This window comes from Amblyomma maculatum, unplaced genomic scaffold, assembly GCF_055883805.1.
Source record: "Amblyomma maculatum isolate TAMU_Amacu unplaced genomic scaffold, ASM5588380v1 scaffold_13, whole genome shotgun sequence".
In the NCBI taxonomy this organism is placed as follows: domain Eukaryota; kingdom Metazoa; phylum Arthropoda; class Arachnida; order Ixodida; family Ixodidae; genus Amblyomma; species Amblyomma maculatum.
The window spans coordinates 23,934,662-24,511,377 of record NW_028146738.1 but is presented as its reverse complement, the minus strand read 5'-3'; the positions used below and the strand labels follow the sequence as shown (position 1 = coordinate 24,511,377).

At 46.6% G+C, this 576,716-nt stretch overlaps 7 protein-coding genes, 3 long non-coding RNA genes and 3 pseudogenes across 11 annotated transcripts in view; 6 read left to right on the top strand and 7 right to left on the bottom strand.

Annotated features, from left to right (window-relative positions):
* Positions 1-20,331, bottom strand: part of LOC146172388 (solute carrier family 13 member 4-like) — a 54,500-nt gene extending 34,169 nt beyond the window's left edge. Inside the window, exons 1-3 of the mRNA XM_084585764.1 lie at positions 20,212-20,331; positions 16,811-17,162; positions 5,183-5,191 (exon numbers count right to left, since the gene is read on the bottom strand). Coding sequence (XP_084441890.1) covers positions 5,183-5,191; positions 16,811-17,162; positions 20,212-20,331 — 481 coding nt within the window. The remainder of the gene's footprint in view (positions 1-5,182; positions 5,192-16,810; positions 17,163-20,211) is intronic.
* On the top strand, positions 6,103-8,254 carry LOC146172389 (uncharacterized). Its single transcript, XR_014702535.1, has 3 exons — positions 6,103-6,365; positions 6,448-6,608; positions 8,146-8,254. It is a non-coding gene; the product is annotated as an uncharacterized LOC146172389 (long non-coding RNA).
* A 13,639-nt stretch (positions 20,332-33,970) lies between the features above and the next one.
* On the top strand, positions 33,971-39,216 carry LOC146172387 (uncharacterized). Its single transcript, XM_084585950.1, has 4 exons — positions 33,971-34,169; positions 35,621-36,620; positions 37,328-37,569; positions 39,095-39,216. Exons 1-4 carry the CDS (start codon positions 33,989-33,991, stop codon positions 39,214-39,216), a joined length of 1,545 nt encoding a protein of 514 aa, XP_084442076.1. The 5' UTR covers positions 33,971-33,988.
* Positions 39,217-123,288: 84,072 nt separating this feature from the next.
* Positions 123,289-125,099, top strand: LOC146172386 (uncharacterized). Its single transcript, XM_084585763.1, has 2 exons — positions 123,289-123,357; positions 123,961-125,099. Exons 1-2 carry the CDS (start codon positions 123,289-123,291, stop codon positions 125,095-125,097), a joined length of 1,206 nt encoding a protein of 401 aa, XP_084441889.1. The 3' UTR covers positions 125,098-125,099.
* Positions 125,100-221,287: 96,188 nt separating this feature from the next.
* Positions 221,288-419,060, bottom strand: LOC146172381 (piwi-like protein 1). Its single transcript, XM_084585935.1, has 19 exons — positions 418,909-419,060; positions 401,972-402,238; positions 393,983-394,169; positions 366,172-366,301; positions 359,988-360,065; positions 353,856-354,060; positions 328,526-328,725; positions 326,189-326,302; positions 322,656-322,844; positions 316,326-316,404; positions 280,368-280,463; positions 277,209-277,349; positions 265,184-265,297; positions 260,027-260,215; positions 241,204-241,416; positions 239,727-240,113; positions 232,845-232,912; positions 226,684-226,861; positions 221,288-222,953 (listed from the first exon to the last, which is right to left on the bottom strand). Exons 1-19 carry the CDS (start codon positions 418,909-418,911, stop codon positions 222,867-222,869), a joined length of 2,925 nt encoding a protein of 974 aa, XP_084442061.1. The 5' UTR covers positions 418,912-419,060; the 3' UTR covers positions 221,288-222,866.
* LOC146172385 (uncharacterized) lies at positions 250,889-251,792 on the top strand (annotated as a pseudogene).
* LOC146172384 (uncharacterized) lies at positions 281,661-283,908 on the bottom strand (annotated as a pseudogene).
* LOC146172383 (uncharacterized) lies at positions 311,097-313,179 on the top strand. Its single transcript, XM_084585936.1, has one exon. The coding sequence runs from the start codon at positions 311,187-311,189 to the stop codon at positions 313,146-313,148; it is 1,962 nt and encodes a 653-aa protein (XP_084442062.1). The 5' UTR covers positions 311,097-311,186; the 3' UTR covers positions 313,149-313,179.
* On the bottom strand, positions 342,596-349,298 carry LOC146172382 (uncharacterized; annotated as a pseudogene).
* A 538-nt stretch (positions 419,061-419,598) lies between the features above and the next one.
* On the top strand, positions 419,599-457,272 carry LOC146172380 (uncharacterized). The gene is made up of 6 exons (XM_084585913.1): positions 419,599-420,008; positions 429,248-429,415; positions 430,338-430,597; positions 431,683-431,826; positions 451,588-451,652; positions 452,558-457,272. The coding sequence occupies exons 2-4, from the start codon at positions 429,394-429,396 to the stop codon at positions 431,746-431,748; spliced, it is 348 nt and encodes a 115-aa protein (XP_084442039.1). The 5' UTR covers positions 419,599-420,008; positions 429,248-429,393; the 3' UTR covers positions 431,749-431,826; positions 451,588-451,652; positions 452,558-457,272.
* Positions 457,273-475,621: 18,349 nt separating this feature from the next.
* LOC146172379 (uncharacterized) lies at positions 475,622-478,011 on the bottom strand. The gene is made up of 2 exons (XR_014702538.1): positions 477,748-478,011; positions 475,622-476,305 (listed from the first exon to the last, which is right to left on the bottom strand). It is a non-coding gene; the product is annotated as an uncharacterized LOC146172379 (long non-coding RNA).
* A 17,589-nt stretch (positions 478,012-495,600) lies between these two features.
* On the bottom strand, positions 495,601-508,091 carry LOC146172378 (uncharacterized). The gene is made up of 3 exons (XR_014702545.1): positions 507,893-508,091; positions 505,112-505,176; positions 495,601-504,238 (listed from the first exon to the last, which is right to left on the bottom strand). It is a non-coding gene; the product is annotated as an uncharacterized LOC146172378 (long non-coding RNA).
* Positions 508,092-539,551: 31,460 nt separating this feature from the next.
* On the bottom strand, positions 539,552-575,491 carry LOC146172377 (inactive peptidyl-prolyl cis-trans isomerase FKBP6-like). 2 transcript variants are annotated; one of them, XM_084585915.1, is made up of 6 exons: positions 575,309-575,491; positions 561,018-561,151; positions 558,718-558,970; positions 557,731-557,940; positions 540,993-541,213; positions 539,552-539,802 (listed from the first exon to the last, which is right to left on the bottom strand). In XM_084585915.1, the coding sequence occupies exons 1-6, from the start codon at positions 575,357-575,359 to the stop codon at positions 539,655-539,657; spliced, it is 1,017 nt and encodes a 338-aa protein (XP_084442041.1). In that variant the 5' UTR covers positions 575,360-575,491; the 3' UTR covers positions 539,552-539,654. The 2 variants fall into 2 exon arrangements, with proteins under 2 accessions (XP_084442041.1, XP_084442040.1); XM_084585914.1 differs by lacking the exon at positions 575,309-575,491 and adding an exon at positions 573,036-573,301.
* Between the last annotated feature and the right edge of the window lie 1,225 nt (positions 575,492-576,716).

Below are 576,716 nucleotides of genomic sequence, written 5' to 3'. Positions count from 1 at the left end.
GGCAAGCGCAATTGTTTTCGTACTTATCCCTTGGTTGGTTTATCTAGACGTTTCTGCGTCGAATTTAAATTGAAGAACGGGCATTCGTAGTCGGACGACCGCCCAGCACGATTGCTGCTATCGACCTCGTCGTGTTGCTTAGTTTTTTTGTTTGTTTTTTCGGACGGCCTCTACGATGACATCCCGATCGTTGCCCAGATATGTATCATCGGAGGGGATAGGTATCGTGATTTGGGCGATTGCAATGAAGGGCTCGGGAACCAAGGGGCCTCTCCATGGTGGACGCTTCCTGAATGAACTCTGCAGTGGTTTTCGGGGGTTCCTGGCAAGGCCGGCAAAATAAGGGTTTCTTTGACGCCCTGCATTATAAACTGCACCTTCCTTTCTTCGGGCATGTCAGGGTCCGCGGGATGAAAAAGTCGCTTCATTTCCTTTACGTAAGCAAGGACTTGCTCATTAGAGAGCTGGAACTTAGACTGAAGTAGTAGTTCAGCACTCTCCTCGCAACGCTGCCAAATACCTTAAGTAGTTCCTTCCTGAATTCCTCCCACGTCGTTAGGGGGGACTCGTGGTTGTCATACCCCGTTCGAGCAAACCCCTTCAGTGCGAAGTACATGTTACGAAGCTTCAGCGCGTTGTTCCAGCTGGTGAATGCAGCAACTCGTTCGTATTGACCTAGCCAGTCCTCCGGATCTTCTCCCTGGGAGCCAGTGAAAATTGGCAGCTGTCGGGGCTGCTGGAAGATCAGCGGTACAAATGCTTGGTTATGGAACATTGCCGTTCTTGAGGCGTCTTTCCTGGGTCGAATGGGGTCCAGCAGTAACCCGTGTTCAAGCTGTAGCTATTAGAGACGGCGGCTGTGCCTGTGGCCTGTAGGCTGGTCCCCTAGAGCAATAACGACAAGAACAGAGTAGCGTCTCGGCTTGTAGGGGACGTTCGGAGCACAAAAGGCAGCCCTTCCACCAGATGTCACGTGGTAGTGATAAGGCCGTAGGCGACATTCCAAGAGGCTTGTATTTCGCGTCCGCAAAACAGCTAAGAAGTACGGCGGCGTCGATAGCAGCTATCGTGCTCGGCGGTCGACGGACTACGAATTCCTGTTGCATTCGGCAGTTCTTAAATGTGTTTCCCGACGCATCTTGATTAAAGTAAACGCTACTAATTTATGCTGTTGTCATGCGTAATCAGCGCGACTTGAAAAAGTATACTCGATCGCGATGCGCCTAATATACAGAGAGCGGTGTGCTAGTAGTAGCCGACAAAACCACGGTCATACGCTGGCGTTTCGCGCCTCTGAAAATGCAGAATATGGCCTGCAAGGTAAGTGTATCTTGCCACTAGCTTAGGTGGCAGTAATAAAAACGCGTGTTTTGCTAATTTAAATCACCGAACCTCTGCCAATTGTTTAAAATAAAATATCTTCAGTGTAGAGACCTCAACTGCCACACTTTTGCCTGTTTTGGCGTTTGTGTGGCTCCAGGCAAGCAGTGCGGGCGCCACTTTGCGAGCAATCTGTATTATGAATTGTTTTCAATAGCGCAGGAGGAGGGAAATAAATGCACTCAATTTTGCGCATATTGTTCTACATCTACTCCGCTACAATAGGGTTTGAAGCAGTTGAGGTAAACTGCAATGTACCTCACCGACTATAGATAGTTGACCATCGCTATATAAAAGGCATTAATAGTTTAAAAGCGACTACTATCCCTTCTTTTTAATATATATCTATGCGTTCCATTGAAGAACTGTGAAAAAGAAGACTCATACTGTATACTCTCAGCACCGTGTCAACTGAATTGGCTCGATGTGCGCCTTTGAGGAGCCCTAAACGCGTCCAAAAGAAGAAAATACAACAAAACAGCGTACTTTTTCTTTCTTTGCCATGTTTCTTTGGCGGTGAAGAATCACCGGGCAAAAAAATCTTCCCATCTTCCAATAGTGTTGCGGTCTTGCCCGCACCCTTGCGACTCTCACGCAGCATCGCCGATTTTGGAGTCAGTCCTCGAAGAAACGGTGATGGTGACGTCGCGCTCACTTCTGTGACGGCGCTCTCGCCCAGTGAAGTTGCCGGGGTGAGCTCGGACGAGCCCGCCTTCTTTGCCATGAGCGACTCCAAGGGAGCGAATGCTGCTCGTGCACCGTGGCTTACCTTATTGAAGACGCTCGTCCAAAGGTTGTGCCTTCTTTGGTCTGCCGCCATGGCTGTCCACTGGGGGGCTCTTTCAGGGACGCCAGTGACACTTTCTGGACAGGTCTTGCCCAGGGAGCTGTCACTGCTGCATGCGGACATCTTTTTGCACAAAGTTTCGGCCGCAGCTTCGGAAGGTTCCACGTTTAAGCTTGATCTGTCCAAGTTGGACATCTTAGGGTGCATGCATTGGGCAGCTGCCCATCTTCTCGGAGGCGCAATGCTTTTTGCGGCGCACTGAAGCTTAGCGGAGAGCGACGTAGCGCCAGTATGACAACATTCGTTGTCGTCCTCCTCGAGACGAAGGTCAGCTGGAAGACCTTTCGAAGAATCTTTCATTTCAGACGACGGTGAACCGTCATCGTCCAAGGACGCAACGCTGTCTCTCGACAGCGTCGCCATCAAAGATACCAGTTCCGAAATGCTCAGGCTGAGTGCCGGCACGACTAGTGGCGCGCCGGCGCTAGAACCAGAGCGCTGAAAGCGTAACGGCGCTGCCGGTCTATTAGCAGACTGCTCTGCCACGGGTATCCAAAACACCCCTCTTCCTTCCCTGGGGCTGGAGGTAGACTCTGGGCCTTGAAAAAAAAAATAATAAAGACTTCGTAAGCTGCTAATATTATTTACGATGTCATCAGAACAGGGTGGCCTGTACAAGTAGCTGGTTATATAGGGTATGACTCGCAACAAGAGGCGCTTATCTTGAAAATCTGATTGCAGAAAAACTGTGTTGCGTTGAGGTGAGAAATTTCACATCTCGCATCAATACACCATGAAGAACATAGATTTATGTTTTCACAATCTGTGAACATAAAAAAACTTCTTGAATGCCGATAATGGCGCATTGTCATGTTGATGAGTTTACTTTTTGATGATTAGCTATCAGCAGGGCCATTTAAATAAAGGCCGACGAATATGAGACAGAAGGATTCTTATTTTCAAGGAAGAATAAGGGCCAAGAGCCCTCTGACTTTTCAAGTATTTAAAAAATGTTTTCCTCTCTACTGCGCTTTCTACCTCTTTTTCCGCACGTTCAACCAAACTTCAACAAGAAAGAGTCGAAGGAACGCTGCATTATATGCTGTTACAACAATTCCATGGCAAAGAGTAGTAGCGGCATCGAAATGGAGAATAGAACGAGCAAGCTGATGAGCCGGTTCTGTCCAGCTGTCGTGGTATCACTACAGCTTCACTGGTAAACAGATCTGGTCCACGTTTCGGGAAAAGAGAGATCATAAATTTTTTCATCTCAGACATGCTTGAACTGAGTATACGCAAAAAAAAAAATTACCGACGATTGCGTTACTTCCTAATGCGAACTTTGGGCGCAGCTCATCAGCTGTTCGGCGGCGGCGATGCGTTTCAGCTCGAGCGGTGCACATATCGAGATCCGCCGCCACCGATCCGGCGCTCTGATTGCCGCCGTACAGAGGTGGCATTGGAAGAGGAGTCAAGAGAGCAATTAAGTTATCGGGAGGTCGCGGGAGGCAATGCGTGGGCCCATATGAACGTTGCACGGCAAAGGGATAGTAGCGACTGACTGACGCCGCTAGCGAGTCAAGTAAACGTGGCTCTGCGTTTCGGCTTGGGATGCACCGTGATCCGCTGATGCCGAGCCGGCACTTCGGCAACCGGAGAACACCGTCGCCGCCACGCAGAAAGAAGGATAAGGGGGTACAAGCAGCGGCGAACGTGTGCGCTCCTGCCGCCACGGAGGAAGAGGAAGGGGGGGGGGGGGGGGGGAGGGTACACGCAGCGGCGAACGGTGGCGGCAGGAGCGCGCGCTGCCCCGGCTGCGGAGCTGGTTACGAGGGACAACGGCGACGACGACGCGAAACGCAGTAACGGGCGCCAAAGAGCCGCGCTCTGAAATCATTGCGGCAACATGATCCGTCAGCTAAAGTTGAAAATATTACAGTGAGGCTGCAGGGGTTTTAAACGTAAGCGGTTATCCTTGCAAGGTGACAGGTCGGATATAATCATGTAACAGGACGTTAATGTGGAAGCTAGAATTGGGGCATAGAGTCAGCGTCGAACTAATGATTCGACTAGCTTACCCGTACACTATGACACTGCAGCTTCAGCAATAGTCCTCGAACTGAATGCTGAATTCGAACATGTCTTTATTCATATTCTCTCTAACGCATGTTCCAGTAAAACAGCATACGGATTTACTATGTTATCTGGCCGAAAAGCAGGACCGCAGTCTTTGACGAAACCTTTCAGAAAGTGCCGCAAGCTGCAAAAATTCGCACCGGTTATTATAGTGGGGGATTTTAGAGTGCGCAGCTTTCTCTGGATTTACAAGAAAGAGGATATAAAAAGGCTTCTTAGCAAGTTGGCATCAGAAATAGCGGATATGGATCTTTCTTTTCTGGCGGACCATTACATCCTAAGAGAATATGTTATAGCGTGGGAAGAAACAGATGACCTGGTTTGACGCCTGTCAAAAATGTTAAAACTTGCGAGTGGAAAAATACAAAAGAAACATTTCGCAGTAGCCACTATATGCTCTAAACCTTCCAAATCTACCTAGACCACAACAAAGGGGACACGCTAGGCTCATGGCTTATCTATTCGTCGCTATTTAGAAAGTCTCAGGATCCTCAACTCATCGTTTGCTGCTAGCTGCCAGGGACAGTGCCACGAAAACGCTGCGGGCCTCACAGGGTGCCTTGGTAGTCGACAACCACCTGCTCCACTTATGGGATGTCTGGAGGGGCCTCATTAGAAGAGGGAAGACGCGAAAACACAATCGCAAGCTGAAAATTACATATTGCTGAAATCAGAAGCGAAGCAGGGGAACATGCATGGACCTATGGCTAAGAGCAACCAGCTAACCAAGTGCGGCTCTTTTGAGATGCGGGCTTGCCGTCAAGTTTTCTTGCAGCCTCCTCGGATTCTTGATCTGGCGCTGCATGACGCGGGGAGAGCAGCACCGGAACGCCACGGATATGTTGGTGTCGGCGAGCAAATTGTCGTAGCCTTCACGACCAAACACCTCTGTACGACCTACGATGGAGAGTCTGTGTTGCAGTATGAAGGAAAAGATAATCCAGAACTCGACAGGTATTTCGAGGTAGAAAAATATAGGCGGCGCTGCTGTCCATGTGAAAGGGTACGGTGCCATTGCATGGCGAAGTTATGGCGGATTAACTCGCAAACATGAATAAGGAGGCACTAGGCCGCGTGACATCAATAAGTGCTGGAGAGCTCGTAAACTGCGCCTGGCGTGGAAATCGGCAGACGTCAGCTTTTTACCTGAATCATGTAAGGAGGTGAATATTAACAAGCTCCGTTCGATTTCGCTTACTTCGTGTGTACCGGAGAGCTGATGGAGAGAGCAGTGCGTCGAAGGTTTTCGGAGTACCTGAAGGAAAACGATTACATGCTCCACACCGTGTTTGGCTTCAGGCAGCACTTAACTTTGCAGGACGTGCCGCTGCATCTCAAGACAGAAGTCATTGAGCCGCACAGCAAACACAGTAGTAAAACCCTCTTTGCCTTGGATGTCAAAAGAGTTTTTGAAGCACTCTAGAGTCCGAAACAACCTGCAGAAGATGCAGTGTGGGGAAAGCAACTTTTTAATACATCAAAGACTTCTTAAAGGGGTCGTGAAACGTTTTCCGGAAATTTTGCACGGCTTAGTTAAATGGAATCCTTGTCCTGCATCATATAATATACCTCGATTCGTTTCATCGCCCGCGTTGATTTAATAGCGACAAAAACAGAATTTCGGTTTCCTAGCGCGCGTCCTCCTCAACTCAACAGATACGTCATAGCGCTAAGCCAACGAGAAGCTCCCGTTGCCGGAGCCTGCTGAGCCAAAGTTGACCAAGCTCGGTGTATTTTAGATGTTCTAATTGTGCCCTACTCTACGCTCACACAGGGTTTTTTAATATGGCCGACGCCTAGGTTCCTCCGTGGGTTCCAGCGTCGCTGTGCTGCTATAGTGAACTAGAATATAGTCGCTACTGTTAAAACATGGTTACATCGTGGGCTTTGAGCCTTACGCCGATGCAACTTTTCGGGTGCCAGGTCGGCGAAGATGGACCCTGCGAGCGACCGGTACAGTAACACTTGTGTCGAGAGGCCGCGGTAACCGCGGCACAACTCCGGCTTGCAGAAGCCCCGACCGTCAGCCTCCCGATCCCAGCCGTTTCGGAACTACGCATTGGTATGCATGTCCGAGTCTTGTAGCCTAGCCTACGTTTGACCGTTGCGAGAGTGCGCAATCGCTAACCGAAGCTTTCGAACAGGTGCAGCTGCGGGCGGTGCGTGCCGATGCCGACTGCTCTTGAGAGCATCTGGCGAGATCCCGGCGGCGACTACGTAGTTGAAGCAGCCGTCTGGGTGTTACAGATCATCCGCATTTACTCCAAATGCTTCTTGATCATGGACTGCTAGTCGAGAACACAAGGTAAGAACCTTGAGCGAAAGGCGACATAACTTGAACAAGCGGCACCTGTTTTTCATTTTCTCGAGCAAGAAATGCTGTAATGAAATCTATTGCGGAAGGCAGTGTTAATAAAATAAAGCTTCCCCTTTAACGTTACTTACCTGCGATCATCTACACTGTCTACAGTGTTGATATTGCGCCACGTTAGCGCGAACACATCGCTGGTTTTCATATTTTTCTTGTTTTCGTAGAAGCGCATGAGCAAGACGTTTCACCATGCAAATTACTGGTTTGCTTAATTCCATGCACGAGTAAATGAGAAAACACGCATCATCTGATAATGTGAACTTGCTAAATGGAAAGGGCATGCACACTGATGTGAAGTAACGGGGGGGGGGGGGGGGATGCTGTCCGGACACATTTGCTTGTTTTATTAGCCAGGTATGACCTTCAGCAAGTGCAGCACTTCAAAACATAAATAAATAAGGAATGCCACAAGAAATGCAGTAAATAAGTACAAAAGCAATCTCATTTCGGAGGACTCTGTGCTAAGTGAAATTGCATGCAGTGAAGTAGCCTGTCTCCTGCGGAAGCCGTGGGAAAATGCACTAAAAAACGACACAGAAGAGAAAAACACACAGAGCAGGACTGGCTTCTGCAGACGATCACTAACTAGCCCGACAACTCTTGTTATAGCCTGTCCCCACTTGCTGCCAGAACAATCGCCATACCAGCACTCAAAGTTTTATTTGCTAGTTTTTTTTTTTTTACCCACTTGCATTAGGTGAGTGTTGTATAGTTTGCAAATATAATTTAAAAAATTGACTTCACTGATACCATCATCAACACCTGCACACAGTAAACCTCTCCAAAATGCTTTGACACTGACATTTTACATGTGCTGAAATGTAACAACCAAAAAAAAAAAGAAAGACGTTCTCCCAAAGGCCAGTACACCGAAACTTCCACAGTTTGAGTAAGTGTTGGAAATTTTACAGTTAGCAAATGAAGTTATAGAGTAGTTTTGCGGCACTTGCAGAAAGTTTGGCATGTGCCGTGTTGTGGGAAAACAACTGAGAGCTGTTGACAGAAGTGCACTTGTAGTTTATGGCTCCTTCGAATAGAATGACTCCATGCACAGAGCTGCTTAATACATAAGTCGCATACTTAACATCTTCGTGCTATGCGGATGATATCAGCGTGGACATTGACGTCGGCCACAACACTAGTATAGAGGGTGTAAGACGACTACCAGGTTTTGTCAGTCAAAAGCTGCATTGCCTTCAGGCATTATTTTGCTGCAGTAACAAATTGTGATTGCACTAGAGTTCTAATATTGGGTGGGTCTCATTCTCTCTCAATCATCTGCAGCAGAATTCAAAGTTTGCCATACTTCCAGGGAGAATAAATTGACAGTGAAAGTTACACTGTACAGCTTCTGTTAGACGGGAATTAATTGTACAGATGCATGAATAACTTTCAAATTTGTAAAAGACCTAAATCATATTTTCATTTTGCTATGCTGAAAAGTGAATATTGCTTTTTCTCTTGTCAACAGGAGGCACCACTACATCTGCTACAGCCAGCTTGCGCACTGGCTTTGGGGATGCCTCGACAGACATCACAGTAAAGTCCTCCCTATTTGTAATGCAAGCCAAATAAGGAAAAAGTTTCCATCTGACAGTTACACTGGTTTCCAGTTTGTGCAAGGTTTGTAGAGTCATCACCTTATTCATTCTGAAACAAGCCGGAAAATATGAGAAGAGAGAATTGCAAGACAGCTGGACTAATAACTGGAATTTTACTAAAGGATAGAGGCAAAAGAAGACTTGCACAGAGATGCACATGTAAAAAAGGCCCCAAAAGGCTGCTGACCGATTTCTTAGCCACACACACGTCCTTAGCCTTTGCAGTATAGTGTGCCTTTGGACTTGGATCTGTGGCTTCCCTTTTGTAACGAGTGGTTCTTGACCATAAGGAATTTGCTTTCTTTAGATTTTGATTTTTTACACCCTTTCTGCTTTCCACGCTTTCACTGCTTTGGGGGTTTTTCGTGCACGTGAATTTCTGTGCGAATCTTCTTTTGCCTCTTTCCTTCAGTAACATTTCAGTTTTTAGTCAAACTTTGTCTTGTGCTCCTCTCACGTGTTTCGTCTTCTGGCTGGTTTTAAGATGAATCAGTACCAACTCATCCAGTTGTTAGTCTTGTTGATATCACTAGCCTGACTGCACCCACTGCTGGACAAATGCTTCTCCCATATCCATCCGAATAACCCGATCCTGTGCCAGGTGCATGATTCTCGCAAACTTCCTAATTTCATCTGCTTGCCCGAGTTTCTGCCGCCCCCTGCTAAACTTGCCTTCCCTTGGAATCTAAAAGACATATATAGGCTCACTTAGAATGAATTTTGTGTACTCACTCCCTTCCTTTACCTTTGACGGGTAGAATTTTTCTTCTTTTGGAACTGACCGCAGATACATCAGCTGCATCCATATGATCCCCGCAGACTTCCTAATCTCATCTGTCTGCCCGAATTTCTGCCGCCCCCTGCTACGCTTGCCTTCACCTGGAATCTACAAGACATATATAGGCTCACTTCGAATGAATTTTGTGTACTCACTCCCCACCTATACCTTTGATGGGTGAAATTGTTTTTAGCACTGACCGCAAATGCATCATAATTGTGCAGTTGTGTATATACCTGCTTGTATAGATGTCTCTCCCATATCTATCCAAATAACCCGATCCTCTGTCAGCTGCATCCATCTGATCCTCGCAAACTTTTTATCTGCCTGCCTAAGTTTCTGCTGCCCCCTGCTATACTTGCCTTCCCTTGGAATCTAGGCTCACTTAGAATGAATTTTGTGTACTCAATCTCTAACTATACCTTTGTCGGATGCATTTTTTTTTATTTAGCACTGACCTCAACACATCATGATTGTGAAGCTGTATATACACATTTGTATAATTAGGAGAGAGGAAGACAGCAAAGAAGCGTGAATAAAAGATGTCTTGCTCTAGGTCAACTTCCTTCTAGCCTAAAAATTTTGTATGCACTGATGAACCTGCGGCCAACCAATAAATTATTTTGAAAGCAACATGTCTCTAACACTCATTTGGTAACATTAGATAATGCCCAAATGTACTACAAAGTGGTGGTCCTTGTGGCACTGACAAACCTAGATTTTCTAGTTGCCGCGTTCACCTTTACACGGCCTCGAAAAATAGTGGCTCATGGGGAATAGAAAAATCAAACTGTTTTCTGCAAAAGCTGCTTTAAAAGGTGGCCACTGTTTCCAGCATTTTGCAGTCTCATTCAGAAGCAAGCCAGCATAATCTGCAATCTGTAGACATGCATACAATAATATGTGCCTTATACTTTGAAATGTACCAGACTTTAACCAGTCATAAAACAGCGTGCTGAAAAGGTATGTATAGTAAAGCCTCCTTCGTTGATGATACGTAGTTTGCATGAAAACATCTGCACTAGAACCTGCATGACGTTGAGTTAGTTGGCCTGCTGGTTGAATATGCCACCAAAATGCTGGTAATACAATGAACTTTGTCGGTGCTGGGGTCAAGTCTAGAAATATAAAGTTGGGATGATTTAATTGTGAAACCTTGCTGCTGAATTGACTGCAGGCTAGAATGTAACAGGATTAAAGGGCAGCTGTAGACGTAAGGGCAGTCCACATTGTCACGGCATCTTATACGTCCTAGTACACATATCTACATACCGTGCATGTTTTGCTAGTAAACAATGTAACCACAGATTTGTGAAGCTCCAAGAACGCTACACTGATGCTGTCTGAGTAGCTGCTTGTGTCGCTGAATATTGTGAAAGCCTTTTGATGGAACGAAAACTGCTTGGTGAATACTTATGCAGAGTGAGGTTGGTCAAGAGCGCAGGTGATATGTACACCCTCGCAATTTAACCATACAAGCACAGACTGTATGATACTCATACAAATTGAAAAATATAAGGGAAGGAATTGAACTGAAGACTTCGCGGTTCGACAGTCCAAACTTCTACATGTGCTTTGGGCTGTGTGTGCTAGCCCGCCTGCAATCTGATTGCCCGAGCCAGGAAAATGGTACCCACCCATATGAGCACCACTCCCAGTACTCTTTAACATGTAAATAGAAGCGCAGGTGCTTGGGATAAACCTTGGCTGCCGCAATGCACCTCAAACAATGGCATGTTAGCCAGAATAGCAGGTTGCTTGTTGGTTTTCCATCCTGAGGTAACAGCGCAAAATGTGGACGGGAGCACAAGACGAGAAGACGATGAGACATTGTGTCGTCTTCTCGTCTTGTGCTCCCATCCACGTTTTGCGCTGTTACTTCAGAATGCCACGTGCCTGCCCAATATCTACATAATTGTCACACGAACCACTTTGTGTGTATTTACGACTACTTGCACAACACCATTGCCACCCACTGATGATGAGCAGCTGAACAGCAGTTTTTCACGTACACTCCGCTGCCGTTAATTACAAATGCTATCACGCTACGACTTCCCATACCACCCCACCCAACCTCTGTGTATAATGACTCAACCTTTGGTGCGTTTGCATGTTCTTCGGATACTGGAGAAATCCAAGATATCAATTAGTAGATTCAAGCAACTTAATCTGACATACATCTGGTGAGAATATTACAACTCTACCCATGTATACACAGATCTGTATCACCGCAAGCGTCGCCTACAATTGTGGTGATGCCGCTCAGAACATGACTCATCTTTTTTTTAAGGGCATAATTCTCCACAAACCGCTGCTGAGCTTGTGGCCCCTTGGTAAGAGGCTTTCCACATCTGTGGGAAACCACTTTAGAAGTGGTGTGAATTCACAGTTTCAAAGCCTGCATTACAAATTTTTGGAAGTTTTCAACACCACACCCTTACCAGCCTTTGGCACTACACATCACTGAGTTCCTTATATCTACTTGTGCTCAAGGCCACAAGGTAGTGCTTTAGTGGATCCATACCCACTTGCCAATTATATGCCATTATGCATGCTTTCTCCATAGACTGCATCTAAATGTGGTTTCACACACAAATATTTATACTTAATTGGACAGGCGGACTGCCCGGAATGTTCCACATGTGACATTACGGAGACTCTGGAACGTGTACTAGTGGTGTGTCCCAGTATATGCGTGCAAAACAATAACTCGAGTTACTTCTTTGAAGTGTTTTGGCAACAGGCCTCTCTCAGAGGACTTATTGGCCGGTTGGCCAGAAATGGAAAGCTCTACAGGCAGTGCAGGCTTTCTGCTGCTTCTTGCATGACACAGGACTTGACTCGTGACTGTGGTGCAAGTTACTATTCCTGTATATATTTTAATCAAGTCACGACCCTCGTTGTTCTTCTCTTTCTGTAGCAGGTCAGATATTAAACTTTTAAGCCAATCTATCCGCCTTTCCAATCAATAACACTTGCGTGAATGCATTTCTCCTGGATGGTTGATCTGGTAATCACACCATCGTAATGCAAGGACATGGGGCGTATGAGCTTTTGAGGTGAACAATTTTTACCCTAGAAATGTCTTTTAAATGATGTGAAGGATTCTGAGCTCTGCTCAACATGATCCTCCTCTTTGGAGTCTTCATCAGGTTCTATGGGACTAGATGAGTGCTGTGGAAAGAACGTGATCGAAGTGGAACCAAGGGGCCTGTTCTGGGTGGTACGATATGCTGGTAGGGGCACCTGTTGTGCTGGCTTCACGGTATCGTCCAAAATAAAAAAAAAATCCAAAATGCGCATATTACTGCTATGAGGGCAATCTGGCAGGAAACAATCAAATAGAACTGGTGGCTTCCGCGAGTCGAGTAGTTCTCAAATAAGCATATCTGTAAGGCTACAAATCGCAACTACGTTTACTGCCTTTATCACGCGACCTACACTTTTTTTTGCCAATGCACTGGGCCAGCGGTTTTGCGTCGGTACGACGCATCGTTTGAGGTGAGCTTTCTTCGTTTCCGGTCCATGCCGAGGCTTCGAATGACGCCGAGGTTCATTTAGGACTTCCAGTAGAAAGTAGTACGAACACATGAACCCAATCGGTGTGCCAAAACTTCTGAAAGCGAACGTTACTTCCACTCGGAGAAGCCGTGCTGCAATCGATCGCGACGTACACGGTTGGCATAGCGAGCACTCAAACCCGCACAACACGCCTAAACCCAGAACCTAACGGTGACAGGAAAAATAGGCGAAGTCTGAGCACTGTAGACGTTGTAGGAAGTATGCTTCCTCTTTTTTTGAGAAAGGTTACGAGAGAGGCGTCGGGAAGGTGGGGGAGCAAAGCTGCGACAACGCGTAGGGTGAAAGGGCCACCCAAGTACATTGTAGCAACCTTTTTTTTTTTTTTCGGTTTCCGGCTTTCCGTGTAGTGCCATAGTTCAGGTCATCCGGCCGAAATAAAGGAAGCGAAGCTCGACACGCTATTCTCAGTGATGCAGCGCGGAGGCGAGCAACTAATATACGAGTACGCGCCGCGGCGCCCGCTCCTGAAACACTCCACCCACCACTCGGATTGAACACACTTGTCGATTTCTTTGCCCTGAAATCGTATTTAGATCGTATCTTTAATGACGCCAAGAATAATAAAAAAAAATTACAGCAGCGGCCGCACAACCAAGTTGTACCGGTGAGACTGCTCAAGACGTTGTGCTCCATCACGAATGTTCACAAAAAAAGAAAAAGAAAATAACAACAACAAATTAGATTGGAACCATTGTCATTTGGAGTACCCGGCGGAGCGAGGTATATTCGTCGTTACCGAAAATCTGAACTTGAGCGTCACCTCTCGCTCTGTTCCAGAGCGCAGCTAGAATCAGACACCACCCGTAAAGTGAGCTTTACCACCCGTCCTGCTCCGCCGTCGCCGCCGACCGCGCGTCACGTGACAGTATTGTTGAAGAAATGCGCTTGCGTGAGCGAATAATTGATATACTATATTTTTATTTGCGAACTTTAACAGCAACCTATTATTGTATGGGAAATAATGATTATGTCTGCGTTTCCAAACGGCTAAACATGACGTAGGCGAGTACTTCTAATTCCGGCCTACAGGGTCGCATGGTCGCTTCAGGAACGCAAAAATGCTTTGATTTCAGAATGGTATTATTAAATGCAGAAGCAATATTTCGACGAGATATTTTGGAATAGGCATACCTAATGTTTACTGAAGCAAGGAAAATTGCAACTGGGCTGCTACATTTTCGTTTCACGACCCCTTTAAAGTGTAGACAATTCCACACAAGGATGGAAGATGTGAGGTCCCAGCCATTACGGTTTGTAGGGCTTTAATGTCCCATTGCGACTCAAGCTATGAGAAACGCCGTAGGGGACATCTTCGAAAATCTCTACCACCTGGGGTTCTTTGACGTACACTTATATCGCACAGCACATGGTCGCCGCTCCGTTCGCTCCGTTTCGCCTCCATCGGAACGCAGTCGCCGGCGGTCGGGTCTGATCTCGGGTACTCCGGTACAGTAGTCGGGCGTCTTAACCACTGCGCCACCGCAGCGGGGCGATCCCGACCATTCTCTATGGCTACTACGTGTATGCTGCAAGAAGCAGTCCTCTCTCTTCTCTTCCTACCTTATTAGTTTGCCAGAACAACTTCATAGTACAGAATTAATTCGGCACGCCGTCTGTGGAGACGACACCACTATACGGGTAACCAGAGGAGGGCGGGGGATTGGCAGAGGTGATTCAAGAGGCTGCTTTGACGGTCGAGAAGTATGTGGAAGAGTGACGGCTGCGCTGCTCTCCGAAAAAAACGGAGCCCCGCCGTGGTGATGCAATGGTTAGGACGCCCGACTTCTGTGCCCAAGGATTCGGGACTGAATCTCGCCCGCGCCGGCCAGCCGCTTTTCGGTGGAGACGAAAAGCGAGGCGCCAGTGTACTTGGCGATGTCATGCACGTTAAAAAGCCCCAGGAGGTCTACATTTTCGGAGCCCGCCACTAGGCGTCTCTCATACCCTGAGTCGCTTTGGGACGTTAAACCCAATAAACCAAACCAAAATCGGAGCCTCTTGTCATGCGCAGGAGAGATGAAGCTCCTGTCGAAATGACGGTACAAGGTACTGTGATCCCTGAGGTGAAGAAAGCATTGATAGGGGCTACTAGATAACAGCAAAGATGCCAATGCAGGAATGATTACTAAGCTGCGCACAGAAAACAAGCAAGTAATGCTCATGATAGGCTGCATCACCCCTAAAAAGAGTGGAATGATCTAGAACGATATTCGTCCGTTGGTCCAATCATACATACTCAGCCCCAAACTACGTACGTGGCTCGGTACCTTCGGATGAGGAAGTGCAACCTAAAACACTTAGATGTCATAATTAGAACAATGTAAAAAAAAGGGGGCTGCGTCTGTCGATCAAGACATTTACAAAGCGCTTGCTACAATTTGGGGTGTACAACACGACGGACGAGCTGATAGTTCCCACCTATAGCCAATATGATAGATTGGTAGGCACGAAAGCTGGTGTAAGGTGCTGGAATACTGAAAATCAGCTGCCTACGAGGAAGCGAGACAAGATATCTCAAAGGAGTAGATCATTTGGGACTCTACTCCTCACTCTCCTGACTAAAAACATGGAGTTGGCACAACATCAAGCAAGGTAAAAGGTCAAAGTGATGGACCGGAGCTATACTCTCAACTGCAGGGGGCCTTGTCTGTGGATACTGCACGTACTGGAAGTCTCGACAATATCTGCGGTGCATCAGTGGCAGATAGTCAATGGAGTTTCTGTTAGGCGCGAGGAAAATGCATAATTTCAAAAGTTGCAATCACAATGAGCTTCGCATCCCAATTCCGAATATATAATTACGGATCACCTGACTGCATACAGAAATTATATGCGAGGTATAAGCGTGCCGCGAGAAAGCCAGATCCTGAAAGAAACAAGGTTAAGCTCTTAGTGCAAACAGCTTATGTGGGTACGACATCATTAAGGAGGGAAATGAGCCTTCGTATACGCCGCCGCTCTAGCTTTTCTCTCCCAGCGACCCTCCTCGTCCCTCTCTGAAGACTTTGATATACCGAGCCATTATTAATATATGCAGAGGTGTTATATATTTTGTGCTTATCACGACAAAAGTTCCCGGGCCCAGCCAAGGAATTAGACAAAGCAGAGCATCGTCATTTACGTAGAATACAAACCACGTCATTTAATAATCCAGCAAAGCTTCACGCTATCAAACCAGAAATCTTTTCAACTGGATTTAAATTTTGCGGACAGAAAGTAGATTTGTAACATGTGGTATGGGCCTGAGAGGCTAATAGTGTCTTAAACACTATAAAACAGCCAACGTGAGAAGAGTACAGGCCGGTGCTCGAGGAACAGCAAGCACTCGTGGAAATAGCCAGGGCGGCGGCCTCAGCCCGAGGACGCTTAGTCCTGGAGTGACGAAATACGATCAACCTTCCCGTATACTTTTTCTATAAATAAAACGCTCTCATCACCATTATCTTAGTGTTGGATATATTAAAATGGAGACATTACTTGGGGCAGCAAGAAGAAAAGTGAGCTTCTGCTCTCAAATATACGACAAACCATGGTATGCCCCACATTGTTGCAAACACGCAAACTTTCTTAGAAACTGGAGCGGCATTGTTGAGATTGCTTCCCTGTTGACATTTGTCAAGGTCATCTCCCTGATGGAGTGGCAGTATCAGGCAGATTTTGTCCGTTCTAACAATAGACAGAAGTGTCGGTATCCCGAGCCTACGTTGAAGGTTCTGCGCATTTTAAGCTCCGCTGACGTGATAGCTGGAAGTGACATAAGCCTGTCCAAGTTTTAGCTGTGGTGTAAAATTTTTGGAGCGTAAACAAACTATTACCAGTGGCCATGAATGCATTACCTTTGCGAAAGTATATAAACAGAATACTGCTCGTCCAGTTACCTCAGGCCATAGACAGGGCGGTAAGTGGATGCCATCAGAAGAAACGCCCCTCCAAAGATCGATCTCCATTATTTGGCGTTTTGCCTGCCCCAATTACTAAATAGCTAACTACGGTGGTTTTCATCATTAGTAGTTGAAAAATGTCGGTTCCTTCCTCGTAGGAAGCGAAGAAAACTTTCCCAGGTCCGTTCTAACGCATGCCGAGAAGCAGCCAGAGGAGATCAGCAGAGCGAAAAGGAATCAGTGGGTGAATTCGATGGTAAGCAAAGCGCCTGCAGCGGCTCACGTCCCACTCACTCCTGTCCTGTTCGACGCCTTCCAGCAGGGCTTCACGAACAGCCGGTTGTGCTGCCAGGGCAGGCATGCGCTCGGCCATCTTGCGGAGCAGCTCGCGCTGGTGCAGCGTCTGGATGCCCTCCTGCTGCAGCAGGTAAACCGCCTCGCGGACGAGCCGGAGCATGAGCAGCACCGCGACCGTCTCTTCCATGAGGAGCGACAGCAGGCAGCTTAGCGCCATGCAGGCGAGCTGCATATTTCGCAGTCGCGTGCCGCACGTCGTGAACACGAAGGCGGCGGCTCGATAGGCCAGCGTTGTGGAGTCGGTAGACTCCAGGGCCAGGACCATTGCTACCAGGTGCACGATCGAGACCTGCCGGCGAACCGGAAGCATCCGGATTCAGAAGCTATAGTGTCACGACAGCGCCTCGCTGTGAAACCCAGAGCCTGAAATTGTCGCTCGAACAGTGCCATGTATAACGGCCACGGCGAAACAGCAAGGTTCGCATATTTTATATAAACGAGGAAGTATAGGAGCGATAGAACAATTATAAAAAAGGAAACAGGGTTCTCGGCAGAACGGGATACAAAAGAACGAGGTTTGATATGAGGAACACAAATTCCGCTTTTGAATCGATTTAGTTACTTGTTCAGCGGTGAAAACAGCTACGAACAACTGTGTTGTAATGGCTTCTTTTCTTCCAAATTTCTGTTAAGTAGCTTAGCAGTATGTTGTAACTTGCAAAGCGATGATAAAATGTATTCAGACTGCTGTCGACCTGACATGCTTGCAATATGCGAATTAATTTTACTTATTGCGTATCCGAACAACTCAATGACCGCGTAAATAACTACGAAAGTTCGAAAATCGCTTGCCTTAACCACAATCTCGATGCGCGAACGTTCATGCATTTTGCCTTAGAAATGAGGCCGCCATGATTCCAACAGAGCCACTGACTTCGTGCTAGTGCTACTGCAAAAATACTATTCAGCATCAACAGCCACTTACTACAGCCGCCTACTACTCCTGGTACAGTAGATCTTGTAGGCCCACTACTGAATCACCAAAAGAAGGAAAGTCGCATGCTCACCGGCAAGTGATAATCCCAGGAGGTCAAGAACTCGAACTCCGCAAAGAAGAAAAGCGTCATCATGGCGGTAACTTGAGTTGGTAGCGCCTCCGTCAGGAGCAGCAGAGACACGAAAACTAGGCAATATGCACTGCGGGCGTCCTGTAAAATACCAAGGCAAAAGAGAGATCTTGCGCTGAGTATACAGTCTGAATGCAGTTGAGCACATCATCGCTCACATTTTATCCAGCATCGTTGGTGTCTCTTACAACCGTGTTGTGCCTTTAATGAATAGGTCCACTCGTTAATTCTGCCACTGGATTACTTCATCTTTTAACACCGAATTCGTTAAATGCTTAGATTCAAGAGAAACATATCCCACCGTCAGAGAAACTCAAGTACGTAACTTGACGATATCGATAAACAAAAAAAAAAAAGTCTTACCGATAAGCGGAATGCCATGGGGAGGGCCTACGCACACCGAGCACTCTTGAAGCTATTCGTCTTCCTGTTTCTATTTGGGGACGCCCAAGTCAGCCTCAAGTGAGAGCCAGGCGTCGGGCCATGCCAATAGAACCCACCCATGTGGCCAACGTTCTAGCATCATTTTATTTTCTATGGAGGCCTACGAAATTACCATGTGACGCTCCTTCCTGAGTGCTCTTTCCATCAGGGTTGCTGCGACTCCCACGGAGGCCTTGTGCTTGGAAGCAAATCAAAGCAAGGCACCAGTCAAGATCAGACCTTATACACCGAAGTGTGCAGTTCTCGGTAAATATATTTAGGGGTCGAAAAGTTTTACACGAAGAATACCATTTCCCTGAACTCACGTCGCTTTCTGTTCTCAACCCCGCGTGCGCCGAAGCTGTCCGTAAACTGTCTATTTCTGCGCTTTCAAGTAAGGGCCGCAGTCGAAGTCACAACAGGAGCTTACAGCGTCGGCGTCTGTTGCAAATGCCCACTTTGAATTCTTGTACGAAATAAATCAAAAGCCACAGAAATCAAGGGAAGTCTAGGGCATTGTTATTTTCTATGATTGTGATGGTATGAGAGTACAATCTTTGCAAGAAAAAGCTCTTCAAGGCTGCCGCGTTGGCCCTTCGGCAATGTTCTCAACATGGTTTGATTTGGTTTGTGGGGTTTACCGTTCCAAAGCGACTCAGGCTGTGAGAGACGCCGTAGTGGAAAACTCCGGAAAGTTCGACCACTTGGTGTCCTTTACGCGCACTGACATCGCACGCCATCCGGGCACCTGGTTTTTCGACTCCACCGAAAAGCGGCCGCCAAGGCCGGAATTCGATCTCGTATCCTTGGGAACAGTATAGTCGAGCACACTACCCACTGCGCCACCTGGGCGGGGTGTGTCCTCAACATGTAACTAGGTTTATGATATGACTTACACGTCCCCCACTACGGCCGAACGAGGCTCTGCGCAACAAGCTCGGGCTTAGCATTACACGTTACTCAAAACAACAACATGGAAAGCAGTTGGTAGAGTACGCGACATCGGGGGTTGTTAGTTCAGATTGTATTGGCGGCAAGAGACACTTTTTATTTTCCACCTTCTGTAAAACCTTGTATAAAACGATCGCGCATTTAAATAAATAAAACAAGACTTTCCTGTGTTACTAAGCGCCATGAAACCTAAGCAAAACACACAAAAAACTGCATGTGGTGTATGCGTGCCAGCGAGTCCAATTCTCATCCGTGTATGCTTACCAAACATGCGGCAAGCGAAATCGCAGGATAAATGGTGGCGCTATGCTAACAAGTACCCATTATTACGCCTCCAAATTCTGATCGAATCAAGACTGCAGCTCGATACCCGTCGCAATTTCAGTCATTGTCAGCGTTCCGGACAGTCACAGTATCAGGCGTGGCGTGTGAAGTGGAACTCGTTTCATATAAGATAAACGCCTCTACTCCTTCGATAGTAATTGCCATGGCTCCAGTTTCTAGCTATGACTGCCACTTGCTCTCCCGCCCAAAATCATTTATTCCATAAAGTGCATCGACATTGATTTTCGGGCCGGCGCTAGCTGACATGAAAGGACTCGGCAGGACGCGGCGAAATAATCGTCCAAATTATGTATTTCGAAGCCTAGGGAAATTTCACGGGTTGGTGGTTCATTCAGTGCTGCGAGATACCCAAAGCGCAGTTCTGAAGGAGGGATACCGGTCACCCTTAATATAAGAGATGCTTCCTCTCGCCTATTTTTTCACTGATTAGGTCAGGTACTGCACAATTCATGTGCACTAACGTTTTGGAGCCGCATTTGCACCATACATACTGAAGACCCGTGCATGCTTGAACATATCTGAAGCCCTAAATGGCCTCAGATGCGAGCTCACCTCGCTTTGATCGCATATGATGGCAAACAGTGCGCAGCAGGTGATAGCACCGATGATGAAGAGGAACTTGGGCATCTTCTGCTGCCCGCAGTGCTCGAAGTGACTGAAAAAGCCCATCATGCTGTCAGATGCGCTGGTACGAAGGGGAACTTTATGAATTCTTGGATGCATGACGCCCTCACGCTGCCAGCCGAAGTCAGCCAGGTTCAAAAACTTTGTTTTCTTCTTTTGAGTGACAGGCACGCGGCCGACATAGGGATAAGAAAAAATTAGAGCTTGGAATTCTTCACTAATCTTATTGTGTAAATGTTGTTATCATGCCACATGAATGTTGCTGACTCCAAGTCCTCCATCTCCTTCCTTCTTCCGAGGGATCAACGGAGCGTATTTTTAGAGAAGGGAACTATATAACAGCCATGCTCCTGTTTGTGAAGCCCAATTATAGATAGATAGATGAATTTATTGAAAGGAAAGGCAGAGAGGTGCCGGAATGATTAAAATCTAGCCTGCTACTCTGCACTGGGGAAGGTGAAAAGGAGAAGGAAGAGGATCATGATGGGTGACGATGTGGCAGAAGGCATATGAAATATATATACAGGCACGACAACTTGCTTTACAAGTGCGAATAAAGTCTGGTGGCGCACAAAAGACGGCAAAGAACCCGCACTGCCTTGAAACCCTTCCCCTTGTCCTGCCAAGCGCCGACAGCAGCTCCTCCGACAGATACCTCTTGTCCAAACGCTTCAAGGAAACGGCTAGCACATTTCTTTCACGCACATACAGTGGGCACACCAATAATATATGGTCCACAGTCTCGGGGATGCCATAAGTTGAGCATTCCGGAGAGGCCACCTGTGCAAAATAAATGCGATACCTACGCGTGAAAGCCACGTTTAAACGAAGTCTATGTAGCAAGCATGCATGATTGCGTGGAATTTCACGCGGAACATAAAATCACAATGTTCGATCGAGCCTTCTTATACGGATGTGTCGGGCGTCTAGCTGGGCCCAGTAAGCGTAAGCTGTCGCGGCTTTCTTCCTACAGTTTGTACGAAGACACGTCGTATCCGCTCTTGAAAAAGGCGCAGCTGTTTGGAGGCCATAGATGAGGACACTTTTTGCTTCAACATCGACCTGTTCATTTCAATGGAGCCCTTAGTGGGAAGGGATCCATCGAAACATCATCCTGTGACCTTGCAGTCGGGAAAATGTAAAGAGATTAATGATGTTTAGTGCCAGAGATAGGTAGGCGATGTGGCGTAAGAATTTCCCAAAATTTGCAGTGCAGTCTTTGAGTCCGTGAATATACACTATTTTTTGTCGTGGTTCCCTGCATATGCAGCGAATAGATTCCCAAAGGGCTACAAGTTCAGCAGCGGTTGGCATAGAATTATGTTCCAAAAGGAAATGGAGAGTCGTTTTCTGAGCAGGTATGACTACAGCTGCAGCGGATGCCCGAGCTGACTCAGATTCGTCAGCGTGAATATAACTATGATGTTCTGACCAGATGTGCGCCAGAGTAAGTTGAGCCCACTAAGTGGCACCATTGATTTCTTTAGGATTAATGATGAGGGAAGAAAATCGTGCTGGTTTGTCACACCTAAAGAGTGCTTATAGTGCATTATTGGTGGTCTTTAAAGCTAAATGCTCACTTTCATTCTTGTTGCCCGCAAGTAATGCCTTCATTTTAATATACCCCACTCTGATATGATGGTTCCCGCCTTCAAGCTAAGCTGGCTGCTACGAGAGACCCTACTTCTGCACAGGCATGCACACGACTGAATTATTTTACTGATGAGGCTCACAGATACACGACCTCTCGCCTCGCGATGCTGATGGCGTGCATGGTGCGAATAATTTTCAGCTCAATCGTCGAATGCCTCACTCTGGCGAACGTTTACAATGGAACAACTCATTTTTTTTACGATGAAGCTACTGAATTTGTTTCTCTACTTCTTTTATTTCTTTTTTTCTTTTTCTTTTTGTCATGCCCAATGTGAATTTCATGTTTTGGACTGTTTGTGTTTACGGTTTTAGAATGTAATTAGTAAATTGTTTGATTTTTTCTTTCTTTTTAATGTCCAATGTGAATTTCATGTTTTCGACTGTTTATCAACCTACTATATAATGATTGTTGGTGATGTACTCCTGCTGCTATGTTTCTTTTTGTGTGCTACTGCCATGTAGTGGTTTCTTGGGCCTTAGACAAGCTTCTTGAAGAGCTTTTAGCCCAGGAGACCATCCAGCTTGTTTTCTGGAAAAATAAAATACATCGATTGATTGATGTAATATGGTCGCCGTTCTGTTGACGCAGCAGCAAGCGCATGCTTTGCATCTAAGTTGTCGTCGGATCATTTCGCCAAAGCAGCAGCAGGAAAAATTTTCCGAAAGTACGATTTTTGCCTACTTCAGCTGCTAGTTTTAATTTGGCAGGCATCTCAGCACATTCATATAAACTTCTATCTGCTGCCGGCGCCTACGGAATCGCGAGTCCGTTCTCTATGCCTAAGTTGTTGGCTGCAATAGATGATGCGAAACGTTAAACAACGCCTTGCCCGGACAATATTCAGTATGAGGTTTACCTGCACTACCTCAATTACTAGACACCAAAAACGAAGTACGGTTGGAAGGTGTCATGCCCGAGAGCAGGAAATCCGCTGTCGTAACATCCCAAAGCCAGGAAAGCTTCCAACGGACCTTGAGAACTTACGACCTATCACTTTAACATCAACAATGTGCAAGCTGGCAGAGAAAATGCTATCTCGGGTTGGCTGTCTTGACATCCGCAGTTCTGACATCTGCCCGCAGCCGCAATGTGCGCACCGTTTTAGCAATAAACAATGAAATGGCATACGACATCAGTCATACTGTCATCCTTAACTCGACTGACAAGCTTAAAGTCCCTCTGAGAGTGCGCAGCATGTCGAATCATTTTTGAAAGGGAGAAAGTTTGCAAAACCCCACAGTGGTGAAGCGGTTGATTCATTTCTTTCGCTACACGGCTTGTCCCAGGTATTGGTATTGTCACCGAAGTTATTATTTAATAGTAGTTTCCTCTCGCTGGGGGGGGGGGGAGGGGGGAATGGCGCTTGCATGCAATCCCTGAAATTAGGTTTGTGGAATACGCAGATGATATCACAGTGTGGAGTACTCACCAAGACATGCTCACTCAGGAGGCCGTCCTGCAATCAGCCGTGGATATTACTTCTGATTACGTTTCATCAGTCGGCCTTAAGAGTTTTATAGTTTCATGATTAAAACTACGGCACGTCGATAGCCAACCGCTCGGGTCGCCGTAAAATTGTAATAAATCCAATTCGTCTCTGTCGGTCAGGCACCCCACTACAAGTAAGTCCGAGTGTAAAAATTGACGGTTTGACGGTTCACCAATCAGGGTCAGCGACTGCTTGGTTTTCTCCGGCGAAAAAGAAAGCTCTTCAGAATTTAGTTTGGATTAGAAAAATTGTGCTCCCAAGACGGGTGGCGCTGGCTTGCCTGTTGCACGCCAATTGCTTTTTTTTTATGAACAATATTTACTGTCTCAGAGCGTCAGAGGGTTATGTAACGAAGGTTGATGAAATGATTACATAATTGTAAAGAGGTTTGCTGCTTTTATGAAGGGCAGTTCTTCAGCCACGCATTGTTTATCAAGCTCAGTTTCAACATATTCAAAAGCACAATAGGATCGCCTTGAAGCAGTGAACCGAGAGGCTATGAGGACCATCACATACTTCCAACGCATCGCACCGCTCGTGAATTTACAAGAAAATGTGCCGGTCAACAACATCGATGAGCTGGTGCAGCAGCACCGTGATGCTCGCAGACTTTAGTCCAGTCTATCGCACTACCCACAAGCACTGATGGCTTATGCAACTACACATGATATTCTTCAGCCACCAGCACCAGCTCTTCCTCCCTAGAAGTTTGTAGAGCTAAGCGAAAATAAGCCAACAGAAAATCGCAGGTCAAAGTATGCCAACTCAGAATCGTCGTTTCGGCAGAGAGTGGAAGTGCAAGAGGCGGCTCACGTATACCTCAAGGATTCATTGTAGTGTACGTGGATGCAAGCATCCCAGATTGCGAAACTAGAACAGCAGTCTATACTGTCCGTGCAGACATGGCCTTAAACAGATCTCCAAGTTTCAATTGACGGAACCACCTACATCATTTTGGGCTGAGCTCGTTGCAGTCCAAGAGGCACTCTGCTCCGTGGTCACCACAACCTTGCCTCCTGCGGCTCACGTTCTCATCCGCACCGACGGCCTTCAAGCAGTAAGGCTGCTTCGATATGTGATCCGCTGGCCAAGAATATCAAGACATCCACCAGCTCGCCGAACGCATCCTGCGGCGTTGAGCGGGTTCCAAGGGACCTAATGCCTTCTAAAAGCTTTCAGATCTAGCAACCCACCTCGTGACCCCAGGATTATCTTTGCTTCGGCTTCTTAATTTGAACAACACTACTTTCCTTCCATCAAGAAAGGAACACCTCCGTAGCTGCACACGTGCTCTTATCCCTTAAACCTCCCCCGCGGTCTCACCCGTGCAAAGGAGGTGGCGCTTCGTACTCGGAGGATCCAGGTCGAGTTGACCTCACTCCTACCGTCACTCGGGCTTGGTGTCATTTCCGACATTTATATCGCCGCCCAGGATGTCCAATACGCAAATGCGAAAATATTGAAGCGGACGTTCACCACGTGCTGCGGGTCTGCCCTGTACTGAAACAGACAAGAATCCGGCACCCGGGTCTGTCACAGTGAAATCCTGCTTCATATATTGCCTGAACGCAGGACCACCTGGACTTCATAAAATCAGCAAACCTTTCTTCGTTAATTTAATCATTTCTTCATCCTTCATGACGCCCCCCTCTGATGGTCGGAGGCAGTAAATATCGCTCATAAAAAATACCTTTGATGACTTAGAAAACTTGTTACTTCTGAAACTGCAAAGGGCGTGTTTTGAGGCTAGAATTCGACCCGCTCCGACCGAAAAGGAAACGGGTATGTTCAGATATCAAATTGATTTGTCGTCGACTATTTTGACCTAAATAACGCCCAGTCGGAAAAAAAAACTAAAAACCGTGTCAAAAATGCGACAAGATATTATGTGGTTCTGATGTTTCGACAAAATGTCTGTAGTAAACGTAAGAATCTTCTGCAGCCTGTAGTACTCACCAGTAGTACCGGAGATTTTTGCTGTACTAGAACCTTTCTGCAGCCTGCAGCTCTCTAGTACATTTATGTTGTAACCACAGAAAATTCTGATGTTACGGAAATTCCTGTTGTCAAAACGAAGTTAATTTTCCAAAACCGCACAGCAATTTTGTAACGGCAACAGGATATTTTGTGTGGTTTTATTCCGACGGGGAGATCCCATTCAAGGGTCTTGCTAAAGGATGATTTGATCTGTTACCATTCTATCTAAAAAACAAATCTGATGCGGACCGTTTGTTGGTTCCTCGCAGCTCAAGAACAAGTATCACCATAACCTAATTACCCTCTTGACTCATATACTCTGTTCTTGCACACACCACCTCTCCGAACGGCACACAACTTTAATTTCAAGTGCTTGAATACTGACAAAAAAAATGAAAGCAACTCCACGTGATGCTCAATCCTGAGGAAGTCGAGTTCCGCAGTGGCAGGCAACACAGCATTGGACAGCAAGATCACGAAATTAAACTGACGTGCCGTCGCAAAGTGTAGTGAAAGTAGCAGATGTTTTTTTTTTTTTTTGTTATGGCCCTATACCTCATATTTTTACGGCCTTACATCATACCTTCACCCATCATCATACCATAAGAGCTGCACTTGCTAAATTTCAGTGCGCCGTGCTCATGAGGGAAGAAGCAACTGTCTCACACAATAAACACCCCATGAGGCAGGGTGAGTAGGAGAGAGTAAAACAAGGAAGGACAAGCGCACCACACTGGAGGGTTCCGGATAAATTTCGATGATCTATAGTATATATATATATATACATATATATATATATATATATATATATATATATATATATATATATATATATATATATATATATATATATATATATATATATATATAAATATATATATATATATATATATATATATATATATATATATATATATATATATATATATATATATATATATATATATATATATATATATATATATATATATATATATACATACATATATATTGTTACGTGGAAGATTTACAGTCCCAAAGCTGTCCGCACAACTAACGTTGATGAGGGCACCGATTTCACAACACTCAGCGTCGTCGTCTTCTCGGAGTCTGTTGCACTTCTTCATCCTCATCACGAACAGCGAATACAGCTAAGTAACACTACCCCCCCCCCCCCCCCCCCCGCGGGAAAAGCACAGTCACGGTGCGGTCTAAGTTAGCGAAATAGAATGTTGATAATAGGGCTTTAGATGGGACACATGCACTATTTCGGAAGTTGGAGCTTCGGACGGGGACTTCGGAACCACAGATTCAACTTCGTAGGTGACGTCGGTCACGGGACGCAAAACACGGTAAGGGCCAGTGTAACGGGGCAAAAGTTTTTCACACAAGCCCACTCGACGGCACGGGAGCCACAGCAAAACGAGAGATCCAGGAGTGTAGTGGACATCACGGTGGCGGCTGTCGTACCGGACTTTTGGGAGTCTTGGGATGCAGAGAGCCTGGCATGAGCTATCCGGTGGGCACCATGAGCGCGGGTGACGGCATCACTGGTGTAAGTACTGGTGGCGGCTGCCGCGGGTAGAGAGGTGTCGAAGGGTAGTAACGGGTGTCGGCCAAATAATAAATAAAATGGGGAGTATCCAGCGGTAGAATGGACAGATGAATTGTAGGCGAATGTGACAAAGGGTAGATGAACTTCCCAATCCCGGTGGTCGTCAGACACATACATGGACAGCATGTCTGTGAGGGTACGGTTTGGGCGTTCCGTGAGGCCGTTGGTCTGGGGGTGATAGGCTGTGGTGAATTTGTGACGGGCGGAGCACGAACGGAGAATTTCGTCAACCACACGCGACAGAAAGCAGCGGCATGATGTAGAATCACGTTTTCTAGGAGAACGTCAGCGACGTCTGTGGCGCAGCTGGTCGGGATGGCTCTGGTAATAGCATACCGCGTAGCATAATCGGTGGCGATGGCGATCCATTTGTTCCCTGAGGCGGAAACTGGAAAGGGCCCAAGAAGGTCAACACCTACACGGGAAAACGGGTCAGTGGGTATGGGGATCGGCTGCATATGACCTGAAGGCAAAACTGTGGGCTTCTTCCGACGCTGACACAGTTCACATGCGGCAATGTACTGCTGGACAGAGTGGTAGAGCCCCGGCCAGTAGAAACGTCGGCGCAGGCTGTCGTATGTACGAGAGACACGCAAGTGGCCAGCCGTGGGAGCATCATGGAACTGTTCAAGGATAGTGGAACGCAGGTGTTGGGTAACGACGAGCAAAAGGTCTGTGCCTTCTGGTCGCATATTACGTCGGTATAGGGTGTTCTCGTGGAGCACAAATAAGGCGAGAGATGGGTCAGGGCGGTCGGAGGTAAGACGGAGGATAATGGAATGCAGAGAAGGATCTAGGTGCTGTTCCTTAGCAATGTTAGCAAAGGCGGAGACAGACAAGACACATGCATCATCGTCAGAGTCAGGTAGGACTAGGGGAATCGACGGGATGACGTGACAAACAGTCTGCATCTTGGTGAAGCCGGCCGGACTTGTAGACGACGGAAAAGGTGTATTCTTGTAATCGTAGCGCCCAGCGCCCCAAACGGCCAGTAGGATCCTTGAGAGGGGAAAGCCAGCATAAGGCATTATGGTCTGTTATCACAATAAAATGGCGGCCAAACAAATAAGGGCGGAATTTCGTAATAGCCCAGACAAGCGCCAGGCACTCTCGCTCTGTAATAGAATAATTTTGTTCGGGTGTTGAGAGGAGGCGGCTGGCATACGCAATCACCCTTGTACGGCCGTGTTGTCGCTGAGCGAGTATAGCTCCTATTCCATGACCACTTGCGTCGGTACGGAGTTCAGTATTGGCGGAAGGGTTGAAGTTGGCCAAGACTGGTGGAGTAGTTAGAGCAGCAATAAGCTCTGAGAAAGCTGCAACTTGTTCAGGGCCCCAATAGAATGAAACGCCTTTCTTGAGGCGTTGGGTGAGCGGACGAGCAAGGACTGCGAAGTTCGGGACGAATCGTCGGAAATAGGAACATAGGCCAATAAAGCTTCGGACATCGCTGGATGAACGCGGAGTGGGAAAATCTCTGACGGCACGTATCTTGTCAGGGTCAGGCTGAACACCGGAAGCATTAACCAAGTGACCAAGCACTTTGATTTCCCGATGGCCGAAACTGCATTTCTTTGAGTTGAGTTGAAGGCCGGCGCGGCGGAATAGGTCGAGAATGGTTGAAAGGCGAGAGAGGTGGCTGTCAAAAGTGGACGAGAAAACAATGACGTCGTCTAAGTAACAAAGACAAGTCGTCCACTTGAAGCCGCGCAGCAACGAGTCCATCATCCGTTCGAAAGTTGCAGGAGCGTTACATAGGCCAAAAGGCATGACTTTGAACTGATAAAGGCCGTCAGGGGTGATGAACGCTGTTTTTTCACGGTCTCTCTCGTCGACAGAAATCTGCCAGTAGCCGGAACGAAAGTCGATGGATGAAAAGTAGCTGGCTCCGTGCAAACAATCAAGCGCGTCGTCGATGCGCGGAAGAGGATATACATCTTTTTTGGTGATCTTATTCAAATGACGGTAGTCAAGCAGAATCTCCAACTTTTATCCTTCTTCTTGACCAACACGACAGGGGATGCCCAGGGGCTACTGGAAGGCTCGATTATGTCGTTCGCTAACATCTTTTCGACCTCCGTTTGAATGACGCGTCGCTCGGCAAGCGAAACACGATAGGGCCGCCTGTAAATAGGACTGGCATCACCGGTGTCAATGCGGTGGGTGACAACTGTCGTTTGAACCAATGGGCGGGTACCGAAGTCGAAAAGGTCACTGTAGGTAAACAAAAGCTTGTGTAACTCAGCGGCGAATTCAGGTTGCAGATCAGCTGCAATCATGCTGTTAAGCGGATCAGGGCGCGATGTGGACGACGAGGGGTTGTTGGCAGGGACGACAGTTGTATGATCTGTAGACAGAGCTGAAATGGCACATCACTAATCGGGGACAGCGCAGCTAATGAAATTCCCTCGGGCAGAACTTGAGTTGAAAAGCTGAAGTTAAGGACAGGGAGAGTGGTGCGGTTCTGGGAGATGTGCACAATTAGATGAGGAAGGGTGACGTGCCGCTGCAGCATGACATCAGTAATGGGACAAGCGAGATAATCGCCATCTGGGACGGGTGGAAATGGCGACATGGGGATGTAAACGGCAGTTTCAGGAGGAAGGCGGCTAAACTGTGCTGATCGAAGGCGGGGGGAGCAGGAGGGGTCTTCAGAGCAGAGCGGAAGGTCCAAGCGAAGTAGGCCGCTAGAGCAGTCAATAAGGGCAGAGTGGGCTGTTAAGAAGTCAATGCCAAGGATAACGTCGTGGGGGCATTCATGTAGGACGGTGAACAACACTGGGGCATGACGGTCAGCAATTGTAATTCGCGCCATACACATGCCAACCACGGCAGCAGGGCTACCATTGGCGACGCGAACTGTAGACGAGACGGCTGGCGTAAGGACTTTCTTGAGGCGACGGCGAAATGAGGAGCTGAGAACGGACAGTTGGGCGCCTGTATCAATTAGAGCAGAAACGGGAACTCCATCCACAAGGACGTCGATATGGTTATTTTGTAGGGCAGGGGTCAACAGAGGTTTTTCGGTCCGGGTCATAAATGCAGCGTCACCTCCGGGAGCTGCATTGGCTAGTTTTCCGGTGAGTGGCCAGAATAGGACGGTGGCGAACTGCGGCGAGGAAGAGGAGAACGCGAACGTCGTGCTTGCGGGGATGGTGAACGGTTGGCAGCACGGACAGTGGAACCGGGGTCAGCACGGGTCTGGTCGGGGCGAGGTGGGGAATAGCGAGGGGCATAGTCTCCGCGGCGGTCGACGTAGGTGTACTGACGAGATGGCGTATACCAGCGACTACAGCAGTGGCGGTAAATGTGGCCAACGCGAGAACAAGTAAAATAGATGGGGCGATTGTCGTGGGTACGCCATTCATTTGGGTTGCGGTAACGATATCGGGGGGAGAAACTGGCGTTGGTTGAGGCGGCAGCAATTACTGGAGGGGCAGGTCCTGAATCTGTGGTGTCGGTGGTGCTGGTAGAAGGAGGCCCATATTCGCAACCTCTTGGCGAACAACAGCCTTAATAAGTGATATAGTAGCCAGGGTGTTGTCGGGTGTATGCGACAGCGAGGCCTCGGGAGTCATTGCCTCAAGCTCTTGGCGGACAATGCGTGTCAAAGTGCTGTCATTAGCAGGCGGTCGAGGAGTCGGGATATCGATACAGGAGGAGCTAGCAGCCGTGTTCGGCAGCCGGTCGAAACGGTTAGATATGCGCCTCTGTTTCTCCTGCTCGAAACGTCGGCACACCTGCAGCACAGAGTCCACGGTGGAGCAATCCCTGCACAACAGGAGGTTGAAGGCACCGTCGGCAATGCCTTTTACTATATGGCCGACTTTATCTTCCTCAGGCATGCCTTGGTCGACTTTGCGGCATAGAGACAGGACGTCTTGGATGTAAGTGAGATAAGACTCTGTAGACGTTTGGGCGCGAGAGGCGAGCGCTTTTTTGGCGGCAATGTGGCGGCCAATAGGCTTTCTGAATAGGTCGTGGAGCTTCTGTTTGCAAATATCCCAAGATGTTAGCTCGCCTTCGTGAATTTCAAACCACACCCACGCGGTCCCTGCCAAGTAAAATATTACATTAGCGAGCATGAGTGTGGCATCCCACCTGTTGTGCTTGCTCACGCGCTCGTATAGGGATAGCCAGTCGTCTACGTCGACGTCGTCGGTCCCGCAGAAGGTTCCGGGGTCACGGGGGTGGGCCATTACAACAGCAGGTTCGGCGGCTGTAGAGGTAGGGGCGTCTGTAGTCATTGTGGTGGTTCCGATGTGGCGGCCGCTGCGGAGATCCAGCTTGTGACAGGGGATCGAATAGATTCACCTCCACCAAGTGATGTTACGTGGAAGATTTACAGTCCCAAAGCTGTCCGCACAACTAACGTTGATGAGGGCACCGATTTCACAACACTCAGCGTCGTCGTCTTCTCGGAGTTTGTTGCACTTCTTCATCCTCATCACGAACAGCGAATACAGCTAAGTAACAATATATATAGAATTATTTAACGGGCACTGACATCGTGCTTCACCTCCAATGAGATGCGATCGCGGCGGTCGGGATTCAACTCAAAAGAAGGGATGGGTTAAGTGAATATTCGCTTTTTTTTTGTTTTTTTTTTGTATGCTTGGGAGAGATTTTGTAGCATCCGCAGTGTACAATTACTTGCTTTCACAAAGATTGTGAACGGTATGAAGCTGCTTGCGAAAGCTATTTTCCCATCACATCGCAAACGTGTGTCCGTGTGTTTTTGCCGCTAGAAATGATTCCAACATGCTATTACCAACTAGCCCAACTTGAAGTTTTAACGAAGTGGCGCGGAACACGATCGTCCACTTGACTCAAGAAAAGAGTTTTCTTTTTTTTTCCTTCTTTTTAATATTCGAGTTACCATGCTTATATTCGCAACTCATTGCACTCCACGGCAGCAGAAGACGAAGGCAGCGCAGCGAACCGTTGGTAGACGAGGAAGACTGCCGCCCGACCCCGACCCCGCTCCTGGCTCGCGGCTGTCTCCCCTGCGCCATGCTGAGAGCGTCGTGACCGCTGCTCGCAGCTCCGGCCCTGCCTCGGACGCTGATGAGATTACGACGCTCGCATGGAGGTAAGGACTCGAAGCCACTGCCAGACAGCATTGTCTTATATTAACGCTTTAGTCTTGACACCCCGGCGGCGCACCAAAGCACTTGACAACTTAGTAGCGCCTGTTTTGAGCAAGGAAGTGTGTGCAATGAAAGCGATACTTTGTCGAGGCGTTCAGCAGGAACTTAGGTCTCGCAAAGGACAGGCCTAAAGCCACCGCCTGCTCTTGCTCTGAAGCAGGCATGAGGAGGGGACTGTTTGGCGGCGCCCTCACTCAAATGTCCGGTAGCTCGATGGAGGCTTTGGCCGCCAGCACGAGCAGCAGCGAAGAGCTCTCCTCCCCCGCGCCCCGGAGGGACACGGCCCGCTCATGGTTAGCCGCGGCCGCCTGTTCCGGCTTTTCCTTCTTCACCTGGCTGCCGGTGGTGTGCTCGGCCGTCCTCTACGCGGGATACATGGACCAGTACCCCAACGTGGCCCGTAGAGACGCCTCCTGGCCCTTCACAATCATGCTCGTCGTCATCAATGTGGGAGGCAAGTCACATTGGGAGCACTTTACACATTCCCGCTCCCTTGTCGTTTTCTGCCGTTTATTCAGTATTTAAAACCCCAGACGAACGCTTGTGTGGTGGAGACTAGCACAGAAGGACGTTTTCCCGTCAATCTCAAGCGTGCAGATTTCTTGATAAATTAACTGAACACTGTGAGGCCGCAGTCGTCGCAGCATTTCTCTCCCGAGCTTACGGCTCATGGTTATCGATCTTGGGAGGTACACAGACGATCTGAGAAAACTTGCTCTCACGCTGCAACTTGCTTTTTTTTTTTTCGCGAGCTCCGTGCAATGGTTAAAGGTCCTGGGAAAACTAACGGGAATAGTAGGTTGGGCAGCCATTGATGCTTTAACGTCCCAAATCTGCCCCTGACTAGGCTACGAGAAACGACATGCAGTGGAAGGCCCTGAATTAATTTCCTTAACGTCCACTGACATATCGCGCAACACAAACGTGCTTTTACCATTTCGCTTTCGCCTTGGACCGGCCGCAGCAGCCGAGACCCGAGCCTGCGATCTCGTTGTCAGCAGCAAAACGCCTTGACCACTGAACCCCTGCCGCGAGTACAAAGTAGGATGTAGCTACGCCTTGGCGTAAAATTTAGCCTCGACTCTGCACGTGAATGGACCACTGATGTGAAGAAAGTAATTGTTTTTTTTTTTTCGATAATTCAATAGCCAGCAGAGCAGTCATCCTCAAGCTGGGAACGGCACCTTACCAGACGACTGAGGCAGCAAGAGAATGCATGTGGAGCGATATTTCTTCTATAAAGCTGCCGCCCAGAACAGGGGCGAAAACGAAGTGGTCTAGTTTTCGATTTTTGTGCAAGCGTATTTTCTTGTTTACGCCAGCGACCCGAGCAAATTATTAGACGGCGACAGCGTTTGTACACAGAAATTTCAGGTCTGCTCCTCTGACTTGTCACGAAATCACAGTTTTTAGCTTGATCGTCTCGAAAGAGCGCATGAATTGCAGTTGCGTTGTTTGTCTGGGTCAAGGCTTGTTTCATTGAGGCTGCAGCGAATTTATAGGCGGCCCGTTGTAGCTCGGCTTTGGGACTTTCGCGCTCAGAGTGTCATAGTTCGGGCAGATTCCTTCCAGGCGAAAATTGTCATTGAAGGTTTTGGAAATATTGTCAGAAAACTTCCCTCTGTGATCGGTAAGATAGAGGCAGTATGATGCGGCATCGCCTTCACATAACTCAGAGATAACGGACTTTCCTCGGCAAAAAAATGTTCTCGCAGGAAAAGAGGAAAGCATGAAGATTATCACATACTCAGAATTGCCTGATATTGTCCTTCTAAATGGGAGATATTGCGTGTCCTGTGGCCTATATGCCCCTTACGCATTGGCTCGTAAAACGTTGCTCCATGAAAAACTTGCTAGCCGCTCTTCTCAATACCGCAGGTGTTCTCTATGCCATTTCCTTGGAGGTGTTCTCAGAGCGGTGCCTGCTGATTTTAGCTGCCATTTTGTGTTCGGGTTCGCTCGTCATCAGTTCCTTCACCCACGACATCCTCGAGCTGGTTGTACTCTTAGGCGTTGTGTACGGTAAGTGCACTTGATAAGCAAACTAAGCGTTTTCGTATTCCTATTTGGTCATCTTGCCTTTAGTGTTTAATACACGACCCCCTAGCACTTTAGGATCCGTGTATGCTGAATGCCTCCTACTGAAAACGTTGAAGTAATCATGCTCTACATTTGATTTATATTGTTCCCCTACGCCATAACGGCGAAGGCCCGTGACTTCATAATAAAATGCCCACTTGGACGCGTGGACTCCAAGGTACATAAATAAAAAAATATTTCTGACAGCTGCAGTCGTGTGATGTATCCATGCAGCTGCACGACCGATGATCAGATGTGCTGATGCCTAATGCACAAATTCAAACGTTCGGTCGTATTGCAAGAATACAAGCGGTCATGTGGTAATGGAATTGCGGTGGTCGGGTCAGGTTTATGCCACATGCTTTAGAGAATCTGTTCCACCAAGCAATTTAGTACTTTATTACTTCTTCATAATCCTGAGTGATCCCCCCCGCTCCCCCCCTCGCACCCTCCTTCACTTTTTCTCTGCGGTCAGTTGAAGCTTTATTCCTGAAGATGAAATAAACTTCAGCACACTGGACAGTGTCCCTAAAAACGGCACGAGAAAGGTACTTCCTCGTGAACCACCGTTGAAAAGAAGAAAATACTAATTCCTGACACTATTAACTGAAAAGTATCATGTTTTACACATAAGTCAGCAAGCTATTCTCAGTTTTAAAAATGACGAATCGCTTTCACGAGTGCTGTTCAAAAGCGCAACACTTTCGAGTAGCTTGCAGGGTGGCGTGCATGGTGCGAAAATGGCTCGCTTCACTGTAGGGGTGTCTGCATGATGCAAGCGTGTGATGTGTCGTTATACCAGTTATACTACGTACACCAGTACGTATACGCCTTGAACCACGTGTTGTCTCTTTCCCTCTATTTTGTGTTTTCCCTCCCTTTACATCGCCTTCGCATCGTTCCTTGGAGCGCAGATGAGATATTCGACTGAGCAGAACACTCCTTTAATTTATACATAGCCCCGCCGTCCTCGCAATCGCAGTCTTGGTTTTGGTTATGTAGAAACCTAAGGAATTTTGGTGTCATTTCTGCAAACTTCTCAGTTTATCCCTATTTACGTTCCGAAAGACAGCTGTTTAACATATACGAAGCGAATCACCTGGAACAATTTGGGGTATTTTTGGTCCTCTATGCTAAAGCTAGTCCTAACAAAATTTGTCGCTGTTCATTTATCAGTGCGCTAAAAGCAATACCTAGTGTGTTCCTTGAGCGTTTAGCACAGATTCTTTGGTACTGCATGCTCAAATTGCTGAAGTTCGAGTCGAGAATAGTGCGAACCATATAGTGCATAAAGTTCTGAACTTCTCAAGGCTCAGAAGACAAATTACACCAATTTATTAACAGAGAAGCATGCAGCTACGAGCTTCAAGCGTTATTTCAACACTAACACGCAGGCATGGGCGTGGCATCAACATCCATCGTACCAACTGTCCTCATGGTTCATCACTTCGAGAAGTACCGAGCAACCGCACTGGCACTTGTGAGTGGGTCGGTGGATGTGTCGGGCATGGTGACTCCGTCCCTGGTTCAGCTGTTCATCGACAAGTACGGCTTTTCGGGCTGCCTCCTACTTCTGGGGGGGCTCTCCCTGAACCTATTCATCGCGTGCATCTTCCTAAAGCGGCCACGAAAGTACGAACCAACCGACGAAGCAGCTGTTGAAGAGCAACACAAAAACAGCGACGCCGTGGTCAAGGCCCCGGAAACGGTTGAGTCTAATGTGCCGATGGAACCCGGCAGCGGTCGCGGTGACCACAGCGTCCCCGGCGACGTCACAGACAGTACAGTCGTGCCTGCATGGCAGCACAGCAGAGGAGATGTTCGTTCATGGATCAGGAATACCGTCTCCTTGGCCATGGTCCATGCGAGGCCTTCGCAGAACGGCCATGACGGCGACAGTCCGCGAAACGCTGACGAGCCCGCGCAACCGGCCCTCCCTGACAAGGACAGCATGACTAAGCAGGTTTCTTCGCTCAAGCTGTGCGAAAAGTCTGACGAAACGTCAGAAGGAAGCGTTGAAAGCAATCGCTTGATGATGGACAAAAGAAGATGGCGGCATCTCGAGGAAGCTCGTAAAATCCAGGAACTCGCTGACGTAATCGAAGTCCTACCGGACCCAGACGTCGAGGAACAAGAAACCAAAGGCCCCCCACGGAGCCTCGGGTTCATGCACAAGCTCCGAGAAGTTTCCACCGCATACATCTGGATGGTGTGTCTGTCCAAAGGAGCAGCAAACTTCTGCTCCTACACGTTCGGCCTTGTGATTGTGGACTATGCGCACGGAAATGGAGTGTTGGGCCAGAAAGCGGCTCTGTTACCCGCTCTGTTTTCCTTGGGCTGCTTAACCGCAACCCTGCTGACGGGACCAGCCGTGGATCGCAGCTGGGTTTCCAAGTGAGTGGTGCCGACGGACGGCCCCCGCCTTGACATGACAAGCCTTTGTTTTTGGCACAGACAACAGAAAAAAATTACCCAAGTTACTTAAGTAAAGTGCCATTAGTTTAAATTGGTTTACAGGAAAGAAAAGACCCAGTGTATGTCACACCTTTTTCCGCGGACATCTATAAAGTCTCATTAGTTCAACTGCGCGACAAAGCGTTGCGGAATAGCTCTCTGCTGCAAAAATAATAAAAGAATGTAGAAGGAGAAAAATGGGGGTCTTAATTGCGGCATACAGACTCGACGTACTGAATACCCATCAAGAATGTATACGGTTCCTCTCCGGTGTCTTGTCGGTACTTACCGGTGTGCCGGTGTGTGTGTGTGTGTGTGTGTGTGTGTGTGTGTGTGTGTGTGTGTGTGTGTGTGTGTGTGTGTGTGTGTGTGTGTGTGTGTGTGTGTGTGTGTGTGTGTGTGTGTGTGTGTGTGTGTGTGTGTGTGTGTGTGTGTGTGTGTGTGTGTGTGTGTGTGTGTGTGTGTGTGTGTGTGTGTGTGTGTGTGTGTGTGTGTGTGTGTGTGTGTGTGTGTGTGTGTGTGTGTGCAAAGTTAATGTTTCTGTCAGTATATTCCAATGGAATGGCTGACTAGCAACGAAACAACTACGACCCGGATTCCCGTGATGGAAACTCCCATCAACCCATCTAATCACTCGACCGTCGCAGGTACTCGGCAATGTTGCTCAGCTGCATCGTCCAGGCAACAGCCCTGGTGTCTGTGAGCGTGTGGAGCACCTTTCCAGTGCTAGCGCTGTGCTCCTTCTTGGGCGGCGTCGGGCGCGGAGTTCGCTGCTTTCTCTTCCCTGTGCTCATTTCTGACCGCTGTTCTCTGAACGACCTTCCCGCTGCACTCTCCATCATGAACGCGGCCTGCAGCGTGGCCCTTTTCCTAAGGACGCCGGTCATTGGTGCGTCTGTGACTGGTATAAGGCGAGATGTTTGACACAGCAGAAACGTAGCTGTTGCGCTGGTCGTACTCGACATCTGTGCAGCACGCACACAGATTCAGTCAGCCGTTCTATTAACAGTATGCTTAAAATCCTTAAACCCTGAATCGTGCGCTGCGAACGCTTCAGTGATCTGGCCTGAACGGTTGGCAGGACACAATGTACAGTCGGAACGGCGTGTGGTTTCTTGCGAGATATATGTGCGGCGACTCACGAGCGACCATCGCTTATTCACATATTTTGCTTATAGCATTTCACACACGAAATATTACACGATATCGTATACAGCTCGTTTCGCCAAGGAGTCACCGTCTGAGGGAAAAATCCTGACTGGTCGACGAGGTCATATGACTTCATAACACATGACCATGAGCTGGAACATCGAACACCCTGCATTGAAATAAACCGAGTTGAGGGAGGATCCAAAAGAAGACGAATTGGCGAGGATATCTTCTAATCAGGGTACTTTAAAAAATACAAGTTATTCAATAAAATAAATTCGCCGCCAATAGGGTTCGAACCCGGGCCCAAGCTTCTGCATGCCAGACGAGTGTAAGATACCTAGTGGACGTGTTGGGATGCGTATGACTCACTAACGTGCGCTTTGTATGGGCACTTATGTTGCAGTAATCATAATTTGTTGTAATAATTTAAACAATCCTAAAAAATCACGCAATCAAAGCGCGGTGTTAAAGACATCGCGTCTACCCTTAAGGGGAAGATAAAGCGTCCTCTTCATTTTCTGCAGTCATTCCGACTCAGCACTTTGCTCTGGCGTACGCTTTCTTAGCAGTCTTTTATAAGCAAAAAAAAAAAAAAAAAAAAAAAACTCATCAGGCATTACTTACAAAGGCTTGAAACATTTGCTTGTGAGTGCAGTTTTGGTAAGAAAACATTCCCCATAGCGAATTAGGATGTTTAAGACTCGCGCTGGAGCCATATAATAAACTAGGTACGTATCAGTCATATATGTTGCATTGTGCTAACAGCTAGGCACGAGTTAGGCCCTGGACAATACAGCGCGCGCTTTTCCCCATGAGATCCCTATGGAGATTGCGCAAATCCAGCCCTTTTGCAAGTCGGCGCTTTTAGTGCCTCGATTTCACCACACTGAAGCCAAGAGACGTACGTTGAATTGGGCCTCATGTTCACTAAAAATGGTGGAAGGTTAAACAATACACAAAGAGTAGTCTGTGAACTTGAAACCTTAACTTACCGGCAAGTAGCGTACCTGACGGGTAGCAGTATACAAGATGTGCGAAATACAACGTAGGTGCGAGCTGTCGAATCTCCTTTTCCTTCCCCCTCCCCACCCGCCTTACCTTTTTATTTTTATTTTTTGGTAGGTATAGAGTGGTATTATGTTTTAGAATTTTAGTATATTAGCGTTCAATCGCCGAGAGCCTAAAATTCTGACACGGCCGATAATTAAACGCCCACGTAAAGTGTCCGCATTAACTTACCTTTTTTTGTCGTTCTCTTTCAGGGTTTATGCGTGACAACAGTGGATCGTACGCAACGCTGTTGATGAGTCTTGCTGCCGTCAACATCTGCCAGCTAGTCGTCTGGCTTGCGTACACCACTGCCACCAAGTGTCGTTCGAGGTGAAAGTGAAAAGGAGTCGAAAAAATGAAACGACAAAAGAAAACCCTGCCGGTTGGCCGTCGTCGGCATTGACAAACCGCACCGAGGAGGACGCTTTTCAGAAAATAGAAAAGTAACGCTAAACAGAAGCCTAGAATTAACATATTCCCCTCGTAATTGCTTTTCTTCACTCTTTTCCGGCAGCTCGCGGGAGGTTCACAGCAGTCTCGTTATCGTTATACGGATTCTTTCACCAGTAAATCACGTGCTGGCGGATTGTTCCGTAAATAGAGATTAGCGCGATCCGCTACAGTGATCTGCGACGTGCCACTGGGAATTTGCAAATCACCTTAACGGTGCCAGTTGACGCCATATGCTGCTGGGTGGCGGCGTGCATGCCTGTCGCGTAGCATATAGAACCAATCTACGCGCTAACATTTGCACAACGTGGTAGCGGGTCACTGAAGCAGATCACCGACTGCGCTATTTTCACACTGTTTTGGAGTTGCCACCGAGTAATATCACCATACAGTACCAGGAGGCTTCATGTACGTACCGTAATATTAGCCTATGTTTTTTAGTACCTTGGCACACGTTGACTAACCAACTATAGGTTGAAATCGACCTGGAACCTTCAGCTTGCACCTGCCCTAGCTGTTCCCAGGGCACATGCCTTGCTGCTAATGTAATGTCCGCTAAGTCAAACACACACACACAAGGCGCTCAAATATTTTGCCATGAGAACCGAAATCATAGCTCCCCTCAAAGCTTGTTAGCATTACATTAGAGTCTACGAGGCGTACTGAAAGGCTCAAAACAAAGCACAAGAAAAGTGGCGCTGTTACAAATTGATTCTCAATCGCTGACGTATAAACCAAGTCTATATTAGCCAAGCAGGATGCATGTTTTGACTACTTACAAATAATTCAGTGAAGTGGTCTTGGTTTATGCGGTTTAACGTCCCAAAACGGCTCAGGCTATGAGACGCCGTAGTGGAGGGCTCCAGAAATTTCGACCACCTAGGGTTTTTTAACATGCACTGACATCGCACAGCACACGGGAGCCTTGCTTTTCACCGCCATCAAAAAGCCGCCGCGGCCGGGATGCGATACCCCATCTTAAATTTCGGCACAGCATTCGAGCGCCGTAAACACTGCACCACCGCGGCGGGGCCATTCAGTGAAGACTCCTGCCTCGCGGGTACCGAATAAGAGGTGGGTTGATGGATACGATAAGACGACATGACAGAAAAACAAGGAAAGGCAAATCGCTCTATGAATTAAAAAAATTCTACACTGAAAGCATGAATATTAGGTATTACAGCCTACTAACGCCAAGACGATCCGTGTTAATATTACAATAACAATAAAACCCTCATACATGTAATGCACACCAGAGTTTTCTGAACAATATATCGACAACTAACCTTTTGTCGCAGCATGCCGAAGGCGAATTCAGTAATACTGTCGTTCTATTAAGCGAAGAAAGAGCCTATTGAAAAAACTTAACTATTTGGGATTTTTATAGGTCCTTTGGGAAATGATATCGGAGTATGCAGGAGCTGATGTGAGACATAAAGGACCAATAAATAAGTATGTAGGACTAGTAGGAGGACGCAAAAAAAAATATGCATATAGGTCCTGTGTTCTCTTTAACAGGCTCCTGTAACTCCTGTATATCGCATGTGGGATGTATATTAGGAGATACTGGAGCTGTGAATAGGTCCTCTAGGAGTTGGATGTGCTCCGATACCTTCAGGAAGTTTTATGCAAGGTTGCAAAGGCAGATATTGATATACACGTGCGGTGTACCAGCCATATTGGATCAAGACTTAAAAATAACAAAGCGTTTTTCAAATTTCAATGAAGTTAACATTCTTGAAAGCATATTTTTCCTTATCGATATGTGCATGGGCTCCCGTGAGCGTATGTGTTAATTACAAGGAAAAATCTGTGACTCGTCCAACCTTATGTTGCACGTTCATATCTACAACCGATGGGGAGCGTGCAACGCGAAAGTGCAAGTAATAAATTACTCTTCATATAGGAACATAGCAAGTATGGTTGAGCATAACTGAAACACGTCGCCACCTGCCGGACCATTCATCAATAGCTGCACATCAGCAGCGATGCTCATTTGAGAGTTTGCATATGCAAATGGCGTAGTTGGAAGAAAATATTGCCGCCGATGCTTCGCTCGCAGCATTTGACGATAAAAGATGCACTATGACATGCAGCACTGCACGAGATATCTCTGTAGTAGAAAAAAAAATGCGCTCTAAGGGGACGAAATAACAGCCAGCGCATGACATATAGGGATATATTGGGATGCGCGTGCGAAAAACCGATACGTCACAATGATGGATGACATTGGCTATCCCTGGTGATGTGGAAAAAAAGGATTCAGCGTGCTTACAGGACAATCTGCAAAGGACTACCGCATTTGAGGAAAAGATACAAAGTGCACAATAGCAAAGTGACGCTAGAAAAGGACAAATATAACCGCAGTAATATTTAGTCGCCGTAGGCAATGAAAAAAAAATGTAGGGGTTAGCTCACTCAGCTGACGTGCAGTAGGATCCTAATTTGAATCCCGGCGCCGACCACCTCCGCTATTTTATGCATATGAACGGTGTTTTTAGCCTGGACCCGCATTCTCCCCAAAACGAGGGCCGCCGACCACATCCTACCATTCCTGTATTCTACAGCCCCTATATCCTACAACACCTACAATTTTATGTCCAATAATCCGGTAAGAATAAATAGGTACCATCGGTTCCAATAGGTACCAATAGGTCGGACTCTTGCCCGAGGGGAAGACCACCAGGGCTAACGTCACCATGGCCTACCAGCCGCAACAAACCGACAGTGCGACTGCTGCGCGGATAATCTACGTGCCGGTGACCCCAAGGACTGTCACCCCATTTCGTGGTAATGGCCTGGACATTGTTGAAGACTGGGTCCAACAATACGAGCGGGTTGCGCGCCACAGCGGGTGGACCCCCGATCAGTGCCTTCAGAATATCTCCGCTCTCTGAGGCAACGGCACGGTACTGGTTCGAGAACTACGAGGCCTTGTTGACCTTTTGGGAGCTCTGCAAGAACGAATTGGCGCGCACGTTTGCAAACCAGCACCGGCGACAGCACGCCGAAGATCTCCTCCAAGCTCGAATTCAGGGCCTTGCAGAAAGTGTGAGAAGCTTTGTAGAGGATGTGCTGCGCCTAAGTGCTCGCGCAGACCCACAGGCTACGGAGGGAAAAAAATGTGCGCGCCTTGATGCGGGGTGTCCGAAACGAGACCTTTGGCGGACTTATACGCGATCCGCCGAATACAGTAGCCAGTTTTGTGACCGAAGCGACTAACATTGAGTGCGCATTGGCCACGCGAACAAACCACTATCAGCGACTGGAAACCTACCTCAACGTCTCGAGCCTTGCCTCGTCTGGACCTAGTGGTGCTGGCCTCACTGACATCCGCGAAATCATTCGCGAAGTCGTGCGCGAAGAGCTCAGGAGGTTTTCCCCAGCTCCTGAGTAGCCTTCCCCAGTATCCATCACTGCGGCCGTTCGTGAGGAGGTGCGACAGGCGCTCACACCGGAAGCCATCTCTACTGGGCCAATGGTTGCTGCTGAAGAACAACAGCCAGCTAAAAGTTATGCTGCCGTTCTCCGTCGGCCTCTGCCTGTACCTCACCAGTGCCAACGGGTTACGGATTCTGGGCCTCGACGCCGTGAATTCCTGGCGCAGCATGACACAAACTTGGAGTCGTGGAGACGACGAAAAGCCGACATCTGGAGAACAGCAAACAGCCGACCGTTGTGTTTCTACTGCGGTGCACCTGACCACATGTACCGCCGCTGTCCATATTGAGATCTCGACCTGCGAGTTTCAGCCGGAGCGACCGGCTATCTCGTTACGGTGAACAACCCCGAGATATCCAGGAGTATCTTCGACGCACTTCATCCGCGATGCGAACCGACGACCGTGAAAATCTTCCGCGCTCTTCATCATCGACGCAACCCGATGACCGTGTATCCCGCTCGCACTCGCCTTGCCGCCCTCCCACGCTACCTCACGGGTCTCGCCGTGAGAGCTTGTCTCCTCTTCCTCGACGGGAAAACTAAGTCCGGCTGTCACGAAATCGGCACACATTTTTATTAAGCCGGCACGGCGCGAGGCCCGCGCGGCGTCGCATGGAAAGCTCGAGAAAAGCCTCCTTTCCCGCGCGAGAGAGCGCGTAGCTTTGTACGCGTCGCCGCCGCCCTCTTTCCCATCACCCGGCGATCACGCGGACTCACCAAGCTGGAATATGCCAGAAAAATCCAGAACCTTCTATGGGACCTAGCCAATGACGACGCGCGGCTCGACGGGAGGAGAAGGGAGCGCTCCAACCAGCGAAACTAAGTGTGTGTGCGCGCTAGCTTTGGTGCGGGTTAACAGACAGACGCGGGGCGCCCTATTTAAAGAGACCGCGCCGCTTCTGCAGTCAGTCAGTCAGTCAGTCAGTCAGTCAGTCAGTCAGTGGTTACGGCGTGTTCGCCAGTGCTTCGACTGGACTCCCGCGGAACACCCGCTGCTGACAAGCCCACGGACCTGCGAGGGAGCGGCGCTCGTCTTGCATGGCGGCCACATCGTGACTCTCGAGGCGTCGGACTGCAACAGTGCCCGGTGAACAATTTGGTGTTTGTTTATGGTGTCTCTCTCATGTTTCATCTGTGTTGTAAAGCCTCTGTGTTATATTGAATACCTCTGTAGTTGCATGCTTAGCGTTTGTATCCTGTGAACCTTGTGATGTTGAAATAAAGATGACTTGACTTGACTTGAACCTCTCGTCTGTGCATTTCAAGTGTTCTTGTGTATTCCTTTGTATCGTCTCTTGCTGTGCATAAACTGTGTTTTATTTGTTACTTCTGACTCCGAACCTTACTCTGGCTTGAACCAGCGACCGCTGGGCACCAAACGGCCACCCCCTTCTGTCACTACAAGGTGGTTGAATTCCGGCTGAGCTTGCCACGCAGGTCGAGGGCATCTCCTTTGCGACCGGAACAGCTAACCCCCCCCCCCCTTACTCTAAGGGTGTCTGGGAGTGTGCGCACCGTTAAGGGTGCATCGTTATAATACCTCCTAATTATTAACGGGTGACAACGGCGACGCCGGAAGGTGGCCGCGGCCGAAAGAAAGAGCCTCCATGTACGTTAAGATCTGACACCACGGACAACGGCACACACGGAAACGAAAACGGTTTTGCGGCCTCTAGTAATGTGAGCGTTATAATCCACTGTCACGCGGTCACTGCACTCGTTGACACTGGCGCTGATTACTCTGTATTCAACGGAAAGCTACGTCGCCGACTTCGCAAGGTGACCACCCAGTGGGATGAGCCTCCGATACGAACCGCAGGTCACCTCATAATGCCTGTTGGAAAATGCATCACCCGCGTCGAAATTCACGGTGAGACGTGCCCAGTCAAATGTTTGATCTTGGAGAATTGATCCAAGGATGTTATTCTCGGACTGGACTTTCTCCGTGAATATGGTGCAGTCTTCAATGTAGGGCAGAATACGTTGACCCTCCGAGCACGTTCTCCATCGCCGAGATTTCGTAGAGCCACCCCAGTTGCGCTTAAAGTTGATGCCGAAAATGTGAACTTACTACCACTCGTGACAGTATTTCTACCTGTTAGACCCGAGATCACCACATGTGGCGAAGGCCTCCTGGAAGGAAATGTAAAAATGTTGCTTTCGAAGGGAATTGGTGTTGCGAGAGGAATAGCCGATGTTCAGGAACGACGTGCCAACATCTTTGTGACGAACTTTAGGAACGAGCCGCAGCACGAGACAAAAGAGGCAGTTATAGTTAGAAGAGATAAGCGACGCTCGTGAGACTGCTGTGTTGCCTGAGAGGGATATTCTCCCTGAACAGCATGAGGAAAAACCCTTTCAACTGGACATCGAGAAAAACCTTGATTCGTCCCAGACAAGCGAATTACTAGAACTTTTCTATCGTTACCGAGGGTGTTTTTCAACGACATCCAGGGTTCTCCAGACGCCTGTCACGAAACATTGAATTAATGTCGATGGCGCGGCCCACCCGATTCTCCAGCCACCATACCGAGTTTCCCAGAAGGAAAGAGAAGCAATACAGGAAAAAAATGCGGGAAATGCTACATGACGATGTCATCCAGCCTTCAGACAGTCCGTGGGCCGCACCTGCTGTGCTGGTAAAGAACAAAGACGGGACGATTCGGTTCTGTGTGGACTACAGGCGACTCAACAAGGTGACAAAGAAGGATGTATATCCACTGCCCCGAATCGATGACACACTCGATCGGCTCCCTCACGCCCGCTATTTTTCGTCTATTGATTTGAAAAGTGGATACTGGCAGATCGAAGCGGATGAGCGAGACCGAGAGAAGACTGCGTTTGTAACACCGGATAGCCTTTATGAGTTCAAGGTGATGCCGTTTGGCTTATGTACAGCGCCTGCGACATTTCAACACGTCATGGACACTGTGCTCGCCGGACTGAAGTGACAGACATGTCTAGTTTATCTGGATGGCGTTGTTATCTTTTCAAGCACCTTCGCTGACCATCTTGTGTGCCTCGAAGCGGTTCGTCGTGCTATACAGAACGCCGGACTCACACTCAAGCCATTGAAATGCCGGTTCGCATATGGTGAGGTGAAGTTTCTTGGGCATATAGTCAGCCACAAAGGCGTAAAACCAGATCCCGAGAAAGCAGCGGCCGTGGCGTCTTCCCACCACCGTCGGACAAGAAAACTGTCAGAAGCTTTCTTGGTCTCTGCGCTTACTTCAGACGTTTCGTTCGCAAACTTCGCCCAGATCGCAGCGCCGCTAATTCACCTTACGAAAGACAGCGTCGACTTTGTGTGGAATGAAAATAAGTTAGCATTCAGGCAACTAAAGCAAGTCCTTTTGCCACCACCTATATTAGGCCACTTCGATCAAAATGCCGACACTGAACTCCACACGAACGCCAGCAACAAAGGACTAGGGGCAGTGCTTGTACAATTGCAAGATGGCGTAAGCGGGTTATTGCGTACGCAAGCAGAACTCTTTTCAAGGCGGAAGGCAACTCGACAACAGAAAGAGTGCCTCGCCGTCATCTGGGCCGGCCTTATCTGTACATCCGCCCGTTTCGTATGGTCACCGACCACCATTCGCTCTGCTGGCTAGCCAATCTTAAGGACCCCGCGGACCGGCTTGCAAGGTGGAGCCTTCGGCTACAGGAGTACGAAGTCACGATCGTGCATAAATCCTGAAAACACCATGATGCTGACTGCTTGTCTCGGGCACCCGTGGAAACATCGCCAGGAGGCGCAGATGATGAGCAAGACAGCTTCCTTGGGGCCCTGACGCCTGACGATATGGCAGATGGCCACGACATGATCCACAGCTTCGTCAACTGATAGCGCATCTCGCAGGAGACGAAGAATTTCTTGCGAATTCTCTCTGCATTTACGATCCGGGATGGTGTCTTGTACAAGAAAAATGTCGACAGCAGCCAGAGAACGTGGCTTCTTGTCGCGCTGGAAGACCTGCGCAGTGAGGTCACTGAAGCGTGCCACGATGATCCTACCGCTGGTCATCTAGCATACACCAGAACGCTTTCGCGTATTCGAGAAAAATATTACTGGCCGAAACTCGCAAAGTACGTTCGTCAATAGACAAAAACCTGTCGCGAGTGCCAAAGGCGAAAAACACCTCCTACGCGACCGGCAGGTCTTCTCCAGCCAATCGATCAACTGAGTGCTCCGTTTCGTACGATTGGAAGGGATTTTTGGGCCAATTTTCGACGTCGCAATCAGGCAACAAGTACATTATCATAGCGACGGACTATCTAATGTGCTACGCGGAGTCCCGCGCACTTCCGCCGGGAACGGCTGCCGAGGCAGCCAAATTTTCCATCGAGAGCATTGTCCTCCGGCCCCAGCAGTGCTGATTACTGACCGTGGCGCCGCGTTTGTGGCGCAACTCACTCAGGAGAGCTTGCGCCTAAGCTGCACCAGCCACCGCGGAACCACAGCTTATCATCCGCAAACTAACAGGCTGACAGAGAGGCTCAACAGAACTATAGCCGATATGATCACCATGTACGTGGGCATCGACAATCGGAACTGAGACGAGGTACTGCCCTATGTCACGTTCGCTTATAATACAGCAGTCCAGGAGACCACCCGTATGTTCCACTTCCACCTGGTGCATGGAAGGCAAATCACCACCATGCTTGACGCTATGCAGCCTCACGCACCGCCAGACGACGTAGCTGATGATGCCCGGCTAGTATGCGAACGCGCGGAGGAAGCTCCGCAACTGGCCAGACTACCCATACGACAGCAACAGCGTACCGATGCTCGTCACTACAACCTCCGGAGACGTGACGTCAATTTCCGTCCCGGAGACAAGGTGTGGCTGTGGACACCGGTTCGCCGTCACGAGCTTTCAGAAAAACTCATGAAGCGATATTTCGGGCCTTACACAGTTGTTCGTCGTGTCGGTGAACCTAATTACGAGGTGCTGCCCTGTTTAACGCAACCGTCGTCACGCCGTTCCTTCATTGTGCACGTAGTGCAGCTTAAGCCGTATTATCAGTGATCACCGAGAACCCTTCCTTCTACTAGCAAACGTTCCAAGACCGTGTGTGCTTCTGCGCGGTGGTTAGTTCATTTTGTGAGCATCGGGACGATGCTTCTCTTCCGAGGGAGGCAGTATAGCCGAAGAAGATGAAGTGCGAGCGTTCCGTGAAGAAAGAAGACGCTGATGCGGACGATCCTTTCGGTGTTCTGGGTATCCTCGCCGTCGCGCTGGTTCCCGCTGCCGCCCTGCTGACCTGCGGTCGTCATCGTCCCGTCGTTTAGCTAGGACGTGCCAATATATATATATATATATATATATATATATATATATATATATATATATATATATATATATATATATATATATATATATATATACATACGGGTCGCAAATGGATGCACCAATTATGCGGACACAGTCAACAGCATGCACATTGTTAAAATCGCTGGGCACGAGACGATAGTGACGGAGCAGTAACTCTCACTGTATGAACAAATATACGTTCCTAATCGGACGCATGAAAGGGTAACTCGCTAATGTCGCATAGTCGTTACGACATGCATGTTGCATTCATTCTGGATGGATGGATGGATGGATGGATGGATGGATGGATGGATGGATGGATGGATGGATGGATGGATGGATGGATGGATGGATGGATGGATGGATGGATGGATGGATGGTTTGGTTTGGTTTGGTTTGGTTTGTGAGGCTTAACGTCCCAAAGCTACTCAGGCCTTGAGAGACGCCGTAGTGGAGGACTTCGGAAATTTCGACCACCTGGGGTTCTTTAACGTGCACTGACATCGCACAGCACACAGGCGCCTTGCTTTTCGCCTCCATCGAAAAGCGGCCGCCGAGGCCGGGCTTCGATCCCGCGTCCTTGGGAACAGTAGTCGAGCGCCTTAACCACTGCGCCACCCCGGCGGGGCGCATGGATGGATGAATGGATGGATGGATGGATGGATGGATGGATGGACGGACGGACGGACGGACGGACGGACGGACGGACGGACGGACGGACGGACGGACGGACGGACGGACGGACGGACGGACGGACGGACGGACGGACGGACGGACGGACGGACGGACGGACGGACGGACGGACGGACGGACGGACGGATGGATGGATGGATGGATGGATGGATGGATGGATGGATGGATGGATGGATGGATGGATGGATGGATGGATGGATGGATGGATGGATGGATGGATGGATGGATGGATGGATGGGCGGGCGGGCGGGCGGGCGGGCGGGCGGGCGGGCGGGCGAACGGACGGACGGACGGACGGACGATGGATGGTTTATGACATCGTCCCCTTTGAAACAGGGTGGTGGCAGTTCCCACCATACTGGCTTTTTTCCCTATAGGCTCCCAAAGCAACCCGCGGCGGCACCGCTGCTCCTGAAGGGGAGCGCCATCTCCGGAAGAAAAAGAACGAAAGAAGGCTTTTCGTTTCTGGCAGCGGCAGGAGCACGTTGGCAGCTGCGCTAAGTCGACAATTTTTCACCTTCGCAGTGTTTATCGAGTGTTTGAGCATCGCAGACCAGCGGACGGCGTTGCGCATCCTACCACAGAGCCATATCAGCCGACTACCGGGAACAAAGCCAGGAGCAAAGCGGATGGCCTTATCAACGTGGTGAAGCCAACCTGAGGCCTTCCTGAAGTCACACCCACCTGCATCACGTACTATAAAGCGGACCCGACACGCAACCGCGAGCTTTTCGTTTGTGGCAGCGGCAGGAGCACGTTGGCAGCTGCGCTAAGTCTACAATTTTTCACCTTCGCAGTGTTCATCGAGTGTTTGAGCAGCGCAGACCAGCGGACGGCGTTCCGCATCCTACCACGGAGCCATATCAGCCGACTACCGGGGACAAAGCCAGGAGCAAAGCGGATGGCCTTATCAACGTGGTGAAGCCAACCTGAGGCCTTCCTGAAGTCACGCCCACCTGCATCACGGACTATAAAGCAGACCCGACATGCAACCGCGAGCTTTTCGTTTCTGGCAGCGGCAGGAGCACGTTGGCAGCTGCGCTAAGTCGACAATTTTTCACCTTCGCAGGTCAGTCTTGTTTTACTTGCGCTGTTTAGGCTTGTTTTTATTTTTTTATTTATTGTGTGTGTCCTGCTGCTGCCAGAAAATAGGGTTGTGAACATGACTGATGAACTGAGGTGCTTGTTATGTACGACAGAACTGGACAAAGAAGATCCCTACTTGACATGCAGTGACTGCAATTATATATATCACTTAGGGAAATGCTCTGGAGTCAACGAATCCCAGTTCAGTTCCATGAGGGAAACGACGAGAAAGGCATGGCGCTGCCAGACATGCCGAGTAGGGCGAACACGAGGCGGACCAAAAAAAAAACAGCGTTTCAGAGGCAGCTACGCTAGAGAAATCAGCAGATGAAGTCCTTCAGATTAGTCTCGTCCTTGCAGATACACAGGAGAAACTTGGAGTGCTTATGAGCCTGAAGGATACCGTTCTAAACATTGAGCAAGCTGTAGAGCTCATGTCTGATAAATACGACAAAATTCTTGCTGACACTGCACGTCATGACACAGAGGTCAAGGAAATTAAAGCTAAGGTACAAAAGCTTGAACAGAATCACGCAGTAGAAGTGCAAACTCTGAGGGATCAAATAAATGATCTTGAATGGAGGAACCGTAAATACAATCTAGAGTTTCATGGAATCCCGCATACTGAAAACGAAAATCTGCATGATGAGCTCAATGCTCTCGCTGAAACGATGGATATTCCAGAGTTAATCAAACATGACGTTGTCACTATTCACCGCCTTCCGTCCAAGCCCGGCAAGATTCCCGGCATTATACTTCGTTTTGCCAGACAGGAGACAGGAGAAGAATGGTTGGAAAAGAGGCAGGCTCTAAGTAATTATTCATCCCAAGTGTTCATTCAGGAGAATTTGACAAATCACTCACGAGAACTCCTTTTTGCAGCAAAGAAATGGGCCAAAGCTCATGACTTTCAGTATGTCTGGCACAGGAATGCTAAGATTTTCCTTCGGCGAAGGAGCGGCGAACGTGCATGGAGCATTCAAGCCTTAAATGAACTGGAAAATGTTGCAAGCAGCAACCCTCATTAGTTCTTTTTGGTGTTCTTTCATATATTTTTCTTTCTCAAATTTGGTCATGGACACACAATATGTACCTTTAAATGATTTTGATAATTTTGTTGGCAGCGCCTTTCAGTCGTCATTTAAAGTATTTCACGCGAACATGCAAGCTGCTCGAAATAAAACCACTCTACTGGAAGTTCTGTTAAATCAAATCAAGACCCAGTTCAGCGTACTTATGTTGACCGAAACATGGTATCGTGACGATGGTGATGCAATCTTTTTTCCGGAATACCAGACATGCAATATTAATCGTAGCTATGGCAGAGGAGGCGGCGTTGCCATGCTGATAAAGAAGGGTGTAAAATATGATATACTCCCACCTTTCACTAAATCAACAAGAGATTTTTAGTCATTATCTTTGCGTAGCGGCAAGTTGGTTCTTGTTACGGTATACAGACCCCCCGAAGGGAATTTCACAGTTTTCTTTAATTTTCTTGAATCTCTTTTCTCGTACGTTAATGACTCTAATTTAAACCTTGTTTGTGGCGGCGACTTCAGCTTAAACATGCTTCAAACAATATCTAGTCGTGTCAAAGAATTTAAGCTGTTGCTTGAATCACAAAACATAGCTAACACCATATTCCTTCGAACTCGTATTACATCTTGTTCGTCAACATTAATTGACATATTCTTAACCAATTTCGCAGATCATCAAGTCAAATCGGGTGTTCTTGCTTGTGACCTCAGTGACCACCTGCCTATTTTTGTTTGTGTGAAACGTTTAGAAAAGGAGAAGAGAATAAATCGCAAAGTTACCTATCAGCAGATTTTACCATCGCTGTTAGACCGATTCCGTAATGAAATGAGTGGACTGGTCAAATGTTCAAGAATCAACAGATCCTAATGTCTCATACTGCTTATTCACTGAGAAGTTCGTCGAGCTTTACAGACATTTTCCTTTCCGCACCATCAGTGTGTCTAGAAAAATAAGGAAACCTTGGATAAATGATTACCTAATGGCTAAAATTAGAGTTAAGAATGACATGTTCCATAGGTTCATTCAGTCCCGAGACATTACTCATTTGAAAGAATTTAAGAAGTATAGAAATAGCCTTAATAAGGAAATCATAAAGGCTAAAAGTGATTACCTTGCAAATTCCTTTAGTTCTGTAAAGCATGATTCCAAGTCTACCTGGCGAAAGGTCAATCAGGTACTTGGCCGTTCACAAGTTCCATGTCCGATTAGTGAACTTAAGAACAATAACAAGTTGCTTTCTGGTCCTGCTTTGGCGGATGCGTTTAACGAGCACTTTGTAAACTTACCTCTACCTGTATTGCCTAATCATGTAGAGCACCTCGTTAAGGAAAACCCCAGAAGTATATTCTTCAGTCCTGTGACGAACAATGAAGTGTATTTAACGTTCACACAACAAAAAAAACTCAGCCAGCTGTGATGTCCACAATGTGCAAATTAAGCCTGTAAAATATGTTCTTGATATTATATCACCTGTCCTAACACACATATTTAACTTGTGTATAAGCTCTGGAGTATTTCCCAATGACATGCAAATAGCAAAGGTCAGAGCTATATATAAAAAAAGGTGATCATAACATTCTTAATAATTACCGCCCAATTTCTATCCTTCCTGTATTTTCTAAAGGGTTAGAGAAAGTTGTGTTGATGCGCCTTGAATCCTTTTTTGAAAAAACAAACAGCCTAATTGAAGCGCAGTATGGGTTTCGGAAATTTCTATCCACACAACTTGCGTTGCTAGATCAAAAAGAATACATTCTAACAAACATAGACAACAAACAGTATGTACTAGGGAGGAATATACCTAGATTTCACCAAGGCATTTGACTATCTGAATCGCAACTTGCTTCTTGAAAAACTAAGGAAGTACGGTGTTCGTGGGTTACCGTTAGAGCTAATCAAATCATACCTTTCACATCGCGTGCAATATGTTGAGCTCGATGGCCATTCCTCAAGACTACTTTCTATACAGTCGGGGGTCCCACAGGGAAGTATTTTAGGACCATTTCTATTTAATGTATACTTAAACGACATCGTCAGTGTGGAAGCGCAGGCTAAGTTCGTCATCTATGCTGACGACACTAGCATTTTTTGTGTCTCAGAAAACTGCACATAACTGTTTAACATTGCAAACTCGGCGTTACTTAAAGTAGGTGATTGGGCAAAACAGAACGGTTTAATAATCAACAACAATAAGACAAAAGCGATCGTTTTTCGTGCGAAAACAAGACTGGTACCGTCGGAGTTAAAATTTGAGTTAAATAGCTCGGAAATAGAAATCGTGCGTGAATTTAGAACATTAGGAGTCATTTTTACAGATACTATGTCTTGGGACCGACACATAGATTACATATGTAATAGGCTTGCGTCAGTAATTGGTATTCTGTATAGAAAGAAGTTTTTCTTACCTACGAATGTTATGATGCTTTTATATAACTCTCTCTTTTTGTCTTACATTAATTATTGCAATCTCGTGTGGGGTACTACTACAGGGACTAATATGCAGAAACTCAGTCTTCAGAGAAAGGTAGTTAGAATCATTACACACTCTATGTACGACGCTAATGCGCAACCATTGTTTCAAAAGCTGGGACTTTTGCAAGTGAAAGACATGTACAAATACAATCTATGTCTCGCATTAATCAAATGAAGAAAGCAGAATAGTAATATCCTAACAAATTTAGGAAACTTAACTCCCAAAGTTTCGTCTGGACATTTTACGCGGAAACCCGAAATCTGGAAAGTTGATTTCAGTAGAACGAATTACGGTGCGCAAACACTAAAATATTGTATCCCATCGCTTTTAAATTCCTATTTGTCTAATAATACCGACATTTTACAGTTGAATGTTAAGCAGCTTAAGAACATTTTCTTTCGGTGTTAGTATTGTATAACTTTTGGAAATGATATGACTTTCTTGTGGTGTTATCTTGTGGTGATATCCTTTCTGATGCATTAGTATACTCCTTTTTTCCCCCTTTGTTTTGGAATGCTGTGTGTGCATGTGGCTAAACTGATTTCAAATGCAAGAGAGTTGCATATATTATCTCCTTTTTCAAGGTTACCTAATTTTTCGATTTCTTAGACTCCAGTATGGGCCTAAAATTTTTGTTTGCCACTGCACATTGCTGTCGTCCTTGTCAGTGTCCACGCGTATATCTTTTGTGCAACCAGTATTTTCCATTGGTATTGTATGCCTTGCTGTCAAGTGCCACCTGTCGTTCTGTCGCTCTTATTGTAGGGGGGGCGAGGACCAGTCAAGCTGCGGCCGCAGCTTTTAGCCTCGTCTCCCTCCATCTTATGGAAAATAAAGCTTATCGTATCGTATCGTAAACTAGGAATATGGGAGCCGGCCACGCGTTCTCGTTGCACTGTCGCATTTCGCTCCCTTCCGCGCACGTGCAGAGCTCTCGCGTTGCATCTCTGGCGCGTCGCAGTGTACCCGACAGAGGCGCGGCTTAAGAAAAATCTACTAGCTAACTTTTATTTACCGTAAATCGAACTTGAATAAGGTTGAAAAGTTCGTTGACAACGTGTGCTGTCTGAAGCAGACGGTCGACAGACAGGATACAAGACCGAATCACGCCGCGTGCTTTGTATTAGTCATTTTCGTGCGAAAAGCCGTCGGCGGAGTATTGGTAATAGTCTACACCGATTGTCGGAAATAATCGAGGGCTGAGAAAAGAAAATCTATCATTGCTATTTGTTGTTTTAGTGACTGATGAATGACTGTGTGTAACAGAGGTTGACGAATTTATGAAATCAATGTATTTAATTGATGAATTAAATAACACAAAAATTAAGAAATGAAAAAGGAGGCTCAAAGGTATCAAGAAGCTTGGAATGAATATCAAATGCTTCATGATATTACAAAATGTAATGCAGACGTAATAATTTGTAACTAATCAGGTAATTCATTCAAGTAATAGAAAAATGAAAAAAAAATGTTTTCAAAGGTGTCATACTGCTCACAACAGAAATAAAATGTTTGCTGATGCTAAGTATCGGTGTATAAAATAAAACAATTATAAAAATAAGCGAATTAAAATTAAAAATAAACAGATGAAAGTTGAAAAAAAATAAAAATTGTAAACATCACCCGTTTCTGAAACGCTATCGCGTCTTGCCCTTAACGGTGGAGCTTGTATTACCCTTTAATAGTTGGTTTGGTTTATGGGGTTTAACGCTAAAAGCTGTTCAGGGTATGAGAGACGCCATAGTGGAGGGTTCTGGAACTTTCAACCGCCTGGGTTTTTTTTAACCGGCACTGACGTCACACAGCACGGGGGCGCCTTGTTTTTCGCCTTCGTCGAAAATCTAATTTTTGATATATTCCCAATATTCTGAACGCTCTATAACCACTATGAATCGAAGCACTCGCTATCGAATATGCAGAGCACGCTTATTTATTTTTACATGGCATCCTTGTATAAGTAATCCTGTTCTTTTCGGGATGAAGGGTAATTGCGTGCGAAAAACATTTTTCTATGGCAGTAATATCTATCCACTGAAAAGCCTTGGAAAGTAAGAGACACGCGTTTTCCATCCGTTGAAATATCAGCCACGGAATTGTTCGTGAGACAGCGGAACGTTTAAGCTCTAAACAGCTAGGCTAGATTAGAAGCTAGTCTCATATGATTCGGTTCTCACGCCATGTTTGGACTTGAATTTTGTGCGAAGTAATGTGGGCTTTACTGGCGCATAACTGCTATGCAAACGCAGTGTTCAGTGCCGGTGGTGCCAAACCAGTGCTCGCGACGCGCACGCGTAAATAGCCAAGGCGCACACACGTGCGAAGCAATGTTAAGAAAATTAAAAAAAAATGTTAGTGCTTGTTTCTTGTATCCGCTCCCGAAGGATAGAATAGGATGTTATAACTGAGGAAAGTTTGGGAAGCTAATAGCACTTTTAAGACAGCGGTAAAAATCAACCCTGGCTGATATTTCTTTATACAGTGCAGGCATGGTCATCCCATGAAAAGTGAATGCTTTTCTTTTGAGACGGAAGATGCTCTTGTAAAGCTGGAACTTACGCTCACTTCGAAATGGAGCTGCGGTCCGCTTCATATGTACTACGAAGTGAACTTATGCACCAGTGGGGCAATAGCCAATATTTCGGCCTCTTCGTCGCGAGTTCAAAAATCATTCATGCTATATAATGCAGTGTTTCGGCAAAATCATTGGGTCGATTCTGAAGTAACGAGGAATGGTTTAGTTTGGTTTGTGGGGTTTAACGTCCCAAAGCAACGAGACTCCGTAGTGGAGGACTCCGGAAATTTTGACCACCTGGAGTTCTTTAACGTGCACTGACAACGCAGAGCACACGGGCGCCTTTCTTTTCGCCTGCGTCGAAAAGCGGCCGCCAAGGCCGGGATTTGATCCCGCAGCCTTGGGAACAGTAACCTAGCGCCGTAACCACTGCACCACCCCGGCGGGGGAACGAGGAACCCTTTCTGGCGAGCAAGAGTTCATTTTTAATTTAATGGCCAGCATACACTTTTTGAACGAACCGTTAGCCTGTTCACCTCTCATCTGATTCTCCATAACAGGCAAGGAGACCAGCATTCTTGAACGAAAACATAAAGAATGAAATCTCTATTTCGCACACAGTCATCCATTGAGAGAGCGAGTGCCGGGCGCGCTCGCCCTCTCGATGTCTAAACAAGTAGAGAGCCGCCTAACGGTGAGAGAGTGGATTAGAGCGCTACTGTCTTGAACGTGAAAGCTAACTGTTTGAACCTTTTTATGCGGAATTTTCTTTTTCTACTTTTAATGTGAACTGCTACCAGCGCGAAAATCATTTTGCTGTCTTCTATGGTCGCGTTTTCTTTCAGGTTGCATTTTATTTTTTTATTTTTTGCTCTGGAGTCAAAATCGCCGTTGATAAGCTGCACGACTAGCCAGGAAGTGGTCGCCAGTCGGTGTACCTCTGTGCATGTCACCCCTTACTTTAAATTTTAACGTGGTTTTGAACGAAACTCCTCCTTTAAACACTTGTCACACTCGTCAGCTGGGAAGCGAACCTGGTAGTTGAGGTACTATATCGTTGCGAGATTGGAACGATGTCCTGGTGTTCCTGCAGGGTTCTAAAGAACATTATTACTGAGCGCTGACTATGGACAACAGGAGAAAAATATCCCGGCTAACTAATAACGTGATGGTTTAAATTCAAGAGTGGAAGTTTTAGTAGACAATGTCGATGAAGTATAGCTTATGGATTGCTCTAGAAAAAGCAAAAAAATGTCATTTGCGCACCACAGTTAGTATTTAGATGCATTGGCGATATTCGGTGAGTGTTTCAAGAGACTTCTTTTGCCCATTCGTTGCTGGTGGGTTTCTGTATATGTTTTACAACAACAGGCATTATCCAAGATAACCGCCAGCGTAATTAGTCGCTTCGTAAGGCGAAAAAAGAAATCGACATGGCGTCATGAAACCTTCATTTTGCAGCGTATTAAACGGTGAAAAAGGAAGGGCGCTGTGATCCTCGAAGAACGGACGCGACAACGGAGACGAGCGTACTCTTTGACTGTTTATTCTCCGTGTGTCTCAGCGTGAGTCGAGAGGCGGTGGAGAGCCAGCGAGGGCGTGCCGCCGCTGCGGGGGTGAGTGAGAAAGAGAGAGAAGGAAGGGCGCGCGAGCACGCGCGTTGCTGTCGGCGGGGCTGCTCATGCATGGCCACGTAAGTCACTGGAATTCTAAAAGTAACGCAGCTCTTTTCTTTGCCGCGGCGCCGCCCAATGGCCAGCTGCGATCACGTGCTCAACACCCGCCATAGATGGTCCGCTTTAGCAGACGACGCGCAGTCGTCGCATGACGGAAGTAGAATGGTGGCGAAGACTGGGCCCACCCTGACGTCATTTCTTTGAAGCCGGCGCGGCCGCGCCGCGACCGGACGCTGCAACTAAGCTGCAACGTCTCTCCTCCTCCTTTACCCTTTCTCCGCGATGCTCACGTACCTAGGGCCCTTAGCAACGGTGTTGCTAGTGGCCCGAGTTTTCATAGCAACGCGTCGCCGTTGCTAATGGCCCGACTTGGCTAAGCCTAAATTTTGACACTTCCGCCACACTTTCTCCAAGGCATTGGGAATGGCAAGGGCCTCTCCTAAGTTGTTTCCTTTCTCCATGACTGGGCCCAAAAGCGGTTCAGCGGTACCGCAGCATAGCCACAGGTCGGGGGGCCAACCACTCAAATTAAGAAATTGTACTACTACAAATTAAAAAGTATCAATCAACGTAAAAAGAATAGACATTTTAATAACTTCGCTTGTGAATGAGGTAAGGTATTTTATAAATACATTCTCAAATTTTTTTTAATTTTGCAACACCCTTATCGCCCCACCCTCTTGATGTTGCATCGGTCAGGAGGCGTTGCCAGAGATAACCAAGGCAACGGAGATAACGAAGCTGACGAAGCACGAAACGGTTTCTTATTGCTGTCTGCTGCTCGTCGGCTGTGGTGTGGCCCTTGGTGCGCCCGGGAAAGCGTAATTTAGTTCGCAAGTCTGAAAATGTCCCTTTTGCGAAGATTTCGCCGTCTTTGCTGGTCGCTGCTCTGTCGCCGTTTGGTGCGATTTAATATCCCCTTGCAACTTTTTTTTTTTTTTTGGTTTCGTCCCCTTCGTCGTGCGGGCAGTGCGAAGTCGTTTTGCAGCAGTGTATTGCGCTTAGAGTTGTATCGCAAGATGAGCCCGCACAAAGTGAGGAAGCGATGCTCTGTGGTACGTTGCGACAGCGTGGACTCAACCGTCGGTGTCTTACCGCTTCCCGGCTGACTTTCACCTGTGAGCAGGTCTGGAGGTTGCCCACAGACTCAATGTATGCTATAAGGCTCCTGTGTTAAGCACGTTTGTTGATTCTAAAGCTATCTAGACTGGTGCAACCTTGAAATTGCCTTGAAAACTGCTGTATACTTTCTGCCGAAGAATTTAAATGGGAAGTGCTCTATGCTCCACGTGCTCCAGTGCTCTATGCTCCACATATGTTTTGATGGACCTACTAATTCATGACATTTTTATTTCAATTGCAGCTGTCATAGCTTTGCATTCTGTACATGCATGTTTCTTATCTGGTGATGTTTTGTGGCAGGCTCATCAAGCCTTTTCCATGCCTCGGCTGTGATCATTGAGATGATTAGCCTGCTTAAACAGCGCTACTCTTTGTGCTGTCTGCGACACGCATTTTTATTGTTGTGATTTGTGGCTGTATTGTATTGGTCGATGCAATAAACCATGAGTATGAAAACCATAATTGTTCACTTGGTACACTCTGTTGCGAACTGGGCACGCCTGCCCCGTTGCACCAGAGTTTCTGGATCGCACCTTACTGTGCTGAGGGACAAAGTAAATGGCCAAAGTACTTGCATGACTAGCAGCAGTATTTGTATTATGAATTTGCATGCGTGGCCTCTATTTGGAAGTGTTGCTGCCACCTTTGCCAACCACTTTCATTTTGCTGAAGCAACTGCTTATAAACAAGGGCATAAACAACAGTAACTCGAGTTCTTTTAGATGGCAAAGGTTGGCGCGCGCTGAAAGGCAACAACCTTCAAAAGATGCAGGCTCGTCAATGCAACGCGGCGGTTTTTTTAAAAAGAACTTGTTTATAATTCGCGCCAAATAAACGTGTGAGTGACGTCATTTGACGTCATGGTCCCCCAATTTTCATTGGTCGCTGGAGCCCATGAGCCGCCATGTTTTGTACGTATGGGCGTCTATGGAGCCTTCGCTACCATAGTACATATACCTTGGTCATCGCAGGGCTTCGGCGGTACGCGGGAAGCGTGTTTTACGACGAAGTTCGTCTTCGGTGAGTGTTTCAAGACACTTCTTTTGCCAATTCGTTGCTGGTGGGTGTCTGTATATGTTTTACAACAACAGATATTATCCAAGATAACCGCCAGTGTAATTAGTCACTTCGTAAGGCGAAAAAAAAAAAGAATTCGACATGGCGTCATGAAACCTTCATTTTGCAGTGTATTAAACGTTGAAAAGTTTTAGCTGAGCGTTTTTACGGCCAGCGGAGCGGAGCGGGCGAGCGGATAGAAAAGAGTTTTAGCGTTTTAGCCGGGCGGATCGCCCATCTTCTCGAGCGGAGTAGAGTCGATAGAGTCGCTTAAAACCCCTTGATACTTTGAAAGTTACGCCAACGATTGAACTTTGCCGCCGCCGCGCTACCTCCTCGCCTCCTCCTCGCCCCTTGCGCGCCCCTTCGCTGAAGGCCGGCTCTACGCCCGATTTCCTCAGCGACGATTGGTCTCCCTGCCGTTGCCATTGGAAACCGACGCGCGTCCGGCGTTTTCCTTGTGTATAGTGTTCTAGAATTTCTAGAACACTATACCTTGTGTTTTCTTTTTCCTTCGCGCCATTTTTCTCCTAGTCTCGGCGAGCGAATATTGCGCTCTGTGCTTTTATTGCAGCGTGCAAGCTCTATGCCGTGCTGTTGCGCGTACAACTTCAGCAAGCGGCCTGAAGATGGTTATGCGGTATTCATGATATCTCAAGGCAAGCGTGACGGCTTGAGCACGAGTCAATGTATTCACAAGATTAGTCGAAAGACGTTTATTCCTAGAAACAACAGAGTTGTTTGCGACGTCGGGTGCCTTTCTCACTCCCCGTAATAACGCGTCACCTAACGCTGCGTTTTTTATTCCTGCTTGCTCCTCAATATTTTTGCGGTGGCAGCATGTTCATTGTATAAAAATAAGGTTGTCCTCTGCAGCATGCTGAATATTCTGCGAGGCTCCAAGGCTCCATCATTTAACACGCTTCGACTTCTGTACAGTCAGAAACAGGGCGCTATAATCTGCGTTTTGCTGTCAGAAATAACTGGAAAATTACAGTCTCTCGATTGCATTTGTCGCGATTATGCTAGGATCCCTGGCCTCCTTCACTAAAAATCAAAATTCGGGCTTGTAGAGAAGCTAGCCTTTCCAGCTTGTACTTGTAGTGTGCGTCGGTTACTCGGGAGCAATGAATGCTGGCCCTGAAAAACTCTTTGGCAAGTAAACCCGAGGTATTGCGGGTAATTTGCACTAGTTAGGTCGTACGGCATTTTTTTTTTTTTCAATTCTTGAATGTGTCTTGCCATGCTTCGACGCATGCGTGGGTTAAAAAATATGCGTTCGTTTTATCAGGGATACGGCCAATGTGCAGGAGGTGTTCATATGATCACACACGCTTCACTTTGACCATGACTACTAGGCGTTGGCAGGTTACCTTCGCTTTGAAAGCTGGAGCTCTAAAAGCGCGATTCCGCGTATTCATTTATTGCGAGAAAAGTTATCCCATCGATGTCAAATCAGCCGGAATCATTGCATCAATTTTCTGTATTTACGAAACTTAAACAATCAATAATGATTATAGTTATTATGTAAAAATAGGGGAACATTTTGCGAGCAACAATTCTTAACACTGTAGCATGTAACTCATTTCAATTGTATGCAAGAAGATTTTTTTTTTCACCTAGCCTGAGTAATTATCTCATCGCTCTATGTTCTAGCTACATTTCACTGAAGACCAGTTTGAGCCGCCAATATTACACGAACTCGAAAAAAAAAACAGGCCAAACGCAGTTCCATCAATTTTCTCTCACCGACCTGTCCTGAAGTAAAGGAAGCCTCCTCGACAGAGACATGAACCTCGCGCTGATAGTAGTCAGTTATTTCTGTGGCTTGCTCTTTTCCCACCTCCATTTATGAGAAAACAAGAAAGTATAAGAATTAAAAGTCAATGTATAGTTGTCTCGTCAGATATTATGAGATAATAGAGATATGACTGACAACGTAAGTCAATGAAAATTTAAGTATATCAATGGGTCATGGGACGGCATCAGATTAAATAGTGATGGCTATGAATAGTGATAGGTAATGATGGTGACTGTTACGGATAATAATAGTAAATTATAGTAATAGGCCCGGATAGTGAGGTGATAGTGTTCGTTGCGGATAGTGACAGTTACGATAGGCCTCTGGCATTAGTAGATATAGTGATAGATAGGATAGCGATAGTTAATGAATTGGCAGTTATATGCTTTCTCATTTCCGCACGTTAAAGACCTATGTGCACCTTGTAATTTTTTTATTTGATTGTTGCGTTCAATGAAATCAAGCTCTTTTACACAGCGCATGAGACCACAGCATGCTTGCCCCAGAACTTCAGTGTATCGGCAATAGGGCCCACCACTTCTCCCAGTGTACCCTGCTGTCTTTTAACCACACGCGAAGTCAGTGAGGGGCCGCGTACTCATAAAATTATTTAATTCCTCCATCAGCATCATATCAAGACTGCCGTGGCAAACCTGTTGCTTGCCTCGAAGCAGCAAGGAACAGCTCAAAATATGGTTTTATACAAAATTAACTAATGAACGCAGATTATCGCGGATCGCTAACTAGCACAGTGCCATTACATTTGGCCTAAGCTTTCCAACGGTATACGGTTCGATGTTACAGCTAAAATTTAGATTTTAATTGCAATTTACTAAATATCAATTAATTTGGCCCATTAATTGATCGAAATACATGTACAATTAACCAATAATCCAATCTCATGGTTGATCACGTGACATATACTATGCTTAGAGAGATAGCTTGACAGTAGCGAAATAGACTAAGTCCTGCTTTAACCTTCTCTAATCTTGAAGTTCAAAGCACCAGCCTGGATCGTTGTCTGAAGTTTTACCGCGGTGACAGATTTCACGCTCTAAAAAAAACAAACACAAAGTCAGAGGCAGTACTAGATTAAGTGCACAAAGTAAAACCTTATCATGAGACTTAAAAAGTGTCTGTAGCACAGAACTCGCCTGAATGCTTTGTTTATCAGTATTCCCCATTCAAACAGTTCTAAGAAGAAACCAATCAATTCATGAACTTTACTTTCGGAATTTTCAATGCTTTTCTTGCAATTTTTCAAAAATTTTGTGCACTCCTGGAGCGCAGACCTGGCCCAAAAGCTCGCGCTTCACTCACTGCTGCGGCCGGCCGGCGGGCGTCAAGGGGAAAAAGCGTGTCGTGCGCAGCGCTCGCCGCCGCCGCGCGAGGAGAATCGAGGAGGAAAGTGCGGCGCGGAGGAGAGTGTCGCTACTTTCAAATTATCAAGGGACTTTAGAGTCGCTTGCTCTGCTGCTTCACCTCTCGGTCACAATTCGAGTTAAAATGAAAAGAATACCAATTAAGCCTGCTAATAATGCGCCGAAACTGTTTAGTAAAGGTAGGTTCTGTGTTTTTAGTTAACTATTTGGTATATTTTGTGGTTTAGATTGTGGGGATTCACAATCCCCTTCCTCCATTATAACGCCCGCGCGTAATTAACACGCGTGATTACGCGCGCTGGCAGAGAGGTTGGCGAAGGAGAGGGCATGCTGGCCACCCCCCGCCGCCTCCCGGGCCTGCGGCGACGCTGCCGCGGGCTTCCCTCTTTCCTGCCGGCGTAACCGGGAGACCTCCTCTCCCGTTCCGTGTCGAGGAGCGCGACTGTAGCAACTGGTTCGGGGTTCTTCGGCGAATGGGCGCGCACGCACGCGGTTCATGATTTCCGCGGAGGAGACCACCGCCGTCACCGAGAATCGCCCATTGACCGTAGGCACTTACCGCAACGGGATGTGAGCGAGAAGCCGTGTCAGGTGAGAAGACTTCCTCTCACCTCCCTGGCGCGCTTCCCCATTAGGTGGTTTTTATTTATCCCCCGTACGCGGCGTTCGCTCGCTACACGGTGGTTGTTCTTGATTGCTATTCCTTTGCCGTGTACTCGAGCACAATATAAACTATGTTCGAGTACGTAACTCGGTGTTTGTCCCCTCTGGCCCGAACCCGCCGCAGTGGCGACTTCTCGCACCGCGGGTTGGGGGTCAAAGCTCTGTCTGCTAGGGCTGGCACGTCGGGGCTAGAAGGCGACTGTAGCGTCTAGCCCCCCCCCCCCCCCCCCCCCGTGGCGCATTCTTGCGAGAATAAACCCCATATTATGGCGCCCGAACGTGGGGCCAGAGGTGTGACAAATCGAGTGTCTGTGTGTGTACGACGCCGACACATAGACTAGCCATGGCAGCAGGGCTGACCTTTCAGTCTCTTCTAATACTGCAGTGGTGATTGCACAACGGCAAGCAAGCAAAACCACCTTAACTGTTATTATTGCGAGAGATCAGGAGCTGGACGCTAGCCACTGTGATCTTGTAATCTTCTGCGAGAGCAGGATGTCACACGACTCCACCGCTCTGCAGCAGGGTGACGCGCACGATGGCATGATGGGCATTCTCTCGTAGTGTTTTGACTTACCATGCTCTACGGGAGGACGGTCAACGTTGTAGCGTATGTACTTTTGCACGCGCACGTTGATGGCATGAGAAGTGTTATTACTATACTTTCTGCCGCGCCCGTTAGCCAGTTCGTCGCGATAGCTCGCAGCCTCAGAGAAGGGGAGGCCTACCCGGCTTCTCTGAGAAGTGATGACCGTTTTAATTCATCAGAGCAGTGGGGAGCCTAGTGAGCCTTAAGGGAGCTTTAGGAAAGCGGTAGGATCCTGTTTTTTATTTTATTTTGTCGACCAGTGTTCGACGGTCTCTGGGAGCCGAGCGGCGCGGCCGCGGCGCACATAAGGGCACGCTGGTATTGCTGCCTGTGCGGGCGCTACATAGCTTGTATTGCTTTGAGCGCGTTGGATCCTTGCCGTCTGTACTCCTATAGCACATTGCGCATTCGTTTTCCCCACGCGAAAGATACACGTGAGTCCTTCGAGGTTGGTCACGCCACGCTGAGACGAGCTATATCGCACATATGCATCGCTGAGCATGCGAACGGCCCTAAGACTTTTCTTCAAGTTGTGTCATTTCGCTGCCTAGTGATGTGCATGGTGACGTTGTCGAACTGGTAAACTTGCTCTATAAGTTCGCAACAACGCCACGGTTGCTGCGTTGGGCACACGCCGACGTGCGACAGAGCTGCAAGCGAAGATGGCGGAGCTAGACTTTACACAAAGCGCACCGCAATTCGAGCCCCGCTGCGTGGCCCGAGGAGGACGCTCTCCCCCACCAGCAGGCAGCTGCAGCGAGAGGCAAGGCTTGGGATTTCGAGCATCGCGCCTCGTTACGACTTGCGCCCACAGCAGACGTATTCTGACCAATGCGCAGGGAGTAATTTCTTGTGCTGAATATAGATGGGACGCTCTGTCGATATTCAGCGCATTTTACTTCCAGAGCAAGCACGCGCTTTCTCTTGGAAAAGATCGAGCGGGGGTAGATTTGAAAAAAAAAAGTAACTAGCGAAAAGACAGCATTGCAGCCAGCAAGGAGGGGAGCCGGCGAAGGCCACGACGACCGTTGCGGCACGGAGGGGCACACATTCCAAGGAGTGGCCGCGTTCCTGCACCCAGGGCCTGCTGTCACCGTCAACCAGGCCAAGACAAACGGTTTCCGGTCGGCTACAGCGCGAGCTGCCCGGAGTTCGTGGAACGGGCCCCTGCGTCTGCCACAGAAACCTGCAACAAAGAGGCCGCCTTGCATACGCCTTGGCACCAGTCAAGACCCGCCATCGCAGCTTCACCAGCTTGACCCCCCATTGCGCTCATCCTTGGCTGCGTCGGCAACATCAGGGATAAGAGGCGAGCCAAGAGCGAGTGGTCGGCCCGCTGACGGGAGGCCTGGATGACGCAGTGCTGCCCGCACCCCTCGCCCCTCCGGCAGACTGCCCCGTCCGACTCAAGCCCGACTGACGGTGAAGAAGCGGGACCTGCGGTTGCTGCAGCCTCCGCACGTGTGCCCCTTTGCTCCAAGGTCGTCTCCTGTGGTCGTCGGCCTTCCCTCCCCCCTCAGACACCCGTGGCTGTGAGCTGTCTGCAACTTTTTATAGACCGTTTTCGCCGCGAGGAGGAAAATAGACTCGAAGCGGCGCGCGCGGAGCCGCTCCTCCTGTCTGAGGCCCTCGTCTACCATCCCAGAGGAGCACGGAGTTCCCGCCGTCTTGCAACTTTGCATATCGAAGGAACCCCTCTTCCATGGAAACGCCAGGTGAGATACCTAGGTCTCACAATTGACGACCGTTTCACCTGGATCCCAGCTGACAAAGCCCTCATTCCCCATCTTGATCGTGTGGGAAGAGAGTCCAGCGTCTCCTTGCAAATGGCAATGGTTGTTCTTCCACCTGGGCAATCAAGCTCTTCGAGGCAGCGGCGACATCGGTCATCCTATATGCCCTTCCCTTCGTCTCCCTTCGGTCGACTCGAGTCATTCGTCTCGACACGATTCGAAGGCGCTGGATTAGAAGATTCCTCGGAGTCCCTCAATCCTCACAGATTCCCGCTACCCTTGCGGAAGCTGGTATCTATCCTCTGGATCTTCTACTCGCCCAGAGGGGACTGACCCACATTGATCGTCTCAGCCATGCTCCAGATGATGCCTCACTCCTAGCACGGCTGCACAGCAAATCCCATTCTCGTATGGGTAAGCTGTATACAGTGTACAGAGAAATCATCGGTCCTGTCCCAGGTTTCTCAGTCCTACCCCCTCCACCCAATCGACCCCCAATTCCTGTCTTTTTGGATACGGATGGTCACACCAAACGTCACACCCCCGCAGCTGCCTTCCAGCAGACAACTGCAGCCCTCCTTGAGGAGTGTAGAGGATCTACACTCCTCTTTACGGATGGCTCGGTTCGACCAGCTACCTTGCAAGCAGCTGCTGCTATGACAGCACCGCAGCTAGACCAGTCTAGGTCCTGCCGCCTGTCATTCCCTGCCAGTTCAACAGCTGCTGAGCTGGCCGGTCTACATCTAGCTGCACAATTCATCGCTTCCAGTGTCCCTCCTGGACCTGTGAATGTCCTGTGCGACTCCAGATCTGCTCTGCAGCTCCTGACTATCTACCACGGCACCAACCTCTCGGTGAACATTCTCCGAGCCCGTCTCCTAGCCCTTCAGGACTCGGGGTATCAACTGGCCCTACATTGGGTTCCAGGACATACTGGAGTCCAGGGCAATGAAGAGGCGGATGCCCTGGCCAAAGCGGCGCACGACAACGGCGCCTCAGTCACTGAAGCTGTCACACCTTTTGACTTTTCAAGACCCCTCTTGAGAAGGTCGATAAGGTCTTTCCATCCTGACCGTCGTATTGCCGCTGGTGAACATCTCCAACGGCTCTCTGACAAACTTCCACGGAAGGACAAATCCCTCCTCCTACGACTTCGAATAGGCTGCACGTGGACTCCGTCCCGCATGTATGCCTGTGGCCGAGCTCCCAGCCCAGCCTGTCCCTCTTGCGGCAATACTGGCACACTGGGACACTTGCTCCTCGTGTGTCCAGCCTCCGCTGGCCATCGCCAGAAACTTCTGAAAGGCTATCGGAATCTTGGTCTCCCTGCTGATACGGAAGGGCAATTGCTCTTCTCAGCTCGGAACCAACTTTCTGCTCACCGGCTCCTCCTGATTTATCTGGAGGAGTCTGGCCTCAGCTCTGTTCTGTAGGCCTGCATGGGCCTATAGTGCTTCATGCAAAAATGGCGGCGACATATACGGCGTCAGCAACCTTCCCCTCCCCAACCTTCCCCTAATTCCAACTTCCCCTTCCCCCTGGTCACCAAGAGTGATGCACAAAGATGGCCAACATAAGACGTGACCAGTATCCCCTCCCCCAAAAAATAAACCATAGTCACCACCACCACCACCCTTTCTCAATGGTATACGCGGGCGGCAAGGTGGCCATAGCATTTGCATTGAGAACTTGCCTTTCGTGCTGTTTTTTGCACGATAAAACAGCTTTTGCTTGGTTTTCACGCAAACTGTGACCATGAATCGTGAGCCGAGGTCATCAGGATACCATTGCGCTGTTGTTGGCTGCTCCAACAACTATCGTAAGCGAAAAAAAAATAGGACCAGAGCCATGTGCACAGCATCAACAGCTGCGGCATAAGTGCGGGTGCGATCTGTTTCAACTGCATCGTTTTCCGTCCGATGAAGACGAGCGACGGCGTTGGCTGGCTAGCGTCAACAGAAAGGATTTTGTGCCATCGACCGCCTCTCGTGTGTGCTCGGAACACTTTGTTGGTGGACAACGTACTGCCATGAACTCCATACCTATGCTTAAGCTGGGCTATGAACGGAAGGTTTATAACGTCACCACTTCTTATGCAACACACCCATGCTTCGTGAAGAACTTTGACTGACTGTGAGCCTGCACTTGGCATTTCAGCAATGTCAATTGCTCATCTACTGTATGCATGAGCACCGTCCCAGCCCAACCACTCTGCAAATACGAGTACGACTGCATGCTCCTGAATGATTTCACCTCCTTGAGGTCACACGCTTTCTTCTCAAGGAGGTAAAAAATAATTTGTGGCATCTGCACGCGTGGCCACTTTTTTCTGTCGTCACTCCAGTCAGTGACAACAGTTGGATGGCTGTACAGCTTGTCACCTGCAGACAAATATCAAGGGCACATAATCAGAGCAATGGAAGGAAGTAGCGAAGAGAAATAGAAAAAAAAAACACTTCAAAATTTTCGTTGCATGCTATATCACCTAACTACATGCCGAGGAAGCAATGTAACAGTAAGGTTATTACCGCAAACAATGAGCCTTGGCGAAACAAGAGTGCGCTAACTGCCCCAGTCAAGATACCAAAGCCTAGAAAACTCGTGTCAAAAAGCGTAACTTGGAGAGGACTGCAAGCGCTCTAAGTGCCCGCCTAAACACAATAGAATTAAGGGAGGCGCAGCAAATTTCTACTGCCGCGTAGCTAGTAGCCGCGCAACCTGTGATCTAACTTCACTTGTTCAGCGTGAGTTATTTACGGCCGAAACACTCCTTTTTCATCAAGTGAAAAGAGGACGCTACGTACGAGAAAAAAAAACACGAGGAAGAGAGAACGGTCATTGATCGCTCAGTGGCCAAATCCCCAAACTAGCGACGGTGACATACGCGACGCCAACAAGTGTAGACGTTGCTTTCGCTCGGTGTCTACACGCTCTAGCTGAGTAAATAATCTCGTACCGATCACTGGATCTGCTCTTCAGTGAGTATTTATCTCATTGATAACCCGCTGAAACACAGAGCGCACAGAGGATCGAGCGCTTTATTTAGGCACGACACGTATATATCTCGCCGAGAAGTGCACTGTAGCACGTGTTCGGAATCGTGAATTGTATACCGGTCAGCTTTCACGAAACGAGTTCAGTATCGGTACTGATCAAACAATAAAAATCGCATATACACACCAAGTGTACTCAAGCAAAGTGAAGTCCCGCTAACGTAAACATTCATGAAATAGCTGTGTTATCCTGACTGGCAATCGTAGTCTATCGAACGCAATTAAATAGCATAAAAGAAGCTTGGCGCTGTCTGTGTCGCTTCCTCGACAGCCGTCGTAGATAGCAGTGTGACAATTGTAGTCCATTAGTCCACAAACTCAACAAAATCCGCTTACCTATGTCAATCATCGGAACGCCGGTAAGAGTGCCACTGCCTCCGGCCCCGTCATCTGCCGAAGTTCCGGCCATCGCTCCAAGAAACGGCGGCAGTACTGCTAGAAAATGCTTTGCCGTAATCCAGGAGTTTTTCTAACGCAAACACACACAAAACCAGAACAGAAACGTCTATATGCGGCACCGCCGTCCTGCACAGTGGGTATACAACAAATGTGTGCGCGCATACCAGCATGGCGCTAGGGACAAAAACAGAACATAGACGGCGGCACATTTTCAAAATGGTGACCTCCTAAATAAAATGGTCTATATATTGGCACTTTTCTTTGGGTTCAAACGGTTTTCTCTGGGTTTAAAAGTTACACGGCGTTTAGCCGGCCCCCTCGGTATATCCCTCGGTGAACGTGACTACTTTTAGCCGTACGGCGGTTTTAAGGAGGGGGGATGTGGGGATTCACAATCCCCTTCCTCCATTATAACGCCCGCGCGTAATTAACACGCGTGATTACGCGCGCTGGCAGAGAGGTTGGCGGAGGAGAGGGCATGCTGGCCACCCCCGCCGCCTCCCGGGCCTGCGGCGACGCTGCCGCGGGCTTCCCTCTTTCCTGCCGGCGTAACCGGGAGACCTCCTCTCCCGTTCCGTGTCGAGGAGCGCGACTGTAGCAACTGGTTCGGGGTTCTTCGGCGAATGGGCGCGCACGCACGCGGTTCATGATTTCCGCGGAGGAGACCACCGCCGTCACCGAGAATCGCCCATTGACCGTAGGCACTTACCGCAACGGGATGTGAGCGAGAAGCCGTGTCAGGTGAGAAGACTTCCTCTCACCTCCCTGGCGCGCTTCCCCATTAGATGGTTTTTATTTCACCCCCGTACGCAGCGTTCGCTCGCTACACGGTGGTTGTTCTTGATTGCTATTCCTTTGCCGTGTACTCGAGCACAATAAACTATATTCGAGTACGTAACTCGGTGTTTGTCCCCTCTGGCCCGAACCCGCCGCAGTGGCGACTTCTCGCACCGCGGGTTGGGGGTCACAGCTCTGTCTGCTAGGGCTGGCACGTCGGGGCTAGAAGGCGACTGTAGCGTCTAGCCCCCCCGTGGCGCATTCTTGCGAGAATGAACCCCCATAAGGTGTACAAAAGAGCAGTCTGTTAAACAGAATATGTTCGCCAGTTCTAGTCAAGTCAAGCCGAAACAAAACTCAGCTGTTTTCTTGCGCATTCGCGAATTTGCGGCTGTTACTGCTGTTTGAATCATGCCGAAGAGCACACTACAGGACCCGCTGCTGCTGTCGCAACTGACCTGGACCGAAGTTGGAGATGGGCAGTGCCTGGAGGTATTTGGCGGACACGACGTGAGCCACTTTCAGTGCGAGGACTTTTGAACATTGATGCGATAGACGATGGTGTCTTTAGGACGTATTTTCGTTTCGAGAAGGAGCATAACGCAGACTTCAGCGGGCCATGTGCATACCCGATAAGGTCGTAACTGCGCAAAGGGTTGCGGTTCTCGGAGATGAAGCCCTCTGCTTTACCCTTCGATGGCTGGCACATCCGAACCGGCTGTGTAGTCTTGAAGATCTTTTCGGGCCGCAGAGTTCAACGATATACACTGACGAACCAAGTTATGCACCATATCGACGAGCGGTTTTTTCACTTGCTCGATGATGTAAATAGCCATTCTTGGCTCAGTCTCGAAACGCTGGAGAAATTCTCGCAGGTAAGTTGCAATTACAGCAGAATCAATGCCAAGGTTGTGAAAAAAAAATTTCTTAACCTAAAATTTTACTTACATTTTGAGTCTGTTCAGCCAAAGGTGCCCCACTGACAAACTACTGGGGTTTCATCGATGGTACAGCAAGGGCAATATGCCGACCATCAAGGAATCAGAAACTTTACTTTAGTGGCCACAAGCGGTTTCATGCCTCGAAGCTGTACCGACAGAACATGCCGCGTATCTATAAAGCTAGTGCGCTTTTGGCGAACTGTCATACATGTTTGTATGATGCCCAGGTATCGCATTACTTCGGTCTTGATCCACCAGATCTTGAAACTTACCTTACTCCTCGGTACTTTTACCACTCACAAATCTTTCTGAAATGTGTTTTATTTACGCACAAGATGTACAACATTTTACCAGGACAGTTTTCTGGGTATTCATGTCATGCGCGGTTTGCGCTGAAGAAATAAAAAAATGTTTGAGTCTGTTCTTTGAACATCCTCTGCACGTTCTCTGGCAGCTTCTCATGTTCTCTGTTATAACGTCTCACTTCAAACTCATGCTTTCTGTTCTCCAAGTCCAACCTGCTCTCGTCTAGAGCGAGACGCCGCGCTTCATTTTCAACTTTTTATTTTTTAATTTCTTGCGCTTTTCTGCGTAGCTCATAGTCGTTTCTTTCTCGCATGGTGATCAGCTGAAGCCCGATGCTCTGTAACCCTCGGGTGCCTGCAAAAAAGACAAACAGCTTTATATCAACCTTAAATTCAGTTTAGCTTCTCCACTGGAGCAAAATAGTCACAAATACATGTTTCTTCCAGACGCAGTCAGTTGACATGTGACATTCGCGGATAACCGGAACTTTGTATACAGAACGAGTACCACAATATGTATACGTTGTACAAAAATAAAATGGACTGTTATGAGGACAGTGAACAGTTTATGACCCTTGTGTTTCTGCTTGTGTGCCATTTTTGTTATGTCTAACAAAGTTCCTCTTGATATGTAGCCTGTGTACTAATTGGCATAATATTAATGAAGGCATCATTTCTTTCGGTGGGCTTTTAGGATCCTATACAAGCCAGATTGCAAAGCACAGGTGGAAAGAGAAGTTTCTTAGCCGTGTGAGAGACAATAACGATTGGTTTTGTTTTATCCACCAAGCATGTCAAGCCCACAATGAGGCAGGAAAAAGACAAACAAACGCATGTTGGGTGATCGGTGTTATGTTAGAGTAATGTGACAGATAAACTAGAATCGGTAATATTTCCGTGAAGCCAGTGGAATGGCTTTTTTTAATTAACACAATTTAACTGATCGAGTGCGCAGCTGAACGCCTTTCAATAGAGACTTAAAAAAAAAGAAAAAAAAAGGAAAATCGACTTCGGCTGCATCAGCAAGGCGCCTTCAAACATATGTGGGTATACGAGCCGCGTACACGGTCCTTGCGGTGAAGGCGCTAAAGTGTGTTGAAAAACGATCTTGGAACAGACACGGCGGCCCGACGAGCGCGCAAACAAAGCTCTCGCCCCATTCAGTGATTGCTGTGAGGTTTCGAATGTCTCTTCCGAGCGTAGACCGAAACCCAACAGATGCGCAGCGCCTAATGTTAGGCGGTTGGCTTGCCGATAAAACAGCTCAGACGACAGTTGCTTTGTTCTTAAGTAAGCGAAGGCACTTTCCACACCACAGTAAACGGCAGCCCGCATTCGCGTTTCACGCTTTATAACGTGTAAGTGCTGCTTTTCTTTCCCGCTGCTGTATCATCGAGAAATGTATATTATTTTTTATCATTCATCGAGGCCGGCCACGCAGCAGCACTGACGGTGATCGACTAGGTTTAAAGACTGCATAATCGTTATCTCATTTCGCGTCAATTGTATTTCTAAGCACTGGCATTACACGTTTTAGTTGTGCAAAAGTAAAACTCACCTTTTAAGGTTCTTGACGTCCTGCTTTCGCCAGCATATTAGTAAATCCACGCGGTCTTTTGCTCCGCGCAGCGTAAGTTCGCGGCCCATCACATGGTTTACGATGAGCACAACTTCGATCCAATAATGGCCATCTCCAACTCCAAACGGCCTCGTCGTTAACACCTCACGCAATAGACACAAGTATTCCTCAGCTGTAAAACACCTCCGGGCTTTCCTAACTAGTAAAGGGGCCTGAGCAGCGCCTGTGGCTGTGTTGACGGCTGCCATCTTGATTACCCATACACGCCCGCGCGCTCTTACGCACGCTCGCGCGCTGCCGATCGCTCCGCTGGAGAGGGGATCCCCAGCTGGGCGTAAGCTGCGCGTCGTAAAAACGCTGGTCAGCCCAGCGACGTGCGCATGCGCAGTGGCATCTCCGCTCCTCTCCGCTGGCCGTAAAAACGCTCAGCTAAAACTCTCTATGTGCATAAAACACGCTGGGTCGCCGAGGATGTCGGGGTGTTGCGCCTTCGGATGTAGCAATGAAAATGAGTCAAAGCGCTGTTTACTGTCCCGAGCGGAAAGTTTGATAATCAAGGAACAGTATGCTGACGGTGGTGGTGAAAAACGTTTAATCATTCAAAAGGAGTATGCATGAGCCGGATCTTTGAAGATTCGGCCCTCACAAATACAACATAACCGTATGACTGCATCGCATTTGCACGACAAATTTGTCCCAACGAAGGGTGCCCAGCTTTGCAAGTTAAGTATTTTGTGAACACATCAACTGTTACCAGTCACTAAACGTTCATCCTGAGATTTACTAGTTAATTTCACGTCTATAGCGAGTCTCCATTGCATGATTCGCTGTAGATTTTTTGTCGGTGACTGCTAGGTTTTCGGAGACGTTTCGCGTGCTATTTCTTTTTCTGGGGGTCATTCATATTGGTTAACGAGTAATTAGTCCCGCAACTATATCTGTGATTGTCTAATATATGTTGCCCATTTGAATATTTTTTCCTTAGGTACGAAACAATTACCAAAACTATACGGACCATGAAGGGTGCCGAACCGTGAGGATTCCGTGTTAAATTAAGTAACCTTGACTTCATTGACGTGCACTAACATTAGGAGCCGACAGCAAGGAAAGATCATGAGAGGGGAGGAGGGGGGCATCACACTACTTTTAGAGTACGATGGCTTGAGCGGTACGAATGAGCGTTGGGTTTCGCGGATAGCTCGCTGTGCGACTAATGCCTTGCACACATGCTGGCGAGCATGGGTTGCGCACTCGTCTCTTCAGTCACTTTGAGAGCACATCATATCCTCGCGGTTACTGGAGTCTTCCGTTAGCTTTCCATTTTCATTCGCACAGCTTGTCTGCACGGCAAGGCTCACCCAAATAATCTCCTTGGTTCTGGCGCTTCAATCCTTTGCTACTTAGCGACGCCTTTCCCCATTTCCTCCACCCCTTGTAAGTGGTCGCGAAAAGGTTTCATTGGGCGGCCATCTAGCCGCGAATTCAGAGCGTTGGCCTCGCGCGCCGACGTGGTTGGAGTCGTATAACATGTCACTCCGACTAGCGCGCGACAAGACGAAGGGAAGTACGACAGGAATGAGACCGCAAGCGCTAAGAGAATAACTTTCTATACACATCACATTTCAGGCGAACTCTCACGTGAACGCGGCATATATGGCTGCTATAAACAGTTTCCCTGGTCTCAAAAACATGCGTTTGCGAGCCTTTTAGAATTACTCGTTTCGGCTATATAAAGCAGAATAACCTGCGCTGGAACAAACGAAGCGCTATAGAACAAGCTCAAGCTTGCATCTTGCTGTGCGTGCACGCCCGAGGAGTGAAGTACACGATCGTGGCTGCGCAACAGTCGTGCGACGCTTTAAATGCTTTCGTAAACCCTCGTCCCATGTAAGATTTCATTGTTTAATACTACCACTCGTTATTTTCCGCGCAAAATCAATCAACGACGCCTTTGCAGGGGAGACACGAGCTATAGCGGAGCTTTGCTCGTCTATCAGACGACACGTTGGTCGCGCTGGGCCATTCCTGACAACAACCCAATGTTGCCCCCGCGCCGCCCGCTGATTGCGGTACTTTCAGAGTTCCAGTGACTTTATGGCCACGGTTACGGGATAGCCGGTCACACAGTGGTCACACACAGCTCATATTGCGGCGCCGAACTCCGAGCAGGAATAAGCAGGAATCGAGCCGCTACACAGCCCCCCCCCCCTCCCCCGAGAGAGGAAGCCAAGGCGACGAACGATTTACGTCTCCATGCAGCTGGGATGAAAGTGAACGCGACGAACTTGACGAACTGAGGGTGACTGGTGTCTGTCGGGAAAGTTCGTTGGCGTCTGGAAAGCAGGCGCCGAAACACAGGAAACCGGGGCCTGCACGTACGCCGGCTTGAGCCGGTCAAGTGCCACTGCATCTCGTGTTCCGTCCATGTCGACGACGAAAGTAGACGAACAGCGCTCGATCACACGGAATGGGCCGAGGTAGTGTGGTTGCAGGGAACCGCGCACTGGGCCGTAACGGACGAAAACATGCGTTGTAGCTTTTAGGTCTGGAGTCACGTACATCGTGCGTGCGTGGGCTCTCGTCAGCTGCGGGCGAAGGTGGTGGAGGATCTGGTGGTGTGCTTTCGAAAACGTCCGCTCGCAAGCGTAGACAGGTCCCATAAACAAGCTCGGCACAGGCGCATGAAAGGTCTTCTTTGAAAGCAGAGCGGATTCCGAGAAAGATGAGTGGAAGGTCGTCAACCCATTTCTCCGGAGAACCGTGTGCCATTAGCGCTGACTTAAGGTGGCGGTGGAAGCGCTCCACGAGTCCGTTGGCTTGCGGATGGTAGGATGTAGTTCGCAGCCGTGCAGTTCCGAGCAGTTTGAGCAGTTCTGAGAAAAGCGAGGACTCGAACTAGCGGCTGTGGTCCGTGGCTATGTTTGTGGGACAGCCGAAACGCGCCACCCAAGTAGAAACAAAGGCAGAGGCGACGGTTGCTGCCGTAATGTGGACGATCGGCGTTGCCTCAGGCCATCTGGTGAAGCGATCGAGGCATGTTAAGTAAATATCGGTAGCCTTGACAAGAGGGCAGGGGGCGAACGATATCGATGCGGACAACTGCGAAACGCTGGTCAGGTTGCAGGAAACGCTGGACTGGCGGCACTGGGTACCGGTGAACTTTCGCACGCTGGCATGGTGCACACGCGCGGACCCAGTCGCGAATGTCGGCGTTCATGCGGGACCAAACAAAGCGGGATCCGATCAGCAACGAATTCCAGCATGGGCGAGGTTGTGCAGAGAATCGAAAATTTTCTTGCGGAAACGAATGGGCAAAAATGGTCTTGGTGTTTCCGTTGAGGTATCGCAAACGATTGGCACATTTTCAATCAAGACTGTTTCAAGCTTGAAGGGACACTAAAGAGAAAAATGAAGTGGGCTTGCATCGATAGAATACCAGTTCCTGGTAACAAAAAAGCCACTCTTACTGCAAACAGAGCTGTTATAAGGTAGTAAAAAGGAAGAACAGGAATACAGGTATCGCCGCCACAGCCGAAACGGCTGAGGCTAGCAACTACAAATCACGTGACGCACAGGGGATCCCGGAGGCTAACAAATGCAAATTACGTTGACCGTTTCAATGTAGCAGTCGGTTTTGTCTCAAATATGATAACCTGCTTTCATCACACGTAAACGACGACGAAAAGGCGAAAAGACAATTTAAATGTTGCAATGGCAAATATAAAAATATACTCATTTCGTCCGCTTGTCGGTAGATGCCGCTAGTCTCTCAGCTAACATGGCGCTACAGGTGTCCACTTCAGTTTCGGATTCTAGTTCGCTGTAGTTTCGGTTATGTTCAGGCTCAGGCACTTCGTGCGTGCTCGGATAGTTTGGTTTGGACCTGTGGAGCCTCAAATACGAGCTCGGAGCAGCAGATGCGCCTGCCCTAAGTGCGCATCGAATGAAGATCATGACTCGGTACGCACCTGCGAAGTATTCTCTGCTCCGCGCGCGCCAGCAATCACGGAGTCTAATCTTGCGTCATAGAGTACGTCATCCTACCCTACTACGTAGTAGGAGAAAACCGTTTGAATTTGACCGGAGGCAACAAAAAGAAACCTCAACTTCTTATCGTAATATTTCCGCAATAATTTGTTTTTGTGCTGCCGGATATGCGACGACAGTGTCACCAAATGCCGTTTATTAGATTTTGATAGCATATTTGGGTGTATTTAGTGCCCCTTTAAGGGATGTTTGCACTGTACGTAGGTGCGAGAGCTCAGAGCCATCCGTTTGCGCTGCCGACTTCATGTATTGCAAAGAGAAAGGAGGCCGAAATCGATGTTTTAGAACGACTGCGTGTCATAGCATCGACGCGACTGAGGGTGTCAGCCGGGGTGTTGTGAACACCACTAATGTGTCGGATGTCTGTCGTGAACTCAGAGATGAAGGCAAGTTGGCGCACTTCTCGAGACGTATAAAGGGATGCAGAATGACCAATTGAGTAAGTGAGTTGCCTGTGATCCGTGAAAACGGTGAACGATCGGCCTTCAAGTTTAAGTGGCGGAAATGACGTACTGCCAGATATATGGCGAAGAGTTCGCGACCGAAAACACTGTACCGTGTCTGAGCAGGGGTCATGCTTTTTGGGAAGAATGCGAGGGGTTGCCACACGCCACCGACTTGCTGGAAAAGCACCGAATGCTGTATTGGAAGCGTCCATCATGAGCACGAGGGGACAATCCGGGTTTGGGTGGGCGAGTAAAGTGGCGTCGGCCAGGGCGCGCTTGATGGCATCAAAGGCGTCATCCGCAGCAGTGTCCCAGTGCAGTGTTTTCGTCGAGTTTTTGCCGCAAAGCATGCGGTCTAGAGGTTCCAGGAAGGTGGCGCCGTTTCTGATAAATCGGCGGTAAAAATTTACGAGGCCGAGAAACTGGCGGAACTTCGTGGTTGAAGTGGGCTTGGGAAACTCGATGATGGTTTGCACTTTGTCGGAAAGCGGGCGGATGCCGTTGGTGTCCAAGTGATAGCCGAGGAACTTTAGTGCTGGTTGTCCGAATTCGCTCTTTTCTGTGTTGATAACAATGCCGTTTGCCGAAAGGCGTTGGGAAAGTAGGCGCAGGTGTTCCAGGCGTTCTTCGAGGGATGAACTTGCCATGAGAATGTCATCCATGTATTATCATCCCAAGCTCTACCCGCCAACAAGTGACCACGCCCGACGAAACAATACCGGACCAGTCAGTGCATCAGATCATCAGTGCAGTGATGTGTTCGATTGGATGCCGATATCTGAGGGGCGTGCCCTGGAACTGGTTGGTCAGCATCTTCAGAGAGGGGCTGGACATAGGGGGATGTAAGGACGTTGCAGAGCACGAAATGACACTCTGAGCCCCGGGTAAACGGCTCATCCAGACACTTCTCGCTATGAACTCTTAACGCTTGCCATTTTGCTGATATACCCTTTTTTATGTAAATAAGTTTTCTCAAAGTGCCATTAAACCTGCTTGTATATATTTTACAAACTTCGAAGATTCAATCCTTCGTCAACCCGGAGTCTCTGCACGCTACCAAGTGAAGGCCGGGTCGACTTAGTCCCAGCGTCACGACAGTCCCCTCACAGTTATGGAGACTAAGCAGTAGCTACGGAATGACATTAAATCATATGCTGGGCGTTCCGGCGTGTCATTTGCAGGCGCCGGAGTGGCACAGTCGAGACGAGGTGAGCGGACGCCATGTGGCTTTACCGGCTGCTTCTGGACAACACTGCGGGCTCCTGACCGAAGAGCCATCCGCCTGGCAAGTGCCTTAAAATCGTCAAATACAGGAAAAGTTATTCTGCAGTAACGCCCGACCCCTGGGGTGTAAAGACTCAGTATCGCGACCAGCGGTCAAAATGCGGCTTTCGAATGCGGCGCCAAAAACACGTTTTGTGACATTCATTTTGATATCGCTTTCTCCTCACCGGAATTCTTTCAAGGACGAGCGGCTTGCTGCAGTTTCCACAACGACTTCAGAGCTTTCGGTGGGCTAGCATAATGAGAACACTACATTCGGCCAAGCATCATCATGATCAGCCGGACTATATCCACTGCAGGGCGAAGGCCTCTCCCATTTTCCTCCAATTAACCCGGTCCTGTGCTAGCTGCATCCACTTGGCCCCTACTAATTTCTTAATCTCATATACCCACCTAATTCTCTGCCGACCCCTGCTACGCTTACCTTCTCTTGGAATTCAATTGGTTACGAGACCATCGGTTATACTCTCTTCGATCTACATGTCCTGCCCATGCCCATTTCTTCTTCTTAATTTCCACTAGAATGTCGGTAACTTGAGTTATTTCTCTGACGCACTATGCACGCTTCCTATCTCTTAACGTTACACCTACCATTTTCCGTTCCATGGCACTCTGCGTTGTCCTCAACTTAAGTAGAGCCCTTTTCGTTAACCTCAATGTTTCAGCCCCATAGGTCAGTTGGTTGGTTGGTTTGTGGGGTTTCACGTCCCAAAGCGACTCAGGCTATGAGAGACGCTGTAGTGAAGGACTCCGGAAATTTCGACCAGCTGGGGTTCTTTAACGTGCACTGACAACGCACAGCACACGGGCGTCGCATCCTCAAAAAAGATGCGACTTCGAAACACGCAGCCTTAATCGCATTCAAAAGATATTTCATTGACAGTGCACTGAAACGCTTCATGGATTTAATTGAATCCAAATATTTGTACGAATACCCCACAGCACACGCATTTTCTGAACCCTATACAACCAGTTACCTACCTTCGGAAGTAAAGCAAGAATTCCAGGTTACAATTGTTGGTAGACAGGTTCATGATGAACGTAATGGCACATGTTGCGATTACGCTCAGGAAGAGTTCTTTATGTAGAAGCTGCTACCGCCTGAAAAAAAAAACAAAAAAACACCGGACTCATCATTACGCGATGTTAATCTGAGAGCGACCTAAAGAGTGTCGAGGGATAGCGTTAAGGGATCTCTTGGGGGTCAAACATATCGGCCCGCTTGTTGCGTTAACATTCAATATTTTTAACCCAGTCGGACGAATGTGCACCAGAAGAGTGGGGGTCTGAACAGCGAACGAAGGTAAGAGGTTTGATTCCACTACTCTACCATCCAATTTTAACGCGATAGCATTAAGGGCCCCGTGTCGCAGAAAAGTCGGTGTCGGCGGCCGCCGTCCCGCGTCGTCGGGCGTTGGCCGTGAGCGAAAAATTCCAGAAGCATTAATAAATAAAAACGAGTAGGAAAAATCGCCGACCTGAGGAATCGAACGTTGGCCTCCGGAGTGCGAGACGAGCACGCTAACCACTCGGCCACGCCACATTTTTTTCTTCTATATTGCCTGACTTTTGCAAGACAACACAAACACACACAAGACATTGATATAATAAGACTGCCAGGGGCTGCCTTCGTCGTTCTAAAATTCCTTTAGATCCATCAAAGGTTCTACTTTTGGCAACTATTCAGGATTATCATCGTCAAACTTCACAATCTCGATAAACCAATGGAGAGCCTTGCGGAAACAAATTCGTGCAGGACGCGCATCAGGATCACACTGATATCCTGCCATGAGTGAACGCCGTATACTGTGGAGGCCCATTAGCATGACTGAATCATATGGAACCCCCTCCTCATTTTGCGTGGGTAAGTACCGTATTCCGTACGGATTAATAGGTAAATCTTTCTTTATGGTCCTTTGAAGTACGTCCCAAAAATAAACCCCTTCCCAACAGTGATACACATCGTTTCTGGTTGTTTACAAATTCAGCATTGTGCACCCCACGGAAGAAATAACCCTTTTTCTTGCAAAAACACTTTTACTGGCAAAGTTCCAGTGTGCAACTTAAAAAAGAAAGTTTTAGCCGCTGCCGGCACTTTCATTCTCTTTACCCTCTTCAGTACATTCCTGCCAGGGCCTCCCCTGTATATGGCCCTATAGATGGGCTCCGGAAGAACAACGTCGCACAAATCTTTGTACAACTTTTTCTTTTTCACAGTTGATAAATATTCTTTTGAAAATCTTGCAGAAAGAAATCGCACACTTTGAACAACTTCTCTAAAGTGAGCAAAAATCCCTCCCGTGTAACATTCGGTTGGCACAACAAAATCTGGCAGTGCACGTCCAAGCCTAATTTGGCAGACACTGAACAAAAATGGATCATGAACGTCACGCAGGAGCAGAAATCTGCTGACAATCTGCCGCAAAAAAAAAGATGCCCCAAGCCCACGCCGCCATCCTTGAAACTTCTGAATAAATTCGTGCGGCTGCATCTTTCCCATTTTGAAGCCCACACAAAAACCGCGACTATCCTATGCAGCTTCTGCACACTCAGTCTTGCACAGTGTAATACTTGCATCCGTTACCACAGCCTAGAAATGAAGAAGAGGTTGCACGCTGTCATCATCATCATTAGCATCATCATCCGCCTGATTATACCCACTGCAGGGCGAAGGCCTCTCCCAAATTTCTCCAGTTTACCCGGTTCTGTGCTAACTGCATCCACTTGACCCCCGCGAACTTCTTAACCTCATCCGCCCACCTAACTTTCTGCCGCCCCCTGCTACCCTTTCTCTTGGGATCCAGTTTGTTACCCTAAGCGACCATCGGTTATCCTCGCTTCGCACTACATATCCTGCCAGGCCCATTTCTTCTTCTTAATTTCCACTAGAATGTCATTAACTTGAGTTATTTCTCTGACCTACTCTGCACGCTTCCTATCTCTTAATGTTACCCCTACCATTTTTCCATCCACGTAAGTGAACACGAAAGGTAGGCCACGTACGACGGAGTCGATGAAACGCTTGGCGGTTTGTGTGTGCGGCATTGCGAAGTCCGAATGGCATTCTTAAGAATTCAAGCAGTCCGAATGGAGTTGTGATTGCTGCTTTAGGGATGTCTTCTTCTGCTACCGGGATTTGGTGATAGGCCCGAACAAGATATTTTTTAGAGAAGATGGTTGCACCATGTAGCGCTGAGGTGAAATCATGTTTGACAGTGGGTAGCGATCTGGGGCGGTCTTGCTGTGAACCTGTAGTCTCCGCATGGTCTCCAGTCTCCTGACTTCTTAGCGACAAGATGTAGTGGAGATGCCCAGCTGCTGGAGGAGGGTCTGATGATGCCAAGTTCCAACATGTGCTCGAATTCTGCGCGGGCCACTTTGAGTTTGTCAGAAGCTAGGCGTCGTGGGCGTGAGAAAACTGGTGGTCCTGATGTTATAATATGGTGCTGAACGTCGTGACACACAGCTTTGGTCCAATCCGGGGTTGGCGTTAGCTTGGGGAACTCATTAATCAGGGCTGCGAACGGCTCTTTGGCCACTGTAGCACATGAAGGTGCTGCATCAGTAGTTGCGCGTGCTGCGATGCCGTGAATGAAGAGTTCAGTTGCGGAGTCAAGTAGGCGCTTTCGCTTGACGTCGACGAGGGAACCGTGTTTGGTCAGAAAGTCGGCGCCGATGATGGCATAGCCAACGTCAGCGACCAAAAACATCCACCGGAAGACTCTTCGAAGTCCCAGGTTGAGCATTAAAGAGCGCTGCCTGTACACAGGGATGCGAGTTCCGTTCACTGCTTGGGGGTAGGAAATTGCAGCAGTAGCGCGCTCAGCTTTTATGGCTGGGAATGCTCACTTGGGCCCCGGTGTCAATAAGAAATTTTTGTCCGCTGGTTCGGTCAGAGACGTGGAACAGGCAACACTTTTCTTGGCACTGACCGCTCGTCGCCACTAGTGGTTGGCCTGCATGGTTTTCCGCCCAGGTGCAAGGCAAGAGGTAATGACGGGCGTTGGCGCCGAAACGGCGGTAATAACATGTTGTGGGGCCTCCAGATTTACTTTGTTCCCATTCTCCAAACCGGCGAAGCGTTGAGGACCGACGACGTTGGCGTCCATGGCGTCGGGGCTGCTCTGAGACTGCACTTTCCGCGATGAGTTGCTCGAGCAGTGAACAAAGGCGGTCAACTTCGGAAGTGGTGGCGAGATGAGGCGGCTGGGGAGTGGTGACCGGAGCGGCCAACAGCGAAGCTTGTGTGGACGTGTTGACGACAGCGACGCTGATATGTGGTGTGGCCACCTCCATCACTGTCAGCTAGCGTAGCCAACGATGCCAAGTCCATGGTTGTTGCGTAAATTTGCGTCCAATCTTGGTTACTGTGGGGAAAGGCATGCAACCTACGTTACTTAGGTGCGTATAAGTCGGGTAACCAATTGTAGGGCGCTGTGATCCCCGGAGAAAGGACGCGACAACGGAGGCGAGCGTACTCTGACGGTTTCAGTGAGAGTCGAGCGGCGGCGGAGAGCCAGCGAGGGCGTGCCGCTGCTACGAGGGTGAGAAAGAAAAAGAAGGAAGGGCGTGCGAGCGGGCGCGTTGCTGTCGGCTGGCCTAGCTGCTCATGGCCACGGTCACGGGATAGCCAGTCACACACAGCTCATATTGCGGCGCCGAACTCCGAGCAGGAATAAGCAGCACTCGAGCTGCTACCGAATAAAACAGAGGCGGTACAACACCAAATTCCGCGTGTCACATGCACTTATTATCTAGTGCACAAACACAACAGCAAAAGCAGGTATCAACCTAAGATCCCTGAGAGCTGATCGCTGCATTAACCGGACTAGGCTATATAACCTAAGGAGTTAAGCTGGTTACAGTAAAAACGTTTTTAGTATAATTTGGAAGAAAATTGCTTCGCGTGTTCATACCGCTCCCAAAGTGCATGTGCAAAATTTTCAGTATTTTACCTCAAGCTTGTTTCTTTATTGTGCATTCTTTTTTTTCTACACTTCATCGTTCTCTTCCTCATCTTCCTGATATGCTCTCATAGTTCTGTACAAGAAGTACTTCTGAAACAGTACTTTGGCCCATACAAACTGCTTCCTCAGCTGAGTGACGTCACGTACGAAGTGCTTCCGGACGGCTTTTCTTCTACTCGTCGCCACCAGAAACCCGAGGTTGCTCACGTCGTGCGCTAGACGGCGTACTTTTCGCGAGAAAATCGGCGCACCGCCTACCGCATGTTTCTTGCTTATTTTTTTCTCTCTGCTTTCGAATTTATCATATTGATGTTTATTTTTTTTTAGAGAGAGAGGGGGTGATGGTAGCGTGTGCAACAGCAGCCGCTAGGTGGCTGCTCAAAGAGAGTCTCGTGCGCGGACTTGAAGAAGTGGCCCCGTCGCATTCGATTAGAAGAGGCTGAAGTTAGTTTCTGTCACTCGGTGCTCTGGATCTGCTCTCCTGTACCTGCTAGATCAACCCCCCATTAAAACCCAACCTTCTGGTTACGGGCCTATTGTTACGCCCTTACGTCGCGACCGAGACGTTCTAGCCGGTTCAGTACGCCAGGTACACATTGCCAGCGGGAAGTAACACAGTTGCCACAAGACAAAGGTCAAACGGGCTCGCACACTTCTTCCTCTTCCTTCTTCCCTCCTCCATGCTCTGCTTGAGACTAAGTCCGTAACACTTCTCTCGCAGCAGGCGAAGCCCTCCGGGCGAGTCAATCGTCAGCACGAGGATGACAGGGTTTCGACGCACGATGTGAGCAAGCTCAGTTCGTGAAAAACGTCGGCCACTTTTAGTGAGGCGCGCAATCCGATAGGTGAGGTCACTCATTTTTTCGTGGATAACATAGGGACGAATATAGTGCGCGAGCAGTTTCTAACTTAAGCCATGCTTCCTTAGTGGACGCCAAAGCCAGACCATCTCGCCAGGGAGGTAGGTGACGTGGCGATGGTGGTCGTCGTAGCGGGATTTTGAGCGCTTTTGTGAGGCGAGAGTTCTCAGGCGGGCTATCCGGCGGGCTTCTTCAGCCCGGCAGAGGATCTCAGAAATCCCAGGATCGTCGTCTGTGGAGAACGGGAGGATGGTGTCGAGGGTGTGTCGAGGAGACCGGGCAGAGAGGAGAAAGAATGGACTGTAACTTGTTACCGGTTGGGCGGTGTTGTATGCGTGTGTTATAAATGGTAGCACAGAGTCCCACTCCTTGTGGTCAGCGGCGACGTGCACTGAAAGCATGTTGGTGAGTGTCCGGTTTGTTCGCTCGATCAACCCATTTGTTTGCGGATGATAAGGGGTAGGATGTCGGAAATGCGTTTGGCACAAACAAAGGAGTTCTTCGACAACATCAGCGGTGAACTGACGACCTCAGTCGCTGATCAACATCCGGGGAGGTCCATGGCGCAGTATAACAGAATGCAGCAGGAAGAGGGAGACTTGGTGTGCAGTAGCCGATGGAAGAGCTGCCGTCTCACAGTAACGAGTGTGATAATCAGTGCAGATGACGATCCAGCGGTTGCAAGAATGAGACTTGGGAAAGGGCCCAAGAGGTCTACCCCGACCTTCTCAAAAGGGGATCTTGGAGGCGTTACAGGATGAAGGAGACCAGGAAGGTGCCGGTGGGGCGTTTGTGACTCGCACACTGAGCACAGATAGCCACATACTTCTCAGTGTTTTCCCGCATCCGCGGCCATTAGCAACTTTCTTGGATGCGGTAGAGCGTCCGCACAGATCCCAGGTGTTCCGAAGTGGGGTCGTCGTGCCTAACGTGCAAAACAGAGGAGCGTAGGGTGACGGGCACCACCAGAGGGTAGCGGAGACCAGTGGCAGAATAGTCCTTTTTGTACAAAAGACCACCCCGTACACATTAGGGACTGGAAGCTGTAGGGTCCCCTGCAGCGGTAAAGAATGGTTGGAGATTCTCGTCTTTCCTCTGCTCAGTGCAGAACGTACGGGCATCGAGGAATAGAGGTAAAACCGCAACGATGCAATGATTCAAATTGGCATCACATTCCGTCATGGGAAGCGGCAAACGTAAGAGACAGCCCGCGTCAGCGTGCCGGCGTCCACTCTTGTACGAAACTATTTAATCGAACTCTTGTAAACGGATTGCCCACCGTGCAAGACGGCCAGATGGGTCACGAAGGTTTATCAGCCAGTACATGGAATGATGATTAGTAACCACTGTGAAGGGTCGCCCGTATAGATAACAGAGAAACCCCTGAACGGCGAAAACTACAGCGAGGCATTCCTGCTCAGTAATTGTGTAATTGCGTTATGCCTAAAATGAGGTAAAGCAAATCGGTAGAGATAGGTACTCCCTCACAAGTCAATTCACCGCAAGAATTTTTCAGCTAGCTTCATTAACACCGGCGATATCGGAGATTAAAAATGACACTACTCTTCGCTCCCCTCAACTCAACACTCGGAGACACCAGAAAAAAAAAACGAAGAAAACAGCTCGGGAACTCAGCCCCGCTAGCCCCACCCTCGAAGCGTCGACGCTCGGTTCTAAAACTTCCGGTTGCCGCGCCTGTTTTCCCGAGCGTCGCCCATGCATTCACGTTGTCTGCCTTTCCCGTCCCGTCTGCGTTTGCATAGCTTTCAACCTTGTCTGGTGTCTTCCTCGGCCGTCGGTTTCTTCAGTTTCTTGACCTCTCGGAATTGTGCGACAGCAGCCCGAACGACTCGGGTCGTTCGCGAGCGCATACCTGCAGGTGGGCAGGCTGCTGTTCACACACACCGGCGGCCGCCGCGGAGGAGCACTTTCCTTCATATCCCTGTCCCATTAAGCGCAAATTAGCGTGCACTCCTGCCGAGCACGGCTTTCTACAAGTTCTTCTCTCGTGCTGCCGGGGTCAGTCTCCGGTGGCAATAGCTTTGGTACCGTCTTCTGCGGTTTGACCAACGGCGGCCGGTGACCCCTCGCGGAGTTGACGCGATAGCATCGACTCTGCATGGATGCTGGCAGACGATCGAGCGTGCGAGTTGCCCGCATGCGAACATGTCGTCGTCGTCGTATGTATAAAAAAAAATGTATACATGCTACTACGCAGGACAGTAATTTTTCTCATGCCGCTTCGCTCTGGCCACTTTCGGCAAGCTGCTGTTCGCGACGTTTCTGCCAACGATGACTAGGAGGGATGGAAGCCGAGTCGATGGCGAAGGTCATGCATAGCCATTGCAAAGCATATCATGGGAACGCACCGCCGGCGGGTTTCACTGAGGTGAAGACGAGACGCCTCGTCCGAAACGAGAGCAGCCGGCGCCGATCACTTGCTTGAAAAAACCACTGCCGTGTCCGGCAAGAACCAAGAGCCCTTCCCTCGCGGTGTTGCCTTACGCGCGCCGCGGCGTCGCCTCTCTGTTTCCGAGGTCTATGTAATGGGCCATGTGGCCGCGTGAAAGTAACCACATGCAAGTTTTATAGGTCCTCCTTTTCGACGTTATCATTTTGCTCACTTGACATAATTGTTCTGCCTTATTTGCTGAGCTTGTTTGCATTTGTATTGTATATTATTAATAAATGCAAAACCTAGCCCTACTTTTCATTTATTTTCCCTGTTCCGTTTTCACAGAAAGGTGAATAGGGGATCCGAGTTCGTGAATGTGACGCAAAAACTCTTTAATGCTTCAGCAACACAGCATTGCCCTATCAAGTTCCTCTGAGGTGCGATATACAGACTGACTATTATTTTTTTAATGTTTACATATCCTGTAAGATGTTTATTGGAGCACCAAGACCGTAAGCAACGTCCGCAAACCAAAGCGACAGGGGTAGCGTTCGAATCAACAGTGCAGTGCCAACAAATAAGGCTCCGGCTCCACTTCGTCTACCTCTTCGGGATGGCGCGCGAGCTGATGGCGATCGGGATTACTACAATACACCCCGGCGGAAAAGGAGCCACCCTGGCGACTCATGGTTAGGAAATGGTAGGGGGATCATAATACGGCTTGAGGCGGTCGACATGTACAGTTTCTCGGCCGCGGCGGCGATGATCTGGAAATGGGTTCAAGGGCTCTACTACGTAATTGACGGGAGAAGATTGTTCGAGAATGCGGTAAGGTCCATGATAGCGCGATAGGAGTTTCGATGAGAGGCCGGGTGCTGAGGAAGGCACCCAGAGCCAAACGAGGACACCTGAGGGATATGAAGGCGCTGGATTTGTAGGGTCCCGGTTATGCTTTTGTTGAGCCTGGTTCTCCGTTGTGAAGGAGCGCGCCAATTGTCGGCATTCTTCGGCAAATATGTGCGCTTCAGACAGTAGAGTGGTCTCTGAAGCGTCGGGGTGGTAGGGCATGATAGTATCCATGGTGGACGTGGGTTCACGACCATATAAAAGAAAGAAGGGGGAGGACCCAGTCGTAGTCTTCGTAGCCGTATTGTAGGCGTACGTTAGGAAAGGCAGCACTTGGTCCCAATTAGAGTGAGCGCTATCAACGTACATGGCTAGCATGTCACTAAGAGTGCACGATTAAATCGCTCAGTCATGCCGTTCGTTTGGGGATGATACGCTGTGGTGCTCCGGTGAATGACCTGGCACTGTTTGAGGAAGGCTTCGACAGTGTCGGAAAGAAACGCACGTCCGCGGTCACTGATCAATTCTTTCGGTGCGGCGTGACGAAGAACGAGGCGATGCAGAATGAACGAAGCAACATCCCGTGCGGTGGCAGACTGCAAGGCTGATGTTTCCACGTAACGGGTTAAGTGGTCAACGGCTACGATGACCCAGCGGTTGTTAGCCACGTGGTCGGAAGCGGGCCATACAGATCGATACCGACACGGTCAAAAAGGCGGCTGGGACAAGGCAATGGCTGCAACGGAGCGGCTGGCTGAGGGGGTGGATTCTTGCGACGTTGGCAGGCTGTACAGGATCGGATGTACTGACGAATGAAGCGGTACATGCCGCGCCAGTAATATCTCATACGCAGTCGAGAATAGGTTTTCATGACACCTGCATGGCCGCATCGGGGATCGGCGTGGAAAGAGCGCAGATTTCAGCACGGAGATGTCGCGGAATCAGGAGAAGCCACTTTCGCCCTGTAGGATGGTAATTGCGGCGGTATAAAAGTCCATCACGAGTGGCGAAGTGGTGGGCCTGACGACGAAGTGCACGTGACGGAGACAGCTCTGCGGGCGTAGACAGGAATGTTAAGAGAGAGGATATCCATGGATCCTTCTGCTGCTCAGATTTCATGTTGGTAATGTTGAGCGGCGACATATTGTAGGCACAAACGAAGCCAGCCGTCGAGTCGTTAGGAAGCGGTGAACGGGAAAGGGCATCAGCGTCGGTGTGCTTGCATCCAGATCGATAGATGACGTGGATATCGTACTCCTGAAGACGTAACGCCCAGCGGGCGAGGCGGCCGGAGGGGTCTTTGAGGGAGGATAGCCAACAGAGCGCGTGGTGGTCGGTAACAACGTAGAATGGGCGACCGTAAATATAAGGACGAAACTTGGTAATGGCCCATATATGATGGCCAGACACTCCTTTTCGGTCACAGAATAGTTCGATTCCGCTTTCGTGAGGGTACGACTAGCGTACGCGACGACATACTCGGAATATCCAGGTTTCCGTTAAGCAAGAACAGCGCCCAGACCTACGCCGCTTGCATCAGTGTGTATTTCGGTCGAGCAGGCAGGGTCAATATGGCGGAGTATAGGGGGAGAGACCAGTAGACGGCGTAGTGTACTGAACGCAGCATCACAGGCTGGTGACCAAGAGGAGAGGTTCGGGCCTCCGGCGAGAAGTTGCGTTAAAGGGGCGATGATACTGGCGAAGTTGCGGATAAAACGGCGGAAATACGAACATAGACCGACAAAACTGCGAAGTTCTTTCAAGGTTGTGGGCTTGGGGAAGTCTGCGACGGCACGAAGTTTGGTAGGATCCGGTAGAACGCCATCCTTGGATATGACATGACCAAGTATTGTGAGCTTGGTAGCGGCAAAGTGACATTTCTTCAAGTTGAGCTGTAGGCCGGCTTCAGTTAGGCACGTAAGGACACGCTGGAGGTGCAGAAGGTGGGAAGGGAAATCTTTTGAGAAAACGACAATGTCATCTAGATGACAAAGACACGTTTCCCATTTGAGCCCACTGAGAATGTTATCCATCATTCTCTCGAAGGTGGCGGGGGCGTTGCACAGTCCGATGGGCATCACATTGAATTCATACAAGCCATCGGGAGTGATGAAGGCTGTTTTCTGGCGGTCAGCGGAAGCCATCGGTACTTGCCAATAGCCAGAGCGCAAATCTAGCGACGAAAAGAACTCCGCTCCTTGCAAACAATCTAGCGCGTCGTCAATTCGTGGTAGTGGGTAAACATCTTTGCGGGTTATCTTATTCAGACGCCGGTAGTCCACACGGAAGCGGATCGTGCCATCTTTTTTCGTCACCAACACTACGGGGGAGGCCCAAGGGCTATGAGATGGTCGTATGATGCCCCGTTGAAGCATATCGGCGACATTGTCACGAATGACGCGGCGCTCAGTGGGCGACACGCGATATGGTCGCTGCCGCAGGTGAGCATGAGGACCAGTGTCGATTGCATGAGAAACGGTCAAGGCGCGGCCCAAGGAAGGCTGGGACACGTCAAAAGATGCACTGAAGCGCTGAAGGAGGGCGACTATTTGGTCCCGTCGGGCGGACGGAAGGTCGGTCGCGATAGCTCGATGAAGGGCGTCGACAGGAAGCTCATCACTCGTAGCAGCACAAGACGTCAGGGCAGCGACGTGAGGAAAAACTTCAGGTTCGGTGAACATGTATGTGCGATCAGGGTCCAGCTCTTCAATGTAGCCGAGGCACTCCCCGCGAAGAACAGCCGTTGGGCAGGGAAAAGGGTTGGAAGCATAGATGACACAGCTGCCATCAGAAATCGTTAGAACGGAGAAAGGAAGAAGGAGGCGGTTATGGTGGGCGGAGGCAAGTTTGGGCGTAAAGAAAACAGGACTAGGGAGGGCAGGTGTCGAAATAAGGGGAACGAGAACAGAAGAAAGGGGAGGAATTTCGGTGTCTGCAGCTACAAGGAATTTAGCAGGGCGCACAGGCTGGTCGCACAGGGAAACATTACACACAGGGGAAAGCTCAACTTCAGCACGGGCACAATCAATCACAGCACTGTGAGTCGACAGAAAGTCGTACCCGAGGATGATGTCGTGAGAGCAGTCGTAAAGCACCACCATCTCGACGAGATACGTAATATCTTTGATGCAAACTCGTACCGTGCACGCTGCCACAGAGTGATGCGCTCTGAACTGGTCGTACGAAGCGAAAAGGCAGGAAGCGGCGTCGTGACCTTGCGAATTTTGCGGCGAAGGGCATCACTAATTACGGAAACGGCAGCACCTGTATCCACCATCGCAAGAACGGGAAAACCTTCTACGAACACTTCAATGACGTTGGCGGGAGAAGGCGGAAGACTTAACGAGTTCGTCAAACGCGCAGTCCTTGCCTCCGGAACTGCGGCATTTAGTTTTCCCCTTGCGTAGGGCCCTGTTGCCGGAGCATCGGCGAAATGGAACGTCGGCGAGGCGAAGGCGAACGGCGTGTCGAGTACCCAGCCCCAGGTGGAGACGATCCAGAAGAGACGTTGCTCAAGGGCGGCTCGGGATCGTAGTGGTACTGACGGACTGTGTTCTCAGGATGAAGCGGGCGCTGACGGCAAAGGCGAGCGACGTGACCCGGGAGCCCGCAAGCATAGCAAATTGGGCGATTGTCGGCGGTTCGCCATGGGTTCGTAATGCGGCGTCGCTGTCGAGGGATTGGAGACTGAGGGGCCATGAAACGAGGTGGAGCATAAATGTAGGGCCGTTCTGGTAAGACGATGTAGGAAGCGGAGCGCGCGTTCCAGCGGTTACTTGAGCGTAAGTGAGTGGGGCTTGCACAGGAGCGATGGGAACACTAGAAGGCAGCGCTTCGGCGACTTTCTCCTCGATAACTTAGCGGGTAGCCGGCGAGATGGATGGCGCGTTGGCTGGCACTAATTGCGAAGTGCAGACGGTCGGCTGAACTGGATGGAGGAGGGACAGCTGGCGTGCAACTTCTTCGCGGATGAAGGCTTGGATATTCTGCATAAATTGAGACTGTTCCGCAGACGGCGTAGCCAGTGCCAAGCCAGCAATGCCGGCAGGTGCGGCAGCCCGCCGCGTAGAAGCGCGTTGCTTTCGTAGCTCGTCAAACCTCTGGCACAGGGTTATAATGTCAGATACGGAAGTAGGGTCCCTGGCCGACATCATATAGTACGCATCATCAGTGAGACCTTTTAGAACATGTGTGACTCTTTCGGGCTCGGCCATGGACGGACTGACCCCCTTGCAGAGGTCAACCACGTCCTCAATGTAGCTGGTAAACGTTTCATCGGGAAGTTGAAGCCGTGCATGGAGGCGTTGTTCGGCGCGGAGTTTGCGTACCGCAGGACGGCCGAAGACATCCGCGAAGTTCTTCTTGAAGACAGACCACGTCGAAAGATCGGTTTTGTGGTTTCGAAACCACAGATTTGCCACGTCCGTGAGGTAGAAGAGGACGTTGCTCAGTTTTATGGAATCGCCCCAGCGGTTGTAAGTGCTGACGCGCTCGAAAGAGGCCAGCCAGACGTCAACGTCATGGTCATCGGTACCACTGAAGAAAGGTGGGTCACGGGGGCGTTGTGCCCCGGGACAGAAGATGGTGGCAGGAGTGGCAGGGATGGGCGCCGATGGTCGGCTGGGAGCGTCCTGCATGGTTGTGACCGAAGGTGGCAGCGTGCGGTTCCGAACTTGCAGGGTGAAATTTGCGAAGAGGACTGGGGCGACGAACGAGACACCTCCACCAAGTGTAAGGTGTTTATTGGAGCACCAAGACCGTAAGCAACGTCCGCAAACCAAAGCGACGGGGGTAGCGTTCGAATCAACAGTGCAGTGCCAACAAGGCTCCGGCTCCACTTCGTCTACCCCTTCGGGTTGGCGCGCGAGCTGATGGCTATCGGGATTACTACAATCATTACTTTGAAATCTGACAGAGTAGGATCGGTGTGGCTTAATCATGTGGATTGTACATCTCGACGGACATGTGCGTAATAGAAATTAGTGATTGGACAATTACACAGCAAACTGCATATAAATGACTACATGATAATAATGCCCAATTGAAGGCTTTCAACATAGACGCTGAGTCGAGTTCTAAGTTTTCCTTGATTGGCAATGCAGTTAGAAAATTTTGGATAAAATGTACAGGTGCAGTCAAAAGTAAATGGAAGGTCCGACAGCGCGGCAAACCGTGTCGCAGCGCTTTCTAACGCCGGCTATGGTAACTGATTAGCCCGGTCGCTAGGAAGTGGCGCGCACTATCAGCAGACCTTTATCTGCAGCGTAACGGTGGTCACTTTCGGCGGCTGGAAGGGATGCTTGTTGATTTTCACATGCGACGCCGCGGACTTTTCCGGCGCTACCGGCGACGTGTTTGAAGAGCGATTCGCGCCGTTTAAAAAAGTCGGCAGCTGGCGCATGCGGCCATGGGCATATTACCTGGAAGCGAGCACTGCCACGACTGTTTGCGCTCGAGGCCGCACGCGCAAGCTGCCGGCTATTTTCAGACGGCGCAAATATGTATTCAAACAGGTCTCCGGTAGCGCCAGAAAACTCCGTGGCGTCGCATATGAAATCAATAAGCATCCGTTGCAGCCGTCAAAAGTGACCACCGTTACGCTGAAGATAAAGGTCTGCTGATAGCGCGCGCCGCTTCCTGGTGACCGAGCTAATCAGTTACGAGAACCGGCGTTAGAAAGCGCTGCGACATGGTTTGCCACGCTGTTGGACCTTCCACTTACTTTTGACAGCTCCTGTACGCATTTCACAGCTCGTTGAGCTCATATCTCGCATTCCACATGTTTAAAATGGTGTCAAAAGCACTTGGATGCAGAAAATACGGAATACGCTTGCCTATTTCATGACACAGAAGCAATTAACATGACTTCAGCGACAATACTTCAGCGCCCGTGCAGCGACATCCTCTTATAAATCTGGAAGGCGTTATGACTGAAGTTAAATTTTTTGAAATGCATAATCATTGCGAAAGTTTTAAAACTGGATTAAACTTATATGTTTACTGCCTTCAGCTTCACAATATTTCCCTCTCAAAATGATACTAAAAAGGTTGTCTAGCTATTTTTGCTTAGTCTTCGAGCTCTCAAGAACATAATGTCCGCTTTGGTGTACTATCCATCTGCACAGGCCACACGAAAGTTTCGCTCTCAGATTTTAAAAAGGGCACCTATAAACGCTCAAAAAATTGCATGCATAAAGGCATATTTCCAGTTACTAACTTGGGCACATGAGGTAGTAACAGAGACGTAGTAGTAAAAAGTTAGTAACGGTCCAAGAACTTACTAAGAAGTTAGCAACGGGAAACAAGAGGCTAGCAATCACTGCAGTTACTAACTTTTTGCCTTTTTGCTCGACTAGAATGTTAGTAACGGTGCTAAAAGTTAGCAATTACAAGAATAACGTTAGTAACTCCAGCCGTTACTAACGTTTTGCTTGCAGTTACTAACATTTTACTAGCTTTTTTTTAAGAGTGTACGGTGTTGAATCGGACCAGCCGGTGCTCCTTTCGCACACCTGCACCGACGCGCACTTTCAGTCGGACGCCACCGCATTTTCGGTAAACGTCGCGAACCGAAGAGCCAAACTCGGGTTCACGCATGCAGTGCATGCATGCAGCACTCGAGCTGACAACTTTCGCAGCTACCGGAAGTGTGTCCGTGACGTAGTGGCCGTCGCGGCTGCAGCCAATGGCAGCCTGTAGCGGCCTGTCACTCTCGGCACTTGTGACGTAGGTAATCGCGGCACAATAGTTCCAAATCTCGCTGCCACGCGGAAATGGCGCAGCCCGCAAATTTCAAAAAACGCTGTTTTAAAAAATTAATAATAAATCGCTGGATTTTTTTTTTCGAGAAGTTTTACTTTGGACGAATGCTCGGAAGCATTTTTTCTACATATTGAAAACGTTTATCGGTGACCTTTTTAGCCGTTTCCTACTGGCGTAAGCAATAACATGTTCCTTGTCGCCGTAATTATGAATCAGCACAGAACCAATGCCAACACTGCTGGCATCCGTGTGCAGTTCCATTGGAGCAGAAGGATTGAAATGCCGGAGAATCGGGTGTGATGTTAGTAAAAACTTGAGCTGACAAAAAGAAGAGCGACACTCTGATGTCCACTCGAAGGGAGCGTCTTTGTGGAGAAGGCACGTGAGCGGGTTAGCGATGTCAGCAAAACGGGGAATGAAGCGGCGAAAATACGAGCACAGTCCTAGGAAACTTCGCAGTTCCTTCACGTTCTGAGGTGTTGGAAACGATGCAACGGCCACGGTCTTTCGAAGATCAGGTCTGACGCCTTCACGATCGACGAGGTGTCCTAGTACAAAAGTCTGACGCTCACCGAAGCGACACATCTGCGAATTAAAGTACTGAACCGGCGTTTTTGAAGCAGCCCAGCACGAGAGCGAGGCGTTCACTGTGCCCATTGAATGTCCGGCCAAAAATGACATCATCGAGGTAGCACATACATATTTGCCATTTTAGCCCACGTAGGATCGCGTCCATAAATCTCTCGAAAGTTGCAGGAGCATTGCAGAGCCTGAAAGGCATTATAATAAATTCAAACAGGCCATCGGATGTGATAAAAGCCGTTTTCTCCTTGTCGTCAGGATGCATAGGGATCTGCCAATATCCCAATCGCAGATCGACGGATGAAAAGTATGATGCAGAGAACAGACAATCTATGACGTCATCGATCCGGGGAAGCTAGGGGATACACGTATTTCTTTGTGGCAGCATTCAGGCGGCGATAGTCGACGCAAAAGCGCCATGTACGATCTTCTTGACCAGAATTACAGGGGCGGCCCAGGGGCTGCATGACTTTTGAATAACACCCTCTTCCAGCATACCCTGAACCTGCTCACTGATGACCTGGCGTTCTGTTGACGACACTCTGTACGGCTTATGTCGAATTGGATGTGAGTAGCCTGAGTCAATGCGATGCTGGGTACGTGTCGCAGGAATGCACCGTGAACCGCTGGGCTCCGAAAAATCAAAGATGGAAGAATATTTGTCCAGTAAGGCCTCCAATGTGTCACGCTGTTCACTGTTCAGAGAGCGGCTGATCATCCGATGCAGTTGTGAGTCACGGGCTGGAGCGGCAGCAACTTCTCCAGGTGCATCAGTAACCGAAGCCACCGACGGAGCGTCGTCTTGGCTGCACGTCGCAATCTTCATATTCACTGGCAAATCTACAGGTTGCGAAGAACAATTGATGGCCCACAGCCGTGAGCAGACCTTGACCCCCGACAGCAGGCAATGATCAAGGAACCAGAATGTGTTTCTTTGCACAGTTAGAATGAAGCGGTGCCACCGTAGCGTCGAAGGTGTTGGAGGTACGGCTGGTGCACAAAACTGAGACGCACACCATAAACGGGGCTGGCACATTGGTATCCTCTGTTACGCAGAACACATCCTCACGCACGTGTGGTTCCTCTAAAAATCCAGAAGGAAGGGAACTATCAACGCAGAGTTCCCCAGGGCGGCAGTCGACCGTAGCGCCACACATTCTCAAAAGTCAAAACCTAGAATTATGTCATGCGTGCATCGCGGAAGCACTGCAAACTCCGCTGTGAATACCGTTCCACCCAGGGACACCGAAGCACTACACATTCCCAGGGGACACAACACCTCATCACCCGCGCCATGAAAATTCCCATTTCTGTCCTAAACAAACATAACTTTGCGTCCTAACCGCTTGTTAAACGATACACTCATTATTGAAATGGTTGCCCCGGTATCCACTAAAGCCATTGTCGCCACACCATCCACAAGCACATAGACCGTGACATAACAACAGATGGAGGAGATGGAGGAGGAGATGGAGATGGAGGAGGAGGAGGAGGATGGAGGAGCCCGGCCTGACCTCCAGCGGCCGGGCTGACTAGTTTTCCAGCAAAGGCGATGGAGACCGCCGCCATGGCCGTGGTGACGGAGAGCGGCGCGCAGAAGAGGCAGGTGGTGGTGAGAAACTTTGGTCGGAAGCAAGAGAGCGGCTTCGCGGTCCATCGGTCTGGAAATATTCATACGAAGGTGGGGGCCATTGCCAAGGAGAGTCCTATAAACGGTTACGTGGCGGAGCATGTTGGACGGGCCGATCGTAAAGGGTGAGTGGGCGGCTGCGGCAGTATCGAGCTATGTGCCCCTCAATGCCGCATTAGTAGCACACAGGGGTTGTGTGACGAAAACCTTGTTCCCTGGAGGGTTCTGAGGAGGCAGGACGCATTGGGTAGAGAAACTCATCTTCAGGCCTTCGGGCTGGACGCCGGAAAGAGCGAGCAGGTGGTGGCTGAGGATGGTACTTATAGTGCGGATCGTAGTGCGACGAAAAGTTAGCCGGACGTTAGTCGTAGCGAGGCGGATGACCAGGACTATCGAACCTTGGCGTCGGGCTGTTGGAACAAGCGTCGGCGTGTGCCGTATTGATAGAATTCAGAACGGGGATCGAGGGCAGCAAGGAGGGAGCCCCTCGAGAGCCGACAACATCAGAGGGCAAGGATGGTGGACACCGTGCAGGGGGCTCGAACTGGTGCAGTTCCTCGCGAACTATTTGCCGGATCGTCGACGACAAGTTTATGAAGCTGTCTCCAATGCTCGCCACAGAAGGAACGTTGGCGAGCTGCCCAAATTTTGGCGTTATGCGACGCGTCTTCAATGTCTCGAATGTGCGAACGTGTCGAATTACATCACAGATGGCTTTCAGGTCCCCTTTGGCAATTAGAAAATTATAAACATCATCTGCGATGCCCTTCAGAAGATATCTTACTTTATCTTCCTCAGTCATATTAGCGCTTGCTGTTTTGCATAGCTTCAGGACATCGTCTATGTAAGTTGTGCATGTTTCCCCCGGTAGCTGAGGACTGTGCGCGAGCGCGTGTTCAGCCCGCTTCCTTCGTGCAAGGCAGTCGCCAAAGAACTGGCGCAATTCGCTAACGAAACGGTTCCAGGTGGGAAGAGAGTCCTCGTGGTTTTCGAACCAAACAAGAGCGGTGTGTGTTAGGAAGAAACCCACTTTCGCAAGCTGAGTCGCGACGTCCCATAGGTTGTAGCGGCTCAACCGTTGGTAGTTGGTCAACCACTCGTCGACGTCCTCACCTGCCCCCCCCCCCCCCCCGCGAAAGTCTGAGGCTCCCGATAGTGATACGAGGAACCGTTCGCTGCACCCGTAGACCGGTCTTCAGCCTGGATCACCGCGTCACCACGGGCTGCTTGCGGGTCATTGGCCGATTGAATGGCGCTGGTTTGCGAATCGAGGCCCGCAAGGCGACGACTCCGGCGAGGCTTCAGTTGTATCGGTGCTGAGTGTAGCGCCAGGGATCGTTACCCCGCACCTCCACCACAACGTTACGCCCTTAGCGTCGCGGGCGGCCGAGATGTTCTAGCCGATTCAGTACGCCAGGTACACACGGCCAGCGAGAAGCAGCACAGGTGCCACAAGACAAAGGTCGAACGGGCGCGCACACTTCTTCCTCTTCTTTCTTTCCTCCACCGTGCCCTGCTTGAGACCAAGTCCGTAACAAGATATATATGTATATACAAGTGAAAAATTGCTTCATACTGTTTCCAAGTTTATTTGGAGTCGACGTTTCGGCAGGAGTCCTGCCTTTCTCAAGACTGGGGGTACATGATTCTTGTACGTCTTCTTATAGTGTTGGCAAGAGGTGATACAAACAGAATATGGGCACATACAGGTGAACCAGCTGGGCACGCACAACACACACATACACACACAGGTGCGGAGAGCAGGCTAGGCCCAAAGGGTCATCCACCCACGGAACCGGCCGCCGGGAGTCATCTGTATACAATACAGGCAGCCGGGGAACAACCTCGGAAATAAAAAGACACAGGTGGGGGAACATGTTTGCTGCAGATGGTGAGAATTTTTTTTTCGTTCTCACTAAAAGATGGGAGCGCCAAGCGTGAAGGAGGTTTTTGGGAGAAGTGGTCAACTATCAATGGTCAAGGCCTTGGCTTTGAAGAGTTTTTTCTTTTTCTCTGCTGCACCTGTTATCCACCCCACCCTTGCTCCGACCCACGGCCCGACAGGATGAAAAAAAAAAACATGACAACCAGGTGGACATTGCTGGTTAGAAGAACCGCATTTCTTCGTCTTCCATACCGCAAGAATATATATATATATATACATATAGCCTCCCGGATTCTACATCAATCATGGCGGGGTTAAAAGTACTACAATGGATTTGTCGTTCAATTGCATCTTCGTTTCACGGTTTACAGAATCTTATCTCAAATTTCAACCCAAACATAATTTTATTACAAGAAACTTGGTTTTTGCCAAATCGGCCATTTTCTCTCAAATATTTTAGAACTTTTAGATCAAATCGCACTAGCAGCTGGGGTGGCGGCTTGCTAACATTAATTTCGTCAAAAACATTTCATCGGGCGAAGGTGTCACACAAAATTCTACGACAAGACTGCGAACTGCTTGCCGTTGATATCGCAATTCCACAGTGTGCTCCTCTCACTATTGCAAATGTCTACTTCCCAACAGGTGTCCGTACAACAGATTGTTTAAGTGATCTATTGAGTTCAACCGACAGACTGATTATTGCTGGCGATTTCAATTCACACCATGTTATCTGGGGTTACCGTTCAGATATATGTGGGCGGCGGCTTTGGAACTGGATGTCTGTAAATGACGTTGCTGTAATAGTCCAGGCATAACCTACATGCGAGCAGCTTCTAGGTCAGTAATTGATTTAACGTTAGCAGCAAATGGATTAAGGGTCTCATCATAGGCTACGGTGGATTGTGGTACATCTAGCGACCACTTCCAAGTTACGTTTAATATAGTATATGCTCCCCTTAGAGTAATTACTTCTGAACAAAAATTTGTCAACCATGAACTCTTTAAAAAGTTTGTGAATTCCTCTTTTTCTTCCATGGCATTATCTGAGCATTCTGAACGTGCTCAACAAGCACTCTCTTCTCTGTTAGATGCCACTGAGCGTTCCGTGTTCACTGTGAAATCGTCTTTCCCTAACAAAATGTCGTGCCGATGGTAGAACGAAGAATGTGAAAAAGCATTCCGTCGTAGAAAAGCTGCATGGAAGAGCCTTTCCCATAACCAGTGTCCCCAAAATTGGATAAATTATAAATTTTATGCGGCTTCATGTAATAAAACTATTCGTATAGCAAATGATGAGTATAATGCTAATATGAATATTTATCTTTCTAATCCAATTAATCGGAAGGACTGTTAGGTTCATGGAACGCAACCGAAGTTCATCTCCACCACATGTAACCGAGTTATAGGTGTTATCACCCAATGACGCAAAGGATTAACTTGAACAAATTGCGAACGGTCTTGCTATTCGCTTTCAAGCTCAAATGGTGGTTCCGTTACTTCGACCTACGCCACGTGCTGATTTCATTGCAGTTGAGCAATCGGAATTGCATTGTATAGCGGCTGCTCTGAAACCTGCAGCTCCTGGGTGTGATGGCATTACAGTCGCTATGCTGAAAGCTTTAGTGCAAGACCACAACTCGGAATTGTTTAATATTGTAAATTTTTCCCTGCTTGGTTACCTGAAGAAAGTTGCTAAAATTATGCTAATCCTCAAAGATCCGAAAAAATGGTTTTGGTTTGGGTAATATTCGGCCGATTTCTCTAACTTTAAATCTAGTGAAACTTATTGAACGCATAGTTCACCTGCGCCTCACAGACTATGTTATGACCCTGAATGCATTTAGTGATGCATAAATTGGGTTTCGTCAAGGGTGCTCGGTTTGGACGGCTCATACAGATTTGGAGAGTAGAATTAGGTTAGCAATGAAGAAGAAAGTGTCGGCATTGGTCACTTTGGAGTGTAGAACACTCTATACTGTTGAATAGGATAATCGAAATTAGGCCACCTTCAAATGCAGTCCTCTATTTAGAGGCCCGTGTACGTGACTTGAACTCTCGATTTGAGCTCCTCACTGTGCGAATCTTTTTACGAGCACTGGAATCTCTGTCTGGAGCGGCTTCTCCCATTTTTATTACACACCAAGCTCAGTTTCTAGATTATCATTGGCCGCAATATAAGCAACCACAATTTGTATTTACTCAGTCCTTGCTGTCCAAAATTGCAGTTTCGCTTATGTCAGTAAGACGTGTTGGCAATGTTCAAGCTACTCCCGCACTGTGTTTTCACCAGTCGTTGCCATCTAATGCAAAACACTGTAATAAATGGGCACCTTGAAGATTATCTAATACAGTATCCACGACACGTAGCTATTTTCACAGATGCCTCACAACGGAATGAAAAAGCAGCAATAGAGATTTATTCCTATAAGCACTGGATTGGGTTTTTTTTTTGTTTAGTTTTTTTTACCAATATTTACTGCTGAATTGCTTGCAATTGGTTTAGCCCTTCAAAAAGTTCCCGGTACCGTTACTCACGTAATCATACTGTCTGACTGCCTGTCAGTCTTAGCAGCATTAGAAAGCCCGAAAATGCGTCTTTTCAAACAAACCCTGATGTTTTTCTTTCCGTTACATTTACAGGAAGTACGCTTTCAGTGGGTTCCGGGACACTGCGGCATCGCTTCTAATACAATGGCGCATTATTTAGCGAATTCAGCTCTCAATGGGGGCCTGTTGCCGATGTTGTACTTAATATTATTTTGCTAAATATATCCCGTTTTGAACGGTTTCAAACGTTAAACTCTTTGAGCCGTGAGCCACTCCTTGCGACTACGGATTTTAACCATTTAAATTTCCATTGGAATGTCCGATGTTGTACCTCGAGGCAATGTGAGATCTCCATGACGCTCATGCGTTGTAGAATTCCTTCCCTCAATCTTTATTTATGTCGCTCTGGATTCACGCCGTCGAATCTTTGTGCGTCATGTGATGACGTGAAAACAATTGAACATATTACATCCTCTCCTGCCGCAGGTATGCTACTCAGAGAAGAAATTATTTAGAAATACCTCTTGCTCGCCTAGGATTGTCATTTACAATTGCTGTCCTCCTCTCCTTTGGTGCAATCGTCAAAGGGTATGCCCTAAAACCGGTGTGTGAGTTACTTCATAATTATAATATTGCTACTGGAAGATTTGTGTGTTAGCGCTGATTTGTCTGAATTGTACGTACTCTTTTTTTTCTTTTTATTATTATTTTCTTTTTACTTTTACAATTTTAATCCTTTTTCATTATTTACTATTACTATTGCCTCAAAATTTCAAATTATTTCAGCAACACTAACTCCTAATTATTAGGTTATCTATCATACAGTCAAATCGACATTATCAATTATAATATGTCACCTACAACGAATTCTGGCCAATCTCCCACTGTGGGTATGTGCCCTTATAACGAGGGAAAAGGAGACTGCGTCTGTTTCTGTGACTGCATGTCTCCTGCGTCTGTGATCCTTCCCCGTATGCTTCTATGTCCTAAGTGTACTCGTTGTTACGACCATGCATCCGCATTTGCGCGCTCTATTGTTCGCTTGTGGGCATGAATAAGTGCTGTGGATATGTGGTGATGGTCCAATGGCTCTAAGTGAGCCTGTTTCCAGGAATCCTGTTTTGTAAGCCTGTTTTGCTTTGTGGACACCCTGCAAATGCCAAATTGACCCTGTCAAGAGAACGTCTGGAAAAACACAAAGAAACGTCCCCCTGCGGGAAATAGCAGGAAGTGCTTTCTTTCTTTTGTTCACCCTTCCAGTCGAGAAGTGCTATCCTCCAGTGATGAATGCCTCCTATCCAAAGGAGACGACAGAGTGACATGTCCGCTGACGTGCAGGACAAGAAAGGAGCATGACGCATACGGCCATTAAGTGATTTCCCAGGAATGCAGGAAAGATTTGCAATTGTCGGAAAGGGACAATGCTGGGATCATTATGTGGCGCGCACGTGCGCTTGGGTTTCTGAGAAGGAAACCCACTTGTCAGAACCAGCCTGTGGTTTCTTTGCTGAAGAATAGAAATGTACCTCCTCTCCTCGCCGTTCCCAAGCTTTTCCCGCCAACAAGTGATCACGCCCAACGAATTAATGCCGGACCAGTCAGTGCCTCAGACCATCAGTGCAGTGATGTGTTCGATTGGATGCCAATATCTGAGGGGCGTGCCCTGGAACTGATTGGTCAGCATCTTCAGAGGGGGGGCTGGACATAGGGGGTTTTAAGGACAGTGCAGAGCCCGAAAAAAGGACTCTGAGCCCTGGGTAAACGGCTCATCCAGTCGCTTCTCGCTATGAACTCTTAACGCTTGCCATTTTGCTGATGTACCCTTCTTTTTCTTGTAAATAATCTTGTAAATAAGTTTTCTCAAAGTGCCATTAAACCTGCTTGTATATATTTCACCAACTTCGAAGATTCAATCCTACTTCAACCCCGAGTCTCTGCACGCTACCAAGTGAAGGCCGGGTCGACATAGCCCCAGCGTCACGACAACTGGTGGCAGCGGTGGGATTCGAACCCACGCCCCCGAAGAGACTGGTGATTGGAGGTGGATCTGAAGCTACAAGCCACAACATCTGGTGATCGGAGGTGGCATCTCAAGCAACAAGCAGGCGCAACAATCGGCCAACAAGAGAGCAGCTCGGAACATCGATCGCATGTGTGGGTGAGTGCTTGGCTTTTCTTCTGATGTGGACCAGGTTCTAGAACAGGGTTAGATTTTAGAACTGGTAAAAAGTGTTGAAACGCCTTTAGGTTTGGTAGTTTGCACTGTTGTTTTGGAAGTAGCCGACACTCGGAGCGATCATGGACCTACAAAAGCTGCAGAAACCGGACCTGTTGCTATTGTGTGAGGAATTGGGAATTGATACAAGTGGTTTGGCACGAAAACCCTTGATTATAAAGGCAATCACAGATTTGGGAGCCGATGATGAGGAGCTCAGTGAAGCATGGAACCTCATCGCCCAAAAAAGGAGGAGCAGCTCAGACAGCAGAAAGAGCGGGAAAAAGAGGAAAAGAGGCGTGAGCGTAAACTTGAGAGGGAAAAAGAGGAAAGGGAGCACGAACGTGAGAAGCTTGAAAGAGAAGCAAAAAAGCTGGACCAAGAAATTGAGCTCCGGAAATTAGAACTAGAGTTGAGCAAGAGGTCGGGCAATTGTCCCCAGCTAGCGGTACCTCTTCTCAACAAGGAGGCAGATTTCAAGATGTCAAAGTACATGCAGCCATATGTGATATCAGGGGATATCGGTCTGTATCTGGTTAACTTTGAGCGAACCTGCGAAAAACTGTCCTTCCAGCGAGACACTTGGTCTCAGAGATTATTGACGGTTCTGCCCTGCGAGGCAGCGGAGGTTGTCGCGCGGCTAAGCAAGGAGGACGCGGACAACTACGAGAAGGTCAAAGCTTGCCTTCTGAGAAAGTATAGGCTTAGCGCCGAGGCGTTCAGACGACGTTTTCGGAACGCTACTAAGTCCAGGGACGAGAGTTACCCTGAATTCCTGTACAATTTAAGAGTTAATTTGGGCGAGTGGCTAAAGAGCACTGATTCCTACAGTGATAGGGACGCTGTAGTCGAGCGAATTCTTTTGGAGCAGTTTTATAGCTGCCTCCCAGAAAAAGAAAGAAATTGGTTACAGGACCGAGGCGACATTAAGTCGGCAACTGAAGCTGCCGAACTCATTGAGGAGTACGCTTCGCGCCGACAATTCAGCAACCCAGCAGTGGATAGGCTCCGCAATCCCAAGTTGAGTGTGAATAACCGTCAGAAAAGGCACTTTGCTAGATTTGCAAACGAAGAAAGGAAGGCTTCTTCAGGCAAACGCCCTAGAAAGGACGGCAGTGAGAAAAGTGAGGAAGTGACCAACGCGCAGAACACAAAGAATAAGTTTGAGGCTAGGAAGCCGCTCACATGCTTTAGGTGTAATGAGCAGGGTCACATTGCCGTCAACTGCCGGAAAGAAAAGTTTGCTTTCTCGTATGTCAGTGACTGCGATGAAAATATGCAGCTTTTGGAACCCTACCTGCATGACCTAGTAGTCAACGGGAAGCCTTGCAAGGTACTGCGCGATTCGGCCGCAACGATGGATGTTGTCCATCCGGCGTATGTGTCGCCTTCCGACTATACAGGACAGCGTGCATGGATCCGCCAGGTAGTGGAGGAACAGAGTGTGTGCTTGCCAATCGCGAACGTGGTCATCGAGGGCCCTTTCGGCAAGTTAACAACCGAGGCTGCCGTTTCAGGAAAGCTTCCTAAGTGCTATCCGTATTTGTTCTCTAACAAATCGGACATGCTACTGCGAAAGAGGGGCATCCTTTTCGGAGACAGAGTTGTGCAAGCCCTAACACGTTCAAAGGCGCGAGAACTAGCTACACTGCTCATTCCAGAAAAATCCACAGCGGAGGAAACGGCAGTTAAAACAGTGGTAGATGCGGAAGATAGCAGGTCAGAAAGCTTTGAGAGCGAGGCATCTCAGATAAGTCTACTTGAAAGTGAGCTTGATGAGACGCGGAATGAGGACGTTCTTGAGAGTAACCTCTTGCCGCCAGTGTCTAGTAATCTCACGAGACTTTTAAGTGGAACCCGAGAGGACTTAGCTATGGAGCCAGCCGTGGTAAATCTAACGTTAAACCTTCCCGAGGAGATGGGGGACAACTTGATTTGCCTCAGCGGAAAGGGAAGCAACGCTCAGGAGCTTCTCAAAAAGACGGAGCAGAGAGGAGAACTAAAGAAATCCCAGCTGTCCGATCTGGGCGAAATAATAACAGAGTTTGAGGCCTGCTTCGTGGACAGGCCAGGCAGGACTGATTTGACTGAGCACGATATTGAGCTGACTTCAGACGTGCCAGTGCGATCAAGGTGCTACCGATTTTCTCCAAGGCAAAGAGAAATTCTGGATAGGGAAGTAACTCGCATGCTGGAATTAGGAGTAATAAAACCCTCGGAAAGCGATTATGCTTCGCCTATGATCTTAGTAGAAGCTCCAGGTAAAGACCCTAGGCCTGTGGTAGACTACCGAAAGCTAAATTCTCTCACCAGGGATCAAGTGTATCCTATTCCGAATATTGAGGAGAGAGTAGAACAGGTCAGTAGAGCGGCATATGTGACTACGCTGGACCTTACTCGAGGATACTGGCAAGTACCGCTCACTGAACGCGCCAGCAGATACGCGGCTTTCGTCACTCCGACGGGCAGCTACCAGCCAACAATGATGAGTTTCGGGCTCAAAAATGCTCCATTTTGTTTTTCCCGACTCATGGATAGGGTTTTAAAGGGGTGTGAAACATTCGCGGTGCCTTATTTAGATGACATTGCGGTTTTTTCCGACTCATGGGCGGACCATATGGTACATCTAAGAGCTGTACTGAGCCTTTTGCGTCAAGCTGGACTAACCGTAAAGGCCGAGAAATGTTGCCTGGCAAGGGCGACCGTGGACTACTTGGGTCACAATGTAGGTCAAGGTTTCAGGAAACCCAGCGAGATTAAGATTTCTGCGGTAGCAGACTACCCGCGGCCGAGCACGAAGACGGAAATTCGAGCATTCCTGGGTCTGACTGGGTACTACAATCACTACATCCCTAACTATTCAGCTTTGGCTAGCCCTCTGACCGACGCTCTCCGCAAGACAGAACCGACAAATGTAGTCTGGGACGAACAAAAGGAAGCCTCCTTCGTAAACCTGAAGGCTGTGCTGATTAGCCGTCCGGTATTGCGAGCTCCAGACTATGGCCGAGAATTCACGGTCCAGTGTGATGCCAGTGATCGAGGGCTAGGTGCTGTTCTCTGCCAGAGAGATGACGACGGTAATGAGCACCCCGTGCTCTACCTGAGCAGAAAACTGAGTTCTAGAGAGAGAGCTTATTGCGCGTCAGAGAAAGAGTGCGCTTGCATTGTATGGGCCATTCAAAAATTGCAGTGCTATCTTGGAGGGGCCAAATTCACCGTAGAGACGGACCATTGTCCCCTGGCTTGGCTGCAAACTGCGACATCGAAGAACAGTCGCCTTCTTAGGTGGAGCTTGATTTTACAGCAGTACAATTTTGAAATAAGATACAAAAAGGGGAAGTTAAATGGGAATGCGGACGCGCTTAGCCGCTCTTTCTAAGCGGTCCGAGATGTTCTTCACCATGTATCCAAATTGATAATCAGGTTTTTTTTTTCGTGCGCTTGTATATGTGTGACTATGTAAAGCAGCACGTTTGGTTTTCTAGCAATACGTGGGTCCTGAACGTCTTGAGAGTGGGCTTTTCTCGAACAACAATGGCAGTTTTCTTTTAACCTGGTCTCTTCAGACGGGAGCCGAGTACTTGCTTCGACATGTGGTTGAGTTTCAGACAGCTCGAGCAATTTGGCCTACGACAATCAAGACAACGCGACAAGCAACAGCGAGCTTCAAGCGTTCATGTGCAGGCCATTAAGTCGTCTCTTCATGCAGCAGCTGCGACTGCTGCCCTCCGAGACTCTTCTGGTGGGGGAGGAGGCTGTTACGACCATGCATCCGCATTTGCGCGCTCTATTGTTCGCTTGTGGGCATGAATAAGTGCTGTGGATATGTGGTGATGGTCCAATGGCTCTAAGTGAGCCTGTTTCCAGGAATCCTGTTTTGTAAGCCTGTTTTGCTTTGTGGACACCCTGCAAATGCCAAATTGACCCTGTCAAGAGAACGTCTGGAAAAACACAAAGAAACGTCCCCCTGCGGGAAATAGCAGGAAGTGCTTTCTTTCTTTTGTTCACCCTTCCAGTCGAGAAGTGCTATCCTCCAGTGATGAATGCCTCCTATCCAAAGGAGACGACAGAGTGACATGTCCGCTGACGTGCAGGACAAGAAAGGAGCATGACGCATACGGCCATTAAGTGATTTCCCAGGAATGCAGGAAAGATTTGCAATTGTCGGAAAGGGACAATGCTGGGATCATTATGTGGCGCGCACGTGCGCTTGGGTTTCTGAGAAGGAAACCCACTTGTCAGAACCAGCCTGTGGTTTCTTTGCTGAAGAATAGAAATGTACCTCCTCTCCTCGCCGTTCCCAAGCTTTTCCCGCCAACAAGTGATCCCGCCCAACGAATTAATGCCGGACCAGTCAGTGCCTCAGACCATCAGTGCAGTGATGTGTTCGATTGGATGCCAATATCTGAGGGGCGTGCCCTGGAACTGATTGGTCAGCATCTTCAGAGGGGGGGCTGGACATAGGGGGTTTTAAGGACAGTGCAGAGCCCGAAAAAAGGGCTCTGAGCCCTGGGTAAACGGCTCATCCAGTCGCTTCTCGCTATGAACTCTTAACGCTTGCCATTTTGCTGATGTACCCTTCTTTTTCTTGTAAATAATCTTGTAAATAAGTTTTCTCAAAGTGCCATTAAACCTGCTTGTATATATTTCACCAACTTCGAAGATTCAATCCTACTTCAACCCCGAGTCTCTGCACGCTACCAAGTGAAGGCCGGGTCGACATAGCCCCAGCGTCACGACATCGTATACCCCGTAACGTTTTGGCGGCAGCGGCGGGATGGCGCTCACCCCTGCCCAGCGCCGAGCGCCATACGAGACTGGCGGCCGGACTCGATCCGCAACCCAGGCTCCAATTACAGCTCCTGTGTACTCGACGGCAGGGTCCCGGGGAACGCCTGCAGGACCTCGCCGGAGATATCGAGCTGTTGGTGTTGCAGTCGCTGCCGGGGGCGCCTCAGAACGCCGTGGCTTTTATCGGCACCGAGGCCTTTCTTGACGCCATCGGGGATCCGGAGGTCCAGCGCCAGGTACGTCTTGGGAGCCCTGATTCAATCCCCGCCGCTTTGAATCTCGCCATCGAGGCCACCGACAAGTGGCGCAAGCGGGGCACCGATCAAGACACCCACTTACGGAGGAAGCTGGCCGACCTGGAGGGGGCGCGCAGCGATGCTGCAGTGCGCTACCAGAGGCTGCAGAGTGATCTCGACCAAGAACACGCGGCTCTCAGGCTCTCAAGAATGCATATGCCTTTAAAACACGGAACGCTGAGGTCCAGGAACTGCTGCACGAAGAGACCAAGCAGAAGCTGGCACTGAGCTCGCGTCTTCGCCAGCTGGAAAGCGAGCACGCGGCCCTCCAGGAGCAGGTAGAGGAGGAGTAGGAGGCCAAGTGCCACTTGAAGAAGCAGGTCGCCACCCTCATGCAGCAGGTGGCCGAGCTCAAGAAGAAGGCGGACAAGGAGGGCGAGGTGGCCGCGCAAGTGGAGGATGCTCGCAAGCGGCTCCAGAGAGACATGGACGCCCAGAAGCGGCAGATCCAGGAACTGCAGGCCCTCAATGACAAGCTAGACAAGTCCAAGTGCAAGCTTCAGGCCGAGGATATCACCATCGAGCTTGAGAGCCAGGGGGCCAAGGTTTCGGAGCTGAAGAAGAAGCAGCGCAAGTTTGACCAGCTGCTGGCGGAGAAGACCGTGTCGGAGCGGCTAGCCGCCGAGCGGGACACGGTAAAGCGGCAAGGGCTCGAGAAGGATACCTAAATTCTGGAGCTCGCGCAGGTGCTCGAGGAGCGAAACGACACCCTCGAGGAGCTTGAGCGGTCCCGCATGCAGTTGCGGCTGGAGCTGGAAGACCTAGTCAACTCACAATGCACCGAAAATCGAAACGTGCATGAGTTGGAGAAGGCCAAGCGCTCTCTGGAGAACCAGCTGGATGCGCAGAAGCCGCATATGGAGGAGCTGGAGGATGAGCTGCAGCTGACCGAGGACGTCAAACTGCGGTTGAACGTCACCTCGCAGGCGCGCTACGAGCTGGTCGAAGAAAAGCGGCAGGCCCTCGCCAAGCAGGTGCAGGATCTGGAGGCAGATTTGGATGAGGAACGGAAGCAGCAATCCGCAGCCCTGACGCTTCGCAAGAAGCTAGAGGAAGATCTCCAAGAGGCCGAATGGCAGATAGAGTCAGCGAACAAGGCTAAGGAAGAGACCATAAGGGCACACGAATGAAAAGCCGAAGCCCAAGCCAAGGTGTTGATCACGGAACTGGAGACGCTGAAGACTAGGCACGCGAAGGAAATTAAAAGCCTGGAAGAGAGGTTGTTGGTCGAGTGTAAACGGAAGGAGTGGGAGCTGCTGGAGCGTTTGTTGCCTGCAGTCAAAATGGATGGTGATCTGGCCCACTCGGAGTGGCGGGTGTGCTTTGAGAAGAAGCTGCGGTAATGACTCAAGAAGCAGCAGCTACAGCATGGTACGGGCGACCACCTCGCACAGGAGGACGGCCCTCTACTGCAGAGGTGCAGCGCCTGCAGCAGCTCGCCAAGATCAACACTCGGCTGGACAGATGTGAGCCTGGAGAGCGAAGCTTGGAATGAATCGATGTGCTCATGTTTAATGCTTGGTTTTCAGTTTTGGTTTTCGCTTTCGTGGTTGCAGGGAATATTTCATGTGGCGACATAGACCAGGCATTCGATGGAGAAACCTTGCAGAAAAGACCAACATTGAACGTACGCAAGTCCAATCTGGCGCCTGAGGTACAGGAGCCCACGAAATCTGAAGGTGTCGAGGGAGAGACCAAGGGCGAGACCAAGGCCGCAGAGGGCAGTAGTGGTGAGGGTGACCAGGGATACCAGTCCGTGAAAGCGGAGGCCGAGGATGATGACTACTCATCGAGCAAGGAGGGTGAAGAGGAGGACGAGGACAAGCCCAAGAAGCCGAAGGTCGAGCCGGACACGGCGTCAAAGCTAACAGTGGTGGACATTGAGGCCATGGGTGTCGTCGCTCAGCTGAACGTCTTCAAGCTCAATCAGTCCAACTTCAACCAGGTGGTCAACAACACGCGCGGCCCGCTCACCAACTTCTATGCGCCGTGGTGTCAGCAGTGCGCGAACCTGGAACCTGCCTGAGTACCCTCGCGCGGAAACCGCGCACTGGAGTGAGCGGCCTTTGTCGTGGGATGGTATCACTAGAAGAAATTTTGAGCATTGAGCGCGCCTCCACAGACTTGAACTTGGACTGCGATTTTGTTTGGAGATTTCCGATTGGTGTGTTGGTGTGGCCTTGTGTGTTATTATCATCCATTCCCTGTGTAGTCTGTGTTTTCGTATGTGCGTGGTCGGACACAGTGAGTTCCCTGTCCTTCTCCACCCCTACTTCCCCGGTGGAAATATATTACGGTATGGAAGACGAGAAAGCGCGGGAACGATGGAGTTGTGTTCGGCGAGTGACTGAGCCTGTTTCGGTGGCTGTGTCTGTCTTCTGCGTCTGTGATCCTTCCCCGTATGCGTCTATATCCTAAGTGTGCTCCGACCCCGTAACAATGCGATATCCTAAGTGTGCTCCTACTCCTACCCCGGCGCGTAGAACTGACCATATACATATATATATATATATATATATATATATATATATATATATATTGTGCAGAATTTTGCTTCGATAATTGCACCCCTGACGAAACTACTCGGAGGAAACAGTGACTTAACTGCGTGGTCGGTCGAGTGCGACGAAGCGTTCAACGCATTGCGCCGTCTCTTGACTTCGCCACCAATCCTTCGCCACTACGACCCGACAGCACCCACCGAGGTCCATACTGATGCGAGTGGCGTTGGCCTCGGAGCTGTCTTGGCACAACGGAAAAACGGTTTTCACGAATACGTCGTCGCGTACGCGAGTCGTATCCTCTCTAAAGCTGAACGCAACTACTCAGTTACAGAAAAGGAGTGTTTGGCAATTGTGTGGGCATTAACAAAATTCCGACCCTACCTTTACTGTCGCCAATTTGACGTCGTCACGGACCACCACGCGTTATGTTGGCTGTCCTCTCTTAAAGACCCGTCCGGCCGCCTCGCACGATGGGCTCTCCGCCTACAGGAATTTGACATCCGCGTTATATATCGATCTGGCCGTAAACACATGGACGCCGACGCACTATCTCGTTCTCCCGTCTCTAACGAACCTGCTTGCTCTACGGCGGCTGATCCCGTCCTCTCCTCTCTAACCATCGCTGACATGCCTGCGGAGCAGCGAAAAGACCCGTGGCTCACATCTCTTATAGAGATCGTGTCCACTTCTCCTAACGCTGCTGCGCCTTCTCGAGCTTTACGCCGTCAAGCACCACACTTTGCCCTACGAGACGGTCTTCTCTACCGCCGCAATTATATGACTGATGGTCGACGGTGGCTTCTCGTCATTCCCCGCCATTTACGACATGAAATTTGCACCTCTTTCCATGCCGATCCTCAGTGTGCCCATCCTGGTGTAGTGGAGACGTTTCAAAGGATCTCTCAACGCTACTATTGGCGCGGCATGTACGGGTATATTCGCAAATACGTCCGCTCCTGCATCGCCTGTCAGCGCCGAAAGTCACCCACACCTCGTGCTTCTGGCCCCTTACAACCACTTCCATGCCCGGCCCGCCCTTTTGACCGCATTGGCGTTGACCTTTACGGGCCACTTCCCTGCACGGTTTCTGGGAACCGGTGGATTATCGTCGGTATCGACCACCTCACCCGGTATGCCGAGACCGCCGCTTTACCCGCCGCTACTGCCCGTGAAGTTGCCCTGTTCTTGCTACATCATTTTGTTCTTCGCCACGGCGCGCCGCGAGAGCTGCTGAGTGACCGAGGACGCGTCTTCCTTTCCAACGTCGTTGAATCTCTACTAGCCGAATGTGGCATCATACACCGGACCACAACAGCCTACCACCCTCAAACAAACGGGTTGACTGAGCGCTTCAATCGCACTCTTGGAAATATGCTGACGATGTACGTTGCCGCCGATCAGACTAACTGGGACGCTGTCCTTCCTTTCGTGACATACGCTTATAACACCGCCACGCAGTCAACTACTGGATTTAGCCCTTTCTTCCTCCTTTATGGGCGTGAGGCGTCGTCTACGATGGACACTATTTTACCATATCGTCCCGACTCCTCCGAGTGTACTCTCCTTTCAGACGTTGCCAAACATGCGGAGGAATGTCGCCAGTTGGCCCGGTGTTTTACATCGGAATCTCAAGGCCGCCAAAAGCATCACCGCGACAAAGATCAGACGCCACACGTTTTTCCTGCAGGATCCCTTGTTTGGCTTTGGGTTCCCGGCACCCCACCGGGATTGTCATCAAAATTTCGAACCGAGTATCACGGCCCCTACCGCATTGTCCGTCAAACCTCCCCTGTGAATTACATCGTGGAGCCACTCACTACCTCTTCGGACATGCGTCATCGCGGCCGCGAAACTGTGCACGTGAGCCGCCTCAAAACCTACTACGATCCGCTCCTCTTGCCCTCACCATAGGTCGCCAGGATGGCTCCTCCTCGCTCCGGGGAAAATTGTAGTGAACTACACGAGTATATACGAAGACGAGGATTAAGTAGGCGAGAATATCACGAAGACGAGGATAAGGACGACGAAGTGCCGCTGCGCTGCTCGTGCTCGCTTGTGGAGACTGAGACTGGCTGTGTTCTTGTGTGGTTCACCGTGAAACTTCGACAGGGCTATTATCCCTGTTAAAGCACAGTAAAAACCCCCTTTCACTATATATATATATATATATATATATATATATATATATATATATATATATATATATATATATATATATATATATATATATATATATATATATATATATATATTGTTACGGATCCCTATTGCAAAAACCAGTGCCACTGGGTGCCAGCGCACCAGCGCCATACCTGATTATGGTCCCAGTATGACGCTGGAAACTGGGCGCACAGGGACGCGGCATACTGGGACGCTCCGCACTGGCGGCACTGTTCGCCCGGAGAAAAAAAGGCGTGGGATAAAAATTAAAAGTAAAAAGTAACGAAACAAGTTAGGTACATAAGAAAAACCTAAAACAGGTAAAAAAAAATTGGCTGCACCAAGCGCGCTTCGAACTCCGTCCCTAGGCACATATCAATCACTAGCTCACCACGCTAACCACTCGGACATGACGAGAACTGGAATTCTTCGAAACATTTTGCATTTTATGTTATGACCTGCATTTATAAAGTTTGGACTTCATGTTTCGCAGTCTACAGGCCATTGCTACCGCTCTAACAATTACAACTTCTTGATCATTGGAGCTTGCTGTCTACTCTCACGACTTGAAACTAATGTTCTGGGTGCCTATGCACGCTATTTTGTGCCCTGGAATCATTTTAACATGTGGAGTTTGACATCGCTGGCAAATTTACCAACGCCGGCTCTTCGGTAGTGCTCTGCTACCGTGGGCGTAATTTTCGCTAAACACGGAGCTTTAGTACAAACCTTCAAGGAAAAAAGTGCGACCAAGCTTCAATACCGGCAAGCGCAGAAGCGATGACCCTATATTGCGTGTAACTAAACCTTATTTGTATGTAAACATTTCGGGAAGCGTTGCGATGACCGAGGGCTCGGCTGCTTCATACGCAGAGTAAGAAGGAGCGCAAAAGCTTGAGAAACACGCCAAATATTATACATTACAAGCGCTGTATGTTGTTGTTTTTTCTCTCATGGGCCCATCGCTCGGTAAACTACTCTCTTCCTCGTTTTATTTTTTCTTTGTGCTGTTTATACTGGGCCGTGGTGTAGGCTACGCTCGCCTGCGATTGAGCCCGCATTGAACATTTTGACAGTAATCATTGTGTTAGAGTGCCCTTAAGATCAGGTCTGAAGTTGGTTATGCATGGTAGCCCACATTATTCAATTCTAGCTTTAGTTGTGCGTTAATCGTCAGTGTGTCATGAGATAGAGACGCGGTGGTCATGGTCTTTCTTGAAACGCTCGAAACGACCTATCGAAACATGGAAACTCTAGAAAAAAGATACTGCCTTTGTTTTCTTACAAATGCGCAACGACTTCGCAGCAAAAAGCGCTTGCTTGAACCATATTTTTCATATGCGCCCCGATGGTCGATTGCGAGTACGCTGTTGCCCTGTTGGCCCCTGAGGGATGCTACTCCGGCTGACGCCGCAGGCCGCACCGGCTATACTGGGGCACTGGCACCAGTGCGGCCCCAGCGCACATACAGCGCTTCTCCCAGTGCATCGCGGATGCCAGCGACACACCCAGCGTCCAAAGGCTAATCCCAGCGTTTTTCTTCCATCGCACCAGTGCAGCCAGTGTCTTCCCGTTAGTGCTCCAGTGAATATCGCAGACCTCCAGCGTGCCCAGCAGATCCAGTGCAAAACCAGCGCGAAAATCTTACTGGTTTCACACTGGAGACGCTGGTTTTTGCAATAGGGATGGGATGCGTTTATTCACAGATGAACGTATACGATGGGGGATGGATTCGAGGCAGAACAGGTAGCCAGGCCAACGTCCCTCACACTTTGTCCGCCTCCTCTTCCAACCATACAGTCACTTTCACTTGTTTCACAACAGTCGCTGCATAGCGCGTGACAATTTCCACCGTTGCAGACGAAGCTCGTCCTCGAGCGTGTCAGGTTGTATACGACGCACGCAACGCTTAAGATGAGCCACATAGGCTACTTGGGTGGTGCGAGAGCGGCAATTGTAGGCAGTAACTTTGGCTATCACATAGTTCCCTTCGCTTAACTGTGTAACCACGACAAAGGGCCAGTGTACTTGAACAAAAACTTCTAGTACAAGCCTTACTACTAGCTATAAAAAATCCTTTGCATGGCCGGCTATTGGCCTCGAGATCGAGCAGAGGCGCCACCTTGCGGCTCAGCGGCGAAACCTACTCAGTGTGGATGCGTTTTCGCGTCGCGTGCCAGCCCGAAGTGATTTACGCGCGCGCATGCGGCGTGTACAGGAGTGTTTTTGTTTGTTTCGCGGTTCCTGTGAGCTTTTGCTTACCTATATGCCTTTTGCAAAATAAATATGAACAGTCTATAACCCTACGCTTCATTAAAAAAATATATACTTGTCCGTATCGAGCATGTCATGCTTGGATAAGGACATCATCCATCGCGGTCTTCGGCGCTTGAGATCTTTTGATATGCAATGTCTCAAACGAAGTGGTACTGTCGTTACCACCGTGTCAAAGCAAAAAAAGGTCGTCGTTGCCGTCAATAAAAGTTAATGCAAACGCTCAGAAATCGCATATTCCCGTTTCTGTTTGGAATACCGCAGCTACTAAAACATGCCACCGCAGACTGCTTTATATAGCAGAATGCAGTTTGAACAGACCACTGTAAGCCTACTATGCCGTCTGTATGCACGATAGAGTTGTGTGAGTACTTTTTTTTTTTTTTTGCTTTTAAACCTCTACATGTCGCGGTGTCTCAATGGTAAGGGCGCTCGACTGCTGATTTCGAGAACGGGGGATTTAATCACAACCGTTTCGAAAGGCGTTCCCCTGCTGTGGGATTTGACTGCACAATAAACAATCTCACGTGGTAAATGTGGCATTAATAATGAAAAAAAAAACGACACCAAAACCAGCCTCTGCAATCATCCGTCATAGCCGATGCCGCTTTCATACGTTAAACCCGGGCCAATATGCATTTCTTTGCTTTTTTTTTTTTTTTGCTGTTGAAGGCTTCTTTGCATCCGTAAAAGTGGTAGTGAGCAAATTTTGCTTTAGAGAAATGCTCGAATGTTTGGGAAACATCTTCCCTGCTCCTAATTGTTACACTAAATATTACATAATACACCTAAATTAATATACTTTACTGGTAGCCAATTATAATCATTAGGTATAATCTCTTTTCGTCCAAGTGCTGTCTTCCGAGCAAACTCGTCGTTTCTGACAAGGGGAGTAACACAACTTCATGCGGGCTTAAATATCAGTGTTTAGTTCGGGAATAAATACATTTTTATAGTCGCATGATAAGATGCCCTCTATTTCTTTCGGAATAGTTTTATATCCAGCACCTGTTTTGGAAGCAACCTTAATATTTTACTTCGCATAAGATTTAGTCACTGCTAAATAAATAGTGATAAAGAAATTTTCAGCCTGTAAAATTGCTTCCCAGAACATGACAGTGCCCATGCACAGTTTATAACGATTTCTTCGCAGCGAGTAATTCGTAGCTTGCACTTTAACGTTACCGAAAATTAATCGCTGATTATTGTAAATTTTGTCAAGTGTGTAAACGTTCTCTCACACGGTGAAATTTATTCGCATTGCAAAACAAAATAATTACACTACTAATTTACCGTTATATATTAACATCACACACATCAGAAATCCCTTATACTTTCCTCGTTTTCAGGAAATCATTTACAGTTAGTGGCGCATGCATTAATACACTATCACATTCTATGACAGTGGCCGCAAAAATCATCTCGGCAAAATCAATCCACTCAGCGCTGTACACGTGAACAATCAGCTTTCCAGTGCGGCGAGGTTTCCTGTATATTGTCGGCGTGATCTCATTTTTGAGGAATACTTGTGCGTGGTTGTCTGGGCCAGAGTTGATGTGCACTGTCTAAAGCAACTCGCCATGCAGTGCGCTGCCAATGCTACATTTAACCTGCTTAATCCTCGAGTCAAGTACGATATAATGAACCAGGCTTTCTCGATTCAATCTAAATTACTGCAGGTCACAGCACGAACCTTGTATCTGCGTGGGCTTGACACTAAAGTCGCCGGTCTCACTCGCATGAGACACGCGAAAACTGTTTAAAAGTCGATAAGAAAAACAAAGCTGTCATTAGGCAGGCCCAAGCACTAGGCGCGTGAGCGCGGTAAAGCGCAAGAAACGTGCAGAGTAAATCTAGAAGACTGGTGGTTGCGTACTTTGTTTTTCTAAAATCCGCTCTTCTTCTGCTGCATTGGCGAAATCCTTGGATTTCCTTCTGCAATATTGCAGAAATACTGCACAAGACACGTTTTCATCGCCAACAAACCCGCCGTAAACTCGGAAGCAGACCTACGCAGCGTGCGTTTCTGCGAGCGCCGCCGGCTGCCGATCCACACTACCGGAATGGCGGTGGCGCCACCTCTAGGTCGATCTCACGGCGAATAGATATTTGGCCCAAATATCTATAGCCGCTTCTATGGCTGCCTTTAGGTTTTTTTTTATAATCTGTTCTATAAAAGTCTTTAACCTATTCTATAGACTTATGGTTCCCTATGTATTGCAGTCTAGCATTTTCTATGGTCAGGTATAAACTTTTATGGTCTAAAATAAAGCTATAGGAAATCGGTTGTGTGTCGGCTATAGATATTTGATCTGAAAAGTTATAGCAATTCCTATGGCAGTCTTTGGGTTTGGCTATAGGCTGTGTGCTATAGAAGTCTTGAACCATTTCTATAGACTTATAATTGCCTATATATGTACTGTAGTCTTTATCATTTTCTATGGTCGCGTACAAACTTTTATGATCAGCAATAGATACTCAGCCCAAACATCTATAGGCTCCTATAGAAATCTATAACCTATGGCTGAATTCTGGTGTCCTAATGTATTGCAGTCTAACATTTTCTATGGTCAGCTATAACAAATCGCACGTGCGAGCACGCGTGTGTGTGTATGCGCGTGCGTGCGTGTGTGTGCATGCGCATGTGTTTATGTGCATGTGAGTATGTGTTTTGTGTGTTGTGTTGGGTTTAATGACGCATAAGCAACTAAGGCTATCATGCGCCAAACACGAGATGTTTTATGTTAGGAATACGAACTACAGATATCAAGGACATTACAACTTGTTTAGGAGCATTGCCTCTTCTAAGAATTTAAAGACACTGAATGTATCGACAATTGCATCCTCTCCGAGGAGCAAGGCGGGGTGAAATGGAATTTGCTCTCTGTAGAAGTGTGTAAAATATTTTTCTCTCAGTTTCTCGAACTTTATGCAGGAGAGTAAAATGTGGTTTATAGTTACTTCTTCTCCACATCCTTCACATATCGGCCTTTCTTTTTCCCTAAGAATGAAGTGCGTCAGATGGGCATGTCCGATACGGAGGCGACACAAAATTACTTCAAATAAGCGCTTCTGATGGATATATGACTTCTATTCCTCAAGTTTTGGTTTCACGGCATGCAGTTTGTTGTTTGCTTCATTGTCCCATGAAGCTTGCCCTTTTCTTCTCAGTTCTGTTTGTATAAATTTTTTTGCATCCCGATATGGTATACTTTCTTTCTGAATTTTTACATTGCAGGCAGCTGCAGCAATTGCATCGGCCTCTCTCATTCCCTCTGATCCCTATGAGGCTCGGTACCCAGCAGAACTTTATTTCCTGCCCCCGTGTTTCTGCTGCTATTGTGGTATGTATTATGCCTCCCACTAAGGGCTCTACTGCTTTACTGGGATGTAGAGCTGTGATAGCACTGAGGGAATCACTGAAGATTATGCTCTTTTCTATGTTTTTCTTTAGTATATGTTTTACGGCTACGGAAAGGGCATAACTTTCAGCAGTGAAAACTGATGCGCAATTAGGCAGTTTTACTGCTTTTTCCCATTTGTCTTGCCCTATAGCGCTTCCCACATGATGTGCTGTCTTAGCATCATCAGTATAAAAAGCCCTGTAATTTTTATATTTTTCCTCCAGAGCCAAGAACTCTTGTAGCATGTGTTCATGAGGAGAAAGGTTTTTTTGAAACTGTGTAAGTGTGAAGTCACATAAACATGGGAGACTGTACCAGGGTGGTACTGGATCTTGCCTCGGGGCGATGTTTGGAAGGCTCTGCAGTATTCCTAGTTCTAGGCATTTTTCTTCAAAACGGAGAGATAAAGGTTTGATTGAGTGTGGCTTGTTTTGGAACAATATTCTGGAGGTGCACTTTGTAACTATAGGGAAGCATATGTGGTTTGGCAGGGATTGTATTTTCAAAACATACGAGCAAGTAAGTAATGATCTTCTGTATTCGAGGGAAGACTCATTTGTATCTACGTAGAGGCTGTTTATAGGAGATGTGCGGTAAGCACCAGTTGACAGACGCAAGCCAAGGTTTGTATGTGAGTATGTGTATGTGAGTATGTGCATGTGAGCATGTTCATGTGAGCATGTGTGCATGCATGTGCATGTGAGTATGTGTATGTGAGTATGTGCATGTGAGCATGTTCATGTGAGCATGTGTGCATGCATGTGCATGTGAGTATGTGCACGTTAGTATGTGCATGTGAGTATGTGCACGTGAGTATGTGCACGTGTGTCATGCTCTACATCTTCGGACTTTTGTTTTCAATTAGATGCCTAAATAACTGAAAATTGGCCAGCCGTCCGCACAACTAAAACCATCGTGGGTCGGAAGTTCTCACCGCAGGCGTACTTCCATGCGGTGGCCATGCTCCCACCAGTTATATCAAGATTGTGACGTAATCCATTTGTCTAGCAGCATTGCGGTTGACGACATACAGTTTCTCGTTGCATACAGCACACAACTCTTAATCAAGTTAGATGACAAGTCTCATGAGAGATTCGAACCGGCCATATATGTACTTTTTTTATTTATTTATTTGAAAATACCTTACAGGCCCATTAGGCTTTGTGTAAGGGGGACATAAAATCTATACAGTGCAATATATACATAAAATGTAAGGAAACAGGCAAAAAATACAAAGGTAATTAATATATGAACAAACAAAATAGTACGACGCGGAAATTATTATATCGTTAAGAAAAAGAAATACGCGACACAGATTAAAGCACAATGGTACACACACAGATTAAGCACAATAAAAAGCAAGCGGCACACAGTGCCCCGAATGGCGCTTAAAAAAATGGTAAGGAAAAAAAAGAACGGAAGGAGTACATAGGCAAACACAAGTAAATAAAACCCATCAAGACATTTAACAGCTGCAACAAATTTAATAAAAATGTATACACAAGACAAATAAGGCAAAATGAAGGCTCAGTGATATAATGTGATGAGTTGGCGATGGAACGCTTCTAGATTAGGAAGAGAAGCGATAATGTCTGGCAGGTTATTTCATAATCTGATGGCTCGTGGAAGTGCTGATGAGTTGAATGCTAATGTGTCACCATATATTCTTGTAAAACTAAGGTGATTGTGCAATCTTTTGGACCTGCGGGATGGAACATCGAGGTGAAGCGGACAGGATCGATTGGGGTATACATACTTGTTAAATAATGTTAGGAGGGCGATATCGCGGCGTGTACCTAAGGATTCTAACGAAAGGTTACTTTTAATCACAGTGACACTTGAATGGTAGTTATAGTTTCGAGATATGAATCGTGCTGCCCTATTTTGGATGGATTCTATTGCGGTGATCATGTTGTTATGATAGGGAGACCAAATGGATGAAGCAAATTCAAGTTGTGGACGAACAAAAGTAAGGTAAGCTAGTTTACGAATATTAGCAGGAGAAGTCCTGAGATTACGTCGTAGGTACCCTAATGACTTTGAGGCGGCAGCGCATATGGATGTAATATGGAAGGACCATGAAAGATCAGAGGAAAGATTAACACCGAGGTATTTGTAATGGGATACGACAGTCAGTAAATCGTCTTGAATGCGGTATGGAAAGCTGGAATTGTTTTGTTTGCGGCTAAATGATATTATTTTGCACTTCGATACGTTAAGGGCCATTAACCATGAGTTGCACCATTCGCTAATAAGAAGCAGATCTGATTGGAGCGCCAGGTGGTCATCAGAAGATTTAATGGGGCGATAGATGATGCAATAATCCGCGAAAATTCGCATACAAGAGGATATATTAGTAGATAAATCATTTATATAAATAAGAAATAATAAGGGTCCGAGCACGCTACCTTGCGGCACACCGGGGATAACAGGGGAAAGATTAGAGCACAGATTGTTCACAAATACGAACTGTTGCCGATGCGAAAGGAAGTTACGAAGCCGTGTTAAAGTTAACGAGTCTAGACGGAGTGATGATAATTTTGAAATCAGGTGGCAGTGAGCTACCCGGTCGAAAGCTTTGGCTAAAGCTTTACCTTCATATAAGATTGTATACAATATTCTATAGCTAGCTAAAACAGGTTATACGGCTTGCAGACTATAGCTTTAGAGGCATTGATATTACTATAGACAGCTTAAGATAACTGTATGACTATTAGTGTATAGCTTCAGGAGCTCACACTTTCCTATAGCCAACTAAGCAGTTTATATAGCTTGCCCTCTGTAGCTTCAGAGGCATTGGCATTTCTACAGACAGCTAAAGATAACTGCATGAGTACCAGTCTATAGCTTCAGAAGCATACACTTTTCTATGGCTAGCTAAAGCAGCTTATATGGCTTTTAGTCTACCTTTAGAGGTATTCAAATTTTTACAGACAGCTAAAGATAACTGTATGACTAATATTCTATAGTTCAGGAACATACAATTTTCTATAGCTTGCTACAACTGATTCTATGGCTTCCAGTCTGTAGCTTTAGAGGCATTCGATTTCTATAGACAGCTAAAGATAGCTGCATGACTAATAGTCTATAGCTTCACGAACATACAATTTTCTACAGCTGGCTACAACTGATTATATGGTTTCCAGTCTGTAGCTTCAAAGCCATTTCCATCTCTATAGACAGCTAAAGATAATTGTATGATTAATAATTAATAGCTTCACGTACATATGGTTTTATATAGCTAACTAAAAAGATTTTGTTTTGTTCAGAAGCTATAGACAAAGTGGTATAGAATTTTCTATAGATGCCTATAGATGTGTATATGGCACTTTATAGCTAACTATACAAGTCCATAGATAGACATAGCTGACCACGAACGTTTCCATTGAATCACATAGACCATTTTTATATGGGTACTATTCACAGCTTGCTTAAAGGAAGTATTCAGAGGCTTCGAATAGGAGCAGTTAGGATTAAGGGTAGATGGAGAATACGTCAGTAATGGGCGATTTGCTGATGACATTGCCTTGCCACGTAGCTCTGGGGACGAACTGCAAAAAAATTATTGATGACCTAGAAAGGAAACGTAGAAATGTAGGCTTGAAAATCAATACGCAGAAGACTAAGGTAATGTTCAACAGCCTCGGGAAGGAACAGCAGCTTACGTTAAGTAACGAAGCACTGGAAGTGGTAGACGAATATGTCTACTTAGGACAAGTAGTAACCGCAGATACGGACCATGAAAGGGAAATAAGGAGAATAAGATTAGGATGGAGCGCATTTGGCAAGCACTCGCAGATTTGACTAGCAGCTTACCGGTATCGCTCAAGAGGAAAGTATACAACTGTTAAATCTTACCTGTACTCACCTACGGGGCTGAAGCGTGGAGGCTAACGAAGAGGGTTTTACTTAAGTTGAGGACAACGCAGAGGGCTATGGAACGTAAAATAATAAAGGTAACGTTAAAGGCCCACTGTCCACCCTTCGGTCGAAAATATTTTCTTCCCCGGTGACTGTGAGACTTCGCCCCCAGAAGGCAAGGCCGCAAAACGTTTTTGAAAAGAGTAATAATGCAGTTACAGCCACCGCAATGACCCGATTCTGTCGTGCTTCGCTCCTTCCGTTCCCTTGCAAAGGTTTTTCACTGTCCTGCCCGAGGTTGTCTAGCCTCTGCTAGACAAACTCCCCTTCCTCCTCCGCGTTTGGCGGGAGGTTGGGCGTGGCACTCCGCGTGTTCGAAAAAAAAAAAAAAAAAAAGACGGGCGAGGGACGGCGCCACTGGATTCAGTCTGGCCGTGGCGAGGGAAAAGCGCGCAGCGAGCGGTAGACACCCATCCTTCACCCTCAGACAGCGAGACGGGCAATGGACGTCATTCTTTGGAGTGGAGCTGCTAGGACAAAATGCGCAAGCGGGCCAGACGATGAGGTTCCTCCGCACGACTTACCACCTGATAGACAAATTGTCGTCGTGTGGTGAGAACGGGAACAGGGTATCCGAAAACGTGCGGGGCACCGTAGCATAGAGCTGATAGAACGGGGAATAACAGGTGATCTCATGCTTCTCGGTGTTATACGCGTATGTCAAGAATGGCTGAACAGTGTCCAAGTTTCGGTGGTCCTACGCCACATGCATGGACAGCTTGTTCGTGATGGTGCGGTTTGTGCGCTCAATCAGACCGTTGGTCTGTTGGGGGTGAGGTGTGGAGTGGCGATAGTTGGAGCCGCTTTGGCCCACGCTTCCCATAGACGGCACCTCCGGGCTGACCCACCCGTGGGAAATCGGCAGTCGCCTTTTCCTATCCTCCCCTCCATCTTTTGCTTTCCTATCTTCTTTCTTATAACTGTCCTGTCTTCTCCTATCTTCAATTCTTCCTGCTTCCGGGCGGCAAGGGTTAACCTTGTGTGGCTAACCACCCTGCGTTACGCCATAATTGGTTATAGTCAGGGTGTACGACTGGCGTGGGCAGGACTATCTTCCAAGTTCGTGTCCCGTCCCCTTGTTGGACTGCGTGGTGGGTGGTTGCCACCCTGGCCGAAAAACATACTATTTTATAGCTTCTTCTAAACTTTCAACCGATCGCCTCCCTGCGAAGCGGGGGCGCCCCGAGTTCACTGCTCAGTTTTTTGTGAAGACTGCAAACAGCTTTCCCCGATACCATGTAATTCATAGTGAGCACACTAAAAAAACTGCAAGACACGTCTCTCCATTCATTGTGTCAAAGACTCTAACCGATGCCATAGGGCAAGGATACAAAATAAAGAAACTAGGAAACGGAGACCTTCTTTTGGAAGTGCTGTACCGCCACCAGTTCGAGAAACTCTCAGCAGTCACTGCATTTGGAGACACACCAATTGTTATAAGCCCGCACCGTTCATTGAACACCGTTCGTGGTGTCCTCTCAGACAATGACCTCAAATACATGACCGAAGAAGAGCTTCTGGAGGGACTGAAAGATCAAAACGTCACAAACGTCCACAGGATAAGAATCAGACGAGACAACAAGGAAATCGACACCAAACACTTTGTCCTCACCTTCGCTTTGAGCACACTTCCAGACTCGGTGCAGGTGGGGTACACAAAAATCAGCCTTAGACCCTACATCCCTAATCCGCGACGTTACTTCAAATGTCAAAAGTATGGTCACGGTGCACAGAGCTGCCGAGGCCGACCCACCTGTGCTAAATGTGCCGCTCATGAGCATGAAACTGAAGATTGCGATGTTCAACCACACCTTTGTGCAAATTGTGAGGGCGCCCATACTGCCTACTCACGAAGCTGCCCAGTATGGAAAAGAGAAAAAGATATACTAACCCTCAAGGTCAAAGAAAACCTAACATTCAAAGAAGCGCGGACAAAGCTTGAGAATCAAAACCCAACATACTCCGTTGTGACGCAGCAGGGTGTAGCATCACAGCGGATTTCGGCGCCTGCCCAGGCCACGCACAGTGAGCCAGGAGCAGCGCCATCTGCGCCCTTGGCGGAAGCAGCTGCCGCTGCTCTGCCACCCGCAAAGCAGGCCGCGCGAACCTCTCGGTCAGCCGGCCCCAAGGCACCGTCACACATGGGGAAGTCTAAAACAGACCTATCCATCCCCTGTACACAATCTTCCAGCACATCTGACGATGTGATGGATACAACCCCGCCTCCGCTGCAGCGGCGGCAGAGCTCTCTGGAGCATAAAAGAAGGGACAAAATCCCTATTACAGGTCCAAAGGACCAACCAACATAAGTTTTTTTTTTTTTACTTTTTCACCGTTTTCTAAACATGTCATTTCTAATCCACTGGAATTGTCATGGCCTTTTAAAAAACTACAATGACGTAACAGACCTTTGAAATTCACTGTCCCCTGTAGTCCTATGCCTACAAGAGACCAATCTGGGACCTCAACAAAAAAAAATCTTAAAAAAGCACAAAGTGTTTCGATGTGACAGAGAGCAATCAGGTCGCCTCTCCGGAGGCGTTGCTATTGTTGTGCAGAGCAGTATTGCAACGCGAGAAGTCCATCTCAAAACTAATTTCGAAGCTGTTGCAGTTACTGTTCATTATAAAACAATCACAATATGTTCTGTCTACCTTCAACCTCATGTCATTGTTACCCTTCACGATTTAGAGGAACTTTTACAACAGTTACCTGAACCATATATTTTAGTTGGAGATTTTAATGCACACTCCTCCTTTTTGGGGAGTGAGCAAACAGACGGTAGAGGACGTATTTTAGAAGATTTTTTGCTGTGCAACAACGTCTGCCTCCTGAATACAGGTAAAAAAAAACATATTGCTCCCCAAGCTCAGGAAAAATGAGCTGCTTAGATCTATCATTTTGTTCACCATCAATTTTCACCGATTTTAAATGGGATGTTCTCGACAACCCATATGGAAGTGATCATTTACCTGTCATAATAAGTCTAACATCCTCACCATCCATCACTCTAACCAAACCACGGCGATGGAAACTTCACTTGGCAGATTGGACACTTTTCCAGTCCAAAGCTGACCTCATAAAAGTATTTTCAGAAAATCTCAGCATAGACGAGCTGAATGAAGAGATTACAGCTTGTATTATTGCTGCAGCACACCTAGCTATTCCACAGTCCTCGGGAACTGTACAGCAAAACCATAAAGTGTGGTATACACAAGAGTGCAAAGAGGCAAAAAGAAAACAAAATAAAGTTTGGGGAATATTCCGGAAATATCCCACACATGAACACCTTATAATTTTAAAAAGGTCAGGGCTAAAGCACGGTGCATTCGCCGCGAAGCTGAAAAAGCCTCATGGCAAAATTATGTGTCATCAATAAATAGCTCAACCACATCTAAAAAAATGTGGGAGCAGGTTAATAAACTAGACGGCAAATACTATCCTTTCACGATTCCACTTTTAACAACTCCTGGTACACAAACGAGTGTAGAAGAACAAGCAAACATATTGGGGGAACATTTCGCTACAATCTCTAGTTCGGCACACTATACACATTCCTTTACAAAGTATAAAAGAGCAGCTGAAAAACAAAGACTCCCAATAGCTGGAGGCACAAATGAACCTTTTAACTGTTTAATTACACTTGAAGAAATAACTAGAGTATTAAATGCCGGCAAACAAACTGCACCAGGACAAGATGAAATACATTATGAAATGCTTGCTCATTGGACTCCATTGTCAGTAGATGCATTATTGAAATTTTTAATAAAATATGGATATCTGGAACAATACCAGAAGCCTGGAAGACAGCCGTTATAGTACCTCTCTTAAAGCCTGGGAAGCCCCCGGACTCCCCAGGCAGTTATAGGCCAATAGCCCTGACGAGCTGCCTTGCAAAAGCTTTTGAAAGCATTGTAAATACAAGGCTCATGTTTGTTCTTGAATCCCGGAAACTTCTTGATACCCATCAGTGCGGCTACAAAAAAACATGTTCAACTATTGATCACCTTGTCCGACTGCAAAATACTATCCGAGAAGCCTTTATCCATAAACAGCATTGCCTTGCCGTATTTTTTTGACCTCGAAAAAGCCTATGACACCACGTGGAGGTTTGGGATCCTGCGTGATTTGGGAGAGCTTGGCATTCGCGGCAGGATGCTAAAATGTATAAGCGACTTTCTCTCTTAACGCTCATTTAAAGTACGTCTCGGTTCTACCCTTTCTAAAACCTTCATACAAGAAAATGGTGTGCCTCAAGGATGTATTTTAAGTACTACTCTGTTTATAGTAAAAATTAACAGTATAGCAAAAATAATCCCAAAATCCGTTATGTACTCTGTCTACGCAGACGACCTTCAGATTGCATGTGTACATCCTCCAATGTGTCAACATGTGAGAGGCAAATACAGCTCACAGTAAATAGACTTGCAACGTGGGCAGATAGGAATGGCTTCAGGTTTTCTACTCAAAAGTCGGTAGTTGTTTTGTTCTCTCTCAGAAGAGGACTGCACATTGATCCCACCATCCACCTTAATGATGTTAAGCTACCTGTAAAGCACGAACATAAATTTCTAGGGCTAACTTTTGACAGAAAGCTTTCATTCCTTCCCCACATAAACAACCTAAAAAAGAAAGCTTCAAAATCTCTCAATATATTGAAAGTCCTTTCACATAAACACTGGGGATCTGACAGAACATGTCTTTTAAAAATTTACCGCTCTGTGGTTCGCTCATGTTTAGATTATGGCTGCATAATATATGGATCTGCAAGGCCGTCATATTTAAAACGACTGGACTCCGTACACAATTCAGGCTTGCGTATTTCAACTGGTGCATACAGGACATCCCCCATAAACAGCTTATATGTAGAAACCAATGAACCATCACTTACAAGCCGAAGAAACATGCTCACATGCTCATACATTCTAAAGATCCGTTCACTAAACCATATCTGTTACCCAATAGTTACAAAGTGCCAGTCTCGAACACTGTTCATAAACAAACCTCAAAAAATAAAACCACTTCTGCTCCGCTTTGAAGATAAATGTCAATTTTTAGACTTAATAGACTCATTACCTAATATTACCTGAAAACCTGATCCACTTCCACCATGGTACTGCCTGCCGTCTGTATGTGACTTCACATAAACCAATTCCAGAAAAACCAAACACCACATGAACACATATTGCAGGAATTTTTAGCCCTAAGTGAAAAGTACAGAGAATATGTGGCATTCTATACAGATGGTTCAAAATCTGCACAATACGTCGGAAGCGCAGTGGTCCAAAACAATTAAAATAGAACAGTACGGCTACCACAGTGTGCATCCATTTTCACTGCCGAGTGTTATGCAGTTCTCATGGCCCTAGAAAAAATTAAAATTGAAAACATAGAGAATAGTGTCATTTACACTGATTCTTTGAGCATACTAACAGCATATAATCATAAAAATGCAGGCAAGTCGCTTATTGGTGACATCATACACAGCATAAAAACAGCCACAACCCAGGGACATACTGTAAAGCTTTGCTGGGTTCTGAGTCACATAGGAATTGATGGAAATGAAAGCGCTGATATATGCGCTGCACAAGCTCGACATATAGAAATGAAGAAAGTGCACGTTCCCTACAAAGAAGAAGTCAAGTTAATGCAGTCTAAGCTAAGAGATAGATGGCAGTCTAAATGGAATAATGAAGAAAATAATAAGCTACACCTAGTAAAACCTGTCATATCTGAATGGAAGTCATGCACACACCAAGAACGATTCACTGAAGTCATTTTATGTCGCCTCCGTATTGGACATACACACCTTACACATGGTTATATTCTTAGAAAAGAGGAAATACCAACATGCGACCTTTGCGGAGAAACTATCACAATTAATCACATTTTATATTCCTGTACAAAGCTAGAAGAACTAAGAAAGAAGCATTTTCCAATATTTTATTCAGAATATATTCCTCTTCACCCTAGCTTACTCATAGGAGAAAATGCTCTTGTTAATATATCATGCGTTTTTATGTTCTTAAAAGATGCCAACCTTCTTAACAAATTATGAGTTTTAATTACCATATTACCATCTGCTGCATGGACAGCAGATCTCATCATGTGTTTGGCGCATGATAGCCTTAGATGCTTATGCGCCATAAAACACAACACACAACACACAACAACAAGTAATTCTTCTACGACGTCAGCAGTGAACTGTCGTCCGCGGTCGCTGATGATAACGCGGGGAGCACCATGACTGAGAACAATCGAGTGCAGCATAAACGACGATACGCCACTCGCTTTGGAGGATGCAAGCGCAGCAGTCTCCACATACAAAAAATCCCCACAGACTATAATCCAGCGGCGTCGTCCTGAAGATTTGGGAAATGGGCCAAACAAGTCGATACAACTTTTTTCAAAAGGCGTCGATGGTGGCTTTACCGGTTGAAGACCTGCAGGAAGAGTGGTGCGAGACTTGAGGTGTTGACATTGGTTGTAGCTGGAGACGTATTGTTTTGTTGTCTTATACATTTTCGACCAATAAAAGTGCTGGTGAAGTCTGTGCAATGTACGGGAGGACTCAAGATGACTCGATGTGACGTCTTCGTGCAAGGCGTGCAGCCCAAAATTGCTAAGATTTTCCGGGACAACTAGAAGCGCGGCTGCACCATCTGCCAAGTAATTCTTCTTATAGAGTCTATCTTGCATGATGAATGATGTGGAACGTGCTCCTGTATTGGCCTGCAGCAACAAAAGGTTGCAACATGAGGTCCATTTGTTACTCTCGACGGAAGGTCATAGTGTTTGGGAACGACGTAGAAAGCGTACAAAGTGAGGCCAAACATCTCTCGAAGTCTGCATCTCCGGTAGTGGTTCGAAACGGATGGCGCGACAAGCACCCAGACAACACGCCAACTCCCAGGGACATCTCGTTTAAATCCCTACCTCCCACATCCTAACAGGGCAATCCGCATGACATCCCAGCGAGCTCCATTCTAGGCTATGTTCGCGCCTCCAAAGAAGGATCTCCGTGGGACATTCCATTTACTTCTCCTTTACAAGACCATGCTAAATACACTCCAGGCCAGTTGTAAGGGATCATGCACCCTGTCACATGAAAGCGAGTGAACTAGAACCACACAAATCGCTTGAAATATCAAAAACAAAAGGCACGCTGGTCGTCACTATAACTAGAAATTGACGCCGTCTCTGCTACAATACTCAACAGTTGCTACATTTCAGTTACGCTTTTCCAAGAGTCTATGTTGGCGGGTTGTAACTGATTGTTCATTGTGATTTTTCAGAGCTATGAACAGCGAAAGTAAGCTCATAATTGTATTAGCTGATGCATATGAATTGGTTCCTTTGGAAAATATATAAAAGGCGGCCATTAAATATGCTGCATTACATGCAGCCTGCCATGGTATGAGGGTAAGATTCAATGTGATTCACATGTTCGCAAAAATAGCACATGTCAATTTCAACAGTTAAACATGGCGCTAAACTATCGCGGCGTCGAACTTCGTGGCACCCAACTAGCACGTGGCGCCCAACTTCCCCAAGACCACAGAACAGGTCTAACCAATCCCTTTATTCTTATTGTCGTCAAAGTAATGAAGAGGCTCAATTAACAGAATACTGCATGAGACCCTGATTAACTGTACTGCAAACAAAATGAATAACTATTCGAGATTATTTTATATAGATTTGCTCATATGCAATCTAGTGCCTATACATACCAGGATAACCTTGTGGAGGGGTATATATAGAAGTACTTGAGAACACTGCTGATTACAAAATGGTGGTTCATGTATGGTTTGCAAAATGTAAATGTGTGCGTAAGTGTCAAGTGGGTGTAATTTGTTCAAGAACCGGGAATAAATAAAAAACGTTTCTGCTGTGTCTAAAACGGTACCCAGTCCTACGATATGCAGAATAACGCTGATACAGGCTCTAGCATTCAGTGTTTAATATGCCCCCGAATATTGCATCTACACATGGGCGTGTTAAGTATACGTAAGAATATTTTACGTATACGAAAGTACGAACCATGGAAGAATGCAAACCTTATCCTCATTCATAAAAAAGGGGACTCTAAAGACCTTAAAAATTACAGACCAGTCAGCCTACTGTCTGTTACGCATAAGGTATTTACTAAGGTAATCGCTAATAGAATCAATCAGGACAACCTTAGGCTGCAATCAAGCAAAGGATCCAGCAGGTTTTCGGAAACGGTACTTTACTATCGATCATATCCATACCATCAATCAGGTGATAGAAAGATGCTCGGAATATAACCAGCCCTTATACACAGCATTCATTGATTACGAAAAAGCATTTGGCTCAGTTGAAACATCGGCGGTGATGCAGGCATTGCGAAATCAGAGGGTAGACGAGCCGTATGTGAAAGTGCTGGAAGATATATATAGTGGCTGCACAGCAACCATAGTTCTGCATAAAGAAAGTAACAAAATTCCCATAAAGAAAGGTGTTAGGCAAGGAGACACAATCTCCCCAGTACTATTCACAGCTTGCTTAGAGGAAGTATTCAGAGACTTGGAATGGGAGCAGTTAGGGATAAGGGTAGATGGAGAATGCCTCAGTAATCTGCGATTTGCTGATGACATTGCCTTACTAAGCAACTCGGGAGATGAACTGCAAATAATGATTGATGACCTAGACAAGAAAAGTGGAAAGGTAGGCTTGAAAATTAATATGCAGAAGACTAAGGTAATGTTCAACAGCCTTGGGAAGGAACAGCAGTTTACATTAAGTAGTGAAGTACTGGAAGTAGTAGGCGAATATGTCTACTTAGGACAGGTAGTAACCGCAGATCTGGACCATGAAAAGGAAATAACAAGAAGAATAAGATTGGGATGGAGCGCATTTGGCAAGCACTCGCAGATTATGACTAGCAGCTTATCGGTATCGTTCAAGAGGAAGTATACAACAGTTGAATCTTACCTGTACTCACCTATGGGGCTGAAACATGGAGGCTAACCAAGAGGGTTCTACTTAAGTTGAGGGCAACCCAGAGGGCTATGGAACGAAAAATGGTAGGGGTACCATTGAGATAGGAAGCGTGCAGAGTGGGCCAGAGAAATAACTCAAATTACCGACATTCTAGTGGAAATTAAGAAGAAGAAATGGACATGGGCAGGACATGTAGGGCGAAGAGAGGATAACTGATGGTCGCTAAGGGTAACAAACTGGATTCCAAGGGAAGGAAAGCGTAGCAGGGGCGGCAGAAAGTTAGATGGGCAGATGAGGTTAAGAAGTTCGCAGGGGTCAAGTGGATGCAGCTAGCACAGAACCGGGTTAAGTGGAGAAATATGGGAGAGGCCTTCGTCATGCAGTGGGTATAGTCAGGCTGATGATGTTGATGATGATGATGAATATTTTAGCCAAATATCACACATGTGTTGATTCAGCCCATATTCAACTCAGAGTTGAACACAAAATAATAACTAGAAATTTTGAGAATGGTGTAACTCCGGCATGGTGGCCACTTTTTCATTGAAATTGAACTCTGCCTCAATATTCTTCCCACATCAGCCCTGTCCTAATTGTCCCAATACAAATTAAAGATGGCATCTTGAGTCTGCTCATAACACCAACATGAGCTCAGAATTATTTTGAGAACTGGAAACAAAGCCTTTTTGGAAGACAACATATAATTGCATGCATCTTACAAGGCATCTGCAAGACAGGGCTTAGAATAACAAGCGAAGGAAAACCACATAAACAATGTCCCAATATGTTCCCAAAATACCCCAAACATGTCCCACGGCGGTATTGTTTCGAACGTCCTGAGGAAGTCACTTCTTGTATCATTTCGGATGTTTTGAGGGGTTTTGTGGGACTTCTCCGGACTTCCCTAGGACATCCCAATCTCCCACGTGTGTGTGTGTTGTCTGGGCAGTCAGCATCGCTGTGGCGACAACCACTTTTGTAGTTGACAGAAAAGTCATATTCCTGCAGACGTAAGACCCAACGCGCCAGATGACCAGATGGATCACGTAGGCCTATGAGCCAGCATAAGGAATGATGATCGGTCATGATCGTAAACGAACATCCATATAGATATGTGCGGAACTTCTGGTCGGCAAAGACAAGCTAGGCATTCCAGTTCCGTTACAGCGTAATTGCTATCTGACTTCGTTAAGCTGAGGTTGGCATATCATCATCATCATCATTTATTTTCAACATGTCGTTGGGGGTCCCCAGACGAAAAACCTGTTGAGAAACAGCTTGAGGGTGCCTGGGGCCCTTACAAAGCAGCAGCATACAAAGCATGTCTGTGCATTGCCTAGTAATCGCGAGGCCAAACTCTTCTATCAGAATCACACTGTGTTGGTAGCACCCGCGCGTGAAATGTTCCGAGCACACATGCATTCTAAGGTGTAGAGAGGGCGCCGGATCGCACAATTCAATTTTTCGCAGTTTTTTGTTTTTGTTTTGTCGGGAAATCGGTGGTAAATCCTCGTTGTTTTTCATAGAATAACTCCTGCAGTCGACAACACAACTACCACCCATCGCTGCAAAGGAATGCCTTAAAGTGCGAGCTGAAACTACAAGGCAGTAATTCCAAGATCTATGCTGTTTGCAAGCAAGTTGTCGTCCGTGCCTGCGTCGTGTCAGGCTTTTTCTGAGCAGCGCTATCATCGCCCTGCCCAGTGCCAGTAGTACCTCACAGGATCGTACAGGCGACACCATAACGTACAAGCCGCGCCCAGTATAGAGCCGTTGCATTGTAGCCGTTGTCTGCTCGAAAATCCGTACACGACTGTGACGTCATCAAGCACAGTGTTGGTAGCACAGTGTTGTATCAATGTTGCATTTCAAGGTCACCTAGACGCTGCAAAAAAACTACATGTATGATTAACCGAGCTATAACTTACAAATAAATTGCGAGTGAATTCGACTCAGACAATACTTGTGTTGTTTACCACAATTATCAATCATCGTAAGCGTTCGGCCGCTCTTCCACCGCTTGCTACCATCGTTTCTTAGTCAAAGACGCGTCATTGAATACGTCTAGAGAACACTGTCCAGGGGCATCGCCTGCTGGCCTGGGACGACCAGCGTAACGACAAAACATCAACCCTATATTGCAGCGAAGCCTTCAAAACTGTATTTGTTGTTTTTGAACAGCCGCCGGCATACGGCCTTATCACTCTGATTCTGGATCGCGTATCAGTTCCGTATTCTTTGTTTGTTAATGCTCGATGTCGCGAGTCACACCTTTATCAGTTTCGTTGTACCGCAAGATGCACCGAGATCTGTCCCGAAGATTCCGGCCACTGTGTGTCTTTCTACAATGTTCAAGCCTGTGCTGGTAGCTGTTTGCGATGTTATCTAGAGTGTTCTGAGCAGCCTTTAAATTAAGCGTTGACGAGTGTGAGGGGCATTCTTTGTTCGACGATCGACGAGCACGTGTGTTGCTATCGCCGCCGCCGAGTTGCTTAGTCCTTTTGCGGGCGCAAGTCAGCCCAATAAAGAGTTTCTTCAGTGCAATCACCGACTCTTCATTTGTGCCATCGACCCTGGTCACCACCACGTGACATCTGGTGGAGGTGCTGCCCTTGATCCTTCAAGCGAAGACCTCAGCCTTATTCATGTCGCCCTGGAAGACCAGCCTACAGGTCACCGAGCCAGCAACCGACTCCAAGGTCTACAACCCGAACACGGTCTGCTGCCTGGCCCCATTCGATCTCGGAAGGCATCGACGCCGACAATGGCTCAGCCTACAGCACCGCTTGTTTTCGTCCAACCCCGTGAGCCCCCCTGCTTCCATGGACGACCGGATGAAGATGCGGGAGACTGGATGGACCTTTTCGACCATGTGGCAGGATTCAACGGCTGGAACGATGCTGCGAAACTCAGGCAGGTCTACTTTGTTCTTCAAGGACATGCCCGAGTTGGTTCGAAAATCACCAGACTTCCTTCAAGGATTGAGAGATATTCAAAGCACAGTTTTTGATGGCCTTTACAAGTTCTGTCCAAAAAAAAGGAGCTCAGGCCCTCCTCCAATCAAGAATTCAACTACCAAACGAGCCCGTCCTGGTCTACGTAGAGGAGATAAAGCGCCTCTTTCGTCGCGCCGACCCTAACATGACCGAAGGTGAGAGAGTGAAATTCCTTATGCGAGGCGTTAAAGAGTCGCTTTTCTCAGGGCTTGTCCGGAACCCACCGAAAACTGTGGAAGAATTTGAAAGTGAAGCATCGACCATCGAAAAGATGTTGGACACCCGGATGCGCCACAAAGAGCGACCACTTCAACCAGACTACTCATGCCACTACCCCAGCGCATCTGCAAGCGGAGAGAACCTTCGGGACCTCATCCGGGAAATCGGGCGAGAGAAGCTCCGCCGATTGATGCCATCATCGCAACAACCTCAGGTGGCGGCGCTCGCGGACGTCGTCCGTGAAGACGTCCAGCAGGCGCTGGGCGTTCCTAAAGCGATGGCTGCGACAGTTCCAGCACAAGAGGCAACAGCGATTAACTACGCTGCTGCATTACGTCGCCCTGCGCCCCGACGTGATGACTTTCTAAGCCCTGGCCGCTACCATCCTGTTCCTGAAAGCCGCCCCTTGGCCCTCGCCCGCCAAGCCTACCAACGACCCCCGAGCCCCAGGAAATGCGACGCCTGGAGGACTGCGACCAACAGGCCATTATGCTTTCACTGCGGTGAGGCCGGCCACATTCTGCGCCACTGCCCGTACCGATGAATCGGTCTCCGCGGATTTTCAGTCGACGCTCCACGACCACGCCCAGGTGAACGACCGCAAGAAATCGACAACTATCTGCGTAGCGGTGAGAGTGCGCCACCAAGTCGTCGTTTCAGGTCTCAATCGCCGTACAGGGCCCGCTTTGCGTCGCCAAGCCGTAACTACGATGAAAGTATGCGCGTAAGGTCTCCAAGCCCGCGCAGGGAAACTAAATAGGTGAGGTTGCTCAATGCCTTTTGAGGTGAGGTTGCTCAATGGCGACAAGACGAAAATCCTCAGCCGCCGACGACCACTAAAGACGACACAGCCATTTCACCGCCGCTCCACACGACGCCATCGACGACAACACGACCAGAGTGCAAGCCGACACCGCCGCCCAGCGAAGTAACAACGGTATGCCCCGGCCATGACCTGAAAAAACGACGGAGCCGAGATCGAACACCAAGGCCCACGTGCAATGCGAGGACGCGAACAAGTGACCTTGAAGTTGATGTCGAGGGTCGCAGAGTCACTGCCCTAGTAGATACCGGAGCTGACTATTCAGTCATCAGTGGACCGTTAGCCTCCCATCTCAGGAAAGTTACAACCGCTTGGGATGGCCCGCTGATTCAGAGCAGGCCATTCAGAGCGGGCAGAGAAGTGCCACTTCGCCTACGAAGAAATGCGTTTCCTAGGTCACATCATTAGTAAGGACGGTATTCGCCCAGACCCGGAGAAAACAGCTGCAATCGCACAATTCCCACCGCCTGTCGACAAGAGAGCTGTGCGCCCATTCCTTGGGTTGTGCGCTTATTATCGACGATTTGTCAGAAACTTTTCGCGCATCGCCGAACCGTTGACGCAGCTTACAAAGGCTGACGTACCTTTTAAATGGGAAGCGCCGCAAGGAGAAGCCTTCGACGAACTTAAGCGCCGCCTGCAGTGCCCTCCTGTACTTGGCCACTTTGATGAAAACGCCGAAACCGAAATTCACACCGACGCGAGCAGTGCGGGCCTAGGAGCCGTTCTCGTCCAGAAGAGTGCCGGACAGGAGAAAGTAATCGCCTACGCTAGCAGGTCCCTCACAAAAGCCGAACTCAATTACTCGACGGCCGAGAAGGAGTGCCTTGCAATCATCTGGGCTACTTCAAGTTTCGTCCATATCTATACGGCCGACCATTCAAGGTGGTAAGCGACCACCACGCACTCTGCTGGCTGGCTAATTTGAAAGATCCCCTCCGGCCGCCTCGCCAGATGGATCCTACGACTTCAAGAATTTGACTTAACTGTAGTCTATAAGTCGGGCCGAAAGCATTCCGACGCAGACTGCTTATCCCGCGCTCCCGTAGACGCTCCCCCGAAGGACGATGACGACGAGGCCTTTTTGGGACCGGTAAGCGCCAGCAGTATCGCAGAACAAGAGCGATCAGACCCTGAGCTGAAAGCGCTAGCTTCCCCTCCTGGTGTGTTCAGGCGACATTTATTATCGTTCGCGTTAAGCAATGGCCTCCTCGTGAAGAAACACTTCGCACCCAACCAGAACGCGCAGCTTCTCGTAGTGCCTAAAACCCTCCGGCAGGAAATTCTGCAGGCGTTGCACGATGAGCCCACAGCAGGCCATCTCGGATTTGCGCGCACGTTGCATCGAATCCAGAAGAGGTACTACTGGCCGCGACTGCCTGCCGAAGTTGCCCACTACGTGAAGACGTGTCGTGAGTGCCAACGACGCAAGACGCCGCCGATCAGACTAGCAGTACTACTAAACCCGATTCCGCCCCCAATCATGCCCTTTCAACAAATTGGGATGGATCTCCTCGGCCCCTTTCCATCTTCGTCTATGGGTATCAAGTGGATCATCATGGCCACTGACTACCTTACCCGTTACGCCAAAGCAAAAGAACTACCCAATGGTACCGCAGCAGAAGTCGCCAAATTTTTTGTCGAACAAATTCTCTTGCGACACGCGCCCCAGAAGTGCTCATCACGGACAGGGGAACGGCGTTTACGGCAAAGTTGACGCAAGCCATCCTGGAATATAGTCACAGAAGCCATTGACGAACAACTGTGTACCATCCCCAGACCAATGGCCTTACGGAGCGCCTGAACAAAAGGATTGCGGACATGATCGCCATGTACGTCGACGCTGAACACAAGACCTGGGACGCCATCTTGCAGTACGTGATCTTCGCGTATAACACGGCAGTCCAGGAGACGACCAGAGCGACCCCGTTCAAGCTTGTGTACGGCAGGGAGCCCACGACGATGCTCGACGCAATGCTACCGAACGTAACCAACGAGGACAGCCTTGACGTCGCCGCCTACCTGCAGCGTGCAAAGGAAGCCCGACGACTCGCACGACTGCGTATTAAAGACCAACAGCGCACCGACAGCCGACGATACAACTTACGACGACGCCACGCAGAGTACAATCCAGGAGACCAAGTGTGGGTTTCGACACCAATTCACCGTCACGGACTAAGTGAAAAGTTGTTGCGTCGATACTTTGGGCCATACAAAATCATTCGCCGCGTCGGACCACTGGACTATGAAATCATTCTCGACGAAACGTCAGCATCACAACGGCGACGCGCACGCCCAGAAATTATACATGTTGTACGACTGAAGCCATATTACGCGCGTTAAAGAATCTGTGGTGTTTAAACTTTGCAGTGATTGGGTTTAAGTTGCTTTGTTTTGGAACATCGAGGCGATGTTTTTTAAGGGGGAGTAATGCTACGAAACTTTCAAAACTGTATTTGTTGTTTTTTAACAGCCGCCGGCATACGGCCTTATCACTCTGATTCGGGATCGCGTATCAGTTCCGTATTCTTTGTTTGTTAATGCTCGATGTCGCGAGTCACACCTTTATCAGTTTCGTTGTAGCGCAAGATGCACCGAGATCTGTCCCGAAGATTCCGGCCGCTCGTGTGTCTTTGTAGTACAATGTTCCAGCCTGTGCTGGCAGCTGTTTGCGACGTTATCTAGATTGTTCAGAGCAGCCTTTAAATTGAGCGTAGACGAGTGTGAGGGAAACTCTTTGTTTGACGATCGACGAGCACGTTTGTTGCTATCGCCGCCGCCGAGTTGCTTAGTTCCTTTGCGGGCGCAAGTCAGCCCAATAAAGAGTTTCTTCAGTGCAATCACCGACTCATTTGTGCCATCGACCCTGGTCACCACTACGTGACAATATGCATCTCTTCCCCCTTGGGAGATGCCATTGGTCACACGCCTCCATCGCCGACCTCTAAACCGCGATTTTGTCATTCCCCGGGAGCTCCTCGCTGCCCATCACCGACAAGAGCGTATCCCTGATACGACTGCCGTATACACCGACGCTTCGATTACAAGCGAATTTGCATCTATGGGCTGGGTATGCGATGACAACCCTTCCCTTTCAGGCGCTTATGCCTGCCACCTACCTCCAGGTACCCCTCTTCATGCTGAACGATTTGGGGAGCCTTGTCATTAGTGTCTTGCACCGGAACTGATTCAATACGTATTATTACTGATTCCTATGAAGCTTACAAGGAAATGGCTACTCCGGGTTCGCAAGATGCAACTGCTGCGGCCATACAGCGACTCCTTAAACGCCACCAACTCTCGACCAGAACTGTCGTTATTCAGTGGACCCCAGGTCACCCGGACGAATCAGGGGGCAATGCGACGGCACACGCCACGGCTGCCTTGACAGGTGGGATGTCCACATTTACTTCCCCACCCCCCTTGCTTCATCCTTAAACACGGACCAGTCTTCATAGCCTCAGTCAGCATCGCATGCAGGTGGCCACACCAGACCTACCTTTTACGCGAAAAACCCACCTCACCCGATGTCAAGCAGTCTTCTTGAATAAGCTCATCGCCCATGCGGCGTACATGTCACGTATTATGGCCCGCTGGAGTCAGTATACAGAGGAAATGATTACGTGCCCCCATTGTACGACTCTAACGCGCGGGCGGCATATCTCATCTACTGTGGGAGTGCCCTGCTTTTTCTACTGGACGCTCTGAGATCGAACCCTACCGCCTGAACTACCATTCCCTTCTAGAAACTGATGGGAGGCGCTCTGTCCCGTTCTTCTTTTCTTGTGTGTGTGCGTGTTGTTTTGGCGCCTTTACCTTTTAATGTAGAAACTGATGCTAACACAAAGATGATATTTGCCAAGTATGGCTCCCTTAGTGGCCTGGTCAGAGCAATATGATTTGAGTGACGACCTGTGCAAACAATGAAGATTCTGCCTACTCCCCTTCACCCCCATCCATGGCCATGAGCCTTTCTATTCGATACAGGACGTTCAATCAATCAAAGCCAGATGCCATTATAAAAATGTCAAGTGCCGCTGATTTTTTTTTTCGCATGCTCGCGATGATATAAACGCGACTTACTAAAAGCCGGCACGATTAAACTGAAGAACGTCCACATCGCATATATTAAAGTATGGGACCCGCGTACTGATAAGTAAAATATGAAATTGATGTAATAAAATTAGAAATGGGGGGACATGGCTGTTATGTTCTTTTAACGTGTCGCACAGCCACAATTTCCACTGTCATCGACCCGTTCCACTAAATGTTCTGTATCACGATTAAGTTCGGATGACCGTTGCGATCTCTACACGGCCTTCATCTTGATGTAAGAATTGAGCACAACGTACAAATGATAAAAAATTAGGATTTTGCATCTATAGCACGCGTCAACCTTTCCGTTGGTTTGTGGCGCGCTATATATTAATTGTTACGGACTCACGGGCCCGCCCAGCAGAAATCACCCATGCAGGGATATAGGATAGGCGAAAAAAATTAAGCACCGCCGTTAAGGGTATGACGCGACAGCGCTTCGCAAACGAGATGTTTCTTTAATATTTCTTTTTTTTTATTTTTTTATCTTTTTTCTTATACACCGATACCGCATCGCCGCATCAGCTAACATTGCAGCTTGACACCAACGCATTTTTGATTTTTGTCAAGTATTTCAATTAATCGTTTTATCAGTTAAACTAAATATTTAACAACATCATCAAGCTTTTTAATTTCATTCTGAGCATTTTGATATCTTTGAACACCTCTTTTCTTGGGTTTTTTCATTTCATTTTTTACCAATTAATGAAATAATTACAACGATTTCATTAACTCGTCATCGCCTATTACACACCAATCAATCATTGATAACGAGCTATTGCTTAAAGTCCAACCGGCGGTGGCGATTCTTTATTCTCTGCCTCACACGCTAATCCCGCGCTCGCATCGCTATATCTTCGCTTTCTTGGATGCATAACGCCGTAACCTGCAAAAATATGTTGAGAACTTTCTACGAACAGTGCCCGGTTGGTAAGTTTGTCTTCCAGCAATACTTCAGAAAAAAGTGCTCTGAAAGTGGGAAGACAGGCTACAGAAAGAGCAGCGCGCGTATCGTTACCAAGGCCTGACTAGCCGGATGTTGGCCGCGAGCACGGCACATTGTAGAGATGGGTCGCTCAGGAGCGATCCGGCTCTTCTGAGCCGTTCTTTCGAAAGAGCGAGTGAACCGTCGCTCCCTAAAGGTGAGCCGATGTTTCTTTTGGAGAGCCGGCTCTTTCTCATTCCGTTCCATCGGAGCACCGGATCATCTGTTCGGTGCTACTTCAGCGGCATCTATTAAGAATGCCAGAAAGTAATTGCCTTCCTCAACTGTCTTACAACTCCCCACCAGATACCTATGCCCCTGTTCCATCCACAGGCTCTACTGGCATTAACGCCCCCTTTAACGCATTTGGATTCGAATATGCCCTTTCACAAGTGAAAAAGAACAGCGCTCCTGACAAAGATGGCATCACTTGGGGCATACTCCGGAACTCCAGCACACCTACTAAGAAAAACTTGCTTGACCTCATCAACCAGCACTGGGATACGGGCTCCCTACCACCACGTTGGAGATACACAGTAGTCCCTATTCCCAAGCCTGGAAAACACCCCACGCAACTTGCCAACTTGCAACCTATCTCTCTAACCTCAACCGTCTGCAATCTAATGGAACGCATGGTCACCAATCGACTGACACATTACCTTGAGACCTCAAATTATTTTTACCCTTTCCAGACTGGCTGCCACAGGAACACAGGGCAGCCTTTACCTTCTCCACACCAACCTGAACAGAACACGCCGATTGTGCAAAGGCCGTCCCGACATACTCGTGGCTGTCGATTTATACACAAGGCGTTCGATACCATCAGCCATCAAGCCATTGCGACGAGCTCATCCACACTGGAGTGGGAGCCCGAGTCATCAACTTTGTGAAATCCTTCGTGAATAAACGAACCTATGAAATTCAAATCGATACTAATCACACGGCGCAACATTTCACGAACCGCACGGGTGTACCTCAAGGCTCAGTCATTTCCCCCACGTTATTTAACATCGTCATGGCGAAAATCGCATGGCAACTGGTCAGAATCGATGGCCTAGCTATGGTTCACAATATACGCAGACGACATCACGCTCTGGACCACGTACCGTAATATGGCTCGAGAACAAACGGAGATGCTGCAACTAACACTAGATACAATCGGCATTGAACTTCATTCTAGAGGCACTTGTCTATCCTTGGAAAAAAACAAAATTTCTGGTCATATACACCCACCGCCTGGCGGTGTGGACGCCAACCTTCACTTCGGCGGTCAAAGCATCGAAGAGCCCCCGGAAGGTCATCTCCGGACACTTGGCGTTCCCATCAATCAACATGGTACTGCTAAGGATTGGATCCAACAGCTAAAATCTAAATGGAAGCAAACGCTCCACTCGATCAAACGGCTCAGTAGCAAGAGTGGCGGCGCAGGGACGGAGGAAGCGCGTCGCCTCACTGTCGCTATTCTGCTCGTTAAGCTCCGCTACGATGCCCCTTACTTTGACTTGACCACAGCAGACTAAAAGCCGCTTACATGGCTTACTTTATAACTCTGTCCTGAGGGTTATAGCCAGTCTACCTGTACACACGCGCATCACGAAGTTTCACAGATTCGCTCAGCCCCCACCAGTGGATGCACTTGTTGCTATCGCATCGAGCCAATCATGAAACTCGCCTGCGACACACACCCAATGGGCACCGCCTCTTTACTCGAATCTTTGACGAAGCAAACCTTCACTTGCCCATATTGGACCACCTTACAGCACCATATGGACAGAAACATCGGTAACGTATCCAAAACCCTTTCCAACCAACACCAAAGGCCAGGAAGAGATCACTGACAACGCCAGGTAATTTATATACGCGACCAGCACATCGGTCTCCGCATTTATAGGTTGTTATTCACTGCTGGCTACCGCGCGGGGGCGACGGGAAAAATGAAGCCGTTTTCCGTTTCCGGTCCGCCATAGCCTTGGTCAACATCGTCGTTTGTTGAGGTTGTTTCGTTTGAGTAGTTCGGAAGATCCAAGGTGCTGTGAACTCTTTAATCTGCTACAACAATGGTCATTTGCACTGTCTGCAGATGTAACAATAGGTCCTGATGTAAAAACTCCGAGAACAGCTCAGCTAGTCAACTTTTTGGGTAGACGCCTGCTGTGGCGGGTCTTGCACTGTTGCTTCTGCTGTGTCGTTTTGCATTGCCGTGCTGACTGCCCCGCTCAATGTGATAAACGCGGTTTTGTATGTGCAAGGGATCGCGCTTACTCAAAGACAACTTCATAAACATGCTACTTTCAACCCTTGGAGGAGAATCCGGGCTCGCGGTACGTGTTAAAAGTCGAAGCTTATGCAGCGTAACTGCAAGCGCGCTAAAGCGCTAGAGGAAAGTGACGAATACCGTCAAGCTGTTGCACATTACTAATCAGCTCTTGCTATCTTTCATCTGTGACTGTGGGTACCATAATACCGCTGCGCGCAGTACAAGCGTCGGGCTAAGATGATCGGGACGCCCGTTCGTGCCTGATTTGCGGCCATACAAGTCAGTCCCTCAAAGCCCGCATTCCTCCGGCGTTTTAGTACAATATATGTTACGCTCTACATGCTTGGGCTCCGGGGTTTGGCTAGAAAGCTTTCCGATACCAAAAATAAAAACAAAAGTGTCGTTCGTGGAGAATCGGAACTGCGAAAACGCTGCTCGCGGACAGAAGCAAAGCAGTGCAAATCGCTGACGTAAGCGTCACGATAGCGCTTCGCGATTTTTTCCGTCGTGTGAATCCACCACACGTCAACTTTGGTATGCGACAACCGGGCAGCGTCGCCCCATGACTGAAAAATGGCATCCGGCGCTCCCCTATTTCGTGCGATGACGTCATGTGAAATGAACCTATAGGGAGCTTGCATGAAACAATGCATGCTGGGTAATCCACTATGATGTCGTTGGCAGCAGACGACGCAGCACGGCGCTGCCACACAGCCTCGTCTACATAGTCACGTGGTGCGCGCAGATGATGCTGGCGCGGACAGGCCGACTACGGGTTCTTCATGATTCCAACAATACGTCTGCATGAGGGCGAGAAGGCAAGTGATTCCTCTAGCGACGCCGACGCGAATGGCTCGCACGGGCTAACGCACAGTAGAACGACACCAATCCGGGCAAGTTTAAAACTACATACTTGCTAGAACTAGAATCATGAATGCCGGCGATATCGACGGGCGGTCAGGTCCAGACGTATAGTGCAGTCAATCGTTGTCGCGTAATTAGAACAGGTCCTCGTCGCACTTCAATTGCATTTCTTCATAGCGCGCCCGATTTTTCGTGCACAGCGTAGACGCGTACGTTCCTCAGGAATCTGTTAACAGTTGCACGCACGTAAGAGCAGCGCACGAAAAGTCGTGTATTTGCTCGGTGGACCGTCGAAAATACAAGGCACTTGCTCAATTCACCTGGCTGTGCTGCCCGCCGTCTGCTGCCAGCGACATCATGGCGGATTACACGGCATGCATCGCTTCATGGAGGAAGGAAAGCTTAGGAGAGGCCCTGACGTCATTGTTTTTTAAGCCGGCGCGGCCGCGCCGCGACCGAACGCTGCAACGTCTCTCCTCCTCCTTTACCCTTCCTCCGCGACGCTCACGTACCTAGGGCTCTTAGCAACGCTGTTGCTAGTGGCCCGAGGTTTCATAGCAACAGCGTCGCCGTTGCTAATGTCCCGACTTGGCTAACCCTAAATTTTGACGTCACTTCCACCACACTTTTTCCAATGCATTGGGAATGGAAAGGGCCTCTCCTAAGTTGTTTCCTTCCTCCATGCATCGCTTCATGCAAGCTCCCTATTCGCGATTCCAGCAATTCATGCGGCACCTGGCGGCGAAACCATGCAACGCGCCAAAGAGGTCCAGTAGCAGATGCCCCTCGCTCGCGCTATGGAAACCCGCTAGCACAGCGCTCGTAGCACCGCGAAAAAGGTAGATAAACAACGGAAAACCGATAAAGCAGAGTTCCGCAGTGCGTGTCAGCACAGCGGCACATAGTTTCATGTATTTCCTTCGTGCTCTAGCGATCGGCGCCGGAGAATCGATGCATTTCCAATCTCCGCGGAACGCAAAGTGCCGTCGACAATTTATATATAGTCTCGTCAGTTTTTGTTGTACGATTTCTTTCCTGGTATCAACTGCTTTCTACAGGCACGGAACACCTACGGATAAGTACCAGTAAACAATACGTACTACGCAGCTCGACTTCTCGCGTCGCATACATAAGTCGATATCAGCGCACGTATGAACAACTCTTAGTCGTGACAGCTTGATCATGGCGCTTTTTAACCTCGTTCTGCTAAGGAAGTCATCACCAAATGCACGTAAGGGAGCTGTCTACGAAGATCGGCTGAATTCTTCGCCGCGTCAAGCAGGCGTCTCGAGATCTGCAGGCCACGAAGCGCGCGACACTGAGCTCGATCTTGGATGGCGCACGGTACGAGAACTGGGCCCGTTGCGTGATCGTATGTGCGGCCGCTCACTTTCCGCGTCGCAGCTTATCACACTTGAATAAGATCCCTAAATCGGTATAGTTTTGTCGACAGGTCTGTGACGATTACGCGCAGTCAACCAATCGCGCCGCGGCACCTTTTTTTGATGTATTCTTAAACAAACGGTAATTCGCCAGGGACAAAGCTCGCTTCAGGGCACTCATTTGGTCAAGTGCCCGCATGCGTATCACACCTCGCCAATTACCAAAGCAGCAGTGAATGTAGTTATACATGCATATACATACACATCAGATCTAGAATTAGCTTAATTACTATATATTAAACAATCAAGGGGTCCTTGAATTAACTCAAAACGATACTGAAATCAACAGCTTATCTGTGCTCAAAATGCAACTTAGATGAGCTCATCTTTTTAACTCAAGCTCCTGATGGCCCTTCATACCTCTTGCCACAATCAAGTTTAGTTCTAGGATATTCCATACATGTGATATATGCTGAAGTAAAAGTGAAGTAAACATTGCACATTAAGAAAAGGATATCAATAAAACAAATGAATGATTTTGCAGATATATCCACACATCACCTCGTCAACTGCAGCATAAATAACCCCCATGAATAAGTGAAATTGAATGCAGATTGGTCATACAAAACTGATGCACACAAACTTCCTTGCATATAGGTAGAGTGTGCTTTCTTGGACACCCGACAATTCATTGCAAGAAACGATTTGCGGCTGCTCTAAAGGCTGTTTCATAAAACAGCTGTCAAGAGGAGCTTTATCAGCTGTACGAGCAAGCCAACGCACTCATTAGTTTTTCATGTTTGATGACATACTATTCAAGGAGATGGCTTTCTCGGCAGCAGCTAGTATTTACGTAATTCCACAACTTCTTGAACGTTTTTCTACATATGCAGTGCACAAGAGTATCGCAAGTGTGCATAAGCACTAACCAGACTGAAGGCAAGATGTATACACAGCATCAAAGAAAACCAAACAAGGGTTGAGCATGAGCGATCAGTTTATAAGCAAGCAGGATCGGTCTTCACCTGGATGAAGAGAAGTCCTCTTGTTGGAATGTTTGCTTGCGAACTGAGGCTTCCCCTCAAATCTTGTTTTTCTTTGATACTAGATGTACAACACTTCCATATGTCACTTTTCTAATGCTCTATTTTCGCACTGCTAAATACAAGGTTGAAGGCATATCATCTGGCACAAGCAGTAATTGCCGTGTGCCTCCTGCACCTGATATCAGATTGCTTGCTCTTTTTACAGCAAAGCATTTTCAACATTTACACCTAGCCGCATATTTTGTTGCATCCTGCTAAGTGGTAAATAAGCCACACAGTCTCGGCAACAAGTTAGCTCTGAAAGATGTCACAAACTACTTTCAGTAAACTTGCACACTTGTGTTAACAAAGTACTATTGCATCAATGTCTATATAGTAACAACATACTGTACATGACAGTGTCTGCGCCCGACATATAGTTCTCTTGAAACGTATTGCTTTCTGCACCACTCTCACTTTTCCAGTTTACATCTTTTGAAGGTATGTAGGCAACAGCAGGAAGTGTGGCATTATTCGAGTTGTGTGAAACTATAAATGAGCATCAAGCAAAGAAAGAACAAAAGATATGGCAGCTATGTACCATAAAGCATAAGTACAAATTTTATTAGTTGCTCTACCGTGCAGCTTATATGAAAAGCGAAACTACTTACCACGTATAGACCACATAATCAGTACAGCCTTTGACTGGAACATACTGTTTCCACTGTGACTGAAGCCACACTTCATGCTTTCACTTTGGGTTGACACATGAGTATTATCTATCAATGTTTAATTTTTAGAGCAGTGTTTTCTTGCTACGACTCCATCATTGCTGCGATCAGCTTGCAGTGAGCAGGAACTGTGTTGTTTTCTCATAAGAGCTCACACTCAGACATTATACATGAAATGTTTTTATTAAAAACCAGGGAATGACAAATTAGTTTTCTCTATGACAGTTGCACTGTTCTTCTGTGTCCTGATCTTTGAACAGCTAATGCAAACACATAAAGTGGCCATGCCCTCACTTTCAGCAAGCAGCACAGTGCCATTCAGTGTCAAAGATGTTATCTTCAACAAACACCAGAATACATATCAGTCGTGTAGTTCGACATGGAAGACCAGGAGGCATGCTTGAAGATTATGGTAGCAGAGCATATATTTAGAGCATAATATATATTCAGAGTAAAACTGGAAGGACCAAAACTGAATTAGCAAAAACAACTACTTTCTGCTACTTAACTGGTTAGGTCCTAAGTACCTAAATGGCTACAACCTAACCATGTTACATGACTAAGCATGGAGTCCAAGCTCTGAATGGTGTGAACTACCCTTTCTTCAATCACTTCGTCAACAAAGAAATAAGGGCAGTAATTTCCAGTGGCCTGGCCTACAAGTCAACTCGTATTGCTAGCCTGGCCCTACCCAGAGCCCCACTATATGAACTACATCAAAAACAAATACAGCAGCACTTTCTCCGGTAAGGTATAGAAGCCTTTCCCATCGGGAGGCTGTCTTCCCACTTGCCTCCTGCACCCTGTAGCCCCATCGACACACGTGCTGCTAGTCAAATTCAATTCCTATTTTATTTCCCAGAATGTTCTGGTCGGCTGCCTGGGCTAAAAGCTGTGAGTAAACAGCTTGACGAGACCCACGCAGCTGTTATAAGGCGGGCCAGCATACAATAAAATAATATGCATACATATCAAGAAGCAAATACTTTTTTTTCATGTCTTAAATGCAGCTAACCGGATCGCTAATGTAAGTAATGCAATGGAAACATAGGTATATCACAACAGCATCTAAATATCAGTTCTGCAAGCAAAACAAACTAGCAGATATATTCACAGAATCACCAAAGAAAATGACCGCAGATAGTGCCGACTTTAACAACGCTTTAAGTGCGAAATTATAACAGAGGCCATGAATGAAAATAAGATAGAACTTTATAACTCTGCAAGATACCAACGGGTTACATTATTACAAAACACTGATGCAGTGCAGCTTTAGTGGACTGATTTATGTCTTTCAGTTTATTTAAAATTGAGGGAAGAGTATATCCTAATGTCTGCAGCAAAACAATGATACCAGCCACTTGTCTGTGTTACGTGTGTTCACTAGATGCTGATTTTCTTTCAGCAAGGTGGCATCTTTAATCAGAGTTCTGAAGCTGGAAGGAAAATAATATAACAACAGAACTCGAAACTCATACATATTTTGAATCCTTACTACATTATATGTCTAGAGACCTTGTCGAGTATGGGCTAAGTAATCAAGATTTGCTATATGATGAATGGTTATCTTTTGAAGGAGATAAATTTTCTCTATGTTTGTTTTAGTGGTTGTGAGCCAAAGTAAAGAACAATAATTCATACGCGAGACGAATAATGCATTATATATCTTAAGTTTTATTTTAGAAGGAAGAAAAGTACAGCAACGAGAGATTGCACTTGTCACTGATGAGAGCTTATTAACTCCTGAACACGCGAATCCCAGGTCAACCGATTCTTTCCACTGATGCGCTTCCACGTGTCATTCATGATTGTAATCTGCCAAGAATAACATAGAAAGGGCTGCAAAGCCTCTATGCCCAAGGCGATTGAGGGCTCGGAGCAGGAGAGGATGGAAGATTCTAGTTCCCGTGCTTTGTACTATGCCAGAGTGATGTTTCAGCTGCTTCCTCTAGCACTCTGTTGCCTCATCAGAGAAGGTAAGGAGAATGCGCATTTTCCATGGCACTCGGTTGTATTGTTACAAAGTGCTGTTACATATCCCTGAATGGCACCCATGTTAGTCCATGCAGCGGCATGGGGGGCTGAACGCCTTCCCAAAATGGGGGGGGGGGGGGGGCATAGTAGAGAAAGTTGCATAGGCGGATACTGGAGGCATGCATCTATATGCGAGTGCAGACCTGCAGAATCACTACTGCACAACAATAACATATTAGCTGGAAAAATATTATTACACTCACCAAAGTATTGTTTTACAAATGAACACCAATCTCCATCAGTAGTAGCCATGCAACACTCATTAAAATCTAAGCACAAAGAAATGTCAAAAGGGCGAACTACTGTGTAAGAACTTCAATCAAGCGAACCTTTGCTGGGCTTATCAAAGCCAACAGCAGAAGGTTTGAAGGAATTGAGCTAATTATCTGAGCAATATATGAAATGCAGAAGAGGTTGGCAATAAACTGATGGACTTGTATAAAGACGCATGAAGCCTGCTCGTCTTCATAAATCATTTTTAAGTTAAGAAACCAAGCTTAAGACCATAAGCTACATGTGTGGGGTATGTGAGGTACCAGAAAATGTTTAATTGAAAAACTGTCACTGTATGTCCTACACATTTAAACTTTATGTGGAGTGGGGCTTTAATGTACAAAGTTGTGAAGTATTTACAATCATAGATAAGCACAATACTGAGCTTCAGTGAGACTAGTCTGGCAGACTAACAGTTTGTGAACTTCCTTACTGAAGATCCGGTGCCCAAATATTTTCGCCTCCTCCCAGCGTCGACTAGGAATTTCCGACAGCCTTTGTTAAGGAATTGTGATGATTTCTGCTTAGTACACTTTTACAAACAAGTCTTAATTAAGGTGCCTAGAATGCAGCACCATCACAGCATAGATTCACAATATACAATAATCATCACTGGAAAAGGCAAAGTCGACTATTTTAGATGGCGTTCAGGCGAGTTATGTCACCCACCTACCATTCAAGTGCTCCATAATTGAATTTAATTTACCAGCTTCAAGGGCACAAAGCACCCGGTGATAGGAAACTGGAATGACGTGATTCCTATCTTGTGTATCATGACTCAGACAACTCAGTGCGTATTAGAAAATTTTCTTTTGGCATTCAAGCAATCGTGGCTAGACTACAGATAGGTTTGCTTTTAAGATTTGAGTAAGCAATGGATAAATGTCTGATAAGAATTTTGCATGAAATTGTTTGCACAGACTGCAGATGCATAGTTTGCAAAATTGACAAAGCATCAAATTTTATTTCTTAGTCATGCAATACAGCACCATGCTACCTCCAAGCTCTAAACTTCTGCAAGGTAAAGAGCACCATTTTCCTCGAATTATAAGGTTCTGTAGTCTTTGGGGGTGTTATTTGGCATACACTCAGTGGCTGAGAAGCAAGCCTTGTTGCCTGGTAAGGATGGTATATGTGATAATTGCAGTGATGCAATCCTTTTGATATCTGAGTCACTCAAGAGAATATTCAGTGTCATTGACTCGACTGTTTTTCTGTCGCCCTCTGCGGCGCGTGTTCCACACACAGGCATCCGCCGGTCCTCTTCAGCGCAATAGGTTGATGTGGACGGCAGGCCTTTTCAGCTGCATTGTTAAAAAACACAATTAGAACAATGAAAAATACTAGCAGTAAATGAAACGAGCACAATGGTTCATAGAAATTGTATAAACATAGAAATATGGTGAAGAAAGCCTCTGCAAACTGAGTACAAAAAAAATAACTTCACAAAGGAGTCTGCAACTAAAATTGGAGAAAAAATTGCTCAATTCCTTTGCCAAAGATATGTAACATCTTAAGAAACATGTTTATGACAACAGATTAAAATACCAATCATATGCTGTTCCACAGTCTAGTAAAAAGGTCTACCACATTAAAGGAAGGACAAGTCGCTCTTCTTATACCATGCTCAAGTTATTAGTGCCGAAAATGCGTAGAAGCATATTCTTCCTGAAACAGAACTTTTTTCTCTCCTGAAATATCTTCCTAATGGTACTTGCAGCCTTAGAGAACGGGTTATATATCATGTAACTAGAAAAGTTCCAAACTCCAAAAATTCCAAGCTGGTGCCATAAATAAAAAAAAAACTCTTGCCACCCATCCTACACCAGCGGTGCCATGCTCCCTTAACCTGAAACCAGGCCAGTGGCAAAGTAATGGGTGAGATACCATGTAACACATGTTAGGGTCCGAATGATTTAGGCACACCAATTTAGGCATCCGAATGAGAAAGGCACACACATCCAGGCCGTGTGCCTTGCAACAACTGGTAACTGCTGTGTAGAGTGCACAGTAGGGGAACCAAAGGTGCCATAATAATTTCACTTCCGCTTCAGTTGTTGAATCACTTTACTGGTTCAAGCATCAAAGGAGCAAGACGAAATTGAGGGTGACGAACCATGCAGGCCAACAGAAAGCACAGTTTTATGGTTTACTTTCCTGTCTGCCCTTTTAACAACTTTCTTAGCAACTTTTTTTTAAACCCTATAACTGGGTTGGAAATACATTGTCGACAGGTAGACACAAGCCAGGCGGGCCGAGCAGCGTGTGAATACAACACAATACGGAATTTATACTAACAAGCTTCTCGATCACAGACTGCCTGAGGGAGCGAAAATTCCCTAGGGCCTCACTAGAGAATGAGTTTATAATATCCGGTAGCCTAGATGTAAATAAACACCCGAAAGAGGCGACGCAGCACGCAAGCTTTTCGAAGGCATCACTTATCACGCTCGCACTCTCAATGAAAGCAAATTCACACGTGCACGTCACACACACAGTAGGCGTAGCGACATAACACGCAAACGTATGACACCTGCGTGCTTAAATTGACACCTAGCAATGCAAGCGGCACCATCAATCACGAAAGAATTGTTGCACTAGTTCAGTGAAATAAACTGCACTATCGTGCACAAGCCAAATGTCATCAAAAACCACATTCGTTTAAAATATTTATGATGACCCTTCTCGTCACTAATAGCTTCATATTATTCGTGCAAATGAAAACATACCGCTGACTGGGGGAAAACAAAAAGGTTATGCTGCTGATCGCTATCAAACAGCGGCAACAAGCTCGACGACCGGAGGCTCGTAAGATGAGCTTGGCGCCTTTCCATTCACGTTGAATAATTGCGAAATCGTTGAGGTCCTTACCTGTAGTAATATGTAAACACAGTGCAGTGCCAACGTGCTTCCGTAGAAGCATCGGCGATGCAATAACACGTCGCTTTTCTCCATGGTAGATTTCATAAACACGTTCGTCAGCTGATCACTATTTTTTGAGGATCTCCAGCGACGCCGGCGCCTGAACTTCGGTCTGATAGTCCCTGGGGAACTTGGGGCATGTCAGAATGAAGCGTGAACCATCGCAATCGCGGCCACTCTTCACAAAACACCGCAAATTTCGTCACAAGCAAGGAACAGCAATACATTTTAAAGGGACGAGTTGCGCGCAGACCTCTATATTGCCGCCATCTTGCCCAGTGTGGCCAGACTTCGCAGCGCCCCCTGTCGTTCATTAGAGTTGCGAATACTGACGCCGCCTTATACCATGACGATGGCACCGGCATCACGTTTGCAACCACCGCCTACTACCAGGAGGGTACACAGCTGCCCGTCACTAGCCACAGTGGTCGCAGGTATTGATCCGCAACTGAACTTGAGCGGCTATCAACGAGGCACTTCAACACTGCACCAAGGAAACAGATCGTATAATCCACATCTGCACCGACAATCAAGAAGCTATAAAAACTATACAAGCCCGTTCTTACAAGGCCCCAGTGTAACACCGCATTAAACAGCACTGCCGCTACCTGCAAGAAACCTCACAAGTCTCAGGACGGATTCATTGGACACCTGGACATCACGCACAAGGAACCGGGAACAGGACTGCCCACGAAGCCGCTGGCGCGTAACTAGAGGAAGACCGCCGGCCTAGCCTTGATATGGGCCCGTCCAAATCGGACCACCCTTACTGTTCTCCAATCTCCCTCATCATACCGGACTCTGTCATCACGGCTTGAACATGAGCGGAGGGGTTTGTTGCGGGACCTTGCCCCCGACATCACTCCTCTGATTCCCTCCGGCCTCTCGCCCTACAGAAGTTCTCTCACAAGGCGCGAGCCGATGCAGCGTACACACCGGACACCCTGAGTCGATGGCACCGAACCAGGATCGGCTGTCCCAACTGCCCTGCTGACTCCGTTGACCTGCAGCACTTGACCTGGACCTGTCCTGGCACGGCGAGCCTCCGCGCCCGCTACACATCTGCTCACCACATTCAGACTTATGAAGGCCGGACAGCCCCCAATACTGACGCCAAGAGCAAGTTTAGTGCCCTGCTATAGACTTCATGTCTGAGTCTGGCGCCCTCAACCTCACCTAACCCTCCCCCTTGCCCTCCAGGCCTCAGGTCATCCTTATGAATAAATATTTATGAATGTATCAATGTCTCACAACTGTCCTCACAAGAGTCGCAGTAGTCGCAGCTATAGTCACAGCTATAGTCACAGCTATAGTCGCAGCCATTCCTCGCCTTCGGCTGTCCTTTGAGCCGCCCTTTAAAAAGAGAGAGAGTGAGCCACGGCTCACTTAGCGGCGGTTCCTTGATGAGCTGTCGTTCAGTGAGCCGCGAGGAGCCGTGAGCGGCGGCTCTTTTTGAGAGCCGTCGTTCAGTAAACCGTGAGGAACCGTTCTGACAGAGCTGGGTCTTCTGCTAGGTTTGCTAGGTGCGATTTGCGCGCCATCCATTTGCGAGAAACTGCAGTGGGGAGGAGGGCTCAAGCCGGCATACAAAGAAAAGAAAACGATCGAGACAGGGCGGCGGCGTGACTCGTTCGCTGGAAAAACGTGATAGTATGCCGTCTGCACGCTCCGCTCTCGTATTCTGCAAGCAGTCGGAGAGCGGTCGACTGCTTCGCCGCCGTCGCGTGGCTCCGCGACGGCCACCCGTCAATGCTGCCGGTATGCTTCGTGTGGTCGTCGCCTGTTTCGTGCGCCTTGAACTGGAAAGCTTTCATGCTTGCTATGGCGTAGTTTTTTCAAGCTACGCTAGAACAAGGTAAATGTCGAATGCATAGCTCCTTCCGCAGTCAGTCCAGCAGAAAAAAATCTTGTTCGTTCACGTACAAACCGCACTGACTGCAGCGCGTCATCTGCTCTAAACCAGATGCCTTTGAAAATTAAACCGCACTTTACAGCATGAACAGCGAGGTATGCGGCTTGACGTAGACACAAAATGAATGAATGGAAAAGGGTCGGCGCGTGTACGGGGCAGCGAAAACAGGAAGATTGAACAATTGGGATCTAGGTGACCGCGGAAGAAACCTGTCGCCAGGTAGGAAGGAAACAAGGGAAGTCGGGAGGCTCAGAGCCGTGGGCCTTGAGAAAAACTTCCGCGAAGTTGAACAAAAGGCCGCTTATCAGAATATTTAAAAAACGGAAGAGATAAAGCAAGAAAGAGGGGCAGGAGGGCCAAATTAAGATATATAGTTTAGAAAAGAAAAAAAAGACTAGCGCGGACTCTCGCTACAAAGCGCATACTGCATTAAAAAATGCTGCATTTAAATTATACCCCTGAGCGAGCCAGTCATCCAGTCACAGTTACAGATTAAGTGAGCCGCTGAGCTGTTAAATGAGCCGGATCATTTCAGTGGGCTGAGCCGTTCCGAGCCGCTCACTGAAGTGAGCCGCTTCCCACGAAACACATAACGTCTAATAAACTTCTTTAAACAGCTCTGGAAGGCTACAAACAACTTGTTCTGGAACAAAACCTCTCACAGACTTCGACGGAAAGAAGTTTCCTGGAAAACTTCCTTAGCACGTCTATACTAAGACGCCTTTTCAAAGACGCCTCAGATATGTTTTTTAGAGACATCAATTAGATATTTTTCCAAAGACCTCTCAGCGATGTTTATTCAGAAACGTTTCACAAATTACTATTGTAGAAAGGGTTTACTAACTTCTAAAAGTCCACAAAAAATACTCCATGTTTCCCCTGTTAAGAATGTTGAATCCCTATTCAAAGAATGTTCACGAATCACAGCGAACATTTTCTACGCATGGTTTATTGCAGCCACGGAATTAAGCAATAATTACGGCACAAATTGTTAGGCAGCTTTGCATTACTCCAATGTCTCAACTTAATTATTTGATAATCAGGAACAGAAGGTAAGAGACCGCTTTAAAATAACCTCGAACTTTGAAACTGCGGTTCGTTCTAGCGGGAACCAAAGCCCCGTCATTTACGGTCCAGCTAACCTACCGCTCGTAAGGCTGCACTGGGTTTCACACCGGTCCTGAAAGACGAGGGGAGGCACACGAATGACAACACTTTTTTATGCTACGAATGCCTCTTCATTCCAGCTTGCCTGGCCAACACAAGAAAACCACCGTATTGCCGCTCGTAAGGCCGCACTGGGGTAGCATACGGGTCCTGAAAGAAGACGGGAGGCACGCGAATGACATGCTTCTACTGCTTCTACTCCGGTAGGGTGGCTAACTCCGGCTTGCTTGGGAGCACGAGATTCGAGGAAACCATCGCACTGCTGGAAATTTGTTGCTTGGGCAAGAGAACAGTCAGCAGGAGAGCCGATCGTATGCTCAAATATCGTTCTGCGCGCTGAAGCCTGCTGCGTGGTGGCGCTCTGCTCGATGCCGATGCAATTTACAATTTGTCGACATTGCTTTATTAATTTAGGTTTTTTTTCTTGCTTTTTTTGCAAAGAAGGTTAAATTGAAAAACAAAATAAAATTAAACTCATAATTTTTTTTGTAATAGTTGGGTTTTGTAGGCAGTTGTTGCTTTATTAGCATTGTGGCATTGCAGTCGCTAGCGACTGCTTGCTACCCGCGCGCACCGATCGTTCAACTCATCTTTTCTCGTCTTTCGACATGCTCAACGGTTGCTCAACGTGCTCTCGATGGTGTGTGTTGGGTGTGCTGTCTTTGTTTCCCGCGCTTGGACATTTACGCTGATTTTGCAGCTTTCCCGCGCTGTATTTTACAACCACTGCTGCGCTGTGATATGGAGCTCATATTTCTCAACAGTAAGTAACTTTCCACTTCTCTTGTATGGTGAATGCAGCGCGCCGAAGTTGAACCGCAGATGCGTCTGACTAGCGCGCTAGAAACAAGGGTAGATAGCAATGCACGTTTGTCTTTCTATCTGTCCATGTTTCTAGCGCTGTTTTAACGTACTGTCCAACCAACTCGCCCAACAAGCAACTTAGCTGTAATGTATTGACTTTGTTAACTTTACTGATGCGTGCTAAGTATGTGCGGTAGCAAATGTAGAACTCAAGTAATATAACTTGAGTTATTTTGTTGCTAATGGTTGTGTTGAAGATGTAGAACTATATGAGTCTGCTTGAAAAAAATTCCGGCACTTCACTGGCATCAGATGTAGAATATTCGTGTTTTCCTCCAATAAATAGTTGGTAATTGTGCGCATATGGTGTCCTATTCGTTTTTGTTGTCATCTTTGCACCATAGCGTTTTCAAATCAGTAACCTCAGCTCACAAGGTTTTCTGTGTATGTACAGGGTGAATAAAAATTTCTTCTCTTAAAACACACTAGAAAAGACTGTTCTTTCAGTTCACAGTAGGTCAATGCCCGAAGCATAAGGCCACTGCCTCGACCTCGTTTTGTGGTGCGAGCTATGAGGGATTTTTTTTTTCATCCATGGGAAGGGGGGGGGGGGGCTACTAGTTGAATGATTTCAATGGCGTTCATGGTAGGTCCGGGCATTTTGAATAGATGCTAGTGGTATCACCGTATTTTGGTGTTTCCTTTCTCCGTGCATATTTTTCTTTAAAAACCCCACAAAACTCAGGCACGTAGCTCAACTGCCACTGCCTTTGGCTCGTTTGATTATTTTGAGCTTTTTATGTGTCTTTGCAGGTTGCTGGAATCTTGTCTGTCTTAAAGACCCCTGGAAAAGGCAGAACCTGGAGCTTACGATAAGCCATTGAATTTAGCTCATCAGCCAATGCCTTGAGTGTGCATTAATTTTATATATATATGCAAGTTATAAAAAAATATTTATGCAGAACTTTCTGGGCGGATGGCTCCAGTGAAATTACACCAGTGCATTTGCATGCATGCCTGTAACTTAACTGTTTTTTTTTGCCAGTGCAGGTTGTTTGGAATTTACTTTTGCAGAAGAACCTTCAAAAAAGGCTTCTCAAATCCATATTGTCAACAAGTTTATTTGCTGATTGCTTTTACTTTTGTAGATGGAGTGCAATAAACATTCGGACTGGAGAAGCATGTGTTCTTTATACATTCAGCATGTGCATTCCCTATTGAGTGTAGCGATTTGCAGTTTGTGCTCATTGTCCTCAATTCTGTATGTGAGATCACACAATAGTCTGGTTTGAGAGCACTTTTTTCTAAATTTTAAATTACAGTTAACTGGGGAGAGGGTGAATAGTTGAAGGCTTGCATTTTGTACAGCACAATAAGAAACAGCTAGAGATGGCACATAATCGGTGGGGTTTAAAGGAGTAAAATTGAAAATTCTATAAAAAAAATTAAAATTTCAATTTTCTTTAGCCCAACTGATTTTTCGCCATCTCTAGCTGTGTCTTATTGTGTTGTACAAAGTGCAAGCCTTCATCAATTCGCCTTCTCCCCAGTTAACTGTCATTTCATTAAATTTAGAAAAAAATGCTCTCAAAGCAGAGCACTGTGACCTCACATGCAGAATTGAGGACAATGAGCACAAACTGCAAATCGTTACACATCTAAAACAAGACTAGAAACATTCTAGCCAAGAGGGTTTAAAGATGTCTACTAGCACAGCTATAGCAGAGCTACAGCTAGAAGCAATGTCTAGAACAAGTATAAAACTTTTCTAGGCGAGAAGTTTTCAAGACATCTACTGGCGTAGCGTTAGCAGAGCTAAATCGGAGCTACAGGAAGGCTTGTAGCTCTTGGGTCTACAGAACGTCTCAAATGAGTCTTCTTTTAGAAGTGCCCATTTCTTGGCCTAGACATATTCTAGATGTCAATTAGCTCTTTTTGTGTTTCGTGGGTTTGCCCATCTCTAAACACCAGGTGGCAATATTATAGGCACTATAACTCTAGTTCACTATCATAGTATTCACTATACTATAACTACAGTGACTAGAATATACTGGCTAGTGTGCCGAGCGCCAGCGTTCCGCTGTGTGAGTGTGGCGCCGTTTCCAATGAAAGCCCGCCGCGGGCGAGAGCGCTGCTTGTCAGGTGTGCGCACGGCCGGACTGAATGCAGCGGTGCGCGCTGCCGCGTTCAGTCCGGCCAAGGTGCGCCTTTTGTTGCAACATCAAACGATGCGACGCGCTTCTTGCATCGTAAAGCCGCATGAAGCCGTTATTGCTATGCGCCCGTTACTGTCTTGCTAGTGCGCATCTTTTGTAATAGAGGTGCAGTGATGGCTTTTATTGTCGCCACTGCCTAAAGACCGGACATGTTTTGTTCCGATGTGCACGAGCGGTTGCCGTTCAAATAAGCAGCGTTTGTCTTTGTTCACTGAGCCCACGGACGCTACGCGATTGACGGAGTGAGAAAGAGCGATAAAAATTTTCCAACGTACGTTACTTCCTGATGCGAAATTTGAGCGCTTATCGATAGATTGAGGCAAAGATTTCGAGCAAGACATGCATGTACAATTACACTTCATTTTATTTTATTTTATTTTGAGCCCGAGCCCGGCCCTGCACCAACGCTGCAGACTTGGAACCAACGCTACAGACCCGGAACCAATGCTGCAGACCTGGAACCAACGCTACAGACCCGGAACCAACGCTGCAGACCTGGAACCAACGCTAGACCCGAGCCCGGCCCGGTCCGACTCTGAAAGGGTCTGAGTACGGCCTGACCTGATGCTCATATTTAAGGCCCGGACCCGGCCCGTCATGCTATATTTGCAGTTGAAGCGATGATGCAGAAGGAAACATTTGTAACGCGTTCACCGGTGCGCACGCGGCACGAGGCCGTGGCGTTCGTGCACCGGACGGCGCTTGCTGCGTTGCCGAGACGGCCAAGCCGCAAGACGACGGGACAATACCCGCGTCTTCGGCGCAGTTGCTCGGAATCGAGTTCCGGATTGCACGGAACACACCTCAAAACACAGTGGAAACAGCGTCGTCCGACAACCAGCCCCCATCGCAGACGCGGATGAGGCTGCAGACGAAGGCCGAGGGGTCGAGACAGCGTGTTGGTCCGCCGCCTCTACACCACCATTTCAGGACAATTTTTATCCAAGATCTTGAAATCTGGAGTTCTCATGCTTGGAATGACGAATTCGCTAAATATATAGAGACAACACATACATAGAATTAACTATTGTGCAAAAACAACAAGTTATGCATTTAATTCTGGCATTGGCGGCGATCCTGGACTTCTCTGCTCGGTCACTGACGGCTACCAAAGATACATTCTCGGCGAAGAGGAAAGGCGAGTCGACGCTAGGAAATAACTCGGAAGCTCTCGCGTGGGGAGGACGCGGGAAAATGCTGTGCATTCTGCTTATCACTCTGGCCGTATTCGCACGCTTTCGCAAAAGTTGCATATGTTCGTGATCGGAGTGTCCGGCCCGGCCCGCTCGATACAACTATACCTTGGCCCGAGCCCGAAGAAGGGGGCTTACGAGCGGCCCGAACCCGGCCCACGAACCGGGCCAGGTACGGGCTTTCGGGCTAGCCCGAGCCCATGCACAGCTCTGGCATGCACCGTGATCCGTTGATAGCGAGCGGGCGCTTCGGCAACCGGAGAACACCGTCGCCGCCACGCAAGAAAAAGGGGGAGTACACGCAGCGGCGAAGGTGGTGGCAGGAGCGCGCGCAGCAATCGGAGAATACGCGCAGTCGCCGCCACGAAGGAAGAGGGTGGGGGGATGGAGCATGCGCTACCCTGGCTGCAGAGCTGGTTACGATGGACAACGCCAACGCCAACGGCTACGCCGACGTGAAACGCAGGAACGGGCGCCAAAGAGCTACGTTCTAAAAGGCAAAAGGTTGACACCTACGTGTGTTTTGTGAAAAATATTTTGAGAGAATATATTTATCGTTTGAGAGAAACCCCGCCTAAAGGCCGGTGGCGTGCCCCAAAAGGCACTCAAGAGAAAGGAAAGGAACGTTTGCTTGCAGAAGCCGCCTCCAAAAAGACGCAGAGACTAATCTGGGCCGCTGAATGTGACCGACAACACTGCAACAGATGAGACCGAAGGTTCCGCCTGTTTTGACGGTGCGGCCGGGCACAAGCCCAACGAAAGCGTCGACACAGTGGAAAGGTTAGTTTCATATGGAGGATAATGGAGAGGCATTTAGTAATTTTTTAGCAAAAATTTCTTGTTTATTATGCAAGCACAAAAAAATGGAATAACCATGCTGACGGTTGCCATCGGTAAGTGTATCGCCTGCTTTTCCAATTATAAATGTGAAAGAAGAAAAACCAGGACCTGACGCCCGTCGTCAGCTGCATGGTATCCTCTCAGCAAAATATAAAAACACCTACAATGCCGCCAGTGATGCAGCGGTGCCGCCACGAACTGTTATTTACACCTGAGAAAAACATTGTTCGCAACCAGGCACCCACAGCGAACAGCATGACGCGCATACGTACCAGACGGGCGGGAGCGGTGGGCGCACCGGCGCCGCCGATGGAGAGCGCGCGCTCTTTCGCTCCGGCTCTAGCACACCCCTGCATAGTGACGCCCCCGAATGGTTTCCGGTGGCATTCACTGCTGCGAGCCACTCCGTGCGCCATCCGTGCGCTCTCGGCACACTAGCCAGTAGCACGACCGCTCAATGGAGGCGCACTTGGATGCGGCCCATGGAGTTGTTTCCTTCCTCCATGGTGCGGCCCTTCGCATCGCCCGGAAGAGCCAGTATTGCGCCTAGTTCTCATCGCCACCGCCGCGGCGCCACCGCTCCGTGTCGATATGATTCCCAAAAATTGGAATCATATCGACAAAGGAAACTTGAGGTACAGGCCCTCGTCCAAAGTAAAATAAAGCAGTCCACCAATCGCTGGATGGCTGACATACACGATTCCTCTAGAGGCGGAGCAAGAAAATTCTGGAACCACATAAGCTGGCTAGGGAAAAACAATCAAAGAAAGCAGGATCGGATTCATGATAACGAGGGAAATTGTTTAAAGGGAGACAACGCAGTGAACTGCATTACATCAGTTATAGCCGAGTCATTTAAAAGCGACGATAGGGTAATCTCCGGAAATCAGGAAGCAACACAAGGTAGCAGAATACAAAGCAGCTTAGAACTGACCAATCTAAACTAGAAAAAGGCAGAACAAAAATATTCCTAAAAACACATCTACCGGAATTGATGGAATTCCGATCAAGCTGATAATGAACTTGGTCCAAGAAGTAAGGAAACGTTGGTAAAAGCTTTGGAAGCACTCATAACGAATAAGCAAATTCCGGACAGCTGGCGGCAGAGTAAAATGAATTTGATTTATAAAGGGAAAAGAGAAAGGATGCACATAAAATCCTACAGGCCGATTACCATAACATCTGTTATGTACAGGTTGGCCATGCAGGCGGTGAAATTAAAAGTGCAAGCATGGGTAGAAAGTAACAAGATATTCGGAGAACGTCAGAACGGCTTTAGAAATAATAGGCGCTTAGATGATAGCCTGTTCGTGCTTACCCAATGCATCGAAATATCTAGAGTGGAAAATAGACATTTGTATTTGGCCTTCCTGGACATAAACGGGGCGTACGACAAAGTAAAGAGGGAACTCCTGTGGAACATATTGTCACGCGCCTTCGTAGAACGTCGACGGAAGATGAAGAAGAACGGTCGGGTAGATCGGTGAAGAAAAAAGAAGAGCAAGGGCAGAGGAACGTTTGTACGCTTCGCCGCAGTCCTGTTTGGACCGATCCCTGTAAATAAACCCCCCGTGCGTACAAAGCACGTAACATCTTAGTGAGAGGTGCTTGGGTAGCGACCACGGAGCGTTTCATCTACCGAAGAAGCCGTAGACTTGCTGGCCTACCACCAATGCCACTGCCTACCAGTCGTATTCATCACACGATCAACACTGGGTCCGCACCTCCATATACGTCAGAAGCCCTATCGGGTCTCAGCAACTGAACGTAAGGTAATAGATGAGCAAGTTCAAGACATGCTAAAGCGCGGCATTATTCGAGAGTCCTGTAGTCCTTGGGCAGCTCCAGTTATCCTTGTTAAAAAGAAAGATGGCACATGGAGGTTTTGTGTTGACTACCGCCGTTTAAATTCAGTCACGAAGAAAGATGTCTACCCGCTTCCACGTATAGAAGACGCAATTGACTGTCTGCACTCAGTTTCATACTTTTCTTCTATTGACTTGAGATCCGGTTACTGGCAAATCCCCATGCACATTGCAGATAAAGAAAAAACGGCATTCGTAACACCAGACGGACTTTATGAATTTAACGTTATGCCTTTTGGATTATGTAATGCACCTGCCACATTCGAGCGGTTCATGGATACAATTCTACGTGGACTAAAGTGGCAAATTTGTGTATGTTATTTGGACGACGTTGTAATTTTTGGCAAAACATTTAGTGAGCACAACAGCCGTCTGGATATCGTACTTAATTGCATGGAACGAGCTGGTCTTGTACTGAATGCAAAGAAATGTCATTTTGGCGATCGTGAAACAATTGTCCTCGGTCACTTAGTTGACAAAGAAGGTGTTCGACCAGATCCCAAGAAAATTGAAGCCGTCAAAAGTTTTACCGTGCCAAAATCAGTAAAAGAGCTGCAGAACTTTTTAGGGCTATGCTCGTACTTTTGACGCTTTATGCCAAGGTTTGCAGACATCGCTTACCCACTTACGAGTCTACTGCATAAAAATGCACCATTCAATTGGACCAGCGAATGTGACTCAGCTTTCCGTCATCTGAAGTTTCTTTTGACCTCGGGCCCAATCCTCCGCCACTTCTGCCCATCAGCTCCAACTGAAGTACACACTGACGGAAGTGGTATCGGTATCGGCGCTGTACTTATACAACGCCATGGACGCGATCAGCACGTGATATGCCAGCCGCTCGTTGAGTAAATGTGAAAGAAATTACACGGTTACGGAGCAAGAATGTCTAGCCGTTGTTTTCGCTGTACAGCGCTTTCGTTCCTATCTGTACGGGAATGCTTTCACGATTGTGACCGACCACCATTCCCTTTGTGGCTCGTGAGTCTTCGTGACCCCTGTGGGCGGCTCGCTCAATGGGCTTTACGCCTACAAGAGTTTAATTTTACTGTGGTGCATAAAAGCGGCCATAAACACTCAGATGCTGACTGTCTTTCGCGTTTGCCGCTTCAAACGACTGATAACGACTGAGACAATTTCGATGAATATTTGGCTCCAATTTCACAAACCTTCCCCAATCTCCGAGTTTTCCGAACCGAGCAACGCAAAGACAAAACATTAACTTCACTGTTTGATTCCGCCAACGATCCTATGAAGAACACATTTAGCATTCGCGAAGGAGTGCTTTACAAGAAAAATTTCGCCTCTGGGGGAGCACGTATGCTTCTTGTCGTTCCGGAAAGCCTACGTATCACAGTTCTAGAAATGACGCATGATGACGCCACGTCTGGTCACCTGGGAGTGGCCCGAACACTCCACCGCACACAGCAGCGATTTTACTGGCCGAAGATGCGTTCAACGATCAAGCGATATGTAGCCAGCTGTGTGCAATGCCAGCGCTTTAAGCTGTCGACTTCAAGCCCACATGGAAAACTGCAGCCAGTCACACCTCCAACAGCCCCGTTTGAGCAAGTTGGCATTTACCTTCTTGGACCTTTTCCACGGTTCTCTAAAGGAAACCGATAGATTCTTGGTTGCGTTGATTATTTAACCCGCTACTGTGAGACAGCCGCGATACCATCCGCTACTGCGTCTGAAGTATCAAATTTCTTACTTCGACTCGTCATTCTTCGGCACGGCCCTCCTGCAGTCATCATTAGTAACCGTGAACGCCAATTCACAGCGGACATTGTCGAAGAACTTCTTCGCCTCAGCGCCTGCACTTTTCGCCACTCCACGCCATATCATCCCCAAACGAACGGTGTGGTAGAACGAAATAATAGGACGCTTACCACCATGTTGGCTATGTACGTCGCTGCAGACCATAAGGACTGGGATGGCATTCTACCGTTCATTACACATGCATATAACACAGCGCAACATGAGACAACAGGCTACAGTTCCTTCTACCTTCTCTATGCTCGCACGCCTCGCTGTGCCCTCGACACCATACTGCCATTTGTCATTCATGACGAACCTTCTCTTGCTACCACACTCTGCAGAGCTGAAGAAGCCCGCCAGCTGGCCAGAGTTCGAATTTTATCTTCACAAGAACGTTCTAAGAACCGCTACGACGCCCGACACCAACAAGTTTCTTATGCTCCTGGTGACTATGTATGGTTGTGGACACCTCTCCGTAAGCGTGGTCTTTGTCAAAAACTGCTGTCACACTACACCGGACCGTTTGTTGTGTTAGAACGCATCAGTGACCTGAATTACGTCATAGCACGCATAACGGCGAATGGTCGACGGTCACGGCAGTCTCAGGTGGTGCATGTAGCCCGCCTCAAGCGATTTAATTCCAGAGGATCTCTATAACCCGCCCGACGGGCTTCGTCTGCGAGGAGGGAAATGTCACGCGCCTTCGTAGAACGTCGACGGAAGATGAAGAAGTACGGTCGGGTAGATCGGTGAAGAAAAAAGAAGAGCAAGGGCAGAGGAACGTTTGTACGCTTCGCCGCAGTCCTGTTTGGACCGATCCCTGTAAATAAACCCCCGTGCGTACAAAGCACGTAACAATATGAAAAGAAGAAGGTATCGGTTATGAGATGATAGAGTTCCTACAGGAAATATACCGGGATAACAAAGTAGAAATTACATGGAAAGGGATAAGAACTATGGAGGATGTCAAAGTATGCAAAGGATTAAGACAAGGCAGTCTTCTATCACCGCTGCTGTTCATTCTTTATATGATAAACCTGGAATGGAGGATACAAAAAAGTAACCCTAGGTTTTAACCTGTCATATAGATTATGTGGAAAGGCGGTAGAGCAGCGCCTCCCCGGTTTGATGTATGCAGACGATATTGTGCTGCTAGCTGAGAGTCTGGAAGAATTGCACACACTAGTTAAGTATTGCGGAGACTAAGGGGATGCTCTAGGCTTCAGTTTTAGCGCAGTTTAGTCGGGTCTGATGATTTTCAAAGGCTCAACTGATCAGGGTCTTAAAGTACAAGGCCATGAAATACCCAGAGTAGCAGAATATAAATATCTGGGGGTATGGGTAAATGAAGGATTGGCATACATTGGAAAGCATAAGCAATCACTTAAGGCTAAAGGGCGAAGAAATGCCGGGATAATGAAGCATAGGGCATTGTGGGGATACAACAAGTATGAGGTTTTGAGGGGTATTTGGAAAGGAATTATGGTGCCCGGACTTACTTTTGGAAATGCAGTTTGTGCCTAATATCAGAGGTACAGTCGACATTAGAAATAAACCACAGAGCCGTTGGACAATTAGCAATAGGTGCCCACGGCAAAACCACAAATGAGGCGGTACAGGGAGATATGGGCTGGGCATCTTTCGAAGTATGGGAAGCTCGGAGTAAAATATTATATGAGGAACGTACGCCTGCGGAAACTGGACAGTAAGATGGGCAGGTAAAGTATTTAAATACCTATACTTAAAAAGCGTTGACTCACAATGAAGGAAAAGAACTAGGAAACTAACAAGTAAGTATGCTAGTCACAAGGACGAAGAAATAAAGAGTGTTAAGCAACAGGTGAAGAACACAGAAGGTAAAAATTGGATAAATGCGATGGAAAAGAAACGGAGTGTGGAATTATACCGAAAGTGGAAAAGGCAGATCGGGAAGAAAGCTTTCTTTGATAACTCAAAAGGCAGTGCCCTACTTTTTGAAGCTAGATCAGGGTGCCTTAGAACACGCAGCTACAAAAAGAAATTTAACAATGAAGATGACGCATGTGCTGTATGTGGTAACTCCAGTGAAACAATTCACCATATTATACTCGAATGTAATGGTATCCATCCGGAAGTTGATGCAGGCGCAGTCACTGTTCCTGAAGCTCTGGGGTTTAGAGATACCAGTGGCCGGGTGAATAAACCGGCAGTGGAAACTAGCAAAAACGACTGGAAGATTGTTGGCTTAAAAACAGAGAAGTGACATAATGTTAGTAATGTAGAAACAAAAATTTAGTAAATAGAATGATGGTATAGTTAACCAATCTAAAACAATAATTAAGATATAGGGATAAAAATGAACATGATAGCTACCGCTACCACCCCGTTTCAAAGGGGACGCTCCTATATTCCATCCATCCATCCATCCATCCATCCATCCATCCATCCATCCATCCATCCATCCATCGAGTCCGGGCGGAGAGCTGCACGCAGCGGCCGTGGCTGTGCCAGGCTGTGCTTTCGTTTCGGCGTCCGCGCGGTCGGCGCTTGCTCAATTTAGGATTTATGAGCGGCGTTTCACACATATTATGGTGATGCCACGTACAAGTTTGCTATTGATAAGCGGCTTGCCATCATCACTGGGCTTTTTCAAGTTAGTCGTGGACTTCCGTTTACAACGAGAATCGAGGCAGTCGTGCGCTTCGCTGAGTGGGCACATATTTAGTTGCGTTTCAACCACTGTAATAAGGTATTACATATTACAATCTTGAAATGAAGATAAGGTTTGGGGCCATTTATTCAGCGTGACCGTTTTTAAAACTTACAATCCAGGACGTAACGTTCAACATTACTGTTCCTCCGTTTTCACTGGAAATAATATTCAAGGGGGTATCACCACCTAAACATACTAGCTAACACAAAAGGTTGCAAAAGAAACAACACAAGATAGCCAGTTCAACGACACACCCGCGGGCTCAGGCATTTTTTTTTTCTCGTTTGATTATGAAGCCGCGTGATGCACAGAAGATACGCAAGCCTATTTTACAAGCGAAGAACTTTCCTCGAAAGAGGTTTATCTGCAAGCGTGATTTTTTCCACTGTCAGATTGATGTTGCCTGTCCAGCTGGTCAGCAGTTGTCTCATTAGTTTGGTTAGGTACTTAGTGTGACTGTGGTCTTCTCTCTCGCAAATCAACACGGGACTTTGCACAAAATAGTGACGAAGGGATGAAACCAACATGTTGCATAGCTTGCTGCTTTTTCTCACCTCCGGGCACTTCATCACGTTGTTAACAAAGGTGCATGGTGATTTTCAGATACCTTAGGCGTCCATCATCAAGAATTTTGATAAGTCCAGGGTTTTGCAGGAATCACAAGGCACCTAACTGAAAACGAGTACAAACAGTTAATAAAATGATGGGGACTAATAAAATAAAATAAATTGAACTCTAAAGTAAGCACTCGAAGATATTTAAACTTTGGTAATATATAAATAATGAAAAAAGGGCAGGCACTGAAAACAGCCAAAATAAATAAAAATGTGTCATGAGATTCTGTAAAAATATTCACACTTTCTCTTCACATGGACGTGCAAGGTAACCAGCCAAGAATGCAATCGGTGCTGACTCTATGTCAGCTGCTGGTTCACACCACACATGAATGAATACAAGCTTACTCGAAACTCTCTCGCAGCAGACGTGATCGCAGTGGGCAAGGTACGACTTTCATAATCACGAATGCCAAGTTTTACAGCTGCCTAATTGTTGATAGGTGCATTTGCAGACTTTGATGCTTGCAAAATGCCAACCTACACAAAGCATGGCAAACTGTGTATAATCTCAGTCGATTTTTTTTTTTCGCTTGTGGTACCTTCAGTATTTTCTACGAAGTGAAAACTGTAGCCCTTGCATCAACTCTGTCGTTCCCGCCATTGAACTGCCTTAGGCTGCTAAAGAGCGATACTACAGGATCGCTGTTGAGGGCCTGCTTTAGGACGTATCGAAAGCTGAAAATAAGATTCGGTTAAATGCAATGCATTAGTAAGGCACACAGAAGGCATTGTTGTAAGATACTTGATGTGATCAAGACGGTGCTTAATTAGCGCCACTGTTGATCTGGTTGTCATGATTGTTGCTTCGTACGTTTGCTTGGTTAGCCTTTGCTTCGACGTGCCTTCTTGGACCTGAATGTCTTCGATATGGCAAAGTCCAACTCTAACCAAGAGAGTCGCTCGTCGTCTGACAAATAGAGCGGCTCCTCTTGGTGTCTCCATGGCTTCACTGATGCGATGTTGTGCAAGGCATACCATTCTGATATCATTGTCATAAAAGTGATCGTGGCGGAGCTATCTTGAAATTTACAAGCTTCAGGATGACATTGGGGGTTGTCCAGGAGGAAATAAAGTGTAGCTATAACAAGTGGGGAAAATATATCTATTGGCCTGCGCACCTTTATTTTTTCAAGGTTGTATGGCTCAACATGAGACCGCGTGAGGAACTTAACTTGTAATGTGGGCAGTTCAGGAACACGGAGGGAATGGCTGAAGGAAGCAGGATCTTAGTTTTATATTCTTCCTGTAATCGTCATCTGTGAAGTGCAGCGAGTATACCAGTGACTTGTCACTTGGCTCCCACCGGCTTCGAAGACAAGCACGCAGAACTATCAGAACCACGCGGTTATGCTGAGCAGTCAAAACGAAAACACGCGCCAACACAGCCAGCGCGCGCTTCTTCCGCGTGGTCTGCTCGTCCGTGCCGGCGGCGCCTCGGGTGGGTGGATGGATGGATGGACGGATGGACGGACGGACGGACGGACGGACGGACGGACGGACGGACGGACGGACGGACGGACGGACGGGTGGGTGGGTGGGTGGGTGGATGGATGGATGGATGGATGGATGGATGGATGGATGGATGGATGGATGGATGGATGGATGGATGGATGGATGGATGGATGGATGGATGGATGGATGGATGGAATATAGGAGCGTCCCCTTTGAAACGGGGTGGTAGCGGTAGCTATCATGCTCATTTTTATCCCTATATATTAATTATTGTTTTAGATTGGTTAACTATACCATTATTCTATTTATTAAATTTTTGTTTCTACATTACTAACATTATGTCACTTCTCTGTTTTTAAGCCATCAATCTTCCAGTCGTTTTTTGCTAGTTTCCACAGCCGGTTTATTCACCCGGGTACAGTGAACTAGAATATTTTCCAGTGAAGCGAGCGGAGGGGGCAGCGCCTTGCTACGCGCGTCATCGAGTGTGTCTCCTGAAGCGGCGGCGCTGTTGTCGACCACTCTTGAAGGCCGCCGGCGGCGACGGGTCAGAGCACGCCCGACGGCGCTTCAGTAGTGCGCTGGCTTTTCGTTCAGTGTGGTTACATTGCACGAGTGTATTAACAATGAGTGCTAAGCAACGGCTCAACCACTGCTATGCCCCAGGGTGCAGCACAGGATACGCAAGAACAAAAAACGCGCGAAAGTTGTCGCTATTCAAGGTGCCTGCTGCTCCTGAGCGCAGATCCACGTGGAAGAGGAACCTACATCGAGGCCACAAGCCGCTAACCGCAGACTGCGCGGTATGTGAGCTACATTTTGAGCCACGTTTCATCGTTAGGGATTATGTACACCGCATAAATGGCGAGGAAGTGCGAATTCCACGCGGGACACCTATGCTTACCGCAGATGCAGTCCCCACAATTTTACCCAATCTGCCAGCTTACTTGAGCAAGCTCCCCACTCCCAAGAGGAATGAGAGAAAAAGGAGTGGTGAGGACGATGTCACACCGCGAAAAAAGGCACGAAGGCAGGTTACAGAGGTGATCGAAGATGAACCTGTCGAACCTGCGGCCAGCAACGAAGTATGCGCGGCCGCAACTGTCCCCGCGGTGAGGAGAATGGAAGTCAGTTTTTATGTTACTACGCGGCTTCATTTTTTTATCAAAGGACTCAACAAGTCAAACATGCTGTCGAAGCGAAAGGCAGCGCAGCCCCTCAAGCTAAGCAGATTGAATTAGCTGTATTTGTACCTCGCTGTATCATCCTCGGATACGATTTTCTATCGACTCATCAAGCCGTTATTGACTGTGCTCGTGCGCAAATTGCCTTCGCCCCACTCTGTGATGCCCCCTTCTGTGATACCCCTCCCCGCACTGCAAAACTTCTCGTCGCCCATGACACCGACATTCCTCCGTTCTCTGCTGCCCTCGTACCACTGTCTTGTGAGTGGGTAACTCCTTTGACTGCGATTTTTACACCTTCCGAAGCCGCCTCCCGTCATCCCTGCCTCCTTTTTCCGTTCGCAGTTCTCGAAATTCAAGACGGCAAGAGTGCACTTTACGCCTCGAACCCATTTTCTTGCCCAGCAGTCCTGCTCCGTGGCGAATGCATTGGACGTCTTGAAGAGCTTGATCCCGGTCATATCACCACTCTTGCTGACTCAACCCCCTCCTTCGACGTTAGTCTGTGCTCTTACGATGTTGCGACAGCTTCGACGCCCTCCGACGTTTTCCAACATGCTATTGATGCTGATCTTCCACTTGCGCAACGTGATCAACTTGTCGCCCTCTTGCAGAACTTCGCTTCTTCATTCGACCTTCCTCAAACTGACTTGGGCCGCACGTCTGTCGTAGAGCACACCATCGACACCGGCAAAACCGCACCTTTGCGCCAGCGCCCCTATCGTGTGTCGGCTTCGGAGCGCCAAGTAATTGCTGATCATGTGGACGACATGCTCCGTCGTGGTGTCATTCGGCCATCCCACAGTCCCTGGGCGTCTCCAGTTGTGTTGGTACCTAAGAAAGATGGCTCCTTCCGGTTTTGTGTCGACTACCGCCGGCTCAACAAGATCACGCGCAAGGACGTCTATCCTCTGCCACGCATCGATGACGCACTGGACTGCTTGCAGGGCGCCGAGTTTTTCTCCTCGTTGGATTTACGATCTGGCTACTGGCAGGTGCCAATGGATGATGCTGACCGCTCTAAAACTGCCTTCATCACACCAGATGGATTATATGAATTCAACGTCATGCCCTTTGGGCTTTGCAACGCCCCGGCCACATTTGAACGCCTCATGGACACTGTGCTTCGTGGATTCAAGTGGCGAACCTGTCTTTGCTATCTCGATGATATCGTAGTCTTTTCTACCGATTTTCAATCCCACCTGCTCCGACTGAAGGACGTTCTAACTTGTCTCGCTACCGCCGGCCTCCAACTGAATCTGAAGAAGTGCCGCTTTGCTGCTCGCCGACTAACCATTCTAGGTCATGTCGTTTCTAAGGATGGCATTCTTCCCGATCCCACCAAACTTCGTGCAGTTGCCGAATTCCCACGCCCAAAATCACTGAAGCAGCTACGAAGTTTCATCGGCCTGTGCTCCTACTTTCGCCGCTTCATCTTAAATTTCGCCTCTATTATTGCTCCTCTCATCCAGCTCCTCTCCGGCAGCTCCGACCTCTCCGCATGGACACCTGCTTGTGATGACGCCTTCAACACTTTACGCCGTCTTTTGGTTTCGCCTCCCATCCTCCGCCACTTCGACCCGAATGCGCCAACTGAGATTCACACTGACGCTAGCGGTATTGGGATAGGCGCCGTTCTCACCCAACGCAAACCTGGTATCCGAGACTATGTGGTGGCGTACGCAAGCCGCACCTTGACCAAGGCAGAGTCAAATTATTCTGTTACGGAAAGAGAATGCTTGGCCATTATTTGGGCCATCGGCAAATTCCGTCCGTATGTCTATGGCCGACCATTTTATGTGGTCACTGATCATCACGCTCTGTGCTGGCTGGCGTCCATCAAGGACCCGTCCGGCCGCCTTGCTCGCTGGGCTCTTCGCCTCCAAGAGTATGACATTCGTGTCATATATCGCTCAGGCCTCAAGCATACTGACGCGGACGCTCTTTCGCGCTCACCGCTGCCTCTCTCTTCGTTGTCTGATGAGATCTGCGCCTACGATTTGTCTTCGCTTGCCACTATCGACATGGCCACAGAACAGCGACGCGACCCGTGGATATCTACACTTCTGGACTTTCTTTCAAGTCACTCTCCAGGTCGTTTGTCTCGGGCGCTTGCCCGCCAAGCTCACCATTTTTCAATTCGTGACGGGCTGCTCTATCGCCGCAATTATCTTCACGACGGAAGGAAGTGGCTTTTAGTCATCCCCCGTCATCTCCGCGCCGAAATTTGTGCTGCTTTCCATACTGATCCCCAGTGCGCCCACGGCGGAGTGTTGAAAACCTACACGCGCTTGCGTCTACGCTTCTTCTGGCGTGGAATGTACCGCTTCGTCCGCCATTTTGTCCGCTCTTGCCAGTCTTGCCAACGCCGAAAAACTCCTCTCAAGTCTCCTGCTTCATTGCAGCCGTTGCCCTGTCCTGCCCGTCCGTTTGATCGTGTCGGCATAGATCTATACGGTCCCCTTCCTACAACTTCAGCTGGCAACCGCTGGATTATCGTGGCAGTGGATCATCTGACCCGCTACACTGAGACATCATCACTGCCCTCTGCTTCCGCACGCGACGTGGCTGCCTTTATTCTGAAAAACCTGGTTCTTCGCCATGGTGCCCCTCGCGAACTGCTCAGTGACCGCGGACGCGTTTTCTTATCAGACGCTCTTGAGGCTCTCCTGAAAGAATGCCGCATCATACACCGCACCGCTACCTCGTACCACCCTCAGACGAATGGACTCACAGAACGTTTCAACCGCACTCTCGGTGACATGCTGGCTATGTACGTGAACACCGACCATTCCAATTGGGACCAAGTTCTACCGTTTGTTACTTACGCATATAACACCGCGGCACAGACCACTACTGGATTCTCTCCATTCTTTCTCCTTTACGGGCGCGAGCCACCCTGTACCATGGACACACTTTTTCCCTACCGCCCTGACGTTTCCGAATCTTCCCCCCTATCCGATGCCGTCACATACGCAGAAGAATGCCGTCAGCTCGCCCGCTCTCTCACAACAGAAAATCAGTGGCAACAAAAATACCTCCGTGATACCGGCGAAGCTTCGTCATATCTCCCGAACTCTCTGGTGTGGCTCTGGGTGCCCTCCACAATCCCTGGCCTTTCAAAGAAACTTCTTGCTCGCTACCACGGGCCATATAGGGTCCTCCAGCAAACATCTGCAGTCAACTACGTAGTTGAGCCCGTCACGCCCTCTGCGGACTTGCGTCGCCGTGGTCGTGAAACAGTTCACGTGAACCGATTGAAGCCATTCTATGACCCCGCTGTGCTTTCCGCGCCATAAGTCGCCAGGATGGCTCCTTTTTTTTACCCGGGGGAAAATGTACTGTGATAGTCAGCCCTTCAGCCATCAACATGCACCAGTGCGTTGTGCGACGAAGACAAAGAAGAAGTACGCTGGGCTCGCCGTTGCAAGGTCCTCTCCTAACAGCTCTCCATCTGAGCGTCAATAAACGCCCTATTACAACTGTTATTTTTTTTATTACGCAAGCTTGCCATAAGGCATATTATAAAAACCCATGTAAATTATTTTCCGTAAGGAACCTGAGGAGGCTCCTGCTCTTATTGTTGTCGGTGAACCATTTGGAGAAGTCCTCTTCCCTTTTTGCGGTTTCGTCCCACTTCCTGCAGAATCTTTATCCTTGATGCCCTTGTCACTGTACAAGTCCACAGCAGGTGGCGAACATCCACTTGTACGCTGTTTGCTTCGTGCATTGGAGCTTTCAAGTTGACTTGAGTGAAAATTACAAATACCTGCATTAAAATCGCATGAAGCAGTTTTTCGACACTTTTTTGCGTCAATCGCTTTTATGGTGTATACCATATCTGTTGACTGAAGTGCATTCTCGTATCAGCATGGAATCATTAGTTTTACACACTTAATATTCTGTGAATTTGTGTCTTGGTTGATAATGAAAACGGTATATATATATATATATATATATATATATATATATATATATATATATATATATATATATATATATATATATATATATATATATATATATATATATATATATATATATATTAAGAGGAAATGAGGGTGCTCGTTATAATACATGAAGGAAAGAAGCCAACTGTCGGCGAGGCCAAGGAAAGCGTTGGGGATGGTACTTTGTCTTTTTTTTAATGTTTACTTGGATAAGCACAAAAATTAGTAATGTAATATGTTTAGGGTAAAGATAATTAAACACAAAGTAGAAGAAAAAACAACGTGCCGATAGTGGGAACCGAACCCACGACCTCCGAATATCGCGTCCGGTGCTCTTCCAACTGAGCTACATCGGCCGCTGTCCCCGCTGCTACTTGCTTGGGTATTTATGTTTTCTGTATACGAACCTTGAGAGTGTTCACCAGCGCCACCCTCAGTCCCTCGGTTCTGGCAGTCTTGAAGCCATAGGTAGCGTAAGAGGGTTCTAGCACAGCTTTCGCCCTCGCTCTTGATCACGTTCTACGTGACGCTGGCGGTAACAAAGGACGTTCCACGTCCGACGCTATGGCTGAGAAAAAGTTAACCGTCACACTACAATTTCCGCCACCAAACCGTCTTTACCTGTTACGGAAATGGTTCACTTAGGTATAGGTTTTGCACTGACCATTTCTTGCATTCATAGATTACACTTTACCGCAGCTTAGCTTGCAGCTTTGATGATTTTGAATGTTCCTGTGCCATGCGTGTTTGAAATTTTATTTGCATATAATTTAGGCACTAAACATTTGCAGGTGATCGTGTGGACCTTGTGCAGCCATTGCAGCACTTCCGATCCGAGTCATCATGTGGTGAGAAATCCTGGGGCCATATTCAACATCATTAACCTCTCTGCTAGGCTTGTATAATCTGGGAGGCCACGCCTTGTCCCTGGACGGCGTGGCCTCCCAGGCCTCACATTTATATTAACTCGGACAGGAACAACTTGATCACCTGCACTTGAGATTTTCACTCGCTGTCATGATTTTGATATATGCCACAAGTGATCAATGTGCCCATTCTTACTGCTTCATGTTCGATAGCGTACTGCTGAAAAGCCGTCGAAGTCTTAATTTTTTCTGTGGTTTTGGGATATAACCATCTTTTTGGTGTACATTTTGTTGATAGCATGTGCAAGAACCAAGTTCAGCTTTGGGGAGGCGCAGTGGTTACGGCGCTCGACTACTGTCCGGAGTGCCCGGATTCGAACCCGACCTCGGCGGCTGCGTTTCGATGGAGGCGAAAAGCAAGGCGCCCGTGTGCTGTGCGATGTTAGTGCACGTTAAAGAACCCCAGGTGGTCGAAATTTCCGGAGCCCTCCACTACGGCGTCTCTCATAGCCTGAGTCGCTTTGGGACGTTAAACCCCACAAACCAAAACTTTCTTTGGTGCTATAATTTTTTGTCTACCATCTGTAGACATACTGAGTGTATTCTTCTACAAGTGCTGTGGCCCTCGCTGAGAGCTGTCATTCTTTGTGTTATACTTTGCTTTTTTGTGTTCTGCTTAAACTCAGTGTGCATTTTATTAAGTGCTTCATGTCAATGAAACACAGGAAGGTACAAAAACGTTCTCCTTCTACCTCCAGAAGGGCCATTCTGAGTAGGACGTGCGTGCACGAATAGTTCATAATTCACTTTGGTGTTTGTGGCAAGCAGGCAGTCTGCGATGTACTACTTCATTGAGAATATTTGACATACGTGCACCCTGGTGGATGTGTCTGCAGTCGTTTACCATAGCAGAGTCCAATTCGTTACACCTATCTTGTGTGCTACTAGGGTGAAACGTGAGGTGCCCACTGTGTTTGTCCACAAACTGCAGAGTGAAGCGAGCTGTGCTTCTTTGTATTTGGTTGCCTTTATGCTTGTTTTCTATTGCTTCCTTCATATGCTGAATGTAGATGAACAGCAGTCAACTAGTTTTCCCAAGGATATTTGTGCATCTATTTGGTGGTCATTGTCTTTCATTGTTGTATGCACGAAAAATGAGGCCCCCGCCAACTTGTCAACCCATTTTGGCAATTTTAGATTCCGTTTTTGCAAAATTTGCCATTTTCACTTTGCACTGCAATTATTGATGCTTTTTAGTGATGTTAATCAAGATCCCAGATAACCTGTTTAACCTCTGCGTCATTTGTGTGGCTCGGCTATCAATGAACATTTTTGTATTCTTCAGTTTTTTTACAAAGGCAACTATTGACTTCTCTGTTTTGTAACTAGGGGATATTGATGTGCATGTGCACCCACCGGCAAAAGTTCTTGAAGGTGGCTTCGCAGGGGAAAGAATGCATTCATTTGTGTACGAGATAAATTGCTTGACATTTCATGTTACACTATATAACCCATAGTCACAATAATGATGCACAAGCGCAGGAATGAAATAAAAACTTTTTGATAAGATTGTCCTTCATAAATTTTTGACTGCAGCTCTACAACATGCTTCGCTCCTTTTGTGCATTGCTACATATTGCCGCGAAACCTTCAAAACTGTGTTTGTTGTTTTTTAACAGCCGCCGGCATACAGGCTTATCACTCTGATTCTGGACCGCGTATCAGTTCCGTAATCTTTGTTTGTTAATGCTCGATATCGCGAGTCACACCTTTATCAGTTTCGTTGAAGCGCAAGATGCACCGAGATCTGTCTCGAAGGTTCCGGCCACTCGGGTGTCTTTCCACAATGTTCCAGCCCGTGCTGGTAGCTGTTTGCGACGTTATCTAGATTGTTCTCTGCAGCCTTTAAATTGACGAGTGTGACGGGCATTCTTTGTTCGACGATCGACCAACACGTTTGTTGCTATCGCCGCCGCCGAGTTGCTTAGTTCTTTTGCGGGCGCAAGTCAGCCCAATAAAGAATTTATTTCCGTACCATCAAGCCTGTGCCTTCATTTGTGTCGTCGACCCTGGTCACCACCACGTGACATCTGGTGGAGGTGCTGCCCTTGATCCTTCAAGCGAAGACCTCAGCCTTATTTCTGTCGCCCTGGAAGACCAACCTACAGGTCACCGAGCCAGCCGCCGACTCCAAGGCCTACAACCCGAACACGGTCTGCTGCCTGACCCCATTCGATCTCGGAAGGCATCGACGCTGACAATGGGCCAGCCTACAGCCCCGGTTGTTTTCGTCCAGCCCCGTGAGCCCCCTTGCTTCCATGGACGACCGGATGAAGATGCGGGAGACTGGATGGACCTTTTCGATCGTGTGGCAGAATTCAACGGCTGGAACGACGCCGCGAAACTTAGGCAAGTCTACTTTGTTCTTCAAGGACATGCCCGAGTTTGGTTCGAAAATCATGAGGCAACTATAAAGGATTGGGAGACTTTCAAGGAAGCGTTTCTGACTGCCTTTTCAAGCGTCGTCCGAAAGGAAAGAGCCCAGGCCCTCCTTCAGTAAAGACTTCAACTCCCTAACGAGCCTGTCCTGGCGTACGTTGAGGAGATGAAGCGTCACTTTCGCCGCGCCGACCCTAATCTGACCGAAGGTGACAGAGTCAAATTTTTATTGCGAGGCGTTAAAGAGTCGCTCTTTGCAGGTCTTGTGCGAAATCCGCCAAGAACTGTGACGGAATTTGAAACAGAAGCGTCTACCATCGAGAAGACGTTGGACAGCCGGATGCGACATTACGAGCGACCACTTCAACCGGACTACTTAAGCCCCCAGCGCATCTGCAAGTGGGGAGAACCTTCGGGACCTCATTCGGGAGATCGTGTGAAAGGAGCTCCGCCGATTGATGCCATCCTCGCAACAACCCCAGGTGGCGACGCTTGCGGACGTCGTCCGTGAAGAAGTCCAGCAGGCGCTGGGCGTGCCTCAATCGACGGCTGCGACTGTTTCAGCGGAAGAGGCAACAGCGATGAACTACGCTGGTGCATTACGTCGCCCTGCGCCCCGACGTGATGACTTTCCGAACCCTCACCGTTACCGCCCTGTTCCTGAAAACCGCCCCTTGGCCCCCGCCCGCCAAGCCTACCAACGACCCCCAAGCCCCAGAAAGTGCGACGCCTGGAGGACAGCAAACAACCAACCGCTCTGCTTCCATTGTGGTGAGGCAGGACACATCCTCCGCCACTGCCCGTACAGGCGGATCGGCCTCCGTGGTTTCGCTGTCGACGCCCCACGTCCCCGTCAAGGCGAGCGACCACAGGAAATCAACGACTTCCTGCGCAGCGGAGAGCACTCGTCGCCAAGGCGTCTGTCACGCTCCCCATCGCCGTACAATGCCCGATTTGCGTCGCCGGGCCGCAGTTACGTGCAAGGACGGTCTCCTAGCCCTCGTAGGGGAAACTAAAGGCAGCAACCTTTGGAGATGAGGTTGCTCAACTGCGAAAAGACGAATATCCTCCGCCGACGACGACCACTAACGACGACGCAGCTATTTCATTGCCGCTCCACACGACGACATTGCGACCACCCGACCAGAGTGCAAGCCGACACCGCCGCCCAGCGAAGTAACAACGATATGCCCCAGCCATGACCTGAAGAAACGACGGAGCCGAGATCGGACACCAAGGCCCACGTGCAATGCGAGGACGCGAATAAGCGACCTTGAAGTTGATGTCGACGGTCGCAGAGTCACTGCCCTAGTAGACACCGGAGCTGACTATTCAGTCATCAGTGGACCGTTAGCCTCTCAGCTTAGGAAAGATACCACCGCTTGGGATGGCCCGTTGATTCGCACCGCAGGTGGCAACCTGAGTACTCCATCGGGTCGATGCACTGCAAGAATAACCGTAAATGGGCGTACTTACCCCACCAACTTTGTGGTCTTGCAGCAGTGCTCCCGAGACGTGATTTTAGGCATGGACTTCCTAATTGAACGTAGGGCTATCATCGACCTCCGATCCAAGCTCATCAAGCTCTCGGCAGACAATGCCATACCTGCTACAACGACTTCGACGCAACACGTCGCTCTAAACGTCCTCGACGAAGAATTGACCGTGCCGCCCCGATCAAGCGTCGCAGTCAGCGTAGGTAGCGCAGACATCGAAACCGCTGAAGGCATCGTCGAAGGAAATATCCATTTGCTCTTGGAACGAGGTGTCGGCATCGCAAGAGGCATCGCGAAATTCCAGAGAGGACAAGCTCAGGTGCTGGTAACAAACTTCACTGAAGAATACCGGCATTTCAACAAGGGCACGACGATCTCTTTTCTCGACGAATTAGAGGACCTCAAAGATGTATTCACCCTCCACGACCAAACGCTGGAAGACGCACCGAACCTATTCCGTCAGCCCACATTTGTCATCAACCCGGCATTGACCCACAGCAGGAAAGACCAGATTCTCAGTCTGCTTCGAAGTTACGGTGAGTGCTTCTCGTCATCATCGAAGGTACGACAAACACCACTGGCCAAGCACCGCATAATAACGGACGAACACGCCCGACCTTTGCGCCAAAGCCCTTATCGTGTATCGCCGCGAGAACGCCAGACCATTCGCGATCAAGTTTCGTGATGACGTAATCCAGCCATCGAACAGCCCCTGGGCGGCACCAGTCGTTTTGGTGAAGAAGAAAGACAGCACACTTCGCTTCTGCGTTGATTACCGCCACTTGAATAGCATAACGAAGGAGGATGTCTACCCGCTTCCCCGCATCGACGATACTCTCGACCGGCTCTGCAATGCAAGGTACTTCTCATCGATGGACCTGAAAAGCAGATATTGCCAAATTGAGGTCGACGAAAGAGATCGCGAGAAGACCGCATTCATCACACCGGACGGTCTTTTTGAGTTCAAGGTGATGCCATTTGGCCTCTGCTCCGCACCAGCCACATTTCAACGAGTAATGGACACAGTCCTGGCAGGCTTGAAGTGGCAAATTTGTTTGGTATATTTGGACGACGTTGTTGTCTTCTCGTCAAACTTTGAATACCACCTAAAACGACTACAGACAGTGCTGGAAGCCATCAAGTCATCGGGACTAAGGCTAAAAGCAGAGAAGTGTCACTTCGCCTACGAAGAACTCCGGTTCCTAGGTCACATCGTTAGCAAGGACGGTATTCGCCCAGACCCGGAGAAAACAGCTGCAATCGCACAATTCCCACCGTTTGCCGACAAGAAAGCTGTGCGCCGATTCCTTGGGCTGTGCGCTTATTATCGACGATTTGTCAGAAACTTTTCGCGGATCGCCGAACCGTTGACGCAGCTTACAAAGGTTGACGTACCTTTTAAATGGGAAGCGCCGCAAGGAGAAGCCTTCGACGAACTTAAGCGCCGCCTGCAATGCCCTCCTGTACTTGGCCACTTTGATGAAAACGCCGAGACCGAAATTCACACCGACGCGAGCAGTGTGGGCCTAGGAGCCATTCTCGTCCAGAAGAGTGCCGGACAGGAGAAAGTAATCGCCTACGCTAGCAGGTCCCTCACAAAAGCCGAAGTCAATTACTCGACGACCGAGAAGGAGTGCCTTGCGATCATCTGGGCTACTTCTAAGTTTCGTCCATACCTATACGGCCGACCATTCAAGGTTGTAAGTGACCATCACGCGCTCTGCTGGCTGGCTAATTTGAAAGATCCCTCCGGCCGCCTTGCCAGATGGAGCCTACGACTTCAAGAATTTGACTTGACTGTAGTCTATAACCCGGGCCGCAAGCATTCCGACGCAGACTGCTTATCACGCGCTCCCGTCGACGCTCCCCGAAGGACGATGACGACGACGCCTTTTTGGGACCGGTAAGCGCCAGCAGTTTCGCAGAACAACAGCGATCAGACCCTGAGCTGAAAGCGTTAGCCGATTACTTAGAAGGAAAGACCACTTCCCCTCCTGGTATGTTCAGGCGACATTTATCTTCGTTCGCGTTAAGCAATAGCCTCCTAGTGAAGAAGAACTTCGCAACCAACAAGACCGCGCAGCTTCTTGTAGTGCCTAAAAACCTCCGGCAGGAAATTCTGCAGGCGTTGCACGATGAGCCAACAGCAGGTCATCTCGGATTTGCGCGCACGTTGCGTCGAATCCAGGAGAAGTATTACTGGCCGCGACTGCCTGCCGAAGTTGCCCACTACGTGAAGACGTGTCGTGAGTGCCAACGACGCAAGACACCGCCGATCAGACCAGCAGGACTACTAAACCCGATTCCGCCCCCAATCCTGCCCTTTCAACAAATTGGGATGGATCTCCTCGGCCCCTTTCCAACTTTTTCTATGGGTAACAAGTGGATCATCGTGGCCACTGACTACCTTACCCGTTACGCCGAAGCAAGAGCACTACCAAATGGTACCGCGGCAGAAGTCGCCAAATTTTTTGTCGAACAAATTCTCTTGCGACATGGCGCCCTAAAAGTGCTCATCACGGACAGGGGAACGGCGTTTACGGCAGAGTTGACGCAAGCCATCCTGGAATACAGTCGTACGAGATCGACGAACAACTGCGTACCATCCCCAGACCAATGGCCTTACGGAGCGCCTGAATTAAACTATCGCGGACATGATCGCCATGTACAGCCTCGTCCACTTCTAGCTATAACACGGTCACTGCTTTCAAAGCGTCATTGCGTCCGACTCGGCCATGCAATATAGCTTAGTGGCAGGCCATGTGAAGCAACACGCCCGGGTCCTTCTGTGCTCGCATCGCTTTGCATCGATATATGCCTACGTCGGGCGCAATATTGCTTTGAAAGCAGTGACCGTGTTATAGCTAGAAGTGGACGACCCTGTACGTCGACGCTCAACACAAGACATGGGACGCCATCTTGCCGTACGTGATCTTCGCGTATAACACGGCAGTCCAGAAGACGCCCAGAGCGACCCCGTTTAAGCTTGTGTACGGCAGGGAGCCCATGACGACGCTCGACGCAATGCTGCCGCACGTAACCAGCGAGGACAACCTTGACGTCGCCGCCTACCTGCAGCGCGCAGAGGAAGCCCGACGACTCGCACGGCTGCGTATTAAAGACCAACAGCGCACCGACAGCCGACGATACAATTTACGACGACGCCACGCAGAGTACAATCCAGGAGACCAAGTGTGGGTTTGGACACCAATTCGCCGTCGCGGATTAAGTGAAAAGTTGTTGCGTCGATACTTTGGGCCGTACAAAATCATTCGCCGTGTCGGACCACTGGACTATGAAGTCATTCCCGACGGAACGTCAGCATCACAACGGCGACGCGCACGGCCAGAAATTGTGCATGTTGTACGACTGAAGCCATATTACGCGCGTTAAAGAATCTGTGGTGTTTAAACTTTGCAGTGTTTGTGTTTAAGTTTCTTTGTTTTGGAACATCGAGGCGATGTTTTTTTTTAAGGGGGGAGTAATGCCGCGAAAACTTCAAAACCGTGTTTGTTGTTTTTTAACAGCCGCCGGCATACAGACTTATCACTCTGATTCTGGACCGCGTATCAGTTCCGTAATCTTTGTTTGTTAATGCTCGATGTCGCGAGTCACACCTTTATCAGTTTCGTTGTAGCTCAAGATGCACCGAGATCTGTCTCGAAGGTTCCGGCCACTCGGGTGTCTTTCCACAATGTTCCAGCCCGTGCTGGTAGCTGTTTGCGACGTTATCTAGATTGTTCTCTGCAGCCTTTAAATTGAGCGTTGACGAGTGTGACGAGCATTCTTTGTTCGACGATCGACCAACACGTTTGCTGCTATCGCCGCCGCCGAGTTGCTTAGTTCTTTTGCGGGCGCAAGTCAGCCCAATAAAGAGTTAATTTCCGTACCATCAAGCCTGTGCCTTCATTTGTGTCGTCGACCCTGGTCACCACCACGTGGCAATCACCACGTGACAATATCTTGTTCCATAAAATATCTCCCTCCATGATAGCGTTGTGTGTAACCTTCCATACCCCTATTACGAGGGCCCCGCCGGGGTGGCGCAGTGGTTAGGGCGCTCGACTACTGTTCCCAAGGACGCGGGATCGAATCCCGGCCTCGGCGGCCGCTTTTCGATGGAGGCGAAAAGCCAGGCGCCCGTGTGCTGTGCGATGTCAGTGCACGTTAAAGAACCCCAGGTGGTCGAAATTTCCGGAGTCCTCCACTACGGCGTCTCTCATAGCCTGAGTCGCTTTGGGACGTTAAACCCCACAAACCAAACCAAACCAAACCCTATTATGAGGCTGCTATCTGGGCCAGTTGCTTCTTGACACATTCTTGCTGCTGCCACATGCCCCCCGGCCACGGTGTAAGAATATTTAGGTGGGGACACAGCACGGGCGAGGCACTGGACGCAATTTTCCAGATAAGGTACCAGCCACGCTCCTCCGAACCGGGCCGCTGATCGCAGCGTCAGCGTCGATGAAGCGGTGAATCTTCGCTGGAAGAAAAAAACACATACATCGACGACGTCGTTGCGATAGCAACCGGCTGATATCGCGCGGCGCGTTTCTCCTGCCTGAACCGTTTGCTTGGCCCGAACTGTTTCCCCGTCGTCGCGAGAAGCATCACCGTAGCACTTTATTCTTAAGAATAAAGTCGTGCCCACAGCATCAATGCAGAAGCGAAGTCCAGAATAATTTATTGGCTTGTCAATACTATCGACGTAATTTATTCCTAACAACGAAGGGAAGAAAAGGTTGAAGTTGCACTTTATGTTTAAATATGGGGGAGTGAGTACTACATTACTCAAACATTAAGTCATCGTTATTCAATTGAAGGCGCCGGGGAAGCAGTTTTCTTACTTTGGATAGCGTAAATAGAGCAGGGAAAGCCAATCCTGTGTTCAGTTAAGCGAGTGGGAGAAAAATATAAAAATTCATAGGATATTCTTGACCACTTAATGACGGAAATGCAACAGCGCCCCGTACCGCTTCGTGCAAACTGAGCGGAAGAATGAAATAAGAAGGGAACAAAAGTACGGACGAGTTATGTGTACGAAGACCGCAACAAATGCTGCCGTGATTTAAGGCTTTTTTGCCTCAAGCAAGCTCAACTGTCTTCAATATTTTCACGAATCCCGACTGCACGAACGGCTGCACGATCTATTTATCTATTTATGTTCATCAACTGATTTATATGCGGCTTTGGCGCACCACATCACATTACTGTTCGCCAATCTCTAACGTAAATTCAAGAAACCTGTTAACCATAATTTTACCTCTATTGTTTTGTATTGAATAAATTATACTCGGTGTTCTTTTTCCATTGTTGTAAAATTCCCTTTCCCTCTGTACTGTGCCCAATACCCTGAGGATAAAAGAATGAGGGAAAGGAAAAAAAGAAGCTAAGAGATGTAATGGTATAGAGGAAGTAAGAAGGGGGGGGGGAATTCAGTGGGAGCTGGTAGAATCCAGTTAGAGGACCTCTAATTTAGGGAAGAATAAAGTAAGGAGCTAACTAAGGATGAGCGGGCACACTGATGGGCGAACAAAAGATGCAAAGTCAAAGAACAAATGAAACAACAAAAAGTTAATGCTTTGTTGTCAAAATGCGGCCGCTTATGCGTGAAGCAGGTTCAAATTCCGCGCGAAACATTATTCGCCTTCTGTGCTTTCATTTAAGCATTCACGAAGCCTCATATTGATAAAACTGTGCTAACTAATCGACATAGACAAAAACCACGCGGCAAAAATACTTTTTTCTCATCATCGGCCACAGTTTACAAGAAAATGGCTCTCAAAAAGCGTGTGTTCACCATAGAAAAGCATTGCCTCCCACTACGTCACAGGCCGCTGAGTGAACTGCCATCTCGTACGGCTTAGACGAACTAGGGGACTTTATCTGGAACCGGCGCGGTACGCTGTGTCCCCACCTATATATCTTGCACCATGCCCCCGGCACTCGCATATGTTAAAAGAGGGTTGGTAAAGCTCACATATTCATGCTCTAAGCCACTGGAGCATGGCTTCATCACTTGAGATGTCTATCAAATGATTGCAGCTGTGTATAACTGCTTCATTATTTTGTTTTCTGTTAGTTGTTTTTGTAGCCTTATCTTCATTGTTCTTTGTGAGCTTTAAATTGAGAATTTTAAGGAAGGGGCATAAATTTTATGCCAATCACTTTCATTTCATTTATGTAGAAGCACTTTCAAGGACACTTTTGTTTCATCATCACTTTTCAACATTTTGTACCATTGTGCTAGTACTGAGTTGTATAACTTTTTGCTCTCATAAGTAACAGCTGCACTAGTTTCACTTACACCTATCCTATTGTCGCATTTGTTTTCTGCGTTATCTAGTATCCCTATGCTTTCCTATTATATCAGCTTCAGCAATCCTCTCTGCATTTAACCCTCAGAATGTGTTCCATATTTTGCACGTCTGCTATATGTGTACAGCCTAAATTGAACACCACAATATATTCTTAAGATTGCATTCAAAAGATAACTTCCTGAAGGTACAATCATATTGAACACAGTAGACGTCATACTATCCATAAGTGAGCCATTCCTTTTCATGATGTATTGAACAATTTGTGAACAAAGCGATTTCATTTTATCTTGACCACATTCATCTGTTGTTTCTGTGGTACAGCCTCTGCCACAGCTGCATCTATAACTTGGCTGTTGGCACCGTGGTCAAATGTCTTGCGAGCCAGCAGAGCCTAATGTAGCGTAGATGTTCAGCTATTGACTTCTAGCTTTTTTTTTTTTGTTGATGCAGCAACGTTAAAGCCTCTCCTGCACAAAACGCGATGTTGTGAGTGGAAAATCTTGGGCACATTTCAGACAGGTGACATGGCCGAGTACTCAATGTGACGTCTCTGGCTTCACCTTTGAGATGAATGTGTGAGGTGATAAACCTTGCAGGATCTTTGGGTAATAAGACAGGCAACCCTTAGGCCATGGAAACGCATCCATACAGCTTGGTTAGAGTGGGCTTTATAGGTATCTAGACAAGTGGTCTTCCACATAATTGGATAACTTACAGGTATACGCTACTGATGTGTATCATAGAATAAATACTATAGTTGTTAGCAGTAGCAAAGTCGATTCACATGAACGAGAGTCTGCAGACAGGAGCCATAAAAGCTGTTGTGTCATAGCGGTAAATGCTGAGCTTGCGTGTCCCCACAATTGTTTTTAGAGCATGAAGTTTTCAATTGCTGTGCTGGTTTGCCTGATAGCCGTCACATGAGTGACTTGCTGAAATAATGCTTAAGGCTTGTCTTCCTGAGACAAACATTTCTGCTTTTTGGTAGACTGCATAAAGGGAGCATTCTAGGTGTGGCAGGCATTTATGCACAGGTAAAATCATTCTTACACACTATAACTACCTTTGCCCTGTCCATAACAGAATCAGGGAATACTTGCTCTGTCGCAGGTGCCGACTACCATTTAAATGACGTTGAGTTCCATAATCTTTGATACTGGTAATACTGCGTAACGCATAGCATCCCTTGACAGTAGTTGCAGCCTAGTGGTTTGAGCATTTGGGGACCAATCCTCAGTGGTGTTGGGTACTCATTGGTAAAACAGTGGGTGCTTGCTTTGCTGGTGCTGGGGTTATCTTGGGCCAAACACTTGGAGATTGGGGTTTTGACCCTATCTTGTGTTCCCTTGCTTTGTATAACTAATTTCTCTTCTTTGGTCTCCAAGGCCATGCCACCTTTCAGATATGGCGACGAGCTGTACAAGTACAACAATGCTGTAATTACTTGAATGTGTGACAGCCTTTCATTTTAGGCTGTGTATTGTAGAGTGTGGAGTGCTGTAAATAAATTTTGTATTGTTTTGTATATTGTAATTTTCAGTTTTCTTATAAGCAAGGCTTCATGTCAGGTGCATGTAAAAAAATGCCAAAAAGTACCGAAAGCAAATGATACACCAATTGTTAGTCAACGACGAGCTGTTTAAAGCTACAGGGAATGTGTTACGTGAGTAGCAGGTCTCTTAAAGTGTGCATGTTTTGCCAAAATAAAGGACAGAAGTTATACTGCAACCTGTTGGAAAAACCATGCATACAAGACACACTAGCTGCAAATCATACGCTCATTTAAACAAGCCATCACGTTTAGTTTTCCAATAATATGCAATCAGAATATCGAAAAAGTAAATTCCATGCTTTTTTCCCATATTTATGCCCGTATTCAGGTGAGGTTCATTTGAGCATGTTTTTGAGTCAGAGTGTAGAGAGTGGATGTTAGACAGTTGCACGTTGGACATTATGCATTGCTGGAAGAGCACACAGGGAATGGCAAAGCCACTACAAATCATACAGTATTATCACCTGGCATTAATGAACCTTTGCCAAAAAATCCAGAACACCACCCAATTGCGTTGCTGTCTCTCCTAAAAATAATGTACTGCAGGCCACATCAGCCTTGCAATTCATGCCTCTTTTTGCCTAATATTGTTCCTGTGCATGCTTCTGTTTTTTCTTTTTTGTTGCTGTTGCTTTTTACTTACGGTGTCCTTAAAGTCATGCTTGTTTTGCCCTTTGGCTCCCTTGCTTCACTCGAAGACAGGTTCGGGCTTTGTGTAGCATGTGCACTGGTTAATGTGTGCATGAATGCTACATTCAATGACTATTGCTTCAAGAGAATGGTTTCCATACTGCATCTAGCTCATTGTAATTAGGCATCATATATCATATTCACTCTTCATGTCTGTTCCTTCACTTCCTGAGCGTCAAATAGTATACGTGAAGGCATTTCTCTAGCCGACCTCTTCACCCTTCTCTCCTCTGAAGAATCTTGCTGCACTGAAAAAAAGTGCCAGATGCTATTGCAAGTGAAACACTGGTAAACAGTAGCAAAGGAACTAGGCTGTACCTGACAAATTTTGTTTCACTTGTGACATTGTGGTGTGATGTGTACCTGCATCAGACGAGCAGTGTTGCTACTTTTATAAAATGTTTTTATGCAACATGCTCAGAAACCAAGGAGAATAATACCGACAGTTTTTTTTTTTTTTTAACGAGGTAATTTATACATCTGCCACAACAGAGTGACACACTCTGCATGCGGTGAAATGTGCATACAGCGTGCTATGTCTAATTCAGGGCACATTAAATGCCATCAGCGTGAAAGCTAACCTGTTGCTGCCAGTGGGCATCTGGCTACACTTTTTATTGCATTTTTATTGCTGCCAGAAAATCTTATCTGCTTATTTTTGTGACGAAATTCGCGGTAACGTTTCCTGTGCGGCAGCGTGAAAACGTCCCCGCAGCGATGGCTCAATAATGATTACAGACGCTCGGCGCTCTGATCCGCAGTATGTGTGTTGCCCAGCCATGACGATCGCATTTCGATGGAATGCGCTAAAGGTGGTCCGATGTCATCACAGGCTAAGATCGCCAGATATATGGCCTAATCCAGCTCTCCATTATGCGTGTTTTCACTACGCCGCTCCACCGGGCCGACATCCGCACGCTACGTCACTGAAGCCGACACGTAGCCGTAGCAGACTTGCTAACATATGATGGAAACTGTGGGCTGCCGCAGGCAGTTTCCAACGGCAGTGATACTATAGTGCCTAGAATATATTGGCACTATAGTATCACTGCCAGTATATTCTAGGCACTGTAGTGATACCTTGAGAAGGCCAGCGTTGTCGTCGAACAGGTGTGTCTCTTCTCTAGTGGCAACTGCAGCCCGAAAATCTGCTGGGCACTTCCAATTCTCAGTATTCGTAAACAAATTCTTTATACCCACTAGCTGAGAAGTGAATGTGCGAAGCTCGATCCTGATACTCGCCGATATCTCTGCGCGACTAAGTCCATAACTGAAACTTACGCACAGCTAGCCACATGCACTCATCTCAAGTAAGGCATCGCTCACACTTGACGACCGGCTGTTTGTGGGGTTTGCGTCGAGTACCGCCGTTCGCTCAGCCTAGCTGCTGCTGAACGTCCGACAGCGTGTGTACTATGATGCACTGTGGTCGCAACGACCGTAACTAATAGTACAGTACAGCCGCAACCAGTGGCGTAGCCAGAAATTTTTTTCGAGGGGGGTTGACGTTGCTGCTCAGCCTCCTCAGTATCGAGATACCTGTCGCCAACCTGTCACCTCTCAACCGCGCCATAAATTCTGCACGCCGGGATGCAAAGATTGCACGGACGAATAGTACCATCCGGGACTTTCGTGATCCATCGAGTATCCTGCACATGAATTGTTTCAGACGAAAATCATTCGTTTAATTTAACAATTGCAGAACTGATAATTCTTTACAGGCAGTTTTTCAGCCATATACAATTAACATTAGCTCGAATACGTAGTGTTCTTGACGGACCCGCGGATGAAATTGTTCTCTGCACTCTCTCTAGTGTGCTTATAATTTTGATTATAATGCAGCATCTGCACTCTGACAAACTAAAGTGTTACGAACAGACGAGGACTCTCAGCAGACCACTTCAACATAAAAACACCGAGATTCAGTGCGAACAAGAGGCCCGAGAGGGAGAAGACAGCGCGGCGTCAGAAGATCGAGTTTGGCCTGTGGAGGCTGCGCACGTGGCGTCACGCTCTCTCCTAGTTCTTTTTTTTTTATTATTATTTCCCCACGCATTCTACCTCTGCGTGCTTTATCAGCTTACCTAGTAGTATGGCTTGTCTCCTTTGTATAGTCCGATGGATGATTTCAGAAAACTAAATGCACCTTTCGCTTTTTTTATTCCCGCAGAAATCTCTTTTTGAGCGTGAAAAAGACATACTGGAGACAAAGTCCAGATTGATTTCTGGCTCTGGTAGCTGTTTTGGTCTGCGGTGTATGACAGTACAAAAAAATTTCGTGGGGGGCTACAGCCCCATAAGCCCTCCCCCTGGCTACGCGCCTGGCCGCAACGTATACATAAGTATCTCACTATCTCCGCAGCCTTGCCCTGTCGCGCGACACGAATATGCAGCGTAAACGCGGTTCGCACCGACCCTTCAGCTTCTCGGCATCGCAGCGTTGGCTTTTTTGTAATCGGCGCCAAGTAGTAGACGACGGCGTTATTTTTTGTAACTTTTTTCCTTGTTTTTTAAATTTCGTCATTAATTTCTGTGTACACGCCTTTTAGCACCGCCTCAATTTTCACGTTACGGGTACGTCACAACATGGCCGAAAAGGCGAATATCGAGGATCGGGCCCCCGGCCACTGGTATCTCTAAACCCCAGAGCTTCAGGAACAGTGACTGCGCCTGCATCAACTTCCGGATGGATACCATTACATTCGAGTATAATATGGTGAATTGTTTCACTGGAGTTACCACATACAGCGCATGCGTCATCTTCATTGTTAAATTTCTTTTTGTAGCTGCGTGTTCTAAGGCACCCTGATCTAGCTTCAAAAAGTAGGGCACTGCCTCTTGAGTTATCAAAGAAAGCTTTCTTCCTGATCTGCCTTTTCCACTTTCAGTATAATTCCACACTTTGTTTCTTTTCCATCAAATTTATCCAATTTTTACCTTCTATGTTTTTCACCTGTTGCTTAACGCTCTTTATTTCTTCGTCCTTGTGACTAGCATACTTACTTGTTAGTTTCCTAGTTCTTTTCCTCCATTGTGAGTCAACGCTTTTTAAGTATAGGTATTTAAATACTTTACCTGCCCATCTGTTACTGTCCAGTTTCCGCAGGCGTACGTTCCCCATATAATATTTTACTCTGAGCTTCCCATACTTCGAAAGATGCCCAGCCCATATCTCACTGTACCGCCTCATTTGTGGTTTTGCCATGGGCACCTAGTGCTAATTCTCCAACGACTCTCTGGTTTATTTCTAATGTCGACTGTACCTCTGATTTTAGGCACAAACCGCATTTCCAAAAGTAAGTCCGGGCACCATAATTCCTTTCCAAATACCCCTCAAAACCTCATACTTGTTGTATCCCCACAATGCCCATATGCTTCCTTATCCCGGCATTTCTTCGCCATTTGGCCTTAAGTGATTGCTTATGCTTTCCAATGTATGCCAATCCTTCGTTTACCCATACCCCCAGATATTTATATTCTGCTACTCTGGGTATTTCATGGCCTTTTACTTTAAGACCCTGATCAGTTGAGCCGTTGAAAATCATCAGACCCGACTTAACTGCGCTAAAACTGAAGCCTAGAGCGTCCCCTTCGTCTCCGCAATACTTAACTTGTGTTTGCAATTCTTCCAGACTCTCAGCTAGCAGCACAATATCGTCTGCATACATAAAACCGGGGAGGCGCTGCTCTAACGCCTTTCCACCTAATCTATATGACAGGTTAAAACCTAGGTAACTTTTTTATATCCTCCGTTCCAGGTTTATCATATAAAGCATGAACAGCAGCGGTGATAGAGGACTGCCTTGTCTTAATCATTTGCATACTTTGACGTGCATCTTCCGTACTTCTTATCCCTTTCCATGTAATTTCTACTTTGTTATCCCGGTATATTTCCTGTAGGAACTCTATCATTTCATAACCGATACCTTCTTCTTTTCATATGTTCCACAGGAGTTCCCTGCTTACGTTGTCGTACGCCCCGTTTATGTCCGGGAAGGCCAAATACAATGTTGGTTGTTGGTTCATAGGAAGGGAAAGGCGCAGTATCTGTCACACTTGTTTCTGTGGACACCTGAACCGCGCCGTAGGGGAAGGGAGGAAGGTGGGAGTGAAAGTGGAAAGAGAGAAAGCGGAGCCGTAGTGGAGGGCTACGGAGTAATTTCGACCACCTGGGGATCTTTAACGTGCGCTGACATCGTACAGCGCACCATCGAACAGCCTCCATCGAAACGCAGCCGCCGAGGTCGGGTTCGAACCCGGGCACTCCGGACAGTAGTCGGGCGTCTTACCACAAAGGTCGAATTTCCACTCTAGATATTTCGATGTATTGGGTAAGCACGAACAGGCTACCATCTAAGCGCCTACCATTTCTAAAGCCGTTCTGAAGTTCTCCGAGTATCTTGTTACTTTCTACCCATGCTTGCACCTTTAATTTCACCGACTGCATGGCCAACCTGTACATAACAGATGTTATGGTAATCGGCCTGTAGGATTTTATGTGCATCCTTTCTCCTTTACCCTCTATAAATCAACTTCATTTTACTCTGCCGCCAGCTGTCCGGAATTAGCTTATTCGTTATGACTGTTTCCAAAGCTTTTAACAACGTTTTCTTACTTTTTTGGACAAAGTTCATTAATCAGCTTGATCGGAATTCCATCTATTCCTGTAGTTGTGTTTTGGGAATATTTTACTCTGCCTTTTTCCAGTTTAGATTGGTCAGTTCGAAGCTGTTTTGTACTCTGCTACCTTGTGTTGCTTCCTGATTTGCGGAGATTACCCTATCGTCGCTCTTAAATGACTCGGCTATAACTGATGTAATGTACTTCACTGCGTTGTCTCCCTTTAAACAATTTCCCTCGTTATCTTGGATCCGATCCTGCTTTCTTTGATTTTTTTCCCTAGCCAACTTATATGGTTCCAGAATTTTCTTGCTCCGCCTCTAGAGGCATCGTGTACGTCAGCCATCCAGCGATCGGTAGACTGTTTTATTTTACTTTGGACAAGGGCCAGTACCTCAAGTTTCTTCTGTCGATATGATTCCCATTTTTGGTCGATTTCCTCCTGAGATACCTGTGCTTTCTTTGCCACTCGGTGTTCCCTTGAAGCAGCCCATCGTCGTTCAATAGCTTCCCTGATTTCCTTGTTTCACCAGCTCCGTGGCTTCCTCTTTTCATTCCAGCAGTTTGCTACTTTAGCCACCTTAATTTTCCTCCTTATGAGTAGTTCTCAATTCAGTTCAGTCGTTCAGTCGTGTCCGACTCTTCGTGATCCTATGGACCATATCACGCCACGCTTTCCGGTCTCTCACTATCTTTCTAACATCACATAACTTCATCTGCAGCGCCTCAAGGATGCCATCTAACCATCCCGTTCGCTGCCTACCCCTTCTCCGGTGTACCTCAACCTTTCCTAACATCAAAAGCTTTCTCCAGCGACTCCTCTCTTCTCATCAGATGACAAAGTAGCTGAGCTTTAACTTTAGAATTTGACCCTCCAATAGGTAGTCAGGGTTTATGGTCGACAATATCGACTGATTTGATCTTCTGGCAGTCCAAGGAACTCTCAAGAGTCTCCGCCAGCACCACAATTCAAACGCGTCAATTCTTCGGCGGTCAGCCTTCTTCACAGTACAACTCTCGCATCCATACATTACAACTGGGAAGACCATAGCACGAGTTATACGGATCTTGGTTGGCAGTCTAATATGTCTCTGCTCTTTACTAGGCGGTCAAGGCTAGCCATGGCTCTCTTTCCCAGAAGCAGGCGTCTCCTAATTTCATGGCTGCAGTCTCCTTCCGGGGTAATCTTGGAGCCCAAAAAGCGAAAATCTGTCACAGCTTCCACTTCTTGTCCATTGATGCTCCAGGACTTTATAGGGCAAGACGCCATGATCTTTGTCTTTTTAATGTTCAGTTTAAGCCCAAACTTCTCACTCTTCTTGTACGCGCATCAGAAGTCTCTTGAGTTCTACTTCACTTTCTACCATTAAAGTGGTATCATCCGCATATCTGAGGTTGTTGATACATTTCCCAGCAATCTTCACTCCAGCTGAAGACTCGTCCAGACCGGCCTTCCTCATGATGCACTCAGCATATAGGTTAAATAGGCAGGGCGACAGTATGCAGCCTTGTCTCTCTCCTTTCTCAATCGGAAACCAATCAATAAGACGATGCCCCGTTCTAATTCTGTGGCCTCTTGCCCTTCATACAGGTTCCTGAGGAGACAGATGAAATGAATTGAAACTGCCATCTCTTGGAGAGCTTGCCACAATCTTCTGGGATCTACACAGTTAAACGCTTTCGCAGAATCAATAAAGCAGAATTAGATGGGTTTCTGGAACTCTCTTGCTTTTTCCATGATCCAGCGAAGGTTGGCCATCTGGTCTCTAGCTCCTCTACCCTTGCGAAACTCAGCTTGCACGTCCGGAAGCTCCCGATCCACATACTACTGCAGCCTACCTTGGAGGATTTTCAACATCACCTTGCTAGCATGCAAAATAAGCGCGATCGTGTGGTAGTTGGAACAATCTTTGGCACTGCCTTTCTTGGGAATGGGGATGTAAACTGACCTCCTCCAATCTTGTGGCCACTGCAGGGTTGTCCAAATTTTCTGAAATAATGTATACAGAACGTTAACAGCGTCTTCATGGTTGAGGCTTTGAAGCAACTCAGCTGGAATGTCATCAATTCCGCTAGCTTTGCTCTTAGCAAGGCTGGCTGAGGCCCATCCAACTTCACTCTTCAGGATGCCCGGCTCGAGATCAGTACTCACAACCGTCTTATGTTGGGTTTGCACATCCGGGTCCTTCTTGTACAGTTCTTCTATATATTCCTGCCACCTCTTCTTGATCTCTGAGGTTTCAGTGAGGTCCCTGCCTCGTTTGTCCTTTATCACGCCCAGCTTAGCACAGAAGCGTCCTTTGATATCTTTGATTGTCTTATACAGAGCTCTTGTGTTCCTCAATTGGCTGTTGTCCTCAACTGCTTGGCACTATATGTTCAGGAAGGCATTCTTATCTCTTCTTGCTATTTTCTGAAAATCCGCATTGAGAACCTTTCATCTTTCTCTTTCCCCCATAACTTTTGCCATCCTCCTTTCCTCAGCTATTTGCAAAGCCTCTTCAGATAACCAGTTTGTTTTTTTGCTTTTCTTTGGTTTGGAACTACCTTAGTAGCAACTTCTTGTATTATATCACGAACATCAGTCCCCATCTCTTCAGGCTCTCTGTCTTCTAGATCTAACTCTTGAAATCGATTCCTCACTTCCACAGCATATTCTGATGGAATTTGATCCAGATCATACCTGAAAGGCCTAGTTTTCTGCGTTTTCCTCAATCGAAGCTTAAATTTGGCAACAAGAAGCTGATGATCGGTGCCACAATCGGCCCCAGGCCTTGTTTTTACTGCTTGTATAGCGCTTATCCATCTCTGCCAGCAAAGAATATAATCGATCCGATCCCTGTACAGACCGTCCGGTGAAGTCCATGTGTACAGGCGCCTCTTGTGCTGTTGAAAATGAGTATTCGCTATAGTCAGGTTGTTTTCTTGACAAAACTCTACTAGCCTGTGCCCAGCTTCATTTGGGTCACCAAGACCGAACTTGCCTGTAATTCCGGATATTTCTTCACTCCCCACCTTAGCATTCCAGTCTCCTATGAGAAAAAGGACGTCTGATGATGGAGCGTGGTCTAAAAGGCATCGCAGGTCAGCATAAAATCTCTCAACGTCTGCTTCTTCAGCAGTAGTGGTTGGTGCATAGACTTGGATAACTGTTATGTTGAAAGGGTGACCTTGGATCCGAAGTGAAATCATTCGGCCGTTTTTGGGGTTGTACCCTAGCACTGCCTTGCCCATTCTTCTGTTTACTATGAGAGCGACCCCATTCCTTCTCCTGGATTCGTGCCCACAATAAAAGACATAATGGTCGCCGGAGTTAAATTCTCCCATTCCGGTCCACTTGAGCTCGCTGATACCCAAGATATCAATGTTCAATCTGTCCATTTCTCGCTTGACGACATCCAGTTTACCTTGCGTCATAGATCTTACATTCCATGTTGCCCTGTGATATATCTCCTAGCAACATCGGACTTTCCGGTCGCTTCCCGACACATCCACAACTGAGCGTCCTTTTGTCTTTAGCCCAGCCGCTTCATTCGTCCTGGAGCTACTAGGAATCGCCCTTTGTTCATCCCCCGTAACATGTGGGACGCCTTGCAACCTGGGGGGCTCATCTTCCGGCGCTATATCATTAATGCTATTGTGACTGGTCATAGGGTTTTCTTGGCAGGAAATACTGGAGTGGGTTGCCGTTACCTTCTCCAGTGAATCACATTTTGTCAGAACTTTCTGCCGTGACCTGTCTATCTTGGGTGGCCCTACACAGCAGAGCTCACGACTTCATCGAGTTTCGCAAGCCCCTCCGCCATGACAAGGCAGTGATCCATGAAGGGGATGAGTAGTTCTACCTGTTCATAATCCCAGTCTTCCATTGGGCTTTTCTCTATTGCTTCCTCTATGTATGCTTATATCTGCGCTATTTGATCGTCGTTTAATTTTGCGTTTACTTTTTGTCTAAGTTCCATTTCTCTTTTCATCAAGGGTCCCATCTGCAGACTAATACGTTTATGATCACTTCCCAGACTACACTCCCCTTCATTGTCTATTTCCATTTTTGTGACCTTGCTATAACTTCCCTGCGACATTAGACAGTAGTCAATGGTCGTCTGTCTGTTGCGGAATTCCCACGTGATTTGGCATTCGCATTTTGTTTCTCTATTTACTATATTTTGTTTCACTATTTACTCGTCATGGAGTGGTGGCGCCCCCGCGGAGTGACGGCGGAAACTGTAACTTCTCCCAATACGCGCTTCCCCATCCATTGAGGCGTGACGCGACAGGCCGCACCAAGTGTACCTCCATTGAGCGGCCGTGCCCTCCTAGTTTTTTTCTTCCTCCATGGTCGTTCCAGTCATGGAGAAAGAAAAAAACTAGGAGGGATCGCCGCGGCGGAAAAGTGAAGCCTAGTCATAAAAGATATAATGGAAAGAATCATGGGGAATCCGCCTTTTACCGCCATGAGGCCCCGTCGCACATAAAGCAAACACGCACCGAACAAATCCTCATTGCAGCTATTACTGGTGCGTTACAGGCTGGGTGCGAACTCCAGTAGGTACTTTTCATCATGCATATTTCCTTTAGATGCATACATACCTGTAGTATCTGTGTTTTTGCCGCTCGGAGCATATATGACGGAGCATAACACTCTTGCACGACGCACAGTGTTATTTTTTTTACCATACAAGCTTGTCTTCATTCTCGCCAAAGCATTCGGATTTTGTTCCTTCGACGACGCAATCAGCTGCACTTTGTTAGGGAGCTTGAAAGTCGTCGTCCTCGTCCAAACGTCTGCAACGGCACGAAAACCGGCTGGCACAAATAAGACTCCTGGAGGGTTCCTGCTCGTTCCCTTGCGGAGTGGAGTGGAGCGCTCTGGACGTAGAACAGCGTTGGTTCCAGACCGACATGCGCATCCAATGTGTAGGAGATGCGCATGTGTTACCATGAAGTCGTTGATTCCGCAGAAATCGTTGCGGAGGCAGAAAGGTTGTGGATCCTTTCACAACAGAATAACCATTCTCTGTGCATCGAGAACCTTTTCACCACTGCGACCGCATCCGTTCTGGAGGCAGAAACCGTCTACAGCGCTGAATCATCCATTGCCAGAAAAATGCCGCGCGTTTCCTGCAGGTGTGCATTCCGGCCGAGACAATGCCCTGTTCAGGGGGTGTGGGTAAGAGCCTCTCTGCCGAGCTTCATAGATGAAATCCTATAGCTGCACGCTTGCAGATGACGCGAGGAGGAAGCGACGCCCATTGCACCATGCCGGCGCCGCGGTGACCGCGTTGTGCTCGGTAACTCAAGACGCCCCACATACGCGCCGCTCACGTCACAGATGATTCCACCTAGCTCTGCAGCATCAACCCCTGGCAGCTTTGCCCTCTCAAAATCCCTTCTCTCTCTCTTTGCCTCCGCGCTCTCCTTTCGATTTTGTTTTTTCTGCAATAAATTTAAGTCTGTAGTGAATCTGCACGCTGAGAGAGTCTCATTCTGTCATGTCGAACACAGCCCGCGCTATTTGCTCTTTCAAAACGAAGACAGTATATGCATGCGTTATGAGCGGATTGTGAAAACGCTGAAACATTCCCCCATACTGCGTGAAAGTGAAACTGTAATCACTGCTACTACTTTCCGCCCCGAAGGCAAAAAAAAGGGGGGGGGGAGCTATCGCTTTCTACCTGCGCTGACGTGGCCATTTCGCATGGTGCACATTCGTGTCGTCTGCTACACTGCCGTCCAATGTGTTTCCCACCGCTTCCCGCATGATGGCGCCACATCCTCCCGCAAAAGGCGGATTAGCCGTCACGTGATACGGCAAGCGGTAGCCGGTAGCTGGTTTCGGTTGCGGTTTCGCACGCTTCGCTCTGAAGGTATGCCTTCGCGTGGCCTTGCATCGCCTGAACTAGAAACCTGAGGCGCGCGCTTCGAGCAGGCGATGGACGGAACTTTGGACTTTTAGACGGGCTGATCCCGTGAGGGCTGCCGCCGCCGTGCAGTGCACCCGTGTATTTAGCGAAGTATGGCTGGGTCCCCTCAGCTGCGCCATATGAAATTCTTGCGGGGCTCGGCGCACAATTGACGAGGGGAAGAATCGCTGATCATCGCTTCGTACTGTCGTCCGTTGTGTGCTTGCGCTCTGTCTTTGTGCGCTGAGTCCCGTAAGCATGGAATCAAACCAATAGCCCAACAAAAAGTACTGCCATATGAAATGCTGCGTGCCGGGATGCTAGAACTACACGGATATGCCTCTCGGGGCTGTCGCTCCAATGGTGAGTATCCTGTTATGCGCACTCCTCGAGAAACGAGACGCTTGTTAGTCAGGGTATGTGCATGTATTGTCCGAGACGAAAATCGTTTGATTCATTTAGGAAATTCAGACCTCAAATACACACTGTTACGCTGACGCCAGTTCCCCAGGCATGCAATGTTATGTCGAATTCGTAGTCTCCCTGACGAAACCAAAGATGAAAAGGCCACCTGCAGTTGTCACTAGTGTGCCTATAAATACGGAGTACAATGCAACAATTGTAAACAAAGTTACTTATGTGTTACGACGAGACGCACAACTTTCGGCAAGCCACTCCGGCAGGCTGTCCGCGGGACGTCCAAAGTCACTAAAAAATACCATGTACCCTGCTGCTTTTGAGTCTGGCAACTATGTTGGCTAAATTTCCAAGAATTATTACTCGCAAGAGAGAGAAGGGAGCGGCGTCAGAGGAGGTTGGCTTGCGGAAGCTGCGCGCGCTCCCTCCTAATTTGTTTCTTCCTCCATGGCCGTGCCCACGGAGGAAGGAAAGAACTTAGGAGAGGCCCTGACGTCATTTTTTTTGAAGCCGGCGCGGCCTTGCCGCGACCGGACGCTGCAACGTCTCTCCTCCTCTTTTACCCTCCGCATTCTCTTTCTCCGCGACGCTCACGTACCTAGGGCCCTTAGCAACGCTGTTGCTAGTGGCCCGAGTTTTCATAGCAACAGCGTCGCCGTTGCTAATGACCCGACTTGGCTAACCCTAAATTTTGACGTCACTTCCGCCACACTTTCTCCAATGCATTGGGAATGGCAAGGACCTCTTCTAAGTTGTTTCCTTCCTCCATGGCCGTGCCAGTAGATTCTAGGCTATGGATGTGGATACAAGCCTTTTGTTGACTCTTTATCGGCTTGACAAGCGCCGATGGCAATGGGGATGGCGGACTACACGGGGAGCCCACGCACTGCCGTGTAGCCCATAGAGTTCCTTACACTAACTAGAGGGAAAGCTGAGGGCGCTGCACTTCAGCTATCATACTTCAGCCACCATGGGCGCGCTAAGAATCATGGGCCGGTGTGCTACTTGTTGCGGGACAGTCGGTTTTTCTCGGGTATGTGGAGTGGCGTTACTGCGATGTTTCTTTTTCGTCATCATCATCATTTGAAGGTGCGTACATAGACCGTGAAAGCCATAGTAGCGAAGGCGCAAAAGCAGACGTCACCAATAAATAGTTTTTGTTTCCCGAAATGCCTCTAAAAACTTCCTTCAGTGATTGTACAACCATAAATATTTTTGTAACGTTTTTTTATTTCAAATTTTGCCTATTAAGTGCGAAATATTGGTATTTGTGCTGCTCAAAACTAAGCCAATAGGAGAAAGAGCCATCGCTTATATTGGATATATTTCTCACTAACATGCTGTTTCTCTCTCTTTTTGCAATTTATAGTCACAATATTCAATCTTAGGACATTATTTACCGTAGCGTTTATCTTTGCATTAGTTTTGGCCAAAAGTCGTAGTTCTGCACTCGGTAGCTCTCCGGCCCATGATGCTTTGAGCGCCCATGGGGGCTGAACTGGCCGTCTGGAAACTCCATGTAAACTCCCATAGACGGCAGCACAGCTTTCCCTCTAGGTAAGAGTAAGAAACTCTATGATGTAGCCACCGCCCTCCCGCCTCACCCCTTCCCCCAGAAAAAAATTCGCAGATAACCCGAAGCATTTTTTTTACGTTTTGGTACGGGTTATACGCCAGTAAATACGGTAATCACAGACGCCCAGGCAGCTTGTTGCTATTTCACACAAGGGTTCCACCAAGGGTATTAGCTGATAACTCTGCCAAATACAAACAAGACCATCATGCTATGTAGATCCCTGGACATATAGCTCAGGAATTAGTAAGCCAGGCAGATCACCAGCTCCACCATGCCCACTCCTCTACCCAGTGTACATGAGGATTGTTTGCAACGTCCGAGGCTAGAGAGATGTAAACTTGCATCAGCCACCACATAAAAAACTGACAACAGCCAAGGCCACTGAATGGAAACTAAATCCAAATTAACACAACTTCCGTGCCACGAGTAAGATATACCATATCTGCTACAGCTATTTGCCCCTGGCATTCCACTGTATCCCACATATCCCAGGTGTGTAAAGTAGAACCAAAGAACAATTGCCTCGTAAACAGCGATCAGTGGGAGGCAGGGCACGAGTGAGCGTTTGTGGTGTGCAGTCTTCTCTTCAGTGTTATTTCGTGCTCGTTTAGCATGAATGCCCACCAACTCGCCCAACTTCTCACGTTAACTGTCCAGTGAGGCCTTGGGCATCCAGAAAAAGGATAGCCCACCTGTCTCTGAAACAGCAAAAGGCAGCGAATCCCTCAATTAAAGGAGCCGATCAACCTGCTCATCACTTCCCCCACTTCCCATCCCACTTTTCTCTTCACAAAGTTTTACCTCACCTCTTCGTTCACGCTGACACGTTCTGACACGCTGACAGAACAAGCGATAGGTAAAGCGAGAGTAATCTTCCAATAATTGTTTCTCTTTATTACATAATTCTCGCCTTTTGCAAACCTTCTACTACAAAGAGCCACGTCTTCGACATTTCCCACTTTTTTCATGCGCATTAACATTTTAAGTAGTCTTTTTTCGTCATACCCTTGAAGCTTGGAGTTCTTTACCAGGCAACATTCATTCATTATCATGAGAGGAATTCAATGTTGTGTATTTGTTGTGTACTGTACCCTACACCTGCAATTGCCTCGCCAAGGCTGAAAAAAAAAATTGGCTGTCTTGGCTTGGTTGCCTGGTGATTGCGAAGCAATACGTGGTACTACTATTGTACCGCTTGTGGTGATGCTCCGGTTATGTTTGCTGTAATGGCTATGGTACAGTGCTCTAGAATATTGGGCAGTGTCTCGTGCGAGGGCGGAGCATGGGCTCTTTTTGCGATGACTGCTGCGCCATCGGCCAGGGGGCGCTTCGTGTAACAAGTGTGCGCAGCGAGCCGTCCGCTGGCTGCGCTGCCGTGAGCATCGGCTCATCGTATCTGCACTGCGTGGTGAGCTTAATTCGATATTTAATGCTTGGTGATCGCCTACTTGCTTAAAATTTTTAACATTTCAACCCTAATGCATTGTTCCATGGTCTGCGCGGCTGTATGGCGCTGTAATGCCAGCGACGATATTGGTGCAGTGAACTAGAATATTTCACTGTAATATTGGTGCGGTGCGCGCTATTAGCCACGAGCTAAATACAGCTTAGGTCACACTTCGCGTGTGTTATGAGTGCATCGCGTGTTTCCGAACCTACGTGAGTCTATTGCACACACTTCGATAAATATGTTGCACAGAAAGAAATTCATTTGAAGCCTGCGGTGTTTCGAAACTCGCGAATCTTAGAATCCTGTCTGAATAGCAAAGTGTTTTAGGGAGCTCTTGCATTGTGCAAAAAAAAAAGAAAAAAGCAAACAAACAAACAAAGAACGTCATTCTGCAGACAGTCCAAACAAGGTTCCAAACATGGCACAACATGCAAATCAGAGCCTTGGTAGGCCGTACCGTCCTTGACCACAAGCGTACACTTCTGGGAAAAGAAATTTCCGCTGAACGACGAGCACTCACCAGCAACTGGCTGTATGCCTGCACCAGCTAGGGTACTACTGTAGCCCACTAACATGTTCAATTAGTTCTACTGGATTTGAAATGTCTTGCGAACAACTTTTTTCCTCTTATAGAAACTTCCGCCACAAGAGCCTCCTCACCCGATTTTGTAGCCGACATATCAATTTTGACAGCTTTTTCAGGGCCAATTTGCTACTGTCTCCGGCAGCATCCAGTTCGCATGCACTCGGCGTAGTGGAAAGCTTTTTCCAGCGTGGCAAGGGGATCCTTGACCACATTAATTTCGGGTGTTTTAGTAATCAGGCTGCAGGATCTGCTTTTCAGCCATGTAGTAGTGGATTCATACTAAACTTCTGAAGCTCTAAATCTCAAATGTAAAGGCAAGCACCTGTCCTCACTTCTTAACTAGTTGTGATAAAGTGGAAATCCTCATTGGCTTATAATACAAGTGAGAAGCAAAACATGCAGCCTGGTTACTTTTGGCAAAGACGGCACATTCGCTTTTCTTGGCAAAATCCCCACTGTTGGGCTCCTCGGGACTGTCGCCGTCAGATGTCGGCTGCTCTTTATAAGCTAGCTTGTAAACACCGTCTCCGCTTCGCTGCATGAATTGTCTGTTCATAGATGTTTCTGACTTTCATTTTCTTTGGCAGCGACTCTGAAACATATTTTGGTGCGTCCGGAAAGATGGTCGGAACGACGTCATCAGTAAGTATGTGACCGGCCTCTACTCTAGTTTACCGTTGATTGTTTTATAAGTGCGCTGAATGAAAACTTGTTCGAAATAGCGCTCGCACACAACGCTTGCTTCGTTCAGCACTCTGCCTGCTTTCTTGATGTTCTGTGACCAAATCTCACAGCGATCGGCGTCGATGGATACACGGAAGAGAGAGGAACTCCCTTGCACAAGCTGTAACCGCTGCTGCAGCCACTGTCCCTTGTGTCGCGTCGTCTTTCCGTCGTCGTGCACGCATTGCTTAGATGTTCCAAGTGGAGAGCACAGACGAGGTTTCAACAACACATCAAGAAAGCGCAACAAACGGCGAAGAACATGCAGAACAACGAAACACGAATTCCTCAAATAAAAGCGCGAAGTAGGTCTGCGCTCGTCTTTGCATGCAAGCGAATGGAGCTCGGCTCGGCGCACCGCACCCCTTGGCACACCTGTTACTGGCAGCGCCCCCTGGGTGTCACGCGCGCTTTCATCGCGGCGGCGACCTCGCTCCTCTATTGTTTCCCGGCGCGGACGACACACTGTCCAAGATTCTAGAGTACTGTAGCTATGGTGACGCTTGACTGTACTATGTTTAGCTATGGTTTTACATAGCTACAGTGCCTAGAATATACTGGCTAGTGTGACGAGCGCCCGCGCTTCCCTATGGGTGAGGATGGCGCTGTTTGCAATGAAAGCCAATCGTTAGCGGCAGAGGGCGCTGCTTGTCAGGAGGGTAATGTGTCAGTAATGTCAGTAATGTAGGAGCAAAATTTAATAAATAGAATGATGGTTTAGTTAACCATTCCAAATCAATAATTAAGATATATGGAGAAAAATGAGCATGATAGCTACTGCTACCATCCCGTTTCAAAGGGGACGCTCCTATATTCCATCCATCCATCCATACCACCTGAGCAGACGACGCAGTTTTCTCGCTTCAGAATACGGCAATCTGTTGGTGTTGTGCGTGCGTGTTAAACCTGCTTCTACGCGTCTTTTGCTTTCACAAAGGTGCAGCAGTTTATTTACGGTGTAGGTGTTTGCTCATACGAGTCATTCCGCACTTCTACCTGCTCGGCGACGATTGCATCGGTTTTTTTTTTTTTTTCGCGTTTTGTGCACGCGTTCTGTGCTCACCTGTATCCCTTCTTTTTTTACCGTGTCGCCAGTGGTGAAGCGCTGTTCCCGATTGTTGTTTCCCCAGTGCCTCTCACTAAACTGCAGAGAAAAATGCCAAAGAGAAAGCGGTGGTGCACAGAGAAGACTTTCTTTTTTGGCAAACGGGGCTACCGCTAGAACAAGGAGTGTACGTATTACTGCGCTATCTGATGCTACTTAAGTACGCATTCTGTACAATGGGAACGAAGCATCGATAGAAATGACTGAAGGTAAACGGCAACTGCTTTTGTTGGCGAGCAACATTTTTAGAGCATGCAGTTATATTCACCAGGATGGAAACTTGGGCGAGTCGGTAACCTTGCTCCATGTGTGTATGAAGCAGAATTCGCCCGTGTTGCGACCGCCAGACGCGGTTGTTGAACCCAGCGCCGGGGACGCCGTCTCGAAAGTTCCGTCCCCCAACCCCCACTGTCTGGCTCCTGACTCCGGGAGAGCGGTGTTTCCCGGAATGCGAGCGTCTGCGAGGGCAGCCGGCGGCTCGGGCCGAGACATTTCGGCCGGAGAGTACGTTTTACCGCAGCCGCTGGGACGCTACGGGCGTACGGTGCAATGCGTCTGGCCAGACTTCAGTCGGGATTGAGACTCTGAAAGTGGTGGTGGTGTGCTCGCTAACCGCGCGCGTGTGTGGTGCGTCAGCCAGGGAGCGTCTGCTCGTCGCAAGGTGTCCGGCCCAGCGAGGAATGTCTCAGGCGAGCCGACGTCGACAGCACGACGCTCACCTCGGATCGGACCCTACCACCCCGAACAGCTAAGCACTCGCTACACTGTCATCTTGGGAACTCTTTCTTTAATTCTTCCCTTCCAAATTGTTCGGTGTTGTATATTCTTTCATTTGTATATCTGTATATTTAGATGCTGTTATTCTGTTCTGTTTATTCTGTGCCACCTGCTTTTTTGGATTAGGATTTACCAGTTTTAAATGTGCTGATTTTTGTTTAGAAATTAAATCCTTTTCTTTTCATTTCCGACTCCTGTGTCGTGCCTCCGGTCGGTCGCTGATCAGGCGTGGACCTATCGCCTGTTAGACACCTGGTCCTGCATTAGATTTAACACACGGGTAGAGGTGTTTGTCCCTCTTCCCACCAGAACTGGTAATACTGAGAGTGCGGGGAGACATTGGCAGTGGCCTTTCGTCCCTCTCTCCCATATCGTGACAAACTGGCGTCCGCGACAGGACCTTGCGCTAACCTCGATTAGCCCTGACCGCGAGGCAACGGCACAGCAGCGTGCACGTATTTGTTTTTCGTCTGATTTGTTTTGTGTAAGCGCGATGTCTGAAGCAGAACGCTTAGTCGCGCTTGGCGAGAAGCTGGGTCTGCAGGGAGCAGAACTCCACGAGTTTCTGAGGGAAGAGCGGGCGGCGGAACGCGAGCGGCGTAAGCTGGAAGATCAGTGCGAAAAAGAGCGCTTTGAAATGGATAAGGAGCGTTCCGAACTGAAGCTCAAGGAAATTGATAAGGAAATAGCTCTCCTTCAACTAAGGGCGATTGCTGACGTTAGCGTCACTTCAGCCAGTGAGCCCAGCCCGTCGGGGATGGCATCCCAACCCCTCGTCGTTCGCCAGCAAAAATTGATGGTCCCATTTAATGAAAAAGGGGATGACCTTGATGCGCACTTGACGCGGCTCGAGCGTGTCGCTGAAGCGCAGCAGTGGCCACGTGATCAGTGGGCCACTGCTCTGAGTACTTGCCTCACAGGCGAAGCCTTGAGTGTATTCAGCAGAATGCCAGCGTCCGACTCAACTGACTACAACAAGGTGAAGCATGCTCTGCTCCTCAGGTTTCGATTAACTGAGGAAGGATTCCGCCAGAAGTTTCGAAATGAAACACCGAATGATCACGAAACTCCCTCGCAGTTCGTTGCTCGTTTGGAGAATTACTGGGGAAGGTGGATAGAGCTTTCGAAGACGGAAAAGTCGTATGAAGGGGTTAAAGGTCTCCTTCTGACAGAGCAGCTGTTAGAGAACTGTGCACCAGCTATGGTCACATTCATAAGAGAGAACAAGTCTACGGACCTGAACGATTTGGTGCAGCGAGCCGACGAGTACGTGATGGCACGAGGGGCCGTCAACTTCGGCCGAAGGGGGTCAAAGAGAGAGGGTATGACTGCGGGCAAGGTAGTCGAACATCTGCATGCGCCGGCATCGTCCTCCCGGTGCTTTATATGCTCAAGACCAGGACACATTGCGGCGCAGTGCAGGGCGCACCGCGGCTCACCTCTACAAAGGAACCGTGACTCGTCCATCTCGAGAAACGTGTCGGCCTGCATACAGGATGGTTATCTGGAACTTAAAAACAAGCAGCGCGTTCTGATAGTAAATGCTACAGCGTCGGGAGAAACAGCAAGCTTGCCCGTCGTAGAGGGCGTCATCGGCGGAAGGAAAGGGAAGGTGGTGCGAGATACAGGCTGCAACATCGTAATAGTCAAGCGCAGCTTTGTAAGAGACGAGGAGATGACTGGAGACTACCGGGCTGTTTGCTTAGTAGACCGTTCGGCTAAGTTGCTCCCGGAGGCCCGCATTAGAATTGACACCCCATACTACCAGGGCGAAGTTATAGCGGGCTGCATGGAGGACCCAATATTTGACCTTGTCCTCGGAAACATTGAAGGGGTACGACCTCCAAATGCACCAGATGCTGCGTGGAAGCCTGAGGACTTAGACACGAGGGAAACTCCCAATCAGCACGACGTTCCCCGCGACAAGGGTCCCGACCAGGGCGTCATGCCCACTGCGGCTGTCACAACCCGCCAGCAAGCAGCCCGAAAATCCAAAGGTGGATTCTGCAAGCTGCGGACTGCTACGGAATTACCTAATGTGAGCCCCGACCAAATGAGGCAGGACCAGCAGGAAGACAGCAGCCTCCTCGCTTGTTTCGAGGCGCAAAAGCAAGGAAGAGGACGAAGTGCAAGGGAGGCTGTTCATTCACATTCCTTCTTCGCGACGGCCTGCTATACCGGCAGTATGTTCCTGAACTTGGAACGAAGACGAACCAGCTGGTAGTGCCCCAGAAATACCGGGGTAAAGTTCTCCAATTGGCACATTATGGGCTGATGGCAGGGCACCTAGGTAAAAAGAAAACAACTGATCGCATTTTAGTGGACTTCTGGCAAGGATTGCATGAAGACGTGACCTCGTGTGACATATGTGGCCTCGTGTGACATATGCCAGAAGACTGCGCCGCGCGGCACAGTGCGGAAGGGTCCCTTGGAACGAGTGCCTCTCGTCGACACCCCATTCAGCAAGGTCGCTGTCGATATATTGGGACCCCTCAAACTAACGACTTCCAAACTACGCCACTGTGGCAGCTTTCTTGACCAACCTAAATAAGAAGCTAGCGCCCAACAGGGTAAAGTGGAGGGACCGAGAGGAACGCGCCTTCAAAGAATTGAAAAGACTCCTCTCGGAGCCACCCATACTTCAGGTGGCCGATTGTGATCAACCTTTCGTGCTTCGCACGGATGCCTCTGACGAGGGGCTGGGAGCCGCACTTCTCCAGAGTAACCGTGTTTTTCTCCAGAGTAACCGGTCACGGTGTTTTTTTTCTTTGTTCTCAATATTCAATGCGTTGTGCAGTGTTATATTGTTCTATGCGTATGTATTGCGCCTTGTTTTATAAGTGATATGATTTCAGTGCAACATTCTTGTGTGGCTTTCTGCGAGCGTGAGCGAATTCTACTGTATATTTTTTTGTGAAATGTTATTGTGAATAACATTCTTAACGCCGGGGTGGTGAAGCAGAATTCGCCCGTGTTGCGACCGCCAGACGCGGTTGTTGAACCCAGCGCCGGGGACGCCGTCTCGAAAGTTCCGTCCCCCAACCCCCAGTGTCTGGCTCCCGACTCCGGGAGAGCGGTGTTTCCCGGAATGCGAGCGTCTGCGAGGGCAGCCGGCGGCTCGGGCCGAGACGTTTCGGCCGAGGAGTTTACGTTTTACCGCAGCCGCTGATTCGTCTGTCCGGGGCCCCGGGCTGTCTGCAGACGGCGGCGGGGGAGGGGGACGCTACGGGCGTACGGTGCAATGCGTCTGGCCAGACTTCAGTCGGGATTGAGACTCTGAAAGTGGTGGTGGTGTGCTCGCTAACCGCGCGTGTGTGTGGTGCGTCAGCCAGGGAGCGTCTGCTTGTCGCAAGGTGTCCGGCCCAGCGAGGAATGTCTCAGGCGAGCCGACGTCGACAGCACGACGCTCACCTCGGATCGGACCCTACCACCCCGAACAGCTAAGCACTCGCTACACTGTCATCTTGGGAACTCTTTCTTTAATTCTTCCCTTCCAAATTGTTCGGTGTTGTATATTCTTTCATCTGTATATCTGTATATCTAGATGCTGTTATTCTGTTCTGTTTATTCTGTGCCACCTGCTTTTTTGGATTAGGATTTACCAGTTTTAAATGTGCTGATTTCTGTTTAGAAATTAAATCCTTTTCTTTTCATTTCCGACTCCTGTGTCGTGCCTCCGGTCGGTCGCTGATCAGGCGTGGACCTATCGCCTGTTAGCCACCTGGTCCTGCATTAGATTTCACACACGGGTATGTCCCTCTTCCCACCAGAACTGGTAATACTGAGAGTGCGGGGAGACATTTGCAGTGGCCTTTCGTCCCTCTCTCCCATATCGTGACAGTGTACACAATCAGGCGCTACAGACAGCCCCTGTGTTGTGTACCTTTTCTGTGGCCCTCGATTGTCCTTTTGCGCTACACATATGTCATATGGATGCAGTTATATATTAGGCGCATGTTTCACCGTAAGCGCGGCATTACCAACGAGCTTCCTCGCGATGAACCGGCCGCGTCTCGTGCGCCATATTGACACATGCCATCCATAGACGACGAAGATTTCAACGGGCGATTCGGAGAAGACGACGAAGCGAAACGGTGCTCCGCTTTTGTGCTGCCCTGACTGTTGGTGTTCTTCGGTGCCAGAGTGCCAGAGCGCCTTCTGTGTAACGTTACGTTACAAATCTGGTGGAGGTGCTGGGTAACGATCCAGTCCTGCATAATCAACCTGCCAATACGGAGCTTACCCCCGTACATCAACGCCTCGGCCGCCGCCTACGTGGAGAGCCTCCTGAATTCGGACCACTTCCGGCCGCTACCAGGACGACGCACCCTCAGACGGCCATAGAACCTGCTGCAATGACATCTGAGAGCAGGCTTCCCACCAACATCCTGTGTCATCAGCCGCGAACACCCCCCTCTTTTCATGGCGACGTGTTCGAGGACGCCGAGGACTGGCTTGAGAACTACGAGCGAGTTGCGCGTTACAACGGGTGGGCTGATGAGCGCAAGCTCCACAACGTGTACTTCGCTCTTGAAGAGTCTGCACGGACATGGTTTGAAAACCATGAGGCTTCCTTTCCATCCTGGGCAGCCTTCTGTCGTGATTTGAAAGCCACCTTTCCTAGCGCCGACCGCCGGGAGCGAGCAGAGGTTGCGCTACACTCGCGCAATCAGCGCCAGAACGAGAGTGTGCGTATGTTCTTTGAGGACATGACTCGCCTTTTCAAGCGTGCGGACCCGCAAATGCCTGAAGATAAGAAACTGCGTCACCTGATGCGCGGCGTTAAACAAGAACTTTTCGCGGGACTGGTGCGCAGTCCACCGCGCACTGTGGCGGAGTTTCTCAGCGAGGCAGCTACCATGGAGACAACGCTGCAACACCGAGCCCGTCAGTACAACCGTAACGTGAACGTCATTGGGTCCGACGCACCCCCTGTGCATGTCGGCAGCGACATGGACGCACTAAGAAATCTCATCCGTTCTGTCGTGCGGGAGGAACTGCAAGCGCTCCGGATGCCTTGCAACACAACAGCTTTTCCTTCACTGGCTGAAGTCGTCCGGGACGAGGTGCGTATGGCAGCTCAGCAAGTTGCTGACGTTCCCCAGCAACGCGTTCCCCACCAGACGTTTGACGCGAGGCCCACCTACGCGTCCGTCTTGCGTAGGGCTCCCCCGCCGGACCATAGTATCAACGCCGCAGCTCCAGCAATGGAGCCGCAGGGTCATCGCATGGAGGGACTCGCATGGAGCCGCATGGAGCCTAACTACTCCCCTCCGCCAATCTACCAGCGACCCCGTAAAAGTCAAGTATGGCGGCCCCGGGACCGTCGGCCCCTGTGCTATCATTGCGGGGAAGCCAGTCACCTTTACCGGGCGTGCCCGTACCGCCGCGTCAACATGAGGGGTTTCGCCTCGGAGGAACTCTACCATCGGAATGACGAACGGCCTACTGAGGTTGCAAGTGACCTTGCAGCGCGACAGTATCCCGTCACGTCCGGGTACCAAGAGCGTCGATCGACGTCCCCGACGAGCTACCGTTCGACAAGTCCGCACTCTTCCCGACGCCGCTCCTCTCCCAGCCCTAGCCGGGAAAACTAATACCAGCGGCCTTCGGAGGCAGGGTCGCTGATGTCGGGAAATGTCAAGATCCTCCGTCATCGTCAGGCCGACCCGACGAGATTTCGCTTGTGTCAGGTAGCGACAGCATCCGGCATACTACCTCCGATTTATGTGTAACGATTGATGGAGTGGATGTCACCGCGTTACTCGACACTGGTGCCGATTATTCAGTAATGAGCCGTGGTCTCGCCAGAGAACTGAAGAAAGTTTTGACACATTGGTCCGGCCCGAAAATTCGCACGGCGGGAAGTCACTTGATCGAACCTGCAGGCAAGTGCACAGCGCGGGTCGGCATCCGTGGTTTTGTGTATGTCGGAGAATTTATCGTGCTTCCTGAATGTTCGAAAGACTTGATCCTTGGTCTGGACTTCCTGCAGACCAACGGCGCTGTCATTGACCTGAAAGAAGCGCGTGTTTCCTTTTCGACGAAACGAGCCGTGGCGCGCATTGAAAACGAAGATTCGGGTCTGAACGTTTTGCGTATAGTCGGCGATGACGTGAGGGTTCCGGCACGTTCTAGTGTGTTGGTTCTTGTAAAGCATGACTTATTCCACGATTACGAGGGCATCGCGGATGGGCACCTTCCGCTACTACTCGAGAAGGAATTAGCCGTTGCTCGAGGACTCGTACAACTCCAGAACAGCTGTGCTACTGTCCTCCTGACAAATTTTGCTAAGGAGATGCGGCATCTCGGCAAGGACACGGCTGTTGCCGTCCTTCACGATGTTGCTGCCTTGCCTCATTTATGCACCGCCGGAGCGAACCCTAAAGAAGAGGCCGCACCTTGTCATGCTCTGCAAACCGTTAAAATTAACCCCGACTTGAGGCCCGATCAGAGGAATCTTCTCTCGGCTCTTCTGAGCGATTTCGCAGACTGCTTCGCCACAGGCTCTAAGGTCGGTCGTACTCCAGTCGCCAAGCACCGCATCATCACCGATGAGACCACGTTACCGGTATGCCAGCGCCCGTACCGGGTTTCTCCTAAGGAACGTGACGCCATTAAGGCACAAGTGGATGAAATGCTTGCGGACGACGTGATCCAGCCTTCGACGAGCCCATGGGCGTCGCCAGTGGTCCTTGTCAAAAAGAAAGATGGCAGCTTGAGATTCTGTGTCGATTACCGAAAGTTAAATAACGTGACTAAAAAGGACGTCTATCCGCTGCCCAGGATTGATGATGCCCTCGACCGACTACGCGACGCCAGGTACTTTTCCTCATTAGACCTCAAAAGCGGATACTGGCAAATCGAGGTGGATCAGAGAGACCGAGAGAAGACTGCATTTGTGACGCCCGACGGCCTATACGAGTTTAAGGTGCTTCCGTTTGGTCTTTGCTCTGCACCGGCCACGTTCCAACGTATGATGGACACGGTTTTATCAGGTCTGAAGTGGCAGTCGTGCTTGGTGTACTTAGATGATGTCGTTATTTTCTCGCCTACTTTCGAGCAACACTTGGACCGGTTGCGCGTCGTGCTTCAAGCACTCAAAGGCGCGCAACTAACGATCAAGCCTGAGAAATGCCACTTTGCTTTCAAGGAACTACGCTTTCTCGGCCATGTTGTCAGGGCGTTCAAACGTTACAATATTGTTTGTGTATCTGAGAAAAAAAAATAACTTCGTCAGCTTTTTCATTCAAAAGATGGTGACTTCGGCAAAACCTTGTGTGCAATCACAGGCCGCGATGTACTTTAGCCGCTGTAAGTAAAGGTTCCTCTATCGTTTGTGCTCTGCTGTTCATGCAATTCTGCCACATGTGCCTGTACGTGTTTGTTATTACATATACATAAGATGAGTGTTGCGTGACTTTGTTTCCTGTGTTGTTCGCATATACAATATATAAATAAAACTGCGCGTACGTGTTTACTTGTCAGCAAGTGTACAGTGCGCAGAAAGAACCATATGTCAATAAAAATGAAGCATTTCACTTTGTTCCAGAGATTACAAATATATTTTATATCAATAAATGCCTATGCTTTAATTGTTGTTAGAATAGAAATTCTGGGTTTCCCTTTGTGAGCACGGGATGTCCGGGACTAAGATGCTCAAACTTCGCAGAATCCTTCGCAAGCAAGAAGCGTTAAATACGTGCGCCGCTTCCAGTCCAAGACAAAAAACACACCCTGAAACTTGTAGTCAGCGGCTTCAGTTATAGCTGAGGTCTGTTGCGACTTAATGAGAGCTGAAATGCGGTGCAAGCAGCCCTCTTGCCGAAGATGTGAGAGCGCGGTAGGCAGCAGACAGCGCGGCTGGTACCCACCTAGGGTGCCTCGATACCAGCGCGCTACATCGAGGCACCCTATCATACCATCTGTGTAAGAGCGGGGGCTCACCGGCTCACCGGCTCACCGTCGCCTTGCGCGGTGGCAGTTACGGCATGACTCCGCTCCTCTCGTCAAGCCATGAGATGCCGCCTACAGTCAAAGCGCTTAGGCAGGCTGCAAAGAGGAAGCAAAAGCGAGCCACAGAGACAGAAGAAGAGCGAGAAGAACGGCTTTCCAAGCGACGAGCGCAAGAAGCAGCTAGGCTACACTATAGCTAGGCGGAAAAGGCGGTCAATGTCTTCGGTAGCAGAATCGACGACAGAAGCAGAAGAGGAAGGTACGAATTTGTCCGATAGTTTGTAACGTGCATCTACTAGCAGCACTACCAGTTCGGAGCGATGGAACGCTAGCAGACTTCAAAGACGATAAAAGAATAAATGAAGGTTTGAATAAAAGATGAAACGAGAAACGTGTGCATTGTCATTCTGTCTGTGTGTGTTTAGCTATCTTATAGTGCCTAGAATATATCGGCTAGTGTGCCGACCGAGGCCTCCCGGGTGGCACCATGAGCAATGAATGCCGGTGGCCGCCGCCAGGAGCGCTGCAAACTGGGTGGGTATAAGGATCCTCTATTTTTTAAAGGTAGCGACAGGTCTTGATCCAGCCGCCCCTCCTTCCGATAGGCCGGTTGGCTGCACGTGACCTCTTCGCCGCCAAGCTCCGCCCAGAGGGTCCAGCGGTGCTCGCTGCGCCGCTGAAATACATGGCGGTTTGCGCTTGCAAGCTTGATATTGGCCGATTAATTAAGCAAAAAGTACTTAACATGCCTCTATTGCATCTTTAGGAGTGTATATGCAGTACTTAATGTTTAAGCTGATTCAAGAATTACATCTCTGAACTCAAATCTTGAAGCGTGTGCGTGACATGCGGCTGCGTCGGGCTGCTGTGCTTTCGGCTGCCGGAACAGTGCGGAAGACGCATAAAAGTCATTTTTCATTGTTCGCGGTGACGATAATAGCAACAAAAGGAAGCTATGACCTCATGAGATCGGGCGTAAAATTTTTATGGCCACGGAAAACACCCGACTATGCGAAGGGATTTCTGTCTGCTTAAAAAGCCGTTCGCTTACCCGGGATGGCCTTTGTCTGGGCATATGCTATTTCATGAGCAAAATATCAAGAACGCTACGACTATGTAGTCATTACTTGTATTGCGGATGTCTAGTGAAAAGTCACTGCCGTTTCGAGCCCCCTTACTTTCCCGAACAGATCAGGTCTGCAATATTACGCGTGGAATCAATGCTGCCAAAATGCTCAGAATGAAAAGCCAATGTTTGATTATGCTTATTAGGAATATTTAGTCCGTACAGTTGATCAGTTAAATGACATAAATAAAAAATGAAACATTGGAAAAAGAGGAGGGTGCGAATGTGTCAAAGGGATCGAAATGGAAAGTCAAAATTTGCCTATGCTAAATATCGGTGTATAAAATTAAAAAATAAAACTAAACCTTGTACAACAAAAAATGAAAAAACAACCGTGTGCGTGAAACGCTATTCAGCCATTGTTTTAACGAAGGAGTCTCGCAGCGTTGCATCGAATGCAAACAAGTTCCGCTGAACGCGCACAGGGACTCGTCAAGTTTCAAGAGGCGGCATCCAAGTTTACAGGTGATATTATTGCCCGGCAGGCTATAAGGAAACCAATATAAAGCAAATAAAGAACAGAAAAGTCAGAAAATATTAACCGTGAGCTTTGCATCACATCCTAGTTTTTTTTTTTTGTATTTGTTGGAAGATATACATGCGTTGGTAATGCACAGCTGCAAAGAAACTGACTTTTTCTCCAAAATAAAGCTATTGGAATACTGTGTAAACGAAATAAACTCAAGCCAAAAAAAGTGTGTACAACGGAGTATACCCGAACAGTTACAAACGCAATGACACCCCTATTTCATCAGAGCTCTGTGCGCAACGACGCTCCCAAAAGTTTCAGAAAACTCGCAGTTTACTTATTTTTTAGTAAAGAAACGAGCCCAATAAGTTTACTGAAATATCGTTTCTACTTCAAGTTCGCTACTAATTTTAAAGCATAATTAATGAACAGTTTCCTAGCCGCTGTACTGAGTCGAGGATGATTCAGAAGAATGAGCTGGCTCGTTTAATGCACGTGTTTTTTTTTGTTTTTTTTTTTACGGTTATGTTGCACACGCATGTTTAAGTTATTATTCCTGTCTTTTGAAGTTTACTGAGCAGCAGAGGACACAAATCTGTTGAATTCACCGGTTTATGTGAGCACCGAGCGCCGCTTCATGAGTACGCGGTATACGCTCGAGTGCCACGCGTCGTCTGCTAGCGCTGCCCCTGGACCCCTCGAGAGGGCGCTCGTGTAGTTGTCACTACCTTTAAAAAAATAGAAGAGCCTTGTGGAGACACCGCTATACACCGCCATCCTTCGACGGCGCCATGTTGGGGCAAGAGCAGATACGGTGGGCTATGGAGCGTCGGCCCGATTTCTTGTTCAGCACGTGCTTGCGCTTGCAGGCTCAGCTGTGTACCGTTTTGACACACATACTCGCAATCCTGAGGGCCTTTTTGCTCGAAGAAAAAAAATGTGAAAGCAACTACTGCTTGCTAGCATGCGTAAGAAATTATCAAATTGCAGAAGGTAAGCATTTACTCTTTCGCCGTCTCGGATGTTCAAATGCGGTTATTTTGACGACTGGCTGTTTTATAAAGCAATGCATTTTGTACTGCCGGACATGAAAGAGTTTATGAGGTGCATAGCATTCAGTTGCGTCTATTGCTGTAGATGAACAACCATGTGTACGTTTCAGTGAGCTGTATATCGAAAATTATTTGTATCGCAATGGCCCATCGTAAACCGTAGAAAAAACAGCAAAAAACGATGCGTAAATCAACCTTTGACACGTGTCGCATGCTGATGCACGCGGCATTTTATTCCAAAACAATCCTCATTAAGACTCTGAAGCTGATTTTGGATGCACGCCTAGGAGACATCTTTTAATCAAAGTTGGCGCCAGCTACAGTTTCGCTGCCGTACCCATCATTTGATTTTTCTGGCTGACTTAGCCAACTCAAGTAAATGCGCAAGCGCGTCGTCCCAAGCCGCTCTAACAGTCTCTTCATGCATAAGCTTTGCGTGTTCTGCGCAATCAACCACTGGAATTTAACGGTTTGTTCAATAAGGCATTTACCGGATTTTATACCCCGGTCAGACGAGCAAGTTTAGTGTCACTTTCAACGAGTGCATTCGCGTTTAGTGTCATTCGCACCGTGTCACGCGATGAACTTTAATGACACTCGCTGCCGAACACACTCGGCGTGAAGTGAGTTTGGCTATAGTGCCTGGCACTGTAGTTTGGCGAACTCGCTACACTTTGTCCGTCAGGCGAGTGTGTAGTCTCTACAGCAGGGCGCTGACATATCACTCATACATTTTTGAAAATTACAGCGTTTTGAGATGTTTATCTTAATTTCATGAGTGTTTCAATTAATGGGCAAGAGATTTAAGCTGTCACCAACTAAGAACGATGCGCACACTTGAATAGCTACCCTCGCTCTCAGTGCTTGCGCTAAGGCGAAGGCGTTCGTCTGCTGCTGCATTGAGCGGCCGTGGATATGGTATGCGGTATCTCAAGCTGCATCAACGAAGTTGGAGTTATTTGTAACCCAATCTCTAGAAAGTCGTCGCTTGACAGGCAGCATTTCGCTCAAGCGCCGGCTGGAGACACCACCGCTTTTCCTCCCGCAAGCCGCCAGCGCGAAGCCAGCACCTTTACGGCGCATCCAGCCCCGCTGTCACCGGCGTCGGAAAAGTGTGCGAGAATTTGTTTTTCCCGTAAATAATGATCCCTGAAGTAAAGCAATGTCAGTAATTAATCCTTCTTGGGGATCGTTGACCTATACCGAGTCGCTAATAGGTGTAATTGCTGCGACACAAGCAAATTTGTGCTCACAGCTTCATCGTCGCCGGCTGCGCGGCGCAGCTCACCTTTGCACGTATACGCTAAGTCGTCGATTTGAATTGCACCTGTCACTTATTATGAACAGACAGCAAGGTTGACAATAAGGCAGTGCCACGAGTGAGCCATATATTCTATAAGGCTGGCCATACGAAAACTCCGCCCACTGATATACTTCGATGCGAAACAAACTATAGGCCTAGCGACGACCACGGAGGAGCGCATGGCCAAGCGCTACTTGCACCGCGCGCTCTGCCTTTCACGGGCGCTCGATGGGCGGTACTGCAGCGGAAAGCTAGTAGCATCCGGTGCTGCGAACTTGTCGCCTACTTTCGTGATACTGTGGAAACCGGATCTTTTTCGACGTTGTGTACAACGGCAAGCAAACACTGTGAAGACGTGACGATGCTGCCGTACGTGGGTGCTGCGCTGCTGAACATTTTAGGCTGCATAGAAGCGCCGTCGTACATGATTTCGTGTGAAAAATGCATGCTGCTCTGAATCATACTAGCTCGATAACTTCGCTCGAACACCGGTGACTCCGCTCCATATGTATACTCGCTACCGGCATTTTCTCGGATAACGATGCAAATCGGTCGCAAAGCTACGTTCGCGATAACCGCGGTTAGCAAGCGCGTAACTATAAACGAGGTCGGTTTTGCATGTGAACAGCAGTAACCATGCACGTTAGCGAAAAGCACGGTCAAGGTAACATGCCCGTGCGACATCGCGATGTTTTTTTAGTCAAATACATGTACTCAAATGCACAAATGAACTGAATATTAGCTTGGAGTCATTGTGCTTGCAATAAAATTGAATTTTAAGGTAGTTTCGCTAAAACTAATTTACACATAGGGCTGCAGCTTCCGCATCGGCACTGCCGTCATTTCAAAATGACACTTTATTTTGCCGTGTGACAGCGAGCACCGAAAGTGTCACTCTTCCTATGTAAGTGCACTTCGTGGAAGTGTCACTAAACTTGCCCGTGTGACTGCGGTATTACTGGACTCTTCAAATGGAAGATGTCATTTTGTTCCGATAAATTGTTACAGGCAATCAAACAATGTCTGGACAGCCGTTGACTTGAGGAGCCGCTGTTCATACACTGTGTTTGCCCTCGAACTGGCGCTGAAATGAGATAGGCGACGAAACAGTCGTTTGTGTCTTTTGTAGTGTGCGCGCAAATGAATGAAATAATAAAAACATTACGGAAGCAATGCGACATTTACATGTAGGATCGCAAAATTTTTCTATGGATGCCAAACAAGCGACAGCACTAATTCGGGTGTCAGGCGGTCAAATTTAGCTTCACCTAAATTTTGCTTAACCTCAGACGAGTACTTGCGGGGACAACAGGGTGCGAACATCGCCTCGCGATGCGCAATTAATTATACAGGGAAGGAAAACCTGCATTCGGGATTAACTTTTGTACTGCGCAAGCGCCTTTTTGCTTCCTCACGACCGCTTTCACAAGATGATGCCGCTACACCTTCCATCTCACGAGAGCAGTTTCTTTGAGACTTGTCCAGCTGCCAGTCATATGCTTAAAACGACTTAATTTTCATGCGAACCCAACTTTTTATATTATTGCGAATCCCAAAACCCTCGCGAAAAACTGCTCCTGTGTATAATTAAAAAAAAAAATTACGGCTTCTGAGGACCTGCTATCTCTGTTTCGCGAGATGTTGTACTAGCGATAAGCCCACGTGCCAAATTCCAGCGCGACCGACTCATGGTTTTTTTTTTTTTTTTTTTGCGACCAAAATAATTGTTACAAACTGCGTCTTACTTCCTACTCTGTCGCGAGGTGACATGTCATCAGTCGCTCTCCACTGTATTAATTCCTGAGAGGGAGAGAGGGAATGTAATCTGTGAATCTGAAGCCTCGGCGGTTGCCACCAGCTTTCAAGATCGAGTGTAAGGGGAGCGATCGAAAGGGCGCAATGGTGCATTCCTTTGACAAATACCAGGCTCGGCCTTCTGCACACGTTCTTGGTGCGGCTATGAACACAGAAAGGCAGATCCTCAGCAACAGATATTGTTGTGTAACACTACGCGAATGATACTAAAGTCGAGTGTCACTCGCACTAAATTTTCCCGAGTGACTACAACATAGCAGACGCAATTGTCCATATATTTAGCTTATAATCCCTCACGTACGCTGAAAATTGAAAATTTATACTTAAAAAACACAGCGTGCTACTCCCGATGCTAGGGAATGCGATGCTTCGACCTGCTTCAAAGTTGAGAAGGGAGAACAAAATCTGTTGCGCACAATGCTAGATTGGGAAGCCAAAAACCGCACAAAGCTCGTGCTTACAAGCAGATGGGTGAAAAGGCATCAGATAATGTCATTCCAAACAGAAGTAGGTAACTGCGTTAGACGAGTACAAAAATATATTGTAAAACGCTTTTGCATAAACAGATACAGACCGCAAGAAAGACGACACGCTTGTGTGTGTGTTTGTCATCTTTCTAGTGGTCTGTGTCTTCGCTAGACCTTTTTAGACAATCGAAATGCACCTATTCGCTCAAAGGAAATTTTATAGATGCATAAAAGCAGCACAGGTATTGTGGCTTACTTCGCAGATCTTCACGTTGCCATTCGCCGTCCAGTCTTCACGCTTCACTTTCGCCTCCCATACATTTCTTCGTCTCTTATTCCATGGAAAACGAAAACATCTGGCTCCTTTTTTTTTTTTTTTTGCTGAGCCAGCACACAATGGAACACAACAGCCTAGCATGCTAGTTTTTGCGACTGAACACAGTACAATCGCCCAGCACCCAGTGCACAGCACAACCGCTTCGGACACTCCGCAACAACGGCACGAAGCGACTTGCCCGAAGATGGCGAGCGCGGAGAAAGCGGCGGCGCGGGGCATGCCAAAGGGTGTCACCACCCTGTACGGCGGCGCTGGTATCGAGGCACCCTAATGGTATGACGTCACGCAGCGCCACTGGTGAGAGAAGTTAGGCGGTAACTGCCATCGCGCAAGGCGACGGCGCGAGTTGAGCCCCGCTCTTACACAGGTGGTATGACGTCACGCAGCGCCACTAGTGAGAGGAACGGAGTCGGGCCGTAACTGCCACCGCGCAAGGCGACGGCACGAGCTGAGCCCCCACTCTTACACATGTGGTATGAGGTCACACAGCCAGGTCACGCTAAAGGTCAAGCGTGGCTGCCACCGCCGCGCCTTTTGACGGGCTGAGGTGGTAGCTAAAGTAGTATTGCGCCGCAATAAAAAAAATTCCTGCGAGCAAGACCCTGAAACTACAGGCCAGTTTGTAGTTCGGTTTGCCGCTAGCACCAAGTCTGCCAGGCCATCCATGATACTGAAAAGCATGGAGCACTGTTTCTTTTGCTTTTATCTCCATTTCCTATTCATACTGCTGTCCTTGCGATCGGATTGCTGCAACAGCAACTGACATTTCATACTGCAACAGCAAGGAACATTTCGCGATTTTGCCCAGTTCTTCCACACGCAGCAAATCCGCATGTGAATTTAGTCAGAATCGTAGGGATGTTTCATAGCATGCATTAAAATGTATCAACAAAGCAACATGAAATGTGCTTACATTTCTGTATTTATGCAGTTTTAGATGTCAAGCAATACTTCATATGCATTTATGAAAACGAATAGCTTTTTATTCAGAAAGTATATTGCTGCGCTGAATGCAACCACCAGAACGTGAAAAAGGTGCAAATGCAATGGATATGCTGAAGGGCACAACACTGCTTGGGCCGAAAAGCCTCAATGCTGCGCGCATGCAGCTATAACTGTTATTGGAAAAGCACTATCTGCTTGGAAGTTTCTGCTGCCACATGCATTTATTTACACAAGTGACTCCACTGAACAAGGGGGGAGGAAGGGCACAGCCACAGCAACTAGTCTTATGTAACCAGATGTTGGACTCTCTTCTCACTTGTCAGTAGCAGAACGTTCACGAAGATCCAGTGTTTCAATTCCAACCAGCTGGAACCTCCTCTGCAAAGGTAGACAGACGAAAACTGCACTGCCACAGGGCAGAATCAGCAGCATGTGAAACAGGCCTTATGTGCTTTCCAGCTGCGATACAAGCCCGGAGGGAACGACATGAGCTACCAGTTGAAGTGTGTACTTTTACGTGGATAGTCACTCCAATAAAACTAGCATGTTTGGTTGGTTTGGTTTGTGGTGCTCAACGTCCCAAAGCGACTCAGGCTATGAGACGCCGTAGTAGAGGACTTCAGAAATTTCGATCACCTAGGGTTCTTTAACGTGCAGACATTGCACAGCACACGGACGCCACTCCGTTTTGTCTCCATCGAAACGGAGCCGCCGAGGCCGGGATTCGATCCCGCTTCCTTGGGCACAGTAGTCGAGCGCTGTAGCCACTGTGCCACCCCGGCGGGGCAAAACTAGCATGTTCCAGTACCCAGGCAACATTTTCTTGCGGGAAAACTAGCATGTTCCCGCAAGAAAATGTTGCCTGGGTACTGGGCATTTTGCTACGCTCAGGTAATTTCAATATTTTTCACAGTTCGCATGCCTCCGAACTGACTAGTTTTATTGTATTTTCCTAACCAGAGCTAAAATTTTTCTATAAAATTACAGCTCACGAGACAAAACTTGGTTAAATGCATACCTTCACACTATAAGAACCAAATACCACATTTTCATGCCGATACTGACCAAATCATTTTGAAGTTTCGAGTACATGGTAATGTAGAGTCGCACTTGCAATGCATATTTTTTTTATGGACAATGTTCACATTTTTCTCAGTTCAGGTTTAGGTGGATTTGGCTTTAAAAAATTAATACATGCACGGCAGCTAAAGAGCTCATTTTAAGCGTTTCTGTGCTCCCTCAATATGTGAACAGAGTTCGAAAAGTACCCCAACAACACACAAAAGAACAGCACCAACTGGATCTTTAATTCACTGAGTTGAAGCCATATATACAAGCTTGAGAAAGCTCCAATGTAACAATTACTGAGCACTGATTGCAACTAAATTTTACAGAGCGCTGCATTACGGGAACTGTGTACCATATGTACAAGCTTGAGAAAGCTCCAATGTAACAATTACTGAGCCCTGATTGCAACTAAATTTTACAGAGCGCTGCATTACGGGAACTGCGTAATACAGCGAAGAATCAATATTGCTAATATAGTCTCTGGTCTTCTGTTTACCTGCAAGGTGCGAGCTCCAAAACTGGCTTAACAAATTTATTGAAATCCCTGAGCAGCCTTTAGAACTTTGACAATGTTACAAAAACATCAACTGCAAGTCACTTCCAATAGACGCCAGTCAGCACATGTTAACGAGAATGCAGAAAGAAATGACAATTGAAAGTTGTATGAAAATTCAAGCTGAAAATTTGAGATCAATGAAAATGAACATGATTGAATTGAAATGAGACTGCCTGCAGCTTCAAATTCAATACTCAACACAAGCTACAGAAATACATATCTTATACATATACGGAATTACTTCTCCGCAGACACGTCGATTTTGTGGCCTCGTTTTCAAAAAACTGAATTAAAGAACAAATCAAACAACACAATTTTCAAAGAAAAACACATCACATGTGGGGAGCAAAACAGGAAAGGTAAAAAAAAAATTCTCTTTTGCTTTTAAGAATGGAGCACAATAAAGTTTTTTGAAAACTGAATTAAAGAACAAAACAAACAATTTTCAAAAAAACAAAACATCACATGTGGAGAGCAAAACAGGAAAAGTAAAACAAAACGTTCTCTTTTGCTTTTAAGAATGGAGCATAATAAGGTTTTCAAAAACTGAATTAAAGAACAAAACAACACAATTTTCAAAGAAAAACATCACATGTGGGGAGCAAAACAGGAAAGGTAAAAAAAAAAACATTCTCTTTTGCTTTTAAGAATGAAGCACAATAAGGTTTTCAAAAAACTGAATTAAAGAACAAAACAAACACAATTTTCAAAGAAAAACACATCACATGTGGGGAGCAAAAAAAAAACATTCTCTTGCTTTTAGAATGGAGCACAATAAGGTTTTCAAAAAAACTGAATTAAAGAACAAAACAAACACAATTTTCAAAGAAAAACACATCACATGTGGGGAGCAAAACAGCAAAGGTAAAAAAAAACGTTCTCTTTTGCTTTTAAGAATGGGGCACAATAAGGTTTTCAAACTGAATTAAGGAAAAATCAAACAAAAACAATTTTCAAAGAAAAACACATCACATGTGGGCAGCAAAACAGGAAGGTAAAAAAAAAAACATTCTCTTTTGCTTAAGCACAACAAGGGATAAGTTCACTTGTTTTCAAAAAGTGAACACACACGCACACAAAAAAAGCATTGCACACACACACACAAACATTGTGCGTAGCAAACAAAACCAGAAGTGTGGAACCAAAGAACAATGGCAGTGAGAGAATGGACGAGTCCTCAGAGCTCCAGACTGCCTCTGCTGCGCCCAAAGCAAGCAACCCTGGACTCCACATGGCAGCCTTCACAGGTAGAACAGTCGGTCGCACAACAGTGGACTGGGTTCCCGGTGGATGTTGTCCCCAACAAGGTTTGCCAGCTTGTGGGCGTACTGGCCACCATTGCAGAGAAAGAGAGAGTTTAATACAGGATAAACCACACTAGCCGAAAGGGGCACATTACACAATAACTGTAATGAGAATTAACCGAGAAGGAATTCCTTTTGCAACCAAACTTTTTCACATTTCTACTCATGGTACACGCTCACTACAAGCCTTAGCAGATTGCACACATACACAACTCTGACTCCAAGATGGGCAAGGAGCCAAAATGCAACAAATAATGACAATGACAGCATGTTAACACCATTCCCTGCACAGCAAAAATGCAACAAATAATGACAATGACAGCATGTTAACACCATTCCCTGCACAGCATACCATTGCATCATACACATCAGTACTTTTGATGCTACATTCATCAGCTGATTTTTCACTCGGTAGGGCCCGAAAAATGGCCTTCATATAGAGCAGTCCGAAAAGTCTGAATTTAAAAAAATCCAGAAAAATAAAATTATTTAACTGTGAAACAGCGACATCAAAAATTGCGAACTTTGTTTCTTGCATCCTTTTTGCAAGTAATAATATTAGATATGAACCAGAGCCATTCTTTCACGACTGCCCCCACCCCGCTGTGAGAAGCAAGAACAAAGTACCGTAAAAACCGGATTATAGGTCGGACCGGAATATAGGTCGACCCTCTAACTGACCAATTCTAAAAATGAAAAAAATCTTTTTCAATGGCAAAAGTCCCGAAAGACACCCTTGCCTTGAAACAAATGCGACTCAACCAGTTGCACAGTGGTGACAGTATTTATTTTCACTTAAATGCTGTTCGTATGTACACCCAGCCAATTTTTCAACAGTATCGTGCGACCATCATGGCACAGTATCATGGCACTACTGAGCAGTGAGAGAAGCGAGAGTACGCGCAAGTGTACACATGCGCGTACCTCGTTTGTTTCGCCACTCAGCACCGTTATTAAGGCGCTGACAAGCACGCGGGTCGATGGTCGCGCGATACTGTTGAAAAATTGGTCAGGTGTATGGTACACAGAAAAAACACGAAGTGCGCAAGCGTTGGTCTACTCAGAGTCGTCCAAACTCGAGTCGGATGACGAGTGCTTGTCACTGCCCACGTCCCACAGAGCATCATCCTCTGTGTCGTCCAGCGCATTGCTGATGCTGCATTTTCTAAATGCCTTTAGCACCCTCTCTTCGGGCAGATTTCCACGCCGACGACACCCAACCACAGACAGTCGCAAGCGGTGGACGTCGCAGGCGGCCGGTGGGGGTGGTCGGGTTGTCGCCCAGCATCCATTCATTATAGAGCTCGCACACTATATTTAAAAGTCTTGTTTAGCACAATGTCTAGTGGCTGCAGCACAGACGTCAGCCCACCAGGTATGACCACGAGATCAGTCTTGCCATCGCACAGGGCCCATTTTACGTCGGCTGTGAGGTGGCCTCGAAACGTGTCGAGAACGAGCATGTTCGCTTGCTGAAAGAGAGCACCAGGTCGCCGCTTCCAGACGAGTCGGACCACTCTAGCATTAACGCTTCGTTCATAAAGCCCTTTTCATTGGCCCAAACGATGACATTGCGTGGGAACTCCTCCTTCAGCAATTTTTTCTCTTAAAAATGATGAAAGTGGGCAGCTTCTTCCCATCGACTGTGCACGCGAGCATCACAGTGAATCGCGAGTGCTCGTTTCCCGTAGTTAGAAGCTTGATCTGCTTCGCCCCTTTCTCGGAAACAATTCGGCTTGAGGGCATATCGAACCACATGGGTGTTTCGTTGGTGTTTCCGATCTGTCCCATCATGTACTCGCATTGGTGCCGGAGCGCAATCACATAGCGCTGAAACTCGATGAGTTTGTGTTCAAACTCTTCGGGCAGTTTCTGGAGAAGTACGGCGCCGTAGTGCAAAGCCCTTTCTCTTCATGAAGCGCCGCACCCAGGATGGCGAGCCCTTGAACTGCGTCCTTGCGAGTCCCGAGGCACGCGCAACCTCTACCGCTTTCACGCGGATGCATTCGGCAGTCATAGGCGGCGACCTTGCACGCAGCTCCCGGACGACATCCGCAACCTTGGCTTCTAGTTCTGGATACGGCGCAGTCCGCCCACGAAATGATGTTTTCTTCTGGTTGCTGCAAGTAGCAATACGCAGCTTCTGACTCCACCAGTACCGAACGCTCTTTTCGGATACTCCAAATCCACGCTGTGCCGCCAGGTTACTGTGAAGCTCCGCATACTCAATCGCCTTTTTCTTGAAGGCGACGGTGAATTGTCGTCGGCTTCCACTCATTTTGATGGTGGCTAGCTCCAGACAACGGAAACGCAAAATGGCAATGCCACGCCGCGCTGCTGCTGATGGTGATGTTACTGTTACCCGAACCAGACAGTGGTGCAGATTTGCCGCAAGCCAGTTGGACCGCACTCAAGTGTAGAAGGCAGAGCGCAGTGCCATTTTGCTTTGATTCGTGTTGGCATCATAACGTATTTATAATTTCTGGGTAAGATGAATTTTTTGAGAACCCGCACTTTTACAGCCTCGAATTTAAGCTTTTGAAAGAGCTTTGCCAATCGAACCAGCTGAAGTTGTGAAAAAAGAAGTAATAGTGCATGGAATTTAGTCATGTGTTGAAGAAAATAGTAAGGCATGGCCATACAGCTGATCATGCTATGCAGAATGGTGAATAATAGAAGGCCCAAAATCAGCGAGGTGCACAAAAGCGGAATGACGATAAATCCCACCATCTTGTGGGTCAAAAAGGGCGCTGCATCAATGACCGCTATATGGCACCATATTGCACATCTGCCTCCAAGTGCATTTCTGCACTTAGCTCAACGCCAGAATTTGAGGCGCAAGCAAGAGAGTTATGATGCCTACGTTATAGAAAACAAAGGTGCAACATGCGTAAGCACTCTGTCGATGGCGCCGATAAGAAATTGGATATCTGAAAGTCATGACAGCAAGATGTAACGGGAACTTTTCCTCGTTTTCTCTTCATTCCAGATTTGCTTTCTGGGTTTTTCTTTTTCTTCTTTCCTCTGGTTTTTCTTTCTTCAGGGTTTTTCCAGGTGACATCATTCTGACTGAGATGCAATAGAGCTTTCAGTTGTCAGCCTTTGTGTGTGTTTCTGTTCTCTGTCATGAGTCTCCATAGCCCGAGTCGCTTTAGGACGTTAAACCTCACAAACCATGTTCTTTGTCCATTTGTAGTGTGCTGTTTTCATTAAACACCCAAAATACTGCGAAATCAAAATTAACTGAAGTCCGAAAAATCTGTGATGTGGTTGGCCTGATGTCATTCAAATGGATGAATAACACTTCACTCTCTCCACTGCTGATATGCAGGAAATGACTGCGCTCTGAAAAACACCAGCACTGCCCATCTTGATGTCTCGCCCCTCCACTCTTCTCTCTTGCAGCATATACATTTAGCTATTCGTAACCAAAACTAATAACAGTGAAGATAAGCACAGAAGTCCACTGGTCCGTAGTCAGCAAGTTTTAGTGCTTCGAAATATTGTAACCTGGTCAAAAATATGTCCATATTCCATCTTCCTGGTCACTCAGCAATGATAGGAGGTCCTATTTGCAGTTTCGACTACAGGGCTCCCAGCTGCTTAATAATAATAAAAAAACAAAAAAAACAATAAACCTATATCCAAAGAAGTATATGCCAAGAAAACTAAAATGTTGGTCAGCCATCTATCCTATCCCAAATCACCACCCTGCAAGTTCCATGACTGCACTGTATCCAAATCCAAGCCTCACCTGACACGGAGCAGGCACACGCACAGTGCCGGGCCAGTTGTAGTACAAGTGGGTCAGCTTGTAGGTGAGACGCTGTAGCTGATCGGGAGAAAGCCCAGTGGAGTTGCGTATCACCACGTAGTGTGTTGGGGACACGGTGCCTTGCCGCACCTTCTGGGACACCAGAAAGAAATCACACCTGCACGCAAGCAGCCACAATAAACACAATATTTCTGCGACAAAATGAGTGAGCAAAGCAATGCCGTACAGCGATCCATTCATGAAACAGCAGAGAGGGTGCACAACACACAGCCTTGCTTCACATTACATGAATGAACATAATGTTTTACATTAACCCTTTCGCTGTCACGAACGCACCGGTACGTTTTTGCGCTTCGCCCCCACAGTGTCATCGGTACGTTCTTATCATGCATTCAAAACTTCGCGTCTGAGCGCGAAGCTGGCGCGCTTGGACAGGCTGCTCAGTTCAGTCGTTCAGTCGTGTCCGACTCTTCGTGACCCTATGGACCATGTCACGCCACGCTTTCCGGTCTCGCACTATCTTCCTAACATCACATAACTTCATCTGCAGCGCCTCGAGGATGCCATCTAACAGGCTGAGCCATCTGTCAAATCTTTCTACAAGTTCGTATTTTCGCCCTGCGTTGTGTTGATCCGTATATATTGAAGAGTATGGAGCCCCCCACCTTCTTTGCTGGGGGGGCGCAGTCGCTCCGCGCATGCTACTCTATCGCGCTAAGCGATCTTGCGGCGCGCGCGTTTCGCAGCGAGTATGTGCTGTTACGGGCTTACGGGTTCAAGGGTGGTTCTGCCATATTCCGCAGGTTTGCAGGTTTTTATTTTTATTCTGTTGGCATGTCTGCTACGACGCATCACGTTCAGGTGCTCGCACCGTTGCCTCTCTCGACATGACTAGATCGCTGCTTTCGCTCTCCCTTGCCGCGCTCTTGCTTGCGGCAAGCAACAGAAAAGGAGGTTGTTTTAGCTTCTGTCCATCTCTCTCCGTCATCTTGATTTCACAGCGTGCCGCTGTGCGGGCCACCGAAAGTACGCCCTCCATGCGAGCAGTTACTTTCGAATAGCTGACAGCACGGGACCTTTTACTGCAGACTGGAGTGATGGCTCTTTTGATTATAAATACGAGAAATAAGAGTAGAACTCGGATTCGGCCTCTAGAGAAGTAACGAGCAGTTTTTTTTTCTTATACAGTCGAGCCCACTTATAACGGCCCCACTTAAGACGAACTTTCGCTTATAACGAACGAGACCGGAGCGACCGCCAAAATATACATTACTTATATGGCACAAGATCACACGTACCGTATAAACTCGTGTAAGGGCCGCACTTTTTTTTTTAAATTCGGGCGAGTGTTTTGAAGGTGCGGCTCTTACAAGAATAAAAAATAAAACTTTTTGCGTTGCCAAAAGAAAATGAATGACGATTGTATGCATAGGATTGAAAATGCCTTTATTTTGGCTTTAGGCTCTTCCTCACTCACTGTCCGTGTTCTCGGAGCTCGAGGCTGGCTGGTCCGTTTCCTTGGATGCTCGGTCTTCAAACACGAGGTCATCTTCGGTGCCGTCAAGTTCGTTCGAAATTCCGGTTACTTTGAAACTCTTAAAAATGACTTCAGGAGAAACAGAGCCCCATGCGCTGACAATCCACTCCGCAACAGTCACCAAGGGAGCTCTCTTGAGCCGTCCGGTAGGAGTCTTTTCATGGGTGGCGTTCGCCATCCATTCCGTATAGCACCGACGGAACGCAACCTTGAAAGGCCTATTGACGCTCACATCCAGGGGCTGTAGCATACCAGTAAGCCCCCCTGGAATGACTGCCATGTCCGTTCTGGCTTTTCGAAGCTCGTCCTTCACCTCCTCAGTCAAGTGCCCGCGGAAGCTATCCAGCACAAGCAGGGATTTTTTTACCAGCATGGCACCGGGGCGCTTATTCCACACCGATCGAATCCAATCGGACACGAGGGTGTCGTTCATCCAGCCCTTTTCTTGAGCGCGTACGACGATGCCTCGAGGGAACTGCTCATTGGGAATATTCTTCCGCTTGAAAATAACATACGGCGGCAACTTGCGGCCGTCTGCCGTAATGCATAACATCACTGTGCAACGCTGCCGCTCTGCACCAGTTGTACGCACAGTGACACTCTTGCTCCCCTTGCAGTCAATTGTGCAGTTTTCTGGGCTGTCAAACCATACCGGAGTTTGGTCTGCATTTCCAATTTGCGATAAGCAATATTGATTCTGCTGTCGCACTGCGATAACATACTTCTGAAAATTCAGCAGCTTGTCCTCGTATTCGTGAGGAAGCCGCTGACACATTGTTGCCCTTCGCCGAATGGACAAATTGTTGCGCATCATAAATCTTCGCGCCCAACCAGCACTTGCTTTAAAATCTTCGCGAGGAATACTCTTTGCACGCGTCAGCTCTAGTGCCTTGAAACGCAGCATGTCGGTGGACAGAGCATACCCGTTGCTTCGCACCTCGGAGACATAGCTGGCGAGCTCTACTTCAAGCTCCGGGAATTCACAGGGCTTACCCCGGAAGGCGCGTCTAGTGCCCGACGTGCTTGCCAACGAATCTTTCTGGTTGCACCAGTGTCGCACATTCTTCTCGTCGACGTCAAAGTGCCTTGCTGCTGCGCGCTTACCGTGCTTCAGGGCATAGTCGATGACTTTTAGCTTGAACGCTGCAGTATAACTGTTCAAGTACTTGCCCATCCTGGCCAGGTAGAATGGCTATGCAGACATGCAAGTCGAGCAGGCTTGAGCCACCAAGCAATCCCCGAAGGTGCACGATAAACACGAGGATGACGAGACGAGGCCTGACGAAGTGCCGATGGGGCTGACAAAGCAAGGAAGAGAACAACCGGTTGTGCCGCTGTTCCGATGCGCACGCCGCGTTTCGGACTGCCACGTAAACACGGCGAGCGCGGGTGCATCTGGCGCGCGCTTTGAAAAAGTGGGGGTGCGGCTCTTACACGAATAAATTCTAGAATATTTTTTAGCAATTTTATCTAGTCAAAAGTGGGGGTGCGGCCCATACACAGGTGCGGCCCTTACACGAGTTTATACGGTATAACGGACGTCCATGAGCGCTGCCGATCGGTTACAGCGAACGGACAGCGTAAACCCGGCGCCCCGATACGAGATAACGATGGGCTCCCATCCCTTTTGGTCTGTTTTCGCAATCCTCCTCGCAAGCGAGCTACCCTTTGCTCGCCGACGCGCGCTGCCTACGAGTGTCGGCGCATGATGTGGCCTCCAAGGCCACGCTGCCGCCCCTCCTCGCAACTCCGCTCCCCTCTCCTCTCGCCATTCCCTCGTCTTCGCCTGTCTCCACGGCGCCGGCCGCCGGCATAATCTTCGAAGTTTCGTCATTTCGTTTCCTGGCTGTTCCATTGAGCGGCCGTGCCAGGGGCGCGGGGCGCCAGGAGGCAGGCCTCTCCTTACGCTAGCGGTTGTACTGTTTGCACGGGCGGACTGCATTCAGTACGGCGGTGACGGTTCGTGGCCTCCGAGATTTGCGGAGGTAATCTCGGAGGCCATGGGCGGTTGAAAGCAACTACGGTAGGAGCCAACAGGTGGCAGCACTGACGCTCAGGGATGCCCCTCATTGGTCTCCCCGCTGCATACCATGCCCCGCTGTGTGTCCGTTCCGTTCCATTCCTTAGGCACTTCCTCGCTTGCCTCGCGTGATTGTCGCACGTGCTCCGTCAGTTGCGGCGCTTTGTTGTCATTTTCGTGTGTGTGGTGTGAGCGCTTCGTCTGTCGGGCCTGAGTCGTATAATTCGGGATGGCGGACGGGAATTGCCTGCCTCCAGCGGTCACGAAACGAAAAGCGCTGGACATGGCAACGAAGCGAGCAATTGTGACGGAACTGTCTCAAGGTGCTAAAAATTGCGAGCTGGTGAAGAAGTACAACGTGTCGAAATCAACCATCTCGACAATTCTGAAGAATAAGGAAAAGATCGCCAGCTCCGACGCCAACACAGCGGACAGAAAGCGCCTGCGGAAGGCCACCTATGCGGACGTAGAGGATGCGCTGCTGAAGTGGTTCATCGACGCACGGGCTCGCAACATTCCGATAAGTGGACCAATGATGCTGGGCAAAGCCAAAGACTTCGCATTCCTACTAGATTTTCCAGACTTCTGCCCAGGCAATGGCTGGCTACATCAGTTCAAAGTGCGGCATGGGATTGTTTTTAAATAGATTGTCGGTGAGGCGCGTTCGGTAAGTGACCAGGACGTTGCCAATTGGCTTGCTACAAACCGAGCCATTATTGCAAGCTACGCGGAGCAGATGTGTATAACGCAGATGAAACTGCATTATTTTATCAGATGCTTCCAGACAAGACGCACTCCATGAAAGGGGAGTCATGCGCTGGCGGTAAACACAGTAAAGTGCGCGTTACAGTTCTTCTGTGCACTAATATGAATGGCAGCGACCGGCGCATGCCGTTTGTAATCGGAAAATCCAAGAAGCCACGTTGCTTTTGGAACCATGTACCCGTGCGCTACAGGCACAATACTAAGTCCTGGATGACACGGGATTTATTCGCAGAGTGGCTGGGCGAGACCGCGACATGCAGAGGCAAAGCAGGCGCGTGCTGCTGTTGCTCGACAATTGCTCAGCGCACCACGTGCAAACGCCTCTGACGGCAGTGACTGTACTTTTCCTGCCGCCCAATATCACTTCTAAAGTGCAGCCTCTTGATTTGGGCATAATACGCTCCTTTAAGGCATCGTATAGGCGCCGCATTGTGCAGCGCTTGCTCATCGCCGTTGACCGTCCGGCCGCTAACTTGCCGCTCCGAGTTTCATTGTATTCAGCCCTTGAGATGGTGAAGGCGGCCTGGGTGGAGGTGACGACCGCTTGCGTGCGAAACTGTTTCTGCAAGGCCGGCTTCGTCGACGCAGTACCGGACGTCGGGCCTGATGCCTCCGATGATGATGATTCCGGCGGCGATTAGTGGCAGCGCGTCGTCGACTCCGACATGGGAGGCCCTGGCATTGGTTGGCAGGATTTTATTTCTGCAGATGAAGACTGAAGACTGTTTCTGCACTGCAGAAACAGACGAGCATCACAGACTTTTTTGCTAAGAAATAAATTTCGTGTTTTGACCGCCAACTTTTTTTTTTCTCTTTTTTAGTTTGTGGTCCAGTTACAACGAACTTCGGGATATAACGAACGGACGCCGCGTGACGCTCAGGTTCGTTATAAGCGGGCTCGACTGTATTATCCTCATTTATCTCATTTATAATCAGGCTGATAATGATGATGATTAACAACACCTACAGAACACTTAAATGTCCCTATTCCGTTGACTATGTTATTTGTATAGCAATCATAATAAAAAATAAATCGTTATGCTCGTTCCCAGATATGCTAGTTCCCTGAAACCAAGCCGACACTGGGGGTGCGTCACGGCCAGAAACGCCCGACAGTGAAAGGGTTAAGGGGCCCATGAAAAGCTGCTTACTAAAACAAGAAAATATGTGCAAGCAAGAGGCAGTCCTCCCCGCACAAGAATTTCTAACCTAGCCTCACTAATGCCGAATATACAGTACCCCAGCACGCCCCGTTGGGCTGTATCCAGCAGCGGTTCCTTTCAGGAACCGTTCGCTTTCAGGATGACGTTAATTTGATGTCGGAAATCTTAGGAGGAGGACGAGAAAGGTAGTGGCCAATCAGCAATGGCACCAAATCACAGGTGTGTACACCACAAGCATATGGCTTTTTGCATATGGAAAGCATATAGAAAAAACTGCTCTATGAACAGTATGAACAGTGTAATCCCCTGTAACGATACCAGATATAACAACATTTCCCCTATAACAATCAGTACTTAGATTTATCAATTCTTATATTGGCCAATATGCACATTCAAAGGGTGGGAACCGAGGTAATGCCAGGGCGAGTACCTTTGTGCACCAACACCCGTCAGTGACAATCGCTTCAAGCTTTTTGCAACAGAACCGATCAGCCCCACTGCTACACCAATCAGTACATTCCAGTCTGCTGTTGCAATGAAACGAAAGCATGCATGGTTCACGATCTATTTGAGGAATGGCTCCTTGAGTTTGAAGACAAAACGGAAAAGCCGAAAAAGAAAGCGATCCCGCCCTTCAATAATAAAATTCACTCACCAGTCAGGGCGTGTGATTGTGTGGTCCACAACGGTTCCAGGCATAGGGTTGTCCAACTCAACTCCATTCTGTTGCAAAAAAATCAGGCAATCAGGAAAATCAGGAAAGGGGCACATAAGATAAATAGTGGGACTGGGTGTCCGTAAGTTACACATGAGTGATGTCAAATAGAAGTTAGCCTGGACTGCATTCTAATCACAAGAGGCCACTCGAGTTGAGCTAGAAAGGATCATAACACAAAAAGAACATACAGGATGTCACCATGACCAGACAATTTAAAAAGAAAGCTATGTACGTCAACACCAAATTACTGCCATTTGCCTTTTTGACAGGGATGCCACTAGTTCGACCCTATTGGCATCCCGAAAGACTTTAGGTCTCTTCAATATGGGTTGCACCGGCTGCATTAGTTCTGGAAAATGCTGCAGCGGTGCCAAGCGGTCAAGTGAGCATGAAGTGCCAGTTCTGACTGGTGTGCAACAACAGCTGCTAAAAAGAGTACGCTATTGTAGGACTCTGCAACCTAGCAGACGCCAACATTCATGTGCAATGTATCGCTTATCACAATATGATCCCTATGGCCAATTTCGAAGCTGCCATAGACCTACTGTACTTGGAAAGTGACGGCGACGTTGATTGCGACAAGTTCATCAGCAATATGCACGGCTGCACGATTTTATATTGGTCTGCAACGATGTCATATATTCATATGCCTGGGTACAAGAGAATGTTGTGAGCAGTTGGCATGAGTATCAGTATAAATCAGACTGCCTGACGGGATGTTTCACTGGCTCAGCAGTGATAAACCCTAGTTCCTGTCTTCACTCCAAAATAGCTGCTGCTGAAAGATGCACGTGCCTCATTGTGATTGACTCACAAAGCTCTATGTGCTCCGCGGGCGACCAGTTTGATGTCACAGAGTGGCTGTGCCTGTAGTGACTAGTTTCTAACATCACTCCGTGGCCAAGTCATGCTGGCAGAGCAGTGTAGAAATGACTCAACTGCAACTGCTTCCTATTCTACCCGTCTTTAGGCCAAGACCAGTGCCACACAACACGATACCCAAAAAAAAAGAAAAAAAAACGACACCTACACAGGACAATGCACGCAAAGGTACCGTATCGTGGCCACCGCTACATATGTGGCCACAACTACCGTATTTACTCGCATAATGCTCGCACTCGCATAATGCTCGCACCCCCCACATTGCCTATCGAAAATTGGAATTTTTTTTTCCTCGCATAATCATCGCACCCCCAACATCACTGCCGCGAGAGTCGACATGTTGCACCGCGGCAGTCGACTACGCGTAGCGAGCGCCATCTTTCTAGTGCTACTGAAACTAGCTGGCCCCGTTAGGTGCGTGCGCTACCAGGAGGCGCTACCCGACCCAACCGACGATCATCATCACCAGCTCCGACCACTCCGAGCGCCTCGAGAAGGAAACATCAAGGTGTTTCGTCAGTTTTGTTCCGCTGGTACAGCCGCACGTTCTCCCGAGTTCCGCGCATAGTTCTGCCATTTTGCGAAGACTTTCGTAGGCCTCGCTCAGTGCGTGCTACTTTTGTCACCGTGCTCTCGGTGCCGCTTCGCCATGGGGCGATACGCAAGCTACACCGCTGCCTTTAAGCTAAAAGCTGTCGAGTACGCTTTGGAGCACGGCAACCGCGCTGCCAGCAGACACTTCGGAGTCAACGAGTTTTGTGTCCGCTACTGGAGACGGCAGCACGACAAGCTCAAGGCAACCAGCAAGACTCGGCGTGCCTTCCGTGGTCCGAAGACGGGAAAGCTTCCTGGGGTTGAAACTGCACTCCTGGACTACATTAAGGCTCTACGGGCGGATGGTTGCGCCGTGTCAATAGAGCTGATGCGGAACCAGGCGCGCGTAATTGCAAGAAAAGAAGGCATCTCGGCGCAAGATTTCCAGGCAAGTAACGGGTGGGCCACGCGGTTCATGCGGCGCAATGGACTTTCGCTCAGGAGGCGGACGACGCTTTGCCAGCGGCTACCTGCAGCCTATGAAGACAAGATTGTGGACTTCCATCGCTTCGTGATACGAATTCGGCAGGAAAGAAACTTCTTGCTCTCCCAGATCGGAAACGCGGACCAAACGCCCCTCAATTTTGATATGCCGAGCAGCACTACAGTGGAGCAGACAGGTGCGCGGTCTGTGCACATAAGGACGACTGGTGCCGAAAAACAACGATGCACGGTCATGCTAGGCGTGACTGCGGACGGGCGGAAGCTGCCACCATATGTGATTTTTAAGCGGAAAACCCTGCCAAAAGGAAAGCTGCCCTCCGGAATACACGTGCGGGTGCAAGAGAAAGGTTGGATGACGGCAGAATTGATGATCGACTGGTTGAAGACGGTGTGGGCACGGCGACCGGGAGCACTTCTTTGTCCGTCGCTTCTCGTTCTTGATAGCTTCCGCGGTCACCGCATGGACTCTGTTCGCGCGAAGTTGACGGAATTGCGTACGGACATCGCAGTAATACCAGGTGGCCTCACATCGATGCTGCAGCCTCTGGACGTGTCTTTGAACAAGCCGTTCAAAGATAACGTTCGGAGGCTGTATGCAGAATGGATGGCCGAAGGCCAACACGCTCTTACGCCGGGTGGCAAGATAAAGAGGCCATCTGTGGAGCTGCTGTGCAACTGGGTAGCAGATGCATGGAGCATGATTGGCGCTGACGTGGTCGTGAAGAGTTTCAAGAAAACTGGCATTTCCAACGCCCTGGACGCGACAGAAGACCACTTGGTGTGGGACGAAGATGAAGAGGGTGAAGCTGAGGAAGCCGACGAAGCAGCGACCAGCGATAGCGATGGCAATGTCGACGTGGACTCCGCGGACTCTGAGTGATGGTGATGTTGCGGGCGGCCAGCCTTCGCAAATAAAGTGTTTCTGCAGCTAGTGTTTGTCGTCTCTGTGGTTTTATTACAAACGTAAGTCCTGCTTGCAATTGAAGTTTTGGTTAAATTTACAATAGCTGGCTTGAGAACCCCGGTTCACAGCCTATTTACATTTGCTTTCAACACTCCAAAGCATTGTTCAAAAATTTTCCCCGCGTAATTATCGCACCCCCTAACTTCGCACCGATTTTCTGCGAAAAAAAGAGCGAGGATTATGCGAGTAAATACGGTACACATAATACTGCTCCTGACCACCAACAAAATGTCAATCACCAGCATGCAGCATAACTAGGTACTCTGCATTTGCGTTCGTTAGGGCCGAACCGTCTGGATTCTGAAGGAGACGGGCTTTACAAAGCTCTTCAAAATCAGTGCGCAGCATCGTTTGCTCTTGGCCAAGCGGTGCATACGCCATGCTTTACTTTTTTCTGCCCCTCCTCGTGAGCATGTGCATGATGGGCAAGAACTCGTGCAGAACTAGTCCTGCACCTTAACACAATGAGGAGGGAAGTGCAGATGGCACTGGCAATATGAGGACCACGGTGCTGCGGTCCTTGAACTGGTGCAGCTGATGCGATCAAATTGAAGAGACCTTCTTAAATCATAGTTTTCTCGCCAATAAACCAGCCTATCGCAGCCGGACAAGCATGAACATAGCCAAAAAGAGCTGGGCAATAAACTTTCACCAGGAACGTTTAAACGAAGTAGTCCAAAGTATCCTTTCTACATACGCTGAAAGCACATGGACTAACCATCCACACCTGCACAGATGAATAGTTATCCTTTCTACATACGCTGAAAGCACATGGACTAACCATCCACACCTGCACAGATGAATAGCTAAGTAGAGGGAAGCAAACCCAACAGCCCTCAAAGCAATTAAGGCAGTAGATAAATCTGGTTACAACAAAACTGTTAAAGGTGGTTTTTGGTTGCATCCAGGTTTTTGTTAATACATGCAGTTTTCACGATAAGTCTTTGGCAGGGGAATGCAGAATGGAAACCAAAATAAGAAACAAATGTCTGGGAAATTACATTACGAATGTTAAAAGTAAAACCTCCCTTATTTGAAGCTGCGGCCACCACCTGCGGAGGTCAGGGCTACGAGAGAGAGAAGAGCCTGTTGTCCCGGACTCTGTGTTGCTAGTGGTATCCATCGTCCCCACTATATAAATCAGAGCTATCAGCATCTAAATCTCTCAACAACCACAGAAGGTCGAGAATGGCAAACACTACTCGTTCCATGCCTTTCTTTTTTTGTCCCGTAATTTTCCACGCCTTATGAGAATGAACTATTGTAGTGCCATGTTCAAAAGGCAAAAGCAGCAGATAGTGCCGAGTTTGCCACATAGCATCGTCAGGAGTGGAGCCCGACGTGTTACAATCATTTATCAATAGTAGTGATTGTAGACATTCCTCACATGACCGTTTGTGTTTTACTAACCCTTTGAGGGCTTTTGCCGTAAATGAACGGCGGCGGTTTTCTGTCCCGCAAGGTTTTTGCTGTACCAGTACAGTTTCAATTCTCCGTTTGAAATTTTGCGGCCTAATGACGATGCATGCTCACTGGGAGGTGCTGCCACCCCCCAGGACTTACAAGAAGCGCTTGAAATGTGCTGCCTTCTTGCGAAGATACACAAAAGTGATTCCTAGCTGCAGCATGTCGCCCAGTCTACGGCATAGCGGCCGCCCTATCGCGGTTTCAGTTTTGCCTCGCGATCACAAGGGAGGCGCGAAACTTGACTTCTATCTTTATGGGCGCTTCCGTGCAGGGGATAAACAGAACTGATACCTAGCTGCCCGGTCTGTGGCAACTCCCTTGCATGGTTTCAGCCCCCCCCCCCCCCCCCCCCTTCCGTGATTGCAATAGAGGCGCGCAAATCTTTATTTTTATCATTATATTAGCAGGAAATTTCCGCATGACAAAAAGAAACCTGCCACCGGAGGTAATCGAACCACTATCCCTACTCTATGCCGGGCTCATGAGAGACTGATCGTAATTCTCCTTGTCTAACGCGAGGATAACAGCAGTAATGACAATGATGATGCAGTTAGTGATAATGATGATGGTAGTGATAACCATGATGATGCAGTTAGTGAAAACGGTCCTATGAAGTCGCTTTTGCCATTTCTGCTCTTCAGCAGACTTAAGCACAGTCCAGTAATTTTTGCAGAGAAACTTTTGTGAATCCTGCCAAATTTTCAGTAATTCAGCTTTAGCTAACCGGTAGTTGGCCCAGCGAGTTTATTACGCAAGGTCAACTGCTGCAACACGTTCATTACTAAAATTTTCAAATACACATGCTTTAATGCAAGCAGCATTGGAGAATTGAGAACCCCAGCACTTGTAGCCAAAAGCACACAATGAGGACATACACATGCACGCAGCAATACAGAACGTTCTATGTGAGTCGCTACAGTTCCCTAATGTGTGCTTTATAGAAATGGAAGCTTGGTGCAAAAGCTTATTAATGAAGTTTGGAGAAAGCAAAAAAAATACTGCAGACTAGATCCCGCAAATCAACAGCCCTCAATTGGTTTCACTGGGCTGGGACACAAATCTTTCTAAACCCTTGGTTCCATTTAGCTGGGGCACCCATTAAGAACTAAAACCTCGTGAAAACTTTCTCTCAATGCTGAAAAGTTTTATCCAAAAGAATGATTGATCCAAACTTCCTGATTATGAACTCTAATTGTTGAATAAGGCACAGATGCATTCAATGACATCAAAATCATTAAAATGACAATTGGCTCTTCTTGGCATAAAGTATAAACTGTTTTTTGCTAGAACTCTGTCCATATTTGCAGTGTCTTTCAAGCGGAAAAATTTCACAGCACACCCTGCCCATAAACAACAGTGGTGAGCCGGAATCGCTTCCTTATTGTTTTCAGATGCTTCACCCTATTACATCACTGCATTGTGCAGAAGCCACTGCAATGTCTGACCGTCACCATGTTGCTTCTGTGATACGCTCTTCAGACAAGGCCAGCTGCTATGCAAGTGCATGCCATAATTTACCTGCATAATTAACCGACTTTTTGTTTTTCAGAAACAATCAATTTGGGCTGCAACATTCATTATGCGGGAAAAAAGTTAACATTTCCTTGAGAGATTCCGAATTTCATACATGCTCATTCGTACACCCATCAATCATCGTTTATCATAAAATGTCTAACCTTGTTACCAGTTTAACTTCAGGCAATAAAGTCGCATTAAAATGAGCATAATTTCTGCAAGGCCTTAGCCAGCACTATGCATAAAAAGAAAAAAAAAGGGGGGGGCCAGGCAACCAGCCCACATTGAGGGCCGCGGTAGCACATGGGGTGCATTGAAACCACTCAAACCTGTCCAAGCGGTAACAGGCACTGGATCTTCGGAGGATTTTGACTTCTATCATGACAAGTTTGCCAGTGAGGTAGCGCTGTGATATACCAAGCTGCTTCATTCAGCACAGGTAACTTTCGCATGTCTTATGCCCGCATCATACCATCCATACTTTCGAGCACTGCACTGGTTTGGTTGGATCATTGGGTTCAGTGGCCTAAGGTGACAAGCTCTGGGCCCACCGTAGTGGATAGCTCTTATTTTGACAGTCTGGAGAGTACCGACAAAGCACAGTACAGGGAGCCTTGTGTTTCACCTCCATCAAAACACGGTTGGAATTGACAGCCAAGTGCCCTTAATATATATGATGGGTCTGTCAGTGCTACACTAACCGATAAAAATTTTTGCTGCCCCAAAGAGAAATGTGCAACTAGAGCTGTGTTGTATGTGGCAGAAAGTTGCAAAAAAAAAAAAAAAATGTCAGTACCGTGTCAAGGTCACAACACCACACCAGAACCTCAATTACCCACAAAAAAAAAAAAAATAAATAAATAAAACTGCAGCCCTCACACCAGTATCTAGGGCAGTTTCAAGCTCAGATTTCAGCTATCTATTTCAGTGATTACTTCACAAGTAGCCCTTACCAACTTGGCAAAGATACGAGTGTTGATGCGCTTCTGCACAACCACCACAGCAATGGTGGGATTGTAGTTGTCGCTGATGCAGCCGAAAGCAGCTATGAGCTGCTCAATCTCAAACTCATTCACATAGTTGAGCTGTCCATCGCTCACGCCATCACGGAAGATGAAGATGCGATCAGGTCGAGTGTGGTTCACTTCGTAGTACTTTACGAGTGCCTCCAAGAAGGCTATCCTCAAGCTGTTCACAAGCTCCTTGCCAGGATCTTGAAAAGCAACCTTGGAGAACCAGCGAGTCATGTGGTGGTTCATACTAGCCACAAATCCCACCACAGACTGCTTGCCTCGGTTGCGATCATGGTAGACGTCAATTCCCACCACCATCACATTTCTCTGAAAAAAGAAAACAGTAAACGGGTAAGCTCAAAACCCCGTGTGAAGCCACTACACCCGTAAACAGCACATGCAGAAGCTTTATTGTTATGCCCCACTTGCCCACAGCACAGTTTCAGCAGGTAAGTCACCAACTGGAGATTTTGACCTCACTGTCTTTAGATGTGCGTGACACTTTGAGCTTGGCCACGTCATACCCATAAGCCCCACACTTCCAACGTATAACTCGTGCTTACCGCTGTTTACATAGTGAAATTTTGCTGGTTGGGACACAGCTAGCATGCAGCTGAGAACATGACAAACAAGGAGGTACAATAACCTTATCAATTTAGCTTCTAAGCCATTTTGATGATGCCTCAACAACATCTGATGTGGCACACTGCCAAGTTGGCTCGGTGAGCCATCATCGCCTGTACTCGGGACATAAGCAAGCTGCTTTCTTGGCATGATGCAAATGTATGTGGCTGAAAATGGCCCCAAAACTGACAGCACTGAAAACAGGCTGGGATAAGAGCTACCATAAAATACCAAGCAGGCACCCCCATGCATGCAAGATCCCCCCCCTCCCAATTTCCCTGCTAATTTCACATTTCTCCACGTCATACTAAAAAAGCTAATGCTGCTAGGAGTGGGCAGGTTTATTGTGCCGAGAGTACAGCGGCTAATGCTCTGCGACATCACTTAAAATTAAATCCAGCATACAACACCCCAAATATTAATATATTAAACAGGAATGATACAAGCAGTCATTTCGAAACATTCGGCCGATTTACATAAGAACTTAATAGACGACAAAAATTGCAATTATCCAGGATTTTGAATCGACAGCATTTGAATCATCGTGGCTTCCCTGGTCTTTATTTTCGGTAGCATATGCACAAAAAACTCACAAAATGCCCCTGTTAGGCCCAAAATTTGGCTCATACTGCTAGTTGAGTAACAGACAACACGGAATGAATTCAAAAGTTTACCAATGGACATGCATACTGTTTGCTGCTCCGAAAAGAAAGAAAAAGTGAGCAAAGATGTAAACACTTTTCCAGAACCCCTAAGGTGCCGTAAACGTAAATTGAAAGACAAAAAATCGTACCACGGGGATGTCAACGGCCCACAGTTCGCCACCCAGCTTGCAGTTGATTTGCAGGGCCACCTTCTGAACGACGCTGCGCAGCTTCTGCGGCTGGCCAATGGTGTTGGAGATGATGACCTGTGATGCCACTGGCATCTCCACACAGCAGAGGCGCTTTACTGCACTGTAACGATCATCCCGCGATGTTGGGAAGATGATCACAATGACCTGCAACTGTGCGACAAACAAGGAACGCTCATGGGCAGGCAAAAAAGAAAGACTGGGAAAATGGCACAACACAGTGTTGTCATAGTTTCTTCAAACCATGCCATTCATTTTGTTCACGCCAGACACAGCGGCAACTCAACCATCCAAGTAGAATTCTGCTATAACAAACATCCACAAATACAATCAAGCACATAGGGTGGTGGTCCTTTCAACATCACTGACACCACAAATTGCAGCAACTTGCGCCATAAGGTAACCTTGCTGCCTACAGCTTTGCCAGCTAATAACATAGTTCACACTGAAGGCCTCTAAGTAACTGCACTGATGCCAAGTTGAAAATTTCAAAACGAGAGTTCAGTTGAAAGCTTATTATGCTGCATAATAAAGTGAAATTTCGATGATCTGAATTCATAAAAATCTCCTTAGCCAGAGTTTCCTCAGTACAATGTGTTCAGGTGTTTCCAAACTCACACTCCTACAGATGTATGAATATGCAAGCCACAGACTCTTGCACATAGCTCTGCTCATACATCACTACCACGCAATCAATATTTGTGCACTGTGCATTGCGGGCAGCGAGCGGTAGCATGCAGACCATGCACTGCTGACTTCAGCGGACAATGTATGCACTGCGAGTAGAGAGCTGTGGCCATGGTGTCATAAATAAACCCCCATCAGGTGTAAGCACATCTGCGTGAATGCATTTCCTATGCTTCTTTTCTGCATACGAATTTTGTTCATTGTTGATTATAGTTAAACTTCTATGTAATGAACCTCCATGTAGCCAACTTCCTCGACATTACCAAGTTTATCAATTCACCAACTCCGCCCATATTGAAGAGTGTGTATTTGATAACTCCATATAACGAACATGTCGCGACTGTTGCCTTTGACATAACGAGCATGCGGAGCTGCCTATCCCTTAGCTTGTGCTGAAATTTTACGGAACCTCACGTTTCATGACTTAAGAGGGGACACAGGTCCTTTGGACTAAAAATGGCCAAAAAAAAAATGATTTTCTGATAATGGCATTTTTGGAATCTGTGGCTATTAACCTTCAAGTTCAGCAATTCTCTTTTTCCAGAAGTCAGTACTTTCAGCATAATACCGGATTTAGATCGTCGCGCGAGCAGAATTTGCGCGGCAGCAAGGAAAAAAAGAGGCACATTTTTCATTGCACGGAACCACCGTTCTACCATACCATCTGGGCTACCGTTGGGCTAATTTGAATGAGAGCGCTCTGGGCTTTAATTTCTTGCTGCTGCTGCTCGCCTGCCCTCAATGGCCACCGACAAAAAAAAAACAAAAAATAAAAAAAGGACGATATCCAATTCGCCACCGAGATCAGGTGACTGCAATCGAGCCACCCGACTGACGGATTCTGCCATGTGTCGTCTGCTTGGCTTGTAGGCAGCAGTCCGGCCCGCCGCTTAGGGACACAATTTTGTTGAAAGGCGTGATCGATGCGAGACAGTGCCTCTCACAAAATTTCCCGTGCTACAAATTTAGTAAAAAAAAAAAAGTGCGCGGTGACAACTTCCGACAGCATCCAGCGTCACTAAAAAACTCCGAAGATGTGCTGGAGCGGTGAGCGAAGACAACGCAGTTGAAGTAGGTCTACCAAGCACGGTAGCATCAGCACCAAGTGAACGCATCCGCTGTGATAAGACAATGCTGCAGCCTTCGGATTTGGTTGAAAACCAGAAAAAAGCCGAAGAAATGGTATAGCAGCTAGAGATAACCCGCAGCGACCAAGAGAAAAGTGGGCCTCATTGACAGCTGGGGCGCCCGTCCCACTGACGGTACAGACGGTCGCTGTGCGGACGACAGTGCCTTCAATATTGTTAACCCTTTCACTGTCACGAACGTACCGGTACGTATTCGCGTTTCCTCCCCGCAGTGTCAATAACGTACCCGTACGTATTCTATCTTACGTTCAAATCTTCGCGCCTCACCCTAAAGCTGCCGCGCTTGGACTTGCTCCGCCATCTGTTGAATCTTTCTACAAGCTGATATGCTCGCTCCGCGCCGATAAGACACATATATGGAAGAGTATGGTGCAACCGCGCCCGCCCGTTCTTTGCTCGTGGGAGGGGGCGTGGTCGCTCCGTGACACTACTCTCTCGAGCGAGCGATCCTTTGGCGCGCGCGTGCGTTTATGGGTTCAAAGTTTGTTCTGACATCTGCGGCAGGTTTGGAGGTTTTTATTTTTATTCTTTGTCGCGCTTCCGCTACGGCGTGGCAAGTTCAGGGTCGCACGCGGTTGCCTCTCTCCGACTGACATATGACTCGATTGCTGCATTCGCTCTCTCCACGCGCCCTCGCTTGAGGACAGCTTGCCGTTAGCAGCAGCAGCACACGAGTGTTTTAGCCCCTTTCCATCTTTTTCTCTTTCGACTTCACTACGTGCCGTTTCTCTCCCTTGTGCTGGCCACTGAATGTGCGCCCTCCGCGCGCGCTTACTTTCGGATGGCGGACCGCGCGGGACCTTCGACGGCTGACTGGAGCGATGGCTCTTCGGGTTCTGATTACCAGCCAAGCTCGGATTCGGACTCAGGATCCACCACACTCTGAAGAAGTATTGAGTGTGTTTTTTTTTATTTTATCATATATCATTTATAGTCAGACTGATGATGATGATGTTTATTTAAACACCTGCAGAACACTGAAATGTGCAAATTGCATTGACTAATTTATTTGTATACCCATCATGATGCAAAATAAATCTTTATGCTCGTTCCCTGATATGCTCGTTCTCTGAAACCAAGCCGACACTGGGGGTGCGTCCCAGTCAGAAACAGCCGACAGTGAAAGGGTTAATTTTAAGTCTCTCAACGAGGAGTGTTGTGAGCCGCGAAGTACAAAGTGTGTGGCGGGGACATATATGTTTCGAGAGGCGATCGTGAGTACGGTCTAGCGGTGAAATTGTCTTTGGTGAGCACAAACTGCGGAGACATTTCGTCAGTATGGAGTTCACCACGCGTGCAAGGCAGCCAAAAGATAAATCCGTTTGCAGTGAACATTCTTACTGCACGACTTATTCAAACTACGGGGAATAGGCAAACCGTGCTGAATGATGTGCTTGCGGCTATAAACATTTCACATCATGGCCTGCGCACAAAAACATGGCAGAGCTATCTAAACTGCAAGCCGACGCCTGCCGCAACATGCACAGCCAAAGCAGTCATGAAGGACGGCCCAAGGTGTTCGACAGCTGTACAACAGGCTGAACATAGACAATCCCGGAAATATTTTAGTGTCGATGGTTCATGGAAGACCTGGTGTCATTCATCCTGCATCGGTGTCAGTGCAGGCACTATGTTGTTTTGAGCAACTTCTGTGCTGGGTGTGAGCGAGGGCCGAAAGATGATGACCCGCCCTATAAAGAGTGGAAAGACAGCCAAGTGTGCCAAAAACACACACACACACACACACACACACGGACAGAAAATCTGGTGAAATTGAAGTCCAAGCTGGACTTATTCTGTTTGAAAGGTCACAGCAAAACCACAACCTTAGGTATACTACTGTGCTTTCTGATGGTGATAGCCGCATGTTTCTGCTCCATATGGCTTCATCAAAATACAAAATGAGGAGTGCATAAACCATGTGTAGAAGCGTACGGGCCCGGCACTGTGCAATGCAATTGCCAAGCACAAAGGCAGTGCAAAAGAGAGCCTTAGTGGCAAAGCTTATGGGCGACCTTGTCACGAAGCTGACGTCTTACAGCTGAAGTCATATACTGGAGATGCTGGGGCCATGCGCAAGGCCGTGATGGCCATTTTCCATCACATCAGTTGAAATGTCTCAAACCATACACTGTGGCCAAAAGGCTAAAACCCATGGTGCCGTTAGAACGCTGCTGTAGCCAAAAAAGAGCCAGCTCCCAAGCACAAATACAATTTGCCGCAAAATTTATGCGAAGCACTTTTTCCTATCTATGAGCGCTTGGCAAATCCAAAGCTACTCGAGCTGTGTCTGCATGGAAAAATGCAAAACAATAATGAAAGCCTGCACTCCCTTATATGGTCGCTCACACCAAAAGAGCGCCATGCTTCATTATTCTCAGTGCAAGCAGTCACTTCAATGCAGGAACTGTCAAGGCATCATCCCAAATGCCGAGTGAGCTCAGCATGAAACCCAGGCCTCCATAACATCAGAAGGATGGCTGAAAAGCACAGATGTCAAACAGCAAAGTCTGAACGCAAGCGTGCCTCGGCTGAAAACATGCATCGTGCTCTGAAAAAGCGGCATTCAAGCCTGAACAAGCAGTCAAACTACATGCCTGGTGCTCATTAGCCCACAGGATATGTAAATATGTAAGTAGCTTCTCGAAATTTTTAATAAATTATACCTAGCTTGCTTTTTCTCCTTTTCTCAAAGTGCAAATTTTTGTTACCTGACTGTTTTAGTTCATCGATATCTCTGCATCTAGAAGAGATAGAAACATACTTTCTTTGGCTACAGGAAGCTGAAAGTGTGATGAGTGCAAGGATCAAAACAGAATTCTTCAATTAACCTTCAAAATATTTTATGTTTCGAAGTTAATTGAAGCTTAATTATCCCAACTGGGGTGATGTTATTCCAAGTGGTGTAAAATTGCCAATAGGGAACCTGCGCTGAAGTTTTCTACGTACCACCAGTGCCGCCAAGTGACCGCCGCGCAACTACCTTGGTAGGACGGCTGAGACTGACGCGGATGGAGGCGCTGAAGAGAGTCTACTTTATCACGAAACCAAAGGCATGCTGCTGCATTTAGAAGCGCTCGGTTACGATAAAAAGATGATTGCTCTGTACTCTATTCGACTGCAGCTGTATAAAACACAGCGGCGGTAGAACTCTGCTCGATTCAGGAGACTGGATGAGTACGGGGGATTGTTGAGCTTGTTGTTTGAGCACTGCTCATTGCACTTCATAACGTGGTTTTTTCTGCCGTACCGTACCCCTGCGAACAAAAGTAAACGAAGCGCGCTTTTTTCTTCTATTATTTTTCATGCGTTGTATAACTGAAATTGGCAGTCGCGATCCGGTACTAGATGCCAGTGCCTTTTCACTAGGACAAATATTGTTTCTTTATCTCCAGTGTAGAAGGCATGATTTTAATTTGAACGGAAAAGCGTGCTTCGTTTACTTATGTCCGTGTTTATTCGCAGGACTGACAAGCAAGTCCTGCTAGTTTTAGGAAAAAGTGCCCGTCCCAGGTGCTTTAAGGGGACGAAGCGTATGCCTGCGAAATACACGGTGAACACTAAAGCGTGGATGACTCCGGCAATATTTTCTGAATGGCAGAAAGACTTCAACCAGGATGTCAAGCGGCAAGGCCATCAAGTTTGCCTACTTCTGGACAATTGCGCTGCGCACCAAAATCCTGATGTCTGTGATGATTGTTCCTGCGAGCCAGATCCGTGTGACGTGCCCACCGCGAAGGAGGTGATGAATGCAATAGACGTATTGCGCCGTTTCGTCGGCTCGCGCGACGACGAAGGAGCATTACATGATGTAGCTTCATTAGAGCGCCGTGTTGTGCCTTCACTCGCGCGGAAACAAGCAGAGACTACGCAAGCGCCGTGTTGTGCCTTCACTCGCGCGGAAACAAGCAGAGACTACGCAGTTTTTTACTGTAAAATAAGTGCCTGAAGGGTGAGTTCACCTTTACTGATATCTGAAGCCTTTCAGTTTCCTTTCTGCATCCTTCGTGCGAGCCTTCATACAAAACCTGCAAGTAACGAAAACCTGCAGTAACGAAAAATTGCGAACTTTTGTCAACTTCGGTATATCCATGTTCAACTGTATTGCCTATATATGAACCTGACTTTGAGGGAAAAATGCTCCCTTTTTGAAATCAGCATAAAAAACAACAAATTCAAGCAATTTCATCAGGATCGACTTAAAGGGGGGACACGGGTCTTTCGGACCAAAAAATCGCGAAAAAATCACTTTTTAGAAGATGTGACTTGCGAAATCAGTAGCTCTTTATCTACCTATCTGCTAAGTTTTTCATCTCTAGGGTCGGTATTTTAGTCACAATGCCAATTTATATAATCGATGTCGCCCAAATTTGGGCCGAAAACGACCCCCAAAACAACCATTTTCCACGAGGCGCAGCTCCCATTTTGTGCGCGGCACCGTAGCCATCTTGGTCTCATTCGAAAGAGCCGCCTTTCGTCTTCAAATTGCCGCCTCTGCTGTTTACATTCGCCCATTGGTCGCATAAAAAATAGCAAAAAAGAAAATGTATTTGCAATCCCATTGGCTTTCGGGGTGCACGTGATGATAAGGCGTCACCGCATTGGTGGAGCTGGATGACGGCGTCCGCTCGGCGCGCCCGAGCCGCGGGGAGACGGCGGAGACGTGACGCCGGCCGCGCTTGGTTCCGAACCGCGAGGTGCGTTCGCGGCAAGAATTTGTGAAGTGAAAAAAATAGTTGAATAATCATCTCAAGTGATGCCCTGCCCCGGCTGTGCGCGCTCAGGCCGACGAAAATCGTGCGCCGAACGATCGTGTGTACGAGCCTGAAGTAGGCCTAGCGTGTTCCCCAGCACGGGAGACTGCTACTGCCAGCGGTCGCACCCGCCGCGACAGTGATAACGCAGGCCGCAGATGAGCAGAAAGATAAGCTCAAAACAGGAAAAGCTTGAACTCGTGCCAACTCCAGCAACGAAGCGGTAGACGGATTGTTTTCGTGACGATGACAGTAGCGCGGCGGACAGCCCGCTTGGCGAGGCGGAGTTCACGATCGTCAGATCTAAACAGTTTGCCGAGATTGGCAAAGCGTAAAACATACGGCAGCGATATTGGCATTTAAAAAAGTGAACGGGGATGAGAAATCGCCGTCAAGCTTATTCTCCAATGCGTAAATTGCGGGACACATCTTCGTAGAGCTCGCCGCGCGTTTGCGCCGATCGGACCTCGTTCATAGTCCTTAGTGAACGCACTTGCTTCCAGTGCAATGCAGAGCACTGGGAAGCAGCAAACAGCTCCAAATTACATTTCTTTTCCAACGTTTCTCACCGCGGTCTTGATGCGAAGACGTAGCAAAACGACATACGCAAAAAAAAAAAAAAAAAAAAAAAACGCTGCCTGCATGTGACTCGCGCAGCCGAAAAAGTGACAACTGAATGTGCTGCAACTGCAAATCAAAATGAAAGAGGAGACACTTGGGCGTTGGAAAGCAAAGAGACTACATTCCTAGAGGTTTATAGCCATCTGTAAATGTGTGCATTGCACCAGTGAATGTATGTTAAATAATGCCCTGTTTCTTTTTTGCTCTTTTCTCAAAACATGCATTGTTGACCACTTGCAATTTTGCGGCCTTAATATCTCGGCACCTATTGCAGATAGAGTAATAATATCTTTTTCAGCATGAAGCTAAATATGTGGAGCACACATTGTTGCAAGTAGATTTTTTAATTTTTTGTTCAAAATTTTTAAAATGGCTTTTTTTTTTGTGACCATTATATGCTATATTTTGACCTTTGAACTTTGTTATGCAATAAAACAAGAAATAATTGCTTAATCAAAAAACTGCTCGCAACATTGTGTTCCTCATTCTTTCAAGTGTCCAGCAATGTGTTCATCTGAAGTTTTTCTTCAGTGATCATTTTGTAATTGTTCTTGTAAGAATTAGACTAATTGGTGTAATTATCTCATGAAATAATTGGATCACAAAATAAATAATTGCAGTTTTGGAATATGCACAAAAACTACACAAACCCACCAAGTTGCATCAATTTTGATTGGGAAATAACGAAAATAGTTTTAAGACCAGACCCTGGTCTTAAGACAATATTTTTTATTTACTAGTAGATTTTGATGAAAGTTGTACCATTTATGCAGCGTTTTGTGCTGATTTCAAATATGCACATAAATTTTATGTAAGCCATTTAGTTCTGAAGATATTGAGCACTTTATGTTCTTTGTTTGGAGGTGAGCTGTCAATAAAACTACAGGAGGTATAATAAAAACTGACATATCAAATCAATTTAGAACACACAAAGAATGCAAAAATCAAGATTGAATGCCCTACTTCTATTTTAAGGGGAGACGCGGGTCGAAAAATCAGCATTATTTCGAAATTTTTCGATTTTATGTTTTTGCTTGCACTATCATCTTTGAACATCCTACTTTCATGCAGTGAAATATGAAAACTAAATTTGTACGAGAAATTAGTTAAAAACGCGTCCAAATGACTCGCGGTGACCAAAAAATCGTGAGTGCTGCCAAATTTTGGCCATCTTTGAGCTGCCGCCGCTCAGCACATCGGCGCTTGCTGCCATTGCGGCCATTTGCAAAATGTGGCCAAAGCCTTCTTCTTTTGACTGGTACATCTATCAGTTTCGTATCTGCACGGGAAAATATAAAAAAAAATGTTTTTCCCGCGGTCTTCCGAGCGTGTTTTCCGTCACGTGACGCGAACCCGAGACCGCCATTGGCTACCGCCGTGCAGTGGAGCCATCCCAGCAGTTTCGTATCCGCTGGCATCGCATCGCCTCTTAGGACTAGCCTGCGTTCGTTTTTCTTATCGGAAGTTTTCCGTAATGAACGACGAGAAGAAAAGGAACTTTCGTCTCCGCAAGAACCGGACTGCGTGCCCGTACAGGGGGAAGCCAAACAGAAGCGCAAGAGAGCCACGAACGCGGCGGACGCTGCAAGCCCCCTACGCCAGCAGAACGGCAGCCAGTCTTGCAGCGCGGCGTCCGATTTAATAACTGACGCTTTCGTTTTCGTGAGCGCGTCGGAGAGGAAGTTGGCAGCGTTCCAGGATGAAGAGAGAGCCGGCAGCAGAAGCGGCGCAAGCGTCGTTATCTGCGAACTTGAAGAGCTGACCCGACTCGTGCGCGGTGCCTTGTGCGGAACGTGCGGGAAGTCCGAACTCGCGGTGGTAGAGGTCGTGAACAAGCGCAAGGGCCTCGCTTCTCTCCTGGAGCTCAGGTGTACGAATGGTGCATGCCCGGCAACAGTAGTTTCGGCTGTGTATACGTCGCAACGTACCGATGCCGACGGCCGTGAAGGCTGCGACGTGGAGCGGTCCAGTGGAAGCCCCCGCGATAGCTTCGCGACCAATGTGAAAGCGGTGCTTGGTGCGCGTTCGATTGGTGTCGGACACGACCAACTGACGAGGTTTTGTGGCATTCTTGGGTTAGCAAAGCCACTGCACCACAAGACATTCCACAACATTGCGAAGAAAGTGCATATTGCAGCCACCAAAGCAGCCTCCGACAACCTTGCAGAAGCGAGGCGAATTACTGCATTGCAAGCTGACCACACTGAACGTTGCTGTAATGTTTGATGGGACCTGGCAGAAGCGCGGCCACAAGAGCCACGATGGTGTTGGCACTGCCATTTCTGTGGACACTGCCTAGATTTTAAGGTGCTGACAAACTACTGTCAAGGTTGTAGCAGCCACAAAGTACTTGATGATGAAGAGGAGGAAGTATGGCGTGCATTCCATTCTCCTGTGTGTGAAAAAAATGTGGACTGCACGTCACATGCAATGGAAAGTGAAGCAGCGCTACGCATCTGAAGCAGGACGCAGTCGTACAACATGCAGTTTACAACATTCCTTAGTGACGGCGACAGCAAGGCATATGCTGCAGTCTGTGAAGCGCAGGTTTATGGGTCGAAGGAAGTTACCAAAGAAGACTGTACCAACCACGTTGCCAAACGTCTTGGTACCGCCCTAAGAAAGCTGAAGACGCCGCTCCCACGTGGACAGAAGCTCACTGACAAGTCAATTCAAAAGCTACAAAACTATTATAAAATCGCAATAACAAGCAACCGGGGCAATGTAAGGGGCATGTTCTGTGCAATCTGGGCATCCTACTTCCATTCGTGCTCCACCAATGAAGCGAACAGCCACAAGTTTTGCCCTGATGGGAATGAGTCGTGGTGCAAGCAAAAGAGAGCCCAAGCTCTAGGAGAACCAGCTCCAAACCACACCCCCCTCCTGACCAAAGCGCAAGGAAAGGCAATGCTGCCAATTTACAAACGTTTGACAGATGCCAAACTGCTTGCCCGCTGTTTGCAAGGGAAAACTCATAATGCTGCTGAATCCCTGAACAGCAAGATTTGGATGTTGTGTCCAAAGACTCGGTTTGCCTCACGGACTGCAGTGGAGACTGCCACCGCCATTGCAGTGCTGTGGTTTAATAGGGGTCACTCCAGCTTTGAAAAAGTGCTGGAAGAACTGGGTGTCCTCCCTTCAAAGCAGCTGATCAGACTCAGCTTGGAAAGCGACCAAAAAAGGATCAAGAAGATGTCGACCAAGCTGACTGCTGAAGCGCAGTCTCATCGCCGCAGCCAGGTGAAGCGAGCCCGTACGGAGGACTCAGTTCGCAAGAACCGTGAGGGCAAAACATATGCAGCAGGGGAATTCTAGTGTTTTAGTGCAGTAGTGAACACTTTGAGCTACATTTGCACCAAGCTTGAAGTGATATGAGCGAGAACTTTGGCATTCACATGCAAATAAACTTTCAATTGTGTTTTTCTCAAATTGGTGTTTTTGCCCATTTTTGAAGTTTGTGCACACATATTTTTCCTCTTGTAGTTCTTGGATCACAATGAAATTTTGCACAGATGTTCCTTGGAGTGTATAGAGTGCTGAAATCTTGTTTATATATCTAGTCTCATCATATATTTATTATAATTTCATTACAAACTACTGACTAACAAAAGAAAATGACACCCTAATTCAAAAAGTTATTTTGTTAAAAAAGATGCAGATAAAAATTATTTCACCTAGATTTCAACACTCTGTGGCTTGTAATGAACTACACAGGGTATTTTAAAATGCTCTGTCATAATAATTACTAACAAAAATTGTGTGCACAAGAAAGGTGATTATAAATTTCATAGAGCATATAAATTGAACTACTATAGCTATCAAAAAACTGATTACATATATAGAAACAGGAGCTCAATTTATACCAGCTGTGTGAATTTCAGCCTTCTAACTTCATTATTAAAAAAAAAACGTTTTTTCGAGGAGCGTCTCCCCTTAACCAAAGTCACAGCTTGTCAAAGTTCAGAGACCAAAAAGCCACCTTGACACTCCAGAAAACATGAAATTTTTAAAAACTTTCCTCATTAAGGGGGGCCCCGGGTCTTTGCAGCCGAAAATCGGTCAGAAAATCGGATTTTCAATCTTCTCGTTTTTGCGATTCTGAGATCTTTCCGCAGCTATCTCCGAAGTTTCGTTGAAAAATATCGCCTAATTTGCGTGTTACAGCGTTCCAAAGACGAGAATCTGCACGTATGGCCCTTTAAACTGAGGTCAAATTGCGCCGAATTTCGATCTCCTGCAGTTCAAGAAATATGCGATCCGCGGGCATAATCTTGGTGTCGTTCGAAAGATCGCGATTCAGGCCATTCCTATATCTCGGTTGGTGACCATGAGTGAGCCCACCGAAGCGGAAAACAAAGGAATAAAATTGCGTGAAACACGCCCTGCTATTGGACTTCCATCGCACGTCAGCAAAAGGCGAGCTTTGGTTGGCTGGCGACGTCCACTGCTCGCGGTCAGGCGCCATTTTGAAAAGGTCTCTCCATTAGGCCTAGTTGGCCTAGCGCCGTTCCCTCATCGTAACCACAACGCGAAATGCTCAATATTGAGATTCACACTTCGTTATTAGCCTAAAAAAAAGTAGCGAGAGGAGATAAATGCGCCGGGGACGCTGCATCGCCGCAACTGGTTATCTGCAATCAATGACGAAGCGCCGACGCTCCGCGTTGAGTCCGCGATGGCCTGATAACGGCGTAGCATAGCCGGTCGTGCTCAGTGCGATAGCGAGGAGCGGCACGATCTGCCGCGTTCGGAACCCTGAGGGTGCAGATGAGCAAGTGCAGCTTTCAACGCCGGGATAGATAGCCCTGTGAGGCAGTGCCGCGACCAGCCGCAGCGGCAGTCGCGAAGCAGCGTCCCGCGACACGCAGAACATAGAGAAGATTGCGCGGAATCCCAAATCTTGTCCAAATAAACTTTCTTCTGAATGCTACGCGGTGTAAGACGAGCAACGGTCGCTTATCATTAGTTGCAGGCCGACTGCGTTTGCAGCATGAACGTGAGAATGGCGATTGCGCGCTTGAACTTGGCTCCAACTTTTGCGGAGGTCACGATGCAAACGCACTCGTCTTGGTGGCGGCCTCCGGACCATGCGTTCCGTTCGCCGGAAATTTCATTCTTTGAGGGCGAATTATATCGATGGGAAATGATGCATTAGCATCAGAAGCTAGTCAGAACCAACTTTAATGAGTTACTGTTAGCTTTGGTGCTTCAAAAATTTATCAACACGTTTTTCCTCAATTTCTCAAAATCAAAATATTGAGGACGGTACATGTTTGGAGGTGCGATATCATAATTCCTTTTGCACCAGAAAGGTAAACTTATGTACAGAGCAAAAATATAAATGAATTTGTGGTACTTAATGTGGAAAGTTTTTAAAAATTTCATGTTTTCTGGAGTGTCAAGATGGCTTTTTGGTCTGTGAACTTTGACAAGCTGTAACTTTGGTTAAAATGGAACCAGGACATTCAATCTTGATTTTTGCATTCTCTGTGTGTTCTAAATTGATTTGGTACGTCAGGTTTTATTATAGCTCCTGTAGTTTTACTGACAGCTCACCCCTGAACAAAGAACATAAAGTGCTCAATATCTTCAGAACTAAATGGCTTACATAAAATTAATGTGCATATTTGAAATCAGCACACAAATCTGCATAAATGGTGCAACTTTCATCAAAATCTACCAGTAAATAAAAAATATTGTCTTCAGACCAGGGTCCCCCCTTAAATACCACAAATTCATTTATATTTTTGCACTGTACATGAGTCTACCTTTCTGGTGCGAAAGGAATTACAGCAATATCATAAGTAGAACCAGAGATATTGCACGTCCGAACATGTACCGTCCTCAATATTTTGATTTTGAGAAATTGAGGAAAAACGTGCTGATAAATTTCTGAAGCACCAAAGCTAACAGTAACTTATTAAAGTGGGTTCTGACCAGCTTCTGATGCCAATGCATCATTTACCATTGATATAATTCGCCCTAAAAGAATGAAATTTCCGGCGAACAGAATGCATGGTGCGGAGGCCGCGAGGCCGCTACCAAGACGAGCGCGTTTGCATCGTCACCTCCGTAAAAGTTGGTGCCAAGTTCTGGCGCGCGATCGCCATTCTCACGTTCATGCTTTACTGCATGAACGTGAGAATGGCGATGGTGATGAACGTGAGAATGGTGATGAGGCGCAGTCGGCCTGCAACTAGTGATAAGCGACCATTGCTCGTCTTGCACCGCGTAGCATTCAGTAGAAAGTTTATTTCGACAAGATTTGGGATTCCGCACAATCTTCTCTATGTTCTGCGTGTCGCGGCACACTACTTCACGCAATTTTGTTCCTTTGTTTTCCGCTTCAGCAGGCTCGCCTATGGTCACCAACCGAGGTATAGGAATGGCCTGAATCGTGATCGAGTATTCCCGCGGATCGCGTATTTCTCGAACTGCGGGAGATCGAAATTCGGCGCAATTTGACCTCAGTTTAAAGGGCCACACACGCAGATTCTCATCTTTGGAATGCTGTAACACGCAAATTAGGCGATATTTTTCGCTCCGAGACAGGCAGTAATTAAGGGTTTTGCGTTCGTCGACACATTCTGATCGCTTTCGGAAAAGCAATCAGTGGTGGCGTAAACTCTCAAGGGACTAACCATTTTACTACTTAATTACCGACATTCATGTCTTTTCCTGTTTTTCTGACTGGTTTCCATAATGGTTTGATATTTGTTGATGTGCGTTAATTTTTTCGTTGTGGTTCTGTGTATCACTTAGCCTCGCCCATCTCCATGCAGGTATCGTAGACAAATGGTGATTTATTGAATAATTTAGGTCAAATGTAAGCTGATTAAAATTGTCTTCAAAAGTTTGTGTAACGAAACTTCGGAGATAGCTGCGGAAAGATCTCAGAATCGTGAAAACGATAAGATTGAAAATCCGATTTTCTGACCGATTTTCGGCTGCTAAGACCCGGGTCCCCCCTTAAAATGAGGAAACAGCCATAAGACCAGTGTCCCCCTTAATCATAAACTGATTGTGAGGAATTTCTACGATCGTAACGAACGACCGCAAGTGATACAATGCGCAGTGTGTCAGTGCCAACAGCGCATCGATGTGGCAAACGCAGTCGTTTCTGTTGGTTTCACTTTTGAAACATGGCACTACAACAGTTCATACTCAAGAAAAACGAAAAAACATTGGCAGTAGTTTAGCTATGGTTAAACCTGGTAAGTTCCTCAAGCAATACTGCAATATTGCACTTAAGGTTCGGCATGTAGTGTAGCATCGCCGATGCTACTCCTTGTAAGACTGCATAGCAACTGGTTTACCCCAACGCGAACTCCTATTTCTCTTTTTCCACTTCCACTCCTGTTAGCGATAGTCTTTTATTGCGTATTTTATTACTACGCAATTCCTTACCCTCGGCGACGGCCGTCCGCCCCTTGGACCCTGAATGATGCGTCCCGACCATCACATTGGCACAGTGCCTGGATTTCAATGCGTGCATGCAACATGCAGTGCCAAGTGCGAGAGGACGGGAGAGAGCGGTGTGTTAGCTTTCGTTCTAATGCTAACACTCCCCCCTTCCTCCTTCCCTTACGGCGCGGTTCCGGTGTCTACGCAGCTGCGGCTCAAAGTCAAACGTGGTGTCTGCCGGGTATACGCGACAGCTCGAAACCTGGCCCAGTATTGCTTACGCAATAAAAAACAAGACTAGCACAGGGCGAGCTATATGCACCAATCACAGTCACGCAGCTGCTTGCGAGATCCCGGAACAAATAGTTCTCGTGCGTCACTAGTGGGAAAATCGAGATGAATGTTTCCTGTGGGGGAACTGTGGCGGGCAATTGGGAATATGCGTGAAGATGAATGCGCCTTCTCACCCGGTTGCAGCGCGACCGTGCGCGTTCTCTCCTAGCCTAGCCATAGTGCCTCCGCCACCCCACACTCTCAGCGTGATCACAAAACGTTTCACCATTTCTATAACTTGGAGCAACTAGAACTAACTGTAAACAATTTCAAGGTGGTTTCCCTTACATCGAAACATTAATCTGGTTTCCGTTCTGCATTGTCCTTTTGAGCCTTCACGCAAAAAGTGCACATAATAAAAACTTGGATTCATGGACACGTTACAATTTCGTTACAACCAGGTTTTACTGTATACGAAGTTTCGCATGATACGAATGTTTCTGCAACTCCAAGAGATCTTTATCACCGAATTCTAGTGTAGATTGCACTAGCTTATTTGGTCGAGAAATAAGCTAAAATAAGACTTTCCAAAACACCACTGGAGCCATGAAATGGCCCAGAAGGGGTAAAATTTGTTTGAACTTCCCGTGCATGCCACAGGCAAAGCATCCAGCTTATCCCTGCCACTTTAGGCTCCTTTTAAAGCTTATTTCTTAGTGCACATTTTGAGGAATCTCAACATGGCATCATTCATACAGAATGACTACCGTTGCAGGCTCTCCAAAAGCCATTTCCAGGCTGCTGATTGGCTGGAGCGTGTGCTCACGAGCAGAGTCCCTCGTCTCGCGCTTTCCATTTGGCCATTGCGACTGGCTCATCCTATGGTTTGCTTTCTCTTTTATATATTCGAAGTTGGGGTGGGCACTTTATACGTTTCCAATTTGCTCTTGCGATAGTATCAACCGTTCTTGCAGTCACCGCTGGTCTTAAGACCTAGTTGTATGAAGAGCATGAAAAATGAAAGCGCTCGGAAGTGCACAGTCAAAGAATGCAGACGGAGCGCTGCCAGGGCCGCATGTCGCATCCAAAGCAACGGGCATGTTCTCAGTCTAGCTGCAGCACATCTGGCAGCATAGAATCGTCTGCGACCCGCTTCAGAGGCATCCAAGACAGCACTTATAGATTGCACCTGCTGACATTCTTTTTTTTGTTTTGTTTAGGCAATGCACAAATATCAATTTGCAATTACATTAAAGAGTTTCAAGATCAAATAATGCAACCTTTTACTATTGATACGGTATGTCAGGATACCATGCCTTTAAAGGAAAACAAGAATGTAATTGGGTATGGAAACTTTCTGGCTATCAATCCATGCAATTAAAAACAACAAAATGCAATGACAAAGTTCATTAAAGCTGCATAAGAAATTACCTAATCACCCCACCCTAGACTTTTAAGATAACTTTTGATCTAAGACCACCAGCACATTTACTTTTTTTTTTTTGAGAGAGAGTTTCGTGAGTTTCGTGAGAGTCCCCTTTAAGGGGGGACGCGGGTCTTAAACTGGTCAAAAATGGGCGAAAAATTGATTTTGAGAAAAATGCATTTTCGGAATGTCTGTACCTTTGAGCACTAGCCTTCAAAATATCAACACTGAATTCGATCGGGAAATACGGTAAAATCGACTTTTAAAACGCCACGGGAGCCTCGAAATGGCCAAAAAGGGGGGGAGAATTGTTCGAACTTCCCGCGCGCGCCGCGGGTGAAGCAGCCGGCTGGCCGCCGCCATCTTGGACTTGTTTTGAAGCTTGTTTCTTTGTGCGCATTTTGCGACATCTCCAAATGACGTCGCTCAAACAGAACGATCACCGTCGCGGGTTTTCCGAAAGCCGTTTCCGGTCCGCTGATTGGCTGGAGCGCGCGCTCGCGAAGCGAGCCCCTCGTCTCGCGCTTCCCATTGGCCAGCGCGACTGACGCCATTTTTTTTGTTTGCTTGTTTTTAACGTTCTTCGTCGCGGCTGCTGCTTCGCTCGTTTATGATGCGCTTTCGCGATCGTTATCAGTCGTTCCCGCAGCCGGTGCTGGTCTTTAGACGTAGCTCGGTAGACGTAGCCGTATCAGGAGTGTATTGAAAACGGAAGCGCCTAGCGAGTGCGCGTCGAAGAACGAGTGCGGCGGCAGCGGCGGCGCGCTGCCAGGGTCGCGCGGCGTGTTCTCCGACCTAGCTGCAGCACGTCCGGCGGCATATACTCGTTTGCGAGCGGTTCAGAGGCATCAAAGATAGCATCGATAGATTTAACTGTTCAGCTGATACTCATGGTCCTCACCGACGCTACCACTTCGTTGCTTTTTTATCGCGTCGCCTCCGACGACAGGCGAGCCTGACATCGCGCCGTTGCCCGCGTTCATTTTCCGCGAACAGTTTCGCTTCGCTTCGTTTTTTTTGTTTTTTTTTTCAGATTGTCTAAGTAATCGCGTCGCTGCACTCAAGGGGTGTGAAAGTTCGAGCTTTAGCTCCAGCAAGGGACTCCGCGTGCGGCCCTGCATGTGCTGTACAGCAAAGTAGCAAAGTTTCATTCTGCAACATTAGCCAATTTATTAGGTCCTTCCAGTATGCCGCTCTGCTTTAGCCTTAAACTTTGTGCAGGTTTATTAATATTGCAAGACCGTTTTATCGTAATTTTGAGTATCTGTTTGCCTTGAAGGGCACTGCCACAGGCATATGAAGTTGTAAATAAAGCTTCTCCCGCTGGTTCTAGTGGCGGTATACTTAGACTTTGTGGCAAGCTTTTCCCAGTATTTGGGGAGGGTACTGTTATATGTTTAGTATATAGCCTTCCTCATAAAGAACAAAGCCTCACAACGATTCCATTTATATTACCATAGCTGCAGTGTAGCAAAAGTTAAAGGTTGTCTCAAAATGCAAATACGTTTTTCTCAGTGCTGTTTCTGGACACTGCACTCAGCCTTACTGTGCTTTTTCTCTACATTGTCGCCGAGTGACAATGACAAATTTAGCACCACTGCAGTCATATTGAAAAGATCAGGGGGTGATCCAACACTTACATCACTCTATCGAGATTTTTTCAAATTGCCATTAAAATAATATTGCATGTCAAAAAATTTTGCTGATTTCCTAATGGCATACCCTACCTTGGCCATGGGTAATAGTGATAGTTTCAGTTTTAGTTGACATATTCAAAATCCAAAGACAGTTTTGGAAATGGGAAGAGCGTGACATTTTTGGTGAGAAATATCACAGTGAGGCTACTGATTGTTCAAGTTATAATATGCGGTCAAACTTCAAATGCCGTTTTCTCAGTTTCATATTTTTGGTCGATCTTTACAGTCTTACGCAGGGTTTTGATAACTTCTTTTTAGTTCACACAAATAACTTTGGTACCATTTTCTTCAGAGAGAAATGAGGTACCCGATGACATTTTTAGTTTCTTAGTTTAGGCAATGGATAAATGTCAATTTGAGATTAGCTTAATGAGTTCGTTTCAAATAATGCAGCCTTTTACTCTCACCATAGTATGTGAGAATGACATGCCTTTTTGAGGAAAACGAAGGATGTCATCGGGTATGGGAAGACTTTGGCTATCAATCTATGTAATTAAAAGCAACGAAATGCAATGAGAAAGTTCATTAAAGCTGCGTAAGAAATTCACTAATTATGCTCTGGACTTTGTTAGATAACTTTTGATCTAATACCACCAGCTCAATTATAATTACATTTTTGAAATCAGGAGAGAAAACCACATCTGTGTGCAAAGTTTCGTGAGATTCTAGCCATAACTAAAAAAGTTAGTTTTAAGACCCTCGTCCCCCCTTAAAGGGGGAGAAAATAGAGTTGGGATCTTGAAGTCTACACACCTGCTTGGTAATTACCTCCTTGATGGCACGGACATAGTTGTCAGTGTGGTCATTGGGCAATTCACGAAGCTGTGGTGGCCGCACTTGGATGCCCATGGGAGGGCCCACCTTGCACATCATGGACACAAATCCTCGCGTACGCTCAGTATCACGCCTGGTGAAGATGACCACCCAGTAGTCAAGATTCACCTGTAAACCAGCAAGAAAACTGCGTTCAAAAACTCTAAAGCAAACTGTGATGAGTCCAGCCCATGGAATCCCACATTTGTAAACGCAAAAACCTAACCCACCAAATTTTCAAAATAAGACCAATGCAACAGAAACCACACTGGAAACAGCATCCCTAACAATATACACTAACTTCCATTTCTTGAAGGCACCTAAGTCTGACCAAAACATTCCACTAGATTGCGGTGGAAATGAAAGGGTTTTGCCTCATATTATATACAGTAAAAGCTCGTTAACTTAAAGGCAGACTCGGGTCTCAGAACAGTCGAAAATGGTAAAAAATAGATTTTGAGAAAAACTCCTTTTCGGAACCTTTCTTTCGAGCACCTGTACTCAAATTATTAATTTTGAATTCAGTCAGGAAATCCGATAAAATCAGCTTTCAAAACATCACGGCAGCCAAGAAATGTCCCCCGAAAAGATGAAATTTGTTCGAAATTCCCGCGCGTGCCACGGGCGTTGCAGCCGGCCGATCACCGCCGTCTTGGGTTTGGTTTGAAGCTGTTTTCTTTGTGTTAATTTGAGCTACCTTAAAATTGCATCGCTCAAGGGGTGTGGCTGCGTGCGACAGGTTTCCAAAGGCATCAACGACCGAATTTTCGGACGCCCAAATTTTCAGACATGCCCGATATCCGGACGTCTTTGCAACATTGCCACGAGCCCCATAAAGTCAATGCATAAGGACATCTGAAATTTCGGATGCTCAAACACCCCGTCATCCAATTTTCTGCATTTTTTGACGCGGCGGAAGGTCTGAAACCACAGCTGCGTCATACAAAGCCACCATTTTGGCTATCTCCCAGTCTGCGTACCACCGCTTTGAACAACCAGTCATATCTAGCCATCACACACAAATTTGGTCTGGCCACGCTGGCTATGTTCACCAGTGCCTCTTCCGGAGTTTCCGGAAGCGCTGTTCGCGCTGTGGTGCCATTTTGCCTTTTCATTGCGCAGACCCTGCGCAGACCCACCGCAGACCACATGGAGTTTAGCTAGCCTGGAACGTGGTTATGCTCTGCGATGCTAGGCCTTGGCTAGGTCTAGGTTTGGTTTGGTATGTTGGGTTTAATGTCCCAAAGCGACTGAGGCTACGATGGACGCTGTAGTGAAGGACTTCGGAAATTTCGACCACCTGAGGTTCTTTAATGTGCACTGACATCGCACAGCACACGGGCGCTTTGCTTTTCGGCTCCATCAAAAAGCGGCTGCCGAGGCCGGGATTCGATCCCGAGTCCTTGGGCACAGTAGTCGAGCGCCGTAAGCACTGCGCCACCCTGGCGGGGCAGGTCTAGGTTTCACGAAGCTCATCAGCAAACTCCACTGTCTGCAACGCAAGAATTTCACTTGCCAACGATGGCCTCCACTCCGTCCTAGTCGTCCTCGCCAATGGCACTGATGCGCAGAAAACAGTACTGTCGGTTAACAATGCAGAAGAAAGCCGCCATTAATAAGCAAGTCACGAGTAGCCGATTGCAGGCTAACGTGGGCAAGGAGTTCGGCATTTCTAAGCAAACAGTTTGGGATTTCCTCAAGAACAAGGGCAGGATTTTGAAAGCGGCCGAAAAACCATCTGGTACCAAAAAAAAGAATGCAAGCGAAGGTGTTCAAAGCTTGAGGAAGCCCTCGTCATGTGACTTAATTCAATGACTGCAAAGCGGTTGCCGGTGTCGGGATGCATCTTAAAAGAAGCGGAAACTCTCGCGCTTCAAATGAGCATCGAGGATTTCAAGTTTAGTGATGGATGGTTGGGGAACTTTAAACATCGGAATGATATCAAGTTCAAGGAGATGTGCGGTGAGAGTCACGCCTTCGACAGTGCAGTTATCAAGCAGTACGGCAACAGAAAACTTCAGTCTTTGTCACAGCAGTTCTCTGCTGACTTTTTCAACTGTGACGAAACCAGTTTGTTTGACAAAATGTTGCCGGAAAGAATGCCTGCTTTTGCTAGTGACTTACGTCATGGTTGCAAGCACATTAAAAAGCAGCTTACCATTCTCGTCGGCTGCAACATGCCTAGCAGCGAGAAGCTTCCCTTGTTTGTAATCGGGAAGTCAAAGAACCCGAGGTGCTTCAAAGGGGTAACGCTGTCAGTGTTGTACGAAGCCAACAGAAAGACATGGGTCACTCGGCCGTTGTTTCAGAATTACATCCGCAGGTTGGACAGGAAGTTTGAACTTCAGAACAGACATGTCGTGCTCTTCATTGACAACTGTACCGCTCATTGACAACTCTACCGCATTAAGAAATTAAAGGCTGTCCAGTTGGAATTCACGCCGCCCAACATGACTGCAATCCTACAACCGATGGACAAAGGGGTCACCCACAATCAAACTTTTGTACCGTTCACGGGTAATAAACCGCATGGTGCCGTGCGCGGGAAACGGCAAAGGCTACAACATTGACCTTCGGTCTGCTATCTGAATGCTTTCGGACGCATGGAAAGCAGTGCAGGAAGACACAATTCGCAACTGTTTTTGCCATGTGGGCTTCGTACCCGCCACAGAGACAACAGACTTGCCTGCATGAGATGTGATCAAAATGTGCCCGCCCATGAACGACGTGATCAACGACCTCCACTCTGCTGGGGTTTCTATACTGACGGAATAACTTTTGAGCAGTTCGGCAATGCTAACAACGAGCTCGACTTCTGTGCAGAATTAACCGATGAGGAAATAGTCCGTCAGGTTGTGTCGGATCCGGAGGACTCCGATGTTGAAAATGAGGAGCCAGCGCCTTGTGCTGCCTACAAGCATCGAGCTGACACGACCCTTCCTCAGATCGAAGCAAATATGATCGCATGCAAGCAAAATGCCGTCCGAACGATCGACAAGTTCTTCAAGACACTGCAACGAGAATACCGGCTGCCCTGACGACAAATAATAAACCGCCTATCAGCTGCACTCAATTTTTGAACAGCTCTTTCATGCTTTGGTAGACTTTCGGAAACCTGATGCTTTATCCTTCACCCTTTTCATCCGAGAAATATTCCTAAAATGGTACATCTTCTGCCTTTTTCTGCAGTTTTTCGGAGTGCGTGCATTTTCGGATGTTTTTGCATTCACTAGTGAGTCCGAAAAGTTACTGTACGTGGGCTATGGCTCTCACACGAGCGCGCCGTTCCACGCCTCCCATTGGCTGGCATGACCGGCACTTTTTTATTTTTTTTTTTTTCCCTTGTGATCGAGGATGTCGGAAAAGAGTAGATTATAACCATGCATTCAACGATCCTTTGGAAGTCATAAGAAATGGGCATGGAACAAAAACCAGAAGGCGCCGGCCTGCCATCGGGACCTGCATTAAAGCCGGTGCCAAACATGGTGCAGGGAACATCACCACGCTGCCCAATGACGACACTGTGGGTTCGAATTACAGTGCGAATTGTATCCTAGATCACGGTACACTTCGTGTTAATGCCGCCGCCGCATACTACTCTACGGCTGAGCTGGTGCACTGTGTTGAGCTATCAGCGCAAAGTTATTCTGTTGGGAAAGTCAGTGACTCAACGAGAGTTTCACCTCGGCGTCAGCGCGGAATGAGATGTCAGTAGAGTTCGTGATCGTGGACATGAAAGTGTTAAACAACTTTATCGCGCACACGAAGCGTGGAACCTGTGCCGAGATTACGAAGACGTGAGTGGTCAACTGGTCGAGCGTCACAGCGGACCTTTTCGGGGAAACCTAATTGTTCACCACGGGGGGCTCGGGCCTCCTTGGTTCTGGACCGCTAGTTCCCTCAAGAAACAGTTTTCAGGGCTCAAAATACTGCCCTTGGAGCTGGAATCCCCAGCCCTGCGCTCTCGTCAGCTAAAAAAAAGTCCAACCCATAACTCTTACTCATTTCATGAAAACGTTTTTTAGAATTTCATCATGTACATATTTTCTACATTTTTGTTTCCTTGGATGGAATAAGGAACTTTTGTTCTGTTTTGCAGAAGGACCAGATAGGGAATATTGAAATAAAATCTGCAGTTGAACATTCCTCCCAAAACTTTTTGCAGCCAGTATCAAAACTTCAAGTGCGATTTTTCGCCAACATGTCTAGCCTTACGGAACTTTTCACTATGCTCTTCTGGCACAATTACAATAATTGAATTCCGGAAGAATTGAATTGTGGAACTATGCTATATTTATGTTGCTAGGTTGAACATATCAAACTTTGGGGAGAGTAATGTCAGCTAATTATATCTTACAATTATGGGGCATCGGCGTAATTGGACATCTTTATATGACAATGCACCTCGACGACAATATAAATAGCATACCTCTACATGGCAAGTCTTTGGCTACAGCTACATTTTAATCGGAACCACCCAAACGACCCGTAAGAAATTACCTAATTAGGTGTCACTTATGTTTCCATAATATGAGAACTAATTGAGATGTAGAAAAATAAATTATATTTTTTGAAAACAGCAGGAAGAAATACGAATTCACCCCCCATTGCAATATCTCTAATAATAAAAAAATTTGTTCTTAAGTTCAGTGCCTCCCCTTAAACTCAAATATCTTAAAATATCACGCAAGTTGAAAGTTTTTTTGCGCTACTACACCATCACCTCCCTAAGAGGCCATGTATTTGGCACAGTTAATCTTCAAAGCTATTCGATAATTCAAAACATTTTCCTGGTCCCGTGAAGTTCGAATTAATGAGCTTTCACAGTTTTTTTTTTTTTCCTCTCTCATGTTACCTAGACTTGACTTTCGTCACAGCCACAGTTTAGCTGATGAAACCGAAACAGGCGAGAAAAGAGATTCGATCATAAATTATTGAGCGGTCGAGGCAAATATCACGAGCAGTTATGTCTTACCATTAGAAAGGATAAAACACGAATTCAATAACTGGATGTCTGCAGTTTTTTAACAGACTACTTCCAGAACACTACGACCAGAGAGACTTTATATACATCAATGCGGCAACGAAAGCACTTACCGCCGAGATGACCGAGTCTTGTGAGAGAAGCCGGCCCCAATCAGCTGTGCCATTATGGAAATGCGTCTTGTTCCGCATCATGATCTTCTCCTCTTGCAGAATACGGGCCTCCATCTGCCAAGCAAAAGGTCAATGAGTCAGAGTTGCAAAGGTCAAAGTGAAAGGTCAAGGTGAAGGGGTCAAACAGTTGCACGTAAAACTAACCCCAATATGCTGCTGAAGGTCAACATCAATCATCAGTGAGCATTATGCAGTCAAGTACTGGCTAGTCGTACAATAAAAACCCCTTTAATTTGCCCCCCCCCCCCCCCCCTCCCATTAGGCTAAAGGTCTAACTAGAAGCTATCCTACTATATTAAATAGAGGCAATTGCAATTTGCAGCAGTAATTTCCGCTAGTGTAGCACAAAAATGCCATTTTGCCCCATATGTCTAAGCATTTTTAATAGCGTTGAGTCGTACAGAATTTTAACAAATGTTCAACTTTTCAAGCCAGCAAGTTTCTCCATGACCACGTTAAAAACCGGTACAACTGAGCTTGGACTGAACTTACAGCAAATTTAACAATAGCCTATACAGTGAAACCTATAACGAACAGTTAAAAAATCTGAAAATAGTTTGCTATATCCATAATTCGTAATATAAAATTCCGTAGAAAATACATGCAAGAGCAGCAAAATTCTATCAGAGAAGACACAGCAACTCGGAGAGTGCTTACTTGGGTCACGTCCATTTATTTAGGCGCAAAAAACTGCGTTATCGCGGCCTGCTTTTTTGTGTTGATCGCGTTCCATATCACGCCCTGTTCCACAGTTTGCAACTATTCAACAAGGGCACTGCAGTGGCAGCACAGTAAATCCAATGCAGCAAGCGCTTCTTGTGAAGTAGGAATGTTCTCATCGTCTGCAGGGTCAGCCTGAGCTTCGTCGGGATGTTCAGAGACTTCCGCAGCGATTTCGACGTCTGTCAGTACAGCCGTGGTCTGTGCGATGTTGTCGCCACCTACAACGTCTTCTACAGTCATTGTTGCGGGCATGTCACCAACATGAAGGGAAAAATCGTTCCAGGCCTCGTCGAACTCGCGGAGCTCTGCTCCATCGGCATTGTCAACATCGTCACTTGCTGCACGGGCATTTGCTGGAGCAAAACCTGCGTGCCGAAAGCAGTTGGCAATCGTTTCGCCTTTCACGTTGGCCCATGCCGCTTTAACCCCTTCAGGCGCTGCGTCCACATATGTGGACGCGACCCAAATGTCGTCGTAGCTTGCTCGCAAGGCGTGTTCCCACCTTTGAATTTGGCGCACAAAACAACTGGCCCCTCCCTGTCAAGTATGTGGCGCCATCTGTTGCAGGTACACCGAAATGTGTTTGTAAACAAGAAGTCAAGATGGACGTCTCCACGTTTTACGGCGGGGCGAGTAAGTTGATCTTATTTTCGCGTGCTCTCTTTCCAAATGGTCGTGAAAAACGGAATTTGTCATGTGAAATATGCCAGTAAGGTAATGTAGAAGGGGCCTGCTGGATTTCATTACCGTAGGCAAAGAAGGAATGCTTCGGTGGGCTCTCAGAATTGCGCATCCACAAACGTGGACACGGCGCCTTAGTGCCGAAAATATTGTTACGAGACACCGTTCTGTGCGCACGAGAAAAACGAGGACAAGGAACAAGAAGACGAGGCACGCGCGCTCGCTCGAGTAAGAAACCATTGACATTGAATGCCCTCAAGTCATCCTCGAGTACAACAAGTACATGGGAGGCATCGACAAGATGGATTTTTTATGTCTCTACCCACTGCGCACAAGAACAAGAAAGTGGCCGGTGCGAGTAATATCGCATTTTGTTTCATTTGCTCTTTGCAACAGTTGGTTGGAGTACATCAGAGATGCAAACAATATGCAACTGCCGAAAAAAAGCACATTAGATTTGCCCGCATTTCAGAGTGATGTGGCTAATAGCTTAGTCGCATGCAACAAAGCACCCCCAAAGAAGCGAGGCCGAACGAGCAACGAAGGTCCACAGGAGATCAAAAAGAAGCCTCACAATGCAGAGCCATTGCCAACAAGCACAACGCGCTATGATGGCACCAACCACTGGCCCCAGGTTATGAGCATACCAAACACACAACGATGCAGACGCCAGGGCTGCACTTTGAAGAGCCGCGTTCGCTGCCGCAAATGCGGAATTTTTCTTTGCCTGTCGTCACAGAATGACTGTTTTTATCTATTTCATAAGCCTTGAACAAGTGGCTACTCTTCTGTACCTTAGGTATTTTCAGAGTAAAACAATTATTCATTCCTCATACTTAGTAGAGAATACAAGAAAATGTTGTAGTGTTCGCACTCATGTCGGAGCTTTGAGGCGCCATGTCCACAAACGTGGACGCAAATAAAATGGGCTCAAATATGAAAATTTTGGCGTAATTTCTTGCACTTGACTTCTGTCTGGTGTACTGATCATGGATAACACAAGGAAAAATTTTTCCTTTCAGAAAATTTAATTCGCGCCTGAAGGGGTTAAGAGGGAACACTGGTCTTTCCGACAAATAATTTTCGAAATCAGTACTCTTTATCTACCTATCTGCTAAGTTTTTCACCTCTAGGATCAGTATTTTAGTCACAGTGCCAATTTATATAACCGATCTTGCCCGAATTTGGGCCGAAAATAGCCACCGAAATGACATTTTTCGCGAGGTGTAGTTCCAATTGCGTGCGCGGCACCAGAGCCATCTTGGTCTCATTCGAAAGAGCCACCTTTCATCTTCAAAAAAGAAACGTGGCATTCGCAATCCCATTGGCTTTCGGCAGGGCGTCACCGTATTGGTGGAGCTGGCAGGCGGCGCCTGCTTGGAGAGTCCGAACCGTGGAGAGACTGCGGAGACGTGATGCCGGTCACGCTTGGTTCCAAACAGCAAAGTGCATTCACGGAAAGATTTCGGGAAAAAGAAAAAAAAAATTGCTGCCTAATCATCTGAAGTGATGCCCTGCCCCGGCTGTGTGCGCTCAGGCCGACGAAAGCAGTGCACCGAACGATCGAGCGTACGAGCCTGAAGTATAGGCCTAGCTTGTTCCCCAACACGGGAGACTGCTACTGCCAGCAGTCGTACCCGCCGCGAAACAGTGATATTGCATGCCGCAGATGAGCAGAAAAATAAGCTCAAAGCCAAAGTTTGGACTCGCGCCAACTCCAGCAACGAAGCGGTAGTCGGATTGTTTTCGTGACGATGACGACAGTGCGGCGGACAGTCCGCTTGGCGAGGCGGAGTTCACGATCGTGAGATGTAAACAGTTTGCCGAGACTGGCAAAGTGTAAAGCTGTCACAAACCCCCGCCTTTACGGTCAAAAAGAGGTGCGGGATCCCCTTCACGATTACCCATCGTTCCTCTATGAGGGTTGTGAACACATTTAAAAGTTAGGCCGGTCAACCCGTGAAGCACGTGTGTCGGTGTGTGATTGAGGAATAAGTACAAATAGGTCACTTTCTTTTACAAACACTTGAAGGTTTATAAATAGCAGACTAAAATTACACTGATAATAATAGAGTACAAGGAAAGAGAATACAACGCCACGACAAGATATTGATAAAGACGAAGAAATAAATGATAAGAGAAAAAAAAATAACCCGACAATGAACAAAACACTGTGATAAAAATATGAAGACTATAAAGATAATAAAGCAGGTATTTCAGATATTATAAGTATGAGCAAAAGTTACATAAGAACACAGCGTAAAATACTACTAAGTCAGGTCAAAAGTTAACAAAGCGAAAATAATGTTCGATTGAACAAAAGTCCGTGGCGAATGAAATTCTCATGTCTTCTTGTTTGCTGAGGCGTCGAAGGCTGTGTTGCTCGGTAGCGGCGGCCGTACAGGTGCAGAGGACGATGCGCCGATCGCGGGCCCGAAGAGACACAATACGCTTTCGGAGCACCGCGGAGTGGCCGGAAGTTTGAATCTTCCCAAACGCACTGGTGAGGGCGTGCTGCTGTCGGTTATTTTATACCCTCGGCCGACTATGCAGCAGCCGCGTCAAGGACAGGCGGTCACTGCCCCATCGGCTTGTCGAATCTTGTCCAGAGGAGCGACGGAGTCCCGTGAATTTCGCTCTATATTCCAGCCATAAGCTCCCGCATCTTCCGCTGTATAATAGGTGAGGCAGCTTGTGACAAAAGCATACGGCGGCGGTATTCACATTGAAAAAGGTGATCGTGAATAACAAATCGCCGTCAAACTTATTCTCCAGTGCGTAAACTGCGGGGACACGTCGCTGTCATAGAGCTTGCCGCGTGTTTGCGCCAATCGGATCGCGTTCATAGTCTTAAGTGAATGTGCTTGCACCCCGTGCAATGCAGAGCACCGAGAAGCAGCAAACAGCTCCAAATGACTTTTTTTTTCCGCAATGAATGTTCCACACCTCGGTCGATGCGAGAACGTGGCAAAACGACATACGTGAAAAAAAAAAAAGTTGCTGCCTGCATGTGACTCGCGCAGCCGAAGAAGTGACAACTGAACGTGTTGCAACTGCAAATCAAAATGAAAGAGGTGACACTTGAACCATAGAGAAAGAGATTAGTAAAGAGTGGACACTCGGCGAAAACTGGTCCCCGGAAATGAAGCGTGACTTGTTGCGCTGCCGCCGATTGATGGATGGTGGCACCAGCGCGGACATGCGCAGACGCGCGCGCGACTGCACTCGCTGCAGCGGTAGCCCACCGGAGCAGACGACAGAAAGTTGCCGAAGGGAGCGAGCGGTTGTGTGCTCGTGCCTCGCCGCGCTTGTGCGGCAGAGACCGCATATTTGCATCTCTTGTGGGCTGCTACGCGGAACAACTGCGGTTTGGAACGATGTCAAGGTGAGCAACGTTATTTGCTGAACTACGCTGCATTTGAAGCAGTTTACCATGACCACACTGGCCAGTGCCAATTAAGTTTCGCAGCTCGTGAACAGGCGCGCCGGCTGTTCAGGCATAGAGACGTTCAGGCGCAGTTCGTGACGCTCCGGCAGTTTCCAACGGCGGCGAGGTTTAATATGTGTTCCTGCGAAACTGAGCTGCATTTCGAACAGTTTATCTCGGCACGCTGGACAAAGTGGCATGTGAAAGCACCAAGGCATGCCGTTGCGCTAACATGGCGTATTAGCTGACCGGTGCGGCCAGGCCTGACGCGGTTTGCCGAACGACTAGTTTTCCTAAGTGTGGCGTTTAACAGGGCGACAGTAAGGTGACAAATGTTGCATTCTTGACTTTCTTGTCAAACTGTGCAGTATTTCAGGCGCAGTTTATCTCAGTACGGCGGCGACTGCGCTTCACAAAATTGCGCGTGAAGGGCAAGCTAACAGGCGTGACAAGGCGTGCTGGCCGCCACAGTGACGTGACATGGCGTGAGGCGGTTTTGCGAACGGCTAGTTTTGCGTGGTTTCGCGTTTAAGAGGGCAACCGCAAGGTGAGAAATGTATCATTCTTGTCAAACTGCGAGGCATTTCGGGCAGTTTAGCTCAGCACGGCGGTCTGCGCTTTACAAAGTCGCTTATGAAGGGCAAGCCAACATGGCGTGTTCGCCGGCCGCGGTGAGGCTTCAGCTGTTCAGTGCTTTTGAGGAATATTGTTAGTTTAGTGGCTGTTATTTCACTCACTGTAGAAATGCATTTTCAGATAGGTTCAGTTAGCCTGCATTTCCTGACCTGTACGTTGCAAGAGTAGCTTTTGTATCAATTTTATGAATGATAGCTTTTCTGTTCTGGACCATTCTGTGCAGTGACCTTACATTTCATTGCAACCTTCTGCATCATGTTTATTCCTTTTCCAACAACACTGCATGGACCCACAGACTGCAGCCGAAACATGGCAGATGCAACGAGTGAACGGTGTGGCCTTCCTCCAAGCGTCAGTACTCCTCTCTGCCCTGAACAATACAAGTTACCCTTGCTAAGGTAGCCGCAACTGGGACTGTGTAGTTTATGTACAATGCCTGTTTTGTTACATATCACTTGCCATAATTCGGAAATCAACGATATGCTATTTTTTTTGTCTCTAAGTGGTGTTTCTCGCCTTGTGTATTTTTATTTTTCTGTACTGTGCACATCGCCTAATGTGTGCCAAGTTTTGTCAATGCATCAGTCTACATCTCTTGCATCTCTTATGTGTTTTATATGCAGCAAAATAAATGTTCATTTCACAAAGCCCTTGGCATCTTTTCTGCAATACTGTTTTGCAAAGGCTGTGGCGCAGCTGCTTTGATGGCCAGTGCAGAGAACTGGGAATCTATTTATATATAAATAGAAACACTAGCAGACCATGTAAAATAATGTGCCAAAAGGGCAGGGAAGAGCTCAGCACATGCTAGCATTCAAATCGCGCGCCTTTCAGCAAGACCGGAAGCAGTTGCCGCCGGCCGCTTGGTGCGCTACAGTCAAATGGGCCGCTGGGCTCTATATCCCTGAAGGTTTCTAGCCATTTTAAATTGTAAATGTGTGCATTGCACCAGGAAATGTCTGTTAAATAATCCCCCGTTTCTTTTTTTTGCTGTTTTCTCAAAACATGCATTGTCGACCACTTGCAGTTTTGCGGCCTCAATATCTCGGCATCCAAAGCACGTAGAGCTGAAATTCTTTTTGCAATGGGAAACTGAATGATAGCTGTGTGAAATGGAAGTAGATTTTTTGTTTTTGAAAGTTAAAATTATTATTTGACGCATTTATTCCCACTTGGTACACTGAAATTAATAAGGCTGCAAAATGAGTTCTAATTAACATATTGGGAAACTGCTCCCAACATTTCATTCTTTACTCTTCTGGCTACCTAACCATGCTAATACTTTTTTAACAACAAATTATTTCAGAATTTAGGCCTTAAACAATGGAAGTTGATTAGAGATTATCTTGCAAACTAATTGGGCTACAGGAAAAAGGATTGCATATTTGAAATCAGCATCAAACTTGATTGGTTTGGTTTGGTTTGTGGGGTTTAACGTCCCAAAGCGACTCAGGCTATGAGAGACGCCGTAGTGGAGGACTCCGGAAATTTCGACCACCTGGGGTTCTTTAACGTGCACTGACATCGCACAGCACAGGGTGCCTTGCTTTTCGCCTCCATCGAAAAGCGGCCGCCGAGGCCGGGATTCGATCCCGCGTCCTTGGGAACAGCAGTCGTGCGCCCTAACCTCTGCGCCACCCCGGCGGGGTGCATCAAACTTGAGTAAGGCTGTATACTTGTATTAAAATTGGTCAAAAAACAACAAAAATAGCTCTAGGACCCACGTCCCCCCTTAAGTCTCCTCTTGTAAATTGCCTTGAAGGCCCTAATGATGCCCTGATCTAAAGGCTGCAGCTTGGCTGTAGTATTAGGCAGAAGAAAGCTAACTTCAATGTTATTGAGTGCTACATCTGCGTTATGTGCGGTACAGTTATCAACGAGGACACACAATTTGCGAAAAGTTCACGTGTCATCCAACATTTCTTGTTGGAACCATAATCTACGGGGAGTATGCGGCCCCTTTTCATGCATCTCGGGGTTTTAAATCTCCCAATGACGAAGGGTCGCAGCTTCACAGTGCCGTCCATGTTGGCTGCAAGCAAAACAGTGATCCGGGCCTGTCCAAGCTTCCCGCCATGGCACGGCTCTCTACGCGCGTCAAGGGTATGCCTGGGTAGCATCTGCCAAAATAGGCCCGTTTTGTCCGCATTAAAGATGTCCTTGGGTTGATATTTTGCAAGGATTTGCAGCCACTTCTCTCCCAACCACTTTTTGATGCTCTTGCAGTTAACCGTCTCACTTTCGCCAGAGATCGTTTTGCCTACCATGTTGTAACGTGCCTTAAACCTTTGCAGCCATCCGGAGCTGGCGACGAAGTTTTCGACATCGAGGATACAGGCAAAGTCTTTCGCTTTTTGTTGAAGCATCGGTCCCGACACCGGTATGTTTGGAGCTCTGACATCCAAAAACTATTTGTAAAGCGCTTTCTCCATGTCGCCGAACGCAGGGGGCCGAAGACGCTGTGCACTTGTCCGTGTGGTCTCTTGTGCTTCTGCCTTGATGCATCTTTGTTCTTGAGAATGGTACTCAAAGTGCTCTTTGGGATGCCAAATAAGTCCGCACTTCTTTTCGCCGTTCTCCACACGCTGAATTATCTCGAGCTTGGTCTTTAACGGCAGTGCTGCTCTTTTTTTCACGTTCACCGCCATCACAGCACTACGCACACCCGCGCACCACACTCGACATAACCACCGACGCAACCTCCACAGAACGCTACAACGACCACGCCGCTGCTAACACTAAAACACAAAAGGGCGAAAGCAATACAGTCGAACCCGAATATATCGAACTCGAAGGGGATCGTGAAATAGTTCGATATATCGATAATTCGATATACAAAAATCTGCTTATGACGGCACTTACGATGCCAAAAAACAATACCGCATGTGTCGCGTAATCAACCCACTCGCATAATGAACCCACCCTCCACTTTTGCACCAGAGAATATGAAAAAACAAAATAAAAAAATGTGTTAAGACCAGCTCGCTCACATGCAAGCGATTGAGCGATCTCAGCGACGAGCGGTAGCGACAGAGCGAAAAATTTCAAACTTGTTGGAACTGCGTCCCTCTTGCCGCTCGAGCCACCGCGACAGCTCAATACAAGGTTTCTGTGTCGCTGCGGCGGAAATCGTGCGCGTTTTCACTTGCATGTGGGTGGCACGTGTCACTCCGTTTCGGTCATCGCATCCACAGCTCATTTCTTGGCAGCGTGCCAAGATGCTGCGCAGCGATAACGTCGGGGCGCGTTTATCTTTTTATAGCTCCTCCGGTGGCGGAGAGCGAACTTGGCAGAGTGCCCGTGATGGCTTGATTGCGCAAGCCTGGTTCGATTTATCACGCCGCGCTTGGGGCGGGCGTCATGTTCGCAGCAGCAGACCGCGTGCTTCCGTTGATTCATACATGCAAAGATAAACGGCTCCCGGGAAAAAAAAAAAAAAAAAGAAGAAGCCTGCCGCTTCTTAACGTCCGCAGCCGCCATATCTTACGCTACGTCGCGCGTACAGCACAACGATAAGAAAGGATGACTCTAGCAAAAAAAAGAACAGAGAGAGCTGCCGCTTCTTAACGCCCGCAGGCGCCATAGCCACGTCAGCCGCCGCGCGCAGAGGGTTCGCAACACACGCTGGAGAAAGCGTCCGACGTCTGTCTGAAAACGGGCTGAGCTGGCTTGGCGCATGCGTAACGCGTGCTGAAGGAGAGAGATAGCTCGGCAAAAGAATGGGCACACCCACGCACATGGCTTGCAAACGTCATGTGTTGGCGCGCGGGAAACGATAGCTGCAGATGGCCGCGCCTTTGGGGAATGGGCGCGGCACTGTCCAGAACTGTCCCCCCTCATTCCTTCCGCGCGTGGCTTGAAAACGTCACGCGGCAAACGGCCAAGGGTGATGCGATCGTCTTTGGGGAAGGCACACTTTCCAGTGCGTGGTGCGGAGTTCGATATACCGAACGACCGGTGAAATTGAGTTCGATATATGACGCGGCTTTCCTATACTTTTACATGGGATTTTCAAGGGAATATTCCGTGAGTTCGATATAACCAAAATTCGATATATCCGGGTTCGATATAACCGGGTTCGACTCTATCTCAAGAAACAAAAAAGTTGGTATTCAAAGGTAGCCTCCCCCCTAAAATTCCGTCACGATATTGTGGCTTGCAATGTGAAAGTAGAACTATGAAGCTGTTGCAAGGCAAGGCTCGGCAAATCAAGCTGACTTTTGGCAATAAATTTTCTTCTTGCAGGCTGTTTTTTATCTTTTCTGTCTCATTTTCGCGGCAACGAAATTCTCTCGAAAGCAAATTTTTTTGCTGTCCCCGGCGATTACCTTATTGCGGGTTTGGAATGTACTCCTGTAACTTGAGAACCACTGAGCACAGCTCTATGAAACTTAGCGTTTATTCAAATGTCCATGCTATGAGCCTAACCTAAAAATTTCATTGAGATAGTTAAACCTCGTTACAAGAGACACTGTTACAAGAGACATTCCGTTATAAGAGACATTTGAAAATGGTTTGGTTGGTTTTCCTATGTCTGCCATGTTAACAACATTGCATACAAGAGACATGGTTACAAGAGACACTCGGTTACTAAGGACAACTTTTTCAGGTCCCTAGAGACAAAACCCAGATGTTCTCATGCAACGCAGCTGAAGCGTACCAACTCATACATGATGGACTTCAGATTTCCTTAGCTAAATTGTGTTCTATATCAGCATCCAAGAGGCTGCTGAGGTACCAGAATCTTTTGAGGAATTCGTATCTGCAAATGTGGATCTTGCGTGCTCCCGAAGAGCGTACAGAGTGTACAATTCTCATGCAAGTAAATGGCACCTGTGCCATACAGGATAACTAGGAGGACATTTCAGAGAAAAAGTGTCAGCATCTGAGGGTGACGAGCATGTAAGAGTGCTTCAAAGGTATTAGAGCAACAGGAGGGCTCGCAAAGTGAAGTGCTTTACCTCCAGAATTTGGGAAGGAATACCGTAAAAACCCGCGTATAGTACCAGGTTTTTTTTTTCAAAATTTTATGATGTAAAATTTCCGCCTTGTACATATTCAGGTCCCAAAATTTTCAGCCCCAAGTTCGTAGTTCTTGTTTCGTTACAGCCCGGAAATATCATCATCAAGGTTCGCAACGAAGGATTCGCCGTCTAGTGGTGGCGTCAGCTACCTTTCTTTCTCTGTTGATGCGTCGCCATTGGCACCATTTTGAACACCAACTGGCAAAGCGCGCATGTCAGTGACAATGTCGGGTCCACGGAAGCAATATTCAGCTGCTTTCAAAAGAAAAGTAATAGTAACAGCTGAGACCATCAGAAATTCTGCGGCAGGGCGATACTTCGGCGTCACCGAGGGCAGCATTCGTGGATAGAGAAAGCAGAAAGAAGCCCTCTTTGCGTGCACTGGCCTGAGACGAAGTTTCCAGGGGCCAAAACACGGAGCATATCCGAAGATTGAGCAAGGCCTGAACTCCTTCGTACTGGAACAGCGTGCACGACATCTGCTTGTGAACATCGAGTTGCTCCAAGCAAAGGCAAAAGTGATCGCAGCGGAAAAAAACATCTCGCGGAGCGATTTCAAAGCCAGTAGGCAGTGGGTGTCTCGGTATATGCACCGCGCTGGGTTTTCGTTGCGTCGAAGGACGTCACTATCACAGAAGCTACCCGCAAGCTATAAGTATGAATAACTTCTTTAAGCTTTCCTGAACAATTTCGTGTTAATGCATGTGAATGCATTTATATGCTGATGTGCAGTAAACTGATCAATACAGTGCTTTTAGAATGTTTGGTTACAAGAGACCTTGCTTACAAGAGACACCTTTTTCGGGTCCCTTGAGTGTCTCTAGTAACGAGGTTTTACTGTATCTCGATAAACAAAAAGGTTAGCATTCTCTCAACCTTCTAGGGCCGTTTTCTCATAATCACCTCACTGCCTTGTGTGGTTGAAGACTGCTGTATCTCGGGAACCGCTTATCAGACTTTCATGAGGTTTCTTTTATTTCATATCTCCATAACTTTCTGATGGCAAGACAATTTCATTGTCTCAAGACATTGCATCAGGAATAATTTACAAAATTAAAATTTGGCTAAAGCAGGTCTGATTAAGAACAAAGATCTAGGGGCTGTGCTAAAATTTTTCAGTGAGGAAATTTGGAAAAAGAATTTTCATGCCCTATCCAGGAAACTATCCAGGAAAACCATAATGAATTTCACAGTGCCAGCCTGTTTTGCATATTCTCCACGCCTGTCCTATGGGACCTGTGTAAACCACATTGATATACTCCTCCAACTTGAAAACCAATGAGCCCAGCTGCACGAAACTTGGTAGTTCTTCATTAAGAAATAAAAAGTTAGTGGTCAAGGGTAGCCTCCCCCTTTAATAACTGTCATTTTAGTGCACCGGTTCCTGTAATTCTTGATTGTTGGAAAACGGATAAAGGACCGAATTCTCGCATCCCTTTGGGCCACAGTAACATAATGTAGGAAGCCAACTCACATTCAAAGCGCAGTCCTCCAGTGAGACTCCCCATTCATCAAGGATCTTCATAGCCGCAGGGCATGCCTTCACATTCTTCACATACTTCTCGAGAGACTGCTTCCGCCTTTCTGGGCCTACACGCGTGTGGGCAGTAATGTCCTGCATGAACAAAAAAAGATTTAGTAGCACATGCAGAGCATTTTGAGACAGCTTGACTTCAACTAATATTTTGAGCCTGAGGTCCAAATCAGCTTCTAGGCTCATGACTGAGAACGATGTAACTAGCTACCGTGACACAATGTGACACCAATTCACAACTCGGACACAATTCACGAGCCAGGGTGCACAACTGCCAGACATAGTGACCAATGCACAGATTGGGAGAGGCTGGCAGCCACGCTCAACGCAACCGAGCTCCAATGCAAATCCAAACAGCGCAGCATGAAGTGCCCTTGTTACACAGGGGACCCCAAAATATGATTACAGAAACTAGAGAGGCAGAACAGCCACGACACAAGGCAAATGTTCCACTGGCTTATTTTGGTTTCAGAGCAACATTCCAAAAGAAATATGCTGGGCAGATATGCTGGTTTTGATCATTAGGCTAAGGATGCTTACAGCCAAGTTTGGTACACTAAGAACAGCTGCTGCTGATGGCACCACAATAGAAAGCGACTACTCCCCAAAGGCGGCAAAACTCGAGGCACAGAATTCCTCCATATTAAAATTCCCCTATGGCACCCTCCACTAACGTGTGCATTTGTGAGTGCCACGTTATGCATCCTGTTGCAGCAGTTGAACTCACTGGGCCAAATATCTTATAGTTGCTCGACTATAAATTTAGTCAAACTACATGAGGTTTCATAAAATACAGTAAACCCTCGTTAGCATGAACTCGCATATCTCGAAAAATCGGTTAAGTTGAAAATTTTCCACGCCGCGCTTTCATTTCCAATAGGTGCTATGTATTAGCTCCCGTTTATCTCGAAGCACTTTTCAGGCGTAATGCGGATATCTCGAAATTTTGACCGGAAAGACCGAAGGCAAAAGTAATTACCGAAAGGTGATAGGGGCTCTGAGTGAGCGCTTTGTCCTTATACTTATACACGGTGTTTTTATACACGGCCCGCGCTACACGCTCTTACAATACGAAGATAGTATATGCGTGTGTTATGAGTGGATTGTGAAAACGCTGTAACATTCCCCCATACTGCGTGAACATGATATACTGCAATCACTGTCACTACTTTCCGCCCAGAGGCCAAAAAAAGGGGGGAGCTTTGGCGTGGCCATTTCGTAAGGTGCGCTTTCGCGTTGTCTGCTGCACTGCCGTCCAATGTGTTTCTCGCCCGCTCCCGTATGATGGCACATCATCCTCCAGCAAAAGGCGGATTGTACTCCCCCTGAATGAACGACGAGGCGGCGGTAACAAAGCAACGCTGAAAACTCGCCTCTGTCGCAGAGTTCCGTCGCTCTGTGCACCAGCGGCATCGACAGGCATTGGCAGCGGTGTCGCGCGGCTGATCGCCAGGGATTGTCGCCAGAAACTCGAAACTTCGCTTATCTCGAAATTTTTCCCTGATTTTACAACTTCGAGTTAACGAGGGTTTACTGTACATGCACGGCCATGAAAGAGATGTTTGTGAAGGCTACAAGCGACAGCAGCTGAAACGACATATGAGACCTCAACTGGGAATTTAGGCTGAAAATTTTTCACATCCGCACACAATATGACGCAGAAATCTGACATGATAAAAATCAAGTAAACTATCTCACATAATACGCAGGTTTTTGCGATATTTTCATTTGGTTTCCATTTTGAACTGCTTTGGTAGTCTATGCAAAAACTGAATATAAAGAAAACACTTCTTTGTGGAAAGCAGGTTAGAATGCCATTTCCCTTGTGACCTTTTTTCAAGGCGAAAATTCCGCGAAACATCAAAATCACTCGGAATCTACAAGGCCTGTTCGAGTAATACTCTTGTTTGGGCGTAACCTTTCAAAGGCCTGTTCAGTCACATTGCAAAAACATTCCGCTGAAAATATCCTCAAAGTGAGCCTAAAAATTGTTTTTGTCACCACTGGTAGCAAACTGGCTGAAATGTTCTCGAAAATGGTCGATTTCGGAGCGCAATAACTCCAGGCCCGTACGTTACTCTAAGCAAAAAATGTCTAATTACTATCTGGTGAGTGAAATTTATATTTGTTTCGGTATGTCTTTTTTGTCGACTACCAGTCATCATCATCAATCAACATCAGTCAGAAAAAATCAGACTCTGAATCTACAAGGCCTGTTCAGTCACATTGCAAAAAAATTCCGCTGAAAATAGCCTCAAAGTGAGCCTAAAAATGTTTTTGTGACCACTGGTAGCAAAAAAACTGGCTGAAATGTTCTCGAAAATGGTCGATTTCGGAGCGCAATAGCTCCGCGCCCGTACGTTACTATGAGCGAAAAATGTCTGGTGAGTGAAATTTATATTTGTTTCGGTATGTCTTTTTTGTCGACCACCAGTCATCATCGCAGTCGCTGCTCATGGCTTCCAGCATCGGACTACATAAAAACGGGCGCATGCACCCAACGAAAAATTCTCGGTAAAAATTTTTTACAGTGCTTCTACCAAAACCGCTATGGAATCGAACATTTTAGACATCAATCTTTTCATTGCGCCAAAAAAATTGAGACCTAAATTCCAGTGTTCTGTCCTTTAAGGTGTGCAGGCGCCACTATGCCATCTCGAGGAAAACAAAATGCGCCAGCGTAACGCAGTGGGTGAGTATGCACAGAGAGTTTCTGCAGTAAAATTTCTTGCCAGGGCTCAATCTTTTTTGCTGTTATCAGTTAATTTGAACATTTTTCGTGGTCCCAATGACTTCGAATAAGAGAGATTTATACAGCACTTCATTTGCATTTCACTTCGTTACCTTCATAAATTTGGGACACAGTGACCTGGGTCAAAATACGTACAAAAAATCTAAAAGCTATTATCCATAGTGTTGGCAGGTATGTGGCAATCAAAATGTGCGGAATGGCAATCTCACCTATTGATTCAAAATTCACTTCACTGAAAAATAATTTTCCAACCACACCCTGGAAAATTTACAGCATTCTACAGTAACTGTGAACGTTAAGAAATACCCAGCCATTGCAAGCAAACAACTTTACTGCAACATGCTTACCTTCATGACCCGGAAGTCTGCACGCATATTATCTGTTATGCCTGTCAAGGTGCAGAGTTCAGGCACGAGGCATACCAGCTTTAGGTCCTCCGATGGCTGTGGAAAGGGAGACAGAAAAAAACTGCAATATTAAGCTACACGCAGACCCTCTACACACAATTTAGTACTCAGCCATTGCATAGTAAAAAGCTAGCACAATTAAATAAAGAAGAATGCCATTTGTTTAAAAAAAGTTACAAATGAACCCCGCAAGAACTATAAGCACACATTTCTTGAGGAAACAAAGAGAGGCCTCTACCATCACTCGTAAAGTTCAATGCACTTGATTCCCCACAACTAAATGCGGTCAGACCTCAATCCCAACACGACGAAGGTTTCGGAAGCTTTCTTCGTGCACAAGCTGTAACAAGAAAATAAACACTTGGACAGATGGCTTAGCATAGCAAAGCACGGAATATTGTCCAGTAGCACTGCGCAGCCCTTCAGACGAGCTTGGCCATGCCTTGTGTCAAGACATCACTGGCGTTTTTTTTCTGTCTGTCTAACTGAAATGCTCCACACGAAGTTTATGCTCCTCAAGGGAGGAAACCCCTCTTAAAACCATTTTTCTTTCATTTAAGGGGGGACACGGGTCTTTGCGGCCGAAAATCGGTCAGAAAATCGGATTTTTGATCTCGTTTTCGTGACCCTGGGATCTTTCCGCAGCTACCTCCGAAGTTTCGTTGAAAAATACCGCCTAATTCACACGCCACAGCGTTCCAAAGACTAGAATCTAAGTGTGTGGCCCTTTAAACTGAGGTCAAATAGCGCCGAGTTTCGATCGGCTGCAGTTCGAGAAATATGCGATCCGCGGGCATAATCTTGGTCTTGTTCGAAAGAACCGAGATTCAGGCCATTCGTATATTTCGGTTGGCGACCATGAGCGAGCCCACCAAAGCGGAAAACAAAGAAACAAAATCGCGTGAAATGAGCGCTGCTATTGACAGGGTTCATACAGATTCAAAACGGGCGAATTCAAGGATATTCAAGGAATTTCAAGGCCCCGTTGGAGTATGTTTAAGGACTCAACACAATGCTACATGCAGCAGTTTTCAATATCAGGTACCAATTTTACTGGAAATCGAAAAAGAAGCATATCGAGGAACAGCTTGTATTGTGCTAAGCCAACATAATAAAGCCAGTATTGCACTAAGCTAACATAATTAAAATATGTTCAGTCTTGAAAAACACCCAGCAATGCATTGCACCAATGTCGAAGAGCAATCCATTCTGCAAAAACTGCTAATGGCAACATCAGGGCATCTCCTGCCGCTTTTCCTGGATCTTCTCATTGAGGCTACACAGTTCCTCAGTCTTGCTTCGTGCAGCCTTCCTCAGACTATTGGATCTGACAATGTACTTCAGATCATTAGCTGCCTCTGCCTTTTCAGCATACGTATCTGCTGAAGTCTGGAGGTCAGCTATTGTTGCATAGAGTTTTTTTATTTTTTTTTTCACCGCGACAATGTCTTCATCGATGCAGCGCCTCCGATTCCCTGACATCATCACATTGCTTCTTTTTTACTGCCTCCAGGTGTGCAGCATACTGCTGCCGGGCAGCTGATACAGCAGTCTTTAGGTCTTTTGTAATAGGGACATTAAGAATGCCCCCTGCCTTGTCCACAGCGTCGCATACAATATGTTGCGAAATATACGAGCGGTCCTTCAGGTTTTCTCCGGCAACCTGGCGGTTCACCCTAAACCCTTGCTTGCCCATGGCTGAGCACAAGCAAAAGCTTGACAACTTTCCAGAGTTCCAAATATGATAAATTAAAATTCATCAGCTCAGACAAGAACTCGTCCAACTTGTTTACATTCTTCTCAAACATTCGCAGGTTACGCATCTCTTCCTGCAGGAACTCGGTGTACTCGCCCAGTACAGAGTCTCTTTGGTGCTTAGAAATTCTGCCTGCTATAATGAGGGCATTCAACACTCTTCTGAAGCCGGCCAGGCATTCATCTGTTTTAGTACATATTTGCCGTGGGTCCAGAGAGGACAAACTCCTAACGATTGAGAACCTCAGTGGGCTTCTCTCATGCACCTTTGCCACACTGATCAAGAAGTGTTCGCATTTTTTGACAGTTTTTTGACAGTCTGTTCAGCAGCATGGCCTACATCCACCTTTTCAAGCGGAGTGTGGTTCTCGGTGCTTTCAATGTCCACCATCAGCACACCAGTGACTCCTTTTGCAGAAGACAAGACCGAGCACTTCAGAAACTTCGTCAGTAGCTTCCCGATTACTGTTTCCAAGTACCTTGCAAGAAAGAACACCATGGGCTGATCTGTTTGGTACTCAGTGAGGAATGACTTGAAGGTCATGGCCACACCTAGTGCAAATTGAAGCTTTGCTAGCAGTAAGATATCACTGGCAAACTCTCACAAGTTGTGAAATGATCCACATTTTGGAGGGCTTATTTCCTTCTTCCTTGCAGCTGCAATAAACTTCTTAACATCACACCACAATAGCAAGGCTCTCTCTATCACAGGCACATTCTCCAACCACCGGTGGGCAACAAAGTTCAGGGGAAACGTCTCCTGACCAGTAACTAGTGAGAAGTCTTCCCTCCTTGCAGGAGAATCATGAAAAGCGTGCTCAGACTGGAGAGCAGACAGTCAACTCCCCACTTACTTGTTGTAACACCTCCCTGTAGGCGTTGTGCATGGTGTGGAGGCCACAGGTCCCAATTTCCAGACACTGAACTTGGTATGCTTGATGCAGGTGCTCTTGGAAATTATTAAGTAAATTAAGGCTAACATTGGGACCATCCATTGAAATCTGAAGAATTTTCTCAAGAGGGAAAAGCTCGAGCGCACTCAGCACCTTTCCTTGGATGTCCCCGGATGTAGAGTGCTTCGTGCAGCCATGGTACCTCGTTGCCACCTTGCGAGACGAATTCTAAAACTGGATGTAAACATCCATTTGTTTCCTCTAGAGACAGTCGTTCGTGAACTCGTCGAAGAGTACCACGTAGTGATCACAATCTTTCATCTCCCGCTGCAAAGCAGATAAAAAGAAGGGCCTCAAACCATGGCACATTACGTAAGCACAATTTTTCTCTCCGCAAGAAAATGCTTTGTACATGTCACAGTCCGGTAGCATATGCTGGAATAGCTGGCCTGCTTCCAATGATGACCAATAGGAGAAATGCGATGTGACAACCTTCAAAGTCCACAGAATCTCTGCGTTCGTCACCAGCTCGTGTGCCTTGCAAGCATCGTCTAGCTTTCTTGATTGCGAAGGAGGCGGGACGGCTGACTTTGGCTCATACTTGGAACTAAATATTTTCAAACCGATCTGTTGGCTGCAATCTTCATGACACCAGCATGCTTAGCACTCTTCATATGGCTCTTTAACGCCGACTCGCCCATGGTGGTGATATCGAAGGTCTTGCTGCAAGGCCTGCATCTTGTGTGGTGCTCACTCGTCGTATCTGGTGCAATCCAGTCTTTGTAAGCGTCGTTGTGAAGCCACGTGCCTTGAAATTTGCATTTTCCAAGCATTTACTTTGCAGTCGGATGCTTCAGCCGCAACAAGTCAGATGCAGAAGCGACGTAAAAATGCGATGCCGTCAACCACCATAACAAAGCGTCAAAATCGAATTGGATTGAATCGGCTCAAGTTGGCTTTAAAGCCGAGTGGCTACAATGTGGACTCCGTTACAGTGTTCTAGAAGGTTTTGTAGTGGCAAAAGCGGCGCCTTCCCGATGAGGCTTTTTAGACGGTTGCCGCGACGTGGCGCTAGAGTCAACTCCTGGAGCAGATGCCGGACCGCCGCCAGTATGCGCGGCGCGCGGCTACGAGGGCCGATCAGACAATCGCGGCGTTCGTTGTGGCGTTATATCATAAACATCCACCTTTTTGCGCAATAAGGTAAGGGCCCCGTGTCACAGAAAATCTGGCGTCGGCGTTGCCGTGGGTTTAACGCCAAAATTAGCAGGAAGCAAAAAATAAAAGAAAAATAGCCTTGCAGACCCTTTTAATCGAACTCTGTTACATAGATGTCATAATGTAACGTACTGTGCCGCAATCTTTGTTTTTGCGCAGTGTTCAGGGTGGTGTCATACCATTTTGCTTCCCACTTCGTATCCATTTGCTTGACAAGTTGAAGGCTAGTCTGCGATATGGATTATAATCCTGACAACATATATACGTACGACCTCTGACTGCATGCTGGTGACTAAGTGTAGGCGTCCACCGAGAACCGAGACAGATACTGTACCTTCCTTTCCCCAAAACCCAACATCAACAAAAAACAAATTTGCGGATTGAAGGCGGCGTTGAAAGCTCTACCATGTCAAAAAAAGAAAAAAGCACTCTAGCAAGAGTCTTCTATATTTTCTCTCTTGCCTTTTTTCCCGCCTGGCTGGCAATGAAAATGCATAAAACCGAATGGGTCCTTGCTCCCTACTCTAGTTGGCTGCAGGTATAGTTATTTCTTTCAAGATCAGTGGTTACGTGAAATATATATGACTTCCCGACACTCGTTAAAATAAACAATACAGGCCATTACAATTATCACTGCCTGTATTTAATTGGTAGAATAACTGTGCGCAACATAAATCTGCAAGAGTACCAAAACTATGACTGTAATAAGGGGAACAATACCAATATATAATATGGTTGCATATGGCACAGCTACACAAACAATTATCGCTGCTTTCAGACAAGACAGTGGAGTAAAACTGCAGAAATGAGAGAGAGAGAGAGAGAAATAAACTTTATTTCTTCAAACAAAAAGACCAGTTTTGTCCAGATCGAAGCTCTGGGCGTGTTTGGTCAGCTTAGGTGCAAGCCTGAAACGCGTTCTGCGACACGATCGACGATAATGACACTTTGCTCAATTTTCTGAGCACACACAGGGAAATATAAAAATGGAAAACCTGCTGAAAACATATTTTCACGGACATTTATTGCAGCAACAATGAATTATATAATCAAAAACTTGTTCCTTATACGCCATAAAAATGCACGCATGTAAAATAGAAAGACAAAGGTAGATTATATTTTTATCTTCACAGTGAGCACGAGTGAGAATATACAGTAAACCCTCGTTAACTCGAAGCTGTAAAATCCGGGAAAAATTTCGAGATAAGCGAAGTTTCGAGTTAAGCAAAATGCCGAAAATTTCTGGCTACAATCCCTGACGATCCGTCGCGCGCCACCAACGCGTTGCCGCTGGTGCACACCGCACGGAGTGATGGGAATCTGCGACAGAGAGGCGCGTTTTCAGCGCTGCTTTGTTAGCGCCCCGTCGTCATTAGGTCAAGGGGAGTACAGTTACGCTATATCCCTTTCCTAACACTACACAGCTGGAAATACAATAAGAATGATTAATTTTTTGTATCACATCGCGTTTAAAAAAAAAGGTCTCAGCGCAGCGGTATGCTGCTACACTGCGATTCAGACTTGCATTGCAAGCAGTGACTTTTTCCTGCTCCTTTCGAAAATTAACAATATCTAGCCACACTAGCCTTTTTATTCTTTTTTACTACCCTGCCAAGCTTTTACTGAATTGTCTCGATGTGCTCATATATGCACGGATCAGACGAAGTGAGCGTCTGCAGGTTCTTCGCTCAAACCGGACTAAGAAAACAAACTTTGCTCGCAAAAAGAAAAAAAAAAAAAAAGACGACGAAAATTGAGTAGCCCAAAGCCTTCTGAGATTGTCTGCCCCGCGAGCTGCATCTGGGTGACACGGCAAATTTTCTAAAAAAAATCAGAACCTGAGCGCGACAGTGACGAGTGGAAATGCTTTGGCGGCCCTCGGCGCGCCCGTCGACGCTCCTCTGCACAAGGGGAGCGTTTGTAATAAACGCAAAAGAATTCTCAGGACAAACAACTTTATTATTTTTGAAGGGAGACTGGGTAATGCTTGCCTGCTTTACGTTGGCATTCGGCCCGACAAAGCGTCCTCAAGCTGCTAAACGCGTCGCATGTCGCCACCGCTGCATTCAACTTTGTTGCGGAGCAAGCGTTGCAAACAGCACATACATAACAAAAATCAAAGTCAACGCTTCGTGCCCATAGCGCGACGAAATCGCTGAAATGCAAAATGCCCTGACGCAATAAACATTGCAAAAAAAAAAATCGCTCTTGCCGGTATACACATGCAGAGGACAGCTGACCGAACCACGCGAGCGGCGCTCACGTGACTGCTCCCAAGGTGAAAGGCTGTGTCCGCAGGAATTTTGTATTGCATTCAGCACTTAGTATAGGAACAAAGTGCTCGCTCGGAGCCCCTATCCCCTTTCGGTCCTTCCGGTCAAAATTTCGAGATATCCGCATTACGCCCGAAAAATGCTTCGAGATAACCGGGAGCTAATACATAGCATCTATGGAAGGTGAACGCACGGCATGAAAAATTTTCCACTTAACCGATTTTTCGAGATATGAGAGTTCGTGTTAACGAGGGTTTACTGTATATGACAACCGTAAGTAAACATTGCACATTTTGAAAACAATTAGCAGTGGTGCAGGTTTGGCTCCTTCGGAGGGAGTCACTAGTAGTTCGAGCTTGGATGGAGAGGGAATAAAGAGGGGAACTGAGAGAGAAAGCGGGTGGCGCACAAATCGCTTTAAGAAGGAAATATTTAAATGTAGCTTTTTGCTCAGTTCATGACACATACTCGAAAAAGGGAACTGATACATACGCTCTGCCAGTGTCCTCGACATTATGGGACGTAAAACAGCTCACAATAAAACGAAGCTTTGGCACTTGCAACATATTTATTATTTTTCATGAGACCATTGTCATACTATTTTTCCATCAATCGAGGAGCGTCTGAACAGTCCCGAAAAGCTGGAATAGAGATCTTAAAAAAGTAAATACTTGTAAATTACATTTCTGCAAATTCATGTACTTTAAGTACACTTTAATAGAAAGTGAATTACATAAACTGGGCAAAATATGACTAATTTCACTACACAAGAAGAGGAAGAAACGAAAGAAAATTTCTCTCTCTCTGTCTCTCTCTTATATATACACATATATAAGAACAGCATGGTTGCTTTGTTGGACGGGCGACATACAACCTATATCGCGCAAGCTGCGAGCAAAGCGACAATTCGCTTAGTCGATTGCCTTAAAAAAATCGACGAGACTTGGCGCGAGTGCAGAATAATTTACACCATTGTGTGGCGAAACCGACTTATTTTTCTCAGTCTCGGGATTCAGAAAACATATAATTGATTCTTTCTAAAACACTGCGAAGTTTTTGAAACGACAGAGAAGGAATGTTACCACTGACAAGATAAAAAATCATTGCCTGCTTTATATTCATGCAGTCTTTAAATTCAAGCGCAGAAGGCCTCAGATCCTTGTCAAATACTACTGGGGGGTCTAAGACCTCCGAGCCCTGACTTAGATTTAAGCGCTGACAGGCACAGGCAAACACCCCGTAATTAACGCATTAAAGGTATAAGTCGGATGCGATCGACCTACGTTTAGCGACTAAAATTAAATGTACAACGGTACAACTTTACCACATAAAATGCCATCCTCTCAGTACTCATGTGATTCCAATTGATCAGAACACTCTCCTGCTTTTTTCTTGTTTTCTATCGCAGGAAGCGCTAGCGTGAACGAATAAAAAAGAAAACGCGTCTATGAGCCCAGTATTCCATCGAAATACACGATGTCAAGCAATCTATAATCAGTTTTTAGCGACAGAAAAATAGCGCACTGACGAGAAGACAAAAGACCATTGATCGCACGTACGAGCTCCGATTTTCAACAGGTCACCAGAAATGGGAAAGGCTAGCCTGAGAGACCTCCTTTAGAGGTCATCTATAGTTCATTCTGGAGATGTATTCGACCGCAGGAACGAATATTAAGGCAAACTAAGGAACGAAAAAGGGTATAAAAAATGCTCTGTTGTGATGTTTCCCTGCTCCAGGTAGTTTTTCAATATTCATAAGTTTGAGAGTGACACCCTAATGTGTGTCTCTTCCGCACTGCGTTCAGGCTGCTTGTTTGCGGCTACCGTGGAGTGGTGCCACATGTGTGAAGGAATCCCCCCGTGTTCTCGCCCCCGTGCATATTCCTAACTATTTTTGTTCACCCCAACCCAACTACCAGCCGAATTCGTTGCTTTTTTTTCCAACGGCAGCGATCGCTTCTACGCCGCACAGCGAAGCAGACAGCCAACTTTTCTCCTCTAGTATTCGACGAGAGCGCCGCGCGCGGCCAACCGCTTTTCTTGCCTCAGCGCCTCCCAGCGAAACGCGCCCCACTTTTGCCACTACAAACAGCCTTCTAGAACTATTTTTGTTCACCCCAACCAGACTACCAGCCGAATTCATCGCTTTTTTTCCAACGGCACCGCTCGCACTCGCTGCGATGCGCCTCGCTTCTACGCCGCGCAGCGAAGCAGACAGCAAACTTTTCTCCTCTAGTATTCGACGGCGGAATACTGTCGTCGTGCAACGTTGGCTATATTAGCACAAACTGATTTTTTATGCCTGAAACACGGTATTTAAAATACAAATATTTCAACCGCATTTTTTTTTCCTGGTTAATAACCATTTGCATGCAGTATGCTAGGAATTCAAGGGTTTTCAAGGACCTGTGCGCACCCTGGTCTCCCACCACGTGTGCAAAATGGCGAACTTTTGGTTGGTTAGCTGTGTCGACTGCTTGCGGTTTGGGGCCAATTTGAGAAAGTCTCTCCGTTAGGCCTAGTCGGCGTAGCACTGTTCCCTCGTCGTGACCAGTGTGAAATGCGCAATATTTAGATTCCAGATTCGTTATTAGCTTCACAAAGTAGCGAAAGGAGATAAACACGCCAGGAAATGCTGCATCGTCGCATCTGGTTATCTGCAATCAACGACGAAGTGCCGACGCTCCGCGTCCGCGATGGCCTGATAACGGCATAGCATAGCTGGTCGTGCGAAGCGTGATAGCGAGGAGCGGCATGACTTTGTTGAGGCAATTCTTGCCGTGTACGGGCACCTTAATCGTGATGATGCAGATAAGTAAGTGATGCCTAAGCAGTATTCAACGCCAGGATAGATCGCCCTGTGAGGCAGTGCTGCGACCGGCCGCAGCAGCAGTCGTGAAACAGCGTCCCGAGACAAGCAGAATCCCAAACCTTGTCAAAATAAACTTGCTTCTGAATGCTACGCGGTGCAAGACGAGCAATGGGCGCTTATCACTAGTTGCAGGCTGACTGCGTTTACAGCACGAACGTGAGAATGTCGATCGCGCGTCAGATCTTGGCACCAACTTTTGCAGAGGTCACGATGCAAACGCACTCGTCTTGGTGGCGGCCTCCGGACCATGCATTCTGTTCGCCAGTAATTTCAATCGTTCGAGGGAAATTATATTGGTGGTAAATGACGCACTGACATCGGCAGCCAGTCAGAACACACTTTAATGTGTTATTGTTAGCTGCATATTCAAACTGTTACGTCAATTATGCTGTGCCGCGTGGTGCTGCGCATGTGAAAGAGGACGACGCAGTGGATGTGCGTGGACTCGTTCTGGGACAAGCCTTACTGAGACTTACTGTGCGTAGCTTTCATGCATCCCTCGTATATTTCGTAAATATTAAACCCATTTCCCCGTAACATTACATATTTGTGAAAGAAGGCCAGGTCCAGACTGGACGGCAAGGTCGTGAAGGCAAGGCAAGGTATGCCGTGTCAGCGTTTAATCTGATGGAGAAAACCCAAGCGCGTGCCGGAGCCGGAGCCGCGGGACGGTGATGATGGTATGTACAAGAGGAAGAAGAAGATCATGGTATGTACAAATGAAAGAAGATCCGTGGAGGGCTCACACAATCTGCCCAGGGGGTCGGAGCGGCCCGTGTGGCCGCTTCTAACCAACCGATGTAATGCGGCGCACAAACGGCTTCAAGCGAGATACATGAACAATTTCGGTTCCACGGTGGCGTCGGTCAGCTGGGGGATCAACAGGTGTGACTTGGTAGTTTACTGAGGAAGTTTGGTTGATTACCTTGTAGGGACCAAGATAGCGGTGCTGAAATTTATCACTAAGGCCAGGGGTGCGCAGTGGTGTATAGAGCAGTACTTCGTCACCAGGATGAAAAGAGACCACGCGATGCTTTGAACCGTAGCGACTCTTGCGGTCTTGCTGGCACGCTTCTGTGTTGAGGCGGGCAAGATGACGGCATCTGGCCACACGGGATAAGAACTGGGCTGGTAATGATGAGGAGTAGTCGGGCGTAGAGAAGAAGGAAGTGTCGAGGATTGTAGTGGGAGGACGGCCGAAAACGAGGAAAAATGGGGAATAACCGGTAGTCCGCTGTACTGCAGTATCATAGGCGAATGTGACGAATGGTAGAACAGTATCCCAATTTCGATGATCCGGTGTGATGTACATGGATAGCATATCCGATAGGGTGCGGTGAAATCGCTCAGTCAGACCGTTAGTCTGCGGATGGTAGCTTGAGGTTGTCTTATGGAGGGTGGATGACGCACGAAGAACTTCGGATACGACTGTCGATAAGAAGGCCGTCCCGTGGTCACTTAGAAGCACCCGAGGAGCGCCATGACGCAATACAATTGACCGCAAAAAGAAATTAGCTACCTCTTCAGCGGAACCAGTCGGTACAGGGGTCGTCTCAGCATAGCGTGTAAGGTGGTCGACAGCTGTTATAATCCAATAGTTACCCTCATTGGAGAGAGGTAGGGGACCATATAAGTCGATGCCGACTACGTCGAATGGTGTGGCGGGACAGGGAATGAGCTGTAGGAGACCAGCAGGGGAAGAAGTCTGCCGCTTGCGACGTTGGCACAGGTGGCAGGAAGCAACGTATTTAGCTACGGTGGTAGACAGGCCAGGCCAAAAGAATAGTCTTTTCACGCGGTCGTATGTTTTGTTAAAACCAAGATGTCCTGCAGTAGCGTCATCGTGGAAAGCCGCTAGTATACGTGGGCGAAGCACACGCGATACGACTAGGAGCCAGCGAGTTCCATCAGGATAATACACGTAGCGGCGTAGTATGCCATCTTCAAGCTTGAAATTGCGAAGCTGTCGGCGAAGCCTAGCGTTGGGTGGGCTCGAAGCGCCGATCAAGCAGTCGATGATGGGTCGACAGTAGGCATCAGCTAATTGCTGTGAGTGGAGAGCGTGCTTGTTCTCAGAGTCGCCAAAAGAAACTGCAGTGATATGCGTCGGTGGAAGCGATGATCGGCTGTGGTCAGAGGTGGAAATGCATTGTGAAAAAAAACAGCAGGCTGATTCCGAAACCGGGCAGCGAGAAAGAGCGCCGGCGTCTTGGTGTTGGCGGCCCGATTTATAAACGACGTCGAAATGGTATTCTTGCAGGCGTAGAATCCAATGGCCAAGTCTGCCTGTCAAATTTTTCAATGAAGATAACCAGCAAAGAGCATGGTGATCGGTCACAACTGTGAAATGCTGACCATATAGGTAAGGCCGAAACTTTTGAACAGCCCAGACGACGGCGAGACATTCCTGCTCGGTAATGGTGTAGTTTTTCTCAGCTGGAGTCATGGTCTGACTGGCGAAGGCAATCACTTTCTCACATGAAGTTGCATCGCGCTGCAGAAGTACAGCGCCAAGACCGTGACCACTGGCATGCAGGATGGTAGGAGCGCTGTCACTGAAGTGGCCAAGAACTGGATCTGATGTGACGGCGTGCTTTAGGTCGTTAAAAGCAGTGTTGCACTGTTCAGTCCACACGAAAGGGCTGCGCGCTTTAAGTAGTTCATGAAGTGGCGCAGCAATAGTTGCAAAATGTCTTATAAATCGCTGGAAATAGGACGCCAGCCCGAGGAAACTGCGCAAATCTGTAATCCGTTGCGGACGAGGAAAGTTCAAGACCGCGGTTATTTTTTCAGGGTCTGGGCGAATGCCGTCATGGCTAACCAGATGTCCTAATATTTTAATTTCCTTCTCTGCAAACTTCTTGGTGTTGAGCTGAAGGCCCGCTGAAGCAAGACACGTGAGGACTTCATTCAGGCGCGTGAGATGGTCAGTAAAAGTTGACGAAAAGATAACAATGTCATCCAAGTAACATAAACAGGTTCTCCATTTGAGGCCACGAAGTACAGTATCGATCATTCTTTAAAATGTTGCGGGTGCGTTACAAAGACCGAAGAGCATAACATTAAACTCGTAAAGTCCGTCGGGAGTTGCGAAAGCGGTTTTTTCTTTGTCGTCCTCATGCATAGGTATTTGCCAATAACCTGAGCGGAGGTCCAGGGTCAAGAAATATTCGGCACCTTGGAGAGTCAAGGGCGTCATCAATACGCGGAACGGGTAGACGTCTTTGCGGGTAATTTTGTTGAGTGCGCAATAATCAACACAAAATCGTACTGATCCATCCTTTTTTTTAACTAATTCTACTGGGGAGGACCATGGGCTCGTTGATGGACGAATACTATCGCGACGGAGCATGTCATTGACATTTTCTTCAATTACTTTTCGTTCCGAGAGAGAAACCCGATAAGGTCGTCGGCGTACAATTGAGTTACCTTCGGTAAGGATGCGGTGATGTGCAACACTAGTCCGTCCCAGTGGTGGGGAAGTGGCATCGAAAATGGCTTGGTGGGCTTGAAGCAATTGCAGCAATTCTTGACGGTGTGGCATGAGGTTCGGATTGATTGTCTTCGACAGCATGGAAAGAGAGACTTGCGATGAATCACGTTGCGGAGGTAGCGGGGCAGTGAGCACCATCATGGATATAGGGTGAGCATCCACTATGCATGGCAGGGAAGTTCCTTTAGTCAGCACGAGGGATTCACGGGAAGTGTTCGTGGCAGCTACTATTGCTGAGCTGCTGCGGAATCGTACAAGACTTTATGGGAAGGCGATTCCACGTGCAAGATGACGATGAGATGGTGCGATGAGTACATCCCCGTCACTGATGTGTTCGGAAACAACGGTAATAAGTGTTTCGCACTGTGGAGGCAGTACAGTACCAGCTGCGGCAATGAAGAAATGATGCCGTGCAGAAATGTCAGATGAAAAATCACTGTCTGTCATATGGATGACACGGTCGCCACAAGAAATTAACGCTGAAGTGGTTAACAAAAAATCCCATCCAAAAATCCTCAAATGCGCACACGGTGAAAGCACAGCAAACTGCACATGGTGGCGGACGCCGTCTATAACAACTCGAACTGTACACTTTGCTGAAGGGTGCAGAGGGACGCCATTTGCTCCACGAAGTTCAGGTCCATCGTATGGTGTCGTTACTTTCCGCAAACGGTGCCACAAACCAGCATGAATAACAGAAAGTGCAGCTCCTGTGTCAATCAAAGCTTCGACCGGTAATCCTTCAGCTAAAACGGAAATCATATTATACGACTGATGAGGAGGACTTTTTGTAAGTTCGCAAAGTGCAGTTTCTCCTCTGGAAACTGCATCGCTTAGTTTTCCGAATTACGGACAGGAACAGTTGTTGCTGGCCGAAGTAGCGAAATAGAGCGGCGGTATGGGGAAGGGGACCGGCGTCGGGATACATGAGCCCCACTTGGTTCAGACGAGGATAGAGCGGCGGTATGGGGAAGGGGACCGGCGTCGGGATACATGAGCCCCACTTGGTTCAGACGAGGATACCGGCGGTGGAGAGAATCGACGAGGTTGGCTGGGAATGGGTCGTCGCTGATAATATGCAGGTATGTCACTTTCGAAGGCGTCATAACCACGTCGCTCGTTCTGAATGCGTCGGCGACAAAAGCGAGATATATGTCCTCGAATTCCACAATAATAGCACACTGGGCGAGAGGGGCGCCAAGGTGCGTAATAGGGTGGCGTCGGTTGAGCAGTCGTCATGGCGTTGATGTGGTTTTAGGGTGGTGCTTGGGGGGGGGAACAAAAGGAGGAGGGGATGCAGCAACGTGAGCGTAAGTTGGTGCTGGGCGAGGTGCAGGAGGATCAGGTGTGACAGGGTGGTTGATAGTGGCCAACTCTTCTTTAATGATGTGGCGGAGGCCGGCGTCATTAGAAGGAGGAGACGAATGATCGCACCCGTGCCGGCAGAAAGGGCTGAGGGCTTGGAGCTCCTCGCGGATTATGGCTCGAATCATGGCTCGTAGATGAAGGTCAGTAGAGGTCGGGGCAGTAGTGAAGCCGGGCTACAATCGGGAGGACTGTAGCTGGTCGAGGCGTTGGCAGGTCGTTATAATGGAATCAACACTTGATGGATTTTGGGCAACTAGGGTGTTATAAACCACCGAATTGATTCCCTTCAAGACATGGAGTACACGTTCAGATTCCGGCATGGTGGGACTGATACGCCGACAGAGTGCCAGCACGGCCTCTATGTATGACGCATAGGACTCATCGAGACCTTGACTGCGGATAGCGAGCTTGTTCCTTGCGATCTCCGTTCGAACAGCCGGGTCGGCGAAGTACTGTCGGAACTGCTGCTTGAAGGTGGGCCAGTTTGTGGTATGGGGCTCGCGGTTAATAAACCAATTTCTGGCGACCTCAATAAGGTAGAAAGATACGTTCAAAAATTTCAAAGCATCATCCCACCGGTTGTAGGCACTGCAGCGTTCATAAGTGTCAAGCCAGTCATCGACGTCTTCGTCGCGACGACCAGCAAACAGCGGCGGGTCGCGTTGTCGTGTGGGCACCATCGGAGGCGGCGGTGTAGCCGAGGTAGAGGGTCCAGCCGGGCCGGGACTGCTCTCGGTTGACATGACGATGGTAGTTGTTAAACGGCGACCGGAACGTAGCCCCAGTGAGAGGCAGGGCACAAGGCAGCAAGGGGATCGAATTTCACCTCCACCACTTGTGAAAGAAGGCCAGGTCCAGACGGCAAGGTCGTGAAGGCAAGGCAAGGTATGCCGTGTCAGCGTTTAATCTGATGGAGAAAACCCAAGCGCGCGCCGGAGCAGGCGCCGCGGGCGATGATGATGGTATGTACAAGAGGAAGAAGAAGATTATGGTATGTACAAATGAAAGAAGATCCGTGGAGGGCTCACAATATGCTTATAGCACCACTTGGTGACTCTAGATAATTTAGAAATAAATATCTTCTCCACAAGATCTTACAAGATCCCCAAGGCTCCTCCAAACAAAAGTGCATCAAGGAAAATGAGTGTGATTATGTTCCCGGAGGGTTTTAATACCAAGTGTGTCCGATTTCATGCTCATGTTTGCCGTACACAAGTTCAGGCTATGTTTTGAAACTTCTTTCTTCGTTTTCTCAAAAGTGTTTTCTTAGCATGACATACGCTGTTGCTCAAGGTATCTTTTGTTTTCTCAAAAGTGTTTTTCTTAGCATGACATACGCTGTTGCTCAAGGTATCTCTTGATGTAGTGGTCGGATTTCAATCATTCTTGATGTATATGAAAGTTTATACATCCTTCTGTGCAACTACAGTACAACCTCGATGTAGCGAACTTCAATTTAACGAAACCCCCAATGTAACGAAGTAGCTCAGTTTTGGTACCTTTGGGCACACAGAACACAATGTATTTTTAGCCCTCCTATTACGAAGTAAATTTCACCGAACTTTCAATGCCTGGACAAAGGTGTACCACGATCCTGAGTGGTTGAGAGCAGTGTCTATCAAAGCCCACGCAGCCTGAAAATAAGCGCAGTGCGGCCAAGGTGGGTCGACCTTGGCGCGGCGGCGCAGCAGAGCCGAGCGCGCTTAGAAATGTGATGATGATGATGATAAGACATGGCATACGCTGCGCCATCTGATGTACTACGCGGGAGACGCAAACATGGTGTCCACTAGGCGGCACTAGCATCGGCTCAGTTTAGGCGCCGCAGCGCAGCATGCAGGCTCCCTACTCAGTTTATGCCTATTTTTTGCGAAGCACATGTCGGCGTGCAGCGTGTGTGCATTTGTTAGTGGTCACATTGTCGCGTGACTGGTAACCTGTCCTTCCTCGTCGTCGTAGTCGCAACGCTTGTCTGGTGGCTCCGTTCCAGCAGCAAGAGTGGCAAACGAAAAGTGCTCACTCTAGAAGTGAAGGCCAGCATACTGGATGCCGTCACGAAGGGCGAAAAGAAGAAAGATGTCGCCACAAAGTTCGAGATACCACAAAGTTCGCTCTCCACAATTCTGAGCTCCAAGGAATCCATCATCGACTCCTTAAAAAAAGGGGGCAAGCAGCCAGCGGAAAAGGTTGAACCCAGCAACCTATGAAGACGTGGATAAAGCCGTTTTCAAGTGGTTCGTGTCAACCCGGGCGCAAAACATTACCATCGGTGGTGCGGTCCTACAACAAAAAAGCAAAGGATTTCGCATGCCTGCTTGGTCGCGATGACTTCCAGGCCAGCAGCGGCTGGCTGCATAGGTTTAAGGGGGGACATAGATTCTAAAAACTATTCTTCTTAATTTTCGACCAAACTTGATAAAACTCGGTAGCCTGATTCAGTTTCTTGCACCGATTTCACATATGTAACTATTTTTCCAATTGGCCAATTGGTTCAAAAGATAGATGAAATTAATTGTTCACAATTTGCAGAAACAATGAAAACGTAACCACACTAAAAAAAATTCATATTCACACTTTGCTAGGTACTAGAAAGCATAATGTATACAGTGTTAGGAGCACTTTTTTGATAAAACAAATATTAGCGATGTTATAGCATTTCAAAGTCCACCATTCAAATTTGGGTGCCCTACTGTCTGACCTAGAGCAAAATTAAAAAATTTTTTAAACGTAAATTGCAAAATCTGCTCCTAACATTGTGTGATTTGCACTTTTAGTTACATGCCACAACAAAAATTATGGTTCTACCTCCATTGAAGGCAGAGATATCACTTCTGCAAATAAGCAAGAAGTCAAGAATCGGTGTTTTGTAAAAATGAGAAAAAAGATTGGCTCGCAAGCTCGTGCCCATTTGTTTCTGTACATGGTTGATACAGTCTTCTTTCTCAACTGAAATGTACCCATACACCCGGGCATCCTGCAGCGCAAGAAAAGCGCGGCTGTCACCATCTCAGAGTAGGGTGGTGCATCTCAGGTTGTGCCGTTGCAGTGATCTCTCGAAGAGGGTGAGAGCAGCCTCAACTTCCGTTTCACCAGCCTTCTTGGCGGTGTTTTTCTGGCATGCATGGGTCTCCTTCCAAGCCTTGTATGCCGGGTCACCTTCGCTTGGGGCACACTCGCAACCAGTGCAAAAATTACTCAGGACCACTTAATTGAGAACCAGTACTGTAAACAGCTCTATGACCGTGCCAACGCCGATATGGGACGAGTGGCCGCGTGTCATCCAGGAACCATCATAGACAAAGCAATGTTTCCGGGATTCGCAACCTGCAACTCATCATATAGATTCCGGACCGATTGTGCGCACAGAGACGTTTGCTTCTCGGCAGCAAGAGCTACCGCAGGCGCCAGCTTCTTCTTCGCGTACCTTTGCCAAGTTTTGTTGTGGAGGCCATGGTGCGAAATGTTCATGGTCGCAAAACGTCATTGAGTGCCGTGTGCAGATTCCCGGTGGCTTGCATCGCGTGCGCAGCAAGGACGCTCACAACGAACGGGTTGCACTTCTCTTTTCCGTTCACACGGGGCGAGCTCCACGCCGACGCAACATCACCGCATGCATGCGCACTCGATAATCATCTTTATGACGAGGCCATATTCACGTTCACCTTTCCCTACCGTGCCGCTACCGCCGCACACCGTGCACTTCACAAACGACATCAACGCGTTCATTGAGTCCAAACTGGCGGCAACGAAGCCAGTCTCGATATCCGATGGCGCGGCCGCAACATCGTCAGCGTGAGTGAAAAAATCCATCTTTCGCTTGGTGGCCAGTGTTGACGAAAGAACTTGTAGCTTTTCTTGGGTTTCCAATTCTCTTTGCAACAACTCCGTGCACTGCAATATTTTGGTGTCGCGCCGGCTGCTGTCCGGAATGCATTCACTCGTCGGCGATCCGGTTAGGCCTAAGTCCACTTCGGTACTGTCTGCGGCTTCGGCATCACTTGCTGTTGGCGGCGGACTATTCTCGACGCCAGCCGAAGGAACTGTGCGCTTCTTGAAGTTGTAGGCCGATCGTTTCTTCTTTTTGCCAAACATGTGACTCGTGGCAAACTTCGGCATTGCTTCCGACATCGTGCCGCACTCGTCACAACCCTACGACTGAACAAGGAGAAACGCGTCGCCTGCGGAGGAGCAGACGACGGGAACTTTGCCCGGCCAATCACAGCACGCTTTTCAATCACGTGTGCTAGCTCGACGAATAGAACCGTGCATTTAGACTTTTTTTATGCTTGGATTTCAACACCATCATAAGCCGGCGGAGGCACTTGTGGCAGGAAATGGGAGAAGAAAAGCTGCTCTTTCCAACGAGACCAAGATGGCTGCGATCGCGCGTGTAGAAAACGACCTACGCGCCTTAGAAAAAAAAACGTTTTTGCGCGTATTTCAGCTCACAGTGATGCTATAAATTGATTCTGTGGCCCAAATACTGCACCGTGATATATAAAACCTGGTGAATTAAAGGGATAATAGCTACAGATTCTCAAAATTTCAGTTTCAAAAAATCGATTTCCATGTCCCCCCTTAAGGCTCGACACTCGATCGTTGGCAAAAGCTTGAGCGGTGAGTCGTCATCGGCTGATGCAACAGAATCGGCTGCCTGGATTACATTTGCAGAGCCAGATATCCTCGAGCGCTACGATCCGGCAGACATATATAACGCCAAAGAGACGGCATTGTTCTACCAGATGCTGCCTAATCGCACACTGGCTTTGAAAGGTGATCGTTGCCACGGCGGCAAGCATAGCAAGCTACAGATCACAGTCCTCCTGTGCGCCAACATGGATGAAAGTGACAAGCGTTTGCCGCTTGTTATCGGGCGCAACAAAAAACCACACTGCTGCTTAAGAACTCGCGGCAACTCGAGATTGCCTATACATCGAACAAAAAAGCATGGATGACCCGCAGTATTTTCCGCAGTTGGCTGCAAGATCTTGAAGAAGACATCAAAGAATCCAGACGCCACGTGTTCCTCATCCTTGACAACTGCTCCGCGCATCACGTTGACGACTTGGAGCTTGCACATGTGGAACTGCAGTTGCTCCCACTCAACTGCACATCACTCATCCAACCGCTCTATCAGGGCATAATTAACAGTTTGAAATGTGCCTATCGCCGAAGATTAGTTGACAAGCTGCTCCTCGACATTCGGCTGGAACGGTCAACGAAATTTGATTTGTGTCAAGCGCTCGAGATGCTGTCCGCATCCTGGAAAGTAATGCCAAAAAAAATCATTGAAAACTGTTTTCAAAAAGCAGGCCTTGGAGCAGACGCTTCCGCACCAGCTCTACCTGAAGGTGGTTTGTCCACGCTTGAAACAACAGAAGCGCAGGCACTTCAGGGGTCTTGGGAGCGCCTTCGCAGCGGTGGTGCTGTGCCGGAGGGCGTCGAGATCGACGATTTCGTTCTTGGTGATTCACGTGTCCTCGCAACAGAAGAGGTGACCACGGAATCGATCCTGAACGATGTGGTTCGGGAATTGCACGGTGAGAGTGACGACGAAACAGACAATCAGGACGAGTGTGGCGACGTCCTCACCTCCCGTGAAGTAGTCGATGCGATTGACATACTGAGGCGCTTCGTGGGCTCTACAGGACAGGAAGAGGCTATGCGGTCGTTGTGGGCCTATGAACGGTGCGTAATGCTGTTGTTGAATGCAAAGAATACTCAAAAGAAAGTGACGGACTACTTTACCCACAAATAAAAGTTCTAACGTGTGTGCTTCGCACCAGCAACACCATTTGAGAATTTTATTTGCATGTTATGAGCCTAATTTCACCGTAACGAAATTTCAATGTAACGAATTCAAGTGCCGATTTTACGGACTTCGTTATATCGAGGTTTAACTGTATAACAAAAAACTACTAGTTTTTATTTTTTTTTGCAAAATAGAGTTAATTTAGCACTTCCATAGAAAAAAAGACAAATTTATGCACACCTAATGACAGGCTACGACCTTTGAACTGCTGCTGCTAAAATTATGCTGATGATATAGTTGCACTCTGGGGTTACAATAGAACAAGTGGACATAAAATTTTTGCCAGTCATTAATGTACGAATTATTAAAACTTGGGCAGAATGCTGATTAACTAAATAACTGAAATCTTAGAATCTCTCAGAGAAAGACAGAAACGGACTGCATATTTGTTTTTAGGATGCCAAAATACACTAGCCACAAAAGTTTCATCTCTCATTAACAAAATTTGGTCAAAAACCAAATCTGCGTCGGACAATAATCCAAATTAGCCCAAGCTAGCCTCCATGCTAATCCCAGAACAGGCACAGACCTCCCATGGAAGTCGTCTTGCTTAAGGGGGAGGCTACCCTTGAACACCAACTTTTTTATTTCTTGAGGTATCTAAATGAAATTTTCAGGGTATGCTCATAGTACACACATTTGAAGAACTACCAAGTTTCATGGAGCTGGGCTCATCGGTTCTCAAGTTAGAGGAGTATATCAAGATAGTTTACATAGGTCCCTAGGGGCGGGCTTGGAGAATTTGCAAAATGTGCTAGCAGTGTGAAATTTGTTATGGTCATTCCTGGACAGTTTCCCCAGGGCAAGACAATTCCCTTTTTCCAAATTTCCTCTCTGAAAAATTTTAGTACAGCCCCAAATTTCGTGTTCAAATTTACACCTGACTTAACGATATTTTAATTGACTGCCCCTAATTACACACGAAATATTTTGAAAAAAACGAATTGTCTTGCCCTCAGAATTTTACTTAGGTATATAACAAAAAAAAACTCATGAAAATCCAATAAGCGGTTCTTGAGCTATGACTTTCCCTAGCAGCCACACCGTGCAAAAAATTGATTCTGAGAAAACGGCTCTCAAAGGTTGAGAGAACAATAACTTTTTTGTTTCTTAAGTTATCATGATGAAATTTTCAAGACAGGCTCATGACATTAACAAATGAAATACCACCAAGTTTCATAGAATTGTGCACGCTAGTTCTCAAGTTACAGAAGCATATCAAACTGGTTCGAGTAGGTCCTTTATATCAAGCCTGGAGAAATTGTGAAAGGCGCTGGCATTGTGCAATTTGTCATGCTGATTCCTAGATAGGTTCCTCAGGGCAAGACAAAGCCCTTTTTCTAAATTTTCTTGCTGAAAAATAGCATAGAATTGGATTTTTTATTATCAATTAGACCTATGTTGATTAACCAAATTAATTATGACAAATTCCAGACATATTTTGAATACATGGGCTTGCCTTGCCCTCAAAAATTTATTCAGGTACAGTCGAGCCCACTTATAACGGCCCCACTTAAGACGAACACTCGCAGTTATCACGAACAAGTCCGGTGCGGCCGTCAAAATATACATTAGGGCTATGGCGCTCCGTCGATCTCAGCTGCAGCGAACATCTGTGCGACTAGCCGATCGGCTACTGCGAGCGCCTTGGTGCCGCGGACCACTTTCCACATGCTGAGATCCGTCGATCCTGAGCTCTGCAAGCCGCGACAATCGGCATTCCCGATTCCCCTGCGGCATTTCGCCCTAGCATGGTGGGCGGCGCAGACGCAGCAAGCGGTTTCCCGGTTTATCTATCGCGGCATCTCGCCAGAGAAACGAGGAGCGGCCCAAACGCGACAAGCGACTTCCCGGGTTATCTTCCGCGGCATAAGCGCCGTAACGAAAAAAAAAAAAGCTAGCCAAGTCTGCACTGAATGCGTGTCGCACCTCGAGGCATCGTGAGCGACCACGCAACGTTTAACACGTTGCACGAAACCACTCAGAGGGCACGACGAGAGATCGTAAATCCGGCGATCGCAAAAATGGCGAAGCCAACAATGACAGCAAACAAAGAGCCGTAGCAGACGACGCGGGGAGGCGGAGACCGACGCGTCAGCGGCTGCAGCAGCCAATAGTAGTCGGCCGATCCCCCGCGTTCTCGCGGAGCGCACGCTTTGCCCAATCGCAGCCTTGAATTCGAGCGCGGGAAACTTGAAAGCCGCCATGAGGCTCTCAATCAGTAGCAAGCCACGCCTCGACCGCGCCGCCGTCGCCGCCGCCGAGGGTGGCAGAAGAAAGCGCAAGAATTCACAAACAAAACAAGACCAAGATGGCGGCGCTCAGTTCGGCGGGAGAGAAATGGTGCGCGCGCGAAGTTTGGGAATTTTCGGCGCTTGCTCGCTGCTCCGCGGCTGCCGCCGCTTGTTAAATAATTAATTTCGAGTATTTCTACGGCGAGTTGGACATTGATAATTACAGAAATGATAGTTTATAAGACATACTACCGGAATATATAATCTTCCAAAAATCGACTTTTTCGCGATTTTTCGGTTTTCAAAGGTCGCGTCCCCCCTTAATGCCCTAGCCGAAACTGCTCCGAGGGCACGGCAAGAGATCATCAAACAGAGAGCACAAAAATGACTGATGAAGATAACATACAAAAAGAGCTGGAGCAAACAACACACTGGGCAGCCGGTGAAGGTCACCGCGTCAGCGTGTGCAGGAGCAAAAAGTAATCGCCCGATACCCCACGTTCTCATGGGCCATGCTTTGACCACGCCGCCAAAGGTAGCAAAAGAAAATGCAATAATTCACAGACAAAACAAGATCAAGGTGGCAGCACTCTGTTCATAACGAGAGGAATAATAGGCATGCAAAGTTGACGCTTGCTCATGTCACAGGAGCTGCTGCGCCTTGTTATACCATTTCCACTATTTTATGATGAATTGGGCATTGATAATTACAGAAAGAGTAGTTTATACAGAGGTACTGAATAGAGTTGAACCTGGATGTAACGAACCTCTATGTAACAAATTCCTGAATTAAACGAATTCCCCAAAGCCACACCCATTGAAGCCAATGTATTTTCGGCCTCTACGTAATGAAGGCGTTGCGGCGGTCAACCTTGATGTTACGAACTCTCGAAGCTGATCAGTCATTTTTCGAGCTTTTACTGAACATTTGGCCGAAGAAATGCATTAATTTAGTGACAATATTAGAACTCTAAGAAGCCAGCAGCTACGTGAACGCCTGTAATCGCAGAAATCAAGCAAAATTGGCAATGATGATGACAGTATTACCTTCTAGCGCCGCTTCGTGGCTAACGCAGCAGCCTCCTCAGGTGTTGGTAGTGTAGAGCAACACCAGGTGGCATTAGTGGCTGCAGTCGATTTCTTTGTAGGAACTGTACGTGCGTATAGCACATGCAATTTTTGCAGACTTTGTGCATTCGCCATCTTGTCTGTTGTTCTGCGTCTCATGTGTCTGCAGATTTGTGGTGTTGGTTCGCCCGACGTGTTTCTGAAGTGCTAGGCCAGCCTTTCTGCCTGTATTCGTGAAGCTCCGCTTGTATCTGCGGCGTCAGTTCGTCGTGATGAGTTCAACGGCCAGAAAACGAAAAGTTTTGTCATTTCAAGACAAACTTGCCATTTTAAATGCGGTCTCCGTAAGCGAGAAGAAGGATGTAGCCGTCGTTTCAACATCCCAGCGAGCACCCTGTCAACTATTTTGAGTGCGGAAGAGAAGATTAGAAGTGCAGTGGAGTCGGGAACAAAGGCTAAGAAAAAATTGAAACTGTCAACATATGATGATGTGGACAAGGCAGTGTTCACGTACGTGGTTTTTGGACACGCGAGCCAGGAATGTGCCCATAAGCAGAGCGATATTACAACAGAAAGCGAAGGATTTTGTGTGCATCTTGGGCCAAGATGACTTCAAGGCAAGCAACGGGTGGCTACAAGGTTTCAAAAGCCGACACAATGTTATCGGGAAAGTTATCTGCGGCGAATCTGCCTCTGCAGACAGCGATGCTGCTGCTTCATGGGTGGCCGACACGCTTCCTGGAATACTGAGTCGCTTCGAAGCGGCTGAAATCTATAATGCCGACGAGACGGCTCTTATCAGATGCTTCCGGGCCACACGCTAGCACTTAAGGGGGGACGCGGCACTTGAATCCCGAAAATAGGCCCCAAAATCGCATTTTCAATCTTTTCATTTTTGCGATCCCGAGACCCGTCTGCACCGATCTGCAAATTTCGGCTTCAAAATTATGTGTATTTCACGCGTTATAAGCATTAATAGCAGCACCTACGCGCACGCGGACCTTTAAATTGAGGTCGAAATTGGTCCTTTTTCAGCCGACTGCAGCACGGAAACTACGCGTTTCACCGGCGCCATTTTGGTCTCGTTTGAAAGCTCGCGCTTCCGGCATTTTATTTTTTTCAGCAAGCAACCCTGAGCTCTACGTGGGAGCGAAACAAGCAACAACAGAAAAAATGCGCGGCGCGGGATTCTATTGGTTACTTGAAGCATGTGACCATCATGGCGGCTTTTGATTGGCTAGGCATTGTCGTGAACGTTGTTCGCAAAAGAACGGTTCGTCCGCGCGGGGAACACTCGACCTACCACCCACGCTCTTTCGGACACTCGGGCGGTCTAATTTATGACCTCCTGGCCCCTTCGAGGAGGACGCTGCTCGACCCCCTGGGTCGCGCCAGGCGCTCGCTGTTCCTGGAAGGCCCCGCTCAACGCCGGAGCCTCGAGTGGGGAGAAAAGAGGGGTCTTCGGGGCGAGGACGGGGAGAGCGGGGACAATGGAGAAGACGGGAGTGGGACACAGTAGCGAGGAGTCGCTAAACGAACTTGGTGCGAAACGGACGCGTTTGAAGGTGCTCTCTTTTCTATTACCAGTAAATTCAGTTGTTGTTTGTTCAATCGTTTGCTTTTCTTCCTAACGACAAGTATTAACGAACGATTAGACATATCAGACAAAAAGCTGGTGCCGAAACCCGGGAAGAAAGCGAAGAGAAGAAATTTAGATCAACGAACCCTGGATATTCGCCTCATTGTGGTCTTTCATCGCAACGGACAAGAAGTCTAACCAACGCGGCCGCATGAAGTCGTCTCATCCCCTGGTTAACTGAATTTCTGTGATCCTCAGCAACGCTGGTTCAACGATGGAGCGCCTATTCAAAAAACGTAAGGTAGTGCGCACTCAAGTCACCAAAGTTATCAAGGAATGCCTTGAGCGACTCGATGAGCTAACACAGAGCGATGCTAATGTCGTGCACGCTCGACTAACGTCCCTTCATGCTGAGCTAAACTCTGTGAACAGTCAGCTCGAGGAGTCACTGGAAGATGAGCAGGCCGAGACAGAGTACGAACAAGTTTTTGAGTACAACGATCGAATCGTAACTGTCTTGGCCAAGCTGCAACAGTGCATCTCAACCCCGACTGGAAAATCATCGACTCAGCGGGAGAATAACGCCGCCCAGACAACGACCACCTCGAAGATTAGGGTCAAGCTGCCAAAGCTGGAGCTCACAAAATTCACCGGACGGCGTCATGACTGGCAGGCCTTCTGGGAGGTGTTCGAACAAGTTGTCGACAAAAACGAAGAACTTTCATCTGTCGACAAGTTCCACTACCTCAAGGCATCTGTCACCGGGGACGCCGCCGCTGCGCTCGCCGGATTTCCATCGACGGCACGATGCTACAGCGACGCCGTGGAGCTCCTCAAAAAACGCTTTGGGAACGAAGAGCTCCTAATTCAAGAGCACATGAAGAAGCTTATTGACGTTCAGCCAGTTCGCTCCTCAGACGATGTACGCGGTCTTCGCCGCCTCTACGACACCCTGGCTGCACACATCAAGGGTTTGGAGACACTGGGCCAAAAGCAGGACTCCTACACCACGCTTCTCATGCCGATTGTACAACGAGCACTGCTAACGGACATCCTACTCGACTACAGCCGCAAATGTGTCATCGAGACTAGTTCCATGGGCGGGAACGAGGAATTGACCAACGGCACTTCGGAAAGCTCAAACGCAAGTGACAAAGGTACGGTGACGTCCTTTTCACGTCTTATTTCTTTCCTCAAAATCGAAGTCGAGAAAATTTGGCTGCCTTAAAAAGCATGGATTTGGTCAAAAACTCTAAGGAAATCAGAAAAGGTCAGCCGAAGCCACCTTGGAAATCTCATAAGCCCTTATCAACCGCAGCAACCTTGCATCAAAACGCAACCAAGGAAGGTTGCTTCTTTTGTAACGCCGAGGAGCATCTGACACAGGAATGCGATGCCAAACAAAGCGTGGAGGAAAGGAAACGGCTTCTGCAAGCGGCAGGGAGATGCTTCAAATGCACGCGAAAAGGGCATCGATCAAGGAATTGTAATGTTCACCTAAAATGCATGAAGTGCGGGAAGAAGCACGCGACTGCAATTTGTGATCCGTCCTATGCGGTAGCGCGCCAGAGGGAAGCCACTAGCGGAGTCACCAACGCGCAAGTTAGCCTTGAAGTTGCAGCAGGAACAGAATCCGCTCCCGCGAAAACTGTCCTGCTTCAAACGGCGTCAGCTAATTGCGGTGGCCTAAAGGCCTGGGCGCAACTGCGAGTACTTTTCGACGGCGGAAGCCAACGCTCGTACCTGACATCTGAAGCATCAAAAAGACTGGGATGCAAATTTCTTGGTGAAGAAATTCTAACCGTCGGTGTCTTTGGCGGTCACCAAGAAGAACGAGTGTTCAGGAGAGTATTGGTCGAAATTAAAACTAAAAAAGGGAAAACATGCAAACTGGAGGTTCTGGAGACAGACGTCATTTGCGATCAGCATATCCCAAAACCACCCGTGGCATTGATGGACAGGCTGAGAACGCTCGGTTATGAGCCCGCCGATTCCAGCAACGACGGAGGGCCTGGAGATATTGGGCTTCTCATAGGCTCCGACCACATTTGGGATCTAACGACCGGCCGATCCACCAAGATTGGCAATAGACTGAGAGCAGTTGAGACAGCTGTAGGTTGGACCCTTCAGGGACCAGTTCAGGGCATGGACGAAGGACCCTATTGCATGCAAACGGTTGCCCTGCGAACATCGATCACAGAAAGAAGCGCAACGGACATATTAACGAAATTCTGGACCTTAGAATCGATTGGGATAAATGAAAATGAATCCAAAACTGTAACCAATGCTGTCGTGGAGTTTTTTGAGGACACCGTGCAGATGAAGGAGGGTCGTTATGAGGTGGCCCTTCCATGGAAACCTGTGACAGCTTTGGAAGATAACAGGGAGGTTGCCCTAAAGCGCCTACATCAGCTCACAAGACGTCTTCAAAGATCCCCAGAGCTACTAGATGAGTATGACGTGGCTATAAGGCAGTACAGCGCACTTGATATGGCGGAGTTGGTTGCAACAAATGACAGTGGCGCAAGCCCTGCATACCACATGCCGCATCAGGCTGTCATCCGCGAGGCTCACAAGCTGCGCGTGGTTTTCGACGCCTCATCCCACAATAGATCAGCAAGATCTCTGAACGACAATCTTGAAAGTGGACCAAATTTAACGGCTGACCTCGTGGGCATGCTGCTAAACTTCCGCAGGCACAAAGTAGCTCTAGTAGCGGACATCGAACAGGCCTTTTTGCAAATTGCAGTGAGACCAGACGACAGAGACGCTTTGCGTTTCTTGTGGTTCGAAAAGAAGCCTGAGCCAGGTGGCCCTCTTCCACCAATCTTGACATGGCGTATGAAGAGAGTCCCATTCGGAACGACTGCCAGTCCGTTCTTGCTCTCTGCCACTCTCCAACATCACCTAAAGAGCGCAGAGGAGCAGTTCCCGATCACTGCAAGCCGACTACAACGCAGCCTTTATGTCGACGACATACTGATGGGAGCCGAAAACGAACAGGCCGCACTGAATTTGTACAACGAATCAAACGCAATTTTCGGAGCAGCCTCGATGAAGTTGCACAAATGGGCATCTAACAGCGAGCAGCTTTGTCGAATGTTTGAGCAGGACGCAAAGGGGGCCAAGCCTCTTGGCTACCTGTCAGGTGTGTTTAAGGTGTTGGGACTCACTTGGGAACCAAGTACGGACATGTTGACATTCTGCCCTTGCCCCGACAGAATCGCCACGAGCGAGCCACCCAGCAAACGATCCGTCCTGCAGACCACCGCGCGGATTTACGATCCCCTAGGGTGGCTATCCCCTTTCATCGTGCGAGCGAAGGTGCTATTTCAGCAACTTTGGCACCTGAACATAGGATGGGATGATGCCCTGCCTGAAGGAATCGCAGCAAAGTGGGCGGATTGGACTGAGGAACTCTCTTGCCTGCCCGAGGTCAAGGTGCCGCGATACTACAGGGCCAAAGCAGGCACAGACGCGACAGCCAGTTTGCACATTTTTGCGGATGCGAGTCCAGTGGCTTACGGGGCAGTTGCCTACCTGACGACAGATGGCGAGGATGGTACCGCGACGGTAGTAATTAGCAAATCGAGAGTTGCCCCAATTAAGGAGCTTACCCTTGCCAGACTGGAGCTGATGGCATGCCTGCTGGCAGCACGGCTGGGCCGCTACATTCTCGACCAGTTAGAGGACACTCCCCAAAACGTCTATTTGTGGACAGATTCAACTATTGCATTGCACTGGATCCATGGAAACGCGGATCGCTGGCAGCAATTTGTACGCAACCGCGTTGTCGAAATTCAGACACTGACCGGAGGATTTACTTGGAAGCATTGCCCCGGAAAAGAAAATCCGGCAGATCTCCTCACCCGCGGTCTACCTGCACAGAAGTTATCGAAGAACGGGCTTTGGTGGACAGGTCCACGATGGATTTGCATGGATGAACGCCACTGGCCTCAGAGCGGAATCGCGCCGACATTCACCGAGGCGGAGCTGGAACAAAAAAAGGAAGCGAAGGCACTCGCTACAGCCGCAGCCGCACCGACTACGGATGCCTTGACAGAAATACAACGTTTCAGTTCCTTCTCACGCTTGAATAGAGTGACCGCCTGGGTTCTGCGATTTGTCGCTAAAGCAAGACGCCAGAAAAGCGAATCCGGTCCTTTAACGTCAGAAGAATTGAACAGAGCAGAGGAATACTGTATTCTGCATGAGCAGGGCGCTAGATTTGCCAACGAAGTGGAGTGCGTACGAAACAGCCGGAGAATCGCATCACACTCGCCGCTAAAGAATGTGTCCTTGCAGCTCGACAGCCGCGGTATTCTTAGGGTGCACGGAAGGCTTCAACAGAGCCAACTGAATTACGACGGCAAGCACCCCATCATTCTGCCCAAGCACAGCGATTTGTCCAAGCTCATTGCGAAACAGTGCCACCGACAGGTGCTGCATGGAGGCATCCGCGATACTCTGACTCAACTCAGAGAGAAATTCTGGGTGATTGGTGCAAGACAGCTGGTGAAGAAGGTAGTCAAGGAGTGCGTCATACGTCAGCGCTACCACGCGCAACCAGCTAACGAGGTGTGCGCACGCGCCACTTCCACGAGAAAGAATAACCGAGGCCCATCCGTTCCAAGTTACCGGGGTTGACTTCGCCGGTCCTTTGCTTGTCAAAGAGAATGGTGCGTCAAAGGGTTGCAAGTGTTACATCACTCTGTTCACTTGTGGCGTCACCCGAGCGCTCCACCTTGAATTGGTGAGTGACATGTCAACACTGTCTTTTCTTTTGGCTTTCCGGCGATTTATCGCCCGTCGAGGTATACCTCATACCATATACAGCGATAATGCACTCACTTTCAAAAAAGACCAGCAAGGACCTGGCTACCCTTTGGAACATTATCAGAAGCGATGAAGTCAAAAACTATTTCTCAAACACCCGAGTGGAGTGGAAATTCATAGTGGAACGCGCACCGTGGTGGGGTGGCTTTTACGAACGACTTGTCGGCTTGACCAAGCAAACTTTGAAAAAGGTGCTCGGAAGAAGCTGTCTTACTTTTGAACAGCTCACCACGACGCTAGCGGAAGTGGAGGCCATCCTCAATTCGCGTCCACTAACGCACGTGCACACCGAAGCGAACGAGCCTCATCCTCTTTGCCCGGCTTCGTTTCTTATCGGCAGGAGGCTCACCGCACTGCCAGATGTTCCGCTTGTCGAACTGACTGCCATTACTGGAGCGACCCTACGGCAAATGTTCACGAACAGAGCACGACTCCTGCGCGGATTCTGGCGGCAAAGGATGAACGAGTACTTGAAAGAATTGCAAACCACGCAGCTGCACCAAAGGAACCCAACCCGGAGTCTACAGGCGACATTGTGCTGCTCAAGGAGACTCTACAGCCCAGACAGCTCTGGAAGATGGCGATAGTCGATACGACCTTCCCCGGACGCGACGGGCGAATTCGATCCTGCACCGTAAGGCTTCCTGGAGGAACCACCCTGCGTCGTCCACTACAAGTGCTGTACCCAGTGGAGCTCGTGCAATGAGTGCGTGTCTGTGAAATGCCTGTGCCATTTCGGGCGGGAATGTGTCGTGAACGTTGTTCGCAAAAGAACGGTTCGTCCGCACGGGGAACACTCGACCTACCACCCACGCTCTTTCGGACACTCGGGCGGTCTAATTTATGACCTCCTGGCCCCTTCGAGGAGGACGCTGCTCGACCCCCTGGGTTGCGCCAGGCGCTCGCTGTTCCTGGAAGGCCCCGCTCAACGCCGGAGCCTCGAGTGGGGAGAAAAGAGGGGTCTTCGGGGCGAGGACGGGGAGAGCGGGGACAATGGAGAAGACGGGAGTGGGACACAGTAGCGAGGAGTCGCTAAACGAACTTGGTGCGAAACGGACGCGTTTGAAGGTGCTCTCTTTTCTATTACCAGTAAATTCAGTTGTTTGTTCAATCGTTTGCTTTTCTTCCTAACGACAAGTATTAACGAACGATTAGACATATCAGACAGGCATGGCTAGCGAAGCTCATAGTTCGTGCCGGTCGCCATTTTGAAGAGGCATCGCTTTTGTGATCGTGCGAGGTTCGTCATGCCCGGTGGTGCGAAAAAGTTTCGATCTAGGCATCATTTTGGCCGTTCACGGAAGAAAGGTAGGGGCAGGAAGCGTAATGATGCTGCTACCGCGTTGTGGGAGCATGCGATGGACAATCGGGCTCCGAACTCGCCCAATAACGCCGTCGTAACCGAAGACGCTTCCCCCGACAGCGTGCGCGGTGACTCCGGCCGCGTAAACATCGATGTTATCGACACAGAAGTGCACGAGATCGCTTCTTCTGATAGCATGAGCGGTGTCGACCTCGGCTGTGCCAAGATAACCATCGATGCAGTCGACGACGGAGAAGCGTGCAACAACAACGACTGCGGCCGTGTGAGGGTGGACACCCATGTTACGGACGACAGAGAAGTGTGCGAGGCGCGCGCCCGTGAAAAAGCAGCACTTCAGCGACTTTCGTTGATACCGGCAACGACACGGAAGATTGGGCCTTTCGCAGAGGAAAGCAGTGCGGTGACGACGCCAGTGTCTGATCAGCGCCCCTCTCCTTACGTGATCGTAAACCTCGACTCACTGAACTCGCTGCTTCAAGTTTTGCGATGCGAAACATGCCATGAGCCAGTGAAAGTAGTGAGGGGCGATCGCGACTACGGCCTCGCGGCGAAGCTAACGGTCGTATGCAACAACTGCGGAGATATCGGGGCCGAATGGAGCTCGCCCCGAGTGGATGGTCCAAAGACATGCAATCCATTTGATATTAACCTCCTGGCTTCAAGGGCGATGATATCTACTGGAAATGACCAAACAGCCATGAATGATATATTCGCGGCAATGGGATTGTCCCGCCGTGGGATGCACCACAAAACATTTCAGCGCCATCTGAAGCAGAGTTTGGCGCCTGCTGCCATGCAAGCAGCTGAGGTTGCTATGAGCCAGTGTGCACAAAAAGTGGCCACTCTGTATGAACAGCTATGTTTTGATCATAGAGGCAACATAGCAGTGTGCTTTGATGGCACTTGGCTAACTCGGGGTCACTCCTCACACATCGGCGTTGGTGCCGTAATAGAGTTATTTACGGGATATGTATTGGATTACATTGTGCTGTCAAACTTTTGTTTAGGGTGCGAGGTTGGACCCAAGCCAGATTCTGAGGGCTATGCAGAGTGGCAGGCAACACATCAGTGTCAAAAAAATAGTGAGAGTAAAGCTGGTCACATGGAGGTGGAAGCTGGCCTCATACTTTTTCAAAGGTCTCTCCAGCGACATGGATTGCGATACACAACCATCTTGTGTGATGGTGACAGCCGCACATATGCTGCAATCAAAGAAGCCAAGGCGTATGGCTTTATCGATGTCCAAAAGGAGGACTGTGTGAACCATGTTCAGAAGCGCATGGGCACGGCACTACGGAATTTAGTGCGAAAGCACAAAAGTGAGGGAAAGCGAAGTCTTGGTGGGAGAGGCCGGCTAACGAACGAGCTCATCACAAGACTAAGCACATATTACGGCCGGGCTCTAAAGTCTAATGATGGTGATGTGGATGCAATGCAGAAGGCAGTAATGGCAACATACAGGCATGTAACATCCACAGACGAACGTTCAGACCACAGCCTATGCCCCACTGGAGCTAATTCTTGGTGTCGTCACAACGTTGCAAAAGCGAAGGGCGAGCCAGAACCTGGGCACCACTACAACTTGCCAAAAGATGTGGCAGAAGCCTTGCTTCCTGTGTACACCCGTCTCTCTGAAAGGACCCTTCTACAGAGGTGCCAGCGCGGGAAAACTCAGAACTCAAATGAAAGTTTTCACTCTGTGATATGGGGCCTGGTATCAAAGGAGCAGCATGCTTCACTCTTTGCCGTGCAAGCTGCTGTTGCGGAAGCTGCCTTACGCTTCAACACCGGAAATTTACATGCATCCACAGCAATTCTGCAACAGCTCAGTCTGAATATAACAAGCACTGCATCCCAGAGGGCAAGGGAGAAAGACCTCCGTCGAAGTGCCAGCTCCAAGAAGAAGCGAGAAGCCTCTCTGAGCATGAGCAAGCTGGTCAAGAAAAGGCATAAAGATGGCATGCATCCAGATTATGCCCCTGGTGCATTTCCTTAAGATTTTATTGGTTTTCTCCCAGTAAAGATATTCTGACATGTTTTTCCTTGATTTCTGAAAACATCAATTTTGACACTTCTGCAGTTTTGGAGGGAAAATAGCATCTGTTCTATTTAAGCTATGAGCATAATTTCTTTTGTGTGAGAAAGATAAATGCATGCAGAATGCAATATGCTCAATTTTAATGCAGTATTTGCTTTAGAAATTTTTTGAAATGGGTCATGTGTTTGACATGCAAAGATGGAATTTTTCTCTTGCAACTTTGATGAGCTCTAACTCTAGTTCAAATTGACCTAGAATATTAATTTATACCTTATTACACTCCTTAAGCATTCCAGATTGTTTTTATAATCTAACAACTGCGCTTGGATTTTCTGTTTAGAAGCTAATTTTTCTCCAAACAAAGAGCCCAGCTTTTACTGTTTTTTGGTAGTATTTCAGAAACTACTTGCCCTATGAGAAAAATAATTACAGTTTTGGAATCAGCATGTCAAAATACATAAACTGTGAAAATTTGGTTCATATCTATTCATAAATAAGAAAGTTGCCTCCTAAGTGTAGCATCCCCCCTTAAAGGAGATGACTGCCGCGGCGGAAAGCAGAGCAAACTCTGCGTAACAGTTCTACTGTGCACCAAATTCGACGGCACTGACAAGCAAGTCCTGTTAGTTGTAGGAAAAAGTGCCCGTCCCAGATGCTTTAAGGGGACGAAGCGTATGCCTGTGAAATACACGGCGAACACTAAAGCGTGGATGACTCTGGCAATATTTTCTGAATGGCTGAAAGACTTCAACCAGGATGTCAAGCGGCAAGGCCGTCAAGTTTGCCTACTTCTGGACAATTGCGCTGCGCACCATGTTGAAGGCCTGCAGCTGTCTCACATCAAACTGCACTACTTCCTGGCTAATTGCACATCACTAATACAGCCACTGGATAAAGGAATAATCAACAGTTACAAATGCTGTTACCGGCGCCGACAGATACAGAAGCTTCTTCTGCACATCCGTCTGGAACAGGAGCTGAAGATCGATATTTATCAGTCAGTTGAAATGCTTGCTGCCTCCTGGCAAGAAGTCAGGGTAGAGGTTATTAAGAAGTGCTTTATGAAGGCAGGGATTACAAAAAACGCACAGGCTGGTGCCGACGACAAGGAAGAAGAGACTTCAGCTTCATCCGATGTGGCCGAAGCGTGGGAAAAGCTACGCAGCAAAGGTGGTGTCCCCAACGAAGTCGACCTGAGCGACTTTTTGTTTGCAGACAACGCCGCCGTAGCTACGGAAGAAATGAATGCCGAAAGCATGCAAAATCCCGATGTCTGTGATGATGGTTCCCGAGAGCCAGATCCATGTGACGTGCCCACCGCGAAGGAGGTGATGAACGCAATCGACGTACTGCGCCGTTTCGTCGGCTCGCGCGACAACGAAGGAGCATTACATGATTTAGCTTCATTGGAGCGCCGTGTTGTGCCTTCGCTCGCGCAGAAACAAGCAGAGATTACGCAGTTTTTAAATGTAAAATAAACGCTCAAGGGTGAGTTCACCTTCACTAATATCTGAAGCCTTTCGGTTTCGTTTCTGCATCATTCGTGCGAGCCTTCATACAAAACCTGCACGTAATGAAAAATTGCGAATTTTTGTCAACTTCTAAATATCCAGGTTCAACTATACAGTCGAACCCGGTTATATTGAACAAGGATATATCGAATTTTGGTTATATCGAACTCACGGAATATCCCTTTGAAAATTCCATGTAAAAGAATAGGAAAGCCGCGTCATATATCGAACTTAATTTCAGCGGTCGTTCGATATATCGAACTCCGCACCACGCACTGGAAAGTGTGCCTTCCCCAAAGACGATCGCATCACCCTTGGCCGTTTGTCGCGCGACGTTTTCAAGCCATGCGCGGAAGGAATGAGAAGGAACAGTTCGGCGACGGCTGGTCTGGGCAGCGCCGCGCTCATTCCCCAAAGGCGTGCGCATCTGCAGTTATCGTTTCCCGCGCGCCAACGCATGACGTTTGCAAGCCATGTGCATGGGTGTGACCATTCTTTTGGCGAGCTTTTTCTCTCCAGCACGCGCTACACATGCGCCAAGCCAGCTAAGACCGTTTTCAGACAGACCCTCTGCGCGCGGCGGCTGACGTGGCTATGGCGCCTGCGGACGTTAAGAAGCGGCAGCTCTCTGTGTTGTTTTTTTGTTGTTTTTTTTTAGAGTCATTCTTTTTTATCGTTGTGCTGTTCGAACGTTAAACGGCGGCAGTTCTTCTTTTTTTTTTTTTTTTTTTTTTTGCGGGAGTCGTTTATCCTGCATTTATGAATCAACGAAAGCACGCGGTCAGCTGCTGCGATCATGACGCCCGCCCCAAGCGCGGCGTGGCTTGTGCAATCAAGCCATCACGGGCACTCTGCCAAGTTCGCTCCCCGCCACCGCAGGAGCTATCAAGAGATAAACGCACCCAGATGTTATCGCTGCGCAGCATCTTGGCACGCTGCCAATGAGCTGTGGATGAGACGACCGAAACGGACTGATGCGCGCCATCGACATGCAAGCGAAAACGCTCGCGATTTCTGCCGCGGGGACACAGAAACCTTTTGAGCTACCGCGGTGGCTCAAGCGGCGAGAGGGACGCAGTTCCACGTCGCTGAGATCGCTCAATCGCTTGCACGTGAGCGAGCTGGCCTTTACGCATTTTTGTTTTTCAAATTCTCGGGTACAAAAGTGGAGGGTGGGTTCATTATGCAAGTGGGTTGATTACGCGACAAATACGGTATCATTTTTTCACATCGTAAGTGCAGTCACAAGCCGATTTCTGTAAATCGAATTATCGATATATCGAACTATTTCGCGATCCCCGTCGAGCTCTATATATCCGGGTTCGACTGTATACACCCACCCCCCAAAAAAAGGCTTACAATATTCAGACTTCCAAAGGTCGTGTCCCCAACCGCAAAAAGATATGCTAGATCAATCAAAATATTTTGAAGAAATTTATGGTGTGCACAAAAATAGATCTTTCAGAGGCTGCTTGAATGCTTTTACGAAAATCAAGGATTTCAAAGGCCTGTACAAACCATGTATGCACACCCCGATAAAAAAAGGAACAGAAGTCATGCATGTATGTTCAGTTTGCAGCCCACCTGCTTTCATTACCAAAACAAATGAAGTGCCATGACTTACGGGTGCATCTTTCCTTGCCTTGCCCCTGTTCAGGAGGAGTGGCTGTTCATTGTCCCTGATGTCGATGTCGTACATCCGCCTGCAGGGTTGCAAGAATGATATTACTAAACGACATGATCTAACAGCCTATAGAATACAGTTGAACCTCGTTATAACGAAGTAGTACGGAGCCCGAAAATTTGTTCGTTATATCCGGTATTCGTTATAAAAGTGCGTGCCCAAATTCCCGTAAAACGAAACAAAATGTCCACTAAAATGGACAACACAAAGGTGCGAATATGCACAATTTTTTAATTAGTAGCTTAGCATAAGCATGAAATCTCGCTTTTCCTTGCATGTTGGAGAGAAAAAATGAGTACTAAGGGATGTTGCCTCCGCGCACAATTTCGGGGAGCATAGCGCGCGAGCACGTGTCGGCCGCAGTGACAGAGGCACGACAGGGGCTCAAGCCATGACGAGGCAATGGTGATGACATGCCAGTCAGATGCCTGTCAGCCATTGCATGGCCGGACAAGAGCCGCGGTGGCGGCGACGACACTTGAGTCCGGCTATGACCGTTTGTGATCATCGCTCGCGGTGATCTCAGAGGCCATGTGTTAGTTTTTGTCTCCGCCGCTAGATGATGCAGCAAGCAAACGCGCGAGCGATTACTTCAGCGCACTTCCACCATGCTCTGGTGGTGGCGTTTCAGCTGTGGCCGTTCATGACCTCAGAGATCACCACGCGCGGGTGTGTGATCTCCGAGGCCATAAGCCATTGATGGTAGGCTTCTTTTTCTTTTTTTTTTTGCCGCTGCTAAATGACGCGGCAGGCAAACGCGCGGGCGATTTAAGCACACCTTTGCGGCAGGGGATTCAATTGGTTAAAATTGCATTTCTTGAAGTTTTTCCGGCTCCTTTACACGTTTTTTTTGCCATTATAATGCAAAAAAAACTGCTTCGTTATAACCGATACAGCATCAAATTTTGAAAATTTTCTTTTGTTAAACAGAAAGAACTCCCATAGAAATAAACCACAGACCAACCAAACTGATTTTAGTTCCTTCTATCCGATAATTCGCTATATCCGTGTTCGTTATAGCGAGAATAGACTGTATAGTGTATTAGTAGATAAAATGAAGCAAAGCAGTTTGCCGGGTTCCTGCGTCACTTATTTATGGAAGTTCTAGCTGCATAATGAAAAAACAAAACAAAAATTAAGTTCAGCACTCAAATGGTATAATGAAGCATTTTTTTTTTTCATGACACGGCTAAATATGTTTGAAGGAGGCGAAAAACAACCTTAAGAAATTTTTCGATTTGTTTTGTTGTTGTTGTTGGTGTTGTTGTCATTGCATGTGCTTCTAAGACAAACTTCGTGGTCACCAGACTTGAGCAGTGTTCGGGATGTAGGTACACAGGGGTCTGGTCGGCACTAGCGATATGCCCAAGTGGCATGTTCATAGAGCGACTGAGGTCAATGACAAGCAGTTGAAAATCGCAATGTTTTGGCTCGAAGTCCTCGTGCAATTTCTGGCAAATGGATGTCGTACGCCGAAGGAAAAACTCGGCCCTTCGCATCAACATCCACTCCCAACCCAGTGATGTTTTAAACTACAGTCGAACCTCGATATAACGAAGTCCTATTTGCAGCCGAAAATTTCGTTACATCGCAAATTTCGTTACGTCGAGGTTACCATGTTTCAGCTGTCAAAATAAAGTTTAACTGGTTCGTGGAGCACTGCTAGTTGATGGGAACTTGTACAACACTTAATGAGGAAATACGCAAGAAAATCTAGTAATAGCGCTAACAAGGGCACCGGATGCATTTTTCTGTATCAGGAGCATAATGAGTGATAGCAAACACCGCGGCGGCATCATTTTTCTCCGTGTGCGCATAGCAAAGAACGAGCGCAGCGCCTAGTACTCAAAGCCGCCACAAGATGTCGCCACTGGTATCATCATAATTAAACATTTGCAGGCGGGGACGCATCAATGGGGAAAAAATTAAAAAATATATATGTTCGCATCGCTCACGCCGGCGCGTCTACCTTGGGCGTGGCTCGTTCTTGCTGACTGTGGGATTGCACTCGTGACAAAGCGCTTGGCAAACGCTTATGTGACTGTTAAGTGAACGGTTTCTATCAGTGCTTAATTACGTCGCTTTTCTTGCTCTGCACTTTATTTTATTCGCTGTTTTTATGCACGTTTTTATTTTATTTTTCTTTCGCCGCTCGCCCGTTTTAACGGTACGGTCTCACTAGCTCTATCAGTTTGTCAACACTGGACTTTTTTTTTTTTCTACGAGGACATCGCACGAAAAAAAAGAAAAAGAAAACTGATGCTGCAAGAAAATTTGGTTTACTCACTCAATGGTCGTGTTATTCATGGAATTACGAGACTGTTTCATGAATGCAAAAAATGTTTATTGGAACTTTGTGGAGTATGTGCAGTCGATCCAGTTCATGTGGCAGCAAAGAACTCCGTCAACTTCAACTGACGCTTTTTAGTCACCGTCGGCGTTATAAGGCGCTCTTATGTGGACAGGGCTACCAAAGCCTGATCATTTGAATGCGCGCCCGCGTGCTAATCACCGTCGGCGTTATAAGGCGCTCTTATGTGGACAGGGCTACCAAAGCCTGATCATTTGAATGCGCGCCCGCGTGCGCACACAGAACATCCAGCGCATCCATGACTTGCGTCGGTGTAGGCGCGCTGCTCGCCACATGGGAGTCTTGGTCAGAGTCGTCATCCTCCATTCCAGTGTCGGTGAACAAATCCCGCGTCATCCATGCCTTCATGTTTGACGTGTATTTCACCGGCATCGTTTTCTTGCCGCTAAAGCAGCGCGGCTTCTCACTTGTTCCAATTACGAATGGCACGCGTTTATCGCTGCCATCCATGTTGGCACAGAAAAGAACAGTTAAACGCTGCTTACTGTGCTTCCCACCATGGGATTTTTCATTTTGCAGCGCCAATGTTTTCTTTGGCAACAGCCGATAGAAAAATGCTGTCTCGTCGGCATTGTAAGTGTCACCGACGTCAAAGCGTGCCAAAATTCCCGGGACACGATCACGCGGCCAGTCAGAGGCTCCAATCTCGTTCGCCTCAGCCGACTCGCCGCTGGCCACCTTTCCAACAATGTTGTGCCTCTCCTTAAATCGTTGGAGCCACCCGCTGCTGGCTTTGAAGTCGTCGCACCCAAGAATGCAAGCGAAGTTCAGGGCCTTCTGTTGTAGAATGGCCCCGCTCAACGGCATGTTTTTGGCACACATATCCAAGAACCACATGAAGAGGGCCTTTCCTACGTCGACGTAGCTTGCCTCTTTTAATCTTTTCCGCTGCAGGCCCGAGCAACCCTCACTAACGGCAGTCATAATGCTGTCTTTCAATTTAAGAATCGTAGACAGTGAACTCTATGAAAGTCCATACCTTTCAGCAACAGCCTTCTTTTTTTCATCGTTCATTACTTCAGTGATGATCGTGGCTTTCATGTCCATAGAAAAAGCTTTTCTCTTGCGAGGAGCACTCATCTTGGACACAAAACTCACTGCGCGATGAACGGAGCCAAGTCGAAGAAACGCTGCTGCTGTTCGTAGGCCTCAGTTGAGCTCAACAACGCGACGCTCTTTGTCAGCCTCCTCAGGCCTCACGTACGCATATTTCCGGTTTGCACTTTCACGTTCCAAGTCTCCGACTGGCCAGTCGTCATAGCGTGACGAGTCTTGAAACTTCCGTGCCGCGGGTTTTGTATGCGCACGACAGATGGCGCGGCTTTACGTTCACGCAGATTCCCAGACTGCCGGCAAAATTTGTGCATAAAAGGGCAAATACAAAATACGTTTTGTCTCGGCTAAACTTTTATCTCTCATTCGATTATGAAAGTCTCTCCCTGGCACATGCATGCGATGCGCAAAGACTTTGTTACATCGAAAGTGCGGTACAAAATTACCTCTTTAAATCACAAAAAAAATACATGGTTTTCAATGGCAAAGTGATTGGGAAATGAAAAAAATGCGTTACATCAAGGTTCGACTGTACTGGTTTTGGGTCAAACCACGCAAGTTCATGTACTTTGCCTTGAACCTGTTCAATGTTCACTCCAAAACGTCAGCAACGTTCCTAGCTTTTTTTTTTTTTCTTTTTTAATTTGAGGTGTTTGCCATCAGGCATAGTGAAAAAGGGAGGAGGATGTGGGAGAAAGTAGGGAGTGTAGACTGGCCTCGCTTTAAAATTTGCAGAAGTCCACCGATACAAAAGCCTACAGTCAGCGTGAGAGCGGCGCCTGCACACGCTAGATTCCTCCAAGGTGGCTCAAGTCATTCTGTGGTCACGAAGACCATGTCAACCTTGCTGCAGGCTGCGAGCATTCATCTACAGTGAAATCTCGTTACTATGAACACCACATTACTAAACTTTTCAAATTAACGAATTTTTAAAGAATACACGGCAGATTTGCTGTTTTCAATGTTAAACTATTTCAGAATTACGAATTTCAAAATAGCGTATATTTCAGAATAACGAACATATTTTATTTCTTCTTCTATAATTTTGGAACATCAGTATTACGAATTCGGCTAAAATTAACAGCTCCGCAAGCTTGAAACTCTAGCGTGAAACGAAACAGAAACCGCCGATTCTGTGTGTATGGTCCGTGGGCTGTAGCTATCATCATCAGGACATCTACGACCAGCTCCTAGCGCCACCATGAAGCTATGGTTTATTACGCAGTAGCCAGCAGGCCTAGCTGCCTGCGTTTTTTTCTTCCTGTGTTGTGTGCCATGCGCGGCTCGGTCGTTCGTGCGTTCGTGCGTGCGGGATGGTATTTTAATTTTTTTTGCCACAGATTATCTTATTGCGAAGTTTGTGCGAGATTGGCGATGATATTAGCCAGCGAAGTACCAAGAAGATATGAACGCAGCTGCTTTCACTGCAAGAAATCGACGAAGGGAAAAAGCAATTCGGCTTCTACAGACAGCTACATTGCCCCATTGACTGCCGCGATCATTATGACAGACTGAGACAAGATTTTCGAAGTTCAGGGAGCATTGAAAATGGGGTCAATGAGAACTTTGATTTTTTTTTTTTTTTTTTTTTTTTCACATGGACGAAATCATCGCTCGGTGCAATCACGCACGCAATGAGGTGTTCCGGAAAGTGGAAGGTGTATATGCTGTAGTGGTGTAATGTAGTGCGCGATCGTGTTTGCTGCGCGCAGCAGAAGAAAATATTTGATTTCTTCAAATAAATCAGCTTTGGAGTTAGTGCAACATTTTCACTTGAAGTTTTGCTCGTCTACACACGTGCCTACTGCCAAGGTACGTCATTTTCATACTTAGGTTTGACCACTGGCTTAACATAGCAGATTTTTCATTACAACGATATTTCAAAATAACGAACGATTTTTTGCGGTCCCGCGGGATTCGTTATATCGAGATTTGACTGTAGATATGGTGCCCTCTCATCGCCACAGCTGGCGCCCACTCTTGTTGGCTTGTGTATTTCCAAATTTAGGTTGGCGATTTGCCCTCGCAGGTATGACCCATGGTTCCTGTACTGGTTGACAACCCAGTTGAAGTCCGGGACCATAAACGCACACGTTTGACATGTTAAACAATTTCAACAGCAAGCTTTTGGAGCCCTTCATAGCATTTAAAAACTACCACAGGATTTTAACGCAGGGGTGACATTTCCTTTCTACTTTCGGTAAGAAAGACACGTTAAATTCGAGTAAGTATGGTATGTGCAACCAGTAAAATGCCACGGAAGTGGAAGGTGTCTTTCAAGTACTAAATGGAGATTTTTTAAAGCTGACGAGGGCCCAAGAAACGTACACGCATATAGTCAAGAAGCCATGCCTAATCCTATGAGGCCCAGCTGAAATTAGCTAAATATAATTTTTCAATTGTCACAATTAAATATGAGAGGTTTGCCCCACCAGAAAGTCAAGTTTGGAGCCCAAGACATATATGAGGATACATCAAAAAACACCAGTATCTTCTACGACCGTACGAAGCTGGCTGTATAATGTGCTCCAGTTTTTCTTCGTTTGACGGTGCAGCTCTTTCTTTTGAACCAATCTAACGCACCAACTGGCCCAGCCGTCTTCTTTGAAGTCACTGCTGTGCCAAGTCTAAAGCTGAGAAAAATGTCAAGAAATAAATGGGAGCATCGTGACTAGCTAAGGCCTTGATGACACCCCTTGGCAAAATCTGTGCTTTTCATCGGATCGTCTAAATTTTCCACCATATTCAGTCGCAGCAAGGTAAAATCGGAACTTTAGTTACGCTAAGTTACTAGCAAGATGCCCACCACTGCGGTTTTGGAAAAAGCATGATCGGACACTACTTACTTGTAGTATTCTACGTAGCTGATCTGTTCCCCATTGTGGAAGAGGAAAGTGCAGGTCGGGTTCAGATCCCAAGAAATGTCATCCACACGATAAGTGGCATTGTTGTAGCGCGTCATGACCACTGAGCCTACAATGGCCTGAATTGCCTTTGCCTTGTAGTCATTTGGATAGGCATTGCAAATGTCGAACCTAAAAAGGAGGGCATACATGTGCAGTTAGACGTGAGAACGCAAGATCACTAACTTTTTTTCAGAGTAAAATAATGCAAACAAGTACATTTCAACCTTTTTGTTAAATGCTCGCGAACCTCATAGGAACTCGTAAGAATAATATATACAGTACAATCTCGTTACAAGAGACATGGTTACAAGAGATACTCTGCTATAAGACAGTTGAAAATGGTTTGGTTGGTTTCCCTATGTTTGCCATGTTAACAACATTGCATACAAGAGACATTGGTTACAAGAGACACTCTGTTACTAAGGGCAATTTTTTCAGGTTGGTCTTAAGACAATATTTTTTATTTACAGGAAGATTTTGATAAAAGTTGCACCATTTATGCAGCTTTTTGTGCTGATTTCAAATATGCACAATAAGTTTATGTAAGCCATTCAGTTCTGAAGATATTGAACACTTTATGCTCTTTGTTTGGAGGTGAGCTACCAGTAAAACTACAGGAGTTATAATGAAAACTGACGTATGAAATCAATTTAGAACACACAGAGAATGCAAAAATCAATATTGAATGTCCTGGTTCCATTTTAACCAAAGTTACAGGTTGTCAAAGTTCAGAGACCAAAAAGCCACCTTGACACTCCAGAAAACATGAAATTTTTAAAAACTTTCCTCATTAAATACCACAAATTCATTTATATTTTTGCACTGTACATGAGTTTACCTTTCTGGCGCAAAAGGAATTATAGCAATATCATAAGTAGAACCAGAGATATCGCACCTCCAAACATGTACCATCCTCAATATTGATTTTGAGAAATTGAGGAAAAACGTGTTGATAAATTTTTGAAGCACCAAAGCTAACAGTAACTCATTAAAGTGGGTTCTGACTAGCTTCTGATGTCAATGCATCATTTACCATCGATATAATTCGCCCTCAAAGAATGAAATTCCCGGCGAACGGAACGTATGGTCCGGAGGCCGCCACCAAGACGAGTGCATTTGCATCGTGACCTCCGCAAAAGTTGGAGCCAAGTTCAAGCGCGCAATCGCCATTCTCACGTTCATGCTGCAAACGCAGTCGGCCTGCAACTAATGATAAGCGACCGTTGCTCGTCTTACACCGCGTAGCATTCAGAAGAAAGTTTATTTTGACAAGATTTGGGATTCCGCGTGTCGCGGGACGCTGCTTCGCGACTGCCGCTGCGGCTGGTCGCGGCACTGCCTCACGGGGCGATCTATCCCGGCGTTGAAAGCTGCACTTGCTCATCTGCACCATCACGATTCCGTACGTGGCAGATCGTGCCGCTCCTCGCTGCCGCACTGAGCACGACCGGCTATGCTACGCCGTTATCAGGCCATCACGGACTCGACCGGCGCTTCGTCATTGACTGCAGATAACCAGATGCGGCGGTGCAGCGTCCCCGGCGCGTTTATCTCCTCTCGCTACTTTTTTTACGCTAATAACGAAGCGTGAATCTTAAAATTGCGCATTTCGCGTCGTGATTACGATAAGGGAACGGTGCTAGGCAGACTAGGCCTAAAGGAGAGACCTTTTCAAAATGGCGCCGGAAAGCGAGCAGTCGACACCACCAGCCAACCAAAGCTCGCCATTTTGCTCACGTGCGGTGGGAGTCCAATAGCCGGATGTGTTTCACGTAATTTTGCTGCTTTGTTTTTCGCTTCGGTGGGCTCGCTCATGGTCACCGACCGAGATATAGGAATGGCCTGAATTGCGATCTTTCGAACAACACCAAGACTATACCCACGGATCGCATATTTCTCGAACTGCGGAAGATCGAAATTCGGCACGATTTGACCTCAGTTTAAAGGGCCACACGCGCAGATTCTCGTCTTTGGAACGCAGTAACGCGCAAATTAGGCGATATTTTTCAACGAAACTTCGGAGATAGCTGCGGAAAGATCTCAGAATCGCGAAAACGAGAAGATTGAAAATCAGATTTTCTGACTGATTTTCGGCAGCAAAGACCCGGATCTCAGAATTGTGAAAACGAGAAGATTGAAAATCGGATTTTCTGACCGATTTTCGGCAGCAAAGACCCGGGTCCCCCCTTAAAGTAATTTCTACACTATTTATAAGAGACACAATTAACCAGGTACACTCATGCAACTCAGCTGACTTGTACCAACTCGTATGTGCGACAGTTCAGGTTCCCTTAATTAAATTCTGTTCCATATCAGTGTCCTGTTTTGTTGCAATACGTCAGGAACCAAGAAGGGGTGCCTCCTCTTTACTGAGAAGTCAAAATGTCCCTGTTGTTTCAATCACACAGGAATGTGATGACAGTGGCTGAAACAATAAGAACAATTTGACTTCCCAGTCAAAAGGAGGCACTCCTTCTTGGTTCCTGACATATTGCAACAAAACAGGACACTGATACAGTACAGAATTTAGATAACGGAATCTAAACTGCTACACATACGAGTTGATAGAAATTTTTGCTTACAGGAAACCTTGGTTACAAGAGACACCTTTTTGGGGTGCCTTGAGTGTCTCTTGTAATGAGGCTTTACTATTTCAAAAATTGTAGAGGATGACGGTTTTTATCTTTGAAATGCCACATACTGCCATATGCAAGTCCCCCTTGTTTTGTAAGAACAACCATCCAAATGCTAAGCCAAACTATTTACCAGGACCAAGGTAGTTTCGGACAAGCAGTAGTAGGCAGTATGTGTCAATGCCCACACCAGGTACTAAAACCTATCATGAAAAGAATTCGCATGTAAATTGGTCCTGTCAAAGCGAACTCAAACTGCGCACCATTAACGTGGTTAGTTCGCACTAGCCGCATAAGGAGTGCCAGCTATGTAGCCCAAGAGCATGCGTCACGCTGGCATCCAACACTGCAGGACCACTAGCCGTTCGGTTTGCCACAAGCCTATTGGGCCACACTAATTGTGGAAGGCAGGATGGAGTGCCATTTTTCACTTCCGCTCTATACTAAATTATTTACACTGCTTGATTTATATGTGTGCTGTGATACCACCCGACATGAAGTTTTCAAACCTACCAGTTATTTGGACCAGATACCATCAAGTGGGCAAAATCGGTCAGTGACTAAATTACGTTCAACGAATGTGGCAGCTGCTACAACTGTGTGCTAGCTGCGCCCAGGACTACACCAACTCTTTGCCAACTGGTCAAGGTAGCAGTAACAAACTGTCAACACACCTGAAGTCAAATGTCAACCTGAGAACACAAAAGCGCACCACTAGAATTTTGCACTCTCGTGCGCAGTCCTTTGCCTCTAAATGAAAAGCACTGAGCAAACAAAACTTTTGCTCAGCCAAAATCGGTGCCGCTGAAAGAGAACCCATGACAATGGGATAGTACTCACAGGGCTTCCCGTACAGTCATGTTGCGCAGTATGCGGAAGGATATGTCACAATTGAGCATAAGCCCTCCATCATACTCTGCTATCGACTGGACGTAGCCCGGCCACACCTCCAGCCTGCAACAGAACAAGAAACCTTCACCACAACTCAGTGCAAGACAGGCTCCCAACAGTATGTGCTATGTGCCTGCTATGAGGCGATTCTGCCTATCATACATGTTGGCAGGATGACATTTTTACCCTCACTGCAATCCTATTATCTCAGGAAAAAAAACCAATAGCATGCACCTTAGCAAGTTTGATACATCGACATTGCTAGGAAAAAAGTAACATCAAATATGTAAGCACACAAGCACTCATTTCACATAAAATTAAATTACATTTTGGTTGGTTCATCAAGTTCAAGATCCCAAAGAGACTGAAGTTAAAGGCCCACTGTCCACCCTCCGGTCGAAAATATTTTCTTCCCCAGTGACTGTGAGACTTCGCCCCTAGAACGCAAGGCCGCAAAATGTTTTTGAAAAGAGTACTAATAAAGCAGTTACAGCCACCGCAATCACCCGATTCTGTCATGCTTCTCGCCTTCCGTTCCCTCGCAAAGGTTTTTCACTCTCCTGCTCGAGGTCATCTAGCCTCCGCAAGACAAATTCCCCTTCCTCCTCCGCGTTTGGCGGGAGGTGGGGCGTTGCACTCCGCGAGCGCGAAAAAAAAAAAAACGGCCGAGGGAGCGCGCGCCGCTGGATTCAGTCTGGCCGTGGCGAGGGAAAAGCGCGCAGCGAGCGGTAGACACCCATCCTTCTCCCGTCAGTCAGCGAGACGGACCAATGAACGTCGTTCGCGGTACGTACGTCATTACTGTGGCCCGTCGGGCCAGCGCAGGAAACGGGGAAGCTGGCTTCCCAAAGGAGAGCATGAGAGAGCTTTGAATTGTATTTTCGATGCTTTGCGGCGCGTGTGTCACTAGCATTTTGCACAGTCTATCTCCGCTACCTGATCGAAATACTGGGCTCCTTTGCTTAAAAGGGCCTTCCCTGGACAGTGGCCCTTTAAGAGGAATTCCACAGTGGAGGGCTCCAATTAATTCTAAAACCCCTGGGGTTCTTCCATGTGAACCGACAGTGTGCAGCACACACACTAAGTACTATATTTACTCGAATGTAACGCAAGTTATTTTTTCATGATTTTTGGCTTCTAAAGTCTACCCTCACGTTATAATTGAATACTGCGATATGGTTGGCCTAAAGCAGCATCGGGGTGCAGCCATATTGAATCCGTCACCACTGTTTCGGTTTCCACAGTTTTACGATGTTATGTTGGCAAAATGGGTGCCAGGGAAGCCAAATCAGCCAAATCTCAATCTATCTGTTGTGCTTTTTGCTCATAGGCTCAGAATCGCGTCACCTTTACAACGAGCTTGTCACATCTTTTGCAGTAGATTAGTGCATTTCGCACAACGCATTGCCGTTGTGCGAAAGCTATTCTGATAACAGATGAAATCACAAACGTTAACTAACCTACCATGGGTGGGTGGCGGATGCAGCGGGAGGTGATTTTTTATGTGCACCTGACCGCAAAGGCTACCGACGACATCATCTGGGAGGACGAAAGTGAAGACTCTGCTTCCGCAAACTCGGCCTCCAACGACAACAATGAATGAGCGATTTTGATGTGACTGCAAGGGCCAGAACATCTATTGAAGGTACTTTTTCAAGCACTCAGTTTGCGTTACATTCGTGGTTTTATTTTTTCCCACTGGGCAATATGCAAAGTTGCCTCTCGCATTACACTAGAGTAAATATGGCACAACCCGCAAAGCTAGAGATTTGTCGGGTGCCATGCCTCACTGCATAGCCCGTGTGGTAACTCCACAGGGCCATTTGCAAAGAGGCATCATTGATTCTGCGTCCAACTGCGAAAAGGGCCGCACCAGTAATTCAATGGCCATCACTTAGTTATCTCCAATGTATAGACGTCCATATTCCAGGCATTCGCAGGTAAAATGCCCGTGATGCAGGAACAATCGACGATTGCAACTTCTGGAAAATCTGAACACATTTCCCGGTCTCTTCCATAAAGGTCGAATTAACCAGATCCCACACAAAACAGTTATTTTGACAATTAAAAAAAATTACAAATTTTCTGCTTACAAACTTAAAAGAATAAAGCACCACAAATACAAATACAACTCAAATGAAACCACTTTTTTTTTTTTTTTTTTTTTTTTGCAATTTTTCAGCCAGAAAGACCAGTGTCCCCTTTATATAGTGTGTGTTGTTCCTGGCAGCTCTACCGCTAAGAAGCAATTTAACCACTGCCAGATGCAACAGCCCCTTTGCTCACCTGTGTTGTGGCACGGGAACGGCACCCCGTTGATCAAAGTAGTTACGCCCTATCTGGGTCAACTGCAGGCAGTGCATAATTTTCTTGAACAGCACATTGTACAGGTGCAAACACTCCGATGGAGGAGTCTTTTTGATGAACTTTATCTTCACCATCACAGGCATGCCGTCTGTATCCAGCACAGTCTGTATGCAAGTCACCTGGGCAAGGAACAAAGAATAACGCATGGAATGAGCTGCAATGTAAGACAACAAAGTAAATTCCCACTGCAAACAAATTTCAGCCACAACAAAATATTTCAGATTCCTGACAGCAAGCCATAGAAGGCAATGCAATTGTTCCCACCTACAACAACCTATTCTCAGAGAGGAATTTTTTGTGGAAGCAGCGACACATTCCATTTGGTGTCATGGAAAACGATGGCCAAATTAGTGCTGCTGGCATTTGCTGCGATTTAAGGCTGCAGTCCTCGGACGCCAGCCTTGGACGAACGCTGCTGGCAAACAATGCCCATTTTTTGCACGTTAAGAGTGCGGCTTTTCCACTCGTTTTGCAGGCGAAAGAATAACTCAAATGAGTTATTCTTGAAACACAGAAATGAGAAAAACTTATCTGAAGTTTCAGACAACTGCAACTTTTTCTAGCATGCAGCTACAGCAATGTGAATGACAACAATGTGTAGATCTGCTCTTCAAGAGAAATCTATACTAAATATGCGGCAGTACAATTGCAAAACCTGGTCATAAAACCATGTACAGGAGTGAAAGCAAGCTTGAGCATTTTGGAATATTCAAATTTAGTTTTGGAGCATGTTTCTAAGGTCAAATGCCTTACAAAACTACCCTATTTGATTCCTTTCTAATCAAAGTTCAATGCTTTGCTGACTACACCTGCTTCTCTGATAGAAAAGACAAACAGCCAAAATATGTACAGATATTTAAAGTAAACACAACTGACTTTGGAACAATTTGGAAAAGACCAGTAGGAAACCAAATGCCTGTTTCTACACATCATAGCTGAACTAAGGACTATTTTGACATGATAGATTGAAGCATGGAGTCCATCACTTTTGATGTGCTCAAGCACTACCACTAGTTTGAAGTTCACATCAATGACCAGCACAGTTCTGCTCTCCTTGTGCATATACCTTTTGATCCTATGCCTATGCTGAGACATTCCAGGGCACTGGTCAGTGGTACCTTCAGGAAGGACAGGCTGCACTCAAGGGTAGCCTATTCCTCCTCCAGATTCTTTTGCTTCATAGCCTTCCGCAAGTGGCTCGTTTTCCCCTGAGCAACACTCGCACTTTCTTAATTTAAACACGTTGGCAATAGGCCCTGTGTGGCTTTCCAACACTCTTGAGAATATGTCTAAGGAATGGCACCTGTGTGGTCTCACCCCCTTACAGTTCAATTATGCTTATGCCTGATGTAGGCTTGGCATGCTTAGTACTAACAAAGAGGCACGATGGTGTAGTACCTGCTTGCTTTCACAGCTGAACCCTTAGAACAACCGAGAGTTGTTCTGTGCTGTCGGACAACTTTCCTAACGGCTCGAGGCACCCTTCATGACTGCTTTGCTCACTCCTCTCACCAGCAATTCAAAAGGGTCGCACAAGGTGCTATGTCAAGTGCACAATACATTTTTTTCCCAATTATTTCCTTCCAATCACTCACTGTGACTTTTTAAAATTTACTTGCACACTTGTTATGCTTTATGCTTTTTTAAGATTATGAAAGTTTTATCAATTTAAGGTCAGCGCAAAGTGCATTATAATTGACACCGTTGTGCTATCTTTGTTTCAACTAAAGTCACCCCTAGAGCGTGTATACGGAGCTCACAGCATGCCATTGCCCCGTGTGCTTCTCAATTAAATTGCATCTAATCACATTTTTGGAGGAAGTGTCATTAATAGCCCCCTGTGCAGAAAAAATTAATGCTCTGCTAAATTTGATGACAGAACCTCAAGGCAGCCGCTTTGGAGAAGTTTTGGAGCAGGATGGAGCAGGAAAAGCGGTTTGGAGCAGAATGGAGCAAATGGAGCAGCACTTCCACCCCTGCATATACCACCCCTAGAATCAGCATGAGAAGCTACATTTATCCCTTCACATGGCTGTTCCAGTGCCCCATAAAGTAAAGAAATACTTAAATTGTGCAATAACGTAGTATCACCTTATTAGTAAGCTAGCACAAGGCAAAGGACCTCAAGACGAAAATGGAGATTTTTGAGTGAGGTGGAACGTGGTGTCCTATCCAAGACGGATATAGCCAAAAAGTACATCAAGAAGAGCACGCTGTCAACGTATCTCAGGAACAAGGAATCGATCACTGCTGCCTTTCGTAAAGACGTTATGGAGCCCTCTCGCAAAAGGCTACGGACGTCGGCCCATCCAGAAGTGGAGAGTGTCGTAATAGCATGGATAAAAGAAGTTCGCAGCCGGAACATTTCGTTAAGCGGGCCCATAACTGCTGCGAAGGCTGCAGTCTTTGCCAGCCAAATGGGCATCAGCGAGTTCGGCGCGTCAGAAGGCTGGCTGTCGCGTTTTAAGGCGCGTCACAGGCTGACATTTAGAAACGTTTGTGGGGAGTCAGCTGAAGTCGACAAGGAAACGTGTGAACAGTGGGTCTCCAGTGAACTGAAGGAACTCCTCGCTGATTATGCGCTCAGCGATGTATTTAATGCTGACGAGACGACGCTGTATTTCAAACTGCTCCCCAACAAGACCGTCACTTACAAAGGCGACACTTGTGCTGGCGGAAAGAGAAGCAAAGAAAGAATCACCGTCATGATGTGCGCAAATGCGACGGGCACGGAACGGTGCCGCTTGCTGGTGATCGGCAAGGCAGAGAAGCCTCGCTGTTTTAAAGGTATCAAGACGCTTCCTGTTGATTACACTGCAAACAAAAAGTCGTGGATGACACGGGAAATTTTCACCGACTGGCTGGGCAAGCTAGACAGGAAATTCGCTGCACAGAACAGGAATGTTCTCATGTTCCTGGACAACTGTACAGCTCATTGTGACGTGAGTGGACTGACAGCAATCCGCTTGGCATTTTTGCCTAAAAACACGACTTCTGTGCTCCAGCCTATGGATCTTGGAGTTATTCAGAACTTAAAAATGCTATACAGGCGCCACCTCCTAGAGAGACTTTTTCTTTGTTTGGACAGTGGCAAGTCGTACGACATCGATTTGCTTGGAGCTGTCCACATGCTGGCATCATCGTGGAATACCATCAAGCCGGAAGCTATCAAAAATTGTTTCCGCAAGTGTGGCTTCGGTGACGCCCCAGAAGCATGCAGCGCGGAGGTAGCGGAGGCTTCGTCTGATGATGACTCCGTCGTGCTCAACCGTGGCTACGCGGCTTTGTCGGAGGGTGTCGCCTTTGAAGCCTACGTTGACATTGACAACGGTGTGGAGACGTCTGGGCCCTTGAGTGATGAGGATATAATCGTGGCTGCATGTGCTCCACAGGGCTTACGGGTGGCGAACACGGCTGAAAGCGATGAGTCCGATGAAGGAGACGATCCGGTGCTACCCCCCAGTGCATGTGAAGTAGCGTTGGCGCTGGATCTCGCTGCACGATACTTCTCCGCCGATGAGAATTCGGATCCTGCGCTGGAACTCTTGGGCAAGCTGCAGTCGATGCTTGTGGAGTCACGGCACAAGAAACGCAAGCAAACGCACATTACCGATTATTTTTCCGTGTAAACAAACATGTTTTGAAGCTCTCTGCTCACACGAATGCATTCCGGTTCTTGTTTGCGGCGCATGACTGACCGATTAGTCCCGTTCATTCGCCGTTGCGGCTCGATTGCAAAAATTATCGGAATCGCCCTCTGTAAACGTGCAGTAGCGCTATCCCTCTTTACTCATGGTAATGAGTCAACATGTGGGCTCGGCCAGCACGGTGGGCCACGATGGCGCTCATTCCAGTGCCCGACTGTTAATTCGAACTCCGCTTAATTCGAACAATTTTCTCGGCCCCTTCGAGTTTGAATTAACAAGCTTTTACTGAATAACGTACCGCTGAAACGCCACAAGCTACTCCTTATAGCTTGCGGGTAGCTTCTGTGATAGTGACGTGCTTCGACGCAACGAAAACCCAGCGCGGTGCATATACCGAGACACCCAGTGCCTACTGGCTTTGAAATCGCTCCGCGAGATGTTTTTTTCCGCTGCGATCACTTTTGCCTTTGCTTGGAGCAACTCGATGTTCACAAGCAGATGTCGTGCACGCTGTTCCAGTACGAAGGAGGTCAGGCCTTGCTCAATCTTCGGATTGGCTCCGTGTTTTGGCCCCCGGAAACTTCGTCTCAGGCCAGTGCACGCAAAGAGGGCTTCTTTCTGCTTTCTCCATCCACAAATGCTGCCCTCAGTGACGCCGAAGTATCGCTCTGCCGCAGAATTTCCGATGGTCTCAGCTGTTACTATTACTTTTCTTTTGAAAGCAGCTGAATATTGCTTCCGTGGACCCGACATTGTCACTGACATGCGCGCTTCGCCAGTTGGTGTTCAAAATGGCGCCAATGGCAACGCATCAACAGAGAAAGAAAGGTAGCTGACGCCACCACTAGACGGCGCATCCTTCTTTGCGAACCTTGATGATGATATTTCCGGGCTGTAACGAAACAAGAACTACGAACTTGGGGCTGAAAATTTTGGGACCCGAATATGTACGAGGCGGAAATTTTACATCCTAAAATTTTGAAAAAAACCTCGTACTATACGCGGGTTTTTACGGTATTCCTTCCCAAATTCTGGAGGTAAAGCACTTCACTGTGCGAGCCTTCCTGTTGCTCTAATACCTTTGAAGCACTCTTACATGCTCGTCACCCTCAGATGCTGACACTTTTTCTCTGAAATGTCCTGCTAGTCATCCTGTATGGCACATGTGCCATTTACTTGCATGAGAATTATACACTCTGTAAGCTCTTCGGGAGCACACAAGATCTACATTTGCAGATACGAATTCCTCAAAAGATTCTGGTACCTCAGCAGCCTCTTGGATGCTGATATAGAACACAATTTAGCTAAGGAAATCTGAAGTCCATCACGTATGAGTTGGTACGCTTCAGCTGCGTTGCATGAGAACATCTGGGTTTTGTCTCTTCTAAATAGTGAAGAATTTACTCTAGGGACCTGAAAAAGTTGCCCTCTCTCGAGTGTCTCTTGTAACCATGTCTCTTGTATGCAATGTTGTTAACATGGCAGACATAGGAAAACCAACCAAACCATTTTCAAATGTCTCTTATAACCGAGTGTCTCTTGTAACAGTGTCTCTTGTAACGAGATTACGAAGTTTGCTGTTCAGGTGATTTCAGGTGTCTGAACTGGCCTGAGAAGTGAAGCTGTGAAAAACAGTTTCAGACAGGCAGGTTTTAAATGTGGTGACATGATGTAAGAGGGCCCATATATGGATACAGTGGAAAGCTTCTTTGAAGATGAAGCTTGGGCGAGAATCTAAAAGACTGCTGAGGCACCAGAATCGTTTGAGGAAACAATAGGACAAGTCAACGACCGAATTTTCGGACATGCCCAATATTCCGGACGTCTTCGCGGCGCCACCACAAGCCCCATAGAATCAATGTATAAGGGCATCTGAAATTTCGAACGCTCGAACTCCCCGCCATCCAATTTTTTGGACTTTTTAACGTGACGGAAGGTCTGAAACCGCAACTGCGTCATACAAAGCCGCCATTTTGGCTATCTCCCAGACTGCAATCATGTCACAGCTTTGAACAACTAGACGTACTAGCCGTACCTAGCCGTCACACACCGATTTGGTCTGGCCATGCTGGCTATGTTTACCAGAGCCTCTCCCGGAGTTTCCGGAAGCACTGTCGACGCCGCGACCGTTTTGCCTTTTCATTGCGCAGACTCATCGCAGACCACATGGTGTTTTTTCGCTATGCTGATGCATGGTTTTGCTACGTGCTACGTGTTGTGTCAAGTGTGCTCTGCGACACCTGGCCTAGGTGCTTCGACACTTCGTAACAAGAGGATTTTGCTTGCCCGTGATGGTCCCCACTCCGTCCTCATCATCCTCGCCGATGGCATCGAAGCGCAGAAAACAGTACCGTCGGTTAACGATGGAGAAGAAAGCCGCCATTATTAAACAAGTAAAGTGCGGCTGATCGCAGGCTGACGTGGGTTAAGAAGTTCGGCATTTCAATGCAAACAGTCTCGAATTTTCTCAAGAACAAGGGCAAGATCCGGGAAGTGGCCGAAAAACCATCTGGTGCCAAAAGAAAGAATGCAAGCCAAGGTGTTCATCCAAAGCTTGAGAAAGCCTTCATGGGGGGATGCGACCTTTGATAACCGATAAATCGCGAAACAGTCAATTTTTGGAAGATTTTATATTCCGGTAGTATGTCTTATAAACTACCATTTCTGTAATTATCAATGCCCAACTCGCTGTAGAAATACCCAAAATAATTATTTAACAAGCGGCTGCAGCCGCAAGCAGCGAGCAAGCGCCGAAATTTCCCAAAATTCGCGCCCGTGCCATTCCTCTCCCGCCGAACTGAGTACCGCCATCTTGGTCTCTGCCACCCTCGGCGGCGGCGATGGCAGCACGGACGAGGCGTGGCTTGCTTCCATTTGGGAGCCTCGTGGCGGCTTTTGAGTTTCCCGCGCTCGAATCCAAGGCTCCGATTGGGCAAAGCGCGCGCTCCGCGATAACGCAGGGGACCGGGCGACTACTATTGGCTAAAACTACGAGCAAAATCAGTTTTCAAGCCTTCCAACAGGTACGAAATATTTATTTTCGTTGAAAGAAATCGCGTTGAAAGAAAACGCGTATATCCTTCTGCACCTTCTTTTCCGCGAGATCTGATAACAGAGAGTTTTGAAAACTGAAAAATTGGGCCGCTATCTTCTCCCGCACAGACTCGGAGATCACGGCGCGCCGCAGAACATCGATGGCGTGCATCGTTTCTGCTGCCGTCGGCGGTGGGTCATCAATGCTTTGGTCGTCGTCATCTTCGTCACTGCATGGAATGCCAGGCTGTGATGACGCTTCCTCCGCAATATCTTCAACCGAGCGGAGACCACAGGTGGCGAGGTCGTCGTCTGCGGTGACGAAATCGTCGACGCAACAGTCGACGTCAAGTTGATTCCAGACATCGATGGGAATCGGGTCTGGCACTTGCGAGGCAGTAGCCACAGCGGATTTGAAAACCCCACACTTCGCGAAACAATTGGCGATGGTCGTAGGAACGACGCAATCCCAGGCAATTGCAAGAAAATGCACAGCGTCTAGAAGAGTGATCTAAAGATTCGCGTCCTTCCTTTCAATCTTCGCGAGGAGGCGGCGCACCAACAAAGCTTTGAAATGGTGCTTAACATTCCTTATAATCCCAGCATCCAGTGGTTGCAAATGACTTGTTGCGTTCGGGGGCAGGAACACCACCTTAACACTCTGTAGTGTCATTTGTTTTGGATGGGCGGTGCACTGGTCCAGCAGCAAAACTATTTTTCTGCTGTAGCAAGACATCTTGCGGTCGAGGTACGCGACGAATTCCATAAACAAAGAAGACGTCATCCATGCTTTTTTGTTCGCCTTGTAGACGCAGGGCAATCGACCGGCTGCCTTAAAGCATTGGGGCTTTTGATATTTGCCAATGACTGTCAGTGGCATCTTTTCCGATCCGTCGGCGTTGCAACAAAACAAAACTGTGATCCGCTGTTTGCTCTTTTGTCCGCCCCGGCAGGCATCGCCTTTAAAGCACAAACTTTTTTCGGGCTGCAGATTGTAAAACAACATCTACATTAAAAACATCACGTGCCTCATATCCCGCTATGTAAGACGGCATTGCGGTTGTCATCCAGTCTTCCACGGCGGAGGCGTCGACTTTTTTTCCTTTGCCACAAACGGGCTTGTAGGAAAGATTATGATGCACCTTGAACCGGTGAATCCATCCACCGGAGGCCTGAAAGTCACCAATTCCAAGTGTGAGTGCGATGTCCGCTGCCTTCTCACGAAGCACTTTTCCGTCGATGTTGACGCCAGCCGTCGTGACCTCTCTGAACCACGTTAGAAGAACCTCTTCCTACTTCACATGGTGGGCAGTTTTGGCTTCTTTAGAATTCATTGCAAAGTGCTGCACATTCTGCATAATTTGGTAGCGCTGACCAACGATCGTTGACAACGTTGACAGCGGCAGGCCTAGCTCCTTGGCCATGTCAGTGCGCCTTTTCTTGGGCTCTTTGTCCACCTTATTTAAAACTTTCAATTTGTCTTTAAAGGTCAGCGCCTTTCTCTTCCGTGACATTGCAGTATGATGTATCTTTTTGCGTTGTCGAGATGATCACAAACGACGCGCTATCAACGCGTTGTCAGCCTCAACAAACGAGAAAACGAAGCAACGTATTGCCGCTGCAGCGGAGACTCCGGAAAGCGGAAGAGCGTGGCCTGCGGGGCGGCGGAGAAATGTGGAGAGGGCCGCTAGGCCGTGCGCACAACACCAATAGCAGAAAGCAACACGAGATAAAAAAAACAAAATGCGGGGGGAGGGGAGAGAAAGAAAGAGTGGAAAGAAAGAGAGCGCTGCTGCCGTGGGTTGCCAAGCCGGTTTTGATCCGTGCTATCAGTGCTGCGCCGCTGCGCACTCTTTTCTCGCTGTGCGTGTGTGCGTGGGCCTCGACCGGTCGTGACACCGGAGTTCGTATCACCCATAGCGAAAAGAAAAAGTGTTCGGAACATCCGATTTTTTGCCCACTGAACGCAATGCAATTCGGCCGGGGAATTTTATGAATTCGTATCACACCGAATTTCGTATCAGCCGAGTTCGTATCACCGAGATTCTACTGTACCACAAATTCATTGGTATTTTTGCACTGTACATGAATTTAGCTTTCTGGTGCAAAAGGAATTATAGCACAGATATCGCACCTCCAAACATGTACCGTTACCAATAATTTGATTTTGAGAAAACGAAGAAAAACGTTTTATAACATGTTTATTCATTGGAAAGTTAAAAAAAAGTCAAAACCACTCAATATGCCCCAGGAGAATAATCAGGGTGCATGGAGTCCTGGTGTCTGTGCTTCACTCTCTTCTTCAGGAGATGTGAAACGATGTTTCTTGCCAGACATGCGGCTTTGGCGTATATCTCTCTCTCGACCCCTCTTGAGGCCAGTTTTTGGCACGTTCGTGCTTAGTTCCTCTAAGATTGCTGCCATTGCATGTTGGCTCCCTGTATTGAAGCGCAACACTGCCTCAGCAACAACTGCTTCAGCAGCAAAAAGCGAAGAGTGTCGTGCTTTGGGCACAAGGCTCCAGATGACAGAGTGCTAACTCTCATTGGAGTTCCGAGTCTTTCCTCGAGAACACCTTTCAAGCAGCTTTCTTTCGGAAAGCCGCTGATAAACTGGCAACATCCTTCGGCAAGCTATATTTGTGCTTAGGGACTGGCTCTTTCTTTGCTTTCGCAGCATTGTGCCGACACCATGATTCTTCGCCAGTTGAGCACAGTGAATGATTCGGCTCCTCATTAGTCGAAGTAACATGGCAATAAGTAGCCATTACTGCCCTCTCCATGGCTTCCACATCATCTTCATGGGATTTTAGCGCACGGCTATAATATGCACACAGCTTTGTGATGAGGTCCGCTGTCAATCGCCCTTTTCCTCCCAGGCTTCGTCCATGTTCAGTCTTGTGCTTTTGCAGCAGGTTTCTGAGTGCCGTCCCCATCCTTTTCTGAACATGATTTATGCAGTCCTCCTCCTTAACTTGCACAAAACCATACACATCAGCCTGGGTAATGGCGTCATAAGTCCGGCTATCCCCATCACAAAGGACAGTTGTGTACCGGAGGTTGAGCTTCTCAATCGACCTTTGAAATAATATCAGGCCTGCCTCTACTTCCATTTGTCCTGACTTACAATAAGTGTTTTTTTGGCACTGGTGCTCATTTTTCCATGCCTCATAGCATTCTGTGCCAGGTTTCGGGCCAACTTCGCATCCCAAACAAAAATTGCTCAGGACTACGTAGTCGAGCACGTAGCCCATAAATAGCTCGATGACGGCACCGACACCAATGTGTGAAGAGTGGCCGCGTGTCATCCAACTTCCGTCGTAACTCACGGCGATGTTGCGGTGCCCAAAGCACAGTTCCTCATAGAGCTTAGTCACTTCGCGTGCGCTCTGCTCCACAGCAGCCTCGGCCGCTCGCACTGCAGCAGGCCTAGGCATGTTTTTGAGGTGGCCCTGAAACGTTTTTTTATGCATGCCGCGGCCGGACAATCCCGTAGTGGCAAATATATCGTTCATGGCTGTTTGGCCATTGCCAGTTGAAAGCATTGCTCGTCCTGCAAGTATATTAATTTCGAAGGGGTTGCACTGCTTCTCGATCTCCACCCTCCGCGAGCTCCATTATGAGGAAACTTCACCGCAGGTCTCTCAAACCAATGCCAACTTAGTAGCGAGGCCGTAGTCACGGTCGACCCGCACTAATTTCAAGTCACTACGGCACACTTTGCACGCCGCAACACGAAGGAGAACGTTCACTGCGGCGAGGTCCACAACAGTATACTGCACAGCTGACGCGACCGACGCTTCCGCAGTAGTAGCCTGAAAGCACTGGAGCTTCCTTTCTGTGGCAGGCGTCGAATCCAGCTTTCCGAGTGCAGCTTTTTCGCGGGCACTTACTTCTTCCAGTTCGCTGGCTGTCACGAGTGCTGTATCCATTCTTAGAACGGAGTCGCCACAAAACGATGCACTGTCGACGTGGTCCTGCACAGCCGGCGAAGCGTTGGGTTCTTGCGGTAATTCCAAGTCCATATCGGGTTGCCGAGCATCCGTTGCGCGTTCCGGTGGGCTTGACACATTTGTGCACTTCTTCGTTTTTCTTCGCTTACGTCCGTAGCGGTTTTTCGAGCGAAACTTCGTCGGGGCTCCAGGCATGGCGAACTGCACGTCGGAGAAGCCTTGACAAAATGGCGTCTTTGTTGAGATGCCCATGGATACCCACTCCATTTGAGCCAATCACCACCTGCCATACTGGTCACGTGCCCTGACTGGCCAATAGGATCGCGCGTCGCGTGTTTTTTTGTGGTTGCTTTTTGTCGCAACCATCGTATGCACAGTGTTGCCGCTTGACTAAAAAAAAGTCAGAAATGCGCAGTTTCGAATGAGACCAAAATGGCGTCGAGGGAGCCCTGTGCTCCCGAGTTACACGCGGCGGAAATCGAGCATGATTTGTCCTCAATTTAAAGGGCCGCGCTCGGAAATTTAGTTATTTACAATCGTCTAGGGCAACAAATATGCGGTATTTTTGCACCGAAATTTGCAGATAGGTGCGGAAACGTGTCAGGACCCCAAAAATAGAGACTTTGAAAATTCGGTTTTTGGGACGATTTTCGATCCCAAAGAGCCGGGTCCCCCCTTAAACTGGTTAAACGCGTGGTCGCTCACGATGCCTCGAGATGCGACATGCGTTCAGTGCAGACTTGGCTAGCTTTTTTGTTTTTGTTTTTTTCATTGCGGCGCTTATGCCGCGGAAGATAACCCAGGAAGTCGCTTGCCGCGTTTAGCCCGCTCCTCGTTCCTCCGGCGAGATGCCGCGAGAGATAAACCGGGAAGCCGCTTGCTGCGTCTGCGCCGCTCATCATGCCTTAGGCGAAATGCCGCGGGGGAATCGGGAATGCCGATTGTCGCGGCTTGCAGAGCACAGGATTGACGGATCTCCACATGTGGAAAGTGGCCCGTAGAACCAAGGCGTTCACTGTAGCCGAGACCATAGCCCTAATGTATATTTTGACGGTCGCACCGGACTTGTTCGTGATAAGCGAGTGTTTGTCTTAAGGGGGGACCCGGGTCTTTGCAGCCGAAAATCAGTCAGAAAATCGGATTTTCAATCTTCTCGTTTTCGCGATTCTGAGATCTTTCCGCAGCTATCTCCGAAGTTTCGTTGAAAAATATCGCCTAAATTGCGTGTTACAGCATTTTTAAAGACTAGAATCTGCGCGTATGGCCCTTTAAACTGAGGTCAAATCGCACCGAATTTCGATCTCCCGCAGTTCGGAAAATATGCGATCCGCGGGCATAAACTTGGTGTCGTTCGAAAGATCGCGATTCAGGCCATTCTTATATCTCGGTTGGTGACCATGAGCGAGCCCAGCGAAGCGGACAACAAAGGAATAAAATTGCGTGAAACACGCCCTGCTATTGGACTCCCACCGCACGTGAGCAAAAGGCGAGCTTTGGTTGGCTGGCGGCGTCGGCTGCTCGCGGTCCGGCGCCATTTTGAAAAGGTCTCTCCTTTAGGCCTAGTCGGCCTAGCGCCGTTCCCTCATCGTAACCACAATGCAAAATATTGAGATCCACGCTTCGTTATTAGCCTAAAAAAAAAGTAGCGAGAGGAGATAAACGCGCCGGGGACGCATTGTCGCATCTAGTTATCTGAAATCAATGCAAAGCGCCGACGCGAGTCCGCGATGGCCTGATAACAGCGTAGCATAGCCGGTCATGCTCAGTGCGATAGCTAGGAGCGGCACGATCTGCCGCGTACGGAACCGTGAGGGTGCAGATGAGCAAGTGCAGCTTTCAACGCAGGGATAGACCGCCCCGTGAGGCAGTGCCGCGACCAGCCGCAGCGGCAGTCGCGAAGCAGCGTCCCGTGACACGCGGAATCCCAAATCTTGTCAAAATAAACTTTCTTCTGAATGCTACGCGGTGCAAGACGAGCAGCGGTCGCTTATCACTAGTTGCAGGCCGACTGCGTTTACTGCATGAACGTGAGAATGGCGATCACGCACCAGAACTTGGCACCAACTTTAGCGGAGGTCACGATGCAAACGCACTAGTCTTGGTGGCGGCCTCCTGACCATGCGTTCCATTCGCCGGAAATTTCATTCTTTTAGGGCGAATTATATCGATGGGATATGATGCATTGGCATCAGGAGCTAGTCAGAACCAACTTTAATGAGTTACTGTTAGCTTTGGTGCTTCAAAAATTTACCAACATGTTTTTCCTCAATTTCTCAAAATCAAAATATTGAGGATGGTACATGTTTGGAGGTGCGATATCTCTGGTTCTACTTATGATATTGCTATCATTCCTTTTGCACCAGAAAAGTAAACTCATGTACAGTGCAAAAATATAAATGAATCTGTGGTATTTAATGTGGAAAGTTTTTAAAAATTTCATGTTTTCTGGAGTGTCAAGGTGGCTTTTCGGTCTCCGAACTTTTACAAGCTGTAACTTTGGTTAAAATGGAACCAGGACATTCAATCTTGATTTTTGCCTTCTCTGTGTGTTCTAAATTGATTTGATACGTCAGTTTTTATTATAGCTCCTGTAGTTTTAATGACAGCTCACCTCCAAACAAAGAACATAAAGTGCTTGATCTCTTCAGAACTAAATGGCTTACATAAAATTAATGTGCATATTTGAAATCAGCACAAAAAGCTGCATAAATGGTGCAACTTTCATCAAAATCTACCAGTAAATAAAAAATATTGTCTTAAGACCAAGGTCCCCCCTTAAGGGGAGACACTGCTCTTTAAACTAATTTTGTTAGTTTTTGTCGCACATAGATGAAAAATGTATGCCTGATGTATTTTTGTATGCTGAACACAAATATGCAATCTGTTTTTATCTATCTTGTGTCAATTTTGAAAAATTCGTTAATTAATGACTAATCATTGTGCCCAAGTTTTTAATAAGTTCCTGATCAAAAAATGATTAAAATTTGATATCTGTGTGTTCTGCAAGAACCAGAGTGTGCAACCATACCATTCTTATAATTTTGGCCTCCCTGGCATAGAAGTTATAGACTTGCCAAATACATCCATCAAAAATTGGGAAAATTTCAACAAATAACTTACTAATTTAATTAAATTTCAAAGAGGAATTGTTATGCTTTTTAGATCTTATTGCAGAGAACAATTCATAAGCTTCAAAATACAAGAATTGTTCCAATCCGACCACATCTGGAGATTTCTTGGGCAACAGTATGTGGAGTGGTTAAAAAATCCATTTTGAGAAAACAAGAAAATAAGTTTGAAAACAAGGCCAGAGTTTATTTGCTGCAAATTAAGGCTTGTACTTCATTGCAAACTGTGTTAGAAGCCTCATGGAACGTAATCATTATCAACAGTTTTCCCTTGCTTCCTTTTCATGGCACTCCAGAAGTTTTCAGCACCTGCACGCTTCCTGTCCGATGCAGCCAGCCGGCACTGGTCCTTCTCGGCACATCTTTGTACCAATATGCTGCTTCGAATCACGTGCAGTTCTTTAAGGATAGCCTCAGTGGCATGCTCTTTCCCAGCATTGAATCTGGCGACAGCTTCCCCTACTGCACTCTCAACAGTGTAGAGAGAGGCATGCTTGGTTTTGGGTACGAGTGACCATATCACAGAGTGTAGGCATTCATTTGCATTTTGCGTTTTGCCTCTCTGGCAACGCTGAAGTAGTTTCTTGTCGGAGAGGCGTGTGTATATAGGTAGCAATGCCTCAGCGACATAGTCTGGGAGGTTGTATCGATGCTTTGGTGCTGGCTCCTCCTTCGCCACAGCCTTGTTGTGGATGCACCAGCTGTCTTCCCCTTTTGGACAGAGCGAATAATTCGACCTTGCATCTGTCGAGGTCACATGATGATACGTTGCAAGAACAGCATTCTTTATGTCATCAATGTTGCCCTGGTTCGCCTTCAGAGCCCGCCCATAGGGACCGGACAGCTGAACGGGTGGCGCCGCCTCTCGGCGCATCGCTCAATCACCGAAATGCGTCGGCCCCGGCCGGCGCATTGCCAGCGCATTGGAGAGTACTGTTTGTCGTTGGTTTGTGTGGAAATTAGAAATCCTAAGGTTTAGATGACGTTATGCCTGAATATATCCTCAAGAGAACAGAAAGTTGGGCTAGTTAATTGTGTGAATATGTCCAGTGAACTGAAGTCTGGTCGAACAAGGCTGGCGAAACGTGGTGCGTTGTTGGCTCCACTGGCAGCTACGCAAACTCGTCGGACGTTTTTAAGTCTGTTCATTTCTACGGGTTTCCACAGAAGCATGAGCGGCGGGTGACCTAAGCATGGTTCTTTGAAAGGCAAAGGCACGAATCTACGTATTTGGTTACTGTGTGGTCATGGAAAGCGCCGAATTTTTAAAATTCCGCTTGCTACCGCATGCTCTGTGCCTTCTGTTCCCCAGGAGTGACGGCACGAGAGTCTCGGAGCCGAAGCCGCACTCCTTCATCTGTAGTCACTTTATTGACAATTGGAAATCGAAGTAACCCAACAGCGTAAGTTACAACGCTAGCATTTCCCCGCCTGTGTACAAGAAAACCCCAGCACGGAAAAAGAAAAGGCAGCTCCACCATCGTCGTTCGGGCTGCGTTATGATCTTCAGTGATGGGCAGACAATGTTTGTGCGGATACTTTCGCTGACATAGACAAAGATAATTTACTTTTTTCTCTTAACTGCATTGATACTCTTAGAATTTGTTAACATTTGTTTGTGGCATGTCCATTTCGCCTAATAAAATCACTAATTTCACAGCTCAATCAATACCGCATGGTCACAAAATCTGCTATCGGCTTCATATAAAAGTCGAACAAGAGAACAAAAATACAATTTAATTTGTGGAAACGAGCATAAACGTAGCATTTTTTTTAAATTTTGAAGGCCGTGTAGCAGTTTTTGTTTTTTTTTCGCATTCACGTTGCACCTGACACGGCTTTACGTATTTTCTCAGCAGTGTCCATTTCCTGGCCCGCCTAAATACATGTGTTTCTCATCGGCATTTTAGTGAACGTGAGATTTCCTGATTGTGGCGTAGTATGACAAGACCGTTTTACCTCTCTCAGAAATTGCTTCTAGGTATGGCCAATGTAAACAGATTTAGCAGCAGTCCGGCAAGCTGCAGTGACAAAGTTGTAAAAGGAATGGCTTTCAGTTATCCGGATTCCTTTACGTGCAAATAGAAAACTACATACATGGTCGTGTTCCCTCACACTCATCAGGTATCGAGGTCAGCTAGGTATCGGCCCGCAAGTTCGTGGTACGCTGAGAAAGTAGACCACCTTAGCGAACGAGCCATCAGAGGGATTCATTTAACAATAGAACGCTCTCTTAGTTGTCGGTGGCTTATCTTACAACACATCACACTGTTTTTTTTTTTTCGATTGTATTTAACAGTTTGACAGTATTGGACTACAGTAGCCGACGGGTAATTCGGACTCCAATAATTCGGACTTGTAGGATATTTCGGACTTCTGTGAGGCACCGTCAGTCACCCCATAGAAGCACATACATATTCGCGACGGATATTTCGGACTTTAAAAGTCCGAAAGTTCGATTTTTCGGACTAATTTCAGTCCCCTGCAGGCCAAAATCTGCCATCTTATCGGCTTTTCGCCGGCGCAACAAGCGCCATCTTAGATTGAGGTGGATTGGCTCTGCAGTTGGATTGGCTTGACATGGTTTCGGTGCCCCATTTTTGCCAGGAGAGGCCCCTGCAATCTCTGCCACTTCGAGGTGGCAGTCGGATTGTCATCGCCGTCAACCTGCTTTTGTCGCCAACGCTGACGCAGGCAGCTATCTCTTTGTGCTTTGTCTCATACGTCCGCCGTGTTGTCACACGAGTTTCTCCACCCCGTCAACCGAGTGGCGCGCCGTCAATCCTTTGGCCGTTTTGTGATTGCGTCCGGCGGTTCCACCGCTCTGAACGGGCGGCCTACCACAGCCATCGCTTGCACAAATTATGAACGCTGTGAACTTGCTGTCTAGCGTGTGCAGCGAAACGACAACTTTGGCGCAAATACAAGCGCAAATCGTCGCCAGCAAAACAAATTTGCCGCAAGGTAAAATCAGCGACTTTTTTAAGCCGATTTCCTCTGAATAAAGTGATTTTTTGTGCTTCACGTATTTTTCGGACTGTTCGATTATTCGGACCATTTTTCGGGTCCCTTCAAGTCCGAAAAAACGGTCGGCGACTGTATTGCCTTCAGATGTTCAAGGCAGGTGCGGTCAATCGCATTGAACTTCCTGCGCTGAGAGAACGCTAGCAGGAAATTTAATTTTTTTTTCTTTTCACAACCTCCGCAGCATGTCGGGAGAAAGGCATGCATAGTATAATATTTTCTAAGTCAATTATATGTAGCAGCTCCGACGTGTTCAACAAGAGCATTGCCGTATATGTAAAAATGATGCTGAGGTGGTATTACTAATTTGGCTTATATTATGATTAAGTTTGATGGTCTCAAGGCCGGGTTCAGTGAGCTATTGTAGCGTAATTGTGCAGGAAGTCCTGGAAGTATACGTGTGTTTTCTATTCCAACCATAAATAGGATCCTACTTTTGTCTTGCTTGTTTATTTTTCTCCTTTTACAGCTCTCGTTGCAAGGTTGAAACTGGAATGTCATTTGCTATTATTCTGCTCTGAATCGTTTGAGCCTAGCTATTACCAAAAAAGACAGGTGCAGCATCTTTTTCATTTTACATGAACGCTGAGCATTACAACTACCACTACTACACGGCTACACGGCTCGGCGATATTTGATCTTCAGGCCGATTCCGACTAGACTTAATATAAGATAGACGCGCAGTGCAGGCGCATGGTGAAATCACGCGCGCGGCATTTTCGAGTATATAACAGAAATACCATGCGCCGGGCGGTTTCAAAAAAAAAATTTAAAAAAATGCACGCCCTGCCGAGAACGACCCTTTTCTTTTTCAAGATTTCCCCATCAAAAAATACTCCTTGCGATTACTCAAAGCAGCTCAAAGCTTTCAAAGCCACACCGCAAAACGACGGGTAGGGACAGGCTCAAAAACGCCTCGCACAACGAAAACGACTGCGCCGCTCAGCTGCCTCGCCATTCCGCTGTTTCGGCACTCCGCAGCGGGCGGCGCTGTTCCACCGAGGCGACGGTGGCGCCATACAACGGGCGCCCGGTCCCTATAGTAGGTGGATAATTTTGCAATAAGATCCCCTGTGAGCTTGCCCTTTCCACCGAGACTTTTCTGGCTACAGTTGAATCCCGCTATAACGAAATTCACGGTGCACGAAAAAAAATTCGTTCTCGCGGAACTTCGTTATCGCAAAAATTTGACGTGAAACGCAGAAAGAATTGCCCAAGCAGCAGCAAAGGCGTTTAATGCCAAAAATCTAAGCTTGGTTTGCTTACGCTTCACGGCGAGCAACGCCGTCACGCGATTTTCGCACTCGGTCAGCAAACCCATTGCAACATCGTCGTCTCGGACAGCAACGAAATTCCTGATGACATCAAAAGCGTCCATCACCTGTACGGCGGTTGCCGCAGCCGGCGCTTCCTGTACGTCGTCGTCTTCTTCATCGGAAGAGTCCTTGTCATTCCGGGCAGCTTTTATGATCTGCTCATCACTCACATCTTCGTGAACAACAACACAAGCGTCAGCGCCGATGTATTCGTCGAGCTCGAGATTAGGCGGCACGGTTCCTATTTCTCCCAGCGATTTCCAGGCGGCCGCGATCCCCGGAGCCGGTGACGCCTCTTCGTCGTCGTCTGTAACGCCTGGTGTTAGGCCAGCAGAGTGTACGGGTCGACCTTCGGCAAATCCGGCGTGCCTGAAACAGTTCACAATTACTGAGTGCCCCAGTGTGCTCCAGGCAGCAGACATAATCTGCAGTGCCACGTACAAGTCCACCTTCGTGTCTCGGCCGGTTTCAGTGTTAAAAAGCAGCCGCTGAATTAACCTCCCGCGGTAAGCGCGCTTCAGGCTAAGAATCACGCCCTGATCGAGAGGCTGTAAGACAGACGTGCAATTGGGAGGGAAAAACCTCAGCTCCGTGTTAGTGAGCTTGACTTCGTCGGAGTGATGCGCTGAACAATTGTCCAAAAGCAAGCAAACTTTACGGCCCTGCCGCTTCATGTCGCGGTCGAATGCCATCATCCACTCGGTGAAAATAGCGCGGGTCATCCATGACTTGTTGTTCGCCTTGTACTGCACAGGTAGGCTACGAGTTCCCTTAAAACAGCGCGGCTTGGCACTTTTGCCTATGACTAACGGCGGACGCTTGTCCGAGCCATCCATGTTTGTGCAAAGCAGCACTGTGATGCGTTTTTTGCTGTGTTTGCCGCCGTGACAGCGCTGCCCCTTGAAGTCGAGCGTCCTAGCCGGCAACATCTCGTAGAATAGCCCGGTCTCGTCGGCGTTGTAAATGTCTGCAGGCGCGAAGTTGCTTAAAATTCCGGCCATGTTACTCGCCTTCCAAGCAGCTGCTCCGTCCACGTCTGCTGACATTGACTCGCCGCACAACACTTTTCCAACGATGTTATGGCGGGCCTTGAAACGGTTTACCCAGCCAATGCTGGCTTTAAAATCATCAATGCCAAGTAGGCATGCATAGTTCAAGGCTTTCTGCTGGACGATGCTTCCGGACAGGGGGACGTGGCTGGCTCGTGCTTCCACAAACCACGCATGCACTGCTGTGTCCAACTCTTCATGGAGGGGCCGCGTCACCTTTTTGTGCTTCGAGGATGTGCCTGAAGCAAGTGCCATTCTCACGCTGTCCTTATTGCCTAGAATCGTTGACAGCGAACTTGCAGGAATTCCGAAGTCTTCAGCAATTGCCGCTTTCTTCCTTCCGCTTTCTGCTTGGGCGATTATTTGAGCTTTTTGCTCAAGGGAAAGAGTTTTGCGTTTTTTCACTTGCGTTGCCATCGTGTCCTGCGGATGAAAACTCGTCGTTGTCGAAGAGAAAGGCAGCGAGTGAACAACGCAACCACGACACAAAGCCAAAATGGCAGAACTGCAATCACGTGATTTCATGCTTAATGTGGCTTTGGATTTGACTTGGACTTCTCGCCAATAAAACTAGTTTCGGTTTCGATTTTGAACGCGAAAATTTCGTTGAAGCGGAAACGCTCTGCAAAAATGGTTCGTTGTGCAGAGAAATTTAGGCCATTAATTCTTATAGGATACTCGCAGGGAATAAAAAATTATTCGTTGTCGCGGAAATTTCGTTGTGGCGGTATTCGTTGCGGCGGGATTCAACTGTATCTCCCTTATGCTTTTGCAGGAGATTTCTCAGAGCAGCGCCCATGCATTTGTAAATATGGTTAATGCAGTCTTCTTTTTCGATTTCCACAAAACCATATACCTTTTCTTCGTGCAGGTTGTTAAAAGCTCGGCTATCGCCGTCGCACAACATCGTTGTATAGCGCAGGCCATGCTTTTGCAGTGATCGCCCAAACAGTATTCGTGCAGCCTCCACTTCCATTTGCCCAGGCTTGCTCAAACTATTTTTTTGGCACTGGTGGTCAGCTCGCCACTGCTCATACTGAGGGTCATCTTCTTTCGGGCCCAGCTGGCATCCCAAACAAAAGTTTGAAAGCACCATAAAATCGAGCACATACCCGGTAAACAGCTCAATTACTGTGCCTACACAGATGTGCGAGGAGTGGCCCCTTGTCAGCCACGTTCCATCATATGAAACCGCAATATTGCCGGGGTTTCCGAAGTTTAACTCGCTGTACACAGATTACACGGCATCGGCGCACTCGCTCATCACATGAGCGGCAGCGTTCAGCGCGGCAGGGTTAAGTTTTTTCTTCACGTACTTCTGGAAGATTTTAGGGTGCAAACCACGTCGTGAGATGTTCAGCGAAGAAAAAATGTCATTTAGAACTGTCTGCCCGTTCCCTGTGCTCATCACTGCACGAGTAGCAAGCACATTCACTTCGAAAGGGTTGCAGGTCTCATTCCCACCTGCTCTCGGCGAGCTCCATTGCGCATCAAGTTCACCGCAATAATCACAGGTTAAAACAAGCTTGACAGCTATTCCGTACTCCCGGCCAGTCTTCAAAAGCGTCACAGGGCTACCGCACTGCTTACACTGCGCATGCTGGAGGAGTTCGTTCACGGCTGCGAGGCATAAAACGGTGAACGGCGTCCCGACTCCCGGCGTCTCGTCTCCTGGCCTTTCGTTGAAGCCCCCCACAAGGCGCTTGCGGCGGGTCGCAGACATGGAAGAAAGCCTTCGCTGTTCTTCTTGTGCGTGGAGATCAATCGCCGCTTTTTGTGCATCGGAAAGAAGTAGCGTATCGACGCGCACTGTTTTCGGCACCGCGACGGGCGTCGCCGCCGCGCATGCCAACGACCCTTCTGTAGACGCACTGCACTGCCTCGTCGAGGTGGTCGTCGCTGCTGCTGCTGGCGGTTCCGATGGCTCCTCACACGTCCGAGGCCGCCGTCTTCGTTTTTTGCCGAAAGCGTGCGCCGTTCGAAATTTCCGTTTTCCACCAGCCATCGTGACGGAGAAATGCGGTCGAAATGTGGCGAAATGCAAGATGGCGAACGATCGGAGCAGCATCGTCTTTGTGTAGCAGATGATGCTGCCGGCATCCAATCGGAAAGCAGGATTTGTCCCCTGTGATGCAAGAACACTAATAGCGTGCGAGATTTTAGTATTTTTTTGCGGCGGTCTAGCTCCACTGTTGCCAGACGGAGAACTGTTTCCCGCTAGGAACGGAAAATAGAAGAGTGCAGCTTTCGACCGATACCAAGATGGCCACGCTGCGCTGCGCCGTTGCCGCGGGGCGCGAGGTTGAATTCGACTAATCTTGAGGTCTTTTTACAAAGAAAATTGTCATGTTACTGACTTTAAAATCTAATAACGCAATAAATACTAGTCAGAGGACTATAATATTTCAGGAATGGGTTCTTCAGAACCTCCAGATTCCAGAAAAAAATAGTTCAGAAAACCGAATTTTTGGCGATTTTTCGGCCTCAAAGAGCCGTGTCTCCCCTTAAGTGGGGCCGTTACAAGTGGGCTCGACTGTACCTGAATAAATTTTTGAGGACAAGGCAAGCCCATGTATTCAAAATATTATGTCTGGAATTTGTCATAATTTGATGAATCAACATAGGTGTAATTGATAACAAAAAATTCAGTGCTATGCTATTTTTCAGCAAGAAAATTTAGAAAAATGGCTTTGTCTTGCCCTGAGAAACCTATCTAGGAATCAGCATGACAAATTGCACAATGCCAGTGCCTTTCACAATTTCTCCAGGCCTGATATAAAGTACCTATTCGAACCAATTTGATATGCTTCTGTAACTTGAGAACTAGCATGCACAATTCTATGAAACTTGGTAGTTTTTCATTTGACAACGTCATGAGCCTGTCCTGAAAATTTTATCATGATAACTTGAGAAACACAAAAGTTATTGTTCTCTCAACCTTTGAGAGCCGTTTTCTCAGAATCAATTTTTTGCACAGTGTGGCTGCTAGGGAAAGTCATACCTCAAGAACCACTTATTGGATTTCCATGAGGTTTTTTTTTGTTACATACCAAAATAAATTTCTGAGGGCAAGGCAATTCGTTTTTTTCAAAATATTTCATGTGTAATTAGGGGCAGTCAATTAAAATATCGTTAGGTCAGGTGTAAATTTTAACACTAAATTTGGGGCTGCACTAAAATTTTTCAGAGAGGAAATTTGAAAAAAGGGAATTGTCTTGCCCTGGGGAAACTATCTAGGAATGACCATAACAAATTTCACACTGCTAGCACATTTTGCAAATTCTCCAAGCCTGCCCCTAGGAATCTATGTAAACTATCTTGATATACTCCTCTAACTTGAGAACCGATGAGCCCAGCTCCATGAAACCTGGTAGTTCTTCAAATGTGTGTACTATGAGCATACCCTGAAAATTTCATTCAAATATCTAAAGAAATAAAAACGGTGTTCGAAGGTAGCCTCCCCCCTTAAATCAATGAGTGCAAAGCGGTTGCTGCGCTTCAAATGGGCATTGACGACTTTAAGTTCAATGATGGGTGGCTGAGAAACTTTAAACATCGGAATGACCTCAAGTTCAAGGTGTGCGAAGAGACCGGCGCTGTCGACAATCAGTTATTGAGCACTACTGCACGGAAAACTGGAGTATTTGTTGCAGCAGTTCTCTGCTGACAATGTTTTCAACTGCGACGAAACTGGCTTATTTTATAAGATGTTGCCGGAAAGAACACTTGCTTTTGCTGATGACCCATGCCACGGTGGCAAGCATAGTAAAGAGCGGCTGACTGTTCTCGTCAGCAGCAACATGTCTGGCAGCGAGAAGCTTCCCTTGCTTGTAATCAGGAAGTCGAAAAACCCGCGGTGCTTTAAGGGGAGACACTGGTCTTAAAATGAAAATTTTTATTTTTAGAGATATAATAACGAAATTGGGTGTGTATATGTATTTCTTCCTCCTGTTTTCGAAAATCTAATTAGTTTTACTCTATCTCAATTAGTTCTAATGTTATTGGGAAATAACCAAAGCCTAATTTGGTAATTTCTTACGGGTCGTTAGGACAGTTTCCCTCAATATTTTTTCGTTCCGATTAAAATGTAGTTGTAGCCAAAGACCTGCCATGTGGAGCTATGCTATTTATATTATCATTGATGTACATCACAGTATAAAAATATTCAATTATGTAGATGCCCCACAATTCGAAAATATAATTAGCTGACATTATTGTTCAATAAATTTGATATGTTCAACTTAGCAATATAAAAATAGCATAGCTCCACAGTTCAAACCTTTCTGAATTCAACGGTATAAGATTTATTAAAATTGCACCACAAAAACCCAATGAAAAGTTCCGTAAGGCTAGTCATGTCACCAAAAAACATGAAGCTGAGAAAAACTCATTTGAAGTTTTGACACTGAGTGCAGAAAATATTGGGAAGAATCTTCGACAACGGATGTTACTCAGATGTTCCCTATCAGTTTCCCTACAAAACAAAACAAAAAGTGTCTTATTCCATCCAAAGAAACATTTTAAAAAAAAATGTCGAATGTGTAAGTGTGATGAAATTATAGAGGTTACTTTCGAGAAATTAGGGGTCGACTTTTTTTTTTTTTTTTTTTTTTTTTGGGGGGGGGGGGGTGAAAGTGAGGACCGGGGCCAAGGAGACTAGAGCTCCACCAGGCAAACAGTTGGGGAAGAGAACTGCTTCGCTTATTCTTGGGGAAGAGAACTGCTTCTGTTCGAAATCGCAGTTTTCGCAGACAAGCAGAAGCTTTACAGCAAGGCCGTACTCCTTATCTGTTGCCTTGCTCAAACGCAGACTTCCTGCGCCGCAGGTTCCGCACTTCGCTTGCGCGAAAAAATTGTTCAAAACCTTCAAGTCCACAATCACGAACTGGGTACCGGCATCAGCTGTCTGGTAATCCGCACTGACGCCAAGAAGGTCAAACTTGCGCTGGTTTGCAGACTTTTCCGACAGAACGGACTTTGCTTGCGCCGATCGCTCAACACGCTGCGCCTGCTCGGTCGACGAATAGTACACAGCATCAACACGAAGTGTACCACGATCCGAGATACGATTCGTGCTGCAACTTGGTCCCGCGGTGTCGTCATCGGGCAGCGTGCTTGATGTACCCGGCGGATCCAACGAGTCCGGCACTGTAGGCCCCGACGACGCACTGGTGGCCGCTGCCTGCTGTTTTTTGTTCCACGGACGTTTCTTCCGGCTTCCAAAAGCTCGTTGCGTGCTCGGTTTCAATCGACTGTCTCCCGGCATCTTGATCGCAAAGAGAAACTCCCGGCACAAGGCGGCAAAAACAAGGCAAAAACAGACGCGCACGAAGCGACAGCCACAGCGGCGAACGCAAGAGAAAGAAAAAAAAAAATGACGTAGACGGTCACACCAGCCAATGGGAGGCGCAGAACAGCGCGCGCGGGAAGCGCGCCGCGTGCGAGCCAATCAGCGACCCGAAAACGGCCTTCGGGAAACCGGCCCGAACCGCCGCTCGGCTTGAGCGACGCCATTTTGAGATAGCTCAAATTGCGCACAAAGAAACCAGCTTCAAAACAAGCCCAAGATGGCGGCGATCGGCCGGCTGCAACGCCGGCGGCGCGCGCGGGAAGTTCGAACAAAGTCTCTCTTTTCGGGGCCATTTCGTCGCTGCCGTGGTGTTTTGAAAGCCGATTTTATCGCATTTCCCGACCGAATTCAGCGTTAATAATTTTACTGTAGATGCTCGAAAGGACAAACCTTCCGAAAATGAGTTTTTCCCAAAATCGACTTTTTGACCATTTTCGACCGTTTTAAGACCCGCGTCTCCCCTTAAAGGGGCATCGCTGCCAGTGTTGTACGAAGCCAACAAAAAGGCATGGGTCACTCAGCAGTTGTTTTCAACGGCTCTTTTTCATGCTTTGGTGTTTCGGAAGTCTAATACCTCATCCTTGACTGTTTTGATCCCAGAAATATTCGTAAAATGGTACGTCTTTTTCATGCATTCGTTTTTTCGGACTGCCTGATTTTTCGGACGTTTTTGCGTTCCCTAGGGGGTCCGAAAAATCGGTCGTTGACTGTACAGGGAATGCAAAACCAACAACAAAAAGGAAAGCGTACCTGGTCTTTCAGGTGGTGAGGTAGGTAGAGCTTCGTGCCATCAAAGACTTTGACGCGGCCGATGATTTCCACCGCGGGGTCACTGCTCAACAGCTTGCACCGAGCGCGCTTGGAGTCGATGACTGGCACAAAGTCGGTGTGGTACTCGAACACACCCATGCCCTGTCTGGTTCCTAGGCGAACATAGTTGACCTCCACAGAAACCCTGTTGGAAGACCACAATGGCAATAATAAACCGGCACAGAAGAACCTTTTCCGCAACAGGTCCTGAACTAAGGAGCTGTGCAAATGAGAACAAGCCAGCTACACTGCAACAGCAGATTTTTAAAATGTCCCAACACACAAAATGCTCACAATTTACATTAAACATTAATCAAAAGTTAATGAAAAGTTTCAGTGCTCAACAGCAATACTAAAGATACTTGAGCACAATTTCTACGAATTAGCATTAACATATCTTACGGACAAAACAAGTGGTCGGCAGCCTCAACTCTTACTGCAGCCTGCCTGGTTGTAACCAAGTAGATAGCCCTTTTGCCAAAACTACAACCAACCACACGTTAGGAAGGTCTCAAAAATTCCGTCACCACTGGATTTCACATTTGATCAAGGTTTACTGTTCCCTGCATGGATTCGCATCCAATCTTCCTGCGTTGTCGAGTAAGAAATGCTCCCAGCCAAGCACATGGTGAGCCAAGTGCTTGCAAGCAGCATCAAGGCATTCAGTCACAGTGGGCAGTAAAAGTAAAGGAAAAAAAACCCAGCCTGCCCCACTGAAGAAAGGCGTAATAATGGGCCAACACATAATCCACAACCAGTAACAATCACCACCAACATAATAAACTGCAAAGTGCCAGCGTTGCCTCTTCACTGTTGTACACAAACCTGCAAAGCAGAATGATTTCAGTCTGCAACACAGCTCAAAACAAATTTAACATCGTATCGGGCATTTTTTGCATAGCAAGACCTCATTAATTTGAAGTCACTGAAACTGAAAAAAATGCTCAAATTAACCAGATTTTCTAATTAACCGAGAACAGCTAAAACTCGGTACCTGGCAAAAAATTTCACTGCAAGAACCAAGTTGCACATATCCCACTTTGCATTATGTTACCTGCCGATTGCAGATGACATGATGTGGTCATGATTCATCCCCAACGCTCCTCTTATATACTTCTCTTCAGGCCAGTAACGACATGCAAATCTAAATATTCTACCTTTCAAGCCAGGGTCTTGATGACAGATTGCAGTGCTGCTACTGCCAAAGTGCTATTTGGAGCAACTTTTGGAGCAGTAAAACATGGACTTTGGAGCACATTGGAGCAGCTTGACAAGCGATTTGGAGCACTTTGGAGTACCTGTGTGCCAATTCTAAAAGGTCCGTTGCTCACCGAGAAGCCAATATATCAGCTCGGCTATGGTGAACAAATCGGTTTACAGCCACTATCTTGCCATTGCCTTTCTTGTCCATTATTTCAAGGTGTTCTGCAGCAAGGAAGAGAGTAACACTAAAGGCAACACTAAAGGCCCGTTTACACTAGGCCGACGCGACGCCGATGCTAATGCGATGCCGACATCGGTGGTCGGCGGGTCGGTCGGCCGATCCCGTCGTTGATGCACCGGTCAGTCCCACTAGGCCGCCAGCGACACCAGCTCGACCAACGACCTCCTGTCGTCGTAGTGTGACAAGTTCCCAGACCAGCGACGCCGACGAAACGCATCGGCCAACTCTCGCCCGATCAGTCCTCGGCAGATCGTCGAGCAAGCGAAAATGAAATGCCGACGAAGAACGTACTGTGCATGGCTTTGCTTCCCTGTGTCATATACATGCTAAAATATAGACAAGGAAGTATGGCGGTTCATATCACACTCGCGGGTGAGCTTTTTTTCATTGAGCATGAGTCGACGCCAGCCCCGTCTAAGGCGAGTAGGCCTAGCAAGCCCGCAGGAATCGTGTGTGATTTCGATGGTCGTGGGGAGCAAATTAACATGTTTTAACGAGTGCAAACGGTCATCGAGGGTAGGATTTTATCACGGGACGCCGCTACAGAACGCAGTAAGCGCCGGCATAACCTAGCGTAGCCCGGTCTGCCGAGCAATGTTGAGGGCGGCTGGCAGTAGTCGGCGGCACTCGTGGGACACAAATAACACCATTTTAATTTATGCAAATGGTTGCCGAATATACTTCCGGTTAAAAGGAATCATGCAGAATCGAGCATTGATGGCATCGAAGAAAGCGAATACAATTAGCAGGCAGCACCGCTCTTGTGCGATGTCAACAACCAAATCCCAAACATTTCTCATGCGGTATATCGCCTCATCGGCGGTTCTTGAAGAGTTATCGCATTGTGTAAATGCATAATGTGCAGCCGTAGCGCGAGAAGAGAAAATGCCCGAGTAAAGTAGAGCCCGGCAGGCGGTTGTTTTGCCATGAAAGCGAGCAGCGTGTGCATATGCACACAGATGTAAACTGCAGCAGCGATGGCATGCACTCGTCGTCATCTGCGCATTCCCGATAAAATTTCTCGCTCACACGGGAAATGGAAAAAAGTTTACTGTTATCATGAAGCATTCATTTAGCGAATGCGTACGCGCTTTAGTGAACAAGTGGTAAAAAGCGAGAAGCAGGTCTCGAAATCAGCAGCCCCGGGGTCTGCAGCAGACGAGAGACGCGTCTGTGGGCGGGGCGAGGTGAAGGCAGCGACTGCTATTGGTCGGCACGGGCAGTGAGGCATCGCGTCGTCGTAGTGCGACTAGGAAATCGGCCGACAGCAGCCCGTCGGCCGACCAACATCCCCGTCGGTCAGCCATCGGCGCGCTGTCGGCGTCGGCGCCGTGTGACAAGCACGACGACGACGCAAAAAACGCATCTGGTGATGGTCGGCCGACGTAGATCGGCCTAGTGTAAACGGGCCTTAAGAAAGCAAGTATTGCATGCATTATCTATATCTGAAGTATTTATTCAATCAAAAACAATGAGTATGTATAACCATGAAGCATTTTATTCAGAAGAAATACAAGCCCAGCTTTTTCAGCTATCACTCCTCCAAAATTGCAGCACCCTCAAAATTGTTGATTTGAGAAAACAAGGAAAATCACGTCAGAACATGTAGATTTAAATTATGGCAAGGTCTGACATATAATGATCAGAAATGGTTGGAAAGTAAAGCAAAAATATGTTCATACCAATTTGAGCCCCAGTTATACCATAAAAAAAAACTCATGGGAAGCGTCCATTTTGGTGCCAAGACAATCTTTTCAGTAAATGCTCCCGTATGGTTATTACATTTACGTTGATGTCAGAAGATATACAAGGTTAGCTCTCTAGCAAAAGAAAATAACTGTAGCAAGAGCAGGACCAGAAATACTGATGTGGTGACTGTCCAATTATTATTTTTTTTTAGAAATTGATGAAAAACGTTTTGGCCATATTTTTTAATTACCAAGGCTTACGCAACTCGAAATTAATTATGACTGGTTTCTGGTGAGAATGCACCGTTTTCTATCGAGATAATTGCCCCTGCGACTCAGAAGCAAATTTATTTCAACAAAGTTTGCGATTCCGCATGCCGCTCGTGACGCCGTTTCGCGATCGCCACGGCCGCCGCGCAACTAAGCTTTCCGAGTGCTCGATCTGTCGCGCGCATGAAAACTGCCTAGGTATCACTTTTTCATCTGCATCGTCATGATTAGAATCGCCTCGAGGGAATCGTTCGCTCTCCTATCTGTCGTGCGGAGCACCACGGGCTACCATCGTGGAGCGTCGGCGCTTCGTTGCAGACTGCCAATAACAGGATGCCGCGTCACCGGCGCACCTCTTATTTGTACCTTTCTTCAGTTTTTAGGCCAACATGACGCTCGAACCTAATTTTCCCACTTTTACACCGTGGTCGTCACGACGGAACATCGCTAAACCAGCTAGGCCTAACTGCGCGACGTTTTCAAAATGGCGCCAAGCCCAATAACAGCGCGTGCTTCGCGCAAATTTGTCCCTTTGTTTTCCGCTTCGGGTGTTCGTTCACAGACGACGATCGTGACGTGGGAATAGCATGAATCACGATCTTTCGAACGAGACCAAAATGATGCCGGTGGAGAGCGTATTTCTAGATCTGCGGCCGACCAAAATTCAGAGAGATTTGACCTCAATTTAAAGGAACAAACGTTCAGATTCGCAACTTCGGAACGCTGTAACGTGCAAAATACGTGGTATTTTTCAACTGACAGCGCCCCGTTCGACCCGCGCGGCAGCCACGCTCAGAGAGCCACCCCTCTCTATGAAAACAGCGCCGCGTTCATCAATACATGGCGATACACAACTACAACTTATCATCATCATACTCCGGCCCACAGCCTATTCGCCTTGGCTCCGGCTGCTCTGATCCCTCACAGCCCTGTCGTTATCATCATTGCTTGATAGATTCATTTTCGAGCCCTTTGGCACATTTCTGGCAGTTTGTATCATGATTGCGCAGCAAATCGCGTTTGGTCCAGAATGGCGCAATTGGAGCAAGAGTGGAAGCCCTGCGGAATGGTACCAGGACAACAAGGGCCAACAGCGCCACCACCTCAAAATGGCACCAGGTCGTTACTGTCTTGAGCAAAACCAGGATGATGCCGGTGGAGGCATACCCTATTTACTCGCGTATAACCCGCCCCTGCTATAACCCGCACCCATATCTTTTGAACTCTGCGGAAAAAGAAATCCTCGCCTCTAACCCACTCTTATCTGAAAATAAAAAATATAAAGAAAACAGCATTAGAACGATAAAACTGTACACTAGGTGATCATTTCGTTTTCAGAACATTCAAATGACGGCCCCGTCACTGGTTATCCGATTCTCAATCGTCACCGCTACCATCCGAGGCTGCATCGCCACCCTCCTAGACTAGCCGTCCTCGGAACCATCCAAGTTGTTACTGATGGCACATTTTTTTTAAGCTCTTACACAACAAGTCGGCCAGAATCGCTTTCCGCGCGTCCACGATCCACTGGAATATCCAGCTTTCGCACGCGTTCCGTCGGTGTGAGGGCATAAAGATTGTCAACAGAGTCGTACTCACGCAGGCCAACAGTGCAAAGCTGACTCAACAAAACGCAACCAATGGCGTGGAGAATAAACAGACTATGCTATGGATGTGGATACGGCTATGTCTTCTGTTGGCTCCTTATCAGCTTGGCGAGCGCCGATGACGATGGAGATGGCGGACTACACGGGGAGCCCGTGCATTGTCCCCCTTCTCCATAAGATGGCTGCAAGGCGTTAGTTGCACACTTTTTGAAGATCAAACACAGGAACAGGACGGATGTGGCTGCAGACATGCAGCTTTACCTAAAGAGCCACTGGCCAAAAGGTCACCAGATTACAGTGGAAATGATAAATTTTGCTTCCCACAGAACAAACTGAGCACTGAAATATCTCCAAAGAAACAAGGATTTATAATTTTAATTTGGCACTGAGAACAGCATAACACCACACAAACTGAAGGGACCTTTTATCACTGCAGTACCTCACATGACAACATCTCTGAAAAATACCACTACTGTTATAGAGCGCGCAGCGTTTTCTTTCAGGCTACCAAAACGTTCGTCGACGTTATACATGTTCTTGCGCTGCAACAGCCTTGGGTGTGAAAACTGAAATTGACACTACTCAGTGCTAAAAAATGTCTGGCGAGATTTACATTAAGATTAGGTGCATTACTTGTACTCTTGCCCAACCATCATCGCAGCCACCGCTCACGGTTTACAGCATCGGCCCGCATAAAGAAGAGCGCATGTACTGATCGAAACATTCTTGGCAAAATTTTTTACAGCATTCCTACCAAAGCAGTCACGGAATCAACCAAGCTGTCCAGATTTAAGTGATGCAGCTCTTTTGCTTGAGCAGCAATAAAAGTTGTGTTACTGTTGACTTGTAACCCCACCTGCAGCAACCTCCATCATGAGAATCACGGCTGGGAACCACTGGGCTGGAGACCAACAGAGTGTAAAAATGACCTATATGACATATGCAGCAAATGAAAAAGCCTCTGGTGATGATGCACAGACCAACATCCCCAGCCTTGTACACCAAGTTCCCTAAAACACACAGTTTGTGTGGAGAAGAAAGATAATGCACATAATGTACTTACGGTTTCCCAGATTTTCCTTGATCCTTGACTCGATCCTTGACTTCCAGTTTCGACATTTGAGCCGCTAAGGGTTCAGCTCTGCAGCAAACAGAATGTACATGTCACTATTACGATGCCAGCATGGTATATATAAAAAAAAAAAAAAAAGGAACCTCGAAGAATGTATTACAGTCGAACCCGGATATATATTTCGAATTTTGGTTGTATCTAACTCCAGGAATATCCCCTTGAAAACCCCATGTAAAAGTATAGGAAAGCTGCGTCGTATATCGAACTCAATGTCACCAGTCGTTCGATATATCGAACTCCGCACCACGCATTGGACGGTGCACCTCCCCTAAAGACGATCGCATCACCTCGGCCGTTTGCCGCGTGACGTTTTCAAGCCACGCGCGGAGGAAATGAGGGGACACAGCTCGGCGACGGATGGTCTGGGGCAGCGCCGCGCCCTTCCCCCAAAGGCGCGCGCATCTGCGGTGATCGGTGCCGCGCTAGCACGTGACGTTTGCAAGTCGTGTGTGAAGGAAGGAGAAAGAACCAATGCAGCCGTGGTATTCGGGAGGGGAAAAACGCGATAAAGCGAAGCGCAAGGGTGTGCCAACTCTTCTGCTGAGCTTTATCTCTCCCCTTCCTCTCTCTTTCCCGGTCTCGTTCGCAGCAACACGCACTACGCATGCGCGGGCAAGCCAGCTCAGCCTGAGCTTTCACCACCGAGATCTCGGTGGTGACAGCTCAGCCCGTGGCAGACACTTTCTCCAGTGTCTGTTGTGAACACTCTGCACGCGGCGGCTGGCGTGCGATGAGCGTCTCGTGTCATCGTGCTGAACGCGCGTAAGCTACGGCGGCCGCGGACGCTAAAAAACGGCAGATTTTTTTTTTTTTTTTTTTTTTTTTTCGGGCTGAACGTATGCTATGGCGGCTGCGGAGGTTAAGAAGCGGCAATTTTTTTTTTCTTTTGCGAAAGTTGTTCTTGTCGGGCTGAACGTGTGGCGCAGTGTAAGCTATGGCGGCTGCGGACTTTAGGAAGCGGCAGTTCTTTTTTTTTTGCGAGATTCGTTTATTCTTGCATCTATGAATCAACGAAAGCATGCGGTCGGCTGCGGTCATGCCACCGGCTTTTAGCATTGTTCGCTCTAAACGGCATTTGCAGTTGTCACGCTTGGCAATGATTTTGGAGCAGTGGTCTACGCCTGCCCCACCCCAAGCGCGGCACGATAAATCGAACCATGGCTTCTGCAATCAAGCCATCACGCGGGCACTCTGCCAAGTTCGCTCCCTGCCACCACAGGATCTACGAAAAGTGTAGTCAAAAGATAAACACATCGTGGCGTTATGGCTGCGCAGCATCTGGCACACTGCCAATAAATGAGCTGTCGATGCGACAGTCGAAACGGAGGAACGCGCCACCGAACGCTTTTTCTTTTTTTTTTCTTTTTCAATTTCTCGGGGGCGAAAATGGGAAGTGGGTTCATTATGCGAATGGGCTGATTGCTCGACAAATACCGTATCATTTTTCACGATCGCAAATGGCTTCTCAAGCCGATTTCTGTATATCGAATTATCGATATATCAAACTGTTTCGTGATCCCCTTCGAGTTCGATATATTTGGGTTCGACTGTATCAGTTTGCAACAGTGACATCCACAACTTAGTGTAGAAGATTTCCTCCTGTGGGACAGTCAAGACTGTCACATTACATTTCACGAATGTTGCTCATGCAGGTTGCACCTAAGAAGAGTTATGTTAAAAAGGTCATATGCCTCCAATATGCCTATACTTCCCTTTTTTCTTTTTCTTAAAGGGGTCATGACGCCAATTTTGGAACATAAACTGTTTATTGCATCTTATTTCTGATGTGCCAAGCAACTAAACCTCAAAGTTTCAGCTGCATCGGAGCTGCAGATATATTTAAAAATAGCAATTTTGTTTCTTCGTGAATGACGACATAGGCCACCGCTACGTTTGTCTGCTCCATGTTCTGTGTGCGAGCAGCGCAACCGTGGTTACGCTGTTACACAAAGCCGCAGTAATGTCGGCCAAACAGCAGTCATGCCGCTTAGAGATTACCGCAAACTGAGCTTTTCAGCGCTTTTAACCTAGGGAATAGCAGCATCTGTAGGCGGGATTCAGGTGCGCGTTGGCGTCGGAGTATGAAAGGCACACGAGCTGACCCATTCGAACAGCGTATACATTTTACACTGAAACATGTCTGAAAAGCAGCACATAAAATGCGCAATGTATATAGCACCGTCCGACGCTGCTTTTCTACAATCTTCGGGTACTGCCCGACAGCGCAGCAGCGTAACATATTGGATGCGTCGCACTTTATCGAGGCACCCAATACCCTGCCTGTCTCATCTTAGCAATATATCGTTTACGCTGCTCGTTGATGCCCCCCCCAAGTTAGGACTTCGCCGTATCATAAAAGTAGACGATGAGATCAAGAGGCTTATAGCCCCAGATGCCGCTAGCTTACAGCAACGGCGCCCGCGAGCGCGGAGGACGACGGCGCTCTGGCTGTCTGCTTTTCCCTAATCGTCACTAGGCCTAAATTCGCTGTGAAGCCGCAGCGGATGGCACTTTGTAATAGATCAGCGAAGCGTTTTAGTAAACAGACCACTCGATCATGAAACTTCTTTACTCTCAACCCCACTGTTTCGTAGTAGGCAATAATTACTTTCGGCAACGCCTCTTCTGACGATGATGAAAGGAATCCGCCGTATATATCGCTGGCGCGGACGATTCAAGCGGAAGGCGCGGCGGTGTTTACAGCGGTGGGGGCAGTATGATCGCAGCAGTCACGCCGAAGTTGAAACTCTGGGCAAGAACTAAATCGTGCTTTACTGCGGTCTGTGTTCTGTTTTCATAAACATGCTGAGTACACTTATTGGGTGTGATGTTAGGAAGCGCGAACACAGCCCAGTGTGTCAACAGCTTATCGGCGCCGGCATAGCAGCAGACTATGCGGTGGCCGGCATCGCTCTGTGAAGTCACCAAGCGTTTCAGCAAGGCCACAGTTGTCAATGGGAGGAGCTTCGCGACGTCAAGTTCAGCCATTTATTTCGAAATAAGGAATGCATCTAGGGCGCCCAAATTTCGGAAATAGAATAATAAGGCCCAGTATTATTTGCCAGACTAATATATTGGATGACCGTGGCATGACCCCTTTAAATGGACATTGTGCATCGAAATGAGAGGTTAATATTCTTATCTAAACGGTGACTGCAGGTCCAAGGACAAACAGCAAGCATGCTTGCACAGATGACAATTCAGACTAATAAAAATTTCTTAAAACTCGCACGCCCTTGTTTAGTAAAAAATTCCTAGAGCGCAGTTACCAACAGTCAAATATTAGTTAAAACAGCCTGCCACCCTCGCACAAAAGTGCCAGAGACAGCATCGGTGCATATTCAGTGTAGCTACAGCTAGTAGAGAGGGTAAGAGAGGAAGGAGAAAATTTTTATGAATAGGACCACAATTATGCACTCATCTCTGAGCATGTTATGATAAAATACAAACATGTTAATTCAAAAACACAGAGACTGCCAATATTATAATTAAGGCAACAAAATAAATGACTCAAAAAAACTTGTGAGGAAGCATGCCTCGAACAGTCAAACTTTGACATTATATTGTATGGGATATACACTTCCCTTCCTAGCCAGCAGCGATTGCAGCAAAGTCATGAACACACATGCATCTGCTGACAAAGGGGTGGAGGAGGGGAGAAAACGCATATCCACTTCCCCCTACACAATGAGACGCCGTCACAGCACAACGTTTGCCACTAATGTGTCTTATGCATCATTATAAAGGATAAAATGTATGAAAGGAGGAAGATGGTCAACCTGCGAAGAATTTTAAAACAAATCTGCACCTTCTTTTTAACATAACCAAGTGACACATAGGCTATGAGGGACACCAGGGTGGGAGGCTCGGAATCCTGCCCAAACACTGGGCATTCTCACTTTCACCGCTAGTCATTTCATTTTAGTTTTCGATGCCGTCGCATTCATGCAGACACCAATATGAGTTTTTTTTCGAAATGAGCCAAATCCACAAACCGAAACTAATGCAAACCCAACTGTAGTGGGAAGCTAATCCAGTCAACTTCCCTTTAAAAAACAGATCAGAACAAAATGGGTCAAATCGCAGATCACATTTTAAATCGAAAAAGAGCCAAATACTTCCACTGCGTGGATCGAAATGAGCCAAATCCATTCAACCAGTAGAAGACAGACCCGGAGACCACGTGATTCAGCCAACATGGCAGCCTCCTTGTAAGCTCGTGCTGGCGGTGCTCGTGCCTTGTAGCGCTGACTGCCTTGTCGTGTTTCGTTTTTTTTTTTTTCCAAGACTGCTTTGACGGAGTTAGTTCCGCATGGATTGCGACGGGTATGAAGAGATCGATGAACGTTCCGTGTGCAAACAAGGAAAGAAAAATTGCCTGCCAAGACGCCGAAAAAGCAAGAATTTTAATAATAATAATAATTGGTTCACAGGAAAGGAAAGGCGCAGTTCTGTTCTGTGGACACCCGAGTCGCGCCATAGAGGAAGAGAGGAAGGTGGGAGTGAAAGCAGAAAGAGTGAAAGAGGTGCCGTAGTGGAGGGCTCCGGAGTCATTTCGACCACCTGGAGATTTTTGGCGTGTACTGACATCGCACAGCACACGGACGCCACTTTGTTTGGCCTCCATCAAAATGCAGCTTCCGGAGGTCGGGATCGAACCCGGGTACACCGGCACAGTAGTCTGGCGTCTTGCCACTGCACTACCGCAACGGGGCATGCAAGAATTTGCTGCTTCCGAAATGTAAACACAGAAATAAGACTGAAGTGTGCGCTTGTGACAGAAACATCGGTCAAAGAAAAGGAGCCCATGGAAGATTGTGAAGAAGGCTGCTTATGCTGCCAGGAAGACAGACCAGCTATCCATGTACGAGTCTAAAGCAGGTGACGCATACGTGTAATTTTTTTTTACTGCTGAAATCACAGCACGAGCATTTTTAAATATTTTGAATGCAACCTGAAATATACTTCGGTAATAATAAAGTTTTGAGAAGAAAACCGGGTCGAATCCAATGCTTCGCTTCGATATGAGCCAAATGAAATGTTTCCATTGTTGTACAGACCAAAATATGCACGTATATTTTCGGCGATTAATGCTGTTTGAGTCCTCTATCTGCCCCCTAAAACTTGTGAGGTGCTAGGTTGAATACCAGCGCATTCCTTTCAGACAAGAAATTATAACCTCGTTCTCAGTGTCCGTTTTGGTAGATCTGGCTCATTTCGAAAAAAAAACTCGTGTATAATTTGCTTATGTCAGGATTGCGCACTGCATACTTATTAACCTGTTCCCTGTGCAATAGAAGGCTTCACCATGCCTTGGCATTTTCAAGGCGAAAGGATGGACATTTCACAGCTCAACCTTCAGGCAATTCGGCAATATTACGCACTCCGTTGAAGCCCAAATTAGACATGCCATCATGTTAGTATCTGATGCCAGGTGTGTCAATTCACGGCATTTCTTTTGTCGCTCAATTAGGATGAACACATTGCAGATTTCATGCCATAACAGTAGAACCCTGCTTTTACTTTTTTCACGGGATGTGCCAGCCAGAAAACGCAGCAGCTGGACACTGCTCAAGAAAAAAAAAATGGGGAAGGGGTATATTGTTGTCTGCTGTTTTTTGTTGAAGCGACAGCCACTACTCGAGGTGAGGTAAAGGCAAGATCACAGTGCGCTTCCGATGACCTTCAAACAGCTTCGAGGTCAAGTTAGAACTGAAGCCACAACCACTTTGGGTGGCTATGTTCCCACCAAAGAATCAAGGTAGCCTCGGCAGGAGTTATCGCTTCACATTAGGTTTAAAAAAAGCTAAAAGACAGCCAATTTTTCTACGAGCAGAATGCTCCTCTGAAATTTGCAAGGCACTGCAGCATCCCCAATGCTCCGTAATTGCTCTCCACGTGCCCGAGCACTTCTTCGTGGAAGAAGGCAGCAGCAGAGAGAGGGGGGCATGTCTGCTGGCCTGCAGTCGCTACTTTTGTCCAATTCTGCACTCCCCGTTCCTCACACGCTAAACCTAAGTTGTCGGAACCCCAGAGACGAGCCATTATGCAAGGTTTGACTTTTTTTGCTACTAATCTAACTCCAATGTTGAAGAAATAAAAACTGCACCCTCACCTTGCTTGTGGAGGTGCAGCGGTGGCAGATGGAACAATTGACATCTGCTGCACAATCACACTCTCTTCTGCCGGAATGCGTACTATGTTGTGCCCATATGTTGGCCCAACACCCCGGCTGGGAGGTGGTCCTGCATACAAGAATGTGTTGCTAAAGCATCAGGCCTCACCGCGTACAACTGAAGTGCCGTTCCAAGAGCCACACATCAATGCACAGTCCAAAATCCCACACCGCTGAGCTTACACCTTGCAGCTCTCGCAATAGTTGAGCAATGTTTAGAAGTCCTCTGCAATGGCTCTCTGTCTGTCTGCTGGAAGGTAAGCAGCAGCGAGGAGTAGGCGCAAGCATGCATTTATGTGGTTTTAGTAGCAGCCACTCTACACAAGGCAAGTCTACAAAAACACTCGTTAATATGAACTGTACTACAGTAGAACCTCAGTGATAAGAATCTCACAGGGGTCGCGAAAAAGTTCATATCAAAACGAACGAAAAAAAGCATGCAGAAGCATGGGAAAGGCAGTCACGCAGATCTATTTACGTCCGAGAAGGTTTATTACGGTCACGCGGTCACAGCTCGCCACTCGCGGCACACAGCGCGACAGGCGATCGCGACGTCGGCGACGCAGACTGCTCACGATGCGTACAGCGCAACTAGCAGTCGCGAAGTTTACGATGTGCAGTCCGTGCACTCCCATCGTTGCGTGCGTTGCCAACTACTCACAGCCCAGGTATGATAGGTACTGTAAATGAGCATCAAAAACACCCTGCTGAAACCTCAACTGCATCATGCACATATCTTGCATGCAATGGCATGCACGACAACCAGCATCGTCCTTGAGGGTAGGCCTGACACTTCGTTACAGTTTTACCAACTCTGCACCAGCGCAGCTGATGATGGCCAAGCATCAGCCAGCCAACAAATCTCGCCTCCATGCCTTATCTAAATCAGTTTGCAGCAATGCGCCCTTGCTTCTATCCTTGCGGTTCTTCTATCCCACTAAAGAAGGATGCTTTTACCTTGCCATTTCCACGTTGTGCTGTGAAGCCTTCTCACACTCACTGAAGCCCCTCCTTCATTACACTAATAATTAAAATTTCAGATAACCTAAACATTCTTTCCTGTTCCTTGATGTTCGAATCAACAAGCTTTAATATACTGGAATCGAAAAGCTAGCCAAGAAGGAAGCGGGCAGGAGCAAAAGCCCCAAAATAGTCTGTTGTAACCAACTTTCATACAACACTGCCCATGCGCTATCTCGTGGCTTACCGCTATTGCTGGCATATAAAAAAAGTTTTTCCTTCCATCATACAGTGCAATATATAATGAGACTTTTTTCTTAGTGAGCAACTTCATCACTAGGCTCGTAAGCTTCTAGGAGCCAACTTTTCAACTTCAAGCCGCGCAGCACACAACGGCAAAGGAGAGGGTGATGAAAGTGCAGAGAAGCCAGCACAGGCGCAGAGAAAAAAAATGCGCAGTGAAAGAGCTGAATGGAGTACGGAGGAAGAAAAAAAGGCAGACACTGACAGGAGTGGAAAGCACAAAACACACAGCAGCAGCAGGAAGCACCACAGGGGTGATGGCGTCCACTGCTGTGTAGGCAACTGTGTGTGTTAACACAAAATACAAAGGAACAAAACTGCACGAAACATGTCATCCAAAACATATGACCAAAATGACAATTTGGTCGGCTGGCAATATCAACTGCTCACAACAGAGAGTCAGCCTAGCAGTAGTTTCCTCATCCCACCCACAACACAAAAAGCAATACAGTAAAACCTCGTTACAAGAGACACTCAAGGGAACCCAAAAAGGTATCTCTTGTAACCAAGGTCTCTTGTAACCAAAAATTCCTATCAGCTCGTATGTGTGGAAGTTTAGATTCCCTTATCTAAATTCTGTTTCGTATCAGTGTCTTGTTTTGTTGCAATATGCCAGGAACCAAGAATGAGTGCCTCCTTTTGACTGGGAAGTCAAAATGTCCTTATTGTTTCAGGCGCTGTCAACGCATTCCGGTGTGACTGAAACAACGGACATTTTGACTTCTTAGTAGAGAGGAGGCACTCCTTGGTTCCTGACATATTGCAACAAAACAAAACACTGATACGGAACAGAATTTAGATAAGGGAATCTAAACTTCCACACATACGAGTTGGTACGAGTCAGCTGCGTTGCATGAATATACCTGGGTTAGTTGTGTCTCTTATAAATAGTGAAGAAATTACTCTAGGGACCTACAAAAATTGTCTTTAGTAACAGAGTGTCTCTTGTAACCATGCCTCTTGTATGCAATGTTGTTAACATGGCAAACATAGGAAAACCAACCAAACTATTTTCAAGTCTCATATAACGAGATATTACTGTATTTGGATTTGTGCGTCTACAATGACCGAAAACAAAGCAAAAAGTGATGATAAGACGTGTGCCAGGGATGCTGCACCTTCGTTTGAATCGAGCACCTGTACAGTTTTGGCTCACGTACCGCCATAGTGCACTGGCAGCCCTCTCCAAATCTTGGTTGGTTGGTTGGTTTGTGGGGTTTAACGTCCCAAAGCAACTCAGGCTATGAGAGACGCCGTAGTGGAGGACTCCGGAAATTTTGACCACCTGGGGTTCTTTAACGTGCACTGACATCGCACAGCACACGGGCGCCGCCATTACTGTCAATGAAATTGCTCTTTATTTCGAGGCTGCGACTGCCTCACAGCTAATACAAATTCTCTACAGCAGCGAAGCGTTTTTTCAGGTGAAGACTGAAATTTGCGGAATAGCTATGTCACAAACTGGAAACGGCCATTGAAAGTCCGATGGGCCAATCGCGCTTCTGAGCGATAAGCGGAATTTCCTGTTCCAGCAGGTACTAGCCGTCCGAACACCGTATAAAGCTACATGTATACATGCAAAACTCTTTGTGCAACGGCACAAGTTTTCTTACATACAGTCATGTTAGCCTGAGTGTTCATTTTTGTATCAGGTCGCAATTTGCGTCACACAATAACGAAGGTGAGTACTGGCTAATTAAGCCTAGGTTGCAGCCAACATTTCAAGCTGCATACACACTTCCCCCTTCACTAGGAGTACATCATATATGTTCTTGAAAAACATGTTGACACACTGGACATCGTACTGGCGATGTCCACCCAATGTGTCAATGTTTTTCAAGAACACATATGTTAGGGTAATCAAATGCGAAGTCACCAACTTCTTTCTGGGGGATAGCGCATATCTGCAATTCTGTTGTAGCTCGCATGAGTTGGGGGAAGAAAAAGCAACACCTTTTCATCGTTGCCACTGTCGCCATAGCAATACCCTTTACAATAAGCTGATGGCATCGTCCATACAAAGCAGAGATTCATAAAAACGCGCATTCACACTCTTCAACGCTGTGAACTAAACATTGCGACGGCCGCCCACTCACCATCTGTATAACCCCGGCGCCCGATTGACACCAGCACCACTGCGCACCACCTTGGGCAGTGTACCAAGATCTCTAAAAGAGTGACAGAGAAGTTTCATGTTCACAAAGCGGTGTTTGCCTTTTGCGCAAAGTCCTAATTGCGACTGATGCAAACACATTGGACGCCGTTTCTCGTCGCCGCACTCATAGCTAGTGCATGAGGCTGGCGGCGCAGTGACCGTAACAGGCTGGGCAAAACAATGCCAACTACATGTGCCGCGTATGATTGCCACTCTCGAGGCGTGTCAGGACGCAAGACAGTTTTTCAGGCTCCCTTCGGCGAGCCGCAACCAACGACGACTTGAAGCTTGGTTTAGGGCTACAAAACATCAAGATGTGAATGGACTGGCAGCAGACTGCGCATTCTCGACTGTGCGAAAACCCTTCGTTACAGGTATGTATGTATGCATCTAAAAAAAGTGTGTATGATGAAAAGTACCTACTGGAGTTTGCCCCAAGCCTATAATCCACCAGTGATAGCTGTAATGGGGATTTGTTTGGTGAGCGTTTGCTTTATGTGCGACAGGACATTCCAAGCGTCAGCCGGGCCAACTGTCAACATTTTATGGGGGGACGCGGGTCTTAGAATAGTAAAAAATGAACAAAAAATCGATTTTCAGAAAAAAGCATTTTTGGAATGTTTGTACTTCCAAGCACCTGTCCTAAAAATATCAACGCTGAATTCGATCGAGAAATACAATAAAACTGACTTCTAAAGCGCCATGGGCGCCGCAAAATGGCCCAGAAGGAACAAAATTTGTTCAAAATTCCCGCGCGCGCCATCGACGAAGCAGCCGGCTGATAGCCGCCATCTTGGGCTTGTTTTGCTTATTTCTTCGTGCGCATTTTGCGGCATGTCAAAATGGCATTACTCAAGTAGAACGACTGCCATCGCAGGTTTTCTGATTGGCTCGCAGATGATTGGCTGGCGCGCACGCTCGCGAGGCGAGCCTTGCGTCTCGCGCTCCCCATTGGTAACCACGACTGGCGCCATTTTCTGTTTTGTTTAGTTCGCCGTCGCGGCGGCCACTGTGCATACAGTGCACATTTCTATCCGGCTCTTGCAATCGTATCAATCACTCTCGGAGTCGGCAATAATCTTTTGGATGTACGCGAGTTAACGGCGTATAAAAAGCAATTTAAAAAAAAACTACAGTGTGCGGGGAACGCGCCGCTGAAGAAAGAGGACTACGGCGCACTTCCAGGGTCGCATGTTGCGTCCGATGCGGCATGCCCAGCGGCGGCCTAGAATCGTCACCGAGCGCTTCCAGGCACATTCAAGACAGCATGAATATGTTGTACTGTTCAGTTGACAGCGATCAACTCCATCGACGCCACCGTTCGCAGCTTTTTCATCGCATCAATTCTGACAAGTGATCCTGACAGCGCGCCGTTGTCCGCATTCCTCAGCCACGACTTCCGTGAATGATCTCGGGTGCTTTTTTTTTTCCGCAGGGTGCGCGATAAGTGGGGCGAACAAGAAATTTCACGCCGCAGTACGCAATGAAGTGCGAATAGAAGCTTTTGCTCCAGCAAAGGTTTCTGCATTCTTCTCTGCATCTGCTGCACAGCAAACATTCATATGGGGAAACCTTGTGAAAGTTTATTAATATGGTGATAACAAGTTATTGCACAATTATAAGTATTTCTTTACTTTGAAGGGCACTGGAACAGGCATGTGAAAGGATAAATGTAGTTTCTCATGCTGATTCTAGGGGTAGTACATGGCTTTATGACAAGCTTTTGCAATTTTGGGGAGATGGTACTGTCACATATTTAGTATAGACTTTCTCTTGAAGAGCAGATCTCCACACTGATGTAATTCCCATTGCTGTAGCTGCATTCTAGAAAAAGTTGCAGTTGTCTGAAACTTCAAATATGTTTTTCTCATTTCGACGTTTTTGGGCACTGCACTCAACCTTAGGGGCTTTTTCCTATGTTGTCTGTAAGTGACATTGGCAAAATAGGTATCACTGTAATCGTACTAAAACGATCTAGGGGGTGATGCTATTCATATTGCCCTGGTGCAATTGTGCTAATTGCAAATTAGTGTGGTAATGAGTTAATTTGAGAAAAATGTATGTAGTAAGAGTTGGTCCATTTCCTCTATAACTTGCTTTCAAATTAATAAAGATAGCATCACCTTTAGAGCATGTCTTTGGCAAGACAAAATTGCCAAAAAGCCCCATAAGAAGTACCCTTTGATTATTTTTTAATCTACAGCAATTCCTGAACCAATGTAGCTATAAAAACTCCAAGTGCAGATTTGAAATCAGCATGAAAAACCAAGACTGAAGATTTTCAGATTGGACAAATAAAAAAGAAAATTATTTTAAGACACACTTTCCCCCTTAAACGGTGTCGCTGCCATCTTGTTTGTTTACTTTTTCCTTCGATAGCCTCGAAACCGATGCCGGCCATGCGTGCTGCTCCTCAGCTAACCTGACGCTGGATCAAGGCTATATTATTTGCCTAGCAGCTTCCACTTCCGGAAAAAGTCTCTGCTCGCTGCCAGAGTGCTTTTTTCTCTTCTTTTAGCTTGATCGCTTCATCTGCCTGTTTCTCAGTGTGTTTGCAGTGCGTTTCACGTGTGTTGCCGAGCATTGGCTCACATTTAATTGAATCGGCTTTAGTTCTTCAAGAAGCTGTTTCAGGATTTTATAAGGAGGTTTTTTTTCTTTTTTTTTTCATGTGTAACACGGCAGCGAGAAGGCACTCAACGGAGTCTGTATTGTGATCCAGTGGTTGGTGGTGGTGGCGTACCTCGACAGTGGGAAAACCTACTCTGTCAATTTTCTTGGAGCACTTAGTATGCTCGCCGATGCGTGGAAGTCGGTGGCACCCACAACGCTACACAATTGCTTCTGAATGGCGAGTCAGCTGCCTTGGACGAGGAGAGCTTCGTCGAGCAGCTGTCAGGCAGTCAGCAGCTCATTGATGACCTTCGCACTGCAGGTGTCGAAATTCCATCGACAGTCTCGTTTTCAGAGTTCACAGGCGTGGTAGCAGAGTAGCGTATGCTCTACCCTACTTCAATATGACCAAAGGAGAGGAAGACAGAGCGGACGCCATCATCAAAATGGTATCAAGACCGCACTCAGCTCCCCAAGAACACACCGAACCACAAACTAGCAGCTCTGGGTCTGCACAATACAATACAAGAATTAGCAGAAGCCCAAATCAAGTCACAGCTAAACAGACTTCTACAAACGAGGACGGGAAGACGGGTGTTGGAAAGACTGGGATATAGCACTCACCTACAGGCTTATAACAAGACAAGAGAGGTATCGCGGGAAGTCAGAAATTGGTACAGAGTTCGGCCCATACCAAGAAACATGGACCCCCGCCTGCACCCGGAAAAAAGGCAGGCAAGGGCAGAGTATTATGAAAAAACATTCGGCCAACAAGACACGTCAAGGTACACCGACGCAGCCTTATACGAAACCAACGCAAAGAGGGCGATAGCCACGGTCACAGACTGCGAAGGCCGGGAGGTAGTTAGCGCCTCGATCCAAAACTGTACAGTCACGGAGGCAGAGGAAGTGGCTATCGCACTGGCCATTAGGCAAGGAAGAGAAACGGGAGAGAGTCTGCCGATACTGTCAGACTCTCAATCCGCATGCAGAAATTTTCAACGGGGTAAATTATCTAAGGTAGCGCACCAAATCCTTTCTTCCACAAGCGAGCCAACAAAACAATACACTCAAACACTAGTGTGGATTCCGGGGCATGCAGGGATCACGGGGAATTTGTACGCAGACAGGGTAGCACGAGGACATGCAACCTACCGTGCGCCCAACAGTCTCGGGACAGAGGACCTGATTCCGCTTGACCTTGACTATACCACAATACTACAACACTACAGAGGCTTGCGGAAAGTATATCCGGAGCCGCATAAAAAGCTCAGCAACGAGGAGGCCATAGATCTGAGGCGGCTACAGACGGGCACCTTCATTAATTTACACATATTACACATGATGCATCCCACGACATTCAGAGACGAGTGCCCATGGTGCGGGAAGACCCCTACCCTGTACCACATAACATGGGAATGCAGCTCACATCAACTACAAAAAATTGAAAAACCAAATGAAAGACAGTGGGAGGCTTTGCTGGCCAGCTCTGACCCGGAGGCTCAGCTCTACCTGGTCACAAGAGCTCGCAAACTGGCGAAAGCCAGTGGTGCCCTGGACTGGGGGCGCCAACCGCTCGTCGGCCTCGGTTGAAGAGGCGAAGAAAAAGATCCCCGAGCAGTTAATAAAGTTCACTCACTCACTCACCACAAGTTGAAATTGTGCACTGGGCTCACAGATGCAGAAATTATTCGCCAAGTGCTTGTGGAGTCCGAGACCGACGACGACGACGACGACTCCCCTGCAGCAGCGCAGCCGACGCAACCTGAGCTGATGCAAGCGGTTGTAACTCTTTCGTCGGCTTACGGCGACACTACGACTCTCGCCGAAATTCAGGCGGAAATTCAGCACGATTTGCGGGGTTCTCACAACCAGGACAATGCCTCCATTGGTCTTTTTCTGTGGAGGTTTGAATCTCGCTCACTCTGTTCTTACAAACCGGTTCCACTGCAAAGGGCTTCCTTTCAACCAATGCAGTGTTATGCTGGAATCTGTCCAGTAAACCACCTAAGCGGTGGCAGGTTCAATGACTGCCTACAACAGATAAAGATCCCACCGCCGCAAGCGGCGTTGACCTACCAGTCCCAGCCCCGTAGGGCCAGGAACAGCCACCCTTCACCACCTCTCCGACCTCTCCCCTGACAATGCAACAGTCATTGTTGTTGCGACTACAGGAAGAAGGAAAAGGAAATGCACGGGACTGCTACTGGCTCTATAGGGAACCAAAGCTGGAGTTTGCTCCGCGACGCCAGCGCTCGGTTTCCAGCGGAGCGGAGAGGAACTACAAAACCTACGCGCATCCGCGCCCGCGCTGCGCGTTGCTGTCTGCGGAGTCTGCGCAGCCCGCTCGCTCGGGAGCGCGTGCTACGTTCAGCCGCGCGTGCATGCGGAGCGGGAGAAGGAGAGTGAGGACGAGGGGGGTTGGTGGCGCGTTCTCGCGCAATGCCGGCGCTCTTTGCCAGTGGGATTTCTTAATTTTGCTTTTTTCTGTGCCCCGGCTGACATAGAGGCTGGCTGGAGGCATGTTTTTTATCGGTGCTTTTGAAAGCAAGAAATTATGATTAATTGATCGCCGGACATTGTTTTCAAAGAGCGCTTGTTGGCAGGCTCAGACATACAAAAAAAAAAAATGAACGCGAATTCGCTGCTTGAAGGCGGGAGGCAAACGACAGGTATCTTGAAGGACTTGAGGCGGCACCTCTTGATGCCTCTGCCCATGTTCACAGAATGAAGGGTCCAGCCTTCGAGTGCTCCTTCCTTTCCCTTTGTGACTGGTCACTTGAAAGGGGCCTATTCAGCTCTTTGGGGACAAACGTTTTAGGCAGTGCTGCCGGCGCCGTGGGGCCTGTTTTCGGCGCGTTTAGGATACGTTCCCTACAAAGGCACGAAGCATGCCGCCTTACCCTTTGGTTCCTGCCGACACCGGCCAGGGGAAGTTCACGACCTGGGTCATTCCCCAGAAGCCGAGGCATGCCATTTTTGCGGCAGTTGCCTCACCACGAGACGAACAGCGAGGAAATGTCTGATGACTTTCCATGCAGACGGGGACATCTCTCCACGGAAATCTTTGTCTTCTTAATTCCACTGTTACGCTGCGCAATTCCTAGTTCAGTTATCTCCTATAGCGAACGCACAGTTTTGAGCTCCCGAAGCAGGATCGCGTATGAGGATAGGATGATTGACGTAAAGTGATCGCATTAATGACGAATATCCGTTTCTTGAGGCCCACCCGGTTCCACGATGGCTGCTTCAGCACCGCCAGTTAGAGAAGTACGACACACGAACGGTACGAGATATCCCCCCTCCCCTTCCCCCCCCCCAAAAAAAAAAGAAAAAAAAGAAAGGCCCACAACCATCCCGTTACCGTTTCCACACAAGCTTCGCGAAAAAAGTCCGCCGTCATTATTTTCCTTCTAGTTCTTTTCTTTCTTTCTTCTTCCCCCCTCATTGTTAGAGCGCGACGGTGGCCACAATGCGGCTGGAGGAGGAGAGAAACAACCGAGCGCGCGCGCGCGCAAACACGTGCTAGAAAGCAGCGCGGAGCAGACGACAACATGCTTTTCTATGCGGCGGCTAGCAGACGACGCGGCCGGGCTGCGCGTAGATTTTGACGGGGTCTCCATAGAGGGCGCCGACGCACAGAGCGGCGCAGCGCCCCCTGGCCCAGGTTTTCTCCCCTATAGCTGAGCCACCTCCGCTGCCTCGTGCGGACAGAAGAGAGAAAGTAGAGAAGAAAGAAAAAGAAAAGGAAGACGCGTGCCGTATAATCGTCGTACACCACCCGAGCGGTGGTGGGTGCAACGACGGCCTACAAGAGATAAAAATACGGTGGCAGGCTAGCCCCCACCGCAAGCAGCGTTAACCTACCAGTTTCCAGCCCCGCATGGCCACAAACAGCCACCCTTCCCCACCGGGGGCTAGCCTGCCACCGAATTCTTATCTGTTGTAGGCAGTCATTGCACCCGCCACGGACGACGGCTGTTGCGACACGCGTCTTTCTCTCCCTCTTCTTTTTCTGTCTTCTCTATTTTCTCTTCTGTCTGCATGAGGCAGCGGAGGTGGCTCAGCTACAAAGCCAGTAGCAGGCCCGTGCATTTTATTAATTTTTTTATCAATTGACTAGCCTTTCGTAAATTTTTTAATCAATTGACTGATATTTCATCGGCCAGTCAATTGATAAAAAAATTAATGAAAGCATGCACCTGGCCTGTGCAGGCCTCTTGATGCACTTAATTACCACTAATTACCGCACTTAATAATTACCATAATTACCCTTGACGCACTTAATAATTACCAAGAAAGCGAACAGAAAATCTCATGATTTCTTCTTCCCCTACGTTGGCGCGATATTTAAAAGTTCGCTGCAGGCCCAATAATGTGGGCGGTCAAGTGCGGCTTTTAATTTCACAGCACCAAGGCGATGAGTCGGTTGGCTCAGCGAGCTCCTAATGCGCTCTTTTCGTATTATGAGCTTAGTTTGGCTGATCTGGATATGCGCTTTTGTGTTGTGGCCTTGGTTAATAATATCAATAACAGTAATTGCTTCATAGATAAAGAAAAGAGCCGTATCTGACCCAGAAGAATATTTGCTTCTGTTCTGTCGCTGTACTGCTGCGCTCCTTAATGGTTGTTGTTGTTTTTTTTATTATTTTTGTGTCTGACCGTTGTTTCGTGGCCCACTGGACCCTGTGTGACAAGCAAGTGCTGGGCAGGATTCCAGTACGGTGAGTGCAAGGTAGGGGTGCACTCTTTTCGACTTTGTGTGTCCGCAACCACCACGGTTGTGTCTGGACCAACCCCAGTACCCTTGCCTCCCGAGCTTCATGCTTCTATCTTGGGCATACTGAATGCCAATCCTGGGTGCAGTCAACAGCCGGCTGGCCATCATGAGGTGAACAACATCCTTAAGCTGCCATTATTGGTTCTTGACGGAGTGGGAGCTATAGCAATGCATCCTCCACAAGAGGATGAAGAACAGGAAGTGGAGAAGAAAAACCTCGCCTCCAAGAAAATGTAATTGCAATGGGAGCAACTTTTTTGGTGTGTAGAGTGCTGCGGAGGATACATAGTGTGATTAACCCCGTTTACGCACGGAAGCACAGCGTCGTGCAGAAAAGCATTCATGACTTTTTCCGGCCCCAAAGTCATGACTGATCACCATGTACATGTATCTAGCAATGAAAATAAATGTGATATGTGTGTGATGTGTGTGAATAGAGAATAAATTGAGCTTTTTTGGTGCACATTTGCTTTTTCGGACGGCCCGATTTCTCGGACATTTTCGCGATTCGTTGATAGTCCGAAAAATCGGTCGTTGACTTTTCAAAAGAATGATTCAAAAGCTCTGCATAAATGCCACGAACATACCAGTGTGGAGAAATTCATGAGGAGACATGTGCGGCCTCAGGAAATACAGTCGAACCCGGATATATCAAACTCACAGAATATCCCCTTGAAAATCCCATATAGGAAAGCTGCGTCGCACATCGAACTCAATTTCACCGGTCGTTTGATATATCGAACTCCGCACCACGAATTGGACGGTGCGCCTTCCTCAAAGACGATCGCATCACCCTCGACCGTTAACCGCATGACGTTTTCAAGCCATGTATGGAAGGGCTGAGAGGGCAGAGTTCGGTGACGGCTTAGGCAGCGCCGCGCCCTTTCCCCAAAGGCGTGCATCTGCAGTGATCGCTACCGCGCGCCAGCACGTGACTTTTGCTAGCCATGTGCGTGAAGGAGCGAGAGAGACCCGATGTAGCCGTGATGTTTGGGAGCGGGGAAATACACGACAGAGCGAAGCGCAAGGGTGTACCAATATGCCCACTCTTTTGCAGAGCTTTATCTCTCCCCTTCCCCTCTCTTTCCCGGTCTTCGTTCGAAGCAGCACGCACTACGCATGCGCGGACATGCCAGCTCAGCCTGAGCTTTCACCACCGAGATCTTGGTGGTGACAGCTCAGCCCGTGGCAGACACTTTCTCTAGTGTGTGTTGTGAGCGCTCTGCGCGCGGCAGCTGACGTGCGATGCGCATCTCGTGTCGAGGGTGTCCTCAAAGACGATCGCATCACCCTCGGCCGTTAACCGCATGACGTTTTCAAGCCATGTATGGAAGGGCTAAGAGGGCACAGTTCGGCGACGGCTTAGGCAGCGCCGCGCCCTTTCCCCAAAGGCGTGCGCATCTGCAGTGATCGCTGCCGCACCAGCACGTGACTCTTGCTAGCCATGTGCGTGAAGGAGCGAGAGAGACCCAATGTAGCCGTGGTGTTTGGGAGAGGGGAAATACACAACAGAGCGAAGAGCAAGGGTGTACCAATATGCACACTCTTTTGCAGAGCTTTATCTCTCCCCTTCTTCTTCTCTCTTTCCCGATCTTTGTTCGAAGCAACACGCACTACGCATGCGCGGACATGCCAGCTCAGCCTGAGCTTTCACCACCGAGATCTCGGTGGTGACAGCTCAGCCCGTGGCAGACACTTTCTCTAGTGTGAGTTGTCAGCGCTCTGCGCGCGGCGGCTGACATGCGATGCGCATCCCGTGTCGAGGGTGAGGCACCCTAGTCGTCGTGCTGAACGTGTGTAAGCTACGGTGGCTGCGAACGCTAAGAAGCAGGAGTTATTTTTTTTTTCTTTTGCGGAAGTCGTTCATTCTTGCTGTCGTGCTAAATGTGCAGCATAGCATATGCTATGGCGGCTGCAGACGTTAAGTAGCAATTTTTTTTCTTTTGAGAGAGTCGTCCTTACCCTTTTTCTTTTTTTTCGCTAACTTGTCGTGCTGAACGCGTGGCGCAGCGTAAGCTATGGCGGCTGCGGACGTTACGAAGCAGCAGTTTGTTTGCCTTTTTTTTTTTTTTTTCAAGAGTCGTCCATTCTTACATCTACACCAACTTTTTAGCATTGTTCACTTCAAATGGCATTTGCAGCTATCGCGCTTTCCAGTGATTTTGTGGCAGTGGACTACGCCTGCCCCAAGCGCAGCGTGATAAATCAAACCAGGGTTGTGCAATCAAGCCATCAATGGTACTCTGCCGAGTTCGCTCCCTGCCACCGCAGGATTTAACAAAAGAATAGTCAAAAGATTGACACGTTGCGACGTTATCGCTGCGCTGCGTAGCATCTTGGTGTGCTGCCAATAAATGAGCAGTGAATGCAACAGTCGAGACGGAGACGCGCCACTGAACGCTTCTTTTTTCTTCACATTCTAGGGGGCAAAAGTGAGGGGTCAGTTCATTATGCGAGTGGGTTGATTATGCGACAAATACGGTATCATTTTTCATGATCGCAAGTGGCGTCTCAAGCTGATTTCAGTATATCAAATTATAGATATATCGAACTATTTCGCGATCGCCTTCGAGTTCGATATATCCGGGTTCGACTGTAAGTGCTATCATGGCGCCGGATGAGCGCAAGGCAACATCTCGCAAGCTAAAACAGCAGATTCATTGAAATTTTACATAGCGTTTCAAAGTTGAAATTCTTACTAAAGAAATATGGGCTTTCGCAGTCGACGACTTCAATAATTCATCGTCTCCGATCGGCTTAACAGAAGCACAATTTTTGCAACTATTTTTTAATGCATGCTTGTTATTTATGGCCACTTATGTACCCCGTGACAATGTGTGCACTGCTCGTTTCTACAACTTACACACTGGTTGACGGGATTCACTCACTGCTGCTAAGTAGGTAAACATATATATATATTGTGAGCCTTCCGTGGATGTTCTTTAATTTATTCATTCCATGATCTTCCTCTTTCATTTGTACATACCATCATCATCGTCCCGCGGCGCCGGCTCCGGCGCGCGCCTGGGCTTTGTCATCGGAGTAAAACGCCAGACACGGCATCCCTTGCTTTGCCGTCTCGACCTTGCCGTCTCGACCTGGCCCTCTTCCACAAGTGGTGGAGGTAGGACTTGATCCCCTTGCTGTTTTGTGCCCTGCCTCTCGCTGGAGCTACGTTCCGGTCGCTCTTTACCGCCTGCCACCATCGTTATGACTACCGAGAGTACCCACGAATCCGCAGCACCCTCTACCTCGGCTGCACCACCCCCTCCGACTGTGCCCACACGACAACGCGACCCGCCGCTGTTCGCTGGTCGTCGCGATGAAGACGTCGATGACTGGCTGGACACCTATGAACGCTGCAGTAACTACAACCGGTGGGACGATGCTCTAAAATTTCTGAATGTTTCTTTCTACCTCATTGAGGTCGCCAGAACCTGGTTTATTAACCGCGAACCCCACACCACTAACTGGAACACGTTCAAGCAGCAGTTCCGCCAATATTTTGCGGACCCAGCAGTTCGGACAGAGGTCGCGAAGAATAAGCTCGCCTCTCGCCTCCAAGGTCCCGATGAGTCGTACGCGTCTTACATAGAGGCCATACTTGCACTTTGCCGGCGTATTAGTCCCACCGTGCCGGAACCTGAACGCGTACACCATATCTTGAAAGGAATTAATTCTGTGGCATATAACACCCTGATTGCCCAGAATCCTTCTACCGTTGACGCCATTATTGCGACCTGCCAACGTATCGACCAGCTGCAGTCCTCCCGATTGCAGCCCGGCATTGCTACTGGGCCGACCTTTGCTGACCTAGATCTGCGGGCACTGATTCGAGCCATCATCCGGGAGGAGCTCCAAGCCCTCAAGCCTGTCTGTCAACACGGGTGCGATCATTCTTCGGTACCTTCTAATGACGCCGGTCTCCGCAACATCATTAAAGATGAGCTGGCAACAATCACTCGGCCTATGGTGTCCGACCCTCCTGCAACCCACCCAGCATCGACTTACGCAAACGTCGCAGCATCACCCCCTCCTTTTGTTCCGCCGCCCCAACTGGCACCGCCCTACAACCACATCAACGCCGTGACGACGGCTCAACCTACGCCACCCTATTACGCACCTTAGCGCCCCTCTCGCCCAGTTTGCTACTACTGTGGAATCCGAGGGCATATATCCCGCTTCTGTCGTCGGCGCATTCAAAACGAGCGGCGTGGTTACGACGCCTTCGAAAGTGACGTACCCTCATATTATCAGCGGCGACCTATTCCCAGCCCACCTCGTCGATCTTCCCCACCTCCAGTATCTTCCTCTGAGCCTCGTGGGAACCATGTATCCCGACGCCGGTCCACATCCCCATGCCGCCGCTCAGTTTCCCCTCTCCGCCCCGCAACCGTTCTCCCTGTCCGCCATCCGGAAAACTAAGTGTTGCAGTTTCCGGAGGTCAAACTGCACTCTGCGAACTTACTAAAAGTCCTCCTGATCGCCCGTATAACGTGATTGCTGTTATCGCTGAAGGTTTACCGGTTGAAGCTTTGATTGATACAGGGGCTGCAATTTCTGTTATTCACGCTGATTTGTGCTACCGTTTGAGAAAAGTGACAACACCATATGATGGGCCTGAACTCCGTGGAGCCAGTGACGTCCCTTTGCGCCCTTCGGCGAAGTGCACCGTACGAGTTGTTATCGACGGCATCCGCCATCATGTGCAGTTTGCTGTGCTCTCACCTTGTGCGCATCTGATGATTTTTGGATGGGATTTTTTGTCAACCGCTTCAGCGTTAATTTCTTGTGGTGAGCGTGTTATCCATATGACAGACAGCGATTTTTCATCTGACTTTCCTGAACGACATCATCCCCTCGTTGCCGCCGCTGATACTGTTTTGCCTCCTCAGTGCGAAAAACTGCTTACTGTTGTTTCTGACCACATAACTGACGGGGACGTACTAATAGCACCATCATATAGTCATCTTGCACGCGGCGTCGCCTTCCCGTCAAGTCTTGTCCGATTCCACAACGGCTCAGCGACAGTAGTGGCCACTAACACTTCACGTGAATCCCTCGTGCTCCCAAAAGGAACTTCTCTGCATTGCATGGTGGATGTTCAACCCTTTTCCCTGATGGTGCTCACCGCCCCTCCGCCTCAGCAACGTGTTTCGTCAGACGTCTCTCTTTCTGTTCTCGCAAAGAATATTAATCCTAAACTTACTCCGAGCCAACGCCAAGAACTGCTGACATTGCTTCGACACCACCAAGCCATTTTTGATGCCACTTCCACACCACTGGGACAGACTAGTGTTGCGCACCATCGCATCATTACTGAAGGTAACTCTATCGTTCGCCGACGGCCTTATCGGGTTTCCCTCTCTGAACGAAAAGTAATTGAAGAAAATGTAAATGACATGCTCCATCGCAATATAATTCGTCCCTCAACAAGCCCATGGTCCTCCCCAGTAGTGCTAGTTAAAAAAAAGGACGGCTCGGTACGCTTTTGTGTTGATTACCGCGCCCTCAACAAAATTACCCGCAAAGATGTATATCCGATGCCACGAATTGATGACGCCCTTGACTCTCTCCAAGGCTCAGAATATTTCTCGACCTTGGACCTTCGCTCAGGTTATTGGCAAATACCTATGCACGAGGACGACAAATAAAAAACCGTTTTCGCAACACCCGATGGCCTTTACGAATTTAATGTTATGCCTTTCGGACTTTGTAACGCACCAGCGACATTTGAAAGAATGATCGATACTGTGCTTCGTGGCCTAAAATGGAGAACCTGTTTGTGCTACTTGGACGACATTGTTGTCTTTTCGACAACCTTTAATGACAATCTCACGCGCCTGAATGAAGTCCTCACCTGTCTCGCTTCCGCAGGCCTTCAGCTCAACACCAAGAAATGCCACTTTTCACAGAAGGAAATTAGAATATTGGGACATCTGGTCAGTCATGACGGCATTCGCCCAGATCCTGAAAAAACAATCGCGGTCTTGAACTTTGCTCGTCCACAACGGACTACAGATTTGCGCAGTTTCCTCGGCCTCGCCTCTTATTTCCGGCGTTTTATAAGGCACTTTGCAACTATTGCTGCACCACTTCATGAGCTACTTAAAGCACGCAGCCCTTTCGTATGGACGGAACAGTGCGAAACTGCTTTTAATGACCTAAAGCACGCCCTCACATCAGATCCTGTTCTTGCCCACTTCAGTGACAGCGCTCCAACTATCCTGCACACCGATGCCAGTGGTCACGGTCTTGGCGCTGTACTTCTGCAGCGTGATGCAACATCGCGTGAGAAAGTGATTGCCTTTGCCAGTCGGACTCTGACTCCAGCTGAGAAAAACTATACCATTACCGAGCAGGAGTGTCTTGCCGTCGTCTGGGCTGTCCAAAAATTTCGCCCTTATCTATACGGTCGGCACTTCACAGTTGTGACCGACCACCATGCTCTTTGCTGGTTGTCTTCACTCAAAAATTTGACAGGCCGACTTGGCCGCTGGATTCTACGCCTGCAAGAATACCATTTCGACGTCACTTATAAATCTGGTCGCCAACACCAAGACGCCGACGCTCTCTCTCGCTGCCCACTTACGGAATCAGCCTGCTGTTTTTCTTCGCAACGCATTTCTACCCCTGACCACAGCCGACCATCTCTTTCCCCGACGCATATCACAACAGTTTCTTTTGACGATTCTGAGCACAAACACGCACTCCGCTCGCAGCAATTAGCTGACGCCTACTGCCGTCCTATTATCGACCGCCTTATCGGCGCTTCGGACCCACCCAATGCTAGGCTTCGCCGAGAGCTTCGCAATTTCAAGCTCGAAGATGGCATCCTACTCCGTTACGTGTATTGCCCTGATGGAACTCGCTGGATCCCAGTCGTGCCGCGTGTGCTTCGCCCACGTATTCTGGCGGCTCTCCACGATGACGCTACTGTAGGCCACCTTGGTTTTGACAAAACCTACGACCGCGTGAGAAAACGATTCTTTTGGCCTGGCTTATCTTCCACCGTTGCCAAATACGTCGCATCCTGCCCCCTGTGCCAACGTCGCAAACGACTGACTTCTTCGCCCGCCGGCCTTCTACAACCTCTTCCTTGTCCTGCCACGCCATTCGACGTAGTCGGCATCGACTTATATGGTCCCCTACCTCTCTCCGATGGGGGTAACCATTGGATTATAACAGCTGTCGACCACCTCACACGCTACGCTGAGACAGCACCTGGACCGACTGGTTCCGCTGAAGAAGTAGCAAATTTCTTTTTACGATCAATTGTATTACGTCATGGCGCTTCTCGGGTGCTCCTAAGTGACCGCGGTACAGCCTTCTTATCGAAAGTCGTTGCCGAAGTTCTTCAAGCGTCATCCACCGTTCATAAGACAACCTCAAGCTACCATCCCCAGACTAACGGTCTGACTGAGCGATTTCATCGCACCTTGTCAGACATCATATCCATGTACATCACACCAGATCATCGAAATTGGGACACTATTCTACCATTCGTCACATTCGCCTATAACACAGCAGTACAACGGACTACCGGTTATTCTCCATTTTTCCTCGTTTATGGCCGTCCTCCCACTACCATTCTCGACGCTTCCTTCTTCTCTACGCCCGACTACTCCACATCAGTACCTACCCATTTTTTATCTCGTGTGGCCAGATGCCGTCATCTTGCCCGCCTCATCACGGCAGCGTGCCAGGAAGACCGCAAGACTCGCTATGATTCTACACATCGAGTGGTCTCTTTTCGTCCTGGCGACGAAGTACTGCTTTATACACCGTTGCGCACCCCTGGCCTTAGTGACAAATTCCACCACCGCTACATAGGTCCCTATGAGGTCATAAGCCAAACTTCCCCAGTGAATTACAAAGTGACGCCTGTTGATACCCCAGCTGATCGACGCCATCGTGGAACTGAAATTGTTCATGTGTCTCGCTTGAAACCGTTTGTGCGCCGCGATGCATCGCTTAGTTAGGAGCGACCAGGCTGGCCGCTTCCGATCCCCCGGGCAGATTGTGTGAGCCTTCCGTGGATGTTCTTTAATTTATTCATTCCATGATCTTCCTCTTTCATTTGTACATACCATCATCATCGTCCCGCGGCGCCGGCTCCAGCGCGCGCCTGGGCTTTGTCATCGGAGTAAAACGCCAGACACGGCATCCCTTGCTTTGCCGTCTCGACCTTGCCGTCTCGACCTGGCCTTCTTCCACAATATATATATAACACTCTCAAGGTTCGTATACAAACAACATAAATACCCAAGCAAGTAGCAGGGGGGACAGCGGCCGATGTAGCTCAGTTGGAAGAGCACCGGACGCGATATTCGGAGGACGTGGGCTCGGTTCCCACCATCGGCACATTGTTTTTTCTTCTACTTTGTGTTTAATTATCTTTCCCCTAAACAGATTACATTAATAATTTCTGTGATTATCCAAGTAAACAATTAAAAAAAAAAAAAAAAAAGAAAGACAAAGTACCATCCCCAACGCTTTCCTTGGCCTCGCCGACTGTTGGCTTCTTTCCTTCATGTATTATAACGAGCACCCTGATTTCCCCTTAATTGATCTGCTTGTAGCTTACGGGGGTCTCGGTTCTGGCAGTCTTGAAGCCATAGGTAGCGTAAGAGGGTTCTAGCACAACTCTCACCCTCGCTCTTGATCACGTTCTACGTGACGCTGGCGGTAACAAAGGACGTTCCACATTCGTTCGCCGCTATGGCTGAGGGTGGCGCTAGTGAACACTCTCAAGGTTCGTATACAGACAACATAAATACCCAAGCAAGCAGCAGGGGGGACAGCGGCCGATGTAGCTCAGTTGGAAGAGCACCGGACGCGATATTCGGAGGTCGTGGGTTCAGTTCCCACCATCGGCACGTTGTTTTTTCTTCTACTTTGTGTTTAATTATCTTTCTCCTAAACAGATTACATTAATTATTTCTGTGATTATCCAAATAAACAATAAAAAAAAAAAAAGACAAAGTACCATCCCCAACGCTTTCCTTGGCCTCGCCGACTGTTTGCTTCTTTCCTTCACATATATATATATAAGAAGTGGGGCACAAAAAAACACGAGACTGGCCCAAAAAATTATTGTACTTACAAAATCAGTTCTTTGCGACATTATCACCTTCAAAGTAGTTACCTTCAGCATTCACACACTTCTGCATACGGTGCTGCCACTGCTGGTAACTGTTCTAGAACAAGGTTTTTGGAAGGCTCCTTAGGAGATTCTTCGTTTTTGCCTGAACCTCTTAAACCAAGGTAAAATGGGTTCTCTTTAGGCAAGATTTAACTTAAGGATATAAAAAAAAGTAGCATGAAGCCAAATCAGGTGATTGAGGAGGATGCTCTACCACGGTAATGTTTTTGCTGGTCGGAAACTGCTTGACAGGTAGGGCCGTGTAAGCAGGTTCATTGTCCTGTGTGCAACAGGCATCCATCACTCCCCAACTAACCTTCTTTTCCTAACTTTTTCACAAGCTCTTTTTAGTGCTTCAATGTAGTAGTGCTGATTAACAGTCTGACCACTTAAAACCCACTCTATCATTACAACTCCACTCTTTTTTCAAGCTACACGTCTCGTTTCTTTTGTGTCACACCTCGTATGTGTATATGCGTAAAAACTGCAGGCAATCCACGGTAAGCCCTTGCGCCAAAACCAATCAGCGTCTGCACCCTGGCAAGAGAGAAGCAATCTCTGCATGTTGCACTAATTCTACTTGCCAACACTGGAAAAAAAAAAAGAAAAAGACAGACCACCCGCTGCTAACTTTGGAGAGCTTGAGATGCAAAGGCCTTGGATACCAGCCTCCAGGCTATGCAAACCTTTCACCAGTAATTTCTGGCAATTTCCTTGCTGCATGGGCAATGTGTCATTTAGAAATGGTGCCAGGCTATGCAAGCCATTCACCGGTAATTTCCTTGCTGCATGGGCAATGTGTCATTTAGAAATGGTGCCAGGCTATGCAAACCCTTCACCAGTAATTTCCTTGCTGTATGGGCAACGTGTCATTTAGAAATGGTACGTCCACACCAGGAACAAGTCAGAACTCAAGGGAGTTACAATTCGCTTTGATGCTTTAAGGGTCTTGCAGCTATTCTTTTTTTTTTGGCAAATTGTAATAAAAATTCACAGCCTTACTGAATTTTAATTGCTGATTTCAAATATGCAACCTTTTTCCTGTAGCCCAATTAGTTTACCAGATAATAATCAAGCTCCATTGTTTAAGGCCTAAATTCTGAAATAATGAATTGTTAATAACTTACAATTAAGGCATGGTTAAATAGACACAGTAAAGAATGAAATTTTGGGAGCCTTATTGATTTCAGTATACGAAGCATGTGTACCAAGTGGGAGTAAACTCATCAAAATAATTAATTTTAACTTTCAAAAACAATATTAGTTATAATAATTGGTTCACAGGAAGGGAAAGGTGCAGTATCTGTCACGCTCTGTGGACACCTGAACTGTGCCGTAAGGGAAGGGAGGAAGGTGGGAGTGAGAAGGGGAGCCATAGTGGAGGGCTACGGAGTAATTTCGACCACCTGGGGATCTTTAACGTGCGTTCTTTAAGCTGCCGTAGTCTGGATTGAACAAAAATCTGCTTCCAAGATTTCCAACAGCATACATTCAGCTTCCCATTGCAAAAAAAAATTTCAGCTCTAAGTGCTTTGGGTGCCGAGATATTGAGGCCACAAAACTGCAAGTGGTCGACAATGCATGTTTTGAGAAAACAGCAAAAATAAAATGGGGGATTATTTAACTTTCTATCCACTTTCACTCCCACCTTCCTCCCTTCCTTACGGCGCGGTTCAGGTGTCCACAGAAACAAGTGTGACAGATACTGCGCCAATCCCTTCCTGTGAACCAATTATTATTATTATTATTATTATTATTATTATCATTTAATAGACATTTACTGATGCAATACACACATTTACAATTTCAAATGGCTAGAAACCTTCAGGGATATAGTCTCTTTGCTTTCCAACATCCAAGTGTCGCCTTTCATTTTGATTTGCAGTTGCAGCACGTTCAGGTGTCACTATTTCAGCTGCGCGAGTCACATGCAGGCAGCAACGTTTTTTTTTTTTTTCACGTACGTCGTTTTGCTATATTCTCGCATCAAGACTGCGGTGAGGAATGTTCATTGCGGAAAAAAAAAAGCCATTTGGAGCTGTCTGCTGCTTCCCAGTGCTCTGCACTGCACGAGGAGCAAGTGCATTCACTAAGGGGCTATGAACGCGATCCGATCGGCGCCAACGCGCGGCAAGCTCTATGAAGTCTATAAAGAATAAGTCTGACGGCGATTTCTTATTCACGCTCACCTTTCTCAACGCGAATATCGCAGCCGTATCTTCGCCAGTCTTGACAGGCTGTTTACACCTGACTATCGTGAACTCCGCCTCGCCAAGCGGACTGTCCGCCGCGCTGCCGTCATCATCACAAAAATAATCAGACTACCACTTCATTGTTGGAGACGCCGCGAGTTCAAGTTTTTTTCTGTTTTGAGCTTGTCTTTCTACTCATCTAGGGCCTGCAATATGGCGGGTGCGACCACTGGCAGTAGCAGTCTCCCGTGCTGGGAAGACGCTAGGCCTACTTCAAGGGACACTAAAGAGAGAAAGGAAGTGGGTTTGCATCGATAGAATGCCAGTTCCTGATTACAAAAAGACCACTCTTACTGAAAACAGAGCTCTTATAAGGTAGTAAAGAAGAATAACAGAAATACAGGTATCGCCACCACAGCCAAACGGCCGAGGCTCGCAACTACAAATCACGTGACGCGCTGGGGATCCCGGAGGCTGACAAATGCGAATTACGTTAAATGTTTGAATGCGGTAGTACGTTTTTTCTCAAACATGATAACACGCTTTTATCATACGTAAACGACGGCGAAAAGACAACGTAAACGTTGCAAGGCAAATACAAAAATATACTTGGAGGCGCCACAGGCGCCCACTTCAGTTTTGGTTATGTTTCGGCTCAGGCATTTCGTGCGCACTCGGATAGTTTGTTTGAACCTGCAGCGCCTGAATTACGAGCTTGGAGCAGCAGATGCGCCTTGATGGTTCCCATTTGAGCATTCGGAGGCACGAGCGAGCGAAATCCGCTACCGCCGACACGCTCCTTCGTTCACACTTCTGCGCCAACATATCGCCGCTGTTGCCGCTTCGACTGCGACCTGACCGCTTGACTGCAGCTACGTACGCCACGAAAAGCATACATATGCTAAGTACCGAAGGAAAAACGCATTATCATTCAATTGTTCACTAAATCATGGCACATCTGACCAACATATACTGCGTCAACAAGACCTTCAACGTGCTATTTGCAGGCGTCGTAAACAAAAGGGGCATACTTGCCGCTCATACCAAGGAGAGCGTCGATATATTGCGCTCGTCGCCTGGCGAAAAAAAGGGCCTCAGGTAAAAAGTAAAAACTAAAAATAACGAAGCACCAGAAATACATTACAAAAGGTTAAAAAAAAAATCTATTTGTAAAGAAAAAAAACCCGCCAGAAGTAGTGAGACTCGAACTCTCTTCTGCTTGTTCCGTAACGTTCGGCGCTAACCGCTCGGCTACGCCGCGTCATGGCCCCATTTACAATAAAGTGTTTCTGCTGCCGGTCTAAAAATTACAACTTCTTGATCATCGGCGCATGCTGCCTGCTCTCACGTCTTGCAACTAATGTTCTGGATGCCTATGCGCACTATATTGTGCACTGGATCCATTTTAACATGTGGAATTTCACAGCGCTGGCAAATGTAGTGGCGCCGGCACTTCGGTCATGTTCTGCTACCGTGGACGTAATTTTCGCTGAACACGGAGCTGTAGCACAAACCTTGAAGGAAAAAAGTGCGACGAAGCTTCAAAACTGACAAGCGCAGCAGCGAGGACACTATTTTGCTGGTAACTAAATCTTATTTGTATGTAAACATGTCAGGAAGCGTTGCGATGACCGAGGGCTCGGTTTGTTTATACACAGTGCAAGGAGCGCAAAAGCTTGAGAAACATGTGAAGTATTGTGCATTACAAGCCCTCTATGTTTTTTTTTTTTCTTCCTTTATGGGCCCATCACTCGGTAAATTACTCTCTTCATCGTTTTATTTATTTCGGCTGAGGCCGTCATTGCGAGTACGCTGTTGCCAAGTTGGCCCTTGAGGGATGCGACGCCGCGGGCCGCGCCGGCTCGCTAGCTATCACGGAGTCTCCGCTTACGTCATAGTGTGCGTCACTCAACTCCAACTACGTAGTTGGAGGCCACAGTTTGAATTCGACCGGCGGGAACAAGAAAAAACCTCAACTTCTTATCGCAATATCTCAGCAATTATTCGATTTTTTGCTGCCGGATATGCGGCGACAGTGTCACCAAGTGTAGTTTATTAGATTTTCATACCACCTTTGGCTGTCTTTAGTGTCCCTTTCAGGTTCATACACTCGATCGTACGGTGCACAACTTTTGTCAGCCTGAGCGCACACAGCCCGGGGCAGGGCATCACTTGAGATGATTAATCAACAATTTCTTTCTCTTTTTCCCAAATTCTTGCCGTGAATGGACCTCGCGGTTCGGAACCAAGCCTGGCTGGCTTCAAGTCTCTGCCGTCCCCTCACGGCTCAGGCGCGCCGAGCAGATGTTGACAGCCAGCTCCACCAATGCGGTGACGCCCTGTTGTCACGTGCACCCTGAAAGCCAATCTGAATGCGAATGCCACGTTTCCTTTTTTTGACAATTTTTTGTTCGACCCATGGGCGAAACAGCAGAGGCGGCAATTTGAAGACGAAAGGAGGCTCTTTTGAACGAGACCAAGATGGCTACGGTGCCGCACACAAAATGGGAACTACGCCTCATGGAAAATGATTATTTTGGGGGCTGTTTTTGGCCCAAATTCAGGCAACATTGATTATACATATTGGCATTGTGACTTAAATACTGATCTTAGAGATGAAAAACTTAGTCAATAAGTAAAGAGCTACCGATTTCGAAAATAAAATTTTTTAAGAAGTTATTGTTTTGGTCTGAAAGACTTGTTTGGTTTGGTTTGGTTTGTGGGGTTTAACGTCCAAAAGCGACTCAGGCTATGAGAAACATCGTAGTGGAGGACTCCGGGAATTTCAACCTCCTGGGGTTCTTTAGTCCCTCCTTAAAAGATGCGCCAAAAACATTTTTCCCCGATTTAACACAGCTGCATTTCTGGTAAAAACTTTGGAGAAGTGAACATTTTTCCCCGATTTAACACAGCTGCATTTCTGGTAAAAACTTTGGAGAAGTGATATTTCTTGCTTACTATCAGCTATTGCTACAATTTTTTCTCTGCTAGAAAGATAAACTTGTAACTCTGCAATACAGTCGAACCCGGATATATCGAACTCGAAGGGGATCGCGAAATAGTTCGATATATCGATAATTCGATATATAGAAATCGGCTTGTGACGGCACTTACAATGAGAAAAAACGATACTGTATTTGTCGCGTAATCAACCCACTCGCATAATGAACCCACCCTCCACTTTTGCACCCGAGAATTTGAAAAAAAAATAAAACAAAAAAAAATGTGTTAAGGCCAGCTCGCTCACAGGCAAGCGACTGAGCATCTCAGCGACGAGAGGCAGCGACAGTGAAAATTTTCAAACTTGTTGTAACTGCGTCCCTCTCTCCGCTCGAGCCACCGCGGCAGCTCAAAACAAGGTTTCTGTGTCGCCGCGGCGGCAGAAATCGCCAGCATTTTCGCTTGCATGTCGATGGCACGTGTCAGTCAGTTTCAGTCGTCTCATCCACAGCTCATTGGCAGCGTGCCAAGATGCGATAACGTCAGGGCGCGTTTATCTTTTGATAGCTCCTGCGGTGGCGGGGAGCGAACTTGGCAGAGTGCCCGTGATTGCACTTGCAGGCTAGTGCTTGATTGCACTAGCCTGGTTCGATTTATCACGCCGCGCTTGGGGCGGGCGTCATGATCGCAGCAGCTGACCGCGCACTTTCGCTGATTCATACATGCAGGTATAAACGATAAAAATACATAAATAAAATAAACATCCTCGGGAAAAAAAAAAAAAAAAAACCTGCCGCTTCTTAACGTCCGCAGCCGCCATATCTTAAGCTACGCCGCGCGTACAGCACGATAAAAAAGGATAACTCTCGAAAAAAAAAAAAAAAAAAAACGGAGAGCGCTGTCGCTTCTTAACATCCGCAGGCGCCATAGCCACGTCCGCCACCGCGCTGCCGCAAGCAGAGGGTTCGCAACACATGCTGGAGAAAGCGTCCGACCTCTGTCTGAAAACGGGCTGAGCTGGCTTGGCGCATGCGTTGCGCGTGCTGGAGGAGAGAGATAGCTCGGCAAAAGAATGGGCACACCTACGCACATGGCTTGCAAACGTCATGTGTTGGCGCGCGCGCCTTTGGGGAATGGGCGCGGCGCTGCCCAGACCAGCCATCGCCGAACTGTCCCCTCTCATTCCTTCCGCGCGTGGCTTGAAAACGTCACGCGGCAAACGGCCAAGGATGATGCGATCGTCTTTCGGGAAGGCACACTTTCCAGTGCGTGGTGAGGAGTTCGATATATCGAACGACCGGTGAAATTGAGTTCGATATATGACGCGGCTTTCCTATACTTTTACATGGGATTTTCAAGGGGATATTCCGTGAGTTCGATATAACCAAAATTCGATATATCCGGGTTCGATATAACCGGGTTCGACTCTAATACTAACTTTAAAACAACTCTTTCTTTTTTATGAAAATTGCTACACAAGTTCTCAGGTCGCCGAAATGAGATTTTTCTCTGAAAAATTTGAAAAGCTACAACTTTCATCCAAAGTGTTCTAGGATGCTAATTTATGCACTCCCTGGCGATTCTAGATTAACAATAAATTGAAATCTCCAGAAGGTCCAATGTTTAATAACCAAGCTTAATCCAAACGAAAGAAAAATTTCCTGATACATTCAAAATTGTCTGCTGCAGAAAAAAAACACTTGCAGCTTGCAGTTTTGGAATCAACACACCCAAAATGTAAAAACAGTAAAAGTTAAGCGTAAATCTGTTCATAACTACAGTAAAACTGCTGTGATATGAATCCGGTTGATACAAATTTGCGAAATTTCCCGGCCAGAGTGCATTGTGTACAATGTGCAAAATTTCAGATGGTTCGAACACTCTCCCGCGCTACTACGGATGATATGAATGCGCAAACTGAGACCGCAACACCCCCCGATCGCCAGCTGCGCTGTATTTACGCTTTACGAGCAGTCTGCGGTGACGCATGGCCCGCACCTTGCCGACGTCGCGATTTTCTGTTGGGCTCACACCGCGAAAAGCTTTCAGCTGCGCGTGGCACACAAACCATAGATGTCGCAACCGCCGTAGCTGGCGGCGGCGGGTGCGCACGGATTGGACATCACTGGCTCTGCAATCGCGATCCGGGAGCAGTTTGCGGCGCCGCGCAGCCCACATGTCGCCATCCCCATTCATTCTGTACATGTCCCGAAAAGTATGTGAAGGCGAGCAGAGTAGCAGTGAGTAGCAGTCGGTGGCGCACGCGGCGGGCGTGCACGGGCCGCATATCGTAGACTTTGCAACCGCTAGTCACGCTGTACACATCGCGAGCAGTCTTTTGTGCCACACGGCTGGCATGTCGCAGTCTCTTGTCGAGCTGTACGCGTCGCGAGAAGTCCATGAAGGTATGCTGCCCGCGCGTCACCGACGTCACGATCGACTGTCACACAGCGAGGGGCAAGCTGTGACCGCGCGACCATAATAAACCTTCTCGGATGTAAACAGATATGCGCGACTGCCATTCCTATGCTACTGCATACTTTTTTTCATTCGTTCTGATGATGCGAATGTTCGGATAATACGAATATTTTTGCGACCCCATGAGATTCGTATCACCGAGGTTCTACTGTAAAACAAACAAGGCCAATGCAAATGTACAATACCTGGCTTGCCCAGTTCTTCTGTGGGGGATGGGGTTAGGCTTGGCGATGAGTCTCTTGCCATGAGCCCCAGCAAGCCACCCCGCCCCATGGCACCCAGAGGTGAGGAGCTGCTAGTTGTAGATGTAGAGTCCGAAAAAGGAGACCGTGGCAGGCTGCCTGAAGGAGGTCTATTACCAGAGCTTGAAGACTGCAAATTTGTAAACAAAACACAAACCAAAATAGTCAGAAGGGGGAAAATGTTGGGTGCATTTTCAAGCATGAGAACCTTTCATTATGCTGGAATGGATGAATCATGAGGCACGAAGAGTACCATGTGCCAAACCCAGGTTTTAGCACACATTCTCTTAAAACCTAAAGCCTCCTGACAGAGCTAGAGATATTTTAATGACAACAGGAGATGTCTGCCTGGTGGTGAGCCTAGCATGCTACTCCTGATGAGGGTTGAGGGTGACAGAGTGTGGGAGGGAAAAATGAATGAAAAAAAAAAAAAATCGGTGTCGCACACAATCACACATAGATGAGTTTTAAAGAGCCTCGATTAACCGTGTGTCCTTGAGAAAAGTTAACAAGGCCTTTGTAGCTCACGCAGTCGTCAACCCGTCGCACAAAGGACAGTGGACATGTTCAAGACACAAGGTTGTGTCTTTAGCTAAGCCTAATTTATTACACAGTGTCCTGCAACGTGCAGAAAACCTTTGACAGGAGGTTACCAAATGTTCAAAATCTTCACACACATCACATGTAGAGTACAGTGGGCTGCTGGCTATACCTATTTTATGTAAGAAGTAGTTTGTGTATGACACATTCAAGCGGATTTCGTGTAGACAGTTACGATGGAATCTGTTCAAATTGTGAGGAATTCGAAAGACGTAAGTGGAATCTATTCTGTGCACAGGCCAGTATTGATGGTTCGGGTCAAACCACAGAGCGCACTGCAATCGCCATGATTCAGAGACTACAAGTCTTGCTGCATCTCTGCGTGAGAATGGAATTGCAAATGTCTTTAAGGGGAGACCCGGGTCTTTGCAGCCGAAAATCGGTCAGAAAATCGAATTTTCCATCTTCTCGTTTTCGCGATTCTGAGATCTTTCCGCAGCTATCTCCGAAGTTTCGTTGTAAAATATCGCCTAATTTGCGTGTTACAGCGTACCAAAGACGAGAATCTGCGCGTGAGGCCCTTAATGGATGGATGGATGGAATATAGGAGCGTCCCCTTTGAAACGGGGTGGTAGCAGTAGCTACCACGCTGGAGTGACCGCGGTCAAACTAACAGCAGTTACCTTCACAGCAACTTTTGTGTCCTTTTCTCTACGAATATATGCACGGGCACAAGTGAATGGAACTCACAGGGCGGGTGGCGTCTTAAATTGATATATTAGAACAAAACGTGCACGAGCTGCAGTCATGCATTTGCTATTGCGCTATTCATCGTGCGGCCGAAAAGTAGTCACGACAATTAAGAGTTGCAAACGAACTGATGAAGTTTCAGTGCAGAATTGTGCAACGCACGTTAGCCGCGAAGGCAATCCGTCGCCGAAGGGTCTACTTGTCGCGCTCAACGCTGCTGCCCATCGCTCTCATATTTGTCCGACCGCAAGAAACATGTGAAAACAGGTGCTATTTTCCTTTTTGTGCCTCGTGGCGAAACCAACCACACCACAGCTTGCAGGAATATTGGGAATTATGCCCGAAAACACAGCAAGCGCTGCGCATCCATGCAGACGACTCGAGCTTTTGCCTACACCACGAAAGTAACTGGATGGATGGATGGAATATAGGAGCGTCTCCTTTGAAATGGGGTGGTAGCAGTAGCTATCATGCTCATTTTTCTCCCTATATCTTAATTATCGATTTAGATTGGTTAACTAAACCATCATGCTATTTATTACATTTTTGTTTCTACATTACTAACATTATGTCACTTCTCTGCTTTTAAGCCACCAATCTTCCTTCAACTGAGGTCATATCGCGCCGAATTTCGATCTCCCGCAGTTCGAGAAATATGCGATCTGCGGACATAATCTTGGTGTCGTTCGAAAGATCGCGATTCAGGCCATTCCTATATCCCGGTTCGTGATCATGAGCGAGCCCACCGAAGCGGAAAACAAAATTGTGTGAAACATGCCCTGCTATTGGACTCCCACCACACGTGAGCAAAAAGCGAGGAGCTTTGGTTGGTTGGTGGCGTTGACTGCTCCCAGTCCGGCGCCATTTTGAAAAGGTCTCTCCTTTAGGCCTAGTCGGCTTAGCGCCGTTCCCTCGTCGTAACCACAACGCGAAATGCGCAATATTGAGATTCACGCTGTTATTAGCCTAAAAAAAAGAAGCGAGAAGGGATAAATGCGCCGGAGAGGCTGCATCGCCACATCTGGTTATCTGCAATCAATGACGAAGCGCCGACGCGGAGTCCGCGATGGCCTGATAACGGCGTAGCATAGCCAGTCGTGCGAGGAGCGGCACGATTTGCCGCGTACGGAACTGTGAGGGTGCAGATGAGCAAGTGCAGCTTTCAACGCCAGGATAGATCGCCATGTGAGGCAGTGCCGCGACCAGCCGCAGCGGCAGTCGCGAAACAGCGTCCCGCGAAACATAGAGAAGTTTGCGCGGAATCCCAAATCTTGTCGAAATAAACTTTCTTCTAAATGCTACACGGTGCAAGATGAGCAATGGTCGCTTATCACTAGTTGCAGGCCGACTGCGTTTACTGCATGAACGTGAGAATGGCGATCGCGCGCCAGAACTTGGCACCAACTTTTGCAGAGGTCACGATGCAAACGCACTCGTCTTGGTGGCGGCCTCCGGACCATGCGTTCCGTTCGCCGGAAATTTCATTCTGAGGGCAAATTGTATCGATGGGAAATGATGCATTGGCATCGGGAGCTAGTCAGAATCAACTTTAATGAGCTACTGTCAGCTTTGGTGCTTCAAAAATTTATCAACACGTTTTTCCTCAATTTCTCAAAATTAAAATATTGAGGTCGGTACATGTTTGGAGGAGCGATACCTCTGGTTCTACTTATGATATTGCTATAATTCATTTTGCACCAGAAAGGTAAACTCATGTATAGTGCAAAAATATAAATGAATCTGTGGTATTAAATGAGGAAAGTTTTTAAAAATTTCATGTTTTTTGGAGTGTCAAGGTGGCTTTTTGGTCTCTGAACTTTGACAAGCTGTAACATTGGTTAAAATGGAACCAGGACATTCAATCTTGAATTTTGCATTCTCTGTGTGTTCTAAATTGATTTGATACGTCAATTTTTATTATAACTCCTGTAGTTTTACTGACAGCTCACCTCCAGACAAAGAACATAAAGTGCTCAATATCTTCAGAACTAAATGGCTTACATAAAATTAATATGCATATTTGAAATCAGAACAAAAAGCTGCATAAATGGTGCAACTTTCATCAAAATATACCAGTAAATAAAATATATTGTCTTAAGACCAGGGCCCCCCCCCCCCCCCCCCCCCCCCCTTAAGGAGTCTTCGGGCAGTACTTTTGCAGCGGTGTCGGCGTAGTCATTGCCCGTGATGCCGCAGTGAACAGGTAACCACTGTAGCACAATGCGGTGACTCGGGTCATAGGCCTCAGAGTGCAGCTTATTTAAATCAATGACGAGCTCTTCCTGAATTCTTGATGACTTAAGCAAATTGTAGTGCAGCGCGACAATCACTGAAGATAACCTCCTGAATATTTCAAGAGTGCTACATTTCATTCTGAGAAGATGCATGTTTAGAAATCTTAAAAATGGTTATAGAGACATGCGTATATATTGAAATTTCCCCTTACAAATCGAATACAAATATGGGGGAAAAAATGCCTTCGTATATTGAATATGATCGGTTGAAAAAAAAAACGGAAGATTTAAAGATAGCAAATGCTTTTCATCTTGTACATTTCAAAATGCACGTGGTATCTGCAAACAACTAGAATTGCACAGAAGGGCATACCCTACTGAAAACTGCAGAATAAATTTTATACAGGATTCCATACACATTCACATTGCTGCTACATACAAAAAACTTGCCAATTTGGCCTTTAAGGAGGGACCCGGGTCTTTGCAGCCGAAAATCGGTCAGAAAATGGGATTTTCAATCTTCTCGCTTTCGCGATTCTGAGATCTTTCCGCAGCTATCTCCGAAGTTTCGTTGAAAAATATCGCCTAATTTGCGTGTTACAGCATTCCAAAGACGAGAATCTGCGCGTATAGCCCTTTAAACTGAGGTCAAATTGCGCCGAATTTCGATCTCCCGCAGTTCGAGGAATACGCGATCCGCGGGCATAATCTTGGTGTCGTTTAAAAGATCGCGATTCAGGCCATTCCTATATCTCGGTTGGTGACCATGAGCGAGCCCACCGAAGCGGAAAACAAAGGAATAAAATTGCGTGAAACACACCCTGCTATTAGACTTCCATCGCACGTGAGCAAAAGGCGAGCTCTGGTTGGCTGGCGGCATCGACTGCTCGCGGTCCGGCGCCATTTTGAAAAGGTCTCTCCTTTAGGCCCAGTCGGCCTAGCGCCGTTCCCTCATCATAACCACAACGCGAAATGCGCAATATTGAGATTCACGCTTTGTTATTAGCCTAAAAAAAGTAGTGAGAGGAGATAACCGCGCCGGGGATGCTGCATCGCCGCATCTGGTTATCTGCAATCAATAACGAAGCGCCGACGCTCCGCGTCGAGTCCGCGATGGCCTGATAACGGCGTAGCATAGCCGGTCGTGCTCAGTGCGATAGCGAGGAGCGGCACGATCTGCCGCGTACGGAACCATGAGGGTGCAGATGAGCAAGTGCAGCTTTCAACGCCGGGATAGATCGCCCTGTGAGGCAGTGCTGCGACCAGCCGCAGCGGCAGTCGCGAAGCAGCGTCCCGCGACACGCGGAACATAGAGAAGGTTGCGCGGAATTCAAAATCTTGACGAAATAAACTTTCTTCTGAATGCTACGCGGTGCAAGACGAGCAGCGGTCGCTTATCACTAGTTGCAGGCCGACTGCGTTTACTGCATGAACGTGAGAATAGCGATCGCGCGCCAGAACTTGGCACCAACTTTTGCAGAGGTCACGATGCAAACGCACTCGTCTTGGTGGCGGCCTCCGGACCATGCGTTCCGTTCGCCGTAAATTTCATTCTTTGAGGGCGAATTATATCGACGGGAAATGATGCATTGGCATCAGAAGCTAGTCAGAACCAACTTTAATGAGTTACTGTTAGCTTTGGTGCTTCAAAAATTTATCAACACGTTTTTCCTCAATTTCTCAGAATCAAAATATTGAGGACGGTACATGTTTGGAGGTGCGATATTTCTGGTTCTACTTATGGTATTGCTATAACTCATTTTGCACCAGAAAGGTAAACTCATGTACAGTGCAAAAATATAAATGAATTTGTGGTACTTAATGTGGAAAGTTTTTAAAAATTTCATGTTTTCTGGAGTGTCAAGGTGGCTTTTTGGTCTGTGAACTTTGACAAGTTGTAACTTTGGTTAAAATGGAACCAGGACCTTCAATCTTGATTTTTGCATTCTCTGTGTGTTCTAAATTGATTTGATACGTCAGGTTTTATTATAGTATTATAGCTCCTGTAGTTTTACTGACAGCTCACCTCCAAACAAAGAACATAAAGTGCTTGATCTCTTCAGAACTAAATGGCTTACATAAAATTAATGTGCATATTTGAAATCAGCACAAAAAGCTGCATAAATGGTGCAACTTTCATCAAAATCTACCAGTAAATAAAAAATATTGTCTTAAGACCAGGGTCCCCTCTTAAGGGCCAGAATCATGCTCAAATGAACCGAAAGCTTGAATTGCTGTATGGGCCTGGGAGACTGGTGAAAACTGTTTGCATTATGATTTTATCTAAACACCTGCACAACAGTTGTCTGCGTCCTATATGAAGCCCAAATGAGAATGGCGTTTTTCCACAATTTTTATCATGTGCTTCGCTTTGCACACACTGTCGAGAAAGCCTCTGCTACATTATTTTGCAGTGCAATGCGGTAGCTGCAGTCCCTCTTCGTAAAAACGCCAGTGTCTTGTGGATCCTTCACCGCACAACGCGGGGAACTGCGGTGAATTCGAAAACTTTCGGTGCATCAGTAACTTTCAAAAATTCATAAAAATCCGAATGTCAGTTTTTTCTAACCTTATATAAACCTAATAACAAACATATTCAATTTGTAATCACAATTTAAAATATTCACACACCCCTAAAAAAGTGCTCTCCAAGAAATAAGCTGCGGAAGAAAGGGTGCTTTCTAGAAGGAATCATGGGGAACGACTTGGAGGCCAAGTTTTTCCCATGAAACGCAGCTATGAAAAAGAATAGCGTTATTGCAAAAAGTCTGTCTTGACCCATCATTAACCCTTTTGCTGTTGCGTGTTTCTAGCCATGGCAGACCCCTAGTGTTTGCTTGGTTTAGAGATTACGAAGGATTGAGCAGGGTAAGCAGTTTGGAGCAGAATGGAGCAAATGAAGCAGCACTTCCACCCCTGTAACAGACTTCGTTGATACCATAAAGAGATTCTACACTAAAAATATTGAATAACTGTCTACCAGCAGAGATTTACACTGCTTTTTCGTACATCCCTTTCCCAACACCTAATCATATTTTGGTTGCTGCTCTCACGGCTTCCAGCACTGGCTAGCAAAAGAAAAAAAAACAGCCTGTACACAGATAAAAAAAAAGCAGAAATCCTCCATGGAAGCTTTCTACGGCTTCTTCAACAACACCATTATGGAATAAACCATATCAGTAAGCAAGCTTTCCATTGCGTTGAGAAAAACATTGCACACCTAAAATAAGATGTTCTGCCCCTCTAAGCCTACCCCTGTACATTTGTTCCATAAAAAGCGGTACCATCACCAGCAGTAGAAATGCTCCATTATTTTTGTCACACTGTGCCAGGTCAAAGAGGACACAAAATAGAAATTTGGTTCGGCCTGTACACAGATTACCACATCCAACTGAAAACAAAGCTTTTAAGAGCCAGAAAAGGCCTAAAAATGCAATACAGGCACTGCCACCATTGGCCCATTTCACAGGCAAACTGTAGTGTTAAGACATAGTTCTAGGGCCGAGGGAAAGTTCAAATTGCACAACCATGTCGTGAGTTTGAATCCAATATTGTAGCTTTCAGCAATAAATGCATCCTAGTGCAGGGCAAGCATCATACATCCAGAAGGAGCACCATGGAATGGATTTCTACAGAAGAAAAGAAAAACTGAATGGCGTTACCCTTAGTGTCCATTTAATTTTTCAGTTTGCATGGTGCACTTCCTGCACTATGCTCTCTGGAATAAAATAAAAAAAAAAAAAAAAGAGTGCGGCCTTGTTGGCTGCCAGTTTTGTTGATGCTTGATGAAGTCCCCTTGCTTCATCACAGTGCAAGTAAGGGGCAGTAAAACAAGCACAGTGATCAGCGGCGGCAACAACTACGAGGTTCTATACTCTCTGCCTGCGAGAAATAGCTGGGCTAGAATCTCTTTTCCTCCCTGTTGCTATGCTTTTACTATGCTAGGCTACCAAAATCACTTCAAGGAGGTGGAACACACACACACGCCTGAACTCCAATTTAGCACCTCATATAGTAGTGCTTTCACACTAAAAGCTAACCTGGTGCAGAATGGAGCTACTGTTTCAGCAGCTTCAAACTCTTGCCAATGATACCCCACTTCATTTCAGGGACACATGCACAACAGTGCACATGAAAAACAATATTTTAAAATGATGTACAACAGGCAGTCAGCAACAAGCCACATCGTTCCATGCTGAATTATGGCCAAGTGCACCTGCACAGACTTCATTTTCCAAGGGCTAATTAAATGAAAGCACCGGATTACCAGCCAAAGATGAACATAGAGCAAACAACATACGGCTCTCTCACCCGAGACCACTTTTGACATTCACAAATTCACTCGCGCGCAAGACCAGCATCAGAAGCGCACACCTAGATGAAAGCTCTAATTCGAAAAGCTCCTTACGCCACCAGATGAACGGCCAGAGTCACCAGATGAACGGCCTGAGTCACCAGATAAGCGGCCTGAGTCCTGGGTAGGAGAAGCAGCAAGAGGGGAAGCGGGTGGGGCAGCAGGTGGGGCAGCGGGAGGAAGAACAGAAGTAACAGTAGGAGGGGCATCATCCCCTCCCTCTGAGCCCGGACGTCTTGATGTTTGTTGCAAAGCTGCCCTGAGTAGTGCACCACGGCCTCCACGGCCGCAACCAGCATAAGGTTCATCCTCCTGGGAGGCCTGCACATGAAATGGAGGAAATTGGTCACACAAATAGACAGTGCTGAAATCTCAATTCCCAATACTCTTGAAAGATGGAGTCAAATTGCCACTCGCATAGCTAGAAGAGCCCCCACAACCTTGGAACCAGCACCACAGATGATGCATTTCTACAGCACGGCACAGAGATGTTATACATGTAGCCCATATGATTATCGAGCAGTCAACAGAGTCAATAGAACAGCTGTCAACTTGACTGATGTTCAAAAAGGTAGGGTTAAGGTTTATGGAGTTTAATGCCCCGGAGCAGTCTCAGGCTATGAGGGGCACCGTAGTGGAGGGATCCGGAAACTTCAACCACCTAGCGCACTGACATCGCACAGCACACGGACGCCTAGTTCTTCACCTCCATTTAAAGCACACACACAATGTCAAACTAACAATGCCCAGCACAACAGCGCTCATTGAAGCATTAGATGTCAGAACTGCCCAGAGCACACGTTTGGTCGTTCTAGAGGAGAATTTTTGCCCTCTGTACAAGTAAAAATACAAAGCCAATGCAGCCAGGTATACAATGTGACAACCACACAGGGCACTCAAACAGTATTCCACACAGATATGCAATTACAACATATCTAGACAAAGTCAGTATTCCTGCATTATAAATTTTAATATTTATGACGCTTTGTTTTAATGTAAAAAAAAAAAAATAGAAAGCACTAGTAGTAAATACTGCTTTAGAGTATGAATACCAAACCTCTCAATAACCATTAACTGTCATGTAAGCCGCAGCAGATATTTGAATTTACTTAAGGGGGGACGCGGGTCTTAAACTGGTCAAAAATGGGCGAAAAATTGATTTTGAGAAAAATGCATTTTCGGAATGTCTGTACCTTTGAGCACTAGCCTTCAAAATATCAACACTGAATTCGATCGGGAAATGCGGTAAAATCGACTTTTAAAACGCCACGGGAGCCTCGAAGTGGCCAAAAAAGGGGTGAAAATTGTTCGAACTTCCCGCGCGCGCCGCGGGTGAAGCAGCCGGCTGGCCGCCGCCATCTTGGACTTGTTTTGAAGCTTGTTTCTTTGTGCGCATTTTGCGACATCTCCAAATGACGTCGCTCAAACAGAACGACCACCGTCGCGGGTTTTCCGAAAGCCGTTTCCGGTCCGTTGATTGGCTGGAGCGCGCGCTAGCGAAGCGAGCCCCTCGTCTCGCGCTTCCCATTGGCCAGCGCGACTGACGCCATTTTTTTTTGTTTGTTTGTTTTTAACGTTCTTCGTCGCGGCTGCTGCTTCGCTCGTTTATGATGCGTTTTCGCGATCGTTATCAGTCGTTCCCGCAGCCGGTGCTGGTCTTTAGACGTAGCTCGGTAGACGTAGCCGTATCAGGAGTGTATTGAAAACGGAAGCGCCTAGCGAGTGCGCGTCGAAGAACGAGTGCGGCGGCGCGCTGCCAGGGTCGCGCGGCGTGTGCTCGACCTAGCTGCAGCACGTCCGGCGGCATATAATCGTTTGCGAGCGGTTCAGAGGCATCAAAGATAGCATCGATATATTTAACTGTTCAGCTGATACTCATGGTCCTCACCGACGCTACCACTTCGTTGCTTTTTTATCGCGTCGACGACGGGCGAGCCTGTCATCGCGCCGTTGCCCGCGTTCATTTTCCGCGGGCGGCTTCGTTTTTTTTTTTTTTTTTTTTTTTTTTTTTTTTTTTTCACATTGTCTAAGTAATCGCGTCGCTGCGCTCAAGGGGTGTGAAAGTTCGAACTTTAGCTCCAGCAAGGGACTCGGCGTGCGGCCCTGCATGCGCTGTACAGCAAAGTAGCAAAGTAGCAAAGTTTCATTCTGCAACATTAGCCAATTTATTAGGTCATTTCAGTATGCCGCTGTGCTTCAGCCTTAAACTTTGTGCAGGTTTATTAATAGTGCAAGACCGTTTTATCGCAATTTTGAGTATCTGTTTGCCTTGAAGGGCACTACCACAGGCATATGAAGTTGTAAATAAAGCTTCTCCCGCTGGTTCTAGTGGCGGTATATTTAGACTTTGTGGCAAGCTTTTACCAGTATTTGGGGAGGGTACTGTTATATGTTTAGTATATAGCCTTCCTCATAAAGAACAAAGCCTCAACGATTCCATTTATATTACCATAGCTGCAGTGTAGCAAAAGTTAAAGGTTGTCTCAAAATGCAAATACGTTTTTCTCAGTGCTGTTTCTGGACACTGCATTCAGCCTTACTGTGCTTTTTCTCTACATTGTCGCCGAGTGACAATGAAAAATTTAGCACCACTGCAGTCATATTGAAAAGATCAGGGGGTGATCCAACACTTACATCACTCTATCGAGATTTTTTCAAATTGCCAATAAAATAATATTGCATGTCAAAAAATTTTGCTGATTTCCTAATGGCATACACTACCTTGGCCATGGGGTATTGGTGATAGTTTCAGTTTTAGTTCACATATTCAAAATCCAAAGACAGTTTTGGAAATGGGAAGAGCATGCCATTTTTGGTGAGAAATATCACAGTGAGGCTACTGATTGTTCAAGTTATAATATGTGGTCAAACTTCAAATGCCGTTTTCTCAGTTTCATATTTTTGGTCGATCTCTACAGTCTTACGCAGGGTTTTGATAACTTCTTTTTAGTTCACACAAATAACTTTGGTACCATTTTCTTCAGAGAGAAATGAAGTACCCGATGACATTTTTAGTTTTTTAGTTTAGGCAATGGATAAATGTCAATTTGAGATTAGCTTAATGAGTTCGTTTCAAATAATGCAGCCTTTTACTCTCACCATAATATGTGAGAATGACATGTCTTTTTGAGGAAAACGAAGGATGTCATCGGGTATGGGAAGACTTTGGCTATCAATCTATGTAATTAAAAGCAACGAAATGCAATGAGAAAGTTCATTAAAGCTGCGTAAGAAATTCACTAATTATGCTCTTGACTTTGTTAGATAACTTTTGATCTAATACCACCAGCTCAATTGTAATTACATTTTTGAAATCAGGAGAGAAAACCACATCTGTGTGCAAAGTTTCGTGAGATTCTAGCCATAACTAAAAAAGTTAGTTTTAAGACCCTCGTCCCCCCTTAAGGGTGAGAACTTTCACTCTCAAATGAACTGCTAAGTGACAATACAAATCATGCAACACTGGTGCAGAACGCTGCAGTGAACAGTTGCTGAAGCAGCGGGACCGAATGACACATGCTAAAGGGACAGTCTATTGACTTTTTCAACCTTTCTTTTTTCTTGCATGATTAGAAAGCTCCATGCTGAAATAAACACCCTGCTGCAGAGCTAAGCAATGCAGCAGAGTAATAAAACTTTTTTTTACCATACGGTAGTCTCGTTTTCTAATGGCATACTGCATCTGCAAACCCCCGACATCACTGACATGATCTACAGTTAAGTACAGTAACTCAGTCATGGCGACTGACGTGCCGGCTAGGTCGCATGCACAGCATGCTAACTAAGTACAGATTTCGTTGCAGCTATAATCGAGAATACTAAGGTAGTCAAACAAAATAAAAAAAAAATTAACAAACTAAGCAAGTCCTGCAACATCTGTAACAATTACCATAGATGCCGACAACAATCATTTTTTCCTACAGCAGCGCTGCCGATGGCGGCGGGCGTTACAGGCATTAGCAGCACCTCGGGTTTAGAGTACTTAAAGCATTTTAAAGGTGAATAAAGCGAGACAAAAATAAAAGCAGCTGTAATTTATATAAGGAGAAAAGTAGGCTGGCTTAAGTACTCTCTACGACGCTGTGTGGCATAATCATGTATATTCACTTCATGGTATCATGGTGGATACCATGTTTTTCAGCAGCAACACAGCACGGTGCCAAAATGCGCTCAAACCCGAGTAATAGGTAGCAGTAAGGAAAACCAGGCAGTAGAAAGATATAGCTCCATACAGACACCTTTTGCTACACACTCATCACACCCGCACTCACATCAGGGAATGATCTTCTAAACCTTATCTCCCTTACTTTCTGCTTTATAATATGGCTTGCTTTTTGTGGTAACGTAAGCATCCAAAAATTATGCGCACAAGCTTCGAGAAAAAAATGTGCTTCTCAAATTCTGAAGCTAAGAGGCTTGTCCTCTGAACAAGAGAAGTAAACCTAATCATAGATAGTGGTCCCCATTCATACCCACAAAAGTAGCTGCATGAAGCCAGAATATAACTCTTCCAATCAAAGATGCCTACAGGAATGGCACACGTGCGCCCTAAACAACAAGCAGGAGGAGTCACCTGCGTCTCTGACAGTGCTTCTACAGGGCAGTCCGACCGCACCTTGACACAGTGTGAACATTTCTACCAAAACAAACTATATTCTAGCACAACAGCCTTAAAATATGAGCTCAAGACCGAGCGTCAGTGACCTTGAAGGAGGAATCTAGCACAAAACTGCTTCTGCCGAGCCATTCAAAGAATGGCAACTTAAATTTTAAGCTTTCAGCAGATGCATGTGATGAAAACAAATTATACAATATTTCCACACTAAACAGAAGCACACGAGTTGCAAGCCAACCCAAGTGCACACTTGTAACTTTTTGCTAGGCCATGTGCAAATGGTTGCAAGGTATAGCTTGTAGATATCTGTTACAATACTGCACACTAATAAAACAGTAGTTTGGGCGAGTGGCAATCTATAACACAAAAACGGAACAGCATCGCAACAAGGCCGAGAAAACCGCTAGCGTCTCTCATCCTTGCGTAGTTCTGTGTCCCCCGTACACAGATGCTGTAGCACTAACAGGAAAAGCAAGAGGATCAAATCAAGCTTCTGATACTCGGGGACAACTTCCAGTGGCACTTAAGTAAAAGCTACAAGAATCAGACAATGCGTCCACAGTGTGCTGCAAGGAATTCTAATTCTAAGGGGGCCAGGACTCTGTCAAGCCCATCAAGCTGTTTTTACAGCTCACAGTCCAGCCCCTCCTTTTCCTGCTAAAATGAAATGAACTTGAATTCCATATACTTGGTTGCGCTGGAAGGAACCTATTGCAAGCGACATCGTTTTGAATGGTGCATCGGAGGACACCTAAAACAAGGTGCAGCACCATCAACTGCTAAAAACTTATTAAAAAAAATAGAAAAGTAATATCCATTTCTAGGAAATTTTGGCTACTGCTTTACACTAGTGCACCAGCCCTGCTGGGTGTACTCAGGCAGTTTATTATGGATGGATTCTTATGTGAACAGGAGCTTTTTTTTTTTTTAACAGGTTCATAAAATGCTGATGTCGCTCTAAATTGATAACCTGTAAAGAGGGTCTTCTAAAGCACTACTAGAGATCATGCGGATGGAGTTATATTTAGTGGCCCGATTTTTTTTTTATTACTGGACCTCAGAATGCGTGAGCTCCAAATATGCAATTCGACAGGGAGTGAGTGCTACGAAGTCACAAGTCACTCGTAATCCCACTGTGACAAGCCCAATGTCATCTTGGCACTTCTCAGCAGGAAGTGCCAATTCTTGCCAAACTCTTAGAATGCATTGTCTCTTCTGACTGAAATCACTCACTCGCAGAAGTCTTGCTGTGAGATGTGGAAACGTTACAATGCTGACCACTATTGCTCGACGACTTAAAACTTCTATAATATAAAACTACTAAAATCTGTCTGCGATTGCCAGTTAATCGATATTGCAGAAACGCAATGTGGTCAGATCGTCGGGTTCTGCTGAAAACAAGCTTGCGAGTGAGACTAGGTTCCCTTTGGGTATACATCTGCCACACGCAGTGAAATTTTGTGCATTTTTCTCTAAATGGGTCATCCCCACCGTGGTGGAGCAGTGGTTAAGATGCCCGACCACTGTGCCAGAGTAACCGGGTTCGAACCTGACCGCCGCCAGCTGCATTTCAATGGAGGCAAGTGGCACCTGTGTACTGGGTGATGCCAGTGCATGTTCTCCACTACGGCAACTCTCACAGTCTGAGTAGTTTTGGGATGTTAAACCCTACGAACCAACCAACCAAATGGGTAGCAAAAATTAGTGGTTTATGCAATTAACAAATTTAGTGCTCACTTGGCTACATAACGAAGCAGACGACACCCACGGTCGAGCCACACCCAGGCCCAGTCAGCAATAGCATCACTTGCTTTCAAATGCAATTAGCAGCTTTTTACGCCTTGTTGAAGTGTAAAATCTATCATATGAGTAATACAAGCTACCACGGTTTTGAGCTACAACTTATTTTTGAGAGGAAAATTGCCTGTTCGCTCATATGTGAACCACCTGGCAGGCTGCTCTGCCGTTTCATTCTGTTCAGAGATGACAAGAAAAGTGAAAGTATGCCGTCACTACCATGTCATCTGCTTAAGGCCAATCAGCATTCCTAACAGAATGCAAACCGAAAAAGTTCTGTAATACTGCCCCTGGTACAGTTTGTAGGAACAAATTATCACACAAGTGTCTAGCTTGCATGCAAGTGTGAAAAAAATAAAACAAGCCATTGCTTTTGTGCAAATATGCTGCACAAAACAATGGGTACGCTTGATTTTCAGTTCCAGGCAGCCCAGACTACATGCTGGTAAGTGTCTGGCATTCCATTTTCCTCTGGCAGCCCAGAAGTCTGCTCACCAATATAGCTCTAGGGCTGGTGGCCCTACTGGGTTAGACTCAGAGAGCACTCCGAGTACTTCTAGTGTTTCTGCAGGCAAACTCCATAGCTGGTGTCTAATCAGCTGCAAGACATTTGAATCTTGCATGCTGGATTTCTTGTCTTGAATTTCACTACACACGTAAGCATCCAGAGCCCCGAGCATGGACTGCTTGTCCGTACTGTCCAGAACTTCACCATTTTTGTTTGTTTTTTTAGCGCACAAGTCTGAAAGCGTCGCAAGCGAACCACTTTATACTGGAGCAACTAATGCTTGTTTTAAATATTTTTGCAAATACTCTCGTCTGCTTTCAAGTGAAGTGAGCTGGGCCCTTTGAAGAACTTTGCGAGCAGCAACAGCAAGCGAACCCTGCCAAACTGAGTTCCGTAAAACACTTCACATTCAGGTTCATCGTGCTTCATTTGCGAAAAGCACAGATTGATTTCAACCACTGTTATCTCATCTTTAGTATTACATGCACTCCAAAAGATAAACGCAAGTGCAATGTCACTGCAATAGAACCATGTCATGGGACTAATGGTTGGCGTCGTCTGCTAAAATGCTAAAAGCAAATGATGGAGAAAGCTTGCAAGGCCATGTGACCACAACGCTAATTCCAGTCAGCAAGTAGTCCGGGACTGGAAAATCGAATGTACCCAGTATGCACTCTCCTGCTGAACCACAATAATTCTGGTCTGAGACTTCCACATGCAGGGAGAACATCTAGCTGGGTCTAAAAGAACTACCTCATGACAGGGGTGCAACAGCTGAAATAGGATATGTAGCAATTTTTGGAGCAGTAAAATCCATATTTGGAGCAGCACATAGAAAAAAAAAACTGCACTTTGCAGCACAAATTCAAACTTCAAGCCCTGAAACTGGAACAAACCTTACTTTCGGCGGAAAAAAAAAAAAAAATGGAGATGCAAACACCGAACTGTATAGGTATGAATGTGATCAAAAGGAAATCTAGCAAGGGCAACCTATCACTAATCAGCCCCTAGCAATCGCGCGACGCTGCCGCCAACGTTTGTCGTTGTCACTGGTGCATACCGCACGAAGCGACGGGGCTCAGCGACAGAGAGGCGCGTTTTTAGCGTTGCTCTGTTACCGCCGCCTCGTCATCCGGTCAAGGGGAGCGCAATCACGCTAGTATATCACATTTCTAACACAAAACAGCATGAAGTACGATAAAACACTGATGAAATTTCTTGTAACGCATCGCGTTTTAAAGGGTCACAGCGCAGTGGTGCGCTACTACACTGCGATGCCGACTTGCATTGCAAGCAGCGACTTTCTCCTGCTCCTTTCGAAAGTGAACAATATCTAGCCATACTAGCCTTTTTTTTTTCTTTTACTACCCTTCCAAGCTTTCACCAAATTGTCTCGATGCACTCATATATACACTGATCAGAGGATGTGAACGCATGCAGACACCAGGTGTTCGCCCAAACCGGACTATGGAAAACAAAACTGATTCAAAAGCAAACATAAAAAAAAAAAGCCAAAGAAACGAAAGGCGAAAGAAGAAATGCCGAAAGCAGATAATAAAACAAGTCGTAAGTAAAAAAAAAGAACAGGAGCGAGGAGCGTCTTTGGCCCTTGATTTACGCTTTCTAGGGGCTGGTGATGACTGTGGTTTAGACTCAATATTTTGATTAAGGGGGTATGCGATGACTCGGGATATTAGGTTATATATTTTGTGCACAGGGAGACTTTACAGTATTGCAATATTCCAGCACCTGTAAATGTTAATTTTGGCAGACTTGGGCTCCACGGAGTTTGAAATTCAAAATCCAGGACCAAATAAATTTTACAATGTACCACCTCGTTATATTAGCACAAACACAGAAGCCGTAGCTGATGCACCTGTTACACCATCTGACGATGGAAAAGAGTATCAAAGAGGCAACATAACCCCCTTGCTGTACATAAATGGCCCAACAAAATACCGAAAACTTCCAAGAGTGACATAAGAAACTAGAGGTACAATAAAAGCATGCGGCGCTTAAAACACAAGTGTTGATGTATTGCTCCAAAATCAGATATATCACCACAGCCCCTTTGCATTATGGGAATGCTTCGCAGCACAGACTGTGGCCTATACAGTGAGGCATCCGCAAACTCTAGTGGTTCAGCGTATTCGAAGAGCGGAGGAAGCACGTGGATACAAGAGAGACAAAATATGAATACAGACCTGCCAACCCCACAGTGCTAAATCTACTATAGAAGATGCCAAAAAATATCAAGATTCAGTGAAAAATACTAAAACGTTTTTATTACTGAAAATCTCTTTTTAATGACGGAAATCAGAGTAGTCTAAACTAGAGTTCCGAAAAGTAACATAAACATAACTTCAGAAAGACATATTTGAAGTGAAAGGTAGGGAAAGTACTGAGGAGGTTGCTGCTTTTGCCTTCTGAAAGAAGTCCTTGTCGAACACCTGATTGTGACAAACTCCAGACTCCTTGCACTCGACAATTAACCCTTTTGCTGTCACAAACGTGCCATTTCTCTCCGTTGTGCGAGCCACAGAAAGTGCGCCCTCCGTGCGCATGGTTACTTTCGGATGGCTGACCGCACAGGACCTTCGACTGCGGACTGCAGTAATGGCTCTTCTGATTATGAATACGAGCCGAGCTCAGATTCGCACTCTCAAAAAGTATCGAGCAGTGTTTTTTCTTATATTATCCTCATTTATAGGTTTGGTTTGGTTTGTAGGGTTTAACGTCCCAAAGCGACTCAGGCTATGAGAGACGCCGTAGTGGAGGACTCCGGAAATTTCGACCACCTGGGGTTCTTTAACGTGCACTGACAACGCACAGCACACGGGCGCCTTGCTTTTCGCCTCCATCGAAAAGCGGCCGCCGAGGCCGGGATTCGATCCCGCATCCTTGGGAGCAGTAGCCGAGCGCCGTAACCACTGCGCCACCCCGGCGGGGCTATCCTCATTTATAGTCAGGCTGATGATGATGATGGTGATGTTAACAACACCTGCAGAACACTGAAATATGCATATTCCGTTGACTATTAATTGTATAGCAATCATAATCAAAACTAAATCGCTATGCTCGTTCCATGAAACCAAGCCAACATTGGGGGTATGTCATGGCCAGAAACACCAGACAGCGAAATGTTCTAGGCCCTTTTTTGACTTGGAGGAGCAAAACCTGGTGCACGTCTTCTAGACTTCGCTAAATACTCGTTCATACTCTGCGTTACTGCGTGGGAGAGTCAGAATGCCTAACACAACTTCTGAGAATCGAGTAAAACAGCACTACGGGAGACGAAACACGTGAACGACAGACACTGCGCTGTTTAGCGCTGTTTTACTCGATTCTTAACCCAACCAGCCCGTATTTGCCCTCTTCTGTAACTTCCGAGAGCTTATTATGCTTGAAAGTATGCTCAATTTCCTGAAAACTGGCAACAGCGTGCCCTACTCATCTATGAACTCCTGAATGGTTACTTCTATTCGATCAGAAAAGTTGTGAAGAGGCACTCTGCTTGAATAGTGGCTTGGTCCATTTCAGAATTAAAATAGCCACTAATCTTCCCATTAGTGTCAAGGTACTCATCGAATCCTTATTCTTCTTTGTACCGAGATGGAGCAGAATATCCCGATCACCGGCATGCTCAATATACACATCAAGCGGCAGAAAGCGCGCCTTTAGCTTTTGCTATATTTTTGTAGGTACAAAAAAATCCGTTGAATATTTGGGCATGAACACTTGAAAGTACTTCTTGTAGACATCTCACAATCGCACTCGCAGCAACTACACTACCAATACAGTAAGCCAAACTATCAGCCTGACAGCCTCGGCTAGCCGAATATCCAACTATTGAGATGACAATGTAGCCATACTTTATTTAACGAGCATGATCTGATTGGAATAGAGGCATCGACAAGTGATGTGGAAAACAAATAAGATGCACCGCAAAGTACACAGCCTGCTATGAGACAGCGCATGCGACATAAAACCAGCTTGCTCGCGTTTTCGCATGTCTACTCGGTCTAACCCTGCTACCTTTTTTTATTCAACATACAAATCAAGAAAAATTGTAAAATGAGTGTGGGCACTACGATACTCGTAAGAAACCACTGAAAATCAGGCACTTCATGATAAAATCGTAAAACTTGGCAGGTATGTGAGAAGGCGCAAGAACAGCGTGCAGTCATCTCATAATAAAACTAGAAGGCCAGCGACGCCAGTGTAGTGTCTGAAACGCCGAGACTGGCCATACCACGGCGCAGAAAGCTGTCCCCGAGTATGGCAAACTTTTGCGGCTAGTTGGTTTGGTTTGTGGGGTTTAACGTACCAAAGCGACTCTGGCTATGAGAGACAGCGTAGTGGAGGGCTCCGGAAATTTCGACCACCTGGGGTTCTTTAACATGAACTGACATCGCACAGCACACAAGCGCCTTGTTTTTTGCCTTCATTGAAAGGCGGTCGCCGAGGCTGGGATTCAATCCCGCATCCTTGGAATAGTAGTCGAGCGCCGTAACCACTGCACCACCCCGGCGGGGCGCGACTAGTCGGGGCATTTTGGCGCAATAACAAATTTCATGCTTATGATGCAGCTTGGTGCAGAAATATGCAGCTGTATCAAGCTGTGCCAGTTGCGCCACAAAAACAACCCAATCTGTGATGTCCATCTAGTAAAAAGCTATAACTTCACTGCCTTTGCTGATACCCATACAAAGAAGCAGAAAATAATTCACTATTATATGTCCATAATCTTTAACAAGCAGACACACAAGCACAGGTAGAAAAACATTGTGGTCATTCCTGTAGTACAAGGACTACAGAAGTGCCAAAAGAAAAGCCAAAGTGTTTGTTGCATAGACAAAAAAGCATGCTGCCTGAAGCAAAAATGAATGCCATATGGCAATTTAATATTTGTGAAAATTGACTACTACCAGTAAACTGCACCCCCTGAAATGTAAGTATCAGCGCTAATCTCCGTTATCAATTGGTTGCCAAGCTCAGAGGGTTTAGTACAAGACAAACTACAATCTCTCAACAGAAAGCTTTGCTCTCTTCAAGTCTACTGCTTGAAATGCATTTCATATAGAGACTAGCATAGACTAGTAGGCAGCGGCCAGAATTAAGCGATGTTCAAAACCGTGCAGCGAACCTGCCACCTTAAACCAATCTAGGACTGCATGGAGGATCCGCCACATCTCCCTCGTTTGAAAACTGACAAGCCATTCTCACTAGCCAGGATCCAGACGTTCAGTCCCAAGCCTCAGCAAGAAGTCGCAACAGAGTTTAATTGCCGGCCACATGGAGCAGCTAAGGAACTCTACCATTACAATTTCACTGACAAATAGTTTTCTCTCTCTCTCTCTCTCTCTCAACACTAAATTACTTTTTCCTCAATGATGGTTCAAATCTATGCAATTGCAGAGATGTACTATATATGCTAGTATTATTTTCATGAGTAGATTTGAGGTTATTTTCCTTTGGCATCATAGTGTGGACTGAGTATAAATTTCCCTTTTCACAGAAAGCAAAATAAAAAGTTGCAGTTTGATTATAGTGACTGCTGCGCCGCTTGGGACCTAAAAAAAAGAAATTCAGGCTAAATGCTCACTTATTCAGACTCATTCAGAAGCAATTTCTTTTATATGTTTTGGATGAAGTATTTACCTGATGGGAGACCTGCGCAGATAGCAGGGCTCTATGGAGCCATGCGCGCCAACTTCAGTTAGCTTTTTGGCCATTGAGGGCACTAGGTTGATCTGTTCGCTTGGCGTCCTCATCATAGATCAATACTTTGCAACGTTTTTAACTCTAGGTGAGAAAAATGTCTTCTGTTCAGCCCTGTTGCTTTGCGTATGCACCTGCATGGATAAATGATAAGTCTCCTCTTTTAACATAATGGAGGAGGCCATTTTTCACAACCCGCATATACGAGTGCAACACTACTGGTACTGTTTATATCCTAGCAGCTGCAAGCATAAGCTAGGACCTATGAGCTGGAGCAGGTCTGTACTTCAGCAGGTCTTGTACCTCTGTCACATGGTCACTTTCGATCCTCATTGAATTCGATCTGCATTGAGGTTTTCAAGAAGGATTGAAGCCCCGTGCTACACGGGCGTTTTCAATAAGCATTAAGAAAATTTCCTCGCGTGCGCTTCAGAGCTCACTAATGACGAGGGTGTCGACGACCGCTTTTGAGTTTGCTTGAAATCTTAAGAGCGCTTGAGGAAGCAGCTTAAAGTCAAGCAGGATCGAGCTCGATTGCACTTGAAAGTTGCCATGTGACAACCTCGATCTGCATTGAGTTGAATACAGATAGAGTTCAATGAGGATTGAAACTGTCCGTGTGACAGGGGTATTAGCCCGGTGCTACAGTTTATGGATATCGATGGATATCGAGTGAATGAGCACGGCAGCTAGCCTTAACTAGTAATGTATTTTTTATACACTCTTTCCCTGATTTTAGTCGCCAATGAAATAACCTGTGTTTAGTTTCTACCCGTTCAAAGCATATTTTTCCTCGACTGTCCTTAAACCGCTAGAGCCATGCCATGCCTGCTGGTCTAAAGAACATTCTACAATGAAGGCTGCAAGACGGTCCTACATGACCGTTAAGGGTAGAAATAACCGAACGGGAGCCAAATTATGCTATGATCACATCACAAAAACTCACAAACCTGCCAGTTCCCGCTCTTATTGGTCAACATGTCTGCCGGCCAGAATTAACCAATAGAAATGGCACTAATTGTTCGCAACAGATTTGTGAAAGATTTTGTGATCTGATCATTGCATAATACGGATCCACAGGTTGGCTGGCGGCAAATTTTTCTTTTTGTCCACCGTTGCACCAGATGAGGAATTCACAGTTCTAACAGCATTTAAACAGGCACTTCACCCAAATTTAAAGAATATCACCCCAAATGCTGCTGCTTTGCAAACCCTGAGCCAAAATAAACGAGCAATTGAGCTATTTTTTTTTTCCTATGTTCTGAGAGATGGTATAGTAATATTACTAAAATCAGCCATCATATTACTTGTCGGTACAATTTAAAGTACAGTGAAAATCATAGTTCACTGTAATTTAAAGCCAAGGAACAATTTGGACAACTGCTACCATGGCTAAGTAGCCACGACATGGCCAGGATAGACTGCGTAAGGCCCTGCATAATTGTAATATTTTCCTAAAATATAAGCTCGCTTTTCATCTAATGTACTTCTTTATGTTCTTCCTTGACACTAATGCCCAGATGTGCAATGCCAGTCACAAAACAGCAGACACCTAAGCCTAACACGCCTAACAATCCCATATGTGTCATGATCAGTCCGTGTGGAGCGCACACGCATACAATGACACACAGACGTCAGCACACTTGACCTGAATGTTCGGAAGTGCGGCCTGGACTGGCACCAGTGCCGCGAAGCGTTGGTCACAGGAGCTAAGACAATAGCCCCATTACGTTTGCAGCGTATGACGACAGCTGGAGCGCAGTTTTACATGACTTGTCTTTCGCCTTCAGATTGAGCCTGGTTTTGATTCAGAGGCTTTATACCCGTCTTACGCAGGCAGTTTCAATTGCCGTTCAGTTAAATGACAGTTCAGCTTTTTAACTGATGTTGAACTGAATGGCAGTTGACAGCAGTTAAACAGAACATCTCGTGGAACTCGACTGCGATTCAGAACAGCACCTCCTTTATACAGTGCCTGCAGCATGAGGGGTGTATGTGGTCGCCTGACCCTCTCCTGTTACCCTTTTCCAATAGGGCATTAACTTGGCACCCCTTACGTCCACGACGCCAAACTACGCTCTCTAACAAAAGATGTGAGTACTTCCAAAAAACTGCACTATTTTTAACACGTATAAAATGCTGTCTGCATTATTAATACTTACAAATCGAAATGCTAAAGAAAAAACTTATGAGGGTAAGCATTAGGCTAGCGCCACCACACGGTCCCTCAGTGAAACAAACAATCCCAATACCGTGACGCTGCTGCAGGCACTGTACTACAGGAGGTATTGCTCAGAATCGCGTGATCTCGCCACGTGCAAATAATTTTGACTAAGAAAAGTGCTTTACATTTAATTACAAATAACTATATACAATATTTTCACGCTTTATATTATTGAATTGCACATTTTGCGCGTTTTCTCTTCCAAGTACACCACCTCGACACAAAGCCAGGTCAATCCATTTGAGGCACATCTGGGTCCGCTGCTTAAACCATATTTTTTTTGGTGCCGCTTCGAGCGCTCGTGCTAGCTAGGGCAACGACCTTCCGTGTGATTAAAGAACACATAGCGATTAGAAATGCCACCGACTCGACCGATGCGGCGCGTCCGCTGACAGCCATCGTGTCAGCTGACTGGTTTGAGTGCAACCGCCGACATTTGAACTGAACTGCAGTTGGCGCTGTAGACTGCAGTAGAACGAAAGCACATAGAACACACTTTGCAGTTTGCTTATCTCGGCGATCAGACATGGCATGCGACTGCTCTACATCAAAGAACAGCATGTTTCCACTCTCCATTTCGTTCATATCACTTCAGATCCCATACCCGAGCCGATAAATTCCTGGTCAATATCCAATATTCATTGGTCCCAAAAATAGTCTTTCCCTCCTTCAGCGAGTGGCTGCTGAGTTTTCTTTCTTCTTGAAAAACACTGGCACTTCCTAAATTTCAGCATGTTGGTGATAAGCCCTGTACGGATTTTCAAACCCCTTGAGGTTTCTAGCAATTCACACCTTCAGTGTGTCACCCCCAAAACGATTTAAGTATGCTTTTGTTTGATGTAGGCTTTGCACACTTGTTATTGATAAACAGGTTCAATGGTGAAGTACCTTCCTGCTTTCACAGCCGAAGCACTAGAACTTTATAGTTTTATGCAGCTGGACAAGTTCCCCAATGACTCGTGGTAATTTACGATAACTGCATCACTTCTCCTTCGACAGGCTATTGAAAAGGCTGGGAGGAGATGCTATGTCACACAAACAGCATTTTTGCACGTTTCCCTCCAATTGCTTCAGCCTCATTTTAAATTTACTTGCAAATAGTATTTATTATTGTTCCAAATATGCTTCTCTAGATTAAAAAAAATAATTTGTATTAGGCATAACATAGATTGCGTTATACCTTTGCCGCCGGTGCGCTGTCATCATTTCAACTATGGCAGCTCCCAAATCGAAGATGCACAACTCAAAAATGCCATCAGCCGCTGCGATTTTCATAGTTACAATATACTGCAATACTATGGCGAGTTAATTGGATTGGATCACAGACAATACAATGGTTCACTGTGCAGTAAAATACAGCCTTCCGCTAAATTTGCCATCAATACACTTAAGCAGATGATTTGGAGCAATATTGTGCAGGATGGAGCAGAATGGAGCAGCGCTTCCACCCCTGCAAACTTATAAGGAACACCCTGGGTTGTCGAGACAAGCAAACTGCAAGACGTTTTCTACGCGCTTGTGTTTGACCGACGCGCCAAGCGAAACGCGAGTACACGGGCCCACCAAAGACTGTGCCCACTACGACGAGGATAGAAAAGTCGTTTTTATATAATGTGCACCAGCGGCGAACGCTACGCAGAGCTGGCCTCAGTACAGGCCACGACACAAAGCAGCACGTGCGCACCTTCGGTGACGTCAATGGAAACTTCGGCCGTCCATCGCGCGTAAACAATGCAAATTTTGGTACCGGACTTAAAAACGTGTGCGTATGTCAAGAATCTGTGCTATTAACAGACTCAAAGGTCGAGGGATAAATTCCAGGACGAAATCTGCGCTGCGCCAAACCCAAGCTAGCCTGCGTTCATTGCGTGCACAGGCTCGCGCGTTCGAACGCTGCACTAGAACAATATGACATGGAAAACTAAGCCCAACATATAGCGCAGAAAGCAAGTTTCAAACAGGCAGAAGAATCAATGTGATGTCCGAAATATCAATAAAAGAATAACGAGTAAGGTAAGCATAAAAGCCGGGCTAATCCAACACTCGACCGCAGACGCATTCTATGCGCACACAAAACAGCAAACGTCGACAAATCTACAAACCGCAAGTACAGAAACAATTCTCACCATCTTGGGCCACGAGAACGATTACAATGAACCTAACAGCTTGCGTGTCGTCGCTTAAAAAGCTGGACGTAAGCACACGACGTTCGATTTGGCCTGAGACTCGCGCAGCGCGCGCTACGCGTGTGCTTGCAACCACGCTCCTTGAAGATAAATGTGACAAATGGCTGCAAATGGCGGCCGCGCACGCGCAAAGCAAAAACTAGGGAAAACAACGGGGAAAACAACCATGGAGTTTTCTTTCTCCAGGCACGGCCGGTCTCGAGGGAGAGAGCGGAGCGCGCGCTCTCCCAGCTCTCCCCCGAGACCGGCCGTCCTCCAGGGAGCCCGGGCGAGACCCGCCATAAAGTTTTTTCGGCTAAAATTTTGTCCCTAGATTTCCCCAAACGAGTTGAACGCCATGTTTTTTCAAAGTACCCAAATGTTGACTATTATGTCCCTAGTTGAGTCTGTCTGGCGTATTTCCGAACTGTGAACCCCCCAACAACGAATAAAAACACAACCAAAACAAAACACAAGAACTGGCGTTTTAAACGTAGTCATCGATATGGTTTACTTTAAAAAGTAGAACGTAAGCTTAATAAAATTTTTAGACTTATTGAAACTATGTTTTAGTAATAGCTCTTCGCATCAGTTACGGTGGTCGCGGCTGACGTTTTGGTTTTGTTTTTTGAAAGCGTGCTTTCCGCTGTTTAGTGCGGACGCGCACGGATGGCGCGGTTCTCGCTGATGCACGATTGGCATCGTAGCTACCAGTAGCACCAGTAGTAGCGAACTGTTTCTCTAGCCTTTTGCTGTCGTTTCTTTTTTTTTTTTTTTTTCTTTTTATATGGGATATCCACATGCACGCGTTTTCGCTGTCGAAGCGCGTGTTTACTGAAGTCAGTCAGTTCGGCCTGGCACGCAAGCATGTGGACGGCGGCCTGTGAAGACAATCGAGTTCCGGCTGAAGGTGCATAATAGACAAATCTATTTCATGCAAGGACATTCTAACTTTCTGGAGGCAGATCGCAATTGAATAGCGTTTGGCGGAATGGGCTAGGCGCTACACGGCAGCCGCAAACACCTGTTGGACATTGCACAGCCATAACGAAGTGCCAAAGGTATGCACGACTTAATTATGTCTTAATTCCTGCATTGCAGTCATCGTTAAACATTATTGACTTTGTTGTTAATTAGCTGACTTGTAGTAAAATCAAATCTGTTAAGGTCAACTGATTACAAACGATTTCATTTTGAGTTGACCGGCGCCCTTAAGTTGCATGGTGTCTGCATAATCGCGAGAATTTTTTCCCAGTTTCCTCGCAAACTCGTCTAGAGCACATCGCGGGCCGAATTTTTATGTCGGAGCCCGGCCCATGCAGGTCCAAAGATTTCAGCCCGGGCCCGTATTCCCGTAGCTGCTGAAGAGGTAATTGTAATTGAGTATCATGGTCTACGGCTACACAACCTAAGAACTAGCCGGCAACAGTTATCAAATAATTAACCCTTTATTGACGAGGCTATAAAATAACTAAAAAAAATCATTTATTTTTTATATGTCTGCACTTATTACATCATGACAAAGCATACTTTACAAACACAAAAAATTGGTACATATATCAGCTGAATTATAGCTTTGTTGCCTGTGGGCAACAGTAGGCATGAGTCCTTGAGAAGGCTTCACTGCATGGGTCTTATGGCATAGTGTGGAATTTATACACTCTTTTCCTGGCGTGAAGCAAAGATGCACTTTGCACTTTCTGCACATTACACGTGTGATGCCTGTGCAGTTGGGGTATTTGCATCAGCCTTTTTTTGCAGAGAACATTGGGAGGTGGTTAATAGTGTCCAGCCTGACCTCCTTGCAGAGTTCAAGAGCTGCTGGCCCACGCCGCTTCTTCGCTTGTAGTTTATTTTCAATTCTTGAGGGGCCCAATGGACGCCTTCTAGAAGGTGTTGCAACCTTTCCTTGCTGTTTCAAGACGGACGCAATCTCTTCTTTGAAAGACAGTAGGGTCAATTGCTGGTTGCGTGGCACAATAGCCGCGTTGGCATCTCGGTGGTAGAGGAGCCAGCAGTTGACGATTACTATAGATCCAATAAATGGAAGAAGAGCCGCCTGTACCACTTTTTGGATCTCAAATGGATACGGTACAGCGCCACAAGCATGTCCATTAGATTCACACCACCCATAGATTCATTGTAGACACCTACAATAGAAGGACGAGGTAGGCTCACCGTCGTTCGGGTTTTCTTGTCAAAGCGCCTGACAGGAGTGTCCGGTGATGCCGATGCAAATGTGGACAGCAGCGTCACAGGACGGTTGTCAAACCACTTCACAGCCCTCAAACTGACCCCTTCAAATGTTGTCTCCATCTCAACGTAGGATTTTTTAACTCTTTGTCGGATGGAAGTTTGTACCCTTTCAGGCGAGCTTCACATACGGTGCCTACAGAACTGATCCCAGCTTTCTTCAGGACTACCTGCAAGTCCACACTGCAAAACCAGTTGTCAAAATACAGGATGTATTCCAAAGCGCGAGGCACGACACTCGCCATTCTCAGCACTATGTTGCCGCTGGCGCCGATATCTGGAAAACCCGGCTGCGGAAAAATTTTGCCTGTATATACTTCAAAGTTGTACATTATGCCGCACTCGTCGCAGAGAAGCAATAGTTTATAACCCCATTTTTTGGGCTTGTTTGGCCTTTGAATGGCACTAGCTGCTCATCAATGCATAGCTTTTTAGATTTCGAAGTGTCTAAAGGTACGTCCGACGTACCCATTCTATTCTCGTAAAGATATGGCGGACGGCGATATACAAGCTCATGACTATATGCACGTCGAACGCGTATGTTCATTCCACAAGTTGCTACGCTATGATATCAGTTAGCCGCGACTCCCGATGAGGTGCTACAAAGAGTTCATCCATTCTAACATAGATCACGCTCTTCACTCAGGATTGTGTGCGGCAAGCATTGCTTGTCACGCACATAGCTGCAGGCGATGCGACGTATTGCACCAGCTCCGCCAGCTGGCACCGAGACATGCACATTCACGAGTTTTTGCGTCGAACTAAACTATAACCTTGATCTGCCCGTAATGCGAGCGAGCTATTCCTAACATTTACGCTGTCTTAGATCCTGCATCGACCTCCGAAGATCGAGCGCCGGCACAACACACACACCTCGCCGTGCAAAACATTCGGCCGTACAAAGTGTGTATACGCGTTCTTTATGTCAAATGCCATTATGCTCGTTCCTCACATATGCAGAGAGAAATAGGATGTTTCTAGTTAAATCCTTCCTTTAGATTCTATCTCAAAGCCATGGAAAAAGACATGCCGAATCTACTAGAGGCCTACGCTGCTACAGCGGCAAGCTGCACGTCGACTGGTCGAGACGAAGACCGAGGCGAAGACCCGCTTCACCGCAGTACATGAGTGCACAACCGGAAAGCCAGAAGCGCGAATGATCCACTTCCCTACAAACAGCAATGTTTTTTGGTATTAAGGGGAAGTCTAGACAAGTACTCAGCCTGCATCTCTTTCTTGTCGTTGAAGTTTGCATACATGTAGTTTAAACGCCCGCATGCTCGAGGTTAGCGTGACCCGACTGAACGGCCGCAGCTTGAAACGAGCGCGGGAGATATGCATGCGTCGCCTGACCGGTACACGGTAGAAAATGTGCGCTGCACCTTTCGTTGCAGATGCTGATTCTTGGAATTGAGCAGAGAGTGTCATGCAAGCGATCGTTGCTACAACCCTGCATCCGTGTTCCCACGGCTGGCCTACCCTGATGCGCATAAATGCTCCGCTGTGGACGTATCAATGATCGAAGAGAGGACAGATTTTCATAATATTGGGCGCGAAATCGATAGCTACCAGTGCTCAGTGGAAAAATTCTGCCTTGACCATGCACTTTCACTACAGGCTTTCCAACAAACAAAGCAGGTGGACGCTGATAAAACACTTGAGTACTCCAGTCAAAACCAAACACCCGCACGTCTTTAGAGATCTGTAGAATCGCCTTCACAGTTTTTAAATTTTATGCTAGCATTTGGAAAAGGTCACTTTCCGATCGCAGGGACATTAGACCCACATAACAGCGCTGTCACTTGAATAAGGACCACTCCAGACCGAAAGCTTATAAGCGTTGTGTTAATTTTTATGGTGCATAAGCGACTAATGCTGCCATGCACCAAGAATAAGGTTTAATGTATTTATTTTGTGTGTAACGACTAGTGTTCTTTAGGATGTGGCTTGTTCAGGAACATTGCTTCATTTTAGGAAACCAAAAATGCAGGGAATTTGGACTAGTGCCTCCTAGGATCATACTGGGATGGAAAGGGATGTTGCAAAATTGTACAAAATATTTTCCTCTTATTTTCTCAAGTCTGGCACACATGTAAGATATGGTTTATTGTTAGTTCATATCCACACTCCTTGCATATTTGTTTGTCATCTTTCATAAGTATGAAGCTGCGTGTCAGGTGTGGGTGTGTCTTTTGTGAACATGACCTAAAGTGTACTCCATGATGCGTTTTTGATGACTGCATGATTTCCATTCCTCGATGGCAGGTTTGACAATGTTTAGTTTGCTGTTTATTTCAATGCTTCAAAAATCCTGGCATTTCGCTCTCAATTTTCTTTGTACAAGCTTCTTGGTACCTTCATGCAGCATACTCACCCTCTGTAATTTAGCGTTGTGGTAAGGTAACCTGGCCATTTCTTTTCATTACCTTTCAAGACAGCTGTCCCACTTTCATAAAGTGTAGGGCTTCTGACGACAGGAACTCCTTGGAAGTCATAGCAATAAACGAGACCCATTATCATGAGCTATCTAAGGTATGCATATATAATCCATCGCTCAGTGGAATGGTGCCAGCATGCTGTTAGAACAGGTCTTGTTGTAACAATAACCATTGTCTCAGGTGTCCTTTAATGGGCATTGGAGTGCCATGTAACTGCAGGTAACGACAGAACTCTTGATTATGCTATGGGATGATGCCGCCCTTGCATGCATATAGGTATACATTTCAGAATCTGCAGTGCACCACTTGACGATTTGCCACCAATGTTTGTGCAAAAATGTCTTTTTCATGCATATTAGCCACCATGATTAACAGACAGACCCTGTGCACAAGCGAAAAGGACCACGAGCCAATTGTCACGAGGCTACACGACATGGCAGGAGCTGTTAACTCGAGCTTACAAAGTAATAGTTTGAAATGTGTTCCGGGATGTTTCAGCTTCAAGTAAGAAAGGTTACTCCTAGGCCACGGAGTAATGTTTGTACAGGTTGGTTAACGCGAGGCTTACAGAGGTCAACACCAGGTTGTCTATCACATAACAGGGCAGCCTACGACCATATGCTAATGAGTGTGTGTGAGGTAACAGAGACAGGAATTAAGGAATTAGTGATTAAGTTTGTTGCAAAGGGCATGTAAATGAATGGGAATCCACGGTGGGATCTACAGACAAGAGCCATTAACACTGGTGCATCATACTCTTACAGGTGGGAATTAGGTGCCTCCCTAATTTTTTGTCTGCTCAAGGCTTGTCATTTTCTTCATTCTTCCAGGTGAGGAAGATGTGAAAATGATAGCATCGAGAATGCCCGAGACCACCGTTAACAAGGATGCTGATCTGAACCCAGCGTAAAAAATATTTCACAAAAGATGGGTGACTAGTAATGCTGGCAACAGTTGAAGCTAAGTGGAAAGGCATGAAATTGAAATCCAACGAATGCAGATATGATGCGAGACGACCAGTCTGTGGTGTGCAACATCTGTCTCTGTTAGTTTCATCAAGCGATTGGCCAAAGCAGATGGAGCTTGGGGGTTTTTTTTTCTTTGTGAGAAGTGCAGTGTAGTAGCATAGATGCAACCTTGCCCATTAACAATAGGAGTGCAGTGAGTGCACTGTTTTGTTTTTGTAAGATGTTCATTGTTTCCATGCAAATATTATGAGAAATTTCTTCCTAGAGACTGTTTACTGACATGTGAATATAATGTGCTAAAAAAGTATTTGCTATTTACTTTTTCTTGTATACATTAGTTCTGTGAAGGAAACCACAGGCCAGAAGGAAATGTAATGGCGTGCATTTTATTACTTGACCCCGTTGTGCTGGCTCGGTAGTTAAAGTGCTTGGCTGCTGAACCCATGGATGCAGATTTGATTCCAGCCACGGAAGAGGCATTTCAATAGAGGCAAAACAATAGGCTGTCATGCACTGTACGGTGTCAGTGCATGTAAAAGAACCCCACTTGGTCGAAATTATACAGGAGCCCTCAACTGTTGCGTCCCTCATAGTTGTTTTAGGATGCTAAACTAGATATTATATATCACTCCGATTAAAATGCTATTCATGGTCAGTTAATCACACACAAAATGATCAAATTTTTCTGCAATGGACACCAGCTGTTGTACAATGTTATTTTAGTCTCCATGAATAATATCACACTGGCTCCACATGGCTTTCTGTCGACCCTTGATGTGTGTCACAATCACACACCCGAGTATGTATTTGTCTAAGGGCACCTATGCATGCATGGAGGGGACCGTTACTTTCCATTTGTCAGAACTGAAATGCATGATCCACATCATTCCTGTAATTCAACTGCCTGCTATTTGAACTGTCGAGCAGTGATGCAAGTTTCAAAGAACTGCAATTAGCAAATTAATCCAAGCAGGAAACCATGCCAAGAACAGCATGTTTTATCTTCAACAACTGTTTGAGAACTAAAATTAACCAAATGTTGCGCAACATAGATGAGAGGTTACAAAATCTAAAAAACAACACATCCTACATGTGGCATGTAGGGTTTCACATCCTAAAGTGACATACTGCAGTGGAGAGCTCTAGATAAATTGACTGCCTGGACTTTGTACTTTGCATTGACATCTCGCAGGAAACAAATGCGTTTGCATTTTTTTAGCCTCCACCAAAGTGCGGCTGCCATCACTGGGATTAAATATCACGACCTTGGGGCAAGTAGCTGAACGCGTCGCTGAGATGTCGCAGTGTGTAAGTACATGATGTCCGTCTGGACATCGGCACACGCATCACATCACGGCACTCTCGTAGTCTCACACAGCACTTTCGTTACGACGTAGCACGGACATCATAGCATCTCACGGAAAGCACAAACCGGCGCCTACACCTCCATTTGCACAACAAACAAGGCTGACGCGATGCTTGGGCTAGAGACACATCGGCGGTACCCAGCTTTTTCAGCGCCGCTTGTATATGTATGTAGAACTTGCAGCACCGCAAAGCACATATACGAGCAGAAAGCGATACGTTGCGTGATGCATCTCATCGCAAATTGAAGTGAAGAAACTTTGAAGAACCAAAACTACATAACTACTGTCGTACACGATAATCCACATGATAACAAGGACCAAATGAGCGGGCGTACGGGCCGTGGACTGGCCGTCAACATCGCGATTACATGCGCTTGCGCTCTGGTCATGCATGCCACCCTGCCGCTGTCCAACTCACATAAATCTATCATCATGCCGTCACGTAGTCTATCACCCATTCTAGCTCTATTCTTGCCACTGTACTGTTCTTCGTAATTTCACATTTCACGTATGCTTAGATCCACCGCACACCTCGTATCAACTTTGATTTGGCTACATTTGGCTATCGCTACCAATTAAGTAACCACTGCAACTACAACACTACAATCTACACATCCGGCTTTTCCGACGTATCCCAAGCCCAAAAGGCCCATCCCCATCCATCTACTTTGCGTATCCCGGATAAAAATGCATAGGATCCGTCGGACATTGAACTTGAACCCCACCGACCGGGTCCGTCCGCCGTACCTCTGAAAAATATTTCCCGGATCCGTCCGACGTATCCCGAAGAAAAACGCACCGGGTCTGTCGGACGTACCTTTAAGACCATTGATCGGGTCCGTCCGACGTACCTTTAGCCACAGCCTTGAGATTTTGGTATCTCCCGGCATTTAGAAACCACATGGTCCAATAGGGGCCGAACTTTGTACAACCTGTCACATTCAGGGTCATTCGGGTCTGGTGCCTCCTGGTTGTCACTAATGCAGTGACTGTTTGATTTCTTCCCATCTATCTCTTGTCATGATGTCGGCAACCTGACTGATGCGGAACCTCTCCGACCAGTACATGAGTGTTTGTGTGAGCTTGATAATTGACATACTGAGCACTGTACCAATAAACTGCTCCAAATCATTGACTGTGATTGAAGTAACTTTGTTCGGGTTCCTCTGAGCGCTATACAGGGAAGACTGCTCACAGATTAGAGACAGGAAGTCCACGTCAAAACATTTTCTGAAATAACTGATGGGAGACTCCACCGGGGATGGATGGGGTGGTACTTCCTTCCACTTTGGCATGGTATTACCAGAGGAGTCTTGGACAACACTCCATGCGGGACCAATCTTCGAAGGCCTGGCAATTTCTTCCAATGTACTCTCAATATTTTCTGTGCTTGGAGTTCTGGAGATGTCTTCATCTTTACAGTCAGCTGATGAATCTGTAAATATGGAGCAGAAAGCAGGTGCAATAAAACATGGAGAAAAGGAAGGGCAAGTGAATTTACAAATTACTATATGATCTACCTAGTGAACAGTGCAGTCCTAATTACACAAGCGAAGAATTATTGCTTTGCTATATGGGCTAAAAAAAGATGGTGTTAGAAGCGCACAAAGCAACCCCTACGGCGCAGCTTACCAGGCATTATATATATATATATAACTGTTATATATATATATAACAATATATATATATATATATATATATATATATATATATATATAACTGAGGAAAAAGCGTAGACACGATAACGTCTCTCATTGCTGCCGTCAGTGGCTACACGCGAAAGTGCAGAGCCAAATGTGCTCAAGATGTTCGAGCCCTTCACTCCCCCCATATCGAACCTCTTCACTCTGCAACAAATGCTACTTCATTTGTGGCTCGAATGTTTATGTAATTAGAAGTGGTGGAACAAAAGGAATCCTTACATGACCGGGCCGAAGTACCATTCTCTGGTTCTTTGTCGCTTGACGAGTCGAGGTCCGAGTCATCGCTGTATTCAGGCGGCGCCTTTGCGGCTATTTCTCCATAAAATATGTTAGGATCCATTCTTTGTACCTGTAGACAGGTCCGTGCATCCTACATGATGCCGTGCAGAAAATATGTTAGTGTGTGGGCAGCGTACCACACTATTGAAGAAAGGCAGCGCACCGAAAACTCAGCGGAATGAAAAATACTGCACAGTGCCGGGTGTTGCCTGTAGGCAACAAATACTAGACGCGCCCCTACGAGCACAAATTAGCAGTGCCAGTTACGTAATTCAACAAGGAGCAAACCAAGGCATTCTTCTAAGCAACTGAGAAAAGACAGAAGAAAAATGAGCGCTTACCAGGAAACCGGCGCACAGAGGTTGAAGCCGCGTAGTCGACTGCTCTGCAGAGATATGCGCGCCAAACATCTTTTTTCTCTTCATCAATTTCGTTATTACTCACCAGATGGCGCAACCTGTCCATGTAGTAGTAATATGGGCGGAGCTTGGAGGTAAGAAAAAGCGTCCGAAACTAAAACTGCTCCAGAAAAAAAATATTTTCTGGTGTGTTGCCTGTGGGCAACACTCGGCAAGAAAGGGTTAAGGCACATGCATATTCGCCCGATCGGCTTTCTGAACAACCATTTTGGCAATAAATAAAGTTCCAACACTCAATGGAAAGTGCACAAGCGCAGGCATCACAGCAGTCCACCAGCTCTAATACAGCCCGCTGCTGAATTTCGTGCTTTTCTTTAGAACTCTGGTATCGTTCAGCGTAGCCAGATCTGTGCATCCGAAATTGTACATAGCACTGCGAGTGATAGTAATTAGACACTGTCTACAAATGAGCTCTCTCATGTTTTCAGTAACTAAAATGTAGTAAAAACAGAAGTTTGGCACCAGATGTCGTTCACTTCAGCCTGTGATGCACTCTGATTGTTGCTAACTTGACGATGACTGTAATAAAACATAGTACCCAAATTGCATGTGGAATCCGATATGTCTGTGCCTATAACTGATTGTTTTATATTATTGCTTTTCCCTTAACATGTGATAATGACCACATTCTCTCATTTTGATTATATTTTCTTGCTGCAATGACTCTGGACTTTTAATATTTTTTACATTATATGAAGGCAGTTAAACACATATTTAGTTATATAAGCTAGTGTTCCTTGTCTTATCAAATTTTATTTGTGATGTTAATGTGTTTAGATAAAGTGTGAGCAAAACTTGTGTAGATACACTTGCGTCTGGAAAGAAAAAATTCAGTAAGAACAGGATAACACAATATGTTTTTCTTTCTAACAGCAAATGCTTCTGGCATGGATCGAAGTTCTAACCCGATCAATGTTCTCACTATAATGCAACCACTTTAGGCCGTAAGTTGAGCACATCATTGGGAGAAAAAGTGGAGCGAGCTCATCACAGTGTACACTGTATCAAACCCTGCACAAATGAAGTGGAAACCTCAAAGAGGTAACTGAGGCACTGCCACCGATTTTCTGGGCACTTTTCAAATGTTGTCGCAGCCCTCAGATCTCGATATGATGCAGCATCCGCAGAGTCACCGCTACCTGTATAATCAACAGACTCAACTGTGTATTCAGCTGAATTGTGAAATTTGACGAAGTTTTAAAACTTCTACCATGCTTGCAGAGTAGGCCATTCTTAGTGTCTACGCTCTGCTATTTTTACAAGTAATTGAAAATCACAGCCACATGAAAAAAAAAGTTAATAGAAAATTCTATTCATTAAGTGACCAATTCAAAATTTAGTTAGTGAGCATAAACATGCCAGACCTTGGAGCGAGGAAACTCGGACCCTTTAGCTATGCTTATACTTGACGTACCTCATATCAGCTGCAGAGTGGCAAACTTATTTTGTAAAAAAGGTAACTCAAAATTACCAGAACTTTAAAAGGAACCAAGCAGAAGAAATCAACAAAGAACTTGCAAGACACAGTCTTTAAGTGCATCTTGCATTAGATATTCACAGATGGAAAGTCATAGTGTTTCTTTTCTCCCTTTATGAGCCCGAACTTTGTGAGCATTAGGACAACCAGTGTAGCAGTAATCAGCTTAAGTAGGACTAGCTTCCTGAACGATGCAAAAAATAGGTAAAATAACACGTGATGGTAAACATGTAGGGCCTGAGCTGAGTAGGTTAGATATATTTGCTTTGCCGACATTTTGCATGCTCATTATGTTATCACAGCTCACTGCAGACCGTTGTGTAAATTTCATTGTAGTTTTTCTTCTTAAGGGTATCCCTGAAGATCAGATTCAATCGCTTGATAAATTGCAATGCACGTTGCTGACAACCTGTGTTAGCTTTAGTTAAGCAGAGTGTAGATGTGCAGATGTTGCATTTGTGGTAAATATTTTTATTCTCTGTGCAGGTGTTGACGTGAATTTGACTAGCAAGGGAGAGACTACGGAAGAGGCCAGTGGCTGTGTGGTCCTTGTGGTTTTGCCAATCATGAGGTGTGTCCAGTTATCTGCCGAGATGATTTTCATCTCCACAGCATCGTGTGACACCGCACGCAGCACGGCAGCTGTGGTGTTCGCAGCTATATTGGCTGGCGCTGTCCTAGTAGCCGTGCTGATCCATGGCAGCCAGACAGCAGAAGGCTACTGGGCAGCATTCACCCTTCTGAAGGTAAATTATCCCTTTTGCTTTGTAGGATGGCAGGTGAGCATATGGCATTCAGCAAATATAAATTTAGAGTGCACTTAAGTCTTCTTACATGCGAAAATGCGAAATCACTGCAAGTTCCGTGCCTAGTTCTGTTATAAGCTCGATTATCTTTTTTTGATTTACTTTCTATCCCTTTATCCTATTATCATCATAATATCATTAACTATCACTATCTTATCAGTAAATGTCTGTATAATGTATGACATCATATGATTACTGTTAGAGTTGACTAAAATTCTGATTGACTTATGTTATCAGCCTTATCTATCATATCTCATCATCATTATTATGACTCTAACCACTGATCTGTATGCATTGCTATGACTTCTCTCATTATTATTAATTATCTTCTGTTAATTGCCTAGTTGTCATAGTTATCATCGTTATCTTGTGTGCACACTCGTGGTCACACATCCTGTCCACGCCAACCACAAGCAAAAAATACTTTCACATTAAAACTGTGCATCATGTTATGGGAATTCGCAGCATGTACAATAAAATTTAACTCCGGACACACTACGGACACACTAGCGTTAATCCAACTGGCTCAATTCGGTGTCTTGAGTTTCCACAGAAATGTTGTGAAAAAATACCACATGTTGTGTCTGTTCTATGCTAAGCACTAGTGCAGCTGATATGAAACTTCCTGCCACATATATAGGATGGCATAAGGCAGCAGTTTTTGTGGTTAGTGTGCCAAAGACTTTATTTTTTATTTTTTTATTTTTTTTAGCAACAAGTGCTGTCTATGAACGATGTTGGCTGGCAGTGAGATTGGGTAATGCTGTACAAGCTGATCACTGCTCCTTCTGTTCACCACCTGCTCATTTGCACAGCTGGAGGCTGCCTATTCTCCTGGTGCAGAGAAACTTCACTACCAGACCTCATGCTTTTTTTTTTATTGAATGGCACAGCAAGGCCTCTTTTGCTGCTTCAGGTTGCCTACTGCACTGAGTTTCATAATGGTGGGGAAAATACTACCGGTCGCATTTGGAACTGTCCTTGCGCAGTGAGATTACGCAACATGCTTTGTATTTTTTGTGTAGGCACAAGTATCGAGATCCATATTGAAGAAGACTCTGCTCTACAGTTCTTCTGGTGGCTCGTCTTGAGGCATGCCAACTGCTTGAGTTTAGAAGTCAGATTATCTTCATCGGAGCTGCCACACGGCATGAAGCATAATGATGACGGTAGGTGACTGTCATAACTGCATTAATCGCAGTGGTTACCACCCACGTTAGCTATTCCTGACATGAAAAAATATGCAGGTGCTTTTGGACTCTTAAAAAGGAAATATCTTTGTTGTGTGCCACACACAATTGAATCATTTGAAGTGCACTTGCAGAGGGCTGGTTAAGAAGATGTTGCTAGTAAGAACTGTGTGAATTTTAGCTTGTCAAGGTAGAATGAAGTAATATACTACACGATTTTACAAAGGGTCTCGAGAAGGGTGCTGCCATATTGGGGAGCTGGGCTGCTCTTGTAGCACAGGAAAGTGTTGACGACTCCGCCCCTTAACAGCCCAGTCAAACCGGTTTCTCCAAGGGTCATAAAATGGCCAATAGAATGAATAGAATAGAATAGAATGAAGTAATATCAGTTTAAGCAAGATAAGAAAAGAACAGAAAATCAAAATATGATTATTTTTGTGGCTTCTTGGATCTTGTCTGCTGGCATCATATTTTTGAAGGTGAGAAATAGGTCAGAGGAAGAAAAAAGAAAAGAAGATAGACAAATTTGTTTAGATGCATGGATATGTTTGGAGTAAGTGAAGCTAAAACAAATGTCGGTAAGGTAGTGCAAAAATATTATTGAACGATAAACTGCAGATAGATAATGGCATAGTTTGTATTGGACAGCCAAAGTAATACTTCGTAAAGATTTAGCACTCGCCTTCACTGCAGCATGCATGACCGGTCCCTTCCTCTACACCATGCTATCTGCACCTTCTAAACATTAATGTGAGAAATATAGCCAGTGAAATCACTTGTAAGTAATCTATTAAGTTATGACCCTCATGTGGCCATGATTACTGAAACATGGCTTCACGAAGAAACAAGCGACCAAGACATGCCGGATTCATATTTCTAATGAAACAGACATCATGGACGTGACGCTGGTGTTATACTAATGGTGATTTCTACTGGTCAATTGGAGCTGGGTGTCCGAACCGACCTACAGCGTTACAGAGCGAATCAGCCTTGGTCGACCAGCGGAACGTGTAGAGCGCACAGCAGAAGTAATGCTGAGCTGTTTCCGGAAGTTGAAGTCGCATCCCAGTGGCAAAATTGTTGCAGTTGATAAATAGGGAGGAATGAGGCCCTCTGCAACTTGCTTTCGCACTATTTTAACGCTTTGGACAATATTCAATAGACGCACTTCGACGTGTTCGCGCAAAAAAAAAAAAAAAGGAAAAAAAGAAAAAAAGGTGATGCCCGGTGTCCTCAGGTGATATTGCTGAAGTGGCTGAAAACAGCCCTCCAAAAAAAAATGACATCTGCGAATGAAACTTCTGGCAAGAACCGACTCACGACCAGCGGAATATGCGCAACCTATCTTGGTCAACCAGTAGAATTCGAAATCGTCATCCCGGAGCAAGGAAATGTGCTCCAGAGCGACCAGTGGAAATCGCCATAAGTAATGGTGCAGGAGGTACACTGTTAGAGCATAGAGCTTACGAAACTGTCTCCAAGTTTACTGCCATGGAAACTTTTATATCGCTTAAGTGAAGTACAGCAGAAAGTGTTGGAAGTTGAGAATGTGACTGAAGCCCGTCTGGCCAAAGGGGGGAGGGTGGGTGGCATATATTTGGACAAAATGAGTTGCCAAACAGTGAAAATTTGTCGAGAAGATTTGTTGCATCCAGATCGATTAAGGCGTAAAGAGGGTAGTTGATTTTCCCTCTGGATCTTATAGAGGGAAATATGTAGATGATGATGGGTTGTAGGATGCTTGACGTCTTGCAGGTTCGATGTTGCTCAATCACATTACTCCAGGACACTTCCGGAAAGGTTAACTATTTATTAACAATTAATAAATAAAACAGAAAGATACAAGCAAGAAGAAAACATATTTACAATTGACTGACTCTTAGTTTTACCTGACGAAACCAGCCTTTGGTTCCACCAAAACATTTTCTTTTAAACACTATGTCCCCGCCCTCGGTGGGAACAGCAACTAATAGGGAAAATTTACAAACAGTCACCCAATAAATCATTAGGGAAAGGGCACCATTACCAATCACGGATTGGGGAAAGTAGAACACTGCCAATGAAGGTTAAGGGAAAGAAGGCTAGACATCTCAAATAACACTGTACAAGCGTATAAACTTTCCACTATCGAAATAGCGGATTTTGCCCTTCTCCCAGAAACTTGGCAATCACTCGCTTCCCCACAGGTGCATCTTTTCCCACCCTCAGAGTTAATCCATAAACACCGTTTCGCGGAAAGGCAATGTCCGAGGCCCATCTACTGAGACGTCGTCGCTTGCAAGCAGACAGATACATCTGTACACAGACGAACATGAGGGCCATTCTTCACGCCCCCTGCCACCCTCTCATTGAGAGCGCTTTCTGAAGCCAGGCTGCAGATACTGGAAAAAACCGACGTGACACGGGTTAAAATGCCCCGTTGCCGCTCTCGCGGATCAGCTTATCCGGGAAGAAAGGGGTTCTGCGCGTCGTCTACGCTACAAGAGGTTGACCCCTTTACCCCTCTCGTATTCTCGGTATCCCGCCCGCTCTCAAGCTGCGTGGACGCTTCTCGGTATACTCTGACTTTGCCCCCCTTCTCCGCTACTTAATTGGAGGGCAAGAAAAACACTGAATAGTTCTTTTTCTTTCTCCGGGAGCACAGGCGCGGCAAGCAAGCCCAACGTTGGAACTTCACTGGTTTTTTTTTACTTGAACTCTGTTCAACTCTGTTTTTTTTTAACTCTGTTCATGAGCATGCTGATAGACCTGGCTGTCCGTGCATGCTCTGCTGCACTTGAAGCTGATAAAAGGCTGCTGCAGAGATCGCCAATAGATTTACTGGGCCTGCACAAGCCAGAGCTTTTGGATCATACCAGTTGCGAAACTCCACTTCAAAAAGTGACTGAATTTTGTACGCATTTTTCGGGTGTCTATGAATTGTCACGCCATCTGGAAGCGATCAATACAAGCGTTTTGCGATTGCCATCATTGCCTTTTGGAAATCAAATTTTTTTCTCCTATTTTTTATCTTATATAACTGTATGGCTGTTATCCTAATAATTTTTGCCGCTGCAAGTCTTCAACTAATGTTTTTTTCCATAATGGTTGTGCATTTATGAACAATCAGAAAGTTTGGTATTTAGACGCAGTTTAATGGCCGCGGGTGCCGCCACCATTCGTAAACACCCGAATTTTGACCAATCAAAACCGCCGATACATGGGCCCTATGGGAAGTGTCGCAATTGGCAGTATTGAGAAGCTCTGGTGCAAGCTACTAAATATGTGCTTTAGCAACGTGTAATTCGTTTATATGGGAAAGTTCTACAGACAGGTAGATGGAACATGTATGGGTGTATCTGTTTCGGATGCGGCAGCGAATCTCCAAAGATACTTGTCACGGCTCCGAAAGAAGTGCGAGACACCTTCCCGAATCAAGGCAAGGGGATAGAACTTTGACGCCCAGCGTTAATCAGTTATGTTCAGCGTCGCGAATGAGAACAGAGCCACTAAGCCAATTATGGAAAAAAGAATAAATATATTCTCAGCATTTTACACAGGATTATACGACGCAAGCATTTACATGCATTTAAGACAGCATAGTGAAGGTAGCGTACATGAAAAACTTGCAATTACAAACTGCATGGAAACTACCCCGCGACAAGAACGCGCACGTACGCGTGCTCTTGCCATGACCGATAAGGCAGAAGCACACAGGATACACTGGCATATCTCAATCAACTCTTCTAGAATACTCAGTTCAGTCGTTCAGTTGTGTCCGACTCTTCGTGACCCTATGGACCATATTACGCCACGCTTTCCGGTCTCTCACCATCTTCCTAACATCACATGACTTCATCTGCAGCGCCTCGAGGATGCCATCTAACCATCGCGTTCGCTGCCTACCCCTTTTCCGGTGACCCTCAACCTTTCCCAACATCAAATCTTTCTCCAGTGACTCCTCTCTTCTCATCAGATCACCAAAGTAGCTGAGCTTTAACTTTAGAATTTGACCCTCCAATGAGCAGTCAGGGTTTATGGTCAACAATATCGACTGATTTGATCTTCTGGCAGTCCAAGGAACTCTCAAGAGTCTCTGCCAGCACCACAATTCAAACGCGTCAATTCTTCGGCGGTCAGCCTTCTTCACAGTCCAACTCTCGCATCCATACATCACAACTGGAAAGACCATAGCACGAGTTATACGGATCTTGGTTGACAGACTAATGTCTCTGCTCTTTACTAGGTGGTCAAGGATAGCCATGGCTCTCTTTCCCAGAAGCAGGCGTCTCCTAATTTCATGTCTGCAGTCTCCTTCCGGGGTAATCTTGGAGCCCAAGAAGAGAACATCTGTCACAGCTTCCACTTCTTGTCCCTTGATGCTCCAGGACTTGATAGGGCAAGATGCCATGATCTTTGTCTTTTTAATGTTCAGTTTAAGCCCAAACTTCTCACTCTCTTCTTTTACGCTCATCAGAAGTCTCTTGAGTTCCACTTCACTTTCTGCCATTAAAGTGGTATCATCTGCATATCTAAGGTTGTTGATACGTTTTCCAGCAATCTTCACTCCAGCTGAAAACTCGTCCAGACCGGCCTTCCTCATAATTTAAATAGGCAGGGCGACAGTATGCAGTCTTGTCTCACTCCTTTCTCAATCGGAAACCAATCAGTAAGACCATGCCCAGTTCTGACTGTGGCCTCTTGCCCTTCATACAGGTTCCTGAGGAGACAGATGAGGTGAATTGGAACTCCCATCTCTTGGAGAGCTTGCCACAATCTGCTGTGATCTACGCAGTCAAACGCTTTCGCATAATCAATAAAGCAGAAATAGATGGGTTTCTGGAACTCTCTTGCTTTTTCCATTCGCTGATACCCAAGTTATCAATGTTCAATCTGTCCATTTCTTGCTTGACGACATCCAGTTTACCTTGCGTCATAGATCTTACATTCCATGTTGCTATGTGATATATCTCCTTGCAACATCGGACTTTCCTGTCGCTTTCCGACACATCCACAACTGAGCGTCCTTTTGGCTTTAGCCCAGCCACTCATTCGTCCTGGAGCTACTAGGAATCGCCCTTTGTTCATCCCCAGTAACATGTGGGATGCCTTCCAACCTGGGGGGCTCATCTTCCAGCGCCATATCATTAATGCTTTTGTGACTGACCATAGGGTTTTCTTGGCAGGAAATACTGGAGTGGGTTGCCATTACCTTCTCCAGTGAATCACATTTTGTCAGAACTCTCTGCCGTGACCTGTCTATCTTGGGTGGCCCTACACAGCAGAGCTCACGACTTCATCGAGTTTCGCAAGCCCCTCCGCCACGACAAGGCAGTTATCCATGAAGGGGTCTAAAATACTACATATGTTTGATTATCATATTATGAAAATATAAATGCTGCTACTTTTGCCTACTTTTGCCATTGCCTTGTCCAGCGCGACCCTTCGATCGTGTCGGCATCGACCTCTATGGCCCCCTTCCGTCTTCGACATCAGGCAACTGCTGGATAACAGTCGCCGTGGATCACCTCACTCGCTACGCGGAGATGCAGCCCTGCCTGCGGCTAGTGCTCGTGACGTTGCCTCCTTTATCCTACGTCACTTCGTTCTAGGTCACGGGGCTCCTCATGAACTTCTCAGTGACCGCAGCCGCGTCTTCCTATCACAAGCGGTCCACGAGCTGTTGGAAGCTTGCAAAATAATACATCTGACGCGTCTAATTGGAATCAGGTGCTTCCATACGTCACCTATGCCTATAACACAGCGTCTCAGGCAACGACTGGATTTTGCCCATTCTTTCTCCTATACGGTCGTGAGCCTTCCTGTCTACTGGACACCATACTTCCTTACCACCCCGACAATTCAGAGTACACTTCTCTTTCTGCTGTTGCCTGTAATTCTGAGCAGTGCCGTCAGCTGGCTCACTCATTCACGTCGGACATTCAAGATCTTCTCCGACATGAGAGCGATCATGGCAAGCCCGCTTCTGACTTTCCTACCAACACCCTCGTTTGGCTCTTTGTTCCGGCTGATTCCAAATTCTCTGCAAAGTATAATGGCTCTTATCGTGTATTAGAGTGTACATCTCCAGTTAACTATGTTGTGGAGCCGGCAACGCCTTCTTCGGACCACCGTCACCGCGGGCGAGAAGTTGTTCATGTCAGTCGACTTAAACCATACTATGATCCGCTTGTCGTCCCCTCGCCTTAAGTCACCAGGATGGCTCCCTCTTTCCGCCGGGGCTAATGTAAGGAAGAAGATGATCAGCGCCCAAGCAAACGACGATGAAGACGGCTGGGTTCCTGGCCGATCAGCTGGCGCGCGCATTCGAAGCTGGGACTGTCTTCTTCGGACGAGATTGTGCCTTACTCTACGATCGTCGTGTGTCACTGGTCGCCGTCTCCATTCCTTCGAATAACCCCCAATAAACCCCTCTTTAATATGTTTTTTCACTGGTCGGTGACCCTTGTTTCATCCATTAAAAAAAAAAAAAGGCAGGAAGTGTATAATAATTGCTGGGTATTTCAGCTTACTTGAATTCCTTTGGTCCAACCTGTCATCGAACTCACCTCGTGATAGTGTTGTCTCAGGTATTATGTTGGCTTGTGGTCTCACACAAGCTTCTAATGTTCAAGCAAAAGTATGAGGCACGTCGTTCTCTTTATTAGATGTTATTTTCCATAGCAGATCACTTAGTGATGTTAGTGCTGAAGTCGAAGATAGCATCTCAGATTAGAAGTTTTTTCTTACAAGATGTGTATTGCTAGTTACCCACCAGTCCAGCTTAGGAAGTCCGTTTAGGGTTTGAAGGGCTAGCTATGCCTCAAACTTTGCCTAAATGGATATCATCATATCCAGATATGCGCCAGCAATTTGTTGATTTTGAAATTCTTTATTCTGATTACCTCTTCATGAACTTTGGTATCCCGCAAGGAAGCATCATAGGTCCTCTTTTTTTTTTAGAGGCGAAACAGCTCATGAATGGTGTCCAGTCGGGTTCTGGTATATTGTGACTGACAGTATAGATAATGCAGTCAGTGATGAGAAAGAGAGGAAGAGGGTCTCTGGAGGAGAGAAAGAGAGACTAGACTCACAGTTTCAAATATTTAGGAGCTACAATTAACAACCACTGGTCACCCCATAGTCATAACATCTGCTCATCGGTGCCTTATAAATTAGGTCAACTGAGACAGGCTCCAGCGCTGCACCTCTGATATAAAGTGTTTAACATATAATTCATTAGTCTGTTCCGACCTAGAATATGCCTGTGATGTCTGGGATCCCTGTACAAAAAGCAAGGTGTGGTGAAGCCCGTCAAGCGGTCATTGCGAACTGGTTTTTTTTTTCCGTCATCCATACTCTTTGTAAGACAAAAGCAAAATAAATATTAATTCGTTCAAGATACTGATACGTGGCAAGAAGGTTAGCTTAGGAAACAGAACAGGTGATGACTTGCATGAGTGTTCCGGCAAGTGCCGACCTTTACCTCACATTAACCGTTGCTACAGCTTTGTCTTCTGTCTCTCTGTTGTTGAACGTCATCTTCTTCAGTTGATATTCAGGGACACGGCATATATATAACATTACCCCCCACGAAAAGCACAATCCTGGTGTGTACTATGTCAGTGAACTACAGTAGGAGTAGTACAGCTTCATTCGGGCGACATGAACGATCTCTGTACATAGCATAAAGGACTCGTGGCAGATACACAGGGGTGATCTCGTATGTCACAGAAGTGACTGGCCGTAAAACACAGTAGGATCCTGCGTAGCATATGGCAAGTGCTGCTCACACCGCCCAACTCTAGAGCGGGAGTCCAGAGCAAGACGAGAGAGACAGGAGAGTAATGGACATCCCAGTGACAAGAACCATGGCAGCGTTTTTGAGTTTTGGGTGGAAGTCAGCCAGCGGCGAGCAATAACATGGGCGGTGTCAGCTCGGGATATGGCGTCCCGAATATAGGAACTGGCATTAGCAGTCGGAGGCAGTACGCTGTCGAACGGAAGTGAAGGGTTGCAGCGGAATAGAAGATATAAGGGTGAGTAGCCCATTGTATCGTGAAGGTAGAAATTATATGCGTACATTACAAATGGCAAAGTAGTATCTCAGTCACGGTGATCATGTGATACATACATCGACAACATGTCCAGGAGCGTGCAGTTGAGACGTTCGGTGAGGCAGTTTTTTCATAGATGGTAAGCGGTGCTGAAATAGTGCTTAATGGAGCAGTAGCGGAGAATTTCGTCGACTACTCAAGCAAGAAAGCAACGGCCACGGTCAGTGAGCAGCTGGTGTGGAGTGATGGACAGTTGGGACAGTTTTGGTGCGAGGCTCATCAGGTTGAGGAAGAAGGGCATATATGTAACAATATTAACAAGCTAGAACAAGTAAAAAAATCAGTAGTGTGCTTCATATATGACTGCTTCCGCCGGCAAGGTTCATCATCACAGTTGATAAGAAGAAATGACATTCAATCTTTAGCATCTCTGAGGAGGTTAGCAAGAATAAAATTCGTCTTTAACCTGTATCATTACACACTCCATATAAATCCTTCGTTATATTTGCAACCCTCATGGTCTAATTAATGAGGCGTTATCATGCTCATAAACTAACTCCTTTATTTGCCCAAACAAACAAGTTTAATTATTAATTCTTTGCTTGGACTATACCCAAATGTAATGATTTGCCTTGCCATGTGTTTGAAGCTGGAAATGCTCTCTGCAATTGAAGAATTTTTGAAGCAGTGTTGTCTATTTCTCATTGTTTCTCAAAGTGTGTTTTTGTTCTGTCCTTTTACTCTTTTTCCATGAAAAGTGGTAACACTTTTAGGTTTGTATAACGTGTGGTTTCTACGTGGTCATAGGCCACCAACCACCGCGGGTTCGAGCGTCGCGCGAGCCGAAGCCCCGATCAGCTGTCACCACGCGCACACTGAAACACTGCAGCGCGCACTCAACCTCCAAAGGAAGGAGAGCACTGCGCTGCAAGGACACAAACCTCCAAGTTCACAAAGGAGACGTTTATTGAAACGCCATCCTCCAGCGGCACACACACACACACGCACACACACGCACACACATACACATATTTACAAACGCACATACACGCACATACGCACACACATACACATATATACAAAACGCACATACACACACATACGCAGTCACCGTGTCAAGGGAGCGCGCGAGGAGCTAGGCTCCCCTGCGCGCACGAAGTGACACGGAGTGCGCGCCGCAAGCACGCAAGGGCGTGCTGTGATCTCTCTCTCACAGTAACCAAAGGGTTCCTTTGAGAGAGATTGGGCAACCACCGCAAGGTACGCCTGTCGCGGATCGTTGGATCACGATCGACAGGCTCGAGCTTCGCTCTCAGGTACGACCCGGAGCAGACGAACTCGAGTACACACTGGTCTGCGCGGACAAAGGCCGGCAGACAAGAACAGTTGCGTACGCACCTTGCGATGTCTCGGAGGGGTCTCTCTCTGGGCTCCGCTCGGACAGTCGCGCGAGCGCGGCTGTCGAAGCGGTGCCGTGTTCCCGCCAAAAGGCGCCAATGAGAACAACCACTGGGACGCCAGGGCGGAGTTGTGGCCCGAACGACAGTGACAAGTCGCTCGAGCCCCTCTCCGCCGCCTCAGGCGGGAGAAAGGGAACGGGGAGAACAACTGGGAAGCGGGCGGCGGCCGCGCAAAGGGCAGCCGCAGCAAGCCCGAATCCCACATCCTCCTCTCCTTAATTGCCCTCCTACCCATCAGTGAAAGCACGCGGCAGGTCCCCAGCATGAAGAAAAGAATGCTATCCTCACGCAACAAGTCAACTACACTTCAGTTCCAGCAAGAAAAATCTCGAAAAGACACACTCAAGAAAGACAAACATTAGCAAGGCGCACAAAAAAAAATGAACAAGATGACATGAAGAATAATGTATAAAGTTCCGGAGGCTATGTTACAACGACTATTTACAGAATACAACTATGTACAGAACAACTATGTACAAACACAACTATGTACAGAAGTTCCAAAGTTCGTCGGTGCAGCTCAGGGAGCCTGCGGTGACTCACCGCTCGTTGACTTCTGGGTGGCCAACGTTCATCCTTGGCTGCAAACGATCTCGGTCGGTGGTGGTACAGGTTAGGTGCAGGGACAGCGAACACGCCGAAGGGGCCCCGGATGTGGAAAGTCCGTGACTCCGTGGCGATCCAAGGCGCACATGGGAAGACCGCGCGGGGCTTCCTTTCCACCGCGCTCCGCACACGCCGGCAAACACACATGGCGCGACGTCGTCGCCTCCACGCCCAGGCACGCACACGCACAGCCACTCACACACCAAACAAAGGGTGATGCCGACCTTCAGCGGCGAACCTGTCCCGAGCACCTTCGCAACAGCGGCGGCCTTGGGTGAAAGGGGCATCGTCATGCTCCCCGTCCCCAAACGGCCCCAACTTCATTTCCACACACACAGAAAAAACCGCGCGTCGGGGCTGCCTAATGAGCAGCCCTCGCAATTTCAAGAAGAAAGATGAGTGAAGACACGCTGTACAAAATAAGGCACTCACTGTACAATATTTACAAGATAAGAAGCAAGAATGGAAACAGAAGAAAGCGAAAAATGGGAACAGAGGCACACAAAACAAAACAAAAAAAAATAATAAAGCACACAGGCTGGAACTGAGCGAGCCAGAAAAGGGGGAGACCAACCTTGCTTCCGGGTAGGGTTAAACGAGCAAGCTCGCTCGGTGAGGCGGTATGCCTTCGGTTGCAGAAAAGGCCCGTCGTCCGGCATCAATCACACAGGTGAACGTCGCCTCACCTAGTACCGGTGTGGGGCACGGCTGCGTTCCACCGCATCGGTTGTGCCTTGGCACTTGCCTGTGGTGACAATGGGCACCAGCGCAAGCTCGTCAGACCGTTACGCCTGGGCCTTCAGGTCTGCGATGTAGGCACGGCTGGCTTTCCCCATAGGGGGATTCTCCAGCAATGAGCCCCTGCTTGTTACTGGGGAAATGCCCCATGAAATCGCAGGTGGCCATCTGCCACGGACGCACACTGTCAGTTGGTTTCGTCATGCCCGGTGGCTTGCCACCCGTCGACTTCTCCATTTGACAGACATGGCAGGAACGGCAACAGCGGAAAATGTCGCGCTTCATGCCGGGCTGCAGTCACCGATTGACTCAGTTTCTTGAAACCTTGGAGCCACTCAGATGACCAGCCAATGGTTTGTCGTGAGAGAACGCAACAGAGCGCCGCTCAGACATTGGGGAATAGCCACTTCAAGTGGTTCATGGACTCATCATCCGTGGCTATGATTTCAGCGCGAGCCCGTCATGGCCCAGCAAATATGAATCCCCGGGGCACGCCGCGACACACGCTGGCTCGTGCCGCCCTGCGCCCGCTCAATACAAATAGCGTAACGGCGCTGCGCCCGCTGCAATACAAGCAGCGTAACGGCGCTTCATCTCCCAGAGACCGTCGCTGACATCGCGACAAAACGGGTCATTCTGCTGGACCGTCGTAGCTCTTCATGGCTGAAAACGATCCCAGTCATCCCAAAGGAGAGCCTGGTTTCGTCCCCCCGCAGGTTCGCAGCAAAACTTCCGCTGGCATCGGCGTCTCAGATGTGCTCACAAAGAGCTTTCACCCTCGCCTGCTTTGCGAAGCGCTGCTTACCCGGATAGCGGAATAGGGAACCCGTCTGCGGGCGTCCCCTCCGTGCCGCTCTGCGGCTCGTCCGCTGTTTCGCCCCCTTCGCCCGCCGTCCGTAAAGACGCCGCCGCGGGCGAGTGGAGCACGGGATAGCGCGTCAGCTACCACGTTCGTTCTCCCCTGTAGATACTGCACCGAAAAGTCGAAATGCTGTACCAAGAGAGAATGGCGCGCCAGCCGGCTCGCAAGTTCAAGGAGCCGCATCAGCCAACTGAGCGCGCTTTCGGTGCGGTTTCCAGAGGGAGCCCGACTGACGCCTCGCCGTTCCCCGAACAGAAATGACTGCAAGCGGGGTACGGGTGCTGTTGTGCGGAGATGCCGGCAGTGGCGGCGTCGCGCACATTGCTTCCGCAACGGCGTAAAGCTGAAACAGCGGAGGCATATGGTCAACGGTCCCACCGCAGGGTGGTCCGAAGAACCATGTTCGTGTTTCAGTGCCTTTGCCGAGTGCCGCGCAGGGGGCGGCAGGCATGGCGCATGAGCTTGATCGTCAAGGCGACCGGCTCGGCCGATGTGCTGTCCAACGACTCATGGAGCCAGGGACAATTCACGTTGGGCGCCAGTTGTGGTTTCTACGTGGTCATAGGCCACCAACCACCGCGGGTTCGAGCGTCGCGCGAGCCGAAGCCCCGATCAGCCGTCACCACGCGCACACTGAAACACTGCAGCGCGCACTCAACCTCCAAAGGAAGGAGAGCACTGCGCTGCAAGGACACAAACCTCCAAGTTCACAAAGGAGACGTTTATTGAAACGCCATCCTCCAGCGGCACACACACACACGCACACACATACACATATTTACAAACGCACATACACGCACGTACGCACACACATACACATATATACAAAACACACATACACACACATACGCAGTCACCGTGTCAAGGGAGCGCGCGAGGAGCTAGGCTCCCCTGCGCGCACGAAGTGACACGGAGTGCGCGCCGCAAGCACGCAAGGGCGTGCTGTGATCTCTCTCTCACAGTAACCAAAGGGTTCCTTTGAGAGAGATTGGGCAACCACCGCAAGGTACGCCTGTCGCGGATCGTTGGATCACGATCGACAGGCTCGAGCTTCGCTCTCAGGTACGACCCGGAGCAGACGAACTCGAGTACACACTGGTCTGCGCGGACAAAGGCCGGCAGACAAGAACAGTTGCGTACGCACCTTGCGATGTCTCGGAGGGGTCTCTCTCTGGGCTCCGCTCGGACAGTCGCGCGAGCGCGGCTGTCGAAGCGGTGCCGTGTTCCCGCCAAAAGGCGCCAATGAGAACAACCACTGGGACGCCAGGGCGGAGTTGTGGCCCGAACGACAGTGACAAGTCGCTCGAGCCCCTCTCCGCCGCCTCAGGCGGGAGAAAGGGAACGGGGAGAACAACTGGGAAGCGGGCGGCGGCCGCGCAAAGGGCAGCCGCAGCAAGCCCGAATCCCACAAACGATGTTCAGCTGTGCCCCCCTCCTGTAAATAACAAGTCAATCAAGAAGTCTCACTGCGTCTAGCAGAAGTGATGGTACAGTTAGCTTGGATATGACTGAGCTTACTCCGCTTATGTTTATAGGCTGTAGCTGCTGCAGTGAACATGAGTTGGATGTATTTGGGCACATTGAAGACTGGCGTGGCGCTTGGATGGTGAAATGCAGACCGTTTTCCTCACCACAAGCGAAGCTCATTTCGCACGCTACATCTCTTCGCTGTCTGCTTACTTGTTGGGATGCCCGCTAGCAGACCCAGTTGATGTGGACAGCTGCTTTCGATGTGTGTAATGGCATGGTAATATGAGGGAAAATGCACTGGCAAGCACAGATAGGTTGTCCTTGGCTTGAGTTCGAGGTGGTGGCGTTACTGTGACCACCCTTCCTCTTGCATGCATGCTTCGATGGACCACATAGCCCTTTCCACGTGTCCGCTAGCTTTGTACTGCTGGTGACGACTGCAAGGTTTTGGTACCATGTGAATGTCTTCAAATAAATGTCGATGGCTTTTTTTAATCAGTAGGGCTGGTTAAGCATTCGTCTTAAAAGAAAAACACACACTACAAGTGCTCGTGGTGTGCACTTTCATGGTCTGATGTCCCTGTTTGCACTGCATTTTTTCTTCAAACGCTAGATAATAAAAATGTGCAAGATACTATATACATTAGATCTCCTTCAGAATAAAGTTACTCAGACTGAGAAAAACCTGTACTATATCAGTTCTTGGTAATGGCATGGCCCTGGAGATACTGTCTGATAGTTAAATGGCTACTTGCTAAACACGTCTTGTTGCTTTATGAAAAAACAAAAAGCACTAAAATACCTTCCATCCCTCTCTTATCTCTGCGTTTAGTTAAAGAAGTACCTCTTTAGCATGAATGCAATGTGGCTATGAATACAACCGAGTCTGATTTCTTGTGAAAACCAAAGCCTTGCATGAACACAGCGTCATCTTCTACTGTTTCTGTCAGCGCAGCAAAAACCGCACAACGCGCCTCCCCTTGCGACTGCTGCCTCGTGCTTTGCGTTGCACAGTGCTGTAAATGTTCAGCCGTTTCTTCCCTTCCATATTTTTCACTGCACTTTTACTGTTTTACCTTCTAAATGGACCTTCTGCCTTATCTTTCCTACGTGCCACGTGTGTTCCCTCATCACTCTAAGGCCTACGTAAAGTTGGCTTCTTCTCAGAGCTGCTGAGCCTGGTGGTAAAGCCATTTAAATACTCGGTGCAATTTCTTTTCGGCGTCAAAATAGCCTTTTGGAACTTATAGAGTTATCCATCCATCCATCCCCGAAAAAAAAAAAATTGTCCCGCGATTCTAGGCAGCGCGCGTGCGGCGATGTCATTTCGTGGGAAGTATGTCGCCACGGCCAGAAACACTTTGCTATAACCGAATTTTATCAAAAATATTTTTACTACAAAAATGTGCAGTCATCTATGCAAGACGAACTGGGACTTCAATTTCACTTTACTATATTCGAGTTTACTATAGCGGGGTTCTACTGTACTTAAAATGCTTCACTGAGATGTGTCTTAACTCATATACTTGTAGTGCTGTTAAAAGGAACGTGAAAAGATATTGTCTAAAATAAGAAAAGGCATATGAATGATAATTATTCCATCAGTCATGTCTGCAACGCAAACATCTTTAAGCTAGCTTCCTAACAGCGAAGATATTGGGGAAAACTGAATATGCTCCTCTCCCCCCTCAATTAAACACTCACCATTGTGCAAGAAAAATCAAAGAAAAATTGTGACTGTACCGAGCGTCGCGGCCTGCTGTGCATCACTTTAGCACTCCCAATGAGAGGATGCACCCAGAAAGCCCGGTTGATGTAGGCTAATAGGGGCAACTAAGGAAGTTCGGTGAGGTGTCACCCTACTCTGTTTTGAGCGGTCACCAGAAGCAACTTCTATTAGTGGATTATAGGATTCACACAGAGCTTTTAGATTTGACTTGAGTTGTTGCAAAGATCATCTCTACAGATTTGTTGCATTAAAATGTGATCATAAAATCTTTGCACTGCCCCTTTAACTCTAAATGTTTATTGTGTAAAAGCTTGTGTCTACTAGCATAGGGTATTTATTTTATTTACATAATACTGTAGACTACATCATGTGGTCCAAGCAGGAAGGGTCAATAGCAAAACACTTTCAATACTCCGTAAAATTTGTGCAGGAAAAATGTTTTAACACATCACACAAAAGAGCCAACAAAAAGTCACTTCGATGCACTGCACTACATTACTTTTTTTTTTTTTTAAAGTTTCGGCATCCTTTTCTTGTGCATGGAAAGTATGAATATTTGAACAAATTTGTTTCCGCAAAGTATGTGGTAAAGCATGAATGAGTTAGTGACGAGTGTTTCGTGTCGGTGGTGGTGTAACAGGGGCCAGGGGCCGTATCCAGCGGAGGTTCCTTTCGGGAACCGTTCTCTTTCAAGATGACGTCAATTTGACGTCAGCAAGGCAGTGGGCGTCACCTCACGGCGAAGACGGGAAAGACAGCGGCCAATCAGCGATGGCCCCAGCCTGAGCTGGGGCCATGCTGGGGCCATCGCTGATTGGCCGCTGTCTTTCCCGTCTTCGCCGTGAGGTGACGCCCGCTGCCTTGCTGACGTCAAATTGACGTCATCTTGAAAGAGAACGGTTCCCGAAAGGAACCTCCGCTGGATACGGCCCCTGGCCCCTGTTACACCACCACCGACATGAAACACTCGTCACTAACTCATTCATGCTTTACCACGTACTTTGCGGAAACAAATTTGTTCAAATATTCATACTCCCCATGCCCAACTTGACACATCCGCGTTCTGCTCACCGCACCAAGAAATCGTAGCAGCGCGAGTGCGATACAACCGCAAACATCTTGTAGTTGTCAGCGCATACGTCAGATCCCACGCAAAGCCTCACGAAGTCAGTTTTGACTGGATACGGAAACTTCGCGACGCTCATCCTAAAGATGAGATGCTCATTGGCGGGGACTTCAACGCGCAGCATCAAACATGGAGTTACAGACGCTCCAGTCTTCTCGGAACGCGTCTGCACATCACATCCACAGAGGTAGCGGGACTATACCTTGGCAATGACACCGATTATCCGACACGACGAGGCATGCATCCTGGTCAACATGATAAGTCTCCGGATCTGACCTGGCACTCCAACAACATTATCCAAGATTGGCGATATGGCCCTGAAAACAATGGGCAGTGGATCATTACCCTATATGGATACAGCTCCAGTCCAATCTACGCCGCCGCAAACGAAATACTCGTACCATCAATTGGAAAAACTTCGGACAGGCTTTAGACGATCATCTCGCCGAACTGCCAGTCGAAAACACTCCTTCAACGCGCCCGTGATTCAGCCACTGCAATCACACAAGTAACAGAAGACGTACCTGTGCCCGACCCTCACCTGCTTAATCTATGGGAAAGCAGAAAACAAGCCGAACTGATTATCTCCAATCTGAAGAGAATACAAAAAGCTTCTAAAACTTCGTCGCCTCACCGCTGAGGCACGCCGCTATAGCAAACGCCTTAGCAGAAGTCGATGGCTTGACTTTTGTAGCCACTTATCCTATAGGACCAACACCAGCAAGCTGTGGAGAGTATTCCGGCCATGAACGGCAAGAGCAAATCCGCAAATACCGGAGAAACCCTTCTCCTCCGCACTAGTCAGACTGGCTACCGAGCTTGAACAGGAGGCAGCCCGCACTTTCTTTCCGCAACCCGCCTCACCTCCCCCACCTGACATCTATGCACCCTGTTCCATCCACAGACTCTACTGGCATTAACGCCCCTTTAACACATTTGAATTCGAATATGCCTCTTTCACAAGTTAAAAGAACAGCGCTCCCGCAAAGATGGCATCACTTGGAGCATGCTCCGGAACTCAGCACACCTACTAAGGAAAAATTGCTTGACCTCATCAACCAGCACTGGGATACGGGCTGCCTACCACCACATTGGAAACACTCGGTAGTCGTCCCCATTCCCAAGCCTGGGAAACACCCACGCAACTTGCCAACTTGCGACCGATTCTTTAACATCAACCGTCTGTAAGCTAATGGAACGTATGGTCACCAATCGACTTACACATTACCTTGAGACCTCAAATTACTTTCACCCGTTCCAGACTGGCTTCCGTCCTCAGCTAGAACACAGGACAGCCTTTATCTTCTACACACCAACCTGAACAGAGCACGCCGATGGTACAAAGGCCGTCCTGACATACTCGTAGCTGTCGATTTACACAAGGCGTTCGATACCATCAGCCATCAAGCCATTGTCGACGCGCTAATCCACACTGGAGTTGGAGCCCGCGTCATCAACTTTGTGAAGTCCTTCCTGAGTAATAGAACCTATGAAATTCAAATCGATACCAATCACACGGCACAACATTTTACAAACCGCACGGGTGTGCCTCAGGGCTCAGTCATTTCCCCCACCTTATTTAACATCGTCATGGCGAAAATCGCATGGCAACTAGACAAAATCGATGGCCTATGGTTCACAATATATGCGGACGACATCACGCTCTGGACCACGTACCGTAATACGACTCGAGAACAAACGGAGACGCTGCAACGAGCACTAGATACAATCGAGATTGAACTTCATTCTACAGGCATATGCGTCCATCCCCAGAAAAAACTAAATTTCTGGTCATACATCCACCGCCTGGCGGCGTGGACGTCAACCTTCACTTCGGCGGTCAAAACATCGCACAACCCCCCGAAGGTTATCTCCGGATACTTGGCGTTCCCATTAATCAGCATGGTACTGCTAAGGATTGGATCCTTCAGCTAAAATCTCAATGGAGGCCAACGCTCCACTTAACCAAACGGCTCAGCAGCAAGAGTGGGGGCGCAGGGACGGAGGTAGCGCGTCGCCTCACCGTCGCTATTCTCGCTAAGCTCCGCTACGGTGCCCCTTACTTTGACTTGACCGCAGCCAATTACAAGACACTTGGCTTACTTTATAACTCTGTCTTGAGGGTTATAACTGGTCTACCCGTACACACGCGCATCACGGAGCTCCACAGATTCGCTCAGCTCCCACCAGTGGATGCACTTATTGCTACGCACCGAGCCAATCATGAAACTCGCCTGCGTCACACACCCAACGGGCATCGCCTCCTCACTCGAATCTTTGACGAAGCTAACCTACACTTGCCCATATTGGACCACCTTACAGCACCATGGACAGAAACATTGGTAACAGATCCAAAACCCATTCCAACCAACACCAAAGGACCAGGAAGAGATCACCGACAACGCCACATAATTGATACACAAGACCAGCACATCGGTCTCCGCATTTATACCGACGCCGCCCTATATCATGACGATGACACCGGCATCACGTTTGCAACCACTGCTTACTACCAAGAGGGTTCACAGCTGCACGCCACTAGCCACAGTGGTCGCAGGTACTGGTCCGCAACTGAACTCGAATTAACAGCCATCGACGAGGCCCATCAACACTGCACCAAAGGAACAGATCGTTTCATCCGCATCTACACCGACAGTCAAGAGGCTATAAAAACCCTGAAAGCCCGTTCTTACAAGACCTCGGTACAACACAGCATCAAAGAGCGCTGCCGATACCTGCGAGAGACCTCACAAGTCTCGGTACGAATACATTGGACACCTGGACATCACGCACAAGGAACCGGGAACAGAATGGCCCACGAGGCCGCTGGCGCGCAGCTAGAGGAAGACCGCCGGCATAGCCTTGATGTGGGCCCGTCCAACTCGGACCACCCTTACTGTTCTCCCGTCTCCTTCATCATACCGGACTCTGTCATCACGCGGCTGAAACAGGCTGAACTTGCAGAGAGCCGGCTCCGTGAACTGCGCATGCGCGCACAGGACCAAAGTGGAAAGGAGGATATGTTGCTCTTCTGGACGGATGTGACGTCAAATAGCTTTTAGTGCTTGTTTTTTTCTAGAAGTAAGCCTCAAACCCAGATGTTCACTGAGCCGCCCAAAGTATGGCCAAGGAAGGCTGGCGCGCTTTTCAGACAACGAGCATTTGCGCTTGGCGAGCCCTAGGCACCCTAGGTTGTCTTTCATGCGTCGGTCTGCTGCAGTTTGCGGGCCATCATCCCGGTAGATGCAAACTCGGTGAAATGCGGATTCAGTTCGTGGATTATAGCCTTAAATTCAAGGGCGCAGCCTTCGGTGCAATCCTACTGACTGCGGTGAGTCGTACATACATGCCCGCGAACTCTAAGTAAAGTTTTTGTCATCTTTCTGCCATCGCCTTCCTTGCAGCTTCTTTAACGAGTTTTTGCACGGCAGCGCAAGCATGCGTTATCCTCAATTATTGACGTGGCGCTATCGCGCGACAGTCTCCGGGCGAAGGCGTAAGGAGACGAGACTGCGTAATGGCGTCCACGATCTCGTTTCATTGCACTTGGAACAACTTCCATTCCTGAGTATTGGGACATATGAGGCGACTAAAAGATAACGTAAAACTATTTCTGAGTTCGCTTATATTTTTTTGGGCAGTATAAGGCATTTTTGCGTGCGCCAGCGTGAACGCGCTGGTTTATAATCGGGGTTTTATTGCCTTCCTCGCAGCTTCAACCGATGGAGCGGCTCGGCCCATAGAAAATGTCGGGCTTCTTTCGGAAAACTGTTGGAAGGTAAGTGGCACTCATCTGTACAGACCATACGTGGTAGTGCTGCAATACATGAGTAATATCTGCGCACTGCTAAAAGGGGGGTTGCTGGCCAGCTGAGAGATAGCTTAAACGTAAGTAGGCCCTGTGCGGACTGAGCCTCGAAGTGCAGCAAGCCTACTGCACAGCATGAAATGGCTACAAAAGTATGGTTATATACATGACCGAATTCATGTGCTTATTTTCTCAGACCTTCCACTGTCAAGTACTCTCACTTATTTCGGTGTATGCAGCAATGAGGGTGACTTCATTACTCCTCAGCTAGCATAGGTTCATGCCTGTGACAATATCTGGCCTTTTACTGCCGAAATAACTGCATTGGTGGAACTCACTGAGCTTGTTTATATAGATTTAACACTTTGGATGCATGTTGCTACTGCAGAGTTCCCTAATATATATATATATCTTTTGCCTGCTCCAACATAAATAGTTGGCAGTGCTTGGCTTCAAGCTGCTGCCAAGGCCATTGACAGCTTATTTGAAAGCAGAGCAATAATTAATCTGAGCTGGCATGTTTTGTGGGAGAGTGAGGCACCATTGCGAGTACCTCGTAATCCTGTCAAAGAGCTTGGCAGTTGCTGCTATAAGCACTCTCCATTGCAGTTCCATGCAAGCCGCAGCATATTGGGCACTTACTGCACAAGTGATTTAACTTAGATTCTCTTTGTTGCTATTTCAGTGCTTTGTAAGTGTGCTAAATATTTGTATTTGTGCTAGCATTGACAGCCAGTCTCGTTGCTACCTTTTTCCTTCTGCAGCAGGCACTCTCACTTGCTTTACTCGAACCAAATTCTATTGTGAGTGAGTTTGCTGAATTTATGCAAACTAAATGTAATTGCAGTATTACTCTCATTTATTTACATCTGCAGAGGCAACGAATTCTTGGTGGCGACGAACGAGTTCCCTCTGCCAGTTCGATTACACCGCCACCTCAGTAGTGCAGTGAGCTGCGACTGGTGTGACCAAATGGATACTCTCACTGCTTCCACAGGTTTAGAGCATGCTCCCAGTTAAGTTTAAAACACCTTGCTTGCAATGTATTTAATCTTGTTGTGTTATATTGTCACCCTTGCTGATATGCTATTTTTTGAAAATCATTCTGGGTGGTTTGGAACACATGATTTGCAATGGGGGGAGGTGGGAAACACAAATGTGTGACTGCAATTTTTTGCCAGTCTAGCTTCTAGCCTTGCAAATTAACAGATTAATACCTGAACAGGCCTGACATTTATTGGAGAGTTTGTCATATAGAAGAAAACTTGATCCGGTGTGGAGGTAACACAGCTGTGGTTCTCCGAGAAAATGTTATCCGTGTGTGATGGTGTCTAAAACATGGCATTGTCTTAGGTAACTTGGCATGGAATCGGCCACTTTTTGTACTCTCTTGACAGCATCTATTGTACTATGTGCTAGGTGATATGCCTTCAGGGATAAAAGTAGATGGAGAATACCTCAGTAATCTGCAATTTGCTGATGACATTGCCCTGAAGCAGTCAGGATGACGGGCAGTAATGTGAGCAGGTTGTACGTCATGCTGGTCATGGAGGAAGTAAAAAAGCCTTAGAAGCAATGTAAAGGGTTCCGGAAATCGGCTGGTATGGATAGGCAACTGCAGATCTTTGAAGAGTGGTAGGGAGATTGTGCTAGAAACACTGCTTGCTTTTTATTTATTTATTTTATTTCAAGATACTGCAGACCAGTATTCCGGTCCTAGCAGGAGTGGCATACATATATACAGCGCACAAGAAACACAATAAATCACACGAAGCACCGACAAAACTAACAAACAGAGGCAATGTAATGACATGAAATGTGTTGACCAACAGCCAGAGAGAAAAAAAAAAGGGAAAACATGAAAAACCTTTGTGCGACATCAAAGTAACAATACATGTCCTAAAAAACTCCGACCCTACTGTCAACCAAACAGATGTTGCTGTAGAGCCTGGTCAAAGTCTGGAGACTGAATTAAGCTTTCTGGGAGAGTATTCCATTCAGAAATTGTCCTTGGATAAAAACTATGCATAAAGGATTTAGATTTTGCATAAATTGGCTGCAGTGAGTGACTATGGTGATGACGTGTCCGCCTAGTGTTGGGAACTTTCACACACGGTGGAGGACTGAGGTTTATTTGGTTGTTTAAAATTTTATACAAAAAGAGTAAACGAGTCATTTTCCTGCGAGTTTCTAGGAGCGGAATGTTGTTGGCGGTCATTAGGTTAGTAGGAGAGTCCGTTCTTTGATATTTATTAAAAATGAACCTCACCGCTTTTCTCTGTATTTGTTCAATTCGATAAATGTCTTTTTTAGTGTGAGGGTCCCAGATGATCGAAGCATACTCAAGTTTAGACCTGACGTATGTGGTGTAAGCCAGTAGTTTAAGATTGGATGGAGCATCTTTGAGTTTACGTCTGATAAAACAAAGTTTCTTAAAAGCTGATGAACAAATATTTGAAATGTGAGCACTCCAGGAGAGATTATTGGTAATAGTAATGCCAAGATATTTATAACTAGAAACTTCGGAAATGAGACAGTTGTGTAAGCGATACTGAAATGAACTGAAATTCTTTTTACGAGTTACTCTAAGAAGCACCGTTTTTTGCGTGTTAAGTTCCATACACCAGTCTTTACACCTGTGTGTAGTGCCTCACGACCTCAAGCGTATTAAAATCTTGGAAGGATTCTAACAGTACCATAATCTGTAAGAAATGGGCTGTCAAGCACTTGCAAACTTAAACTGATCGGGTTACTGTCCATTGCCTACAAGATAATAGAATTGGGAAAATCTTGGACTTTCTATCAGCTGAAAGAGCAGCTGGCTTTCGTAAGGGCTGCCATGTTTTTTAATGTGTCTGCCCTGCCGCTGTTGTGTGCTGGATTGTAGCCTACATCCACATCGGATAGGAGGCTGTGCAAACAAACTGCTCTTTACAGAAGGGACATAATTTGAACTGCCCATATCATAAAATGCAGCAGCAGTAGTGGAGCACACAAGAAGTGACTTATTGTAGAATGGTTGCTTTATTGCGGTAGCGTAAAAGGCGTCACCCTTGAGAAAAATCACAACCATGCCTTTGGCAGGTGACATGGCCATGCACTGATTGGTTGTTTGGTTCTGCGATGTCATGAGGCCACATGATATGGCCGAACTGGCTGGAGCTCATATTATGGAAAAGCGCAAAAGAGACAAAGAATCGAGAAAAGAGAGGACAATGCTATCTGGAGCTGCTAACTCAGGCAGCTCCTTTGAGGTGAGAGGGTGAGGTGGAATAGAACCCTCAGAGACCCTTGGACCCAGTATCACACGTGCTACTCCACATTCATACAGCTTGGTTAAAACAGAGCTTTATACCCATGTTGGGTGGTCTTAGGCACAATGTGGTAGATTATGGTTGTATGCTGATGATTATGTGTGAGATAATACCGGCACAAATTAAGGGATTAGGGCTTATACCTTTCAGGACCGCTTTAAGCCAATCGTTCATATATGAATGATGGTTCTCACACACTGGCAGACGTAAATTTTCGTGTTTGGAACATGTAGCCCCATTTAGGCAGATAGTATGACAAAAGTAATTATAGTAACTAGTTCACAGGGATGGAAAGGCACAGAATCTGTCACTTGTTTCTGTGGGCACCTGAACTGTGTCGTAAGGGAAGGGAGGAGGGAGTCAAAGTGGAAAGACAGAAATGGGTGCTGTAGTGGTGGTCTGTGGAGTAATTTTGACCACCTAGGGATCTTTAACGCGCGCTGACATCACATAGCACATGGGTGCCACTTTGTTTGCATCAAAAGCAGCCGCCAGCGTTTGGGTTCGGACATGGGTACTCCGGCACAGTAATCTAGCATCTTAACCACTGCACTACCGCAGTGGGGCTATTGTGACAACCATAGTTTCTGTTTGTGTGCAGCTTGTTTATTTTTTTATTTTATTTTTTGTTCTTTCTGGCACAGTGTGACATTTAAAAAATTATTCGAAATAAAGAGGTCTTTGGCTCCATTCACACGATTCTGCTGCTTCTACTATAGTTTTCTTTTTATGAGAGCAGTAGCGAAGTCTCTTGAAGACAATTTTACTAGCTCTCAGTTCAGCTCAGATGATGAATCAGTCAAATGTCAGCCTCGAACTTCAGCTAGTGGCCAAGAAAAGCTTAGTTTCAATCTCTGATCACTCTTGGTTAGTTACACGTGCTCATTTTGTGTTCCCACTGTTCTGTTTCCATTCGCTGGGTTTCAGCAGCAATGAAAGCTTGGTACACTTGATATGGCTTCTCCAGAACTTCAAGTGTGGAACTTCTTCAAGCAAATCGAGTGGAGTTTGAACACCGAGCTCCTATTGCAGATTTTCAAATTTGATGGCAAACTCTCCCACCTTGTGGAAAACATATCACCAAATAATCCAGTCATAAATCGTGAAAGGTTTGGAAATGCCAATGCTATAAACTGTAAAATGAGTAGAGGAAGGCAGAGCTTAAAAATGGGTGTTTTCAGCAACTTAGCGCTATTTCGGAGAGAACAGCACACCTTCAAAATGAACTTCAGAACGTAAATTATTATTTCCTTGGCAGTTGGGCTTCACTGCATTTTTTTAGTGTGATTTGGAGAATAGGTACATGAGACTCTCAACAACTGCTGCAGGAAATCAAGAATGACCACTGCTTCCGAACAGCACTATGAAAAAGAAGAAATCTGCCGATAGGTGCACCATATCTTTACTAGTAATAAAAGAGGCAGTGTAGCATATTTTTAGTATTCTGAATTATTTTTCTTGCTGTCTTATTTTGATATTCATGCCCCCTTTTCTTTCACTTCTTGGATTTTTTTGCAAATTTCGGAGAAAAGTTTTTATGTTATGTATAAAGCCAAAACAAAAACATGGGCATTTATTTAATTGAGGATCAAAATACCTGCATTTTAGTATTATCTAATAGCAAGATTGTGTAAATATTTTATTTAATAAACAAATTACATGGTGCTGAAGGAGTTGAGGCAAAAAAAAAAAAAGACTTCTTCATTTTGAAGCTGTAGTTTAAGAAATGAGCATTTTTCTGCCTTTTGTATATCCTCAAGATTTTATTACAATTTCTTGTTTTTATATTCATGTTTGACAATACTTTGTGAATATTTTACCCAGTGCTGAGAATTTATCTTATGTATTATGCTTATATTCACAATATTCACGTGTTTAGAGGGCATTTAAATAGCTGTATTTTAATTGGCTCATGTGCGTCATGTACAGAAAGTGTGATCAGAAATTGTCATCAAAAAACGTCCTTCATACTGGAACTTGCGTGTGAAGAGCTCTGGCAGGTGCGTGCTCTGTTGCCGCGTTGCAGAGAGGAGGAAAGGAGGCATCCTGGCTGTGCAAACCGCCGTGGAGAGGTGACAAAGAGGCTAATGGCAACCCCATGCATACTCGGGCCACTTATGCGCTTATACACAGGACCTCGGAGGATGGGCGTGTGGTATTCGATCTGTCATTTGACGTGTGTAACTAGAAGGCTGCATTCCCTGCACCGTACCTATTAGTCACATATTCTAATTCTGGTGCCGGGTTGTGTTCGCCTTAGCGATCTTGGAGCTCTTACGCACTTCCTACATTTTTTTTTTTTTTTTTTTTTTTTTTTTTTTTGTAGGTTGCAGCAAAGTTCTTTAAAGACTTCATTTATAAAATAGCAAGGGGCATGTATGCGATCAAGGATCTTTGAGGGAAGCTGCAGGTGGGAGCTGTTGACGCTACCATGCTATACTCTTAAAGACAGATTTCAAGTGTCTCCTAAATTTTTATAACAAAACGAACATCCGCTCAGTGTTTGCTGGAGATGCTTACAACCCTGCTGTCCTGTCCGAAGACAGGGGTAAATGCATTACTGCCCGCCATATGCAAGGCCAGCCACAATTAAACATTCGTTGCCAGAGTAACATGATTGCCTGGCTTTTTTGTGTGTTCACTTCCTTAGCATACTGTAGCATAGTCATAGTAGTGTGCACCTTTTCAATAAGTGGTCACAGGGTGACATCATATTACCTGCTGGACTGCTTTGTGCATTTGGTGCAAGCACAGTGGAAGCAGAGCCGGTTTGCAGCAGTCCAGAGAGGAGGAGCGAACAATATGGTGGCACCGAGTAACTTATTGGAAAGGTGTATATAGATTGCTTGTTCCTGCAAGATGCGAGTTAAACTGCTCTCATACGAACAGTTTCGATACTCATTGAACTGGATCTACATTCAACTCATTGTAGATCGAGGTTGTCACACGACAACTGTCAAGTGCAGTTGAGCTCGAGCCTGCTTGACTCAAGGTTGCTTCCTCAATCGCTCTCAAGATTTCAAGCACACTCAAAAGCGGTCATTGACACCCTCGTCATCAACGAGCTCTAAAACTTGAAAACGAATAAATGCAATAGAACATAATAACACATAAATGTATTAAGAGGCATGATAGAACATTCGTAGAACGGCTAATTTTATAATATTGACACCGTAGTCCACTGCCAGTGGAAGCTAAGGTGGCGTTCTCTTCGACTACGTCAGTGTGGAAACTGTGGAGCGGAAGAGAAACTGCACTGTAGCACTTGACCGCTGGGAGGATAGGTTAGGTGACCTGAGGCGCCAAAAGCGGAATGCTGCTGTCTACACTGAAATCGTGCAATCATTACCCCAATCTTAAATTTCTTTTTGAGACTCATTGCGACTGACAGCAGACGACAGACCACGTAGGAAATTTCTCAATGCTCACTGAACACGCCCGTCTAGCACTGGATGCTTCAATCCTTCTTGAAAGCCTGAATGCAGATTGAGTTCAATGAAGATCGGAAGTGTTTGTGTGACAGAGGGATTAGTGTAGCGCAGCTAAAGCTTTGTGTTAGCTGGTGTGCACAAGTTGGGTGGCCAAGCTGTGTTAAATGGTATTACAATGCATATTTAGAAAAAAAAAACAGGGCACCCCAAACGGTTTATTCAACTTCTCAGATTATTTGGCATTACACACATTGTCTTGAAAGCAGTCCACAATATGGCCAGCACAACTTACGTCCTTGCTTACTTCAGATTGTTCATTTAAGAGAGCTAACATATTCAAGGGCTACTGACCAGGCTGACATTTTAACCAAGCCCGATAAGGCGTTGGACATGGTCTCTGCGAAATACTGCAGCGATGCACACACTGGAAAGCAACAAAATGCAAACTAAAGCTCTCATGGTCCTTTTCAGACAGCCAAACCTCCTCATCCTTTGCGCTTGCCATCGAACTTTGTCGATGAGGTACCAACAGATACTGCATCCATTGGTTTCTCTCTGACTGATGGGCGAGGGATGGCACTTGGTCTGCTGATGTCACGCACTTTTTTGTCTTGCATTTCGTTTTCACTCATGCATACTCTCACACAAGAAAGAAGGCTTTTAGTTTCTTGCCCTTGTCTATGCATGCTTCAGAGTGTTCTGTGCACTGTGCTATTCATACACCAACGGCTGGACTCAAGTGGCAGCGGCGCGCACTTTCATACAGCCTGCGCATTCGCCGCAGATATAATGGCAGCTCTTCTAGGCAAGCAGTGCTCTCTTCCCTGTGAAGTGTGTGCAGGATTTACCCAACCCTGGTCACTCTCTTCTGTGGCGGCGCCCGGTGCGCACCTGCGTTCGCGCCTTCAAGCGTTCAAGTGTTCAGTTTACGGAGTGAGCGAAATACTTAGAGAAATTATGTAGTCTCAATTTTGTGTGCGCAAAAGCGGTGCAGTGTAGGCTCAGGCAACAGTACTATTTAGCACATTTTGATCGTAGTAATACTTTGTCTTATTTCTTACAGTGCGCACCATGTGCTAATTACCATCTGAATACAACAGTGATTTGGGTTATCAGTCTGCAGTAAGGCAAGTAGCAGCATACTATTGTAGGTCAGTCCCATTATGCTGCACAAAAGCTGATTTTTTTCTTCCTGCTGTAACTTTGTTTCCTTCATGATATGAGGGGAACTGTCAAAAATGCATTGACATGGCTACAGAAGCACGGAATTTATCACATGAACATTTTTGGCCTCTCGGGCCTGTTCTGCCAGGCCTGTTAAAATTAGTGGCCGAGCAAGGAGGAGTACCTGGTTTGCCTACATGCATTATTTCAAATGATATGCCAGTGTGACGGCATCTTTTCGCTTTTGGGCACATTTCTGTCTGCTTCTGCACATGTACCAAACTTTCGGGCGCCTTCACGTGTCTGCAAGTCAGGCTGGTCGTTGACCTGTTTTAAGTTGTTAGTGCAAATTAAAAAAAAAAAGGGTAACCTGCTCTTATTGCACTTTTTGTGCACTTTGAACAGCGCATTCACTGTAACTGCTTTTCCTGTTCTGAGGCGTGCGCAACATCACCTCGAAATAACAGGAGACATTCATCACCATCCTCATATAAGGATAGTAGGAAAGCCTTCCGACCCTTGTCTTTGCCTGCCACCTATGTTGCTAAACTCTGCGGCTAGTTTGTAACGAAGCTAACTTCATGACAATAGTTGAGCATCTCGGCCGCAGTGTGCTTTTGGTATTTCCTTCGGTCCGGACCCATACGTATGTTTTCTGCCACACATTTGAACTTTATTTCCCCTGAACGACGTGCCCACGCCTGCAAGTTTGAAAAACTTACGGTGTTTCCTTTCATCAATTTCCGAGTGATAGAGAACTCTGTTCCAATAATTTAGCTATATTTTATGCGAGTTTTTCCCTGGTTTTGGCTCTTCGGCAAGATGCTGATACACAGCCAGAGCCTGTAAGGATGGCTCACGGCGGTACACCTATCATCTATAACTCTCAGTACAGCGGCAAAAATCACTGCAGGTCGCTCTGAACGCTCAAGTTTATGACATCTCGTTGGCAAGAATCACAACCGGGTGAAAGTGCAGGCTTGCAGCCGCAGGCTTGGCCAGCCTCCGCTTTTTTTTTTTTTTCCAGCTTGTTGCACACCAAATGACGGCATCACTGAGTAGACGCGTCAATGCCACACAGTGCCACGATTTCGCAGCTGTAGTAGACAGGAAGCACCCTCCATGCTTAGGTCGTAAAGAGCGCACCGTCGCCACTCGAATCCAGCCATGGTACACCATGCATAACCATGAATACAGAAAACACAGAACATCCATACATGCACGGGCTTGGTTTCCTAAGAAAGGCCAGAGGCCTCGCACCTATGCTTCGGCCACCCATTGAGCTCAGCCTCTCCCCCTCCTCCTCCTTATCGGCATTGTAGCTGGATGAGCCAAAGCTCACTTCGCAACCTTCAAACAAAGGTCACTGGTGCTGCTTGGGTAGCAGAAAGCAAGAAAAAAAAAAAAAGCTGCGGCAGTAGCTTTTTGATGGAAGGCAAAAAGCAAGGCACCAGTGTTTGTGCAATGTCAGTGCACCTTAAAGAAAGAACTCCAGGTGGTCGGAATTGTCGGGGACCTTCACTATGGCGTCTCTCATACCTGAGTCGTTTTTGGACATTAAACCCCACAAACCAACCAGCAAGAAAAAAAAAAGAATGCCTGTAAAAGTCGGGGCCATAATGACTGCATTTGATGCGTTCTCGTAGCTGTTTTTACCCAGCACAGGGCAGCGTTTTCATTTTGTTGACCGAACCAACATGGCGGGCATAGTTTCTCAAAGCACTAAGAGATAGCGCTCCGCATTTCGCGTATTTAGGGAGCCTACATGTACAGCCCTACGCGTATTGTCTCTTGTGGAGGCTAGTCAACCAGGGAGGAGGGAGAGACTCTTTCGTGATGGAAGGGAAGGAGAGAAACATATCAGTTTTGATGGTTGTAGCTCTGTTATTAACGAGTCTGCTGCAAAAGTATTTTTGGCCATCGCGCATTCTGAAGGCGCTGCCTCATAGACAGCAGGTTTGAACACATTTTCGAATTTAGGGTGGTTCATAAACAAGTTCAGTTTATGGAATCGCACCTGAAAACGAAAGGAATGATTGAAGCAGGAGAAATGATAGCACCTTAAAATAGAAACAAAAGGTGGATGGGTTTTAAGATGCTTTGCAGCTGTTTTCCACTTGCCCAAAGGCAGTGCAGAGTTTTGGCCGGTGTGCAATGAGCAGTTGGGCGCATGGTTTTGCTGATGGCATGGCAGCTGCGTGCTGGTTGGTGGCATTTTATACACAAGGTCTTGTAGACTTTGCGTCTAGTTGGAAAAAAAAAGGATTGTAGCAAATGAGCATTTATGCTGAAATAATTTTGTGAGCAGCTTCAAAGAGCAGCCTTTTTGAAAAATGGCTGCTTTCCATGAAAACATGGCATTAGATTTTTGCTTTTCTAGATGGGGTTTTAAATTTTGTTTTGATGGTTTCTTGCAATCTTTTGCTTGTTCTTCACGACAAATGTATTTACTTCATAGCTTGCAATAAAATGCTTCCATTGTGAATAAGCATTCCTTGTGTGTCGTGCTCTTTGGTCTCATTATTTTGAACTGTAGTAGCCATGACAATTGGAAAACATTTGGGAGAACAGCATTGCATCATGTCTACATTATATTCCTGTAGAAAAAGAGAACGGACATTGCAGTTGATGTCGATGAGACTGAAATCGACATTTGTTTCAGCTAAACTGTTTCCTCGATTTCGAATCTGGTTTGGGCTATTGCACGTCTAAGGCCCCAGCCAAATATTGCCCATTGCCTCAATAACAGCACATGCTCAAGGACCTAAAGAAACTACAAGATGAACGTTTATTTTTCAACCCTTTGTGATGAGAGCAACTTTACAACAGGTAGAGGTATTGACATGGCACACAGGGATCGGGAATGCCAAAACCTAATGCGGTCTATGAAAGACGGCAAGCATGGGAAAGAGCTAATTTTGACTGCTTGGTGTCCTTTAATATGCACTGACATTGTATAGCCCACAGGTGTCTTTGCATCATGCCTCTGCCGAAATGTAGCCATGTATTTAATCTTAAAACCTTAGGATTAGCAGTCGAATGCATAGCCACAAAGTCACTGCTGCACATAGGTAGGAAGGTTTCGGACGTAGGAAGGGAGTAATGTTTTTAAGCCAGGTAGTCACTCTGAATCTGAACCATGAGAAACATTTCCCCAAGAGCAAAAAAAGGTGAATGTAAATTTGGAAGGTGCTGTACATATAATGTAATAAAAGGCAGCTTGCTATCATGTGATCATTTGAAAGGCTGAAAAGTGGATATTAAAGCATTGGTTTAAAATACCTAAGCAAAGGACAGTGCAGCAGGTTATAGAAAGTAAAATTGGAAAACCTTCACAAACACAGATGTGGATTAAAGTACAGTTTCAAGGCAATCAGCTATTATTGAAATGAGCAGGCCCTATTTGCCCTGGGCAGGTGGCGTCCTTGGTCCAAAAAGGTGAGGGCATAAGCAGGTCCTCATCTGATGGTTTGTGTGGGTGGTACTTCTATGCTGCCGCAACACCATACCATATGACACACAGTGCTGGGCATCTTGCAGTAGAGTACCTGCAGTTGAGATTGCAGCACATGGTGCACATCTTTGAGTATGAAGATGCAGAAAACTGAAAAGAAGCATTCGAGTGGGACATGTAATCCAGGAAATAGGGCTTTTCAGCTAATCGATTAGGTTTCGAGGGAGTGAAACAAGCAAGGGATACCAGACACTGGGATGAAGAGATAATGTCGGCCAATGAGCCAAGGTTGGCGGCTGCAGCTAAAGCATGAAGCAGTGATGATTGCAGACCATTAATTCCCTTCAGCATACCTAATGCAGGCAATGATGATGAATCAAAACTCTGTTGCCAATTTATGAAATAACTATAGATATGTAACTGCACTGTGGGAAGCCCACTTAGCCACTTGATATTTCTTCCAAGTTTTTGTTATGAATGTACAGAGTGAAAATGCGCAAAGGAAATAAATGCCAGACTAGGAATAAGTGTAGTCCTTCATTGAATGGCTCTAGTGTCGCATTGTTGAACTGTGGTTTAAAAGTTACTTGTGGCGAGATAAATGAGTCGTATAGCCTCTGGGAGGCTTGCAGAGAGAGCTGAACTGAGAAGAGAGAACTTGAGAGAACTGCAGAGACTTGTGCGAGCACCGTACAACCAGCCGGTTCAAATGGCGCGCCGTTGCAACGGTTCAGTGACAGCGCTGCAGGTGGCGAAAACGTCCAATACCAACAAAAATTAATTCAGTAAAAGGAAACCTTTAGATAATTAAAATTCGCACTTGTAGTTTATGCGTCACTACCTCTTTTGTTTAACTGAAACTGTATAGTTTCATTTGCAACAATTTCAGATACGATGGTGCGTGCGCCATTATCATCATCATCGCCTCCTCCGCTAAATTATTTGAGTTGCGGCGCGTTACATGAAACGTTTTAAAAAAATGTTTGACGCGTTATTGACTCTGGTTATTCTCCTTCCAGTGCTTTACGGAGCCTGTGTTGCGCTTTATCTATTTGTTGCTAATGCTAAAAACCCATAAAATGGCTGTGTTCTGTGTTTATACAGCACAGGCAACGCACTTCGCACGGTGAGCATCACTTTGGTAAGTCGGAAGGAAATGAGTTAATATATTGATTTGTGGAACATTGACGTACTCGAGTGCCATGTTGGTAAGCATGGTGCCTGCGCTAGAGCCGGGATTCTTCCGCGAATCGCTGTGTGAAATTAGCTGGGAACGATTTGTTTCGGGACGTTTAACTGTGTATAACTTGCCCAACATTGCAGCAAGGTTACTTTCTTGCTGCACTTGAGGTCGTCTGAGCGAAGTTCTGAGCTTGCCTGCGCAGAACTAAATAAAGCGCTCCATTGAAAGTGTTTAGGCATTGTGACTACAGAGACATCGAAGGCTTACGTTTGTGTCAGAAGTGCTTTGAATTAATTTTTAGTGTGAATGTGAGGCATGTAGCTTTCCCCTAGCAGTCGTAAGATCATCGAGGCAAACGTCAGTTTTGCACTTGCATCGGACGCGCCTTTTCAGCACATGCTGCATGTATGCGCCTGTTGTTGCTTTTATGTATGATGACTGTGGTAATAGTTTGCAGACTAGCTGTGTTTCAAGTGTGTTGACCGCTTCTTAATAGTGTGCAATGTTGATTTACTAGCTTCGCTTTTTTTTTTTTTTTTTTTTTTTTTTTTTTTTTTTTTTTTTTTTTTTTTTTGCAAATGATAAACGCCTGACACGCTGCCCGTCAGTCCCGAGACGAGTGGTACGCTGTGCAGCAAAGTAAATGTACTTTACCGAACGGGGTCACGTGCTCGTTAGCTATGATTTTTATTTTTATAACTGTAGTGCACAACGTAGATGTAATGTGGGATCGCTTGGTTCTTTCCTAGTGTATTCTTGTAAAACAAATAAACTGGTCAGAACAGCATAGAGATGTGGCTTTAGGGAATGCATCGAAACAGGCTTGCCAAATGGCTTGCCTCTGTTCTCATTCTTGCTCAGATCCAAAGGCAGTAAATTTCATTTATCAACTTAATTTTTTTTGTAAGTTCAGTGTTTGACTTTACAGTAGTTGTCTGCATGTTAGGTAATCTGCCCAAGTATAGATGACTTGCAGCACTGTCACATTGTTGGTGGACCAGAGCCATGAACGAACCCTGTTTGCCTGCCTAGCCTGCTACTAGCTACCTGCCCCATGGAAGATACCTATACCTGATTTACTATCATGGAGTATGTGCAACAGCCACCTGATAGCTCGCAGCTGCAGCCATGTTGTTTTTATGTTCTACACCTGTGCACTGCAGTGTAACGCTCTATCACGCATTTTAAAAGGACAGTATTTAATGGCTACATTTTAATCTACAATAATCTGTCACGGTTCCATCCACCAAGGCTGCACGACATTTATAGGTGCCCTAGTGAGGCTCAGAGGAGTTTTGAAAATTCTTGTGCAGTATTGTTGAATTATTACTTACAAAATATTGTCCAGTGAACCAGTTATAACTGTGAATGTATTTATTTTTTTCTAAATTACTATCCACGCAATGTTATTATGGCATTGCGAATGCACAAGATTGTTAGTCTGCTAGAGTTTCCAGTTTGTACAACCCATAGCCATTTAAACAGGAATTGCAATGGTGGCGCTGAATGGCAGCACTTATCTGCGAGATGGCTGATGCATTGTGAGGGCACCAGACATTCCCCTCATCATCTGCGGCGACTGTCATCGATACTACGAAATCACAGTGGTTGCCAGTGTTCACGTGCGAACTGCTCGGGGTCGCAGTCGTCAACAATTTCAAGCCACTACAAAAAGTGTGAATTGCATTGATTACATCTTTGCATGACAGCCGATGTAACCAGCATGAACTATGTCTTATTACAGGTACCATATGCCGTTACTTGCTGTACTGTACGACAGCACAGAGCACATGTGTGATTAATGGGGTAAATAAAATAAATAAATCCTGTCTCCTCTGAGAATCAAACCTCCATCCCTTGTATTCCTCACATGCTGTACTTTGTTTATGACAACAGAACATGAGTCAGCACATATGCATTCTTGCAGTGGAATTATCTAGGCATAGCACTGCTAATTTTTGTTCTAACGTGGCACCTTTTATGGAGTTCACCGATTTTTTTTTTTTTTTGCATTGTTCATATAATAAACACATAAAAACCCTGCAGCACTATGAAAATTTACCCGGAGCATTCAACTCGTGCTACAGTATGTGCAGTAAAGCTACCTTTGTCTTTGTGTGCAAAATGAAAATTTTTACAAAAGATTTACATTTTGCATGTTGATTTGATCAGAATATATTGGTTTTGAACATGACTGGAAGAGGCTTTTCAATACCTGAGCTGTTTCATGTGCATGGTTAACTACCATGCTGAACTTTGTAGTCAAGTACAATATGTGCATAGTGCCTATATGCGTACAATATATGCATAGAGGCAGGTAGAGTGATTGTTTAGGTGTACTGTAATTATCAGGCTGTGCTAGTATCCTTACAGCTATGATATAAAAATTCGCATCAGGTTTGTAGAACTTGTATTGTGAACAGTGGTTATATGGTGTCTGTGTATTTTATTTTAGCATAGCCGTGATATTGGTGCAAGTTCTGTCAAGTTTGGTTTTGTTTTGATTTTAACAACTTTGTTTATTGCCACTTGTGGACAGCCTTATCACACAGCGCTATTCAGGTTCTACTAGTGTCGAAGATCATTGATTTCACTTTCTTTAATAGACACTGAGGGTTCACTGATACATACGCTACCAAATTTTTTTTGTTTCAACTGCTTCAATTGTTTTCCTTCCCAGTGGTGTTGTACATTTTCACAAAAATTTGCTTTCAAAGTGCAGTTGTCGACTTTCTTCCAAGTTGTGTGATATGCTGTGAAAAATGGCATGCGTGTCATAAAACTTGTTCCAGATTTTTTTTATCGCATTCTGCATGTACAAGTTTTTTCAACCTTCTATGAATGCTTTGTCTCAAAAATATTAAGTATGCAGGCTAACGTAGGATTAGGTTGCATTCTGGGTTCTGTTGTGCCGGGTAGCAGCTCAGCAGTCAGATTCTTTTACTGGACTTGCCTGAGGGTACGAGTTGTGTGAAGCCTGCACACAGACCCATATCATGCCATTTGACGCGAACTTTACGTTCGGCCGCCTTCAGTTCAGAAAAGGACTGTATTGGGTTACTACGACAAACATTACCCCAGCTTGTTTTAGGCAGAAAAAAAAAAGTTTGTGCCATGGTCGCCATCTTGCATGTTCTCATGCACTTTAATTTCAAATTTGTAAAATTTGCTGTTCTCATCGTAGTTGTTCCAATAATATCCCAAGTTTTCTAGAAGTAAAGGAACCCAAGAAAATTGTTTGGAGATTAGAGGATATAAGCCATGCCAGAATAAAATTCTCAAGTTTAGAAAATTTGCTTTTTGCAGCATTTACAGCTGTCAAATACAGAGTAAGGTTGTTCTAGTAAATGTATGACCTGTATTAAGAAAAAAGTACCACTCGGTGGCATTTATTTTGGGAAGTTAAATCACAGCACTCAGTTCCTTGCTCGTGTACAACCGCCCAAATCTTCAACTAGACTGCACAACGCCCACTTTCAACAGTGATGCTGTTTAAGCTGGAGGTTGTTTCATCTATTGTGCGCAGCTTAATGTGTTCGCAGTAATGTCACCATTACCGGATGTGACATCATGACGTCACATCCAGTCATGTCTAATAACCAGAACTGAGGTCACCACATGACATCATGTCCAGTCATGACCGATGACTTCACCGTGCGATTCACGCATATATGAAGCTAACCTTGCCAGGCATCCAATCCAGGCATCCGTGCTGCGCCTTTCATTTGTCGCTTCCTCAAACGCCGTACCACACAGGAATCAGCAGCATTTTAAATTGGTTTACAGGAAAGAAAAGGCATAATATCTGCCACACTTCTCCGCCGACAACAGATAGCCACGATGAGTCTCAAAGCATAATCACGGATAACTTGAGGCAAACAGAAACAGCATCATTGTGTCATCAGTCCTATACACGACTGCAATCTGCCTTAATTTTTTTCTGTACCACTGTGCCTTGGCAGGGATCGAACTTGCAGAGAGGTAAAAATAAGGCAAGGCCTCGGTGAGCCTCTGGTTAGACTTATTCTTTTCGCAAGTTAGCTCTTTTTCAATGTGCAGAAGAGAAAAGGCGGCCATCGTGCACATTAGTAAAGAGTTCGGCAGCTGCACATTCACTCTCCTAATCACTAATCCCTTACTTTGTACAATCTTTGCCAAAAGTAACCAGGCTGTATGTTTAGCTTTTAGCTTGTATCCTAAGGTCAACATGAATTCCTAAAGGATCACAACTTGAGAAGTGAGGACTGCAGCTTGCCTTTACTACTTTGCACAGATTTACAGTTTCAGAAGTGGTACGAATTATCTGCTACTTGACTGAAAATTGGAGCATGCAGCCTGGTTATTTTCGGCAAAGGTAGTACCTCCATTATCTTATACATACTCTTTAGCATATAGTCATGAACTACCACATTATGTGAAAGACTGCCTGACACAAATATAAAGCCTCCCTTAACCTAGCCGTATGAAGTGCCTTTGTGGCCTACGGGTAGCATGTCTGACTTGAAATGCAAGAGTCCTGGAGGGTTCGATTCCTTTCACCTACCCATCTGATTCGAGAAGCTTGAGTTGGCAGCTCCTGCCAAATCTGCCATATCATATGATCAAGTGACTTTGCACAACCCTGCCATCAATCAATTCCCGGCTATCACCCACAATTTTTCATTCACAACCCTGATACCAAATTTTCTGGTGAATGGCAGCCTTTAACACTGTTAACATGTAACCAAAATTTGGTGTCCTTCAAGTGGTGGCTTTAGACAGCTTGTGTTGTTCGTCCCTTTGAGACCTTGATTGGCAGGTGGCAAAGTAGAGACAAGAGGGATGATGAAGAGAAGGTAGGAGGCAGATGGTGGAGAACGGGTACAATGTGTCGCACTGTGATTGTAGATTAGGGTGGCACAACCTGCTTGCATGGTCGCAACCCATCAGCGGTATTGAGAACAGCAATGCGAACTCCTAGCACATACTCCCCTGCACAGATCGTATTGATTGTCTATACTTTTTCTTGGACAAGTTCTTCTGAATATCTCGTAGGATGTCACTGCTAAGATTTTTGCACGGCCCCTGAAGGCTAGGTATTGCTGCAAAGCACCTTGTCCAGAAAACGGAAACATAGAATGACCAGCTTGTTCAGCTTGTTTCTGCAATGGGCACAAAACTGGACTCCATTCCACTCGTGAAATATGGAGGAGTCTCTATGACCGGTTATCATTGTACAGTAGAACCCTGCTATAGTAAAGTGAAACTGAAGTCCCATCATAGTAAAGGTGCTTTTGGTAAAACTAGGTTATACTAAACAACGTCTGGCCGCGGCGTCGACTTCCCACAAAATGACATTGCTGCACACGCATTACTTAGAATCGCGAGGAAATTTTTTTCTTAAAAAAAAATAAGTAGTGGATTTTTTTTTATGGTTTTACCGCTAGGCTCATCAGCACTGAGAAGAAGCCAACTTTAAGGCCTTTGAGCCGTGAGGGAAAGCATGCAGCGCGTAGGGGATAAAATGTAAAGCTGACTACAAACACAAAAAGAAGACGGCCGGTCACTTAAAAATAGAGTAAAAGGGAAGCGAAGAAACGGCCGAACATTCACACAACACTGTTCAGCACGAAAGAGTAGTGACAAGAATTGGAGGCGTGGCTTGTGCGGTTTTGCAGTGCTGGACTGTCGCGCATTTTTCATCTATTGCCTCTTAAAAGATGGAAACAGCGGAAGATGATGCCACGCTCACACAATGCTTTGGTTCTCAGCTGAAATCAAGCTCGGCTATATTCGTATCCATGTTGCATTCATGCTAAACAGGTACTTCTACAAGCGGTAAAAAAAAAAAAAAAAAATGAAAAAGGAAATGGCACAGAGACGATAAGAAAGACATGCAAGGCATTTTAGAGTGTTCTTTTCATAAAGCAACAAGATGTGCTTAGTAAGCAGACTTTAATTACAAGATAGTATCTTCAGGACCATGTCATCACTAACAACTGATATAGTAAGATTTTAGCCGATCCCGGTGACTTTACTATAATGGGGTTCTACTGTACTTACCAGTTCGCAAAGAGCACTTCCTGGCAGAAGGGCAGCTCAACACTGTTAATGTGGAAAACTCTGCTTATGCTCAGACTGAAACCCACATCTGATTTTGATTATGCTTCCTGCAGGAACGACCTTTAGTCTGCATCTCAAGTGAGCATGGGGTATCTTGATGCTTATTTTTATTTTTTGTAACCACAACCTCGAGCAGACTAATTCGCCAAAGCTGGCAGCGCTGGTTATGTATACGTTTGCCGCTGGCTCAAGCCTGCACTGCAGTGAAGTGCAGGCACAGAGCAACGCTAAAGAGCATAGGCGTTCAAATTGCGAAACTTTTCTGCCCGAGTCAAAAAGAATTCCATTTAAGCTTCCGGGAAAAAGAAAAAAAAAATGCTACAGTGGCCGTGCGCAATATAATACCATTTACCATATACCAGCTAGTACCACATCACTACTCTCTACAGTGACTTTCTGTTAGCTAGTGCCAAGTTACTGTATATCTGGCAGAACCACATGAATGGTTTGTGGGGTTTAACGTCCCAAAGCAACTCAGGCTATGAGAGACGCTGTAGTGGAGGACTCCGGAAATTTAGACCACCTGGGGTTCTTTAACGTGCACCGACATTCCACAGCACACGGTCGCCTTGCTTTTCGCCTCCATCGAAAAGCGGTCGCCGAGGCCAGGATTCGATCCCGCATCCTTAGGAAGCGCCCTAACCACTGCGCCACCCCGGCGGGGTAACACATTAATGTGTCATGACAAACACAAAATAACATAAAAGGAACAGCCAAGGTCGTAATGAGCGACTGCAGGTGACAAATGCATCGGTCCCTGGTACTCGTGCTTTTTTAACATTACACTATGCATCACTGAACTGAATGCTCATACGAGCAGAAAGTAAAAACTCTAAGGGCACTTTGGACCACTAAAGAGCAATGAGGTGAAAGCCTTTATTGCACGGTGGTCTGATGCCCTCCACTATGGCACCTCCTTCCTCGTTTTCCTTATGGCTCGATTCAGGTGCTCGCGGAGAAGTGTGAGATACGCCTTTTCTTTCCTGTAAACCAATTTGAAATGCTGCTGATGCTTGCTGTACTGCGTCTGCTTTTGTATGCTGTGTCATGTGGCGTTTGAGCAAACGCCAAATGAAAGGCGCTGCACTGACGACTGGATCGGGTTAACCTTCACATGTGCTCGAGTCGCCTGGTAACGTCACGACTGAATGTGATGTCATCATGGTGTAAGTTTCGGCCATGACATCATAGTAATCTCTGTCATTATCATCACTGTCACTAACTATCATTATCAATCAGTATCTATCACTAAGTTCTTCACTGACAGATTTAAAGGTAAACAGCACAACCATGCAACTGCTCACAAGATTCCAATGACAGCTTTCGCATGTTCGAATGGGGACGGAGGAAAGCAGTGGCAATGTGAGTGGCAAGTATGTATTTCCTGGGGCGGCTGTGCTGCACAGACAGAGCGGGAACATACGCGAAGACACAGGTGCCTTCACGGCCAGTCAAGCTCAAGCAGTGATGGCATGACTGCACAATTTCCCAGGCAAGGTGTCTCTGGCCACCCTCCTCACACCTCTCATAACCATGTTGCGCGAACTGCAGCGGAGATGGTGGAGGCTGCTGCCACAGTTGCCCTATCAGTGCAATTGCAAAATGTTTTTTCCCAAGTTTATGACTACGAGAAATAGGGGTTTGCTGTAAACATTCCCACGGTGATTTCACTTATATGTACTCCTTATTTTGGTTTCCACTCTTCTTCACGCAAAAATTTCACAGAACCAAGAAGTAAAACTGCAGACCTGTCTTAGTTAGGTTATAACTGGGTTTAAATGTATTCAATGAGGTAATCACCGCTAGTTAAGAGGAAACCTAGACTTTAGTGAACAAAAAGGCCAGGCTGGATTTCAGGCACACCACTTGACCACAGCCGATGTTCACGGCATCAATCAGATGAAAGAGGAACCACAGAATATACCGTATTTATAGGTAAACAATTCCGTAATGAATATATGATGCGAGGGAAGAGTTTGTGCTGAGAATAAAAAGAAAAAAATTCTGTCACGATTCCAACACAAGCTCACGAATATAACATGAAATCTTAACATTAAAGGCAACCATAGCTGGGGATGTGACAATAAAGGAGACTGCATTTAAAAATCCAAAAGTATCCGAGTGGTTTATTCACTGTCACTACTCAGTTACTTATCGCTGTTCATGAACATGCCCCCACTCGTTTCCCCCTTCTTGATTAGACACGATTTGCCAAGCACTACATGCTTTCTTCTCTTGCTTAGAATCCAGCATCGCTCCCTGCATGTTTTGCCCATTGGCCATGATCTAATGATATTAAACAGGAGAATTCGAACCCTCAATAACTACACCTTTTTATTATTTTCTTTTTCACTTCCACCTTCTGGTCTTTCTCCATGGTTACCTTTTTTTTAACCTTGCCTCATTTTACAGCCTCGAAGTTGCCAGAAATTTGCCTTCTCCTCGCAACTGGCTTACCTGGTGGTAAAGCTATCTTGATGACCAGCAAAAAAAGAAAAGTGTTAAATTCAGATATTGCTTCTAAATATAGCATGAAGTGCTGTTTCAGTGATGCAATTTCTAAAAACGTAACTCGTGCTATAATCGTATAAATATGGTAAGCAACCCCTACATACAACCTGCTTATATTACAAGCATTTGATTCAGTCTATGCATCAATCATGCATGCATTACATAACCATTCATAGGAAAGGCATATGTAGAAACGCTGTTAATAGTATATGGAAACCGCACAGCAGCCACAAGTCTTCTGCAGAAAAAGCTAACCCTGATCAGGAATGGTGGTAGTTCCCCCCACACCCCATAGTTCATCCTGTTTTTTGTGCACCCCTAATCCCATGAATTTAGCGGTGAGGGGGAGGGCAGAAGAGTTCAGGATTTCGTTACAGAATGGGTATTCAGCTCTAACAGAGGATGGCGACATTACCCTAGAAGCAAGGAACAATAATTTCAGAGATATCATTACTGAGTGCGCGTTAGAAGTAGGCGGTAGGATAAGAGAGGATACCGGTAAGCTGTCTAAGGAGACGAAAGATTTGATTAAGAAACGCCAGAGTATGAAAGATTCCAATCCAACAGACCAGATCGAATTGGCTGAGATATCAAAGCTAATCAATAAGCGCAAGGTGGCCGATATAAGGAAGTATAACATGGAGAAAATTGAGCATGCTGTAAAGAACTGGGGAAGCCTTAAAGCGGTAAAGAAGAAATTGGGCATAGGCAAAAACCAAATGTATGCGATAAGGGACAAGGCGGGCAACGTCATCATGAATATGGACAAGATATTCAAAGTAGCCGAGGAGTTCTATACAGATCTCTACAGTAGCCAAAGTAGTCAGGACCGTAATGAGATTGGTGGTAGGGAAAAACAGTCGGACGTTCCATCAGTGACGAAGGTCGAGGTCAAGAAAGCACTAAAAACTATAAAAAGGGGGAAATCGGCTAGAGAGGATCAGATAACTACAGATTTGCTGAAGGACGGGGGGGATATCGTGCTAGAAAAACTGGCCACCCTGTATACGCAGTGCCTGGTGTCATCGACGGTACCGGAACCATGGAAGAATGCAAACATTATCCTCATTCATAAGAAAGGGGAAGGACCTTAAAATTTACAGACCAATCAGCTTTCTGTCTGTTACGTATAAGGTGTTTACTAAGGTAATCGCCAATAGAATCAGGGCAACCTTAGACTGCAATCAAGCAAAGGATCAAGCGGTTTCGGAAACGGTACTCTACTATCGATCATATCCATACCATCAATCAGGTGATAGAAAAATGCTCGGAATATAACCAGCCCTTGTACATAGCATTCCTTGATTACGAAAAAGCATTTGACTCGGTTGAAACCTCGGCGGTGATGCAGGCATTGAGAAATCAGGGGGTAGACGAGCCGTACGTGAAAGTGCTGGAAGATATAGTGGCTGCACAGCAACCATAGTTCTGCATAAAGTAACAAAATTCCGATAAAGAAAGGTGTTAGGCAAGGAGACACAATCTCCCCAGTACTATTCACAGCTTGCTTAGAGGAAGTATTCAGAGACTTGGAATGGGAGCAGTTATGGATAAGGGTAGATGGAGAATACCTCAGTAATCTGCGATTTGCTGATGACATTGCCTTGCTAAGCAACTCTGGGATGAACTGCAAATAATGATGACCTAGACAGGAAAAGTAGAAAGGTAAGCTTGAAAATCAATATGCAGAAGACTCCCAAGTGCAGCTGCCGACTATAGCTGTTAACAATGTTGAGTCATATGCTTAAACGCAGAGCTTATGTGTATCCCTGACATATATCGCACCAAGTAGTGACACAGAAGCGATCTGAAGAATGGTGGCAGCTTAGATGGAGAAATGTTCATGTCAGGCCGCACAACAAAAAAACACTGAAATTGTGAGATTCAGCAACTTCAGCTACAGAAGTTTTTTATCGCACTAGCAGCAAAGAAGCCAGAAGAAGCTCTGATTTCAGCTTTTAGCGATTCAGGTACTACAATTACAGTGGCCAAAGGTGCACACAGTTTCCGTACCCACTTGCTTTTGAGTATGTACCCATGATCGCTACATGTTCTCAGTTTTATCTCTGTTTAGGAGGGTGTCCACAATCGTTAGGAAGGATCTGCTGATACTGGCACACAAGCGTGTAGTTTTCACGTAGATAGGAACCTAGTGTATACTTGAGTGAAGGCTCTCCAGCTTATGATACAAACTATTTGTAAAAATAAAAATAAATATGATTGTACGGGGATTTTGGGGAAACCAACAGGTTGCTTGTTTTGACGGATATTTGGAAGAAATGACTAAGTGAAATGCTCAAGTTCATAGGCCTCCTGTTTGTCCAACACGGGCATTGTGAAACTTCACTGGCTGAAGCTGCATTGGAATGAGGGCAACATCTGCAGTGGTTTGCTTCCACCAGGAACAATGCTGTGAATCTGCTTCATAGCAGTGCTGGTGCGCCTCAAAGTGGCAGTCCTGTACAATGTAGACCAGCTGCCACAAGTAAAGCGCCGGTACATCAATCAAGTGCGAAGCCCTCACAGCCACATTAGGCAGGATTTGCATGTAGCTTCCCGAGAAGAGTTTAATAAAAAGATATTTAACCTTCGTGGCACACCAGCTCAAATTTTGTCACCCTCTGCAAAATGTGCCAACTATAAACCACAAAAAGTTGACAAATGCACGAAATGAGTTGTGCTATGAGCAAAAGAAGACCGGGCTTAAAAATAATGTTTCTAGCAATTTGGCAAAGTTACGAGAATGGCAAGCCTTCACAATGAACCACATAACACATTGATTCCTGGTATTTGGCTTCACTGCATTTTATTGGTGTAGTCGGGAGAATAGCAATTTCCAACTCTCAACAACCACCCCATCTTGATACATCAAGGCAACTGCTGCAGACATACAACAGATCCGAAGGCATGTCGCCTAGCACACATTACAATAGATGCTGTCAAAAGAGTGCAAGAAGTGGCCGATTCCATGCCAAGTTACTTAAGACAATGCCATGTTTCGGACACCATCACATACAGAGAACTTTTGCTCAGATAACCACAGCTGTGTTATCCCCGCAAGGGTCGTGTTGTATATGACAAACTCTTTAATCCATGCCAGGCCTGTTCACATATCAATCTGTTGCTTTAATTCTAAAGGCTGAAAACTAGAGAGGCAAAAAATTGCAGTCACACATTTGTGCTTCTCCACCTCCCGCCAAGGCAAATCATGCGTCCAAAATCACTCTGAATGCTTTCCAAATAATAACATATCAGAAAATGCAAGGGTGACAATATTCCACAACAAGATTAAATACATTGCAAGCAAGGTATTTCAAACTTAACTAGGAGCACGCTCTAAACCAGTAGAAGGAGTGAGAGTATCCATTTGGTCACACCAGTTACAGCGCACTGCACTACCGAGGTAGCAGAGGAATCCAACTGGTGGAAGAAACTCGTACGTCGGCCCCGAGTATTCCTTGCCTCTGCAAATGTAAATAAATGAGAGCAATACTGCAATTACATTTAGTTTGCATAAATTCAGCAAACTCACTCACAGTAGAATTTGATTCGAGTAGAGCAAATGAGAGTGCCTGCCGCAGAAGGAAAAAGGCAGCAACGAGACTGGCAGTCAATGCTAGCACAAATACAAATATTTAGCACACTTGCAAAACACTGAAATAGCAACAAAGAGACTAAGTTAAATCGTGTGCAGTAAGTGCGGAATATGTTGCGGCTTGCATGGAATTGTAATGAAGAGTGCTTATAGCAGCAACTTACAAGCTCTTTGACAGGATTACGAGGTAGTACATGCAACGGTGCCTCACTCTCCTGAACAAAACATACCACCTCAGGTTAATTATTGCTTTGTTTTCAAATAAGCTGTCAATGGCCTTGACAGCAGCTTGAAGCAAAGCACTGCCCACTATTTATGGGGGCATTATTTCTGCTATCATTCCCAGTTTTCTCAAAGTGATGACGCTGTTGGAGCAGGCAAAAGATATATATTAGGGAACTCGGCGGTAGCGACATGCATTCGAAGTGTTATGTCTATATGAACAAGCTCAGCGAGTTCTACCAATGCAGTTATTTTGGTAGTAAAAGGGCAGATACTCTCATGGGCAAGAACCTATGATAGCCGAAGTCACCCTCATTGCTGCATGCACCGATGTGAGTACTCGACAATGGAACGTATGAGCATATAAGCACAATAAATTCGTGCGGGTATACGCCCGTATCTTGTAACCATTTCGTGCTGAGCAGTAGGCTCATTTCACTCCGGGGCTCATTTCGCACTGGGCCAGTTTACATTTATACTGTCTCTCAGCTGGCCAGCAACTCCCCTTCTTTAGCACTTCGTCGACACTGCAAAGAAGCTGACCTCTTGCACTGCAGCACCACGTATGGGCCGCATGGATGAATACCTTACGAGTTTTTTGACAGAAGCACGACCGTTTCTATGGGCCCAGTCACTATCTGCTGAAGCTGCGAGGAAGGCAATAAAACCTCCTGATCATAAACCAGCGCGTTCACGCTGGCGCACACCAAAATGCCTGCTACTGCCCAAACAAATATAAGCGAACTCAGAAATAGTTTTACGTTATCTTTTAGTCGCCTCATATGTCCCAATACTCCAGTGCATCCGGAAGACAACAGCAACCGGCGACCGATCGGTGCACAGCAGCAGGTATGCAACGGTTGTTTCAAGCGCGAAGAAACGGGATCGACGCCATTATGCAGTCTCCACATGCCTTCGCCCGGAGACTGTCGCGTGATTACGCCGCGTTAGTAATTGTGACTACCGCATAGCTGCACTGCCGTGTAAAAACTCGTTAAAAAAGCTGCAAGACGGTAGCAGAACGCCGACAAGTGCTTTACCTAGAGCTCGCGGGCATGTACGAAACACCATCATTCGCGTACGACTCACCGTAGTCGGAGGCTGCAGACAGGCCAGGGACAGAACCGAAGGCTGCGCTGTTGAATTTAGGGCAACAATCCACGAACTGAATCAGATTTTCACCGAATTTGCATCTATCGGGATGATGCCCCGCAAACTACAACAAGCCGACGCATGAAAAGCGACCTAGGGCTCGCAAGGCGCGAGCACCCGTTGCGCGAAAAGCGCGCCAGCTTTTGTTCGGGTGGCTCGGGCGCTGTGAAACGGGGTAATTGGCATCTGAGTTTGAGGCTTATTTCCAGAAAAAAGCAAATACTAAACGTTATTTGACGTCACATCCGTCGAGAGAATCAACGCATCCTCCTTTCCACTTTGGTTCTGGGCGCGCATGCGCAGTTCACGGAGCCGACTCTGCAAGTTGCAGAGAGCCGGCTCCGTGAACTGCGCATGCGCGCCCAGAACCAAAGTGGAAAGGAGGATGCGTTGATTCTCTCGACGGACGTGACGTCAAACAACTTTTAGTATTTGCTTTTTGCTGGAAATAAGCCTTAAACCCAGATGCCAATTACCCCGTTTCGAGCCACCGCCCCACCGCACCCCGAGCTATACCCGAGCAAAAGCTGGCGCGCTTTTCGGGCAATGGGTGCTCGCGCCTTGCGAGCCTTAGGTCGCTTTTCATGCGTCGGCTTGTCGTAGTTTGCGGGGCATCATCCCGATAGATGCAAATTCGGTGAAAATCTGATTCAGTTTGTGGATTGTTGCTCTAAATTCAACAGCGTAGCCTTCGATCCTGTCCCTGGCCTGTCTGCAGCCTCCGACTACGGTGAGTCGTACGCGAATGATGGCGTTTCGTACATGCCCGCGAGCTCTAGGTAAAGCATTTGTCGGCGTTCTGCTACAGTCTTGCAGTTTTTTTAACGAGTTTTTACACGGCAGTGCAGCTATGCGGTAGTCACAATTACTGACGCGGCGTAATCACGCGACAGTCTCCGGGCGAAGGCATGTGGAGACCCGTTTCTTCGCGCTTGAAACAACCGTTGCATACCTGTTGCTGTGCACCGATCGGTCGCCGGTTGCTGTTGTCTTCGGGGTGCACTGGGGTATTGGGACGTACGCGGCGACTTACAGATGTGAAACTTTGTGAGTCGACAGTCACGGAAGTTTGTAATTTGCTTTTTTTTTTTTTTTTTTTTTTTTAAGATTCTTCGTTTGTGGCCTAGTTTGTTTGGGCAGTAGCAGGCATTTTGGTGTGCGCCAGCGTGAACGCGCTGGTTTATGATCAGGAGGTTTTATTGCCTTCCTCGCAGCTTCAGCAGATAGAGTGGCTGGGCCCATAGAAACGGTCGTGCTTCTGTCAAAAAACTGTCGTAAGGTATTTATCTATGCGGCCCATACGTGGTGCTGCAGTGCAAGAGGTCAGCTTCTTTACAGTGTCGACGAAGTGCTAAAGAAGGGGAGTTGCTGGCTAGCTGAGAGATAGTATAAATGTAAACTGGCCCAGTGCGAAATGAGCCCCAGAGTGAAACGAGCCTACTGCTCAGCATAAAATTGCTACAAGATACGGGCGTATACCCGCACGAATTTATTGTGCTTATATGCTCACACGTTCCACTGTCGAGTACTCACATCGGTGCATGCAGCAATGAGGGTGACTCTTCGGCTATCATAGGTTCTTGCCCATGAGAGTATCTGCCCTTTTACTACGAAAATAACTGCATTGGTAGAACTCGCTGAGCTTATTTATATAGATTTAACACTTCAGATGCATGTCGCTACCGCAGAATCTTTTGCCTGCTCCAACAGCGTCATCACTTTGAGAAAACTGGGAATGATAGCAGAAACAATGCCTCCATAAATAGTGGGCAGTGCTTGGCTTCAAGCTGCTGTCAAGGCCATTGACAGCTTATTTGGAAACAAAGCAATAATTAACCTGAGGTGGTACGTTTTGTTGAGGGGAGTGAGGCACCGTTGTATGTACAGCCTTTGTCAAAAGTGTAGAGCCCGGGGGGTCCGCTTCTGAGCCGAATAGTGGCACTGATGTAGAATTAGTTGAGGCCTTTCCCACTGAAGGGGGTAGGACAAAAAATCTTCTTGCCATCAACAAAGTTGGAATACCGGAAATTCATTGCAAGCCGCAGGAACTGGCCCAGAAGCAGACCCCCTGGGCTCTACACTTTTGACAAAGACTGTACCTCGTAATCCTGTCAAAGAGCTTGGCAGTTGCTGCTGTAAGCACTCTTGATTACAATTCCATGCAAGCCGCAGCATATTCCGCACTTACTGCACACATGATTTAACTTAGTCTCTTTGTTGCTATTTCAGTGTTTTGCAAGTGTGCTAAATATTTGTATTTGTGCTAGCATTGACTGCCAGTCTCGTTGCTGCCTTCTTCCTTCTGCGGCAGGCACTCTCACTTGCTTTACTCGAATCAAATTCTACTGTGAGTGAGTTTGCTGAATTTATGCAAACTAAATGTAATTGCAGTATTGCTCTCATTTATTTACATTTGCAGAGGCAAGGAATACTCGGGGCCGACGTACGAGTTTCTTCCACCAGTTGGATTCCTCTGCTACCTCGGTAGTGCAGTGCGCTGTAACTGGTGTGACCAAATGGATACTCTCACTCCTTCTACTGGTTTAGAGCGTGCTCCTAGTTAAGTTTAAAATATCTTGCTTGCAATGTATTTAATCTTGTTGTGGAATATTGTCACCCTTGCATTTGCTGATATGTTATTATTTGGAAAGCATTCAGAGTGATTTTGGACGCATCATTTGCAGTGGCGGGAGGTGGAGAAGCACAAATGTGTGACTGCAATTTTTTGCCTCTCTAATTTTCAGCCTTTAGAATTAAAACAACAGATTGATATGTGAACAGGCCTGGCATGGATTAAAGAGTTTGTTATATACAACAACACTTGACCCTTGCGGGGATAACACAGCTGTGGTTATCTGAGCAAAAGTTCTCTGTATGTGATGGTGTCCGAAACATGGCATTGTCTTAAGTAACTTGGCATGGAATCGGCCACTTCTTGCACTCTCTTGACAGCATCTATTGTAATGTGTGCTAGGCGACATGCCTTCGGATCTGTTGTATGTCTGCAGCAGTTGCCTTGATGTATCAAGATGGGGTGATTGTTGCGAGTTGGAAATTCCTATTCTCCCGACTACGCCAATAAAATGCGGTGAAGCCAAATACCAGGAACCAATGTGTTATGTGGTTCATTATGAAGGCTTGCCATTCTCGTAACTTTGCCAAATTTCTAGAAACATTATTCTTAAGCCCGGTCTTCTTTTGCTCATAGCACAACTCATTTCGTGCATTTGTCAACTTTTTGTGGTTTATGGTTGGCACATTTTGCAGAGGGTGACAAAATTTGAGCTGGTGTGCCACGAAGGTTAAATATCTGTTTCTTGAACTCTTTTCGGGAAGCTACATGCAAATACTGCCTAATGTGGCTGTGAGGGCTTCGCACTTGATTGATGTACCGGTGCATTACTTGTGGCAGCTGGTCTACATTGTACAGGACTGCCACTTTGAGGAGCACCAGCACTGCTATGAAGCAGATTCACAGCATTGTTCCTGGTGGAGGCAAACCACTGTAGATGCTGTCCTCATTCCAGTGCAGCTTCAGCCAGTGAAGTTTCACAATGCCCGTGTTGGACAAACAGGAGGCCTATGAACTTGAGCATTTCACTTAGTCATTTCTTCCAAATATCCGTCAAAACAAGCAACCTGTTGGTTTCCCCAAAATCCCCGTACAATCATATTTATTTTTATTTTTACAAATAGTTTGTATCATAAGCTGGAGAGCCTTCACTCAAGTATACACTAGGTTCCTATCTACGTGAAAACTACACGCTTGTGTGCCAGTGTCAGCAGATCGTTGCTAATGATTGTGGAAGCCCTCCTAAACAGAGATAAAACTGAGAACATGCAGCGATCATGTGTACAGTCTTTGTCAAAAGTATACGGCCCATGGGTTTTGATTCTAAGCACCGTATCTGGGCTCGTTGCACATCCCCAGCGTTCAAAACCTCGTAGATGACAAATCTCGTCCAAACTGTTCTCTAGCTTGTCTATTATATTCCAGTATTGTTTACAGGAGCCTTGTTACAGGGTTTAGAAGTGAACACGTTGGGCCGTATAATATTGACAAAGACTGTACATACTCAAAAGCAAGTGGGTACGGAAACTATGTGCACCTTTGGCCACTAGTTGGCATTACAGGTGGTTGTAGTACCTGAATCGCTGAAATCAGAGCTTCTTCTGACAGACTCTTCTGGCTTCTTTGCTGCTAGTGCAATAAAAAAAATGTGTAGCTGAAGTTGCTGAATCACACAATTTCAGTGTTTTTTGTTGTGTGACCTGACATGAACATTTCTCCATCTAAGCTGCCACCATTCTTCAAATACAGATCGCTTGTGTGTCACCACTTGGTGCGATATTACTCTGTGTCACCAGGGGTAGAGACAGACAATTGGAGGAGGAGGATACGCTACAACAGGACATGTATTTGCAGACTAACAGGAAAAATAAGGAGGCCTTAGGAAAGCTAAAGAATACGGTAAACGCCGCCATGAGGCTCACTGAAAGAATTGCCAATCTAAAGAGAGGATTGCAGGAAAAGGAGTCAAGTCATTTGGTACAGGCATTCGTGATCAGTAGAACAGTTTATGCGACGCCTTGTATGAATATGGACGTGACGGAGGAAAACAAGGTGGACGCTATGATTAGGCTGGCGTATAAGGCGGCCCTTGGGTTACCTAACATTGCTTCTACCGAAAGTCTGTGGGATTCATCATCATCAGCCTGGCTATACCCATTGCAGGGCGAAGGCCTCTCCCATATTTCTCCACTTAACCCGGTTCTGTGCTAGTTGCATCCTCTTCACCCCTGCGAACTTCTTAATCCGCCCATCTAACTTTCTGCCGCCCCCTGCTACGCTTTCCTTCCCTTGGAATCCAGTTTGTTACCCTCAGCGACCATCGGTTATCCTCTCTTCGCACTACATGTCCGGCCCATGTCCATTTCTTCTTCTTAATTTCCACTAGAATGTCGGTAACTTGAGTTATTTCTCTGACCCACTGTGCACGCTTCCTGTCTCTTAATGTTACCTCTACCATTTTTCGTTCCATAGCCCTCTGGGTTGTCCTCAACTTCAGTAGAACTCTCTTGGTTAGCCTCCACATTTCAGCCCAATAGGTGAGTACAGGTAAGATGCAACTGTTGTATACTTTCCTCTTGAGCGATACCGGTAAGCTGCTAGTCATAATCTGCGAGTGCTTGCCAAATGCGCTCCATCCCAATCCTGTTCTTCTTGTTATTTCCTTTTCATGGTCCGGATCTGCGGGTACTACCTGTCCTAAGTAGACATATTCGCCTACTACTTCCAGTACTTCGCTACCTAATGTAAACTGCTGTTCCTTTCTGAGGCTGTTGAACATTACCTTATTCTTCTGCATATTGAATTTTAAGCCTACCTTTCTACTTTTCCTGTCTAGGTCATCAATCATTATTTGCAGTTCATCCCCCGAGTTGCTTAGCAAGGCAATGTCATCAGCAAATCGCAGATTACTGAGGTATTCTCCATCTACCCTTATCCCTCACTGCTCCCATTCCAAGTCTCTGAATACTTCCTCTAAGCAAGCTGTGAATAGTACTGGGGAGATTGTGTCTCCTTGCCTAACACCTTTCTTTATGGGAATTTTGTTACTTTCTTTATGCAGAATTATGGTTGCTGTGCAGCCACTATATATATCTTCCAGCACTTCAACGTACGGCTCGTCTACCCCCTGATTTCGCAATGCCTGCATCACCGCCGAGGTTTCAACTGAGTCAAATGCTTTTTCGTAATCAATGAATGCTATGTATAAGGGCTGGTTATATTCCGAGCATTTTTCTATCACCTGATTGATGGTATGGATATGATCGATAGTAGAGTACCGTTTCCGAAACCCTGCTTGATCATTTGCTTGATTGAAGTCTAAGGTTGTCCTGATTGTATTAGCGATTACCTTAGTAAATACCTTATACGTAACAGACAGTAAGCTGATTGGTCTGTAATTTTTAGGGTCCTTAGAGTCCCCTTTCTTATGAATGAGGATAATGTTTGCGTTCTTCCATAGTTCCGGTACTGTCGATGACACCAGGCACTGCGTGTACAGGGTAGCCAGTTTTTCTAGCACGATGTCCCCCCCGTCCTCCAACAAATCTATAGTTATTTGATCCTCTCCAGCTACTTTCCCCCTTTGCATAGTTTCTATTGCTTTCTTCACCTCGTCCTTCGTCACTGGTGGAATGTTTGACTGTTTTCCCCTGCCGCCAATCTCATTACGGTCCCGACTACTTTGGCTACTGTAGGGATCGGTATGGAACGCCTCGGCTACTTTGACTATCTTGTCCATATGACGTTGCCCGCCTTGTCCCTTGGCGCATACATCGGATTTTTGCCTATGCCTAATTTCTTTTCCACTGTTGTAAGGCTTCCTCCGTTCTTTACAGCATGCTTAATTTTCTCCATGTTATACTTCCTTATATCTGCCACCTTGCGCTTATTGATTTTCTTTGATATCTCAGCCAATTCGATCTGGTCTGTTGGATTGGAAGCTTTCATACTCTGGCGTTTCTTAATCAAATCTTTCGTCTCCTTAGACAGCTTACCGGTATCCTCTCTAACTATCCTACCGCCTACTTCTACCGCGCACTCAGTAATGATATCTCTGAAATTATTTTTCCTTGCTTCTAGGGTAATGTCGCCATCCTCGGTTAGAGCTGAATACCGATTCTGTAACGAAATCCTGAACTCTTCTGCCCTCCCCCTCACCGCTAAATTCGTGGGATTAGGGGTACACAAAACACAGGATGAACCATGGGGGGTGGGGGGAACTACCACCATTCCTGATCAGGGTTAGCTTTTTCTGCAGAAGACTTGTGGCTGCTGTGCGGTTTCCATACACTATTAACAGCGTTTCTACATATGCCTTTCCTATGCCATGGTTATGTAATGCATGCATGATTGATGCTTAGACTGAATCAAATGCTTGTAATATAAGCAGGTTGTATGTAGGGGTTGCTTACCGTATTTATATGATTATAGCACGAGTTACTTTTTTAGAAATTGCATCACTGAAACAGCACTTCATGCTATGTTCAGAAGCAATATCTGAATTTAACACTTTTCTTTTTTTGCTGGTCATCAAGATAGCTTTACCACCAGGCAAGCCAGTTGCGAGGAGGCAAATTTCTGGCAACTTCGAGGCTGTAAAATGAGGCAAGGTTAAAAAAAACGTAACCATGGAGAAAGACAGAAGGTGGAAGTGAAAAAGAAAATAATAAAGAGGTGTAGTTATTGAGGGTTCGAACTCTCCTGTTTAATATCATTAGATCATGGCCAATGGGCAAAACATGCAGGGAGCGATGGGGGATTCTAAGCGAGAGAAGAAAGCATGTAGTGATTAGCAAATAGTGTCTAATCAAGAGGGGGGAAATGAGTGGGGGCATGTTCATGAACAGCGATAAGGAACTGAGTAGTGACAGTGAATAAACCACTCGGATACTTTTCTTTTGGATTTTTAAATGCACTCTCCTTTATTGTCACATCCCCAGCTATGGTTGCCCTTAATGTTACGATTTCATGTTATAATCGTGAGCTTGTGTTGGAATTGTGACAGAATTGTTTTCTTTTTATTCTCGACACAAACTCTTCCCTCGCATCATATATTCATTACGGAATTGTTTACCTGTAGATACGGTATATTCTGTGGTTCCTCTTTCATCTGATTGATGCCGTGAACATCAGCTGTGGTCAAGTGGTGTGCCTGAAATCCAGCCTGGCCTTTTTGTTCACTAAAGTCTAGGTTTCCTCTTAATCTATTGGTGATTACCTCATTGAATACATTTAAACCCAGTTATAACCTAACTAAGACAGGTCTACAGTTTTATTTCTTGGTTCTGTGAAATTTTTTCGTGAAGAAGAGTGGAAACCAAAATAAGGAGTGCATATAAGTGAAATCACCGTGGGAATGTTTACAGCAAACCCTAATATCTCGTAGTCATAAACTTGGGGAAAAAACATTTTGCAATTGCACTGATAGGGCAACTGTGGCAGCAGCCTCCACCATCTCCGCTGCAGTTCGCGCAACATGGTTATGAGAGGTGTGAGGAGGGTGGCCAGAGACACCTCGTCTGGGAAATTGTGAAGTCATGCCACCACTGCTTGAGCTTGACTGGCCGTGAAGGCACCTGTGTCTTCACGTATGTTCCCGCTCTGTCTGCCCAGCACAGCCGCCCCAGGAAATACATACTTGCCACTCACATTGCCACTGCTTTCCTCCGTCCCCATTCCAACATGCGAGAGCTGTCATTGGAATCTTGCGAGCAGTTGCATGGTTGTGCTGTTTACTTTTAAATCTGTCAGTGAAGAACTTAGTGATAGATACTGATTGATAATGATAGTGACAGTGATCATAATGACAGAGATTACTATGATGTCATGACGTTACCAGGCGACTCGAGCACATGTGAAGGTTAACCCGATCCAGTCATCAGTGCAGCGCCTTTCATTTGGCGTTTGCTCAAACGCCACATGACACAGCATACAAAAGCAGACGCAGTACAGCAAGCATCAGCAGCATTTCAAATTGGTTTACAGGAAAAAAAAGGCGTAGTATCTCACACTTCTCCGCGAACACCTGAATCGAGCCATAAGGAAAACGAGGAAGGAGGTGCCATAGTGGAGGGCATCAGACCACCATCCAATAAAGGCTTTCACCTCATTGCTCTTTAGCGGTCCAAAGTGCCCCTAGAGTTTTTACTTTTTGCTCGTATGAGCATTCAGTTCAGTGCTGCATAGTGTGATGTTAAAGAAGCACGAGTACCAGGGACCGATGCATTTGTCACCTGCAGTCGCTCATTGCGACCTTGGCTGTTCCTTTTATGTTATTTTGTGTTTGTCATGACACATTCATGTGTTACCCCGCCGGGGTGGCGCAGTGGTTAGGGCGCTTCCTAAGGATGCGGGATCGAATCCTGGCCTCGGCGACCGCTTTTAGAATGGAGGCGAAAGGCAAGGCGACCGTGTGCTGTGGAATGTCAGTGTACGTTAAAGAACCCCAGGTGGTCGATATTTCCGGAGTCCTCCACTACAGCGTCTCTCATAGCCCGAGTCGCTTTGAGACGTTAAACCCCACAAACCATTCCATGTGGTTCTGCCAGATATACAGTAACTTGGCACTAGCTAACAGAAAGTCGCTGTAGAGAGTAGTGATGTGGTACTAGCTGGTATTATATTGCGCAGGGCCACTCTAGCATTTTTTTTTTTTTTCCCGGAAGCTTAAATGGAATTCTTTTTGACTCGGGCAGAAAAGTTTCGCAATTTGAACGCCCATGCTCTTCTCTAGCGTTGCTCTGTGCCTGCACTTCACTGCAGTGCAGGCTTGAGCCAGCAGCAAACGTATACATAACCAGCGCTGCCAGCTTTGGCGAATTAGTCTGCTCGAGGTTGCGGTTACAAAAAATAAAAATAAGCATCAAGATACCCCGCATGCTCACTTGAGATGCAGACTAAAGGTCGTTCCTGCAGGAAGCATAATCAAATTCAGATGTGGGTTTCAGTTTGAGCACAAGCAGAGTGGTGAGTGCTTTTCCACATTAACAGTGTTGAGCTGCCCTTCTGCCAGGAAGTGCTCTTTGCGAACTGATAAGTACAGTAGAACCCCATTATAGTAAAGTCACCGGGACCGGCCAAAATCTTACTATATCAGTTGTTAGTGATGACATGGTCCTGAAGATATCTCGTAATTAAAGTGTGCTTACTAGGCAGATCTTGTTGCTTTATGAAAAGAACGCTCTAAAATGCCTTCCATCTCTCTCTTATCATCTGTGTGCCATTTCTCATTTATTTATTTTTTTTTTTTTACAGCTTGTAGAAGTACCTGTTTAGCATGAATGCAACATGGATACGAATACAGCCGAGCTTGATTTCAGCTGAGAACCAAAGCATTGCGTGAGCGCGGCATCATCTTCCGCTGTTTTCATCTTTTAAGAGGCAATAGATGAAAAATGCGCGACAGTCCAGCACTGCAAAACCACACAAGCCACGCCTCCAATTCTTGCCACTACTCCTTCGTGCTGAACAGTGTTGTGTGAATGTTCGGCCATTTCTTCGCTTCCCTTTTTCTTGCTGCACTTTTACTCTATTTTTAAGTGACCGGCCGTCTTCTTTTTGTGTTTGTAGTCAGCTTCACATTTTTCCCCCTACGCGCTGCATGCTTTCCCTCACGGCTCCAAGGCCTTAAAGTTGGCTTCTTTTCAGTGCTGATGAGCCTAGCGGTAAAACAACAAAAAAAAAAACAGCACTTTTTTTTTTTTTTTTTTTTTCAGAAAAAATTTCCTCGCGATTCTATGTAATGCGTGTGCAGCAATGCCATTTCGTGAGAAGTCGACGCCACGGCCAGACGTTGTTTAGTATAACCTAGTTTTACCAAAAGCACTACTATGATGGGACTTCAGTTTCACTTTACTATAGCAGGGTTCTACTGTACAATGGTAACCGGTCATAGAGACTCCTCCATATTTCACGAGTGGAATGAAGTCCAGTTTTGTGCCCATTGCAGAAACAAGCTGAACAAGCTGGTCATTCTATGTTTCAGTTTTCTGGAGAAGGTGCTTTGTAGCAATACCTAGCCTTCAGGGGCCATACCTCCTAAGAGATATTCAGAAAAACTTGTCCAAGAAAAAGTATAGACAATGAATACGATCTGTGCAGGGGAGTATGAGCTAGGAGTTAGCATTGCTGTTCTCAATGCAGCTGATGGGTTACGACCATGCAAGCGGGTTGTGCCACCTAATCTACAAATCGTAGTGCGACACATTGTACCCGTTCTCCACCCTCTGCCTCCTACCTTCTCTTCATCATCCCTCTTGTCTCTACTTTGCCACCTGCCAATCAAGGTCTCAAAGGGACGAACAACACAAGCTGTCTAAAGCCACCGCTTGAAGGAGTCCAAATTTTGGTTACATGTTGATATGACAGCGTTAAAGGCTGCCATTCACCATAAAATTTGGTATCAGGGTTGTGAATGAAAAATTGTGGGTGATAGCCGGGAATTGATTGGTGGCAAGGTTGTGCAAAGTCACTTGATCATATGATATGGCAGATTTGGCAGGAGCTGCGAACTCAAGCTTCTCGAATCAGATGGGTAGGTGAAAGGAATCGAACCCTCCAGGACTCTTGCATTTCAAGTCAGACATGCTACCTGTAGGCCACAAAGGCACTTCATACGGCTAGGTTAAGGGAGGCTTTATATTTGTGTCAGGCAGTCTTTCACATAATGTGGTAGTTCATGACTCTATGCTAAAGAGTATGTATAAGATAATGGAAGTACCACCATTGCCAAAAATAACCAGGCTGCGTGCTCCGCTTTTCAGCCAAGTAGCAGATAATTCGTACCACTTCTGAAACTGTAAATCTGTGCAAAGTAGTAAAGGCAAGCTGCAGTCCTCACTTCTCAACAAGTTGTGATCCTTTAGGAATTCATGTTTACCTTAGGATACAAGCGAAAAGCTAAACATGCAGCCTGGTTACTTTTTGCAAAGATTGTACAAAGTAAGGGATTAGTGATTAGGAGAGTGCATGTACAGCTGCCGAACTCTTTACTAATGTGCACGATGGCCGCCTTTTCTCTTCTGCACATTGAAAAAGAGCTAACTTGCGAAAACATTAAGTCTAACCAGAGGCTCAAGTTAGCTCAAAGAGCTAACTTGCGAAAAGATTAAGTCTAACCAGAGGCTCACCGAGGCCTTGCCTTATTTTTACCTCTCTGCAAGTTCGATCCCTGCCAAGGCACAGGGGTACAGAAAAAAATTAAGGCAGATTGCAGTCGTGTACAAGACTGATGACACAATGATGCTGTTTCTGTTTGCCTCAAGTTATCCGTGATTATACTTCGAGACTCATCGTGGCTATCTGTTGTTAGCGGACAAGTGTAACAGATATTATGCCTTTTCTTTCCTGTAAACCAATTTAAAACACCGCTGATTCCTGTGTGGTACGGCGTTTGAGGAAGCGACAAATGAAAGGCGCAGCACGGATGCCTGGATTGGATGCCTGGCAAGGTTAGCTTCATATATGCGTGAATCGCACGGTGAAGTCATCGGTCATGACTGGACATGATGTCATGTGGTGACCTCAGTTCTGGTTATTAGACATGACTGATGTGACGTCATGATGTCACATCCGGTCATAGTGACATTACTGTGAACACATTAAGCTGCGCAGAATAGATGAAACAACCTCCAGCTTAAACAGCATCACTGTTGAAAGTGGCCGTTGTGCAGTCTAGTTGAAGGTTTGGGCGGCTGTATGCGAGCAAGGAACTGAGTGCTGTGATTTAACTTCCCAAAATAAATGCCACCGAGTGGTACTTTTTTCTTAATACAGGTCATACATTTACTAGAACCACCTTACTCTGTATTTTACAGCTGTAAATGCTGCAAAAAGCAAATTTTCTAAACTTGAGAATTTTATTCTGGCATGGCTTATATTCTCTAATATCCAAAACAATTTTCTTGGGTTCCTTTACTTCTGGAAAACTTGGGATATTGTTGGAACAACTACGATGAGAACAGCAAATTTTACAAATTTGAAATTAAAGTGTATGAGAACATGCAAGATGGCGACCATGGCACAAACTTTTTTTTTTCCGCCTAAAACAAGCTGGGGTAATGTTTGTCGTAGTAACCCAATACAGTCCTTTTCTGAACTGACGGCGGTCGAGCGTAAAAATTGCGTCAAATGGCATGATATGGGTCTGTGGCATTATATGGGTCTGTGTGCAGGCTTCACACAACTTGTACTCTCAGGCAAGTCCAGTAAAAGAATCTGACTGCTGAGCTGCTACCCGGCACAACAGAACCCAGAATGCAACCTAATTCTACGTTAGCCTGAATACTTAATATTTTTGAGACAAAGCATTCATAGAAGGTTGAAAAAACTCGTACATGCAGAATGCAATCAAAAAATCTGGAACAAGTTTCATGACACGCATGCCATTTTTCACAGCATATCACACAACTTGGAAGAAAGTCGACAACTTCACTTTGAAAGCAAATTTTTGTGAAAATGTACAACACCACTGGGAAGGAAAACAATTGAAGCAGTTGAAACAAAAAAAATTTGGTAGCGTATGTGTCAGTGAACCCTCAGTGTCTATTAAAGAAAGTGAAATCCATGATCTTCGACACTAGTAGAACCTGAATAGCGCTGTGTGATAAGGCTGTCCACAAGTGGCAATAAGCAAAGTTAAAATCAAAACAAAACCAAACTTCACAGAACTTGCACCAATATCACAGCTATGCTAAAATAAAATACACAGACACCATATAACCACTGTTCACAATACAAGTTCTACAAACCTGATGCGAATTTTTATATCATAGCTGTAATGATACTAGCACAGCCTGATAATTACAGTACACCTAAACAATCGCTCTACCTGCCTCTATGCATATATTGTACTTGACTACAAAGTTCAGCATGGTAGTTAACAACCATGCACATGAAACAGCTCGGGTATTGAAAAGCCTCTTCCAATCATGTTCAAAACCAATATATTCTGATCAAATCAACATGCAAAATGTAAATCTTTCGTAAAAAATTTCATTTTGCACACAAACACAAAGGTAGCTTTACTGCACATACTGTAGCACGAGTTGAATACTCCGGGCAAATTTTCATAGTGCAGCAGGGTTTTTATGTGTTTATTATATGACCAATGCAAAAAAAAAAAAATCGGTGAACTCCATAAAAGGTGCCACATTAGAACAAAAATTAGCAGTGCTATGCCTAGATAATTCCACTGCAAGAATGCATCTGTGCTGACTCATGTTCTATTGCAATAAACAAAGTACAGTATATGAGGAATACAAGGGATGGAGGTTTGATTCCCAGTGGAGACAGTAGTCATTTTATTTACCCCACTAATCACACAAGTGCTCTGTGCTGTCGTACAGTACAGCAAGTAATGGCATATGGTACCTGTAGTAAGACAGTTCATGCTGGTTACATCGGCTGTCATGCAAAGATGTAATCAATGCAATTCACACTTTTTGTAGTGGCTTGAAATTGTTGACGACTGCGACCCCGAGCAGCTCGCACGTGAACACTGGCAACCACTGTGATTTCGTAGTATCGATGTCAGTCGCCACAGATGATGAGAGGAATGTCTGGTGCCCTCACAATGCATCAGCCATCTCGCAGATAAGTGCTGCCATTCAGCGCCACCATTGCAATTCTTGTTTAAATGGCTATGGGTTGTACAAACTGGAAACTCTAGCAGACTAACAATCTTGTGCATTCACAATGCCGTAATAACAACATTGCGTGGGTAGTAATTTAGAAAAAATAAATACATTCACAGTTATAACTGGTTCACTGGACAATATTTTGTAAGTAATAATTCAACAATACTGCACAAGAATTTTCAAAACCTCTCTGAGCCTCACTAGGGCACCTATGAATGTCGTGCAGCCTTGGTGGATGGAACCGTGACAGATTATTGTAGATGAAAATGTAGCCATTAAATACTGTCCTTTTTAAAATGCGTGATAGAGCGTTACACTGCAGTGCACAGGTGTAGAACATAAAAACATGGCTGCAGCTGCGAGCTATCAGGTGGCTGTCGCACATACTCCATGATAGTAAATCAGGTATAGGTATCTTCCATGGGGCAGGTAGCTAGTAGCAGGCTAGGCAGGCAAACAGGGTTCGTTCATGGCTCTGGTCCACCAATGTGACAGTGCTGCAAGTCATCTATACTTGGGCAGATTACCTAACATGCAGACAACTACTGTAAAGTCAAACACTGAACTTACAAAAAAATTAAGTTGATAAACGAAATGTACTGCCTTTGGATCTGAGCAAGAATGAGAACAGAAGCAAGCCATTTGGCAAGCCTGTTTCGATGCATTCCCTAAAGCCACATCTCTATGCTGTTCTGACCAGTTTATTTGTTTTACAAGAATACACTAGGAACGAACCAAGCGATCCCACATTACATCTACGTTGTGCACTACAGTTATAAAAATAAAAATCATAGCTAACGAGTACGTGACCCCGTTCGGTAATGAAGTACATTTACTTTGCTGTACAGCGTACCACTCGTCTCGGGACTGACGGACAGCGTGTCAGGCCCTTATCATTTGCCAAAAAAAAGCGAAGCTTAATTTCTAGTAAATCAACATTACACACTATTAAGAAGCGGTCAACACACTTGAAACACAGTTCTATATTCAGCTAGTCTGCAGACTATTACCACAGTCATCATACATAAAAGCAACAACAGGCGCATACATGCAGCATGTGCTGAAAAGGCGCGTCCGATGCAAGTGCAAAACTGACGTTGGCCTCGGTGATCTTACGACTGCTAGGGGAAAGCTACATGCCTCACATTCACACTAAAAATTAATTCAAAGCACTTCTGACACAAACGTAAGCCTTCGATGTCTCTGTAGTCATTATGCCTAAACACTTTCAACGGAGCGCTTTATTTAGTTCTGCGCAGGCAAGCTCAGAACTTCTCTCAGACAACCTCAAGTGCAGCAAGAAAGTAACCTTGCTGCAATGTTCACAGTTAAACGTCCCGAAACAAATCGTTCCCAGCTAATTTCACACAGCGATTCGGGGAAGAATCGCGGTTCTAGCGCAGGCACAATGCTTACCAACATGGCACTCGAGTACGTTAATTTTCCACAAATCAATATATTAATTCATTTCCTTCCAAAGAGCAATCAGCTGGCTTTCTATTCGACTTACCACCGTGCGAAGTGCGTCGCCTGTGCTGTATAAACACAGAACACAGCCATTTTATGGTTCGTTAGCATTAGCAACAAATAGATAAAGCGCAACACAGGCTCCGTAAAGCACTGGAAGGAGAATAACCAGAGTCAATAACGCGTCAAAAATTTTTTTTAAAACGTTTCATGTAACGCGCCGCAACTCAAATAATTTAGCGGAGGGGGCGATGATGATGATAATGGCGCACGCACCATCGTATCTAAAATTGTTGCAAATGAAACTATACAGTTTCAGTTAAACAAAGGAGGTGGTGACGCACAAACTACAACTGCAAATTTTAATTATCTAAAGGTTTCCTTTTACTGAATTAATTTTTGTTGGTATTGGACGTTTTCGCCACCTGCAGCGCTGTCACTCAACCGTTGCAACGGCGCGCCATTTGAATCGGCTGGTTGTACGGTGCTCGCACAAGTCTCTGCTGTTCTCTCGAGTTCTCTCTTCTCAGTTCAGCTCTCCCTGCAAGCCTCCCAGAGGCTGTATGACTCATTTATCTCGCCACAAGTAACTTTTAAACCACAGTTCAGCAATGCGACACTAGAGCCATTCAATGAAGGACTACACTTATTCCTAGTCTGGCATTTATTTCCTTTGCGCATTTTCACTCTGTCCATTCATAACAAAAACTTGGAAGAAAAATCAAGTGGCTAAGTGGGCTTGCGACAGTGCAGTTACATATCTATAGTTATTTCATAAATTGGCAACAGAGTTTTGATTCATCATCACTGCCTGCATTAGGTATGCTGAAGGGAACTAATGGCCTGCAATCATCGCTGCTTCATGCGTTAGCTGCAGCCGCCAACCTTGGCTCATTTGCCGACATTATCTCTTCATCCCAGTGTCTGGTATCCCTTGCTTGTTTCACTCCCTCGAAACCTAATCGATTAGCTGAAAAGCCCTATTTCCTGGAGTACATGTCCCACTCTAATGCTTTTCAGTTTTCTGCATCTTCATACTCAAAGATGTGCACCATGTGCTGCAATCTCAACTGCAGGTACTCTACTGCAAGATGCCCAGCACTCTGTGTCATATGGTACGGTGTTGCAGCAGCATAGAAGTACCACCCACACAAACCATCAGATGAGGACCTGCTTATGCCCTCAGAGTTTTGGACCAAGGACGCCACCTGCCTAGGGCAAATAGGGCCTGCTCATTTCAATAATAGCTTATTACTACTTCCTTGTTATGATCACCTTGAAACTGTACTTTAATCCACATCTGTGTTTGTGAAGGTTTTCCAAATTATTTTAGTTTCTATAACCTGCTGCACTGTCCTTTGCTTAGGTATTTTAAACTAATGCTTTAATATCCACTTTTCAGCCTTTCAAATGATCACATGATAGCAAGCTGCCTTTTATTACATTATATGTACAGCACCTTCCAAATTTACATTCACCTCTTTTTGCTCTTGGGGAAATGTTTCTCATGGTTCAGATTCAGAGTGACTACCTGGCTTAAAAACATTACTCCCTTCCTACGTCCGAAACCGTCCTACCTATGTGCAGCAGTGACTTTGTGGCTACGCATTCGACTGCTAATCCTAAGGTTTTAAGATTAAATACATGGCTACATTTTGGCAGAGGCAAGATGTAAAGACACCTGTGGGCTATACAATGTCAGTGAATATAAAAAGGACACCAAGCAATCAAAATTAATTAGCTCTTTCCCATGCTTGCCGTCTTTCATAGACCGCATTAGGTTTTGGCATTCCCGATCCCTGTGTGCCATGTCAATACCTCTACCTGTTGTAAAGTTGCTCTCATCACAAAGGGTTGAAAAATAAACTTTCATCTTGTAGTTTCTTTAGGTCCTTGAGCATGTGCTGTTATTGAGGCAGTGGGCAATATTTGGCTGGGGCCTTAGACATGCAATAGCCCAAACCAGATTCGAAATCTAGGAAACAGTTTAGCTGAAACAAATGTCGATTTCAGTCTCATCGACATCAACTGCAATGCCCGTTCTCTTTTTCTACAGGAATATAATGTAGACATGATGCAATGCTGTTCTCCCAAATGTTTCCCGATTGTCATGGCTACTACAGTTCAAAATAATGAGACCAAAGAGCACGACACACAAGGAATGCTTATTCGCAATGGAAGCATTTTATTGCAAGCTATGAAGTAAATACATTTGTCGTGAAGAACAAGCAAAAGATTGCAAGAAACCATCAAAACAAAATTTAAAACCCCATCTAGAAAAGCAAAAATCTAATGCCATGTTTTCATGGAAAGCAGCCATTTTTTAAAAAAGGCTGCTCTTTGAAGCTACTCACAAAATTAATCTAGCATAAATGCTCATTTGCTACAATTCTCTTTTTTTCCAACTAGACACAAAGTCTACAAGACCTTGTGTATAAAATGTCACCAACCAGCATGCAGCTGCCATGCCATCAGCAAAACCATGCGCCCAACTGCTCATTGCACACCGGCCAAAACTCTGCACTGCCTTTGGGCAAGTGGAAAACAGCTGCAAAGCATCTTAAAACCCATCCACCTTTTGTTTCTATTTTAAGGTGCTATCATTTCTCCTGCTTCAATCATTCCTTTCGTTTTCAGGTGCGATTCCATAAACTGAACTTGTTTATGAACCACCCTAGATTTGAAAATGTGTTCAAACCTGCTGTCTATGAGGCAGCGCCTTCAGAATGCGCGATGGCCAAAAATACTTTTGCAGCAGACTCGTTAATAACAGAGCTACAACCATCAAAACCGGTATGTTTCTCTCCTTCCCTTCCATCACCAAAGAGTCTCTCCCTCCTCCCTGGTTGACTAGCCTCCAGAAGAGACAATACGAGTAGGGCTGGTACATGTAGGCTCCCTAAATACGCGAAATGTGGAGCGCCATCTCTTAGTGCTTTGAGAAACTATGCCCGCCATGTTGGTTCGGTCAACAAAATGAAAACGCTGCCCTGTGCTGGGTAAAAACAGCTACGAGAACGCATCAAATGCAGTCATTATGGCCCCGACTTTTACAGGCATTCTTTTTTTTTCTTGCTTGTTGGTATGTGGGGTTTAACGTCCAAAAACGACTCAGGTATGAGAGACGCCATAGTGAAGGTCCCCGACAATTCCGACCACCTGGAGTTCTTTCTTTAAGGTGCACTGACATTGCACAAACACGGGTGCCTTGCTTTTTGCCTTCCATCAAAAAGCTACCGCCGCAGCTGTTTTTTTTTTTCTTGCTTTCTGCTACCCAAGCACCACCAGTGACCTTTGTTTGAAGGTTGAGAAGTGAGCTTTGGCTCATCCAGCTACAATGCCAATAAGGAGGAGGAGGGGGAGAGGCTGAGCTCAATGGGTGGCCGAAGCATAGGTGCGAGGCCTCTGGCCTTTCTTAGGAAACCAAGCCCGTGCATGTATGGATGTTCTGTGTTTTCTGTATTCATGGTTATGCATGGTGTACCATGGCTTGATTCGAGTGGCGACGTTGCGCTCTTTACGACCTATGCAAGGAGGGTGCTTCCTGTCTGCTACAGCTGCGAAATCGTGGCACTGTGTGGTATTGACGCGTCTACTCAGTGATGCCGTCATTTGGTGTGCAACAAGCTGGAAAAAAAAAAAAAAAAAAAAGCGGAGGCTGGCCAAGCCTGCGGCTGCAAGCCTGCACTTTCACCCGGTTGTGATTCTTGCCAACGAGATGTCATAAACTTGAGCGTTCAGAGCGACCTGCAGTGATTTTTGCTGCTGTACTGAGAGTTATAGATGATAGGTGTGCCGGCCGTGAGCCATCCTTACAGGCTCTGGCTGTGTATCAGCATCTTGCCGAAGAGCCAAAACCAGGAAAAAACTCGCATAAAATATAGCTAAATTATTGGAACAGAGTTTTCTATCACTCGGAAATTGATGAAAGGAAACACCGCAAGTTTTTCAAACTTGCAGGCGTGGGCACGTCGTTCAGAGGAAATAAAGTTCAAATGTGTGGCAGAAAACATACGTATGGGTCCGGACCGAAGGAAATACCAAAAGCACACTGCGGCCGAGAAGCTCAACTATTGTCATGAAGTTAGCTTCGTTACAAACTAGCCGCAGAGTTTAGCAACATAGGTGGCAGGCAAAGACAAGGGTCGGAAGGCTTTCCTACTACCCTTATATGAGGATGGTAATGAATGTCTCCTGTTATTTCGAGGTGATGTTGCGCACGCCTCAGAACAGGAAAAGCAGTTACAGTGAATGCGCTGTTCAAAGTGCACAAAAAGTGCAATAAGAGCAGGTTACCTTTTTTTTTTTAATTTGCACTAACAACTTAAAACAGGTCAACGACCAGCCTGACTTGCAGACACGTGAAGGCGCCCGAAATTTTGGTACATGTGCAGAAGCAGACAGAAATGTGCCCAAAAGCGAAAAGATGCCGTCACAATGGCATATCATTTGAAATAATGCATGTAGGCAAACAGGTACTCCTCCTTGCTCGGCCACTAATTGTAACAGGCCTGGCAGAACAGGCCCGAGAGGCCAAAAATGCGCATGTGATAAATTCTGTGCTTCTGTAGCCATGTCAATGCATTTTTGACAGTTCCCCTCATATCATGAAGGAAACAAAGTTACAGCAGGAAGAAAAAAATCAGCTTTTGTGCAGCATAATGGGACTGACCTTACAATAGTATGCTGCTACTTGCCTTACTGCAGACTGATAACCCAAATCACTGTTGTATTCAGATGGTAATTAGCACATGTTGCGCACTGTAAGAAATAAGACAAAGTAAGTATTACTACGATCAAAATGTGCTAAATAATACTGTTGCCTGAGCCTACACTGCACCGCTTTTGCGCACACAAAATTGAGACTACATAATTTCTCTAAGTATTTCGCTCACTCCGTAAACTGAACACTTGAACGCTTGAAGGCGCGAACGCAGGTGCGCACCGGGCGCCGCCACAGAAGCGAGTGGCCAGGGTTGGGTAAATCCTGCACTAACTTCACGGGGAAGAGAGCACTGCTTGCCTAGAAGAGCTGCCATTATATCTGCGGCGAATGCGCAGGCTGTATGAAAGTGCGCGCCGCTGCCACTTGAGTCCAGCCGTTGGTGTATGAATAGCACAGTGCACAGAACACGCTGAAGCATGCATAGACAAGGGCAAGAAACTAAAAGCCTTCTTTCTTGTGTGAGTGTATGCATGAGTGAAAACGAAATGCAAGACAAAAAAGTGCGTGACATCAGCAGACCAAGTGCCATCCCTCGCCCATCAGTCAGAGAGAAACCAATGGATGCAGTATCTGTTGGTACCTCATCGACAAAGTTCGATGGCCAGCGCAAAGGATGAGGAGGTTTGGCTGTTTTAAAAGGACCACGAGAGCTTTGGTTTGCATTTTGTTGCTTTCCAGTGTGTGCATCGCTGCAGTATTTCGCAGAGACCATGTCCAACGCCTTATCGGGCTTGGTTAAAATGTCAGCCTGGTCAGTAGCCCTTGAATATGTTAGCTCTCTTAAATGAACAATCTGAAATAAGCAAGGACATAAGTTGTGCTGGCCATATTGTGGACTGCTTTCAAGACAATGTGTGTCAAGCCAAATAATCTGAGAAGTTGAATAAACCGTTTGGGGTGCCCTGTTTTGTTTTCTAAATATGCATTGTTATACCATTTAACACAGCTTGGCCACCCAACTTGTGCACACCAGCTAACACAAAGCTTTAGCTGCACTACACTAATTCCTCTGTCACACAAACACTTCCGATCCTCATTGAACTCAATCTGCATTCAGGCTTTCAAGAAGGATTGAAGCATCCGGTGCTACACGGGCGTTTTCAGTCAGCATTGAGAAATTTCCTACGTGGTCCGTCGTCTGCTGTCAGTCGCAATGAGTCTCAAAAGGAAATTTAAGATTGGGGTAATGATTGCACGATTTCAGTGTGCACAGCAGCATTCCGCTTTTGGAGCCTCAGGTCATCTAACCTATCTTCCCAGCGGTCAAGTGCTACAGTGCAGTTTCTCTTCCGCTCCACAGTTTCCACGCTGACGCAGTCGAAGAGAACGCCACCTTAGCTTCCACTGGCGGTGGACTACGGTGTCAATATTATAAAATTAGCCGTTCTACCAATGTTCTATTGTGCCTTTTAATGCATTTATGTGTTATTATGTGCAGTTCCATTGCATTTATTCGATTTCAAGTTTTAGAGCTCGTTGACGACGAGGGTGTCAATGACCGCTTTTGAGTGTGCTTGAAATCTCGAGAGCGATTGAGGAAGCAACCTTGAGTCAAGCAGGCTCGAGCTCGACTGCACTTGACAGTTGCTGTGTGACAACCTCGATCTACAATGAGTTGAATGTAGATCCAGTTCAATGAGGATTGAAACTGTTCGTATGAGAGCGGTTTAACTCGCATCTTGCAGGAACAAGCAGTCTATATACACCTTTTCATTAAGTGTTACTCGGTGCCACCATATTGTTCGCTCCTCCTCTCTGGACTGCTGCAAACCGGCTCTGCTTCCACTGTGCTAGCGCCAAATGCACAAAGCAGTCCAGCAGGTAATATGGTGACACCCCGTGACCACTTATTGGAAAGGTGCACACTACTATGACTATGCTACAGTATGCTAAGGAAGTGAACACACAAAAAAGCCAGGCAATCATGTTACTCTGGTAACGAATGTTTAATTGTGGCTGGCCTTGCATATGGCGGGCAGTAATGCATGTACCCCTGTCTTCGGACAGGACAGCAGGGTTGTAAGCATCTCCAGCAAACACTGTGCGGATGTTCGTTTTGTTATAAAAATTTAGGAGACACTTGAGATCTGTCTTTAAGAGTATAGCATGGCAGCGTCAATAGCTCCCGTCTGCAGCTTCCCTTGTGGATCCTTGATCGCATACATGCACCTTGCTATTTTATAAATGAAGTCTTTAAAGAACTTTGCTGCAACTTACAAAAAAAAAAAAAAAAAAAAAAAATGTAGGAAGTGCTTAAGAGCTCTAAGATCGCTAAGGCGAACACAACCTGGCACCGGAATTAGAATATGTGACTAATAGGTACGGTGCAGGGAATGCAGCCTTATAGTTACGCGCGTCAAATGACAGATCGAATACCGCACGCACATCCTCCGAGGTCCTGTAAATAAGCGCATAAGTGGCCCGAGTATGCATGGGGTTGCCATTAGCCTCTTTGTCACCTCTCCGCGGCGGTTTGCACAGCCAGGATGCCTCCTTTCCTCCTCTCTGCAACGCAGCAACAGAGCACGCACCTGCCAGAGCTCTTCACACGCAAGTTCCAATATGAAGGACGTTTTTTGATGACAATTTCTGATCACACTTTCTGTACATGACGCACATGAGCCAATTAAAATACAGCTATTTAAATGCTCTCTAAACACGTGAATATAAGCATAATACATAAGATAAATTCTCAGCACTGGGTAAAATATTCACAAAGTATTGTCAAACATGAATATAAAAACAAGAAATTGTAATAAAATCTTGAGGATATACAAAAGGCAGAAAAATGCTCATTTCTTAAACTACAGCCTGAAAATGAAGAAGTTTTTTTTTTTTGCCTCAACTCCTACAGCACCATGTAATTTGTTTATTAAATAAAATATTTACACAATCTTGCTATTAGATAATACTAAAATGCAGGTATTTTGATCCTGAATTAAATAAATGCCCATGTTTTTGTTTTGGCTTTATACATAACATAAAAACCTTTTTCTCCGAAATTTGCAGAAAAAATCCAAAAAGTGAAAGAAAAGGGGGCATGAATATCAAAATAAGACAGCAAGAAAAATAATTCAGAATACTAAAAATATGCTACACTGCCTCTTTTATTACTAGTAAAGATATGGTGCACCTATCGGCAGATTTCTTTTTTTCGTAGTGCTGTTCGGAAGCAGTGGTCATTCTTGACTTCCTGCAGCAGTTGTTGAGAGTCTCATGTACCTATTCTCCAAATTACACTAACAAAATGCAGCGAAGCCCAACTGCCAAGGAAGTAATAATTTACGTTCTGAAGTTCATTTTGAAGGTGTGCTGTTCTCTCAGAAATATAGCTAAGTTGCTGAAAAGACCCATTTTTAAGCTCGGCCTTCCGCTACTCATTTTACTGTTTATAGCAGTGGCATTTGCAAACCTTTCAGGATTTATGACTGGATTATTTGGTGACGTTTTCCAGAAGGTGGGAGAGTTTGCCATCAAATTTGAAAATCTGCAATAGGAGCTCGGTGTTCAAACTCCACTCGATTTGCTTGAAAAAGTTCCACACTTGAAGTTCTGGAGAAGTCATATCAAGTAGTACCAAGCTTTCATTGCTGCTGAAACCCAGCGAATGGAAACAGAACAGTGGGAACACAAAATGAGCACGTGTAACTGACCAAGAGTGATCAGAGATTGAAACTAAGCTTTTCTTGGCCACTAGCTGAAGTTCGAGGCTGGCATTTGACTGATTCATCATCTGAGCTGAACTGAGAGCTAGTAAAATTGTCTTCAAGAGACTTCGCTACTGCTCTCACAAAAAGAAAACTATAGTAGAAGCAGCAGAATCGTGTGAATGGCGCCAAAGACCTCTTTATTTCGAATAATTTTTTAAATGTCACACTGTGCCAGAAAGAACAAAAAATAAAATAAAAAAATAAACAAGCTGCACACAAACAGAAACTATGGTTGTCACAATAGCCCCACTGCGGTAGTGCAGTGGTTAAGATGTTAGATTACTGTGCCGGAGTACCCATGTCCGAACCCGACCGCTGGCGGCTGCTTTCGATGTAAACGAAGTGGCACCCGTGTGCTATGTGATGTCAGCGCGCGTTAAAGATCCCTAGGTGGTCAAAATTACTCCACAGACCTCCACTACAGCACCCATTTCTGTCTTTCCACTTTGACTCCCTCCTCCCTTCCCTTACGACACAGTTCAGGTGCCCACAGAAACAAGTGACAGATTCTGTGCCTTTCCATCCCTGTGAACTAGTTACTATAATTACTTTTGTCATACTATCTGCCTAAATGGGGCTACATGTTCCAAACACGAAAATTTACGTCTGCCAGTGTGTGAGAACCATCATTCATATATGAACGATTGGCTTAAAGCGGTCCTGAAAGGTATAAGCCCTAATCCCTTAATTTGTGCCGGTATTATCTCACACATAATCATCAGCATACAACCATAATCTACCACATTGTGCCCAAGACCACCCAACATGGGTATAAAGCTCTGTTTTAACCAAGCTGTACGAATGTGGAGTAGCATGTCTGATACTAGATCCAAGGGTCTCGGAGGGTTCTATTCCACCTCACCCTCTCACCTCAAAGGAACTGCCTGAGTTAGCAGCTCCAGATAGCGTCGTCCTCTCTTTTCTCGATCCTTTGTCTCTTTTGCGCTTTTCCACAATATGAGCTCCAGCCAGTTCGGCCATATCATGTGGCCTCATGACATCGCAGAACCAGACAACCAATCAGTGCATGGCCATGTCACCTGCCAAAGGCATGGTTGTGATTTTTCTCAAGGGTGACGCCTTTTATGCTACCGCAATAAAGCAACCATTCTACAATAAGTCACTTCTTGTGGAGCACTTTTCACTACTGCTGCTGCATTGTATGATATGGGCAGTTCAAATTATGTCCCTTCTGTAAAGAGCAGTTTGTTTGCACAGCCTCCTATCCAATGTGGATGTAGGCTACAATCCAGCACACAACAGCGGCAGGGCAGACACATTAAAAAACATGGCAGCCCTTACGAAAGCCAGCTGCTCCTTCAGCTGATAGAAAGTCCAAGATTTTCCCAATTCTATTATCTTGTAGGCAATGGACAGTAACCCGATCAGTTTAAGTTTGCAAGTGCTTGACAGCCCCTTTCTTATAGATTATGGTACTGTTAGGATCCTTCCAAGATTTCAATACGCTTGAGGTCGTGAGGCACTGCGCACTACGAGAAAAAGCAAGCAGTTTTTCTAGCACAATCTCCCTACCACTCTTCAAAGATCTGCAGTTGCCTACCCATACCAGCCGATTTCCCCCTTTGCATTGCTTCTAAGGCTTTTTTACTTCCTCCATGACCAGCATGACGTACAACCTGCTCACATTACTGCCCGTCATCCTGACTGCTTCAGCTGCTGCTGTGACTGCTTCAGGGCAATGTCATCAGCAAATTGCAGATTACTGAGGTATTCTCCATCTACCCTTATCCCTGAAGGCATGTCACCTAGCACATAGTACAATAGATGCTGTCAAGAGAGTAGAAGAAGTGGCCGATTCCATGCCAAGTTACCTAAGACAATGCCATGTTTTAGACACCATCACACACGGATAATTTTTTCTCGGAGAACCACAGCTGTGTACATCCACAAGGGATCAAGTTTTCTTCTATATGACAAACTCTCCAATAAATGTCAGGCCTGTTCAGGTATTAATCTGTTACTTTAATTCGCAAGGCTAGAAGCTAGACTGGCAAAAAATTGCAGTCACACATTTGTGCTTCCCACCTCCCCCCACTGCAAATCATGTGTTTCAAACCACCCGGAATGATTTTCAAATAATAGCATATCAGCAAATGCAAGGGTGACAATATACAACAAGATTAAATACATTGCAAGCAAGGTGTTTTAAACTTAACTGGGAACACGCTCTAAACCTGTGGAAGCAGTGAGAATATCCATTTGGTCACATCAGTCGCAGCTCACTGCACTACCGAGGTGGCGGTGTAATCGAACTGGCGGAGGGAACTCGTTCGTCGGCACCAAGAATTCCTTGCCTCTGCAAATGTAAATAAACGAGAGTAATGTTGCAATTACATTTAGTTTGCATAAATTCAGCAAACTCACTCACAGTAGAATTTGGTTTGAGTAAAGCAAGTGAGAGTGCCTGCTGCAGAAGGAAAAAGGTAGTAAGGAGACTGGCTGTCAATGCTAGCACAAATACAAATATTTAGCACACTTACAAAACACTGAAATAGCAACAAAAAGAATCTAAGTTAAATCACTTGTGCAGTAAGTGCCCAATATGCTGCGGCTTGCATGGAACTGCAATGGAGAGCGCTTATAGCAGCAACTGCCAAGCTTTATGACAGGATTATGAGGTACTAGCAATGGTGCCTCACTCTCCCACAAAACATGCCAGCTCAGATTAATTATTGCTCTGCTTTCAAATAAGCTGTCAATGGCCTAGGCAGCAGCTTGAAGCCAAGCACTGCCAACTATTTATGTTGGAGCAGGCAAAATATATATATATTGGGGAACTCTGCGGTAGCAACATGCATCCAAAGTGTTAAATCTATATAAACAAGCTCATTGAGTTCCACCAATGCAGTTATTTCGGCAGTAAAAGGACAGATATTGTCACAGGCATGAAGCTATGCTAGCTGAGGAGTAATGAAGTCACCCTCATTTCTGTATACACCGAAATAAGTGAGTACTTGACAGTGGAAGGTCTGAGCAAATAAGCACATGAATTCGGTCATGTATATAACCATACTTTTGTAGCCATTTCATGCTGTGCAGTAGGCTTGTTGCACTTCGAGGCTCACTCCGCACAGGGCCAACTTACGTTTAAACCATCTCTCAGCTGGCCAGCAGCCCCCCTTTTAGCAAGCACTACCACGTATGGTCTGTACAGATGAGTGCCACTTACCTTCCAACAGTTTTCCGAAAGAAGCCCGACATTTTCTATGGGCCGAGCCGCTCCATCGGTTGAAGCTGCGAAGAAGGTAATAAAACCTCCTGATTGTAAACCAGCGCGTTCACGCTGGCGCACGCAAAAATGCCTTATACTGCCCAAACAAATATAAGCGAACTCAGAAATAGTTTTACGTTATCTTTTAGTCGCCTCATATGTCCCAATACTCCAGTGCATCCGGAAGACAACAGCAACCGGCGACCGATCGGTGCACAGCAGCAGGTATGGAAGTTGTTCCAAGCGCAATGAAACGAGATCGTGGACGCCATTACGCAGTCTCCTCGTCTCCTCACCCGGAGACTGCCGCGCGATTACGCCGCGTCAATAATTGAGGCTAACGCATGCTTGAGCTGCCGTGCAAAAACTCGTTAAAGAAGCTGCAAGGAAGGTGATGGCAGAAAGACGACAAATGCTTTACTTAGAGTTCGCGGGCATGTATGTACGACTCACCGCAATCAGAAGGCTGCAAGTAGGACTGCACCGAGGGCTGCGCCCTTGAATATAAGGCTATAATCCACGAACTGAATCCGCATATCACCGAGTTTGCATCTACCGGGATGATGGCCCGGAAACTGCAGCAGACCGACGCATGAAAGACAACGCAGGGTGCCTAGGGCTCGCAAAGCGCAAATGCTCGTTGTCTGAAAAGCGCGCCAGCCTTCCATACTTCGGGCGGCTCAGTGAGCGATGGGTTTGAGGTTTACTTCTAGAAAAAAACAAGCACTAAAAGCTATTTGACGTCACATCCGTCCAAAAGAGCAACATATCCTCCTTTCCACTTTGGTCCTGGGCGCGCATGCGCAGTTCACGGAGCCGGCTCTCTGCAAGTTCAGGTCAGGTTTGCGGCGTTCGCCATTTTGCAATTCGGCAGCGTCGTAGCGTGCTTTGTGTTTTTGTGCGAGTTTACGCCATTTCACCATGGGGCGGTATGCCAGTTACGCCGCCGCGTTCAAGCTCAAGGCTGTCGACTATGCACTGGAGCATGGCAACCGCGCTGCTGGTAGGCATTTCGGCGTGGACGAAATGAGGATACGCTATTAGAAGAAGCAGCGCGAGAAGCTGATGGCTACGAACAAGACACGGCGGGCTTTCCGTGGACCCAAAACGGGCAAGTTCCCTCGCGTTGAGGAGGCGGTCCTAGAATACGTGAGGGACCTGCGCAAGGATGGTTGTGCAGTGTCATTACAAATGATACAGACGCAGGCGCGCACAACTGCCAGGAAGCTGGAAATCGCCGCAAAGGATTTCCGCGCTAGCTCCGGTTGGACGACTCGCTTTATGCGACGGAATGGACTTTCCCTGAGGCGGCGGACGTCGTTGTGCCAGCAGCTCCCAGCCGCGTATGAAAGCAAATTGATAGACATCCATCACTTCGTCACTAGGCTTCGCGAAAAATGCGGTTACCTCATGTCGCAAATTGGAAACGCCGATTGGAAACTCCACTGACGTTCGACATGCCCCGGAATACAACTGTGAACGAGAAGGGTGCTCGGAGCGTCCTCGTGAAGACGTCTGGCGCAGAAAAACAGCGATGCACAGTCATGCCGACGGGCGGAAGCTGCCACCATACGTGATCTTCAAACGGAAGACTATTCCGAAGGGAAACTTTCCCCGTGGCATCCATATACGTGCACACATGAAAGGGTGGATGACTGCAGACCTGGTCGACTGGATCAAGACTGTTTGGGGAAGAAGACCAGGAGCATTTCTGCTTCCCTCGCTTCTGGTTTTGGACAGTTTTAGGGGTCACCTTGTGGACAGCGTGCGTGCCAAGCTGAAAGAGCTGCGCACGGACATTGCAGTCATTCCTGGCGGCCTGACTTCGCTGCTGCAGCCTCTCGACGTGTCTTTGAACAAATCGTTCAAGGACAACGTTCGACGACTTTATGCTGAGTGGATGGCGATGGGCCAGCATGATTTGACGCCGAGCGGAAAGATTAGAAGGCCATCCGTGGAGATACTGTGCTCGTGGATCACAGAAGCGTGGAGCAGTATCCCCGACGAGGTAGTGGCTAAGAGTTTTAAGAAGACAGGCATATCTAACGCTTTGGATGGAACGAAAGATGACTTTCTGTGGGATTGTGAAGATGCTCCCAGCGACGACACTGCCGTTTCCGATGAGTCGTGCAGCAGTGAAAGCGAGGATGGCGAGGATTCAGACTTTGATTAGAGTACTGACGAAAAAAAATAAATGGGCATTGTGCACTCCATGTGATGCTTAATGTGCGTGTTTATTGCGAAGGTGAGCCTTACTCAGCTTTTATTTTTGGTTGTAATCGAGATATATGTTCTAAGACGTCTGACCTGCAACTTGTTTGCGTTTTCGGTGCTCAAAAATTTTTTGTTGAAAATTTACCCCGCGTAATGATCGCACCCCGAAATTTGCGTCAGTATTTAGAAAAAAAAAAGTGCGATCATTATGCGAGTAAATACGGTATATATATATATATATATATATATATAAAAGAAAGATGCAAGGAGTATATAACAAGATGAGCATATGCTCCAAAACAATACATTATTATGTTCAGTATAATATCGAATCGAGCAAAAAGCTCCTCTGATCAAGACCGAAAGATCATGTTACCGCATTAAACTTTGCACCTTTATAATCTCACACATACTCATAAGCATACAGTCGTAAGCTGTCAAATTAGATGAAAAACCATCTGATAGAGGTATACCATCTTATAGAGGTATAAAGTACCGCTGTAACCAAACCGCAAAAGTACTTACGCATGTTTTGGTGAACTTCGGCACGAAGAATCTGTACAGAGTGGCTGCAATCATCAGCTGCATATGTGGGCTGTTCTTTTCAAACGCTGACTGCTGCAGGAGGTTGAGACAGAGTGAATTTGCGCGAAATGAAAGCGGACGATAAAATTAGGCAGTAGGCATCGCGGCCACACGGAGGCTGGCCGTCGACTGAGTGGCGCCGCACATCTTAGCTCGCGCGGGGAAGTCTTTTCCCGCCCTTTGGACACGTGGCCACGTGACCTCAAGAAGGGGAGAGGAGGGGGAGAAACTGCAAAAGAGAACCTCTCTGTGTGCGGTGCATGCAATTCTTTTTTTTTTTTTCGCCGCTATAGGGACCGGACGCGTATTTACTTCTCAGCGTACATAGCCGCACTGGCCGCTAGTCGCGCTGGTTGTCTTGAACGTCACATCCGGCGTTGTCATGACAACATTGGAACTGATTGGGGACGAGCAGCAGCCATGCCGAAGGACGACCGAAGCCGAAGCTGAGTACTTTTCTTTTACCAGTTTTTATATGTAATCGTATAGTGGCGGCAAATTTAGATTATAATTTAGCTTAAGATCAGAGACGGGGAAGTGAAAACATATAGGACTTAAATCGCTTAAATAACATAGAACAGCGCTAGGAAAAAGTATTTAGGCCTAGTCCGGAAAAATTTTCTGAGCAAGGCGAATTCTGTCGCAGAGTTGAGGCTATGGGGCGGCCGGCCAGGAAAGCAAAGGGTGGGGATCCTGGGGATCTCGTCCAGTGCGGAACGTGTGAGCGCTGGTGCTTCCTGGACGAGACAGGGTTTGAGAGCATGATGGAAGCTGAGGAGGCCAGCTTGAAATGCAAAATATGCACGGCGGTGGAGAAAGTAGAGGGGGAGGTGACCAAGGAGGTAGAACGGATGAGGAAGGAGCTTCAGGAGGAAAGGAAGAGAAGGGCGGAGTTTGAGACAAGAGTCGAGAAGGAGTGGGGCGTCAGGGTGGATAACCTACAGCGCGAGTTGAGAGAGGTACGCGATAAGGCAAGCAGATTGGAAGATCAGGTGGAAGAGTGGACAAGGAGACAGGCAGAGGGACGGAAGGCACTCCACAAGAATGCAGGCAGTAATGCCACCCTGGACGACGGGGGGGGGGGGGGGGGGGGGGGGGGGCGGACGCGTCACAGGGGGCGCGCAGGGAGAATGTAGCGATTATGGGGGACACGAGCCCCGATGGCAACCGGAGGGAAGAGGGTACACAGGGGTCGAGACAGCAGGGACTGGATACCACTGACAGGGAAGAGACAGGAGCCGGCAGCAAGAGGGTATGGGTGGTAGGGAGCTCTAATGTCACGAGAATTAAAAAGGCAGTCTTAAAGACAGTGAAGTTTACTGAGAAAGTACAAGTGGAAAGCAGGCCGGGCGAGTGTTTTGGGCAGGTAGTGGAGAGGACAAGGGATATGCTGTGGGAAAATAGAGAAGGAGACAATCTGGTAGTCATCCATGCCGGAGTAAATGACGTGCTGAAAAACAGGGGACAAAACCTAGGCAGGCAGATAAGAACAGGGATGGCGAAGCTACGGGCTACAGCTGAGAATGTGCACATAGTGCTGTGCACAGTGCCGGCAATCAAGGGACAGGGCCCGTATGTAGCCCACCAAGTACTAGGGCTAATGAGATGATCTGGGAGGTAGGGAAGGCCCTCAGGTGCGATGTCATGGATGTGAACAGGGTGATACATGGGGATAGGAACTACCCCCCCTTCACGCCTGATGGCATCCATTACACCGCACCAGCGGGATGGCAGCTTGGGCTGCGGATGGGGCGAAGGGCGCTAGCTTTTTTACAGGCGAGCAGATTGCCCCTGCATACCGAGAAGTAGGAGACAAAGATGGAGGGAGGAAGGGCAGGACGAAGGCACGGAGGAGGAAAAAGAAACAACCCGTAAATTTGGTTTTCATTAATATGCAAGGGGGTAGAAGTAGAATTAAATGGGATGAAATTCAGGAGCAGCTGCAAACTGGAAATTTTGTAGTATATGGTGTAGCAGAAACCCACCTTAGAGACAGTGAAGAACCTCCACACATTGAAGGATACTCATGGCTGGGGTGCAATAGAAAAGGGAAGGACCGAAAAGGAGGTGGCCTGGGGCCGCTAATCAAAGGCCAAGATTGGAAAAGGATAACAGAAATCTGCAGAGAACATATATGGCTCCAGGGTAGAGTGGGAAACCTAGATACAATACTAGGGTTTGTTTACCTAAAAACAGGAAATGACTCGAATGAGGAAAATTCAGAACATTTCAGATGTTTAGCTAAAGACATAGAGGAATTTGGCCAGAATAAGGAAGTGATAATCTTAGGGGATATGAATGCCCATATGGAATTTTTTGATGGAGCTACCGATACGACAGGTAAAATGTTAGGAACGTTTTGTGAAACCCAGGATCTCACAATAGTTAATTCAGAAATAAAGTGTGAGGGAAAAATAACATGGGAAAGAAATAACTCTCATTCCACAATCGACTATTGTCTGATGTCCCACAAGCTGTATGACAGGTTAGTAGGTATGGAAATTGATGAAGAAGGGGCGAAGAGCTTAGGAAGCGATCACAAAAGAATTAAACTCCAATTTGGCGGGACAGCGGCCGCAACAAAAATGCAGGTATGTGAAAGCAACCAGAAACTCAATGATAGGCAGTTGGAAAAAGGGTCAAAACGCATTGAAGACATAGTAAACCAACAACCAAATAGAGAATGGACATACGATGACCTAGTAGAAGTATTTAAAAGAGAGCTAAAAAAGGGCAAGATTAGAAGAGGAAAGAGAAAATATAAACTAAAAAGCTGGTGGGATGCTGAAGTTAAAGCAGCCATAACGAGGCGTCAAGAGGCATCCAGAGAGCACAGATTAGCAAAGAAGAGGGGAGCCACACCAAGGGAAGTAGAATCCAAATGGGAGGAGTACCTTGAGAGAAAAAGGGAGGCGTCAACCTTAATCCAAATCAAAATAGGAAAAGCTGGGGTCCAGTGGATGATGGACATAAGTAAAAAAGATAAAAACGCTGCAAAGAGGTTTTGGAACCACATAAGGCTACAAGCAAAAAAGACGGAAGGGGTCCAACACTCACTGACCACACAGGAAGGAAAAAGAGTGGAGGGAGAGGAAGCACAGGAATATGTTAGGCGCACAATAGAAACAGCCTTTGCCAGTCTGGAAGTGAATGCCGCAGAAGAAATGGAGAATAATGAGGACCACAGGGACGAGGAGCAAGAATACAAGGAGATGACAGCAAGAGAATGGGAAAGAATAGAACGGAAGGTCCCCTTGGGAACAGCGTCAGGACCAGATAGCATACCCATGGGATTGATTACCAGATTAGGACAAAAAAGCAAAGTAAAATTGCGACAGTTGATTGAACAAACAATAAAGGGCGGTCAAGTACCAAAAGATTGGAAATTAAGCAGGATGAGACTAATATACAAAGGCAAGGGAAGCAGAGATAACATAAAGTCCTATCGGCCAATCACAGTTACATCAGTTATATACAGGGTAGCAATGCAGTTAGTAAAAGTAATGATGGAGGAATGGGCAGAAGGAGGGAATATCCTCGGAGAACTACAAAATGGTTTCCGCAAGGACAGAAGACTAGAGGATAATTTATTTGTGGTTACCCAGTGTATAGAAACAGCAGCTGCAAGTCAGAGACCATTATGGATAGCGTTTTTAGATATTAAAGGGGCATACGACAGTGTAGATCAGAAAAAACTGTGGGGCCAGTTGAAGGAATATGGCCTGAATAAAAACCTGGTTCAGTTCATACAAGAAGTGTATGCAGATAATGAGGCAGTGATAGTATGGGAGACGGAAACAACAAAACCAGCAAAAATAAAAAGGGGGCTTAGGCAAGGGTGCCCACTGTCACCGCTGCTTTTCATGATATACATGAGCCAAATGGAAAGGCGCCTGGAGGAAAGTAATAAGGGATTCGATGCAAGCTATATGCAGGGAGGACAAAAAGTAACACAAGTTCTACCAGGATTGATGTACGCAGATGACATTGTACTGCTGGCAGATAAGAGGGATGGGTTGCAGGAGCTGCTTAAGATCTGTGGAGAAGAGGGCGAAAAGCTGGGACTGCAATTTAGCAGTGAAAAATCAGGAATAATGGTATTTAATGATGAAAGGGGGGACGTGCTGGAAATACAAGGCACCAAGGTTGAACATGTGGTGAGCTATAAATACCTGGGCATATGGATCAACGAAGGAAAAAATTACCTAGAAAAGCATGAAGGAATTATGATAGACAAAGGGAAAAGGAGTTCGGATATTATGAAACACAGGGCCCTCTGGAATTATAACAGGTATGAGGTTGTTAGAGGGGTATGGAAGGGTGTTATGGTACCAGGACTCACTTTTGGAAATGCAGTCCTGTGCATGAAATCAGAAGTACAGTCAGGCCTTGAAATCAGACAGAGAAAGGTAGGTAGATTGGCATTGGGAGCACATGGCAACACACCTAATGAAGGAGTCCAGGGAGATATGGGCTGGGCATCATTTGAGGTTAGAGAGGCAATTAGCAAACTAAAATATGATCAGAGACTAACCGAAATGGAGGAATCAAGGTGGGCACGAAAAATGTACAAGCACCTCTTCATGAAAAGCCTGAATACGAAATGGACTAACAGAACCCGAAAGCTCAGATTTAAGTACCTTTGGAGATACACCGCAGCAAAACAGCAGCATTGAAAAGCAGGTAAAGGAGGCAGAAAGGAAAATTTGGGAGGAAAGAATGCAAGGAAAATCAGCATTGGGTATGTATAGAACTCGAAAACAGGATATAAAGAAAGAAAGTTTATTCGACAACTCACGAGGGAGCTCATTGCTGTTTGAGGCTAGGACAGGGGCCCTCAGAACAAAAACGTACAGGAAAAAATTTCAGGAAGTAGATATATTATGCGCGGCGTGCGGAACTGAGGAGGAAACAACGGAACATGTTGTTAGGTGCCAAAAACTTCGTCCTGCCCTTCCCGCGGAAAAAGCGGCAGATCTGGAGAGAGCGCTGGGATTTGCTGGGGAAGATGGACGAATGGATGAGGAACGCATTCTGATAACAAAAGAGAGGTTAGAGGATTGGTGGAAAAAGTCAAGAGAAGAAAGAGAGGAAAAAAGGGAGGGGGGCAGATACGGGCGAATTAGAAGCAAAAAATGGGGAGGAGATAAATATATTTCTTTTAATTTTTTGGCTAGGCGGCGCAAGCTGCCGCCCGATTCAAAGGGCAGAGCCACTATCATCCATCCATCCATCCATCCATCCGGCCAGTTCGCTCGTTGCTTGCATATGGCCGCCCGCATTGGCCGCCTGCATGGAGTATACGCCCGTGTAATATTCTGCGGTTAAGTACGCGAAGCGACTAATTTCAAAGCTGTTATTCGGCAAGTGAGTGACTGTGATTTGTTTCGAAAGGTTTGTTGCCTCTTCATATTTTGTACCATGCTGTGCATCGAGAAAGTCTTTATCCGGTGCCAGGAGGAGAGCAGTGAAGTGTGTGAAAGATCTTCCACCGTGATCGCGATGCGACTAATTTCAAAGCTGTTATTCGGCAAGTGAGTGACTGTGATTTGTTGCGAAAGGTTTGTTGACTCTTCATATTTTGTACCATGCTGTGCATCGAGAAAATCGAGATCGCTTGTAAAAGAAGCTTTTGTGGTTCTCCAAGGGACAAGGACTGAGCATTGTAAGACACTGGCAGCATGAGTTATGCAAAAACAAAACAATAAAAGATCATCCAGCAGCACTGTATCTTTGAAAAGGTATTTATTCGGTACAGATTTACTACTGCAGACACATCTAGTGGTGATGAAATTGTCCCTGAAAGGCAGCTGTCTGCTGCTTGAAATACAACTTTGGCTGTAAAAGAAAATAAACAGCACTGTGAGCCACAGTCAACAAGCCTTCACCATGTAAGCATTAATCATGCTTGTCTAAGGACAATATTTCGGTGATAATGCACATCCACTGTGGAGCAAAAACACATGCTTGCACAAAGTGATTATCTGCACTTTCTAGGCATCAATACATTTGCATCCTTAAAAGGTGCCATTCGGCCCCTTTTATTACAACAATGGCAGTGCCCCTTACCGGTACAACACAATCACTTCTTATGTGCCAAGTACAGTACCATATCAACCAACAAGGAAGTGTTTGAGCTGGAGTTCTATTAAAACATTTCTCAGGTCTTAGCACTCTTTTATGCAAGATATATAGTACTCGGCAGGCTTGCAACTGCCTGCAGAAATCCTGTCAGTGCAAACTGTTAACATTTATTTACATGCAGTCTGAACCAAATGCTTTTCTTCAAGCTTGAAGCAGACTAGCAGCAAGATGGAATATTTAAATGAGTAGGGACAGAAAATTTTGTCCCATCTGTTCATATGTTTAAATACAAGAATTATAGTTAAACTGGTAATCTCATCCTGCTTCTGTTTCAACAGCTGCAGGAGTCAAGATAATGTTGGAAACTTGTAATCAAGTGCTACTTTTGCGTCTTTTGCTCCAACTCGTAGGCCTGCCTATCCCAAAAGTTGGTAGGGCAACAAATGAATAGGCAGCAAATTTTTCTATGCTTCATGTGACGAAGATTAAACTGGGCTCAGCTACCACAGCTAACTGGTGGCTCTTGAGGCAAATTCCTTGCACAATCTGATAACTTGTACATCATCATAAGAGCTAGCAGCCAAATGAGGCTTTGAATGCAGTTAAGCTCACTTATAATAAACCTGACGGTCACGTGGATTTTGCTTGTATCCGAAGTTTGTAGTAAGTGGACTTGCTTTTTTACAGTCAAAAAGCAAAGATCAGAAAAAAGTGGCATTAATTCTTTGAAAAGTGTATTGCACACATTTATCCTTACAAATTTCATACTATCATGCTGCTTTCTAAGCTCTCAAGCTGTACGGATTATCCGCTTCAGGGATGTGAGAAGCAATTGGGGCATCAGTGGCAGATGGTGTAGAAGGTTGGCTTCAAATCTCAACTAAGTTATACGGATCCAGTGACAAAGCTATTACAAGCCATGTCTATGCAGAATGCTCAGTGCGAGTTACTTTTGTTTTAACTGCTCCAGTGACAAATTTGCCTCCAAATTAGGATACACCTTCCTGTAAATACATGGACTTTTATGTAACATCTACGTGGAAGTAGAGCCACTTAGACCTAAAAACAAGGTGGAAACTTGCACTTTATCTGAAAACCGTCAGATCATGTCAGATTTCAGTCTTCGTTAATTCCTGTGCACTGCAGGCATTTTGATATTAGTGCAATAGGAGACTTTTGAAGCTCGCATTCTGCGTTAAAAGCTAGAGGATAACAAAAATAAAATGGCTGAACGTTTTCCGAAATAGCTGCGCCATATGGGCGTTCTGTAAACGAGGTGAACAAGATAAGCATCTCTATATAATTAATCGAGCACGTTGCACTGTTACATTTGATGAAGGGGCCCTTTACCAGAAGATAAGAGTGAAGTATAGCCGCGTCGACTCAATTATCTTGAAGGTAGTTAACAAAGTCAGGACGTCTGGGTTATATAAAAGAAAACGTTCTTTTTAAGAGAGAGTGGATAATATGACGTCAATCAATTCGCATATTTCAAAAACATTTTAACAGTTTATTGCTTTATGAAACAAGGGTATCTTCACAAGATTTATTCACATTTCGCTGAAATGTTTTTGGCAAAAAAAATTCACCATGTATTTGTTATTCAAATTTATGTGCTGGAAAAGTGCAGTTACATAGCTTTTACGTTGTGTATTTCTTAATATTTTAGACGTAATAGTTTTTTTACAGAAAAAGCCTAGTGAAAGAAAGATGTTTGTTTCAAATCAAACGCTGTAAATGACAAGATTGGCAACTGCATCGTGCCCAAATGAGGCCTTAGACGCTCATGTTCTTGCCGCCAAACAAAGCCAACATGGGAACCTCAAGGGTCTGAAGAGCTATGGTAGTGCATAAGTTACTGCGTTCGTCAGCGCACTGAGCATGCTGCTTGACAAGAATCACATGCCTCAGAGACGGACAAGGAGGCGGATTTTAAAGGGTGGGAGAGCAGCTAGGGATGAAGTGCACATGGTCCCTACTCCCTGTTTGTGTTTTAGCTGTTTATTTTGTTCTTTGTTTCTGCGCGTCTGTTAACGGCTTAGGGGCTTCGTGGTACGCACTCGGTGCTCACAAGTAAACAACCTCATGAGCGCCTACTTGCAATTGGCTCCTTCAGTTTTAAAGAAAGGAAATATGGATAGATGGAAGCTAAGGAGACTGGGCATTTGAAAGAAACTTCTAGCAGGAGGGAATTCAGTATGCACTGCAAGCAGATGCCTCCCGGCTTGTACTAGCACCTGAGTGAGCGCCGTCAACCAAATGTCTGGCACACAGTGGTTTCGCTATTTTGCGGAGTATCGAGTATCATTAAAATACACGATACACCAAAAATGTATTCTCAATACCAATACTCAGATACTTTCATTTTCAACACTCGATACCTGATACCGATACACAAAATGTATCTAAAGATAGTATCAAAGATACATGTATCTTCAATACTGCCCATGACTGGTATTTAACCAATTGAGAGCATTTACGGTGTTTCTAGTGGAGCGTTAATATCCATTTTTTTTTTCTAATACCATGCTGAGGGCGAGACAATAATAGGTGTTTATTACAAAAGGTAAGAATGTTTTTGCAGCAGTTTATGCAGGAGTTTTTAAAAAATAATATGAAATTGATATAGACTGGCAGCTAGTGCATTGATTTTTTTATCGCTTTTAAAACCTGCTAATGCTCCAGCAGTTTGCATAGTCTTTCAGAAAAGTACATCCGTTCAGAAAGCAAAAAATATGTTCCAAAATGGGGCAAATGAGATGTACAAAAATGTGATAGGCTGAATTTTGAAGACAATGTCCCATGTGGTGCTCTTTTCAAGTGCAACTGTGGTATTTTTTAGACTTCCTCAGATTTTCCTGGAACTTTGTAACTGTATGTTCTCAGCTTTCTGCTCATTTGTACCAAATTTCATGGCCCGATGTCTTGTTGCAGGAGGACAAATTTATTATTCCCATTCCATGCCCTAAATTGGTGAGGTTTCTACGGATAACTGCTTGACATTACAGAATGCAAGGCCATATTATTCATTCTGTGTTTGCTGCAGGACAAAATTTTAATTTTAGACATAGAGTGACTTTAGCTGTAACTTCCAGTTGCGAACTTAATCAGGATGCACACACACAACTGGTCTTGTGGCCGTATCCAGGATGTCACAGGTTGGTTGAAACCTACTTTCGGTTTGTTTCCTGGTTTCAGCTATCTTAAAGTACTTCTACTTTGAATGTTCTTTTTTACCAGAAATTAGGGACACTAAGTAATGTGATGCAATTATAGACTCAAAATGCTAAAAGATACACCCGAGTTTCCTTTTAAAAACAGAGAAGTAGCTTTTAATTTCAGTATGGCTCAGTAGAGACAAGAAAGCTTTGCACCAATTTTGTAATGCGAGACTACAAAGAAAATCAGAAAAATAAATACTCTTAACTGGGATACAAAGGAACTACTGAAAGCATCGGCTAGTTCATTTCAACTTCTAACCATGTGCTAAAATTTTTAGCTCAACAGATTCCAGCATTGCGTGGCCTTTGGAAAGAAGAAAATTCTCCCACGTGCTGCTTGCCAAATGCATATACAAGACAGTGTATCAGCACAACAATGTGGTACCTATTGCAAGCGAGCACCTTTTTTGTTTGCACCTTTCTTTCTATGTCAACCGACTCCTTCCAGCTGTTGTGTGACTTTCTTTTGTGTCGGCCTCTGTCAGAGAGACGCTTTGGCAACTGGTCTTCTGGTGAGTATCCCATATCCACTAACATGATGATCGTTTTCTCATGCTGGGCGCACACACCTGCACACAGTCTACGACACATATGTGCAACTCTGTGTGCGTGGTTGCGATTTTCTTGCGTACGTTTCATTCATTTCTGGTGCCTTCATTTGATGCGCAGCCATGCAGAGTGCTGGGAGAGACCGAGGACAGAGTGTGTGGACAAGCAGTCGACGAGCAATGGAAGTGTGCGTGCGGTGTGCAAATGTTCAGATGTCCGAGCAATGTGTGTGATCTTGTTAAGTGTATATTTCTAGATTTGTAAATAAGTTTTTTTGGCATCCCTACAGCAATTATGCATTGTATAAGCAAGCATAATGTGTCAAAACAGGCCTTGTGGCATGTCTTTTGAACTGTTAACATACTAGTAGAGCTACTATTTCCCTAAGTCGCTCAGCAAGTCTGAAAGTGTCAATACTCACTTTTGATTACACATGAAGACTTATTTAAGGTAACATGTTCTAGCTAGGCCAGATTAACCTCTAGTTCGCTCGAAGGTGATAATGTGACAGCTTCAAAACTGCACCGAGTTCGACAAGAATTTTCTCAATGGTGACTAACACAACTCGGTAACTGCTTCTCCTCTATTCATTTATATTGCCCTCTTGTTTAAAAGGCTGCATGTGAAACTTAGGTAAGAGGTATGCCTTTTTGCAAATACTGGTAAGGCCTCTGAAATATCTCACTTACTCATTACACACACTGAAATACATAGTGACATTCAGTAGTGCCCCAGGTGTCAGTATTGTCACCGACTTTATTTAATACTGCTTTCAACCCCCCAGCATAGTGTGTACACAGCATCCCTGCAATTGTTTTGCTATATGCTATTGACATCACGGTGTGGAGCCCTCACCAAGATCTTCTCACTCAAGAGGGTGCCCTCCTATCAATCTTGGATACTTTCTCTCATTAGGCTTCGGCCTTCAGCTTTGTGTGTGCAAAACTACATGCACGTCAATTGCCAACAGCTGGGTTGGTTGGTTGGTAAACATTTATTAAAACAGTCAAGGGGCCAAAGGCCAAGATCTAGGGGTCGGCCAAGACTCCTTGGAATCTGGCAGCCACTAGAGCAAGACCGATGAGCGCTTGTTGGTCGTCCAGGGTAGAGCTGAGTAGACGAGCCTCCCAGGTATGCTGTGTGGGTGTTGGCGTGTGTTGTCGTGGACAAGTCCAGACCATATGAAGGTCTGCTGGGATACTGCAGTGTTTACACATCGGCATATACTGTTCAGGAAATATATTGTTACGTGGTGGCATGACAAGCGATGGAACACGGCGACACAGAACGACGTGATGACATGACGATGAAATATGCTTTTATGGCCAGCGGGCCTGGCGCGAGCGCTCCGCCCCGCGCCACTGCCCGCTTCGTCATCTTTGTAGCAATATTATGAACTTTTTAGGATTGGGGAAAGTGTCCGTCTGGAGTTGGCGCTATATGACGGCCTTTGTCTTTGTAAGTTCTTGGTGTGGACCTGGATAGAGTTACCGAGAAAGACAATAGTGTTGGAGCAGGTCACGTGAAGTGATTATGGTGTCCTTCCTAACCAAGGCGGGCATGTTGGGGGCAGGATGATAAGCTGCTCGGAAAGTGGCCCTGCAGCTAGCTCATGTGCTTACGCTTGAGACCTATGTGGGCTGGAGCCCATATCAGGAGGGTCAAGTGTTTAGGAGGATTTGATATGAGTACGCGAAATGGTACGGCTGAAATACAGCTATGAGTAAAAATAAGAATGGCGCACTGTGAGTCACTTATGACTACTTTAGCTTTAGGAGTGGAGAGCAATAGCTACTTCCTGCGCTGTAGAGATATGTGAAGTGCGTACGGAACAGGAGGCATGAAGAGCCATGTTCTCATCTGTGGCAACCACTGTTGCAGCAGTCCGAGTAGGATGGTCTGCCGCGTCTGTGTAAAGTATGTCAAGTCGGCCAGCATACCGCTGTTGAAGTGACGCGGCCCGAGCTTCTCTGCGATCTAGATGATGGTTTGGTTTGTGGGGTTTAACGTCCCAAAGCAACTCAGGCTATGAGGGACGCCGTAGTGGAGGACTCCAGAAAGTTTGACCACCTGGGGTTCTTTAATGTGCACCGACATAGCACAGCACACAGGTGCCTTGCCTTTTGCCTTCGTTGAAAAGCAGCCTCCTCAGCCAGATTCAATCCTTGGGTACAGCAGTCGAGCGCCATAACCACTGAGCTATCAAGGCAATATATTTGTTCATGACTCTTTTCAAACACCTTGCTGTGGACACCTGCAAAGATCAGTATGATACCTATCAGTATGACCAATGAGCTCCTTTGCTTCTGCATGGCCAAAATATACTGCATTTACTAAAGTACTGTACACAAGAAAATTATTGGAATTGCAATGCAACTATCAAATTTAGTCAGAGCTGTCCACTTGATAATGGAGACTACTAAAATCAAACCTTTGGGCTTGTTTATGCCACAACTAATAGCGCTCTTGAGGTATGCCGACAATTGCTTCTGCATTCTACACAAAAGCATCGCAAGGTTTTCAAACATCTGATTTCTCCTGAAGAACAACTGCGAGTAGGGCATTTCTGCATCCTGTGCAGACAAAGAATAAAGAAGGTGGATGGCAATAATCTATTTTAGGTGTTCTCTTAAAATGTGGTTCTCACTGCTTATTTTTTTGTCTTCTGAAACAAATGCACACTGGAAGAGAATTTTTATCTATTCTCTCAGCAGTTCACAGTGAACCAGTGGCACAGGTAATTTAGCCACTTTGCAAGAAATAGCTACTGCAATCTGGGAAGCTTTGGTAATTAATTGAAAGTGGTGAAGAGAGATCTTGAAAGAAGTGGCTACCAAGAACTGTTTTCAGCATGATGACACAACAAAGTGAATGATGCAAGCACCAAGGAAACCAAAGACAAAACACAGAAATATGCTCCATTTTTCTAATTGACAAATGTTGGCAATATTGTTCTGACTTTCTGGACAGCATGACACACTTATATGAACACCTCATACGACACTAATAAATATGAAAAGGAAGGCTTGACCAAATTGGTCAAAGTGAAAGATTTGACACACCAAATTTCCCAGTCTTGTTTACACAATTCTGTGCAACAGCTGGCCTTCAGCAATACCAGAAATAATGTGGCCTTTCAATGAGGTTAGCAAGAACCATGTAACAACAACCAAAAAGGATGTTTCAGAAAGACTACACCTAAGACTCCTGATCATCCAGATGATGACAAACATATTTACCAAGTTTTATCTTTTCCACGAAGGGGGGTACTGCGCTAAAAAACACACGGACAAATGAAGTGGTGGACAGGACGTGCGCAAACTCAAAACTTAATTTTAATGGCTGAAAGGTGACATATATACAGTGAACAAAACCGATCCTTCGGTTGCAATTGCAGATTGTGAGGTGAAGTATTTGGAAGCAAACATGTGACGGCAGCGCTGATATGCATTTGGATGGCTTCGGGCTTCACTCTATAGCTTGATTGAACTTATAGACGTTATTTAAATTTGCGCAATGTCAAAATAAATTGTTGCAGTTAGCATGTCGTGCAACAAATCTCCACTGGCGTGTACTTATTCGTAAGTAATGTACAAAATCAACATTTCAGTTCCCGAGCCAGCTTAAAAAGATGGCTACGATCTTGCAACCTTCTGTGATAAACATATCTCCCCATAAGCATAACTCACCAAACAAACATCTTGCTTCTAGGAAAAACGATACTCTAGCGTCGTTACCCAGAGCCAGTTTTATTTTTGGCAAGCGATCTTTTACACATATCACTGCTCTCCTCCTGGCATCGGATCAAGACTTTCTCGATGCACAGCATGGTACAAAATATGAAGAGGCAACAAACCTTTCGCAACAAATCACAGTCACTCACTTGCCGAATAACAGCTTTGAAATTAGCCTCATCGCGATCACGGTGGAAGATCTTTCACACAAATCACTGCTCTCCTCCTGGCATCGGATCAAGACTTTCACGATGCACAGCGTGGTACAAAATATGAAGAGGCAACAAACCTTTCGCAACAAATCACAGCCACTCACTTGCCGAATAACAGCTTTGAAATAGTCTCATCGCGATCACGGTGGAATATCTTTCACACACACATCACTGCTCTCCTCCTAGCATCGGATCGACTTTCCCGATGCACAGCATGGCACAAAATATGAAGAGACAACAAACCTTTCGCAACAAACCACTGTCACATACTTGCCGAAAAACAGCTTTGAAATTAGTCGCTTCGCGTACTTAACCGCAGAATATTACACGGGCGTATACCCCATGGAGGCGGCCGATGAGGGCGGCCATATGCAAGCAACGAGCGAACTGGCTGGGTGGATGGATGGATGATAGTGGCTCTGCCCTTTGAATCGGGCGGCAGCTTGCGCCGCCTAGCCAAAAAATTAAAAGAAATATATTTATCTCTTCCCCATTTTTAGCTTCTAATTCGCCGTATCTGCCCCCCTCCCTTTTTTTCCTCTCTTTATTCTCTTGACTTTTTCCACCAATCCTCTAACCTCTCTTTTGTTATCAGAACGCGTTCCTCATCCATTCGTCCATCTTCCCCAGCAAATCCCAGCGCTCTCTCCAGATCTGCCGCTTTTTCCGCGGGAAGGGCAGGACGAAGTTTTTGGCACCTTAGAACAACATGTTCCGTTGTTTCCTCCTCAGTTCCGCACGCCGCGCATAATATATCTACTTCCTGAAATTTTTTTCTGTACGTTTTTGTTCTGAGGGCCCCTGTCCTAGCCTCAAACAGCAATGAGCTCCCTCGTGAGTTGTCGAATAAACTTTCTTTCTTTATGGGCATAGTGCGCTGGTATGGAGGCGCCACTGCTCCGGAACAAGTAGCGCCACCTCCCGCCGGCGCACCCATATGTGGTATGTCTGCTCGTCGGAGAGAGGCGGCGGAGTGAACGCGAAGTCTACTTTTCTCGGCAGAAACCTTGTTAGAAGAAAACGTTTGTCGGTAATTTCCTGCCTTCTGCCACACGCGTACATAACAGACACATGTACCATGTGTGTGTGTTGAAAAATAAACCAAAAGCAAAGCGAAGAAAGCCGCTACCCATTCATGCCGTCTGGTAGAAAGCCGCCGGCGCTTTGGGCGCAGCGCATCGTCGGCGCGCGAGCGCTTCTGCTGGCGGCTCTACTGATTTTTTTCTTCTTTGAAGTAGGAATTCGGAACCCGAACAATATGGTACTTTGAAAGTAAAGACATAAATAAAACAAAATCTAAGCCAGTGTGCAATGCGCAGCACTGGCTTTTCGCTTCGGTGGCAGTGTATGTGGAAACGGCATGCTAGACCCCCCAGAAGCGACAGCCGAGAGCTGGGCTCCGTTGGTCAATAGAAAGACTCCTAAAAAAAAAAAAAAAAAAAAAAAAAAAAAAAAAAAAAAAAAAAAAAAACACGTCTTCCCCAAGACGGGACGAGTACCCTAAGGCGTCGGGCCTTGCGTGCACGTGCTTTTTCGGCGCTCGGCATTTTCCGTAGTTTTTATTTTCTACTCGATGCGTCGAAACGGGTGGTGACGGTTCAGTGCGCGGAAAAACAGCCATGGCTGAGCAAGCTCCACAGCGCGTGCTGTTCGGAGGATTTCGGGCGATCGGGAATGTTGAGACTTAATTTCAGAATAACTGCTTGGTGCGCGGTAAGAAACTGTACGAAGCCAGCACGTGCATGGAGTGCGCGGGGAACCTCACAGTGCAGAAAGGCCCTCGGATATCTTCAGAAAATGCGCTGCCGAAATGAAAACCGCCTGCTACGACGTCAGCTTGGAGGTAAGTTTTATTCGGCCCTTTCGGCATCTCTTCACCACATATTTAATTCATTTTTTTTTATGTAGTTGTTGGCGAACCCACGCAATATCACGGAGTTGCGTCTGCAAGGCCGGGTGCCACTGTTAACGATGCGACACATTGCTCTCGTATGATTTCCAAGGAAACCGCAAAAAAAAAAAACGATTTACGATTGCTTCCCGATGGTTTTTTTTTTTTTTATAACTGTTATGACACTCATAAACACAAGAGCAGATCGAGCTGTTAGTTTAAAAGGACGTTTTCTCTTTGCGGGGAACCATGAACGTGTGGCAAGTCAGAAAGCGCGCACTCCTGCAATGTGCTTCGCTCTCCATGTCGTGCTTCTACGTCTTCTACGTCAGGCTAGGCTTCCCAAAAGCGAGCGCCGAGAACAGCTGGAAACTTAAGTCGTTAGAAAAAAAAAAAAAGTTCCCGTTGGGCAGGAAGGCTCCGCGCTTTCTACAACACAGGCCGTGTCCGAAGGCCTGCCAGCTCTGGTTACAACTTTTAGTAGTTGTCACAACTATTAGAGCTCAAGTTGGGTCCAGAAGTAAAAAAAAAAAAAAAAAAAGACCCGTTTATTTTGTGTTTTTCGCGTGCTGCGCGCTCTATACAAACAAGCGATCGCTCGTGCATGCTTGAAAAAACCTAGCGTGAAGTACTGTACAAAAAAAAAAAAAAAACGTGGGAAATGCGCAGCCTTAACGAAAAGCAATGGGTGCGATATGAGATTCGAAATGACTAAGTAAGTACAGGCCCTTGTTTCAGTCGGTGTTTATGTTTTTATTCTTACGGGGACCCAAAAAGAAATCGGAACACAGCGTCGGTGCTACCCACGGTTGCGGATCCAGACAGCCGCGTTTTACAGCGGCGCCTCCCAGACGGCGCCACATGTTCGGCCAAAGCTGCAGCGCACCAGGCCCATATCCTGTTTTCGAGTTCTATACATACCCAATGCTGATTTTCCTTGCATTCTTTCCTCCCACATTTTCCTTTCTGCCTCCTTTACCTGCTTTTCAATGCTGCTGTTTTGCTGCGGTGTATCTCCAAACTCTAGGTACTTAAATCTGAGCTTTCGGGTTCTGTTAGTCCATTTCGTATTCAGGCTTTTCATGAAGAGGTGCTTGTACATTTTTCGTGCCCACCTTGATTCCTCCATTTCGGTTAGTCTCTGATCATATTTTAGTTTGCTAATTGCCTCTCTAACCTCAAATGATGCCCAGCCCATATCTCCCTGGACTCCTTCATTAGGTGTGTTGCCATGTGCTCCCAATGCCAATCTACCTACCTTTCTCTGTCTGATTTCAAGGCCTGACTGTACTTCTGATTTCATGCACAGGACTGCATTTCCAAAAGTGAGTCCTGGTACCATAACACTCTTCCATACCCCTCTAACAACCTCATACCTGTTATAATTCCAGAGGGCCCTGTGTTTCATAATATCCGAACTCCTTTTCCCTTTGTCTATCGTAATTCCTTCATGCTTTTCTAGGTAATTTTTTCCTTCGTTGATCCATATGCCCAGGTATTTATAGCTCTCCACATGTTCAACCTTGGTGCCTTGTATTTCCAGCACGTCTCCCCTTTCATCATTAAATACCATTATTCCTGATTTTTCACTGCTAAATTGCAGTCCCAGCTTTTCGCCCTCTTCTCCACAGATCTTAAGCAGCTCCTGCAACCCATCCCTCTTATCTGCCAGCAGTACAATGTCATCCGCGTACATCAATCCTGGTAGAACTTGTGTTACTTTCTGTCCTCCCTGCATATAGCTTGCATCGAATCCCTTATTACTTTCCTCCAGGCGCCTTTCCATTTGGCTCATGTATATCATGAAAAGCAGCGGTGACAGTGGGCACCCTTGCCTAAGCCCCCTTTTTATTTTTGCTGGTTTTGTTGTTTCCGTCTCCCATACTATCACTGCCCCATTATCTGCATACACTTCTTGTATGAACTGAACCAGGTTTTTATTCAGGCCATATTCCTTCAACTGGTCCCACAGTTTTTTCTGATCTACACTGTCGTATGCCCCTTTAATATCTAAAAACGCTATCCATAGTGGTCTCTGAGTTGCAGCTGCTGTTTCTATACACTGGGTAAGCACAAATAAATTATCCTCTAGTCTTCTGTCCTTGCGGAAACCATTTTGTAGTCCTCCGAGGATATTCCCTCCTTCTGCCCATTCCTCCATCATTACTTTTACTAACTGCATTGCTACCCTGTATATAACTGATGTAACTGTGATTGGCCGATAGGACTTTATGTTATCTCTGCTTCCCTTGCCTTTGTATATTAGTCTCATCCTGCTTAATTTCCAATCTTTTGGTACTTGACCGCCCTTTATTGTTTGTTCAATCAACTGTCGCAATTTTACTTTGCTTTTTTGTCCTAATCTGGTAATCAATCCCATGGGTATGCTATCTGGTCCTGTCGCTGTTCCCAAGGGGACCTTCCGTTCTATTCTTTCCCATTGTCTTGCTGTCATCTCCTTGTATTCTTGCTCCTCGTCCCTGTGGTCCTCATTATTCTTCATTTCTTCTGCGGCATTCACTTCCAGACTGGCAAAGGCTCTTTCTATTGTGCGCCTAACATATTCCTGTGCTTCCTTTCCCTCCACTCTTTTTCCTTCCTGTGTGGTCAGTGAGTGTTGGACCCCTTCCGTCTTTTTTGCTTGTAGCCTTATGTGGTTCCAAAACCTCTTTGCAGCGTTTTTATCTTTTTTACTTATGTCCATCATCCACTGGACCCCAGCTTTTCCTATTTTGATTTGGATTAAGGTTGACGCCTCCCTTTTTCTCTCAAGGTACTCCTCCCATTTGGATTCTACTTCCCTTGGTGTGGCTCCCCTCTTCTTTGCTAATCTGTGCTCTCTGGATGCCTCTTGACGCCTCGTTATGGCTGCTTTAACTTCAGCATCCCACCAGCTTTTTGGTTTATATTTTCTCTTTCCTCTTCTAATCTTGCCCTTTTTTAGCTCTCTTTTAAATACTTCTACTAGGTCATCGTATGTCCATTCTCTATTTGGTTGTTGGTTTACTATGTCTTCAATGCGCTTTGACCCTTTTTCCAACTGCATATCATTGAGTTTCTGGTTGCTTTCACATACCTGCATTTTTGTTGCGGCCGCTGTCCCGCCAAATTGGAGTTTAATTCTTTTGTGATCGCTTCCTAAGCTCTTCGCCCCTTCTTCATCAATTTCCATACCTACTAACCTGTCACATCAGACAATAGTCGATTGTGGAATGAGAGTTATTTCTTTCCCATGTTATTTTTCCCTCACACTTTATTTCTGAATTAACTATTGTGAGATCCTGGGTTTCACAAAATGTTCCTAACATTTTGCCTGTCGTATCGGTAGCTCCATCAAAAAATTCCATATGGGCATTCATATCCCCTAAGATTATCACTTCCTTATTCTGGCCAAATTCCTCTATGTCTTTAGCTAAACATCTGAAATGTTCTGAATTTTCCTCATTCGAGTCATTTCCTGTTTTTAGGTAAACAAACCCTAGTATTTTATCTAGGTTTCCCACTCTACCCTGGAGCCATATATGTTCTCTGCAGCTTTCTGTTATCCTTTTCCAATCTTGGCCTTTGATTAGCGCCCCCAGGCCACCTCCTTTTCGGTCCTTCCCTTTTCTATTGCACCCCAGCCATGAGTATCCTTCAATGTGTGGAGGTTCTTCACTGTCTCTAAGGTGGGTTTCTGCTACACCATATACTACAAAATTTCCAGTTTGCAGCTGCTCCTGAATTTCATCCCATTTAATTCTACTTCTACCCCCTTGCATATTAATGAAGGCCAAATTTACGGGTTGTTTCTTTTTCCTCCTCCGTGCCTTCGTCCTGCCCTTCCTCCCTCCATCTTTGTCTCCTACTTCTCGGTATGCAGGGGCAATCTGCTCGCCTGTAAAAAAGCTAGCGCCCTTCGCCCCATCCGCAGCCCAAGCTGCCATCCCGCTGGTGCGGTGTAATGGATGCCATCAGGCGTGAAGGGGAGGTAGTTCCTATCCCCATGTATCACCCTGTTCACATCCATGACATCGCACCTGAGGGCCTTCCCTACCTCCCAGATCATCTCATTAGCCCTCAGTACTTGGTGGGCTACATACGGGCCCTGTCCCTTGACTGCCGGCACTGTGCACAGCACTATGTGCACATTCTCAGCTGTAGCCCGTAGCTTCGCCACCCCTGTTCTTATCTGCCTGCCTAGGTTTTGTCCCCTGTTCTTCAGCACGTCATTTACTCCGGCATGGATGACTACCAGATTGTCTCCTTCTCTATTTTCCCACAGCATATCCCTTGTCCTCTCCACTACCTGCCCAAAACACTCGCCCGGCCTGCTTTCCACTTGTACTTTCTCAGTAAACTTCACTGTCTTTAAGACTACCTTTTTAATTCTCGTGACATTAGAGCTCCCTACCACCCATACCCTCTTGCTGCCGGCTCCTGTCTCTTCCCTGTCAGTGGTATCCAGTCCCTGCTGTCTCGACCCCTGTGTACCCTCTTCCCTCCGGTTACCATCGGGGCTCGTGTCCCCCATAATCGCTACATTCTCCCTGCACGCCCCCTGTGACGCGTCCGCCCCCCCCCGTCGTCCAGGGTGGCATTACTGCCTGCATTCTTGTGGAGTGCCTTCCGTCCCTCTGCCTGTCTCCTTGTCCACTCTTCCACCTGATCTTTCAATCTGCTTGCCTTATCGCGTACCTCTCTCAACTCGCGCTGTAGGTTCTCCACCCTGACGCCCCACTCCTTCTCGACTCTTGTCTCAAACTCCGCCCTTCTCTTCCTTTCCTCCTGAAGCTCCTTCCTCATCCGTTCTACCTCCTTGGTCAGATCCCCCTCTAATTTCTCCACCGCCGTGCATATTTTGCATTTCAAGCTGGCCTCCTCAGCTTCCATCATGCTCTCAAACCCTGTCTCGTCCAGGAAGCACCAGCGCTCACACGTTCCGCACTGGACGAGATCCCCAGGATCCCCACCCTTTGCTTTCCTGGCCGGCCGCCCCATAGCCTCAACTCTGCGACCGAATTCGCCTTGCTCAGAAAATTTTTCCGGACTAGGCCTAAATACTTTTTCCTAGCGCTGTTCTATGTTATTTAAGCGATTTAAGTCCTATATGTTTTCACTTCCCTGTCTCTGATCTTAAGCCAAATTATACTCTAAATTTGCCGCCACTATACGATTACATATAAAAACTGGTAAAAGAAAAGTACTCAGCTTCGGCTTCGGTCGTCCTTCGGCATGGCTGCTGCTCGGCGTCCTCGGCCGGGCAGCAGTGTTGTCATGACAACGCCGGATGTGACGTTCAAGACAACCAGCGTGACTAGCGGCCACTGCGGCTATGTACGCTGAGAAGTGCGGACCGGACAGCTGTACGGGTGGCGCCGCCTCTCGGCGCATCGCTCAAACGCCGGAATGCGCCGGCCCCGGCCGGCGCATTGGAGCGTACTGTTTGTCGTTGGTTTGTGTGGAAATTGGCAATCCTAAGGTTTAGATGACGTTGTGCGTGAATATACTATCCTCAAGAAAACAGAAAGTTGGGCTAGTTGTGTGAATATGTCCAGTGAAATGAAGTCTGGCCAAACAAGGGTGGCGAAACGTGGTGCGTTGTTGGCTCCACTGGCAGCTATGCAAACTCGCCGGATGTTTTTAAGTCGATTCATTTCTACGGGTTTCCACAGAAGCATGAGTGGCGGGTGACCTAAGCCTGGTTCTTAGAAAGGCAAAGGCACGAATCTACGCATTTGGTTACTGTGTGGTCATGGAAAGTGCCGAATTTTTAAAATTCCGCTTGCTACCGGATGCTCTGTGCCTTCTGTTCCCCAGGAGTGACGGCACGAGAGTCTCGGAGTCGAAGCCGCACTCCTTCATCTGTAGTCACTTTATTGACAATTGGAAATCGAAGTAACCCAACAACGTAAGTTACAACGCTAGCATTTCCCCGCCTCTGTACAAGAAAACCCCAGCACGGAAAAAGAAAAGGCAGCTCCACCATCGTCGTTCGGGCTGCGTTGCGATCTTCAGTGATGGGCAGAGACAATGTGCAGATACTTTCGCTGACATATTCAAAGATAATTTACTTTTTTCTCTTAACAGAAAGAGCAGATAGGAGACACGACAATTCCTATTACCATAATCTTGTCATTTTTCCTCTTTTCGTTTGTCAACCAATGAAAATACGCTGAGAGCTCTGCATTGATACTCTTAGAATTTGTTAACATTTGTTTGTGGCATGTCCATTTTGCCTAATAAAATCACTTATTTCACAGCTCAATCAAAACCGCATGGTCACAAAATCTGCTGTCGGCTTCATATAAAAGTCGAACAAGAAAAAAAAAATACAATTTAATGTGTGGAAACGAGCATAAACGTACAATTTTTTTTTTTTTTGTAATTTCGAAGGCCATGTAGCAGTTGTTTTTTTCGCATTCACGTTACACCTGACACGACTTTACGTATTTTCTCAGCAGCGTCCATTTCCTGGCCCGCCGAAATACATGTTTCTCATCGGCGTTTTAGTGAACGTGAGATTTCCTGATTGTGGCGTAGTATGACAAGACCGTTTTACCTCTCTCAGAAATTGCTTCTATGGCCAATGTAAACAGATTTAGCAGCAGTCCGGCAAGCTGCAGTGACGAAGTTGTAAAATAAATGGCTTTCAGTTATCCGGATTCCTTTACGTGCAAATAGAAAACTACATACATGGTCGTGTTCCCTCACACTCATCAGGTATCGAGGTCAGCTAGGTATCGGCCCGCAAGTTCGTGGTACGCTGAGAAAGTAGACCACCTTAGCGAACGAGCCATCAGAGGGATTCATTTAACAATAGAACGATCTCTTAGTTGTCGGTGGCTTATCTTACAACACATCATACTGTGTTTTTTTTTTTTTTTCGATCGTATTTAACAGTTTTACAGTATTGGACTATTGCCTTCAGATGTTCAAGGCAGGTGCGGTCAATCGCATTGAACTTCCTGCGCTGAGAGGACGCTAGCAGGAAATTTAATTTTTTTTTTCTTTTCACAACCTCCGCAGCATGTCGGGAGAAAGGCATGCATAGTATAATATTTTCTAAGTCAATTATATCTAGCAGCTCCGACGTGTTCAACATGAGCATTGTCGTATATGTAAAAATGATGCTGAGGTGGTATTACTCATTTGGCTTATATTAATTATGATTAAGTTTGATAGTCTCAAGGCCGGGTTCAGTGAGCTATTGTAGCGCAATTGTGCAGGAAGCCCATGAAGTATATGTGTGTTTGCTATTCCAACCATATAAATAGTATCCTACTTTTGTATTGCTTGTTTATTTTTCCCCTTTTACAGCTCTCGTTGCAAGGTTGAAACTGGAATGTCATTTGCTATTATCCTACACTGAATCATTTGAGCCTAGCTATTACCAAAAAAGACAGGTGCAGCATCGTTTTCATTTTACATGAACGCTGACCATTACAACTACCACTACTACGGCGCCACGGCTACACGGCTCGGCGGTATTTGATCTTCATGCAGGTTTCGACTAGACCTAATATAAGATGGACGCACAGTGCAGGCGCAATTCCCCTCGTCGAAGTCGCCTTAACAAGTGCCTAATGAAGGTGTTCCTAGCGCATGGTGAAATCACGTGCGTGGCATTTTCAAGTATATAACAGAAATACCATGCGCCGGGCGGTTAAAAAAAAACAAACAAACAAAAAAAAAAACACGCACGCCCTGCCGAGGACGGCCCTTTTCTTTTTCAAGATTTCCCGGTCAAAAAATACTCCTTGCGATTACTCAACGCAGCTCAAAGCCACACCGCAAAACGACGGGTAGGAACACGCTCAAAAATGCCACGCAGAACGGAAACGACTGCGCCGCTCAGCTGCCTCGGCATTCCGCTGTTTCAGCACTACGCCGCGGGCGGCGCTGTTCCACCGAGGCGACGGTGGCGCCATACAACAGGCGCCCGGTCCCTGTCGCCCCCGCGGTAGGGTGCTTCGATGCCTTTCGCCTCCCCGTGGTTCTTTCCGCTTTGCCGCAGGGAGAAGAGATGGACCGATGGGGGGAGCTGGTTCCGGGCAGCGAGAAGCAGTTTTCTTTCTTCCTCACGCCCCCCCCCCCCCCCCCTCGTCGTTCAAAAAGCGTCGAGGTCGTTTTTTTTTTTTTTTTTTCTATGGCTTCTGTGGAGCTCTTGTCTTGATACCAGCGGCTGTAGTTCTTTGCATGAAAAAAATATGCTTGTTGTGAATGCATGTAATGTTCTTTTAACCGAATATCTTCCACACAAACCAAGTGTGGAGCAGTAGAACACCTGCAGCTTCATTTAGCCAAATTTAAATAGCACGACCTACGTATACAGTGTTTAGCAACTTTATCGGAACCGTCTTAGAAAATGTTCCCACCGGTGGAGGTGGGAAAATCTTCCAAGACGGTTAAGTTGTAGAACACTGTATATTATGAGTGCTTTTGCAGAGATTACATAGTCCATGCGGATTTATACTTCCCAAAACAGTATGTGGGTTATTTAGAGCACCTCGGGCTGGCATATCGATCGCAAAGCACATTTCCGTTTTCGCGTTTGGTTTCCATCATAATGCGGCTTCTGCAGCTCGACTAAAGCCCGTGACCTCGATCTCAAGCTGATAAATACCAATTGAACCACATAGTAACTGCTGCAAGTTTCTGGCAAAAATATTTTGCCAATTTGTTCTATAGGAATGAATGAAAAGCAGTAGAAGGTCGCAGGGCAAAGTTCACCGGATCCGGATGAAAGCTCATAAAAGCTCACCGCCTCTTTTCTTGACCCTGTACGTAAGGTAAACGCACTGAGGCTTATACCTGCTAAACGAATTTATGGGCGTTTAAGATTGACAGGTTTCAAGGGCAATGACAAAAGTATAACTGACGGTTAACATCTAATCCTTAAATGCACGTGATCTCTTCGGTTTACCGTGGGTTTGCTTAGGGTTAGGTTATAGTTTAACTTTATGATGAGGTTGTTTTAATGCAGAGGTTACCATTTAAACTAAAAAAAAAAATGAACAGTTACATTCGTAGGTTCATAGCAGTTTACCGCGCAAATCTTGGGCACTTAATACTAAGTATGCTTCAAACAGACAATCAGCGCCTACCAGTTCATAAATTCAAGCATAAGTTCATGACAACTCGCGATCAACTACAAAGTGTACCAACCCCGCCGCAGCTCAGCGCGGTTAAAACTTTATTTCAAAATATGTATAAATAACAGTCAATATATATCATGCATGCGGTATAATTCAATGCTACATAAAATTAGCTGTTTCAATGGTACGAATTTTCCACTTTTCTCATGCTTTGCCGACTGCCTCATGGAACTTAGAAGGGAAACCTGCTGTATTGCAGAAAACTTTACTTTGATATGCACAATGTTATTTAATGATATATTATAGCAGCAATAAATACGCAGCTGGGGAAAAGGGGATTCGAGGAACTTTATATATATCCTGGCATTTCATACCATATTTCTGCGTGTGAGACCGACGTTGAAGAATTTAACATAAATGTAGACCGCTACTGGCGCAAGAGCCGATCGATCCTCGCCATGTTGCGTGGGATTCTCAAAATGCAATCCCTTTGAATTTTCTCAAAAGAACCAAGGTTACTCCTTGCATAATACTTGTGTTCGCAGCAAGCTACGCTGGACAGGCGAATCGTCCGGGTGATCAGCTCTTTTGCGTGCCTTTTCATTTTTATATGGAAACTATCAGGACCACATTTGTGTTCTGGATAAAGACAGTCGGCCTCGGCATATTGATATATCAGGAATAAAGCTTTCCTAATCCCCCGTGTTTACTCGGAGGCGGGCAAATATTTTATCCCAAGCTCTTCCATTTATCTTCATGTCGGCACTATCCCCGAGTCTATGGAGAGTGCAACATACATTATATGAAGCGTTTACAGCTCGTTTGGTCCAAAAGCCACCTCGCTACCCCGGTTTTCGCTTGAGTACTGTCGAGTTTTGTCTGAAATATTCGGAACGTGGTAGTAAATATGGAGGTGCGGTTCAGGTTTCCATCGCGATCTGTGATAGATGCTGCACCTTTACTTTTCTATAAAACAATTTACAAATTAACTGCGGTTGTCCACCGAAATAGAGAGAAGAATGAGAAGGCGTTGTATCCTGTCGACTGTTTAGGCGAAGCTTGAGCATCCCCCTAATTTTTATTTCCTTCTTTCAATTATTATCAACTACTTCATCGTATCATCATTGTGTAAGGTCGTGGAACAATTTACTCTGTGCGAGTGCATGCATACGTGTGTGCATGCGTCACACACGGCTGCGTGCCGATGTCGGGATAGACTATTAACTCAATAATCTCGGACATCTTGTTCATCCTAAAGTTACAGCTAGTTAAAGTATGCGCGAAACTTCTGAAAAAAGCCTAATGCACACAGGCGCCAATTTTCACACATCTGTGTTCCCTTGATTGTTTATTGATCCAGCCTCCCCAGATACGACCCTGCATGGCTTTAGCACGTGTTTTCTCTTAATGTGTATTCATCTTGCAAAGTCAATGTACTTGATTATATTTTCACTATAACCAGGAGGTGGCGCCTGTTTGGGTTCCGCCTTGCCTTCATTTTGCCCTTTGTTTGGCGCTAAATGGGTATCCGAGTTAGTGGATCACAAAGGTTACATTGGGCGGCCTTCACTTTTATACTGGCTTGGAAGTAGAAGGCAGATGTTTGTAATGCATGGTCACGGGGAAAGACAGGCGCGCGTGTTCGCACAGTTAGAGGAGATGTTTGCAGACGGAGCATGGATAGCAATGGCCGTATTTAGGCTCTGCGAAGCGCTCTGCTATTCTGCGCCCCTAGACATGTGTCAGAGGTATGCGAAGTCGGAGGCGCCTGTTGCACCCAATCTCCCGCGTGCTGTAAGAGACTTTCGGTGGCGCACCGAGTGGCGTACACGATCCCCACCAAATTAAGACAGGCTTTACAGCTGGGGCATATTGATATGCACTGTATCAAATGTGGTCAGGTCGAGTCTCACAGACACGTGGAGGACTGCGTTGCAGCTTGGACATTCCGCTGCCTAGCGTCGTGAGCTTTTTCATCGCACAGAGGAAGGCCGCGCGAAGTGTTCGAACGTTTAGTCCGTGGGCTTGATCATTTGGCAGAATAGGAACGTGGTCGTATTCTTTCGGTGACCCCGTCGTCTACTGTTCCCCATGCTAGTGCGTCTGACTGGATATAGCCAGCTGTTAGCTCTTCGGGAGAAAAGCTTTATCCGGAGGTTGTTGACGCAGCCCATCCACCTCAGAAAGGTCCCTTTGTACATCGGAGTGATTTGAACTAGGTTCTTCTCTTGAAAGATGCTAGCCTGCAGCTCACGAGTATATGTGAGGTAGTAAGTGGTTTTATTATTATTATTATAGAATAAAATAAAAAATAATTAAAGGAAGGAAAAAGGTCTTTTTCCTGCCCCGGTATTTGCTATCGAAATGCGCTGAAGCAGCTGAACTGGGGCGGCGGAAATAAAGGGATAGCAGGGAGACAGGTAGGAGAAATCAAAAAGGTGAGCAACAGGGAGAAAGGACAATTTAGAGTAAAAGGTAAAGGAGTATAATAAAATATAGTACATTCCAATATATGTGTGAGCCTAAAGGAGCAATCGACTGCCTGGAAATTTGTTAGGTAGTCAGAGCTCCCGAGGGAGTCCTGTTGCAGCTGCGTTATTGATACACAACGTGTGAGCAGAAACTCACTGCATCATATATTTCTTGTCGCTACCTTATATGTTTGGTACTGTTTGCTGTTTTACTGAAACATTATTTATTGTCCCAGTGTGCTTTGCTATTTTCATGTTTGTGTTCCCTTTTATGCAATGGTTGCAAGTTTGCGCCTATGACGTCATGATCGTTTCTATTCTCTGATCTCGGTACTTTTCATGCAGAAGTCCTAACTTTCTGCACTTACGCAACATTCCTTCCATATGCAGGGCTATTCTACAAGCGATCTCTCGGCTTAGTACGTACAACAGATAATTCGCTTTAATCACTTCCGATATATGTTCACGCCTTAAAATTAACTAAAAGTTCTCCATATTATTGGTCTGCAAGCCACAACAAAAACCCGAAATTGCGCAGCTGCTTACTTGCGCGTACCTCGTGTAGCTGTAAATAAATGTTCTTAATTGTCAATCACGTTGTACAATATAGGGGTCTCAAACTCATACTGATATGCAGGATGCGTTGAGAAAATATGTCTCTCACGGACCAGGAGTGGACAAAAACAAGCAAAAAAAAGAAGCCATAAATCAAAACCATAGCAAAATCTGTAAAACAAAAAGCAAAATACTAATAAAAAAAAATACTTTTTCATTCCTATGAAACCACACTCCCATTATTTGAGCAAAAAAAAAACAAGAAAAGCAGAGCATCTTCGATTTTTTGTGTCCAAACGCGCCGGAGGAGCGCGTTACTTCGGGATGGCTTGGCGGAGTTCCTGAAAGGATAAGCAGTTGAAAACTACCACAGTTTTTTGTCCTGACAATATATAAATGCGAATGAAAAAGAGGTCTGGTTGTCCGGCTTCTTGTTATTGAAGGTAACAAAGTTGACTTTCACTAATAACGTGCAAGTTTGGAAAACGCGCTCACATTCCCGACATTTCGTTCGCACGTACAGCGTGTCCTCGCGCTTTTGCAACGAACTTGAAAGCACGCATCCACGAGCACAAGCTCCTAGTCTTCCAAGAAATTTGACAAGAAGCGGGGGAGGAGAGGGGGGTAGTTTCCGGTCCAATTGTAGAATCGGACCGCTCGCTGTGAAAATGCACCCCTCCCCCCGACTTCCGAAAAAAAAAAAAAAAAAAAATGAAAAGAGCCGCCCGTCCCACCCCGGTAGGTCGTAAAAGAGGATTAATGGGCGACACGCAAAGAAACAAAACCAAATGACAAAGACGCTAGCCCCTTTTCTCGCGGCTCTTAGCTTTACCAGACTGTTTTAGAAACAAAGTATGCGATTAATAACCTGGTCAATAATCATTTTCCTTGGTTTCTTTTTTCATGTAAGACAACTTTGTTGAAAAAGAGCTCTCCCAAAAATAGTATACAAATACCACAAAACTGCATGCTCTCTTCAAAGTCGGCGTGTACACTACACGCTCTTCTCTCGCCCAGTCAGGAACGCTCGCCGCAAACTTTCGAGCTTGCGGTGGTGACACAGTTGCCCCTATGGAGGATCCTTCCGCCTTTCCTTCAAAACGTCAGAGAGCGCTGTCGGTTTGTTGGTTTGTTTCGGCCGGGACTCCTTCCGTGTACGTATTTCTCTTCTCCAGTCGTGTTTTTAGTTTGTCTCTTTGCTTGCCTGCCTGAACGTTCGCCGGCCAAGGTTCGCCAGTGCCCTGCGGCGCATCCCCGTGTGCTTTTTCCCTTTTGTCCGCTTCTTTTATTTTTACACTATGGCTTTCCCACTTACAATGCGGACTTGCGTCTACTTAAATGCCCTGCTGACAAATTTCAGTGAGTGATACGGGCTAAAAGGGGTCATGCGGGCTCGTGTGCGCCAGAATTATATATTATTGATGTTACATCACTCACTGCTGCGCTTCGTAACAAACAGTATAATGACATGATCTACACATAAAATCGCAGTCACCTCATGGCTTGCTGTTTATCAGGAGAACTCGGTAAAAAATTTTACTAACAGATATAGGTTCATTAAAAATGTGAGAGACAAGTTAAACAATCATTGTAGCAAAACATTTACACTAAATAGCATGTATCATTTTGCTCCACTAGGTGCAAATTACATAACATCGCGGAAAACCAAAGCCAAGTAATAGGCAAATTAAAAAAAAAAAGTTGCAGTCGTGCTCTTCGTAACTTTTTTCAATGTACCACCTCAACTGTCGGGCCGACGCATTTCTGCACTCCTGCCATTAACCTGGCGACGTGCCCGGCATTTAGTCCGCCCGCGAAGTCGGGCCGAAGCCCGCTGCGAACTACTTGCCGAAATGGCTGGCGGCCACCTCCGGGCCGACCGCTTGCCGTGGTTCACTAGCCGACTAAGCCGGCTGCTGACCATTTTCCGAACGTCGGCCACACGTAAATAGTCGGCCAAGGATGCTTGGGCAAGGAAATCTCAAAAAAGACAGCAATGAGCTTCCCACGAGAGCTATCGCGTGTGCTGCCACAGTGAAGTCACGAGGGCCGCGCTCACCAGTATTGCTTGAACAGTAAACTACTCGCTCTACAATTAAAAAAATTCAATTACAAATTATTCATCGTATAAAATGCACCCAAATTTTGTGCAGCTTTTGAGGAGGGCACAAGCAGTAACATGTCATTAATGGTGTGGGCTTAAAAAATTTGGTGACATAACCCCTGTAAGCCTCACAGTTATTACGTTGTGTCCCACATTATTTGAGTGTACTGCCCCTGCCACAGTAGAGAGTAGATTAAGCTTGAAATGGTTAATCTTAGTCAAAAAAAGATTAAAGTTTTCCTGTGTCAGAGCAGAATTTCTGTGCAATTTTCGATTGTGAACATGTTTTACAACAATTTAGTAACATCGGAACTTTGAGTGGTTGAAACAGTAACTAGTACAGAACAGTCTATCGAAAAGCACTAGAGAAAAACACTGCAGAAAAGCCTCACATTAGGGCAGAACAGCAGAATATTTTGTTGTACTTTGACATTGTTCTGTAGATTTATTCGGCTAGGCAAGCATGGGACCGTGGCACCATCCTTGGAGATGGCGCTGGAGCCGTTCTGAGGAGCACTCCTCTCACAATTCAGCGGTCCTCTTACCCTGGAGCAGCCCTTTCTCAAAAGCCCAACATACAATTGATGACAGGTGCATGGTGCCATGCATCTGTCTTTTGCACACCGTTATTAGAAATGCCAGATTAAAATTCAGCGTAGCTTAAATGTTCAGCTTGAGTGATATTTCAACGAACATGAGAATTTAACTGGTTTGGGCAGCAGGATTTGTATGCCAGTCCTGTACGAGGGTAGACAACTCATCTCACTAAATCTCGGTCGGTGTCTGAACGTTCCCAATTTGGTGCCCAGATGACGGCACTCAGTGTTGCCTCGACGCCAACTCAAGGTCGCTGACAATGGGAACTAAAAGCACTTAATGTATCAAACGAGCAAATGACTGCATTGTGATATTGGCATTCTCAAAAGCGCTAGCTTGTTAAAAAACTCTGCTGGGGAAAGCCAGGATAAATAAACACGACACTGGGACAAGGATCATTGTGGGATCAGCGAGGCTATTTAGCTGGATTACAGTAATGATACAGCACCAGGAGCAAGACCATGATGTCATTACTATTTCGCTGCTCAACACAGTTTCTATGGAAGCCAAACATGACGGCGCCTCTCGCGGCAAAGCCGAGCATGCGCGGTTCCATTTGGCTCCACTGTTAAAGATGGCAGATGGCATTGGCGTGTTCTTCCAACACTCTTGGCTGCTTATTCTTCGCGAAGTGAGTTGGTTAGGACTTCCCTGTATAGAGACAATTCAAGCTCGTGTGCTTTTGTAGGCTTTAAGTTCCCAAAACGACTCAAGCTATTAGGGATGCCATAATGAACGACTGCGGACATTTCGCCCACACGGGGATTCTTTAAAGGGCCCTGACATCACACAATTCATGGCCGACTTCCTTTTCACCTCCATCGAAAAGTGGACGCCATGGACGGGATTTCACCCTGCGTCCTCAGGTTCAGCAGCCGAGCACCCTAACCACAGCGATTGATCTTGCAATCGTGTTGTCAGAGCGTCCAAAATCTACCTTGTGGTCTCTAGTTTGTGACAGCGACGGTGCTGCGCAAGAGCCCGATAAATCTAGCTGGACTCAAATGTTTCACTACCTGAGCCTCTTAAAAAGCAGTTTTTGTTCTGTGTATGCATCCGCAGTCTCATATGATGTGCTAACAGTATAGCGCAGAACAGCACGCATTGCCACCACTGACATTTATTTGGAACACCTGCTACGGATATCGAGTCACACAGAATTGACAGGAAGCAAGCAGCTAGGACTAACTCAGCGGCCCAATGTGAATCACAGGTATTCCGGGTTGGCATCGCTGGACTCCCTACGTGAAGGCACGGCAGTGGACTCCCTGCGAGCCGCCACCGCTGTTGAGACTCGGTGCGCTTGCAACGCCGACAAGTCTATGCTCACCGGCACGGGCGGCACTGCCGGGGGCCTGCGCAAAAGCAAAACAGGGTCCGGTCGAGCATCTAGAGCGCTCGGTGAGAACTGCGACCATCAAATAAAAGAAGTCTGCTGTGCATATTTCAGATTCGCCTGCCCTACATTTAGAAAAAGGGAATCTGTAGGAGACGCTTATCTTTAACGGTTGATGAGGTACCATGCAGCATAAACATTGCGCATTGTTACAAAGCTGTGGTCATAGCTTTTTGCTAATCAGTGTTGCTATGCACCAACTAGTATAAGGCAATGTAGTAAAACTAATCAGTAGTAACTAAGCTTTGCTGCAGAGCAACATGTGGCTGCAGTTTATTCTCAGCTAAGAGGCAGCTGCATAAGGCCACTAAACTATATTGCACTGACCGGATGCTTCGATGTATGGCAAAGGTAGCGTGCCCGCCTCGCGACTCGGAGCAGAGGTTCGATTCCGCTTGACCCTCCGTTTAAAATTTCAGAGAAAATGCTTCTTTCTTCACAGGCAGTTTGCAATACTACAAGGCTGAGGGTACGACATTGTAGATGACGTAGAAGGCTTGTAGAACCCTCGCCAGAGTATCTGCTTACACGAGAGCTTTATGACCATACAAGTTTAGAAACTGCGCTTCAAAAGGTTACCAAGGTTTGAATAGATTTTTCGGGAGCTTATGGATTGTAGCGCTCTCTAGAAGGGATTAAAATCTTATGCCATTGTCGCTTTCTTCTGAAAAGCACTTCATTTTAATTTTAACTCTAAGGCTGTCGCATCAAATTTTTTGCTCATCATCTCTTCGGGTAATTTTATTTACAGGTGGTAGTGCATTTACCTAACCATCTTAAAGTTTGAAATTCGGACCGTTTTCTTTAGTGACCGCAGGTGCCATCACTATCAGTAAACACTAAAATGTTGATGAATTTTGGCCGTTTCTTTTACATATTGGCCACATGAAAGCTTATCCAAAAAATCGTGCACATATACTTATCCACATACATATTTCCATATCTCACTCGAAATATCCCGTATACAGTTACATATATATATATGCTAGCATGTTTAGCATTTTTCTCAGTTGTGACATCTGCTATAAAGTGGTTCGCGGTTTATGCCACACCTTTACAAACTAACGTTAGCCGACGCTCCTGACGCTACAAGCTTCTGAAAAGGTTTCATGAGGAGTAAAAGTATGAAAGAACTACTGTAAAACATACCAACGCACAATGACTTCCGAGCTCCGAGCCTGCAGGTGCCTCTCGATCCGGTCTAACTCACTCTTCACGCTGTGTGACGAAGGCAACAGGACATGTGCACGGCGCAGCATGTCAGCTGCTTCTCTCAGGAAGCCCAGGTTGTGCAGGGCCAAGCCGCAGCGGTACAGCGCCCTCGCATTCTCTGGATTTATACTGAGGACTTCTCGGGAACGCTGCACGGCCTGCGGAAGAGAGACGTGGCAGCCGAACTGGCTGTTCCAGTGCCCCACAGTTGGCCCACGGACCCAACAGCAGCTGACGGATGTCTGAAGGTTAAGACACCCTGAAGGTTGAGACACCAGCCCGGAGCTTAACGCAGAACTGAGTCATTCTTAATTCCTTCCTCTTCTCACTTACGTCAACGACTGCACTCAACTATTGCCTGCCTCGTAACTGCTGCGCATTGCACGTGATCCCGCGATTTTTAAACGGACAGAACACTGCTTGGAACGCGTCGCGAGATAACGATGCAAATAGAAAGATCATGCCTTATATGATAATGCGCATAGTAAATCAAATGAAATGAAATTTTTATTTTGGCATTAAAAATCGCATAAAATGACTTGTCCCGCCATCTTGCGGTAAACCATCGGAAACTTCGGTGTAGTCACCCACGTGATAGGGCACGTGACCACATTTTGGCAAATTATTTTTTAAATCTAAGTGCGCATAATATATCCTAATAAATGTAAATTCTTTGTTACTCTCTTAAAATGCATTCTTTGAAGTAAAGAGAAAAAAACGCAGCGGCACTAATCGAGTTGTGTAGTTGCGTCATCAGGTGGAATGCTTCTGCTGCTTCTGTTTTTGGCTGGCAGGATCCCGACTTCCGAGCACCCTTTACCATCTTTGCCACATGGCGGTGTGCATGTGCGACCTCGGGTACTCCGAATTTGCCGCAAAATGCCATTAACGAACTGTGCCTTGAGGGAGTGTAAGAACGGGCACATTAAAACTGTAGGCATTTCGTACCATCTGCTGCCTTTCGATGGAAAAAGGAAAAGGCAATGGGAGGAAGCTCTCGGCTATCCTCTACCTGCTCATGCTCGCGTATGCCCAGCGCACTTCGCTGCATCTGACTACGCACCGTCGCTGCGCAGATTTAAGAAGCAGAGGCGGCGTCGTTAATACTGCTGTGCCATCTATTTTTGGCTCACGTTCCAGAGAAGACACGGTAAGGATTTTCTCTTTTCCTTTCTAAATGGTTACGATCTTGGCATCAGAGAAATCTCGTCCGACAGCTCATACTCAGCACATGACAACGTTCGGTGCCACTAGACAGAGTGTGATAAATGAGGCAAAGTAGACATTGTTAAACAGGGTTTAATGTACTTTTTTTTAATGAACGTAGCACTTTATGATTAAGTGGATACCGTATCTGAAGTATAGGTCATGGAGGTGGATCTCTGCAGCTCCAAGGATCACTTGTGGGGTAGCCTATTAGGCACAATGAGGAGTGTACTGCTTACACTACGCTTGTCAGGCAGAAACACTAGTTTCAAGACGTAAGCCAGGAGCCGCCTGTTTGCAAGCTGTGGAAGCAAATTACTCAAACTGCAGCTTGTCTTCCTTTCATAAGCACAAGGAGGAATATATTATTCATTGCACTCTTCATGCACATTTTTCATGCACTCGGGCTCTCGTATATCTTTTTTTATGGCTTTAAGATGCAGGTTGAGGACCGCGACATATTTTTGAGTGGTCAAGCGAGCATTGAGCTTGGAGCAAATGCTGAAGTTTCTATGGCCACCAATGCTCCTCAAGTTTATGAGCTGGTAAGTGAATAAAGAAGTTAGAACAGGGGAATTACTAAGTAAAATTGAAGCTGATGTTGCCCCATACCTGCTCTGTCAGAGTTGCAGCAGGTTTTGACTTCAATGAATATTTTGCTTTAAGGTGAAGGAGCATGAAGACCATAAATATGCCTCCCAAATGCTGCCGTTAGTGCCCGAAGCAGCACCTCGGTAGTTCACATCAGCAAGTGAGTTACAATGTGCAACATCTTTCCATACTAAAATTGTTTCTACTACAGGCATGTTTTCTGTATCCATTTATCTCTATAGCTTTCTTTCTCGCATTGCAAATGACCTCTTCAAAGCTGACTACAGAAAATGAGATGCTGTTTTGTTCTTTTAGGTGCCCAGACCAATCTATTCTCCAAAAAAGGCCTTGGCACACAGACTTTGACATGCCTCAAAGAGAATGTGAGAGGTGTCGCAGCAAAGAAGGCAACCTGGAATTACCAACCCTGTGTTTAACGCCTATAAAAACATCAACACCTCACCAGGTGAAAATGAAAGATGCTGCTGATGCACTTGATCGCTCATTTAATGCCAGCCCTGTTGCTGACCAAAGATTGCAGCTATGAGCCATCTGAATACAGCATGGAACTGTAAGTTTGTTGCCAGGGCAATATCTATTTCTTTAAACAATTGAGATTTCTCCTTTTTTTTCAGAGATCTACCATCCACCTTGCAGTCTGAAAAAAAGTACATAATTTTTGAAAGTGCACTGCTGCCACTATTCAAGATTCGTGGCATGTGTGGTCAGGTTTGCAGCATCAAAAAACGTGTTCGGGAAACTCTGCTGACAATAACATCCGCATGTCACCTTGGACATCAGCAGATTTGGCACAGCCAGCCCTCGACCAATGGCATGGCAGCAGATAACATTCTGCTGTCTGGCGTCATACTGTTTAGTGGTGCCAACGTACTAAAGGTCTTACGCTTACTGGCATCCATCAATATTCCAGTCCTTTCGAAGACATCATACAATGTCTATCAGAAAGGCTGTCTCCTGCCAGCCATAAAAAAGGTAACTAGAATGTACATGTAACCTGGACATATCTGATCCTCAGTATCATGTAGGTATGGACAACGCTTCACTTGTTGAAGCATTGGGGGACAACTGCCTTCATTTGCTTGGAGATGATTTGCTTGGTGATTCACCAGAACACTCTGCAAAGTACTTAACGTACATACAGCTTCATGGATACTGAAACAGCCACGGTTGTTCATTTTGTACAAGTCCATGTTGGAGAGGTAAGAATGCTGCTTTACATGTTTATACTGTTGTTATCAAAATGTTTGATGAAATTCATTTGTTGCATGCTGAATGATGTCACCAGATGTGAAGATGAGCATACAAATGAAACGGGCAGGCTTTGTGCAAGGGCTGAATGATTTGAAAAGGATGAACCTCATGGTTGTGACATTAACGACCGACAGGCATCCTGGCATAAGGAAGTGTATGCGTGAAAGCAAAACAACCATCAAACATGAGCTAGACAGCTGGCATGTTGTCAAAGGTTTGTATGTAAAATTACATTTGAAGCATATAATTATGCTTATAGATGTGTTACAAATCCACTCTACCTTGGGGGATTCCCCTATATATCTGACCGTTATGTTGTGGGTTTTGAAAATGTTAAACTAGCCATCAGAGGAGTCTACACATAAGCTGTTACAATTAGCACTGCTAGTTGCCGAGTAGACAGAAAAGAGCAAACATTATTTTTAATGCAAAATGTTATTTCAGTTTCAGCTTTTGACAGTTTGGCTTGTTATTTAGCACATCACAAATAAAAAGTACAGTTTTGTTAGAAGCTTTGGCAAAGCACAGGCTCTAGCTCTAATAGATGTGGTAGCTCTTTCATCTTGCTCAATATTTTTTATATGAATGTCCAGGTCTCCGAAAGAAACTTGAATCCCTTTCCAAACGGACTGGTTGCAAAGAGCTGCATGGGTGGATCCAGCTTATTTGCAACCACCTTTACTTCTGTGCTGCCGTGTCCGACGGGGATGTTAATCTTCGACTGAGCATCTGGAAGAGTAAGATGACAATGTACTAGAAAGTTAAAATGCACATGCACATGCAAATGCACATGCAAATGCAAAGCCTTGTTAGATTCCTGATGCTGCTAATCTGCATCATAGGTTCACTCGCTGAACTTGATTTCCACTGTTTATAAAATCGGTCATTTTTCCTTGCTAATTACATTAAGTGATATATAGGGGTTACCACAATAATTTTAAGCATGCTTCTATGTTCCTACAAATTCAGATGCTGCGTTGCAAGAAGAAAGGTTCTTCTGTATATGCTTGAGCACACCAGGAGCACTCACCGACCGGCATATGTACTGTCTAGTAACTAAATGTATGTTTTGTCTGCTTTTGCACCTACAGGCCTAACAAGACATATTATTGATGTCCACAAAGGCCATGATGAACCTTATCATCGGTGCCTGCACGAGAAGCAGTCACGCAAGGAATGGCTTAAACTAAGTACACGGACTTTTCTTTGGAGAGGAATATTTTAATTAAGCAGGTGTAAATAATATTTGTAAAATTCCATGTCAGTGTTGCCTTCCTTAGGTGCGAGTTACAGGCAGAATTTGAAACAATGTTGTGTCATTTTATCATCCAGATAAATTACGAGAATTCAGTTTTGAATTTTAAGCTGCCCAAGGTTCTACACACTGTTTTGAGGCTGTTTCCTTCTGCTCAACGTAATAGACTTAACTTCCAAGGAACTGAGAAATTAAGCAGGTGTAAATAATATTTGTAAAATGCCATGTCAGTGTTGCCTTCCTTAGGTGCGAGTTACAGGCAGAACTTGAAACAATGTTGTGTCATTTTTTCATCCAGATAAATTACGAGAATTCAGTTTTGAATTTTAAGCTGCCCAAGGTTCTACACACTATTTTGAGGCTGTTTCCTTCTGCTCATAATAATAGACTTGACTTCCAAGGAACTGAGATGAAATTTAGTTTTCTATGCCCATAACTGTGCTTTATTCTTTACGTTTGCAGGAACAAATGTATGTAAGAAGCTTTGTGCCATTGTCACTAACACACGCCTTCTGAAAGACATTTCTCAGCTGTCGGAGGACACCCAGACATCATGTTTTGAGTCGTTCCATGCTCTCATGATTCGCTTTGCTCCGAAATCAGTGGTGTACACACCATGTGCCATGTCTGCGAGGTAAAATTATAGCTTTATTAAATAACGCTTTTCGAAATTTTAATTTTCTTTATTAAACTGCTGGCTGCCCACTTGCAGAACTCAGCTAGCCATACTGCACCACAATGAAAACGCAATGCGAGAGCAAGCTAGCGACAAGGCAAACCTGTTTACCAGACGAAGCTACTGAAAGCAAAGAAAGGACGTGAAGAAGTTTGCCTTGTAAAAGTTGGGGTGACTTACAGTAAGTTTCCATAAGAAGTATATTTGCCACTTCAAGGACAGGATAGTACTAATGATTATGAAAACTGAGGCCATTTTTTGGTTTACAGCTAGAGATGTCGACTACTGAAATCTTTTAAAAATAGGGAAAAGACCCTGGCTCAAAAAAATTTGCACACACAAAAGAGAGAGACAAGGGGACAATTTTTAAAAGATGTTAAACCTACTAGCCCGGCAACATGCTTTTTTTGGACTACAGAAATGGCCGCATTATTTTACAGGAGGAGGAAGCATGGTTACTTTGATGCTACAACAATTTGCTACAAAACTTCTGCTGAAAGAGCACTGAATAAGGGTTGAGGGGGGCCTAAGTTTACGAGCTGAGCCACCGTTTCGACAAGGGCTTGTCTTCATTTGGACAGCGCAGTCATCACTGGTGGTGAGTAAGTGAGCTTTTGCTTCCGAAGTATAAAAGCAAGGAGGGAAGGAGGGGGCAGAAAAGAGCAGGGCAAGCAGCGAAAAAATGTTTCTTTGGGTATGATTTTCTGTGAACTTGGAACCTGAAAAAGAAAATAGAACAGTGGCAGCAGCAGGAAAAACTGTCTTCCGAACTAGTTACAGCACAGAGGGAATATTTTAGGAATTCTAATGTTCCTTTCGAGATATTTTTTTCTGTTGGTTCCAGAGTAAATTTATGGATTAAAAATGCCTCCTTATATTTTTTATCCCTTCAATATTTAAAGCTTGACTGGAGAATAAAAAATTTAACTTCATCAAAATTATAGCCATTCTGATTGTAATGGTGAGAAACCTTTGTCGGCAGGGTTTTGCCTAAACACTCCCCCTCCCCCCCATTTGCAGTAGAATAAGCTGCAGATGTTTTTCCAAACATGTTTCTTTCTTAATTTGGTTCCCTCTTTAATTCTTTTCTTTCGATAATGCCCCAGGTATGGCTTATTCTGATTTATTTCTTTCTCCCCATTTGTCGTTCTCTCCTCCTTCTTGAAAGCTCTTAACTATTCCATTGTAGCTTTATTCTTAATAAGGTGCCTTTGGAATACCTGTCTTACTTTCAAGAAAGAAGTGCCAGCATTGAACCTGCTTTAGATGGCAATGCATCATCCACCCCTGATTGTAGCTTTTCCTGCTGCTGCCACTTTACTTTCTTTTTTAGGTCCCAGGTTCATAGAAACTCATACCCAAGAAAACACTTTCACTTCTTGCCCTGCTCCTTTCTGCCCCCTCCATCAACACTCTTCCCCATTCCTCACTTTTAGCTCCCGAAGTGCATTTAAACCCCATCACTGATGACCGCGCTACACAGGCAAATACAAATCCCCTTGTTAAAATGGCTTGGTTTGCAAATTGAGGCTATATACCCATCAACCGTTATTCAGTGCTCTTTTATACTATGCAGCCATCTTTTTCTCAATCAACCAGTTTGCATGAATTCAACTTTTAGCAGGGTCATCGAAAACCTTCCTTTATTCTGTTGTGTACCGCTTTATGACTAGTCGCAACCTTCTGCATTCCTCCTAATTTGGGTTTCATGCATTCCTCATTGCTTGTTAGTCTCTCTGAATACTTCGGCAGCACTGTTTTCATTCCAGGCTCAGAGAATATTGGTATTACTCATCCCACTTGATTTAAAAAGTGTGTTTAATTTTGTTTTGCACATTCTCTTGCTGCAATTCTTATGCTTACATCGCTGCCTGTCCAACTTTTATCGGGTTTTACATGAATTCGAAAAAGATCTTGGGGTCTCGTCTGCTACTGAGGCAGGTGAGGGATGGGTTATCCAAACTTAGGGAACCCACAGTGGTAGCTTCTTAGCCCAACTCTGTGGAACATTGCAGTCTACGGACTGCTTGACCTTTCTCTGCAATCTTCAATTCCTATTCTGACGCAGCACCAGGGGCAATCGTGTTTTTGAAATTATAAAAAACGTGGCTATCTGCATTGGTCGGATAAAAATCTTTCTTTGCAACCAAGTGCCTGTCCGTAACAGTTCAAACTTTGCCTCTTACAGTTTAGTTCACTGACTTACTAATTTATATATATTATCTCTTTTCTGATGTGTACTAAATGTGACAAAAAAAGAACATCTTTTTCACTTTAAATATGCATTTTCAGAACTTACTGGCAGCCCTCCATGAACCACTTCGTATCTATGCATGACATAGGCACAGCCACACCGCTAGGCAGCACAGAATAAGCTTTTTCTGCTCCTTTAAAAGAACCGCTCCTCAACTTCCTCTTTTTCTGCACCTGCCCTTTTGGCAGAAGCCTGTGGCAAAACCAATTTTCTGGTGCCGAGATAGAAATTGGTCAGCTGTGTGGTATGCTTTGAATCGAAGAATGTGCCAAACATCAATAGCTGTATAGGCAGACAACATTGGAAGATTGAGGGCTGAAATTTGACGGGTATGTCTCTCAGGACAGTAAACAGAATTTTCCCTTTCAACATGGTAGCATAGGCAGATGAATTTTGTCCCTTTTAGTGTCCTGACATGAGCTTTTATATGGTTATACAGATGGCAGAGCCAATGCACGTAGGCAGCAGGCAGCGTCTTCAGTCTCCATAAATTCTGTTCAGTCCTACCTTCGTTTCTGAATAGAATATTTTTGGGGTATGTCAATGCTGCTGCTTTCATGAAGCCCAGATTTTATACAGAGTGTTTTGTAACACTCTCAAAATGTTTTCAAAATGAAAAACTGATCATTGAGGCTCCAGTTGGAACTTGGAAAGCTTGATCTTGCTTTATGTTGGCATTTGAAGTTTTGCTTGTGTCAAGACCATGTGAAGCAATGAAGCCATTGCAGCCGCCACCACAGTATTCTTGCTATGATTAGTCTGACTGCATAGATCTTACTGTCTTCATTGAACTTCATAGTGACTTTTTACATTCCCATAGTCTTTGTAATGACTGCCACATAATGCCTGTTCACAGACATGATTTGGAGGTGGACATTAAGAGCTGCGGAAGAACAGGGCCAGTTTTTTTAATATCAGCCTGGTACTAAAGGTCAGAGAAGACAGTTGGGCTAGTTGGTGGATTTTTGTAAATGACTGCGGCATTGCAACTAACGTGGGAAAAAAACAAAGGAATAGCAACAATAAGATACTGACGGGACAGCATGCCAGACTTCAACGTTTACTCCACATGTAAAAAAATTTGACATTTGACATAAGCGCATGCTCAGGAGACTTTTTATTGCACCCCCCCCCCCCCAACACACACATTTCTTTATCAAAGAAGCAAGCTATAATAAAAAAAATCAAGACACATTGACACACATGTTTTTCGACAAATAATTTTTTTTTTTTGTCAGGGCTATTAACGGGGTGCTGGAGCACTTGACCCGTCTTATCATGCAAAAAGCCTCAAATATTTCCCTATCAACCTGCCTGTAGAGCCGCTTCAGTACTCGCGTGTGGCGAAAAAGTGAAGCGCACTTTTCTCCTTTGCTGCCTTCTTTTTTATTATGCATTTGCGGCAATGTGCTGCCAAATGGCCACCAGCCATCAGAGTTGTGACTGTAGTCCGGCGTTTACACAGCCTTTCATTCAAACACTGGCCTGCTTGTCCAATATAGCACTTGCCACAAGTCAGTGGGATTGAATAGACCATCCCCATGGTGCAGTTCAAAAACTGTGTGGCATGTTTGGTTCCACAGGGTTTTGCATGGTGAGCGTTGTTCACCATCCGGCAAATCCTTAACAGCTTTTATGAGGCTGCAAAAACAACACGAATGCCACACTTTCCCGCAGCCTTTTTGGGACGATGGGACAGGTTGTGCATGTAAGGCACAGGCACTGGATGTCCCCGTGGGCAGTCATTACTTTTCTTTTACGTGTAGAATAAACGTCGCTTGAAGTTTAGCGTGCTCTCCCATCATTGGTATCTTGTCGCTGTCCCCGCTTTTTTTTTTTTTTTTTCTCCACGCTAGTTGCAATGTCCCAGTCATTCACAGGTACTAGAGGGTACCTGGGTTGATAACAAACAGTGTACGCGTGTAGGCGGAAAAAGTAAAAAGAAGTTTCCCTGTGTCGATACTTTTTGGTTGGGGGGTGTGGGGGGGGGGGGGGGGAGAAGCTGTTGGTTGAGCTTGTAAGGGGGTCTCATCACATGGGTGTAACGTGCTGATACGCATGTGTCGTTTGGCTTCCTGGGTTTACCACTCTCCAATAAAACTTCAGTTGTTAGTCCTTCAGTTGTACTCCTTCTTCTTGTGTTCCGTTTTGTTCGCTGGTTGCATTATGCTTGATTCAAACCAATTAGCCCGCATGGCCACCCTGTTGCAGTTTATTCCTGCTTTTTGTCGCATACTACTCTCACGCAGCGCTTCTGCATATTTTGTTGAGTACCCAACTCAAGTGTGTATTTGTTCTACTGTGGTAGTTCAGCCATGTGTTGGTGTCACAAGTAATATATCGCACCTCGCCTTGTGGTGAGGCCGTGCGCTCAGCACAAAAAAAAATCGGCAAAAATAACATACTTGCTGTGCATCAGCTTAAAATGAAAATGTACTGCAGAATATATTGTGCAATTTTCCCTGACTTGGCAAAATTTTTGATGATTTCCCACACATTGCCCTGATTTTTCTCGGTGCATGAAATTACCCTAACAATTCCTGGTTGCTAGACACCCTGAGCAACTGATGGCTCTGCCATAAAACATTGCAGGACGGTTATCTAAAAAGCAGTCCTTTTTTTTTCTTAAACATATTGTCACGCGCCTTCGTAGAACGTCGACGGAAGATGAAAAAGAGCGGTCGGGTAGATCGGTGAACAAGAAGAAAGAGCAAGGGCAGAGAAACGTTTGTACGCTTCGCTGCAGTCCTCTTTGTACAGATCCCTGTAAATAAACCCCCCGTGCGTACAAAGTACGTAACATCGCGTACAAAGTACGTAACATCTTGGTGAGAGGTGCTTGGGTAGCGACCACGGAGCGTTTCATCTACCGAAGAAGCCGTAGACTTGCTGGCCTACCACCAATGCCATCAGACATGGCTGAAGACAGCAGTACCGAGCAGCCAGGACCATCCACGGCGAACAACTGGCCCCATTATCGAGAGCCGCATACTTTTTCCGGAAAACCTGAGGAGGACGTTGATGAGTGGTTGAAGCACTACGAAAGAGTGAGTAAATACAATCACTGGACCGCCGCTACTAAGCTGGCTAATGTGGTGTTCTTCCTTGCCGCCACTGCCTTCGACTGGTTCGATAATCACGAGGATTCATTAAGTACATGGGCTATCTTTACCAGCGAAATCAAGAAAAATTTTGGAGATGAACCTGCAAAGAAGAAGCGCGCTGAACAAACTTTGTTTCACCGGGCACAAGTACCCGGAGAAACTTGTACTGCATATATCGAAGCTATCTTAAAGCTATGCAGACTCGTCAACCCCACTATGCTTGAAGAAGACAAAGTCGGTCACCTCCCGAAAGGAATAGCGGGAGACGTTTATAATTTTCTTATTAGCAAAGAGAACCTGAGCACCACCGCTGATGTTATAAAGCATTGTAGAACATTTGAGGCTGTCAAGCTGCGACGAATTACACCTAAATTCGGAAGACTGGCCAATGTCACCTCTGTAGCCAGTGTTGAAGCCTGTCCTTCAGTTTCCATGGCTGATATGATACGAGAGATTGTACGCGAGGAATTGTCAAGATCTAGGGACGCCATCTGTAGTGAAGAATATGTGCGGCAGAGTTGTGCACCGCAGGCAAATGTTGCCGCCCTGTCCACTCCGTGGGTTCAACCTAGCGGCGCTTCGCATATGGATGATCAGCGCAGCTATACTCAACGTTATAACCACCAGCCGATGGAAAAGAGGTCTGCCTACTCTGAAAATGTGGTTCGTCAGCAGCGAGAGCCTCGCTACAACCAACGTCACGACTTTGTTAGTGAGGACTCTTATGCTGATCGCTGGCGCCCTCAACCTGTGTGCTACAGGTGTGGCATTGCGGGGCATATCGCTAGATACTGCCGCCGTCGTTTTCCAACTGTACAAGATTACCGACCCCACGCGAACATTCACGGACGGCTGCACACCGAACAACAACGATCCCCGACTATGCCTATTGGGGACTCACACCATTCGACACATTTGCGGAATTCATCTCCTGCATCTGATCGTAGTGTGACGCCGCCAGCCCAGCGCCCGCGCAGGTCACCTTCCCCTCGACGTCGTTCTACCCCTCCGCCTCCGGGAAACTAGGGGGCGCGGCCGATGGAGGTGAGGCCGCCGGCGAGTCGATGACGTCCATACCTCTGCCCGTGTTTATGTTAAAGAACAAATTGGAAATGTTTGTTGATGGTGTGAAAACAATGGCTCTTGTGGACACTGGTGCTACAGTATCTGTTATGAGTTTGAGTTTTAAGAACCGTTTAGGTAGAAAAGTAATGTTCAGTGGTGACCGTGCAGTGTTATTCCGTGGTGTCGGTGGTGAACCTTTAGTTCCTCTTGGTGTGTGTGCTTCGGATGTTGTTATTGGCGGCCTCAAGTTTAGAGTAGAATTTGCAGTACTGCCTCGGTCTACGCATGACGTGATTCTTGGGATTGATTTTCTGCAAGAGTGTGGTGCAACTTTAGACTGTGGTACGGGAGAGATTGCTTTGAATCCTTCACTACTTTCGGTTCTTGTGGATGACTCGACACCTGAATTTGGAGCATTTGCTGTGGAAGAAGACACAATTGTGCCAGCGTTATCTGCAGCATTCGTGCGGGTTTTCTCTATTCGGAACCAGTGCGAATCTTTTGAGGCTATAGTAGAACCTACGAGATTCACCTGCTCTAAGAAGAGTATCCTTGTGCCTCGTTGCGTCATTCCCGTGACTAAAGGCCGCACTCAGCTATGGACAGTGAACCACTCCGAAGAGCCAACTGTGTTGCCTCGGGGCCTGAAACTCGCCCGTTTCGAGGAAGGTATATCCGGTTCCGTCGCGGCGTTAAACAGCTCTGTCACTGAGCAGCAGGTGCGACCAGGCATGGAGACCCAAGTTACGGCTATGATTAGTAAGTCTCTTTCTACAACTGAGCGTCATATTCTAGTGGAACTACTACTGAAACACGTGACAGTGTTCGACTTTGCCAAGGATGACTCAATGCCACTGCCTACCAGTCGTATTCATCACACGATCAACACATGGTCCGCCCCTCCAATACGTCAGAAGCCCTATCGAGTCTCAGCAACTGAACGTAAGGTAATAGATGAGCAAGTTCAAGACATGCTAAAGCGCGGCATTATTCGAAAGTCCTGTAGTCCTTGGGCAGCTCCAGTTATCCTTGTTAAAAAGAAAGATGGCACATGGAGGTTTTGTGTTGACTACCGCCGTTTAAATTCAGTCACAAAGAAAGATGTCTACCCGCTTCCACGTATAGATGACGCAATTGACTGTCTGCACTCAGCTTCATACTTTTCCTCTATTGACTTGAGATCCGGTTACTGGCAAATCCCCATGCACATTGCAGACAAAGAAAAACGGCATTCGTAACACCAGACGGACTTTACGAATTTAACGTTATGCCTTTTGGATTATGTAATGCACCTGCCACATTCGAGCGGTTCATGGATACAATTCTACGTGGACTAAAGTGGCAAATTTGTTTATGTTATTTGGACGACGTAGTAATATTTGGCAAAACATTTAGTGAGCACAACAGCCGTCTGGATATCGTACTTAACTGCATGGAACGAGCTGGTCTTGTACTGAATGCAAAGAAATGTCATTTTGGCGATCGTGAAACAATTGTCCTCGGTCACTTAGTTGACAAAGAAGGTGTTCGACCAGATCCCAAGAAAATTGAAGCCGTCAAAAGTTTTACCGTGCCCAAATCAGTAAAAGAGCTGCAGAGTTTTTTGGGGCTATGCTCATACTTTCGACGCTTTATACTAAGGTTTGCAGACATCGCTTGCCCACTTACGAGTCTACTGCATAAAGATACACCATTCAATTGGACCAGCGAATGTGACTCAGCTTTCCGTCATCTGAAGTTTCTTTTGACCTCGGGCCCAATCCTCCGCCACTTCTGCCCATCAGCTCCAATTGAAGTACACACTGACGCAAGTGGTATCGGTATCGGCGCTGTACTTATACAACGTCATGGACGCGATCAGCACGTGATAGCGTATGCCAGCCGCTCGTTGAGTAAATGTGAAAGAAATTACACGGTTACGGAGCAAGAATGCCTAGCCGTTGTTTTCGCTCGAAATTGTCTGAGTCATTATCAGTCGTTTGAAGCGGCAAACGCGAAAGACAGTCAGCATCTGAGTGTTTACGGCCGCTTTTATGCACCACAGTAAAATTAAACTCTTGTAGGCGTAAAGCCCATCGAGCGAGCCGCCCACAGGGGTCACGAAGACTCACGAGCCAGCAAAGGGAATGGTGGTCGGTCACAATCGTGAAAGCATTCCCGTACAGATAGGAACGAAAGCGCTTTCGTTCCTATCTGTACGGGAATGCTTTCACGATTGTGACCGACCACCATTCCCTTTGCTGGCTCGTGAGTCTTCGTGACCCCTGTGGGCGGCTCGCTCGATGGGCTTTACGCCTACAAGAGTTTAATTTTACTGTGGTGCATAAAAGCGGCCGTAAACACTCAGATGCTGACTGTCTTTCGCGTTTGCCGCTTCAAACGACTGATAATGACTCAGACAATTTCGATGAATATTTGGCTCCAATTGCACAAACTTTCCCCGATCTCCGAGTTTTCCGAACCGAGCAACGCAAAGACAAAACATTAACTTCACTGTTTGATTCCGCCAACGATCCTATGAAGAACACATTTAGCATTCGCGAAGGAGTGCTTTACAAGAAAAATTTCGCCTCTGGGGGAGCACGTATGCTTCTTGTCGTTCCGGAAAGTCTACGTATCACAGTTCTAGTAATGACGCATGATGATGCCGCGTCTGGTCACCTGGGAGTGGCCCGAACACTCCACCGCACACAGCAGCGATTTTACTGGCCGAAGATGCGTTCAACGATCAAGCGATATGTAGCCAGCTGTGTGCAATGTCAGCGCTTTAAGCTGTCGACTTCAAGCCCACATGGAAAACTGCAGCCAGTCACACCTCCAACAGCCCCGTTTGAGCAAGTTGGCATTGACCTTCTTGGACCTTTTCCACGGTCCTCTAAAGGAAACCGATGGATTCTTGTGTGCGTTGATTATTTAACCCGCTACTGTGAGACAGCCGCGATACCATCCGCTACTGCGTCTGAAGTATCAAATTTCTTACTTCGACTCGTCATTCTTCGGCACGGCCCTCCTGCAGTCATCATTAGTGACCGTGGACGCCAATTCACAGCGGACATTGTCGAAGAACTTCTTCGCCTCAGCGCCTGCAGTTTTCGCCACTCCACGTCATATCATCCCCAAACGAACGGTGTGGTAGAACGAACTAATAGGACGCTTACCACCATGTTGGCTATGTACGTCGCTGCAGACCATAAGGACTGAGATGGCGTTCTACCGTTCATTACGCATGCATATAACACAGCGCAACATGAGACAACAGGCTACAGTCCCTTCTACCTTCTCTATGCTCGCACGCCTCGCTGTGCCCTCGACACCATACTGCCATTTTTCATTCATGACGAACCTTCTCTTGCTACCACACTCTGCAGAGCTGAAGAAGCCCGCCAGCTGGCCAGAGTTCGAATTTTATCTTCACAAGAACGTTCTAAGAACCGCTACGACGCCCGACACCAACAAGTTTCCTATGCTCCTGGTGACTATGTGTGGTTGTGGACACCTCTCCGTAAGCATGGTCTTTGTCAAAAACTGCTTTCACACTACACCGGACCGTTTGTTGTGTTAGAACGCATCAATGACCTGAATTACGTCATAGCACGCATAACGGCGAATGGTCGACGGTCATGGCAGTCGCAGGTGGTGCACGTAGCCCGCCTCAAGCGATTTCATTCCAGAGGATCTCTGTAACTCGCTCGACGGGCTTCGTCTGCGAGGAGGGAAATGTCACGTGTCTTCGTAGAACGTCGACGGAAGATGAAAAAGAGCGGTCGGGTAGATCGGTGAAGAAGAAGAAAGAGCAAGGGCAGAGGAACGTTTGTATGCTTCGCTGCAGTCCTCTTTGTACAGATCCCTGTAAATAAACCCCCCGTGCGTACAAAGTACGTAACATCGCGTACAAAGTATGTAACAATATCATTCCACTAAAATTATAAAACTCTGAAAGTATTATATCCCCATATATATGTGGAGTCTGCATGAACGCTCAATGTAATCTCGGTCACCGTGTGCCTGAGGCTTCGCATCCCCATCTGCATGCCTACGTTTCACATCTTTTTTTCTTAACGGTGCTAGCACGACAGAATCGCAACGCTCACACAAGCCTGGAAACAAAAAACCGATTACCAAGTTTGCCTGGACTCTAATGCACTATCCTCCTATAGTCCTGATTTGGCCCCATATGGTATTAACCTCTGAACTTCGTGGGTGCTAATTTGGGAACGAGACCATCATTCGTGTTGTTAAAGAAGGGCTGCACAAGAAGGGGAAATTATAGGGACACCTAAGCTCTGCCTTTTAGGGTATGACGCTATAGCATAGGCTGCCATCTGACACATAAAGCCCACCCTTTAACCAAGCCATATGAACCTGCCTCTGTGGCCTAGGGGTAAAGTGCCAGACTCGGCATCCAAGAGCACTGAAAGGTTGATTCTTATTCCACCTTCCAACCTCAAATGAGCAACTCCAGTTCCTCCCAAATTTCTGATATCACGTGGTCTCATTCAGTCGCACAAACCTTCAAAGAATCAGTGCTCGGCCGTGTCAGCTGCCAGCTATCTCCTGCCAGCGCCATGGCCGTGAAAGTTTGCTCACAGCGCCGATGCCAATACACGACGCCGACGCCGGAGTGCGGGCAAACTTTTCGGCGTAATATCTTTTGAGCTCAGTGTGTTAAAACTTTGGGAACACTCTAGTCCACCCTAACAGTATGAAACTAGAGCTCTACAAGATGCCAATGATCTCATGGGGTTCTCCTAGTGTATCCTATCACTGATAACGGCACGCTTCTTGCCATCACATTGTGCTTTTCAACCAAATCAATCGAAGTGAATCAGTGGCGTAGGGGCCATAGCTTGTTTGACTCACAACCGAAGGTCAAGAGGTTCGAATCCACTTATCTCCATCTTTTTTTAACTTAAGTGAAGTCAGTACACGTTACATCACGACTGCATGACAACCCTTTTCGACCAATTAGAATTTTCGAGTCACGCTGGCACTGCCTTTTTCGCCGAAACGCGCTATCGCATTAAAAACTGTCACAAAGAAGGTATGCAAGCACCTTATACACCGGTCACGCTAACCTGAAAAAACTGACCGGGACTACATCAGAAAATTTACGCTCGCGACAGATATGCAGCTGTAATAATTGCGAATATTATAAACTTTCAATACCATGCCTTTGAAAAAAGAAAGAGAGGGTATTATATTCAGGTCCATCCTTAGCAAATTCGGCAACCTAAAGGTTCTGTCGCACGCACCCGCATGTAGTCACGTGCACGCAGTGCACACTGGGCCTCGTTCTCAAGTAGCATGGTGAGCATGTTATTGCGCAAGTCACGCCCCTCCTGGTTGTTGGGTTCGATGGTCCAGCCCATGACCCGCCTTGCCAGGCCAAAGTACCATGCGGCAGATGACAGCTCCCCCGCTGTGTAGTACCAAATGCCTTGTTTGAACTTTTGCCTGCACATCTGCGAACAAGACAAAATGGTGGTGCAAGGAGTCCACCGAGTTACGAAGTTACATGATCAAAAGGCACCACCGTCTACGCAAGTTTTATAAATACAACTTTATTCACTACGGAAATGTCGTGTATACAGAGGAATACAGTGCACCAGAACCATGGACAAGAAACATGGATGCACACCAAACTTAGTTTGCCGTTTTCATCAGTCTTTCTTGTCCGTATTACTAATGTGCTGCATTCTTATGTATCCTAAACCACCAAGCCAGGCACCATGTATTATGCTTGTGTTTTAAACTTCCTGCTTGGTTCTAACAGTATTGATACAATGTGCCAGGATTCGTTTGGAAATTTTCATTGAAGGCTAGAATTTGAAGGATAACTGGGGACGACGGGCTAGGAATTTAACACCACACCTCTTCCCGCCCTCCCCCTCCCCACCCCAGGAGAAAAATGGAAGGCTATCCTGGTTTTCTTGTGGAAAATTACTGACCATGAGGAGGGTGGCAGTTCGACCCCATAGTTTTGCCACATCATCTTGGCAACAGGCAGAAAGCACAAGAGGAGGAATGAATGAAACGCAGAGGGCATGGGGCTACTCCTCACCAGGCAACGCACCTTCACTGGCTGCTCGTTGGGCTAGCATTATCTACCCTACCCTAGCGATAGCAGATAACATGCTTTCTTCATACTCACAAGGTAGCAAGTCATAAGCTACTTTCGCGAACATGATTAGAATACGACCAGGCAAACGTGAGGAGCTGGCCGCAACGACAATACCCACCTGGTAGACAGATCCAAAATTCAGTGAGCGAATGTCGGCACGGTTCAGGCCTTCCAGATAAAAGTCTTCATGCTCATAGTCTTGAAATGAAACGAGGTAGATGTCATACATTAGAGTTGCTTGAGGTGGGACCATAGGAGGACAGCCCAGTCCACCGAAACCATAGTCGGGGGCTATCACCACGTGGCACCGCTCGCCCTGACGCATTGACAGTACAGCAATGGCAAGCCCCCGTACTGTTAATGTTTTTACTCTGTGCGCGAGAGAAAAAGGGTGCAAGTGTTACATGATGCACAGCTCGTGCTATGCGCCTGTAAAAACTGATGCATTGATCACTGTTGCCGGTCGTCTACGGATCACAGCTCCAGAAGTCTCGTGATACCCCTTCCGATGACATAAGTTTCTTTGATCTTCCCGACACATATTTGGAGCAAGATACATCGTGGTTCCCATGAGCTGCATCTGGCTTTAGAGTAAATTCAAGTCTCTGTATTAGGTGGTTTGTGGCGGCTATTCCCTGTTACAATGTCTTCCCCAAACTCCAGACATGCACAACTAACATGTAGTCATCGTTTATATATATACTGCAGAAAGTTGAAGGGGAAGTGATGGGCTTGTTATGATACGATGAAAGGAACCAACAGTCTATGATTCCAAGGTACACGTAAATGATATATTTTTAATTTTTGTAGTTGAAATTGACTAGAATTCGTCATGTAATGATCACAGGAAGAAAGATTAAATATGGTGCATTGTTTTTACTTCCACTTGGTATTTATATTTAATAATAGTCCTCCCTAAAATCATAAGTCGTAAAATTCCGAGCAAGCACCCCCTCTAAATTCACTGCTAATTTCACATTTCCACGCCGTTCTGGGAAAGTGCCCCCCCCCCCTTAACGCACCGCACTTCTCCGCACCCTACCCTTAGCACGCACTTCACTCATCACTAAGGCGACACTGCCAACCCTGTCCAGTCCAAGAATCCGATCCAATCTCAGCTCTCAAAAACATCACAACAAAAATGTCACCAGCAATGCACTGACTGGCCGAGATGTGCACATGGCCAAAGGCTGATGGCTGGAGTCGGGTGACCCCTGCGAGAGAGACATCGAGAGAGATGCGAGCGGCCAAAGGAGCTTGCTCCGAAAGAAACAAGACAACGGGGAACTTATTTAAATAGCACGCCGAGAGGAAACGTCGGTGGGTTCCAAGTTTGGATCGGCTACAGTGCCTAGAATACATTGGCTGCGGCGTAGCTAAAAACACTCGGCGGCAACTCGCCGATGTCTCGGAGAACACTTCTAAGCTCGTTGCACGTGATCAGAGAAAAATGCATCTTTAAATCCATATGCACTGCACTCAATTTTTTTTCCTGGCAGGATACAAAATTGTTGTCGCCATTTTGAATTTTAGTGCCGTTCCAAGAAAGCACCCCCTCCCCTTTTCCTCTCATTTTTGGCTATTTTTGGCTCTTGAGAGGGGGGGGGGGGGGGCGCTTGCTCGGAATTTTATGGTATATATATAACCTTTAATTTAAAAAAGCCTGAATATCGAATGTAGTAAACAAAACTCAGCTGGCTCGAGATAACATCCCAGTTGCAGCCAAAACTGTATCATTTTCTTTAATCCTCCCCAGTGGTTGAGGCATACCCACTTATCCCTGGAATACGCCATTTGTCGCACCAAGTGATTTGGGGAAAAACGGTATGGTTTTACATAATTCAACCGAGTAGGACATGCTTTTGCTGTGCACAGGCAAAAGCTGATGGAGACAAAGACATGCAGTGCACAGCGCAAGAGTGTGTTGCAGCTTGTACATGCGGCGATCAGCTATGGTGATGGGAGTTTGTACCACTCCAGCTTTTTTTTTTTTTATTCGAGCTTCGCATGCGCAAACCCAAAACATTATTGGTGGCTTTTGGCCATGCTTAGTAGTGCTTTGGCACTAAAAGTTTTCGGGGTTTACCATGGTTAAACCAATGATACTGCAAGGAAACACCCTTTGAATTATACCACACAAGAACGTGTGGACAATAACATCATCTTAGCCTGCCATCAGCTGTTTCATGTGACCTCATGACGTAAGCTATCCACCAACCAATTAGGGCTCGTCTGTGTCCCCTGCCAAATACCAATGCCAGTCATGCTTGTGTTTTTTCTCTCAAAGTTAACACCGATGCCGATGCCAACGGGTTTCCGGGAGAATGGCGCCTAGAATGCTGTCATGTTAATATGAATCTATAAATAAAACCATGCAAGTGGGCTCCAAACATATAGCATATATAGCAGCACACTCACAGTGATCGGTGTGAAGAGTTCCTTTTGAATGTTGAATCAAAGGGCTCATCGGGCTTTTCATCTTCGTAAGCCCTGTATTGGATCTGAACGGCTGAATTTTCTGTTACTGTTGGTCCACTCCCTTGCCTTAATATCTGCAGCAACACGAAAGCATGGGGGACATTCACTTCAGACTGCCACAAATGTGAGAAAACAGAGAAACACAAATATGGGCGATAATCTGCTATTGTTTCAACCCTATCATCTTGGGTATCAAACAATTCAGTTTTTCAAAGTAGTAAGGCAAATTTTGCAGTGAAGTTATTTTGCTGAGTTATGTGACCGCGTAGCGTGATTTGGTGTGACATGTGCAATATTTCGCCTCATTTTGAACCGCACAATCACAGGTATCAAATGGATTGATGTTCTGAGCATAGAATGGAGAGTACTGCAATATATAAATTTTGCTGAATTGTGTGACATTGTTACTTGACGTGGTATCGCATGCGATTTAATGTGCTTTTTTCAAACTTGGCAGCATGAGTATGAAATGAATGGTCTTTTATAGCATAGTAAGACAAATATTGCAGTAAAACGATTTTGTTTTGATATACGTGATAATACGCCACGTTTCCAATGCTATCACAATGAGTACTGAAATGATCGACTGAGTACAGCAAGTTAATTATTACAGGCAAGCTATTTTGCTGAGTATGGCGATCTGATATAATTTGATGCAACATGCACAATAATATGCTTTTTACCCCAATTGCGCTTGGTGTCAAATGAATCGGCTTTGTTTGCATAAAAGACTATTCAGAGTAAAATAATTTTGCTGAATCATGTATGGTGCTACATGATATGGATAGACCTGCACAATAATATGAAACTTTTTCAACGCTATTGTGATGCGCATAAATTTAATCAGCTTTTTGAGCGTAATAAAGCAAATTGCAGTAAAAGGATTTTGCTAATTCCTCTCTACATAATTCTGAGTGACGTGAGATAAATATCTCTTTTGTAGGCTTGTCATAATGTTTAAAGGAAATAGACTTTTTCGACATAATAATGCTACCATTAGAAAGATTTTCACTGTCAACCCGTGGCTTAGAGCGAACGCATCTTAAGACACTGTTTTTGGGACTGTGATGATAGGTGTCAAATTAATCGGTCATTTCTTTCTAATAAATGAAGTCACTGGTTCTGCATCCTTTATAGCTTGTTCCTTATTCACATGATCGGACACTTAACCAACCTTATAAATAACTTCCTCCTAGTTTTGCTGCTACACAGGCAAGAAAACTTGGAAAACTTGATGAGAACTAGCCAAGTAAAGTTGAATAGCATGTTTGAAAGCTAATGTAAGAAAAAACAAAAGGATGGTTCAGCATTTTCAGGAGGCAAACCATTACTATGGACCAGCATGCATTGGAAGTAGGAAGGGTAAACATCTGTTTCGGGCAGATAGTGACTGCAGATTGAGAGAATGTTAATCAAATATTGCATGAAGAGAATAAGAATGAGGATGAAGTATTATGCCAGTACTGTGTTGCGATGATTGGCGGTTGCCAGTCGCCTTGAAGGTAAAAGTATGCAAGATATATAGCACTTAGAATCCTCAATGCTTATTGACTGAAGTACTGCTAACAATCACTTGTGGGACAGAAAAGGTTGGTTTTAAAAATAATTTTAACTGCGTTCAGGTAACGCAGCAAGCTATGGAAAGCAAAAAAAGACAGAAAAGAAAAAACAGGAAGAGACCAGAGTAGGGAGCAAAAACCGCTAGTTGATTTTGTCGTGCTCAAATAATAGATAAAGTGGACATAAGCTGGCTTGTTATGTGAATTCAAGATAATCGATGGTAGTAGGTGCAACGAAGAGGACTCTTAGAAAGCGTTAGTCTACCAAGGGACCTGTGACATTCAAGGGGGTTGTTTATATTAGGGAATTTGCGGGAATAAGGTTGACTCAGCTTGCACAAGATGAAGTTAATGTCAGTATTGTGGGTGAAATACTTGTCCAGCAGTGGGTGTAGGGGGATGATGATAAACAATGTGAGCTTAGCAGGGTGAAGCAATCTAGAAAGACACTGTGTCATTTGCCTGTCACTGTTATGAGTAGAATGGGCACTCGAAGTATATGAGGGGCGCGCGTGGTTTGGAAAAATTTGCAGCTTCAGACGGCTTGTTGTGAACATGGAATAGTTTGGCTGCCCCTTACTGTCCAACTATTTCGTTTGTTAATGCTCTGATACGTGTCGTCTCCCAGAGCAGACTGCACGTTCCACTCGATTTCTTTGGCCGTGCGCTTATCAGAAAACATATTACAGGACTGTGTGCCAGTGAAAAGTTCATGTTATTGTCCACAGATCAGCTGCTTTGAGTGCGACTAAGTGCAAACCTTTTACTGCACTCAACGTTGAATACTTATCCATCCCAAAGGAGCTTTAAAAATCGGTTGTGGTGTTGCATCTCATCATCATCATCAACCTGATTATAACCACTGCAGGGCGAAGGCCTCTCCCATATTTCTCAACTTAACCCGGTTCTGTGCTAGCTGCATCCACTTGACCCCTGCGAACTTCTTAATCTCATCCGCCCACCTAACTTTCTGCCGCCCCCTGCTACGCTTTCCTTCCCTTGGAATCCAGTTTGTTACCCTAAGCGACCATCGGTTATCCTCTCTTCGCACTACATGTCCTGCCCATGTCCATTTCTTCTTCTTAATTTCTACTAGAATGTCGGTAACTTGAGTTATTTCGTTGACCCACTCTGCACGCTTTCTATCTCTTAATGTTACCCCTACCATTTTTCGTTCCATAGCCCTCTGGGTTGTCCTCAACTTAAGTAGAACTCTCTTGGTTAGCCTCCACGTTTCAGCCCCATAGGTGAGTACAGGCAAGATGCAACTGTTGTATACTTTCCTCTCGAGCGATACCGGTAAGCTGCTAGTCATAATCTGCGAGTGCTTGCCAAATGCGCTCCATCCCAATCTTATTCTTCTTGTTATTTCCTTTTCATGGTCCGGATCTGCGGTTACTACCTGTCCTAAGTAGACATATTCGCTTACTACTTCCAGTGCTTCGCTACCTAATGTAAAGTGCTGTTCCTTCCCGAGGCTGTTGAACATTACCTTAATCTTCTGCATATTGTTTTTCAAGCCTACCTTTCTACTTTTCCTGTCTAGGTCATCAATCATTATTTGCAGTTCATCCCCCGAGTTGCTTAGCAAGGCAATGTCATCAGCAAATCGCAGATTACTGAGGTATTCTCCATCTACCCTTATCCCTAACTGCTCCCATTCCAAGTCTCTGAATACTTCCTCTAAACAAGCTGTGAATAGTACTGGGGAGATTGTGTCTCCTTGCCTAACACCTTTCATTATGGGAATGTTGTTACTTTCTTTATGCAGAACTATGGTTGCTGTGCAGCCACTATATATATCTTCCAGCACTTTCACGTACGGTGTTGCATCTACACATGCCAAATTCACACTAGAAAATTGTCGCTGTTATGTGCATGCAAAATGCGTTTGATGGTGCAGGTTGGTGGAAGGGAAGATAGCACCCTTACCGAAAATGGACACCTTGTATGATAGAAAGGACGAAAAGCTCACGGAACAGCAACAACTATTTAACAACCTAAGTCATACGAATACTTTCGACCCTCATTTATCTCGATCTACACTGATGTTTTCACGGATTTAAGCATGCGGTGCAGCACTGGTGTGTTGAAAGACCACAGAGTTTATTTTGTGTGTGTTAGCTGGCACCAAGCGTGATTTTGAGATCATGAAAGAACCTTTATAACAAGCATAATGTTCTAACAAGGTTCCATCAAATATCCTTGTGCTAATATTTGAGATTTTATTGCATTCCTGCACTTTTATTTTAGAGCTCAGTAGTAACCAGGGTGTTGACATCCGCTCTTGAGCGTGCTTGAGAACTCAGAAGCACTTAAGGAAACCAAGCAGGCTCAGGCTCGATTGCACTTGAAAGTTGCTGTGTGACAACTTAGATCTGCATTGAGTTGAATGCAGATCTATTTCAATCAGGATCGAAAGTGTCCGTGTCACAGAGGTATTACACATGATTTAGCGACAGCTATGGGGCTATCTTTGCCACAATATAATTGGGAGAGATTTCATAGCAAGGAGTATAATTCAAGAGGACTGTTTTTGGCATCCACAGTAACTCTTGTTCTCATGTTCACAACTCTCGAGATGGATACCATAGAAACCGAAAACTACTTCTACACCGACATGAAACCCCAGAAACATGTGCTTCACAGCCTAAGCTATGAAACTATCGATGTTGCCTTCAGTGTCCAAACGTATATAGTCAGTTTCCCCACTTGACATGAGCGTGATTAGAATGCTCGATCACTGAGCTGGCAGCCGCTTTTTGACGGGGGCCAAAAGCAAGGTACCAGTGTACTCTAATGTAAATGCGCATTTACACCAGGTGGTCCAATTTATGTGTAGCCTCTACAACTGCGGCCTTCATCATCTGCACCAGTTTGCGACATTAACATCCTAGAGACCAAACTCCAAGCTGACCTAACCACCTTTGCGAAAGTGTGCTTACATTATGCTAGCTGCTGCACATTGCGCGAGAACTAGTGGTGAGTCAGCAAAAGTGAGCAGCTGCATAAAAAATTGTTTCACACCATAGCCAAATCATTACAAAAGTGGCGGACCATAAACCGTGTTATTGCAAGTCACGTCACAATGGCTGCTAATACAGCGATTACGTTTCATTCTAATGACGGCTCTATATACTGAGAAAGTACATTCATTTCATACCAATCATCATAAGTTTTGCTGGGGTGCACTATTAAAATTTTTCTGCATGCATGTCACTGACAGCGTATGATGAGCTAGCGAAAGCATTTGACAGTGACGGCAGTCTTCTTCTGCATCATAAGCCAATTCATTTGATACACATCGCAAGGGTTCCGGAAGTATTTTTCCCAATTGTCACAATAAGTCACTTAACATCGTCACAAGTCTCAGCAAAATCGTTCTACTACAATGATGCTTTATTATGTTAAAAAAACTTAATTTCAAACCAATAATAAAAGGGTTGAACAAGCAGCGTAATATCGGCCTAGTCAAAACCAATCATGCAACACTGTCACACGACTCAGCAAAATAATTTTACTGCAAAATTTGCCTTTGCTCAAAAAGCTGAATTATTTGATACCCATGATGATAGGGTCGAGAAAAGGCAAATTATTGCGCATGTCACGAGAAATCATGGTACATGTCACGTAACTCAGCAAAATAATTGTACTGCTATATTAGTCTTGTTATGCTCATTTCATACCCATTATGATAGGGTCCAGAATGTGGCAAATTATTATGTATGTCATCCTAAATTCTGGTGCAGTCATGTGACTCAAAAAACACCATTATTGTAATATTTGGCTTACTAGCTCAAAAAGCTGAATCATTTGATACCCAAGATGATAGGGTTGAAAACAAATTCAAATTATTGTGCATGTCTCAAGAAATCATGTTACATGGTAATGTAACTCGGCAAAATTGGTTTACTGGAATTTGCCTGATTACGTTCAAAAAGCCCATTCATTTGATACCCATGATAACAGGATTTAAAACGTGGTAAATATGCATGTCACATCAAATCACTTTACACTGTCACGTGGCTCATCAAAATTGTAGTACTGCAACCTTTGCCTTACTAAGCTCAAACAGCTCAATCATTTGGTACCCCAGATGATAGGGTTGAAAAAAATAGCAAATTATCGTGCATGTCACAAGAAATCATGTAACTCTATCACATGACTCGGGGCAATTGTGTTAATGCAATATTCGCTTTGTTACATGCAAAAAGTCGATTCATTTGATATACATGATTCTAGGGTAGAAAAGGTGGCAAATTATTCTCACATTCACATCAAGTCATGTAACATTGTCAAGTAACTCATCAAGCCAAACATGTGATACTTATGATAATGTGAGGGAGTGGCTTGCATTGCGATGTGGTTGGAGCATCTCATTCCAAGTCATGTAACAGGATGAGGACCGTAAATGCCACAGGGCTCATGACTGTTTTCTCAAGATTAGGAAAGTCATGTAAATATTACATGAGACCTGACCATTGGTTTCCATGAACTGATGGACTGCACCCAGATTAAAATCAGTGGTGTCGGGATTAAATATTTTGCCGCTGGGGTTTCTGTGAAGCCTGGACTAATTTCTATGACGCCAAGATTAAATAGTCTGGCATTTGGATTAAATTGAAAGGGATTTAATAGTTCAACGAAGATGAAAGTGGGGGTAGCGCGTGCCCTCATGCCTGAGCGTCGAACGCAGGATGAAAAATGCGAATACAGACTTCACTGTCCCAGTGATTCTTAACTTCGTATGCAGCAAGTTGTGCACACGTGCACATACACTCGAATTTTCCCGCTACAGGAAGAAGGCAGAACCACCGCGGGTTGCCTGCAGAGTTCTCCTAATTCATGTCGCGGCGCGAGAAATCGGTAAGCGATCCAATTTCTCAAACAGGTCGCTAACGAGTCGTTCGTGTCTAGACCTCCGTGAAAAATCGCCCCCTCCATGACATATCAAGCCGCCAGTGCAGCTTTAGATATAATGGTCATTTGTAGTCTTAGTAGCAACTACAAGTTATTATTGGTCATTTGTAATCAATTGCAGTTGTTACGTTAGACTTATTGGTCATTATAATCATTATGTTAGAACTTTAGTGATTACTACTTATTATTAGGCATTTTAGTCATTTGTAATCGATCTTAGTTGCTAGTGTTTGTTAAATATTGGCCATTTGTAGTCATTACTACTCATTACTAAGCAGTTTATTCATTTCTAATCAATTTCATCTTTACAAGTCATTGCTAGATGTATTAGTAAATTTTACTCATTACAAGTAATTAGTAGTCATTTTAGTAATTACTACTCAATACTAAGCATTGTAGTCATTTCCCATTAATTGCAGCTTTTATGTTAGACATTTTGGCTATTTGTAGTCATTAGAGTAATTACTACTCATTATTAAAGGGGTCGTGAAAAGAAAATGTAGCTGCCCGGTTGCAATTTTCGTTGCTTCAGTACGCTTTAGGCATGTCGATTCCTAAAAATTCCGGCACAATTTTGAGTCTACATTTAATAACGAGCATTTGAAATCGTTGCCTTTTTGCATTCCCAGAAAGACCATGCGACCCTATAGGCCAGGTTGAGAGTTATTGCTTACGTCATCTTCTCAATGACGTCATGCATTCAGAAACGTATACGTAACACAGTTTTAAACTTCATTAGACCTAAAATAATAGGTTTATGTTAAACTTAGCCAGTAATAAACAATTGCACGTTATTCGCTCGCGCAAATGCTTTCCGTGCATTTATAGCACGTGACCGCGATCCAGTCTACTCCATCAGCTGTTCAAGCGGTAATGGCTGCGTCCAGAACCCGCACTCTTTCATGTTTGTTCGTTCCCTTTATGCTTCCTACAACTTCTACCGTACTGTCTTCGCCTATTTTTCCTAACCACGTTAGGTTCTGGGTTTCAGCGTGTTGTACGGGTTTGAGTGGTCACTATGCCAACCGTGTGAGTTGCGAGATTGCAGCATGACTTTTCCAAGTGGAAGTAGTGTTCCCTTTCACAAGTTTTGGCACACAGATTGGGTACATGTGTTCGCACTACCTTCTACTGGAAGTCTGAAATGAACCTCGGCGTCATTCGAAGCCTCGGTATGGAAACGAAGAAAGCTGACCTCAAGCAAGAGGTCGTACCGACGCAAAACCGCTGGCCCAGTGCATTGGAAGCATTGGAAGTGTAAGCGGTTTGAGGTAAGTTCGCGTGCCAAAATGATAAAAAGTAGTAAAAGTAGTTGCGATTTGTAGCCTTACAGATATGCCTATTTGAGAACTACTCGACTCGCAGAAGCCACCAGTTCTATTTGATTTTTGCATGCCACACTACCCTTATAGCAGTAATATGCTAGTTTTGGTTGTTTTTTTAACGATATTTATTGCCTCAGGGCATCAGTAGGGTATGAGATGAAGAATGAGGAACTGATATACTCATTTTTTTTCCCCATGTCGTGAGCATACATTGTGTCCAAATAATTAGGCCTTAGACTTTACCATGGCCTATTCTGTGGTGCTTCCAATGTTCAGGATGTTGAAGAGGAAGCAGGAATTGATTAGTTTCCTATTTTCAAGTGGGTTTAATCGAATGCTTACTGAGACAGCATCAGTGTAGCATTCTTGGAGCTTTGCAAATCTGTGGTTACATTGTTTACTAGCAAAACATGCATAGTATACAGATATGTGCACTAGGACACATAAGATGCAGTGCCAATGTGGGCTTCTCTTACGTCTACAGCTGCCCTTTAATCCTGTTACATTCTAGCCTGCAGACAATTCAGCGGCAAACGATTTCACAACTTCACCATCCCAACTTTATGTTTTCAGACTTAAACCCAGCACCGAGGAAGTCTTTCCTCAGGACAAGAGGAAGTTCATTGTATTACCGGCGTTTTGGTGGCGTATTCAATCAGCAGGCCAACAACTCAGTCATGCAGGTTCTAGTGCAGATGTTTCCATGCAAACTGTGGATGTGTACGATCATGAACGAAGGAGGCTTTACTATACATACCTTTTCAGCACGCTGTTTTATGACTGGTTAATGTCTAGTACATTTCAAAGGATAAGGCTCATATTATTGCATGCATGTCTGCTTAATTGCAGATTGTTGGCTTGCTTCTGAATGAAACTGCAAAATGCTGCAAACAGTGGCCACCTTTCAAAGCAGCTTTTGCAGCAAACCTTCCGATTTTTCTATTCCCCATGCACCACTCTTTTCCAAGGCCATGTAAAGGTGAACATGGCAACTAGAAAATCTAGGTTTGTCAGTGCCACAAGGACCACCACTCTAGTACATTTGGGCATTCTCTGTTACCAAATGAGTGTTAAAGAGAGACATGTTGCTTTCAAGATATTTTATTGGTTGGCCACGGGTTCATCAGTACATTAAAATTTTTTAGGCTAGAAGGCAGTTGACCTGGAGCAAGACATCTTTTATTCATGCTTCTTCGCTGTCTTCCTCACTCCTAGATATACAAACAGGTATATACAGCTTCACATTCATGATGCATTGAGGTCAGTGCTCAAAAAAAAAAAAAAAAAGGGTTATAGGTTAGGATTGAGTACACAAAATTCATTCTAAGTGAGCCTATGTCTTGTAGATTTAAAGGGAAGGCAAGTATAGCAGGAGATGGCAGAAACTCAGGTAGGCAGGTGAGATTAGGAAGTTTGTGGGGATCCGATCGATGCAGCTGATAAAGGATCGGGTTATTTGGATGGATATGGGAGAGGCATCTATACAAACAGGTATATACAGCTGCGCAATTATGATATATTTGTGGTTAGTGCTAAAAAAATTCCACCCGTCAAAGGTATAGGTGGGGATTGAGTACACAAAATTCATTCTAAGTGAGCCTATATATGTCTTGTAGATTCCAAGGGAAGGCAAGTGTAGCAGGGGGCGACAGAAATTCAGGCAGACAGATGAAATTAGGAAGTTTGCGGGAATCATGCACCTGGCACAGGATCGGGTTATTCGGATGGATATGTGAGAAGCATTTGCCCAGCAGTGGCTGTAGTCAGGTTAGTGATATCAACAAGACTAACAACTGGATGAGTTGGTACTGATTCATCTTAAAACCAGCCAGAAGGCAAAACACACGAGAAGAGAGAAGCACAAGACAAAGCTTGACTAACAACTGAAATGTTATTGAAGGAAAGAGGCAAAAGAAGATTCGCACAGAAATGCACGTGCACGAAAAATCCCAAAGCAGTGAAAGCGTGAAAAGCAGAAAGGGTGGAAAACAACCAAAAGTCATTGTGCTACTGAATCATCTAAGAAAGCAAATTCCTTATGGTCAAGGACCACCCGTTACAAAAGGGAAGCCACAGATCCAAATCCAAAGGCACACTATATTGCAAAGGCAAAGGGCGTGCGTGTGGCTAAGCAGTTGGTCAACAGTGTTTCGGAGCCTTTTTTACATGTGTATCTCTGTGCAAGTCTTCTTTTGCCTCTATCCTTTAGTAAAATTTCAGTTGTTAGTCCAGCTACCTTGCAGTTCTCTCTTCTCATGTCTTCTGGCTTGTTTCACAATGAATAAGGTGATGACTCTACAAACCTTGTGCCAACTGGAAACCAGTGCAACTGTCAGATAGAAACCTTTCCCTTAATTGGCTTGCAGCACAAACAGGGAGGACTTTACTGTGATGTCTGCCACGCCCCCAAAGCCAGTGCGCAAGCTGGCTGTAACTGATGTAGTGGTGCCTCCTGTTGACAAGAGAAAAAGCAATATTAGCAAAAGCAATTTATTCTCCCTGGAAGTATGGCAAACTTCGAATTCTGCTGCAGGTGATTGAGAGAGAGAGACCCATTAAATATTAGAACTGTAGTGCAATCTCAATTTGCTAATGCAGCAAAATAATGCCTAAAGGCAATGCAGCTTTTGACTGACACTACCTGGTAGTTGTCTTACACCCTGTATACTAGTGTTGTTGCCGATGTCAATGTGCACGCTGATATCCGCATAGCACGAAGATGTTAAGCATGCGACTTATGTGTTAAGCAACTGTGTGCATGGAGTCGTTCTATTTGAAGGAGCCATAAATGACAAGTCCACTTCTGTCAACGGCTCTAAATTGTTTCCCCGTAACACGCCACACTGACTTGATAAGACAGCATAACCAGCACATAAAGAGCCAGCAGTTAAACTTGGTTTTATGGTGCCACGCAAAACTACTCTATGACAATCTTTTTGTCAACTTAATTTGCTAACTGTAAAATGTCCAACACTTACTCAAGCTGTGGAAGTTTCGATGTACTGACCTTTGAATTTTTTATTTATTTTTTTTTTTTTTTTAGTTTCCACATTTCAGCACATATAAGATGTCAGTGTCAAAGCATTTTGGAGAGGTTTACTGTGTGGAGGCATTGATGGTATCACTGAAGTTAGACAATTTTTTAAGTTATATTTGCATACTATACAACACTCTCACCTAATGCAAGTGGGTAAAAACAACAACAAAAAAAAAACAAAAAAACTAGCAAATAAAGGAGTGCTGGTATGATGATTGTTCTGGCAGCGAGTGGGTCAGTGATCGTCTGCAGAAGCCAGTCCTGCTCTGTGTTTTTAGTGCATTTTCCCACGGCTTCTGCAGGGGACAGACTACTTTGGTACATGCAATTTCACTTAGCACAGACTCCTCCGAAATGAGACTGTTTTTGTACTTATTGACTGTATTTCTTGTGGCCTTCCTCATGTATTCCTGTTTTGAAGTGCTGCATTTGTTGAAGGTCGTACCTGGGTAATAAAACAAGAAAATGTGTCTGGACAGCGCTTTTTTTCTGTTTGCGATTACTTCACATCAATGTGCATGCCCTTTCTATTTAGCAAGTTCACACTATCGGATGATGCGTGTTTTCTCGTTTACTCGTGCATGGAATTAAGCAAACCACTAATCTGCATGGTAAAACGTCGTGCTCTTGCGCACCTTTTACGAAAACAAGAAAAATATGAAAACCAGCGATGTTGTGTTCGCGCTAACGTGGCGCAATGTTGACTCGACACTGAAAACACAGCGCGAAAACATAAGCATTTTATTTTTATTTTCGCATATTCCTAAGAGACAGAGAGGATGATCGCAAGTAGGTAACGTTAAAGGGGAAGCTTTCTTTTATTAGCACTGCCTTCCGCAATAGATTTCATTGCAGCGTTTCTTGCTCGAGAAAAAGAAAAACAGGCGGTCGCTTGTTCAAGCTGACACCTTTTGCTCAAGGTTCTTACCTTGTGTTCTCGACGAGCAGTCCATATCAAGAAGCATTTGGAGTGAATGCGAATGATCTGTAATGCAAGAGCAGTCGGCATCGGCACGCACCGCCCGCAGCTGCACCTGTTCGAAAGCTTCGGTTAGCGATTGCGCACTCTCGCAACGGTCGAACATAGGCTAGGCTGCAAGACTCGGACATAACATACCAATGCGTAAGTACTTCCGAGACGGCTGGGATCGGGAGGCTGGAGGTCGGGGTTTCTGCAAGCCGGAGTTGCGCTGCGGTTACCGCGGCCTCTCGACACAAGTGTTACTGTAACGGTAGCAGGCTCCATCTTCGCCGACCTCGCACCCGAAAGGTTGCGTCGGCGTAAGGCTCAAAAGCCCAAGATCTAAACATGCGACGCTGGAACCTGAGACGTCGGCCATATTAAAAAACACTGTGTGAGAATAGAGCAGGGCCCAATTATAACCTCTATAAATGCACCGAACCTATAAATGCACCGAGCTCGGTCAACTTCAGTTCAGCAGGCTCCGGCAACGGGAGCTTCTCATTGGCGTAGCGCTATGACGTATTTGTTGAGTTGAGGAAGAAGCGCGCTAGGAAAATGAAATTGTTTTTGTCGCTATTAAATCAACGCGGGCGATAAAACGAATCGCGGTATATTATATGATGAAGGATAAGGATTCCATTCACACAAGCCGTGCAAAATTTCCAGAATTTGGTTCTTAGTAGTTATTAAAATTCATTTGTAGTCATTTTCTAATTACTACTCATTACCACGGTGTAAGAATAATTCTTACACCGTGCTCATTACTAAGCATTTTTAATCATTTTAATCAACTGCACTGTTACATTTCGTCATTAGACAAGGTCCATTACAAGTCATTAGTCACAGCCTTTACAAATCTGTTACAAAATTCTATTAATCACTACCAATCATTTTCCTTTATTAATCTGCCTTCATACGGCGAACATTTCCTGCTGACGCGTCTGGCGGTCACTTCTGCCGACGCACCATTAGTGTAGAAAGGCATGCCTTAATACATGCAGCGGTTGCCGTTTTCCGATGGTGACGAAGTGCCCGGCGTCCGTGCGCGATGACACCGCACCTTCAAGAACCCAGCTGGTTGAAATTTCTTGAGCCCTCCACTATGGTGCCTCTGACAACTAGAGTCCCTTTGGGACACTAAATCTTACAAGCCAAACCAAATGTAGTGGTAACAGCGGCATCCGCGGTTTGAAGCCCCTTGTATGAGCAGCCGAACGCCGAGATCCTAGTTCGCTTAACGGGAATCACTCCTGAAACTGGTAGATGCTCCATAAGCACAGGACGCCATTTATATTTTACAATATATGCTATATGCGGAGTCTCATCCGGCGCAAATAAACCACAACTAGGAAGGCTTCACAGCCGCACAACAAAAGCGTTTCACTGATGAAACAAATAAATGGCGCTCGCGTTTGGTGATTGCGGAAAGGCGCACGAAGATGGTGTTGCGATCTGCTTAGGTTCTTATCGACTCAAGCAGACATGTGTCATCTAAATCTCACGCATTAATGCGATGTTTGCCATCACTATAGGGGTCTTTTAACACGCAGTTGATCCTCCATGGAAAAGCGGGGGACTGCCAGCGGGATGGAACTATGCCCTGCATACTGAGTAGGCATCGGTATCGAACCTGTATGGAACTTTTCACACAACGTTTCGTCCAGATACTACAACACTCAAGTATGAGCGAAACTGTACTGTCTGGCTCGTTAGGTCGTCAGTTAAATGGTGTGAACAGATTTCAAAATTCCAGAACAGGAGTTACGGCTCCTGTTACAGTCCTATGGGACTTCGGAGCCTCGGTGTACGACAGCAGAAAAAAAAATTAGAGCGAGAACCTACCCTTCCTCTCCTATTATTTGCCCATTGGCTTCTCATTTGCCTTTTATCGGCGTTCGTTGCAGTGCTACATATAATTATAATTGGTTTACAGGAAAGGCGCAGTATCTGTCACACTTTTTCCAGCAAGTGAGAGTTTGGACGGTACACCATAGTTTCTGTCGCGTGGCGTTCCTTGGCGCGCGTTCAAGTGTGGGATTGGAGATGGCAGGAACGTTAGACAAGGAAACATAACGCGCACAACCCTTGCGCCCGGCATTTCCTTCTGTGAGCCTAGAAAGGCGTTCACCTAAAAAGTGTCGCCTCACTCGTCAATCGCGCAAGAAGCTCCCAATTCAGCCACTAAGCTACGTCATTGGTGGGCAGGCAGCTTGAGGTCCCTCAAGCAGCGCATTAGGAAGAAATAGTTGCACAAAGAGCGTTTGGTTTCCTCGTTTAGGCTGCTCTTACACGGCATACAAAAACGAATCAATGCTCCACATGATCCATCATCTGAGGCCAGATTACGCCAGCACTGCAACGCTAGGAACGAGGCCTACGCTATAGAAAAATTGGCCCATCGGTATGATCAAAAGTGTGGCTCTCACCGTTTTTTTTACTCCACCATCTCCTGTTAGATCTTCCATCACCTCTGTCATTTTCTTCAGCTTAAAGGTGCTGAGCTTATACACACAGAGATCAAGAAAAAGTTCGGATAGAGTGTTCGGACGAGAATGCCAAAACCTGTCCAGCAACCCTAATCTGCTGTCCAGTAACGAAATGCCGCTGTCGCTGGTGATAACTCAAACGGATTATACCATTTTTAATGCATTTCGCGCGGGCATGACCTGTCGGCGCTGTAAAAGAGAAACTAGTTGGTATATCTGAAAAAGAATGGTACCACCGAATAGAGCGTCAAGCAAATATGTGAAGAGGACAAAATGGTTGATGTGGGTTAATTATAGTTAAATATTTATATCAAATTAAGCCAATCAGACGTCGAAATAGCCAAAATGGTAATGTCGACGCCCAACGGGCGCAACGTGTGCTCGACTTCTGGTGGCGTAGGCCTAACTTCCAGTGGCGGGAAATTTGCAATGTTTGAACGTGAACGAGCGGGATAAAATATGAATAACTGGTTCACTGGAAAGGAAAGGCGCGGTATCTGTCACACTTGTTCTGTAGACACCTGAACCGCGCCGTAAGGGAAGGGAGGAGGGTGGTAGTGAGAGTGGAAAGAGAGAGGGGTCCCGTAGTGGAGGGCTCCGGAGGTGGTAGGAACATTTACTGCCAATATTACAGAGGGTGGGGGCGTTGCCCCCTACAGTACCACCGAATAGAGCGTCAAGCAAATATGTGGAGAGGACAAAATGGTTGATGTGGGTTAATTATAGTTAAATATTTATATCCAATTAAGCCAATCAGACGTCGAAATAGCCAAAATGGTAATGTCGACGCCCAACGGGCGCAACGTGTGCTCGACTTCTGGTGACGTAGGCCTAACTTCCAGTGGCGGGAAATTTGCAATGTTTGAACGTGAACGAGCGGGATAAAATATGAATAACTGGTTCACAGGAAAGGAAAGGCGCGGTATCTGTCACACTTGTTCTGTAGACACCTGAACCGCGCCGTAAGGGAAGGGAGGAGGGTGGTAGTGAGAGTGGAAAGAGAGAGGGGTCCCGTAGTGGAGGGCTCCGGAGGTGGTAGGAACATTTACTGCCAATATTACAGAGGGTGGGGGCGTTGCCCCCTACATGGCATTTCAGAGCCCTCTCCATGTACGGAGGGCCCTCTTACAAAGCAAAGGAAAGCCCTTGGAGGGCTATCCGAGCAGAGCACATGCAATGATCTTGCGCTGGTTCTTATAGGAGGTACTGGTGAGTAGCTTCTCCCAGTAATCTAGGGCCACAACTGGTGAAGGAGGATGAGGGAATGAGGGGCAGGCGAGTAGTGTGTAGAAAGTCGCCAGATTTGCCACAGAGCTTTCAGAAAAAAAGAAAACTGGTCAGGAAAGCG

Excerpts from the sequence above, each read along its gene's own strand:
- LOC146172381 (XM_084585935.1), bottom strand. Across the intron at positions 394,170-401,971 it reads CTGGCCGTTCATCTGGTGGC|TCTTCAAGCTCTGGTAATAG; the intron begins GTAAGGAGCTTT and ends ACAAATTTGCAG. Across the intron at positions 322,845-326,188 it reads ATGACTGTACGGGAAGCCCT|GTTCGACATTTGCAATGCCT; the intron begins GTGAGTACTATC and ends CCTCCTTTTTAG.
- LOC146172387 (XM_084585950.1), top strand. The coding sequence starts at position 33,989 with ATGAAAAACTTGCTAGCCGCTCTTCTCAATACCGCAGGTGTTCTCTAT. Across the intron at positions 36,621-37,327 it reads GATCGCAGCTGGGTTTCCAA|GTACTCGGCAATGTTGCTCA; the intron begins GTGAGTGGTGCC and ends CGACCGTCGCAG. Across the intron at positions 37,570-39,094 it reads CCTAAGGACGCCGGTCATTG|GGTTTATGCGTGACAACAGT; the intron begins GTGCGTCTGTGA and ends GTTCTCTTTCAG.
- LOC146172380 (XM_084585913.1), top strand. The coding sequence starts at position 429,394 with ATGAAGTGGAAACCTCAAAGAG. Across the intron at positions 429,416-430,337 it reads GAAGTGGAAACCTCAAAGAG|GTGTTGACGTGAATTTGACT; the intron begins GTAACTGAGGCA and ends TTCTCTGTGCAG. Across the intron at positions 430,598-431,682 it reads CAGCATTCACCCTTCTGAAG|GCACAAGTATCGAGATCCAT; the intron begins GTAAATTATCCC and ends TTTTTTGTGTAG.
- LOC146172377 (XM_084585914.1), bottom strand. The coding sequence starts at position 573,164 with ATGGAGCCTGCTACCGTTACAGTAACACTTGTGTCGAGAGGCCGCGGT. Across the intron at positions 561,152-573,035 it reads TCGGAAGTACTTACGCATTG|ATATTAAGGCAAGGGAGTGG; the intron begins GTATGTTATGTC and ends GTGTTGCTGCAG. Across the intron at positions 541,214-557,730 it reads GTGCACGTGACTACATGCGG|GCCGTGCAGCGTTCCCGAGA; the intron begins GTGCGTGCGACA and ends TCTCTTCCGCAG.
- LOC146172386 (XM_084585763.1), top strand. The coding sequence starts at position 123,289 with ATGAGGTTCCTCCGCACGACTTACCACCTGATAGACAAATTGTCGTCG. Across the intron at positions 123,358-123,960 it reads GTGGTGAGAACGGGAACAGG|CGGGGGCGCCCCGAGTTCAC; the intron begins GTATCCGAAAAC and ends CTCCCTGCGAAG.
- LOC146172383 (XM_084585936.1), top strand. The coding sequence starts at position 311,187 with ATGGACAATCGGGCTCCGAACTCGCCCAATAACGCCGTCGTAACCGAA.